The 576,716-nt window shown below is 40.4% G+C and overlaps 8 protein-coding genes and 1 pseudogene across 19 annotated transcripts; 3 read left to right on the top strand and 6 right to left on the bottom strand.

The window, feature by feature from the left end:
- The first annotated feature begins 23,861 nt into the window (after window positions 1-23,861).
- On the top strand, window positions 23,862-53,250 carry LOC135697960 (uncharacterized). 2 transcript variants are annotated; one of them, XM_065217838.1, is made up of 11 exons: window positions 23,862-23,909; window positions 23,999-24,224; window positions 25,012-25,314; window positions 36,082-36,180; window positions 36,238-36,336; window positions 36,899-37,102; window positions 37,222-38,994; window positions 39,112-39,210; window positions 51,018-51,116; window positions 52,227-52,483; window positions 52,872-53,250. In XM_065217838.1, the coding sequence occupies exons 1-11, from the start codon at window positions 23,907-23,909 to the stop codon at window positions 52,974-52,976; spliced, it is 3,267 nt and encodes a 1,088-aa protein (XP_065073910.1). In that variant the 5' UTR covers window positions 23,862-23,906; the 3' UTR covers window positions 52,977-53,250. The 2 variants fall into 2 exon arrangements, with proteins under 2 accessions (XP_065073910.1, XP_065073909.1); XM_065217837.1 differs by lacking the exons at window positions 36,082-36,180; window positions 36,238-36,336; window positions 52,227-52,483; window positions 52,872-53,250 and adding an exon at window positions 51,371-52,018.
- A 4,234-nt stretch (window positions 53,251-57,484) lies between these two features.
- Window positions 57,485-69,034, bottom strand: LOC135697969 (uncharacterized). Its single transcript, XM_065217851.1, has 4 exons — window positions 68,691-69,034; window positions 59,288-59,590; window positions 59,115-59,225; window positions 57,485-59,000 (listed from the first exon to the last, which is right to left on the bottom strand). The coding sequence occupies exons 1-4, from the start codon at window positions 68,838-68,840 to the stop codon at window positions 58,959-58,961; spliced, it is 606 nt and encodes a 201-aa protein (XP_065073923.1). The 5' UTR covers window positions 68,841-69,034; the 3' UTR covers window positions 57,485-58,958.
- Window positions 69,035-83,933: 14,899 nt separating this feature from the next.
- Window positions 83,934-84,685, bottom strand: LOC135697931 (uncharacterized). Its single transcript, XM_065217792.1, has 4 exons — window positions 84,606-84,685; window positions 84,394-84,543; window positions 84,067-84,324; window positions 83,934-84,000 (listed from the first exon to the last, which is right to left on the bottom strand). Exons 1-4 carry the CDS (start codon window positions 84,672-84,674, stop codon window positions 83,941-83,943), a joined length of 537 nt encoding a protein of 178 aa, XP_065073864.1. The 5' UTR covers window positions 84,675-84,685; the 3' UTR covers window positions 83,934-83,940.
- A 17,621-nt stretch (window positions 84,686-102,306) lies between these two features.
- On the top strand, window positions 102,307-295,725 carry Pvr (PDGF- and VEGF-receptor related). 9 transcript variants are annotated; one of them, XM_065217829.1, is made up of 16 exons: window positions 102,307-103,156; window positions 205,025-205,734; window positions 244,490-244,659; window positions 244,719-245,060; window positions 246,211-246,358; window positions 255,461-255,475; window positions 266,741-266,898; window positions 266,968-267,457; window positions 267,522-267,697; window positions 267,905-267,961; window positions 275,775-276,990; window positions 277,066-277,234; window positions 277,789-277,922; window positions 294,129-294,733; window positions 294,795-294,951; window positions 295,014-295,725. In XM_065217829.1, the coding sequence occupies exons 2-16, from the start codon at window positions 205,608-205,610 to the stop codon at window positions 295,445-295,447; spliced, it is 4,398 nt and encodes a 1,465-aa protein (XP_065073901.1). In that variant the 5' UTR covers window positions 102,307-103,156; window positions 205,025-205,607; the 3' UTR covers window positions 295,448-295,725. The 9 variants fall into 9 exon arrangements, with proteins under 9 accessions (XP_065073901.1, XP_065073897.1, XP_065073902.1 ...); XM_065217825.1 differs by having other exon boundaries at window positions 277,621-277,922; XM_065217830.1 differs by lacking the exon at window positions 255,461-255,475.
- A 9,181-nt stretch (window positions 295,726-304,906) lies between these two features.
- On the bottom strand, window positions 304,907-307,160 carry waw (Translation factor waclaw). Its single transcript, XM_065217791.1, has 3 exons — window positions 306,986-307,160; window positions 305,150-306,917; window positions 304,907-305,081 (listed from the first exon to the last, which is right to left on the bottom strand). The coding sequence occupies exons 1-3, from the start codon at window positions 307,051-307,053 to the stop codon at window positions 304,956-304,958; spliced, it is 1,962 nt and encodes a 653-aa protein (XP_065073863.1). The 5' UTR covers window positions 307,054-307,160; the 3' UTR covers window positions 304,907-304,955.
- Window positions 307,161-318,224: 11,064 nt separating this feature from the next.
- Window positions 318,225-543,497, bottom strand: mon2 (Mon2 homolog, regulator of endosome-to-Golgi trafficking). 2 transcript variants are annotated; one of them, XM_065217821.1, is made up of 9 exons: window positions 543,488-543,497; window positions 362,681-362,852; window positions 322,256-325,015; window positions 321,769-322,194; window positions 321,010-321,710; window positions 320,571-320,948; window positions 320,014-320,514; window positions 319,873-319,955; window positions 318,225-319,758 (listed from the first exon to the last, which is right to left on the bottom strand). In XM_065217821.1, exons 2-9 carry the CDS (start codon window positions 362,798-362,800, stop codon window positions 319,532-319,534), a joined length of 5,196 nt encoding a protein of 1,731 aa, XP_065073893.1. In that variant the 5' UTR covers window positions 362,801-362,852; window positions 543,488-543,497; the 3' UTR covers window positions 318,225-319,531. The 2 variants fall into 2 exon arrangements, with proteins under 2 accessions (XP_065073893.1, XP_065073892.1); XM_065217820.1 differs by lacking the exon at window positions 543,488-543,497 and having other exon boundaries at window positions 362,681-363,665.
- Window positions 371,589-374,956, bottom strand: LOC135697942 (probable pre-mRNA-splicing factor ATP-dependent RNA helicase mog-4; annotated as a pseudogene).
- On the top strand, window positions 378,804-380,700 carry PolD3 (DNA polymerase delta subunit 3). The gene is made up of 4 exons (XM_065217790.1): window positions 378,804-379,000; window positions 379,061-379,350; window positions 379,419-380,332; window positions 380,389-380,700. The coding sequence occupies exons 1-4, from the start codon at window positions 378,932-378,934 to the stop codon at window positions 380,628-380,630; spliced, it is 1,515 nt and encodes a 504-aa protein (XP_065073862.1). The 5' UTR covers window positions 378,804-378,931; the 3' UTR covers window positions 380,631-380,700.
- Window positions 404,122-562,095, bottom strand: LOC135697958 (uncharacterized). 2 transcript variants are annotated; one of them, XM_065217832.1, is made up of 10 exons: window positions 561,141-561,343; window positions 409,250-409,509; window positions 408,518-409,181; window positions 408,068-408,454; window positions 407,515-408,005; window positions 407,316-407,451; window positions 405,571-407,253; window positions 405,365-405,511; window positions 405,141-405,297; window positions 404,122-405,079 (listed from the first exon to the last, which is right to left on the bottom strand). In XM_065217832.1, the coding sequence occupies exons 1-10, from the start codon at window positions 561,173-561,175 to the stop codon at window positions 404,813-404,815; spliced, it is 4,227 nt and encodes a 1,408-aa protein (XP_065073904.1). In that variant the 5' UTR covers window positions 561,176-561,343; the 3' UTR covers window positions 404,122-404,812. The 2 variants fall into 2 exon arrangements, with proteins under 2 accessions (XP_065073904.1, XP_065073905.1); XM_065217833.1 differs by lacking the exons at window positions 404,122-405,079; window positions 405,141-405,297; window positions 405,365-405,511 and adding an exon at window positions 561,974-562,095 and having other exon boundaries at window positions 405,567-407,253.
- Between the last annotated feature and the right edge of the window lie 14,621 nt (window positions 562,096-576,716).

Below are 576,716 nucleotides of genomic sequence, written 5' to 3'. Positions count from 1 at the left end.
CTATGTCCATTTAGAATCCGGAATAATAAAATCATCTGTATCTCGGTAACGGATTGACGTACAAATAAGGTTAATACATCAACACAAAGGTAATTTACTGTAATCTACATCCGATCCGTTTTTCCACTTTTCTTAAGCTTCCGCTTTATTATTGCTCAAAATCTCTCGATGGGCCGGAACTGCGGGCAGTTGGGTGGATTTATGATTTTATCGATGAAATCTACGTTATTATCGCGGTACCACTGGATGACTTCCCGGCTGTAGTGGAAACTCGCCAAATCTGGCCAAAACTTCACGGGACCTTTATGGGATTTAATGAAAGGTAGTACGCGGTTTTTGAGGCATTCTTCCTTGTACAGCTTCGAGTCCATCGTCTTAGTCGTCACGAACACTTTGGTCTTTGCTCCGCAGCTGCTATCCCTTGCCAAATCATCAGTTTTTTGGCAAATTTGTCCATAAAAGCAAACTTAAACATATCCTCGTGCCGTCGCCATGTAGAATTTTTGGACAGGAAGCTGTCCGAAATCCATTTTGACGTAGGTTTCATCGTCGATGAACAGGCACCCTTGGTACTTCGTTAAAACCTGCTGGTAAAATTTCCGAGCTCGAGTTTTGGTGACGAAACTTTGCTTCAACGTTCTGTTTGGTTGCTTGCTGGCTCGGTAAGAACGATATCCTGCTCGCAAACGAATTCTTCGAACGATACTGCGAGCAGCAGCGTATTTTTGTGCGGTTTCATTATCTGATAGTCTTGGGTTTGCTCTGACGGTTCTCAACACCTTCTGGTTCAGCTTGCGGTCATATGTTCCACTACGACGCTTACCTTGAGGCACTCGATCCACGCTCTTTCGCTCCCTGAAACGATTGAGCACATCACACACGGTTGATTTAACGATTTTCAAAGTTTTTGCAATTTTTATTGCGGACCACGTTGGATTATCTATAGAATTTTTTCTCTCCTCTCGGCTTCCATCTGGAATAATTTTTGACTCACTGCATGAAACACCGTGAAATTTATACCATAGAAAGTGGGCGCCTAGGTAAACAAATCGCTGTAAAATAATTCTTGCAGCGGTCACTTTCCGTGCCACTGCAACACAATAAGTGATTCCGGACTGGAATCAATGACGGAACTGGAACTGGACAGAACTTTACACACTTGAAGAAACCTTCCCGAATGCCGATATATTCCGAACTGTACTGCGGACAGCACCGAGTTTGTTGGCCACATCCACCTTCGAAAGTCCTGGGTTCGTTTTGAAAGCCTTAATGATTTTCTGACGCAATATCCGGTCTACTGTACCGTTTCGACGCCTTGATTGCACCTTCCGGGAAACAGACAAACGTTTCAGCACTGCACAGATGGTGGCTTTGGTCATTTTCAACTCTTTGAAGATCCTCGTAGCCGACCATGTCTTGTGTGCAGAATTCATTATTTTTTCTTCCACCGCAAAAACACAATGGTTTTGACGCAGGACTACGTCTTTGATTTCTATATGGGGGTACACTTTGTGATAACCGAAAATGGAACATGTAACAAATTAAGAAAGATTTTGAACGTTAATAACTCAGCTGCCCCTGGTCCAATTTCAATAATTTTATCACCAATCGATCAGAAATATGGCTACGCATGCTTCCAAATGTTGATTTTCAACAAGAAACTATTGAAAAACTGGTTAATGTTCAGCATTGTCCAAAAGCGTCGAATTAACTAACAAATCCACCAATTACCTACTTGCATATGCTGCTTCCCCATTACAGTCGTCAGAGAGTAGTAAGTAGACGAAACAAGTCGAAGTGGCATTCGCCTCCGATCCTCGGGCGCGTGCGAATAGGGAGGATGGAATTGCGTAATACTTTACACACTCATCGCCATGTTCAGAACCAAACGCAAATTCTTCGAGATAACCACCATCCGTCGTCTGGCTCGCCGTGGCGGTGTCTGACGTATCTCCGGTTTGATCTACGAGGTGTGCTGAAGGTGTTCCTAAAAAATGAGATCCGTGATGCTGTCACCTACACTAAACACGCCAAGCGTAAGCGGCCATGGATGTCATCTACGTTTTTGAAGTGACAGAGACGCACTCTGTTTGGTTTCGGAGGTTAAATCATCACCAACATTGGAAACAAAACGGCTCTTTTCAGGGCCATCAAGCTCATTACAGAAAAGAGTAGGAATAGAATTCATCTGCCTGTTTGTCCATATTCAGAACCACCGACCACATAAAATGCTCATGTAATCAAACTGGAAGTAGGGATACAAATTATTTTGATCAACCTTGATCAACTTTGAATCGCCACCGCCGGATATTTTCGATGGAAGAAGCAACAATCTAGCATCTAATTCGACGAAGACGTCAGGAAACATTTCTGGATCAACAATAGAATAGGGCCCATCAGCATTTGTAAACAAACCGTTCCAAAGCCTCACAAATCGAAGGCCGCTCACAAAAACCAACACCAACATCTTGTAGGTAGAAGTTTCCCCTATCCGATGATGGTGTTGGTTTGTGTGGGTGGCCTTCGCTTTGTGAGTAAAGGGCTTTGGAACGGTTTGTTTACAAATTCTGATGGGCTCTTTTCTATTGTTGATCCAGATTTGTGAAGCCGAGTTATTTACGAAAGAGAGTGTCGATGAAGAGAATCGATCAATGTAGATAGGACCTATTGAAAAGTAACGCGAGATTTGTTTTCCGTACTGAGCTCCAATGCTACCGACGCCAGGGAGGCAGCTCCCAGAGATGTTATGCCTTAGAACATGCCGATGGCGCCGACTGAGATTGGACCCAGGCCTGCTGGGGTGAGAGGTAATCACGCTAACCACAGACGCCGATATCTATCACGGCGAATGAGAACGACCCAAATTTGAGTTTAGTTATCTCAGAAATAAGAAATAAAGTGCAGGAACTCAGCGATGAGTAAATTTGCCTCATGTTTTCCCAGGTTTTTCCAGGATTTTCCAGGGAAAAATTCCCAAATTTGAGAAAAGTAAAGATTGGATTCACTCAGTCTATTGGCACTACTCCGAGACTGAATAAAATTTTCGTCAATCTCCTCATTTTCTGGCAGATTTTTTAGATTTTCCACACGAAATCATGAGACAAATTTACTCATCACTGAGTTCCTACACTTTTGGCGATTATGAGTGAACTAAACTCAAATTTGGGTCGTTCTCATTCGCCGTGTACGCAAAAAGAAAATAGCCAGTGTCGCTACTTGATAGCAAACTACTCATAATGGGAGGAGTCTTTGTAGCTTTTATACCACTTGGTTGCACATCATTCTGCTTTAACCTAAAAAATATAAAGCAGCGCTGCTGTCTGGAATCAGCTCATCATTCGCTGCCAGCTCCGCGTTGTTTAGTGACGCTCTCGCTGACCCAGCCATGGGTAAGAAATCGCGCGGTAACGCGAGTGCCGGTTTACCGGGAAAACAGACTCTCCCAGGAGACGGCGCGACCACCGAGCCAGCCCAGAAGAAGCAGAAGAAAACCCCATTGCCCATCCCGACAGGCGTTGCGGACCCGCAGCCGGGGCCTCCCGGAACTAAACGACCCAGACCTGAAGACAGCAGCGCCACCGTATCAGCAGCAAAAAAGCTGCTGAGCAACAATCCGTTCTCCGCCCTGCAGAACGGAGCCCAGCCGCAGTCGGACCCTGAGACGGTGCCGAAAAAAGTTAAGTTGCCACCCTTCTATGTGAAGGGCTTCCCTCCCGGGCTATGGGAGCAGCTGGATTTCTACATTAAGCAGGGCCTTCGCTGCACCATTCAACGGTGCACGGAAGGCTACAAACTGATGGTCCCGGCCGAAAAACACTTCAACGCAGTTCAGGCCCTCTTGGACAGAATGAAGCTGGAGTACTTCTCCCACGACATCGAGGCCACCAAGCCGCTGAAAGTGGTGCTGCGCGGGCTCCACGACATGGACACCACCACCTTAGTGGACGAGATTAAGGCGAACGGCCTCAAGCCGGTCGAAGTCCACAAGATGACCCGCAGCAAGGCCATCAAGTATCGTGACCAGCTCTACCTGGTCCATCTGGAGAAGAACTCCACAACCGTGAAGGATCTCCAGACGACACGCACACTGTTCCACATCGTAGTGAAGTGGGAGCGGTATAAACCCACCCACCGTGGCGTCACTCAGTGCTCGAACTGCCTATTGTTCGGGCACGGCACCAGGAATTGCCGCATGGCCAGCCGCTGCATCAAATGCGGCAAAAACCACAAGATCGACAACTGCGACAGCATCGAGGAAGCCACTCCCACATGCGCCAACTGCGGTGCCGCCCACAAGGCCACGAGTAAGGCCTGTCCGAAGCGGGCCGAATACGCCGAGATCCGGAAGAAGGCCTCGTCCAACAGCCAGCCCGGTCGCAAGAAGGTTCCAGAAAACAACGCGCAGAACTTTCCTCCGTTATCACCGGTCCAATCACGGCCAATTCCAGTGTTGCCGCCGCTCCCGCTCAACCAACAGTTGGCTGCCGCTGCAGTACCCGGTCAAGCCTCCGGGCCATCGACGGATCCCCCTGCTCCTGGATTGGCCGGTACAACCGGTGAAGCTACAGACGATTCTCCGCTGTCAACGGATGAGATCGTCACACTGTTGGCCCAGGCCATCATCATCAAGCGCACCTGTGCAACAAGAACACAACAGCTCCAAGCTATCATCTCCTTCGTCGCTAATTATGGACCGTGAACCCATAAAGATCGCCAACTGGAACGCTCGCTCCGTAGGGGCGAAAAACATTGAGCTTGCAGACTTCCTCCGCAAGCACGACATCGACGTGGGCCTTCTCACCGAGACCCACCTCAAGACCGGTGACAGCTTCTGGCTGCCCGACCACAGCATTGTCCGGCTTGATCGCACCAGCTCCAGGGGGGGCGGTGTCGCGGTCATCATCAAGAAAGGCATCAAGTACTGCACCCTACCCCACTACCGCACTTCCATCATCGAGGCCGTCGGCGTTGAGGTGGAAACATCGACCGGAAACGTCCGGTTCATCGTTGTCTACTGCCCCCGGCAATGTACCGTTAGCAATGGTACAGCACAGCAGTTCAAGAACGACCTTGCCATCATAACCCACACCAATGCCCGCTTTGTAATCGGAGGGGACCTGAACGCCCGGCACGAGGCCTGGCGGAACTACCAGCAGAACCAGAACGGCCGCCTGCTTTTCGACCATTCCCAGCATGGTCTCTATTCCGTCTGGTTTCCGGACGAACCAACCTTCACATCACCGACGGGCAACCCATCGACGCTGGACCTGTTCTTGGCAAACACCAGATTAGCCAAGCCGGTTGCCGTCAACGACCTGAGTTCGGACCACCAACCGGTGCTGACCGAGCTGGGCTACAACGTGGCCCCTGCACCGTGCCAGCGGAAGGACTACCATCGAGTCAACTGGGTCCAGTTTCGACGCGTGGTCGACCGCCACATCGACGACAACCCACCGCTCGACACAGTGGAGGACATCGACCGGGCCCTGGAGGGTCTCCATCAAGCCATATCCGTGGCTGACGAAGAGTGCGTTCGATGAGTTCCTGTGAGGGGTAAGTTTCAAGCAATTGATTCCCACACCAAACTCTTGATTCGGCTCAGAAATGTTCGTAGACGCCAGTTTCAGCGGACTGGGGATCTGCAGCGTAAATACGAAATGGTCGATCTGAATCGGCAGATCGCTTCCAGAATGGTCTCAATCCGGAACGAGAGTTTCGGGCGGCTCGTTCAGAACCTGGACGACCGTTCCAGACCATTCTGGAAGGTTGCCAAGGTGCTGAAGTCTCACCCCAAGCCCATTCCACCACTTAGAGTCAATGACGAACGGCTTATCACCAACGAAGAGAAGGCCAATGCAATTGGGGAGCACATTGCCCAGTCGCATTTGCTTGGCTCTACAATCCCAAGTCCACTCGAGAACCAGGTTGTGCAGTGCGTCCAGACGTTAGATGCCTCCCCTTGTGCCGTCCCTCCAGAAGAACGGATTACAGAGGAACAAATTTGCTCAGCGCTGAAACACAGTACGAACATGAAGGCTCCCGGGTTTGACGGAATATTCAACCTAGAGTTGAAAAAACTCAGCACGAGGGTGCACTCGCTGCTGGCTGCCATCCTCAACAGATGCTTGGAGCTGCACTACTTTCCAAGCATCTGGAAGGTGGCAAAAATCATCCCGATCCGCAAACCTGGGAAAGACCCTTCACTACCGTCAAGCTACAGACCGATTAGCCTGCTCTCAGCGCTGAGCAAGCTGTTCGAAAAATTGATCCTCAGCCGACTAAACAAGTTTGTGGAGGAACATGACATTCTTCTTCCGGAACAGTTCGGGTTCCGCAAGGGGCATTCCACCAATCATCAGCTAGTGCGGGTGATGAATAACATCCGAAGTAACAAAGCTGTATCCAAGTCCACAGCCATGGCCTTGTTAGACGTCGAAAAGGCGTTTGACAATGTCTGGCACGACGGACTTATATACAAGCTTTGTAACTCCAACTTTCCACCATACCTTGTGAAAATCACCCGTAACTATCTCCAGCAAAGGTCGTTCAGGGTGTCGTTGAATAGTTCCCTTTCGGGACAATTTCCGATCCCAGCAGGTGTTCCGCAAGGGAGTCTGCTGGGACCACTGCTTTACAGCATCTACACGTCGGACATCCCTCCTCTAGGAGACGGTTGCGTGTTCTTTCTGTTTGCAGATGACACTGCGATAGCCGTCAAGGGTAGGATGCCACGTGAAATTACGAACAAGCTCCAACGATGCCTTGACACCTTTACTGATTATGCCACCACGTGGAAAATCAAAATCAACGCCTCGAAAACCCAAGCGATCATGTTCCTTCACAGACAATCATTAAAACTTAAACCGTCTCCCTCCTGTACCGTAATAATGGATGGTACAAGGGTCGAGTGGTCCACTGATGTTACTTATCTCGGGATGTTGTTCGATGAGAAGCTCCTGTTCCGCTCGCACATAGAGAAAACCCTAGTTAAGTGCTCCGCCTTGGTTAGGTGTTTGTATCCGCTCATTTGCCGCAGATCCCGCCTCTCAAGGCAAAACAAACTGGCTGTTTACAAACAGATCATAGCCCCCGCGATCTTCTATGCCGCCCCGGTGTGGGAATCGTGCGCTCAGACCCACAGGAACAAAATCCAGGTTGCACAGAATAGAGTGTTGAGGATGATCCTAGATCGTCCATTCGACACAAGAATAGCAGACCTCCATCAAGAGGCAGAAATTCCCAAAGTAGATTCCAAAATTGAGGATATGACAACCAAATTTATCCAAAAATGCAATCTTTCTGAACATGCTTTAACAAGCAATTTGTACATAGTAGGTTAAGTGTATATAGTAGAGTAGGTTAGTTTTAAGCTGTCAATAGTAGTATTAAGTAGTTTCTCTTCAAATTCTAAAAACAAAACAAACCAATCCCACCAAGGTGGTCGACCGTGTACTAAGTCTAGGACTAATTCTGTAAAACAAATTTTGAATTTTGCCCATACCTAAAGATGAAGAAAGCAATTAAATCACTTAGTAAAAATTTATATGGTAATCGTTCAAGTTAAACTAAAATAAAGATCATTTAAACTAAACTAAACTAAACTGGAATCAGCTCATTTTCGCTTCGGACGGCGTGGTCAGCAATAGCAGCAGTAGGTCATGGCTGGTCGTGGCAAAGGAGGTGCCAATCGTCATCGCAAATTCTTCGAGGTAACCACCATCCGTCGTCTGGCTCGCCGTGGCAGTGTCTGACGTATCTCCGGTTTGATCTACGAGGTGTGCTGAAGGTGTTCGTGGAAAATTAGGTCCGTGATGCTGTCACCTACTCTAAACACGCCAAACGCAAGTGGCCATGGATGTCCTCTTCAATAAAACCGCCCTTTTCAGGGCCATCAAGCTTACATCAGTAAAGAGTTGGAATAGAATTTATCTGTGCTTGTTTGTCCATATTCAGAACCACAAGCCCCCAACGACCACACAAACTTGGAAGCAGGGGTGCAAGTGATTTTGATTGATTCTCGTAATCAACTTTCTTTTTGAAAAAGATTACTACAAATTTGGATCGCCTACAATTCAAAAACGGAAAGAGTTGAGATAATAGATATTTCAGGCATAACATTTGATAACGGCACAAAATCATTTGTAAACAAACCTTCTAAGGCCCTTTACACGCGAACCAAAGTACGCCCACGCAAACCAACAACATCATCGCATAGGGGCAACTATCACCTTTCCGAAAGTGGTATTGGTTTGCGTGGGCGTACTTTAGTTCGCGTGTAAAAGGCCTTAGAATGTTTGTTTACAAATGCTTTTGTGCCGTTATCAAATGTTATGCCTGATTTGATCAATTAAAAGAACTTAATGCTCTTCACATTTATTCCGTCCACTAGCGGTCCTACGTCAAGCTTCCGTTCGTGCCCCTAGGCACAGACCCTTCTACTTTTTATACAGTATATCTGAAATAGCTTGGTTTTCTGAGTACAGCGATATTTCATAGACATTGAAAGCTCTCAGTTAATAACTGTGGAATTGCATCTAGAACACTAAGTTGAGTGCACGCAATAAGCTAATATGCGATAAACAATAAACTTGACATACTAAGAAAGAAAAAAAAAGAATAAGAATAAGAAGATGAAGAAGAAGAAGAAGAATGTGACACAAGTCACTCACACTGCACAGTAAGAATGCTGAACTATTTAAATGAAAACGTCTATAATTTTATTCAAATTCCTCATCAGCGATACGAACAGCACATCAAAGGAGTTAAGCATCCGCTACATGCTGCTTTTCCTTCTACGCGATAACAGAAGCCAGTTCCCGCCAAGCTGGCGTATTTATTAAGTCATAATTAGGGGAAACACTGGGCAGGAAACGACCGGAACTTCATTGCTTCCGTTTCACCCATTCCCCATCTTCCACCATTGTCGGCCGCCGAGGGGACGCCCTGTACTTACTTGATGGTGTGCTTCTTGCTTGATGGTTCTTATCTGGGGACTGCGGACTCACTCACTATGCTTGGTAACTGGGAGCCAATATCAATTAGGTCGATGATGTCGACAAACTAAAAATAAAATTATATGACAAAATTTGGGTTTGACGTCACAGTATACTTCACAACCACAATGACATATTTTGCATTACACGAATACCTGTATACACCTCATTGAGGTAATGTGAACAGTTAAACGGGAGCCAAACACTCAGAAGCCACAGATGTAGCTACTCTTCTTATCTATAGCAAGCACCAGATGGGCAAAAATAGTGTCAATTCTCAAAAATATGGACAACCATATTGATGCAAATATTGACGGCGAACATATTGATTAACATATTGACGCAAAATCAAAAAAGTTTAATTTCATGGTTCAATATTTCCCCCAAGGTGTAAGTCTCTCAGCACATTGTGCCGAAATTAGATTCGTCACATACATCGGCACACCTGCGGCACAATCTCGTAGGCATTGGATTGTTGTAAATAAAATGGGAGCACTGCTGAACAACTGTCATTGAAGTTATTCACAACATTACGTACAGTTTGACTGTATATTCAGAAACATCCTCTAATTGAATATACCAGAGAAACTCAGACCCGCAATTCACGTATGGATTTAAATACGAAATGTAGGTTCTAGAGTGGCCTCAAGAGAAAGAGGCAGTTAATCAGACCCATTAGTACCCAAATAAAGCTGCAACTCACACAAAACTCACTACAGAAGTCTATTCATCATCCACCCCATGTAACAATTTAACAGCCTTTTATTTTGACGTAGAACTACGTCTTTGTCGACTATACTGGGGTGCAAGTCAAAAAATATGTGTGGTGAAGGAGTGTTAGGTTTTGAACGCTTGTAACTTTGTCATTTATAGATGAAATTAAAATCCAAATACGCCAATCGATAGGATATTACATTACGAACCTGTTGAAATAAATATTTTTCCAATTTTTCTGTAATTAAACTTTTGAAAATGTACAAATGATAATTTTATCACTGATTTCATGAAATTTAGGGCCACAAATAAAATTAAAAGAGTTGATTTTAAAACTTAATTGCATATAATGGAAATTCAAATAGTTACCAGTGTCTACACCAAAATATGTAACGGCTTGTTTAGGACCATACATTTGAACTTTCATAATTTATTACATTCCAGGAAAAATACTTGAGCCAACATTGAACACTAACAAAATTTCAAATATTGTTTTTATGTGTCCCACACATGAGTTGTTGCAACGTGATCAACAAATCAATATATATGTGTCGGCCACATACTTAATATATGTACATATAAAAACCATGCGTGACCACACATACTATTCATTTGCGTGTAAATTTCATGTGTACTTCTGAGTGGATTCTGTTTATGTGTGGTCAAATGAAAATCATGTGGAATTTCACATGTATATTTGTCAAGAAAAATGTGTAAATTGTTTTGAGTCAACCATAACCGAAACATTGAAATACTTGAAAATTTGAAGATAAAGTATAATAGTCAAAAATGCATGAAAAACATCAATTTTGTGTGGTTCTACATCATACTGCGGTCGTGTCTAGGACACAACCCTTTAATTTTTTCACACTGATTTATTGTGGTTTTATGACGGCAAACGCAATCTTTTTGGTTTAAATACAGCATTCAATAGAGCAACATATTCTTGTTTAGCAGTTCAGAATTTTGCTGTTTGGAAAACCTTTTCAAGTCTGACGATAAAGTCAAAACGGGTCTGGTTTAAAAAATGAATTTAATGCAGCACTCTATCCCTTTATAAAACTATGAAGTTAGTCAATCATAAACCTGTTCGGTATTTTTTATTGATGTCAGGAAAAAATGCTCCATAAAGGTGTTTAATCATTATAAAAGCAATTGTAAAACCGTTCGATTTAAACGGGAACAAAAAGCATACATTGTTGATTTTTGGTGTCAATAAAGTGTATCACAAAACCCCTCAATGTTTACAAATTAAACTAAAAATATGGATCCGCCTAAAGACAGATAAAAAATATATAGAGTGGGGATTTTAAATGCTGAATCACAAGTAAATGCCGATGGATAGTCGAGTAATAAGAAAAAAGAATCCAATTCCAGAAGCAGAGCATGTCCAACAGCTCCGTCAAAACCGACCCAAAACAACAGAGCAGCCGACTGAGAAGAGTGAAGTGAATTGGCGTTGACGGCACCGTCGAAAAATCGTCTCTTCTAGAAAAGATTGACAGTTTCCTATGGGATTTTTCGGTGGAGTGAAAGTATAGTATAAAGTCCGCCATGTTTCACGCACAGTCTGACGTTTGCTTATGGATTTTAGGAGTAAAGAGCTACAGAGTTACCGTCACCGTGGTTGCTGGCTTTCCAGTGACACTTAAGGTGATACTCTAAGGAAGCCTTAGCGTTAAACTTCAAAAGCACACTGGTCAGCTTCCACAAAATATACAATTATGAAATTGGTACTCTTTGTTTGTAGTTGCGCAGTAAACAAGGAGTAGCAATTTCATATTTGTATGTATTGTGTAAGCTGACATTTGTGTTTTTGAAGTTTCACATTAAGGCTTCTTTGATGGAAATACACAAAATATTGTCAATGGCGTTTGCGTCACGTTCTGAATAAAAACAGACCAGCCTTCTCCAGAAATAGCGTTGTCGCAGTGTAAAACTGGGACTGCGGAAAACTGCCGATGGAAAATTCAGACGCTGTCAGTCAGCTGGAAATTGGCCGCCTTCCAAACCATACCAGCAGATTCATTCTGCAAAAGAGTTGACCCTACAAAAAAACCCAAGCAGCACACATAAAATTCCTCGTAATAACCGGAGGAGGGAAAATTTTCGGGAACGATTAAGGTTTCACCTGTTCCAAGTTACGTCGATACACTTCCTGATTAACTGCTTCCGATGGATGATATTTGCCCTTATCGAGGACGCAACTTGTGGATCCAATGCTGGAGTAGAACCTAGTTGCAATGATCGCACAAAAAAACTATCGAAAAATGAACAAATTTTGACGTTTAAGTTTTTCCAGGCCGCCATTAATGCCGTCATAAAACTAAATGGAATAGGATCAAGCAAAATGGCTTCAGATAAAAACAATTCAGCCTTCAAATTAACGTAATAAAAGCAGCATTTAAATATTTTGCAATTGTTAGGGATTTCATGAAAGAAAAACAGCTTTTTCACATATAGATTATGGAAAATTAATGTTTATGCAATCGCCATGTTGTTATTATTCCATTTGTTTTTTTACTATCTTCGTTTTTCAAGATGATTTCCTTAAAAATAACTTTATTCTCATCAATTGAATAGAGGAGCAACACAATAGTTGAGTAAAGAAGAATTGCATTATAATACACCATCGACTGGAAATGCTTTCGCAAACGTGGGGTTTAGGCAGTGATGAAACGTCGCTAGAACTATTCCACAGCCGCAGTCAGTTATGAGCAAAAGGAGAACGCACATTTTTTGCCTGCAGACTTGAAGACATACTTCAAGTCTCCGCGTACATTGTACGGGTTAGGCAAAAGATGTGCGTCTAGCTTTAAAAACTGTCGCATTAATGGCCCTTCGCTCATTTTCAACTTCTATTCAATCTTCATACTGCCGTACTCTAACGGAACTATCCACATACCCTCTTCTAAAGATCATTCCCTAGCTAATAAATTATCACACTAAAGCTTCATGTTAGCATTTCCAACCAACTCCTCTCTATATTCTGTTTCCTAAATTAAAAATAATTAGTAAAATCAACGTTTTTCGAAGGCAGACTTATATAGTTCCATCTTCTGAAGCTCATTTCACATTAGATTTAATTTTTCACCTAAAAATAGACCATGTGAGTTTCAATAATTTTGGTAATTATTTGAACTTGTTCCTCTTCAACTTTTGTCAAAGTGCAACCCTGTATTGATGACCCCACCGAGAATATTGTTGAAAATATTGATGGAAATATTGACGAAACTTCTGTCGTGTGGGGAGCACTTATCGTCAAGTATTGTTATCTCATAAAAATAAGCCGTTTTTTTTGTTTAACACATTATTGATTGTAAGCTCAACGGGAGAAATCCAAAGGCCCGATGAAGAAAACTTAAAAACCAACACAGTTTTGATGAAGCAGCTGGGTTACGAGCCAAATAAAACATACTCTGGCGAAACAAGAATGTAAACAAACTTTACGAGAGTCATAGAGGCTAGAGCACTCCTGGCTCAGAGTTTTTGGCGGGATTCAACTGAAGAAGAGTATTAGCATTTGCTACTTGTGAACATTTTCAAGCGGTTTTCCATTGACTTGCAAAAGAAAATCGGTTGAGTCGGCAGTACCCAGGTTCTCATGCACTGAGGATTGAACTGATTATTTTTTACTATGCGTTCTAAAGCTTGAATATAATTCTAACGAGCGATTAAATTAGTATATTGCATGGCAAACGGGACTGTGAATGGATTGCTACATATTTTTATAATTATTCTGTTATGGTACTTTCATTTTAAAAACTTGAAGGACATGAACACAATCAAACCTAGAGCATATTTCAACTTCCCCTTCCCCCCAAATGCCTATGCATCATAAATTGAACCGCTAATCACCGCCAAGCAAATAGCGAGGGAAATTACTCTGCCCGGTGCCAACTTCGGCAACCTCGCTCACGAAAACTGAAAAACATGAAAACAATTCCTTGCCGGATTGTTTGATTGTTTTCCTTTCCGGTAGAAGAAACCGAACCACTTTCGCTACGCTATTCCGTTTCCTACCCAGCAGCGGCCGTTCAATGTCACTGAATTTGCATAAATAAACACCTTGTCGCACGTGAGAAACGATATCCAGCCGCACCATGTGTTCTGTTCTAGGTCATATTCTGCCACTTCGTCTTGGCTCGTGTCGCTTGGACCCCGCTTCGGGAGGGCGCAGGCTGTGCGCCGGGGTGAAGGTCAAGTTTCATGGAGATTCGTTGCAATTTGCCTCACGCCATCCTCATTGTGTTTTTTTTTTGTGGGTGCTTTCTGCTCCACCTCCTGCGGAAGGATTCTTTCATTTTTTTTAAGTTGCTGCCGCCTTTCAGGACACGAAAGAGTAAGCTGAGTTATGTAATCTGGGCTGACCAGCCGTCCGAGCACTACCATTAGGGTTTTGGTTTAGTGGTCGTTAAAAGGAACACAGAAAATGACTGCATAGTCATTGTGGGAGGAAAATTCAGTGGAACATGCCTGAGTAATCGCAAATCATACCACATACCATCATTACGGTTGCATCCCCAAACTTGGAACAGTTGCAAAATTGCACCAACTGCATCGAGGTGCTAGACTAATTTTTCGTAATTATCCCATAAAACTGACACTTATGCAACCGTTTAAACTGGACTTATCGAGAGATAAATCTTCGATTCTGCCTCTCCTCAATTTCACCACACTTCAGTAGTGGTTTGCAGCCCATAATGGTACACTGGAACTGGCTGCTGCTGCCAAGGGAAGCCACAAATTCGTCCATAGCTCATTCCAACATGTTCGCAGACGACTCGGGGTTTGACTTCACGGCTCACAGAAGTTGCGATCGCGAAATTGATGTTGAAACTGGAATTTAATGACATAAAAATGCTCCACTCGAACAGGTATCTCCCGATAAGGTGCCGAGGACGATGAGGCTTGGTCTATCCATGGACTCCATTCGTTGCAATTCGACTTTGTAACAGCTGATTATTTTCGTAAGCCATTTGAGAACGGCTTTCAAATTGTGTGATTCGTTTATTTTATTTTTTTCATAGCCATCTACAGGCGGTCGAGAACAAACGGAAACGAAATAGGGAAAACTATTTTCTGATCATTATCGACTTTAATTAATACATCATCAGTCGGAAAACAAATGCAATCGTTAAGATCGCTTAAGATGACAATTATTAACTTGTTTTGATGTCGCAGCCATTAAAAAGCAGACAACTAATAATCAGCCATTCCATAACAAAACGATATAGTGGTTCTCAGAATTTCATAAACATTGGTAGTTTTGTTCCTTACCGCACAATATTAGACCCATATTTTTTTTTTTTTTTTCATTAGGGTGGCCATTTACATGTTAGGGTGGTCCAAAAAAATCGATTTTTTCAAAAATGACTTTTTAAAAAAATGCATAACAGCAGTTCCATTTCAAATGACGATTTTTTTTTAATTGTTTTTGATCGACCAACCTTCTTCGATTATGTTGAAATTTTGCACACTTGTTTGTTATTGTCCAACATGCCATTCAACTCTGCATACCTTAATCTGTGCCGATAGTTTTTGCTGTGCCGAAAGCTATGCGAAACGCTGTGCCGAAGCGTGTCAATCAAGTATCCCATAAGTTTGGTAACCCTGAAGATTTAGTGACTTTTGTGATTCTTTATTTGTGGTTGTGCAATTAAACGAAGCGTGATAAAAATAAATTGATGTATGCAGCACATAAACAATGTTGCAGCACGGAAATTTCACCAGAATAAGCTAACCAAACCAAATCTGTCCCAAGAAGACTGATTGTAGTCCTGGTGCATGCCGGTTCCTTAGCTATACTCCGTTGCATGCTTGGCATGCACAGTTGTACACACCAACTGCTCATTTGTTAATAACTTTTCACTCAGTTGTTGAAAATTAGTTTTCTTTAATGTAATTGATGTATTAGGATCATAGTTTACTGTAAACATGCAAAGAGTAGGTAAATCTTTTCATTTGAATCAACACCAATGAATTTTTACTCTTAAAGTCCGAAATGTGTAGCGATCATTTCTCACTTCATTTTTGTCCTGCAAAATCATATACAGTTTACTACTAAAATTAAAATCTGCTTTTATTACATATCTATAAAAAGTTCAAATCCTATTCTATCGACTGCTTGAAACAGAACTATGTTTCGTCAACTCTGTGCAAAGTTATTAGCAAATGAGCAGTTCGTGAGCAAAACTGTGTATGCCAAGCATGCTCCGTCGGATGGATTCCGGAAAACTGGATGTGGTTCTTCATCCGTGGCGTTAACTATGAAACAGTACAACAATGATAGCAACTGCGAGGTGCAGGTGGAACTGTTCAATCGGCTGCAAGCAGAGGACGGCTACATGAAGATTAGCGGGAATTTTGAAAAAAAAATGTTTATCGATTTCCTCGAGGTGAAAAACTTCTAGGTGTTCAATGTGATTCTCTTGTATGCCAAGGGGAAGGTTAGAAGGGGTTAAGGATCGGGTTTAGGTTGTTGAAATGTATTCAGGTATACCTTGATGTAACGTAACTGTCACTTTTGACTTCCATAGCAATGTAATAACACCATCGAAGAAATGAGACAATCCTCCATCGTTTGTTCATGCCAATTTGCATAATTGGATGGTTATTTGTGAAATATCCACGATGGACGTGCAAAATAACAGTTACTTTATATTGAGGTATACCCAAGGGGTAGCTCACTTCGCACACCAATCTTGGTCATCTTTTTTGTCAGTGTGCTGCAAGCGTGCCGTTTGTGCCGGTCATAGAGCAAGCTGCGGTTGTTTGTAAAATACCCATCCCGGCAATCCGGTATTTCTGACACCGTGAATGTTTTGAATTGAAATCGCAAGGATAAATCGGATTGAGGATGATGCGGGAAGTGGCGGGTGTGCGAAATTTTGGTGAAATAATGGTACTAATGGGGTCTGATTAACTGCCTCTTGAGCCCACTCTAGAATCTTCATTTCGTATTTAGATCTATAAGTGAACTGCTGGTCTGAGTTCCTCTGGTATATTCAATTAGAGGATGTTCCTGAATATACAAGCAAACAGCACGAAATGTTGTAAATTACTTCAATGACAGTTGTCCAGCAGTGCTCCCAATTTATTTACAACAATCTAATGCCTACGAGATTGTGCCAAAGGTGAGCCGAAGGTATGTCGAAGGTATGTCGAAGGTATGTCGAAGGTATGTTGAAGCTATGCCAAAGGTGTACCAAAGGTGTGCCGATGGATATCAATAGAGAGGGTCTAGTATAATAGAGGATCGGACTGGCTGGTTTTGAGCCAAACGAACTGTCAAAGCCAGAGCCAATCGAGCAGGGCCTATCTTGATTGTATTGGCAGTGTTGTTAGAAATCACCTGGGCATAGGTTGCCTAGGCAGTTTGTTTTGAATCCGCTTCTCTTTAATACTAGACTCTCTTTAGATGTGCCCAAGCTGTGCCTTGTGCAATCCTGTATCATTAGATGAATAAAACATAAAACCATGTTTAAAGAAAGCTTATCTAATATGTCGAAGACTGCACAATAGGGTATCATAATATTTATTGAACGAACCCTGATTATTTGAACAGGGTGAGCTACCGGTAGCTATGAAGATCGCTCATCCGAGGAGGATGATTTGTATGACGCTATGTATTTGGACACCATGCCTGTGGAATTGCCCATGTAAACCGTGTTTACCGATATTGTCGCTACCGGAAACAACAAGCAATTATTGCAATCACGTTAGTTGCAAAAGTGGATGACCCTGACGGTGATCTAGTCACCAACAAACCGACATGAATGACCATAGCAAAAGCAATAAAATTTCTGACCAAAGCACACTATCGACATCTGGCTCCGTGTTCGCGGGAAACATTTAGCTAAGCCATGAACCCGCATGCAAAAATTATGAATTAGTTCGTGTCTGATCTATTCTGGACAAATTATTTTTATCTAGATCAAAAAATCCTATGGTTTTGACAGTTTGGATCACTGCACATTTAAATCGACCGTTTACGAATTTCGGACATGTATGTATGTATGTATGTATGTAAGGTAGCCACCATCCCTTCAAAGATCTTGTCTTGTATGCAGCTCCACTTAATAGCAAGATCAATTTGAGCTACCGATCTGAATTCATAATATCGCTGTATGAAGGGCCAAAAACGGAGGTGCGGACCCGTAAGCAGAGACACTTACACGAAATCCACGGGAATTTAAGAATCTCCTTCCAACGATACGATCCAACAAATCGAATAACGCAATTCGCAATACTTATTAAGCTTCCTACAGGATGGTTTGTTAAGAAGGGCGCGTCAATCTCCATGAAACTGTTGGAGTAGAATTCACACCATCACAATCGAATCGGTAGGATAAAGAAAATGATAGTGTTTATTCCCTTCTAGACTCCGGTTGTCATACCACTCCATCGTCCAGTCCCAGGTCAAATGATACCCTGATGCTCCCTCCCAACCCAGTATTTATTTATATAATGAAAATATATGTAGTGGAGATATGAAATATATCAAAACATTAAATATGAAATAATGAATATAAATTTATATAGATAAAATAGTTGATATTCTGATAAGATGCAGCTCTATGTTTCCTCAGCTCACAATATCAAGTGGATGTAACACTGAAATTTCAAGGTTATATTAAGCAAATATATATTTTTATCTCTAATTACTAATAATGTAAGGATGTAAATGTAAAGTGTAAAGTGTGATGTATAATTAACATGACTAACAATAAAATGGGATTACTAGAAAAATAAAGGAAAGATCTCACCCGATATGTTGCAAAGGAATCCATGACATCACGATGATTTCGAAGAGCTCCAATAGATATGCTGCTGCTACTTCTTCAAGCGGTGTTAAAAACAGCACTCTCGCCTTTCTGTTATCACACAGCAGAGCAAACCCCATCAACAACAAAATACACTCTAGAGGGATCTCAGCAGAGGAAAAAAGGACTGCATCCACTTTCCATCACCAATCACTCGCGACGCCAGCTCCGATCACTTTTGTAAGCCGTAAACTACTGATTCACGGTAACGTCGACCACCGAATCACCACCAAAACTCGCGACGGACACATTATCTGCACTTTGCCCTGCTAATTTGCCAACTGGACCGTGTTCAAACTCGCACCCGGTGACGGCAAAAAAAGGAATCGATGGGCAATTTTGTGATACGGAATTTCCACAATAAACCGGGAATGCACGAATTTCTTCACATCCAACTGCGAAACACGTTTAGGAGCACTTTTGGTACACTTTCGATCGAACACACTTAATTTTTTTTTTTTTTCAGAAATAGTTGCGAGTGAACCAACATCATCACCGCGTAAATAAACTTAAATTAAAATTATCACTCGCGATGGCACAAGTTTCTGGTCCGGGAGAAAAAATCAAACAACGCAGATAGCGTCAAATCTTCTGTTGCTTGCAAACATGATGAATCATGTTTTCTTTTTCGATTCTAAAACTTCTCGGAAAGCGAGAAAACCAATCACACACGTATAACCGTCCGGGAGGCAGAGTGCCAGCGCTAATCCGGCAAATGCAACCGAAAACTATGAATGCGAACGCACGCACAAAACAGAGAACAAACTTAAAACACAACCGTATCCATAGGCATTCGAAACTGAACTGTGTTATGAGAAACGAATATTTCAATATTACAAAATACAAATATGGAAATGGCTCTAATGTTGGCCTAGGGATCCAAGATTGGGCCCATAGTCAAAAATCTGCTATTTATCAATTTTATCTACATGAACGCGTCATTGGGACGGTCCCAATGGATATTCCTGGTCGCTATAGAAAACTTAGTCGATTTCTGAATTTATGTATGAGCCCAAATTAGGGGCATTTAGGCCGACGTTACACCCATTAACCTTATATTCCTGACAGAATAATGTATGTATGAGGTAAGCTTAAAATAGAAAATCATAATGGTAAACGTCCATTGATGTTGCATAAACAAAAACCTGAAAATAAACTATAATGATATAAATCGATGGGTTCCACATTGTTTTTGTAATACTGGTATCCAATAGATTCTGCTGTTCTTCTGAACTCTATATGTCTACAAAATTTTATTGTGGTTTATTAACAATTAGAATAAATAGAAATAGATGGCGACATGCTGGATTAATATTCACTAAAGAAGTATTATCGGATAATTTTGCAATTAAGACGGATAAAACTACAGCTTTTTTTAATAATTTGGGTATCATCAGGCATGGAAAATCATTTACATTTATTTCATGCATTCATTTACATTCATTTGCCCTTAACTTTATTCATCAACAGAATTCCGCTAAATGATGTATCGAGCTTTTGTAGGTTTTGTTATTAGCTACAACTTTTGCCGGTAACTCAAATCTGTATCTCTTATGCATCACGAATTAGAGCGGGCAGAACTCGTTACTGTTTTTCAGTGAATGTAAAATACATTCACTGAAAAACAGTAGTGTATTCTGTTTGCTCTGGTTCGTCATGCATAAGAGATACGGATTTGAGTTTTTTACAAAAGTTGTAGCTAATAACAAAACCTACAAAAGCTCCGTACATCATTTAGCGGAATTCTGTTGATGAAAAAAGTTTGGGGCAAATGAATGTAAATGAATGCATGAAATGAATGTAAATGATTTTCCATGCCTGGGTATCATGTAACAACGCATGCTTGGCTTATAATTAGATTGATGATCACAAACGAGTTAGTTCAACTAAGTTTACTTGAAAATGCAATCCTATCATCGTCAGGGAATAACTGAAGTTCCAAATAAAGCAGCGTTCAGCCCAGCTCTCAAGGGCTTTCTTTGTTCACATATTGATTTGCCTTCGAAAATTACTAAGAAAATTTGGGATTGATTCAGATCTTAATTTGATAACACAATTGAAAGCTTTAATCACTTGACTAAGATCTAACCAATTCGTTTTACAGCAAGCATTTAAGGATCGTTTTTTACCACCATGATCCATTTGTTTGTATTATTTACAGAAAATGAAATACCTGTAACAATGAAAATTATGGGAAAATATACATGCAGCCTGGTTGAAAACCTAAATGAAAAAGTGGATTTAATAAATGTATCATCATTTGCACCACTTGTTTTTTTTTTTAATTCAGTACATAAAATAATAAGATTTCATGACTCAGACCTGTTTATAGAACAGCAGAATACATTTGATGACGAATTCCTGCTACTTGCTGCCCTCTCGCGTAGCTGTGCACCACCAATATAATGTCGACTTTCCTGAACGGTTCAAAATAGACCTATGGTTTTGAGTGCTAACACAGTTGTGCGCAGAACCGGGTCTAGGTTTCAAAATATTATTTAATAGAAGCATGAATAAGGAACAAAAGGAAAAGTAATTATAAAACCAACCAACAATTAATTTAAATGATCATGAAATTAGAAGTAGGTAACAGAAATGAGAATAAAAGTTTGAAAAATGATGGTTTACAAAATCACGACAGCACTGTGCAACTGAGACCCTAACGCACCAACACCAACATAGTTCTCCAAACCTAAAACACTTCTCTGAACGCTCAAACGTCAGCGTACAAAGTAAGCAACTCCAAGTACATACCATCGTATCTACACTCTAACCAAGAGCTCCAACCAACCCTTGGAGAGTCGAGAGTCCAATCCTCGCATTCCATTCTATACTGTTCTATGTGAATCCAGCTCTAACCGCCGTGCCACGTACTCTGTCACTGTATGCTAAGGCCATCCATAAATGACGTAGCATATTATTGACGAATTTTAAACCCCCCGTCCCACCTCGTAGCGTATTTAACATAGCCGATCACAACAACTAATAGCGGCTCTCCCTCCTCAAATGCTAAATCATTTATGGATGATCCCTAAAAAGAAAGGGAAGGTCACATCGCTTTCTTTTTATTCCTCTTGTAATATCTACTCTCTCTGTTTTCGCTTTCAGCAAATAAACACGGCTCGAGCCTCACACTCTCGAGTCCTAAGAATGATTCGGTCTAAACGTGCACCTACACAAACAACCAACCCATACACTTTCACGCAAATTCTTACATACACTTGACGGTGTTGCGGAAGTCAATGGTCTATGGTGGTTTGAGATAAATATACAAAATCTGGTCTTGCAATAGACGAAACACTAGGGCACTTCGTATGAAGCACAACCTTTAAAATATAATAATAATCAATAACTTATCTGTGTTGATGTCATTCCGCTTGTTAGCCACGTCACTCCGCAACACCCTCATAACAGCCCGTTCAAGAATACACATCCTTGGGCTTTGCCAAAGAAAGTGAAACAGCAAATACCACTTAACGGAATGCTTTTTAACACTAACACGACGTCTCTGCCGCAACCGTGTATTTTTTTTTTCTTCGGAAGCAACGCACTCACACCAACATTCCAAAAATCATGTTTAGCCCTGTTTTACCATATCCAGAACAACATGTGAAAAGGGCATACAAGCTTTTTGTAAACAAACCTTCTTATGCCCTTTTCTCGCCACCCATATGACACCAACGCAAACCTTTAACATCACCGGGTAGGGGGCACTTTACCCTTCCCGATGATATTGCTGGTTTGCGTGGGCGACCCTCGGTTGGTGAGAAAAGGGCTTACAAAGGTTTGTTTGCAAAAAGCTTGTATGCCCTTTTCACATGTTGTTCTGGATATGCACTTCTTGATTTTCTTCTTCTTTAGTTCCGTTGGCTCAAGATTAGCTGTAATCAAGCATCTATTCTTTCCAATGCTAACATGATCAATTATCTTCTGAAACACAATATCGAATCCTAAAACCACAAACCAAACCAATGTTTCGCATTTCAGCATCAATCAGATTCTAAACCTCTCAGTCCGTTTTTTTTTTCACACACACAAACTAGAACAAAATGCGCTTTGCTACGCGCATGCATAGAATGCTGAATACTATTTAATTTAACTTGAATAGGCATGTAGGTATAAATTTATTGATTGAAAAAAGCACTCCAATACAAATCACACTGCAGGACACCAGCTAAACTGCGACGAACCTCGACAAAACAACGCATCAAATCAGGAGCAAGACCGACGCACACCCTCTTTCCTCAAAATCTGAAAGCTAACTGACCGTTTACGAATTTCGGACATAAGCCAAAATTAAGTGTCATATCAGTTTGTCGGTGGTCTAGTTATTGCTGTTGCTGATTATGATCTCGGTGCTGCTATTTATCACCACACTTTAACAACTCTTGCAGATAATTAGACGAAGTACTGGCTGCAGGAAGCTTCCGAGCAAAGTCCTATAGGTTTGACTTCTAGTCCGATGGATTTATTAGATTCATCCTGAAGCGAAGATCAGCGCCTGTCAACAAAATGCGAAACCTTATCAACTATTGGAAAATCGTCAACAAAAAACAGTGATGCCGTTTTATAATATATTCTGTGTCATTCTTGTCAATTTGTACCCTGGCGTGCCGAGCAGTGTGCCGTGATGTGTTTCGGCACAGTGTGCAGAATTGATTAGTCCTTGTACTTAATAGTATTCACTAGATGGGAGGACGTACACGGATAGAAATTTCCTTATACCTTTTGGCAAATTTCCATTGCTGATTATTCATAAAATGTATAAGTCAACTAATAAGCAGACGCCTTGCAAAAAGTTAATAAAGATCATGTTTCAAATGAAATGTATAAGCGGTCACACATACCTTTTTATGCATTCTAATAGGACCTATGTGGTTTGTCTTATGGAATGTATAAGGCTGATGCTTTGGCAAAAATGTATAAGTGAAACACATGAATTAAATAATTGATTTTCGTTTCGTGTATAGCCTGATGCGACTGATGACTATCTTTAAAAGAATTTAATGTAATTTCAACCCTTGTTCAATCCATACTTTCCGAGTATGCCTGAAATTTCATCACTTTTCTCGTAAATTTTCATTAAACTTGCCTTGGAATCTCAACGCAATTATCACTTCACTATCGTGTGAGGGAGAGTTGCTTGTATGCATGCAAAAACAAATCGAACTAAAAACCAATCTAAACTTAAATGACCCATCAAAGCCACCCACTTCACCGATCGGCACGTTGCTAATCTACCGTCATGCTAAAACATCGTCATTATCACAAAACACTGTCGTTGGCAACAGAGAGCTCAACAGTTGACGTTTTAATTTGTATTCTTTTCTCGTTTTCAGTTCCTTATTTTCGATTTTAAATTATCAGTTCCAGAATGGTAAATGCGTTAGCGAATTAAAGTTGTTAGCCACCACTGTAAACTAACAATCACCCAATTTGTTATTCTTTCATAATCGGAATCCGCAGACCGTCCTAACCAGCGCAACCAAGAGCGGCCGCTTGACGTCATCGACGATCACCTCGGTGAGCCGTAAGGGCAAGAGCACCAGCGTCGTCCAGAAGAAGTACAAAGAATCGTACCGCGTGATGGGTGGATTCGAACAGCGACCCTGGACGCCGACCAAGCGGCGTGGCCCCATTGCGGCGGAACATCGTGGCCCAGGACCGCAGTATCTGCTACCACAGCTGCTAGGTGAGTCATACAGAGCGGGGAGGGGTGGAGACTTTAAATAATGATATAAACACAAGACTTGGAATGGAAGTCAGATTGCGTGGGTCGGAAGTGTACCCAGCGGCGGTGTGTAACTCCTTGTAAGGTAAATTCTTAAATGAGGTGCGCAGGTGGGGGAAGAAGAATCTTGTTCGAGACAAACAGACTCCATAAATAGGGGGAAATAATGTATTCAAATGACGAACATTAGCGAATTTTCAAGAGCAGACGATTGGCTTAAGTAGGTTTTAATAATAATGAAAACAAATGGCGAACGGTAAGTGGGTTGACTCCCACCTGTGGTTGCATGGAACGTGAGTGTTTTTATTTAGGCAAAGTATGTTTCATTCATGGGAATCAATGACTTAGGAAGATATCGGGAAAGTGCTCAGATATTTGTCATCAAATGTAATCAATAGTTTATGGCTAGATTACATTTAAAGTGACAAATAAAACAGACAACTCAATCACTCATCCAACAAAAACACGCTCCAAATAAACGTTCAATACCGTAAATGGTGTTGACACGTCCACGATGCTTTTCCAACAGACAAGCGATTATTTCCTGTTACAGTAGGGATTAATAAATATTTATGTCCGCTGAATCTAATGCATCGCCGTACCCAGCTGAGGGGACACCCACGTCCCTAACGTGCCACTGAACAACAACACCCGCTGCTCGGAATAAGCGACTAACAGCAGCTAGACACGAATGCAAATGACTTCATCTTATACACACCAAAACCGATAATCTTGTGTTCCATTTTAGGTACGCGAGTTGTCGATTCGAAGCGGGCGGCCGCACCCGCATACAGCTTCGGTCAACGCCACAGACCCCGAACGGAGTCCTTCAGCCCGGGCCCACTGTACAACATCACCGGGCTGGGATGCAAAGGCAAAGACACCCCTCCGGCCTACTGTCTGCAGAGTCGACCCAAGGAAATTCCCAAGTACCTCACTCCGGCACCCGGAGAGTACAACGTGGAAAAGTCGGACAAAATGCTGGTAAAATCGGCACCGCGGTACACCTTCGGCGTCAAGAAGCCCCCGAAATCAACCAGCGAAACTCCAGGTATTTGCGAAATGTCGCTTTCGTTTTGACTAGTCGCATTCATTGTCACCATATCATGCAACTAAGATAACCATTTTCAGCACATAAATACTTATAAATAATCACACACATTTGACGAAGAACGCTCGATTCGACTCATTTGGCGGTGATCCTCCAAAGCGGGTTATTAATGGAGAGAGAGGGTCACTATTAAACAGTGTCATCTCGCTGTAGCTTGTCCCCCCTCCCACTGAGCTTGGAAGCTAATTTAAATGAATCTGGTTTAATTCTCATGCAAATTTGTTCCCGTTTATTGAGAACTGGATAGCTGGATTTATTTAATGATCACTTTGTCCCCTTTACTGTGTCTCTCCCTCAACCTGTGTTTGTGTCACACAGCACATTCACATTGAAATTTACTTGAATCAAGCAACAGGTGATGTCGTGTGTTTTTCTGTGTCCCACTGCCTGGGATTGTTTGTTTGTTTTTGCAATGCTTCCCAGATTTGTTTTTGTTTTTGTAGCATAGTTAGTAGCCATAGCAATACGTAGTGCGTTTGAGTTGTTTTTGTAGCGTTTTCGAGATACAGTCAAATGATTTTGAATTTGTTGCGCGATGAAATTGGAGATGCCAAATTTGCAAATAACCGAGATGTGTAACTTAGTACACAATTCTACACTTGGGTAAACGCGCCTATATTGGAGGTACGTTGGTGCAATGTGTTCCTATAGTGTCTTATGGAGACTCCATAAGCCACTATAGGAACACATTGTACTAGCGTCCAACCCTGGCGGGGTCTAAAACTGGTTGTATTTTGAAGACTACCTTATAAAATAGTACTTCTGAAAATTTCAGCGTTGGGTACTGAGGGGTACCTAGCCAAATAACCTCGATTCGAAAATGTCAATATTATATACAGCCCATCGAACGGTTTTGTGACACCATATTGAACGGCCCGAAAAGATGGTAGGCGGCCCCTGGCAGGGTTTAAAACCGATTGAATTTCGAAGATTACATTATAAAATAGTACTCCTGAAAAGTTCAGTGCTGGGTTTCCAGGTGTATCTAGTCAAATCTCGAGTCGAAATAGTCAATGTTATATGTACCCCATCATGCGTTTTTGTGACGTCATATTCAATGGCTCGAAAATAGGGTAGGCGGGCCCTGATGTAGTCGAAAACTGATTGTATTTGGAAGATCACCTTATAAAATAGTACTCCAAAAAATTTGAGCTTTGGGTACCGAGGGGTACCTAGTCAAATCTCGTTTATATATATTTAGTACAAGTTATAAACCAATGTGTGCTACGAGTGTGCTACTTACTCATGATAAAATTTACAACTATATAAAAAATGCATTATCTTGAAATGTAATCAATGGGTTTGTTCATCAACTGCATATTCTGAACTTTGATATTTTGAGTATGCCAATATTGAAAAAAATATGTTTTAATTACTCCTTATCTGACTATCTTCGATAATATTTGACATGACGATTTCCATGAATCTGCTCCGCCCACACTTTGAACAATTCCATCCGACAAAGATTGAATGAATTCATTTTGAACCACAACTTCAATACAAGTTGTTCGTGAAAAAAATCACACCTAGATAATTAAATAAACTCTATCGCTCTTTGCTATCGCCAAAACGTCAAGCGCAAAATAGTCATCTGCAGCAGCGTTCAGCGATGTGCACGCGGAAGTTTCAAACATCTGTTGTGAAGTCACGTTCCATGTTCTGAAAAGAGGGTGGGGTGGGTAGGTCCAAAGTTGGAACCCTTTAGAACAATAGTCAGAATTTTATCATTTATTCTAGTTTTCTTGAAAGTTAAACCGATATTTAAGTCCATATTGTGTATAATAAAGGGCAAAGAATATACCAATATTATTAGCTTGCATCATAATATTTGCAACTATCAACATATGAGTATCAATATTGCAATGAATGTACATATCAATGGAGGTACACTGAAGAACAAACACATTAAGAACAAACCCATTAAATACATCTCCAGATTAAGCTTAATAATTTAAATAATTTGCAAGTTCAAACATGTGTAGGTTAAAATCATTGATTCATAGCTCCCAACGCTGAATTTTTAAGGAGCACTATTTTATAATGTAATCTTCGAAATTCAATCGGTTTTAAACCCTGCCAGGGGCCACCTGCCATCTTTTCGGGCCGTTCAATATGGCGTCACAAAACCGTCTGATGGACTGTATATAATATTGACATTTTCGAATCGAGATTTGGCTAGGTACCCCTCAGTACCCAACGCTGAAATTTTCAGAAGTACTATTTTATAAGGTAATCTTCAAAATACAACCAGTTTTAGACCCCGTCAGGGCCCGCCCACCCTCTTTTCGAGCCGTTGAATATGACGTCACAAAAACGCTTGATGGGCTGTATATCACATGGATGTCAATGAAAAGCATTGGTGTATTCAGCAAAGTTGTATATTTTAATGATGCCAACAATTTCTTAGAACATGATAAATTGATCAAATTTGAAAAAAGCACTAATTAACTTAAAAAACCAATATTAAGGTAGTCATAAAAGAAAACCTATTATAGCTCTACAGAGTTATGATGTAGAAATTTGGTGTCTTTAGCAAATGTTCATGAAATTAACTGCTCTGCAACTTTGTCCAAGACATGGAACCATTATCTCGTAACTGGAAAAAGTTAGAATTTGGATGTGTAATACTAGCTTAAAAATTATTCAGGTGTGTATTTCAAAAGATGCAAGTTATAATTTTGAGCAACTTCTCCCAGAACACCCAGTCTCTAAAACGTCGAAAAAGGGTAGAAAATATTTTTGACCGTCTTTATTCATATTCGTGCCACTGTGCTGCGGTCCGATGTAAGAAAATTGGAGACCGAAAAATGTGGAGTGTATTAGTGAGTGAAATTAATTATGTCGAAAAAAAAAATAGAAAAAAGGTTGCCGACTGGACTCGAACCACGGACGTTGCGACTATCAGACCTATGCTTTCTCCACTGCTCTCTCCATGCTTCTGAATAACGGGCAGCCTAAAAGCAAACATGAAGCGCTCATTTTCTCGCATGCTCGACTTCGTATGCTTTTTCTGCTGGAGAGATTCGAGACAAGTGTGTGCGTCGTTCTACAATGTTCTACAATGTCCGTCGTTCTACAAGCTTACTGGTATAGTCGAAAGCGTAGATGGAACACGAAATAAAAAAAGACAAAAAACCATTACATCGCCTGCATGGTCAATTCCTAACATTCGTTGCGATGTTCATGAACAGAGGATGATAGGAACTGAAACTAACATTCATTGTAATAGATTTTTGGTTTGCGTGTTCTCTTTCCATATGGGACTGATATTCAATTATAGGCATTATAGGGTCTGTATCCACATTAATCCGGACACCTTAAAATCACTGTCACTTTTGAAATATATATTGCACGTAGGAGAGAAAATTTCCCCGAGGTATAGCTGGGAGCAGCGTTGCCAGATATACCGATTTATATGTATTTATACCGATTTCTGAACCTTATCTGTATATTGGTATTTTGCCAATATACAGATAAGGTTCCTCAGAATACCGATTTTTGAGGTTTTATACCGATTTATACCGATTTTTTTAAATAATCAAAATGATTATTGCCTGCCCGCGCTCAAATTTCCGAGAAAATTATTGTGAGAGACTTTTTGAATATCTTAAATTGTTTGAGCCTTTCAAATTCTTTAAAAAAATCATCTTTAAAAATGTCTTATGGATACTCTTTAGATTAATGTTTCAATGTACTCACCGTTTTAGGCTACCCATGAATCGATAAACAATCGATGGCTCTTTCTGGTAATTCCGGAGGAATCAGAAAATACTTTTTAAACATTATCAACTTCCTGAATTTTCTTCCAACGTTCCCCTGGAATTTTTTTCCACCTTATATCGTAAATTATTTTTCGATTCCTCTCGAAAACTTATTTCGACTTCCCTTGGAAGCTTCACCATTTGCTCAAATGTTTCTTCCATCTTCTCCCGTTAGTTTTTATTTTTCAACTTTCCCGGAACTTCAGGGATGCTTCCAGATTTTGATTGCGGATCCACACTAGCTGCAGGAACTTTTAAGTAGTTCTAAAACTTCAGAAAAGTCCAGACTTGTGAGTAAGTTTCGATAAATTAAAGCATGTTTCAATAACTTCTGTTAAAATTCTAAAACCCGGAAATTTTAGGAAAGTCCAGCAAACTCCAGTGAACTTAAGGAAACATCATAAATATTTTGGATACTTCACAAGTCCAAAGAACTTCTGGAAAAATTTAATGGTTTTCAGGAGATTCCATTAGTTTCAGGAGACCTGAGAGAACTTTAGGAAGCTCCGAGAACATCAGAACAGGTCAATAAATTTCAAGGCAATCGCTGTACTTTAAGGGAGTTCCAAGAAACTCAGGCAATTTCCGAAAACTTCAGCAATGTTCCGAAGGGCTGCAAATTTAAGAAACGTTATTTGGCACTTTGTGAGAACATTTTATGGGAAGTTCCGTGCTTATTAATGGCAGTGTCGATAACTTTTAAAAATTAGAAAACGGGAAGATCAGAGAACTTAAATGCTGGTGTAACAATAAATTCAAGAAAATTGTGCGCTTGAGAAATTTCGCAATCTTCCTTTTAACTTAATCAGCCCTATTCACTTAAGGAAAATTTTAAGAACTTTTAAGGAATTCCGAGGAAATATGGAATATTCCTAAGTAAATTTCAGGAATGTTCCAAAAACATCAGGGGCATTGCGGAGTCTTCAGGGATGTTTTATGATTATTTGGAAAATTTTCTGGATCATTAGACCATCCCCCAAGAGCTCTTTCTTCCGGAATTATGTTCTTGTTTCTTTCGACTGTTCCGTAAGCGCTCTGGTTTCCGAGTTTCTCCAGATCTTTTTTTCAATCTGCCTTAGGAAGTTTCTTCCGTTTTCTTCAGGAAGTTCAATAAAATTTCTTTCGTCTAGTTCTGGAATTTTGTCCAGTTGTTTTTTTTTTGTTTGCCTTCTATTGGAAGGTTTTTCCGAGCTTCTTCTGGCTTCGCTAGAAATGGCTCCTTCTGGAATTTCCTTCCGATTTCCGAACTTTTCTGCCTTCTTTTGAATGTGAAATCCGATTTTTTTTTTCTAAAAGTTTCTTTAAATTTTCGCCAGAAGTTTCTCAATTTATGTCTTAGAAATTCCGCAGATGTTTTTCCGACTTCTCTCAGAACTTTCCTCAAAATTCCTCCAGGAGAGCTTCTTTCTTCTTTCGCTGGATGGTGTTTTCAGCTTCCTCCAGAAGCTAATTCAAACATTCCCCGGAGTGTTCTTCTGGAATTTTCCGAACATAGTCCAAAAGTTAAAATTTTCGCTTTCAAAAGCGGCAAAAACATAAAATTAATTAAAATAGTAAATAACGATAAATAGCGATCTTTTAAAACCTTTGATACTGATAAGCTTTAAAACATTCTGGCAACGCTGGCTGGGAGTCATTGATGAAAAAGACTATTAGCGAATTCGTTTATTATTCAGTTCCAACCTGGATCGGGTATCAAGATTGGGTCTGCTTGTTTTCTAATAGCGAATTCGTTTATTATCGGGGTTGGAACTGGTGTTAACCCCGATAATAAACGAATTCGCTATATGATTGGTGTTTACATTCCATGTTTAGTGTTCAAGATGGCGACGAAAGAAAAACACGTGCCCGAGCAAATTTTGTACGGACGTAATGCAAATCCTGACTTGTCAATACCTAAGAGGAAGAGGTGACAATTGGCTTCTTCCTCTTTTATTTCTATCTCTATCTCTATCTTTATCTATCTCTATCTCTATCTTACGCACATGAAATCGGCCAATCAGTAGCTGGTTCACGTTTGACAGAAAAGTGGTTCATTTTCGCCCCCGTATTGTCACCTCTTCTCTTAGGTCAATACGGGAACTTTCATTTTCGGCGATTTTCGGAACGTTTGACGGTCGAGAGGAAACAGAGAAGTGATAAAAACATTGAACGTGCTGATCTTGTCATGGAGCGAAAGGTGAAGAGGATATTGAATGGTGGCTCGTAAAATAGGAATGTCACCTGATTTTGTCCAAAATTCAAAACAGCGTTTGGGGCGGAAGTCGTATAAAGGAAAAACAGTTTCAAATCACAACGACAAACAGAATTTGACAGCAAAATCACGATCTCGACGTTTGTGGTGCGAATATTTGACAACTGCGTTGTTATGGACGATGAAGCTTATGTCCTGGAGGATTCCAAGCAGCTTCCAGGGCTGGCTTTCTATTCTGCTATGGCCAAAAATGCTACTGCTGAGTATTTAAGGACAAAGAAGGCATCGAAGTTTCCCAAAAAATACCATATTTGGCAAGCAATGTGCACGTGTGAGTAAATCTTTCGTCACTACAGGCACAATCAACAAGGAGATTTTCCAGAAAGAATGCCTGCAAAAACGAAGGCTACTCTTCATCAAAAGTCACAAAGAAAATCACAGGCTCGACGTCTGTCACAAATGTCTGTGAATTTCAGAAATGTCTGTTATTGGGCTGCATAAAATAAGCAGAAATATTGCGTGTGACGGGGGTCATGAAATAGATTCGGAATTTGAAATGTCAGTAAAAGTCGTGTTTGAGCAAAAAAGACCTGCTTTTAACGAATTGAACCTAATTGGAGTTGGGAATGCATCCATTTACTTCATATACGTTAAAAGTTATCAATAAAAGGATAAATTATGATTGCACGACAAATGAGGTCGACTCAAAGTTGAGATTAGTTCACTTATATTCTTGAAAACGTAGTTAACTCATAGACCGAGTAAAACTTTCCGAGCTTTTACAGGAATTTATTTTCAAATATGAGCAACATCTTGATGTACATATGATATTGTTACACGGAAAGAAGTTTACATGTAGTTTCCATTGGGAATAAACATAATATTTTTTCCATTATCACAACCAATGATATCTATCTTAATTTCACATAACATTTATGTCATGATGAGTTCTATGTGATAAATCACTTAAATTTCATTTGACACATAATGTTCATGTGATTTTGTGGTGCAATTCCCAATTATGACATCCTATGAAAGTTATGTGATATTGTAATTAATATTTTACATTGGATATGTGATGTAATATTTTTAAGTATACATCTATAATGAGTAATTTTTTCGTCGATTTTTGTCATATTCGAGAAGATTCATGAGGCTCGGAAAATTTAACTCAGTCTACAAGTAAACTACGTTTTCTAGAGTTTGAGTAATTTAAACTTAAATTTGAGTTGATCTTATATGCCATGTAGTGTGAAAATCCGTTAGTTCCTTAGTACTGGTCCTTTTAGACGCCAGCAGCGGGGGAACCAGCACATCTTGGTGAAAGATTCAACTTTCCACCACCTAAATATGGAGAAATCGACAGTCAAAAGATCAATTTATACGGTTATTAATACGATTCTAAACACTTCGTGCTCAAAAAGTGTTGATGAATCAAGATCAGGGTTGCTGAAACGATTCAGATAGGAAGTAATATCGAAATAAAGATCATCGAGAAATGGAGAGTACTGTACAACGAAGCCAAGTACGACAGAGCCGTTGATAGAGACGCGCAAAGAAAATTACTGTCAAAACAGCAGCACGGTTCTGGAGGGATCTTTTGACAATGTCACTGGCAACCATGTTTCTTCGAGTGGCTTCAAATGACTTTCATACAGTGCCGCAATGCTGTTGAGAAAATTTGAACGTTCGACCGGAACTGAATAAAAATAAAGTGCGCGGCAACATTTTGCAAAAATAAAGTGAAGACGAGAGATGACGGTCACTTCATGACAGTATAACCAACCGGTGGAAGCTAACGACTTTAAATTGGCTCACTACTTGACTAGCCTATTGGTCCCCAGTACATCAATAAGCGTACCCCATTCTATTCGAAATTCTAGTACTTCACTATGTTTGTTTTGATTCGCTATGATTCGTTTGACAGATAAAATGAGTGGTTCGTGGATTTTCCTATGTTTCGAGGGGTGCATTGATTAGCTTGGGACCGAAGATAGTACCAACAATCAATAACTAACGATTTTAAATTGGCTCACCACTTTAGTAGCCTATTGGTCCCAAGCAAACGATTAACGTACCCTATTCTAGTCGAAATTCTACTACTACGCAATGTTTGTTTTGATTCGCTATGAAAGTTTGACAGATAAAATAAGGGGTTATTGGTTTTTCCTATGTTTCGAGGGGTGATTCGACAAGCTTGGGACCGAAGATAGTACCAGAGGTGAGCCAAAAAGTTGAGCACGTTTCTTCGGGACCTACTTGTCTTAGAGTTACCTCTATGATAGTACCACAGCTGTGTGTGTGTGTGTGTGTGTGTGTGTGTGTGTGTGTATTCCCTCTAACCCCCACTGGCCGGCAGTGTTATTATGGAAGAACTCTCTGTACAATGTCGCATCTATGGTCATTGTAGACAGCTTTAGTCCGGGAGTTAGAAGGTGATAGCTCTATTGCAGATCCAGCAACCCATTTCAGAATGTCTGGAGAGTCACGCCCATTCCGAGGTTACTTTCACTCACAATAAGCCCCGCATGTATGCATCACCGTTATCAAATGGATATTGGTGATACATACACACTTCCAGGTTCGAAAATATTCTCTTCAACCCTGGCATGTATTTAGTGTAATTTTGATATTTATTTATTTTTTAAATAAATGGAAAGCTCTCACCATATTCTGCTCTTCCGCCGTCGTTATTTGCTTCTTTTGGAATCCCTTGGACTTTTTCTCTAACGCTTCGTATTTCATTCCGTGCTTCACCGGCAATTTCCTTCCGTAGACCGTCCTTGGTTGGTTTGTTCTAATATGATTCCTCCTTTTTTGGTCGGTTTGATGTCCACCATATGTTATTGAATTGCCATGGTGATCTGGGACGAGGCTCACGTCCAAAGTCACTGGTCCATCGAGCGCTCCGTTTGCGAACGGAGAATGAAAGAAATACGAAAGGGATCAGTTTCAAGAAGTGACAGTTTCATCAGATTCCCCAACTAACCATACTCAAGCAAAGTAAGAATGTACAAGCTATATTGCGACTATATGGTTACTTGGGTACTCATATGGCCGTCAGAATGGTTCATCGGTTGCGAAGTGAAGTATTTCTGAAAGTGATGCGTAATATTTCTCAATGTTTTGAGTTTATCCTAACGTTACCTCAATGTTATATCACAGACAAGCAGACACAACACATTGAACATTTATCACTGTAAACCCTACCGCCATCTGTCGTATACACTATGATGGGCAGTACACTCAACAGATGGTTGTAGTGTGTAAACGTCAAACGCTAGGGAATTGATTATGTGCACCACAAATGGCAGTACTACCAACTAAGAAACATTTAAACTGACCGTTAAAGATTTTGATGAACGTTTTAAGAGTGTTATGTCTGCTTTTCTGTGATTATACTTCCACTATCGCAACTTCGGGTGATCTGCGAAAGTACTTGCATTTTTCTCAGGCACTTTTGATCTAACTGCAATTACTCTCTCATACTCGAAATGTGCCACGACCAAATTGGCACAACGACGCCCTATACGCTCTCTGACCGAAGCGCAGGGCTCTATGATAGTACCACAGCTGAGCCAAAAAGTTGAGCACGTTTTTTCGGAACATTCTGGTCTTATAGTTACCTCTATGGGGTGGGTGTTCTCAAATGAAAAGATGGATTAGGATGGATACACACTGTCCGTTTCATTCAGTTTTTCAATGACAGTGACTATAGACAGTCAAGTTATAGACCGGCCAACGTGAGTTGACGTTTTGGATACAACATGGCAGCATATTGACAGGTCTATAACAGTGACTGCTCGTTCGTGTGGTGGATTTGAAAACGCGCGAATTTCTAATGCGTGTTGCAAAATGCATCGCACGTGTAATTTGATTAACAATATAAAACAGTGTAACCAAATAACTTATAAAATTTTCCCTTGATTACAAAAGACTTTAAATATATGTGAAAAAATTTAAAAGTATGTAAATGTCCGTAACAAAAAAAAAATGTCCAAGAAAAAAATAATAGTCTGTAAATTCACAGACATGTCTGTAAATTTGGCATCTCTGGAGTTACGTCCAATCGAGAAATATTGGACTCTGATTAGGCTGAAGCTTTCTGTATAGAAACAAGGAATCAAAGATATCAAACACTTCCAAGAAATTTTGAACAAAGGCGGCAAACCCTAATGGATGAAGTTAAGCACAAAGTTCGAAAATTTTATGCAAATACCGAATAACTATGTTTTGACTTCGTGAATTTTTAAATCAAATCCCATGAATCTGAAATAAATAACTTCAATTGAAATATAACACGAGATTTGTGTTTTACTTAAGTTTTAATGTGTCCGAATTATTGTGGATACAGACCTTAGTGCAAACTTATATAACTGCCCAATAGTTTCTACATGTCTGTTAACACCCATGACATATAAACAGTTCTTCACTATTAAATATATCGGACAATATTCATATACAACATACCCGTCACCAATGAGCAAATGAATGTCATGTACTAAGTATGTGAAACTAGTCAAAGAAGAAGATCTATTTGCGTTTGATGATGAATCATTTGACTGTATCTCTTATTTTTTTCGCTTTGAGTGCATCACATTTTCCATAGACCGTTTTCATCATAAATACAAAACTCTGCTTTCGAATAACGATCGACAATTATTAACCATGGTTGATGTGTAGTAGAATCGTAGTAATTTGTAGACGTTTTTGGTAAGGTTATCTCAGTATCTGAACCGATTCGCCTTCTAGCTCCCTGTGATTACAAACCCGAAAAAGTAGTATTAGATAGCTCTCCAAGTTTTTCGTTCGGAATCAGGCCGGAGGTGAAGATTCGTAGCGAAACGCCAGGTACTGTAAGTCAGCCGATGGTATTTTGCTTTGGGAGTAATGAATCAATTTTTCCAGCACCCGGTACCTACTCCCCGGAGAAAGTATTACAAGACAAATCACCAAAGTATAGCTTTGGCCTCAAAGTGATCCCAGAAAAGCACGAAGAAACGCCGGGTAGGTTAATTTACCTGAGCGACGCACAGTGCGTTGAATTTATGAGGGGCGAGTTCAGAATCGTAACTGAGTAACAGGATGTTGTCACGTTGTTTACATTTTAAAAGTAAATCTTTGTATTGTCTTGTCGATTGGTCAGCTATAAAGGTCAATAAAATCTACAATTTTTTACTGTTCGAGAAATTATTTGTTAGATTAAGTTAGCTGAATTACACTATTTTATTTTTAAGATGATGCTTAGTTAAAAAAATATTTAAATTTGAAAGACCAGCATCTTTCTCTTAATAATATTTTACTTCAAAATTTGATACGCTTTTTAGCTCACCTAAACTATATTCCACATCAAATAAACAACCTCTTAAAAGTTGTACATACCTACTAAAAAGTTACATTAATATGAATAACCTCACAAATGCTAGAACGTGCGTAAGAAAGCTTCCCAGTACACACTATGCTAATACCTCATTTAACGATCTTCGCTCATGACCCCCTCCGCGCACTATGCGACGCATCGTCCGCTTCCGTTCACGCAGTTCGTTAACAATATCAAGTTCCATTTCAGCGCCCGGTGCCTATGAGCCGGAAAAGGCCAGCCAAGCCCTAGATAGGAAACCAGCTTATACGTTCGGAATGAAAACAATCATTGAAAAACCTAACAACACACCAGCTCCTGGAGCATACGAACCGGAAAAGGCCAAACTCGACAACACCCCGGCCTACAGTTTCGGAATTAGGCCCAATCTGGATAAGCCAAACAACAATCCTGGTAAGTTTCCGTGCGGCTGATGTCGGATCTTGGCCACATACTCCTATTAGAATTAGAATCACAATCACTGTAGAATATCATCTTCTTCATTAAAACCGTTGTCTCACCTCCATCCGCAGCACCCTGTCAGTACGAGCCCGAGAAGGCCAAGAAACTCGATCACTCACCCGCATATCCATTCGGCATGCGTATCAATCACGACAAGCCTAGCAATACGCCTGCCCCCACGGCTTACGCAGTAGAGAAAGTAAATCTAGACCATCATCCCGCGTACAGTTTTGGTCAGCGAACGAAAACCGACAAACCGAACAGCAATCCAGCCCCGGGAGCGTACGCACCGGAAAAGGCCAACCTGGACGGGGCACCGAAGTATAGCTTCGGCCTTCGACCGACAATCGACAAGGTGAGCTGCGTTCCCGCACCAGGAGCTTATTCTCCCGAAAAAGCCAAATTAGATAGCACTCCGTCCTATAGCTTCGGAGCACGAATCAATCTCGAGAAACCAAGTGCCATTCCCGGACCGGGAGCCTACGATGCCGATAAGATGATGGACAAAAACTCTCCGGCCTATAGCTTCGGAGCGAGGACTAACGTTGACAAGAAGAGCGATATCCCCGGTCCGGGAGCCTACGATAATGATAAGGTAGTAGATAAGACACCAGCTTATAGCTTCGGATTAAGGACAAACGTTGAGAAGCCTAACGTAGTTCCGGGGCCGGGTGCCTACGATTCGGATAAGGTAGTAGATAAGAGTATGCCGGCATACAGTTTCGGTCTTAGGACTAACGTTGATAAACCTAATACGGTTCCCGGTCCGGGAGCGTACGATTCCGATAAAACAGACAAGGGAGCTCCCTCGTACAGTTTTGGTGTCAAAACAAATCTCGAAAGGCCGAATAACGTTCCCGGTCCAGGAGCTTACAACTCGGATAAGGCAACCGACAAGGGTACTCCGTCGTACAGCTTTGGAATGAAGACAAATGTTTCCAAACCCAACATGGTACCCGGGCCAGGTGCTTACGATGCAGATAAGTCACTGGATAAGAGCACCCCGGCTTATAGTTTCGGGGTAAAGCCCAATCTCGATAAGCCAAATACCATCCCTGGGCCGGGAGCCTACGACTCTGACAAGGTAATAGATAAGACTACTCCTTCATACAGTTTCGGCGTGAAGACCAATTTAGAGAAGCACAATAACGTTCCCGGTCCGGGGGCTTACGATTCGGATAAAGTGGTTGACAAATCTACCCCTTCCTACAGTTTTGGAGTCAAAACCAATGTCGAACAGAAGAATACCATCCCGGGCCCAGGAAGCTACGACAACGATAAAATTGTCGACAAGACTCTCGCTTACAGCTTTGGAGTGAAAACCAACACAGCCAAGGCATTTAACACCCCAGCTCCCGGGTCATATTCCCCGGAGAAATGCAACCCCGATCACTCTCCTCAGTACAGCTTCGGAGTGAAATCAAATGTGGAAAAGAAGAACACCTATCCGGGTCCGGGTGCCTACAACCCGGAAGCCGCAAATTCCGACACAATGCCTTCGTTCACATTTGGAGTTCGTCCCAATATCGATAAAATCGATGTCACTCCTGCACCGGGAAGTTATTCGCCCGAGAAAGCCAAGATTCATAACCCAGCTTTCACGTTTGGAGTTAGGCCCAACATCGACAAGATCCAGCTAACTCCGGCTCCTGGAGCGTACAATACGGAAGCGGTGAAGCTGGATAGTACTCCTGCCTACTCGTTCGGAGTGAGGCCACATGAGGATAAGATTCAAGTGACACCGGCTCCCGGGGCGTACGAAGTCGACAAGGTCAAGCTGGACCATGGACCGGCGTATCAGTTCGGTATCAAGGTCAATCGTGAGAAGGCGAACGATGTGCCAGGTAATGATGTACCAATGTGTGACAGTTTTCCTATGCCGTTCGCTTTTGATTACGAGTTCTTTGGTTTTGAGATGAAAGTGTGTGTGTGTTGACTAAAATATTGTTTCTCTGTTGTAGCTCCTGGAACGTACAACCTAGACAAATCAAAACTGGATCATTCTCCTGCCTACTCGTTTGGTATTAAGCACAAAGGTGAAAAGCTGAAGGATACCCCAGGTAATTGGGTGGTTCATATTCACATGCATTGAAAAAAATGTATTGATAAATGAAAGGGAAGTAACAATTAATTCCAGTTTTTTTAACTCTCAAATCCCCAACGGCAAAAACTATCCCATTTCAATTCAAAATATTTTCATGATTTGTTTAAAATCCTTTACAATTGATCACAACATGAGGAGTTTGCGTTTTTTTAGATGGATGGATAAAAAATCTGTTATAAATGACAGAGTTATGATAGTTTTACCATTTTACAGTATTATACCATCGACAGACATACAAAGCAGTACCGTTGTACCACAAACGAAGTTACAGACGACTAACTGGCGAAGAAATCCATTAAAATAATGTGGTTCACTGTAATAGAATTTTCTTGGAAGCTTGTGCCATCATCCATCAGATGGGTTAGTTTTTTTGTTTTGATTTGAACAAAGTTGATTTTGTGTACAATGATTCTTTAACAGAGTGCAAAGAGTGCGTATCATTTTGTCATTTTTTTATGCATTTCAGTTTTGAGTAGAGTGAATGAGATAGAACCAAAACATTCTAGTACATTTGGTGAAAATGCTAGTTCAATCTAATAGTAGTGTTGCCATGTGGTACAATCCAGTAGTAGTGGTGTTGCCGTGTGGTACACTGAAAAATTGCAATAGCAGGTTAGTCACCAAAGTTTTCGAGCCGCTCCGTCTGTCACTTCGTTTGTGGTTGTACCATAGAGGTAACTCTAAGACTAGTAGCATAGAGGTAACTCTAAGACTAGAAGGTCCCGAAATAACGTGCTCAACTTTTTGGCTCAGCTCTGGTACTATCTTCGGTCCCAAGCTAATCGATGCACCCCTCGAAACATAGGAAAATCCTCGAACCCCTTATTTTATCTGTCAAACTTTCATAGCGAATCAAAACAAACATAGTGTAGTACTAGAATTTCGACTAGAATGGGGTACGTTAATCGATTTGCTTGGGACCAATAGACTAGTCAAGAAATGAGCCTATTTAAAATCGTTAGATTCCACCGTTTGGTACAACGGTGTACTTTGCATGTTTGTACAAGGTCTTAGACGTTGGTGGGCATGAGAGTTAATCGTTTAGTTCTGACTGATCGCGTATTTCGTTTACAATGTGCAGATTTTTTCATTGTTCAGTAGTAATTGTTAAGAGTTATAACTAACTGCTGATAAAAACAAATGGGAGTTTAGCTTAGGACTCTTTAGCTCAGCTAGCTGGCGTTGCTAGTTCGCTAATCGTCTCGTCTCTACATCAAGGTCCTCAATCTCAGGTCATGCGATTTGCTCAGTTTATGGGTAAAAGCAACACGGGGAGGAGGAAGGTGGAAAAACTCGTGGAAGCAAATTTAAAGGGACAAAACTCGACTAGTGCTATAGTGTTATTTTGGAATACACTGGAAACGAGACCCATTCTACTTAGAAGGCACCATTTAAAGGCATCAAACTGTTAAAAATACCGCTTCCAGGAATAGTGCAACGTGATCAACCAGAGTCTGCCAGCAGACTTGCTCTACATGCTGCATAGCTCTGTCTGTACTTGTATTACAGTCCTGCTGACTATAAATCCTCAAAAGGGAGAGGTCGGTGAAGAAAACAAAATAAAATTGGGTTCTGTAAGGGTATTTAGGTAAATTCGTTTTCGTAATCTGCATTAAAAATGGAACCGAAATCCAAAAGTTCGTAGATTTTGGTACACTGGAACTATTTGAAATAAGTGCGATTAAATTAGCAAAAAAAAAACACCATTTTAGTGCCCCTCGGTAGGACTTTGTATGAGAGTGAGCTGTCAATTGGTTAGTTTAGTGTCAAACAGTGAAATTATTGTTTTGCTTTAAATCTTGTTTTAAAAATCGAAATGAAAGTCTATGGGTTCGACAATATATCGTTGTTTCAGCTGCTTATAATGACCGACATGTTTTTCAAAATTAAAGAACCCAATTCGGCAGCAGGATTTTGTATGTCAGTTATCTTGCAATCCTTGCCAGAAGATAGCATTTCACATGACTTTTCTTTTCGATTCGATGTACGTGTAAAATAGTAATTGAGTGAATCGAAATATTTTGCTCATTTCTAGGTGCCATCAATTAATCAATAGAGTTAGAATATTATTTTTGAATCCAAAACCCAGTTGAATTTGAGAAACACACGAAAAATAAAGGTGATTGAGTTTCTATTTGATTACAATACTCTCAAATATGGTCTAGTTGTCTCGTAAAACAAGACAAAATAAAAATACACTCAAATAAAAAAATAACTTTTTATGTCTTGTTAAAATTGATGAGCATCTATGAAAACATTGTAAATTAAAATAACTATTTTAAGAAAATTTGACTGCAATTTTCTATCTCTTATCTGGGCGAAGTGATATGGTGACAATGGAGTATAAATGGTTTTATCCCTTGAAACTCGTTTTTTACCATAACGTTTTTGTTTGAATTTTAAATGTTATCAATGTTCTTCAAAGTTGCAAGTGCTCTAAAAATGCACATTTTTGCTCAAGAAAACAAAATGCTATCTCTTCGTTTAAAGAATTTACATCCGTATTTATAATCTTCAAGGAGGTGTATCTTGCAGGTTAGCAGGTATTAGCAGCTAAACTCAATGTAATTTCGGAGGATCCCCTATGAATAGTATATGCAACAGTAGGGTATAAGATTTTGAACAAAATAACGATGAGTTTAGCTGCTAATTCCTGCTAACCTGCTAGATACACCTCCTTGAAGATAGCATTATAAAATTATAAAAACGGATGTAAATCCTTAAAACAAAGAGATAGCAATTTGTTTTCTTGAGCCTAAATGTCGGTTTTAAAGCACTTACAACTTTGTACAACATTGACAAAATTGGAAAATTCAAACAAAAAAGTTATGGTAAAACAACCGGTTTTAATTTGATACTACCGTTCGTACTCCATTTTCACCCTATAACCAAGGTTGCAAAGACTCATTTCAGCTAAAATAATGTTTTTCGGAATAATAAAACCAAAAGATGGTATGATGGCATGTTTTACTTGTAACTTACAAAAAGAGGTTACAAAGTATGCGTTGGAAACATAAAACCTGTAAATTTTGCTTCTTATGAGTCACAATCAGCGATTTGCTGATCGCTGAGTGAGTGAGTGAGTTTGTGAAAAATCGCTGATTGTGACTCTCATGAAGTGAAATAAACAGGTTTAATATGTCAAACACATTCTTTGCAACCTCTTCTTGTATCCTACCAATTCAAAATTTGATCATGGCATCTAATTATTTCATAATTTAGAAAAACATTGTTTTAGCTGAAATGAGTCTTTGCAACCTTGCCTATAACTTTGTCCAGTTGGGAGATATAAAATTGTAGTTTTGGACGAATTTTCTTAAAATAACCTCATTTACAATGTTTATATAAATGTTCGTCGATTTTAATTTATTTCTTTTTTTTTTTATCTGAGTGTATACCCCTCTTAAACAAAAGCAGTTGATGATCAATGAGCTGGATTACCGAGGTGAAGCAATCGGTTAAGTTGTGTGAGTGAAACCCATGTAAGAGACAAGCAATTAGTGACGTCACTACGTTTACGTTGATTTTTTGTTTTACTAATACAACCATATTTCACGAAGCCCAGGGCTGAAAGGCTCCTTAATAAAGATATAAAAAAAAAATATTTCACGATCAGCTTCACCTCTCTCTGTACCTTATTGGTTGATGATCACTTCACCAACAGTAGGAAGCTCCCTTCGCATTGCATTATATTTCCAGCGTTGTAATCCAGACTGGACCCACGTGCGTATGTACGATGAAGATACGCTAGCCAGAAGACACCTGTTGCTACTAAAGGTTGAACACGAAAAAATCCGGAAACGAAAATCTTGTTGGGGTTTGAAAAGAAGGTCAGAAACACTTCTTTACAGAATTTCAAATGTTTTCATAATTAATACATATCTTCAAAACGAACGAAAAGTCGTTTTACTGTAGCAAAAAGGTGATTAAAAGATTAAGGACAGTAATGATCCGCGAATAGGCAATTAATTAAGAAACTACACGTCCGTTGGGGTTTTCCAAATCATAAAATCCATTTATCTCCGCGAATAGTGCCTTTATCGATATTTTAGAGTTGTTTGGGTTTTCCAAATATTATTATTATCCATTTATCTCCGTGAATAAGGCCTTTTCGAGATGGTAGGGGTGTTTGGGTTTTCCAAATCTTAAAAGTTGATTATCTCCGAAAATAAAGCCTTTAAAAAGATTTTAGAGGTGTTTGGGCTTTTCAAATTTTAAAATCCATTTATTTTCGTAATAAAACCTTTATCGAAATTTTAGTGGTGTTTGGGTTTTTCAGAATCCATTTATCTCCTAGAGTAAGGCTTCTAACGAGAATTAAAGAAGTGTGGGGGGTTTCCCAAATCTTAAAATCCATTTTTATCCGTGAATACAGTCTTTGGAGATTTGTTACCCAAGTTTTTGATATTATCCAGAAAAATAAATTAAGCCTTTTATGTTTTTGTTTTTGTTTGTCTCAACAAATCCAAACACATAAAGCAATGATACAGACAAAACGGTCGCTACGACTACCATGACAAACTCGCTCTGTGACACAGCTCGATCGGAGTGGTAGAAGGATAATGATATATTGCTTACCTGCTTTGTTGCAATATACATGGATGAGGACATAGCTTGATCTGAATCGAGAAAAGACAACAACAAAATTCCCATTAACACAAGTGTATCATCTCCGGCTTTACTTCGTGAAGCAGCTTGCCAACAATTTGCTCGTTTCCTTCTACCGTTCCGAGGGAGCTATGTCGCACGGGCTGCTTGTCATGAAAAAAAAAAGGAATAAGAATATATCTTTATTGCCTTCCACTTCTGACATAGCGATTTCATTCGGTTCGTTGATCGCTTATCATTTTGCCATTTGAAGATATTTTTGATTCCTTGCTCACAGGACAATCCCGTTTTTGAGATCGAGTTTTGTTTTTATTTGCCTCGGTTTCAGTTCCTTGCGGGTTTCATAAAACATGACCAGTGTAGTCCTGTGTACTTTAAATTACTACCATGGACATAGGACCTATTCTTAAATCAGATTTCTAGATAAACATTTCAATAGGTCCTATCTGCATAGATCGAATCTCCTTTTCTCTTTCGTTAATCACTCAGCTGCAAAACCTTTCCCTGTTATATTTGACGTCTAGCTTCCAAGATAAGAACCTCCTTTATTAAACTATGTTTGCAAAAATAGCGCAAAACTAGGGGCATCCCACTCTAAACATAGTATTTCTCGCGTTGTACACAGAAAGTCCCTACTGATATCTAAGATACATGGAAATACTTGCAAATACTTAGCGTTAGTTTGAAACCACCGTTGCTATACACATTTAATTTGTTTGTTTATCCAATGTCGTCTGGCATTTTTTTGCGAATATTTTTGCCAGAAATTCAATCCTTATTTATATGCCTTACGTTTAAAGTGACGGAATGTTATCCCGGTAATGGTTTCTTTTTTGAGAACTAATTGCATGATGCCATGACGCATTATGCTAGCACTCAAACATTTCACGCTATAGTCTTACTGATAGTCGTGGGAATCTTCCACCCGTTCTTCGTTAATTTGAAGGTGACAATTACACAGAAAAAAATTCTAAATTTTAACTATCGCGTAAAATCTCTCTTCGTTTAATTTTGAGCTATACTTGGCATAAACAGCTAAATCGTTTACAAACTTGCATACAATATTGCTTATTTATGCGATATTGCGCTTAAATTTACACGAAATATCGCGTAAATTTATGCCAAATCTAGCGTTAATTTTATGTGCGCTATATCTCGTAGAAATTTACATGAATTTTTCGAACGGTGTAGGATATTGACAGTGTCACAGTAACTGAAGTAATTTAGATGCTGCGTCAGAAGTTGTTGAGGCTTTCCACAACATTCGCAACTTTATTTGAGCTTTCAGAAAATCATATCTCATAGCCTCCCGCCGAATGTGTTTATCTAAAAGTGAACAAACATTTCTCGTATTTGGATTGGAACCTTCGCCGCCCTTCTTCCAAGGCTGTGAACCATTTGCCGAGCTAAATTTAACTCGTGGTTAAAAGTGACATTTCGAAAGTTATTTTCTATGTTCGAAAATCCCCGTGCTGTCGATCGACCGGTTTTCGACCCACGGTTGTCGACCATTAGAGTGATGCAAAATTTGAAATTTTCGCTCCCCAATACTTAAACGATCCCAAATCGGATCCTGACTAACCTCTTAAAATTTGAATCCATTTGGTGAGAAACTGAGATGGCACAAACCATTTGAAGTTTGTATGGGAATTACTATGGTAAAACCAAGATTTTTGTTCATGTCTATCTAATAGTTCACCATATCGGTCTGCTTCAAAATCTTTTAACTGTACTTGTAGGATTTTCCCAGCTACAACTTTGCTAAAGACCACTTTTTGATTAAATGCAAGAATCGAAAGTTATCAATGGTTCAATGCGCTGATATCTTATGATGATGCTCAATCAACTGCTCAGCAGGCAACATTGGTGTTTCTGGGGCGTTGAATAGGACACAAAAATCATGGCTACTATGTCACACTACAAAATACAGTGTTGCCTACAGAGCAGCTGCTGGATCATGTCATAAGCTTACCAATCTCTTAAATAATTAATAACTTTTTCCTGTCTCGCATTCCATAGAAACGATCTTCAGCAAAGTTGTAGCTGAGAAAATTATCTATATGAATAGCTATCGAACTGTTTCGCAGCTCAATATGGGAAAAGGCTAGAAGGCAATGAACAAAAAGTTGAGATTTCCCATAGAAATTTACATGTAAACTTCAAATGGCTTGTGCGAAGTCTTTTTCTAACCAAATGAGTTGTAACTTTGGGAGGCTAATCAGGACCCAATTTGAAACCATTTAAGCACTGTGGAGCGAAAAAGTCAAATTTTGCATCAGTCTAATAACCATGCTCGGATAGCAGGGTTCATCGATAACTTTCCATCTGTCAAATTTTAACCAAAAGATAAAAAAAAAATCGCCGTATGGTTCAGAGCCTCAACCATCGATTTTCAACCTGGGGTTCGCGGTCTATACCAACAGCAGCGTCCCGGGCTCAAATCATTTATTTTGCTGTGCTGGGCCCGCTGTCACGGTATGACATGTTGCCTACGCGCCTGTCACTGGGCTGGTTCGCGCAAACCCCCACTAAACGAAAAGCACATAAAAAGAAGCGATGTAGAGTAAGATTGATCGGTGGGGCAACATTGAGAATCGATGTACTAAACGATAATCAAGGCTGGATAAGATCTAAATTGCATATCCCTTTTTTGTTAATGTTGGAACAGTTTAATCACTACAAGCCTCTCAATGAGCCCTAGGAAAAGCACTGCTATAAGGTATCCGAAACGGTTGTGGTATATTACATGGACTGTTTCAAAATCAAATAATTCAAATTAGCTTTGGATTTCTATTTGCATAGTAAATACAAGTAATTGATGTTCTTTTCATGTGAGAATTGAATAAAAACATTGAAATAAATTATAATTTCACAATATTAACATGTATTTTCCCTCCTGCCAAACTTGGCGGACTTCTCCTTCATTTTATCGTGTTACACGAGTCATCTGGTTGCCTCTAACAGAAAGGTAATGAAGCAAGTGTGTTGCAATCGTCAATCATCAGCTTGTTATTATCGATTCCGAAACCTAAAATCACGCAAAATATGTAGAATTAAAAGAAAATCATTAACTACTAGCAGGATACTCCCTCAAGTCTCTCGCCAGTACAGCGCAGTCCACCAATGGATGCTCCTCAAAAAGTGGCACGATGGTTAGGTCCACCAACCCAACGAACAGTTTCTGTTGCAGCTGTAGATTCACCCGTGGCTCACTGGCAAAAGAGCAGCGTCAAGGTTGCAAATACTCATTTCAGCTAAAACAATGTTTTTTTTTTTATTATGAAATAATTAGATGCTATGATCATATTTCGAATTGGTAAGATACAAGAAGAGGTTGCAAAGAATGTGTTTGACATATTAAACCTGTTTATTTCAATTCATGAGAGTCACAATCAGCGATTTTTCACACACTCACTCACTCACTCAGCGATCAGCAAATCGCTGATTGTGACTCATAGAAAGCAACATTTACAGGTTTTATGTTTCAAACGCATACAGTGTAACCTCTTCTTGTAAGTTACAAGTAAAACATGTCATCATACCATCTTTTGGTTTTATTATTCCAAAAAACATTTTTTTAGCTGAAATGAGTATTTGCAACCTTGGCGTAGATCCGGTCTCCTATATATCGGATGAATTCTACAGTCCAACGAATATTCTGGATACTCCAAATAGTTTGCTGGAAAATTATTTACTGTGTTATTACTACTATTTCATAAATCAAATTAAAATATGTACGCATTAACATAATTACACGTACCATCTCGCATATCATTTAAATTAAAACAGGGTAAACTTTCCCAGGGTAAAATTAATATAAAATCCACTATGTACGTGTCGTCCAAGTTACAACAAAAACAACTACACTAGTTGTCACTACGATAAAAATTAGCCAGGATTAAAAATACTTAAAAATAGTTAAGAATACTTATGACAGATATTTATATCACGTAAGAACTAAAGTTGAGAGTGAAAGTGAAAGAAGTTATCAGAAGAGAAAGTCTAAAAAATCGATCAAAGAAGATATGATCTTTGGAAATGTTCATCGATATTTTCAGTGTGGGAATTATCCATGCACCTTCCTATATTTCTGGGCTATACGCATAACTGTCCCATGTTCAGGGTTCTAATATCAACAATGTTGATCGGATAAGCCATCTCAGCGAAATCTGCCTAGATTGTCTTGCTAAACCGATTACTCATATTCAATTCCATTCTATTATGTCATAACCAAACTGCAGAATTAGAGCGAATAAAGTCCTACCGATTGGGAATGTTTCAAACAGGTGAAATAGTTTGTGAGGCTGGCTATTGGTCGCAGACGAAAAGACGTCCTGAATCCAATTGTAAAACCTTAGTTATAAGGATAAATAACAAAGGTAATAAGGCCTCTATCAAGATTTTAGGGGTGTTTGGGTTGTTCCGTTGTTCCCCGTTCTGTTGGGTCTGCACTCCGCGCCGCTATCTTCAATCGTTGTACGTAGTCGCCTATTGTGATCCCATGGTTATCTGTGCAGGCAGGGAGGCCATGCTAGGGTTGACTCGTTGACATGTCAGGAATGTTACATATGAGCCTAATATCCACAAATTTTGGTGACGAGTTTTGAACGTACCTGGAGGTCTAACAAAGTTTTTTTCCGAACAAGGGCAGAAACACCATTAGCCCATTCGCCATTTCAGGAATGTGTCACTGTTCCATACTCAGGATCATAATACCGTGGACCCCCGGTAATGTGACCGTTTTTAAGCTGGAATATTTTCAATTTAAACTCCGCTAATCTGCACGCCGTTCAAACTGAAAATTGCTTGACCGTCATTCAGCATATGGAATAGAGGAAAGCGAAATGGAATATTGCAATACGGAACGCAGAATCAAAACAAAACAGCAAATAAGGCTACCAGAAACATGCTTTTCAAATGCTGAATTTGAAAACAAAAATAAGTTGTTGTTGGATTCGGAGTAACTCTTGCGATTTTCATGAGGGTAACGGGGCGAACGTGGTTAGATAGCCACCTAAACTGAAAGTTCAATTTTTAAATGAAAAATTCAGAAATAATTTAAATTAATATTGATCTTTAAAGTATTTAGCATAAATCCATCGATTTTCATGAAATTTTCTAATCATTTGATGATATTTTATCATGTTAATAATGCAAGAATAAATGCATACGGGGTAAGGTTGGGCATCCCTAGAGGTAAGCGTGATCCTGGTCTACTTTCAGAATAGTTTTCACGTAAATGCTACGTGAAAACATACGTAGATTTTTTCCATCGTACTTTTCACATAAGAGCTACGTGATTCTCATGTAGGGGCACTCATTTCATGAAGTTTAAGCGTCACATGATTATCATATAGAAGTTACGTGAGTTGGTCAGTGACATTCATTGGAGGATTCTAGTATCAATATTTTGACACTGTTTATACGAATATTTCCTTAATATATAGATGCAATCTTTACAATCTAAATACACCACATCAGCACAAGCAATCTGGAGGATCATGGAGATGAGCCGAGATACTTTTTTCCTTAGAGGAAGAATCTTATTGGCAGCTTGACATCATTCTGTGGAGCAAGATGAAACAGACAGTTTGTTTTTGCTAAATAAAATAAAATAATCCATAATGTTATACTTACATCTTGCCACTACCGAATACCGAACAAAAGCACATCATGATGCCGCAATGATTTGCAGCGCTCTGAGTGTACATACCACTCTAAAGGAGATCACATAAGCTTTTCGTGAAACGCACATAGACTCAGTGTTATGAGGAAATCACGTACATTTAATTAATTATGTAGGTGTGTTAAAAAGGAACTCTATGTGTAATTCAATAGACATCACATACATTCTACGTGAGTCCCATAAAACTAAGAGGAAAGGAAAAAATGAGAGCTTACGTGATTTTTCACGTAGCTTCAACGTGTAGATTTTTTTTGAGTGTATGTTACTGTCTTTGACAAAGACACGTGGCACTTATGTGCAAGTCAACTTCCTTGATATTGAAAGATCCTCCCTTAATAATGATTAAATATATCGTCATTGGAATAAACGAGTTGAGCGCTCAATTTATGCACGAAGACACATCATGTTTCAGGTTAATATGTATTGCCCAAGCCATCATTTATCAAATATTAAAATATATGCTTGGGGGCACACGTTGGAGAGTATGCTATCAAACAAAAAATCCACAAAGATCTCTACATTATTTATTATTTTCAAGAGATACGATTACACCAAATGCCGAACAGTTCACTTTACGAACATCAAAATTCAAGCAAAATCATTCCCGAGTAGCACACTTTCATCACAATAAGTTACAGCAACTTGTTTATGACTTAAATAAGTCGTATATAAGTTTCTACAATTGATTTGTAACAAGCGTGCTACTAGGGTTAGTTTGTGAAATCATCATCATCACTCAGAGTGGAGTTCATTTGGTAATTATTGTTGGTATTTTTGATATTTTAGCTCTTATCTAGAAAAGTAAAACTTGCTATTGGTTTGATGTTCTCTTTTACTCGGGTTGTCAATATTCTTATATGAATGGTCCGGGGATTCATACAAATATCTTCGGCGTTGTCCTACATGTCCAAAAAATAATTTGTCTCATTTTAATTTTCCTAAAAAATTTCGAAAATGTTATGAGAAAAAAAATTCTTAGTTAGATTATTGAAAAAAATTATACCTATGTAAAATCATGTTTTCTATCTCAGCATAAACAAAAAATGGACTCTAAAAATCCGAAAGGTCGATTTTACGGTTAAGTAAGTACATCTTTTTTCATGATGTCACTGAAAGAATGTTGTTATACGCAAATTTTCTTAAGAATCTGAGGAAATAAACTTATAGTTTTAGATTTTCGATACCTTTTCCCAATAATATTAAATAATAAAAAATGAGATCAAAGTTATTTGAGGGGTAGAGTAAGTGCGCTAGTTTTAGCCATAGTTTCCTATTTTGGCCTTACCTTAGAAAAACGATTAATTCACAATCTTCGTTCGTTTAATGGGCGATATCTCAAACGTGTAAATATTTTCAAAACATGGCCAAAATAGGAGCATATCCAATATATGTGCGTTTCCCTTAAGCTTCCCGTTAAGCAATCGGATATTTTGTAAATCTCTTTTCACTAATACGCTTAATTTTTTTAGCTCCTTCCGCCTACCAGCCGGAAAAGTGCAAAATCGACGTCGCCCCAGCGTTCACGTTCGGCGTGAAGGTAAATTGTGAAAAGTTCACTGTTAGCCCAGGTAAACTTTTTTCTTTTGATTTGCCCGTAACCCAACTGCCACTTAGAGCATGTATGTACAAACTTTCGAAACCGTTCTCACCAATTTGTCTTGTTTTCCTTTTACATTTTCTTTGTTTTTTTGTATGAACCAACATCAAATATTATATTTTGCTCGCTACTCCCACCATCAAACACACACACCCACACACATGGTTGGACGAAAACAAAAATCTTAAAAATTCCCACCCACCGCAAAATCGAAACTGTGTGTAGCCATCATGAGCAATGGCATCAACGGCGGCACATCCACCTCAATCACCTCAGCCACCACCGCTACCAGTGCCACAACCTCTGCAACTGCAGTCATGGAAAATGGGGCTGGCACCGTTGCACTGCAGCAATCTAGCCAGAAAAGTAGTGTACAGAAACAACAGCAACAGCAACAGCAGCGCTCCCAGCAAACTCAGCAGGTGGTAAGCAATGGAGGTGGCATCACTACCACCACCTCCACGACCAGCGGAAGTGTCAAGATGACCCGTGAACGGAAAACCGTCAGCGAAGAGCACGTGACTTCATCGACGGGCACCACCAGCACCACTTCGGGGACCACTGCTGTGACCAACGAGAACCTGGTTCCGAACTGCATCGCTGGTGTCAAATCGCTGCAGAACGTGCAGCACCAGCGAATGGTTTGCACCGGACATTTCCGAGCTTGATTTGCGCGTTTTGTGTTTCCAGTGAACTCATGTTTTGTAAACTTTGTATTAGTTTTGTTAATTGTTTGTTAGCTTCCTAGATGTAGCTTCTGAAGTTGCTTATTATTTGACCTGGTAGACTTATTTCAATGTCAATTGACGCACTTTTGATGTAAGAGTTTGAGTAGCTTTTGAATTTTGTAGTTGTCGGTATTAGTAGAATGCATGTCCTAGTTCATCGCCGAGCTGTAAACTTATTTGAAGGTAAGTTTCAAACAATAGTGATAGCACGACCACTATCTAGTTCTCAATGAATTTACGAACAAACACATACGGAACAATGATTTATGGTTCCATAACTGTCGTTGGTATGCTGTGCCGGAAATAGGTACCATTTCATCATCGTTACCACTTCCTTTTTTTCCTCTCGCCAGCCCCGAATGAATATCACATCCCAGACGTGCTCGGTTCAAGCAAAGAAGGCCCGATCCGGTCGGCACCCGCCTACACAATCGCAGGTCGGGCGAAATCGCAACTTCCACAGTGTATCACTTTCCCTGGCCCCGGTCATTACGATGCCAAAATCGATCCGCTGGTAAAGAAGGCTCCGATGTTCTCGATGGCCACCCGATTCCGAATGCCAACGGACGAAGCGATGAAACCGGGCCCAGCGGCACACCATCCGGAGAAGGTAATTGAACGTTCGCGAAATGCAATTCTGCTGCAGTTTTCTGTCGTCCAATCAATACTAACCTGTTGCTTTCTCCTGAATGTTGCGCTTAATTCCTCCTCAAACGATCCCGACTCAAACAGGGCTACTACATCTACCGATCCGTCCCAGCAACTTCCTTTTCCATTCGCCACTCGCAGTACCTAGCGCACAAAACCCCCCGATTGGCAGATGATATTAAAACTACTTACTGGGATTGAATACATGGAAATTCCCATTTCGTGTCATGTTATAATTTATCTGTCTTTTCTCTTCCTTTTTTATACCGCCATCACATGTGGTCATCCACCATGAAATTATACACACATACACGCACGCCACACACTCGCTCATCCGTTAATCCCACCAGGTGAACCTAGGACACGTGCCGTCGTACAGTTTTGGGATTAAGCATTCGGAGTATCTTGGACAGTTTCCAGAGCCGTCACGCTACCGTAACCAACTAATCTTTTGAGTTTAAAATAAGTTTGTTTAATTTGCAGGATTTTTAAAAAATTTCATTCGGCTTTAATCGGCTTTTGCTTCATAAGGTGCTACGAAGGATTATGTGTTTTTTTTTATTTATTTAAACGAATCAAATATGAATTCATCCAGGGAAGAGTGCAAACAGTACGGTATAATTTTTTGCTCGAAGAAATGGTGTTATGAAGTTGGTAAGATTATTAGTTTTATTTTTATGATTTTTGTTTTGTTTTGATGAATAAACAATTAACTTTCAACTCTTACGAGTAGAACATTCCTTCATTCAGGAAAGAAATCCTAACAGTTTCAACGGATTGCTAATTGGAATCAGTGGTATAGTACATTCATTCATTTAGTTGAAGATGCTAATTTCAAATAACAGACTAAAGTGTTAATTTTTATTCGATAGATGAGGAGATGAAGGTATAGAATTGATAGTTCCGTTAGAGTACGACAGTGTGGAAATTATATATAGCGAGTAGAAAGCGAGGAATACCCCTCACAATACCTCTCCAACGGGGGAGTTCGGTAAAGAGAGATCACAGACAAACAGACATAACTCGTAGAAGAAAATTCTTCAAAAAATATAAAAAAAGCGTATTTTGCATGCGCACTAGCACCATCTATCATCCACATTCCCAAGCAATGTTTTGCAACCGGAGCATCCCTCGTGCATGCATTTTTTTTTCACTAGTTGCTTTTCCCTTGTTCTGTCAACTGTGTTGAATAAAAACAAAACAGATGGAAGTCAGTGATGTCGGTTCTATGAAATTTTCCGAAGATCTATAGAATTGATTGAATTCTGCACAAATACGGATCCGTAGGAAAAATTCTCAGAAACTAAGACTATTTTTTAGGGATTTGTTTTGTTTGCTTAGTGTGCTTTTTCTTTAGCTGGAAACAAGTTTTTAAACGAGGTAATGCATCACTTATTAGTGCCCTTTCTACCACCACTCATCACTTCAATGTGTACAGAGGAGAAAAAAAATATATCAATCAATGATATTCATGGTGAAGTATTGAACATCAATAGCTGGTAAAATTTGATAGAATAGTATAGTCATTAACATGATTTGTTAAGCGGCGCCGGTGGTGTAGTGGTAAGCGTGATTACCTCCCACCCCATCAGGCCTGGGTTCAATCCCAGTCGGCGCCGCCGGTATGTTCTGAGGCATAACATCTCTGATCACGCCTTCCTTCGGAAGGGAAGTAAAGCCGTTGGTCCTCGGTTCATGAGTTGATGGGTCGATAGGTAGGGTCCAGGTGTTTGAAGCTGCCTTCCTGGCACGTCGGTAGCATTGGTGCTCAGCACGGAGAACACGATCGACGGAAAACAAATCAAGGAAAAAAAAAACATGATTTGTTCTTGAATTCTGTGTACATCGTACAACGTAATATTAGGAACGGAATGACTAATGTGCAGCAGTTTTGATGTAATATTCAACAACTTTTTTTCTGTATTCGTCAGATGTGGTATGTGTCTCTAGTGGAATGCCTTGACCACTTATCATTTTTAAGAGCTGACATCTACTATCTAGACGTGAAAAAGAACTGGCATCACTGATAAGTTCGAAATGTGGTGGCTTGCTCAATGCTTTAGTGGCGCCACCATGACAAATGCAAGCACATTCCCAACTAAAAAATATTTGCGATGGATGTGATTGTGAGTGTTATGTCTGTTTGTCTGTGGAGAGATGATCAAACCGATTTGTACCTTCCTAAAAAGTTGTCCTTGCTCGCTTTCTACTCTCTATATACAATTTTCACACTGCCGTACTCTAACGGAACTATCAACTTTATACTTTCATCTCCTCATCTATCGAATAAAAATTACCACTTTAGTCTGTTAATTGAAATTAGCATCTTCAACTATGTAAATCGTTGACTTCACGCAGAAGTAATACAAAACATATAGTCAAAGTATTCGTTCGTTGTTTCTGCGAACCTGGGCGAAGCGACGCGCGAAGTTGGAAGAGACCTTTCAGAAGGCAGTAAAAATAGTTTAAAAATTACTCACAAAGTAGATGGCCCTAGCGATAAATCAATTCAAATTATATGATAGACCCTGCCGATAAGAATAGTTCCAAATTGGCACACTAGGAGGAGCTAGTAAGCTAGCATAATGTTATGTGTCATACACACTTAATCTAGCTCGGTAAAATCTCCAACAGCCAATTACTTCGGCATTCACTTTTGCTGATATCTCTGCAAAATATCTGTATCTCAGCAAATTTTTAGTTGTTAGCTGAGTCTCGGCAATTGTTGGGCTGATTCTCAGCTAAATAAATTACCGAATTACTCGGCTGTTGGAATCTTGGCGAAAACAATTTAAGTGTGTATCTAATGATCCTGACCATATGAAAAGTTCTCGTCTCGAGCAAAGTTATTCAGTTGAGTGCGCTTGGTCTGATGTTGAAAACTTCAGTTCAAAATTTACCCACTTGGGGCCTTATTACGGGTGTCACTAAACGGTGATGAGGAAGTGATACTCAGAATAAGAGCCGTGTTTACCGTGCAAATCAAATGGAAATCACTTCAGCGTGACGACAAGTGACAAGTTTTCACCGTGAAGTGACATCCGTAATAAGCCCCTAGGTATGGTTAGAGAGCAATAATATTGATTCATACATATATACATGCCACCGTCAACAAATTCGATACAGTGTTGATACAGTGTTGCCAACTATGATGGCGCTAATGAGCTTCACATACTATTTTGTGATCCTGAGCATGTAGAACTATCCCATCGTAAGCAAAGTAGATTAGTCGAATGGGACTCCAAACGCTTCCCAACATCATCCAACATCAAAACAATCCCGCAAATATTAGAACAAATCATACGGACAGAGCTGATAGTAGTGACTTCAGTGACTAAAATTTCGGAAATAGTGATCTAATAGTAACTTTTAAATTAAAAAAATTAGTAACCTATAGTGACATTTATATGGTGACTCAGAAATTCAAATACGGTTTTATATTGAAATGAACTCAATGTTTTTGTCATCGAACATAAAATTAATTTCATAAATTCCTGTAATTAGGGGACATGGCTCTAATGTTGGCCTTTGGATCTAAGATTGGGCCCATCGTTGAAAATCTGCTATTTATCAATTTTATCAAGATGAACGCGTCATTGGGTCGGTACTAATGGATTTTTTTGGTCACTATTGAACATGCAGTCGATTGCTGAATTTATGTATGGGCCTTTATTAGGGGCAGTTAGGCCGACATTACATCCCCAGAAAGACAAGAGCAGATGATAGCATCAAAAACATGGCCGCCAGTAAGGCCCCTGGTCTTAACAGCTAACTCACCCACGCAAACAAACACCATCATCAGGTAGGGGAATCTTTCCCCTACTAGCTGGTGTTGTTCGTTTCTGTGAGTGAGCTAGCAGTTGCCACAAATCGTCGATTGAAGTGATTGTTTGATTGAGCTAGCTTGTTTTCCGCGTTTTGAGGAACAATGTTTTCAAGATAATCTTATTCAAAGAGAATTACGTCTGTTTGTCTGTGGTCCTATTGTTGCAATACACGCTATTTTGAGGCTAATCAGTGACTGGATAGGTTGCACTCATTTTTGCATGCTGTATGGAGTTGTCAAAAAATGAGTAAACTGGTTCTGCTCCAATGAGTGGAATCTACTCAGATTCTAAAATTACTTTTTAGAAGTGAATCAGTGAAAATGAAGCAGCTACGTTTTAGCATAAAAGTAACTCTAAGACCAGAAGGTACGGAAGAAACGTGCTCAACTTTTTGGCTCAGCTCTGGTACGTTAATGGATGTACTTGGAACCGACTTGGGTATCAATAATACTTAGTTATCATTTCATAATGTTTTTTGTTTTATATATTCTTCCTGGACGAAATTTCACGCTATTTCAAAACTACCCAAATTTGAGTGGAATCCACCGAAATTGGTCAAAACTGAACCTACCCAAAAATGGGTAAACTATGTTGGGAGTGACAAGTTGACAAATGAACAAAGTCGATCGGATTCATGTCGATGTTGTCTATTTGTCAACGTGTAACTCAAAACATAGTTTACCCATTTTTGGGTAGGTTCAGTTTTGACTGATCTGGGAGATCGAAGTAGGTCGCGCTGAAGAAGTGACGTGTTTGAATTTTGCTCCCGTGTTTAAAAAATTGTGAAGTTTCTTGCGAACATGTGTTTTTGCGTATTGGAAGTTTGAATCTGAGAGTGAAACAGTTAGAGCTGATCGGAATAGGGATCGTGATACAACATCTGGAGGTTCATCGACAATGCTGCAATGGCGGTGCGTTTATTGCGATGCATTTCTACCCGAGGCCAGAGCAAGGGGAAACTGATTTTGTTATTATCAGGATCAAGGAGATGGAGCTCCATTTGCGAGAACAATTGATCTCAAGAATCACGAAGAGGCGAGCTGATTACAGATCATTCGGGTGAGATCCTTCCTTTTTATTTCATTTGTTTGCATTATAATTCTATTAGTATTCATAACAACTTTACCAAATTATGTCTCAGGGTTTAAATAGAGGAGCTCGGCTAGCTTGGCGACTGCAGCTTTGGTTTACTGAGTAGAAGATCGTGGGTTTACTCCCAAGCTCCTCCAAAATAAAACAATTCCTAAGGTCGCATCGCCTGCTTAAGCGAATCTTGACCCAACTCCGTAGCATATATGGGGGCGTCGGTGAGTCGCTGGCCTCTCGTTAAGTATATGGTACACCAACAATGTCCTTGCTTTCCCCGTAACGGAGAAGATGTGATGGCTGAATGGCTGAATCTAATTACAGCTCAATCTCGTAAACAAACTATACCAAATGATAGAGAAATCATTCTTCTACGTGATAGTGTTATTAGTTTTCGAGATTGCGCTTTTATTCACGATAAATCGGAGATTGACATGTTTGTTTACAAATTCAATTTCGCCCAAATCTCAAATCACTCCGGAATCTGTCATTTTCAGCATTTTGTTATGGTCGAGGATATGGTTGCCAGTAAGGATATATTTGAAGTTTTGACAGCTCGGTCGACATGAAGGAACATTACGAACTCGTTTTTGGCGTTCTTTCAACCGATCCGTGCGCTACTCCGAGTTGCTTGAATTGGTGTTCATTCAGCCAAATGCAAGCGACTCCGAGTAGGTTGAAGCAACTCGCGATATTTTGTCCGTTAATGTTTGGTTGTTCTAGAGCTTGCTGTCATCAAAGTTCATCCATCGTTATATCATTCGTCGTAACTATTGCACAACAGCAGCTGAACTTGTTGACAGCAGACGTTTAACAACATTGTACTCCACCACAGCAGCTGATAATCGGATACTAATATGCGGGTTTGCACATCAATAATCCGTACACATTTGTGGTAAACCAACCCCACACTGATGTGTAGCGACATAAGTAAATCTTCGTCGAGTTACACGATGACGGGTCACCGCGTTCATTTCCCAGACGATGAGCTTCGGGAAAATGTCTTACTTATTTTTCCCACCATTGTTCCGTTATCATACCAGCATAACCTTTTGCCATCAGTTGTAACGGAGGTTGAGGTGATTCACGTCTTAGAATTTTCTATGACTGTCGATTTCAAAATAGGTAGAACAAGCATGTTAATAATTTGATAGCTATCTAAAACATGAATGTCTAAATCAGCATCAGGTTATTCCCCTGAAAATTGGAAATGTTGCGTGATGTAAACGGAAGCACGTTTTTCCACAGGCTGTTGAGACCCACTGAATTTACCCAACATGGAATCTTCTTTCGCATTTCGTTTGTCATCACCACTGAGATGGAACTTTCCTGCTGCAATAAATTTGAATGTATTAAAAGGGTGAATTCCCTAGAATCAGCCATCTTTGCAATGAGGTAACAGTTTGTATTTATTATATTTCTAATAACTCAACCACACATCGTTGCTAATGATTTGCTGCAAATACCGGATAGTAGGTAGATTAAATCCGTAATGTAATCCTCGCCCCGCCATAACTCGTCCGATCACTTAGTGATATCAATCTGCAGTCGGAAGCAACTTTTGCCCTGTTTGGGGAACGGGGGGGAGAGAAATCGAACGTGAGTTGCACAATCAATTAACATTGAGATTGTTGGATATCTGCATTAGTTAGACATTTATGGTAAATAAGGGAAGCTTACCGTGTCGTGTTGAATTTCAGACTCTACGTCGATCGTTCCACGCGCCAGAGGCAGAAACTGCTTGTACTGTTCGATGTTCACTACCTGGGAAGGATCGGTGCATAAAGTTCCCTGGAATAATGCAATGAATTAAAACCCCATTGCATTTGGTATTTAAAATATGTCATATTTACAGCTTCGACGGGGCACTTGTCGGGAAGATTGAGTGTTCGCAATATCGGCCCAATTACCGGATCACGATTCCCGGTGGCGATTTGATCACACAGATCCATTCGTCCTTGCAGCACCTGGACGCCGTCCTTCTTGACCTTGTAGCGGGCGATGCCGGATTTGAAGGTTTTGTACGTCACGCACCCGCGGGACTTGATTTCGCAGTTTTTCGTCAGCACGGCGGTGTAGTTTTCCTGCGCTACGATCACGGCATCGGTGCCGGCGCAGTTTTGAACCTTTCGGACCTTGATTCGGTAGCCGCCGTTCTAGAATTGGAGAAAATGGATGGGGATTTGGATCGTTAGGGGGGTCATATAGCATGTCGCGAGATAAAACTCTTGAAACAATGATCGGAAAATATGCCGGCCAAATAAAATTTATATGTAAATCATCAAATAAATGGAAAAATGCTTATCTCCTTCATAAACAAAGATAAGGACGCAATACAAAAATGTATGAGAAATTGGTCATTTTGGAAGTAAGATTTAGCACAGCGTTTCTTAATCTATGGGTCGCGACTCTCCGTGGGAATTTTGTCTTTTTCAAGCCAATTTAATGTAACTCTGTTTTTAAGTTTCAGGTATGTAGAGTTCACTATCCCATTCCCGGCCTATTAAGCACCACCAGCACTTAGTCTTTCTTAATTTAGCGTAGTTTAGCACCAAACGGAATGTTATTATTACAGATGGCTTCAACATTTAGTAATCTTTCGATATGTACCGTTAGTTCTGATAAGGAGTCGCGGAATATTCGTGAATTGTTGAAAATGCAAAACTGCTTCTGGCGGCTCAACTTGGCCTACGGGTTTCTTGGGCCTATTAGCCGTTCAAACGCCATTGGGATTCTCTTTGGCCTATCGAACGGAAGGAAAAGTGAATTCGCGTGCGCCTTTTTTTTCGGGATATTATTTTGCATTCTTCAACACTTGGTCTTGCAGCTATTGAATAGAAGCATCGTACCGAACGTTTGTTTGGCGCGTTCACGCCGCATTCAAAGTTATATTTGATGTTCTGTGCTCGTTAGGCCGGGAATGGGCTATTAGGCCGAAGTAGCATACAGTACACCGTTTGAAAAACGTATTATTAAATGCATGTTTATGCCAAGTATAGCTCAAAATTAAACGGAGAGAGATTTTACGCGATAGTTAAAATTCAGATTTTTTCTGTGTTCATCTGTATATTGCATATTGAGGCATAAGTTAATTTAAATAGTAATTACAGTTAATTTTGGAGAAGTTTTACAAATCGGTAGAATTTTACAAAATAGATCCACAAAAACCATTGGTTGATCTTCAATGATTACCTAAACGATACATACATTTAGGCGTATTCCGAGCTATCCATGTCGACTACATTCAATTGTTACATAAATTCTACCCATTGGATTTCCACGAAACGTTTCAAAAACCAAGTTCAATGATTATTGAAACTAGCTAAATGGGTATTTTGGTGCCACATTAAATATTGACATGCTTAATCACGATTAGAAAATGATCAATGTACGGGAGAATGGTCAAATGCCAATCATAATTAAGCATGTCGAAATTTATTAAGGGGGGGGGGGGAAATACAAGTAACACGTCAAAAACTCGACGATTTTCGGAATATTTTTGTGAGCAAATGAAACAACGCAAACGTTTGGGGTTTTTTGCATTAAATTGCTTACATCTTCCTCTACATTTGAGAGGCTCCTTGTGGGGATTGGTAATTGGCGGGCGTTCTAGAAACCTGAAAAATGGACAAAACTTACTTTTATCAATTGTTATTCAGAAAAGATTTTTGTTCTATGTAAACCTCTAAAACCAAAAAAAAAAAACGATTTAAAAATTTAGAAAAAAAATATCTGAAAAAAAAGTTGATTTTTCACTGTTTTTTTTTTTACTTTAGGCAGACCTGAAAATTATTTATTGTTAATTGTAAATTCATGATATCAGTGGTTCACATAGAGTAAAATTATATTTCCTTTAAGATGCGCCAAGTCAAGTCATTTGGATGAGAACTTTTTGAGTTATCTTTCCCGCCAATTTGGAAAATACCGTTTCGAGAAAAACGCGTTTAAAGTTTTCCGGTAGGCGGAATCGGCGCTCGGAGCGCTGTTACATAAATATCGATATCTCGGTAACTACTCGTCTGATCGCTTAGATATTTTGCATAGAAAAACTTCAAAGTATAAGCAATTTTTAAAAGTGAAATATAAAAAAATGACCCTTAAGGGGCACCAAAATAATCAATAAGTTAGTTAAAAAAATCATTGAACATGATTTTTGCAAAGATATATGAAAGATCCAACCAGTAGAGCTCATAGAACATTCGAATTTAACCGACATGGGTACCAGCGTTGCCAGATATACCGATTTATCGGTATTTATACCGATTTCCGAACTAGATACCGATATACAGATAAGGTTCCGCAGAATACCGATTTTTGAGGTGTTATACCGATTTATACCTATTTTTTAAATAATCAAAATCAATATTTTTGTGTAAGACTTGAATCGTTTTGAATATCTAAAATTTTTTGAGTTTTTAAAATTCTAAAAAAAATCATCAATCAAAATCAAAGTCTTATGGATACTCTTTCGATTAATGTTTCAATTTCCCACCGTTTTTGGCTACCCATGAATCGATAAACAGTCGATGGCTCTTTTTGGTAATTCCGGAGGAATCGGGAAATACTTTTTAAACATTATTTAACTTCCTGGATTGTCTTCCAACTTTCCCCTAGAATTTTCTATTTACGATTCCCCTCGGAAACTTATTTCGACTTCTCTTGAAAGCTTCTTCAGCCTTCGCTCGAATGATTCTTCCCGGAACTTCAGGGATGCTTCTAGATCCGCAATCAGATCCACACTAGCTGCAGGGACTTTTAAAAAAGTTCTGAACCTTCGAAAAGTCCAGACTTTTGAGTAAGTTTCGATAAATTACAGAAAGTAACTTCTGTTAAAATTCTAAAACCCGGTCCAGCGGACTCCAGTGAACTTAACGAGACATCATAAATATTTTGGATACTTCAGAAGGCCAAAGAACTTCTGGAAAATTTAATGGTTTTCAGGACAGTTCCATTAGTTTCAGGAGAATTGCGAGAACATTAGGAAGCTCCGAGAACATCAGGACAATCAGATCAGATCAATAAAATTTCAAGGAAATCGCTGAAATTTTAAAGGAGTTCCAAGAAACTCAGGCAATTGTCGAAAACTTTAGCAATGTTCCGAAGGGCTCATACAAATTTAAGAAACGTAAGGGAAGTTACACGAAAATTAGCACATTGTGAGAACATTTTATGAGAAGTTCCGTGCTTATTGATGGCAGTGTCGATAACTTTTAAAAATAAGAAAAATCGGGAAGACCAGAGAACTTCAATGCTGATGTTACAATAAATTCAAGAAAATTGTGAGAGTGCTTGAAAAATTTCGTAATCTTCAAGAAAGTCTAGAAACCTTCAAAGTTGATTAGAGATATTCGGGTAGTCTCATTATAATCAAGGAAGTTCTAAGTATTTCAAAGATGATCAGAATACTTCAAAACAGCCCGAGGAAATATGGAATATTCCTAAGTATATTTCAGGAATGATCCAAAAATTTCAGGGGCATTGCGGGGTTTTCTGGATCATTGGAACATCCCCCAGGAGCTCTTTCTTTCGGAATTATGTCCTTGTTTCTTTCGACTGTTCCGTAAGTGCTCTGGCTTCCGACTTTCTCCAGATTTTTTTTTTTAATCTACCTTAGGAAGTTTTAACCAGAAATTTCTTTCGTCTAGTTCTGGAATTTTGTCCAGTTGGTTTTTTTTTACTTCTTTCGAAAGGTTTTTCCGAGCTTCTTCTGGCTTTCCCTGGAAATGGCTACTTCTGGAATTTAATTCCGGCTTCCGAAACTTTTCTGCCTTCCTTTGAATGTGAAATTTTCGCCAGAAGTTTATTTATGTCTTGAAAGTTTCGCGCATGTTTTTCAGACTTCTCTCAGAACTTTCCTCAAATTTCCTCCAGGAGAGCTTCTTTCTCTGGCTCTTGTTTTCAGCTTCCTCCAGAAGCTAATTCAATCATTCCCCGGAGTTTTCTTCCGGAATTTTCCTATCATAGTCCAAAAGTTAAAATTTGCGCTTTCAAAAACGCCAAAAATAAAAAATTAATTAAAATAGTAAATACCGATAAATACCGATTTTTTTAAACCTTTGATACCGATAAGCTTTAAAACATTCTGGCATCAATGTATGTATCTTCTGGGTGGTCATCGATGATCAACCAATGCACAGTGGTCCAGTATGCAGATTTAGGTGGAATGATATGTTTTGAGTCTGAAATTGAAACTTTAGACTAAAAGTCTCTTCCACAAAGTTGTTCCTTATAGTTAGGCCCTCATTTTTATGACAATGAATTCTAGGGTGGTTCCTATGATCATTAAAATCAACAATCTAACTTTTTTGTTTGAATAAATTTAGGTATATATTCTCAGGCAAAGTTATAGCTGAGCTAATTTCAAGCAACTTTGTTGAAAACAACTTTTTTGTATCTCTTAAATTGTCCGATTAAGAGCTATTTTCTTGAATTGAGTTAGGGTGGCGCTAAAAAGACAGTTATTTTGCTCTAGTTTTCTTATTTCAAATATCTCAGCAAAGGTGTCTTCAAATGACTTTTAGATCATAGGCTTCAAATGACTTTTAGATAGGCGCAAATTTTTGCTGCAGAAAGCTTGTCAAATGCCGTATGAATAAAAAGAGTTTACTTTACTTTCCCGTGCTTTTCTTACGGGGAAAGTAAAGTAAACGCTTTTATTCATACGACCTAATATCTTTCGCCGATCAAGAGTTATTGACGTTTTTATACTAAAAATGTGCAAACAAAAAAAATTTTTTTTGACGGCATTTGAATGGACGTATGTTATTCTCAATAATATTAAAAAAATTGGAGGTATATTATTTTATAAACTCGTATAAAATCAATTTGAATTTATTCATATATAGCCACCCTAACTCAATTCAAGAAAATAGCTCTAAATCGGTCAACTTAAGAGATACAAAAAAGTTGTTTTGAACAAAGTTGCTTGAAATTAACTCAGCTATAACTTTGCCCAAGAATGTATAGCTTAATTTATTCAAACAAAAAAGTTTGATTGTTGATTTTAATGATAATAGGAACCACCCTAGAATTCATTGTCATAAAAATGAGGGCCTAAATATAAGGAACAACTTTTTTTTTTTTTTTTTATCCTTTGGTTTGTTTTTTCCGTCGATCTTGTTTTCCGTGCTGAGCACCAATGCTACCGACGTGCCAGGAAGGCAGCTCCCACACCTGGACCCTACCTATCGACCCATCAACTCATGAACCGGGGACCAACGGCTTTACTTCCCATCCGAAGGAAGGCGTGATCAGAGATGTTATGCCTCAGAACATCCCGGCGGCGCCGACTGGGATTGAACCCAGGCCTGCTGGGGTGAAAGGAACAACTTTGTAGAAGAAACTTTTAGTCTAAAGCTTCAATTTCAGGCTCAAAACATATCATTCCACCTAAATCTGCATTCTGGACCACTGTGCAATGATTTATGGGAATTTTGAGAATTTTTACCGATTAAATCTCCGTAAAACTTTTCAAAAATCAAATTTAATAATCATTTGAACTATTTACTTGATTGTTTTGATACCACAATAATTTTTGACATGCTAAGTCATGATTCAAAAATTAACAATTTCCCGTGCATTTTCGTATGGCGTCCCTGGCTCTATTTGTGAAGGAGAAAATCACATTTTCATGTATGCACATGATACAATTGATTCATTCTTAGGCTTTTATTGCAGCATGATAAGGTGACTTCTAAACATACATGATTTAGAATTCCTCGGGTTCATATAATTGGGAGGAGCTATGCTTTTTAAGTGCCCTTATATTCATTTCCACTAGTGTATTATTCAAGGCGGGCACTTTATCATACGAAATTGAAAAAAAAAATTGATAGTTATAAATGCAAGTACTATAATCAACTATATATCACGATGTTCTATATCTCGATATGTGACCACTTTTTCTATATGTCGAAGGATATTCCGGTCCCTTCAATCTCTCCATATATCGATGGTCCCATCAATATCGAGATATGGAGAATTGACTGCAGTCACAAAATGACGGGAAAAGTCCCCCTTTATCGAATGGAGAAGGTCTCGGGGATGCTGATTTTGTTGTTGTTTTAATGTTATTCTAATACATACACCATCAGAGTTCTACAGAATATATTGTTGGGCGAACTCGTAATTTTAAACGATTACTGAAGCAGTGCTGCAAAATATCAATATCAATACCTACAAAATGCTGAATTTCACTAGTCACCTGATGTCAGTATCAGTTCAAACTTTTAGAATATCAATATCATTCGCCTCAATGTCAGCACGCAAATGACATTGACATCGTGAAGCGACCACTGATATTCAAAGATCTGCCACAAATGTTCTTATATACGCCAGCTAATCGAGTTCGTCAGTAATATTAAAACAATTTAACGGTTACACAAAAAAAGTTGATTTATTGAGAAAAAAAGTAAGATTTAAACTTTTCCTTAGTGATATTCATATGGCTAGTAATATCAAAGCCGATCCACCTGATATCATGCTTCCTACAAATATCAGTGTCGGAAGTGAAATTCAGTGATAGACCAATATCTTACGTCAATTGACATTGTTGACAGCACGCAGCACTGTACTGAAGAAGGGAATTTGCAAGAGAGTTTCATGGAAATTCCGAGAAGAATTCCAAGTGAATCGATTTCTCAAAATGACTTAAAGAATACGGAGAAGAGTTTTAAGGACAACTTCAAGAGAATGAATAAAATTTTGAGGAATTCTACGGTTTTTTATAAATTTCAGATTTTAGATTTTCACGTTTCCAGATTTGAAAACAAAGATCATGGTTGGATTGGGACTTGAAGGAATTTCCTGGATTCAGGATCTGGATTAATAAATTTTACAGATAAATTTGAAATTACGAGGGAAATTCTTCTTCAAATTCTAGTGATAAATTCAAAATAATTCTGTGAAGGATTTTTAGAGAACATGGGAGGAAATTATGAGATGAATTCCTACGCAAATTCCAATCACATTTTGAAATCTTTAATGTGATTCAGAGAAATATTTTATGGAAAATTGGAGGTGAATTCCAAGGGAATTCTGAAATGATTTTCAAGGGAATACTAAGATGAATTCCATGAGAATCAAATTCTCAGGACAGTTCAAGAAAATCTGGGGAGAGTATAGAGAGCGAGAAGGATTAGCAGTTTCCATTTAATTCCTTTACCTTATTTGCTTATCCTTGACAGATACGCGTATTTCGTCTACAATGTGCAGACTTCTTCAGTGACTCGACTTAGTACAAGACACTGAGGAAGTCTGCACATTCTAGACGGAATACGCGTATCTGTCAAGGATAAGCAAATAAGGTAAAGGAATTTAATGGAAATTGCTAATCCTTATCTCTCTTTCTTTATAAAGATATTCCACTAAGACGCCAAACATTCATCAGGATTCTGGGGAGAGTTCCAACTAAATGCCGAAGCGAACTTTAAGAAATTCCTGGAAGTAGTCCAAAGGAGTGTATTTTCAAAGAGTAATTTCAAGAAAGGTATTTGAGCGAACTTGTGAGAATTATTGAGTGCATATTTAATTTGAAGAACTTTCACTTATGTACTACCCAAGTAACCATAAGCACGTTATTTCGCCCTTTTTGACTATATACGGGCCTCATCAGAACTTACAAACACTGATATAGCTGTTGTTAAGCTGTATACTGTAGTGGAAATTAATATAGAGACACTTTAAAAACCATGGCTCCTCCCAAATCTAAGAATCAGAGAAATTCTATATCATGTGTGTTTGAAAGCCACATCATCAAGATACAAGATGAGCCTAAGAAAGAATCAATTGCTTCATGTACGTAGAAGAAACAAATAGAAATGTGATTTTCTCATTCGGAAATAAATATAAGGACACCATATAAAAATGTATGGGAAATTGGTCATTTCCGAAACATTATTTAGCATGTCAACAATTATTGTGGCACCAAAATAATCAAAGAGTTAGTTCAAATAATCAATAAACTTAATTTCAGAAAAGTTATAAAGCAGATCCAATCGCTAGAAGTTCTCGAACATCACAAAAATCATTGGTTGATCAACGATGATCATATCCTAAATGTATATATCTGCTATGTGATCATCGCTGAACTAACTCTTTGATTATTTTGATGCCACAATAATTTTTGACATGCTAAATAATGTTTCGAAAATGACCAATGTCCCATGCATTTTTGTATGGCGTCCTTATATTTATTTCCGAAGAAGAAAATCACTTTTCCATTTATTTCTCCTACGTACATGATGCAATTGGTTCTTTCTTCGGCTCATATTGTATCTTGATAATGTGGCTTCCAAACACATATGATAAAGAATTCCTCTGATTCTTAGATTTGGGAGGAGCCATGGTTTTAAAGTGTTCTCATATTAATTTCCACTAGTGTTTATCCAAAAGGCAACGAAATAACGTGCCTATGGCTACTTGGGTAAATATTCAAAAAATCTTTGTCTTTCTAAACTGCTGCAATTTTTTCATGAGCATTTGAAACTTTCAGAAGCAGAACATCTCTGCACACATAAAATCAATATTTTCCGGGTGTTCATACATATTCGAATAAAAGTTGTTGACTATTAATAACCAGGACCAGGCTTGTAAGCGGTCACGGTAGTCGACACATTTTCTGTGATAATTGACTGCCTTTGCCTCCGACACTTGCAAAACAAGCTATCATAGTACAGTACCAAACTAAAATGTCGTATGACAGGCTCTGTCATACGACACTGTCGCCGAAGACCGTCACGAATGTATGTATTTTAGTTTTTCTCAAAATAAGAGCTGCTGATGGTGTGTTTGTGTGAATTCTGAAAATAGCAAGCAATGATGTCCTAGTAATACTATTTCTGATCAGAAATGGTTTGATTTACACCAAATTGAGGAATTACAACGAAATCACACATGTCATATGATAGCTATTTTGATAATTTTCTTTTAGCTCGAATGTTATTCTACCGCTCGTGTTGTGTGAGAGAGACGACGGTAGAGCATGAGTGTTCGAATACAAACAGACTGTCGCGCACGACAACGAAGCGAGTGTAGTAAAAAACGTCAACTGTTTCAACCCCTGACCAGGACATTTTTTAGGTTTGAGCTAGGAAAAGCGGGGAAAAGTCAGAAATTCCAAAATGAAAATCTAGTGGCCACCCTGCTGTTTAATTGTCAGTTCATAAATAACAACAATCCTTTGCCCCTACCGGTCAGCTACCGTGCGTCTCCATTAGTACCACACTTTCCAAGTGCTATCCGTACCGCTCTACTTACACAAGCCATTGCCACTCCGACGATTGCCATTAGCAGGAAAACTGACACTTTATGCCGAAAAACAGCATTTTCCAGCACTCTACTTGTTTGTGCCATTATTCCACTTAGTTTCACTACCGTATATTCGCAATCTGCAATCACAATTGGCATACACGACTTCCGTGATAGTTTCCGAAATAAACACTGTAGTCCACCAATCAACGTTGAACTTGAACAAACAAAAAAATCTCGACGTTGTGCTTGACCGAGGCAGCAGCAGCTAAACCGAACCGTACCGATGCGCGGGAAAGATTCTCACTGGATTCTAAACATCCATCGCTTTAAAACCACCTGAAAAAGGTCCCCCATTAGTGGCTAGTTTTTTTTATAGACACAGGTATATAAATATGTGACCGGATCGTTTTCACCCGGGTGGTGCCCGTTTTCACGCTCTGTGACGCAGCTACTAATTGTACCTCCCCACCCGGACTACTAACTGGGCTATAATATGACCGCGTGCGAGGCTGTGGCTTTCCACTCTCGGCTCGTTTATCCATTCTCGATCTCGCCGACTGGATGACTACTACTAGGGTAACGGACGTATTTTGGTCCGCTTTCAGGAAGTCATTATAGATTTTTCGAAAACAAAAGTATGATTTTGTTTCATGTATATTGTCAATTAATCAGGTTGGTGGGCGGTGGCCAAATTTGGATTTTTCAGACATAATCCTAAATAAGGCCTATATTATTGAATACTCTAGTAACCTCAAGTCACAATATTTCATTGTGATTAATCTACTCTCAATGGGTAAATTATCAAATATGGGGTTAATTTGGATGAAAGGGAACTTGGAGTGTAGAGCGTACTGCCCACTGGATGATTATGAAGCCTGGCCAAGTGAGTGGGTTGAACGTCATTTGTCGAACAAAAACATATATGACCAATATGCGCATATTGTAATAATTGCAAAATTCTAATTACTTGAATTAAATTTCTGTGTGCAAGTATGTTTTGGAAATGTACATATACATTATATATTGATACATTCCAACCATTGCCATTTGGTATTTAAGGTAAGACAGATATCGGCTGCGGAGGGTCCGGTTTGGGGAAGCGGAACCCATGTTATGGTTTCCATCTATAGAATAGTTCAGATAGGCTAGAAATGACAGGTTCAAAGTGAGAGAATGTGCCAGAATGTCCTGTTCACTGTTCACTTTTTAGATTTAAATCAGGTTCATATCGTTATTAATTAATTCCGCAACCTAGTGCAAATCACCGACTGATATAAATTGACATCCATGAGTAGGGAGGCAGCTTCAAAATCTGCGAAGGATATCGCTCCCATTCAACACACATGGGCCAGGGACCAACGGCTTTACTTCTTTTCCGAAGTAAGACGTGACCAGAGAAAAATCCCACCGACCTCGGATGTATTTTTCATGAATATATTCAGCCCACTTTTGCTTTAGTGTAAAGGGCCATTGTGAAAAAAAAACATCCAAGACAATGCAGTTAGATTTGAGTTCTTTAATTTTGAAAAATATATCGGTTTTTATATATCATCTGAAAGAACTTCGTTTTCTGAGCACAGCGATATTTTTTTCGAAGCCACACACTTTCATCTCGATTTTTAAATCAAGATTTAAAGCAAAATAATAACTTCACTGTTTGACACTAAACTGACAAACTGACAGCTCGCTCCCATACAAAGTGACACCGAGGGGCGCTAATAAGGTGATTTTTGCAAATGTAATAGTACATATCTTGATAGAGCTGGAATTAGGGCGAAACAGCTTTTGTAAACAATGACTTCTCTCGATGATTTCTCAAAACTCAAGGCACGCCCACGCCGACCAACATAACCAACGGGAAGGGGAAGTCTTCCCCTACCCGATGGTGATGTTGATTTGAGTGGGCGAGCCTTGGCTTTCTAGAAATCATCGAGAGAAGTCATTGTTTACAAAAGCTGTTACGCCCTGATTCCAGCTCTATCTAGATATTTAAAATAGTTCCAGTGTACCAAAATTGATGATTACGAATATGCATTTACCTCAATACCCTTAAAGAACCCAATTGATTTCCCGAAATATACCAGGGGTTCCAGTTAGCCCTCATGTAAGATTTGTTCGCGACAAAATCTGGACACCCCTAAACAAATACATCTCCTGAAATATCCTGCACTCAAAAAATTCCACACGTTTGATCGAAGTGTTTAAACACTTGATTTTTTAAAAGCACAATCACATTTACTCTAAGTGTATTTCACCTTGGTTCAATGTGTTATACACGTTAATTTATAGTGTTTCAAAATTTGAAATGTTAAAAATCTTTCACTATCTATTCAAGTGTATTGCACATTGAATCACAACACTGTTCAAAACAGATTAAAGTGTTTTGCATTTCAATGCGATGTGAATTGCTTGCTCAGAAAGGTAAACATCGAAAACAAGACTTGTGACTTTATCCTATCAACCCGCCTCATATACACTGAGGCAAATAGACTTAAGAATTTCATAAGACTCGACTTATGAACGACAAATATGAATTTCATAAGCGTGACTTATGAAAGATTTTCGTCTAACATAACGTAGCTATTATACGCCTTTAGCCATTCCATTTTCATAAGCCTTGAAAGACGAGTGGTGAACACACGAGCTCCGTATCTCAACGTCCATGGTTCGGTTCCAGTTTGCTCCGATTTATTATTTTTGTCGACATTATTTTTCATATGGCAAATCAATGAAATTCATACTGATTTCTTGTGGATAAAATTCATAAGTGTTTCTTATGGAATTCTTAACTTCTTTTGCCTGCGTGTATGAGAACAACCGTGGCACAGTGAGATCGAACAAAGACTCCGGCAGCAGCACACCACAACAGTCCATGATCGAATCCCAAATCAGACCCATTAAAAAGATATGTGAAAGCTCTTGCCTATGGCAGTTTTGTTTATATATTTGTCGATTCATTTTTAGAGTCGGTCCAGTAGAAGTTGTAGAATATTGAACTATGATGTGGAAAGGTATTGATATCACCAAATGAGTCACAATTCACATCCATGGTGTTCAGGCATGATTCATAGCAGAAGATTCACACATGAAATGGATGTGTTTCACAATAAGCGCAAAATTAAGTGTGAGACACATGATGATGACGTGTGGAATTTTTTGAGTATAGAGGGGGGGGGGGGGTAGATGACTATCAAATACGAACAATCGTCGCCTACCTGGCAAAACTGTTTCCAAACAAAGCCATAAGCAACGACGGTTTGTTAATGTTTGGAACCAAATTCACATATGGAAAATTGACGGCGCCGGTGGTGTATTGGTAAGCGTGATTACCTCTCACCCCAGCAGGCCTGGGTTCAATCCCAGTTGGCGCCGCCGGGATGTTCTGAGGCATAACATCTCTGATCACGCCTTCCTTCGGATGGGAAGTAAAGCCGTTGGTCCCCGGTTCATGAGTTGATGGGTCGATAGGTAGGGTCCAGGTGTGGGAGCTGCCTTCCTGGCACGTCGGTAGCATTAGTGCTCAGCACGGAAAACAAGATCGACGGAAAAAACAAACCAAAGGAAAACAAAAAATATATGGAAAATCAATGAGCGTAAACAGGTGAGGCCCAGTAAACTTGTCGTCTCTTTTGTTCTCCCGCTGATTAAAGGGATGAGGAAGTTTGACGACACACTCCTTTAACCGAATAAACGGCGGGAAAACGAAAGAGATGACAAATTCACTGAGTCTTACATATTTACATCTCATTGATGGATGTTCAGCAGGCTGATTTGACAACACATCCCGCCCCTGGAAAATCTCAGCAACGAGTGAAATCGACAGTGAGCATTCATAAGGGCGTATACGCGATGATCGATTCTCTTCATCGATTTTCTCTTTTGTTAATAACTCGCTAGATTTAACGTTTGTCGGTGCGTTTGCTGTTGCTTTTAATAGCCAATGCAACCTGTTACAACTCTACATTGAATAAATTCTACAAAATTGTTTCGCTTAGCTGTAGCAATGCAAAGAGAAAATCGATGAAGAGAATCGATCATCTCGTATAGGCCCTTATGCATGCTCACTGTCGAAATATTTCGCAGAGTACTGGACGTATGTCTGTTCTTTCTGAAAATGCAATCTTTGTTTACATTACACGGTAACCGAAAAATACCCAATAATGACTTCAAAGTAAGCATTTTCGATGGAAACTGGGACTACCAATTATACGAGTTAAATTTTACCCATTTATGAGTTATTACAACTACAAAAGTAACTAGTACACGGAAACCAGCGTAAACACATTAATGTATAAAATTTCACACATTTCGTGAAAAAAGGGGCCTACTCATAAAATGTGTAAACTGCGTTTATTATTTTTATGCATGTCGACCTAGTTGTAAAAACGTTGAGCGAAAATTAATTATTACTGGCAACCATTACATCCACATTTGTTTACAAACATAATTCTTTGTTTTTTGCTGTCGCCAAACATTTACCAATTTAATAATGCACAGTGTAAGCATGGAATCCCAGTAAAAAAGCACACGTCAACGTAAACAACTTAGGGTAAATTATGGCTTCGGCAGCCATCGACTGTTTTCGGCAACCACAATTTAAACGTTAATTTCGCTGTATTTTCTCACTAAAACACTTCGCTGAATGTATTTAAACGATTCCTTAGTCTTTCAGGTTTAATCCTAATAGGGTAGAGAACTACTTCGGCCTAATCGCCCATTTTGGGCCTATCGAGCAAAAAACTTCAAATAAATCCATGATTTCAGAGTTAAGAAGTCAATTATGCGTTTGGTACGGTACTTTAGTTAATAAGCTACCGAACAAAGTCAATGAGAACGCGTGGTGTGAAGGTTTGCACCCATTATTCTCAAAAACAAAACAAGCGCTCCGACCGAATCAATTTTTATCTTCATCCGATAAGCCGAAGTGAATTCATTGGCGTTTCAATGCGTTAGGCCGAGTTTAGAATCCGTAGGCCGAGTTTGCCCCAAGAAGCAGTGTTAGACTTTTGACAATATCTCAACGATTGGTTTCTCTTTATCAAATCTTTCGAAACGTACAGAAAGGTAAATAAATTTGGAAGCCATCAGTAATAATAACATTCCGTTTGGTGCTAAACTACGCTAAATTAAGAAATATTTAGTGCGGGTTGTGCTTAATAGGCCGGAAATAGGGTAGTTAACCCTACATTTTCACGACTGATAAAACATGTTATGTCAGGTGTTTCTTCAAATGAAACATAAGCACATTAAAATACGGCTGATTTCGAGTTGGCGATAATAGAACAACTGGTTAACACACATTTTAAACGGAAAGGTTGCCGAAGTAAAAGAGACTGCCGACAATAGTCACACTCACCTGAGAAGTTTGGAGCGCCTTAAAAACGTTTTCAAACCGTTTTGGACAGTTCTGTCGATTGAAATGGATAGAGTAGCTAACAGCAGATAAATGTAAACAAACTAACACGTCATATGTGTGCGTGACACTGAGGAAATGCTAATAGAAGTGCGGAAGCTGCTTAGATTGCCGAGAATACGTAAATTCCTCTACATAAATTCAAATTCTCATCCATGATCGTCATCCGCATCACCTATCTAAAAGAGTATGCTGTATATGTCCGATTCCGATCTCAAAAAGTACTCTCTCAGCAGTCAAATTTTCATGCTTGAGCTCCTAGCTCAAACCAGTAAAGCCCTCTCGAATCCATACCAAAAGAATTCCAGTCGCAATCAAGCCCTGATAAAACTCAGCCGAGCATGTCTCTAAGCAATCTCTGGATCTAAATTTCGCAAAGAATACGAACTTTTTTGTAAGCCGCAGCTACTTTGCCGGATCTCTTTGATTTGGTATTGTGTATATGGAATGACTACCAAATAAGAAAGAAATATCTCTCTTCAGCTATCAGTCAATAATTGAAGGGGAAAATTATTATCCGCTCCTTTATTCATACACAGTTGTAGATATTCTAGCTTGTTCTAGAGGCTAAATTGTCTGTTTTTTCAATGTCCCAATTGCGGGAGTGAGTGTTACTTCCATGTCCCGACCAGTTTTCTGTGGAATCCTACACGGTAAGAAAAAAGTACCCAACCGAAAGTTCACTTTTACCTACTTTTGACTAGTTTGTCTCCTTTTCTCCTTCTAATGTTGTCAAAAACGGAGGAGCAAAACCACCCAACAGGGGTAGTAAAGTGTGGGAAGCCAACGTTGAGTATAATCATATTTACCTACTTTTGGGTACAACTAACTTACTTTTGGTTAAAAAGCCAGTAGAAAATTTCATACGAATTGCACACAAGTAAATGAAATTTACTTTGACCCGCTTTACCTACTTTTGTGTTCCTGCACTATAGTGCCGAGATGAGTGAAAAGAACTTAATTTTGGGTACTTTTTTCTAACCGTGTACAGATTGCTGGATCAACAGACAAAAAAATCAACATAAACAAAAAAAAAGGGCATCAAATGAATGTAAACATTCTTGGCTCTAGGCAGTGCTGCCAGAAAAGATAGAAAAATTGAAATGTGTTTCAGTATGTCGAAGAGTGTCATCTTCTTCTTCTTCTTCTTCGCATTTCAAGCTTATTGCATATCGCATATTAGCTTATAGCGTGCTCTCAACTTAGTGTTCTAGATGCACTTCCACAGTTATTAATTGAGAGCTTTCGATGCCTGTACCATTTTTGCATTGGTATAATTGTGTGGCAAGTACAATCATACTTCTATGCCCAGGGAAGTCGAGAAATTTTCCAACCCGAAAAATTCCTAGACCGGACCGGGAATTGAACCCAGCCACCTCCAGCATGGTCTTGCTTTGTAGCTGCGCCTTTACCGACTGAGCTAAGGGAGGCCCATCAAGAAGAGTGTCATCACATCACATCAATAACACAAGGTGGCAGAGTGACTTACCCCCTGTTTTAACTTAATTTTTTTTATTTTTTTTTCCTATAAATTATGACATTTTTAACGTTATTTTTTGGTAATCCATGATTACCGATAACCGACTTTCAGGTACTTGCATGTTAGCGTGTGGGGCAGCAATAAAGAATTTCCTCGTAGCTCACATCAATGTGATGAAATAGGGGTTAGGATGACTGCAAAAGACTTCTCTTTATAGCATTCAGCACTGCGATGAAAGTGTGGAAAAGTAAGCTGTTTATGTTCTGTCGTACCTCCGTCCGTTTTACCGCTATCCGTATGCCCAAAAGTGTCAGATTATCAAAAAATGTCAAAATCATGTGAGGTACGGTGCATCTATATGTGGAGGATAGTGTCCCCCTGGAATTTTCATTTAAATTTGACAGATGGAAAATTTTCAAACAAACCTGCTATTTAGGATTGAGCGATCTTCAAAGAAAGATCGATCTTGAAGGATCGATCTTATATTAGGCTCTAGAATCGATCCACTGATTAAATCGGTACCGAAGAGTCCATCTTTGGTAGATCGATCTTTTGATTTTTTTAAATATGCTTGTTTACCATAGTACCCCAAGAAATTCTTTCCTTTATAATATTCAATCAATGAATAAAACGCGCGCAAAGCAACGAGCAAACGAAACCAAATAGGAAATGAACGTCACACTTGCTCACTGCCAATGTGTGTGTCAATTCAGTTTGGTTGCCAACAAAGTACTCAGCGAAACAGAATGATTCACTAATGATTCATGTTGAATCATTTTCGAGATAACAGCTCTGATCTCGCCTTCCTTCGGATGGGTTGAAGAATATATTGTTACCGTTTTTGTGTAGTTTTGAATCATTAATGATCAATCCACCAGATTTATTTCTGACGGACAAGAAATCAATTTTAACAAAAAACCTTTTCGAAACTTCGACGATCAACAACAGGGGGATTTTCGAACATAATAGTTTATTTTCGAAGTGCCAAATTTAAGTGAAAATTCACCAAATGGAACAAAGCCTAGAAGAGCTTAGTCGAAAATGCCGGCGAAAGAAGAGCATGTCCGAAAAGCAATTGTGTGCGACCGCAATGAAAATCCGTATTCTCGATCAGCACTGTTCACAGCGTTTTAAATTTAAAATTGTTCGATACTCGTTTCACAAAAACTAGGAAGATGGGAAGCGAAACAAAAACGGATATTCTGATGTACGTTTCCGCCAGAGTCAATGTTATAATAAGAGTCCCGCCAAGAGTGGAGCCAGAAGTACCAATCGAACTGTCAAGCGGGGTACCAAACAAGCAAAGTAAATAAACATCATTGTTCCCACAGCCAGTGAAGTACAAATATTGCATTCATTACTGACAATATTTTAGTAATTTTAGATGAAAAACATTTCTTCGATTTATTTAGTGCATTGTGGTATTTATAAGTTATACCAAGCACTTGTTTGAACATTTTTCAGGTTCTATAATTGTTTTTGTCTCCCAAAAGCTCCGTTATCGACATGAAATTTTTCACTTCTAAATGAAAGTCATCCGATGCTAACCCAAAAAATGTGGTTGCCGTTTACTCTGACGAAACATAAATCACAAACAGTGCTGCTTGTTCGCAACATTTTCTCTTGGCGGGACTCTTAGGCTCTGAACCATTTGGTGGATTATTTTAACTTTTGGTTAAAATTTGACAGATGAAAAGTTATCGATTAACCCTGCTATCCGAGCGTGGTTACTTCTGACAGACAAGAAGTTAAATTTTGACGACCGTGGCTCGAAAACCGTTCCATTGACAGCACGGGGATTTTCGAACATAAGAAATAACTTTCGAAATGTCACTTTTAACCACAAGTTCAATTTAACTCGGCAAATGGTTCACAGCCTTATTATTACATCGACTCTGGTTTCCGCCATCATCTCAAAGTTCCGTGCCATAATGTCAATATCATCGGCGAAGCCAAGGAGATGGATGAACTTCCTGAATATCGTGCCACTCGTGTCTATCCCAGCTCTTCTGATCACACCTTCTAACGAGATGTTTACAAACGCAATTACGCCCCTTTGAAATATTGGCACTGATTGGTGTCAATTATCGCCCCTACTTTTTAATTTTCGCCACCTACCAGATCTGATTTTTTCTCCAATATATCAAGTGCAATGTCTGCATCGAGTCGTCGATCGTGGGATTCCGTAATGTTTAGCAGCTTCTTTGATGCTCATATCCTTGCGTTTTTTCTTATCACATGCATCACATAGCTCAACCGTGGTGTACATTTTGCCATATTGTTTGTGCGTGTGAAGGTAAATGAGAAAAACAGACACCGCCTCCTATTGACTTTGGACCGATTCAGCACGAGTGTAAAACAGTGCTGCGTGCTGTCAACAATGTCAATTGACGTAAGATATTGGTCTAGCACTGAATTTCACTTCCGACACTGATATTCCTAGTAGGCATGATATCAAGCGGTACGGCTTTGATATTATTATCATATGAATATCACTAGGGAAAAGTTGAAAATCTCACTTTTATCTCAATAAATGAACTTTTTTGTATACACGTGCATTGTTTTAATACTACTGATGAGTTTTCTTAACACCGGTACTCAATAGCTGGCGTATATAAGAAACATTTAAGGTAGACTTTGAAAATCAGTTGTCCCTTTACGATGTCAATGTCATTTGCGCACTGACATTGAGGCGAATGATATTGATATTCTAACTAGACCTGTGCGCCGCCACGCCACGCCGCCGCCGCCGACGATTTTCATACGCCGCCGCCGCCGATGAAATTGAACCGGCGCGCCGCCGCAGTAATATTGTTCACGCCGCCGAATAAATTTATGTCACGCCGATGATAAATCCGCAACACCTTTTCGGTAAAATGCATCTTGAACGCGTTGCAATTTGAACGTGTGTGCACGCTCGTTCATGGCTACTCAAAATTGAGTGAAAACTCACTCAATTTCATTACAACCGGATCTACTCTAAATTTAGTAACATAGCCAGAACTAAATTTTGAGTAAAACGGCGAAGTACTTGTTGATGAGTTATTTCTACTCATTTCTATAGAATCTAAAATATAGGGAAATGAGTCAAAAATACACAAATGAGCAAATATTTCGTGTCTTTTCGTTTTTTCTTTAGGATTAATAAACCAAAAACTGAAAAACAGTTAAATCATCAAATAAAACAAAATGCAAAACAATTACCATTTATTATGCGGTACGATTCTGCATCCACGGCGGCTGCAATTTGCATCATTTTCGAATGAATTCTTTCGAAATTTTCAAAATTTCTTCTACGACGGAAAGGAAAACTTTATATTTTTACGTTCTCACAATCAGGGCTGAAAAATTTATTACAGCTACTTTTAGAAATTATGAAACTATGGGATATTGAAATAATATTTTTGATATGCAAGATACAAGAAGAGGAGGTAAAGCTTGTGTAGGACACATAAAACCTGTCAATATCACTTCCAGAGTGTCGCAATTAGCTATTAGTTATAACGAAGGGTATTCACTCATTGAAATATCTCATTACAGCTAAAATAGCTAATTGTGACCCTGTGAATGCAAAATTGACAGGTTTTATGTGTCCTATACAAACTTTACCTCCTCTTCTTGGATCTTACTTAAAAAAATATTTAGCTGTAATGAGATTTTTCAAGCCTGCTCACAATTCCAGTTTGTTTCTTTTTGAGTCAACAAATGTGCTGAAATCTTAAAATTGAGATCCGCAATGTTGCTCATATTCAGAAATCCCAACTACTTATGCTTTGACGTTTCAAAAGAAGTTATGAAAATGAAAATGTCTGACTCATGTTTGAGTAACCTCAAACAAGCCTGTATGAGGCAACTTTTTAGCGTCATTTATAGCGAATTCGTTTATTATCAGTTTGAAACCGAAGTTTTTGGCAGTGCGAACCTGAACCGGAGCTGGGTTTTAAAAACAAACGAGCAAACTGACGTTTGTCAGAAAACAAGCAGACCCAATTTTGATACCCGATCCGGATTGGAACTGAATAATAAACGAATTCGCTATTAGTTTTTTGACGTTTGTACGCACTTGCTCTATCTAGCACACAGGGATGATTCACTATTTGTCCTTCTGCTCGTACTTGTTCGAGATTGCGTTTTGGTGCGCTGATCAAACGTCAAAAATCTCAGTTCACTGGTTTCGTCTCGATGAGCAAGAACGGCCAGATCTACAGGTGAGGCAGAAGGAAACTAGCCGACTCTTTCTTTCTCTCGATCCGACGAGAACACCGGATGAATGAAACAGTCGACTTACGTTTCCTTCTGCCCCACCTATAGATCCTGCGCATCGGTCTCGTTTTTACACATTTGATTTTTGGAGGTTTTGTTTCCATTCACGACGGCTTCCGGCGTCTAATTTGAATTTAAATAAAATTCCCTTGAATTTTCTGTCGATTGATACTTCGAGAGGAAAAAACCTTTGAAGTGAATCGTGGGAAGAGTGACGTGAAAATACATATATTGAAGGAGAAAGTGATCTGCTTGTTATGCATGTTAGAGGCTAAGAAGAGACCGGGTGATACCGAGGTCGGGAATTGTAAGTCGAAATAAAAAAAAAACAGACACATCTTAACCGATATCGAAGAATCTGGAGATTGACTTGATATGGATGAGCAAAACCCGTTATCTAGTATGGAGGATTAGCTAAATGCTAAACTTCCGAGTTTGTGTGAAACGAATGTAAATGTTCCGTCAAGGACCTAAATAAGCCCCAACACTTAAAACAATCAGCGTAACACGTTAGCATTACTTACGTAAGATGATGAAAAGTCTTGAACTAAATAAAGCTGCCGTGAATGCTTTATTGAACCGTCTCACGATATCATATTCACAGCACATGAGTGGGCGCTAGTTAAATACTTCCGAAACTTTCTTGAGCCGTTTGAGGTGAGTTTTTTTTTTTAAGTCATGGTTCTGAAACTATAATTGTAAACTATTGTTGCTATATCTCTAGCAACTAAGCCTAGTAATAAGTTCCATCTGACCGATTGGTGACCATATAGGGTTTGAAAATTAATATCCAACCAGTGCATTGAAGATCAGATGTTTGTTTACTGATACACTAGACATTCGATAGCTGAGAAAATAATGTTTGATTTTCACCTAACGAACGGAATTCACTAATTTAAATGCATTTAAAAAGCATCAGTGTTCATCCAATTCATCTTGACATTTTGAAATTGCATCATTTTGGAAGAAAATGTACTTCAACTGACAAATTGTCTCAGTTAGCGGACAAGTTAAAAACGTGCCAGTTAAAAGTCGATCACGTAGCGAACGTCTAGTGTGAAAAGTTTCATTTTAGTTCCAATGTGATTTTACTCTAGTCTGTTTCTAAGACATGGTGGTGAAAAGATTGTAGTAAAATTCCGTTTAGGTTTACAGATTATAGTAACCCTGTTGTCTGCTGAAAAGAATGCAACAGTTAACATTGCCATGCTCTTGCGATCTGAGATTGAAGCCCTTATCAGTGAAAAAAAAGAGGATTTGCTTGCCATGAATCTGGGGATGAAGGAGCATCTGAATCGAAAGTTTCCTGTTAAGGACCTAATTTTGATTTCGACTTTACTTGACCCTCGATTTATGAACCTGAAATGCATTAAAAGTGCTTTGGATGAACGCTCGATTGCCAATTTCTTGTACGTACTATATGATATGAATTTATTGTACGGACATCATTAAAAAACGAATATTCAAATGGGTTTCTAATCGGTAACTACATCAGATGAATGCGATGAACTTCCTTCTAACTCATCTTTCTCGTTGCTCAGTCTTGCTATGAAGCATTCAAACGTTGAAGATAGTGTGACCTCTGTCATCGAGAAAGAGTGCACCGCATATTTGACTACGTCATACCCGAACAACGTTGTAGATGGAGATATTATCTGCTTTTGGGAAATTAGAAAGCTTCGCAGCCTTGGTTCGCAAAGTCTCGCGAAAGGTATTGTGTGTGCACACCAAGTGAACGAGTTTTTAACATAGCTGGGCCGACCGTATCTGCACGTCGGTCAGGCATCCACCATAAGAATGTGGATAAAACAATCTTAATTCATGACAATTACAGCATTTGCAAAAATAGAATTGTGCAATAATCACTGGCGTACTGACGAGGATCGGATTTACATAAAGGTGAATAAGGGACTATTATTAACAACACGCTGAAAATTGAAACCTTTTTTATAATCTCTAACAGGTCCAAGTTGTGCGGGATTCTACGTATATCCGCAAGACTTCATCTTCAAATACATAAACAAAAGTTATATGACTACAATGCGCGTACATTCAAATATGCATCAGAGTAATAAAAGCACATTATTTATCAACATATAAATAACGTATAATGCTCAATAAATGATAAAAGATTGCTTTTCAATACTATCCACCTCTACATAACGTACTTTTCTTATTCTTAATAAAAAGTTAACGTAGCTCACCCATAGAATGAATTAATTTTCCGAGGAAAACTTCTCGAATATGAGGAAAACTGAATGTGGTTGTAGTTGTTCCACTAGTGCACTTCTAAACGTGTGTAAAATTTTCTTAAATTTTCTACATATTCAAGAAGTTTTTCCCGGGAAAGTGTCGCAAAATTTATTCACACTATGAGTGACCTACGTTTTAGCAATTTTTAGTAATCTGAACTCAAATGTGGGTAGCATTTTTTGTACATGTGGGATTAGTTTGAAAAATATTTTTTTCTAAATCATTAAAAATAAACTCACGCCGACCCACGCCGCCACGCCGCCGCCGCCGAAAACAAACGGCGTGACGCCGCCACGCCGCCGCCGCCGGCAGGAAATAACATATCACGCCGCCGCCGAAAATATTTTGATCGGCGCACAGGTCTAATTCTAACTGTCTGAACTGATACTGACATCAGGCAGCTAGTGAAAGTCAGCATTTTGTATCGATATTTTGCAACACTGGTGTAAAATGCGTGAGAATATTTTCGATTTACTACCACTAAGGCTGTGAACCATTTGTCGAGTTAAATTTATCTCGTGGTTAAAAGTGACATTTCGAAAGTTATTTTCTATGTTCGAAAATCCCCGTGCTGTCGATCGACCGGTTTTCGAGCCACGGTTGTCAAAATTTAACTTCTTGTCTGTCAAAAATAACCATGCTCGGATAGCAGGGTTTATCGATAACCAAAAATTTAAAAAATCGCCAAATGGTTCGGAGCCTAAATGAAACATTTGACTAAAAACAGAAATGGAAAACGCTAAGTAGGGTAATAATTTTCTTGTAACTTTCACGATATTCTAAAATTTTATTAATTTTATGTTATAAAATATGCAAAATGTAGCCTGGTGGTCCAAAATACATCCATTACCCTATATATGATCGACCGTCAAATCAATTTGCCTGAGCTTGTCTTCTCTCTCTCTATCTCTCGCTATAATACGAGGTGCAATTGTTTGATCAAATGAGTAATAGAATAATTTCAAGAGCCATTGTGAGGAATGAGTGGAATTGACTCAGCTGACTGGTAGTCGGGATGCAAGATACCTGTATGGAGAGTTGAGAGGATTGCATTCAGGAAAACAGGTTCCAGTGCTTACGGCAGAGTTTGTGCAGATGATATGGGTTGGGAGATTCAAATAATGCTAACTACCGATTAAAGGGTTCTGATAGCAGTAATAAACAAACAGGATGTAAATCAACTTCAACCAAGTTTTAGCGCCTTCACACTCGTTAAAAATCACCGAGATCGGTAATGTTTTCACTGTACTCTTAATTGCTGAGCACACGGTAATCGTTTCGGTTATTGGAAAATTACTTTAAAAAATCTGTAATCAAATCTACTTTTGACCTTTGGTTAACTATCAGGATAACTGGGGGTAGGACGGACATCGTTATTGATTGTTATTGTTTTATCGTCAATATATTCAGCATTTTGCTGGTAATATCAGTATTTTGTGAGTTAAACTCATGCTTATAGAAACTGCTTATACATACAGGCGCTATATAAATGATGCGTTGAAAAAAACTCGAGTTCATTTTGGAACTTCGAAAATGTAGAGCCCAGGGTGCAGCTATAAACCAAGACCATGTGGATGAGGCTGGGTTAGATTCCCGGTATGTAAAGTCCCAGTAGGGATGTAGTAATGCCAAAAAATCTCCTTTTTTATGGTGAATTCCATATGAAAACAATTTTCGGGTGCTTGAAATTGGGTAGGGAGCACATGTTTGGAAAAATAGTTAAACTACCGTTTCCTCAAATTCGGAGAGTTTCTGTAGAAAAAAAAGAATGGTTACTTGTAATTGCCTTGAAGCAATTTAATGAATAATCAATTTTTCAAACGCATCCAATCATTTCGGCGTCAAACTTATCCCAGCATTCCACCTGGTTTCTTCACTTCCATTTGAATTTTGATGCAGCTTTCTCCCTGAAAAAAAAACAGAGCAACTGATTAAAATCGTCAAACAATTTTCAATAACAGTATTTTCCATACCGAATCGTGAGTAATTTGGCAATCCACCAGGATCTGTCCCTCGGCCATCATTAGGTGTTGTTTGTACTTTTCCAAGCTGTACTCCTGACTTTCGTCCGTTTTTATCTCCTGAGCCGTCACGGGACATTCATCCGGGACACCGAACATGGTCATGATTTCCGCTGCATCCTTGTTGCCCTTCGAATCCTCCATCATGGTGCAGAGATTCATTTTTTCCTTCACCACCGGTATCCCATTTTTCGAAACCTTTACTGTCATCTGTTTGTGTGCCAAATGAGCAAAATCCGTTACAATGTCATAACCGCATTTCAAACACTAGATTCTCACCTCCGCATCTTTGAAGCCAGTCGTTGTCACAGTGGATTTGGAATTGACTTTACAATCTTCCGTCAGGGTGACCACAGATTGGGGATCGATTGAAATGACACTTCCTTTGCAGTTTTCGATTTTATGAATAATCAATTCGTAGCCGCCATTCTGAAACCGAGAAAAATCTCAATATTCAATCACATATTTCCAAAGATTTGCGGAAATCCTACACAAGCACTGGCCAGCAAAACACTTGCGATTAGAGCAACTCCAGTGAGGACGATATTTGCACCGCTCATTTTCGACTTCAGATTGGCACTGATCCACTTGAATGAATGTAATAATTGCCACCCGCACATCCATGGTCTCTTTTATAGTGACAAACAAACAAGCTCACCAAATGTCCCAATATCATTAATTGTGCATCACCCAACAAGGGTGAACCATTTCCTGCTTCCGTATCATCACTCTATCCATTGCCGTTATTCAAGCAAAGCATGCATCCTAATGTGAAAATAGCAGCTATTTCACTTGAGGAACATCCATATCCATGGCATGTTTTCGTTGCATTGCACTTTGATAACATCATATACAAAAGCTGGAGTGGAAACAATATTCATCCCACAAGCTTCTATCCCCATAGCCATCAGACGTGATCACACTTTCACGTGTCACTTTTTGCGGTTCGGAAAGCTTTTATTGCGCTGCGCGTTCAAATTGAGTCGTTTCGTTTGTGGCCACTGGCAAGCCGCAACAGCAACATGTGATCGTACCGCTGCAAACAGTGCACCGTTTGGGTATCGTTACAGCGGTTGCTGTGAAATGCGAGCCACTGCGCCGCTGTCAAGGGTGCATCTTATTGGAAACGTTCATTCGTGGTGGTGTTACACCGTGGGCCTAGGTCAGTTTTTGTTTACTTAAAAACGTCGTCTCGGATGGATTTTAGTTTTATTGGAAATACACCGATTTTTTCAAACAACGCTTCTTTCACTCATAATAATAAACTGAGAGGAGTTTTCGTAATACTAGGATACAATTACACGATAAATACATTCTGTAAAGCAAAGCTTGACTGTATTGACAACAATTTTGGTAATCGAACAAGGATGCAGGAACGGTATGTAATGGTATGAAAATAAAGAATTTGCGTTAAATTTCAATTAAATTTGTGAATATGGGCCTTATTACGGGTGTCACCACACGGTGATAAGGAAGTGATATTCGGAATAAGAGCCGTGATTGTCGTACAAATCAAATGGGAATCACTTCACCGTGACGACAAGTGACAAGTTTTCACCGTGAAGTGACATCCGTAATAAGAACAATGAGTCAGAAACAAGAAATGTTACACTCAATACAACATTAAAATTAACAATAAAACCACACGGTAATTCGCATCAACTCAAAATTGAGACGAACATGCTCATTTCAGCGGGAAGTATGGCTACTCAAAAGTGAGTAGGCACACTTTTACTCACTTTTGAGTAAACGACGTTCTCGCGCAAAGTGAGTCAAAACCACACTGTGATATTTTCAGCCGGGAGGTTTAATTATTTTTTAAATTTGTTTTGATAAAAAAAATGGTAATCACCTGCTCCAGATTCATTTAGCTGGAGCTGAAGACGACTGAAAACCGTCTCCACATGCATTTGACATTTAAATGATCTTTATTTCTTGTATTTGTTTGGTTTACATGTATGGATTATCAAGTGACACAGATGCGTCTTTTCAACTTTAGTACATTTTAGATTTTACTTATTATTTACAGTTCCTAGTCCTATCAGGCCTGTTATAAGAGTATGACCACCTAGGTGGGATTGGTTTGTTTTGAATTTGAAAAAAGGAGACTACTTATAACTACTATTTACAACTACAATTAACCTGTAACTTCTACATACACCTAACCTACTATATACAAATTGCTTATCAAAGCATGTTCAGATATATAGCATTTCTGCATAAACCTAGTCTTAATCTAATCAATTTTGAAATCTAATTTTGGAATGTTCGCCTCTTGGTGGAGGTCTGAAATTCTTGTGTCCAAGGGGCGATCAAGAACCATCCTAAGCACTCTGTTCTGAGCTACCTAGATTTTGTTCCTGTGAGTCTGAACACATGATTTCCACACCGGAGCTGCGAAGAGGATCGCAGGTGCTATGATTGGTTTATAGACAGCCAGTTTGTTCACCCTTGAGAGGCGGGATCTACGGCAAATCAGCGGATACAGACACCTAACCAAGGCGGAACACATGATTACGGTTTTCTCCACATGCGAGCGGAATAGGAGCTTTTCGTCAAACAACATCCCGAGATAGGTTACTTCGGCGGACCACTCAACCCTTGTGCCATCCATGATTACAGTACAAGAGGGAGCTGGTTTTAGTTTGGGAGATTGCCGATGGAGGAACATTATTGTTTGGGTTTTAGCATTGATTTTGATTTTCCACGTGGTGGCATAATCAACAAAGGCGTCAAGGCATCGTTGAAGCTTGTTTGTTATTTCACGAGGCATCCTTCCCTTGACGGTTATAGCGGTATCATCTGCGAACAGAAATAACACGCAACCGTTACCCAAGAGAGAAATGTCGGAAGTGTAGATGCTGTATAGCAAAGGGCCCAACAGACTTCCTTGCGGAACACCTGCTGGGATGGAAAATGTGCTTGAATTGCAACCATTCAACGATACCCTGAACGACCTTTGCTGAAGGTAGTTACGGGTGATTTTAACAAGATGCAAAGGAAAGTTGAAGTTACAAAGCTTGTATACAAGCCCATTATGCCAGACATTGTCAAACGCTTTTTCAACGTCTAACAATGCCATGGCTGTAGACTTGGATACAGCCTTGTTACTTCGAATGTTATTCATCACCCGCACTAGCTGATGATTTGTGGAGTGCTCCTTCCTGAACCCGAACTGTTCCGGTAGGAGAATGTTGTGCTCCTCGACAAACTTGAACAAACGATTGAGAATAAGTTTCTCGAACAATTTGCTCAGCGCTGAAAGGAGGCTGGTCTCCACATGCAATTCCTACTTACAGCGCTTGCTCCGACACGACTGGCATTTTTTCTAAGTCCCGGATTTAGATGACTGAGTGGCTTTTACTCAGTTTGACATTTCTCGTTTACACAGATTTTGACAACCTAATGCTTCAGAAGAAATTGAGTATGATCGACTCACCCGGTGAGTACGCTGAAGTAAGCGTGCATTACATATCATGAAGCTTATACACGATTTAACAATTGTCATGCAGTCACCTCTTATACGATAGAAATCCATCGTAGCTCAATGTTGATTTAAAATCAACTGTTATCCACTGGCGAAATAAAATTCATTTAGGAGAATTAATATTTTTGAAAACCATATACGCTTCAATCATTGCTCATAACATTGAAAACTAGTATCCAATTGACTTCGACTTTGACTCCACAAAAATATGTCTGCCAACGCTTCGACAATGATTGTAGTATCATGAAAATGTGAGACCAAAAAAGTTTATTATTGTTCATTTAATTCCACTTAGTAATTTGTATTCACACAGGCGATAGGATATGCAGTATATCAATCTCACATTTCATCTTTTGACAGATACAGTGATAAGCACAAAAAAGTGCCCACCTCATAATTTTTTGAATTTATCTCATTTACACTGTACACTGATACTAGTCATTTTTGATATCTTTTTTTTAATATTCTTTTAAAGTTTCACTTATGGAATACAAAAAAAAAGTTTTACAAAGAAAAAAAATGCAATTTATATTAACAAAAAAGTTGGCTCTACAAAAGATAAATTAAAGTAAAAGAATAGCATTTTAATAATTAATGTGTCCTCCTATGGCCTTCAGGGCCTGATGCAGGCGTTTCGGCATGCTCTCCACCAGGTTCTTTAAGTGTTGTGGATCTAGCTCTTCCCTGGCGCGCTCCAGGGCTTCAAACTAGTTATTTTATTGGTAATACCAGTTTTGTCAACTCTGGCATCGAGAATCGCCCACAAATTTTCGACTGGGTTGAGGTCCGGGCTTTGTGGAGGCCATTCCAGCGGTTTAATCCGACAAGACCGGAAGAAATAAATGGTCTTCTTGGCAGTATGCTTCGGGCTCAAGCAACACACATCCATCAAAATAGGTTGCTGCAACATGATTGTGATTGAAATTAGGTGCATACAAGTAACAACTACTATTAAGTGACAAGTGTGCTGCTAGGGGGTCGTTGTACTGCTGAAATATGAACTTATCTTCAAGGCCTCTCTGGATCAGCGAAACCCCCAGATTTTCCCGCAGGATATTGATGTAAGAATCTGCCGTCATTATCCCGTCGATTTTCACGAGGCTTCATACTCCACTCTACGAAAAATACCCCCAACCATCACATTTCCTCCTCCATGATTCACTGTGCTTTAGATGTGGCGCTCGATTTGACTATTCAGTGCTTATTAGACATCATTGCTTCGTTAAACAGCGATGCTGATTATCATGTGATGTAACGTTTAATTGGACAATATTATTCATTTATTAGAAGATTATTTAACTGTGGAAAAATTAACCCGAAAATAAGAACGAGAGACAGGGTTGTTTCTTTAGTGAATGTTTTTATAATTTCTTACGAAGCACATACATATGTTAGAAAATTTATTACAAACATACATACCATCTGAGCTATCCTTAAATACATAATATGGGCAGCTCAATAATCAATAAAAGTTTGCTTGAAACTGAATACCTATCAGCACTCCCGAACGCAACTCTAGCTCCTTCAAGGTCCTGTGTGGGAATGATTAATCCATTCATCGTTGACATGAGACAAATGTTACCTCTTCACCTACCTCTCCAATTAATCATTTTGTCAAGCTTCTGCATTCATGTTCCATCATATGTCACTGCTGTTGTTTGCGGTGACATCTATCGGACACTTCACACAATCCGTTTTCCTATAATTGTTCACAGAGGACACTGCAGTGCAAAACATGTCTGGTACCTCTATATATGCATTTAGATTATTATTCGAAGTCCCTCCTTGTTTACACATTCTGTACACAAAATAGCTCACGCCTCACATAATTTCCCGCCGATTTTTATGTATGGGGCGGGGCATAAATTATCTTTTGTGCAGAATATGTAAAAAGGAGGGATTTCAAATGTTAAAGTAAATGCATATATAGAGGTACCAGACATGTTTTGTGTTTTTTTTTTCCTTGATTTGTTTTCCGTCGATCTTGTTTTCCGTGCTGAGTACCAATGCACAGTGGTCCAGAATGCAGATTTAGGTGGAATGATATGTTTTGAGCCTGAAATTGAAACTTTGGACTAAAAGTTTCTTCTACAAAGTTGTTCCTTATAGTTAGGCCCTCATTTTTATGACAATGAATTCTAGGGTGTTTCCTATTATCATTAAAATCAAAAATCTAACTTTTTTGTTTGAATAAATTAAGGTATACATTCTTTGACAAAGTTATAGCTGAACTAATTTTAAGCAACTTTGTTGAATATCACTTTTTTGTATCTCTTAAATTGGCCGATTTAGAGCTATTTTCTTGAATTGAGTTAGGGTGGCTCTTGAAAAAACAGTTTTTTTGTTCTAGTTTTCTTATTTCAAATTTCTCAGCAAAGGTGTCTTGAGATAACTTTTAGATCTTAAGAAGGCGCAAGTTTTTGCTGCACAAAGCTTGTCAATATCTTTCGCCGATCAAGAGTTATTGACGTTTTTATACTAAAAATATGCACTTTTCAAATGTTAATATCTCTGGTTGGGGCAAACAAAAAAAAAGTTTTTTTACGGCATTTCAAAGGGCGTATGTAATTCTCAATATTATGACAAAATTGGAGGTATGTTATTTTTTAAACTCGTATAAAATCAATTCGAATTTAGTAATATTTTTTACTATATTTGGGTATATCTTTTTTATTAGAAGAGATACAGGCAACAAATTCAGTTATAAAACATTCGTCTAAAAGAGTTTTAAAATTCTCTAGAAGATAACTTTCATGAGAAATTTTAAATAAAAAAGTTAATACTAAAAACTATTTTTTCCAGGAACACCCTAAGTCAACTCCGAAAAAATACTCTAAAATGAGAACGATAAGAGATAGAAAACAATTTTCTTCGACAAAGTTGCTTGCAATTAATTTAGCTACAACTTTTTCAAACAATACATGTTTTTATTTTGTAAAACAAAAAAGTTAGTTTTAAAAATTCCCTAATTTGAGGACCACCCTGACGTTTGCAAACACCAAAAGAAGGGAATTTTTAAGAACAAAAACTTCTTCGAAGCCACTAAATGTCCAAATATTGAAACAAATGTACTAGCACATTCTATATAAATTTGTCATTAGAGTGGTCCTATGAAATCCATTTTTTGCCAATAACTTTTTTATTTAAAATTTCTCATGAAAGTTGTCTTCTACAGAATTTTAAAACTCTTTTAGACGAATGTTTTATACTTGAATTTGTTGCCTGTATCTCTTCTAATAAAAAAGATATACCCAAATATAATAAAATATATGACTAAATTCAAATTGATTTTATACGAGTTTAAAAAATAACATACATCCAATTTTGTCATATTATTGAGAATAACTTACGCCCTTTCTAATGTCGTAAAAAAACTTTTTTTTTTGCCCCAACCAGAGATATTAACATTTGAAAAGTGCATATTTTTAGTATAAAAACGTTAATAATTATTGATCGGCGAAAGATATTGACAAGCTTTGTGCAGCAAAAACTTGTGCCTTCTTAAGATCTAAAAGTTATCTCAAGACACCTTTGCTGAGAAATTTGAAATAAGAAAACTAGAACAAAAAAACTGTTTTTTCAAGATCCACCCTAACTCAATTCAAGAAAATAGCTCTAAATCGGCCAATTTAAGAGATACAAAAAAGTTATTTTCTACAAAGTTGCTTGAAATTTGCTCAGCTATAACTTTGCCGAAGAATGTATACCTTAATTTATTCAAACAAAAAAGTTAGATTTTTGATTTTAATGATAATAGGAACCACCCTAGAATTCATTGTCATAAAAATGAGGGCCTAACTATAAGGAATAACTTTGTAGAAGAGACTTTTAGTCTAAAGTTTCAGTTTCAGGCTCAAAACATATCATTCCACCTAAATCTGCATTCTGGACCACTGTGTAATGCTACCGACGCCAGGGAGGCAGCTCCCACACCTGGACCCTACCTATCGACCCATCAACTCATACACCGGGGACCAACGGCTTTACTTCCCTTCCGAAGGAAGGCGTGATCAGAGATGTTATGCCTCAGAACATCGCGGCGGCGCCGACTGGGATTGAACCCAGGCCTGCTGGGACATGTTTTGTAGTGACAGGTACTCTATTTTATAATCTGTGAAAGGGAAATCACAAATCGAGTGACAACAAATACATGGCATGTTGAGAGATTGAAGTCGTGAGAGCCAATTTTCTCTCTCAAATTTGAATTTTTTGGCTCTCTGGGAACTGTCAGTAAAGCAGGTTAAACTGTATGGGGAAAAATTATTTTAAATTAATTGTAGCTTGTTTAACAATAATTTCCGGGAAAAAAAAACTGAACGATAAAGTCCCTGATTAATTTCTTTAGGTTATCGTTTACTTTATATTCACAATACTTCTCCCTCAAACAACACCATGATGACGTCATGCTCGTTTGGCTACACTAACTGACAGTTCATTTGGCTACATTATTATACTTTGCCTCCGCTTATCTATGGAATCTATAGTATCTATACATCCTACCAGCGGAACAGCGCCATCTCCGTGGAAAATGGTTGAACAAAATGATTAATTTCCAAGGAAAGGATGCCGGGTTATTTTTTTTTTCACTAGGTCAATGGTGGTTTGTACGAATCGTACGAATGCAAATACTAGTGACTGTGACGCTAACAGATTGACAGCTCTTTACTGGGTGTCCGTTTATGTAAGCTGAATTTTTCGGTTAAAATATCGTTTGCTGTTTTTAAGCAAAGCTTTTTGTTGCTGATCATGATCCAGCAATCCGTTTTACTGATAATGAAAACTAAAATTTGGTGTGTAATACATCTTTCATAAAGCATTTATAAAGTATGCGATTCAACCATGAACGCATAGTGCTTTAAAAGCTATAATGCTGACACCTTTATTCGGCAATATTGTAAATCAATGCAATGAAATCTAATAATGGAGCTAGAAAACACTTATAATAGACGTTTAGCATTTTATTAAATCAATTGAAAACAGTCGATTTAAAGCGACAATGTATTTGCAAATAACACTTATTCGGTTTGTTATTAGATCAAACTTCTGGTTCTGAATCAGGAAGACAGTCAACGTTTATAAAGCTTTTAATAAGTAAATTCATCAGAGCAAGCGGCGAAATAAAGGCGCATCTATTAAACGTCTAATAATGCATGTTATTGAATCAATTAATCATATCGTTTTCTAAAAAGATGGCGCTGTTCCGCTGCTAGGAAGTGATAAAAATCCCCATATAGAAATTGAGAAAAGTGGGAATAATTCGCTTTCGGTGACAACCAAAATAAATTAGTCAGGGACATTGTCGTTCAGATTTCCCCCGGAAATTATTGTTAAACAAGCTACAATTAAATATAAATGATTTTTCCCCAAACAGTTTTACCTGCTTTACTACCAGTCCCCGAGAGCCAAAAAATTCCAATTTGAGAGTGAAAATTTGCTCTCCCTAGATCAATTTCTCAAAATGCCATGTATTTTATGACACTCTACTTGTGATTTCCCTCTCACATACTACACAATAGAGTGTGTAAAAAAGGAGGGACTTCGAATATTAATTTACATGCATATATAGAGGTACCAGACGTGTTTGGCATTGCACTATCCTTTGTGAACAATTAACGTAAAATAGATTATGCGTAGTTTCCGATAGATGTAGCCGCAAACAACAGCTGTGACATCTGATGGAACATGAATGCAGAAGCTTGACAAAATGATTAATTCGATGCACATGTCATAGCCACCGAAAAATTCTATAGTGGACCCTACACGATTGCTTTTATTGACAATAACCGTATTGTCAATACATTCTATATTGACGTCAATACATAGATATTAACAATATTTTTGTATTCACATCATCAATATAATTGTTAATAATTGATCATTTTGTCAAGCTTCTGCATTCATGTTCCATCAGATGTCACAGCTGTTGTTTGCGGTGACATCTATCGGAAACTAGACATAATCTGTTTTCCTATAATTGTTCACAGAGGACACTGCAGTGCAAAACATGTCTCTATATATGCATTTAGATTATTATTCGAAGTCCCTCCTTTTTTACACATTCTGCACACAAAATAGCTCACCCCTCACAGAATTTCCCGCCGAATTTTATGTATGGGGCGGGGCATAAAGTATCTTTTGCGTAGAATATGTAAAAAGGAGGGACTTCAAACGTTAAAGCAAATGCATATATAGAGGTACCAGACATGTTTTGTAGTGTCAGGTACTCTATTTTGTAATCTGTGAAAGGGAAACCACAAATCGAGTGTCAACAAAATACATGGCATGTTGAGAGATTGAGCTCGTGAGAGAGAATTTGTCTCTCAAATTTGAATGTTTTGGCTCTCTGGGGACTGGTAGTAAAACAGGTAAAACAGTATGGGGAAAAATCATTTTTATTTAATTGTAGCTTGTTTAACAATAATTTCCGGGGAAAAACTGAACGACAAAGTCCCTGATTAATTTCTTTAGGTTGTGGTTCACTTTTTTTCACCTGAATATGCACCGAAAGCGAATAATTCCCACTTCTCTCAATTTCTATATGGGGATTTTTATAACTTCCTACCAGCGGAACAGCGCCATCTCTGTGGAAAATGGTCGAACAAAATGATTAATTCCCCTTCTCGTCAATATATTGATACGTGTGGAGTTCGCTTATAAGAAACTGTCAATCACTGCGTGAAGAGAAGGTGGCTCGAAGGGGCATCAACAATGAGTACAGGATCTCTTCATGAACTATTTAGTTTCAATAAGGATTAATTTAGCATACGACAAGTTTTGCAGTGGGGCTGTCCACTAGACTGATGCAAAATTTGACTTTTTCGCTCCACAATACTTAAACGATTACAAATTGGATCCTGACTAACCTCTCAAAATTTGAACCCATTTGGTGAGAAACTGAGATGGCACAAACCATTTGAAGTTTGTATGGGTATTACTATGGTAAAACCAAGATTTTTGTTCATGTCAATCTAATAATTCACCATATCGGTCTGCTTCAAAAGTTTTCAATTGTGCTTGTAGGAAATTTTTCCAGCTACAACTTTGCTCAAGACCACTTTTTGATTAAATGCAAGGATCGAAAGTTATCAATGGTTCAATGCGCTGATGTCTTAAGATCATGCTCAATCAACTGCTCAGCAGGCAACATTGGTGTTTCTGGGGCGTTGAATAGGACACAAAAATCATCACGGCGAATGAGAACGACTCAAATTTGAGTTTAGTTCACTCATAATCGCCAAAAGTGCAGGAACTCAGCGATGAGTTAATTTGCCTCATGTTTTCCAAGGTTTTTCCAGGATTTTCCAGGGAAAAATTCCCGAATTTGAGAAAAGTAAAGATTGGATTCACTCAGTCTATTGGTACTACTCTGAGACTGAATAAAATTTTCGTCAATTTCCTCTTTTTCCGGCAGATTTTTTAGGTTTTCCACAGGAAACCATGAGACAAATTTTACTCATCGCTGAGTTCCTGCACTTTTGGCGATTATGAGTGAACTAAACTCAAATTTGAGTAGTTCTCATTCGCCGTGATGGTTACTATGTCACACTGTAAAATACAGTGTTGCCTACAGAGCAGCTGCTTGATCATGTCATAAGTTTACCAATCTCTTAAATAATTAATAACTTTTTCTTGTCTCGTTTTACGTAGAAACGATCTTGAGCAAAAATGTAGCTGAGAAAATTGTCTATAATAATGACTATCAAACTGTTTCACAGCTCAATATGGAAAAAGACTAGAAGGCAATGAACAAAAAGTTGAGATTTCCCATAGTAATTAACATGTAAACTTCAAATGGCTTGTCCGAAGTCTGTTTCTACCCAAATGAGTTGTAACTTTGGGAGGCTAATCAGGACCCGATTTGAAACCATGTAAGCACTGTGGAGCGAAAAAGTCAGATTTTGCATCAGTCCATACGGACCATACAAATTTATTCGAGGGGCTGTCAACTTGAGTATTTTCGATTGATCTACCCGAATTAAAAAGATGAATTGTTTGGTGTCGGTTTAATTGCCTTCCGTTCTCCGAGTTCGGATGCCACACTTTCGGCGCGTAGTTCTATTGAGAGATTCGACACCGTGGACGAGTTTTAATCCGGTCCGATTGGTGAATTAGCCCGGGCAAGTGCTGATAATGTATCCGTCGCGAGTTTTGATGGTGATTCGGTGGCAGACGATGCCGCTTGCACAAAAGTGTTCGGCTGCTGGTCTCTTGACGGTGTCGGAGATAGCGACTAATCTGAAAAATGCCTCGCTCAAGACTTGACGGGAGCCGGCGCCGATGGTGTAGTGGTAAGCGTGACTGCTTTCTAACACCCCAATGGGTCTGGGTTCAATCCCAGCCGAGGTCGGTGGGATTTTTCTGAGGCATAAAAATCTCTGGTCACGTCTTCCTTCGGAAGGGAAGTAAAGCCGTTGGTCCCGGCCCATGAGTGTTTAAATGGGTGCGATATCCTACGCAGGTGTGGAAGCTGCCTTCCTTCACATTCGGTTGCCGATAAAGGATGGCAATCGATGTCCGTCGGTGATTGGCACTAGATTGCGGAACAGAGACCGACGTTAAATAAAGGAAAGAAGACTTGACGGGGTGTAACTGATGGCCGCGAACGGTTCCTACAAAAAGCACTAGACACGAACATCCTCCCAGGCATGGCAGTGCAAGAAAATTTGTGTTCGAAACTACGTACCGTGCGGGACCGAAATCCGTACACCCTGTTGAATTTGTTTATTTATATACATCATAACAATGCAAATATTATACATGAACACATATTCATGTTCATTCAGGCATTAGCATGATGTTTACGTCAACAATCAAGCAGTATGTAATGCAATTAAAATAAGAAAAATAAAAACCTTATCACGTGTCGGATATTTCTGTCAATCGGTTGCGTTCTTAACGATTTTCTAAGAAAATCTTTCGGGTATACTTCCAGTTTTTAAGCGTATTTAAATGTTTTTTGCAAGTAGTTTCCTGAAGGTCGATCGGAAAGGTAAGTGTTTATCGTTTTATATCTCAATTCTAAGCAATGGATCATTCATATGGTGTTTATTTATCAAAATTAGTACTGTACGGATTTCGATCCAAATATAACAGCTGATTCTAAATCCGTACACTTGTGCATTAACAATGACGATTCCACTTTATCCAATGTTTTTCAGCAGATCATGGAAGCTAAGTACGAACCGGATTAACGGCGCCGGTGGAGTAGTGGTAAGCGTGATTACCTCTCACCCCAGCAGGCCTAGGTTCAATCCCAGTCAGCGCCGCCGGGATGTTCTAAGGCATAACATCTCTGATCACGCCTTCCTTCGGATGGGAGGTAAAGCCGTTGGTCCCCGGTTCATGAGTTGATGGGTCGATAGGTAGGGTCCAGGTGTGAGAGTTGCCTCCCTGGCGTCGCGTCGGTAGCATTGGTGCTCAGCATGGAAAACAAGATCGTCGGAAAAAACAAACCAAAGGAAAAAAAAAAAAAAAGAAAGTAGACACCGGAGGATTTGGAGAAGACTGTGGTAATGATGCGTGCGGGGAATTCTTACCGAGAAGCATCCAGGGATTTTGCCGTTCCATTCACCACCATAAGAGATGCCGTATTGAATCGCTAATCTCTTATTTTATTCGTATTGTAAATGTTATATTATTAATATCTTTTAATGAAGAGCGCCATTAACCAGCCGAAAAGGAAAACAACGCAGCTCCCCTACAGGATATCACCAACACGCATATACAAATTACAGAGAGCAGACAGAAATGGGCAACAGAGCATTTCCAGCAGTAGCCACCAGCGAGGAATGGTCGGAAATATACATGAAAGTAGAGCAGAAGAAAATTGATAAAGAGAACGCAAAGAAACAAAGGATTGAGGAACGACAAAAGAAAAAGGTTGAGCGAGAGAGGAAGAAGAGTAAAGAAAGTTGGAAGCAAGAAAGCATTATAATTTGAAAAGGCAATGGCAACAATGGAGAAGAAGCAGTAGAAAGCTGCGGAAAAGAAGCAATGAAGCTTGACGTTTTAAATTAAATTAAGTTATAGTCGTTAACTTACCAATTTTATTTTTCATGCACAAAACGAAAAACTAATCCTTGATGTCAGTTCATTGTTTTTTTTTTGTTGGTTTCTAAGATGGTTGTAATTTTTTTTTTCACTTATGCGCCATTATAGGGCTACCATCTTAGGAACCGCTTATTCTATCGCTTGATGCCAGTGGGTTGGTGGAGCGTTTGCATTATCGGAGTATTAAAGATGCTTCGGCAGTCTTCTCTTCAGTTTGCTATTATTGATTCGACAACATTGTCCATGCTACACCGCCCAGTTTAGTCCCGGTTAATAATGTTTTGTAGCGTTGAGCTCGAGTACCCTCAAGTTCCAAAGTATGGCGCATATTGCACGTTATCACATGTCAAATTTCAAAGACCTCGAAGTTGTGATCGGAGGTAAACTCTAGTAAGAATATTAAACCCAAAGCACTGGTATATTTGGAGGAAATGAATCCTTAAACATGATATTAGTTAGCATAAAAATCTAGAAAAGTCACCTTCTTAAGTAAAAATAAATCAGTTACCTTTCCTTTAAATCGATTGGAGCATCAATTAATCTAACGCTGATATCACTAGTTAAAAAATTAAAGGTAAAAAAAATGAACTTGAACCTTTGACGAATGATTCTTATGTAAAATCGTGCACTGAATCCAACAATGTAGTCGAAAAAAATCTGAGTAGGACAGTTTTCGAGATACAGCTTAAAATGAAAATTCACTTTAAAAAAGTTTGTTTACTATAATACAAATATCTCCGGTTGTAGTGAGATTATATCAATTATTTTAACGCTAAATTAGAGATAAGAAATGATTCGTTCGATAAATTGGACATCAATTGTCAGTGAGTTTAGTGGTATTGTTGCTAGTTAATAGTATGTTTTTTTAAGTTTTCCTAAGAAAAATGGAATTTCTGCTAAGTTTTTAAGCAACGTAAATAAAAATGTTTATAGTGGTTCTACCATTACTCTCACGGAAAAATAGCATTGTAACGATCGAAATCAAAGTTTATCACGTGTAATTTGGCGTTAAAATAATTAATATTACTTCATTACAGCTGGAGATATTTGTGTTTTAGTAAACACGTTTTTTTAAGTGAGATTTCATTTTTTAGCTATATCTCCAAAACTATCCTACTGAGATTTTTTTGACTACATTTTTGATTCAGCGCCCGATTTTACATGGGAAATGCGTTACAAAGTATCAATATGCTGTAAACTAGTGTATTTAAACGAGTATAGCTGTTTTGGACTCCTAGCCAAGCAACTTCTAAAAAAATACTTTATTCAAGATAGCAACATGTTTTTTTTTTCATTTATTTGCATCGATTAACATTCATGTACGGATTTTGATTCATCCTCAACACAGTGTACGGATTTCGATTCAAAATTGTACGGATTTTGAATCAATCGTAGAACGCTGTACGGATTTTGATTCAAGATATGTGCAATTTAAATACTATTTTATAATAATTAAAGGTTATTTTAAGACCTGGTGTTTGCAAATAATAGTAAAATAAGGATAAATGAATAGGAAAAAGATGTGATACAGAGCATAATGTGATAGCATTATTTAGTATTGACCGTCAATGATTCTCTCGTGCTTAGGTGTACGGATTTCGGTCCCGCACGGTAACCCATAGATTGGGGGATCAAATTAACATGGTGAGACCAGTCCAAATACTTTTTACAATAAAAAACATAAACTGAATACGTGTCAGGATTCAAAAGAACATTTTGAAGCTGGAAGTGTGTGTGTAATACTAATATCCAATTTATAGAGGTAATACATACATGCGGGGCTTATTGTAAGTGAAAGTAACCTCGAAATGGGCGTGACTCTCCAGAAATTCTAAAATGGGTTGCTGGATCTGCAATAGAGCTATCACCGTCTAACTCCCGGACTAAAGCTGTCTACAATGACCATAAATGCGACATTGTAGAGAGAGTTCTTCCATAATAAAACTGAAGGCCAGTGGGGGTTAGAGGGAATACACACACACATACACACACACACATCTACCCGTATTAAAAAGATGTATTTTGCATTTATCCGTATTTATGTATTTCTAAGTTTTGTTTTTCGTGTAGAAAGTATTTTCGATGTATTTTTGTGTATTTCATTTAAGGTATTTTAGTTTTATCGCGTACACATTAACGTATTTTTATGTATTTTTTGAAGTATGTATTAAAAATTCAGCTATATAATTAAGCTGATCGCCCCTCGAATTTATTATAATGTATATGGATGATTTTCCACGCAGGGGAGGCAATGGTCTAAAACCTATCAAAATCGTTTAACGTAGTTTATGAACAGACCCTGATGAATTCTTATATATTTTTTTTAAACTCATGAAAAATGAAAACTTTCTGAATATTGAAAATCAAGAAGATTTGACAAATTAAAAACATCGTAGAACAAGATAAGATGCCTACATTCATCAGGGTTCATAGAACAAGATCTTTTGGTTAAAATTTAAACTTCTTATTAGCACTTTTTTACTGAAATTACTAATCCTTTGCTCACTTTTTTTTCAAGTACATTGTAAGATATTTGAGAATTTAATACTTTATTGGTATTTGTTCTCAAAATTATTAATAAAAAAGTACCGCGTACACTTTTACCCGCTTTACTACCAGAATGTTGATGACACTCGATTTGTGATTTCCCTCTCACAGACTTCAGAATAGAGTACCTGGTACTGAAAATGCTGATGGTATCCTCGTTTATGCACTTACATTAACATCCGAATGTAGAGAATGAGAGGAACAATTAAATAAATAAATAAATTGATTAATTAGCCGAAAATATATTTACTGTATTCAAAGTGTTTTTATGTTACTTCATACGCGAAGTTAGCGATTTTCAGAGTTGGTTGGAAAATGCTAACATGAAGCTTTAGTGTGATAATTTATTAGCTAGAGAATGATCTTTTTTAGAAGAGGGTAAGTGGATAGTTCCGTTAGAGTACGGCAGTATGAAAATTGAATAGAAGTTGAAAATGAGCGAAGGGCCATTAATGCGACAGTTTTTAAAGATAGACGCACATCTTTGCCTAACCCGTACGATGTACGCGGAGACTTGAAGTATGTCTCCAAGTCTACAGAGATGACCAAGTTGGTCATGACGAAAGGAGCAACACAATAGTTGGGTAAAGAAGAATTGCATTACAACACACCATCGACTGTAAATGCTCTCGCAACGTGGGGCTTTAGGTAGTGATGAAAACGTCGCTAGAACTATTCCACAGCCGCAGTCAGTTTATGAGCAAAAGAGGGACGCACATTTTTTCATGTAGACTTGGAGACATACTTCAAGTCTCCGCGTACATCGTACGGGTTAGGCAAAGATGTGCGTCTATCTTTAAAAACTGTCGCATTAATGGCCCTTTGCTCATTTTCAACTTCTATTCAATTTTCATACTGCTGTACTCTAACGGAACTATCCACCTACCCTCTTCTAAAAAAGATCATTCTCTAGCTAATAAATTATCACACTAAACCTTCATGTTAGCATTTTCCAACCAACTCTGATATTTATTGTATTTAACATCACGATTTACATACGCAAAAACGCGATTATACCAACCGGTGGAAACTAACGATTTTAAATTGGCTCACTACATCCTATTGGTCCCAAGCAAATCGATTAACGTACCCCGTTCTAGTCGAAATTCTAGTACTACACTTTTGTTTGTTTGTTTTGATTCGCTATGAAAGTTTGACAGATAAAATGAGGGGTTCGTGGATGTTCCTATGTTTCGAGGGGTGCATCAATTAGCTTGGGACCGAAGATAGTACCAGAGCTGAGCCAAAAAGTTGAGCACTTTTCTTCTGAACCTACTATTCTTAGAGTTACCTCTATGATTCTACTGTATTTGATATATTTTTTAAAAATAAAATACGCACACATAAAAAAATTATTCTGTTTATTGACACTGATACAATTATGAGATAACAATGTTCCACACACCCACCTTTACAATGTTTCTAGAGTACCTTGAAGGTTTTCGGAAGGCAGTTTACTGAGAGATTTAATCATTGACGGACATACTTACAATGAGCTCTAGTAGAACGGGTCCGACGAAGTCCCTTTTTTTTTGCATCTCGGCACAAAAGATATTTTATAAACCCCACCCCTTTCAGGCGGAAAATTTTGTTTGCGGTGAAGCTCAGAAAGTATTTCTTGTGTCGAGTATGAAAAATGCATTAAGTGTCCGGTACTCTCATTTGTAGTCTGTGAAAGGGATTTCTAGGTTTTTCGATTATCCTCTGTCAAGAACTAACGGAAAACAAATTATGCGTAGTTTCCGATAGATGTCACCGCAAACAACTGCAGAAGCAGAAGCTTGACTAACTAGTTATTTCCGCAGCTCTTTTTTTTTCTAACTGTCATCTGGCTCAGACCTATCGATCCATAAAGTTCCGCAGCTCTTCAGCCCACAGTAGGCCCTCGATAGTAGATATTCACTAGCTTCATCCTCTCGACGCGCCAACCGGCATTATCAATCATGAACACACTCCACAGTTTCGTTCCTCGGACGATGCAGACAATTCATCGTACACAAACAATCTTCACTGGTGTTCGATTAAGCATAGTAGTAACAACCAACCATATGAGCGGAGTGTAGTGAGAGGGTCCAATACTACTGCTTGCTCAGATCGCCGCAGTTAGTCTCGAGTGAACCTTGAACCGTTTCGGACGTATTTTGTTCGTCGCGCTCGCCGTCCACACATTTTGCATCGAACGCGCGCGCTGCTCTTTGCATTCACGGCAACTTGCACGGAGTATCCACAAGTGTGTAAAACTACACGGTTAAATGAACGTATACTAACCTTCGGTGTTTCGTGAATGGAAATATAAGTGTGATCTCCCTTTGTAAGTGTATTTTTTTTTTAATTGTTCTGGGTGCAGTACTTCCAAGAAAGTTGTTCAGTTGCACAGATGTTTGATTCTCCAGTGTAGTATGCTTCAAGAGCATTACTAAAGTGTTTGTAGTGCTTTTTTTTTCTTATTGCATTCATACATGTGTCTGAATGGTGATGGAAGTGATAAATCGCGCTTGGGAGGGCAGAGCAAAGTGAACGGGGAGCAGCAATCTGAGTGAGGTCCCCGTCCAAAAAGTATAAGAAACAAATTACGAGAGAGAGAGAGAAAGAGAACCCGAGACCAGGGCAAAGTCTGGTTTCAAAGGAAAGGCCCACAAAGTCAATGAATGGCAACGAAGAAGCAGAGAATTCAAGATATCAGAATCAGAGGAAAATTTTGTCGTCTCGCCGTATGAATATGCTGTATCAGTGGAGTAAAGAAGAAAACGATAAAAGCAGATGAATGCCTCTTAAGTTGAAAAGTATAAAATATTTGATAAATTTAGTGATATCCGAAATGTTCCTTTGAGATGTTTTCTGTGCATGCGGCGGAGAAATACAAAGTGATTTCGGTGAAAGAAGAAGCTTAGAGTGGAATGCTCGGTGTCAGCGAAAGGGTTACCAAGACGTAATAAGAACAACAGCACAACAACCAAAGTGAGTATGGAAAAACAAGCAGTTTGTTTTCAAAAGATCTCACGCACATGGATACAGTTAGTCAGATGTCATATTCAAATTCAGTCAGATATTTGCAAGACACGGCACATTTGGTTTGTCACACAGAAAAAAAATGCAACATCAATTACACATTAGTAACAATTTAGCAATGTATTAAACTGCGTGACGCAACGCCAGGTATGACTTGGCCGTAGCTCAAATGAAGTTCCATCGACAAACATTCAAATGCTCGTATGTCGTTAATTGCGAGCTGCGAATAACAAAAATAAACGAAGAATACCTGTGTTCAGCACAGCTCAAATATACATACATACCTTCACTTAACGTTTACAGTTTGGTGTATCTATATGAAATACAATAAAAATACCTTTCGGTGAATGGCGTGGTGTGAGAGTGATTCGCCCGGCGCAGCACATCGCGGTCAACCGGTTTTGCGGCTTACCAACCAACGTCGCGACGACGTTGGCTGTGAGTGGCGTGTGTGGCTGGGTTAGGCGCGCTTGGACAATAAACATGAGCACTTTCTGGAACACAGACACGCAGTGATTGTTACGTATGGGAGAACGGTTCAGGTCAATGGGATGTAAACAGGTGCGGCAAGGTAAACTTGTCGTCTCTTTCTTTCTGCCGCTGTTTAAATGGGTTGACGGAGATTTCGCACTCCGTCAACCATTTAATCAGCGGGAGAAAGAAATAGACGGTATATTCACATTTGCCCTACCTGTTTCTATGACTTTGGGTTCAGGTGAGGTTTTTTTTCTGTTTGGATTAGTATCGAGTTGAGTCACAATCAAAACAAATCGGTGTCTACTTAGAAGAGGGAGAGGAATATTTTGGGGTGTGGGATTTTCTGTTGGTGTATTTTTTTTCCATGCGAGGTGCCAAACGAACGTGATTCGCTTAGTGAGTGAAATTAGTAAGTTATTAGAGTGTGGATGTGGTCATCGTACGAAATCACCGTATGGATTTTTTTTTTAAAAAGCATCAGGATTATGGAATTTTACAATGTAGTGTTGTGATAAAAGCAATAAAAGATTTAAACATAGATATAAACATGTTTCAAGTACAGATATTTTAAATTTTATGCCACTTCGAGTTAACAAGGTCAATATTAAATTATAGTAATTTATGTTTGACTAGGGTCGAACAAAACTTTTGAAAATGACATTAAATTATAGTAGGGACACAGACAAGCAAGTTTCTCATCGAACACCCATTAAACAATGTCAATTTAAATGTTTTTTAGTTGGTAGTACCGCCATCTGTGGGGAGTATAGTGAATACCCTTGCATTTGACGTTTACACACTACAGCCATCTGTTAAGTGTACTGCCCGTCATACCCAAGTAACCACCAAGCCCGTTAATAACCCGAAAAGGGCATTTTTTACTATAAGGCTGATAAATGGCATTAAATTTTTATATTAGTCTTATATCAGCATTATGTCTTATATTGCATTAGCGAGCTTGACTGTTACTTGGGTAGTGTACTCAACAGACGGCAGAAGTGTTTTAGCGACGACTTTTTACAGTGATAAATGTTCAAATAGTTACGTCTGTTAGTCTGTGGTAGGGTTATGAATTTCATATAAAGTTCAATTTATAATCGAAATATGGAACAACTGTTTGAAACAGAACTAATTTGACATGAATTCTGAAACCTAAACGTGTAAAATTAATATTAATAGATATTGTTAGATATTTAAGTGCATTTCAATGATGCCCTGACGTCTTTTGAGATTCCTAACTTCTTTATGATTGTCAACCTAACAAACAATCGCCTATTGAAAGTACGACTTCTGGACGATTTTATTTAACTGCATGCTTAATAATACTTGTACTATTTTCAATATTAATTTCTGTTCAGGCATTAAACTACTTGATGTTTAAGGTTTGCTGAGAAGCTTTTATTCGACTTGCATGAGTTGTAACAGAGCTTATTCGACCATATTTTTGATTATTCAACTTTTATTATACATCATTGCTTCCTTAAATAGTTAGATGCTGTTCTCATTGTGAACTAATGTTTAATTAGACACTGTTATCATCTGTTAAATCACTGTATTTATTAAACGATTATTCAACTGCGGGAAAATTAGCGCGAAATGAAGAACAGGAGGACAGGATTTTTCTTTAGATTCTGTTTTCATTATTTCTGACGAGGCACGCACAACACTACACAGATATTAGAAATGTTTATACATACATACATACATACAGTCGTTGCATGGGATTTGAACCACGTACCTTCCGATCACCGCTTGCCTTGCCATCTGAGCTATCCTTGAATACTCAATAATCAATAAAAGCTTGCTTGAAACTATCAGCACTCTCGATAGCAATTCTAGCTCCTTCAAGGTCCTGTAGAGATGATTACCTCTCCAATTTCCAAGAAAAGGGTGCTGGTTTATTTTTTTTAAAATTAGATGAATGAATTCGTTGTCGTGAGTGATGTGATCGATGATTATGATTTAAATTAATTAGACGTAGAATACAAATAAAAAAAAGGGTTGAGCTTAAGATTGAACCCGCCACCTACTGCTTGGAAATCGGAAACGGTAACCACTATTCTACTGATTTCATCTTGTTGTTAGACTGAACCAGTGTGGTGGAATAATGAATCTAAAACATCGTTTATTAAGCATTAAGCGATTATAACATGGACGCATAGTGTTACAAGAGATATTATTTATTTATTTATTTATTTAATAATTCATCTGACAAAGTTGTCTTAATGAATAAACTATTCGTTATCTTAAATAAGGTTCAGTCTTCTTACTCTATTCGAAAATTGAGTTGTGGACATACCAACATCAAAAGCAGACTCTACGGATACAAATATACGAACCATTGCACAAATTGGACTGGTTGTAGCCATAGAGAGTACGATGAAAGCTCGGTTTCATCAGGGATTGCTGACGTAACATCCTACCTGAAGCAAGGAAATCAAGCAGTGACAGAAGATGAGAGCAATCGACGTCACCGTTGAGTAATTTAGCTATAAACGTAACCTGTTGTAGCTTACGTCTTCGATCAAGCATTTCGAGCTCAAGCATTTAGGTCAAATTTACATTACGTCGGAAGTAACAAAGGTAAACAATGTCGAGCTATCAGTGTCAATCGAGGTTCCTGCTATTACACTATATACTGTCCGAACATCACACGGATCTGCATTCTCTTCTGTTTTCATTTTACCGCGTTTGCCAATCAGCACTAACTGTACTTCAACCACCTTTTCTCATTTGAACCAAAAAATCACTTCGCAGCTTGCAAAACGATCACAAATAAGTCTGGTGGAGTAGGAGAGCTACTTGAAAATTTACCATCTGTAAAATTTAAGTGAAAATTCACCAAATGGAACACAACCTTAGAAGTATTGAGATAATTGCATAATCGTAATCTGCAATACAAATTTAACCGATATCCAAAATGTTATCAATTTTTGAAGCACTGGAACTATTTTAATTAAATGCGATTACATAAGCAAAAACCACCCTCGGTGATACTTTACATGGGAGCGGGCTGTCAATTCGTTAGTTTTGTGTCACAAAGCGAAGTGATTATTTTGCTTTAAATCTTGCGGTGGCGTCGCGTATACCTCACTTTTTACCTCTGCACCAACTTTCAAAAACAGATTTAATGCCATATTCATACTCGAATCGGTTGAAAAACACACTTAATCTTCTAGTTAACTCGATATCTATCCATTGCAAGCAATATTTTGATAATTGTTTATGTTTTGAGAGTTGGTGCACAGGTAGATTGAGGTTAAGGCGACGCCACTGAAATCTTGATATAAAAATCGAGATGGAAGGTAATACCGAAGGTAAAGTTAAAAATATCGTTGTGCTCTGAAAACGAAGCTCTTTCAGATGATGCATAGTAACTGATATATTTTTCAAAATAAAAGAACCCAATTAATTTTGACAGAATTACTAATTTATCAACTCTGTAATGAAAATATTCAAACCAGTTATTTTCAAAAAAAAAAAAAAATCCAGATCATGAAAATCATTTTTTTCCTTTTCCTGTGATCTCGAAATTGTCATAGATCTCTAACAATTTAACGAGGTTTCGAAAAAAATCTTAATCCAATATTCTGACTATTTTACTTCATGATCTTGATAGTTTCCAAGCCTATGATGTCATAACATCGTTTTGTAAAATTTTCAAGCTCTCATTTTTTTTCAAAGGCCATGCATTTTAAAAATCGTAATAACCTGGGAGCCCGTCGTCCAAACATCGAGAGAGAAAAATCATGGCACCGAATCTTTAGTTTCTTTTTACTATTATTTTTCTCAAGGAGTGGTCACTCTACACACTTATTTTGCGCCAAATTTTATCTCAGTGTGCCGGCAGTGCCGACAGTGCCAGTCATGATGGCTGATTTTTTCTCAAAGGATCACGCCAGGGTAGGTTTCTGAGCGCAAACCGTATGAATCTTTTTTTGCACACGCTCGATTCTTAGGTTTCATGTTACGTCGTTTGGAGCCCATACAACTGAAGCATGTTCTAGGATCGGCCTTACGAGTGAACAATACAACGCTTTTAGACAGTGTGGATCCGTGACATCCTTGGCAATCTTAGATATGATGCCAAGCTAACGATTAGCCTTGGAAATAATCGACGCATATTGGGAATGAAAGGAAAGCTTCGAGTCTAATACGACACCAAGATCCGTCACTTGATCCACTCTGCCAAGAACAGTATCATCGATGTGGTATTTATAAGTTATCGGGTCTTTGGACCGATAGAAGGTCATCACATGACATTTCGCGACGCTGCAACCTTTGCAGGAGAAAGCAGTCTTCGATGCAGCATACCACCACATAGATTTTTAAATCATCAGCATATACGAGCTTGCACTTGTGGCCAAGGATAGATGCAGCGTCATTGAAAAATAACACAAACAGTAACGGTCCTAAATTACTTCCTTGCGGGACACCGGACGTGCAAGCAAATGGCGATGAAAAATAAGATCCGTGTTTAACGTACAGCGTTCTGCCAGTCAAGTACGATGACAACCACTACACACCCAACCGGGGGATGTAAGATTCGCTTACAATTATGTGTGATTCATCATCAGAGGATGTTAGTGGAGACCGCATGAACCGAGGATGCGATATACCTAGCTGCGGTCCGATGTAAGAAAATTGGAGACCGAAAAATGTGGAGTGTATTAGTGAGTGAAATTAATTATGTCGAAAAAAATAGAAAAAAGGTTGCCGACTGGACTCGAACCACGGACGTTGCGACTATCAGACCTGTGATTTCTCCACTGCTCTCTCCATGCTTCTAAATATGGTTAGCCTAAAAGCAAACATGAAGCGCTCATTTTCTCGCATGCTCGACTTCGTATGCTTTTTCTGCTGGAGAGATTCGAGACAAGTGTGTGCGTCGTTCTACAATGTTCTACAATGTGCGTCGTTCTACAAGCTTACTGGTATAGCCGAAAGCGTAGATAGAACACGAAATAAAAAAGACCAAAATCCATTACATCGCCTGCATGGTCAATTTCTAACATTCATTGCGATGTTCATGAACAGAGGATGATAGGAAACGGAACTAACATTCATTGTAATAGATTTTTGGTTTGCGTGCACCAATCGATTCGAGGCTCCCAACCGCGATAGCTTGCAGAGCAACACTTTATGATCAATTTTGTCAAAAGCCGCTTTTAGGTCCGTATACATACTTAGAAATTATCGCAGACTTCGGTAATTTTTACCGAAATCTGAACAGCTGAACCGTTCGGTAAAATTTATGCAATTCAATTCAATTGCTTTTCAGCTACTTTCAAACTAAATCTCCACTAAAATGACAAGATTTAATCATTTAAGCAAGGTTGAACATGTTTTGAAATTATTTTCAAATGCAATAGCCTTTTAAATGAAGGTCAAAGTTTTACCGAACGTCCAGTTGTTCTGGTTTCGGTGAAATTTACCGAACACGAAAACAAAATCTTAGTGTGTAGATTACGTCAACCTGCGCTTTATCTTCCATAGCCAAAAAACAGGTAGTAGTTAGATCCAGCAAGTTGGTAGCAACAGACTGCTGACCGTGTTCACCTTTATTCAACAATATTGTAAAGTAATGCAATGAAATCAATGGAGTTAGAAAATATTTATAAGACGTCTAATAAAACATGTTATTAAATCAATCAATTAAAATTTTGGAAATCAGCTTTTTAGGACAGTGTATGGATCTTTAAATTCAATATAAATAAATAAAACAATAAAACTGTTTTCTGAGTTCCATTTTCAAAAAAGGTGTCTACGCTTGCATACAGTGCAATGTGTGTACGCTTGCATACATTACAATGCACGATTTTGACGGCTTGCATAAAGCTTTTTTAAATCATTGTTGCTACAACTTTTCCCAAGACACTAACTCTCTATCTGGACATTGTGAATACATAAATTTTTTGTCTCATTTATAGGGGGATTAATCACATTAAGCTCATGCTGATATCATACCTAAACCCACGTTTGCATGTTGTTAATAATTAGGAGCGTGAATATTTTTTGCCGGCTCCAAACTAAGTGTTCTAGATGCAGTTATTAATTTATATGTCTAAAACAATGCATGATTTTATATATTGCGCGACAATCACAATGATACTCTATGCCGAGGGAAATCTAAAAAAATCAAACCCGTAAGATTTCATTGACTGAACCGGGAATCGAACCCGCTGCCTGGTAATACCGCGCCTTCGTTGACTAGGCGGTCTGAGGCTCCATGCCCTTCTAATTTTAAGTACGACAATTATAATGTCCCGAAGCCCTACTTGCAAAATAGCGTTTGGTTAAGCGAGCTATCCGGAAAATATTTATTTAGCATGGTCTCGAAATGTACCCAGTGGATATATTTTATAACGGGAAGCACCGAGTGAACATGTTTTGATACTTTTTTTTTTTCAAATTTAATAACCGTTAAAATGAAGGTCAAAGTTTTACCGAACGTTCAGCTGTTCTGATTTCGGTAAAGTTTACCGAACACGCAAACACAATCTTAATGTGTAGCAGTAAAGGGTGATACGGTCAAAATTTGGTCAATATCAACTTGACGTATTTCTTTCAATTTTGCATTTAAAAAACCTGAACACCCCTCATTTTGAAGGTGTGTGTGTGTAGAATGTTGCTCCTATTTTGATTTTGGAATTCACTCTTCAGTTGTCAAAATGCCGTCCAAGCAAGAAGAGCAGCGTATCAAAATTTTGCTCGCGCATCGCGAAAATCCGAGCTACTCGCACGCAAAGTTGGCAAAATCGCTAAAAGTTGCCAAATCAACCGTTACAAATGTAATTAAAGTGTTTGGGGAACGTTTGTCGACAGCCAGGAAGTCTGGATCGGGGGGAAATCGAAAACCGGAAGCCGCTGAGACGACAAAGAGAGTTGCCGGTAGTTTCAAGCGAAACCCTAACTTCTCTCTCCGAGATGCCGCAAATAAGCTGGGTGTATCGTCTACAACCGTGCATCGAGCCAAAAAACGAGCCGGACTATCGACTTACAAGAAGGTAGTGACTCCAAATCGCGATGATAAACAAAATACGACGGCCAAAGCGCGATCCCGGAGGCTGTACACGACGATGCTGACGAAGTTTGACTGCGTGGTAATGGACGACGAAACCTACGTCAAAGCCGACTACAAATAGCTTCCGGGACAGGAGTTTTATACGGCAAAAGGAAGGGGAAAGGTAGCAAATGTTTTCAAGCACATGAAACTGTCAAAGTTCGCAAAGAAATATCTGGTTTGGCAAGCCATCTGTACCTGTGGCTTGAAAAGCAGCATTTTCATAGCTTCCGGGACTGTCAACCAAGAAATTTACGTGAAAGAGTGTTTGAATAAACGTCTGCTGCCTTTCCTGAAGAAACACGGTTGTTCCGTACTGTTTTGGCCGGATTTGGCATCTTGCCATTACGGTAAAAAGGCCATGGAGTGGTACGCCGCCAACAACGTGCAGGTGGTTCCCAAGGACAAGAACCCTCCCAACACGCCAGAGCTCCGCCCAATTGAGAAAAACTGGGCTATTGTCAAGCGGAACCTAAAGAAGACCAAAAAAACTGCTAAGGGCGAGCAGCAGTTCAAGGCAAACTGGCTTTCTGCGGCGAAGAAGGTGGACAAGGTGGCTGTACAAAATCTGATGGCAGGGGTCAAGCGTAAAGCCCAGCAATTCGGATTTGGAAAAGCGGAAGCCTAACTGAATATTTTTCCTGAATTTTATACTAATTGAACTTGAAAAAGAAATTTAATTTGATTTTTTAAATAAACGATTTCACCGATTTACACGCGTTTTCCCTTGACCAAATTTTGACCGTATCACCCTTTACGTGTGGAAACAGTGAGAAAAGCAACTACTAGTGGTGAGGAAATTGTTATATCAAGGAGAGGACGTGAAGTAAACTGAGGTTAACAATGGATCATAAATTTGTAGATAACTTATCAGCAATTAGAAACTGCATTTTGGGGGTGCACTCAATCAAAAGTGTAGTGAGGGTTTTCTGGGCTCTATGATAACCATGAAAGTGACGTTCATTTTCTCATTCAATAAATATAACGCCCAATTCCTACACAAAAGCGAGGGATTTGTTGTATTCTCAATATTTTTATTCGACTCAGATTTTAGATATTAGAATTTGATCATAATTTGATGTTTTTCATCAGGGCGAAACTGGTTTTGTAAAAAATCTTTCAACCGCAGATTTCACTGCTGCAAATTAATCATACCAACTGGTAGAGGACACATTCCTCTGTTTGATGGTACAGTTGATGTGCATGTACGATTTTTAATTCGCATGAAATCGATAGTCATTGTTTACAAAAACAGTTTCGTTCTTTTGAAATGTTGATGAAGAATTTCCTTCAAATGTGTACTCATCTAAAAGTGTCTTTGAAATCATAATTATTTTCAAGCGGCGCCGGTGGTGTACTGGTAAGCATTATTACCTCTCACCCCAGCAGACCTGGGTTCAATCCCAGTCGGTGCCGCCGGGATGTTCTGAGGCATAACATCTCTGATCACGAAGGGAAGTAAATCCGTTGGTCCCCGGTTCATGAGTTGATGGGTCAATAGGGGTAGGGTCCAGGTGTTGGAGCTGCCTCAGAACGGAAAACAAGATCGACGAAAAACAAACCAAAGAAAGAAAAAAAGTTTCGAGGTTGTTCCTGTAATGATCTTTATAGAACTTAAAGAAGTGTTCTTAGGAAATACTGAGAGCAATTTCAAGGAATTCACGGAGCCATTCCAAGACAATTCTGAACAGAATATAGAGAGCATTCCGATGATTATTCCATGGAAATTTTAGATCAATATTTTAGAAGAATACTGAGCATAAATATTTTCAGGAGAATTCTTTTGAGATTTCCTAGGTAATTGCGAGAATAGCAAAGAATTTTATGAGAATTTCAGGGTGAATCAAAAACGTTCTATAGAGCATTTCTAGAGTATTATGGAGCAAATTGTAAAGAAATACCAACTCTGAGGAACTTTTTAGTTGATTCTAAGAAAAATCTTGAGACAATTCTAAAAAAAATCCTGCATAAAGTTTCAAGTTGATTGATGTAAACACAGAAGTTTTATCGAAAAAAAAAACTTTATACTTCGAAAGTGTGTCATATATTTAAATTATGTCTAAAAAAATTACAAAAATATTCAACTTTAACTTCTAATATGCTGAGGTTCGTGAGTCTGAGTTGCTACCTGCGTAAACGTCGCATTAGCTTTCAGTCGTATGCACAATAAGTAAAATCGTTTATGGCATTTGAATTATTATTTTACAAAAAAGAACATTTTATTAACGCATAAAAAAAAATGTTTCTTCACCAACCAGGAAATTTTTCTTTGAAGTCCTGTAAACCCTGGAAAACTCAAGGAATTTTATTTAGCAATATGAGTAGACATCCTGATTACCTTGTAATTCTGCACGGCAAGCCTAAATAATACTACCTAGAATGTCCTAGGAGTTTTCCATATAATACCCTTGGAATTATCCAGTTTTCAACAAAATTCTCAAATCCTTGAGTATTTTCCCGGGGCCAAAATTTTTGTTCAAAGTCCGAAAACATCAAATTTTTTTTTGTAATTTTGGTATTGCTTCCGGTGGAAATTTCGGAAGGAGATTTCATGGCTTAATTGCCAAAAGACTGCATACCCTAAAAATATGATTTCATATTTCTTCCCTTGAGAAAATCTCATATTTTTTTTTGCAATCGTAGTTTCTTGATCTTCCCAAAAAAAAAAAATCAAATACTGAAATATTTTTTGTTCATAAATACGAGGGGACTCAACCATACCCCTCGCAAACTAGGAACAAATATTTCTAAACCTTAAACTTGCATTGCATAAGAGGTAATATACCAAAACAAAATGTTCCCACAATACCATTCCAATACCAATTTATGCAAATGCAATACCACCAGGGATGGAAAATCATTTACATTCATTTCGTGCATTCTTTTTTTTACTTTGGTTTGTTTTTTCCGTCGATCTTGTTTTCCGTGCTGAGCACCAATGCTACCGACGTGCCAGGAAGGCAGCTCCCACACCTGGACCCTACCTATCGACCCATCAACTCATGAACCGGGGACCAACGGCTTTACTTCCCATCCGAAGGAAGGCGTGATCAGAGATGTTATGCCTCAGAACATCCCGGCGGCGCCGACTGGGATTGAACCCAGGCCTGCTGGGGTGAGAGGTAATCACGCTACCACTACACCACCGGCGCCGTTATTTCGTGCATTTATTTACATTCATTTGCCTCTAACTTTTTTCATCAACAGAATTCCATCAAATAGTGTTTGAAGCTTTTGTAGACTTTGATATTAGCTATATCTTTTGTACACAACTCAAATCTGTATCTCTTATGCGTGATGAATCAGAGCGAAAAGAACCAACCATTGTTTTTCAGTGAATGTAAATTGCATGTTCTGCCAGCTCTATTTCGTCATGCATAAGTGATTCAGATTTTAGCTATTTACAAAAGTTGTAGTTAATATCAAAAGCTACAAAAGCTTCATACACCATTTAACGTTATACTGTTGACAAAAAAAGTTAGAGACAAATGAATGTAAATGAATGCACGAAATGAATGTAAATGATTTTCTATCCCTGCACACAGGTATTCTTTTGGTATTCAAATATCAATTTTTGTTATTTACAAAGAATTTTGCATGCAATTTTTTTGAGTTATTATTTGGTATTTTACCTCTTTCCGAGCAGGAACCGATAATAAATGAATATCTTAATGTGGTATGGTACCCCATTTGGGTATGCTTGTGGTTTTGATATTATTCAGTTATCGAAATATTTTGTAAAATATCAAATGAATACCAAAATAACAAAATGTGATCTTTCAGTTTTTAGCCTATAACACCTAAAAGAAATATTGAATTGGTCTTAAAAGACCTTCAAAATAACTAGCTATGGTATTCTGGCAATTAAAAAAGCGTCTGTTATCCGTTAGTTATTGTAATAACTAAATTATTCATTAGTTCGTTATCCGTAGAATATTTTTGAGGTATTATTTTGGATATGTTACCTCTTATTTCAGCCTCACTAATACCATATTTAGGTTACCAGTTATGCTATTTTCATACCTGAATTGGGTTCTTAAATTTTGAAAAATATATCGGTTTTTAAATGTCTTCTGAAAGAGCTTCGTTTTCTGAGCACAGCGATATTTTTTTTCGAACCTACACACTTTCATCTCGATTTTTAAATCAAGATTTTAAGCAAAATAATAACTTCACTGTTTGACACAAAACTAACAAACTGACAGCTCGCTCACATACAAAGTGACACCGAGGGGCGCTAATAAGGTGATTTTTGCAAATGTAATCGTTCTTATTTAAAATAGTTCTAGTGCAACAAAATTGATGACATTTTAGGTTTGGGTTCCATTTTTAATGCAGATTACGAATATGCATTTACCTCAATACCCTTAAAGAACCCAACTTGGTATTAATAAGTTATTTTTTCCTGCCCGAGCAGGAACGAATATCTCGATACCTTAAATTGGTATGGATGAACCTGACATAAGAGGTAAAATACCAAAAAAATGCTCCCACAATACCATTTCCATACCAAATTATGATAATGCAATACCAAAACAATACCACACAGGTATTCTATTGGTATCCAAGTATCAATGTTTGTTATTTATGCAGTATTTTGCATGTAATTTTTTGGTATTAATCTTTGGTATTTTACCTCTTATGTCATGCTAGTCAATACCAAATTTTGGTATCAGATCTGAATTAGGTATTCATTAGTTATTTTCTTCTGCTCGGGATTACATGGAAAAGTTGTAAAGTATAAATTCGAGGAGTTCGTCTCTTCGAGGTTGTTCATAAACTACTTCCGTAAATTTGTATGTACAGTAGATAATCACTAACGGAGTACACAGTTGTTATTAAATTTATAAAATACAGCAATAACCCGATTCTGTCAGCCACCCTTTTGAAAATCTTTTCTAATCTTCTACGAAACCCAAGCGCTTTTTTAGTGATCGTATTGCACCAAAGTATACCTTAAACATCCATCTTGAAGAAGCATGAGAAAGATTTGGAATTACGGTTATGTGAAATTATTGAAAAATTAAAGTCTGATGCGCTGAGGGGCTGACAAAATCGGGTCATTACTGTAAAGTTTTTTTTTTTTTTTTTTTTTTTTTTTTTTCCTTTATTTACAAGGCTTTCAGCCATTGGCTGGTTCGCCTTGGGAAAGTTTTTTTTTTTTTTTTTTTTTTTTTTTTTTTTTTTTTTTTTTTTTTTTTTTTTTTCAATTTAACTCTGATCCTCAATGATTTCATTTCCTGTCAGAATCAGTCATATGCTACATATATATCCGCAGTAGGAATACATAAAAGGCAGCGAGAGGTGAGCAATAGTGCCTTACGAAGAAAACAACAAATAGGCATGAAGAATTAACAGTATAGCAGTTCAGCATTCGACAAATGTCTTGAGACGGTCGTCATACTTCATTGAATTTTAAATTAACGCTTCGACTCCGCCACTTGCAGCTCCCTTCAAAGTTAATTGAATGAACTCGCTGTGGCTATGTGCACGCTGCTACCCGCCAGACGCAGGCCTCGCGTACACCTCCAACGATTGAATGGTGCATCAGTATATATATGTCTCTTGGGTGACCGTTTGAGACCTGTGTACCTAAGTCCATATATATATCGCTTCAATTCCGGAAACCCCTCGGCCAAGCAACTCGAGAAGTTTGATATTTTGCTTGTGAATTAGAACAGCGTGAAAGCATGCTCTTCTCGGAACAAGACCTTCGTGTAGCAATGTTAACACATATTAACGTCCAGTGGACCATGAGCCACTTGAGAGAGGGCGAAAGGTTGAATGTTAAGACAGAATTGAGTTAGGATTCAGAGTAAAATACTGCATGTTGACTTCGACTAGCTTTCCCATTTTTGTTCGCAAATCTGTGAAATGTTAGAAAACTCTACGATCCATACCATCCGGAAACGAGTATCGAATAAACAGTCATAAACTAGGCGCGGTTGTTATTCCGTTCCAGCCGTTTAACTACACGTGCAACACTTTTCCTTTAACCTTATTACTGACTTAATTTACATAAAAACCATTCCATTTCATAGCTAATGATAGATGTGGACAAAAATGATTCACCCAGCATGATCTCTTAATTTGCCAGACCCGATCGATGGAATGCCATTCAGCTCCCCAAGTGCGTGTAGCGGAATCAGCAGAATTTCCTCGAAACCGAAGGGTAGAAAAACACAACACTTCGGTAAATTGACTCCAGAGAAATTAATAGATTTATTTATTGAAAGATACATGTGCGAGCAATCACTGGAAACCATTCACGGGTGGTTTGAGATACGGCGAGAAAGATGTCTATATGGCAAACCTTGAGAAGAACACTCCATCGATTGGTTTGACGTCATTTAAGGATGAGTCAAGATGCGAGTCGTTGTCCGACGGAGAGTGCTCTGGCTGTCCGACGGTAGTTATTTATATTAATGCCCTTTGAAAGCCAGATAGCTCGATGTAGAGGAATGTTTTGATTGGCAATGATTGTGCGCGGAAAGTTAATATTTGCAAATATGGACATATTTTTCGAGCGGTCATTTCATACGATTATATAGCTTTGATTTGACTTCATCTATCGTATCCATTTATAAAATGTTAAGTTGTAGAATAGCTCAAGCAATACAACAAATGTATCGTTTTCTACCTGCTTTTTTTTGCAAATAATCTTACACCCAACCGGGAAATGAAAGATTGTATTACAGATTTCTAATCTAATCTAATCTAATTTAACACCAACACAGCCAGCTCTTGAAAGCGTCCTGGAAAATGATATATAGGGAAATGCAGGTAATGTCGGCCTAAGTGTCCCTAATTTGGGCCCATACATAAATTCAGCAATCGACTAAATTTTCAATAGCTACCAAAAATATCCATTAGTAACGTCCCAATAACGCGTTCATGTAGATAAAATTGATAAATAGCAGATTTTTAGCGATGGGCCCAATCTTAGATCCATAGGCCAACATTAGAGACATTTCCCCTATACCTACATCATTTTTTCTTATCTTTTTGATATGTGTGTCACATCGAAGATACGTCACACATATCAAAACGGCTAGCAGCATTTAAGGGGCAAGAAGATTCAGAAAACATCAGGTCTTTTTAAATCGAAGATTTAAACTCGATGCTTCAGAATCCCATAAATGGATGAAACGTGGACATCTCGTACGGTACGTTCCGATTTTGGTAATTATATGATTGGTTGGTCGTTGGAAGCATCAAAGCTAGAAAGGTCAAGTGATGCTCCATTTTCTTCTGACGGTTGGGGCATGAGCACTAACTCTTGCCCTAGCCTTTTATGACTTATGGTTATAGCGCCATTACTCGCTTTCTGAAAAGAGGAGAGGTAAAGAAAAAGGAGAAGGACAAAGGGAAAAGAATTATGTGAAATCTATGAACATAAACAATATTTTTGATTTGAAATATACAATATAGAAATGCATAACGGCGCGGTGGTCACTACCCGAGGCTTGCCACTAATATCAAGTCATAAAAAGTAACAAGGACTAAAATGTGATCCTTTGATTACTGGAAAATCCTGATTCCCTAGTTTGAATGTTGTCACGACTAAGGTAAGGTGGTAGATCTTATACCAGTAACGTACCACAAAAAGGTGATCTCCCAACGTTACTGGTTTGAAAAAATAAAAATTTACAAAATGGAACGAACTCACCAAGTTTAGCCAATTGAACCTGAAAGCTGCCTGACATGTGTTGATGTTGGATTCCGAATTGTTGTCGAAGCTTGACGAAGATCAACATGAACTAGTCCAGTTTATGATAGTTGCACGGAATGTCTTCCTTCGATTTGAGAGTCTCCTGGGCCTGGTTATGGCCAGATCAGCAACCGATTATAGATTTAAAAAAAAACTCCACGGAAAAAAACAAACGTCAGGTTCGAACACACGCACAGCCTCGTAAGATTGTATTGAAGATTTGCATGAGAAGTATGCAACGTTTTGCGACACTTGCGACAACAGATTCGATAATGTGGCTATAAAGTTATGACGTAGAACTACGTCTGTGATTTCTATAGGGGGTACACTTTGTGAAAACTGAAAATGGAACATGTAACAAAATTATGAAAGATTTTGAACATTAATAACTCAGTTGCCCTTGGACCAATTTCAATAATTTTATCACCTATCGATCAGAAATATTTCTATGCACTGATGATTTTCAACAAGAAACTATTTAAAAAGTGGTAATGTCAAGCATTGTCTAATGTACAAATAAAAAGTGATCATTTTATCACCGTTTTCATTAAATAAACTTTCTTCCCAAACCCAGTCGTCATAATCGAGTACCACTTGGTTGCACATCATTCTGCTTTAACCTGAAAAGATTTAAAAGAGGCTGCTACTAAATATCAACTCATTTGCGCTTCGGATGGAGTGGTGAGCAGACAGCAGAAGCAGCAATAGCAGCAGTAGGAAGGTAGTGTCAGGTTAGGTAGTCCATTCTTCTACCTAACAAGCAACAATGACTGTTCGTGGCAAAGGAGGAAAACGTCTTGGTAAAGAAGGCGCATAGAATCTCGGGAACCAATTGAGCTGTCAAATGGTGGAACCAATCTAGCAAATCACGACCAACAACAGAAAAGAGCACTTCAGCTATTGCGATCAAAACTTCGGAAACCCTTTTCTCCTGACTCAAGGCTCGCCTACGCAAACTAACACCATCTTTGGGTTGGGGAAAGTTTCCCCTATCCGATGATGCTGGTAATTTGCGTTCGATTGGCGAGGAAAGAATAATCAACGTGTTGGTTACAAAAGTTGATAGTACCTTTTCAATTGATGGTCTACAATATATTGAATTGGTTCCGATTTTTGCTAAACCGAAATTCTATCCGACTATAGCGAAGCGCCATCGTAAGGTTCTTCGTGATAACCGCCATCCTTCGTTTGGTTTGCCGTGGCGGTGTCCAACGTATCTCCGGTCTGATCTGTGCCTGTTTGTCCATATTCAGAACCACACGCCCCCAACGACCACACAAAATGCTCTCCAGAGTTGTAATTTTGTAATCTAACTTGGAAGCAGGAGTGCAAGTAATTTTGATCGATTCTCTTCATCAACTTTCTCTTTAAAAAAAAATACTACAAATTTGGTACGCCTATAATTCAAAAAACGGAAAAAGTTAAGATAATACATGATCGATCAATTAAAGAACTGAATTCTCCTCACATTTGTTCCGTCCACTAGCGGTCCTACGTCAAGCTTCCGTTCGTGCCCCTGGACACCCATCCTTCTACTTTTTGAAATAATTTTGTAATTTTTATGTCAGCCTATTTTTCGAAGTTTGTTTCCCCAAAAGCATTTCGTCTAGAAAATCAACTCGTGAAGATTTTATACGAAAATATGCATTCTGTCCATTGAAAGAACTGCCATTACATTTGTTGTATGAAACATATGCAGAGGATGCAATAAATTCAACCTTACATTTTATGTAAGAGAAATTTGTTTTGCGGGTAAAATAGAAGAACAATTTAGATTGTAATTTATTTATTTATTCTATATAATTCCATCTGACTTCAAGTCTAAATGAAATATGGGATGGAAAAAAGCCTTTTTGAGATAGCTCATTTGACTCAAAAAGGCGTAAAAACCCCATATATTTTCACAAAACAGTAGGGGAAGGAGGGGCATAGTGAACAGGTGGGGCATAGTGAGCATCCCGTAGTTTGGCCCTAGATCTCTAGCTGCATGAAACAAATTTACTGGCAGTAGGTTCAATATCATTATGATATTGATCCTACCACCAACCAGTTTGTTCCGAACGGTCGGAAGTCCAAGCTGGTGCACGGGATGCTCACTATGCCCCACCTGTTCACTATGCCCCTTTTACCCCTACACATTAACGTTTTCACAAGGCATTACCTATAAGGTCTACAGATTATAAATAAAACATAAATAAGTTCTTAACATGAATCAATCAATAAAACAATTTTCAGTTGGCAACTACAAACAGGTCACTCGTCAGATGGTAGGAACCAATGTCGTGTAGATAATGGCGAATCATGAAACAATAAAACACCAGGTAGCACATTCATTTTCCTAGTTAATAGGGTAAATGTCGGCTTCGGCACCCATTGACTGTTTTCGGCAACCAAAATTTAAACGATAATTTCACTATGTTTTCCCATCGACACACTTCCCTGAATGTATCCAAACGATTCTTTAGTCTTTCAGCTTCAATCTGATTATATTTGTACGACCGAGCAATCCTATTATGCCAGATTTTTCTTCAAATGAAGCATACGCACTACAAAATGGGGCTGATTTCGAGTTGCCGATAATAGAACAGCTGGTTAACACGCAGTTCTAATGGGAAGGTTGCCGAAGAAAAAGAGGCTGCCGACAATAGTCACACTCACCTGAGAAGTTTAGAGCGTTGTAAAAACGCTTTCAAACCGTTTTGAAAAATTCTGTCGATTGGAATGGATAGAGAAGCAAGCAGCAGATGAATGTTAACAAACAGACACGTGATATATGTGCGTGACGCTGAAAAAATGCTAATAGAAGTGCGGACGCTGCTTAGATTGACGAGAATACGTAAATTCCCCTATATTGTTCGATTCAATATCGTTGATTATTATTAAGTTGGCGTTGCAGAGTGGTGGCAGAACTATTGAAGTCAAATCTGCTGGCGATTTCGTTAAACCGAAGTGTCATGAATCTGATTGGATCATGTGGTCCATAAAGAGTGTGACGGTTAGCTAAATGCAAAAAATTGCGTCGTCTCAAAGGTCGTTCTGGAACATATATGTTCAATTCAGCGAGAATATCTGGGGCGTCAATATCGTTGGTCAACACCTTAGCCACGAATACAGCTTGCATAGTCGATCAAATTTGTTCCAGGTTATCAATTCCCAGCAGCATACAGCGATGTTCATATGGAAGAAGATTCAGTGCGTCGGGCCAGGGTAAGTGTCGGAGGGCTAAGTGCACAAACTTTTTCTGTACAGTCTCGAAGCGATCGATCCAGTTTCTATTGTATGGGCACCATACTACTATGGCAGATTCCAAAATAGAGAGTACTAGGGCACAGTAGAGGGACTTCAGGCAGAGAGGATCGTGAAATCCATGAGCAAGCTTAAAGATGAACCCGAGCTGCTTGTCAGTTTTTGCTAACACATCTTCACAATGCGGTCGGAAAGTGAGTTCACGGTCCAATATCACACCAAGATCCCTCACCTGATCCATGCGTTTGAGAGTTTGCCCAGATAGCTTGTAGTTGACATATAACGGTAGACGCTTTCTACTAAATGAGATCGTGGTGCATTTGGCTATACACAAATCAAGATGATTACGCTTGCTCCAGCCCTCAAACAAATCCAATAACCGTTGCAGCTCCAAGCAGTCTTCAATACAAGTGATTACCAAAAATATCTTAACGTCATCTGCATAGAATATTCGCTGTTCGCGTGGCAGATCAAATGAAACATCATTTATGAATAACGAGAAGAGAAGCGGTCCTAGATTACTTCCTTGCGGTACGCCGGAAGGAATGAAAAATTCATCTGAATATGAAGAGCCGATCCTTACTTTCACAGACCTTTCATTCAGGTACGATCTAAACCAGTTTACTAGGTCGGAGGAAAGTCGAAGTTTCTCAAGTTTTCCAAGTAGGATATCATGGTTCACTCGGTCGAATGCAGCTTTGAAATCTGTGTACACGGCATCTACTTGCGAACCAGCGTCCATCGAGCGTATACAGAGTGAAGTAAACTGTGTGAGATTTGTAGTGACGGATCGTTTCGGGAAGAATTCATGCTGCGAACAGGATATGTAGTTCTTGCTAGCCTCAAAGAGAATATATTTAACGATAATCCCAAAAAGTTTAGAGCAGGAACTCAACGAAGTAATTCCCCGGTAGTTGGCAACATTACATTTGTCGCTTTTTTTGTGAATCGGAGACAGGAATGAAGTTTTCCATCCAGCCGGAAATGTTTTCCTTAGAAACGAGAGGTGGAATAGTTTTACTAATGGTTTCAGCAGACCACTTGAATATTTTTTCAGTACGATTGAAGGAATCCCTTCAGGACCAGGTGATAACGAATTTTTTAACTTACGTAGAGCATTTTGGACGCGCTCCTCGGTGATTTGAAAGATACCAAGTTCAAAGCTGAAGTATTACTGAGGACAGCGTCGATCTGCGTTTGCATGGTCAATGTATTCGAAAAGGCATTCTTGAAGTGATCGGCAAACAGCTCACATTTACTAGCAGAACGCTCATCAAAGTACATGGATGTAGGTAATCCATCTTCCTTACGTTTAGTACGAACAAACGACCAGAAATTTTTCGGATGCACACGCAAGTTCCTTTGCGTTTGATCAATGTATCGAGCATACAGAATACGATTGTACCGAGCATACTTGTTTCTAGTAAGCACAAAACGATGCTTCAACTGTATTATGTAGATCCGACTATAAGTGCTCAAAACATGATGCAGCAATACTGCAAGCTTTCAAATCTTTTCGCACCAAATACAGCCGTGAAAATCGAGTAATATTTCTCGATCTATTCGCTCTTCGAAAAAGTCATGTAAAAGTCGGTGCCCTGAGACCAACATAGATAAGCGGCCATATTGATATATGAACCATTTTCGTCCACTTGTGCATTTTTCGGATTCGGAACACTTAATTTTACATGAAAAGACGTCACGTCAAAGATAAATTATGGCACGTGTGAAAATAATAATTTCTAAAACGAAACGCAAGCATTTCCGAGCAGAAGAAAATAACTTTAAAATACAAAATTCAGGAATGATTACAGCATAACTGGCAACCTAAATATGGTATTGACGAGCTTGACATAAAAGGTAAAATACCAAAAATAATAACTCAAAAATATTCAACAAATAAACAATTTTATTATTATAATAACTGATGAATAACCAACGCCTTATTTTATACCAGAATACCAAAATTTATTATTTTAAAGGTCTTTTAATACCAATTCAATAACTTTTTTTGGTGTTACTATCTTAAAATTGAAAAATCATGTTTTGTAATTTTGTTATTTATTTGGTATTTCACAAAAAAAACTGGATAAAACTTTGCATAATAGTGTGTTATGGGCAATCATTCACATTTTTACTTAAATTCGGTAATTGTATTACGAAAACATCACTTCTAATCGAAATGACGTCTGAGACAAAGTTGTAGAGAGTCTTTCTGAAAAAAAATCATACAGGGTTTTGTGCAAAAATTCCTACAAAATGTGTATACTTCAAGTATTTCAAAATGTACAACTTCAATTTTATACGCATATTTATTTGAAAAAGCTCATAAAAAAATGCAAAATTTGGTGACATTAAAAACTTTGGACACTCGGAAATTGACAAAAATCGATGAGCAAAAGCTTTTGGTCAAATCTATGAACTTTTTGCAAGCATACTGTTTTATGAAATGTCTACACAGGGGTATTCAACTCTGCATACCTTAATCTGTGCCGAAAGCTACATCAAGCACTGTGCCGAACGTGCCGAAGTAGGCCGAAGTGTGCCAATCAAGGTGTCAATATCCCACGGGATTTTTTTCAACCCTGAAGTTATAATGACATTTGTGATTGTGTTTAAATTCACATTGAAAGAGAAACTACAAGATTCTGACTCGATGTCAGTTTGAATTACCGATTCCTTGCATGTGTGCAAAAACGATGCTGCAGCCTGATCGATGGAGGAAGAAAATGCCACCACCATCCCTTGAAATCCTCTCCAACTAAAGCAAACAAAGAACGGACGACGGTCATGTAATCAACGCGTCAAGTATCTAGTTAGGATTCAGAGTCATCTCTGCTAGAAGATAGCTCGTAATCTCTGGATGAGCCGGATTGGAATCCGGAAATATGTGTCTTGCTCTATCATCACTACTGCCTGCTTGTCCATAATTCGACCAATAATCTAGTGTTGATGTTGCTAGTGGTTTACACTGCAAATATATTCAAATATTTAAAGCGCGATTCTGATATGCTTCGCATCTGCAGTTCAACAGTAGACAGCACCCTGTGGTTGTAGTTGGTCCCAGGGTTCTGCATTTTCGAAACAAAGAAAAGAAAATGAACTTTCCGCAGAATCGCTTCATTTTGAGCAATATAATTTTCGTGTAAATCACTGTATTTCTTGTTATCGAGTCACGATGACCATGTCTCCTGTCAAACATGACTTGGCTATCGCTTGTTTCGTTCGTCAAGATCATCTGTTCATTTCATTTGAAGCAAAGACTTGTTTCAATTGACGCAATGAATACTCGAAAAGTGCTCCCTTCGTTTCTTCCACTTTCACTTAAATTCGGTACTCATTCAACCTATCGCGCGTCACTCCGTCAGGCATCAACATATAGTATCCGGATGGTATCCGCACAATATCGGTTGCCGATAGGGATGGCATCCGGATTATATGTAGTAATAAATTGTTATTTTATATTAAACGAAAATTAAATTAACGAGGCCATTCTGAAGTCCAAAAATGTAGCCATTAATCTCAAATACCCTAAAATATGGGTATTTTTGGAATGTGATCGACGCGAAGGTGCCAAAAATCGATGTCCGACGCTATTTTGGAATCCAAGATGGCGGCTATCTGGCTCAGGAAAAGTCTCAAATGGGTATTGTTCTGAAAATATCCATTTGAGACTTTTCCTGAGCCAGATAGCCGCCATCTTAAACGACGCGTAGATGTCGAAGACCGATATTCGACGCCATTTTGGAATCCAAGATGGCGGATATCGGTTTTCAGAAAACGAGACAAATACCCTAAGATATGAGTATTTTCGGAACGTAAACGACGCGAGATGCCGATAATCGATATTGTCGCCATTTTGGAACCCAAGATGGCGGTCATCGGTTTTCAGAAAAAAAAAGTGTAAAATACCCTAATATATGGGTATTATTGCAACCTAGACGACGCCTAGATGCTGAAAATCGATATTCGACGCAATTTTGGAAACCAAGATGGTGGCCATCGGGTTTCAGAAAAGTGTTAAATACCCTAAGATATGGGTATTTCCAGAACGGGAACGACGCATAGATGCCGAAAATCGATATTCGACGCCATTTATGAATCCAATATGGTGGATATCCGTTTTCAGAAAAAGTGTCAAATACCTATATCTTACATATGGGTATTTGCAGAATAGGAACAACGCGTTGGTGGCCATTGGGTTTCAGAAAAGTGTCAATATGGTTGGGTATTTCACAGTATTTCCCACTTTTTCCTAAGGTATTTTCGGAACGTAGACGACGCGTAGATGAAAAATCGATATTCGACACCATTTTGGAGTCCAAGGTGGTGACCATCGGGCTTCAGAAAAAGTGTCAATATTGATGGGTATTTTACAGTATTTCCCACTTTTCTGAAATCGGAAGCCACAACCTTCGATTTAAAAATGGCGTCGAAAATCGATTTCATCCTCCAGATGTCATCCCGATCCAAAAATACCTATATTGGTGGGTATGCGACAGTATTTCCCACTGTTCTTAAACAAGAAGCCGGATTCAAAAATGGCGTTGGATATCGATTTCCATTCTCTAGGCATCATCTCGATTCTAAAAATACCCATATTGATGGGTCGGCACATTCATTTTCTTCAACTGAAAGCTGCCATATTGGATTTTAAAATGTTGTCGCATATCAATTTTCGATCTCTAGATGTCACCTCGGTTCCAAAAATACCCATATTGATGGGTCGGCATCAGTATTTCCCACTTTTTTTTCTGAAATCGGAAGCTGTTGGATTTCAAAATGTCGTCGGATATCGATTTTCGGCATCTAGACGTCAACCCGGATTCAAAAATACCCATATTGAATTTCAAAATGGCGTCGGTCATCGATAACGGGCCTCCAGACATCATGCCAATTCCAAAAATACCCATATTTATGGGTATTTGACAGTATTTCCCACTATTTCAGAAATCGGAAGCCGAAATCTTGGATTTAAAAAATGGCGTCGGATATCAATTTTCATCCTCTAGACGTTATACCGATTCAAAAAAAAAACACCTATATTAATGGGTATTTGACAGTATTTTCCACTTTTTTTAAACTGGAAGCCGCCATCTTGGATTTTAAAATGGTGTCGCATATCGATAGTAAATCTTAAGACGACACCCCCATTGCAAAAAATGAACAAACAGCCCGAAAATGATAATTTTGACATCACGTGCATCCATTTCGCTTCAATGCGAACGTAACTTCATTTTACAATGAACGACGAAATGGACACGAGTCAATCCAAAACAAACAGAATGAAAACTGATCGAAAGTGGTTCTGTTGATGTTGAAGGAGATCAGCTCGAAGAGAAGACAGAATGACTTTCAATTGAAAGTGATGGTTGACAGCTTCGTCGTCGCTTGACAATTTTCGATTGAAAGTGACTTTGTTGGGCCTTGGTTGGTCCATCTGCACTCCCATAGGCTCTTGCGATGCTCTTGTTAAACAGCAAATTGCTTAGGGTCGTCAAGCGGGAACCACTGAGTGCACCGAAACTCCCTATCAGCAACTAATATTTTCCAAATTAAGCAGGGCCTTACAGTTGACGGATCGGTAGGCCACCCATCGCATCGGAGCCTCTTGCAATGAACAAGTTGAACTAGTGAAGCGATAAAATTCACGTCGTGTGAGATGATGCTCCGCGCAAATAAAATGGAGAGCCACCTCACACGACGAGAGTAGTTCTATTCACTAGTGGCAGAGAGTCACACAATTCGCAGAATAGGCCTGAATGACAGGCAAGAATATCTTAGGAAAAAACTCGGGAGAAAACGAGAATGATGATAAGCTATGATAAGCTTGTTGTCTTTAGTGTTTATTCGGTGCTGGGTCACTAAGTTGGTTTTTTTTTTCTTTATTTAGGAAATTTTCAGAAGCTGGCTGAATATCACTAAGTAGTTATTATTGTGGTAAAATTTGCGTCAGATTGTGGAACGCATATATTTTAGAGAGTTTCACTCATTTAGACTTTTTTAGCCAGCATTACAGTTCTTAGACTGAGTTCGATTGAACGATTTTTTACTTAAATTTGACACTTTGAAAATAAATTATAATGTTGGAAAATCCCTCTGTTGTTGATCACCCGATTTTCGAGAAGGTATTTTTGGCAAAACTGATTCCTGGTCTGTCAGAAATAAGTCTGGTGCAATAACAGGTGTATTTGGAAATTTCCCTTCTGTCAAATTTAAGGGAAAATTCACCAAATGGAACACGATTATAATCATTAAATTGGTGCTGTTTATTTTGATTTTTTGTTCAGTTTGATATGAAGTTGAAAACTTAGTTAAGGGAACAGTTGACCCCTCAAAGGTTTACACACACTTAAACTTGATATATGAATGTGAAAAAATAAAACTCTGTTTATGCAGATCTGATTGCTCAGAATTTTCACACATTCGGCCTTAGGATGCGAGTAAAAAATTAATATTCAAATGCATCAAATCATAAAATGGGGAATCAAGTGTCCCCCAAATTCTTAAAATAGCGTTTTCTGGCAAATTTTTAGAAAATCGAACTTTTATAAATGGGTATATAACATATCAGTGCTCGAGAAAATTTAAAAATCTGGTGTAGTCCCTGAGTTCACTCTCTCTTAAAACAATACATGTCATCAAAGGGGAATCAAGTCTCGTCCCCGTAAAGAAGTAGAAGCCAATAGAAGAAGAATAATCATTATGCAATCCCTAGCAAAAGAAGGTCACGCAGCCCTCAACTAGCTCTGAACTACACGGCACACGGCATGCAAACAAAAACTTCAGAACAGACCTTCACCGTGTAAGTATTCATTCTGCGTGACAAAGCGTGTGCTATAATCACCCAACCCTAACTGAACCGTCCACCACCAACAAACAATATCGAGAGCCTCGTCAGCCAGAAGAGTCATTCAGAAACCGGGTTGGATTCACTCGGTCGGAATCTCTTGCGTTTTGTTACCTTACCTGATCTGTTCACCAGGCCCAAATGTATTCACGCCAAGCACGGACCGCATTGCAATCGCGAAGAAGCCGGTTTGTAGCAGCAATGTGTGAGTGTTAACACTGACAGACCAGGTACCAGCTACCTACTCCGCGGTGGAGACGAGATGAATCATCCAATTTTGTTGACTTGAAGTGACTTCGTCACCTCAGGCTTCGTCATCACCGGTGAAGGTTGTTGAATCTGATTTCCCCAATGTTTGATGGACGAATACGTCAATAATGCAATGAACTACGCATTGTGATTATAATTACTGCAAGATATCTAGGCAAATGATATGTAAACAGTTCCATTTCTTATCAGAAGAGTTTATTTTCGTCTCAAAACGAATGGAATTCAGCAACACATTATCAATGTTGTCCCTTCTTCGCTTTCTACTAGCCCCGAATGGTGACTTTGGTTATCAGTGCCGTGCAATCATGGAAGCCGTTCTACTCTGTAAGTACCCAGAAGAAAGAACTTTTAAGTCCATTTAGCAAATCTTCTTCGGACACAAATAATCAATTTCCGGTTATTTATACAAAGCAAAAGTTAAATAACCAGTTTTTTAAAAGAGGCTTTGGAAAGGTAGGCATTGCATGGCGATGAACGGATAATGGACATAAGAAAAATACAAATTAAAGAATAGGCACAATATTTTGCGTACCAAAAAGGAGGCTCTTACCTGGTCTAACTCACAAACAAAAATCTATTCTTTTTTTATTATAATCAATGGCGCTTCTCTGAGGGATGGCTGTCAAGCGAACGCTAACTAAATAATAGCGATAATGAGTCCGATGCGGATGTACGTACCTCATAGCGGGGAGCTCAAAAAATTGTAAACATCCATCAATAAAACTACACAGAACGAATGAATGAAAGCAGCTTGGTATGTGGAAAATGTGGCCCACATATTGCGATCAAGAGCAACAGCATCGTCGTCGAGAAAGAGCCATTTATTACACCACATGGTAGGGTACATGTACCAGTTTGAGCTATACATTTCTATTATGGTGTGTTCCAATTATGGTCTATGGTGTGTTCCTATTATGGTCTATGGGAATTCCATAGGTAATATTTGGAACACACCATAAAAGGAACGTTTAGACATAACTGGTACACCTATAGAGTGTTTTGCAGACTAAGAAAATTCAGTTAGCAAATGATTTGCCATTTAATAGATTGGCGAATCATTGCTGACTGGTGGAAGGGTTAGATTTGATAGTGTGTGCAAAATCGATGAAGAAGAATTGAAAGCGAGGAAAACGATAAACGATGACTTGTTGATAGTTGATAGTTGCTAGTTGGGTCGGTAATGGACCACTTTGTCAAGCAGTTTCTTTGTGACTTTCTACTAGCCGAGATGCTTAAAGCTGACCCCATGCTATCCGCACAAATGTTGCATCAACTATTCTGTGATTTCAAGTGGTATAGTAGGATATCGATCTGTCAAACTGATTATACCAGCTGTAAAATGAGAAAAGAGATCAAGGGGGTAATCAATTCTATTAAAATATTTCTAACGTGGTTTATAATCCTATGTCTTCTTAGCGCTCTTGAACTCATGTCTTTGTATTGTCATAATAATTTACGTTCTTTATTTATAAGTATACAGCTTTATTTATAATTATAAATTATTGTTTGCATAAAAAAGGAGACATTTTTTGAAGATTTTTTAAGCGATGACCTGTCATCTAAAAAACGTTATTTTAAGCTGCCATGTGTTAACTGTTCTCAACACAATTTTGAAAGCGATACGTATTGATTTTCTTTAATTATGACCGAAAATTGGAGAAACTCCAAGCGAATACTTGTTTATTTCTTTAAATTTGCGTGGGTAATTTTTTTTTTAATTTTCTTTCTCTATGATAAACTAAGATAAATAATTTATCCACCATTATCCATTAAAATTTGTTGTTGGAATCAATTGCATCAAACTTTGATTTCATTCCATAACTTAGGAGGAAAAATACGACCGCACAAATTTGGAGTTAGATACATACAGTTTAAAACAGCAACATTAGCATAGCAAATCTTAAGAAGCTGTCAAAGTTGTACCACCAGTATAAAAAAGAGCTGAATACTGAAAAAAAACATAGGAAACACAAGTGCATTAAGAAATTGAAGTATATTTGCTGGCGATTCTTTGAAGCCTTGTTCGTTTGATAGCTGTAGTGGAACTTCTTCTTCTTGGAATAAATACGTAAAACAGACCTAAATCTCTTGATATTGTGTATCGCTTATCGATACCTGTAATACCCAAGGTTTCAACCCTCTCTATGTTTCTCAATTGCGTAAAATTGAATGTTTGTGCTCAAATCCCAACACAAAGATCTAGTGACTGGTTATCGACAGTATGATTCGTTAACAATTGGCTTGATTGACTTCTGACCGACTTGAACACGGCGAATGAGAACGACTCAAATTTGAGTTTAGTTCACTCATAATCGCCAAAAGTGCAGGAACTCAGCGATGAGTAAAATTTGTCCCATGGTTTCCTGTGGAAAACCTAAAAAATCTGCCGGAAAATGAGGAAATTGACGAAAATTTTATTCAGTCTCGGAATAGTACCAATAGACTAAGTGAATCCAATCTTTACTTTTCTCAAATTCGGGAATTTTTCCCTGGAAAATCCTGGAAAAACCTGGGAAAACATGAGGCAAATTAACTCATCGCTGAGTTCCTGCACTTTTGGCGATTATGAGTGAACTAAACTCAAATTTGAGTCGTTCTCATTCGCCGTGAAAACACACGTTAATAAATCCTTTGATAAGCCCCCTGTGTGCTTGAGCTAGTGTAAAAAAGAATGGTCGCATTACCGACAGTGAGCATGCATAAGGGCGTAAACGCGACGATCGATTCTCTTCGTCGATTTTCTCTTTTGTTAATAACTCGCTAGATTTAACGTTTCTCGGTGCGTTTGTTGTTGCTTTTTATAGCCAATACTACCTATTACAACTCTGCATTGAACAAATTCTAGAACATTGTTCCGTTTAACTGTAACAATGCAAAGAGAAAATCGATGAAGAGAATCGATCATCGCGTATACGCCCTTATGCATGCTCTCTGTCGAATTAGCCTTTTCGGTCACTCTGTAACTCTTTACCCGTATGGTAAAATCCCATAAGCAAACGTCAGTCTGTGCGAGAAACATGTTAGACATAACCTTACCCTTTCACTCCAGTGAAAATTCTCATAAGATCCTGTTAATCTTTGCATGAAGAGACGGTAGCTCGCTGGTACCATGGTGGAGTGAAGAGATAAGACAAAATCCGTTAGACTTCGGGATTTTACCATGGAGTTCTCTACCACCGTTAGTATTAGTGAGACGTTTCACTAGTACATGCGTTTTACAGGTTGAAAAAAAAAAACCGCTGTCAAGTCGAACACTTTGACAGCTTATTTCGTGGTTGAACATAATATACAAATCGATTTTACATGACTACACTAGCAAGGTTATGTTAGTGAGATCTTGCGGCGAGAAGTCAATAGAGCTGTTTGACGTTTAATCTGTGCATACAAATGCAGCATTTAAATTGAAGGAGTGCGAGCAAGAGGGAAACCGATTTATGGGAAAACAAACCATCCATTTATCCCTGTGTGCTAGATAAAGAAAGACAATTAAACGTCAAAAAGGTCTACACGCTATTTCAAAACTACCCAAATTTGGGTAGAATGCACCCAGATCCGTCAAAACTGAACCTACCCAAAAATGGGTAAACTGTGTTGGGAGTGACAAGTTGACAAATGAACAACGTCGATCGGATTCATATTATTAGCGTGTATAGGAGTAAAGAGTTAAAAAGCCACCGTCAACGTCAATACTTACACGTTATTTCAAAACTACTCAAAAATGGGTAGAATCCTCCCAGATAGGTCACAACTAAACCTACTCAAAAATGGGTTTACTATGTTGGGAGTGACAAGCTGACACATTAGCAAAATTGGCATAGATCTGACCGACGTTTTTCAATTGTTAACCTGTCACTCCCAACATAGTTTATCCATGTTATGATAGATTCAGTTTTGACCGATTTTGTTACTCAAATTTTGGTAGTTTTCAAATAGCGTGTACTGAGCATGCAACCAAATCTAGATAAACACTTCAAAAGGTCCTATCTGCATTGATCGATTCTCTTCATCGATTTTCTCTTTCGTTAATAATTCAGCTGCAAAACCATTCTCTGTTGCTTTTGACGTTTCGGACGCTAGATAAGAAGCTCCTTTATCAAACTATGTGGTAAAATTAGCGCAAAATCTGTTTGCATAGAAGTGGTTATCAAAAGAGAAAGTCGATGAAGAGAATCGATCAAAGCAGATAGGACCATTTGAAATGTTCATCGAGAAATATCTGATTTTCTTTCATAAGGGCCAAATACTGACTTTTCCACGAATTTCTTGGGAATGAAAACTCGCTCAAGTGAGCCACCACGATGTTTGTGTATAGGGAAAGTCACCAAAGCTGATAGAATTGCTGGGTTACATGGATTGACTTTGAATTACAAGATATTTACGAAAGAAGTCATTGCTTACGTTTCCGACATTGGTCCATATGAAGACTCAGTGTCGAATCACGAAAATTTAATTTTGACAGATCGATGTCCAACTATACCAGTTATTCCATTGAGGAAACACAAAAAAGGAGTCAACTTTTAGTTAGCAGTTTTGCATGAAGTTCCACATATGTTATGTGCCCAGGGGCTCATGGCGGCGGAGCCTCAATAAGGAAATTAAGCAAGTCGATAGGAATCTGACCTGTGCCCAGGTCAAGGCAAAAGCGAGCAGCCGCCCAGGATGGAAGTCTTTCACGTTGGCCCTTTGCACCGCTGGTGGTGCACAGGACCCTTAAGTAAGTAAGATTTGAAAAAAAAGCCTACAAACATTACGGTTTTGACGTAGACTACGTCTTACGGAAAGGTACTGGGTGTAAATTGAAAATCTAAAATTGCGACCGTCACGAAAAGGTGTAAGGTTTTGAACGCTTATAACTTTGTCATTCATAGATGAAATTAAAATCCAAATACACCAATCGATAGAAAATAATTCTCGTAACGCTTTTTCAATTTTTCATAAAACACTGTTTTAAAATGGACAATAAAAAGTGATAATTTTATCACTGATATCATGAAATAAACGTTCTTCCCAAACCCAGCCGTGATAATCGAGAACCATTTGGTTGCACATCGTGCTGCTTGAATCTGAAAAGTAATAAAACAGCGCTGCTAATGTGCTGCAACTCATTTTCGCTTCGGACGGCGGGATAGCAGGTAGCCGCAGCAGCAGCAGCAGTAAGAAGACGGTTCCTGTCAAGCGCGCAGCGTTCGAGTTTTGCACCTCGAACTTTGCGCGTCATTCCCGACGAGATCACTGGCTGCTGGTAGCGGCTCCTTGCCTGAAAGATAACTACAAATCTCGATTGCTTTTTCCAAAGGACATATCAGCTTTTGTAAACAACGCATTTTATCGTCGGTTTGGCATAACTAATAAGCTCGCCCCACATACTAACACCACTGTATCAGGCAGGGGAAAACTTCCCCTGTTTCATGATAGTGTTAGCATGCGTGGGTGAGCTACCAGTTACACCAAATCAACGATCAAATGCGTTGTTTACAAAAGCTGATACGTTCCTTCAAAAAAGTAATCGAGAAATACTTCTTGGGCTGTGTACCAATTGCCGAATTAAAAATATCGTAGTTAAACGTGACATTTCGGAAATTGATCAGTTTTCAAACAGAACTCAGCCATGGTTACCAAAATTTAACTTCTAGTCGGTCCGAAATAACCACGCTCATATAGCAGGGTTATTCGATAGCTCATCTGTTACGTTTAACCACGAGTTAAATTTAACTCGTCCATTTGGACACAGCCTTGGAATTAAAATTAGGGACAATCTTAAATTACGTAGAATTTGTTTGACCTTGTTTGGGTTCCTCCACGTAGCGTGTTTTGCTATACATTATACATGGCCGGTCGCAATTTCTGAAACCCCACTCCCCCCCCCCCCCCCCTCAACTACTACGTTATTTATGAAAGTACCCTAAGCATTGGGCAACAGTGAAAATCAGCAGCACACACACAACGGGTTGAACATTTTTGTGAAATTTCGGTATTAATCGTAAATATTTCGCGATAGGACATGGTGTCTACTACCTGGGAAAACCGGGAATTTACAGGGAATTTTATTTTTTCTGGAAAAACCTGGAATATTCAGAGAATTTTGGTTCCACTCAGGGAATTTTCCAATTATCACTTCATTCGTAATTCAAAAGAAGTTTTTCGTTCAGTTTCTCGAAACGTTTCTTAAGGATACTGAACTTGACAAGCATCTGACAGCTAAGACAACGTGTGCGAACGAGACAAGTTCATTCAGAGAGTCTTGTCACGCTCGCTCTTCGCTGATGGATCAAAATCGTCGTAAAAAGGAAACAGCCGAAAAAAGAGAGACTGGCAACCTTCAAAAGGAAGCATACGAAGCATGTATTGTATAAGAATAAGCATGCCAGACAGCAGGTCTGAGACCCAACATAGAATTTTTTTTGAGCTTCAGAGAGGGTCGGAGATCTACTGAGAAATTTGTTGAGCTACAGGGTAGTTCGTAGATCTTGAGAACAGAACTACAAACAAATTAAAAGCTATTAACATAAATTCATAAAAACAAAATCACAAGAGAGGTCGTAGATCTTCAGATAAATGTTCAAATAAATTTTCAAAACTTCAAGCAAGCAAAAATAATTTCAAATCAATTTTTAAAACTATAAGCAAAATTTTGCAAATCTTCAGGTAAATTCGCATAACTTCAGACAAGTCCAAGAATCTACAGTGAAATATAAAGTATTTCACAGAAGTTTGCAGATCCTCGAAACATTATTCAACATCAGAAAAGTTCGTAGATCTTCAGAACAAAGCTACAGAACTTTGAAAAAAATCACAGGACTTCTGAAAAAATCACAAGAATCTCAGAAATGTTAATGGATCTTCAGTAAAAATTGCAGAACTTTCGAGAAGTTTGTAGATTATTAGAAATGTTGTGAACATCAGAGATAATTGTTGATCTTCAAGGATCTTAAATCTTCAGGGATTCAGGAACTTTGTAGATTTTTAGGAAAATTTGCAGAACTTCTGAACAACACACAGAACTTCAAAGAAATCTGTAGAACTACCGAGACATTTGCAGATTGTCAGGAAAGATTGTTGATCTTTAAAGAAATTTTACCGGAGAACAGAAACAAAACTTCAGGGACATCAGAAGGTTTGAAGACCTTGCAGAATTGAGTTGTTAACAGAAATTTTCAGAACTCAAGGAATCATGTATATCTAGTGAGAACTTTTCTAGTTGGTATCGACATTCTGGCGAAGTTTTGAAATCCATTTTCATCTTCATATCGCAGCTCTTGATGGACAAGATGAGCCAAATCCCTGCCGGTGTTCCTCCTGAGCAACCATTTCCTACTCCACAAAGTTCACCTTCTCTTTCTCATTTTATTTAAAATAATAAAAGCAAATACGTCTGCCGAAACTAGAGCAATTTTCCGGTAATTCATGATGGAAGTATTTACTTTTGATTCCTGATACAGTTTTGTTTTGAAATCTAAATTGACAGTTCTTTCGACATGTGCAAGCAGTGTGAACACCAGCAAACAGGGGGGTTCGATAAAATAATAATGTGTATAATGTGTATGCACCTGGAATTTTTTTCATCCGACCTGGAAAAACCTGGAAAACTCAGGGAATTTGATTCCTTGGATTAAGTAGACACCCTGTAGGAACATTTTAGCTTGAAATCCCTCCATTTAATAAAAAAAAATACTTAATATGTTTTTTTTTTTAGATTTTGTGCGATTTATGAACGAGCATCCATTATTTTGCATAAAAAACGGGGTGTTTCTGTGGTGAAAAAAAAGGATTTCCCTACACCGATTGCAGACTCCTGTACCAAGCACTGAAATTATCAGACGTCTATTTATACTTTTAGATTAGCAATGAAAGTCCATCCTACTTGGAAAATTATGCCATAGAACGGTTTATAAACTCCCAGATTTTTTGCTGATGGGGGCGAGGCATAGCAAGCCGTTCGATTGCATAATTTTCCAAGTAGGAGAGACTTACAATGCTTATCTCTTAGCAGTACCGTCGAGTTTTTTTTCAGTGCTAGATACTGAAATTCGGCAGTGAGCGTTCAAAAAAGCCTACTTGTAATGGTCGATTCTCTTCATCTATTTGCATCTTCATTGCTACAGCTAAGCGAAACAATTCAAGCTGAATATTTCATTAGGTCCTAAGTAACATTGACAAGATTATCTTCGACGACTTTCTCCTTGAATCCACTCGGCCCAGGTATTTTCAGCACACACATCGATAAAAGCAGTTTTATCTAGCATCTAATACGACAAATACAAGAAACGGTTTTGTGCTCAAGTTATTAACGGAAGAATAAGTCGACGAAGAGAATCTATCAATGCTACTTAGAACCTAATGCAATGTTCAGCTTGAATATTATCTGAAATTTGTTCAATAGAGTGCTGTTACAGGTTGTATTGATTATCAAAAGGAACAGCATACGCACCGAGAAATGTTAATCCACGCGAGTTACTAACAAAAGAGGAAATCGATCATCGCGATTAGATCTTTATGTATGCTCACTGTCGAATTTGTAATCTGTGATAGATATGGAAGTCACTTTTTTCCCACCGCAGAAACGCGCCGTGTTCTTATGACAAATTATACATGTACGTCTACAAAACGCGAACGGAATCTTTTAAACACAGCAATATTTAGTAATTGTTTTGCTCAATCGGTAGATAATAGATGTACCGAGAACTTATTGTAGGGATTTATGCAGGCTTCCGGAAATCTCACGCGTACACAAATGCGACAGCGAGCTGTGAGACAGAGCGTCGCATGACTCTCAAATCCATGGTGTGCTACATTAATTGTACAAAAGAGAAACCAGAACGATGCGCGTGAAAAGCTACACGCTCTCAACAAATTCAAGCGTTTCAATTTTTTTGTCTCATCGCATTGCTCTCTCAATGCGACGCATGTATTCAATCACATGCGACTGTTTCATTGCAACATCTCAATGCGCTCTCTCAGGGCGCCATCGCCGTGCGCTGTTTCGCATGCCTTGACTCTCGCGGTCCCATCATATGTGATGTTGTCGGGTGACGAGAGAAGGGACTGCAAGGGTTTGTTCGCAGAAGACTTGTGTGCCCTTTTCACTTGTGGCTTTTGAAATGGGGTGAAGTTTTTAGATGGTTCCAGAAATATCTTCTAGTATAGATTCAAGCAGACTCAACACATGGTTCCAAAGATATACTGGAATCACCGTAAGATCACCACTCATGATCCTAGGAAGACGCAATTGCTTGTCGAAAGGATGCTAAAGGAAGGTAAAGGAAGACTACGTGAGCGGTGGATGACAACCCTACGGTAGTTGGGATCAGGGATGGAAAATCATTTACATTCATTTACATTCATTTGTCTGTAACTTTTTCCATCAGCAGAACACCGTAAAATAATGTATGAAGCTTTTGTAGCTTTTGATATTAACTACAACTTTTGTAAATAATTAAAATCTGAATCTCTTATGCATGACGAACTAGAGCTGGCAGAACATGTTATTGTTTTTCAGTGAATGCAATTTACATTCACTGAAAAACAATGGTGGGTTCTTATCGCTCTGCTTCATCATGCATAAGAGATACCGATTTGAGTCATTTACAAAAGATGTAGCTAATATCAAAACCTACAAAAGCTGCAAACACTATTTTACGGAATTCTGTTGATAAAAAAAAGTTAGAGGCAAATGAATGTAATTAATGCACTAAATGAATGAAAATGATTTCACATCCCTGGTTGGGATACCGTTAGCATGTTAGCACCCCAAATAATACCGGAATATCTGTGGAACTATGTGTCCTTCAACAAGTCCTTATGCGGAAATCTTCTAAAATACATTTTTTTTTTGAAGTCTCTGAAGCTTTCAGTCCATTTGGTGGAAAAATAAACAAGTTATTGCGCATTTGCATCAAATTAGACTCATAATCCATCAGAATACTTTAACTCAGACCAGTAAAAATATAAATGGACTTTTTTGAATGTAAAATAGCACTACAGTTTACTATACAAGATCATATAGTCTGATGGTGCTTTTTTTCCGGTGCGGTTGTTTGTACAGAGGGTTTATAATTGTACCAACTGCAAAAGGCTGGGACACTCGGCCAGCCATTGCGGCAACAAAACTCGTTGTGGCAAATGTGGTGAAAACCACAAAGAGGATTCTTGCCACAAAGAATCAGTAAAATGCGCTTACTGTGGCGAGAATCCTCACCCCTTGCAGGAGTGCCCCATGTACAAGCAGCACTCCGATAAAGTGCAGCGTTCAATCTCTGGACGCTCCAAGCAGACTTATGCGCAAATGGTGAAGGCTGCATCAGCCGTCCAAGATGCAAACCAATTTTCGATTTTGTCAGCTGAAGAATCGGACTCTGACTCATCGGATGAAGGTGATTCTACGGTGGTACACGCACCTTCAAAAATGGACGGATCCTCAAAAAGAAAATGCCCCTCCCCGAAAGTGCGCCGTAAGAAAACTAAAATCACCTCCAGAAGATTGCCAAATTCCCAGGGTAATGGGGATGAAAAAACAAAACCGAAGGCTCCTGCTGATCCAATCCCTGGATGCAGCAAGAATTTTCCGCCATTGCCCAACAAAGATAAAAGAAATAAAAAAGCTGCTCCTCAAACTTCTCAAAAGAAATCCAAGCCCGAACGAGGTTTGCTAGCTTTTTCGGACATTGTGGAATTCATATTAAACATGTTCAAGATACAAGACCCTCTAAGAAGCTTAGTTTCTGCCTTGCTTCCAACGTTAGAATCATATCTTAAGCAATTGACTGTTTCATGGCCCCTCCTTGCATCAATCATATCTTTCGATGGATAATTCGTCGAACGAGGTTGAAGATATGATCACTGTGCTACAGTGGAACTGCCGTAGTCTAGTGCCTAAACTAGACTCGTTCAAATTTTTACTTCACAATTCTGATTGTGATATATTTGCTCTCTGTGAAACATGGCTTTCTTCCGATAAAGAACTCAACTTCCACGATTTTAACATTATTCGCCTGGATAGAGACGATTCTTATGGAGGAGTACTTTTAGGGATCAAAAAGTGCTACCCTTTCTACAAAATTTCCCTTCCTGCTCTATCAGGCGTCGAAATCGTCGCTTGCCAAATAAATGTGAATAACAAAGACCTTTGCATAGCTTCAGTTTATGTTCCACCAAGAACCTCCATTAGCCGTAGTCAACTCTGGAATCTAGTTTCGATTCTTCCATCCCCTGTATTAATTCTAGGTGATATGAATTCCCATGGTACTGGGTGGGGCGATCTATACGATGACAATAGAGCGGCTATTTTTTACGATTTATGCGACGATTTCAACTTGACTATTTTGAACACTGGTGAAGCGACACGTATAGCAAAACCTCCGGCTCGAGAAAGCCGACTCGACCTATCTTTGTGTTCAAGATCGCTATCATTGGATTGTATATGGAAGGTTATCAATGATCCCCATGGTAGCGATCATTTGCCAATCATCATTTCAATTAAGTGTGCCCCTCACTCTGCAGAACCATCTCGTGTTCCATTTGATCTTACAAGGAACATAGATTGGCAGAAATATGCAACGGCGGTGACAATCGGTGCCGAATCAATAGATACACTTCCACCATTGGAAGAATATCGATTCCTCGCCGATTTGATATACAAAAGCTCACTGGAAGCACAAAAAAGAAAAGTTCCAAGTGCGCCCTTCAAAAGGAGACCAGCCACACCTGGATGGGACGAAGAATGCACAAAATTGTATTTAGAAAAATCTGATGCTTTCAAAGCTTTTCGTAGACACAAAACCTCCACATACTTCTAGGAATATTCAAAGCTTGAAACAAAGCTGAAACAAATAATCAAAGCAAAAAAACGCGGTTATTGGCGCAATTTCGTCGAGGGACTCTCACGAGAAACCTCAATGAACACCTTGTGGAGGGTGGCTCGCAACATGCGTAACCGCTCATCTTCTAATGAGAGCGAAGAATACTCCAACCGATGGATATTCGATTTCGCTAAAAAGGTCTGTCCGGACTCAGTTCCAGCACAACACATTCTTCGAGAAGCGTCTCCGAGCGGCAGCTCTCTGGATAGACCATTCACAATGCTGGAATTCTCTATGGCTCTTCTTTCATCAAACAACTCCTCACCGGGAAGCGATATGATTAAATTCAATCTTCTGAAAAATCTCCCAGACATCGCTAAAAGACGCTTGCTAGACTTATTCAATTCCTTACTAGAAAATAACATTGTACCGCCTGAATGGAGACAGGTCAAAGTAATAGCCATTCGAAAACCTGGCAAACCAGCGTCTGACCATAACTCATACCGTCCGATTGCAATGCTTTCGTGCATTAGGAAATTGTTGGAGAAAATGATCCTTCGGAGACTCGATCAGTGGGTCGAAGCAAATAACTTGCTATCAAATACACAGTTTGGGTTCCGCAAGAGCAAAGGAACAAACGATTGTCTAGCGCTGCTTTCCACAGATATTCAACTGGCCTTTGCGCACAAGGAGCAATTGGCTTCAGTATTCTTGGACATTAAGGGGGCTTTTGATTCAGTTTCCATTGAAATTCTGTCAGACAATCTGCACAGATGAGGACTTTCTGGAATTATAAATAATTTCTTGTACAATTTGTTGTCAGAAAAGCAAATGAACTTTTCCCTTGGACAACTGACAACTTCCAGAATTAGCTACATGGGCCTGCCCCAAGGCTCATGTCTCAGCCCTCTTCTTTATAACTTTTATGTCAAAGATATCGACAACTGTTTGGCAGAACAATGCACGCTTAGACAACTTGCAGATGACGGTGTGGTTTCCGTAAGAGGTCCACATGCCGTGGACTTGCAAGGACCATTGCAAAGTTCCTTAGATAACTTATCGTCTTGGGCTAGGAATCTAGGGATCGATTTCTCGCCGCAGAAAACTGAACTGGTAGTGTTTACTCGAAAGCGGTACCCAGCCCAAATGCATCTTAATCTTTTGGGCAGAAACATTACTCAATCATTGTCTTTCAAGTACCTTGGGGTCTGATTTGATTCAAAGTGCACTTGGAATACCCATATTACGTATTTGAAGCAAAAATGTCAGCAGAGGATCAACTTTCTCCGTTCAATTTGCGGCACATGGTGGGGTGCTCATCCGGGAGACCTCATAACGCTTTATAAAACAACTATTCTCTCTGTTCTAGAGTACGGCTCTTTCTGCTTTCTCTCGGCAAGAAAAAGTCACCTAATAAAATTGGAACGAATTCAATATCGTTGTCTGCGTATTGCTCTAGGCTGTATGCACTCAACGCATAACATGAGTCTCGAGGTTCTGGCAGGAGTAACACCCCTCCAGAACCGTTTCTGGGAGCTCTCTCTCAGAATACTAATCAAATGCGGAGTGACGAACACACTTATAATTGCTAATTTTGAAGAAATTCTTGGGCTGAACACACAATCTCGATTTATGAGAATCTACCACCACTACATATCATCAGATATGTGTCTTCCTTGTTATACTCCAGACTTCACTTCACCAATCGCAGTTCCTCAATTGAATATGATCTGACCATGAAACAAGCAACTCATGGGATTCCCGATCAACTTCGACCTATTATTATTCCGCGTATTTTTACTGAAAAGTACCAACAAGTCAATTGCATGAAAAGATATTTTACAGACGGGTCCCGTCTCAATGGATCCACTGGTTTCGGTGTCTTCAATGAAAACTCTAGCGCCTTCCGCAAACTTCAGGAACCTTGTTCCGTTTTTGTTGCTGAGCTGGCAGCAATCAACTTCGCATTGGGGATGATTTCCAACATGCCCGCAGACCATTACTTCATCTTCACGGATAGTCTCAGTTCGATTGAGGCTATTCGGTCGATGAAACAAGGTAGGCACTCATCTTATTTCCTTTCAAAGGTAAGGGAGCAGATGTGTGTGCTGGTCGAAAGATCATATATGATTACCTTTGTATGGGTCCCCTCACATTGCTCAATCCCAGGCAATGAGAAGGCGGACTCTCTCGCAAAAGTGGGCGCGCAGGAAGGCGAATTGTATGACAGGCAAATTTCACACGATGAATTTTACCATTTAGTGCGTCAGAGTACCTTTTCGAGTTGGCAAACCGATTGGGACACTGGAAATCTTGGACGGTGGTTACATTCAATTATTCCTAATGTTTCTTCGAGAGCGTGGTTTAAAGGCTTGGGCTTAAGTCGTGACTTCATTCGCGTGATGAGTAGACTTATGTCCAACCACTACTCGCTAGATGCTCATCTCAATAGAATAAACCTCGTGGACAGCAACATCTGTCGGTGTGGAAACGGTTACGATGACATCGAACACGCAGTTTGGCAATGTACGGATAATGACGCCGCCAGAGAGCGACTTTTGAATACCCTCGAGGCCCAAGGAAGACAACCCTATGTTCCTATCAGAGACGTGTTGGCAACCCGTGATCTCTGCTATATGCAGTCCGTTTATGTCTTTCTTCAAATGTCTAGTATAAGAATTTATTTCCTTTTGTCTTTTATCTCTCTTTATTAGTTTTTGTTTGTCTTGTCCCCCCGTCTCGATGAGTCTCATCGTCGCCCACTGGTCACCCACCATAGCCGGTCGAACTCCAGACGAAACTAGAACCGCACTACCATTCATACTGGCGACAACGCTCTGATGAGACAACGAAACCTTACCCCCAAGCTCCTCCCCTGATCCTATCCTTCGACAATGTACCTCTCTAACCTCGAGTAAGCCGCGAGTATTCGGCCCAACTCCTACTAGACATAGAATTAAGTGAATTTTGTTACAAACAAAGAACAATGAACTATCGGCTCCGTAAAGCTAACGCGATTGAGCCTTCCAAATAAACATACTGGTTAAAAATAAAAAAAATAAAAGATCATATAGTCGGCGTTAAGTCAGAAGCAACTAAGTAGCAAAATAAAAACAAAAAATGAGTTAATGATATCATAAGATCAAGAATTCCCTCAGCTATATTTCACTTTTTCAGCCAGATTTGAAAAATTAGAGTAGCAAGAGAAAACGGTCAAATGATTTGTCCCATAACATAAGACACAATATTGAACAGGCAACTTTAAATTCGTTTTTCTCGAAATCAAAAAAAAAATTCACAGTTCGATCTGACTTGACCGATCATATCAACAAGCTAGTAATGATAGAACTCTGAAGATTAATATTTGTATTTTGTCTGGCTTGAGTGAACACTATTTTAAGGGATTATTTTCAACGCAGAAGTGTACTTTGCTGCAAAAACGTTGGTGGTGACTTCTTATTACATACACACAAGTCTACACTTAACAATTAACCAAGTTTAACATAATGTAAATTTGTTCTGTTATGATCAATTGAGTTGAAATTTTGACTCAAAACTTGCTTTTCCATTGACTTTTGTCCGATCAGCTATGCACAAATTTTAGTTTTATTGTCACCTTCCAGCAGGTGCTTCAAAAAATTTGGTAATTCTTACACGTGAAATTCAAAATGTTTGTAGTTTTGCGTCAAAATTTCAGCTCAATTGATCATAACAGAACACATTTACAACATGTTAAACTTGGCTAGTTTGTATGAAAACGACCTTTGTCCGATCAACTTAGCACCACAGTGTACGTAGGTACGAAATTCTGGATTAAGGGGGTATTCCCGATCTTTTTTTTTTTCAAAAAATCAAATTTTTTTTTTCACGTTTTTTTGTACTTTAGACTATATACTTTCATCCCCCCAAGCCGTTTTCCGATCAGCGAATTCGGTGTCCAGGCATAGCTGACTAATGGTAAGAACCCCCAAATGGTTTTAACTAAAGTCAAAACTTTAAACGCGTTTTTCTCGAAACCACATTTTTTTTTATCGGGCGAAGATTTTTCTCAGAAACTATAAGAGATATTGACTTGAATCTTTGCGCATTTTGTTCCTTATTAAATTCTTTGGAGTTTCTCCCACTTTCAGCCAAAAATATTAACATTTAACATTGTTTGAAGCACCTTAAAGCTGCAAAAAAGCGGGCTAAAAATCGCCTGTTTTTTCATATGGCCGCCATTTTGTTAATTTGCAAGATTTTTTACTGCCAACGGGAGAAGCTCCAGAGAATCTTATGCAGATTATTAATTTCATCACGAAATCTGTTTCAGATGAAGCCGTTCCAGAGAAAAGTCTTCGCCCGTCCTGGCGTTTGCGGCGAACAGGGGTCTGTTTGCCGCCATTTTGTGACGTCAATAATGTCTTTTTTTATGTCGAAAAAAATTTATTTGTAAACTTTAATGTTCAATAAACAATAATCCCAAAGAGTTAGGCGCATTACTATTCATTTTCCTTGAAAAAAAATTAATTGAAAAACAGGCCGAAAAAAGGCAAAAGATTGGGAATACCCCCTTAAGGTTAATGTAATAAATTTAGGAAAAAGTTGTGTCATATCTGTATTACGGATTGTTGCTAAGCTTCTTGCTTCAGGAATTGTATTGAATACCTGTCAATCAACAAACTTACTACGGCAGCAACTGAATTCTTCAGATGTGTTAGTGCTCACAGGATAGTTCATATCAGCCACCGATGCTGAATTGAAACAATCAAATTGCGACGACAGACCCTCGGTGAAATTGAAAAAAAAGCACATTAACGAGCAAATAAACCACATTGTAAATTTCGCTTACCAAAGCCCCATCTCCTCCTTCGTTCGTTATGAATGGGCTATTTTTCAAGTTAATCCTTTAATCAACGAAAATTGCCGCTAGGAAAACCATAACCATCCAAGTCATAACCATCCGACACCTCTTCTCCATGTTCGATAAGACTGTAGTAGCTAGGTCACTTTCCTTCGTTTTCAAAACAAAACAACACTTTTCCCACATCAAGAACACGAGTTGGTCTTCCAGTTGAGTTTGTTATTCCGATGTTGCATTGAAACGTCGCTTAGCGACGTCTCGTTGAGAAAAGCGCATGGGCTTCGGCTCACGCGACGTCGCATGATACTCGTTCTCATGAAACGCATACATCCGGAAATGTGCTGTGCTTACAAAACAGTGCGACACACTGACATTATGAGAATGTGAGATGCGACAAAACTGAAGAGAGAGAAACAGAGTGCTACAAATCTCTTGCGCATGAGACTGCTATGACTATGAGACTATTCGTATTGCGTCTCGCATACGGTAGCGCGCGCACTGGAAGCCTGGATTTATGTCTAATCGAGATCATCCCGATCAACTCCGGAATGATTTGAGATTTTAGGGTAATTGCTTTTGTAACCGGAACTACGAAATGTTGGTGCAAAATGGTGCACTCCGTTTTCGTGTGTGCATTCTTTTTCTAGCATTTTGAAGTTGAATCGCTGAGGAAACCTTATTTCTGATTTATCTCAGTACCACATAAAAATTTCAAGAGCTCAAATATCAGCTCTCACGAAACTTATAACACAGAAACTGGAACTTCACGTTTGCTGCAGTGCAGTACACATGGAGTTTCAATTTCATGAGTGAAGATTTATGCCCTAGAAATCTTGAAGTGATAGGAAATATCAGCCATCATGACGGTCATTGTTGGACGCTTCAATAGGACGTATGAATAAAAGCCATAAATTGCCTTAAAAACATAAAACTAACTTGAAGCCCCTCTAAATCATCACCGATTTTGCTGAAAATTTGCACAGAAGTTCAAATTAACATGAGGAACAGTAATCACGGTTGACCCGGTGCATCCCGAACATTTCTGTTAAAATGAACAGGTCTATTTTACAAGAACAACTTTAGCCTAGCCACCACTAGTGTATGAGTTAGGTAAATAAGTGTACGTTTGACTAGTAGGGTAGAGCGCTACTTCATCGTAATCGCCGATTTCCATTCTATCGATTAAAAAAGATCCATAATATCAATGATTTCACCGTGCACAAATCAATAATATATTTGACCGATGCGTTAGTTCATTAGCTACGACATAAATCCTATTAGAGCGCATTGTATGAATATTTACGCTCATTGTTCTCAAAACAAAAGAAGCGCTCCTAGCGAATCCCCTTTTTCTACGTTTATCCGTAGGACGAAGAAAATCTAATGGCGTTTCAATGCGTTAGGACGGAATTGAAACTCGTAGAACGAATTTAGAATTAAGAAGCAGTGTTAGATTTTAGACAATATCTCAACAATTTGTGACTCTTTATCAAATCCAGCGGTACGTATGGAAAGGTGAATAAATTTGCAAGTCATCTTTCATAGAAATATTCCATGTTTTGTTTAAACTCGTTCAGAAAAGAGAGGTAAAGCGCGGGTTGTGCTTAGTTGGACGGAAATTAGATCAAAAACCCTACTTCGGTCATTTTCATCTTCTATTTAACTTTTATACTGCCGTACTATAGCGGAACTATCAACCTACCATCTTCAGACCTTTCTCTAGCTAATATATTATCACACTAAAGCTTCATGTTAGACATCACTTCCAACCAACTCCTCCTTGTTGAAGATGTTCTCAAAATCCACCTTACACATTGCCTACGCACTAATGACATCCTGTCTTTGGGCTGATGGTAGGCGAATGAAAACGGTAAAATGTGGTCAACCCAGAAAACCGTTCAAAATACTGCTTACCTCGTTATAGCTGTAACCAACGACGAACGAGATAAAACTAAAAACCAATTCGATGTTCACCATGTCGTAGTACAACAAGCGCAACCAGTCGTCCACACGCACCTGGGTTGGTAAAATTAGACAAGCGACCTTCGCAGCGACAGAAGACAGCTGCTTTCTTTTCGCAGCATATGCTAGTCGCATAAACATGCCATCTATCATCGTCTTCAAAGGAAATGCCCTCCGCGAGCGAGGTGTGTTAGGCTGTTAGCAACTTATTTAAGATCTATCTCAGACGCACGTCGCATTCCGTTGCAACCGAGTGCGTCTATGTGGCGGAATGTATGTAGTTCAGTGATCTTTAGCGCCGAAGGCTAGGAATTTCGAACATCTGAATAAATAAATCGTAGACTGGGTAATATTAAGTATCGCTTCCTAAACGACCACTCAGTGGGAGTATTATTGCCGAGATTTATATACAAACAGCCAAGTAGTAATAATCCCACGCACGATTTTCCATCCAGTACAGATATTGGCTTTCCCTGATTTTCCCGTAAATAATTCCTGCACGTCGGCTAAGAGCCAAAGCCGTTCGTGTGGGATTCTGTTCACGTCCACTTATCCAGTTCGGCAAGAGCGGTCTGAAGCCGAACAAACATAAATTATTTTGCTGCGCTTATTTTTATATCAACCCCTGGAATTATCAAGCAGCCGTGTGTTAGGAGCTATAACTGTGTATATGCGCATTGTATCGCTTTTCAACGCGTTTTCCCATAATCGTAAAATGACATCGTACATGCTCGATTGCTCGGTCGGTGATAGCAATAAGCAATCTGAGAAAAGTCACTCTCCACCATCAACAATATCAATGACAGCCACCTGACATTCTCTGTCGTCTCGTGTCGTGTGGCAGAAAAGTTGAATTTTTTACCTCCAACCATGTTTGGAATCGTTTTGAGAAGGTGCACAGGAACAACTCAATTATGTGGTACATACGACTGCAGTCCGGTATCCATAACCATCTGCAAACCGGACAATGGTGGTTAGCTGATGGATAGATACATGCTGTCGGGTTGTGTGCAAAGATTGCAACGATAGTGTTTGTGACAATTTCGCACGTTCCACCCATCAATCCCCGCCCAATCAAGGGTGACTGATGCAAGATGATGCGTTCAAGTTTACGAGCGATGGAGTTGGATATTAGAATGCAAAAATAATCGTTTATATCATTCTGAATGGAATTTAACTATCAATGATTCATTGCGAGTATGTAGAGCTGTCAACAGGTTTTCTGTCCGAATTTCAGGTGGGGAAAACCTATTTGGCAGTGCTAATGTAATTCATCTACGACGAGATTGACAATACAGATTTATGTCAGTCGTTATATTTGACTATCAAGAGAGTCTTTGTCGTTTGCAACCTTAACTTTCTAGTGAATTTTTTTCCGTGATTGTTTGTTGTTTATTAATTTATTTGATAAGGCTCAAACGAATTAACTTTACAGAGCCGAGGATTCTTGATCACTATACAATACATCTTAAAACTATAGTCAAAAGATACAACACAATAAACACTTTATCTTCCGCTATCCAAAAAGCCTCCTTCTCAATCAGAACTGGAGCCGCTTCCAGTGGTTTCATTGTATGGCAGTTACGCCAACGGGGGTCAGAGCGCTTCCATTGCAGCAATGGACGCAAAACGTGGTCAGCACTCACACACTCATCACTAAACGGTTGCTTTCCAAAGTCGACGACGCATCGAGCGAAAGAACTGCTGATGAAGAACAATGAGAAGGACCACACAATGGTTGCTGCCGAGAAAACAGACGATCGCGTGGCACACATCGAGAGTGGCCTGATTCTGATCACTGATTTCCGTGATTGTATAAACGTACAATTTTGTAAAAGAAGGTAAAAGGAACCTCCCCTAGCTCAGTCGGTAAAGGCGCAGCTACAAAGCAAGACCGTGCTGAAGGTAGTTGGGTTCGATTCCCGGTCCGGTCTAGAAATTTTCGGGTTTGAACATTTCTCGACTTCCTTGGTCATATCGAATATGATTGAACTTGCCACACAATTGTACTAATCAGAGATGCCAGATTTTTTTTTTCAGAAGTCTGCGAAAACTGTCTGTGAATTTCAGAAATGTCTGTAATTCGGCTGGATAACATTTGCAGAAGTTTTGCGTGTGTCGTGGAAGGGGAGGGGGTGGGTGGTTATGAAATAGATACGAAATTTGGAATGTCAGTTAAAGTCATGTTCGAGCAAAAACTACCTGCTTTTAGCGAATTGAACCTACACAGCAAAAATAAATTTTAATATTACATTCAAGAGGATGCACTTCAATCATGTCGAAAATCTGATGTAATTTTTATGGTCACAAAAAAACAAATACAGTAAAAGCAGCGTAATGTCAGTTGATGCACTGTATTATTGATAATTTTGTCCGTTTTGGCAAGTAATATTACACCATATTTTAGACACGATTGAACTGCATCCACTTTGATGTGACATTAAAATTATTTTTTTTGCAAGTACAGAGTTGGGAATGCAGCAATTTACGCCGTATACGTCAAAAGCAATTAATATAAAGATAAATAACGATTACACGACAATTGAGGTTGACTCAAAGTTGAGATTAGTCCACTCATATTCATGAAAACGTAGTTACCTAATAGACTAAGTAAAACTTTCCGAGTTTTTACAGGAATTTGGTTTCTAATATAAGCAACATCTCAATCGACATATGCAATTAGTACACGGAAAACAGTTTTCATGTAGTTTCCATTGGGAATGCACATAATATTTTTCCATTAACAAAACCAATGATATCTCCGGAGAACTTTGAGATTTGGGCGTAATTGCTTTTGTAAACAAACACGACAATCGCCGATTTCTCGCAAATTAAAGCTCAATCTAAAAAATTAACGGCACAAACAGGTAGATAAATAATTCCTCTATCATTTGGTATGGTTTGTTTGCGAGATTGAGTTTCAATTTACGAGAAATCGGCGATAGACGTGTTTGTTTACAAAAGCAATTACGCCCAAATCTCAAAGTTCTCCGGATCTATCTAAATTTCACATAACGTTCATGTGATCACATAAGTTCTATATGATAATTTGATTAATTTGACACAAGGTTCATGGGATTTTGAGGTGCAATTCCCAATTATGATATCACATGACAGTTATGTGAAATTCTAATTAATATTTTCCATTGAATATGTGATTTATTGTTTGAGTGTATACTTCTAGAATGAGTAAATTTTTCGTCGATTTTTGTCACATTTGAAAAGATTTACGTGGCTCGGAAAATTTTACTCAGTCCACAAGTAAACTACGTTTTTTAGAGCTTGAGTAATTTAAACTTAAATTTGAGTCTATCTTATATGCCATGTAGTGTAGACATCCGTTGGTTTTTTTTCTCTGTTCGGGACCTAAAACTACTGCGACCAGTAAATTGATCTATTGTAGTATATGCCGTGTCCTTTGTTTAGTGCATGTCGTATTACTCCATCACTATTGAGAAATGATGAAGTATCCGATTTTTTTTTACAGTTGCCACTCTTGCATTTATCGCAAGGATCCGACTCTAATTGAAAGGTCCCGCTATTTATATCCTTCGGAGTGTTGAAACACCCTCCAAAGGCACGCCAGTCAAAATTGGATTCCTTAGCAACAAAATTAAGGTATGACACCGATAATGACCATGCATCAAAACCCTAGTCTTAACCACTTCAAACTAGGGAACAAAGAATAAAAGATTAGGAATCGCATAGATGAAGACAACTAACTCATTTTTTTCCTTGATTCAAGATCATCCTCGGTACACAAAGCCGAGTCTTGTCACTATCAACAAGGCATAAAAAGTAACAAGGACTAAGATGTGTTCCTTGGATTACTGAAAAATCCTGTTCCCCTAGTTTGAAGTAGTCAGGACTAGGAATCGGTGGTAGATCTTACATCCCGTAACGTACCACGAAAAGGTGATCTATCCACGCTACGGGGCAATCCGTTGCCCCGTTGGTTACTTAGTACTGGTCCTTTTGCACGCCAGCAGCGGGGGAACGAGCACATCTTAGTGAGAGATTCAACTTTCCACCTCCTAAATATGGAGAAACCGACAATCAAAAGAGCAATGTATAGTATAAGCTTATTAATACGATTCATCAACATTTCCTGCTCAAAAGGTGTTGATGAATCAGGATCAGGGTTACTGAAACCAGAGTCGATGTTATAATAAGAATTTCTAATGCGTGTTGCAAAATGCATCGCACGTGTAATTTGATAAAAGATGTAAAACAGTGTAACCAAATAAATTTTAATTTTTTTCTTTAATACAAAAGTCTGTAAATATCTGTGAGAAAACTAAAAAGTCTGTAAATTTCTGTAATGAAAAAAATGTCTTTGAAAAAAATAAAAGTCTGTAAATTCACAGACTTGTCTGTAAATCTGGCATGATACTAATGCAAAAATGGTACAGGCATCGAAAGCCTTTTCTTTCCTTGATTTGTTTACCGTCGATCTTGTTTTGCGTGCTGAGCACCAATGCTACCGACGCCAGGGAGGTAGCTCCCACACCTGGACCCTACATATCGACCCATCAACTCATGAACCGGGGACCAAAGGCTATACTTCCCTTCCGAAGGAAGGCGTGATCAGAGATATTATGCCTCAGAACATCCCGGCAGCGCCGACTGGGATTGAACCCAGACCTGCTGGGGTGAGAGGTAATCACGCTTATCACTACACTACCGGTGTCGCTATCGCTAAGATCTAGAGTCAGTGTAATGAATTTACCAATTTAAGGATGTTTTGGATTTTCCAGAGGTCCAATCCGTGATCCCCTGGGTCCATAATTCGATCAAAACTCTCACCCCCCACAGAATTTCCCGCCAAATTTTATGTATGGGGCGGGGCATAAAGTATCTTTTGCGCAGAATATGTAAAAAAGGAGGGACTTCAAATGTTAAAGCAAATGCATATATAGAGGTACCAGACATGTTTTGTATTGTCAGGTACTCTATTTTGTAATCTGTGAAAGGGAAATCACAAATCGAGTGTCAACAAAATACATGGCATGTTGAGAGATTGAGGTCGTGAGAGCAAATTTTCTCTCTCAAATTTGAATTTTTTGGCTCTCTGGGAGCTGGTAGTAAATCAGGTAAAACTGTATGGGGAAAAATCATTTTTATTTAATTGTAGCTTGTTTAACAATAATTTCCGGGAAAAACTGAACGACTAAGTCCCTGATTAATTTCTTTAGGTTGTCGTTTGTTTCACCTGAATATGCACCGAAAGCGAATTATTCCCACTTCTCTCAATTTCTATATGGGGATTTTTATCACTTCCTACCAGCGGAACAGCGCCATCTCTGTGGAAAATGGTCGAACAAAATAATTAATTCATTGTGATAAGACGTCTGAGTGGTTTCGAAAAATAAAACCGCAGAGCTCTAGGATCACTTTCAACATTGACCACTTTTACGGATGTTCACGATCTTCGGAAGGACCATCCCGTAGTCTCCAGAGTCCATTTTCCAAACACAACTCCGATTTCATTCTGATACGATGTTTATGAGAGGTTTCGAAAAAACCACGGGGCTCTAGGATCGGTTTAATTAATTAACCACATTTCGGATGTTCCGGATCATTTTGTGAATCATCCCGTAGACCCCATCGTTCATTATCTGGTCAAAAATCTTAATTCATTGTGAAAAGATGTCTATGATTGGTTTCCAAAAACCCACGGAGCTCTAGAATCTGTTTCGTGATTTGACCACTTTTACGGATGATCCGGATCTTCCGGAGGACCATCACATAGCCCCCATGGTCCATTTTCTGGTCACAAATCTTAATTCATTGTAATAAGACGTCTATGAGTGGTTTCAAAAAAACCGCGGAGCTCTATAATCTGTTTCGTGAATTGACCACTTTTACGGATGATCCGGACCTTCCAGAGGACCAACGCATAGTCCCCACAGTCCGTATTCCGGTCAAAACTCGGAATTCATACTGATAAGACGCTTATGAGTGGTTTCAAAAAAACCACGGAGATGAATTGACCACTTTTACGGATGTTCCGGATCTTTTAGTGAACCATCCCGTAGTCCCCAGCGTCCATTTTCTGCCCAAAACTCCGAATTAAATGTGATAAGACGTCTATGAGTGGTTTCAAAAAAACCGCGGAGCTCTATAATCTGTTTCGTGAATTGACCACTTTTACGGATGATCCGGACCTTCCAGAGGACCAACGCATAGTCCCCACAGTCCGTATTCCGGTCAAAACTCGGAATTCATACTGATAAGACGCTTATGAGTGGTTTCAAAAAAACCACGGAGATGAATTGACCACTTTTACGGATGTTCCGGATCTTTTAGTGAACCATCCCGTAGTCCCCAGCGTCCATTTTCTGCCCAAAACTCCGAATTAAATGTGATAAGACGTCTATGAGTGGTTTCGAAAAAACCACGGAGCTCTAGAATATGTTTCGTGAATTGGCCAGTTTTATGGATGTTCCGGATCTTCTGGAGGACCATCACATAGTCCCCAGAGCCTATATTGCATTTAAAACGCTGAATCCATTCTGATAAGACGCCTATGAGTGGTTTCGACCAAACCACGGAGTTCTAGGATCGGTTTCATGAATTGACCACTTTTACGGATGGTCCGGATCTTTTAATGAACCATCCCGTAGTCCCCAGCATCCATTTTCTGGTCACAACTCCGAGTTCATATTGATAAGACGTCCATGAGTGGTTTCGAAAAAACCGTGTAGTTCTAGGATCAGTTTCATGAATTGACCACTTTTACGGATGTTCCGGATATTCCGGTGGACCATCCCGTATTCTTCAGAGTCCATATTCTAGTCATAACTCCAAATTCATTCTGATAAGACGTCTTTGAGTGGTTTAGAAAAAAACCGCGGAGCTCTAGGATCAGTTTCATAAAATGACCACTTTCTCGGATGTTCCGGATTTTCCACAGGACCAGTCTTGTGACTTACCGGGAACTGACTATTCCCAAAAGGTGACCAATTATCTGCTTAACAACTTCTCCAAACACATCAGGAAGTTATCTCTTCAAATTGCCGTACAATCAGTGTTTGGTCTCAATTAGCTCAAATCCCATAGGAATCCAGTGGCAACCGTTCTATAGGAATCCGGCAAGAACGAATCCGTGCTATAGGAATATTGACTGTATTAACTTCAAGTCTCCTTATCCATTCATGAATGAGTTTGGGAGAGGAGTGTGCGTTTGACTAGTACTGTCGCATTAATGGCTCTTTGCTCATTTTCAACTTCTATTCAAATTTTCACACTGCTGTACTCTAGCGAAACTATCCACTAGACTAATGCAAAATTTGAAATGTTCACTCCACAGAGCTCAAACGGTTTCAAATTGGGCCCTGATTAGCCTCCATAAATTTGAACTCATTTAGTGAGAAACTGACTTGGCACAAACCATTTGAAGTTTATATGGGAATTACTATGGAGAAACCATAATTTCGGTTCATATCGATCTCAAAATTTACCATTTCACTCTACTTTAGACAATTTTATCAGCTACAACTTTGTTAAAGACCAGTTTTCGATCAAATGTAAGGTACAAAAATTATTAATGATTCAAGTCACTGATGTCTTATGATTATGCTCAATCAACTGTTCAGCAGGCAACATTGGTGTTTATGGCGCGTAGAATAGAGAACAAAAAATCATGGCTTCTATGTCACACTGCAGAATACAGTGTTGCCCACAATACAGTTGCTTAATCTTGCCATACGATTATCAATCTCTTAAACAATTAATAACTATTTAACTGAAAAGCGATTTTCTGCAAAGTTGTAGCTGATAAAAATTTCCATAAGAATAGTAATAGAATTTTTTTACAGTACAATATCTTAAAAAGCTAGAAGACAATGAACAAAACAGTTTTATTTGGCCATAGTAATTTCCATATAAACTTCAAATAGTTTGTGCCAAGTCAGTTTCTTATCAAATAAGTTTAAACTTTTGGAGGCTAATCAGGACCCGATTTGAAACCGTTTGAACACTGTGGAGCGAAAATTTAAAATTTTGATTCAGTCTACTACCCACCCATCGTCTCCAGAACTTTAGCTAATAAAGCTAATAAATTATCACACTAAAGCTTCTTGCTGATATAAGATAGCATTTCCAACCAACTCTGATATATTTGGATTTTTTAATATAAGTTCGAGCTATCAAAATATCATAATAATAATAAAATGTGAAGTAATGAAATTGGGTTGTTAGCGGAATGCTTTAATAAAACAGCAAAAAAGGTTATCTTCCATTTAATTCCACTTAATTAATTTTGGTATCCATGACAGATACGTATTTCGACTACAATGTGCAGTCTTCATCAGTGCCATTCCCACTAAAGAACTTATCAAAATCTAACCCCCTGAAGTACTCATCCCCTAGGTATTAAAGTCAAGATCACAGGTATATAAATGAAACTACAATGTGTTGAATCGGAACCTACCTCACTAATTAAAACCAAAGATTTAAGTAAGCTAAAGGAGAAAAATCTATTCAACTCTCTAATAAGGAAAATCCCAAAGGCTTGGTAGCCATCATAATGAAGTAATGAAATTGGGTTGTTAGCGGAATGCTTTAATAAAACAGCAAAAAAGGTTATCTTCCATTTAATTCCACTTAATTAATTTTGGTATCCATGACAGATACGTATTTCGACTACAATGTGCAGTCTTCATCAGTGGAATGGCACTGGTGAAGACTGCACATTGTAGTCGAAATACGTATCTGTCATGGATACCAAAATTAATTAAGTGGAATTAAATGGAAGATAACCTTTTTTGCTGTTTTAATAAAATGTGATCTAATAGCAAAATAAGCTATTGCTATGTTATTGAGTTGATTTATTAAAAAAGAACATAGCTCCCTTAGCTCAGTCGGTAAAGGCGCAGCTACAAAGCAAAACCATGCTGGAGGTGGGTGGGTTCAATTCCCGATCCGGTCTAGGAATTTTTCGGGTTGGAAAATTTCTCGACTTCCCTGGGCATAGAAGTATGATTGGACTTGCCACACAATCATACCAATGCAAAAATGCTACAGGCATCGAAAGCTCTCAATTAATAACTGTGGAAGTGCATCTAGAACACTAAGTTGAGAGCACGCAATAAGCTAATATGCGATATGCAATAAGCTTGAAATGCGAATAAGAAGAAGAAGAATACCAATAACTTAATGAGATATGAGAGCAAAATTTGATACTATTTTGCTATGATGTTGCTATTTACCTCTACTCGGGTTGCCACACAATTAAACTAATGCAAAAATGTAACAGGCTTAAAAAGCCCTCAACTGTGGCAGTGCTCAAAGAATACTAAAGCGTTCATCATGTGTAACTTCTGGTACCAGGTACGCAGTACTAATAATGCATAAAATAATACATTTTCATAGCAAATCCATCATCCATCAGAGCAGAAAGCACCGCCTCGTTTATTGTGTCTCCCATATAGTAATTTGAATAATCTGGATGTCACCATAAATCACTTATAACTGGATAATTTCATTACCACCCTTTAACATACATTCGCGCGATTCAATGCACTGCCCAACGACATCGGTGTTGCCACAGAGGCAGAAGAGCTAAATTCGCGATAGATTGCGCCTCACTGGCACCGCCATAACTAATAACGAGATAAATTTTCGCAATCGCTTCCATCATCAAGTGGGCCTTTTCACTCCACCATAATCATCGCATTATCAGAGAAATGAGCAGGCTTGGGGAAGTGGGGTTAAATGAATACCTCGCTTTTTTATCGATAAAATAATCAAAATTCTGTTAGTGTAAACAATTGAAGGGGTAACATTGAATTTCCTGTGTGCTGAATTGGTTAATATTTTGATAAATAAGCCTTAAATTCATCAAGTGTTCTTTTTGCCTGCGAGGTTCATCACCCTCCATTTCCACAATCATTTTTTTTTCAGCGACACATTACTGCTTCATCGAGTTTTTTTTATTCCTTTGTCCCTTGGAAGCAACATGTATCCTTTGACATCCTCCGATGACAAATGGTTCAGTGACACTGGATTTTGCCTCATTGGTGGGTCAAAGTACCATCTGTCACTCTCATTTTATTTAATTGGACCCGCAAATTTTAGGTTTTTCCGTTGTCAGACGGCCATAAAAATTATTAATTTGGAATTCCCTGTATGGTTCCAGGAAGGAAACTGTCACTCAGCGCAGAGGGGGAGGTCAAATCCATGTATTTCCACATTCAGGTCGACCACAGACCAAATTGGTGCTCGTTCGACGATAGGTTTGTATGGGATGAGTGTTCCTATTATCGTTGAAGTGCTCGAATTTTCAACCTCCATCCTTCGTTCAATAAGATAATAAGACGAAATAATGTTGTCGACCAAATTGGTCGCATTCACCCTACCTCTACGTCACGAATGGTACAAATGCGAAACACGAGAAGCCCATTTCCTCCATCACGCCTACAATATACGAACGATGAACCAACAACGTCAACGTCTCTTGGCCGGGAGCTTGCAGCCGCTAACTGCCACCGCATACCCACTACCGTAAATTACGCGAACCTCCAGGATTAAAAATCGATATAGCCGGCCGAATAATAGCCACGTACTTGCAAAGGGGAAAAGTAAGGCAAGGCCGTCTGCTCGAACCGTCCGTCCGTCCGTCTGTATCGTGTAGTGTAGGTGCACGGTTTTCCTGCACAGTTAATACGATGGATTAACATTTCCGGCTGGGAGAAAACCAGGCAACGCACGACCTTTGATGGGAGCACAATTGTGTCTGAGAAATGGCGGAGAATTCGCCCGTGGAAAATTTGCACATGTAGCTCTCCGCAGTGCCGGTAAGTGTGGAAAATGGCCCCCTGAGTGCAATTTGCAACATTTTGCGCTATCATCCGGTGCTTGTAGGACGAAGTGGAAAATGGTACATGCTTGCTTAGGGATTAGCATTATGGCAGACACATACAGGTAGTAGATACTAATGAAATATTGAACAGTCGTTGCGTGAATTGAATCTGAGCCAAGATCTCTGCATCATTTCAATCTGCAGGGATCCACAAAATGATCCAAGCATGGTTTAAAGTTCTCAAACGAACTGATGAGAGTAGGTGGGAAATGGATGATAACATGCAGAGCCGAGATTTCAATTTTCATTATGGGTTAGTACTGGATGTTCTCGATAAAGATGATGAGTGTGGCAGGGCCAAAATACTTTGAATGAAGCTTCTTCCTGCGGGAAGCTGTGCTGTTCGATTTAATCTGATCCCCTAACTCACCATCACCACCATACCAGATCACACTCGGAACCTGAATCTCACAACTAACCACCCACATCAGTAACTATACAGACCAACACAACGAAAACGGAATTCTCCAACAAAATTACAGTATTAAGACAGCCACTAAGCAACTAAGGGACCCCCTTTTGGAGCCCCACTCTCTTTTTGGAGGTTCCCTTCCAGGGCCACCAAATTAAAAACTTCGTAGCTAAACATTGTTTCTGGGGCCCCACGCTCTTTTCGGAAATCCCCTCTGGCTACCAAACTATGTTGTTAGGGTAATTTCCCTCTGGATTTCCCACCCCCCTCAAATAGGTGAATCCCCATCTAGGATTCCCAGAGACGAAGCAGCCCAAGGCTGAAAGTCTTTTTAATAAAAAAAAAAACTTTGAATAAATTTTCTTATATTGAGGCTCAAACTTTAACCCCAAAAGTCAACCACATTGCATACAATGCACATACTGTTTTTATGTTTTATGACAGGTTTAATGTGTCAAACACAAACTTTACAACCAACACATACAAAATATCATCATAACATCTTATTATTCCATAATATCATACAACATTTTTTTGGCCAAAATGAATGGAGTGTGGCACAAATCTGAATAAAGACGGTCAAAAACATTGTCTATCCTTTTTAAGGTTTAGAGACTAGGTGTCTTCTGAGTAGTCGCACAAAATGATATCGCGCATCTTTTGAAATACACACATGAATAATCATTAAGCTATTATTACACATCCAAATTCTAACTGTTTGCAGTTACGAGATAACGAGTCCATGTTTTTGATAAAGATGCAGAGCTGTTGATTTTATGAACAATTGCTGAAGACACTAAGTTTCGGCATCTTGACTCTAAAGAGATATAATTGATTTTCTTTTAGAACTACCCCCCGTGTACAAAAAGACCTGAGTGTATATGCCCGTGTAAAAAAAACCTACCAATTTTTTGATTATTCATGCTAAAATATTTTAAAAAAATTGGATTTTGATGCCAATCGTAATTAAAGCATGATTTGCTCCATATGGTCATATTTTAAAAATTCCTGTGACAATTGTGATTTTTTTAAAAAGTATGCCATCCGATTACCAATGGCGTTATTGAGAAATCATTAAAAACGTACCGTGTAAATGGCAACACAGCGGCACTAACCGTGTACAAAAACTGTGTTAAGAAAAACCTTGTAAACTTAAGTGTAACTATTTAACATGATGTTTGACAGAAAAAAGATCATCCATAAAGTTTTAGCTGCAAAATATTAAATTAGAATGGCTATAGAACTTTCCATCAGAGCAATATGGAAAAAAGCTAGAAGAAAATGAACAAAAAGTTTGGTTATCCCATAGTAATTCCCATAAAGGGTGATACGGTCAAAATTTGGTCAAGGAAAAACGCGTGTAAATCGGTGAAATCGTTTATTTAAAAAATCAAATTAAATTTCTTTTTCAAGTTCAATTAGTATAAAATTCAGGAAAAATATTCAGTTAGGCTTCCGCTTTTCCAAATCCGAATTGCCGGGCCTTACGCTTGACCCCTGCCATCAGATTTTGTACAGCCACCTTGTCCACCTTCTTCGCCGCAGAAAGCCAGTTTGCCTTGAACTGCTGCTCGCCCTTAGCAGTTTTTTTGGTCTTCTTTAGGTTCCGCTTGACAATAGCCCAGTATTTCTCAATTGGGCGGAGCTCTGGCGTGTTGGGAGGGTTCTTGTCCTTGGGAACCACCTGCACGTTGTTGGTGGCGTACCACTCCATGGCCTTTTTACCGTAATGGCAAAATGCCAAATCCGGCCAAAACAGTACGGAACAACCGTGTTTCTTCAGGAAAGGCAGCAGACGTTTATTCAAACACTCTTTCACGTAAATTTCTTGGTTGACAGTCCCGGAAGCTATGAAAATGCTGCTTTTCAAGCCACAGGTACAGATGGCTTGCCAAACCAGATATTTCTTTGCGAACTTTGACAGTTTCATGTGCTTGAAAACATCTGCTACCTTTCCCCTTCCTTTTGCCGTATAAAACTCCTGTCCCGGAAGCTGCTTGTAGTCGGCTTTGACGTAGGTTTCGTCGTCCATTACCACGCAGTCAAACTTCGTCAGCATCGTCGTGTACAGCCTCCGGGATCGCGCTTTGGCCGTCGTATTTTGTTTATCATCGCGATTTGGAGTCACTACCTTCTTGTAAGTCGATAGTCCGGCTCGTTTTTTGGCTCGATGCACGGTTGTAGACGATACACCCAGCTTATTTGCGGCATCTCGGAGAGAGAGGTTAGGGTTTCGCTTGAAACTACCGGCAACTCTCTTTGTCGTCTCAGCGGCTTCCGGTTTTCGATTTCCCCCCGATCCAGACTTCCTGGCTGTCGACAAACGTTCCCCAAACACTTTAATTACATTTGTAACGGTTGATTTGGCAACTTTTAGCGATTTTGCCAACTTTGCGTGCGAGTAGCTCGGATTTTCGCGATGCGCGAGCAAAATTTTGATACGCTGCTCTTCTTGCTTGGACGGCATTTTGACAACTGAAGAGTGAATTCCAAAATCAAAATAGGAGCAACATTCTACACACACACACCTTCAAAATGAGGGGTGTTCAGGTTTTTTAAATGCAAAATTGAAAGAAATACGTCAAGTTGATATTGACCAAATTTTGACCGTATCACCCTTTATAAACTTCAAACGGTTTGTGCCAAGTCAGTTTCTTACCAAATTTTGGAAGGATTACCAGAACCCAATTTGGAATCATTTGAGTACTGTGGAGCTCAAATTTCAAATTTTGCATCAGTCTAGTGTACAGCCCATCAAGCGTATTTGTGACGTCATATTAAAAAAATATTAAAAATAAGGTAGCCGGGCACTGGCGGGGTTTAACACCGATTGTATTTGGAAGATTACCATAGAAACTAGTACCGTAAGACGGGGTATCTTTGATAATACGAGTAACTTTGATAGTAGAATAATGATTCAATTCACACTCTGCACTATTTCTGAATTGGCGACATTGGTTCCATTTTGTAGCTTAGGGCATTATCTTTGATATCGTATAGAGTTTTTTGTAGTAGGTATGTTTTACATGCAGAGCTTTGAGTGGGTTGGTTTATTTCCTTTAAATTCCGTTATAATTGCTTATCTTTTGACAGATACGCGTATATCGTCTACTACTTGCAGACCACTGTGGTGTTGAGTACTTGGCACTGATGAAGTCTGCAAGTAGTAGACGAAATACGCGTATCTGTCAAAAGATAAGCAATTATAACGGAATTTAAAGAAAATAAACCAACCCACTCAAAGCTCTTCATAAAGGGATTCCGTTAAGAGGTTCGACAAATTTAAAGGAAAGTTTTAAATATTTTCCAAACATCTGAAATTTCTTTGTAAATGTTGGACTAACATACCTTTCCTATCCCTACCAGTTGTAAGGACGTGGCCAGGACAATCCTTAACTGTTGGAGCGGGATATGTCTTTATCTGGGAGATAGTAATTACTTCCTACTTACTATCTGTCCAGTAATAGATATCCGTCTTGCTCTTAATAGTTTTGAATTCGTACCACCTACGATATTGTGCAACTTGTTCGATGCTAATGCTAATGCTAAAATCTGAAATTCCTTTGTGCCTGATTGAAAAAGTCATCACAAATTCAATATTGATTTCTTATTATTTATGAAGTTTCGTATTATTACTCATTCAAAGTTTCATATTTCTTGATTTAAATTGCTTGAGATTCACGCATGGTTTTCTACATTCAGCGAGTATTATGAATAATAACAAATGCAATACTTCCCATTAATCATATTACTAACGAATTGACTCAAGGATCCTCAGTACTTGTTTAAAAAAAAAAAAATTTAAAAAACATTCATTGTTGTAAAAATTATTTAGAATATGTATACCGGTGGCGTCGCGTCCACATGTGCAACCTGTGCACGACACGACACGACCTTTTAACACAAAAACAAGAATAACTGCGTCCTATCATGATCTCAAGATGGCTCTCAGAATAAAACAGAAAGAAAACAGTTTTTTTCAGAACCACCCTATCTGAATTTAGAAAAACGTTCATAGAATTATGTGTTGATGAGATAGAATTTTGATATTTTCAGCAAAGTTGCTTGAAATTAAATTATCTTTGACTTTGTGGAATTAAGTATTCCCCTAAAACATATAAATAAAAAGCAACTTTTTTTTTTTTATTTTGAAAAAAGAGGACCATCCTAGTCACTACCTAAGCCAAAAGGAAGATCTTATCTTGTAGACAAACTCTTCCAAAGACATCAAACCCCTAGAGTGCATATTTTTCGAGATATCGATTTTTGTCGTGAAATTTTGCGTTTTCGACCATAGTGCCCTGCTCGCTATGACTATCGAGAGCACAGAGAGACGAGCCGGTACCGCTCAGTCATTTTTATTTTGTTTTTTTTCTAGTCATTGACCTACACACTTAGAAATACTTAATCTTACACGTGACGGAATCCATCTTTGACATAAAAGATGAGACGTAAACAAACATGTCATGTAAAATTAAGTGCTCCGAGACTGAAAAGTTCAAAAGTCCGTTTGATTGAGCTGAATTTCGCGTCTAATATGTCTGAATATTATGTCAAAATTGACGCTCGTATATGTCAGGCTCAGAGCACCTAAATTTATATTAATTTTTCTAAGTGTGTACATCAGTAAAATATAGGAAAAATATGGGACATAGAATGTTAATCTGAATGCTTAAGTAAGGGAAATGTCGAAAATTTGACTGAAGTCATCGTTTGACTGCCAAGTGCTGAAAAGAGGTGTTCGTATGTTGTACACTGAAAACGAAACTAACTCAGAGAGTGAGTATTATACGCCTTAAGAAATGTCTCCATATGAATGAGTAAAACTTACTCGCTCTCTGAGGAAGATTCGTTTTCAGTGTTTCAACTAGGTTGCTGTCTTTAGTAAATTTATTCAAATAGATAAGACCAATTGTATACTGGTCGGCTCAGATCAGAATTCTCATATAGGGGAAATGGATGTAATGTCGGCCTAAATGCCCCTAATTTGGGCCCATACAAAAATTCAGTAATCGACAAAATTTTCAATAGCGACCAAAAATATCCATTAGTACCGTCCCAATGACGCATTCATCTAGTTAAAATTGATAAATAGCAAATTTTTAGCGATGAGCCCAATCTTAGATCCATAGGCCAACATTAGAGCCATTTCCCCTAATGTCAGTTATGTACCATTTAACTTTTGATTGCTTGCTTCAACTTGACTGCTTTGCTACATAGAATGTTGCTGTTTTTGGAAAAGTTGTTCAGATGAATACAACTAATCCCAAATTTCATTGTTACGTTCCAACTGGAATTTCAAATATTTTTTTGTCAATCAGCCATAATCTTGTGTTCGTTCGAGCCGTTCGAACCATACAAAAACATTTTTTTTTTGCTCGATCGAAAACAAGAATATGGGTGAATGTCTCACGATATATGCAATCTTTCTCGAAAGAAAATAGAACAAACAATTATGAACTAGAACTATTTATATGTTACATAAATGGGGTTTAATACATTCTATTGGTTGTTTAATATGCTTCAATGAAACAATAAAACTGGCATTCTATTTATTCAATTACAACGTTTGCTATTTTAAAGATTTTTAATTGAGCACAGATAAATATGACTGAATTTAAGTTAACTTAAACAAGCTTTAGTTGAAAGCCACTTGTCTGTAATAGTTCTGCAACATAAAGATTTGTGATGTCATGTGCACTTTGGTTTCTAAAGCTGTTTTGCTTCGACTAACATTAAATAGTTTCCGAAAGTTTAGTGAACATGTTTGGAACCTAATTATGAAAAATAATGAAATTTCAAAAATTTAATCTTTAATATTTTTATAAATAATAATATTTATAAATTATATATTTCATTATTGCGGTTGTGCTTTGAACACAACCCTTAACATTTATAAAACAACATTCATAAGACCACAAGGAATCAAAAATATCTCCAAATGACAAAATGACAAGCGATCAACGAACCGAATAATAACGTTGTGTCAGAAGTGGAAAGCAATAATGATATAATCTTCTTCGTTCTTTGTCATGACAAGCAGCCCGTGCGGCACAACTCACTCGGGGCGGTAGAAGGAAACGAGCAAATTGTTGGCAAGCTGCTTCACGAAGTAAAGCCGAAGATGATACACGTGTGTTAATGGCATATTTTTTGTTATGTCTTTTCTCTGCATCAAGCTATGTCCTCATCCGTGTATATTGCAACAAAGCAGGCAAACAATATATCATTATCCTTCTACAACTCGCATCGAGCTATGTTACAGAGCGAGTTTGTCATGGTAGTCGTAGCAACCGTTTTGTCTGTATCGTTGGTTGCTTTATGTGTTTGGATTCGCTGTAAGACCATGGTCAAGACAGCTTTGCCTTCATTACATCCACCAAAACCTCATTAAGACTAGAATCAGTCTAGTTGGCCCATCCTGGAGGAGGTTTGAAGGGTCTATGTACGAGGCACTTCAAGATTGATTTGTTTAAAAATGGCTATATGATAAAAGCATTGATAACCATTCGAAACCCATATTTGAACTACAATTATAGCAATGTATTGTGCCATTTACCTTAGGCGCTTTCTAACTTCACTAAAAAAACATCAATCAAGATGAAAAGGAATTCATAAATATCATTCGATATTGGCAAATTCATTGTAGCCAAAAAAAACTGATCGAAAATGAGTCTCACCCTGGGCGTGATAATCTCTATGAGCAGCTACGCCAATGTACACGCTATTTCAAAACTATCCGAATTTGAGTAGATCCACCCAAACCGGTCAAAAGTGAAGGTACTCAAAACTGAGTAAACTAAGTTGGGATTGACAAGTTTACAAATGAACAACATTATTCGGATTAAGGTCGATGTTGTCCATTTGTCAACTTGTCACTCCCAACATATAGTTTACTTATTTTTCAGTAGCTTCAGTGTGAACCGATATGAGTGAATCGTACACCATATAAATAGCGTGTACTGCCGATGACAGTTTTTCATCAGTTTAATATAGGCAGTATATTAAAAGGGAGTTTTTCGACTCCCAGCCATCAATCTGTATAAATGTAGCAAATGGTTGCAACAATTGAACAATCTTAAATCTGAAGTCAGTCAGTCGTAAATTAACTGCTAAAAGACTTCACAACGAACGAAACTAGGTAGCTATTAAAAGCAAAATCCAGTGGCCGCGATAGTTTATCTTTCCGCTACGCTTCACCAAACACAATTCAACTGAAAAATCCCTTTATCTAAAACGGGTTGGCGATAAATATACCTACCGTCGACTGAGTAGTGTTGCATCATTGAAGGTTGCCTTTATAATTTTGATGATAATCGTAAAAAGTTCAATCGATTTGAAAGTTCTGAAGGAACAAAGTTTTAAGTTCATTTTAGATTTTTCAAATTCATACATATTTCAGTGACTCAACCTCCCCCCTCAGACGGGTAAAATAAGAGACTACACGGTGACGTACCAGACGTTTCCGGCACTAATGTTATAGTGCAGCCGTCAACGTTACCAACAGCGTCAGAGACAGATACTACCATGACTTCTCTGAGTCAGTATATTTTTTCCGGTCACTTGACTCGGGCAACGAGAAAACAAACTAACAGCAGCATATGATCCTGAAAATTATACATTCAAATTCAGAAACCATACCACACCGGCAGCAGCAAATTCCCCGTTAGATGCCATCAGCCGCGTGCTGCACTCCAGGGTATTCGGAATGTCTCCGTTTTAAAATCACATACACACGAGTAGACATAGCTGGTGGTCAGTATCGAGCTGAAGACGCTGTAATTTATTCAATCTGCGTCTGTAGATTTACAGGCCTGCCACAATACAGTCAACTTATGTGCGAAGATGTTCCAGTGTGGAAATTCCAAGTTCAGATTGGGTCCCCTTTTAAATCGTCGAATGCCGATTGGTGACCGCGCTCGGTTAATTTGGATGTGGAACAGAACAGGCGTCAATATCGGAGCACAAACGTGTGTCGAATGTTTATGACTCGAGTAAATTTCGAACTGTTTTCGTTACCACTTGTTTGAACGGATTCTATGACAGAATGCAGCGTGCGTACAGCGAGTGTTTAGCTGATGATGAGCTCAACCGCGGTGAACTCCATGTCGGGTGAGATCATTTGTGATTTTGGTGTGTGCTTTAACGATTGTGACCAGCCGTGATTTTGCCATGGGCTAACTTTGAAGTGTTAATTTGTTGATATGTTATTAAAATATTGCTGCGTTAATTGAAATCCTCACCGGCCATAGGGTGACAATCACTGGACGCTGTGAACTGTGCTGAAACGTAGCTTTTTTCGTATGTTATTGAATAGGTGAAGGATGTTTTTTTTTTAATTTGTTGTCCGACAGCAGCGACAGTGAGACGTCGTAAATTGTTTTATTGGAGAGTGAAAGAGAGGTTACAAGGTTGTGTTGATGATTCTCCTAGCTATCACCAACGGAATTTTAATTCCATGCATTGTTTACTCTTTGATTCTTCTTTTCAGTGCCATTATGATTGAGAATATTCGTCAGGAATATTAGCTTTCATGTACTCCTTTTCAACCTTTAAGATTGATGGAATCTTTTCACTTCTTGTTTTTATGGACACTAATCTCAACATTCGGAATATATGAAAATCTGAAAGTTAAATTCGGTGCTTGCTTCTCGACTTCAAACGCAAACAAACATTTTTAACTCTGTAAGTAGAATTCTACGAAGTTCCTGAAGTTTAAACAATTTCTAAAAAAAATCATAAGTCCTAGAATTTTCTCTAAAATATCTGTAACTTCCTGAAGCTCTTGCAATGCCCCTGAAGCTCTTGGTACTTCCCTGAGCTTAAGGGGGTAGTCCACTCTGGAAATTTCAAAAAATCTTTTTTTTGGCTTAAAAAATACTTTGGAATGTCTACTTTGACAAAGACTTGACCGCAAGTCCGCAAGTGACATCGTTCCAAAGTTATAGGCCGATTAGTGGACTCGTGTCCAGACGCTCCAAGCGCGCTCAGGTGAGCGCTCGGAATACCCGCCCGTTACCGGCGAAACGGCGTGTCTTAGTAGTTCCAACTGCTGCCGCGATTATCTCTAAACGATGTTTTCAAAATTATCTCTAAACGATGTTTTCAAAATTTCAATTTTAGAAGCGGCTCATTCGATTTAAACGGCGATTGGATTTTCGAGTTAAGTACCTTTTTTCTAGTCTTATACATAGCCGATTTTCAAAAGAATCAAAAATGGATTTTTGGTGCAAGCTTTTATCCCCAATTTCAGGGTACAAAAACGGACTGGTTTTTTCAAAACGTCGCCAAATTTTTATTTTTCTACCAAATAAAAAAAGGCTACGTACAAGACTGGGTCATCTATCAGAGGATAACCACAAAAAAAAAAATCGTTGTTCCAACTCCAGTGGTGTAACCGCCAGACGTCCCGCCCCGCGATGACTCAGACGGGAGGTCTCCTGGGGAACCTGGTTCAGCGGCTACAGGAGACTTCCAATCGCCCAAAAAATAATCTTAATTAAAGAGGACATTTCAATTGACAAAACCATGCATTCCTTTTTTGAATTGATCGTTTACCATCAAAAAAATTTCGTGAAAATGGCCTATTTTTCTGCCGTCAGAGTGGACTACCCCTTTAATATAACTGTCTTAAGAATTCCTAAGGTTCGTTGACAATCTCTGAAGTTCAGCGAAGTTGTCAAACATTTTCTGAAGATCTCTAGGGCACTGGAGAATTAGGAAGCTTCTAACAATTTTCTGCTATTTTCCAGAAATTAATCGAACTGCAATGATCTTCCCTGAAGTTCATCCAACTCTCGAAACTGCCCTGAAGCTTACGGAAGTTTTTTCTAAATGTTCCAGCATTTTCCTGATGTTCATGGAAGTTCTCTTGAAGTTCTCGAAGTTTCCCTGAAGATCTCGAATTTTCTCTACATTTTCTGAACTTCTATGAAGCCTCCGAAGTGTTCCTGATGTTCTCTGAACTCCTGTGAAGTTCTTGAAACAAAAAATCTTCTGAGGGTACTGTAAGGGCCCAGTTACACTTCGTCCACAAATTCGGACACCTTCAAACTCAATTATCACCTCCTACTATGCTTAAAATAGCACGTATATTTTATCACGGTTTTTTAGCATCGTTCAGAATCATCACACCTAGTTATTATGTTGCAAATTAGACGTAATATTAATTCGGTGCATTACGGTATTTCATGACTTCGAAGCATCCAGATTTCTCAGAACTTTTAAAATAGCGAGATCTCCCGCACCTTTGAAAATCCAAATATTCTTAAAAATCTTAAAATGTTCGAGATACTTTGGAAGAAATTTAAACTTCTGGAGCTCCAGAAACTCTCGGAGGTTCGAAAATTTTCCGAATTTCCGGAAATTTTAAACTACAACAATGTCGGTACTCCCAACATATCCAGCACACACAAATTTCATGGAAACCCAACTTTTTCTGAAATTCCTGGAAATGTTATACCGGGAACACCGGGAGCAATCGGAACTGATCTCACAAAATTCTGGAAATCCCGGTACCTCCGAAAGCTTTGGAATCATTTTTAACTTATTAAATCCAAGAAATTTCCTGAACAACTGTTGGAACCAGGGCGCAAAATACCGGATCAGCACCAGAACTCGATGTCCGACGCCATCTTGAAATCTAAGATGCCGGCATCCGGTTGGGAAATACAGTCAAATATCCTTCAATATGGGTATTTCGGAATCGGGGTGACGACTAGAGACTGGATATCGATTTCTGACGCCATCTTGAAATTCAAGAAGGCGGCTTCCAGTTGTATAAAAACTGCGCAATACTGTCAAATACCGTTCAATATCGGTATTTTCGCAACCGGGTTTACTTCTAGAGACCGGAAATCTATGTCTAAAGCCATATTGAAATCCAAAATGGTTGCTTCCAGTTATAGAAATCTGGGAAATACTGTCAAATACCCTCCAATATGCGTATTTTCGGAATCGAGGGGACGACTACAGGCTGGATATCGATATCTGACACCATCTTGAGATTCAAGATGGCGGCTTCCAGTTACATAAAAACTGGGAAATACTGTCAATACCCTTCAACATGGGTATTTTCGGAACCGGGATGACGTCTAGAGACCGGAAATCTATTTCTGACGCCATCTTGAAATCCAATATGGCGGCATCCGGTTGCAGACAATCTGAGCAATACTGTCAAATACCCTTCAATATCGGTATTTTTGGAATCGGGGTGACAACTAGAGACTGAAAATCGATATCTGACGCCATCTTAAAATTCAAGATGGCGGCTTTCAGTTATATAAAAACTGGGCAATACAGACGGGAGACGTCTAGATACCGGAAATCTATGTTTGACGCCATCTCTATATTCAAGATGGGGGTTTCTGGTTATAGAAAAACTGGGAAGCACTGTCAAATACCTTTCAATATGGGTATTTTCGGAATCCAGGTGCTGTACAGACCTGAAATCCTTTTTTTTATTGATTTATTTGAAAAGGCTCAAACGAATTAACTTTACAGAGCCGATGAGTCTTGATCACTATACAATACATCTTAAAGCTATAGTCAAAAGGTACAACACAATAAACACTTTATCTTCCGCTATCCAAAAAGTCTCCTTCATCAGAACTGGAGCCGCTTCCAGTGGTTTCATTGTATGACAGTTACGCCAACGGGGGTCAGAGCGCTTCCATTGCAGCAATGGACGCAAAACGTGGTCAGCACTCACACACTCATCACTAAACGGTTGCTTTCCAAAGTCGACGAGGCATCGACCGAAAGAACTGCTGATGAAGAACAATGAGGAGGACCACACAATGGTTGCTGCCGAGAAAACAGACGATCGCGGTGCACACATCGAGAGTGACCTGCGAGTGAACACTGACCGGAAATCTATGCCTGATGCCATCTTGAAATCAAAGATGGAGTCTTCTGGTTGTATAAAAACTGGGAAATACTGTCAATACCCTTCAATATGGGTACTTTCAAAATCGGGATAACGTATAGAGACCGGAAATCGATGTCTGAGGCCACCTTGAAATCAACTCGAAAACCGGCGGTCGGTTTTGAGTTAGAAAACCAGGTACACAAAAACTCAACTGAACCAGGGTACACGCTTATATGAAAATAGGAGAATTTTTCAAACCCGAACCAGCACATGGTACGCAGTGGTTCAGTTGCCCATCACTGGTAGGAAACCTGAAATTTTGATAGTTTTGAATCTGCAGCAACTCAACAAACTCTCCAAGGACTTACAAAAATTGGAAGCCTCACAGAACTAGATAAACTTCCAAGACTTACACACTACTCCGCTGTTCGGTAATTTATAAACTGCGGAGCTGTTCGGTAAAAATTCAGAAAATAGAAAATTTATTCCGCATTATACAGACTTTGTTCAGTTAACCCCTTTTTGTGCTGAATAATAAATTTTGTCGATTTTATTGATTTGTTACGTGCAACGGTCATTTGAAATTTTACCAACTTTTTAAGCTGTTAAAAAATCCGGTGAAATTTTGTAGACTTCGGTGATCTGAATTCGGTGTGTATAAAATTCTTAACATAATTCCTCGAATATAACGATGTTCCTGGTAGTTTCATAACTCTAAAATTTAAAAAAAAATCAAATCTGCAAAAAAATTGAGATGCGCTGTATTTTGTTTTAGCAGTTCCGCCTGTTCCTGGAGTCTGCTGCAAACAACAAGATACATTTTTAAGTAGATCGCCAAATTGTATGAAAAAAGAATTCCGTCTGTGTCTTTTAGTTCTTCTAGAAGCGATCCGGCATCAATCATTGAAGATCCTGTACTATGAACTTATCTTCTACGCAGGGCCGTCATCTGATCACTCAATGTGTGCAATCAAGCAAACACAAAGTTTACTTGTCTTTAATCCTGCGCAAGTGTAAAGCAGCGGAGAAGAGAAGACAGACACACACCCAGAAATAACAAGCTCAATGTGTAGCCATCGGTCCGACACAGAGAGCGTCACTCAGTGTATGGTTGCATATGGGAAACCCAGCAAAAAGACAAAATTCTTCGTTATGCTGTTCTTTATCTCCTAGGCATGCAGTCGTGGTAAGCAAATAATTCAAAGAAGACATTAGCGCTTGTTGTATTATATTCGCTTCCTGCGCCGCACGGAGTGTACCGCTCATTGTGTGGGATCGCTTTCTCACATATTAGTTGGAAAAGAGTGTGTGAAGTAAATGGGAGAACCACACAATCTTTGTCGAGTGTTGCGAAATGCATGCACAAAGTTGCTTTGCTAACGCTCTGAGGTGCTTTTCAGCCCTGCTTCTATGAAATGAACATCGCACTGGACTCTCACTTTGATTCTTGATCGTCCAGTGCGGATCTTTATGCACAACAAAATTTTCAAATCTCTAATTGTGATTGCCACTTAATACTCCGAACACGATGCATCCGGTAAAATTTGTAACGGCAATCTCGCAATGTTTGACAAATCATAGCTCAGCCATTTATTGACAAATTTCAAATATATTGACGCCATTTGAAACGATAGACTTTAAAAATTTATTCGGTATCAATTTGCCGTTACACATTTTACCGAATACATCGTGTTCGGAGTGTTAATCACCGAATCACTTAATGGTAGGCTTGAGGATTTAATACTAGACACAGGAAACTAGTCAGTATTACTTTTACTCGGTATTAATTTTACAAGCTTGAACTACAACAAAAACACACACTCCACATTTATCAACCCAACCAAATCCAACAGTTTATACCTTGAGCACTGATAATAATCTGGCACTAAGTAGCGTAATCTACATTTTCAGTGTCATTCGCCTAGACCCTCAGTCCCATATGCGGAGAGTTTCTGTTGACTAACTCGAGGCAGTGCAAGGAACGGAGTGCAGCCGTATCGTCGTGCTTTGCACACACGACCATCGACGATAGTCGGATACCGAGGTGTGACCACAATCAGTTATTTGCATTTAGTTAGCTTCCCCATCGCCTCGCTTTTTCCCATCATGCAGATTAAGTGGCTATATCAGATGCAACAACAACAAAAAAAAAGAAAAACCTTCAAGCCCATATGCGACGGTTGGAGAGGGAAATTCCAGACATCCCTGACGTAGCCGGCGACGGGGACAATTTCTCCGAGTCAGCCGCATTCGTTGGAATTATGACATGTAAAATATGTGCATCACTTACGGTATGCGATGTGATGCCACCAACGTCTGCGGAAATATTAGTCGCTAGTGATTTGCATGCGGAAAACCACTTTTAATTGTATCATATTTTATTCTGTGGAAACGGAGAAATTCAATTGCCGTCGTAAATTGAGGTTGGACATTTTGCGTTGAAATGTTGCATTCCCACATCGAAACCAAGGAACAAATACAGTAATGGCGATAAGCTCTGATTGTAATATCTGCCATTTCTGTTTGCATTGAATAGGATTGATTCACGCCTAGGTTGACAACTAAATGATTTTATAAAGCCTGGTCCACTTAGAATCCGGACACATAAAACCAGGTGTTTCTCGGGATTGATTTGACTTAAAAAATGTAATTGTACTTTCATAAAAAATGCAAAATTACTCCGACGGCGTTCGGATGAACTCGCGGATTTTCTTTGGAATTCCCGCCATCATCTGCCGCACACTGGACTGGTCAACCTCAGCGGCCAGTTCATCAGTTTCCGGGTGAAAACAAACATGAATTTGCTGGGGACATCACCCCGTGCTGTGACCAGATTAAACTTTTGTCCGTGAACTTGCCTGAAATCCATCTTGACATAGGTTTCGTCGTACATGAGAAGGCATCCCTCCTATTTCGTCAGGAGCTGGTCGTACAGCTTTCAGGCGTGTGTTCTGGCCACTAGATTCTGCTTCATCGTCCTGTTCGGTTGCTTGGAGACACGGAATGAATGGTAACCTGCTCAAAAACGGATCCTCCGGACGGCACTACGGCTGGAACCGTATTTTTTGGCGACATACCGATCCGAGAGTCCTGGGTTTCCCTTGATCGACCTCAACACCTTTCAGTTCAGCTGCCAATCCAAAGTTCCTGCACGACGTTTGCTTTGAACCTTCCGGGCCACACTCTTGCGATCGCGGAACCGCTTGAGAACATCTTCCACGGTAGAAACGACAATTTTAAACTTTTTCGCGATATTTAGAATTGACCACGTCGGGTTTTCGACGTGGGTATGCAGGATCAATTTTCTTTTCTCGTCTTCCATTTAGTACAACTTTTTTTAATACTGCACGTATCGAGACGAAACTTTTGCCAATGAAACACGTGTACTTTCAAATCAAATCGCTGTCCAAACATTCCAAATCCGACCACTAGAAGCGCTGCTATAGAATAAATAAAGTGTACGGATTCTAAGTGGACCAGACTTTAGCTTTTGTGAGGGCAAGGCAACCGTTAGTCAGGATCAAGCTCCTTGATTCCTCGAACTTTAGCTCAGTTCTTCATGTGATAGAAACTGATAGTAAACTAACGGCTAGCTTCGGTACGTATCCCATTCAAGTGTATTGCGTTGCAGCTACTTGTATGATCGTTTCACTTAATCATTCGACTGCCAGATTTCTTTACTACAAGATTCCATTGCACACTGGGCTAGAAATGCAATCTAGCGAAGCAAAATTAATAACTCCGAAATGAAGCATTTCCGCGACTTGGTGTCTACGGTAAAGTTTCTCATCATAATAAGGACCATCTACTGATATAAAAAAATAGTTCCAAACTCTTCCGCAAAGATGGCGCCACAATCTAACTTCTTTCTCTGACGTTTTGTAGACTTAATGTCTTGGGCAAAGTTGTTTATCTTGACAAAATAAACAACTCTTTTCAAGACATAAAATTTCCACAGCCTACTGGTTCCGAGTTATATGGAGTTAAGGAAACGTCTTTTCAAACAACGGACTGAGGAAAACAGGCAATTACTTCACGACATAGAGGAGCACTACACCAGCCGGTTGAACACAGTTTTCCATGAATATGTATTGCGCATTGAGTCGGAGGCAAAGCGGGAGCCATCGTCTTTTTGGACCTACGTGAAGGCGGAATGGCGGTATACCACTCGATGTGTCCTATAAAGAAGCTCGTGCTGACTCCGCGGAAGAAGCTTCTGATCTCTTCGCAAAATTCTTCAAGGATGTTTTTTCGACTACCCCTCCCGCTCATTCTCCGGATGATCGTCGTGACTTGATGAGCAGCATAGCTCATTACAACTTGCATTTGCCGCAGTTGGATGTATCTGTTGAAGAGGTGATGAAAGTTCTTTCATCTGTAGATCCTTCTAAAGGCCCTGGTCCAGACTGTTTGCCACCATCGTTCATTAAGAAATTTTCTGCATCTCTCGCTTCACCTGTGTCGATTATCTTCAATCGTTCGCTAGTTAGTGGTGTTTTCCCCACAATGTGGAAGGTTGCGTCCATCACACCTATTCACAAAGCTGGAAACATCCACAACGTTGCAAATTATCGCGGAATTTCGATTCTAAGCTGCCTCCCAAAAGCTCTGGAGAAGATCGTCGAGGTCGTATATCAAGCGGTTAGGCCAATAATTACCGAACATCAGCACGGCTTTGTGAGGAAACGCTTTAAAACGACCAACTTAATGGTGTTTGTCAACTCGCTGATCAACTCCATTGAAAAACGACGGCAAGTTGATGCGATCTACGTGGACTTCAGTAAGGCGTTCGATAGGGTTCCACATGTGCTTGCAGGGACAAAATTAGGTGTATGGGATTACCTAATTGGGCCACGAAGTGGCTACAGTCTTACTTAACTGACCGCTCACGGTGTTAATTCGCCTAGTTTCGAGATACCCTCTGGTGTTCCCCAAGGCAGCCATTTGGGGCCTTTAATGTTCATCCTGTTCGTGAACGATCTGTGTAGTCGACTGTGTTCTTCGAAACTTATGTTCGCCGATGACTTAAAGATCTTTCGTACAATTAAGTCAAGACTTGACTGTTGCGCACTCCAGAAGGAAATTGATTCCTTTTGCGCTGGTGTACATTGAACGGTATGCAGGTTAATGTCACAAAATGCTGCGCAATATCTTTCAGCCGTTCACGCGAGCCCGTACGACATGACTATAGGATAGGACTCAGTAGTTTGCTCTTCGTGTCTTCAGTTAAGGATTTGGGTGTTATCATCGACTCTCAATGAGCACATCTCCATGATAACTGCTAAAACATTCACCACATTAGGTTTCTTGAAACGAAACACAAACGCATTCCAGGACATCTACGCGCTGAAATCACTATACTGTGCTCTCGTCCGCAGTCTTCTAGAGTACGCTGTTGTTGTGTGGGCACCCTTTTACGCGCTATTCAAGCTAACAGAATCGAAGCCATTCAGCGAAACTTCGTAAGATACGCTTTACGTGTTCTGCCCTGGAACGATTCGGTAAATTTACCGCCTTACGAAGAACGGTGCAGGCTGATTGACCTGGACACGTTGGCAGCAAGGAGGAAACTACTTCAGCGACTCTTCGTGTTTGGATTGCTTAACGGTGACGTGGATTGCAACTCTCTTGTGAGCCAAATCTACATCAATGCTCCTCAAAGAGTTCTACGTAGTTACACGCTTCTGTGGCAACCTACCCATCGGACCAACTATGGATTCAACGAACCGTGGACTTTGTGCTGTCGTGTGTTTAATGAAACTTTTGATGTATATGATTTTAACATAAGTAAGTCTACTTACAAACATAAAATTCGACACCTAGCCTAGAAAATATCTGTACAACATTATGTTGAACATTTAATTAAATAAATAATTAAATAAATAAAAGAAAAGAAAAAAAAAGTTGAAAATATGTTTTTTTCTTTCTGTTTCGGTTTTTGCTGACAACCATATAATTTTATATTTTTCTCTTATGCATTAAATAAAAATGGTTCAAGCTTCACATTTAAAAGATGTTGTTGAAAAAACGAAAAAAAAACAACAATTTTTAAACTTAAAAATCTCAATCTGACATTTTCGGCAAAAATTAAGCAATTCTCGTTAAACAAAATATCAAAGTTTGAGAGAGGTATATTTTGTTGTTTTTGAGCTTTCCTCATTTTGGTGGAACAAGTTTTTCTTTCTATAACTTTTTTTAATGCATTGAAATGCCGTTTTGAAGACTTGACGACTTACGCAAAGTTGGTTATTTTGATAAAATAAACAACTTTTCTGAAGAAATCATAATTCCACAGCCTACTGTTTTCGAGCCATATGCTTTTAAACAATATATCTTAAATTAAAACACTTATTTTCACATTTTTTTCTGTAATTCAATTAAACACGAAAACAGTATGTTGTGGAGATTTTACTTCCTAAGAAGAGTCAAGATAAACAACTTTAACTAAGTCGTCAAGTCTTCAAAACGCCATTTCAATGCATTAAAAAAAAGTTAGAAAAAAATAGAAACAAACATGTTCCACTAAAATGAAGAAATCTCAAAAACACCAAAATATACCTCTCTCAAATTTTGATATTTTGTTTATCGAGTATTGCTTAATTTTTGCTGAAAATGTCAGTTTGCGATTTTTTGCGCTTTTGGTGATATTTAAGTTTAAAAATTGTTGTTTTTTTTTCAACAATATCTTTAAAATTTGAAGCTTAAACCAGTATATTTCTTGACAAAAGTTATGTAGGGGAAATGTCTCTAATGTTGGCCTATGGATCTAAGATTGGGCCCATCGCTAAAAATCTGCTATTTATCAATTTTATCTAGATGAACGCTTTATTGGGGCGTTACTAATGGATATTTTTGGTTGCTATTGAAAATTTAGTCGTTTGCTGAATTTATGTATGGGCCCAAATTAGGGACACTTAGGCCGACATTACCTGCATTTCCCCTATTTAATGCATTTGCATAAGAGAAAAATATAACATTATATGGTTGTCAGCAAAAAACCGAAACAGAAAGAGAGAAAAACATATTTTCGACTTTTTTTCATTAACTCCATATAACTCGGAACCAGTAGGCTGTGGAAATTTTACGTCTTCAAAAGAGTTGTTTATTTTATCAAGATAAGCAACTTTGCCTAAGACATCAAGTCTCCAAAACGTCAGAAAAAGAAGTTAGATTGTGGCGCCATCTTTGCGGAAGAGTATTGAACTGTTTGTTTATGTCAATAGATGGTCCTTAGTATTATGAGAAACTTTGCCTAAGACACCAAGTCGCGAAAATGCTTCATTTCGGAGTTATTAGTTTTACTCCGCTAGATTGCATTCTTGGCCCAGTGTGAAAATTTGCGGTTTTTCTTATTGACTTATTCTAGGATTTTCTCAGGTATAAAATTTAGATTCATCGCGGTTTCTCAAATACGGTGGAAAACGCACTGAATGAGTTCGATTGTCCAGATTTGATAGCTTTTGTTAATTTCTATCGACTATGCTCTCTGGACTATCAGAAATTCCCTGGTTTCCTCTGAACTTCAAGACAGTTCCATTAGCCTCAGGACAATTGTGGAACGTTTAAGAAGTTATGTGGAAACCGGGGAATTTCTGATAGTCCAGAGAATTTCTGGGAAGTCCAGAAAACTCCAGGGAAGTTGAAGTAGGCAATTTCAGGGACATCCAGAGAGCATAGTTGATAGAAATTCACAAAAGCTTAAAAGTCTTTACTGAAGTTACGTGAAGGAAAATACGTCCGATCAATGAACATTTGGGAACTCTAGAGAAGTTCTGACAACTTTAGGAAAATTCTTACCAATTAATTGGCATGTGATTTGATGTTTCGCGTAAGGGTTTTGGTTTAAGAAGAATCTGGCTACGTAAAACAACACTGTCAGATTAGAACAGAGGTTCAGGGTTTGGCTTATCAAGGTTAGAATCTGGGTTCACATCGAGTTTACGAAAGTTTTCTACTCCTCAGAAATCGAAAACACACAAATCAAATTTATTGGGCTGTATGAAGCAGTCTCTTCCCTGTAAATATTTTAAATAATTATGGCCAGTTGATTACAAACAAACTATACCCATACCTCATGGAACTAAATTATGCATACATGTATTTATACGTTTCTACATTACAATGTTGGACTCATGGGGCACATGAGTTCAAGGTGGTCGGGGGTTTATTCTTCTTATTCCTCTTCTAATCCGCATTGCCTATCGCATATTAGCTTATTGCATTCTCTCAACTTAGTGTTCTAAGTGCACTTCCACAGCTATTAATTGCGAGATTTCGATGTCTGTACTATTTTTGCATCAGTAGAATTGTATGGCAAGGCAAGTACAATCATACTCTATGCCCCGGGGAAGTCGAGATATTTCCCAACGCGAAAAATTCCTAGGCTGGACCGGGAATCGAACCCAGCCACCTCCATCATGGTCCTTTGTAGCTGTGCCTTTACCGACTTAGATCGGGGCGCACATATGAAAATTCAGCGAGTAACCAGCTCTTAATTTACCATGACAGCACTGAAATCTCCTTGAAGCAACCGGATTATGATCAGGTGTGGTTAATGTGGTAATAAATACTCAGCCATATTCTGGCTATTCTGCCGAGATAATTCGGGGGAATCAATCTCGCTGGTAATGATCTTAGCAGCAAACACAGCTTGAGCGTTCCGTCTTCTTTGTTCCAAGGTGTCAATTCCAAGCAGACGAAAGCGATCCACGTAAGACGGCAAGTTAGCAGTGTCATGCCAAGGCAGATGACGAAGCGCGTAGCGAACAAACTTTCTCTGTACACTCTCAAATCTGGCTATCCAGCATGCTTGGTATGGGCACCAGACGACAGCACTACACTCTAAGATTGAACGTACTAACGAACAATACAGCGCCCGCAGGCAAAGCGGATCGCGAAAGTCTTCAGATATTTTGAAACAAAGCCAAGCTGCCTGTTAGCTTTAGTCAGGGTGTCATTGTAGTGCGGTTTGAAGGTCAATTCACAGTCGAGTGTTACTCCCAAATCTTTGACCTGGCTAATCCTCTCTAATGTTTGCCCGGAAATAGAATAATCAAATATTATCGGGTTTGGTTTGCGCTTGTTGATGCTGAGCGTCAATAAATCACGGGAGCACCAACTCTGCATACGATCCACAATCAGCTGCAACTCCTCACAATCAGCGATGCAATTGATAACCGCATACATTTTGACATCGTCAGCGTAGAATAGCCGGCATCCAGGTGGCAGTAGACACGAAAGCTCGTTGACGAAAAGCGAAAACAGAAGGGGTTCCAGATTACTTCCTAGGGGAACGCCGGAAACGTACGTGAACATTTCAGAACGAGAAGCTTCAATCTTTACGCAAAGCGAACGGTTCGTAAGGTAAGATTTGAACCACGAGATGAAGGATCCAGACACTCTGAGTTTCTCAAGCTTGGTCTACTCGGTCAACTGCAGCCTTGAGATCACTGTAAACAGCGTCGATTTGTCCGCCAGAGTCCATGGTCCGAACGCAGAGCTACACGAATTCGGTCAAATTGGTTATAACTTGCCGTTCTGAGTAGAATTCATGCTGAGCCGTGGAGATGTAATTTTTACAAGAGCTGAAGAGCGCCTCATTGATGATGATCTCCAATACTTTGGAGCAGCAACATAGTGATGTGATGCCTCTGTAATTCTGGACATTCCTTTTATCGCCTTTCTTGTGGACGAGGAATATAGACGAAAATTTCCACGCCTCAGGAAATTTACTCTCCTGTACAAACAGATTACATAACTTCACCAAGGGAGTAAGCAACGACTCCCAACACAGCTTCAGAACGGACGCAGGAATACCGTCTGGCCCGGCAGAAAACGAGAGTTTCAACCTTTGAAGAGCTAGATTGACGGTATGTTCACTGATGTGAAACTTCTTCTTCTTTTTCTTTCCATTATTTAACGTCGGACTCTGTTCCGCAATCTAGTGCCAATCACCGACGGACATCGATTGCCATCCATTGATGGCAATCGAATGTGCAGGAAGGCAGTTTCCACACCTGCGTAGGATATCGCACCCATTCAAACACACATGGGCCGGGACCAACGGCTTTACTTCCCTTCCGAAGGAAGACGTGACCAGAGATTTTTATGCCTCAGAAAAATCCCACCGACCTCAGCTGGGATTGAACCCTGATGTGAAACGGACGGAGCTCAAATGCATCTATTGAAGAATCGCTTATAACAATCGTGACTCATGAAATTTTGAGCAAAAAGGCGGCATTTTTCCGGTTCAGATTCAGCGGTTTGCTCACCGAGATGAACTAACAATGGCAAACCGACTTCGTTCTTTTTAGAGTTTACAAACGACCAGAAACGCTTTAGATTTCTGCACAGAGATGATTGCCTACGGAAGACATATCGTCGATACAGGAATCTGTTGCATTTCCTATAGTCGTTACTTGTGCGGTTGAACTCCTGCTTCGTAATGTAGGGTAAGATGGTTCAAAACGCACCCCTGGAGTAAAATGGCCCTGCGCTGTTTTTTTTCATAGCTTTCCGATTGTCAATTCATGAATTTAACAATCAACATTGCTAGTTCAGTGCTTGAATTAACATTCTGGCACATGACATTTCTAGAATTAACAATGGGAAAGCAACGAAAAACCGCACGGGGCCATTTTACCCCAGGGGTGTATTATGGGCTGTTCTCGCCTACGAACGATTTTGACACTATCTTCGCAGCGATTTAGCCCTATAGTTTCAGTCGACGCAGCTAATTCTAATGGTCGCCAGTCGATACCGAAAATAGCAGCACTAATCGCAATATAGTCGGCTCGACTCAAATCCAGTGTATGATTATTTTCGGAGCAATCCTCAAAAACGATTGGCGCTGGGAGGTTCATCAGGATGTCTGCATCAAGAAAGATCAGAGGTTCTATGGCTTCCGAAACGGTATATGCCAGAGTTGCAGCTTCGTTAGACAGAACAAGGTCTAGAAAGCGAGCGTTCCTTTTCAATACACCATTGATCTGCGTGAGGCCATGTAAAGCGAAACCGTCGATAAGCGTTGAACTAGCAGCCGATAGAACCGATTGAGGCTCAACCTGGAAAGACCCATCGTACGACTTACTCCACCGGAGCAAAGGCTGGTTATAATCTCTGAGCTGTAAATTGGAAATAGGTAAAAGCACCGATAGAATTCACATGGTCTTGAATACTAATGAAATCTTTGCGGCGGTCAGGAGGTAAATAGATCACGCCAACACTAATAAATCGACTTGGCATAGTGATTCTAAACCACAGCTGTTCTAGAGCATCGGAAACAGGTGTCGAATCGATATAACTGTTCCAACGAGATGAAACAGCTATTAGGACACCTCCACCAAGGGGTTTTGCACTGTTGGAGGCATTACGGTCTGTGCGATAAACCGAAAAGGCATTCCCGAACAGTTGTGCACTGTTTTTTTTTTTTTGTTTTTTTTTTTTTTTTTATACAGGGGGGAATCTGCTCACAGACACCTGAGAAGGAACTCAGGGTGTGGGGATGGGAGAATTTCACTCCCGACCCACTAAACCTTACCCTGTGCGCTTGGCCCTTGGCCTCCCCGGAACCGCCCGAAGGCATTACTTCGTGGGAGGGGCCGCTGTAGCGCTATGGCGCCTCTCTAGCAATACTCTAACGATCTGGTCGGGCAGTAGGTAACTGCTGCTCGGCTCGCCACTGTCGTTGTAATACCGAAACTATGTGGGTGACCGCAGTCACCACCGCGCTCCAGTTCTCGGTGGTACCACACATCCTATGAACGATGTTGTCCGGACTGGTATCCGCTCCGCATATCGCTAGCATAGCGCTCGATACTGGCTCGAAACGTGGACAGGCAAACACGACGTGTTCGGCGGTCTCCTCGACACCAGCACATGTGGGGCAGGTGGGAGTACTTGCATGTCCGAACCTATGCAGGTAGCTCCTAAAGCAGCCATGGCCTGACAGGAACTGTGTCAGGTGGAAGTTTACTTCCCCATGGCGCCTGTTGACCCAGCTTGATACGGAAGGTATCAAGCGGTAAGTCCACCTCCCCTTTGTGGAGTTTTCCCACTCCAATTGCCATCTCGCGGTCGACACAACTCGCGCGTTGTTGCGCACCCCTCGAACGGTCCTCGCGTCATAACACGCCACATCCTCCTTAATGATAAGGCTGATTGGCATCATCCCTGCTATGACACAGACTGCCTCTCTCGAGATAGTGCGGTATGCACTGGCCACCCTTAAGCACATTAGCCTGTGTGTACTCTCTAATTTCTGCCTGTGGCAGTCAATATCCAGTACCGCAGCCCACGCAGGGCCGCCGTATCTGAGGATAGATACTACGACCCCAGCGAGGAGCCTGCGCTTACTGGCATTCACTGCCGAGCTGTTTGACATCATACGGGATAATGCCCCCACAGCCATAGACGCTCTCTTGCAGGCGTACTTGACGTGGCAGCCGAAGCTGAGCTTATCGTCGAGCATGACCCCCAAGAGTTTTAGAGAGCGCACAGACCTAATTGTGCTTCCGCCGACTGTCAACGTTGCATGCTGTACTGACATGCGATTGTTGACTACGACCACTTCCGTCTTGTGATGGGCGAGCTCCAGTTTCCTGGTTCTCATCCATTCCTCCACAAGCCTGACGCAGTGGGCCGCTGTCAGCTCTACCTCCTCGAGGGATTCCCCGCAGACTACCAGCGTGACATCGTCGGCAAAACCTACAATTTTCACGCCTACCGGGAATTTTATCCTCAACAGTCCATCGTACATGACGTTCCATAACACCGGGCCCAGGATGGAGCCTTGTGGCACACCTGCGGTGACTCTAACGCATTTTTCGCCATCTTCTGTGTCGTACGTCAACACACGATTCTGGAAGTAGCTTTCCAGAATCTTATACAGCCCTCCAGGAATTTGGAGCTGGTGTAGCGAGCGGGCTATCGCCCCCCAGCACGCGCTGTTGAACGCGTTCTTCACGTCTAAGGTTAGCACCGCGCAGTAGCGAATGCCCCTTCGTTTCCGATGGACCACCTCTGCCGTCTGGATGACGTCGCGGATGGCGTCCACCGTGGATCTGCCCTTTCGGAACCCGTACTGGCTGCTTGACAGGCCGTCTACACCTTCGGTGTAGGCCGACAGCCTGTTGAGGATGACCCTCTCAAGCAGTTTCCCAGTGGTGTCCAGCAAACAGATGGGTCTGTATGCTGACGGGTCCCCAGGGGGTTTTCCTGGCTTCGGAAGCAGCACCAGCTTCTGCCGCTTCCACGCGTCTGGGAAGACGCCTACGTCCAGACAAGTCTGAAAAACAGAACGGAACATGTCTGGATTTTCCGCAACGGCCGCCCTCAGAGCCACAACCGGGATCCCATCTGGGCCCGGGGCCTTGCCCACCACCAGCGACCTGGCAATACCACCAAGTTCACTGTTCGTCACTCTAGACACTTCTCCCTGATCCGCGCCTGGGATCCGCGGCCAGGAGTCTACGTCCCTACGCGGGAACAGGAACCCAACGATCGGAGCCAGTACCGCTGGTGATCTCTCCGGGGGTGCCGTCACGCCGCGGGTCTTTGCCATGACCACTTTGTAAGCATCCCCCCATGGGTTCGTGTTGGCGCTTTGGCATAGGCTGTCAAAGCACGCGCGCTTGCGTCTGGCGATCTCTTTATTGAGGGCTGCCTTAGCCGCTCGGAGAGCGACGCGGCGTTCCTCGCGAGATTCAGTCGTACGAGCTCGTTGCATCCTCCTTCTCGCCTGGAGGCAAGACGCCCTGAGGATAGCAATCGACTCGCTCCACCAGTACACCGGTCTGTGGCCATGCCTGGGATAGGCTCTCCTAGGCATGGTTGTATCGCACGCCCTTGTCAGTGCTGCTACCAGTTCTTCCCCCGTCAGATCCGGGGTTATTCGCTCCCGCCTCAGTGCTTCGCCGAAGACCTCCTCCTCGAAGAACGACGTCCGCCAGCCTCGAGCGCAGGAAGAATTTCCTCCTGCCACTCGCCTCTCACCTGGCCCCACACTGTACCGAATCGCCTGATGGTCACTATGGGTGTAACCCTCATCGACCCTCCAGTGTAGGTTGCCCTCCAAACTCGGGCTGCAGTATGTCACGTCGATGACGGATTCTGCACCATTCCTTCTGTAGGTACTGACCGAGCCGGTGTTGGATAGTACAACGTCCAGCTTGGCCATTGCCTCCAGTAGAATGCATCCTCTCTGGTTGGTGTGGTGGCTACCCCACTCTACCGCCCATGCGTTAAAGTCGCCCGCAATGACCACCGGTCTTAGGCCGACAAGTACCGCAGTCAGTCTGTCCACCATCTGCGAGAATTGCTCGATAGACCACCTGGGCGGAGCATAGCAGCTACTTAAGTATACTCCGTTAACCCTGGCGATCACGAATCCCTCGCTCGAGTTGGACACGACTACCTCCTGAATGGGGAAGCTCCCCATCGTGCATATCGCCGCCATCCCCGACGCGTCCGTGACCCAATTCCCGTTGCCGGTTGGGACGCGGTACGGGTCAGAGATGATTGCGACATCCGCTCCCCATTCCACTGCCGATTGCCACAGCAGTTGCTGGGCAGCCGAACAGTGGTTCAGGTTCAACTGCGCTACCTCGAACATGGCTGAGCATTGCTCTTTGCCTTAGCAGCATTGCTCTTGGACCCCGGGCAGCGGGGGCCACCTGCCATGTGGTTGGTAGGGGTATTCCCCTTCTCCGCGCATATAGTGCACCTCGGCGGCTTTTGGCAACCTCGCGCCTTATGGCCCTCCAAGCCGCACCATCTGCAAAGCTTGCTCCTGTCGGTGTTCTTACAGTCACGGGCCACATGGCCCTGACCGAAGCACCTAAAGCAAGCCGTCACCGGTCGGGGAATACTGACGGGGCAGACCGACCAGCCCACTCGCACCCTCCCTGCGGCTACCGCCTTTCTGGCCTCAGCTGCAGAGAGCCTGATGGTAGCCACTTGGGTGGAGAACAGTCCCTTCCTCAAGGTAATCGCTGATTGCGGTACCTCGACTTGGCACTGTTCCCGGAGCGCCGTGACTATCTCGGTCGCCTCCGTCACTTCGTCCAGGTCCTTGACCTGGATGGTGATAGTCGAGCCTAGTGACTTCACCTGCACCCCAGAACCAACAACCTCCTTTGCCAGTTTCTGGTAGGTTGGTCCCTGGTCCTTAGCACCACGTTTGAGCACCAGGAGCATCTCGCCTGTACGAGTGCGCCTGATGCTCCTCACGTTACTGCCCATCTCCACAAGGCGCTCGTCCGTTCTCATTTTCTTCAAGACTTCCGCGTATTTCGACGCGTCCGTCTTGAAGATGAGAGCTTCGCCCTTGTTCCTGGTCCGGGCAGCACTGCTCTTGGGGGCAGTTTTGTCCGGGGGTTTCGGGGGTTTCGGGGGTTTCGGGGGGGTACCCTTCTTACCGCCCTGCTTCCCGCCCTTGGAGCCGCTAGGTTTCTCAGTATTTCTATTGGCTATTCCAGCCCTCTTCTTCGGTACGTCCACTGAAGCATTGGACTGATGGGCAACCGCCGCACTCTCCACCTGCACAGAGACTTTCCGTCTCTTAGGGCGTGCTGCGCCCTTTACTGGCGAAGGTGAGGGCCGATTTCGCTTCTGTCCCTGCGTAACGGCAAAGTGGAGGGCCTCGCTGGACATCGTATTGTTGCCCGCGAAGTTGAAGGCGTCCGTCTGGGTAGACTTCGGTTCCTTCTGTTCCGCCCTCTCTGCGACCTCTAGTCGCTTCCTGAGCCGCTCGTGGTCGTCCTGGGCCTCGTTCACGGTTGCACGGAGCTGTCGCAAGGCCTGCTTTAGGTCCTTCGCGATGTTGCTCTTCGTACTCGTGAACTCTATTATGGCGTCGAGTTGTCCCGCGATTGCCAGCAGCCTAGGGAGGGGCCCAAAGCTATTCATAGTTCTGATTAGCCCGGGCCAGTCCTTCGGCTGCTCTTCCGGCTGTCCACCGATCCCGGCCGTTGTCTCTGCATCGCGCGGAGATTTCGACCGTGTGTTCGGCTCTCTGTGTTCAGGAGATCTGGGTAGACCTCCCTTCGCGAACGGGTTCGCGGTCGCCTCCTCGGCGACTTGTTCAACTGGGGTTTGGGGTTTTTGGTTTTGTTGATGATTGTTTGAAATCATCCCGACTGTTGGGTCCCCCTTAGACCGCTATCCTACCGTGCAAATGGAATAGTCGCTGATTGATCCCCATGGGTGCCTATGCGAGCAGTGAGGTCCATGACGAGGGTTGACATAGGCCTTCATGGGGCGTTATGTTCAGAGCCGGATCGCGTAAGACGGGAATAACTCAACCGAACCTATTCCCACCGCAGCCCCAACTGGGTGGCACGGGAGGAACGTATTCTAAGGCCTGCCAGGGTTTTATGGGACGGAGACAAACAAGGCATTAGCTCAGACGTCGTTTCGGCCGGTTCCACCCGACTCTACTAAGAGAATGAAATACCTTGAGTGCCAGCCCGTAGCGTGGTTTATGGTAAGTTTCCACTCAGTGTCCTACATAATGCCAGTGTGTCAGTATACATACTTGCGATCTTACTGACATCGATCGCAAGGCACCTTCCGGCGCTTCCCCTCGTTTGTTGTTCGATTAGCCGACTGGATCAGTACCGCAGCACTGGTGGTCCATCGTTTCCAGGGTGCACCACGGGGAGGCGAACAACTTCACACCCCACAGTTGTGCACTGTATAACCGGTCATCGAGCCAAGTCTCCGTCAATACAATGACATACAATCGCAATCGCTAGCGAAATCCTCGAACATTCTGGTAGTATATGCGCAGCAGATGAGCTAGGTTTACAGCGCTAACTGCAACATATGCGTTGTCGGCCGATGGAGCCGTGGTGGAAGGTGAAGAGCTGCATACAATACCACTGGAATTCGAACAGACATTAGGAAGAGGCAATCCAACATTAACGTGGTACTTGCCTACTAGAGCTGGTTGGAAGACCCTCTATCTCATCCAACAACTTCCAGAGAACCCGTATCATATCCGGATATGACCTATTAGGCTGTGAATACAATAGGTATCGTCAATGATCTTGTCCTTAAATTCACATGCGATTTGATGCGTGACAAATTTTACATCAACTCGACAACTGGTTGATAGCCTCACTCTCAGATTCTTTTTTTTTTTTAACTCTTTATTTGTTCCAAATTCAAAATAAATTACATTTCATTTTAACCAAGGTGCTCCAGTTACTGCAGTAACGTACCAGCCTTAATTGTTATGATATATATCTAAGTGTTTTTACATTGTTCATGTCTTGGCAATTCAGTATTTTAAACAGGTTTTTTAACCTGCATGTCAGTATAACAATTGATATCTTAAAACTAAAAACTAAAACTAAATCTTATCTAAGTATAAAGGGAATTAATCGTTGCAATTGAGGATTGCAACGATTTTTGCCTGAAATTATTAATTATTTTGTTGGACATTTGTGCTAAAGTCTCAACATTCGAAATTCTATGTACTTCGGTTGTACTGTACCAGGGAGGCAACTTCAAAATCATTTTCATAATTTTGTTCTGAATCCTTTGAAGTGCTTTTTTCCTGGTAGTGCAGCAACTAGACCATATTGGCACAGCGTAAAGCATGGCCGGTCTAAAAACTTGTTTAAATATTAGAAGTTTATTCGTCAGGCAAAGTTTGGATTTCCTGTTTATAAGAGGATACAAACATTTAATATATTTGTTACATTTGGCTCGAATGCCCTCAATGTGATCTTTAAAAGTTAATTTTTGGTCAAGTATTAATCCAAGATATTTCACTTGGTTTGACCAGGAAATTGGAACTCCGTTCATAGTGACTATGTGACTACTACTAGGTTTCAAAAACGAAGCTCTAGGCTTATGTGGAAATATTATAAGTTGAGTTTTGGAAGCGTTGGGAGAATTCTTCCATTTTTGTAAATAAGAAGAGAATATATCTAAACTTTTCTGCAGTCTGCTGCAAATAACACGAAGACTTCTTCCTTTAGCGGAAATGCCTGTGTCATCAGCGAACAAAGATTTGTGGCAACCCTGAGGCAAATCAGGGAGGTCCGAAGTGAAAATGTTATACAATATAGGTCCAAGAATGCTACCCTGAGGAACTCCTGCCCTAACAGGTAGTCGATTAGATTTGGAATTTTGATAATTTACTTGAAGAGTTCTGTCAGTTAAATAATTTTGAACTAATTTCATAATATAAAGTGGAAAATTAAACTTTTTCAATTTAGCAATCAAACCTTCATGCCAAACACTGTCGAATGCTTTTTCTATGTCTAGAAGAGCAACTCCAGTTGAGTGGCCTTCCGATTTGTTTGAACGAATTAAATTGTTAACTCTTAAGAGTTGATGAGTAGTTGAATGCCCATGGCGAAATCCAAACTGCTCATCTGCAAAAATTGAGTTCGTATTGATGTGAAGCATCATTCTATTTAAAATTATCTTTTCAAAAAGTTTACTTATTGAAGAAAGCAAACTTATTGGACGGTACCTAGAAGCTTCAGCTGGATTTTTATCCGGCTTCAAAATTGGAACAACTTTTGCATTTTTCCATTTATCAGGAAAGTATGCCAAATGGAAACATCTGTTAAATAATTTTACCAAGAAAGACAAGGTACTCTCTGGGAGTTTTTTGATGAGGATATAGAAAATTCCATCATCACCTGGAGCTTTCATATTTTGAAAATTTTTAGTTATAGACCTTACTTCATCCAAATCAGTCCCCCAGGAATCATCAAAAATATTTTCCCCAGAGAAAATATTCAGAAAATCCCGAGCAACCTGATTCTCAATAGGACTAGTAAGACCCAAACTGAAATTATGGGAACTCTCGAATTGCTTAGCAAGTTTCTGAGCTTTTTCCAAATTTGTGATCAAAATTTTACCACCTTCTTTAAGCGCTGGAATAGGCTTTTGAGGTTTTTTCAAAATTTTTGTGAGTTTCCAAAAGGGTTTGGAACTCGGGTCTAATTTAGAAATATTATTTTCAAAAGTTTTGTTCCTCAGGGCAGAGAATCGCTTTTTAATTTGTTTTTGCAAATCCCGCCAGATAACTTTCATGGCAGGATCGCGTGTTCTTTGATATTGTCTCCTACGGACATTTTTAAGACGGATCAAGAGCTGAAGATCATCGTCTATTATAATTGAATCGAATTTAACCTCGCATTTTGGTACTGAGGCAGCTCTTGCTTCAAATATAGAAGTAGTCAGAGATTCAAGAGCATAATTAATTTCATCTTTGGTTTGCAAAGGAATGTTTGGATCGAAGTTATATTCCATAAATGTTCGATACTGCTCCCAATCAGCTCTATGGTAATTGAAAGTAGAGCTGTTGGGATTACAAATTATTTCTTGGGATATTTCAAAAGTTACTGGAAGGTGATCAGAACCGAAGTCAGCATGGGTAACCAATTGGCTACAAAGTTGACATGAATCAGTTAAGACCAAATCAATAGTGGAGGGATTTCTTGCAGAAGAAAAGCATGTTGGGCTGTTTGAATATTGAATAGTGTAATAACCTGCAGAACAATCATCAAACAGAATATTACCATTGGAATTGCTTTGAGCATTATTCCATGAGCGGTGTTTTGCATTAAAATCACCAATAATGAAGAATTTAGACCAATGACGGGTAAGTTTCTGGAGGTCACCCTTGAGAAAATTCTTTTGCTGGCCTACGCATTGGAATGGCAAATAGGCAACTATAAACGTAAGTTGTCCAAATTTTGTTTCAACAGAAACCCCCAAAGTTTCAAAAACTTTGGTTTCAAATGAAGAAAGAATTTTATGTTTGATTCGTCTATGAATAATGATGGCAACGCCACCACAGGGTCCATCAAGACGATCATTTCTATAAATCAAGTAATTTGCGTCCTTCTTAACCTTATGGGCAGGTTTAAGGAACGTTTCAGTTATAACGGCAATATGTACGTTATGAACTCTCAAAAAGTTAAATAGCTCGTCTTCATTATCTTTAAGAGATCGAGCATTCCAATTTACAATATTTAATGCTTTAAAATCCATTACTGAATTTTAAAGTCATGACAATATTATTTGCAAATTTTACTCCAGTTTGAATAGCATCAAACATGGAGTTAGATTTAAGCATATCAGAAATCATGTCAATTAATGAATTCTGTAAAAAATCCATTTTGGGGGCAGTAATGCTTCCTAAGTCAAAATTGTCAAAATTTCCGTTAGAACGTTGGTTAGTATTTTGATTTCTACCCGCTGCAATAGCAGCATAGGTAGCTCCATTAACTCGCTGAACATTGTTAGCAGCGAGGGGAGTAGGTACAGATGAAACATTTGAAGCAGGGGAGATATTTGTACCTACGGGTACGAATGTAGAATTTGTTCCTCGCTGACCGTTGTTAACAGCAGAGGAATTTGTACCTGGTCGGAAACGTGGAGCGTTTCCTACCTGACGGTTAGAACGAGATTGTAGGATCGCTTTGCGAGTCTTACATTCCCAAAAATTGGATTTGTGGTTTTCACCACAATTTGAACATTTAAATTTCTTAGGATCTTCCTTCACAGGACAGTCGTCCTTTGCGTGAGAGGAATCACCACAATTCATGCATTTAGCTGGCATGTAGCAATTTTTAGTTTCGTGACCCCATCCCTGGCACTTACGGCACTGGGTGAGGTTTTGGAAATTTCCTCCAGTCTTCCTGAAGTGTTCCCACTTCACTCGGACATGGAGCATTAGGCTAGCTTTTTATAAGGCCTTAAGGTTGGTTAGTTCACTAGACTTGAAGTGAACTAAATAAAAATCATTAGAAATCCCGTTGCGCGAATCGCCAGGACGGGATTTCATTTTCATTTTGATTACTTGGAGTGGCACAACTCCAAGTAATTTTGCCAGTTCATCTTTGATCTGATCCAGGGATTCACCACTGGGCAGTCCTTTCATGACAACCTTGAACACACGTTCAGTTTTGGTGTCGTAAGTAAAAAATTTGTGCTTCTTCTCAGTAAGATACTTGAGAAGACATTTAAATCCGTCCAAGGTTTCAGCCAATACACGGCATTCACCCCGACGTCCAATTTGTAGTGAAAACTTAACTTTCACGAAATTCAAAAGTTCCATGCGAAGAGCATGGAAATCGGTAGTGGTTATAACAATAGGGGGAATCTTTTCCTTCTTGGCATTAAGCCGGGAAAGTTTACTAGAATTTTTCTTGGATGATGGATCATTCTCATCATCCGTGAGCAAATCAAATTGATTACTCAAATTAATTTCATCAGAATTGGGTTCAAGAGTTTGCCCCTTTCTTTTGCGTTTAGGCGCCATGGCGGCAGTAAATTTTTATCCAAATCGACTTCCAAGCAGATTACTATAAGAATCTGAAGGATCGAAGAGGAATTTTCCAAATCGATATCCAAGAAGGATTACCTCGGGTAGGGTCCAAACAAGGATCGAAGAGGAATAAGAGTTGAACAAGGTAGAAAATTTTTACAGGTTGAGCACTGAAAAGTGCTGTTTAAATTTGTTGTAGCTTTAGGTAGTAGTAACACTTCCTTCAGCAAAAAGCAAATAGATCCGCACGGCAAGAGAGCACGATGCGGACTGATCTCAGATTCTAATGAAACTTTGTGAATGTGCAGACTCTGTCTACTTAAGCAACTTTGAACACAAAGATTGTTTTGCAGCAGTCAGTAATTTAAACTGGGTTTTGGAACTACCGAAAAAGTCGGTCAAAATTCAAATAACCGTTAACCATAAGAAATCGATGATTTTTCATCGATTTCTTAGGATTAACGGTTATTTGAATTTTTATCCACTAATTTTAATTTTTGTGATTTAATGATGTTAACAGGACAAATCCTGGTTGATTACATCAACCTTTGACCTTAAAAATAATAAGCCCTAGGGTAGATATTCCAGTCCTATTATGGTGTGTTCCAATAATGTCCTATGGTAATTCTATTTCATTGCCAAATATTATTATTTCAAATATTGTACAGATGTTCAAAAATTACGCTTCAAAATGTCAGTTCATTTCGAATTAAAAAATCTAAACCCTTGAAAAATCAATCGTTTACAAAAAAAGTATTTTTTATCACACTTTAAAGCTTAATAATCCATTAATATAGTTTTTGCCACTGTACAAAAATTTAAGGAAAACATTATGTTTTCTTGGTAAAAACCCAAGTCAAAGCAAGTGTTCGAATCATGACATATTTTTTACTTGTTCACTACTCTCTAAAAAATCTTCTCTGGAAATATAAATGACAGAAGTTTATGTGTATGTGTACCTCCTCCCCTTGGCTAGTTTTTGCACCTTGCTGTTGGTGGGTGGGCTTAATTTCATGCTTTATAGTGGAGTGTTGGAGACGGTAGGTTTATGGTCGGCGTTGCTGGCTCATGCCGCGATAGAATGGCGTCATGGGCAGGCAATGGAGATTACTAAGCTTCCCCTCTCTGATAAACCACTGCATGAGAGAACCAAAGATCTAGTCTAGCAGTGATAGTATCACACTTGTTACTCCTTTAATTGAGAGCCGCGTCGTAGTACGCTTACGTATAGGCACTGACGTTGGGTGTGATAATGGCGGGTTTTGCCGCAAATCACTCTTATTTTATTTATTTTTACGCAGATAGATTTATTTGGGTTTGCAAGGGAATTATACTATTGAAATATTTCAGAAAGTGCCCAACGGTGCTCCTTCTATTAGCGAGACAAGCTTTCATTGTTGTTTTCATTGAAGTATTACTCAGGAAACAATGTTAAACATCATTTTTGTACATGGTATTGTAACTAATCTTATATGTGCTTCATTTTGATTTGGGATAAGTGTTTGAACTATGGCTCGGGATTTCCACTGTGGCGTGCTTCTATTGTGACATACCCATACGTATTTTTGTGGTGCGACATAGTGGAAGCGTGTGAGCATAGTTGGAGCATATCCCCTATATAATTTAAAAATCAGCTAGGAAACTAACTTCAAAATGAAGCATTTTAGTCACATGAAGGTGTTACCTTACGAACTAAGATATAATAAATAGGTATGGGCTTAAATCAAAAGTACTTGAAACACGTTTAATTTTAGATTACAAGCACAAGTGCAGGTACTTAATAAAGCATGGGTTATGATTGATTAGGTGAATTAGAGCTTTTAATAATTTATTAAATTAGACTAATGAGATATCATAATCATCAAATGAATTTAAATAAGAAACTTCAGAAAGTCTAATGACATTAAGTAGATTAACAAAAGAATTAGGATGCGGGGGGTCTGCTTACCCGAGCAAAGTCGGTTAACAAAATGAAAGCAAATCGATATTAAAGTTTGCAGTTCCTATCATAATGAAAACTCATTTTGATTTCAATTGTCGCGACAGAAGTCTGATATCATATTGTGCTTTCATTATGCAGTCAAGACTTTTTAAATCAAAGCAACTTAACTTGAAGTTCTGCAGTTAATTTCTTGTTTAAAATTTGATTTAAGTTCGTCTGTCGTTGAACTAACGATTATTGTTTATTTATTTTGTTTAACACATTTTAGGTCATTCGTGACTAGCCCGAGGTGACATTTGAGCTCAAATCTTTCAGCGTGAGAAGCATGGATGCTAACCATTTACGACAGGCCCGTATTCAGTCAAACATTATGAATGCAAAATCAGTAATCAAATTGATTTCATTGAAAGCAGAATTAGTTTTCCGTTTGATTCAACAGTGTAAAATTTTGCTCTCATTTTTGCTGTGTTAACCGTTAAGTCAACCAAAATGAGATCAGATGGAGTATTCAAAATAAATTACATCATAACAGCAAATTCTGATTTCAATTTGATCTCTAACTTTGCTCGGGTAGGGAGGCAACTAACCTTTAAAGTTGCAGAATAAATCTTCTTATTTAGTCTTGAACTTTAAAAAGAATACGCTGGCAGACCAATAGCATTAAGCAGATTAACAAGGAGAGGAATAGTTTAGGAAATAAGTAAAAGTAGAGGTATGTGACAATTAATAGCTTTTAAACTTTTGGAAGTATTGTATTCCCCTGAGTTTGTTGTACTCGATTATTATATTATTCTCTCAATATGCGAAATCTCTTATATATGCGGTTAAAGCATTTGAGTTAACTTATTTCTTAGTGTTCTTGTACTTACATTTTCCAGTGTTCACTCGGCTGTCGACAAAAGCAGGCCACTCTCGATGTGTGCTACGCCATCGTCTGTTTTCTCGGCAGCAACCATTGTGTGGTCCTCCTCATTGTTCTTCATCAGCAGTTCTTTCGGTCGATGCGTCGTCGACTTTGGAAAGCAACCGTTTCGTGATGAGTGTGTGAGTGCTGACCACGTTTTGCGTCCATTGCTGCAATGGACGCGCTCTGACCCTCGTTGGCGTACAACAATTTGCTATACAATGAAACCACTAGAAGCGGCTCCAGTTCTGATGGAGGAGGACGCTTTTTGGATAGCGGAAGATAAAATGTTTATTGTGTTGTACCTTTTGACTATAGCTTTAAGATGTATTGTATAGTGACCATGAATCCTCGGCTCTGTTAAGTTAATTCGGTTGAGCCTTATCAAATAAATTATTATACAAAAAAAAATGTACTTACATTTTTAAACAGCACTCAATGTTAATCTATGAACTAAACCATACGTAAAATCGATCTTTCCTTATGTGGTATTGATGCATGTTTAACTTTTCGCGGCTGTCGGAATCAACGCGCCTACGTCTACGGAGCTTACGCAGAAGTGATTCGCAATGCGGTAGAGCTCACCAAAAGTTTTTTTTTTAGCTTCTGTAGTATAGAATTTGTTCGGTACGGTCGCGAAATCTTGAAATGATTGATACGTGCGGTAAAATAACTAAATTGAAACAAAGCTCAACAGTAAAATAAGTAGAATATTTAAGGAGGAAACAAAAATTAATCAACTTGTCAACATAGGCTATCACATTTATTTTGGTGGCACTCTTTAAATAATAATTAGCCTTTTTTCTCGCTTCGGTTGTCTCGCACGGCTTTCGGAATTCGCGCGGTTTTCGTAACTTACATAATTTAGATATTTCGTTCGAAACGGATTTACATATTCAACCGGTTTACTACGCGGATGTATCTACGCGCACACGTCACAGCATTTTTTCTATAACTATCTTGAATCCAGTGTTCAAGCGGCTAACATAGGCTAGTCCTTCTGCTGTATTGTCAAAGATAGAAGCAAAATTTATTCAAATGGGTCAAGTCTTGAAAACTATGCTGTCACGGAGCTCCAGCTTGATACGCAATAAAAAAAAAGAAGTTTATGTGTGTGTGTACCCTTTTACCGAATGTACTCTTTAGCTCAAAACTCATCCGCATAGATTGCGCCAAATATCAACTTTAAACTCTGACATTTTGGAGACTCGCCAACAACTATTTTAGACTCGTCCAAATTCTTATGCCACATACCCATATAAGTAGGTATTTGTGCAAACGGCAAGTAAATGTAAAACTACCCTACTCATATTGAGCTACTCACACACCGCAGTGTATTCTACACAAGTGTCATTTTGTGTACTGTTTGTTCTCTTTTACCCAATGACGAATAAATAAACTTCAATAGTTTTCATGCCATGGCAGGATGACCAGATAATCAGTCGTATTTCATCATCTCCATTATCACACAACGTAATATAATCGGGTCCTACCATACGAAATCAGTAGGTTATGTTTCCGGAAGTAATTTGAGAAAGTGATATTTTATCCAATGGATAATAAACATGGACATTTTTTCGGTACATAAATATCGACTGATATGGATGGTTCCTCCTCTCAGAAATTACGATGGAGACATCATAAACCGTTCACTTGATAAAGATTATCTTGGTAACATAACCTCCAAAGATAAATATATATACTATTCCTATCAACCCCGTCGTTGATAGTTAGTTTGATAATATCCTTGATTTTTTTTCCGTCGATCTTGTTTTTCGCTTATTCTGGACGCTTACCTATCGACCCATCAATTCATGGACTGGGGACCAACGGTTTTACTTCCCGAAGGCCCCGGTGGTGCCGACTGGGATTAAACCCAGGCCCTTTGGGGGCAGTGTTGCTTACCACTAAACCACCAGCGCCGCTTGTTTGCTGTTTAACCTCACTGATAGTGTCAGAGACAGTATCAACTGGTAGTATCGCTGATAGTGATAATTAGATACAAGTTATCTATGGTAAACTATTTTCTCTTGTTTTGTTTGTAAGCAAACCCTTTGACAGGGTTGATAAAATGTTGTTACATGTAGACATTCTTACATTTTCCAGTTAAGTATATGAGAACAGTTCAATTTAAAAAAAAACAGAATATGCCCGATTAAGTCAAGCTGTTACCGGCCCGAAAATAAAAAAAAATCGGTAAGTTTTTATTTTTCTAAAAATATTGGGAAAAATTATCAAAAATCCAAGAAAATCAGTTTATTCCTTAGATTTTTGTCAAAAATAACATGTAAAAATATTTTTTCTATCTCATCATGAAAAAAAGTTGGACTCTCAGCAAAACCGAAAAGTCGATGCTTTGGTTTTGTGGTTTGTTGAGTCCAACTTTATGCCATAATGACTTATAAAAAATGTTTTTGCACTAGAATTTTCTTTGAAAAATTAGAAAAAATGTGATTTTTTTTAGATTTTTTATACCTTTTTCCAATATTTTTAGAAAAATCTAAACGTAATTATTTTTTTCGGAGCGGTGAGCTTCCCCTTAAGTTGAGTTTCAGTTCAAATTTCAGCAAAGTCGATGATGATTTAGCGGTGCTTCAAGATAATGTTGTAACGATTGGGCATTTACGACTGAATATATGCACAGAAGCACAACTTAATATCCTCTGAATTTTTCGAAAAAAAACAGCATCCAGGCGTGTATATACCTTTGTTAAGCCTTTGCGAAACCAGTAGCGATCAGCTGTCTACCAGGCAGACACGTGAATCACATCCGTTATCTAAAATAAACGTATACCTCTCGCCTATTGAATGTTAGTTGTAGGAACACACATCGACAAGATAACACATTCAACAGACCCGAGTTGCAACTAGTCGATTGCATCGAGTGCTGCAAACAGTATGCTCAGTATGGTAAACATTTACATTTTCTTCGGCAGTATTTCTCCTATCTGGACGGTTTTGTGATATATGTCACCGATGCACTATGGATCCACTCCATACAAAAGCAGGACAAAACCTCATTAGGCTATAAATATATTCGAAGGTTAATTTTGAGGCGCTGAATCCGATTTTTAAATAAAACATTGCCTGTGCAATTTAAACATTTTACTAGGGTGGTTCGAAATACTATAAATTACGTTCAAATAGTGGTTAATGAGATTTTGATCGATATATTTTATTGAAGATTTTGTGGATGAAAACGCAATCAATAATTTAAAAGAAAAATGTATAAGATCCATCCAAAATTATTTACACAGTAACTCAGGATGATTTCATTTTTATTTTTTATTATTGTAATGATGTGTTACTATTTGAAGTTATTGTTTATGCTCAATTAATGTTTATTCATACCGCACTCGGGTTTAAAGTTATTAATGGCTAGGTTTGTTAAATAATGGATTAAATTAAAGCGAAATGATATAAAACATTTAAAACTTAAATAAATTAATTCGATAAAAATTACTTCCATTCCTCTACTTATTTACTTAAGGGTCCTGTGCACCACCAGCGGTGCAAAGGGCCAACGTGAAAGACTTCCATCCTGGGCGGCTGCTCGCTTTTGCCTTGACCTGGGCCCAGGTCAGATTCCTATCGACTTGCTTAATTTCCTTATTGAGGCTCCGCCGCCATGAGCCCCTGGGTCTGCCTCTGCTGCGATGTCCTGCCGGATTTCAATCCAGCGCTTGCTTGCAGATTTCGTGTCCTCCCCGTCGAAGTATGTGGCCGACCAACCTCCACTTTCGCTTTCGAATTTCTGTTGCTATCGGCTTCTGATGACATCGACGATGGAGCTCGGCATTAGAGATCCAGTTGTGAGGCCGCCAGGCACGAATTATATACCGCAGGCATCGGTTGATGAAGACCTGCAGCTTTTGAGTGTTCTCCGCTGATACACACCACGTCGCGCTGGCGTATAACAACACAGATTTCACGTTCGAGTTGAAAATTCGGATTTTGGTGCGTTGACTTATCTGGTTGGATCTCCATACGTTTCGTAAACTCGCTAAGGCAGCCCTAGCCTTCTTGATTCGTGCACCTATGTCGCTCTTGGTCCCGCCGTCCGACGCTATTTGGTTGCCAAGATATTGGAAACTTTCAACCTTCTCCACTGCTTGTCCCGCTACCGTAAAGAGTTGCCCGTGTTGATATCCAACGATTTGGTCTTGTTGACGTTGATGGTGAGACCCGCCGCAGAGGAGCGTTCGGCTAGGTCATTGAGCTTACTCTGCATATCAGAGCGCCGTTGTGCTAGTAGAGCAACATCATAAGCCAAATCGAAGTCGTTGAGATGCTCCATGCTGATAGGCTGCCAAAGCAGCCCACGGTTCGGTACACGGTCAATTGCACCTACCATGATCTCGTCGATTACGATGAAAAACAGTAGCGGTGATAGTATACATCCTTGTCTCACACCAGCGACTACCGGGATAGGGTCGGACAAGGCTCCGTTATGCAGAACTCTGCACGTGAAAGCCTCATACTGCGCTTCGATGAGGTTGACGATTTTATCTGGGACTCCCTTGCGTCTCAGGGCGCCCCACAGATTCTCGTGATTGAGACGATTGAAAGCTTTTTCGTAGTCAATGAACTTGGACTCTTGGAATTCATTGACCTGCTCCAGGATGATGCGGAGTGTGACAATATGGTTCACACAAGATCTTCCGGCACGGAATCCTGCCTGCTGCCGTCGGAGAGTCGCGTCGATCTTCTTCTGTATCCGATTCAGGATAACTTTGCACAGAACTTTGAGAACAATACACAGTAACATGATGCCTCGCCAATTGTCGCACACAGTCAGATCCCCCTTCTTTGGGACCTTCACTAAGATGCCCTGCATCCAGTCGGCCGGAAAAGTCGCGGTGTCCCAGATATTACAGAATAGTTGATGCAGCATTTGTGCGGATAGCATGGGGTCAGCTTTGAGCATCTCTGCTGATATGCGATCGACCCCTGGAGCCTTGTTGGATTTCATGCTTCGGATAGCTGCTTCAATCTCCTGCAGTGATGGGGCCTCGGAATTGACGCGAGTGATGCGCCGCACCCTAGGCGGATCATGCCGAGATGTTGATGGTTGGTTGGCCGTCGAAACTTGAAGAAGTTGTGCGAAGTGCTCAAACCAGCGTTTCAGCTGGTCAGTGGGGTCAGTAAGCAATTGTCCAGTCGTGTCCTTCACTGGCATCCTCGGGTTCATCCTTGCTCCACTCAAGTGTCGTGAGATATCGTAGAGGAGGCGTATATCGCCAGTATTTGCGGTTTTCTCCCCTTCGTCGGCTAGGGAGTTCACTTACGCTCGCTTGTCCCGTCTGCAAGAGCGCTTGACTTCCTTTTCTAGAGCCGAGTACCATTGTCGGACATTCTTGATGGCCGTCCATTGTTCTTCTACGCTGCCACCTTCTGGAACGTCTGCAGCTCGAGTCTCAAGTTCTTCAGCAAAAGACCTTTTTGCCGCTGGATCTTCAAGTCGGCGTGTGTTGAACCGTCGCCCGAGTCTCTACTCCCGTCGCTGGATCCGCGCCATGTGTAGGCGGATTTCGCCGATTAGAAGGTGATGGTCAGACGCGATGTCGGCGCTGCGTTTATTCCGGACATCAAGAAGGCTCCGTCTCCATTTTCGGCTGATGCAGAAGTGGTCGATCTGATTTTCGGTATGTCCATCACGGGAAACCCACGTGACTTTGTGCACTGGCCAATGGGGGAAGAGTGAGCCCCCGATCACCATGTCGTTATTGCCACAAAATTCTGCAAACAGCTCACCGTTCTCGCTCATTTCACCGAGACCATGGCGTCCCATGACACGCTCATAGTCTGTGTTGTCGGAGCCGATCTTCTCATTGAAGTCGTCAATGTAGATCTTGATGTCACCCTTTGGAACCTTATCCACGAAGGCATTCAGTTGACTGTAAAAATGCTCCTTGTCCTGTAGCTCGGCAGCATCGGTTGGCGCATAACATTGGATTATGGTAAGGTTACGAACCCGTGTTCTAAATCTGGCAACGATTATCCTCTCATTAACAGGCTCCCACTTGATGAGCGCAGCACTTGCCTGGACGCTAAGTAGGAGACCAACTCCACGATGGCGGGGAGCGTTTTCACCTCGAATACCAGAGTATAGTAGTACCTGTCCCGACGGCAGTTTGTGTTCTCCAAAGTTTGGCCAACGAACTTCATTCAGTCCTAGGATTTCTAGCTTCATGCGTCGCGCTTCGTTGGCGAGTTGTGCCAGTTTACCCTGCTGGGCTGACGTCAATACATTCCATGATCCAATTAGTGTCCGTTGTTTTGCGCTAAAAGTCGTTGCCGTTAAATCAGTTCGATGTCTTTCTCTGTTGGATTCTGTAACAATTGTAAAGGTTTCAGAGACAGTATGTAGTTGGCCTAAGGATTGACAACATTGCCCAGGCTATGCCAACCCGCTGTGTCCATCTTTCAGCTGGTAGTCTTTTGTGATCATATGACTCATGGAGGCGTGAGGTAGGAACTTGTGAGGACCGGAGCTAGGTATATCGCTCCTTCCAGATTGTCACTCACCATTTTGTAATCCATTCCATTCCGGTAGAGCAACTGATTATGATTTCAATCTTATATGTGTTTTTGAAGGATTGAATTTAAAAAAGGAAAATGAACTACTAAAGGGTGTTACGATCAAAATTTGTTCGACTTAAACTTGACGCATTTCTTTAAATAGAGCATTTAGAAAACTTGAACACCCCTCGTATTGTAGGTGTGCGCGTGCAGAATGATGCCTCCATTTTTATTTTGACATTTGCTCTTTAGTTATCAAAATGACGTCCAAGCAACAGGAGCAACACATCAAAATTATGCACGCGCATCGCGAAAATCCGATGTACTCGCAGCTTCCTGGGCAGGAGTTTTAAACGGCAACCGGAAGGGGAAAGGTGGCAGACATTTTCATGCACATGAAACTGTCGAAGTTCGCTAAGAATTATCTTGATTGGCAGGCTATCTGTACCTGCTGCCTTGCCTGAAGCAACACGATTTTCCGTGCTGTTTTGGCTTGATTTGGCATCCTGTCATTACGGAAAAAAAAGGCCATGGAGTGGTATGCCAACAACAACGTGCAGTTGGTGTCCAAGGACATGAACCCTTCCCACATACCAAAGCTCCACCCAATCGAAAAATATCGGGCCATCGTCAAGCGGAACCTGAAGAAGACCTTTTGGTCTGTTAGAAGCGAGAAGCAGTTTAAGGAAAACTGGCGTACTGCGGCGAAAAAATTGGACAAGGTGGCTGTACAGAAGCTGATGACAGGAGTTAGAAAAAATGCTCGGCAATTCGGATTTGGTCAACTGGAAGCTTAGCTGAATATTTTGATTTTTTTAATAAAAAAATGTAACCAATTTACACGTATTCTTATTTGATCAAATTATGAAAATCACTGGAACTTGAGCTGAGTTTTAGATAACGGCTTTTCAGTCTAACGGTGGTTCAAAATACATGCTATGTTTTTAGTTAGAAACTCTGCTTCTCTTCAGCAAAATTGCAGAAAACAGCAACCTTGTACATATGTAGGATCTGTAGATGTCAAACATGCATGTACATGTAGTTCATATAAACACTAGAGCCAGCTAGTGAAAGAATCCCAAACTACACAGTCCAAACCGCTTTGTCCCCTGACCATCATTGTAGAAAACAGCAGCCTTGTATATAGCAAGCGTCTTGAGATGTATATCATACAAGTGGATTTCAATCTAAATTTTACACCATTAAAAAAAAGTCTTACCCTTTTGAAAAAAAAATCAGCATACAGCAACATCGTATATAGGGAAAATGGATGGATAGGGTAATGTCGACCTAAATGACCCTAATTTGGGCCCATACATAAATTCAGCAAACGACTTAATTTTCAACAGCAAACAAAAATAGTCATTAGTACCGTCCTAATGACGCGTTCATCTAGATAAAATTGATAAATAGCAGAAGAAGCCCCTAGAAAGGATCTCGAGATGTCGATCCTACATATACACGAAATTAACCAGAACACTCGTAACACCTAGTGTCCATAATTCAAAAGGTCTTTGCCCTCTGAACAACATTGCCGAAAACAGCAACTTTGAATATAACCAGGTTGAACAACAACCTTGTGAATAAACAATATCCAATATGTCGATCTTACACACTACACGAAGGTTACCAGAACACCAGAGCCATCTAATGAGAGAAGTTATGTTCAGAATTCTCAATAATTCATAAAGTCTTACCCTCCTGAACAAAATACAGAAAGCACACGAAATTTTCAAGAACACTAGTGCATCTTATTGAGACAATTCCAAACTAATATTTCCGCAATTCAAAAGGCCTTTCTCCCCCGAACAACATTGCTGAAAACAGCATCCTTGTTTACACGTTGCCGAGAGCATTTCCAGTGATGAAACGTCGCTAGAACTATTCCACAGCCGCAGACAGTAATGAGCAAAGGTGGGCGCACACTTTTTGCCTGTCTGTCTGACATACTTCAAATCTCCGCGTACATCGAACGGGTTAGGTAAAAGGTGTGCGTTTGACTTTGTATTGTCGCATTAATGGCCCTTCGCTCATTTTCAACTTCTATTCAATTTTCATACTGCCGTATTCTAACGGAACTATCCACCTACCTAGCGGTGCCGGTGGTGTAGTGGTAAGCGTGATTACCTCTCACCCCAGCAGGCCTGGGTTCAATCCCAGGGAAGTAAAGCCGTTGGTCCCCGGTTCATGAGTTGATGGGTCGATAGGTAGGGTCCAGGTGTGGGAGCTGCCTCCCTGGCGTCGGTAGCATTGGTGCTCAGCACGGAAAACAAGATCGACGGAAAACAAAATCAAGGAAAAAAAAATATCCACCTACCCTCTTCTAAGACCATTCTCTAGCTAATAAATTATCACACTAAAGCTTCATGTTAGATAGCATTTCCAACCAACTCTGAAAATCGCAAACTTCGCGTATGAGGTAACATAAAAACACTTTGAATGGTAACATGATTAATTGTGAACAATACTTCAGTGAACAATTTCTCTGAAGACATTTTTTTGGTTAAGTTAATAGTTTATAAATAATTCAATTAAGTTCGTGATTCTGCCATTTTCGACAAAAGTGCAACTGTGCATTTTTTGGAACAAGAGGGAGATAAAGCGTGAATCGTCGTTTCTTGATTGTTGGTGAATTTTTGCAACGTCCGTTTCTGTTGACAGATAAGCTACGGCTGCAGAGTTGTCGTATGAGGCTACAGCCGGCTATGAACTGACCAGACGCATACCAACCGAAATGAATGAGTTTTCAACATTGCAAAATCTTTGGTGAAAATTGATAGGAATAACATTTCAAATCCACGATTAGGACTGTCCATAGACAAAGTGGACAGTTCAGCGAGGAAATTTGCAAATGTCCACGGTCCATTGCTTTTAAAATTTGGTATGGATTGCCCACTCAGGAGGAGGGGAGCTGGTTCTCAAAAATCTCTCGAAACCTATCCACGTGGTTTATGAGAGAGCCCCAATTACTGTTGAAATGACAGTCGAACAGTCGAGGCCTGGGATAGCAAACAATTTTTCAATACTATACCGGATCGGAAATCGAACCTGTTGTCTCCCGCAAACTTTTCCTCCCTAGACTATCGGGAAGCCCCATGAATGTACCATGTATTTAAAATGTGTCACGTCCGCACGAAACAATTCACCTCCAAAGTAAACAAATGGCCACAGCAAAATGTCAATGTTTAATTTGCGAGTATTTCCGCTGTTTGGAGGGGGTGATCTCACACCATTCCTTCCATATGGGTGAGAAAGACAAACTCGGTCGATGGCAATAAAAACCCGTTTTCGTGGTTAGTAATCCATATTTTCCTGTTGCTCTACAAAGCATCATATTTGACATTTAACAACCCATATTTCTAAAGAACAGACTTTATGTCGATCAAATCATAAATATTGAATTTCTCCCCCTCGGCGTCACCGTCATCATGCCTCGCACTCACAGTGCAACTGAATAAATACGCAACAGCAATTGCAATCAATTGCTTACGACTCATAAAAGGAGTAGCTATATAATAGCAATAACACATCAACACGTAGCACTGACTGCAGCACCCCACCCCAAATACGGCCACTTAGCCCATTCCACCAGAAGCCTCCCCTGGCGTGTTAAATTAGAACCATTAAAATTAATGTCTAATTTCGTTCGTTTTATTACTGATTCCACTCAGACTTCTATGAACTCTTGTTGGTAGTTCGATCTCAACGCACCGTTACTAACCGTCCAACAGCCACCGCATGTCGATGGAAAAACTAATTTCCTTTCAATTCTTCTGCTACCTTTTTCAGATACACATATGCATAAACTTCGTCGTTCGTGAGCAGTACGAAAGCAGTTAGGCGTCAATCATCTGCCTGTCATCGGCTGAGTTTGCGGACCTTTTTTTTTAACGACAGAACACTTCCTCAAGCCTAGTCTCCAAAAATCGGCGACAGTGTCCGGAGGCAAATGCAAATATCCCAAAACCCATCAGAAACTGTCCGGCAGCGGTAAGCGTTGAAGGACGGAGCGAAGAAGTGTGGGATTATCCAATAGCCCATAACACTTCGACCGAAGAGGAGGAAAAAAATGCCGGGAAAAAGTTGTGCCCCGTGCAAGTCAATTTCGCGCAAAAAGTTCGGATGAAGTTTTCTGACATGGTCGGAGAAAGGAAGAAGCTTGCTTTATTTGTTACCGACGAGGCATTAACGTGACCATGAGTGGGTGTTGAATGTCGACAAAGAGTTTCGTGAAGCCAAGCCATAGCCTAGTGTGCAATTTCCATACGTTAAAGTCGTTCAATTTGAAAATAGAAAAAGTTTTTGACGTGGTCAGAAGAAAGGGGAACAAGGGGGAATTGCAGTGTGTTATAGTTATAGTGAGTGAGCAACAATGTGTCAAGCAAGAAATAAAATGCATAATCAGTGTCATACTAGCTGGAAGATGTGGCAACCATCTGTGATATATTTGATAATCATCGTACAAACTGCCGGCTGGTGGGGGCTTGGACATGCGAGACGTAAGTATATGGATTATTCATGAATTATGCCGGTTACATAAACATTGAAATTGTTGAATAGTGACAGACAGCTGTTTTTTTATAATTATTATTGTGAATAGATGTTATTTATTTGGTATATCTATCCAAGCATTGACATAGAAATAAATTGTTTAGGAATTTCCCGAAAACCCGTTGTCGTTCAATTGCCTATATTTTAAATGATTTTATTGGAAAATACGGTTCGAACGTAAACGAGAACGTGGGTGAATTTATTCATAATGTCCAATCAACTGTGTTTAGAAAAAAACATTTTTTTTTAATAAAGCTCAATTGATTCTCTACAACTTCTTCTCAAAAACAATTTCGATACAATCAACGGTTTTCGAGTTACAATTTTTTTGAAAAATCTAGATGTGAAAACATACGCCTCTTGAAAAAATAGTCTACAGTCGGAATGGAAAAAAAAACATTATCTCCCATACCGAAGACATGTTGAAAGTTTGATTCAAATAGGAGATATTCGTGCAATACTTTGACTTTTTCTGGCAGATTGCAAATGGAAATGCTCACACGCGAAATTTATTTTAAATCATTAAACTAGTCTTCGAAAGTTAAAATTTCAGTAATCATAGAAACAGTTAGAAAACTTAAAGTTCAAGCTAGGACAATTAAGTAATTAATGAAATAGTTCAGCTATTGCAGCGATCCTAGTGGACAGATTAGGAAACCTTTGTCATCTACTTGTTCACAATAACGACAGTGTAGTTTTTCAGCTAGGAAAATCAATATTTTTTCGGAAAAATATATCATAAAAGAGGAAAAATAAAAATATCTGCAAAACCAAACATGGTCCGTATCCACATGCTTGGAATGCACAGTTGTACACACCAATTGCTCATTTGTTAATAACTTTTCACTCAGTTGTTGAAATTTGTTTTTCTTTAAAGTAATTAATAGATTAGAATCACAGCTTACTATAAATATGCAAAGAGTAGGTGAATCTTAACATTTGAATCAACACAAATGAATTTTTACTCTTAAAGTCGAGATGTGCTGCGATCATTTCTCACTTCATTTTTACAATGCAAACACCAATTCAGTTTATTACTAGAATTAAAATCTACTTTTTTTTACGTATCTATAACAAGCTTAAACTCTATTCTATCTACTACTTCAAAAAGAACTATGTTTCGTCAACTGCGTTCAAAGTTATTAGCAAATGAGCAGTTCGTGACCAAAACTGTGTGTGCCAAGCATGCGTATCTAAGCTTGAGAAAGTGTTTAATATCCGAAAAATACCGTAAGGCAGCTTTTCTCAATATATGGGTCACTGGTAGATTTTTCAATTCCGTGCAAATTAATCTAAATAATAAATCATGTTGGGATAGTTGGAAATTGAGCTACAATGACAAACTATTAGTACCGTAAAACGGGGTAACTTTGATAGCTTTTTAAGTATATTCTAAATATTTTTTACAACAATCAATGTTTTTCAAATTTTTATTTTTTAAAGCAAGTACTGGGGATCCTAGTATCATGTTTGCCAGTAATTATTGCATTTGCACTATTTTTATCGTCTTGTGACCAAACATCAATTTTTTGTTTTGGGGTTACTTTGATAATACTAGATGAATGTTGAAAACCATGCGAGAATCGCAAACAATTTTGACCAAGAAATAAGAAACTTTGAATGAGTATACCGTATGCGTGATAATGTTTGCACCATTGAGCAATGTCAAAATTAAAAAAAAACTCTCAAAGATTTCGTTTTCGAGTTTTTTTTATATATTCAAAGAGGGTATGTTTCTCAGAGTCTTACCCGACTAGATGGAAATAACAAGATTACATCACCGTGTGTTACGTTGTTAAACTGTTTTTCTTTAACAACGATTGTTATAAACTAGATGCAGGATGTTGTTAAAAATCTAAATTTATAACAAAATTTACTCGAGTCTTAACAAAAAAATAACATATTATGTAACAATCCTATAAAAAAATATCAAACCAAATTACATTTTTTAAATAATGTTACTGGTTTATAACATAATGTGATACAACGAATAACAGACTTCTAACACGCTGAGTTCTCCAGGATTGTTTGGATTCAGTTGGTACACGCGAAGTTCTCTGTTCAAAGCAATTTAACGGCAAATTCGGGTGTACTATGTGCCTTCACCCAGGAAAAGTGATGAACAAGCAAATCCGCTATCCCTATTAACAATCCAAACTTAGAGATAATCAGACCACAAGAAAACTCATGATGCAAGTTCATAATTCAGAAACGAAGGAAACTGTTCTTGGAATCAAGGGCTTGAGCGTTCTCACTGGCATTCCAGATTTTGACATTATCAAAGGGTTGCCACCAGATTACATGCATTTGGTAAACTTGGGTCTCATGAAGCTAATATGGGAACTACTTCTAGAAGGGGACGCTGAGAACAAATCGCAACAATACCATATCGGAAATTATAAAGCGTTGATAGAACAAAGACTACAGGCTATTCGAATACCAAGCAGCTTCCCAAGGCGGATAAGGAGTATAACCGAACATGCCAAATTCAAGGCTAGCGAATGGGAAACGATACTTTTCCACTGTATTTACCCTTGTTTCAATGACTTGCTCCCACCCAAGTATATGAGTCATTTAATGCTTTTGAGTACAAGTGTATTCCAGCTTCTTGAATTCAAAGTATCCAGAATCACACTTTCCACATGTGAAAAATACTTAGATCTGTTTGTAAGGGATTTTGAAAAACATTACGGAACGAAAAATATGGTGTATAATGTGCATTTAACCTCCAATCTTACAAAAAGTGTTCGAAACCTTGGGGCGCTTTGGAATTCGTCATTGTATCCGTATGAAAATGGAAAAAGCATGCTTATAGAATTTCAAACCTCGAAAAATCATCCTGTCCTTCAGGTATCACATAAATTCTTATTGAACAGGATGTGCCATTTCACTGAAATGAAAAATTCACCAATCAATGATTGGATATCAAGAGTTTGGAGTCCCCAGCATCATAACGTAGAGTTTAGTAACAATAATCAATATATATTGCCAGAAAATGTGGAAGTCGAGTTAGAACTAAGAGATACAAACTTTTACGAAATCGGAAAGTATTATTACAAAGGGATTAAAGTATGCACCAAAGATTTATGTAAGAGCTTTAACTACGATGATTCATTCATTTCTTTAAATGGTGTTTTCTTAAGTATTCATCGGTTGCTAATCGATTCTAGAAAAAATGCTTATGTTCTAGGAAATTTGTTATTTACAACAAAAGTTTTCGAAAACATGTTCATCTATGAGATGACAGAAAATCTAAAATTAGCTTGTATCAATGATACACTTTGATTATGTGCAAGTGTCGAAATACCAAATAGGGAAGGTGAGAGACGGGCAACCAAATATATTTCTCTTTGTAAATCAAAAACTCAAATTGATTAAAGTTCCTATTCCAAATAAGCAGTATTAGTTATTTGTTGAACGAAAATAGATCAAATTTTGATATAAATCTGTTCAAAAAATAATAGAGATAATAAATATTTATTGTATTATTATATTATATATATATTTGTATTAGAATGTTTTAACATAATGAGAGAGAGAAGGATTAGTATTTTCCATTTAATTCCACTACTTTATTTGCTTATCCTTGACAGATACGCGTATTTCGTCTACAATGTGCAGACTTCTTCAGTGTCTTGTACTAATACTCGACTCGAGTCGAGTATTAGTACAAGACACTGAAGAAGTCTGCACATTGTAGACGAAATACGCGTATCTGTCAAGGATAAGCAAATAAAGTAGTGGAATTAAATGGAAAATACTAATCCTTCTCTCTCTCATTATACAGGTATTCCACTAAGACGCCCACATTCATCAGGATGTTTTAACATGTTTTTGAGTGATGATGGCTCTGATCTAAATTATATCATAATAAGTTATTCGTATCAAATATTGTTAAAATTTTGTTATTTTTCTGATATGCTCTTCTAGTCGGGTAAACTATGTTAATCATCGATCGAGTTTCCACTTGCTATAATTACGGTCTCCACACGCTTCCGGAATGCACGGCAGATTCTAACAATGTAATCTGGATCCATTTCTCTCCAGATACGGGTCAATGTTTGTCTGAGGCTTGCTGTACTCGGGTGGCGTTTAGAACAGGCCTTGGCCTTCATGATGCGCCATATTGAGTAATCCAGCGGATTAAGATCGGGGCTGGATGGCGGCCATATATCCTTCGCCCAGAACGGAAGATGTTCCTGCAACCACTTCTAAGTGCGGTTCGAGGTGTGGCACGGAGCCCCATCTTGTTGAAATACAACATTTGGCTTTGGATCGTACTGTTCTTTGATCCACGGAAGAACATACTTACTTAAAATCCCGATGTAGACTTCCGTGTTGACCTTGTCGCCTTCTGCAACGAACACCGGCTCCATTTTTTTTGCCATCGGAAGCCACCAATCCAAACACCATAACGCTAGCAGGATGCTTGGTCAGATACACCTTCTTGTGCTCGTCGGCCACGTCTTTTACCGGAAGAGAACTAATATACCGGTCGGTTCTGGAATTTGATACGGCATCGACGGAAAACATGCTCTCGTCGGTAAACAGGATTACCGGATTTTTTCGCTTAAGGAAGTTCAAGATTTTCTTGCATCGTTCGACCTGTAGCTCCCGGATGCGGTTGGTAATCATGTGAGTTTTTTTCCGTGCCCTTGACTTAACGATCTTCCGTGCCGTAAAGTCACTGATCCCGTATTCCTTTGCCATTTTCCTTATTGAACGCACTGGATTCACCAAAATCTTCCTTTTGATGGCAGCGATAACCCTCGGAACCCGAGCTGACCTCGGACGACCTGTGGCCACCTTTGCGGATAGTTGTCCTTTCTTTTCTCGGTCTAAAACCCTTTTGACGGTCCACCGGGACACTCCCACGGCGATTGAAATGTCCTTTTGCGACATTTACGCGTGGGACAAATCACGAATACGCTGCCACTTCGTCATGGTGCAACTGTCAAACTAAGTAAATCGTTTTCTTTTATACACAGCCTACTACGGTATGAGCTATAGCTTACGTGTATGCAAAGAAAACCAAGGTATTGTATGCACAGGTGAAACGGGAACCTTATTTGTACGATGGTGCAAACATTATCACGCATACGGTATAATCAGAAACAGCATAGGCAATAAAAAAATAAGATTGAATTTGTCATGACTATTCCTATACATTTAAAAAGTGATTGTTTGAGTGCCTTTTCAATCATGTGAAATGCAAGAAAAATTTGTTTTGCAAGTATTTGAAAAATATGTAAAATATACTGCAAAAAACTCAATACGATACCAAAGGTAATACCCTAATAGCTACAAAATGGAACCAATATTTCCAATTCGGAAATAGTGCAAAGCGTAGATTTAATCATTATATTCTACTATCAAAGTTACCCGCATTATCATCAAAGATACCCCGTTTTACGGTACTTTTTTCTTATACTAGGCAGGGAAAACTCTTTAACGAAATCTTACTTCATCTTCATCTTCAAACAAGAATCGCAATGCTATTTTTAGATGCATGGATTATTTTAACATTTTCTTGTACTTGCCACACAATAATAGGGGTTTTGATCTAATTTTCGTCCTACTAAGCACAACCCGCGCTTTACCTCTATTTTCTGGACAAGCTTAAACAGAAAATGGAATATTTCTGTCAAAGATTACTTTTAAATTTTTTCACCTTTCCATACGTACCATTAGATTTGATAAAGATTCACAAATTGTTGAGATATTGTTCAAAATCTAATACTGCTTCTTGATTCTAAATTCGTTCTACGAGTTTCAATTTCGTCCTAACGCATTGAAACGCCATTAGATCTTTTTCGTCCTACGGATAAACGTAGAAAAGGGGAATTCGCTTGGAGCGCTTCTTTTGTTTTGAGAACAATGAGCGTAATTATTAATACAATCCGCTCTAATAGGATTTATGTTGTAGCTAATGAACTAACGCATCGGAACAAACCTATTGTTGATTTGTACACGGTGAAATCATTGATATTATTGATCTTTTCTGACCGATAGAACGGAAAAAAGGCGATTACGACGAAGTAGCGCTCTACCCTACTAAGCTCTCAATTAACATCTGTGGACATGCTTAAAGAATACTAAGTTGAGGGCCGGCGTTAAATTCCAGTAGGGACGTAATCAAGCTGAAAGAAATATACGAAGAAGGATGCTATTTGCATTCATTTACCGGGTGCCAAATAAGTTGCCGATTTTTTTTTAAGTTCTATCATGAACTTTGAAGAGAATCGGGCAAAATGAACCACTTCCTGAGATCTGCACAAGATGGGAGCATCACCATTCGATTCATTGTATTTTTGTACATAGGTATAGGCATTAGACAGATGCAAAATTTGAAATTTTCGCTCCACAGTGCTCAAACGATTCCAAATTGGGTCCTGCTTAGCCTTCCAAAATTTGAACTACTTTAGTAAGAAACTGACTTGGCACAAATCATTTCAAGAGTATATGGGAATTACTATGGGAAAACTTATGTTTTTGTTCATATCTATCTAACAATTCACTACATCACTATGCTTTTGAAAATGATAACAGTGATTGTAGAAGCTACAACATTGTTGAAAACCACTTTTCAATCAAATGTAAGGAACAAAAGTTATTAATGATTCAAGGCACTGATGTCTTATGATTATGCTCATACAACTGTTCATCAGGCAACATTGGTGTTTCTGGTGAGAAGAATAGAGCACAAATATCATGGCTACTATGTCACACTACAAAATACAGTGTTGCCTACAGAGCAGCTGCTTGATCATGCTATAAGATTATCAATCTCTTAAACAATTAATAACAATTTAATTTGACATTTGGTTGAAAAACGATATTGCGCAATGTTGTAGCTTAGAAAATTTCCCGTAAGAATAGTTATAGAAATTTTCGAAAAAGCAATATGGAAAATGGGTAGAAGACAATGAGCAAAAAGCTTGGTTTTTCCATAGTAATTTCCATATAAACTTCGAATAGTTTGTGCCAAGTCAGTTTCTTACCAAATGAGTTTAAATTTTGGGAGGCTAATCAGGATCTGATGTGAAACCGTTTGAGCACTGTGGAGCGAAAATTTCAAATTTTGCATCAGTCTAATAGGCATCTTGTAGGCCTTCAAACTAGCGCCATCTAATTACGTACGATTATGAGCCCGTTTTTCCCCACTGTGCGTTCTGTTGCTGCCAAAACATGCAGATCTTGTTGGACATCTTGGCAATTTCCGTTCCATTGAAATGGCAGCTATGCAAATGTAACATTTTTTTTTTCGATGAAATGTTAGAGGAGCTGAGCGACGGGCAAGCGTTCAGTACAAGCTACTAAAAGAAGCTTCATAAATAAGCATAGTAACAACCGCGGGCGGTCAATCAAGCTCATGCTCCAGAATGAGCCGCTGGCCGAAAAGCATGTTTGAAACTCTAAACTCCAGCAGTTCCACAAACTATGAAAATTCCCAGAACTGCGGGCCTTTTTGAAATTCTGGAAGCTTTACTGAATGAGTTGCATTCAATATGATTTCAAATGTTGTTACTTAAAACGTCATTTGATCTGTGTCATCTGTGGATCTACTTTCATGGCTGGAAGCGGTCAATGCTGTCAAAAATAGTGATTTAGTGACCAGGTTGAAGAAATAAGTGACCAACTTGTGATTTATAGTTGTAAAAAAAGTGACAAAAAATGATCTAAAAGAAGAATTTTTCAGGAAATTTAATAATTTTTTAACTAAGGATATTTTAAAGAAAATAAAAAAAATACAAACTTTTAATTTTCCTCGTTATTTTCATTCACACATTGAACTATCCAGAGAGTAAATTAATGTTCAGTATAAAATAAATTTAAAAAATTCAGAGGCTTGAAATGCTTTTCTATTTTTGGTTCTGGAATATGCATATTTCCCATGAATTTTAAATTTGAATAAGTTTTAGAAATTATGGACTTAGAAGTTATAATACTCCAAGAAATTTTCAAGAATCTGGAATTAAATTCCTTGCACAGTCCTAAAGGTTCATGGAATTTTATTATAATTTCTCAGAACCTCATTCGAAGGGAGTTCTTGGAACAAAAATCCGCTTTCAATGTAGTTCTGAGGAGTTTTAGATTTCATGAGAAGCCTGAGATAGTTTTGAGTTGAATTTCAAGAAAACCCTGAATTTAATTCAAAGTAAATTGAAAACTCATAGGAATTTCTAAGGAGCAGAACTCATGTGAACTTCAGAGGAAATTCCAAAGGCACTTTCAAAAAAGTTTGCGAGAGAAAACAAATCCGCAGCATAAGTCCTTGACGATTTTGGAGAATACTTGGGGGTGAGAAGGATGCTAAAAGGAGGATTACAATTAAATCTGAGAATAGCTCCAAGAGATCATCAAAGGCATTCGGATAAGAATTCAAGGGCAGCTTGCCAAACAAAATATGCGGAGATATCTAAGAAATTTGAGAGCAGAAATGCAAATGAATTCTTAGGAAACTTTGAATGTGAGTAGAATTCTAAGGGAAGGAGTGAGATCCAAGTGGAAATCTAAAATGAATTCATGAAAATTCTAAGAATCTTTCAAAAGCCTTTCTTACTGAGGAAAATTTACAGAAAATTGAATTCGGAGGATAGTTTCAACAAAATGTTGATGAATATTTCAATGTTATTGCGAGAAGTGTACAAAGCATATTCTGGTGATATTTTTTAGAGAATCCTGAGAAGCTTTCGAATAGAAATCGAATGTTAAGAAGAACTCTAAGTGTAATTTAATGAGAAATCTCCGTTGAATATGGAATGGACTATTCTGAGGTCTACAGAACTACCTAAAAGTTGCCCTAATTTCCTGAAGTTATTGAAACTGCTTTGAAGTTCTTTTGTAGTTTGAGAAAAAAAACTTGATGCTCGCAAAAATTTTCATCAAATTTTTAAACTTCCCTGAGCTTTTTTGGACATGAAAGTTTCCTCAATTTTCCTAACGATCATGGATCTTCTCATGTAATTACTCTAATAATAACGGAACTACTTTGATGTTCTCTTGAAGTTCCCGAAACTGAAAAATTAAGCATCCGTGAAGACCTCAATGATTTTCTTAAAATGGCTGAAATTCTCTAAAACTCTGGAAACTTCCAAAAATTTCCTGATAATTTTCTGAAACTAATTCAAACTGAACGCCCTGAAATTCCCCATATCTTTATGCCAAGGTGAACCAGCCCCTGACTGAAAACCTTGTGAATAAAAAAATAATAATAAGGGGTGATGCACATATTATGTCACACTCTAAAGAAGGAGGGGTTATACTTTTGGGACAAGCAATGCATTAGGTATGATGATGATGATGATGGTCCCACCTCTTACCCCTATAAAGGTTCGAGCTGGACGATTTATCTGTAAGATAATCTTCATTCCTTTATTTAACGTCGGTCTCTGTTCCGCAATCTAGTGCCAATCACCGACGGACATCGATTGTAATCCGTTGACGGCAATCGAATGTGCAGGAAGACAGCTTCCACACCTGCGTAGGATATCGCACCCATTCACAACACACATGGGCCGGGACCAACGACTTTACTTCCCTTCCGAAGGAAGACGTGACCAGAGATTTTTATGCCTTAGAAAAATCCCACCGACCTCGGCTGGGATTGAACCCAGACCCATTGGGGTGTGAGAAAGCAGTCACGCTTACCACTACACCACCGGCGCCGGCATCTTAAAGTTAATGAAATATGACATTTTAACCAGGTTAGCAAACAAAATTGAAGTGGTTACAGTTACAATCAAGAGTTAATGAACAATCAACAAAGTATCCTTTTACACTAGCAACTCCGCAATCTGATGCTATCATAATTTTCAGCAATGTCAGGAATGCTCACGAACCCCCAACATTTGCCAGAAAACTTACTACTAACTCAAGGTATCTTCCATATAAGCTTCAAAATTGCATTTTTTTTTTTTATCAAATGTTAAATTCAGTCCTCTATATCCGTAATACGCGCGCGAGGCTCAAACCTTTGTAGACTACTTTTTTTTTAATTAATCTACTATTAAATCAAATATTAAAAATCTATCATAACCATCTAGGCGAACAGAAGTAGTTTGTGCAGTGCTGCAATAATTATTAAAAAAAGTCGTTATGACAGCTATCCATATAAAATAATCCGTTAGAGATAAGTTCGTCAAGATACATAATTTGTCAATTCATAAAAAAAAATCACTGGATAACTGTTCAAAAGACAGTTTTCACGTGTGAAATACAGTGTCTTTTAAATTCTGTAAGAGTTGCTGTACGTTTGATATGTCTAGCCATCGAATTGAAAACATTTATTCCTTTATAATATAATGAATTTTGTGAAGCACAAGTCAAGAAATGTGGTGTTCTTATTTCAGCCCCGTTTCTAGTATTGTATCTATGAAAGACACTTCCTCTTTCAATTAATGTCCTAACGATTAAATAGCGCGAAAGAGCGTGGGATCTTCTGCTCAGTAAGCAAAATCTATCACCACTAGGCCACTGAGCTCCTTATATCACAAAACAATTACGATCAAGTTTCCGTTCAACTTGTTTTTACTAGGTTTTGATCCTGGCGGCGACCTCACCGACGACAACGACAACTGCTTTTGAGAAGGATTTGAGGTGGATTTCCTAAAACTCAAATATCACTTCTATTACGTACCCGTCCCTTCCACCGAATTTAATTTCGCTTTATATCATATTATGAATAAAAACTGGTCCAAATTATAACTCAATGATGTGAAGGAGCTTGGGATTGAACCCACGATTTTCTGCTCAGTAAACAAAATCGGTCGCCACAAGGCCACCGAACAATTACGACCAAGTTTCTGTTCAACTTGCTGTTACTACGATAGCAACTGCTCTTGAGAAGGATTTTTCATAGATTTCCGATCAATACATCGTTCCTAAAACTCGAATATTGATTCTTTCATGTACTAGTTCCTCCAACCGAACGCTTTATCTCATACTACGAATAAATCTGATTTACACTAAAACTCTATAATGTGAAGGAGCTTGCAATTGAACCTATAATTTTTGTTCAATGAGCAAAATCGGTCATCACTAGGCCACCGAGCTCCTTATATCACAAAACAATTACGATCAAGTTCCCGTTATACTTGTCGTTACTAGAATTCGGTCCCGGTGGCTACCTCATACACGACGACAACAACTGCCCTTGAGAAGGATTTGATATAGACTTCCGATCAACACAGACAATCTTCTATTCAATAAGCAAAAGTGGCTGCCGTCCAGCTAGCCAAGCTTAAATTTTAACGAATAACTGGCAAGGATCTCAACCGTATGATCTATGATTAGCCGGCCTCCTTATGTTTCATTAGCTTATAATCAATCGCTTTTCCAAGTTAACTGCCTAAAAAATAAGCGATTTCGGAGGAGTCTTTTCGGAGATGCATTTTTTTAATACACATAAAACAAGGAGTTCAAATTTTACTCCAACATCGCTAAATTTGTTTTATATGTTAAGTAAAATTTAAAAATATTAAAATAAGAAGCTGTTGAAGACCCTCACAGTGAACATCAAGAAAAAGCATTTGTAACGTATATTTTTCATACAAAATCAAGTATTTTCGAGTGTTTCGCAATTTTCCTCAAAACAGTGGGATGAAATCAAAACTAGTGGGATAAGGTTATTTGCGACGAAAATAATGAGTGTAGCATTTTGATGTCTTTTAGAATGTTTCATTTTTTGAGTACTTAAATTGAGTAGTGAACATTTATGATTAAGGGGAATAAAATAAATAAAATGAAAATATTGTAGATTAAGTCAGTTTAAGAAACTTTGTCGAAGACGTCAATTTTCTATCTCTCAAGTGTACGAAGTAATAGGTTGAAAATGAAGTACAAACGCTAGTACCCCCTTGAAAAACCAGTTTTTTTTACCATAACTTTTTAGTTTGATTTTTATTATTTTTTTCAATGTTCTACAAAGTTTTAAGTTCTTTAAAAATGCACATTTTTGCTCATTGAAGCAAATCGCTATCTCTTCGTGTAAAGGATACATATCCGTATTTATATTTTTTCAACACTAACTTTAAAGGGGTGTATCTTGAAGGTTAGCAGGTATTAGCAGCTAAACTCAACGAAATTTCATTCAGAAGCTTGTACCCTACTGTTACACACACAATTCATAGGGAGATCCATGGGAATTCCTTATGAATTTACTAATATAGTACCTCAATGTTTTGTTACGTTTTGCTGTTTTCATGGCCATTTTTCCAAGTATGTACATTGGAGTGGGTTTCAGCTTCGACAAAGTTATTTGGTATAGTATTCTCAATCTAAGTCCGAGTTTTGGTGAAATTTGAGCCATATTTGGATTTTTGGTAAGCAAATGAATACGATCGTTCCGTTTCCCATAAATAATTTTAAATTCGAGAGTATAACCAAATTCGTTCAAATTTTGCACAAGAATAAGCATTGAAAGAGCAGTGGGAAACCCGCTCTAATGTTAACACTTGGAAACGGTCATGAAAACAGCAAAACGTAACAAAACATTGAGGTACTTTTTATAAAATTCATTAGGCATCCCCTTGGATTGCATATGTAACAGTAGAGTAGAAAATGCTGAACAAAATAACGCTGAGATTAGCTGCTAATACCTGCTAACCTGCAAGATACACCTCCATACAGATAGCGTCAAAAAATTATAAAAAGGAACTTAAATCCTTAAAACGAAGAGATAGCGATTTGTTTTTGCGACAAAAATGTGCAGTTTTAGAGCTTTTGCAACTTTGTACAACATTGAAAAATTTGGAAAATTCAAACTAAAAAGTAATGGTAAAAAACGGTTTTTAAGGGGGTACTACCGTTTGTACTCTATTTTCACCCTGTAACTTTGTGCACTTGAGAGATCGAAAATTGACGTCTTGGACAATGTTTCTTAAAATGACTTCATCTATAATGTTTTCATAGATTATCATCAATTTTAGCAAGACATAAAAAAGTTATTTTTTATCTTAGTGTATACCACCCTTAAGCAAAACAAAATACCATTAAAAATTGAAGACTCATTCTAGGAGACTTGATGTCACACTCAATAGTTTCGTCGCAAATGGCCATGCTCCTTTTTTTTCGTCCCACTGCGGTTCAGAAGTTATGGATTTTTGAACAATAATAGATTTTTCGGACCACCCTAACACGGAAATGGTCACCCTAATGGCAGAATAAACAAAATACGAGTTTAATATGTTTTTGATAAGGATGAACTATACTAATTTTCACGAAATTCTGAGACGCACTATAACTTTTTTCTATGGAATTTCTGTATCAGCCATTCCATAGCAAAACGATATAGTGGTTCTCAGAATTTCGTAAAAAATTGAAGTTTTGTTCCTTATCGCAAAATATTAAACCCATTTTTTTATTTTGTCAATACAGTGATTATTTCCATGTTACTTACTTACTTACTTAAGTGTCCTGAGCGCCATCCCTGGCGCAAAGGGCCAACGTGAAAGATCTCCATCCTGGGCGATTGTTTGCTTTCGCCTTGACCTGGGCCCAGGCCAAATTCCGGTCGACTTGCTTAATCTCCTTGTTTAGGCTTCGCCGCCATGAGCCCCTGGGTCTGCCTCTGCTGCGATGTCCGGCTGGATTCCAATCCAGCGCTTGTTTGCAGATTTCATTTCCGCTCTTCCGTAGAGTGTGGCCAACCCACCTCCACTTACGTTCCCGAATTTCTGTCGATATCGGCTTCTGGTGACACCGTCGATGGAGCTCGGCATTCGAAATCCAGTTGTGAGGCCACCAAGCACGAATTATATACCGCAGGCATCGGTTGATGAACACCTGCAGCTTCTGTGTGATCTCCGCTGATACGCACCATGTTTCGCTAGCGTACAGCAGTACAGATTTCACGTTAGAGTTGAAAATTCGGATCTTCGTGCGGAGACTAATCTGATTTGACTTCCAGATGTTTCGTAAACTCGCAAAAGCAGCCCTTGCCTTCTTGATCCGTGCACCTATGTCACTCTTGGTTCCGCCGTCCGACGCTATCTGGCTGCCAAGATATTGGAAACTTTCAACCTTCTCCACTTCCTGACCAGCTACCGTAAAATTGGATGGATTTCCCGTGTTGATATCCAACGATTTAGTCTTGCTGACGTTGATGTTGAGACCTGCCGCTGAGGAGCGTTCGGCGAGATCGTCGAGCTTACTCTGCATGTCAGAACGCCGTTGTGATACTAAAGCAACGTCATCCGCCAAATCTAGGTCGTTTAGATGCTCCATTGTAATAGGCTGCCAGAGCAACCCACGGTTCGGCACACGGTCGATCGCACCAACCATTATCTCGTCGATTACGATGAGGAACAGTAGCGGTGATAGAATACATCCTTGCCTCACTCCAGCGACTACCCGAATAGGGTCAGATAGGGCTCCGTTGTGCAGCACCCTGCACGTGAAAGCCTCATACTGAGCTTCGATGAGGTTGACGATTTTATCCGGAACTCCCTTGCGCCTTAGGGCGCCCCACAGGTTTTCGTGGTTGAGTCGGTCGAAAGCTTTTTCGTAGTCAATGAAAACCAAGTAAAGGGACTCTTGGAATTCGTTGACCTGCTCCAAGATTATGCGGAGCGAGACAATATGGTCCACACAGGATCTTCCAGCACGGAATCCCGCCTGCTGCCGTCGGAGAGTCGCGTCGATCTTCTCCTGTATCCGGTTGAGGATAACTTTGCATAGAACTTTGAGAACACAACACAGTAACATAATGCCACGCCAGTTATCGCATACAGTTGGGTCCCCCTTCTTTGGGACCTTCACTAAGACGCCCTGCATCCAGTCAGCCGGAAAAGTCGCGGTGTCGGTGTTTCCATGTTAGGGTGGTCCGAAAAATCTATTTTTAACTGACTTTCAAAATTTCATAACTTTTGAATCATTGGGCCAATTTCAAAGATCAAAAAATCAAATGATCAAATGATGATTAAGATTTTGTATTGAAAAACATTGATTGTATTTGTTTTTTATGGTTTTCGCGGTATGTTGATTGAGGCCGCAATATTTTTTTATATTTTTCCTTGGAAATTTAGTTTTTTTTACGTAGGGGAAAAGTTTTCTTCGGAAATACCTTAACCTATTATCGTCAGGGGGGTAAAACAACGTCCTTGAGAGCTCAATTTTGGCATGTGGATACATTGTGTTTCAGAGCAACTATTGACCAAATTTGAGTGCTCTAGGACTTTGTTTACCCCCCTGACGATAATAGGTTAAGGTATTGCCGAAGCCAACTTTTCCCCTATTACATTACAAAATCAACGATGTGTTATTAATTTCGTTTTTGAGTTATCAAGTTTTGGGTTTTCACTCAATACTCCTACGCGTCTCCAGCAATTTATAGCGACTGTAACATGGTCACGACGCAATAGTGTGCTGATTTTGTGATATAATGTGTAAAAAAAACCTGAAATTTCAAGGAGACATATAAAAATATATTTGCGGCCTCAAACCATGAAAACCTTTAAAAATTCAATCAAGGGTTTTCAATATAAAGTCTTTACATTTTTAATATCATTATATTTTTCCTAAAAAGTATTTTTAATAACCTTTCATTTGATATTTTGATCTTTCAAATCGGTGGTTCAAAAGATATAAATTTTTGAAAAAAGTAATTTTTACGAAATTCTTAGAACCACTAGGGCAAATGGATGTAATTTGGGCCCATGCATAAATTCAGCAATCGACTAAATTTTCAATAGTGACGAAAAATATTCATTAGTACCGTCCCAATGAGGCGTTCATCTAGATAAAATTGAAAAATAGCAGATTTTCAACGATGGGCCCAATTTTGGATCCATAGGCCAACATTAGAGCCATTTTCCCTCTATCGTTTTGCTTTGGAATGGCTGTACTAATGTTAGTCGTGGCAAAAAAAAATTAATAAATCAAATTGCATCTGACATCACAAATCTTTATGTTGCAGAACTATGACAGACAAGTGGCTTTCAACTGAAGCTTGTTTAAGTTAACTTAAGTTCAGTTTCTCAAACCTATAAAATATCAAAAGTTGTGATTGAGTAAATGCAGTGACAATTTGATTGTTTTATTGTAGCATATTAAACTCCCAATAGAATGGATCAAACCATATAGGTCTGGTTACAGTAATAGTTATTATAACATTTATTATTGTTTGTCCTCTTTTCTTCAAAACAAAATTGTTTTTGCTTGTGTAGTCACCATTTCCCAAGTAACGGCAAACACAATTAAAGTTGAAGACATACGCATAATTTTAGTTGTAACGTAACAGTAAAATTCAAAATTTTATATATTCATCTGAACAACTTTTCCAAAGATAGCATCGTTCTATGTAAGTAGAGCAGTCAAGTTTAACCAACTAATCAGAAGTCAAATGGTAGATAATATGAGATATGAGAATTCTGATCTGAACTGTCTAGTATACAATGGGTATTATCCATTTGAATAACTTTACTAAAGACAGCAACCTCCTATCTAGTTAAATGCAGACTGCTTAGGGGCTGTCCATAAACTACGTAGACAGTTTAAGGAGGGGGGGGTTGGCAATTATCCACGGCCCATACAAAATTATTATTTTTTGTATGGACAATTGTCTACGCAGGGTCAAGAATCCGAAAAAAAAAACTGTCTACGTAGTTAATGAACAGCCCCTTAAGGAAGCCGTTTAAATCAAATGACACTAGCGCTGCATGGTGAATGAATTCTGAGGTCAAGAATGCGATAAGTCTTGTCCATCCGAATAACTTCACTAAAGACAGAATTTCATGCATATTGCAACCATATGAATCATTTTTTTTTTTCTAGCCAAAAGTCAAGTTAAGCAAACCACTTGAAGCTAAATGGTACACTAGCACTGCCTAGTGAGCGAACTCTAAAATGAGTTGTTCATTATTCAATAATTACCATAAACTTGAACAAATTTTCCTAAGACACCTTCTATTTAATCGAGAATGTTAAGCAAGTCAATTGAACTCAAGTTTCATGTTAGTGCCACCTAGTGAGTGAATTCTAAACTGAACTGAATCTTCCATTAGCTATTGTATCAGATTCAAGCAATGCTGTCACAACTCAAAATAAAAGTTGTCTACAATTTCACTTTGATGTTTTGCCTGAGACATCCATCTAAACGAGTGTCACGTCAACACATTCCGTATTGTCTAGTTTGCGATCACCAGATTTTACACATTGAGGATGAATGTTAGTCCCAAGCATCGTCCATTGGTTCTCTGTATTATTACTGCTAATCTCGCAATAACGAAGTAGTAAACGGGCGTTTAGTCATGCTCATATGCTCATGCTCATTAATGGATTACCCGCTTTGTCGAATTGTTCAACAGATGTCGCTAGTGGGAAAAAGTTCCGACGAATTTATTATGTATGGAAATATTGATTTTATCGAAATCATTAAAAAAAATTCAGATTTCTATACTCAACACTATTCCGTAAAAAAAAAATTATTTGCACCCTTCACAAAGACTTAGTCCTACGTCAAAAAAATACTTAAAAAAGATTTCAAAAATTCACACGCAAAACCTTCCATCCTTCATCGACACGACGCAAACATCATAATTTAGGCCCTAATTAAGAAGATAAACGTGATTAAAGATTTGAAACCCCCAAGCACCCCTCAAATCGCGATTTAGGCCTTAATTAAAGAGATAAACGCGTTTAAAGATTTTAAACTTAGGCCTCAATCAAGGAGATAAACGCGATTCTTTTTTCGGCTCGAAGGAAAACGTCAATATTGTTTTTTTTATTATAAATCTAAAGATTTTCCATTGACGAGGCTCGGTAGCCTAGTGGTTACCGTTTCTGCTTACTGAGCAGAAGGTCGGGAGTTCAATCCCAGGCCCGTCCCCTTCCTTGCAATTTTTCACTTTGCCTTATTCTATACCCACTAGATTTTAATGAAAACAAATTCTTCTTTAACACCGATCGCATCACTTACCACAGTGTGGGTCCTGATCTAAAAATAGAAATTGGATGAGTGCGCGCACGTGTGTGTGTGTGTGTGTGTGTGTGTGTGTGTGTGTGTGTGTGTGTGTGTGTGTGTGTGTGTATGTGTGTGTGTGTGTGTGTGTGTGTGTGTGTATGTGTGTGTGTGTGTGTGTGTGTGTGTGTGTGTGTGTGTGTGTATGTGTGTGTGTGTGTGTGTGTGTGTGTGTGTGTGTGTGTGTGTGTGTGTGTGTGTGTGTGTGTGTGTGTGTGTGTGTGTGTGTGTGTGTGTGTGTGTGTGTGTGTGTGTGTGTGTGTGTGTGTGTGTGTGTGTGTGTGTGTGTGTGTGTGTGTGTGTGTGTGTGTTTGTGTATTATAATCGCTCTACCAAAAAACGATCCCTAGGTGTGTGTGCACCTTTCCCCACATCCAACATCCCAGTGATTTCTCGTGGAAGCGCAGAGGATTTCTCGGTTTCCTTCACAGCGAGTACCACGTCAACACATTCCTTCCCATTCCCTAGTTGACCTGCATTCGGACACGGCCGGCGCTGGTATTGCTAAATATTAGATCTCCAGTTCTTACACATTGAGGATGAATGTTAGTCCCAAACATCATCTTTTGGTTCTCTGTGTAATTGCAGCTGATCTGGTAATAACAGAGCAGCAACCGTGGGCGGTCAATCTGGTTCTGGTTCTGGTTATAAATCTAAAGATTTTCCATCATCGAAGTACTGAAAATAAATGTTAATCGATAAACTCAACCTGAACGAAGGCTGAAACAGTCTAATAAAATCAAAACTGTAAGAACTGCCATTACATTTTTTAGAAAAAATGCAGAAGATGTAAGAGACCGACCCTTCTACTCATGCCATTTGTTTTGCGTGTTGTTTGGCCCACGACTCTACTATTATCAAGTTTTGGCATTTGATATATTTAAAAGTTCTCTTATCCAGAATTAATTCCAGATATTTAACAATTTAACACAGCCCAAGCACCAACGACGCGGTACGAATCAAATCGCCTGATCCGCTACGCAAAACTTTACGCTAATTACTAACCGCAAAGTGGCTGCAAGAGTTTCTATTAATCTTCAATTTCAACATAATCAGCCGCCTTCGCAGAGTGGTAGGTAGTTTACCGTTCTAACGAGCAAATCCCGTCGGTAACAAGAGCTTGCAACCGCAAATTAGTATTCCTTGCCCTGTTGCGACGATCGTCCGTGGTGTTGCACCAAAGTAAGTAAGCTCCGTGAGATAGAGCCACTGTAGCCAATTCCATGAAAAGAAATCTAGGACTTTCGTTGTCTTCCATATCGCTCGTGCATCTTTTCCGCGCCAAGAGCAATGGCTTCACTATACGACGGTGCACTGGGCGAAAACTAAAGATTTACACTGTATGACTATCACGTACCAAGACCGTACCAGATTTCCGACAATTAATTGCACTGATTGAAGTTATGCGTAATGTCCACTGAATCGAGCGTGTGGGAATTCACACCTTCCGAACTAATGAAATTAAATTCGAAGAATTATATTTGGTAAACAAAACAAACATCATTGATCGTGGTAACAGAATCAATAAATTAATAATAAAACAAACTCGAGTGACGCGTCTATTGCAACCAGAAAGAGAATCCTATAGACAAACCGAAATAAAATTAACGATCTTGATACATTGTATAAGATAACCTAGAAAGTTTCAGTTCATTCAGTCTTGCCTTATTACCCTTTGTCTATTTAGCTAAGAAGGAGCTAGAAAAGTAAACGTATGAAGATTGTCTTCGGGAGGATATAATCTTATCCGGTTAGAAGCAAAGCCAAGAAGTGGTACCTACTTAATGGAAGCAGCTAGGAATCAGAATGTTTGCATCAGCACTATGCAAGGCAATGCGTATATGTTTATAATTATACTGCAGGATGCATTTGGTTAGGAAAATGCGACAGACTGCAGCACCGTCCTAGCATAAAGCTCATTTGTTCTAAAAATCGATAAAGGGGAGTAGAATTTCTTTTGAACACAAATATTTCACTAAAAGTTTCAACCATACCATCAAGCAAAGGCATTACAAAACTCCATCTGAAACGAGTGCAGTATGCGGTGAAGAGACTAACTCCACTTAATCCACGGGGCGGCAATCAATCTCTCACCATCATGCATGGCTTGCGCCCGTTCAGACAAGAATGAAATCTCTTGTCAATGGCATCAGCAGCGCAGCAACATTTGATGCCTTTAACCCACTTTGCCCCATGTAGAAGACGACGAAGGCACGCGATCAAATATCGGTTTCAATTTCCAGCACAGATTACCCAACACACAATGCACTCGTTTGTGTTCCAGTACTTGCTGGATTTGTGCCTACACCGCGGATTACAAGCCCCTATGGGACGATTAAAAAATGACGTCCATTACTTTTTCGATTTGTTTACTTCAAACTTTTTCATATGTTAAGCCCAACTAATGTCCCAAGTTGTAATACCCCATCGTTCAAGAGAGGACGTCATGTTTTAACGACCCCTAGTACACACATTTGTCTCAATCAAAACGCGTAGCATATGTTCCAGATATAATGTAATTCTGACTTGGAACGCAACCGAGCACACACCCATTTCAAGCTCGATTGCCCAAAGAACAGCATGTTAATATACTTCAATGCTCAGTAACTCTTGGCAGTCAACCGAAAGACGAGCTAGTCGGCGAAAAAAAAAGCGGAAGTGAGGGAAGTTCGACGACAGACGATAATGGGACTGGTGATAAAACTGAATGGAGACGACGACGACGTTGAAATCACTTTATGCTTTCCTTTCTCCAGATCGTCCGTTTCCTTCGCTTTGTTTACAAACAAAAGCACAATCGAGAATTTATGTATGGGAATGTTTAGTGACTTTTAGCTGCTTTTGGTGACGAAAGAATATTAGCTCGAATTCCTACAGTTGTTTACTGCCAGTGTAGTAAATTGAAAGCTAAGACGCAGAGAAAACAAAGATACAGGAATCCCCCGAATAGCGCGGTGGATGGTGCAGCCCACCCACCGCTATTTCTCGGCTGTCCTCTAACCAATTGAGCTTATTTTCAGATGGTGAATAGTAGGGTTTTTGATCTAATTTCCGTGCTACTATACACAACCTGCACTATACTTGTCTTTTTCGAAACGGGTTTGAAAAAAAAAATGGAATGTTTCTATCAAAGATGACTTCCTAATTAATTTGCCATTCCATACGTACCGTTGGAGTCACACATTGTTTAGATATTGTTAAAAATCTAACACTGCTTCTTGATTCCAAATTGATCAATTCTATCCTAAAGGGCCACCCACATTAGATCCGTTTGCGTTGCGTTGATGTAAATTTGACAGTTAGACCACAGACAAACAGACGTAACTCTTTGAATAACTTTTTCTAGAAAACATTGTACCTAAAAAAAATAGGACATCAGTAACGACATCTCTCGAGCTTCTCGCGGAAAAAAACTTGCTCGCAGAGCCGCTAACAATGTTGCATGCAAGGTTAACAGAATATACACAGCAAAAAAATAATTTTGATATCACGTCAAAGTGGATGCACTACAATCATGTCGAAAATATGGTGTAATATTACTTGCTAAAAAGGACAAAATTATCATTAATACAATGCATGAACTGACATTACACTGCTTTTACTGCATTTGTTTATTTATGTGGTCATAAAAATTACATGAAATTTTCGACATGATTGTAGTGCATCCACTTTGATGTGATATCAAAATTATTTTTTTGCTGTGTATAGAAACGTCAAAGTGATCCGATACCAGCGCTTCGGTGAGCAGTTCGCGCACATGATAATATTCAAATCAATCGTTAAATGCGTGAACGATGATCAAGAATGGTGTGCTACGTCTGTTTGTCTGTGGTTAGACAATAGATTTAGCTGTCACTTTGCCACAACGCGTCCGATCCGGATCTAATGTGCTTGGGCCTTAACGGATTGAAAGGCCATTAGATTTTCTTTTAACTCTTTAGGGACAACTTTTTGCTGTACATATTTTAAGTAAGGATTGAAGTTTTTTCGGTGATTTTTGTCGAAAATCTTACAAAAAACAGAAAATATCGGCAACATATTTGTTTTCCATAGAATGCATATTCTTAGATATATCGCCAAAATCATCAGGGCACTTATTTTCTCTATGGTATGATATGAAATCGTTTCAGATTATCAGTCTAGATCCATTCTCATAGCCATAAAATATTCTAAATCATTTAAATCGTTCAAGAGTTCAGATCATATGATCTTAAACTACGCTTCGTTGTAGTTTCAAAAGAATCGTGTAGACTTCATGCCTGGGCTTTCTTTGCCAACCTACAGGTCTTAACCCGTAGGAGTAAGAAATACTTATTACTTTGTTCAGAGTAGTCGATTGGCCAAGATCGGAGAACCTCCGGTTGGGTCGAGCTCAGAACGAATAATTCTCTGCGTATATTTCAGCGTTTCTTATTTATAGGGGTTATCGAATACAGTTTTCCTATGAGACAGCTGGGGCGACATCAATAAATGCATCCTTTGCAGTTTTACAAAATTGGGTTTTTTCGCCTAATAAACATAAAGCACTGCGGCCGGTACGGGTTTCGCTGTGCGAGGTAAAAAGTGGTAACGAGTAGAGAGACTGAAGTAGAGACACAGAAGGTGTGCTTCTTTAAGCGTAATTATAATTTGCTGCCTGTGGGATATGTATGTAAATTAGCTATGGGTTTGTTCTCATGCTACAATCTTCTTCATCAACCAGGGCTTGTACATTATTCTTTGCAACAGAACTTATCCAAACATATTCATGGAGCCTATGCACATCAATTGATCATTTTGTCAAGCTTCTGCATTCATGTTCCATCAGATGTCACAGCTGTTGTTTGCGGTGACATCTATCGGAAACTAGACACAATCTGTTTTCCTATAATTGTTCACAGAGAACACTGCAGTGCAAAACATGTCTGGTACCTCTATATATGCATTTAGATTATTATTAGCAGTCCCTCCTTTTTTACACATTCTGCACACAAAATAGCTCACCCCTCACAGAATTTCCCGCCAAATTTTATGTATGGGGCGGGGCATAAAGTATCTTTTGCCCAGAATATGTAAAAAGGGAGGAACTTCAAATGTTAAAGCAAATGCATATATAGAGGTACCAGATATGTTTTGTAGTGTCAGGTACTCTATTTTGTAATCTGTGAAAGGGAAATCACAAATCGAGTGTCAACAAAATACATGACATGTTGAGAGATTGAGCTCGTGAGAGAGAATTTCTCTCTCAAATTTGAATTTTTTTTTGGCTCTCTGGTAGTAAAGAAGGTAAAATTGTATGGGGAAAAATTATTTTTATTCAATTGTAGCTTGTTTAACAATAATTTTCGGGAAAAAACTGAACGACAAAGTCCCTGATTAATTTCTTTAGGTTGTCGTTCACTTTGTTTGACTTGAATATGCATCGAAAGCGAATTATTCCCACTTCTCTCAATTTTTATATGGGGATTTTTATCACTTCCTACCAGCGGAACAGCGCCATCTCTGTGGAAAATGGTCAAACAAAATGATTAATTACGATCATATTCCTTTGTTTATAAGATGTTCTAAGTTCTCCAAAGCGCCCTGGAGTTAGGATCATTCGATATATTAGATCAACCTTAGAATGGAGCAATGTCCCTAGCACCGAAACATGTCCAAGAAGATTCATTGAGACAATACGCCAACAATTATGATAATAGGTTCTCCAAATCGTCCTGGATTTCATATCAAATGATCTACAAGTTCGGCTACGACTGAGACAATGTCAATAGCATTGAAACATAGCATGTATATAAGATGGGCTAGGTTCTCCAAACTGAGATAATGTCCCAAGCAGCTAAATATATACCAGCAGGTTTATGGAGTATATGCGCATAGTTTACGATCCACTTCCATGTATATCAGATTTTCTAGGTCCTCCAAATCGTACGACTAATACAATATCAATAGCAACGAAACATGTCCAAACCTGGGGGTGCGAAACATCTAAATCTCACACTAGCGGATCAATCTACAAGAAATCTTGTTTCATCTCTTGAATCTAAATCCATCTACTTGCATCGCGTCTCTACTTTTTTGCAGCAAATCTTCAACATATTCATCAATCTTCTTTCTATTTACTAAGTGTGCACACTTCTCATAACAGCAAAGCTACACGCAAACCAAAAATCTATTACAATTAATGTTAGTTCCGTTCAGGCTTCCAAATAGTACAGCCTCCTCGCGACAGTTGGTTTATACCTGAATTGACAGTTGATTTGTGTGCTTTACTGCCGCTTGCTACCGTACGTTCAGATCTGAATACGAAGTGTATTGGCAACAGCGCACGCACGAACGAATGAAAGCTGTATTAGAACAGTCGCATCTATACCCGCTTTGCTAAAATCATCGTGCTTGGAACGTAGTGAACCGAATGGGCTGTATTTATACATTTCTTTATTACCAGGTTCTCAATGTTTCTGTCGTCATAACAGCCTTCACAAACCGACGACATCCCTCAGCTTACCCAAGTGGCTGTCACGAAAAGGCTGTCACGAGACATTATATACAATTGATATACGGCAGTGGAGTATGGAAGAAATCCAGTAGAATGATCCCGAACAGATATGTCGGCCCGATGTCGGATCAATGTAAGGTCAATTTATGGTCAACGTCGACCAAATGTCGGGTCGATGTCGGGTCAATTTTGTGTTTATGTCGGGTCAATGTCGGGCCAACATCGGGTTGGGGTTTGGTAGAAGTCAGGTTGGTGTCGGGTAGGCTTATATTTTTCGCCGGAGACCGCGCGTTTTTAAAAGAATATCGGATGAAAATTTTGCAATGGGCAGCACGAACGTGATAGCAACCGAACGAGCTCCGGCGCCACACTGGTAGTGTAGTAGCAGTCTTACGACATACAAACAAAATTTCAAAGACAGCAGCAACGAATCGGCAGTTCGACGGACTGCTTGTTGTATGTACGAGGAACGTTACGAATGACCATCCGAGGCTGTCATAGCCGAACGAACAAAATACATGAATAAGAACGAGCTGTCGTGTACTGCACAAGACGGCAACGTTGCATGTCGTATAACAGCATCACTGTGGGCTGTCGCTTATAGCTCAATCTCAAGGCTGTCGTAGGGAAAAGAAAGCGACAGCCGTTGGAATACTGTCATGAGGCGGTAGTTTTGGTATGCCTGGTTCCGTTTCCTATCATCCTCTGTTCATGAACATCGCAACGAATGTTAGAGATTGACCATGCAAGCGATGTAATGGTTTTTTGTCTTTTTTATTTCGTGTTCTGTCTGTGATTTTACCTACACAAGCAAGCATTTGCCTTGATTTTTATGTATAACATGGTAGAACGACGCACACCCTTGCCGCGAATCTCTCCAGCAGAAAAAGCAAACGAAGTCGAGTGTGAGAGGAAAAGAACGCTTCTTGTTTGCTTTTAGGCTATTCTTATTCAGAAGCATGGAGAGAGCAGTGGAGAAAGCACAGGTCTGATAATCGCAACGTTCGTTGTTCGAGTCCAGTCGGCAACCTTTTTCCTATTTTTTTTCGACATAATAAATTTACCTCACTAATACACTCTTCATTTTTCGGTCTGCAATCTTCTTGCATTGGACCGCAGCTAGGTATATCACATCCTCGGCTCATGCGGTCTCCACTTACATCCTCTGATGGTGAATCCCACATAATTGTAAGCGAATCTTACATCCACCGGTTGGGTGTAAATTTATCCTGCATCTTAGATAGAGCCGCCCCCTCGCACAGTGGGACGAAATGAAAAATAGTGGGACAATACCATTTGCGACGAAACTATTGAGTGTAGCATTTCGATGTCTTCTAGAATGTTTGTTCATTTTTTAAGTACTTTAATTCAGAAGTGAACATTTTTGATTAAGGGGGGTATACACTAAGATAAAAAAAATAACTTTTTTATGTCTCGTTGAAATTGATGAACATCTATGGAAACATTGTAGATGAAGTCATTTTAAGAAACTTTATCGAAGACGTCAATTTTCTATCTCTCAAGTGGACGAAGTTATGGGGTGAAAATGAAGTACAAACGCTAGTACCCCCTTAAAAACCATAACTTTTTAGTTTGAATTTTTCTTTTTTTTCAATGTTCTACAAAATTGTAAGTGCTTTAAAAATGCACATTTTTGCTCATTGAAGCAAATCGCTATCTCTTCATTTAAAGGATTTACATACGAATTTATAATTTTTCAACACTAACTTTAAAGGGGTGTATCTTGCAGGTTAGCAGGTATTAGCAGCTAAACTCAACGTAATTTCACTAAGCAATTTATACCCTACTATAACATATACAATTCATAGGGAGACCCAAGGGGATCCTAATGTTTTTTTTTTTTTAAAGTACCTCAATGTTTGGTTACGTTTTGTTGTTTACATGACCATTTTTCCAAGTATGTACATTAGAATGGGTTGTAGCTTCGACAAAGTTGTTTGGTATAGTTTTTTCAATCTAAGTCCGAGTTTTGGTGAAATTTGAGCATTATTTGGAGTTTAGGTAAGCAAATGAATAGGATCGTTCCGTTTCCCATACTAAATTTAAATCCTCCAGCATATCGAAATTATAATCAAATTCATTCAAATTTTGCCAAGTTGTTGGGGACTAGAATAAGCATTGAAAGAGCAGGGAAACCCACTCTAATGTAAACACTTCGAAAAATTGTCTTAAAAACAGCAAAACGTAACAAAACATTGGAGGTAATTTTTAGAAAATTCATTATGCATCCCCTTGGATCCCTCTTAAGAGATGAACTAGCCCCAGGCTAAAAATCTCTATAATAAAGAAAAAAAAAAAAAAAAAACCTTGGATCCCTCTTTGAGTTGTATATATAACAGCAGACTGCACAAAATAACGTTGAGATTAGCTGCTAATACTGCTAACCTGCAAGATACAGATAGTGTTAAAAAATTATAAAAAGGAACTTAAATCCTTAAAACAAAGAGATAGCGATGAAAAATTGTAGCGCGCAAAATGCGGCCAACGGTTTTCCGTCTTCTGGATCGTTCCCTGGCTCGATAAACGGACGGCTTAAGCGCCACCTCCAAGGAGGACCGTCCGTCGAGTCTTGTTTACCCGGCTAGAAACCCGACCTCAGAGCGGGTTTGTTCAATCAGAACCAAAAATTTAATTTCAGAACGAAACAGAAGACTCAAACAACACGATGGATCGAGATTCTCTACACAAAGAGGTCGCCACAATCGCGACGAGAGAATAGTTGATGCTACCGGTCGTTCTACCTACTCGCGAAAACAAAACTCACCAGTATCATCACCGGAGGAACTCACTTATTCAAAGATCCCCGTCGATCGAGACACGTGAGTGGAGAGACTGATTTCCCAGGCAGTCTAACCTGGCGTACAAGAATATCAACACAAAAAGTAGAACGACGCGAAATGTGAGAATTCTCGAAACCAAAAAATAAGTTACATGGGAAACTTTAACATTTAACGGAAAAACATTTATTGGGGTAAACTACTATAAAACATTTAAGTAAGTTTATTTAAATTGTATAACCTAGGTTTTCATTATTCGTGTTTCTTCCTCTCTAGTTTCCCTACTGTGTGCGGATTTTGATCTAGTGATCGCTAGCTAGTTTTTCTCATTGAGCTCTTCTTCGTGGTGTGTATGTGGTGTCGTTAACACATGCGCATGTTTAGATTAATTGTTGGGTTTACTCACGGTACCGAAATAGCTGCCTGATGAATTGGTCGGCAAAGCAGATACCGGCTGGTTTGCGGCGGTATTGTGGCTATCGCTCGAGATGCGGCGATTGGCGATGATGCTGCGGAAATTCCCAGTCGATGGATGGTCTCGAAGCTGGTACTGAAATCGCACCGAAATGAATTGGCGCTGTAGACGACGTTGGAGCGTCGTGGCCACGTGGCGGAAATGGCAAAATGGCCGCTCTGTCGAAACGGTTTGTTTCCTTCAGGCTTTCCCCTCAAACCGGGACTTTTGACACAGAATCGTGGGGTCGAGAGTCGCGCTTTATCTCGAGATGCGGTGTGCTGAGCTTCGGCCGTATATCGCTAAAAGCGAATCCTACATAAAAAGCCGTCGAACGCGTTAACAATAAAATTTCCACACAAAACAATTATCCACGAATTACATTTTCTCTACGTACGCACACACAAAAATTGACCGCACGTCAACTTTGACCTAACTGCTGAACTTTAGGCTACACGAAGGAAACAAAAAGTAACATTAAATTCGATCACTATTAAAACTAAATTAAAACACACCGCGACACACGAAAACTATATCACGCACTCTCGCCTCTTCCACGGTCCAGGTCAAAATGGACGAGTGGACGTTCCGAAAACCCTCAGATCAACTCGTGATCATAGTCTTCGTGGCCGGAAGTACGTCAATTACCGAAGTAATTAACGACCTTTTCAAACGACAAATCTCATCAACTACGATCTCGAGCCGATTGAACACTCTATCTCTTTCTCGTTCGTACCGTTTGATTAAACTGTCTCGCTTCAATCTATTTCTGGTTCGATTGATTTTTTTACGAGAGAGAATGTTCGGATTCGAACCTCGGACTTTACGACGAGTCTCGCAAATCAGTGAACGTTTCCAGTGGCGGATCAAATGAATTTTGGAAGGCAGCTTGTATGCAAGCGTTTCGTTTTTATGCGGATTTACAATTCGTTTCATTTGTAATGGTGATTTCAATTTAATTTAAGTGAACATGTAGTTATTATGTAATGAATATAAATAATTAATAAATAACGTGAACGATAATTATTAATGGAATTCAAAAATAGATGGAAAAACAGAATAAAAATTCAAATAAATAAATGGCAATCCTTAAATTAGTTAAATTATATTTACATAAAAGTGACCATGCTACAAAATGTGCAGTTTTAAAGCACTTACAACTTTGTAGAACATTGAAACAAAATTAAAATAAAAAAAAAAGTTATAATAAAAAAAGAGGTTTTTAAGGGGGAACTTCCGTTTGTACTCCATTTTCACCCTTACAACTTCGTCCACTTGAGAGATGGAAAATTGACGTCTTGGACAAAATTTCTTAAAAAGACTTGATCTACAAGTTTCCATAGATAATCATCAATTTCAACAAGACATAAAAAGTTGTTATTTGTATCTTAGTGTATACCCCCTTAATATGAAAAAATAGCACTGCAATAGAGTAATTAAAAATTGAAGAAGAATTCTGGAAGACATTTTCGAAGATAGAAGAATATTTCGACAATAGAAGAAGATGCTACACTCAATATTTTCGTCGCAAATGGCCATGTCCCTCTTTTTGATTTCATCCCACTGTGTCTCGATCCAAACAATTTCCTAGAATCTATACGCATCAGTTACGAATAATGGTTGATCCTGTAGATCAAATAATCTGAACTCCAAGACAATTTGGAGACCCTAGAATATATTGTGAGGAAGGAATCTTTTGCCTAATTATTTAAGTCTATTATTCTAGAATTCAAGCTTAAGGAACGGGGCAAGGCATGTTTCGTTGCTAAGGGTATCGTCCATGTCCAACATAAAATCTTCATATTTTTTTGGATATCTAGGCCATCAACTTTGGTTACAAAATTCTACTTTCATATTTTTACTGTCAAGTTAACATCTGAAAGTAAAACTTCGCCGAAGAAAGCATGGGACTAACTATCACTTGTGATTTTATACAGCCGACCATAGGAGGTGGGCATATATGACCCACATTTTAAAGATCAATAACGGCACCGTCCACGTCCTTGCAATCAGTGTTCACTCCGCTGTCGTTAGAAGCACGCCACTCTCCATGTGTGTCACGCGATCGTCTGTTTACTCGGCAGCAACCATTGTGTGGTCCTCCTCATTGTTCGTCATCAGCAGTTCTTTCGGTCGATGCGTCGTCGACTTCGGAAAGCAACCGTTTCGTGGTGCGTCCATTGCATGGAAGCGCTCTACCCCACGTTGGCGATACTGCCATACAATGAAACCATTGGAAGCGGCTTCCGTTCTGATGGAGGAGGTTTATTGGATAGCGGAAGATAAAGTGTCTATTGTGACTATAGTTTTAAGATGTATTGTATAGTGAACAAGAATCCTCGGCTCTGTAAAGTTAATTCGATTGAGCCTTATCAAATACATGCATAGACAACACATCCTTGGAGTAGGGAAGGAATATTAGAGCAACCATTGTTGTTTTGGGTACCGTGTTTACCTCAGTGTCCCCACAAAGGTCACAGGAGGGATATTTTGCTAGAAGGTTGGGTTCGTTGTATCAGGATTCACCTTGATAAGTAATGCGATCGTAGTTTTGATATAATGTATTGATTTCCTTGCTATCGACCCTATCAATTCAGTAATTTATGTCTTCTGCTCAGTAAGCAAAAACGGTTGGACTAGACAACGGAGCACCTTTCATAACATTACATTTCATAACCAACGACGATTGTGGATATCCGGCTGCATGAAGCTTTTCAAATTAGATTATGTCCCGCATCAAGCATATGTCATATTTTACGAAGAAAACCATTTTTTGCCGTTTCAACCGAGTTCTATCTCACTAACAATCGTCTACGTACCGGCGACGACGGTCAAAAAATTAGCATGAGCATGAGCGTGAGCATTTAAGGACCATACAATTCAGTAGCTGCTACTCCGTGATTGACCAGATATAGCAAAATTTGCTCAAAGAACCATGTAAACGAGACTTGGGATCAGGCCTGAACATACTCATTACAGCTAAATACTGCTTTTCGAAATTATGGAACTATGAGATATTATAATAATAATTTGTTTATGTAAGATGCAAGTAGAGGAGATGAAGTTTGTGCATGACACATAAAATCTGTCAATTTCGCTTCCAGAGTGCTACCTAAAGCTACAACAAATTTAAACAGTACTTCTCAGTGCTCAATATTACCTGCAAATTGTCTACCTTATTCAATTTTTATTCCTCTTCGATCCTTGTTTGGACCCTACCCGAAGTAATCCTGCTTGGATATCAATTTGGAGAAACTTTCTTCTTCCACCATTGCAAAAGAAAAAAGCAATCTCTTGATCCCCCTACTGATGAAATTTATTTAGCAATCAACTTTATATGCTCGCGGATGATGGAATGATCCATCATCCAGGCAAGATTCCACTAAACTTCACCGGCTTAATGCCAAGAGGTCAAAGGTCCCCCCTATTGTGATAACCAATTCCGATTTCCATGCTCTTCACACGGATCTTTTGAACGTCGTTAAATTCAAGTTTTCACTTCAAATTGGCCGTCGGGATGAATGCCGTGTATTGGGTGAAATCTTGGACGGATTCAAACGCCTTCTCAAGTATCTTACTGAGAAGCAACTCAAATTTTCCACTTACGATATCAAGACTAAACTGTCTTGAAAGGTCGCCCAGTGGTGAAAGATGAATTGACAAAATTACTTGGAGTTGAGTCAGTCAAAGTAATCAAAATGAAAATGAAATCCTATCCTGGCGATTAGCACAACGGGATTTCCAATGATTTTTATTTAGTTCACTTCAAGTCTAGTGAGCTAATCAACCTTAGGGCTTTAGAAAAAGCTAACCTTATGCTCCATGTCCGAGTGAAGTGGGAACACTTCAGGAAGACTGAAGGAAATTTCAAAAACCTCACCCAGTGCCGAAAATGTCAGTGATGGGGTCACGGAACTAAAAATTGCTACATGCCAGCTAAATGCATGAATTGTGGTGATTCCTCTTACGCAAAGGACAACTGTCCTGCATGCTTGGCATGCACAGTTGTACACACCACCTGCTCATTTGTTAATAACTTTTCACTCAGTTGTTGAAATTTATTTTTCTTTAATGTAATTGATAGATTAGGGTATTTTAACACACGCTTCGAGGCTATGGTGTGCTCCCCGACGATGATTTCTGCCCGCAGTACCGCTTTACAGTTACTGACCAATAACACTTCCGTTTTGTGGTGGGCTATCTGCAGCTTCGCTCCTTGCATCCAGTTACCAATCATGTCGATTGCCTCGGTTGACAACACTTCCACCTCTTCCAGCGTCTCGCCTGTTACCGTCAAGACGACGTCGTCCGCAAAACCAACGATCTCAACTCCTTTGGGCAGTTTCAGCGTTAGCACGCCGTTGTACATCCCATTCCAGAGCGTTGGACCAAGGATGGAGCCTTGTGGAACTCCCGCTGTGATCCTAATCGATCTCAGTCCCATGTCTGTCTCGTAGACCAGAACCCGGTTCTGGAAATAACTCCTCAGGATCCTGCACAGGTAGTCAGGGACCCTCATTCTATGCAGTGCTTCGGCGATGGCCTCCCAGCTGGCGCTGTTGAACGCATTCTTGACGTCGATCGTTATCATGGCGCAATATCGATCTCCTCTCCGCTTCTGTTAAGACGCCTTCTCAGCTCTCTCGACCACTGTCCGAATTGCATCCACCGTCGATCTCCCTTTCCGGAATCCGAACTGCCTCTCCGACAATCCGTGCTCACTCTCCGTGTATTTCGTCAGCCTGTTTAGGATGATCCTCTCCAAGAGTTTTCCGAGTGTATCCAGCAGGCATATAGGCCTGTACGATGCTGGATCCCCCGGCGGTTTTCCTGGTTTCGGCAGCAACACTAGCTTCTGTATCTTCCACCTGTCAGGGAAGTGACCCTCGTTCAGGCATTTCTGCAGCACCATCCTGAACATGTCCGGGGATGACTGGATCGCCGCTTTCAACGCTACTTTGGGGATTCCATCTGGACCGGGAGCTTTCTTCACCTTCAATCCTTTCGCCACTGCTACGAGTTCCTCGTTGGTGACTTCGATGTTATCTCTCTCTCCTTCTCCGTACGGTGTAGGTGGCCAGGTTGTTGGGTCGTGCTTCAGGAAAAGTCCTTCCACTATGACCTTCAGCTTCTCTGGGCACATTTCAGCGGGCATCGTTGGACCTCTGATCTTCGCCATCACGACTCGGTATGCGTCGCCCCAGGGGGTGGCATCAGCGTCTCGACACAGCTCTTTAAAACAGTTCGACTTGCTCTGCTTAATTTCTCGTTTAAGTGCGGCCCTGGCCGCTCGAAACACTTCTCTTCGTTCCTCTCTGTCTGCTTCCGTTCTTGCTCTCTGAACACGTCTTCTGGCTCTGAGACAACTAGCGCGGAGAGTGCTAAGTGCCTCGTTTCACCAGTAGACTGGACGCCGTCTGTTATTTGGCTCCAGTTTCCTCGGCATGGTCGTGTCACATGCTCTCACTAACGTTTCTGTCAGCTCGTCCGCATTTAGATCTGCGGGACTCCTGTCCACACGAAGTGCCTCAACGAACAGATCCTTGTCGAAAGCCTTCGTCTTCCACTTTCGGTCACAAGTTCTAGTAGAGCCTATGGCAGAAAATGCAGAGCAAAAGAGAAGAGTGCGACAGTGGAGAGCAGAACCATTTATTTTGTGAACAATTCCTCGAATTTCGTGGCTCGAAATGTTGGTAGCGTAGTTTGGGACGATTTTCGCCCATGAGATGAAATGGTCAATTGATTATTTAACCATATTCAATAACTTTATGAAAAAAAAATGTGTGTGTGTGTGTGTGTGTGTGTGTGTGTGTGTGTGTGTGTGTGTGTGTGTGTGTGTGTGTGTGTGTGTGTGTGTGTGTGTGTGTGTGTGTGTGTGTGTGTGTGTGTGTGTGTGTGTGTGTGTGTGCGCGCGCGTGTGTGTGTGTGTGTCAAAATCTCTACAAATTTCATTCAGAGAATTTTAATATGGGGTCCATGGGACATATGCAAGTCTTTATTATGCACTATGTATTATTATTGTTGTCCTTACTGAAAATGCTTAACAACATATGCATTGAGTGGCCATTCAATTCTTACCTAAGTTCATTTAGCCCCCCCCCCCCCCCCCCACCATCAATGTAAGAATGTCTTTCCTTATATGACACTTACGAAAAGTTTGAAATTCCAGCTACCCCCGCCCCCCTAAATGGGCTCGTATATATTGAATGATTCCTAAAACATAAATCTTGCATTATCAAACAGCATTTAAAGATATTATGTTAAAAAAATTAAGCGAAAAAAAATGTCCCGATTTTGTCAGTGTCCCGTTTTTGTCAGCCCTAAATTCATCAGGGGGCTGACAAAAACGGGGCATTACTGTATTACTAGAATTAAAACCTACTTTCTTTTACATATCTATAACAAGCTTACACTCTGTTATATCTACTGTTTAAAAAAAAACTATAATTCGTCAACTGTGTGCTATTAGCAAATGAGCAGTTTGTGACCAAAACTGTGTATGCCAAGCATGCTGTCCTGTGAAGGAAGATCCTAAGAAATTTAAATGTTCAAATTATGGTGAAAACCACAAAACCAATTGTTGGGAATGTTTGTAGACTCACAAAGCGATCCTACAATCAGCGTATCAGCGAGGAACAAATTCTACATTCGTATCTGTAAGTACAAACAGCTCACAAGCTTCAAAATCTTCATCTGCTGCTAACAATGGTCTGCAAGTAAATCGAGCTGCCTATGCTGCTATTGCTGATGGTAGAAATCGAAATCAAAATTCTAGCCAACATAATTCAAACGGAAATTTTTATGATTTTGACTTAAGTATCATTACTGTTTAGGAGCAGAAATATTTACAGAAATCGTTAATCGCCATGATTACTGATATGATTAAAACTAACTCCATGTTTGATGCTATTCAAACTGAAGTAAAATTTGCTAATAACATAGTCATGACATTGAAATTCAGCAATGGATTTTATATCATTAAATACTTTAAATTGGAATGCTCGATCTCTTAAGATAATAAAGAAGAGCTATTTAACTTTTTGAGAGTTCATAACGTGCATATCGCCGTTATAACTTAAACGTTCCTTGAAGGGACGCAAATTATTTCATTTATAAAAATAATCGTCTTGATGGAGCTGGTGATGACGTTGCCATCATTGTTCATATTTAAAGGTATCAAACATTTAAAAAAAATTCTTTTGAAACCAACATTTTTGAAACTACAGAAGTTTATATCGAAACAAAATTTAGACAACTTACGTTTGTAGCTGTCTATTTGCCATTCAACGCAGGTCAGCAAAATATTTTTCTCAAGGGTGACCTTCAGAAACTTACCCGTCATAGGTCTAAATTCTTCATTATTTTTTGGTGATTTTAATGCAAAACACCGCTCTTGGAGTAATGCTCAAATCAATCGATTGTTCTGCATTTTCTCCCAACTATTGATTTGGTCTAAACTTATTCATGCCAACATTGTAGCCAATTGGTTGCCTATGCTGACTTCGGTTCTGATAGCATTCCAATAACTTTTGAAATATCCCAATAAATAATTTCTAATCCCAACAACTCTACTTTCAATTACCAAAGATCTGATTGGGAGCAATATCAAACATTTATGAAATTTAACTTCGATCCAAATATTTCTTTGCAAACCAAAAATGATGTTAATTAAGCTCTTGAATCTCTGAATACTTCTATAGTTGAAGCAAAAGCTGCATCAGTACCAAAATAAATTCGTTTCTATTATAATAGACGATGATCTTCACCTCTTGATCCGTCTGAAAAATGTCCGTAGGAGGCAATATCAAAGAACACGCGATTCTGCCATGGAAGTTGTCTGGCTGGATTTGCAAAAACAAATTTAAAAGCGATGCTATGCCCTGAGGAACAAAACTTTTGAAAATAATGTTTCGGAATAAGACCCGAATACCAAACCCTTTTGGAAGCTCACAATTTTTAAAAAAAAAACCTCAAAAGTCTATTCCAGCGCTTAAAGAAGGTGGTCAAATTTTGATCACAAATTCTAAAAACAGCCCAGAAACATGCTTAGCAATTCGAGAGTTCCCATAATTTCAGTTTGGGTCTCATTAGTCCTATTGAGAATCAGGTTGCTCGAGATTATTTGAATATTTTCTCCCGGGAAAATATTTTGATGATTCCTGGGGTACTGATTTGGACGAAGTAAGATCTATAACTCAAAAGTTTCAACATATGAAAGCTTCAGATCAGGCATAACATTTGATAACGGCACAAAAGCATTTGTAAACAAACTTTCTAAGGCCTTTTACACGCGAACCAAAGTACGCATACGCAATACCACTTTCGGAACGGTGATAGTTGCCCCTATCCGATGATGTCGTTGGTTTGCGTGTGCGTACTTTGGTTCGCGGGTAAAGAGCCTTAGAAAGTTTGTTTACAAATGCTTTTGTTCCGTTATCAAATGTTATGCCTGAGATGATGTTGGAATGTTCTACACCCTCATAAAAAAACCCCCAGAAAGTAGCTTGTCTTTCTTAGTATAACTATTTATCAGATATTTCCATTTGGCGTACTTTCCTGATAAATGGAAATATGCAAAAGTTGTTCCAATTTTGAAGCCGGATAAAAATCCAGCTGAAGCTTCTAGCTACCGTCCAATAAGTTTGCTTTCTTCAATAAGTAAACTTTTTAAAAAGATAATTTTGAACAGAATGATGCTTCACATCAATACGAACTCAACTTTTGCAGATGAGCAGTCTGGATTTCGCTGGACATGGACATTCAATTACTCATCAACTCATAAGAGTTACCAATTCAATTCCCTGCTCAACTGGAGTTGCTTTTCTTGACATAGAAAAAGCATTCGTCAGTGTTTGGCATGAAGGTTTGATTGCTTAATTGAAAAAGTTTAATTTTCCAGTCTATAGAACGGCTCTAATGTTGGCTTTTGGATCTAAGATTGGGCCCATCGCTAAAAATCTGCTATTTATCAATTTTATCTAGATGAACGCGTCATTCGGACGGTACTAATGAATATTTTTGGTCGCTATTGAAAATTTAGTCGATTGCTGAATTTATGTATGGGCCCAAATTAGGGGCATTTAGGCCGACATTACATCCATTCCCTCTTTTATGAAATTAGTTAAAAATTATTTAGCTGACAGAACTCTGCAAGTAAATTATGAAAATTCCAAATCTGAACGACTACCTGTTAGAGCAGGAGTTCATCAGGGTAGCATTCTTGGGCCAATTTGTATAACATTTTCGCTTAGGACCTCCCAGATTTGCCTCAGGGTTGCCACAAATATTTGTTAGCCGATGCCACAGGCATTTCAGCTATAGGAAGAAGTCTTCGTGTTATTTGCAGCAGACTGCAGCAAAGTTTAGATATTCTCTCTTCTTATTTACAAAAATGGAAGATTTCTCCCAACGCTTCCAAAACTCAACTTATAATATTTCCACATAAGCCTAGAGCTTCGTTTTTGAAACCTAGTAGTAGTCACATAGTCACTATGGACGGAGTTCCAATTTCCTGGTCAAACCAAGCGAAATATCTTGGATTAGTACTTGACCAAAAATTAACTTTTAAAGATCACATTAATGCCCTCAAGCCAAATGTAACAAATATATAAAATGTTTGTATTCTCTTATAAACAGGAAATCCAAACTTTGCCTGACGAATAAATTTCTAATATTTAAACAAATTTTCAGACCGGCCATGCTTTACGCTGTGCCAATATGGTCTAGTTGTTGCACTACCAGGAAAAAAGCACTTCAAAGGATTAAAAACAAAGTTCTTGAGATGATTTGAAGTTGCATCCCTGGTAAAATACTACCAAGGGACATAGAATTTCGAATGTTGAGACTTTAGAACAAATGTCCAACAAAATAATTAATAATTTCAGGCAAAAATCGTTGCAATCCTCAATTGCAACGATTAATTCCCGTTATATTTAAATAAGATTTAGTTTTAGTTTTTTTGTTTTAAGATGTCAATTGTTATACTGACAAGCAGGTTTTGAAAATACTGAATAACCAAGGCAGGAGCAATGTTAAAACAATTAGATATATATCATAACAATTACGGCTGGTCAGTTTCTGTAGTAGATGGAGCACTTGGATAAAAAAGAAATGTAATTTATTTTGAATTTGGAACAAATAAAGAGTTAAAAAATCGAAGGAGCTTGTAAAATCAATATCAAGCCTAATAGTTGGCTCCAGTATCACGCGTGATATTGAGAGCGTATAAGAGCGGAAAAATATTCTTTTGCGGTGAAATTTCCAAAATGTTCTGTGAAATCACACACCTTCCCCTTCGTCGATAATCTGCAACCAACTAGTACATTTTTCTACACTATGCTCCTCCACCTCTTGCGTTACGTAATTTGAATAAAAACAGACCCTAATCAAAGATTTTAATATTTATAGAATTCTGGAGTAAGAAATTTGCAGTTAGCAATGAGCAGACTTTCTTGTTTCGAAATTGGATTTTTTAATCTTTGGCTTATTGGACATTTCAACTTTTTGATCCATTCGGTGAACATTGGACTATGGATCCATTACATCTTGAATCCACAATCTCACGTACCTCTTGACTCTTGAGACGTGCACAAAACATAACCCAAGAGATAGCAGCTGAATCGACTGCAAACCCACGAAGTAATAAAAGGATAAGGTTTCTTGTAAAACCAACCCCCACACATTAATGCCGCGTCGTCGACAGTGGCATGTCATCAGATCAGGAATACTAATTAATGTTGTTGAAATGGGTTCCAGGAAGCCTGCATCAGAAACTTTTCTGTTAGGAGAATTTCATAACAATACTGACAGAATCAGTGTTCAACAATGGAAAACAGATATTCCATTTTGCCAGAAACAAATCCTGGATGCCATATTCCATGCATAAAAGATGCACTCAATTAGTCAGACAGATAAATCAATTTACCTATTTCGCATTGCATCGATATCTATATTTCCAAGCTAGCAGCTGTATGCTAACAATCGATCTCTATCTTTCCCTTTCCATTTACCATTACAGCCAGTGATTTGGAAGCGAACGAAATGTATCGTGACCTACTAAGCCAGCACGGTGCCCCCACAATCGAATCGTTCAAACCGGAAGTGGAACTGGAAGCTGGCGTCAGCTACGAAATGACCTGCACAGCTAACGAGGCCATCCGATGGCTCAACAAACGCACAGATATGGAGGTTGGTACTCATCATTAAACCGTGTGCTGATGTACACTTGACGTTGAATTTACTTGTAGGATATTGAACCTCCACTGATCGTAGTCGATCAGTTCGAGACAAACGACACCAATAAGCCATTTGGAATCAAACTGACCATCCCTGCGGCTTCGGCCAATGTCGTTGGACGGTACTATTGTATCTTCGAATCAATCGACAACTCCGACCCGGACGTGGATTTGGAGGATGTCGAAGCACTGTACAAAGCAACCAGTACCTACATCTTCGTCAAGGACCCCAGCAGTCCACTAGTTCCAGTCGAGCACACCGTTGTGTTCGCACAGCAATACGAGGATGTCGTCATTCCATGTAAACCTTCGTCTAAGGACGGTCTCGTCGAGTTGGTCAAGGATGAGCAGGAGGTAAATTACACATAAAGAAATTCACCTCTAAAAACATATCACTTTCAGATTTCAGCCCTTTACCACTTTCAATCTATCGTCTATCCTATTCGATCTAGATCTTTCTGCTGACTATCCTTCTTTCGCTATTCTAGTTCAACGAAACCTTGCGGAATGCACAGTTTGACCCCGCCAAGGGTTTTCTGTTGCGCAATGAAACCAATCAGCTTCGATGGCTTACCTACCACTGCTACCACCGTGAGCTCGAGCAAAGCCAGCCCTTCTTTCTCAATTTGCAATGTACGTGGTTCCGAGCGTAAAGCTTCAATTTTCGAACCCCTCCCCCCCATTTTCCGATGAACAAAAAAATCCCAATTAACAGTGCTCATGTCGGTGATGCCACCGTCTTTCCCCAATTGTAGATTCCACGCAGTCAATAATTCAACTTGTTTATAAGAAACAGTGCTGACTCATACAACCACCGCCTCCAACTCCACCCCTCAGTGCTACCATGTGGTGAGATTTCCCCCTCTCCCCCGCAATCAAGGTATCCAAAACGCACTCGGCGACTAACTCTGTAAAGAGATTTTTATCCACTCGTGTATCTAAGCGTAGTGTAAATACGAATACCCCGGCCTCGGTTGAAACTGTTGGTTGCACTATAGTAAGTAATCGAGCACAATGACTGCGATTTGTCTTAGCCGGCGGATCCAAACTGTTGGAAATACGTTCTTGAAATGCATTTGCTTTGGTGTAAATCAATGCCAAATTTTCACAAAATCAGATAAGGTTAAATTCAACAAGCTGCATAAACAAGTGAACGTATTTTCACCAGGGAGGTCAACCATCCCGTCGTATCCCAGTGTAAATAGTGTATGAAACTGTAATTACTGATAACAACCTATATAATGCTCATAGTTTAAACATCGACGCGCCACCCCGCCCAGGTTTCCTTTCTGTTTACACTTCTATACTATAATCTTACTGTCGATCCTTCTTTTTTCTGTCTACACACTCTGTTAGTACATTCGACGCCGGTGGCAATCAAACACTTTGCCGATTAATTACCTCAGTCTGCGTCAGTTACTCGTAATTGCCGCACGCTGCCAACATCGATGTACATATAGTTTCTGTTGTTGTTATAATTACCATCATCCAATTCCCAATGCAGATGGAAATCGAAAACTACAAATACACCGAATCGCGGGGCTACGTCCTGAGAACGTACCGCATCGAGGACGCTGGACTCTACATTTGCCGTCCCAGGGCCAGCCCGGTCGAGCAGGAGTTGCACTTTCAGATGGATGTTATGGAGTCCTGTGAGTTGAAGTTGCTAATGAGTGGAACTAACAACAAATGCAAACTAGGAAACGCTCGCCGGCTGCTGCCCCTTCTGTCGACCACTAGCGCGATCCGAGGTCGTGATTCTTCGCCACCACGCTTCGAAATCAGCAACGACCGTCCGGAAGCACCTCCTTCTTCAGTCGTCCATCGTTCACTTTCGAAAACCACTAACGCACGAACATCTCGCACATCTAGAAGTAGTAACTCTATTCTGAACCTGTCTGGTGAACTTTCTACAACGACGATGACGACGACTGAAAAGACCGAATTCACCGAGCAGTACACCACCGAACATGGTGCCGAAGGGTTCGACCGTACGACGGATGCTAGTGGCGGAAGGGGCGGTAGTCGTAATGCAAGTAGTAGCTCTGGTGTTGGATCTAGGATGCTTGGTAGTAGCGCGGGGCAAGTCACCACCGGTAAAGGTTCACGTCTGGACCCATCTGCCTCACCGTCTGTTTCACGTCCGTTTGGACGACGTGAGTTGTAACTGCCTATCTTTCTATTCTCTTCAGCGTCACGGTGGACGGTCTGTGATGACGAATCGAATGCTAAAAAAGGGTCTGATGGCTGAGCTTATTTCCTTCTAGCTTGTTTCAGTGTAACGAAAATCCATGGAATGTCAGAACAGATCGAAAAATCGCCCCCACTGAATCCGGCCGGATTGATTCAAATATCCCAGATTTAAGAGATTTATTCCATTAATGATTGTTGTTTTCTACCCGAGTCCTCCACCTTAATGACAAAATAAAAAAATATGGTTCTAATATTTTGCGTTAAGGAACAAAACTACATTTTTTAAGAAATTCTTAGAACCACTAGGGGAAATGGATATAATGTCGGCTTAAATGCCTCTAATGTGGGCCCATACATAAATTCAGCAGTCGACTAAATTTTCAATAGCGACCAAAAATATCAATTAGTACCGTCCGAATTACGCGTTCATCTAGATAAAATTGATAAATAGCAGATTTTTAGCGATGGGCCCAATCTTAGATCCATAGGCCAACATTAGAGCCATTTCCCCTATGCTGTATTTTTGAAGATTTCGTGAGGTTTGGTGGACGCACATCAATCATTTTACAAACAACGGTGCACATGTTGGCTGGAATATTTATCAGTAAGATCCAGCATAAACAATAACCATAAGAAGCGCATAAACAATAACCATATTATCCCAGCTTAATGTGGTAAGGTCGTACCATCTATGGTATCGTTAGAGTAGGTACCCGTTTATTAGGGATGGGTCAGATTTCACCATAGGTGGATTAATTCAGGATTTTCATATTGCTATTGCAGAATGTAAAAAATTGGGCAGTACAAAGTTAAAATCGATGCAGAGAACTCACGACCTCTCATAAGTGTTACGAGAAAGGTGGAGATTGTTATTAGGGAGGGTAACCCATAGTCTTCATCTGGTAAATGTTATTGGCAATTTACTAATATTCTAAATTGACCAGCATTTGGTGGTCAAAAATTTAATTGAATTAAGACCACAAATAGCTCTGGAACACTTTAGCTAAAAATTAATTAAGAAATACCATGAACCAGAATGTACTTAATTTATAACCGGTTCAGTTTATAAAACGGACACACACTTCCAGTCACAACTTTATTACTTGTTTACTTAGCTGAATATTTCCTTTGGTAGCTTTTAAGCTCTACTTAGGGGCTCACAGTGAGACGAAATTAAAAAAAGAGGGACATGGCCATTTGCGACGAACAGCAAAGAGTGTAGCATTTTGATGACCTCAAAATGCCTCTGCATTTTTTTTTAATGCTTTGGTGAAATTTTTTGCTTAAGGGTGGTATACACTAAGATAAAAAAAATAACTTTTTATGTCTTGTTAAAATTGCTGATTATCTATGGAAACATTTTAGATGAAGCCATTTTAAGGAACTTTGTCTAAGACGTCCATTTTCTATCTCTCAAGTGGACGAAGTTATAGGGTGTAAATGGAGTACAAGCGGTAGTTCCCCCTTAAAAATCGTTTTTTACCATAACTTTTTTAGTTTGAATTTTACCATTTTTTCAATGTTCTACAAAGTTGTAAGTGCTCTAAAACTGTACATTTTTGCTGAAAAAAAAAATATGGCTATCTCTTCGTTTTAAGGATTTAAGTTCCTTTTTATAAATATTTAACGCATGTTAGCATGTAGTCTACTGTTACATATACAATTCATAATTTAATTACATTTAATTACATAATGTACATACTTGGAAAAATGGTCATGAAAACAGCAAAACGTAACAAAACATTGAGGTACTATATTAGAAAATTCATTAGGGATCCCCTTGGATCCCCCTAGAAATTGTGCATGTTACAGAAGGGTATAAGCTACGTTGAGTTTAGCTGCTAATACCTGCTAACCTGCAAGATACACCCCTTTAAAGTTAGTGTTGAAAAATTATTAATACGCATGTAAATCCTTTACATGAAGAGATGCCGATTTGCTTCATTGAGCAAAAATATGCATTTTTAGAGCACTTCAACTTTGTAGTACTTTGCAAAAATTGAAAAATTTAAACTAAAAAGTCATGTTAAAAAAATGTTTTTAAGGTGGTACTAGCGTTACCCTAGTAGCACGCTTGTCACAAATAAATTGTAGAAACTTATATACGACTTATTTCAGTCATAAACAAGTTGCTATAACTTATTGTGATGAAAGTGTGCTACTCGGGTAATACTCCATTATCACCATATAACTTCGTCTACTTGAGAGATAGAAAATAGACGTCTTCGACAAAGTTTCTTAAAATGACAGGGCTGGTAGCGAGTCATTTTTTAGTGACTTTTTCACTTAGGTCTCTTTTTTTAAGGCCAAGTCACTAAAGTAACTTTTTCTTGTAATCAGTCACTATTTTCAACTTTTTTAGCGTGAAATTATTTTAAGATTGATCATTGGTCTTGCACTGTGTAGGATCTGAGTCCAATCGATGCCTACATTTTGTTCTAATTTTCGAACAATTCGAAGGAGATTTGGGACGTTTAATCGTCTTTCTCTACCTGCAGGGTGTCTACTAATGTTTCTAAATAAAATTACCTGAGTTTTCCAGATTTTTCCAGAACTTTAACGGATAAATTCCTGGCTAAATGCGCTAAACATACGTTTTTTTTTTTTAGTAGATCAAAACCAACAGCAATTAACCCAACCCAGCTTCATGAGAACTGAATTTTTTTTTAGAGAAATTTTGAGAATTCCAGAAAAGAACAGAGAACATCAGAGCTGGTTCGTTAACTTTAGAGAAGTCACATAAATGTTGAAGAAGTTGAGAGAATTGCGCGAATTGTTAAACCCTTAGAGGAGATCCATGATCGTTAGAAAAATTGAGGAAACATTAGGAAGTCCTATAAAGTTCAGGGAAGTTCAAGAATTTGATGAGAAATATTGTGAGAAAAGTTTCTCAAACTACAAAATAATTTCAAGACAGTTTCATTAACTTCAGGCAAAAATGGGAACTTTCACGTAACTTAATTTTCCCTTAGTTTTCCTCCTTGAAATTCTTCACAATAAGAAACCCTTTCTAAACATTCTCCGAATATTCATTGAATTCATTTCAGATTTCCTTTTGAATCTCACTGCTTTCCGTGGAATTCTACTCACATGGAAAGTCTCCTAACAATGCATTGGCATTTCTCCTCACAAATTCCTTAGATTTCTTCTCATAATATGTTTGGCAACCTTTCCTGAATTTATTTTCCTTTGAAGATATCGTGAAGTTATTCTAAAATTTCCAAGGAGTTATGCTCCGGATTCGTTTTTTCCCACAAACTTTATGAAATTATCCTCAAAATGCCCATGGATTTTTCCACTGAAGGTCACGAGAGTTTTGCTTCACAGAAATTCCTTAGAGTTTTGATTAAAATTCACTTTAAATTCAATTCAGGGTTTCTTGAAATTTTACTCAAAACTATCAGGCTTTACATGAAATTTAAAATTCCTCAGAACTACCTTGACAGCAGATTGCATTTGATATTTTTCTTAAAGACTTTTTTCCCAGAACTCCCTTGGAATGAGGTCCTTCGAAATTATAAAAAAATGCCACGAGCCTTTAAAACTATGCATGGAATTCGACTCCAGATTCTTCCAAATTTCTTGAAGTATTATAGCTTTTAAGTCCAGAACTAGTTCAAATTTAAAATTTGTAGGAAATTTGCATGTTCCAAAACCAAAAATTTATTTGTTACTGAAGATTAATCCACTGTGGATCTATGAAGTTCAGAGTGTGAATGAAAATACGGAGAAAAATTTAATGCTTGAATTTTAAAATTTAATTTTTTAAATATCCTTAGTAAGAAAATTATTAAATTATCTGAGACTTTCAGGTATTTTGAAGAAAAAGAAAATTTCCTGAGGATTCCCAGTTTTCCAGGTCTTTGCAGTTAGTGGACATCCTGACTTATACCGTGGTTCATATCGTACATAAACACGTACATAAGTGTTTATGAAATACTAATTGAATAAGTCTAAAACATCAAACATTTATTTGATGTGCCATCAAAACTGCTAATTTTCTTCTCTTAGGTCTCTTAGGACTTTTTAGTCACTATTTTTACAACTTTAAGTCACTATTTGGCCACTTATTTCTTCAACATGGTCACTAAAATCACCATTTTTAGCAGCAGTGATTGCTACCAGCCCTGAAATGACTTCATCTACAATGTTTCCATAGATGTTTAACAATTTCAACAAGACATAAGTGGAGGCGAACCAGCCCCAGGCTGAAAGCCTCCCTAATAAAGATAAATTAATTAATTAATTAACAAGACATAAGTTTTTTTTATCTTAGTGTATACCCCCCTTAAACAAAAATGTTCACTTCTCAATTAAAGTACTCAAAAAATGAACAAACATTCTAAAAGACATCAAAATGCTACACTCAATAGTTTCGTCGCAAATAGCCATGATCCTCTATTATTGATTTCGTCCCACTGCACAGTGGTCCAGAATGCAGATTTAGGTGGAATGATATGTTTTGAGCCGGAAATTGAAACTTTAGACTAGAAGTCTCCTCTACAAAGTTGTTCCTTATAGTTATGCCCTCATTTTTATGACAATGAATTCTATGGTGGTTCCTATTATCATTAAAATCAAAAATCTAACTTATTTGTTTGAATAAATTAAGTTATACACTTTTCGGCAAAGTGATAGCTGAGCTAATTTTAAGCAACTTTGTGGAAACAACTTTTTTGTATCTCTTAAATTGGTCGATTTAGAGCTATTTTCTTGAATTGAGTGGCTCTAAATACAATACTAAATTGCTAATAACTTTTTTACTTTTTTTTTTCTCATGAAAGTCATCTCGTAGAGACTTTTAAAACTCTTTAAGACGAATGTTTTATAGCGAGATTTGTTACCTGTATCTCTTCCAATAAAAAAGATATACCCAATTATAGTAAAAAATATGAATAAATTCAAATTGATTTTATACGAGTTTAAAAAATAACATACCTCCATTTTTTTTACATTATTGAGAATAACATACGCCCTTTCAAATGCCGTAGAAAAACTTTTTTTTTGTTTGCCCCAACCAGAGATATTAACATTTGAAAAGTGCATATTTTTTGTACAAAAACGTCAATAGCTCTTGATCGGCGAAAGATATTGACAAGCTTTGTGCGGCAAAAATTTGCGCCTTCTTAAGATCTAAAAGTTATTTGAAAACATCTTAGCTGAGAAATTCGAAATAAGAAAACTAGAGTTAAACAACTGTTTTTTTTAGAGACACCCTAACTCAATTCAAGAAAATAGCTCTAAATCGGCCAATTTAAGAGATACAAAAAAGATGTTTTCTACAAAGTTGCTTGAAATTAGCTCAGCTATAACTTTGCCGAAAAATGTATACCTTAATGTATTCAAACAAATAAGTTAGATTTTTGATTTTAATGATAATAAGAACCACCCTAGAATTCATTGTCATAAAAATGAGGGCATAACTATAAGGAACAACTTTGTAGAAGAGACTTTTAGTCTAAAGTTTCAATTTCAGGCTCAATTGGCAATTATCTACGGCCCATACAAATTTTAAAAATTGTGTATGGTCAATTGTTTACCCAGGGGGAGGAGGGGCAAGAATTTCAGAAATCAGTCTACACACTACTACAAATTCATGTAAATTTAAGGGCTCTGAGAGTGATATATGCGAGCGTCAATTTTGACATAAATTTGAGTCATTACAGACGCGAAATATAGCTTAATCAAACGTACTTTTCGTCGAGCAACGAATTTTTCAGTCTCGGAGCACTTAATATTACATGACATCTTTGTTTACGTCTCATCTTTTATGTCAAAGATAGATTCCATCACAAGTAAAGTTAGTTATTTCTAAGTGTGTACGTAGTTAATGAACAGCACCTTATTAGCAACATAATAAGCAATGTATTTGTGAAAGTATGTAATTTTTACGTGTTACATGTGCTCTAAAATGCAATGTTATACTCGTGTCAATATAACTTGAACACCAGGATAAATTTTTCAATTCTGTCAAACAAGATATTTGTTATACTTATCTGTCATGGATACCAACATTAATTAAGGGGAATTAAATGGACGATAACATTTTTTTGCTGTTTTATTTAAGCAGTTTCATTACTTCAGATATTTGTTATTTCAGCTCTTCTAAAAGATGATGCACCCCAACTAAAATAAATATGAATTTCGTAGACCTAAGTGTTTGTACGATTTCGCTCAATTTTAAGTGTCATTTTTCGTTCAACATTTATAGAACAGAAAATTTTCATTAAGAATTCAAAATCTGATTCTTCCTAATTCTTTAAGCTTAAGCTATTAAGTGACAGTTTTCATTAAATTTGAATTTAATATACACATTTGAAACACTAAAAAATGAATCTAGTTCAGACTATTAGCTCTGTCAATACACTTTTTATCACACAGTGTTCTAATAGAGTGAACTGAAAAGTGTAAAAGACTATATTTTTGCTTAGAACCCACGTTGATACACTTATGAGGATCCCATTGAAAAAATAAAAAAAACCTTGTTTGTTTACGCGAGAAAACAAAAAGATGGAAGAACAAACAATAATTGAAGTGAACTTAAGAAATCAGTAGTTAATGTTATTGTTAATAGAAGCACACCGTTCGAAAAATTTATGTAAATTTCTGTGAGATATAGCGCACATAAAATTAACGCTAGATTTGGCATAAATTTACGGGATATTTCGTGTAAATTTAAGCACAATATCGCATACATTATCATTATTGTATGCAAGCTTGTAAACGATTTCGCTGTTTATGCTAAGTATAGCTCAAAATTAAACGAAGGGAGATTTAACGAGGTAGTTAAAATTCAGAATTTGTCTCTGTGCAGTTTCACAAGAGTAATGTGTGGATTCTGAGATGCAAATGTAAAATAGTGTTGTGTATTTCTTTCAGTATTGTCACAGTTAGTAGTAGAAAATATTTACCACTTCAATCATTATTGGAAAAATCATCCTTCTTAAAATAGTTTTGTTTTGTAGGTTGTTTTAAATTGTCTGCATTAATTCGAAATATGTTACCATGCCTGAAGGACCTCACTGTCTAGAAACGTCAGAAGGGGGGGGGGCTGTTAGGATTCTTGACAAATTATCCACAGTTCCACATCGTTTGAAGTCGACCTTGTTTATAATTCTAAATCAAGAATTCTAATCAATAAAATCATATTTTCATAAATTCATGAACTTGTACATGAGAAGATTTTAAATTCAGAAAACTAAGGAACTTCATAAATTTCCTCACCCTTAAATGAGGTATATTTTAAAGTTCTGAAATTAAGACATATCCAAGAATAAAAAAAAATTCACCATATCCAGAATTAATTTATTGTTAGCTACAGTTCATTTGAAAAATAAAAAAAAATAATAATTTCAACCGATATGTTCATATTCAAAATCCATTTCGAAAAAAATCATGCGGTAAAAGTAGATGGTTCAATCAGTTCACGAATTGATGAAAAGGTGTTTCAGATTAAGCTCCTGTCCAGGGTAAAATTTACATAATTGTACGACCTTTTCTGAAAATTTCATGGCATTCGATTGTTTCAGCTGGAAAATTTTAAGCTCGGCGTTATACTATCAAGTATTGTATTCGATTCGTCATCAAGTCCCTCACTTTGCGTCCTATGCATTGTCTTCTGTTTGTTACTCTGTCTTGGTTCTTGCTTTTTCCATCTTGGTAGGGTTACGGGGTCTAACCTCATTCTATGCTTCTATTTTAGGTATGAAGAAACTTTTTTTTATAAAATCATACTTCAAAGCAAAATCATGCTGGAGGTGGCTGAGTTTGACTCCCGGTCCGGTCGAGGAATTTTTCGGTTTGGAAAATTTCTCGACTTCCCTGGGCTAGTGCTACACAATTATACTTAATAATGCAAAAATGGTACAGACATCAAAAGCTCTCAATGAATAACTGTGGAAGTGCATCTAGAACACTAATTTGAGAGCACACAAAAAGCTAATATGCGATAAGCAATAAGCTTGAAATTCGAAGAAAAAGAAAAAAATATAAGAATTTCAACGCAGACCCAAAATAGAAGCATGGACCGAGAATAAATTCCCTTGCCCTACATCGTTAGTTATTAGTATCAAAACCTTGTCATCTCACTTTACAACCACACACATCTTTGCCAAATAACAGCATGTTAAGTTCTCTTTTCCATTAGGTTCATAATTTCCATTAGAAAGATCAAATGTTAAACCAAAATGTTTCAATGACGAATAAAATACCTATTCGTCGAAATGGGTGGGACTTCCGTTTTTTTTCTCCTTTTGCTGGGTACATCTATCCTGCCAGCATTGAACCGGAAAACTTCGGATAATCATCCGTGTTAGTGTGTGTGTTTATGTACCACAGGTCAGGCAGAAACGGGAAACTAGATATCACTCAAACAACACCAGCTGCCATATTTGCTTAGAAAATTAAATTAATCATGATTAATATTTCTTTTCTTCCCTCGCCCTACCATACAAACAAACCCCCTCCTCCCCCTAAAACCAAAAAATCCCAAACCCATCCACTCACAAAATTCACACCAAACGCGCGTCTCTTGGCCACCGCCGCCACCGGTCCTGCCGCAGATGATTTCGAACAAGGTATGCGGGTTCCGATAATTTTTTCCGATTAACGATCACAGAACTTTTCTTCCTGGCGCTAAAATCGCTAAAATAATCCAACTCTGTTCTGCAAGCCAACCCCTAATCGTCATTGGGAACAACTTAAAAAAAAAAGCAAGCAAGCAAGCCTCACATACAACTGATCCTTCCTTTGGCGCGCGCTCGCTCTTTTAGCTAGAAACTACTACTACCACCACTACTGTCGTGTTGTTTTGTTTTTCCTTTTCGTTGTATACCATCATGTTTTCCTTAACTACCGTTTAGATGGAACTAACCAACATCCTGGCCATGCACATCAAACATTTGGTTAAAGGGACACCTTCCGTACCTTCGTAGCTAGTAGATCAATGTTGGACCCCCTCACCGGATTCGCGTTACAATCGGAAATGTTTTCATACGCATTTTGGTGGCAACTGTATTGGGATTAGCGGGGTAGATCATCGGTAGCTTTCGTGTCTGGGAGGCTAGATACTCCAACACAGTTCGTTCGAAGAAACTACGGAAAGTTTGTTTTTGCAGGATTTAAGAATCGTATCGTAGATATATGTGATTAATTGCTTTCCTCTTACTAATATAACAATAAGTTTGGAATGGTGAAAGGCGTTCAATGTCGACTAATGTTGTTGTATCATTTGGGATATTCTGGGGGAAAATGTGTGTAAAGATTGTTTTCGGATGGTTTTTATAGGTTAATTTAGAATAAATTAAAATGTATTAATGCTATGTTCAGACTGCAGAGTTATAACATGTTATAAGGTCTGTATCTAGGTATCCACAACAATCCGGACACATCAAAACTTAAGTAAAACACAAATTTTTCATTATATTTCATTTACAGTTGTTTATTTCAGATTTATGGGATATGATTTAAAAATTCACGAAGTAAAAGCATAGTTATTAGATATTTTCATAAAATTTCCGAACTTTGCGCTTAACTCCATCCATTAGGTTTTGTACAGACTCCTCAGATACCGTGGTGGCCGTCTTTGTCCAAATTTGTTGGAAGTGTTTGATATCTTTGATTCCTTGTTTCTTTCCATAAAGCTACCGCTTCATCAGAGCCCAATATCGCTGGATTGGACGTAACTCTGGACAATTTAGTGGATTTACGGTTTTTGGTTGAATATTCACTTGATTTGCTTCGTACCACTCCATCACAGTTTTAGCATAATGGCATGATGAAGGGTAGCAATCGCTTCTGCAGGTACTATTTCTGGTAAATCTCCTTGTTGATTGTGCCTGTAGTGACGAAAGGTTTACTCTTTCGGCCACACTTGCTAATTGCTAGCCAAATAAGGTATTTTTTGGGAAATTTCGATGCCTTCTTCGTCCTGAAATACTCAGCTGTAGCATTTTTGGCTATATAGCAGAGTGTAATGCCAGCCCTGGAAGCTGCTTGAAATCCTCCAGGGCATAAGTTTCATCGTCCATAACAACTCATGAAAACTTCGCCAAATATTCGCAATACAAACATCGAGCCCGTGCTTTTGCTGTCAAATTCTGTTTTTCGATGCGATTTGGAACTGTTTTTGCTTCAGCCCCAAACGCTGTTTTGAATGACATTTCTATTTTATGAGCCACCATTCGAACAAAGAGATTCGGGTTTTCCTTCCATATTCTCTTCACCTTTCGGTCCATGACAGGATCAACACGTCCAATGTTTTTATCACTTCTCGGTTTCCTCTCGACCGTAGAATCCAAAAAAAACTGTCTACGTAGTTAATGAACAGCCCCTAAACATGGAATGTAAACACCAATCATAGTCTTTTTCATCAATGACTCCCAGCTACATCTCAGCGAAATTTTTCACTCAGTGATTTGAAGGTGTCCGGATTAATGTGGATACAGACCTTAATCAATTACGGCTCGTGCAAGCTACTGCTCGTTTCTGATGGTGTATGCGTGTGAGTGAGTAGTAAATGCAAAATTATACGATTTTTCCCATGCTTGGTTGTAATAATTGTTACTACAGAAAAACAGCGCATCTAGATAGCCTTATAACATGTTAGAACTCGCCAGTCTGAACTAGAGATGGGCGATCCGCTCCCGAGCTGTTCTAAAGACCCGATTCACTAAAGTGAGCTTATGACACGCTGTTCATTTTTTTAGGAACCGCAGCTCACTGATATCTAAACCATACAATCCGACACTTACAGCGGGACTTTTCTAAAGAGGACTCATTGCTCATTGAACAGCAAGCACATAATCCAAGATACGCGCGTAATACAGCATGTGCCTACAATAGCACGGTAAAAGCAAACTTCCAAGCGGCTGTATGGGAGAGAGAGGCACATGTACTTGTGTTACACGATGTTAATTTTCTACTTGTAATACTATTAGCAGGGTGTCCATTTAAATCCAATTTTTCAATTCCCGGTTTTTTCCCGATTATTAAAAAAAACCAACCCAAAAATCACCGCTGCCTTAAACCAAAAAGGCGATCAAAATAACCGTTCATAGATAATCATATATTTTTTCAGCAGAATTGCTCTACAATATGGGAGGGGGACAAAGGGACAAAGGGACGCTTCATTTGATTTCGTCGATTCGGCGTAATTGGTAGCTCACCCACGCATGCTTACACTACCATCAGATTAGGGGAAATTTCCCCTACCTGCTAGTGGTGTTAGTAAGCGTGTGCGAGCTACCAGTTACGCCAAATCGACGATCAAATGGATTGTTTTCAAAAGCTGATACGTCCCTTCGAAAAAATAATCGAGATATATCAATACAAGTTTCCTAAACAGGGGAAACGCTGTAAAAAAAGTCCTTAAATCTTCCTGGAGTTTATATCTTGAAGTTCTATAAGCCAAATAACATTTTCTAGGATGTAAAGAAGTGTTACCAAAATATTTAAGCATTTTGAGCACTTTTGAGCATTTTGAGTTCATAACATCATTTAAAATTTTCAATTTTGATTGAAAGAAAAACATTGTTGGATTATCCAAATCATCCCGGATATCTGTTCTTGAAGCTCTGCAGACTCAACAAAGTATACGATGATTCGACTTAATGATAGAATGGGTAAACCTTCGTGAAGCCCCATAATATCACTGGTTTGGATTATTAGGTTGTCCAAAATGCCTGGAGTTCAGATCATTTTGTTTTATTATTATTAAAGAGTGTTAACTCTTGGATCATTAGTGACTTATGCCGGTTAGATTTTAACTCAGTATAATGATGATTTCCCCTAGGTTTGAGCTGGACGATTTATCTCTAAGATAATTAAGTACTTCGACTTTGGCATGAGAGGTATAGATTCAGATCTTTATGTTTTACAGACTAAGCAAAGTATTCTACGATGTCCTGACTAATCTTGTGTACCGTGTTAGAACAAATGCAGACATTTTTAATTTATCTCTGGACCAATCATTTCATGAGTTTATAATTTCGTTGATTGTGTCCGGTGTCGAACATTTGCATGCCAACCATGATCGGTTATGAAAGGAGTTTTAGATCGGGCATTATTTTATTGGCTTGAATCTGCTTCTGTATTTTCAAGTAGCTTCGTAACAAGATATGTCTGGCTCAGGCTTTAGAACTACTTCACTCAGAAAACGGTAGCAAAAGAATTCAAGCATTTTTCTTCCAATAATCCCAAAATCAATTATAAAAATTTAGCTCACAGACTATCGGGGTAGGAACAATGGCAAAATCACCGTTTCGTGCGCTAACAGATTGTGAAAGAAAATAATAGAGTTTTTGTAATTTTGAGGATTTTTGATACTTTACCACAATGAAAGACATAATATGAAAGTTGTAAACAGATGTGTAAACAAAATAATATAACATGTAACATTGCAAGTTATAAATCTGTAAATGATTCTCCAACACGGTAACTGCAAAATACCTTATAATGACTGTAAAAGACTCGATATTGACTACAAAGTAAGCATTTCGGAGGGAGACTGGGACTACCCATTAAATGATTAAAAAATTACCCATTCATGGGTATTTGTTACTCACAAATGAATACTTACTACTTATTTTTATAGTTGTAATTCCTCATAAATGGGTAAAATTTTACTCATTTAAAGGGTAGTCCCAGTTTACCTCGAAAATGCTTACTTTGTAGTCATTATTGGGTATTTTGCGGTTACCGTGAAGACCCTATTATGGCCTACAAGAATATGATATTTAATAAAACAAAATTGATACTTAGGATGAACATACCTGTATGATTTTCCCGGTGCGAGTTGGATTATTTTCCCCGGCGAATCTGAATTCCCGGTTTTTGCCGGATTTCCCGATTGGATGGACACCCTGTACTATCCAATCTATTAACGTACCCGACTTTTATTGCTGATGTTATTCCTCCAGCAATATGTGCTCTTACCTCTCCTCTCATCATTCTCTGGATGAATGGAAGATCCGAACAAAAGCAAATAACCGAAAAGCGAAATACAGCTCTCCCGCTCTCACCTCAGCTCCTTAACGGAATTATCGACCCGAATAATTCACTGAGAGCTGTTTCGGATGACAGCTCAGTCTCTTCGGATCCTTTTTCTCTCTATCCGGATCTGAGCTGGTTATCTGGAGCTGAAGCCGAATCGTACGGCTCATCGGTTATTTGCTTTTGCGTGGATCTTCACCCCTTCCCAAAGAATAGTGAGAGCAATTCTGCTGGAAAATTAACATAAGCAAAACAAATTTGTATGTACCATATACTGGATGGCATAGCATGAGAAAAAATCGTTACATCGTGTGATATGGGTGTAGCTCTCTCGCATGCATTTTTTTGCTGTTACTGATGATAGTGTTGGCACCAGGCTTGCTAAAACTCCTCAAACTCACTGGAGGTTCTAAAAAACTCTTCCGTATTCCTACCGCCACTCACCTCGAGTGAGTGGCGGTAGGAATATGGAAGAAGTAAACAAAAACTCCTCGAGAGAGAGGGAGAGTGAGAGGTGCGCTTTTCGAGACTCCGGATGACTTTTTTGTTCGACGCAAGAAGCTCAGAGTTCACCCAGAGTGAGAGTAAGAGCGTGTGATAGAAAACATGAACAAGGAATGGCAGCAAACCTCACTTTCATTTTATCCCCCTTCGCTCACAAGCTCTGAAGCTCAGTGGAATGATTTGGCAGTAGGCATTCTACTCCTCAGATAAATGCTACGCTCGGCTCATTTCAAATTCGCGAGCGAGACTCCATCAAGCCTGGTTGGCACATTTTATATCACGCGCGCATTTTGGTTTACGCGGTGGTTGTTCACTTGTTGCGTTGGTGGCGTTTCTTTTCCGATTTTTCATTTTAAATTTGTGTTAAAAATTTTATGATTTCAATGTGAACTGAAAAGCTGTTCAAAATAATCGGCTCCCCCTAGGGAGCTGAACGGGTCAGATCCTCTCAGCCAGATGAGCTGTTTTGCCTACCTCTGGCTGAACATAGCATAACAAAATAAGCACCTTCACTGACAAAAATAAGCATGTACTATTTATAAGATCAAGAGGTTTATCGATTAGGCAGACATGAATATGCCGAATAGGTTATTAGCTCGAAATTTGAATAGTTATACAGTAAGGGTCACGTTCAGTGCATCACAGTTATCCAGAAAGTCATACTTACCTTACCATTCAGGTTTGGTCTGATCAGGGACACCAGATTTGCAGACATGTCTACATTATGAAGACATTTTGAAGATCTTTCATTTTTTCCGAAGGATATTTTAAATGTTAAGCAGAAATGTGAAGATTTTTGCTATTGAAATGTTGAGCTCCGCCTTGAAAATGTTGATTATGAATAATGTAACTTCATTTTTGTTTTTCAGAATAAAACTTGATCGACCTGAATCTCCACTGAACTTAACTGAAATCGAGTCGACACCCTGTACTACTAAAACACTCATCAATCAATTGATCAACCTGAAGGTTTGAAAAATATCCAGAGAACTTAATTGAATTCCTCGATCAGCTGGAGATACTATCTACCGCTATGCGAGTATAATTTTTTTCAACAGTTTAAGATCTTCAAAATGAGCTTCATCAAACTGAAGTCTTGAAAAAAATATCCGGTTTACAGTTTAAGATCTTCTGATCTTCATCTTGATCAACCTGAAGTCATAAAAGTAATAAGAAGTCATAAGAAATGCATGATCAGCTGGAGATCAACTACCAGTCTTGGGAGAATATCTAAAACACAACTGATTCGTCCGATGGTGTGCTTTGCTGTTATGGTTTAGATAATTCGATTGGAGATGAACCAATACAACCATTCATTGAATTCTGCGCAACGAATTATCTGATGCTCATCATTTGAAGACCAAACTTCTAAAAAAAAAGCTCATCGTCACTGTGAATTGAGTCACTCACTATCAATTTATGTACGGCAGTGGAGTAGTGGAATGGTTGAAAGTATAGGGGATAACTCTTTTGGTGCTTGTTGGTTTCCTGTAAATTTCGTATTCAAGCGAAGAAGATGATGACGATTCCCTGATGACTGGAAGATCGAGAAAGGCGAGTTTCCCATCTTTTTCTACCTCGTGAGTGAATTTGATATCCTTGTGAATTCTGTTGATCTCATCTAAAATTTGTGGAAGGGCTTCCCGTTTAACTACGCTGAAGATATCGTCAACAAACCTCCACCAACGGTTTGGGTGGGGGACCGAAATCCATACAGCATCGAAATCCGTACACCTCATACAAAAAGTAGGCGTTTTGTATGAAATGTACGGATTTTGATTCATTTCTTAGGTGTACGGATTTCGGTTCGCCACGGTAATAGTCTTTTCACACAGGAAGGGGGATAGGGGGTTTCCCATTAGGGCTCCTTTCGTCTGCTTGTAGAAGCTACCTCGGAAAGAGAAGTAGTTCTCTTTCATACAAAGCTCCGAACCTTGTTTCTCCACGCTCTATCCTCTCGTTGTGTTAATAGCCAGTCCTCCAAATGGTTGATCGCTTCCTTGACCGGTACGCTGGGAAAAAGAGCTGTGACGTCGAAAGATACCATAATCTCGTCCTCGTTGATGTCTCCTGAAGATTGTAGTTGCTGAGCGAACTCCTGGATGTTACTAACTGCTTTACTCTGGAACTGATTCGGCATACTCTGGAACTCTGTAACTAGTCACTTCGCTAGTTTGTGGGTGGGGGAACCAACTGCAGACACGATCTCTCGCATTTCATTCTCCGGTTTATGGACTTTGAGGATCCTGGGTAGAATGAGATTGGATTCCCGTAAACGACCTGCTCCATCTCCTAATTTTTGATTTGCACTCCTTCAGTGCTTTCCCCACGCTTGTTCTATACCTGTGTTAATATATATTCGGTAAAATTCGATGTTTTTCTTAAGTCGAGTACACTGGAGTCGCTTTTTACGCGGTTTTTTTTACACGGTTTTTTTTTACGCGGTTTTTTTTTACGCGGATTTCGGAATTTACGCGGTTTTTTTTTACGCGGATTCCGGAATTTACGCGGTTTTTTTTACGCGGATTTTGGTTTTTTTTTACGCGGATTTCAGAATTTACGCGGTATATCGCTTTTTACGCGGTTTTTTCTTACTCGGTCTTTTTTTACTCGGTTTTTTTTTACGCGGATTTCGGAATTTACGCGGTTTTTTTTTACGCGGATTCCGGAATTTACGCGGTTTTTTTTTACGCGGTTTTTTTTTTACGCGGGACGTATCACCCGCGTAAAAAGCGACTCCAGTGTATTAGTACAAGACACTGAAGAAGTCTGCACATTGTAGACGAAATGCGCGTATCTGTCAAGGATAAGCAAATAAGGCAGTGGAATTAAATTGAAATTACTAATCCTTCGCTCTCTCTCTCTCTCTCTCTTTATATTAAAATTTATTTTTTGCTGTGCAATTGAATGACATCAAGCGTATCTCAAATGATATTACCCATTCGAAGACGGTCTCTTTGATAACGGAAAGCTGCCTTTCTCATTTTCATCAAATATATTCAATTTATTTTGAGAATTCACATCACTGATGGAGAGGCCCCTACAAATTTGTTTTTAGATGCCGACTGAGGTACTGGAATGCTGCGAAACTGCTCGACTTCAACAGAAAAAGAAAGTTAGCAGATTCTTCGTCGCATCGCTTGAAGCTGATATTGTGACACCCGCACTATAAACACCACGAAAGAGAGAGAGCACGAACACCATCGCAACGAACTTTACTAACAACTCGAAAGAAAGAGCTATAACAGAACTGAACTGCTTAATGGTCAAGTAGAGAATTTGTAATAGTAGTAAAATTATGTTTATTTCTATTGATTATGATTGTACATTGATTTATCATTTCAATTGACCACTTTGTCAAGCAGTTTTGGCGTGACTTTCTACCAGCGATTTCACAAAACTGGACCAACTAGTTTCTATTTTGTTATGAAACGCACAAATGTTGGCTACTTTTCTCGTGGTTCTAGAAGAAAAAAATCTCAAAATAAGGTTTTATTTCAAAGTTCGAGTGGTAGTAAACGTCATTTTAACTGTTCGAATGAAGTGGTTAATTGAAAAGCCTATCTGGCTCTTGGATATTCTAATTTAGTATTTGCGTGTTTCAACTAGTTTACAGAATACCCCTTGGGATGTGTGTTTTGTTTGAATTGAAGACAGTGATAACCTACTTACTACGAGTATAACTTAACCTAACGTGCTAGATCACGTATGATCTGATGATCTGATCTCAGACAAGTGTCTCTGAACCTTTCCAAGAAGACCGTTCTTCGCTCTTCTAGAGTCTGAAGACCAACCAAACGGTAGACCTCACAATTTCGCGTCCATGGAAGACTGTTCAGGATCATCCTAAGGATCTTGTTCGGGATTCTTTAGAGTTTAAGGTGATGGCATTTGGCGCAATGCTCCCAGATTGGCATACCGTACTCGATTACGGGAAGGATGATTTGCTTGTAGACAGCAAGCTTGTTTTTCAGGGACAGAGTGGATCTCCTTTTGATAAAGGGTGTCCACGATGAAATTGCCACACACAAAATTGATTCGCAAAATTCGAGTTTTCATCCGATTGCCATCAAACTTTCAGGGATTGAGAAATAACTATTAAACTTCATTTTACCATTTTACTCGTATTTTATTTACAGTCCATACGCAAATGCCCGGACCTTGGCCTTAACCCCGGCCATAAGATTCTGCACAACCTGTGAATCAACCGTTTTTTGCATGTAAACCCATACTTTCTTCAGTTCCTCGACTGTCTTCACTACCTTAGGTCGTTTAAGAAGGTGCTGCTTCATAATCGCCCAGTACTTCTCGATGGGGCGGAGCTCCGGAGTGTTGGGAGGGTTGAACATTTTCGGCACGAAATTGACCTTATTGTCCGCATACCACTTCAGCACGTCCTTGGAGTAGTGGCATGAGGCCAAATCCGGCCAGAAGATTGTTGGGACGTTGTGGGCCTTCAGGAGAGGAAGCAGCCGCTTCTGGAGGCACTCTTTTATGTACACCTGTCCGTTCATCGTGTCCTGGGTCACGAAAGGTGCACTCCGCTTCCCGCACGTGCAGATGGCTTGCCAAACCAGGAATTTCTTCGCAAATTTGTACATCTTCTGAGTGCGGACATGCTCCGGAACGCTGAACTTATCCTTGGCCGTGAAAAACAGGTTGCCGGGGATCTGTTTGAAGTCGGCCTTCACATATGTTTCGTCGTCCATGATGCAGCATTCAACTTTCGTCAGCATGTTGAGGTACAACTTCCTGGCACGGGTTTTGGCGGACTTGTTCTACTTCTCGTCGCGATTAGGGGCCTTTTGTACCTTGAACGTTCGAAGCCCAGCCTTAGTTTTGGCCTTCTGGACAAAACTTCGGCTTAGGTGCAGCTTCTTAGCCACATCCCTAACGGAGGCGTTCGGATTTCGGTTGAAGGCCGCAACTACGCGGTTGTGATTTTTGGTGTTGTACGGAATACTTTTTCCTTCACTTCTGGGCTTCCGATCGGTGGTCAACCGTTCCTCGAACCGCTTAATCACTCGCGACACCGTGGAATTCGCAATTCCCAACGTTTTAGCGATGGAACGATGCGAGAGATCCTTGTTCTCGTGATGAATGCGCAAAATATTATCACGCACGAGCTGTTCTATCGACTCCATTACCGCGAGTTTTGATCACAGGACACAGGATCACAGGAAACTTGCAGGATGTAAATAATGCACTATGAACTAAATCCACCCAAATTTTCATTAAATTCTACCCAACGGTTAAAAAGTTAGAGCAATTTCATAGTGTGGCAATTTAATCGTGGACACCCTTTAAGCGGGTACAGGTATATCATCAGGATGTTGCATTTTGTTTTCATTGTTCAGAAGGAACTTCAGAGAAGTCCAAAAGAAACTTCAGAGAAGTTCAGAAGGAACTTCAGAACAGTTCAGGAGGAACTTCAGTTTGAATCTGTTTTCCGTTCATTTTACCATAAACTCTACTTGTGGGAAAAGTTTCATAAAATTCTGAGACACTTCGGTCCGTTTTGGCCGATTGTTTAAAAAAAAAACCCTACTCTCTCTCTCTCTCTGAGTGAGTTTGAACGGTCCTGTATGTCGAACATAGGAAGAAAACGGTGAATCATCAATGCTACATCGCACTAAGCTCTGCATGTATGAGACAAAATCTAGAAACAGAATCGAGTATTCATAATTCAGCAATACGCTGTGGATTCGGTTCGGTTTAATTTCGGTGGCGACTTTTATGTTAAACCTACTTTTTTTTGTTTTAAACACGTTGCTATTGAGTGCAATATGTTTGCCGATTCTGTTGGGAGCAGTTGTCAGCAGTACCAATGTAATCAAAGAGAATTTTTGAAAACTTTTCATTCATTGTTCAGAAGTAAACGTAAGTAGAGCCATTTTCAGTTTTCAGTTTTTCGGGATTCCCCCTAACTCACGAACCGGATAGAGAGAGGGAGCCATTTATTATCATTGAAACATTTTAAATTTAGAGCAATGTGATAAACTTAAAAAAAAAATCGATATCAATTATGTTTTATGTAAAACTTCATCCATCGTTAATCATTGTAAATTATCATAGCTTTACTAATTGAATTGTATTGTTTTCATGAACTAAACTGTTTACTTTTATTTACTATGTGCTTGTGTTCCTATCTGTTCGTATTGTTCCCACATCATTTCTTTGTTTATTGCTTGTTTGCATATAATTTCATTTAATTTGCCGATTGTTTTCACCAGTGTTGAAACTGCCATTACTCTTCATGTATACTAACGTTGTTTATCGTCCACCATCCGAAACCGCGTCCCTCGTGTGACAAAAACCGATCTCATTTGACATTGTGACCCAAACAGCCACCTCGGAGTACATTCAGAAACCCAGGATCGAAGTTAACGATTCACAGCATATTAAGGAAGGTGACCCCATTAAGATGACCTGCCTGTTGGACGTTGCCGATGGGGTTAAGTTTGACATAAAATGGAAACTTCCGGACAAGCGATTAGCCGTTAATGTAAGTGTTTAAATGTGTATGTGTTTTTTTTCTATGGAACCCCATTTGAACAAGATTTGTTTTGAGCAGAACTCCCGAATAACGATCAGTCGGCTATCGTCCACTCCGCATCCGGAGCGTTCACACTACCAGCTGGGTCGATCGGTGTTGACCATCAACGAGGCCGTAGAGAGCGATACCGGCTTCTACCACTGCGAAGTGACCGATCACAATTCGCACACCAACCACAAGGCGGAAAAGATTTTCGTTCTCAAACAAGCGGACATAGGAATCATCGAACTGTACGAAGACAACAAGCTTGAGTTCATCAACATCACACATGACCGGGATATTAAGATAGTTATCCGGTACAGATCTGGTGTGCAGCCGGAATTCTACTGGACCAGAGACGACGAAACGGAGCCGTTGCTGGCTAACGAAAAGTACTCAATTCTAGAGGACAACAGTAAAGTGACGATGACAGTGAAGAAAGCCAATATCTTCGATACGGGCGTGTACACTCTTCATGCAACCAATGGGAAAAACTACACAACTTACTCCATGAAGGTATTTGTAAGAGGTGAGAAACAACACTTTTTACCTTTTGATAATAATTAGTTAACAATTTATCATATTAATTCCAGACAAACCTCTTGTGACCATTAGCCCGATCCACGCCCGGCCAAACCAGGTCGTTACCTTCGTTTGCAAAGCCCTCGGCTATCCAACGCCGACGATGAGGTTTGCGTTCATCCCCTGTATGGGTGAACCGTGGAGAAATTGTTCGCAATCGCTGAACAAGGAGAGCGCCACAACCTATGTAAGTAACAAGAAGCTTTGTTGCCTTGCTTAAGCTAGGTGTTTGGTTGCTCTCTTTCTAAAGCATCCGCAAGCTGGAATCAATGATTTCATTTCACTCGAACTGCAGTTCTTGATTAGCATTTTATCAAATCACGTTTGATGTCTTTTGGTTACTTCTTTCTCGTACATATTATGTTTGGTTTCCTTCGATTTGATTGTCCGATAGCCGAAAAGTTTGCGATTAGTCTCCTGGCCGCAAGAGGACGAAGTGATCATGCGCACGGTAAGTGGCCGAGAATAAACATGTATTGTGTCTGTATGCTGCTTCGACGATCAACGCTCGAGGAAGATGCAAACTTCGAATAGATGCTGTACCGTTTGCTATGCGAGTCATTTGCTGTAGACAGTGAGCCAGAAGTATTTATGAGGGAATTTAGTACTGAGTAGAATCCATTTCCCATCTGATAGACACCATCAAATTCAATGGAGGTTGAAAAAGTACAAATACCTACGAACGAATAAGTTGAAAAAAAGCAACGAACGAGTAAACTTATCAGCAGTATCATATCTGAGCGAAGGTTCAACGGATTTTTGAAATTTCAAATGCTTGTAAAGTAAATGTAGTGTAGTTTCAGATTAAATTATCAAAGTTTATTTTAGGGGGCGGATCTCTCATAGGGAGGGGTCATTGTAAAAATATACCAATGAAGCGGCATATTTTGATGTTAGAGATGTTTATATCACGTGATTTCAACCAAATAGTATGTTGCTTCATTATGCAAAGAAATTCAGAAATACAGGGTCTTCAAAACTATGGATAGTGTATGACAGAATATAATTACTAGATGGCGCTAAAACGGAAATGATCATGTTGCGCCACATATTATACATATAAAGCTTTCTACAGATCCTGCTCATATGGATGATTCCTGTCTATAGCAAACTTGTTCAGAACAAGACCTATCCTAAGGTAAAGTGTTTGGTTCAGAATTAACTAACCAGACAGCGCTAGTGACATTTATTTTGATTTCTTCTTCTTTTTCTTTTTCTTCTTCTTCTTCGCATTTTCAATGCACTACCACAGTTGAGAGCTTTCGATGCCAATACCAATGCATGAATTTATATATTGTGTGGCAAGCACAATGATATTCTATGCCCAGGGAAGTCGAGACAATTTCAAACCCGAAAGATTCCCTCGGCCGGACCGGGAATCAAATCCGCCGCCTCCGGCTTGGTAATACCGTGCCTTTACTGACTAGGCTATGAGGCCCCTTATTTTGATTTGTTTCCCCTAACTTAGCATATGGACTACGCAGTTCGAAAAAGTAGTGTAAATGTCTGTTCAATATGATGCACATAAATGGAGCGTCACATATCATATACCGTTACAACATTGCGTACAAGTTGCTCGTTTGTGTAAAATGAAATACAAGTTAACGTGAATGAATGTTTACATCACAATTAAAATTCAGAATTTTTATCTGTGTAGATATAAGGTTTCCGTTTTCGGAAAAGTTGTTCAGATCGACAAGACATCGTAAGGTAAAGAGTTTAGTTAATAATTCACTCACCAGGCAGCACTAGTGTGACATTCATTTAGAATTGTTAGCCTTAACTTAACATCTTGGCTAGATACAAGGTTCCTGTCTTCAGCAAAGTAGATCACCTGATCTTACCTGATCAAGTCTTATCCTAAGGTAAATATTTTAGCTCAGAATTCATTCACAAGGCAGCGCTTGTGTGACATAAATTTTGAATTATTTGCCCTAACATAACATATGAACTAGATAGAAGGTTTCCATCTTGAGTAAAGTTGTTCAGATGGACAAGACAAAAGTGACTGTTATGAACCGTATCCGAAAGGGACGAAAGCAATCCAATCTACATTCCATTTAATGGATTTGAATAAAAAATGGTTATTAATTAACAAAAGGAGATACCTGCGATGGGTCGAAGACATTTTACGAGCAGGCCTGGTGCTGTTGGTGCAGCTCCACTTGCACTGAGGCAAATAGACTTAAGAATTTCATAAGACTCGACTTATGAACGACAAATATGAATTTCATAAGCGCGACTTATGAAAGATTTGCGGCTTATACACCTTTAGCCATTTAATTTTCTCACGCGTTGAAAGACGAGTGGTCAACACACGAGCTCCGTAAACTCAACGTCCATGGTTCGGTTCCAGTCTGCTCCGATTTATTATTTTTTTGTCATCATTATTTTTCATAAGGCAAAGCAATGAAATTCATACTGATTTCTTGTGGCTAACATTCATAAGTGTTTGTCGGAGACGAGCCAGCCAACGTCTGAAAGTCTCCTTAATAAAGATATAGGGGAATTTACGTATTTTCGTCAGTCTAAGCAGCGTCCGAACTTCTATTAGCGATTTCTCAGCGTCACACACATACATGACAGGTTTGTTTGTTAACATTTATCTGCTGCTTGCTGTTCTACCCATTCCAATCGACAGAATTGATCAAAACGGGTTGAACATGTTTTTACAACGCTCCAAACTTCTCAGGTGAGTGTGACTATTGTCGGCAGTCTCTTTTTCTTCGGCACCCTTTCCATTTGAACTGCGTGTTAACCAGCTGTTCTATTATCGGCAACTCGAAATCAGCCGTATTTTGTAGTGTGTATATTTAATTTAAAGAAAAATGTGGCATAACAGGATTGCACAGTCTTAAAAATGTAATAAGATTGAAGCTGAAAAGTTAAGGAATCGGCTTAATACATTCAGCGAAGAGTTTTGATGGGAAAATACTGCGAAATTAACGTTTCAATTTCGGTTGCCGAAAACAGTCAATGGGTGCCGAAGCCATAATTTACCCTATAAAAAAAAAAAAATTCATAAGTGTTTCTTAAGGAATTCTTACGTTCTTTTGCCTGCGTGTGGTTATTTGGGTGAGATTATTCCTTTTTATTAATTTATACAGTAACCCCTCCATGCCGTTAGTACATAAATTCAGCTTATCGTTTACCAAAACCGAACCCTGCTGCAAACCCAACCCACTAACCCAACATCCCAGTGATTCCTCGTGGAAGTGCAGAAGATTGGCTTCCATCAAAGCGAGAGTCACGTCAATACCAACACCATTCATTGAGAATGATTGTTAGTCCCAAGCATCGTCTATTGGTTCTCTTTGTAAGTACAGCTGATCTGGCAATAACAGAGTAGCAACCGTGGGCGGTCAATCATGCTCAATCATGCTCATGAATAAAAATTGCCTTTTAATTAACATTATATGGATAAACTCAACTTTTCATGGATAATAACACGCGCCTGCCGAATTTACCTGATTTCATTCACTATTCAAAGATAGTTTTGGATGTGTCAGAATGACCTGTCTGTTCACCCCAATAAGTTTTAGTGTGTTTCATTAAAACAATATTTTTTTCCTTTGGTTTGTTTTTTCCGTCGATCTTGTTTTCCGTGCTGAGCACCAATGCTACCGACGTGCCAGGAAGGCAGCTCCCACACCTGGACCCTACCTATCGACCCATCAACTCAATAACCGGGGACCAACGGCTTTACTTCCCATCCGAAGGAAGGCGTGATCAGAGATGTTATGCCTCAGAACATCATTTGTTGGCAATATTTCATCGGACTACCAATTCTCTAAGGCCAATGTACTATTCCTTGGAACAGCAATGACAACCACCCTCACTGACCGAAATTCTGTCCAATGAAGCAATTATCAGTTTATACAGTCTTCCCAATCTTTGACCACAAGCAGTGGCAGCCCATCGTATGCAATGAGCTGGATTACAGAGGTGAAGCAATCGGTTAAGTTGTGTGAGTAAAACCCCTGTACGATACAAGCAATTAGTGACGTCACTACTTGCGTTTACGTTGATTTTTTGGTTTACTAATACAACAATATTTCACGATCTGCTTCACCTCTCTCTGTATCTCATTGCATCGTATGCTGGAAGCAAGACTGGAAAAAAGATCCAGTAAATGTGCCTCTATGTTTCCAAAAATTGAATTGGCAACGACAGATAGAACTTATATTAAGCGCAGAACTAGAATCCACCCCAGGGTCAATTTGAACTCCTTGCACTTCAAAGGAATCCGCAGCTTAAATGATCGTCTCCTCACCTCCCTCCTCTGTCTCCAGACCATGATAACTGTTCTATTCTCTGACCGACAGACTCCAATCGTGTCAATCTGTCTGAAAATGATTGACATCACTTCGCAAATCCCTCTGATCCAGGCCAGTGACAAGGCCTATATCAACAGCAGCGTTTGACAGTAGGCAGCATGTCCCGGGCTCAAATCGTTTATTTTGTTGTGCTGGGCCCGCTGTCACTGTATAACATGTTGCCTACGCGCCTGCCACTGGGCTGCTCTGATCAATCTCCGGATGGCAACTCATCAGCTCACCAATTACTCACACACGCAAAAAAAACCGTTCCGTTGTTCGTAAACAACAAATCACGAAAGCATGAACTGCTAGTTCGTTTGAATTCATGACTTAGTTCCCGTAAACGTGATCGAGTAAATAACTTAAGTCACGCCTGTTCAACGCGACCATCGATTTCATAACGCTACAGAAAACACAAAATAAAATCATAATTTCGTGATCCATGAACCCATAAGTGTGATTTTCGTCCCTGAAATCGTGAACTTGGATCACATGCAATGCTGCAGCTGTCATTTTCAGTTGTTGTTGATTTCATCCTTATAGAGTGCTCGGATCCGTCGAGAATAGTGTCTCGATTATTATTGAGTGAGCTGAGCCGTATCATCAGAATGTTAGATAAAAATTTCAAAAGGTCCTATCTGCATTGATCGATTCTCTTCATAGACTTTCTCCTTCGTCAATGACTCAGCTGCAAAACCTTTCCCTGTTGTATTTGACGTTTTGGACACTAGATAAGAACCTCCTTTATCAAACTATGTGGTAGAATTAGCGCGAAATCTGTTTGCATAGCAGTGGTTACAAAAAAAGAAAGTCGATGAAGAGAATCGATCAAAGCAGATAGGACCATTTGAAATGTTCATCGAGAATGGTGATCCGGCACAATGGCAGTGGCTGGTACATGTCATCATACTGGCCGTCCTCGAAGAAAAGAATCCCCGAACGCATCCGGTGTTCTTTCTCCCGCCGCTCCGATGGAAGTCGAAGTGGAAGTGGTGTTGATTTTTTGAGCTGAAAACTCGGCTGAAAGTGTATTCATTACATCTGCTGGACAGATACCTGCTGCCAGTTTGGGATGCGGGTAAAACCAGCATCAAGGCTTCCGTTGTTTTCATTCCACTTCCTCACTCCATTTAAAATATTGGTAATTATAATGAAGTTGACGTTTTACAGTCCATGAACCATGTTCCCGTTTTCGAGAACAAGGTTCACGGTATCAATCACAACGCATGAACATAAATCACGTTTGCCAGAACTAGATCATGATTTTCCGAACAGAGTTCACGATTCTTTGACTGTTGTTGCCTTTGCAGGCGTTACGTTTATTTTGTGGAACAATGTTCACGATTTCATGATTTTTATTCATGGTGTACTTTCGTAAACGAAAAATTTACTTGTTGCGAAAATCGTGACTGGAGGTTGACGTATTTCGGAACGGATTTTTCCCGTGAGGCTTGATAAAGCTGTTTGTAGAGCCACTTATGCTGTTTGTTAACGAGGCATCCATCCATTTGATGTTTACAAAATTTGTTCAAGGCAGCTCGTTTGGATGACTTCAGACGCTTGAGTCGGGGGTTGGACCAAGGAGGGTTACTAGATATGGGTGGAGTTGTCATGGTTACAAACTGATCGATCGTATAGACGACAATATTCGAGAAAACAGAAGAGGCAGCATTCGCGTCACGATTTTGGAGTTCATCATCCCAGCTGATGTTTTCTTTTCGAAAAAGGTTGCCATTCCCTCGAAGTCAGTCCTTTGATAGTGATACGAAACGCTGTCCACGGGAGATCAGGAGTATTGTAGCAATCAAGGAGAGATGCTACTAGAGGTGTAATATACACCGTTTGAAAAATTCATGTAAATTTCTGCGAGAAATAGCGGACATAAAATTAACGCTAGATTTGGCATAAATTTACACGATATTTCATGTAAATTTAAGCGCAATATCGTTTAAATTAGCAATATCGTATGGAAGCTTGTAAACGATTTCCTCCCAAGTATCAATTTTGGTTTTATGAGGGTTCTGTAGACTTGTAGAATGCTATAAAACCGCGATAAAACCTGCAATGTTATCCTGTTATGTTTATCCCAAGCGTAGTTCAAAATTAAACGAGGGGAGATTTTATGCGGAGATTTTATGCGATAGTTAAAATTAAAAAAAAATCTGTGTATGAGCCATTTGAGCGAGGATGAAAAAATCCTCCTTCATTCGATGACCAGTTGACTAAAGCAAGATTGAAATCACCAACAACAAGGACACAGGAATGGAACTTCGAATCAGAAAGTGGATCCACTTGTCATTTGCGAACACTAGCGCACCTAGCGGTAGAAGGCATCTTCGGCCTGCAGTTAAGATAGGCAGCATGCTATGATAGTGTGAGTGCATATAGAAAGCCCGTGTGGAACGCTACCACAACACATCGCTCGTTGAGCAGAAAAACGAGCACTTTTTGATTCACCGATTAGTTTGCACTTCCCCTTCTGTTCTGTGACAAGGATCTTGTCAGTCGCATTCTTCTTGGATACAACCCAAAAAAGGAAATCAATGTGTTGATCGATCAATTCAAAACCGCCAAGTCGGTCTGGGGGTAAATACAACACACAAATGAAGACCACTTTCCACGGTAGGGTAACAGCCACCCACATCTGTTCGCATCTGAGCTTTTAGGCGGATGAAGTAACCGAGAGTTATAAGTAGAACGAACTGCTAGCAAAGCTCCACTGCCGAAAGCTTTGGGGCTAGGGTGTTGCTGTTCAATCAAATTTCGGTGAAGGCGTACGTATCGCAACAAGCATCCGAGCAGGTCAATTTGTTCTCAGATACGGTAGTCAAGCTGAGCATTGCATTGATCGATTCTCTTCGTCGACTTTCTCTTTCGTTAATAACTTGAGCACATAACCGTTTTTTGTTATGTTTGTCGTATTAGATACTAGATGAAAGCTTTTTTTTATCGATCTGTGTGCTGAAAATACATGGGAATATCTTTACATGGACTTGGGGATACAAAGAGAAAGTCGACGAAAAGAATCTGTCAATGTTGCTTAAGACCTAATGCCATGTTCAGCTTATTGTATTCATGCGTCCAACGTTTTTTCGAACAATTAAAGGTTTGGAACTTGGGTGCGGGATACTCATTATGCCCCACCTGTTCACTAGGCCCCTCTTACACCCTATAAGGTTAATATAAAAATTTAAAACCAGCCTTATATTGCAAAAAAAGGTCCTTATCGGGCTATTAACGGACTTGGTGGCTACTTGGAACGGTACCTTCCGCGTCGGTGGTCGCTGTCCGCTCTGTTGGCTAGCTATTAACCATCCAAAGCTTCTGCACACAGGTTCGATACTCCTGCTAGCTACTCACCGCCAAATGTTCTGGATTTTAGGCGGCAGAAACCGTCTTCCATCAAAAACAAATCCATTCATGCCCTACATACCATAGCCGATCTACCGGTATCACGAGTTTTACTGCCGTGTCAGTCTTCTCTTGGCTCAGTCCGCAAAAGCGCAGCTATATACAGCAAGATCATGCTGGAGGCGGCGGGCACAATTCCCGATTTGATCAAGTACACATAAAGAATGTTTTCACTTCACTTCACATTAAATTAATGTACAGCTTCCAATTGTTTCTTAAATCGAATATTGAATTATCATGAATCAGGTTCCCAATTGCTTTTATTTGTTTGTCCAACCATGCTAAACTATTCGATTTTTGCATCTTCCGATCCTGCCTGGCTTGGGTGCCATCCCCCGCAATCGCTCTCATGTCGTCCATCGTCCAGCGTAGACTTCGTAGATGCGAAGAACTGTTTAATGTATGTGTAATCGTCTGCTGAATCAAATCCGCTTGCTGTAATCTGTTATCAAAATGTATCCGTGTTATAAACATTATGTTCACTAATGGCACACACACACACATTCACATTCTAACTCGATATCCATTTTGCAGGGAAAACGTCTGGAAGAAAGCGGAAAGCAGTCAGACATCATCACCACCGAAGAATACGAGATGCGAGCCGATACGGCCGGGTATGTCGGATGCTATGCCAGAAATGGCTATGGCGACGATTTCGTCAGAGCCGATTTGCTCATCAGTGATCTGGACAAACCGGTAGTGGTGAACAAAGTTTCTCCCGAAGATGATGCAACAATCGGCGATGAAGTGACGATTAAATGTGCCGCTGTGGTGTACAATCACACCAACCAGATTCAGTTCTTCCGGGATGACGTTTTGCTGAGTGAATCTGATGATGGGACCGTTATTGAAAGTGGTTACGAATCGTATGCCTACTGGAGGAAATTGGTTATCCATAGCGTTGGTAAGGAACACGAAGGTTTGATTCGATGTCAGGTACCGTTAGTGGGTTCTGTTGTTGCCGACTATGATGAAATGAGCTTGATGGTATATCAACCGATCGCTCCGAGCATCATGGAAGGAAATGACCACGTGGAACTGGAGCTGGCAATTGGAGAGAGGTACACATTCACCTGCACCGTAGAAGGAATGCCGAAGCCAACGATCGAATGGGTCAAGAATGGCGAACCAGTGATCTTTGACAATGACACAATAGTTTTGCTACCCAATGGAAGCTTACACATGCCATCCGTGAAAACAGAACATTCTGGCGAATACAAATGCCAAGCTACGAACAAAGTCAACCAAACGGAAAAGGTTTGGGACTTGCGTGTGTTTACCATCCGAAGGACATGGATCTATCTGATCCTTTCGCTATTCCTTGGCTTGATCATTGCGGTCGTTCTCATATCAATATTCTACTACAGGAAGAAGAAGGAGGTAAAGGCCATGAAGGAGGCCGGTCTGGTCAACTTCGAAGAAGGCAATCTGGAACAGATGAACCCGGAGATTTCGCTGGATGAACAGGCAGATTTGCTTCCGTACAAGAGCGAGTACGAATTTCCAAAGGAACGGCTGAAGCTCGGCAAACAGCTGGGTGCCGGTGCGTTTGGTGTGGTCATGAAGGCCACTGCCGCCGGGATCATGGTCAACGAAGACGAAACAATAGTTGCGGTCAAGATGGTCAAGAAGCAAACCGATAACGAAGTCATGCGAGCTTTGATTTCCGAATTGAAGATAATGGTTCACCTTGGTCAGCATCTGAACGTGGTGAATCTGCTGGGAGCGGTTACGAAGAATATCGCCAAGAGTAAGAATATTGATTAAGATTTTTTTAGTGGTTTTAGGGTGTTCAACTATTCGTTTGTCTTGATTTATTTTGCAGGAGAACTGATGGTGATCGTAGAGTACTGTCGCTTCGGTAACGTTCAAAATTTCCTGTTGAAACACCGACCGTACTTTATTGATCAGGTAAATACGGAAACGGGTGAAATCGATTCTAGCATCGACACAAATCAACTTCGATGGTCGGCAGCACCTTATACGTACAACAGGTAAGATCTAGCCAGTGCTAACTATTTTTTAAATTATTTGTGAATGTTTGATAACTACTAACAAGTATATCTAGGATTGCAGCATAGTCAAGGTCGTTAAACCGATTTCTAATCCACTACACTTTATTTTTCATGGTGATTGATTGCTTCTTCCAATGCCTAAAACAAATGCATAACTGACACCGAAAACCTATCATCCTCACTTCTTCATACTCTACGGATCTCTGTTTCTGTCGCCTCTAATCATCCCACCATATCTTTCCGGGACCTCGTGAAATCGTGTGTGCTAACCCACCTGGTGCATTTTCTTGTATGTGATGTCGTTTTAACCCGCTACCGGTGATGGGCTATCTGTTGTTGTTGCCGTTGGTTTGTGATCCCCTCAGTCAAGGCTTGAAGTATGTTAACCTCTCGTTTTCTACACACAATGTCAACAATCCCAATTTGAACAACAACAACCATCATAATGTTCACAACAACAACAACAATCAACCACATCAACGCCGAACGGCACATCCACCGGTTGTGATCTACTGCAACAACATGGTCAACAGTGGTAACTCGGCAGCCTACACAAACCCCAAGAACCACATGAACTCGAAGGGATACGTTCGACATTCCGGTATTCAGAACATGGCCGTTGTGGACAGCTGCAATACGGAGGCTACGATCATGACGTCGGTGGAAGGTAAGTTAAATTAAAAAAATAAACTTGATTCTTTTGCAAGATTGAGATTTTGAATATGTTTCTTAGTCTGATTTTTGCTATAGTTTGGGGTCATGCACGAACTTTTGACATCCGAGAACTTTAAACGTTATTTCTTAATATGAGGTTTGGATTATGTATAAGCATTTTTCACCACTCAGTAAAAATTAATTGTCTGATAAATGGTGATCAGTGCTACCAACTATTTTTCAAAAATAACTGGCACACAAAAAAAAACTGGATCTTCATAAAAATTGGATTTTCTTGCAAACATGCAAATTTCTGAACTTTTCAATATTTTTTTTACTTAAGTTTGATTTTTTCAACTTGTTTGTTTGGTAGACTTCACTGGTAAACAAAACTTTATGAATCAACAATTCTTTAAATCAATACTGACCTAAGAAGTAGCTAACACGTATAACACTTATCATTCATCGACCGCTACGAAGAGGACTTCATTCACCGGAACAACGTCTTCACTCAACGCTCTGTTCCGTCTTGACGAGCTCAATTTCGCCCTCAGCCGGGGCAGTGGGAAATTTACAGGACCGGACGAGATAGGATATCCCATGCTGCACCATCGGACGCTGGAAACCAAACTCATATTTCTAGACATCCTCAACAAGACCTGGATCGGCAACACCTTGACTGAAGAGTGGTCACATAGATTGATGGTTCCTATTCCCAAAAACGGGCAAGCGTCCTTCTCCCCGGGAGAATTCCAACCCATCTCCTTAACCTGCTGTAAAAGCAAGACTCTTGAGCGCAAGGTGAACCGTCGCTTGATACGTTTTCTCAAAGATAATAACCTCTTAGACCACCGACAATACGCTTTTCGGCCTGGACACGGAACAGACACATATTTTTCAGCCATGGGTGATATTTTGCAAGATGCGATGGACAAAGGGCCCCACGTCAATATTGCATCCCCGGATTTGACCAAGGCCTACAACCGTGCTCGGACACCTTGTCCCAAGTAGCAATGTTGGTTTTATGAGGGTTTTGTAGACCACAATTTAGACTTGTAGCATGCTTTAAAACTTCGATAAAACATGCAATGTTACTTGGGGTGTTACTCAACGACTGGCAGCATGGGATCTAAAAGGTCACATTCACCACTTTTTGATTTTTTTTTTCTCCGATGGACATCAATTTTAGGCATCTACACGTCGTCTCTGTTCCAAAAATACCCATGTTGTAGGGTATTTGCCGCTTATTCTGAACCCAATGGCCACCATATTAGATTCCAAAATGGCGTCTTACATGAATTTTCGGCATCTACACGTCGTCCCTGTTTCGAAAACACCCGTATTGTAGGGTATTTTCCACTTTTTATGAACCCAATGACTGCCATATTGGATTCCAAAGTGGCGTCGGATATCAATTTCCAGCCTTTACACATCACCCGATTCTAAAAATACCAATATTGATGGGCATTTGACAGTATTTGCCACTTTTTTTTAACACGATGGCCACCATATTGGATTTCAAATAGCTTTGGATATAAATTTACTTTTCATGAAAACGGAAGTCGCCATCTTGAATTTCAAAATGGAGTCAGATATCAATTTCCGGCCCCTAAACATCACCCCGATTCCAAAAATATCCATATTGATGGGTATTTGACAGTATTTTCCACTTTTCATAGAATCGGAAGCCGCCATCTTGGATTTCAAAATAACGGCAAAAATAAATTTCCGAACTCTGGACATCAGCCCGATTTAAAAAAAACCATATTGATGGGTGTTTGAAAGTATTTCCCACTTTTCATGAAACCGGAAGCCGCCATCTTGGATTTCAAAATAGCGTCGATTGTAAATTTTGGGACTCTAGACCAGGGGTTGAAACAGTTGACGTTTTTTACCACACTCGCTTCGTTGTCGTGCGCGACAGTCTGTTTGTATTCGAACACTCATGCTCTACCGTCGTCTCTCTCACACAACACGAGCGGTAGAATAACATTCGAGCTAAAAGAAAATTATCAAAATAGCTATCATATGACATGTGTGAATTCGTTGTAATTCCTCAATTTGGTGTAAATCAAACCATTTTTGATCAGAAATATTATTACTAGGACATCATTGCTTGCTATTTTCAGAATTCACACAAGCACACCATCAGCAGCTCTTATTATAAGAAAAACTAAAATACATACATTCGTGACGGTCTTCGGCGACAGTGTCGTATGACAGAGCCTGTCATACGACATTTTAGTTTGGTACTGTACTATGATAGCTTGCTTTGCAAGTGTCGGAGGCAAAAGCAGTCAACTATCACAGAAAATGTGTCGACTACCGTGACCGCTTACAAGACTGCTCTAGACATCATTCTGATTTTTAAAAAAACATATTGATGGGTATTTGACAGTATTTCCCATTTTTCATAAACCGGAAGCCACCATATTGGATTTCAAAATGGCGTCGATTATAAATTTAAAGCCTCTAAACATCACCCCGATTCCAAAAATACCAATATTGATGGGTATTTAACAGTATTTCCCACTTTTCATGGAAACGGAAGCCGCCATCTTGGATTTCAAAATAGCGTCGAAAATAAATTTCCGGACTCTAGACATCAACCCGACTACAAAAAAACAATATTGATGGGTGTTTGAAAGTATTTCCCACTTTTCATGAAACCGGAAGCCGCCATCTTGGATTTCAAAATGGCGTCGATCATAAATTTCCGGATTCTAGACATTACCTTGATTAAAAAAAAACATATTGATGGGTATTTGACAGTATTTCCCATTTTTCATAAAACTGGAAGCCACCATATTGGATTTCAAAATGGAGCCGGATATAAATTTCTTGACTCTAGACATCACCCCGATTCCTGAAATACCCATATTGATGGGTATTTGACAGTATTTCCCACTTTTTCATAAAACCGGAAGCCACCATCTTGGATTTCAAAATGCCGTCGAATATAAAAATCTGGACTCTAGACATCATCCCGGTTCCAAAAATACACCCTTATTCTAAACAAGAATTGTTCGGAGTACTCCGGATACTATCCGGATAGAAAAATAATGGATAATATCGAAAACAACATATATCAAGAAGACTGGCAACTCTTCCATTTTCTCATACAACCGGTATGAGACAGGCACAATAGCGTCATCTGTCGCTCAAAGGTAAATGCTCTTATAGAATTGGCTAGCAAAGGTTCCGTCCTCAGAAGTCAGAAGAAAGGGTTTTGTATTTGCTCATTTTCTATGCGTTGCTTCTACCTTCGTTCGAGCGCAGCGCTTCCAACCAGTGGAAACTAACGAATTTAAATTGGATCACTACTTGACTACTGGTCCCAAACAAATCGATTAACATACCCCATTCTAGTACTACACTAAATTTATTTTGATTCGCCATGAAAGTTTGACAGATAAAATGAGGGGTTAGTGGATTTTCCTATGTTTCGAGGGGTGAATCGATTAGCTTGGGACCGAAGAGAGTACCAGATCTGAGCCAAAAAGTTGAGCACGTTTCTTCGGGATCTACTAGTCTTAGAGGTACCTCTATGGTGCTACCATAGAGGTAACTCTAAGACTAGTAGGTCCCGAAGAAACGCGCTCAACTTTTTGGCTCAGCTCTGGTACTATCTTCGGTCCCAAGCTAATCGATTCACCCCTCGAAACATAGGAAAATCCACTAACCTCTCATTTAATCTGTCAAACTTTCATAGCGAATCAAAACAAACATTGTGTAGTATTAGAATTTTGACTAGAATGGGGTACGTTAATCGATTTGCTTGGGACCAATAGGCTAGTCAAGTAGTGAGCCAATTTTGTTGATTGTTGGTGCTACTGTGTCTGTCGCTTGGATTCAGGCAAAGTTGCCAGTCTTGTTGATATATTGTCTTCGATAATATCCAAGTTAAAATTATCCGGATAATTTGAATTTGGATATTATCCGGGGGGAAAGAAATGTGGATAGGGATAGACTCCATTTTTTTCTATTCACTGGATAGATCTATCCGGATAATTTTAAAGCCTGTCGAAAACTGAATCACTTCCCACATTTTAATGGCGCAATAAACAGTTGCCACACTCGGCTGAACCTACTCCGGACAGTATCTAAGCCGCACCAGAGCAACAACCGCGAAAGCCTGCTTAAGGTGGCCAAAGCGGTCGTTCATAACAGGCTCTTTTATGGGGTTGTGATCACATGTGTTGCTAACGACCGGTTATCCTCCAAGCTGACACCCATCTATAACCAAACTGTCAGAATAGTGGCTGGTCTCCTGCCCTCGGCACCGGCCGACGGTTGGCTCATCGATAGCCAGGTCTATTAGAGTGGGGGAAAACTCACCTATACTACACACACACACACATTGCGGAACTGCTGAACGGAAGGTTAAGTAAACTACACCACCGCTACACTGATGGTTCTAAAGCTTCAGGAAGAACCGGATTTGGCGTCTCGGACCCCGGTTGTTGTACCTTCTTTCGGCTACCAGACCAGTGCTCGGTTTTTCGGCTGAAGCTGCGGCAATCCACCACGCGGTCACCACTCCGACAGATAAACCGCTATGTATCTTAACTGACTGCGCCGGTGTTCTCGCAGCATTGAAATCACGGGTAACACGTAATCCGTGGATCCAAGGGACTCAAATGTCAGCCCCACCGAATACCATAGTTCATATGTAACAGCTTTACATTAATAGGAATTATGCTTATCGTAAGACCATTGTTTCAGCACAAACGAAGTGATAGACAGACAGAAATCAATTAAAATAATGTGGTTCGCTGTAATATAATTTTCTTAGAAGCTTGTGTCATCAGCCACCAGATGGGCTAGTAGTTTTGTTTTGATTTGAACAAAGTTGATTTTGTGTGCAATGATCTTTGACAGTGTGCAAAGAGTGTGTCATTTTGTCAATTTTTTTATGCATTTCAGTTTTGAGTAGAGTGAAATAGATAGAAGCAAAACATTCTAGTACATTTGGTGAAAATACTAGTGCAATCAAGTTAGCAACCGGTGGAAACAAACGATTTCAAATTGGCTCACTACTTGACTAGCCTATTGGTCCCAAGTAAATCTATAAGCGTAGCCCATTCTAGTCGAAATTGTAGTAATACACTATGTTTGTTTTGATTCGTTATGAAATTTTGACAGATAAAATAAGGGGTTTATGGATTTTCCTATGTTTCGAGGGGTGCATCGATTTTCTTGGGACCAAAGAGAGTACCAGAGCTGAGCCAAAAAGTTGAGCACGTTTCATCGGGACCTTCTGGTCTTAGAGTTACCTCTATGCTACTATCATAGGGGTAATTCTGAGACTACTTTCATAGCTAATAAAAACAAACATTATGTAGAACTGGAATTTCGACTAGAATTTCGATTAGAATAGGATACGTTAATCGATTTGCTTGGGACCAATGGGCTAGTCAAGTAGTGAGCCAATTTTAAATCGTTAGTTTCCAACCGGTGGCAGTAGTGTTGCCATGTGGTACATTGAAAAATTGCAATAGTAGGTTCGTCACAAAGTTTGGCCCCACTTGTTTGGCTGCCAAATTCCATTTCCGCTTGTAATCCTTCAGGTCAATTGCAGTTCCACGCTTTTTCTTCAGTCTGTACTTCACAAGTGACCAGTATTCCTCAATTGGCAATAGTTCCGGAGTATTGGCCAGATTCATCTCCTTGGGAACCACTGTGACGCCATTTTCGCTGTACCACTGTTTGGTGGAATTTGAGTAGTGGCAGCTTGCCAAGTCCGGCCAGAATAGGCAATCCATCTCATGCTGCTCCAGAAAAGGCAGTAATCTCTTCCATAGGCACTCCGCTTGGTAAATTTGCTGGTTCATGGTCCCAGAAGTAACGAAAGTTTCCCTTTTCAGCCCACAACTGCAGATTGTGTGCCAGACAAGGAACTTTTAGATTTTACATTCTTCCGGGGCACTCTTCCGGTCAACCGAGGTGTAAAATTCCTACCCAGGAATTTGATTGAAAACGGCCAGGAGTGGATAGACCGGGATTTTCGTGTTGAGCGTGCAGGATAGAATCGCGACGTGCTTGCTCCGGTGAAGCCATGATGTAAACAAATGAATTTATCCTGACAACCAATGCCTACACTCAAAAAATTCCACACGTCATCATCATGTGTCTAACACTTAATTTTACGCTTATTGTGAAACACATCCATTTCATGAGTGAATCTTATGCTATGAATCATGCATGAACACTATGGATTTGAATTGTGACACACATGGATTCTATGTGCCTCATTTGGTGATATCAATAGCTTTGCACATCATAGTTCAATATTCTACAATATTATACGTTATCGACTTCTACTTTACCGATTCTAAAAATGAATCGACAGAGCTTTCACATATCTTTTTAATGGGTCTGATTTGGGATTCGATCATGGACTGTTGCGGTGTGCTGCTGCCGGAGTCTTTGTTCGATCTCACTGTGCCACGGTTGTTCTCATATATGAGGCAAGTTGATAGGATAAAGTCACAAGTCTTGTTTTCGTTGTTTACCTTTCTGAGCAAGCAATTCACATCGCATTGAAATGCAAAACACTTTAAATCCATCTGTTTTGAACAGTAGTGTGATTCAATGTGCAATATACTTGAATAGATGGTGAAAGATTTTCAACATTTCAAAGTTTGAAACACTATAAATTAACGTGTATAACACATTGAACCAAGGTGAAATACACTTAGTAAATGTGATTTTGCATTTAAAAAAATGCACTTTAAAAACACTTCGATGAAACGTGTGGAATTTTTTGAGTGTACTGTGATTCTGTACACTTTTAGCTTGATTCAGTGAAATTAAAAAAAAATTACTCAAAAAATACCTTAATGGCAGCGTTATTAAAGTGTTCAGATTTTTTCGTGTTCAACTTTTAGTATAATGCTTGGTGGCATTTATGATGCTGTAAAATTGATTCTAAATCATATAATTGCTGATCTATGGTTTCCGGGTATAATGAATGCTTGATTGATGTTTATATACAGTTTATTATTAATGCTTATGGTTACTTGTGTATATGCGCATTAGACTGATGCAAATTTTGACATTTTCGCTCCACAGTGCTCATACGGTTCCAAATCGGGTCCTGATTAGTCTCCCAAAATTTGAACTCATTTGCAAAGAAACTGACTTCGCACAAACCATTTGAAGCTTATATGGAAATTACTATGGGAAATCAAAACTTTTTGTTCATTGTCTTTCTCCATATTGCACTGTTCAAAAATTCAAAAGCTATACTTATGGAAAATTTTCTCTGCTTCAACTTAGCAGAATATAGTTGTTGAGCCAAACGTCAAATAAAATAGTTATTAATTGTTTAAGAGATTGATAATCTTATGGCATGATCAAGCAGCTGTTTTGTAAGCAACACTGTATCTTGCAGTGTGACATAGTAGCCATGATTTTTGTGCTCTATTCCAAGCGCCAGAAACACCAATGTTGCCTGCTGAAAAGTTGATTGAGCATAATCGTAAGACATTAGTGGCTTGAATTATTGATAACTTTTGATGCTTACATTATATTGAAAAGTGGTTAAGGGCAAAGTTGTAGCTGAGAAAATTTTCTACGAGCTCAGTTATCATTTTTTAGAGCAGAGCGATATGGTAAATTGTTAGATGGATATGAACAAAATATTTGGTTTTCCTATAGTAATTTCCATATAAACTTCAAATGGTTTGTGCCAAGTCAGTTTCTTATCGAATGAGTTCAAATTTTGGGACCCGATTTGGAACCGTTTGAGCACTGTGGAGCGAAAATGTCAAAATTTGCATCAGTCTAATGCGCATGTAATGCTGAAAATGTACAACCTATTGAAGAATCAAAGTGATGATTGACTCACAGATGGTGAGTGGGTGAAAATAGTAATGACGTTTTGATATCTGTCAAATCGCATGAAGTTTTTAGTACATCATCATTTTTGTAATTGCGGATCTGAAAAGTAGGTGTCGCATGGCCAGTTTTGGCTTTGCTTTGATTCACCAATAAGTGCTTGATGATTGCGCATCAGTCAAGCTGCTTTTCCCGGAGCTGAGTATCGACAATACTTTCATTTCTCATTCTTCAACGATTATTCATTATCCTCTCCCATCCAAACCATGAAAATATCGCTCTCTCGTGGAGTGTGGAAAATAAGCGTTTGAACCGAATGTGATGTTAACTGGCAGCGATGCCGCATTGCCAGATTTTTGTACACGAAAAAAGTTGAGACCCCTTATTTATTTTGATACCGTAAGGTTCTGTAACAAGTTACTATTTTTTATGTAATAAACTTATTAGTATCTTACTATATCAAAATAAACAAGGGGGTCCCTACCTACGCTGCCACCTTCTGGAACGTCCGCAGCTCGAGTCTCAAGTTCTTCAACAAAAGACCTTTTTACCGCTGGATCTTCAAGTCGGCGTGTGTTGAACCGCCGCCCAAGTCTCTCCTCCCGTCGCTGGATCCGCGCCATGCGTAGGCGGATTTCACCGATTAGAAGGTGATGGTCAGACGCGATGTCGGCGCTGCGTTTATTCCGGACATCAAGAAGGCTCCGTCTCCATTTTCGGCTGATGCAGATGTGGTCGATCTGATTTTCGGTATGTCCATCACGGGAAACCCACGGGACTTTGTGCACTGGCCGATGGGGCGAGCCCCCGACCACCATGTCGTTATTGCCACAAAATTCTGCAAACAGCTCACCGTTCTCGCTCATTTCGCCGAGACCATGGCGTCCCATGACACGCTCATAGTACGTGTTGTCGGAGCCGATCTTCGCATTGAAGTCGCCAGTGTAGATCTTGATGTCACCCTTTGGAACCTTATCCACGACGGCATTCAGTTGACTGTAAAAATTCTCCTTGTCCTGTAGCTCGGCAGCATCGGTTGGCGCATAACATTGGATTATGGTAAGGTTACGAACCCGTGTTTTAAATCTGGCAAAGATTATCCTCTCATTATCAGGCTTCCACTTGATGAGCGAAGCACTTGCCTGGACGCTAAGTAGGAGACCAACTCTACGATGGCGGGGAGCGTTTTCACCTCGAATACCAGAGTATAGTAGTACCTGCCCCGACGGCAGTTTGTGTTCTCCAAAGTTTGGCGAACGAACTTCACTCAGTCCCAGGATTTCTAGCTTCATGCGTCGCGCCTCGTTGGCGAGTTGTGCCAGTTTACCCTGCTGGGCTAACGTCAATACTTCAATGATCCAATTCGTGTCCGTTGTTTTGCGCTAAAAGTCGTTGCCGTTAAATCAGTTCGATGTCTTTCTCTGTTGGTTTCTGTAACAATTGTAAAGGTTTCAGAGACAGTATGTGGTTGGCCTAAGGTCTCCTATCCGCCGTGATGAGGCTGCCATCTTAGGTGTAGCTTCCGGGGAAGAGCATTTCTTATTCAGCCGCTGGATGCCAGTCAGACGCTGTTTGAGCCGCACCTCCATGGTGAACAGACGCTCGGGTTGGCGAAGCATTTCCTCTATCACCGTGCTATGGTTACCGCGCCAGTGTTCGCGTCGCACTTCCTCACTCTGCTATTGTCGGATTGACAGCATTGCCCAGGCTACGCCAACCAGCTGTGTCCATGTTTCAGCTGGCAGTCTTTTGTGATCATATGACTCGTGGAGGCGGGAGGTGACCGGAGCTAGGTATATCGCTCCTTCCAGATTGTCAGTCACCATTTTGTAGCCCTAAAAAGCATAGAATTTCTCATAAAATGTTCTCACAATGTTCTAATGTTCATGTTACTTACCTTACGTTTCCTAAATTTACATGAGCCCCTCAGGACATTGCAGAAGTTTTCGGAAATTGCCTGAGTTTCTCGGAACTCCTTAATAATTTCATCAATTTCATTGAAATTAATTGATCTGTGCTGACGTTCTCTGAGCTTCACCAAAGTTCCTGAAAACCATTAAATTTCCCTGAAGTTCATTGGACTTGTGAAGTTTCCAAAATATTTATGATGTTTATCGAAACTTACGCAAAAGTCTGGACTTTTCTGAAGTTTCAGAACTTCTTAAATGTTCCAGCAGCTAGTATGGATCCGCAATGAAAATCTGATAGCATACTTGAAGTTCCGGGAAAGTTGAAAAAACTGGCGGGAGAAGACACAAGAATCATTCGAGCGAAGGCTGAAGGAGCTTCCAAGGTAAGGTGGAAGAAAATTCCTTTGGATGAAACTTCAGGAAGGAAAAATATTTCTCGATTGATGGGTGGCCAATCAAAAGGAGGAAATGCAAACATTAGTCGCAAAAGTATCAAGCATATGGCATCTTTAGAGATCATTGTTTAGAATTTTGAAGGCTAAAAAAATATGAGGTATTCAAAAAGATACAAGTTTCTCACAAAAATTTTCTCCAAAATTCATGCGCGGGAAGGCAATAATAATTTTGATTATGAAAAAAAAATCGGTATAAAATCTCAAAAATCGGTATCTGTGTATCGGTATCTAGTTCGGAAATAGGTATAAATACCGATAAATCGGTATATCTGGCAACGCTGGTCCCTACTTTTTTCGTGTACGCAAATATGGTAAAGTGACAGAGCTAAGTCACCCACGCAAACAAACACGATCATCAGGTAGGGGAATCTTTCCCCTACTAGCTGGTGTTGTTAGTTTCTATGAGTAAGCTAGCAGTTGCCAGTGCCACAAATCGTCGATTGAAGTGATTGTTTACAAAACCAGATACGTCGATTTGAATAGTTACGCTTGATATACACTCCTAAAAATATGCACGTCCGATTCACGTGAAAAATCACGTAGCTGATTTGATTGCTTATATTTCCAATATTACGTGATGGTAGTAAAACTGACAGACATTTCAAGTCATGTTTACTAGAGCTGGTGATGAAAGTGACGAATTGTTCACATCAATATTTTGTGTATGTTTGTGTGAGTGTGTTTGCGCTTACGTGAAATGGATGTACGTGATTTACAGGTATAAAAAAAAATGGCGTCATCAAGCACATTAATGGAAGAGTTGCTCTCTGATTTGAAGTTTCCAAACGCTTTGCTGCAAATATTCGAAGGTATTTTTGAATTTTTCACAATATTTGAAGTCCAACATATTAAACTAATTATATTTATTTTGATTTCAGAGGGTAGCATTACTAGTTTTGATCTCTTGACAGTTTCTGAAGAACAGTTTAGGCAGGCTCTGGAGAAAACAGAGCAAACCGATATTGCGTCTAAATGGTTTCATCTTTTTGGTCTAATCGAGTCCTGGAGGCAGCGAAATGTGAGTACAAGTGAATTACAGAAGCAATATGTCAATATTTATTATGCTTTTTTACTTGCTTTTTTATCAGAAATCTACGATACGCTCCATGATAAATGCTTGCATATTTTCTTCTACCAACGAGAGTGAACACATCGAAGGTGGAAACTCTGGAGAAAATTCAGTCAGTAGTTCACACGAGCAGGAAATCAACACAGAGAAAAGTAATATTGAGTATCATCCGGTTGCTCTGCACCATTCATCGAACGAAACAGTGTCGGAAATAGTTTTGCAAGAAGCTCAGTTAGTTCCAGATGACAGCTCAGCCCCAGTAGCGAGCACTTCGAGGGATACGCTTATCGATAACGAAGAGAGAACTCGCAATCACTGGAATATTTTTTCTCCAAGCGTACTGAAAGAATTACTGAACGAATCCGAAGAAGGCAAGGACATACTACAGAGGGCTAACGCTGGCGAACTCTCTGAAGCCAAGCAACTGCAGTTGGCAGGACTAATTGCAAAACATCATCTGAACCAAAGGGACAAACTACATTCCGAAGACTTAGAGAAATATGTACTTGCAATTTGTACATTGTTCAAGTTTGAACGGCAGGTAAACAAAATTACATATAATGAATTGGTAGAGCTAAAGAAGTCATGTTCTATTGATTATTTACTTACAGGAAAATTACTACATTGCCAGAGGTGGAGACAGGCGTAACCCCGGTGGCAAAATCGCAAATAAGATCGGCAACTTGAAAAAGAAGAAAAGAAGAGCAGATGCCAAAGAAGACGAATACGCAAAGACTCTAAAACGGGATTTACCTTGTGATGTACCAACAAACGAAAATGATCAAAAATGTATCGAAGCTTACGAATGGTTGGTACTGAACCAAGAGCCTTGGTCAACCGTTACAGACAAATGGCCTGTAAGCATCTCTAAAAGAAATCCATATTTGCGGTCACATTCTGCGGTACCAAGGCTTTTTATGTTATTTCCACACTATAAACATCAGTACGGTTATCAGTTGGTAAGTTTTTAACTTATGTCCTAACATTGTGATACAATGATTATTTTTATAATAATTATTATGCTTTTTTGTTGACTAGATCGATTATGATTTCAAGCTATTGTTTGGTGGAAGCTCAAACGGATTGGAGAAGTTGGAAAAAATCCGACCAGCAATAGTAGAGTATATATCAATAAAAGCTGTAGATCCTTCAGCGGAGACCTTACTCAAGTTGCTTACCGGAAACGACACAAGTGAAGGTAAATTAATTGATTGTTGAATTTTAAGTGTTAAATTATGTTTATTTTGCTTCAGATGTAAAAAATTGTGCTTTATTGCTTGGTCTTAATACCGTACTGCCACCGATACCAGTTGGATCGCGATTCAAGCCAACAATATGCGTCGCACAAGAAGACACGATCATTTTCGCTGAATGCCAGGTTGAAGCCGATAATAAAGTTCAAAATAAATACCACGACTACGCGGACCGAAATCTACCTGAAGTTCCCAAATTAGTAATTTTGGGAAATGATGTAAGCAACATGAGTGGACGCTTCCTAGTTTACTTCAAAGATTTCAACTACGAACTAACATCGGCTGCACGTGCGATTGATGTGATTTTAAAAACAACTATGGTACTTGGTTTACCATTCTCCAAAGTGTCGAAATTGGTGTGGCACTTCCTTAGCAGCGAAGTCTACGGGATTCCTGAGCGCGAATCATATGCCAGTATTAACAAGCTGAGAAATTACTTACGGTCAATAGAATAGAAGCCCCATAATGATTGGTTGTATGATCACATCTTGTAGTTCCTCCATTTAGAGAGGCAGACGTATATTTAATCCATTTAAAAGACCACCACCAAGTGCCCGCAGTTTATAGATATCCATGTACAGTAGCAGCCTGCAAACAAATATTCACGAACTTTCATGCATTCAGGAAACATATCAAACGACATACAAAATCAGAAGAACCATTTCAAATTCAAAATAGAAAAAGAACAGAGAACATCGATAGCTTACCCGGTAGTGTACCACAGCTTGTTAAGAAATCCAAGACAGATGACGTGGAATCTCCTCAGTATGTGAACCGGTTTGAAAATATAGAATCTTCAGCAGTACAGCTGACGTTAGGATTACACATGAAAAATAACACCACGCGAAAAGATGTCCGTGATATTCAGCACGAGGTCAGCCAAATAATAAGCGGAATAGCTACTAATTTAGAGAGTATTGGTGTCATTCACCCGAATGCCCAGAATGAGTTTATTTTTAAAAGCTACATTACTAAAATGAAAAGTTTGTTCGATCCTATCAACACTGATTATAAGCTATTTGATTATTTGAAAAAGTCAGGTAAACTTGTTTTGCCTCAGATAGTTAGTATAGATAACGAAGAGAATCTTGAGTCACAAGTGATGAATTTTGAAACAGATTTAATAGAGGAGAGAAAACATTTTCTAGTAATGATGCCAATCAAACATCAAATCAAATGTTTCTTAGAATGTAATGACGCACTAAAAGTAATATTGAAACACGCAAGTCAATTGGAAAAAGGAGCATACATTAAAAACTATGTCAATGGAAACACCTGGAAAAAAATAAGAGAAAAATATAATGACGATGTTATTGTACCCATTTGGCTGTACGCCGATGAGTTCGAAGTTAACGACTCTCAGAGCTCACATTGTAATAGACATTCTGTATGTGGCCTATACTACAGTTTTCCTACACTGCCAAACGAATATTCTTCCAAACTAAAAAATATATTTGTAGCAGGAATGCTGAAAAAAATAGATATAAAAGAAGAAGGCATTAACAGGTTAATTTCACCATTGGTTTGTGCATTTAAAGACCTTGAAGACAATGGTATTGATTTTAATATCGATGGAAAGTATCGAACCGTTAGATTTGTGCTTTGCTTGTTAACAGGAGATAACTTAGGTATACATAGTATGTTATCACTATCAAGCGGATTTAATGCCACATTTTATTGTAGATTTTGTAGGAGGCCTAAGGAACTCCTTAAAAAGGATATTCAAGAACATGCTGACTGCATGCGGCGCAAACAAGATTACGACGATGATATAAGAACTAATTCATTAAGCGAGACGGGTATAGCCAGAAATTCAGTATTCAATGATTTACCTTCATTCCATGTAATAGAAAACAAAAGTGTTGATCCTATGCACGATTGTTTTAGCTCGGGGATCTGTAAATATGGATTGACAAAAATATTGAACTATTGCATCTACACGAAAAAGTATTTTACCCTGAAACAACTCAATGATAATCGTAGGGAAATAAGCAAGATATGTTTAAACGATGAACTCAAGCGGATGCCAGATGCATCCCAATATTTTATAAGCAGAAACAAAACCAACTCTGTATCGCTCAAAATGACATCAAGTGAAATGCTTATTTTTACACATTATTTCACGTTTATCTCAGCAAAATATGTTCCTGCTGATGATTTAGTATGGAAATTTTGCACTATATTGATACGATTAGTTGACCTATGCTTGAAATCTTCATTTTCACTCGACGATATTACTCACTTAAGACATCTTATCGAAACACATCATACATTGTACGTTCAGCTTTTTGACGATGATTTGAAACCAAAGCATCATTTTTTGGTCCATTATCCAACTGTTATACAAGAATCAGGTCCAGTGTATAAAATGATGTGTTTCCGAAATGAAGCGAAGCACCGTGGCTTCAAACAGTATGCACATATAATGCCATCACGTAAAAATCTTTGCTATACACTTTGCGTAAAAGCATCGCTACAATTTACGTACAATGTCATTAACAAAACATTCCTGGAAAATGATGCCAATGATAAATTCCAGATGGCTGATATTCGTTTGCGAAACTATTTCTCTCAACTTGTTCAGCCATTACAGCTACAAACGGAGTTTAATGTTATGCTGGCAAGTTCTGCTTATAACAAGGGAACTATCTACAGAACAGGGAACTTTATGACAATGTTCAAGAACAGTGTGGTGCATTTGTTTGAGATTTTAGAATTATTGCTATTTCACGATTCTTTATACTTAATAGTACAGATGTGGCATGTAGGTGAGTATAATGACCACTTTTTGGCATACGAAGCCATTGATAGAATAAATTTGGTGGATATAATTACCATTGATATTTTTGACAGTCAGCCTGTGTCCTTACATCGCATCGATGGTGTATACATGTTTCGAGTTAAGAATAATTATAATGATTATTGTTAAACTAATAGGAGATGGAAAAGGTTCAATTAAATGTGTGCCATGTATTATAATAAGGAAACTATATTTTAATTAAATGTATGTAATATTATAAAACAATAAAATATATACATGTTTAATTACACTTAAAGTTATTATGCACAGCGTAAAGTGATGTGACTTTCTGCCGCCAGTGAAGGAACAAAAATCACGTTGTGTAACGTGAGACATTATACATCTCAGGCGGAGTCTCACGTCACACAAGGTGACTTTTGTCACTTCAATGGTAACAGGCAATCACATCGCACGCTGCACAGAATTACCATGATTCATAAAAAAAACAAACGACCTCCAGTAAATATTATTACAAGATCAGGTAAACATTACGTGAAAATCCGGTCCAATCAACATGAAATGCACGTTACGTTTAATTAATTTTCCAGTAAATGTCATTCCAGGATCACGTAAACGTTACGTGAAAATACGTTCAGATTAAATTTGAAATCACGTAACATTTACCTTACTACTCACGTTGACAGCCAGACGAAAATATGTTTAGATACAAGACATTCACGTAAATTTTACGTGAAAAGATATATGGACGAAAGCTACCTATATTTTCACGTAAATCGGACGTGCATATTTTTTGGAGTGTAGTTTTGCTTTATATTCCGTAAACACGCAAAGAGTCTTCTTGATTCATTTAGATTGCTGAATCTCGACTTTATTTTATACATAGTATTCAACAAATAAATCCACCACAACATCCCATACAATCCAAACAGGTGAAGAACTCAACACCACCAACACCGCCAACTCAAACGAACCACTATGGCGCTCGAACTACGGAATGGACTACAAAGGCCCCGCCCGGTCCGTAACTACGACGGATCTGGTATGCTGGGCCTCCCAAGTGGCAAGCGGCATGGAATATCTCGCCTCGAGGAAGGTCCTCCACGGAGATCTGGCTGCACGCAACATACTTCTCTGCGATGACAATGTGGTCAAAATCTGCGACTTTGGTCTCGCCCGATCAATGTACAAGAGTGAAAACTACAAAAAGAAGGGAGAAGCTCCCCTACCGTTCAAGTGGTTGGCCCTGGAGTGCATCAGCGATAATGTGTTCGGTACGTACTCGGACGTGTGGGCCTACGGCATAGTGCTGTGGGAATTCTTCTCACTGGGACGGGTTCCCTACCCGGGTATGGAAGCCAACCAGGAGCTGTACAACAAACTGCGCGATGGCTATCGAATGGACAAGCCACAATACGCCAATCAGGACATCTACGACATCATGTTGAACTGCTGGAACGTGAAACCCGATTCGCGACCATCGTTCAAAGATCTGAAAAGTCGGTTCAACGCAATGCTGCCGGAAGAACTGCGAAATGTAAGTTGCGAAGTTTGTGAAACTCATGCTCCAATCTGACCGGTCTTGTTTTCAATTCTAGCACTACATCGATCTCAACGAGCCATATCTGACCATGAACGCCGAGAAGGAGGAACGAGGAGAGCCGGATTACCTGGCAAGTCTTGGACCACCGGAAGAACAGGCACCCAAAGCTCCACCCAACTACGTTAACGGAATCATTCTTCCGTTGCCACCGAGTAAGATTAACCCGTTTTTAGATTTAGGAAATCTCCACATCTAATTCACATTCCCTATCCAGTTTCCGACAATCCGGACTACCTGCAGATGACCAGCGCCAAGTCGGACTCCGAGGACAGTCCGTTCGACTTTGCCTCGTTCAACAACAGCCAACCGTCGCCGACGTTGAAGAACAACCTAGACTCCAGCCCCCAGCAGGCAAGCAAACAGCACAAAAAGAAAGGAATCCCCGAGGAAATCCCAATGCTGCACAACCGCTCCCGTTCCGGTGGCCATGATATCAATTCCGACTCGGAAACGGAACCCACAAGCCCGGTACCGAAGGAACGCACAACCAAGCTGATACACCAGGACCACGAATACACCAATGTGAAACGACTGAACAGACCCACCACCAGTAATGGGCAACAGCAGACAAACGACCCGGGGAAGGACGCCTTTAGCAATCCCGGCTACGTGGTGGTGCCCGTAGACAACGAGAAGAGATTGAATTGAGCCACACTTTCGAGGACGCGCTTTTTACTTAGTTAGGATTGAGATCGAGACGAATGGGGAACGAATGTATGAGTTTTAAAGAACTATTTACTACTTGTGAGTGTTGTGAAGCGGTTGTCTGTCTGTCCGATGTAGGAGTGATCGTTTTGCACTCGCTGTGAGTGGGGGAAGCTTTTAAAAATGTTTTCTCACTAATCAATGCCTTAAATGTTTTAGAAAGTCTAGGATATTTTACTCATTATTGTTGTATGTCAATAAATTATTGTAACTTCAGTGATGCATGTCGATGTTTTATTGGCAATATCACACAGCCTTTTTTTTCCTTGATTTGTTTTCCGTGCTGAGCACCAATGCTACCGACGCTAGGGAGGCAGCTCCCACACCTGGACCCTACCTATCGACCCATCAACTCATGAACCGGGGACCAACGGCTTTACTTCCCTTCCGAAGGAAGGCGTGATCAGAGATGTTATGCCTCAGAACATCCCGGCGGCGCCGACTGGTATTGAACCCAGGCCTGCTGGGGTGAGAGGTAATCACGCTTACCACTACACCACCGGCGCCAGTATCACACAGCCTTACCCAAGTAAATTTTTTGGTTTTATCACAGACTAGACATAGACTAGAGAGGGTTTAGTATAAGAGAGGAGCGGATTAAAAACAAACTGCCTTGGCAACCTATGTCTAGATGGTTTCTAGCAACACTACCAATGCAATCAAGATAGGCGCAGCTCGATTGGCTCTGGCTTTGATAGTTTATTTGGCTCAAAACCAACTAGTCCGCTCCTCTCTTATACTAGACCCTCTCTAAGGAAGATCATCACGTGGACTTGAAGAATTTTTATTCGCGAGCTAAGCAGTTTTCCTAAAATTTGAGCTAAGTAGTCACACTCAATATTGGCATGCGCCTTAAAATATAAATCTGCCTAAAATAACGATGCACCCGCCTCTTGAAGTCTTAAAAATTGAAGTTTTTCAAATAGTGTATTATCTAGTTGATATTATTTGCGAAGGTGGCATTTGCCACACAACAAAAACCCGAGGAGCGGAAAATCGCTTTAATTTTCCTTGAAGATCTACAAAGTCCTCTTATCCTTCCTTCTTGAAATTATTTTTCTAAAAGTTCCAGCAACATTTTCCAAGCACCATAATTTTTTGTCTTACATACTTGACTTTCTCCAAATTTCTGGAAAAACTTTAAACCATTTCTAGAAATTTTGTTCAAAACAAAATTCCCAAAACTATCTGTTGGGACCCATGGACATCCCTAGCAGCGTTGCCAGACATACCGATTTATCGGTATTTATACCGATTTCCGAACTAGATACCGATATACAGATAAGGTTCCTCAGAATACCGATTTTTGAGGTTTTATACCGATTTATACCGATTTTTTAAATAATCAAAATGATTGCCTGCCCGCGCTAAGAATTTTTGAGAAAATTATTGTGAGAGACTTGTATCTTTTTGAATATCTAAAAATTTTTGAGCCTTTAAAACTCTAAAAAAAAAACATTCTCAAAAATGTCTTATGGATACTCTGTCGATTAATGTTTCAATTTCCTCACCGTTTTTGGCTACCCATGAATCGATAAGCAGTCGATGCCTCTTTCTGGTAATTCCGGGGGAATCGGGAAATACTTTCTAAACATTATTTTAGTTCCTGGATTTTCTTTCACCTTACATCGTTAATTATCTCACGATTCCTCTCGGAAACTTATTTCCACTTCCCTTGGAAGCTTCTTCAACCTTCGCTCGAATGATTCTTCCATCTTCTCTCGCCAGTTTTTTCAACTTTCCCGGAACTTCAGAGATGCTTCAGATTTTTGTGGCGTATCCACACTAGCTGTAGGAACTTTTAAGAAGTTCTGAAACTTCAGAAAAGTCCAGAATTTTGAGTAATTTTCGATAAATTAAAGAATGTTTCGATAACTTCTGTTACAATTCAAAACCCGAACATTTCAGGAAAGTCCAGCGACCTCCAGTGAACTTAAGGAAACATCATAAATATTTTGGATACTTCACAAGTCCAAAGAACTTCTGGAAAATTTAAAGATTTTCAGGACAGTTTAGTTTCAGGAAAACTGAGAGAACTTTAGGAAGCTCCGAGAACATCAGGACAAATTATTAAATTTCAAGGAAACCGTTGAAGTTTTAAAGGAGTTCCGAGAAACTCAGGTAATTTCTGAAAACTTCAGCAATGTTCCGAGGGGCTCATACAAATTTAAGAAACGTAAGGGAAGTTACATGAACATTAGCACATTGTGAGAACATTTTATGAGAGGTTCCGTGCTTGTTAATGGCAGTGTCGATAACTCTTAAAAATTAGAAAAATCGGGAAGAATAGAGAACTTTAATGCTGATGTTACAATAATTTCAAGAAAATTGCGAGAGTGACTAAGAAATTTCTTAATTTTCAAGAAAGTCTAGAGAACTTCAAAGTTGATTAGAGATATTCCGGTAGTCTCATTATAATCAGGGAATTTCCAAGTATTTCAAAGATGGTCAGAGTACTCCAAAACTTTTAAGGAATTCCGAGGAAATATGGAATATTCCTAACTACATTCAGGAATGTTCCAAAAACTTCAGGGGCATTGCAGGGTCTTCAGGGATGTTTTATGACCATTTGGAAAATTTTCTGGATCACTAGAACATCCCCCAAGAGCTCTTTCTTCCGGAATTATATCCTTGTTTCTTTCGACTTCCTACAGATTTTTTTCTCTAATCTACCTTAGGAAGTTTCTGCCAGCGTCTCCAAGAAGTTTCTTCCGTTTTCTCCAGGAAGTTCAGAAATTTCTTTCGTTTAGTTCTGGAATCTTGCCTAGTTGATTTTTTTTTTACTTCTATTGGAAGGTTTTTCCGAGCTTCTTCGGCTTCCCCTGGAAATGGCTACTGCTGGAATTTATTTCCGATTTCCGAAACTTGTCTGCCTCCCTTTGAATGTGAAATCCGATTTTATTCTGAAAGGTTCTTTAAATTTTCGCCAAAAGTTTCTAAATTGGAAGTTCCGCGGATGTTTTTCCGACTTCTCTCAGAACTTTCCTCCAGGAGAGCTTCTTTCTTCTTTTTCTGGATGTTGTTTTCAGCTTCCTCCAGAAGCTAATTCAAACATTCCCTGCAGTTTTCTTCCGGAGTTTTTCAATCATCGTCCAAAAGTTAAAATTTTCGCAAACGGCAAAAATATAAAATTAATTAAAATAGTAAATACCGATACCGATAAATACCGATTTTTTAAAACCTTTGATACCGATAAGCTTAAGAACATTCTGACAACGCTGATCCCTAGTACACGAAACAGAATGCATCGACCAGCTGAGCTCACTGTTGGCAGACCACCCTGTCTCCAGTCGATGCTATACCGAACAGCGAGAAACGTCATCGGCAGTTTTTAGAAGAGAAGTGAAACAGCGTGTTTTACACACGAAGCATAATTTGTATTTTACAAAATAAAGTTTATTTTAATTGTATTGATCTCTCGCGCATTACATACATTCAATGTCACGGTCACCTAAGTCGCGCGAGTCGTAAAAGTGGCGACGAGAAATTCGGTTTTTCGCGGAAAAAGTGCAAGTGAAAAATTACTCCACCCACGAGGAAGAGGCAAATTTTGGTCAATCTGTCAAACCGCCGGGAGGAAACAATCAACGTAATCCACCGCCAAACCCAGGAAATCCACTTTTTCGTCCTCCAGTGATGCACTAGGGAAACCAACCTCAAATTCAGCAGCAACAAATGCCCATTCAAGCCGACCTGTTGATGGTCTGTTTTCGAAGGATGCCGTTCGCCTGGATGATGAGGCGAAGGTCCGCCTACTACTTCGGAAACTAGGACTACATTCTGCCGAAAATTACGAAGGAGGTGAATTTTACGGATACATTGGCGAAACTGAAAAGCTTGTTTGGTACGGTGGAATCGCTCATCAGCCGGTTTTAGCTTTGCCTCCAGGTCGTCAAGCAGCCTGGCGAGGATTACAAGACGTACGCTTGCCGGTTGAATCGACTTTGCGTCGAGTTCGAGTTAGCGAAAATGAGCGAGGAGCAGTTTAAATGTTTGCTTTTCGTATGCGGTCTGTAATCGGAAGGAGATGGCGAGATCCGGACACGATTGTTGACCCGCATAGAAGAAAACGCAGCAGTCACACTGGAACAAATCTCCGACGAATGTCAACGACTGCTCACGATCAAGCACGATACAGTAATGATCGAATCGTCAGCAGCCATCAAGGCACTCCAGCGTAAGCAGCCCTCCCGAAAGCAGCAGTTCAAGCAAGAGATGGGGCACTCACCGTCGAAACCAAGTAAGCCCGATGGAACTGGTCCAGCTACACCATGTTGGAACTGCTGTTCCATGTACTATGCACGGGATTGCATCTACGGCAAGCACAGATGCAACGAATGCGGCCAGTTTGGCCATCGGGAAGGCTACTGTTCCAGCGCTAGGAAAACCAGCAACTCTTCGAAGCGGAAGAAATTCAAGCCGGTGGCAACCATGATCGTTCTGGTGAGCAGCGTGAAAAAACAGCGGAAGTTCGTGACAGCTCGACACGGCATCCGACATTAGCGTAGTTTCGGAAACGACGTAGATCGGTCAGTCACCATTGAAGCGAGCAACGATAAATGCGTCTACAGCATCCGGTCATCCACTGAAGCTTGAGTTGGAGTTTTCGTGTGAGGTCTCGATAGACAGGGTCACTCGCAACGGTCGATTTTCCGTCGTAAAGCAACCGTTGCATCTATTGGGCATCGATCTTATCGACACATTCAATCTGTGGTCGGTCCCAATAGAGCATTTCTGCAACCAGGTCAGCAGTTCTCCGTCAAACATCGACACCCTCAAGCCAGCGTTTCCCTCGACATTCTCCAACGCACCGGGGTTGTGCACGAAAGCGAAGGTCCGGTTCAGCCTGAAGGAAGGGCAGACTCCTGTGTTCCGCCCAAAACGGCCAGTCGCCTACGCAATGTACGACACGTTTAATCAAGAGCTGGATCGACTGGAACAAGCAAACATCATCACACCGGTCGAGTACTCCAAGTGGGCTGCACCGACAGATGTGGTCCGGAAGGTGAGCGGTGCCATACGAATCTGCGAATGACGCCATCCAACCGCATCAATATCCGCTTCCTCTCCCACAGGACATCTTTACAAAGCTGGCCAATTGCAAAATTTTCAGCCAAATCGACCTGTCAGACGCCTACCTACAAGTCGAAGTGGACGAAGCCTCAAGAGATCTGCTAACAGTAAACACGCATCGGGGCTTGTACCGCTACAACCGATTGCCGCCAGGAGTGTAAGCAGCACCTGGAGCGTTTCAACAACTGGTGGACACCATGCTGATCGGACTCATGCATACCTCAGGTTACATCGATGACGTGATTGTAGGAGGAGTGCATGAAGCGGATCACCAACGAAACCTGCAAGCAGTTCTTCAGCGCATCCAAGAATATGGCTTCACCATCAAGACGGAGAAGTGTTCTTTTGGGCAGCGTCAAATAAAGTACCTTGGGCATCTCCTCGACGGACGAGGATTGCGACCGGATCCAGCTAAAATCCAAGCCAACCGGGCATTGCCAGCTCCTACGGATGTGTTCGGCGTTCGCTCGTTCCTTCAGGAATGGACTTTGCGATATCCTCTCGATGAATTGTTGAAGGCCGGCAAGAAGTTTGAGTGGTCGTCGGAATGCCAAAAATCCTTCGACAAATTATTATATTATATTTTATTACTTCGATATCTTCATCCGACAATTTGTTGTCTTAATGAATAATTCTTAGCATCAACATCAATTCATTCTTCTTAGCCTTGAGCGAAATTGAACAGAGTTTTCATTGAAGTCGAACAAATTATAAACATCGTTGAAATTGCGCATGACTGCACGTACTGGCTCGTTACCGTCGTAGTCCTGTCGCCAGCGTGGTAAGCGGAGAAATTCGGTATTCCTGAGTGCATAGCCGGAAATGTTAATGTCGATGAGAGCAAGAAGATTCGGTGCATCAAGTTCGGCGTTCAGTAGTTTCGCTACAAATACAGCTTTCGCGTTCTTCCTCCTTTGTTCCAGCGTTTCCAATCCCAGTAGTTGGCATCTATTCTCGTAGGGTGGCAGATTAACCGGGTCATTCCACGGTAAGTTGCGAAGAGCGTATCGCACAAATTTGCGCTGAACGGCCTCTATGCGATCGATCACGATGATATGAAACGGATCCCATATAATACAGCCTGTCTCGAGAATTGGACGAACAAGACTAACATACAGCGATTTCAATGTGTAAGGATCTTGAAACTCCTTTGTCACCTTTCCAATGAAACCAAGCTACCGTCGTGCCTTCGCAATAACATCTTCGTGGTGGTTCCTGAACGTGAGACTTGAGTCCAATGTAATTCCAAGATCACGCACTGTCTGCACGCGTGATAGGGTGGTTCCGTCGATGACATATTCATATTGAAGGAAATTTTTCTTGCGGTGGAAGCTAATGACGTGGCATTTAGGTACGCTGAGGGTCATATTGTTGACACGAAACCACAATGCAAACTTGTCCAGTGCCTCCTGGAGTCGCAGACAGTCGTCTTCGTTTTCAACGATCACATAGATTTTTGTATCATCAGCATAAATAAAGTAACATCCATTTTCCAGAAGCACAGTTGCGTCATTGATGTACAGCGAAAATAGCAACGGTCCCAAGTTACTTCCTTGAGGTACACCGGAGGTATTGCAGAACCAGTCAGAAGTTGAAGATCCAATCTTTACTGCAAGAGTCCTGTTGCAGAGATATGATTCGAGCCATTGAACGAAATTGGCAGATGAGCCCATCTTGCGTAGTTTAGCCAGAAGAATGGAGTGGTTGACCCGGTCAAATGCAGCTTTCAAGTCAGTGTATATTGTAAGCAGCTTTTGTCATCTGATATCTTGTTGACGCACTACAATCCAGAGCTGCCCATCATTGTTTCGGCTGATGCGTCTTCAGTGGGAGTTGGAGCTACGTTGAGCCACAAGATGCCTGATGGAACCGTCAAGGTCGTGCAGCACGCTTCTCGTGCACTAACACCGGCTGGCCGAAGTCCAGGTCGGCCATCGCCGATCAAAAAGTCCAGAAGTTCTACGACCGTCAAGACTCGTTGTCGGTTGTCCAAGGCTGCGTGATGTTCGCAGAACGTCTTGCTATTCCGGCACAATTTCGGGACCGCTGCCTCCACCAACTGCATCGAGGTCACCCGGGACTCCAACGCATGAAGGAAATAGCTCGTAGCTACGTTTGCTGGCCTTCAATCGACGCCGATATCGCAGCATTCGTCAAGACTTGCCGTCAGTGCGCATCCGTCGCGAAAAGTCCTCCGAAAGCTAGTTGGAGGCGAACCAGCCTAAGGCTGAAAGCCTCCTAAATAAAGCTAAATTAATTAATTAATCCTCCGAAAGCTCCATCAAAACCGTGGCCAAAGTCAACCCAACCGTGGCAACGCGTAAACATTGATTACGCTGGGCCACTCGAAGGTGATCATTTTCTGCTAGTCGTCGATTCCTTCTCGAAGTGGATCGAAATCGTGAGAACCAAAAGCATCACCTCATCAGCCACGATTGTCATTCTTCGGAGTATTTTCGCACGTTTCGGAATACCCACCACTCTGGTTAGCGACAACGGCATGCAGTTCACGAGCGCCGAGTTCAGCAGCTTTTGCCTTGACAACGCTATCGACAACATCACCACGGCGCCCTACCATCCGCAGTCCAACAGGCAGGCCGAATGTTTCGTCGATACTTTTCAAGCAGGCAATCCGGAAAATACGAGAGGGGAGAGGAGACATCCAGGTAGCTCTCGATATCTTTCTGCTAACCTATCGCACCACCCAGAATCCCTCAGCTCCCGATGGTAAATCGCCAGCGGAAGTCATCTTCGGACGTCCAATTCGGACGTGTCTGGAACTGTTGCGTCCTCCAGCGGCCCGATCAGAAGCAATCACATATCAACCAGTTACGAAACCGATCAACGTCAACCAATGCCGCTAGTCAGTCGACGATGCATCCAACCAGGCCTGTCGGCGAACAAATTTCTCTGGATATTCTTTTGGGAGAATGGAACCTTCAACTTCCCGAAAGTCCAACATCGCCATGTGTTAGTCGGACACTTTTGGAACCTTCGACATCGCAGAACAAGTCTTTGCTTGGTGAACCATCAACGCAGTTAACACCATCGGTACATTACCGATGAATCAAGACGACAAGAACGTGTATCGGTCTCACCACCGTCAGCCGATCGTTCGGAAACGTCTACAACTACGTTGGCATCAACCACGTCTTCGTCCGGTGCCACCAGTTCCAAGAAAACGTCGGCGGAGTTCCAGAGCGCAGTCCAGCGGTACAGCTACCACGTCGCTCTTCGAGGATTCGAAGGCAGTCTCAGTGGTTCGATCCCTACCTTCTATATTAAAGAGGGGAGATGTTGGGACCCATGGACATCCCTAGTACACGAAACAGAATCCATCGAACAGCTGAGCTCACTGTTGGCAGACCATTTGGTCATTTTTAAATAGCTCATGATAGGGTTAAATACCCCATTTCCGGCCTATTAAGCACAACCCGCACTTAATCTTTCTTAATCTAGCGCAGTTTAGCACCAAATGGAATGTTATAATTACTGATGGCTTCCAAATTTATTCACCTTTCCGTATGTACCGTAAAATTTGATAAAGAGAAACCAATCGTTGAGATATTGTCAAAAGTCTAACACTGCTTCTTGACGCCAAACTCGGCATACGGATTCTAAACTCGGCCTAACGCATTGAAACGCCTTTGAAACGCCAATGAATTCACTTCGGCCTATCGGATGAAGATAAAAATTGATTTGACTCATTGACTTCGTTCCGGAGCTTATTAACTAAAGTATAGTACCAAACGCACAATTGACTTGTTTACTCTGAAATCATGGATTTATTCGAAGCGTTCGAAGCTTTCTGTTCGATAGACCCAAAATGGGCGATTAGGCCGAAGTAGTTTTCTACCCTAGGTAGTTTTCTCTCGTGATGGTGAGAGGACTTGTTTTCTCATTGTCACATGACAACCGTGATATTTACCAGCTCTTCATCACACAGGTGACCCCTAATTCACGATGCTGTGCTAACCGAAGCAATGGATCAGCGAAATTTTGCTTCTCTGAGGTACTCCGTCGCCCTTGTTAAGGTGAAAGTTAATGCTTTCCCGTTGATACTGATTCCGCACCCATTCGAACCATAAACAAATTCGAAATGCACCAATACCAACAAGCATTGCAAATCAGTAAAATGGGAAGTATTGAAATGTTGACCATATTTGTAAATACAAAACTTTGCATAATTCTAATAATTCTACTACTGAAATGACAACTTCAATTAAAAATTTTTAGAGAAAAGACACCTAGACCTCCCTCGCTGTAGGGGAACTGTATGGCTTTTCACAACTGTGTCCATGCAAACAACTTTTTGGGTAACCTTTAGTCTTATTCACAAATAACTTTCTAGCACTCACCCGTCCGGATCCTCCGAACATCATCGTTTCAGCACATTGATAAACGTGTCCCTAGGAACATTGATATTAGCAATCGCACGCATCTTCTTTTTGCCATCTGCTTGCTGCTTGAGTAGTTTCATTCGACGAGTCACATCACCGCCATACTGTAAAGAAAAAAGCGTTCCCATCATTCCTCAAACACTCCCCCACGTGGTTCCCATTGAAAACCTACCAGCTTTGCCGTCACATCCTTCCTGTACGCCTTCAGCGTCTCCCGAGCCACTACTTTTCCGCCAACCGTTGCCTGAATGGCGATCTGTACCATCTGCCTGGGAATCAGCTCTTTCAGCTTCAACACCAACTGCCTGGCATGGCTTTGTGCCTTACTGATGTGCACTATGGTGCACAACTCATCCACCAGTTGACCGTTCAGCAGGATATCCATCCGCACTAATGCACTCGGCACGAATCCATGATCCTCGTAATCGAAACTGGCATAACCGGAACTGATCGATTTCAGTTGATCGTGAAAATCCAGTACAATTTCATTTAATGGCATCAGGTATGTGGTCATAATTCGGTCGTTGTCTATATTGATAGATGTCTTTTGAACTGCTCTCCTCTCAACACACAGGCCAATAATTGGACCAGTGCACTCGGTCGGTGCGATAATCGTCCCTAGCACGTACGGTTCGTAGTATTCTTCGACCATCATCTTGTCCGGAAACAGGGCAGGATTGCTAACAAGGATTTCCTCAGACCCACCATGGGTAGCAATGATCTTAGCTCCCTTCAATTTGATCTTGTATGTCACGGACGGTGCTGTGAGAATTGGTTCCGCATCGTACTCCTGCTGCAACCTTTGGCTAAACACATCCAAATGCAACAATCCTAGGAAACCTAATCGCCAGCCTTGCCCTAGCGCTGGACTAGCATCCGGAGTAACGGTAACGGCAGAATCATTCAGTACCAGCTTCTCAATGGCACCCTTCAGGTACGGATGCTGTGACTGATCCGCTGGATAAACCCCGGCAAATACCATCGGCTGTTGTGGCTTAAAACCCGGCAGTGGAACGCACGTCTTGTCCTTCTTAGCGTACAACGTATCTCCAATATTGGACTCCTTGCTAGTTCTCATATTGCAACCCAATAGACCAACTTGTCCCGCAACCAGCCTGTCAACCTTCCTCTCGTCCGGGCGCAACATTGTCAAACTTTTCACTTCGTAAGCCTTCCCCGTGTGACACGAAACTATTTCCTGACCCGTCCGAATCTCTCCATCTTTCACAGAGATCAAGTTCAACGCACCACGATACCGATCGAACCAACTGTCGAAAATCAATGCACGGAAATTCTCCTCCCTTCGAGGATCCGGTGCTGGCAGCCTCCTTACAATCTCTTTCAAAATGTCTTCGCACCCGGTACCAACCTTGGCCGAAATGCGCAGCACCTGATCCGGAGTGATTTCAAACAATGTAAACAACTCCTGCGTCACAGCATCCGGACGGGCATTCTTCAAATCGATCTTATTCAGCACCGGAACGATTACCAGTTGCTTCGATTTTGCCAGGTGAAAGTTGGCCACCGTCTGCGCTTGTACTCCCTCGTTGGCATCAACCAGCAAAATAACACCTTCACAGGCAGCTAGCGATCGGGATACTTCATTGGCGAAATCCACATGCCCTGGGGTATCAATCAGATTCAGCAGATAGGTTTCCCCTTCATACCGATACACCAGCGAAGCCGTTTGAGCCTTCACGGTAATACCTCGTTCCTTCTCCACCTGGAGGCTGTCCAGAACTTGCTTGTTACCAGCCGTTTTAGTGATCGCCCCGGTTAGTTCCAACAAACGATCCGCCAGTGTGCTTTTGCCATGGTCTACGTGAGCGATTATACTGAAATTTCGGATTCGACTCACCGGTATCTGGTCGTAGGCAATGTCGTCCGTGTTGAGCCACTTGGTCGTGTTAAAGCTACGGGATATACAATTCCGAGATGTCCTAAAACAATCGATGACCGATTTAAGAAATAACCAACTCGCAAATAACAGACCATAGCAGGTACTCACCTGAGCAGCAGCGGAATTCGATCGGTAATATGTATGGCTCGGGAGAAGCCAACTATCTTGGTCCACATTTTACTGCAACTTAACACCAGGAAGTTCGGTTCATGTTGTAACCAACTTTGGAAAAACTACACAAATTACACAATATTTTCGCAAAATTTAACCGGCGTTCTGTGCGAATCAATCGTAATCAGAAATTTTTAGCATGTTTTCCAGGAAACGTCAAAATCAGCTGATATAAGCACAAGGCTGTTCAACGAACGTAAACAAGAGAGGTGGATGATTGGTGAATCAAAGTTAGCCCCCGTGGAGAATAGCAGAACTATGAATGTGCCCGTATAAAAATAACCATCGAGGGGTTTCTACCAAGCTTGTAAGGTGATCGGTAATCAAAAATTACCACAAAATTATTAAAATAATTAACCACTTCATTTGAGCAGTTAAAATGACGTTTACTACCACTCGAACTTTGAAATAAAACATTATTTTGAGATTTTTCTTCTAGAACCACGAGAAAAGTAACCATAATTTGTCCGTTTCATAAAAAATAGAAATTAGGGCTAACTACCCCATTTCCGGCCTATTAAGCACAACCCGCACTTAGTCTTTCTTAATCTAGCGCAGTTTAGCACCAAACGGAATGTTATTATCACTGATGGCTTCCAAATTTATTTACCTTTCCATACGTACCGTAAGATTTGATAAAAAGAAACCAATCGCTGAGATATTGTCAAACGTCTAACACTGTTTCTTGACGCCAAATTCGGCCTACGGATTCTAAACTCGGCCCAACGCATTTGGCAAATCAAAGTTGGCACTCGTGGAAAATAGAAGAACTATGAGAGTGATGATGGTTTCAAAATTTTACACGGTGAGGTATACGAGTGCAATCTTAAAATGTTTTTATTTTGAAAATGGAGCATTTTATTTAAACCTGGTTTATGCTACGCTAGTAGAAAACTTAAGGACTACTTAATAGACATATAATATAGAAATAATAATTTCTTTTCAGATTTTCATGTGTACACATAGATTTCAGCTTTTCTACAACTGTAGCAGCAACCAGATTTAAATAAAATGCTCCATTTGCAAAATAAAAGCATTTTAACATTGCACTCGTATACCTACCCGTGGAAAATTTTGAAACCATCATCACTTTCATAGTTCTTCTATTCTCCACGAGTGCCAACTTTGATTTGCCATTGAAACGCCAATGAATTCACGTCGGCCTATCTGATGAAGCTAAAAATTGATTCGGTCGGAGCGCTTCTTTTGTTTTTGGAAATAATGATTGCAAACCTTCATACCACACGTTCTCATTGACTTCGTTCGGTAGCTTATTAACTAAAGTATCATACGAAACGCATAATTGACTTGTTAACTTGAAAACTTAACAGTTTTCTGCTCGATAGGCCTAAAATGGGAGATTAGGCCGAAGTAGTTCTCTACCCTATTTGATTCAGTTTTGTGGAATCGCTGGTAGAAATTTTTATCGCCATCTTTTTCATTGGAAACGTTCTATTTTATTTAGTCCAGCGACGACCGGGAAACTTGCTAATTCTATGAATTCATGGGAGTTTCACTAGCAAAAACCAACACACCGTAAAGGCCCACGCACATTAGATCCGGATCGGACGCGTTGCGGCAAAGTGACAGCTAAATCTATTGTCTAACTGTCAAATTTACGTCAACGCAACGCAAACGGATCTAATGTGGGAGGCCCTTAAGATTCCACGCAAAACCAAACCGATGACCTCCGAGGAGTTTTTGTCCGCAAGCCTATCAAAAGCAATTCCAAAGAACAAATTCCTCTCCGTAATTCGGAGTTAGTATACATTTGAAATACATTTTAATCGAATCAATGTATAAACATCGTTTATGCATAAAATTATTCATTTTTAATCTTTCTTAGTTTTGTCATATTTTTGAGTGCATAGTTCTGTCAAAACCTCAGCATTTTCATTGATCAATTAAATAAATAAAATAAATTTCCCCATACAGTTTCACCTGCTTTACTACAAGCACAAACGAAGTGACAGACGACTAACTGGCGAAGAAATCCATTTAAATAATGTGGTTCACTGTAATAGAATTTTCTTTGAAGCTTGTGCCATCATCCACCAGATGGGTTAGTTTTATTGTTTTGATTTGAACAAAGTTGATTTTGTGTACAATGATTCTTTGACAGTGTGCAAAGAGTGCGTATCATTTTGTCATTTTTTTATGCATTTCAGTTTTGAGTAGAGTGAAAGAGATAGAACCAAAACATTCTAGTACATTTGGTGAAAATGCTAGTTCAATCTAGTAGTAGCAACAATCAATACGAAACTAACGATTTTAAATTGACTCACCACTTTAGTAGCCTATTGGCACAAACGAAGTGACAGACGGAGCGGCTCGAAAACTTTGGTGACTAACCTGCTATTTCAATTTTTCAGTGTACCACATGGCAACACCACTACTACTGGATTGTACCACATGGCAACACTACTACTAGATTGAACTAGCATTTTCACCAAATGTACTGGAATGTTTTGGTTCTATCTCTTTCACTCTACTCAAAACTGAAATGCATAAAAAAATGACAAAATGATACGCACTCTTTGCACACTGTCAAAGAATCATTGTACACAAAATCAACATTGTTCAAATCAAAACAAAAAAACTAACCCATCTGGTGGATGATGGCACAAGCTTCCAATAAAATTCTATTACAGTGAACCACATTATTTTAATGGATTTCTTCGGCAGTTGGTCGTCTGTCACTTCGTTTGTGCTATTGGTCCCAAGCAAACGATTAACGTACCCTATTCTAGTTGAAATTCTATTACTACACTATGTTTGTTTTGATTCGCTATGAAAGTTTGACAGATAACATCAGGGGTGTGTGGATTCATGCAGAACATGCAGGGGTGAGTGAAATAGCTTGGGACTGCTTGGGACCGTTGTTCTGGTACTGAGTGAGCCAAAAATAATAATGATTTTCTTCGGGACCCAGTGGTCTTAGAGTTACCTCTATGGTACAATCCAGTAGTAGTGGTGTTGCCATGTGGTACACTGAAAAAATGCAATAGCAGGTTAGTCACCAAAGTTTTCGAGCCGCTCCGTCTGTCACTTCGTTTGTGCTACAAGTCACCAGAGAACCAAAAAATTCTAATTTGACAGAGAAAGTTTGCTCTCACTAGTTCAATTTCCCAACATGCCATGTATTTTGATGACACTCTATTTGTGATTTCCCTCTCACAGACTACAAAATAGAGTACCTGACACTGCAAAACATGTCTGGTACCTCTATACATGCATTTTGATTAACATCCGAAGTGCCTCCTTTTTTACACATTCTGCTTAAAAGGTACTTTCTGCCCCACCCCATTCAAAATTCGGCAGGAAATCCAGTGAGGGTTGAGCTATTTTGTGTGCAGAATGTGTAAAAAAGGAGGGACTTCGGATGTTAATCTAAATGCATATATACAGGTACCAGACATGTTTTGCACTGCACTGTCCTCTGTGAACAATTAACGGAAAGCAGATTATGTGTAGTTTCCTATAGATGTTAGCGTTAGCGTTAGCGTTGTTATGATATACTTCGTAGATTGGATACTAGCGACACTCACGTCTCTTCTGAAATTCTCAGTTAGACTACTTTCAGGAATAATGCTGAGGAGTAAACATTGGTTCCAATCTAAACAAGAGTAACAGAAGCATGACTGTCGCTATTCCCGGCCACGCCCATCTTTACCATAACTAGGGATAGTGAAGGAAATGTTGATGTAGTACTTACTTAACGAGAGGCCACCGACTTAGCGACACCCTCATAAGTGCTACGGAGTTGGAGGGTTGGGTAGGGTATTTGGTTAGGATTCACCTCAAGTTGGCGATGCAACCAAAAGTATGTATTGTTTATTTGTTGTTTATTTAATCTATCGATAGCCGGCTATCGAAAGAACATATTCATTTTGTTTAGTGATCATGAATTTTAAGAGTAATGACAGAGAGCTTGGGATTAAACCCATGATTTTCTGCTCAGTAAGCAAAAACGATCCCTCCAGGGTCATCGAGCATCTCAGAACCATAACGCTTCGCGACAATACAGGACTACGTTTTCGCTTGATATGCAAATAGTTTCCATTAACAATATCAAATACACAAATGATGGTGGCGATATATTGTGCTGTGGAAGAGCTTGAAATTAAATCCATGATTTTCTGCTCAGTAAGCAAAATCGATCCCTCCAGGGTCATCAAGCATCTCATAATCCACAGCGCTTCGCGTCAAAGTCCGAATATATGGATATAGATTTCACCGCAAACACAACAGTGACATCTGATGGAACATGAATGCAGCAGCTTGACAAAATGATTAATTTATCAATTTAGATGGTCAAGTTTTGAACCCACCATACAGCATGCTGTATGCTTTTGGCGTTACTGTATATTTTTTTTATACAGGGGGGAATCTGCACACAGACACCTGAGAAGGAACTCAGGGTGTGGGGATGGGAGAATTTCACTCCCGACCCACTAAACCTTACCTTGTGCGCTTGGCCCTTGACCTCCCCGGAACCGCCCGAAGGCATTACTTCGTGGGAGGGGCCGCTCTATACTAGGGTGTTTCATTTTGAAAAAAGTGATGAATTTTTGATAGGCCACCCTCCAGTTCGATTCATAGCCCCAAAATATGAACCTGTGCAAAAAATGGTAAAGATTGATGAAGGTTTAGAGGTCGCGCCAATGATTTGGATTTTGTATGGAGATTTTGGTGAATTAGTATGGGAAATTATTGATTTTCGTTTACATTGCTCTAACTTTGGTTGTAGTTGTCCAAACGTTGAAAAAAAAAAATATGTGGTTGTCATGACAATGATCAACAAGCCTGTTGTTGTTGCGATGAAATTGGCGTTGTTGCCTTGTACATATTCATCTGTCAATTTACCCTATTTTGCCATTTTTTTCACATTTTTATAATTCTTGATACGCTGCAAAACTGAGCGTAGCAAGTGTAGGCTTTTTGTTTATTGCCATAGCAATAACATACTAAATTTTTTCGACATTTGGACAAGTAGAAGCAAAGTTATAGCGATATAAGCGATTTTTTAAATTCTTCCATAGTAATTCCCATACAAATTTCAAATCATTGGCGCGACCTCTAAACCTTCATCAATCTTTACCAATTTTTGCACAGGTTCATATTTTGGGGCTATGAATCGAACTCGAGGGTGGCCCATCAGAAATTCATCACTTTTTTCAGAATGAAGCACCCTACTCTATACTCTATCGATCTAGCCGGGCAGTAGGCAACTGCTGCTCGGCACGCCACTGTCGTTGTAATTCCGAAACTATGTGGGTGACCGCAGTCACCACCGCGCTCTAGTTCTCGGTGGTACCACACTTCCTAGGAACGATGTTATCCGGACTGGTATCCGCTCCGCATATCGCTAGCATAGCGCTCGATACTGGCTCGAAGCGTGGACAGGCGAACACAACATGTTCGGCGGTCTCCTCGACGCCAGCACACCTGGGGCAGATGGGAGTACTTGCATGTCCGAACCTATGCAAGTAGCTCCTAAAGCAGCCATGGCCTGACAGGAACTGTGTCAGGTGGAAGTTTACTTCCCCGTGGCGCCTGTTGACCCAGCTTGATACGGAAGGTATCAAGCGGTAAGTCCACCTCCCCTTTGTGGAGTTTTCGCACTCCGATTGCCATCTCGCGGTCGTCACAGCTCGCGCGTTGTTGCACACCCCTCGAACGGTCCTCGCGTCATAGCACACCACGTCCTCCTTAATGATAAGGCTGATTGGCATCATCCCTGCTATTACACAGACGGCCTCTCTCGAGATAGTGCGGTATGCACTGGCCACCCTCAAGCACATTAGCCTGTGTGTGCTCTCTAATTTCCGCCTGTGACAGTCAATATCCAGTACCGCAGCCCACGCAGGGCCGCCGTATCTGAGGATAGATACTACGACCCCAGCGAGGAGCCTGCGCTTACTGGCATTCACTGCCGAGTTGTTTGACATCATGCGGGATAATGCCCCCACAGCCGTAGACGCTCTCTTGCAGGCGTACTCGACGTGGCAGCCGAAGCTGAGCTTATCATCGAGCATAACCCCCAAGAGTTTCAGAGAGCGCACAGACCTAATTGTGCTTCCGCCGACTGTCAATGTCGCATGCTGTACTGACATGCGATTGTTGACTACGACTACTTCCGTCTTGTGATGGACAAGCTCCAGTTTCCTGGATCTCATCCATTCCTCCACAAGCTTGACGCAGTGAGCCGCTGTCAGCTCTACCTCCTCGAAGGATTCCCCGTAGACTACCAGCGTGACATCGTCGGCAAAACCTACAATTTTCATGCCTACCGGGAATCTTATCCTCAACAGTCCATCGTACATGACGTTCCATAACACCGGGCCCAGGATGGAGCCTTGTGGCACTCCTGCGGTGACACTAACGCATTTTTCGCCATCTTCTGTGTCTTACGTCAACACACGATTTTGGAAGTAGCTTTCCAGAATCTTGTACAGCCCTCCGGGAATTTGGAGCTGGAGTAGCGTTCTTCACATCTAAGGTTACCACCGCGCAGTAACGAATGCCCCTTCGTTTCCGGTGGACCACCTCTGCCGTCTGGATGACGTCGCGGATGGCATCCACCGTGGATCTGTTCTTACGGAACCCGTACTGGCTGCTTAACAGGCCGTCTACACCTTCAGTGTAGGCCGACAACCTGTTGAGGATGACCCTCTCAAGCAGTTGCCCAGTGGTGTCCAGCAAACAAATGGGCCTGTATGCTGACGGGTCCCCAGGGGGTTTTCCTGGCTTCGGGAGCAGCACCAGCCTCTGCCGCTTCCACGCATCTGGGAAGATGCCTACGTCCAGACAGGTCTGAAAAACAGAACGGAACAAAGAAAATACTGTGGTAGCCACAGCATAGTTCTGTCAAAACCTTAGCATTTTTATTGATCCATTTTAAATACACACTTCGGAAAATACACAAAAAAATACGTTAGTGTGCACACGTTGAAACTAAAATCACCGACAACCCGACATGACACTCAGTTCTGACAAATTTCACCTGAAAATTCAGGTAACTTCTCAAGAATAGTATGTAAAATACACACATATAATTCAATGGTATTGTAATGAATTCCACTAGATTGACTGGTCGAGTTGTTGTGTCATGTTGGTAATGTGAAATTCAAGTTAATTTTACGATATTGCGTTAGGGTTAGTTTTATTGGTGGTCTATTCGAGACCCCAGATAGTCAACTTGATGTTTTTTTCCTTGATTTGTTTTTCCGTCGATCTTGTTTTCCATGCTGAGCACCAATGCTAACGACGCCAGGGAGGCAGCTCCCACACCTGGACCCTACCTATAAGCCCATCAACTCATGAACCGGGGACCAACGACTTTACTTCCTTTCCGAAGGAAGGCGTGATCAGAGATGCCTCAGAACAGCCCGGCGGCGCCGACTGGGATTGAACCCAGGCCTGCTGGGGTGAGAGGCAATCTCGCTAACCACTACACCACCGGCGCCGCTTACTTGATGTTTTCTAAGCGTGAGTTTGGTCTTAATGATTTAATCCTTATTAATTAAATCAAACATTAAATTGCAAAGTGAGGAGTCAGATTACAGGGTGTCGACTCAACGAAGAAAACAAAATTCCCTGATATTCCCTGATTTTGCAGTAATTTTCAAAAAAATTCCAGGTGCAGTACCTACTCGGTTTTGGCAACACAACCCCATCAGCTATAACTTTCTTCAGAATACAGGGTGCGTGACGAATTTTTGCAGTAAATTTCAAATAGTAATTTCTCATGCTTGTGCATCATGATTTAGATATATTTGGCAGCACTGGATAGCTTATACTGTTAGGTGTAAGATTTAAAAAAACAATGGTGAGTAAACGTAAAGATGTCGAAACAAGAGAGCAATCTGTCAGCCGTTGTCGCTTTGTTGCGCGCCGGAGTATGCATGAAAGAAATAATTCGGTCGGTAAATGTGTCTGAAAGAACAGTGTATAATATTAAAAAAAGGCTTGGGAAAGTGATAAGACGGAGCACCTGCTCATACTGCTAATAAAGCACAGAAATGGCTTACGGAAAATATTTCGTAAATTTGGGTGGAAGAAATTTGGCCCCCAAGCAGTCCCGATATCAATCCGTTGGATTATTTTGTATAGGGCGTCGTCCAACGGGATACCAATAGAACCCCTCACACAACACTTAAGTCGCTAAAAGCTAAAATCAAGGCAGTGATGACATCTATGGATCGAAACATTTTAAAACGTGCATACTGTAGTTTCCGTAAGCGTCTAACTACAGTCGTCGAAAGGAAAGGCAATTTTTTTGAATAAATTTACTTACAACTTCCATATGTTGCGAAAGAAAATAAATCGCACAAAATTCATTGCTAGAATAACTAACTGGTGTATTTTTTCTCAAATATGCCATTTACTGCAAAAATTCGTCACGCACCCTGTATATTAGTGCTTTATGGACATTTTTTTTCAAAAACCCCACACGGACCTCTAATTCATGAAGAGCGGTCCAGTACAACTTCAAATTAAATAAAGAGTTCCATACATTTTATAGATTGCAATAAATTCCAATTCCTTTTTATTAATTTCCTTTCATAGAGATCTCTCCAGAATTCTTTCTCTGGAATTTTCTCTGGAAATTCCTTGAAATTGTTTATATAATAGTACAGAAATTCTCTGTATGTTCGGTCTGGGAAGGGCACTTTCCCTTTCGGCAGTGGACTGTATCGGCAATGATTGGTGGAGGAGGCAAGCGTCGATCTAAATCAATCTCTTTGAGCTCTGAAAAGAGCTGGGGGTGGGTTTCAACGCTTGCTCCGAACCAGGGATGTGTGCTTGGTAATTATTTAAACGGCGAACGGCTACGCTAGTAACTACTTTATTTCTCTCCTCTTTCTCTCTACAAAGGTTTGCTTTTTCTGCTGCTGAGGCTTGCTCGTGGCCGGTCAAAAGGTAACTGAATGTCAGTTTGCCTAATGGGTGCCACTTTTATAGGAGCGCGCTGTCTGCGCATGGTGATATGGACGTCGCTGATTGGTTAGTGTTGTTTGTCGCTGTTCGTCAGCGGCGATTGTCAAGATGGTTGGTTCACTTTCGGCGGAGACGGAACACTGTAGAACACTCAAAAAAACTCTTAAAATTCATCCTTTCTTCGAATTTTAAACTCTTTCTAAGAATTCACTGGAGCTTCAATTTTTTTTTAATTTGCATGAAATTCTTCGTAGACTTCACCAAGAATTGAAAAGGGCCTATTGGCTTTTGTGAGCAAAACTTGTAATCCCCCTTCCCTGCCTTCCTGCCGAGAATTGTTTTCAAATTTTGCTCAGAATTACCTTGGAATGCTCCTCTATATTCTTCTGAAAATTTCATGGAATTCTCATAACATTCTCTAGAAATTCCTTTCGAAATGCGCTTGGAATATACTCGGACTATCATTATAGATCTTCGCATAATTATTTTGGAACTGTACCCTCAAAATTCGCGTTCCTTGGTATTTTTCAATATTCCTGGAATCCTCTTCACTCTTGGGAGATCTAGTAAAAACTCTCCTAGAGTTTTTCCTAAAGCTACCTAGAAAATATTCTCTGAAATATCTTGGTGTTATCTCTAGAATTAATTCTAAAATCAGCTAAAATTTGCTTTGGAAAAATTCTAATATTCACTTAGGGTAAACGCTCCTATAGTTGCGGTACGTTAGAAGCGTTAGGTTCCTATAGTTGTGTATTGAGTCTCCATACACAACTATAGGAACCTAACGCTTCTAACGTACCGTGATTATAGGAGCGTTTCCCCTAATTGTTCTTCAAAGTGACTGTAGTTATCCTGAAAATCTAGACCAGTTCAAGGCTCTTGGAATCTTATTGTTTTCGGAGAGAGGACGAGGTATATTTTTCCTGATTTGTCAACTAAATTCATGGGATGTTCCCGGTGACTTCAAATTCCAGCTTTTTCCGGTTTTCCCAGTTCACTGGTCACTCTGCATTTCACATATGAAACACTTGTTTTTAATCTCATTATATTTGTTTTGCTCGAGCACATTTTGAGACCCACCTCCGTAAGAAAATTATTTTGGATAATATGCTTAACCAAAAGCTAATCCGCTGGCGGATTCCTCCGGTGGGAAAAAGTAAAAACAACGCTTTTATCTCTAAAATTCTGTAAGTTAATTCCATATAAATTGCAATAGCAGCAACATTACCATACTAAAACTTTACTGTGCAGCTAATTTAACGAGCTAACCAGGTTTACAATGAAGACCTAGAATACTTACTACAGCCACTCTATGATGTCAAAGCAATGATTGGCTGCGTATCTTTGAATCATTATTCAATCATAAAAGTGCTAATCCAAGCAATAAAAAAAAAATCCAAAGCAAGACCATTATCCTAAATTCTTATTAGTTAGTTCCCTGAGCTAATCAAGCTGATAAGAATACAATAAAGAACAAGAAGTATTCAGAAAAAAATCATTATCTTCTCTTAAAGCTGGGTTTAAACAAGGCAAGTCAATTGATCAACTCAGTTGAATTCAACTGCCTTGAGCGTATAAACTATGCCATTTAACTGACTTGAATGGAAAAAAGTTGAACCAGGCTCAACTTTTCAAGCCAATTGAATCCAACTGAGTTGACCAATGACTTTCCTTATCTAAGCCCAGCTTAACTCTTAATCATTCTTGCATTTACTCAAAAGCGCTCCAATGCGCTCAAGGGAATGATTTTTGCATCGAGCAGACGCAGAATCTAGTTTTCCAGGTCCAAAAAAGAATTCCCTGATATTCCCTGATTTTCCAGGTTTTTTCACGTAGTCGACACCCTGGATTAATTAAGCTCCCAACAATCTTAATCGACTTGCTTCAAGATTGATTTAGACAAAAGCAAGTCAACTACACTGATAAAATTTCAAAGATTGTGATTATCAACATTATCAACAAACATTAGAAATTAACGTTTAGAACACATTGAAGCATGGTGAAATATACTTTAAATAAATGTGATTGTGAATATTATAAATCAAGTGTTTAAACACTTCGATCAAACTTGTGGCCTTTTTTGATTGTAGTACGGAAAACAAGATCGACGGAAACAAATCAAGGGGAAAAAAAATAGTGGTGAGATCAAAACCGACCACACTCAGTAATCCATTAAATGACACAACAGACACAAACCAGGAATTTCGGATCATGAGTGAACTTCTCCACCAGCTTCATGCTTAGAATCATGCAGAAGAACCATTTTATTAAACTTTCAGAATTATATACGCTCAATATAAATTCGTTTCTTCTTATTGTATCGTTTTTTGTTTTCTTGTTATTTTTTTCTGATTCATTAACCTCAAATCTGTGTTTAATTTACTTTGCTTCTCGCTTATGCTTGTGAATGTGTCTGTGAATGAGTGAGTGTGTCATCTATGTTGTCCATTGTGCCTGTAATTTTGCACCCCCACTTCCTCTAAGGTTACAAACAGGTATAGGTAGTTTAATTAGGCTAAAGTTAAAAATCGGCACGGATTGATCTGCTGTTCTGCGTTGATCCAACCAGCCTTCGGTTCTATCTTAAAACACAACCATGCGATTGAACCTTCTTCTTTTGGGTGTGTGCGAGTGAGTTGTTCAGAATGAACGTTCTGTGATGGTGTTTTCACCGGTTTTCAAGAAAGAAAGTGGAGTAGTGAAATAAGACTATTGCGGAGCTAGGTAGTATGTGTAATCTTCTTCATTTTTAGTGGGTTGTGCTAAAATTGCAATCTCAAGTCGACATCCAAAATTGCTAGGGAAACAGGAACTAAGAGTAGCATATAATTTAATTTATGTAGGTTTCTAGAAGAGTTTTAAAATTGGCACTATTACCTTCTAATGTTTGGGATATTTTATGACTCTAGCAGCAACTGATAACGCTATTTAACACTCTACGGTCGGTTGAATTACGAATGGATATTGTTTGATTATTAAGAACGCTGTTTGGAATACGTGATACTTTCCTTGGAATTTGAGAAGAAAGAAAATAATATTAAAGCTGAACTCGTTTTCCCCTTTTAAGAAATTAAAAAAGGTGTCGATAGAAAGCGCGAAAGCTTCAATGTGGAGTTCTTCTTACTCGTATCGTTCTGTTTTGCTTAGGTTGTAGAAAAAATAGCTTTAATCACAATTTCATTTACTTAAACATTGACTACCGAGCATAGTTTTGCACATGTCGTACTTAAGGTATAGTAACTATATAGTAGGTTAGAGGAATCTAGTACTACTTCTGCTTATAATAAAATTACTCTTTGTAGTTTAACCATAAAGGTATAAATAAATTTCATATGATTTTTACAAACATGTTCCACGATTTGTTATCATTTTTCGAAAACATAACTAAACGGTATCGGGAAAATTGCGGGAGGAAAAGCTTTATCTTACACGAACGAAAGGCGAATGAGAAACTTACCCTTAGAAAACAATCTTGACCAGCAAACCGGAATCGTACTGCTGCAGCAGAAAGTAGAAACCTCCGGCTGGAAAAGAAACCAGCTAACAGTGGCTGATGCCATTGGTGTTTGCCAGCTTGTTGTTGTTCTCCATCCGACCAGCGGAGCTGCTTGTCGAGATAGCGATTGCCGACGCGGGTGGCCGCAAAAGATCACAATACTGGAGCAGAGCTTCCCGCAGGGAACGAGACACCTCCGCCGAGGATGTCGTGGTACACTCGACCAGGTACGGGTACAATCCGATCAGCTGTTCCCAGGCGGTAGTGCCCACTATTTGGAGATTGAATTGGGAAAGTGTGATAAGCTTCGAATTTAATATTTGAACGATAATGATATTTGTTTCATATAGCACTATTTGAAACTGCCATGTCATAAAACACTGACCTTTTGCCGGGGGCGCCTTCTTCATCGATATCACAAGAGTGGCCACAGCTTTTAGCACAAACGAAATCTCCGAGAGTCGATATCTAAAACGGAGGTTGGATTTGTAAAAATTAGAACGACCAAATCTTTCATTTAACCCACCTCGGCAGTGGAAACTTCCCGCTCAACCGCTCGTCATCGTTAAACTTCCGAAGCACCTCCTCGAACCGATGCAGCAGCGCCGTAATGGCCAATCGTCCCGCGATACCACCTTCTCCGGTTCCTCCGAGGACGGTCGCCCCTGCCGAGTCTTTCCCGTTGTTATTGTTCACCTTATTGCTTCCCTCTTCGGCTGCTGCTGCCGCAGCTACCCCAGCAATTCCATCGTCCAGCAGCGAAAACTGCAGCAATGTTTCGAAGCATGTCTTGGCAAATTCCTCACGCAGCTTCAGTTCCGTCTCACAACCCGCAAACGGTGTACTACCGGTGGTGGCCGAATGGATCGAACCCTTGTTCAGCAGGACCACCGCATCCAGAATGAACTGCTGCGGGATTTCGTGGCTATGTGGGAGGATTTCGTCGCGTATCAACTCAATCACCTGACAGTCGATCGTCTCGTCCAGAACCAGCTCGTCCAGGCCACGGTCCTCCACAATGCAAACACTACAGAGGGATTTGGCTTAGCACCACGCTAGAATAATTGTATTCAAGAAACTTACCTCTTAGGAAACAGGAACTGATCTAGCGTATCGGACAGATCCTTCCACATGGCGGCGAACTGCTTTGTGTGCTTTCGAGCAACTGGCAGGCCAGTGTGTAGCGCGGTCATCAAACTGGAGATGGCCAGCTTCCATGTGCTAGCCGACATACACTTGTACTTGAGGGACAATGGCAGGTGCAACGCTTTGATGATCTCATGCAGGATCTGACCTTCGACAACGGCCTCGTCGCTAGCCGTCTGTTGATACAGTTTGACCGCCACCGTTAAAGCCTTCTCTCCAAAAGGAATGTAATTCATGCTGACCCATTCGACGCCATTACCCGCCGGAAGCTGATGCGAAACGCCACCGCTTCCCGAACGAGTTGACTTGATAGGTCTGAAAATTTAAACATCCTCCCCTTGATATTTATACCATGATCATCGACAACCAATCTTACCTCGTCTCAATCCGATCGAATGACGGTGGAACACACGCAAACTTGCTGAAGCTCAACAGCTGCTTGAAGATTGCCGATATCATGTGCTTCAGCCCGTCCTTACCGCCAATGGCTTCCTTCTGCAGCAGCTCCATACAATCCAGAACTCCATCGTGCAACGGAGTTAGCAGCGAATCCGAAATGGTCGACATGATGTACGGAGTCGAATCACTGTGCACCGGAACGGCCACCGCATTCATCAGCACCATGCACAGCTGCGTGAGGTCCTTATTGCTGAAACGGGATCGAATGTGCTGGAACAATGCCGGAAAGATCTGCACCAGCGCCGTAAGGAATGCCTGGCTGGGGATGTAGATCTCGTCCCCATTCTTGTCGTGACCATCAACGCTGGCAAGCGACGGAGGCTTTGTGCTCTCAGCTCCAATGTTCAACCAGACTCGCCATGCAACGTTCCAGATGTCGATCTCTTCGGCGGCGGATTTTTCCGCCGCATCCTTAGACGGGACTTTTGGGATGGTGTCTGCATCCGCTGAACAGGACGTTGGCCGATTGTATAGTATCTCCTGGAATGACTTCAACGCCGCCAACGACACTTCGTTGCTCTTGCTAAGGGCGGAATTCTCGATGAACTCCAGCAGAAGCGCCCAGGCGCGTGGGAAATCACCGAGCATCTGCAGCAGAGCTCGCTTGGTGTTGAAGACCTGCAGAAAAAGATAGTTGAGTTGGCGATAGTCAAGATCCAACCTCACAGCTACTTACCCTGGAAACTCCGGACAGAGTCAGGACCTGCGTCTCTGCCCACTGTTTCTGGGCCGTGTTCCGCGAGTGGTGTATCAGAATGTTCCCACTTGTGTCGACCTTCTCGCTGCTGGCACAGCTGGACAGGGCTCGAACCTTGTCCAACAGTGGGAACAGCACCTGCCAGAGGACCGCTTGCCAGGTGGGCGGATTCAGTAGATTTCCGTGGGCGGAAATCGTCGAGAACAGAGTCTGCCCAGCCGACTTGCGAACCGCTGGTCGTGGATCGACGCACAGATCACCAAGCCGCGCGTACAGGCACATCCACAGTCGATCGAAGTGGGGCATATTCAGCGTTCCGGGGAAGTCCGGCAAGACCGACGTATCGTCGCACACTGTTTGCGACAGCTTTTCCTGGTTCTGGTTGAAGTAGTCCGAGATGTTCCACTGAAATCGATGTGTTGAAAATTACCCATCAAGATCACAACGCGAGTTCACAAATGCTTACCATCAATCCAACGGCGGTAAGCGAGATGTTCAGCTCCTGCATCTGGGATCCAAACTTGGCGGCCGTGTTGACGCAAAGAGGCAGACAACGCCATGGCATCACCGGGAGAAAATCCGTTACGACCAGCTGTAGACACTGGAAGGCAATCCGGATCAGGGCTTCTCCGTGGTGATCGTTGACTGCACCGATTATCCCCAAGACCAGAGGCCATCCATGGGATAGGGTTTCTCCGGCTCCATTCAAAACCTGCAGAACACACTCCAACTGCCGTTGACGGACATCACCGTGCGGAACCGAGGACAGTTCCGAGAGAGGCCCTAGAAGAAGCGTCTGAAGTTTCAGGTTTTCCTTCAGGGGTTTTTCGTATTTGTATTGCAAGGCTGCCTTGACGAGATAGGTGATCGCTTCAACGCCCCACTCTCGCATCCTGATGTGAGGATGTTGGCAGATTTCCAGCAAGTGGTTCGTCAACGGACGCCATAGGACTTCAATGCGGTTTAGGTTGACCAGTCCCGTCTCCAGCAGTTTAGCCACGGCAAACAGAGACGGTTCTCGATTGTTGTAGGCCAGCTCCATGGCTTCGTGGGAAAGTTTACAGAGGGCATCGATCAAGTGGTGGAGAGCAACGTCATCTAAGTATTGGCTTGATTCAAACAACTGACTCAACATCTGGGACAGCACCGGCAGATCGGTCATGACCTGTGTTATCGAGTTGGAGTCGGTTGGCGGTTTCTGAACGGCCTGTAGACTGCCTCCGGTAGATGGTTTCAAGCCTAGAATCCAGGCCAAATGCTGCAGGGTCGTCAGAACGATATGCCACGAGCTGCCGAGTATTCCTCCGTGGCAATGTGCTAGGTGCAGAACGGATCTCATGCACTGGAGGTTCTTGACCGTCAACAGAACTGGGCCTTGATGGGCTCCCACGGGAAGCGATGAAGTCGGGAGCGGAGTGCCAACGGCGACCACTGGATGACGCTGCTGCTGCTGTTGATCTGCGTCCCCGTACGAGCCAAGGAACATGTTTCCCATGTCCTGACTTCCACCTCGGGAGTGCGATTTAAACTGATTGCCCTGGTAGTTGACGTTCAGCACTGATAAGGCATAGTGTGGCGGAAGTGAAGCCCGACATAGCGCTGTAATGAAGGCATCCCGAGGGGTGTGCAGCTCCAACAGGCCACACAGAGCGGCAAAGTTTTGAATGGCTTTCAGGATGTTTTCTGTGGTGGATTCATCGGTGGCAGCATCGATGAGGGGTCCCAAGGCGGACAGGAGTCCCAACCAACTGGAGTAGATCAGTTGGATGTGTAGAGCCTTTTCGTCCTCCGTCACACGGTTCTTGTAAGGGGTTAGATTTTCATCGCCCAGTTGGGAAGGTCCTTGGATTGAGAGGGAGATCGATCGAACGATGTCTAGAAGGCAAGCATAAGCCACCGATATTCCGTATCCGTCCGGGATCGGCGGAGGCTCCATCTTATCCAGCATTTCCAGGAAGGTTGATTTTGACTGGCCGGTCGGGAAAATGACCACCAACGGGAGGAATACTCCACGGAACAAGAAACCCGGTTGAGGAGAAATTCCCGGTCCTACCGGTAGACCTCCTATCAGGGCCGCCGGTTGACCCTGAGTTCCACCAACGGAACTATTCAATAGCTGACTGTTGACGAACAAACTCTGCACATACGTCCCGAGGGAGTTGATGATGTCTTGGAAAATATTGGTGGCATGATCTTTAAGATCGTAACAGCGGCAGAAAGAGATCAACAGTTCCGGTTGGACTGTCATCTTGTGCAGTACTTCCAGAGCAAGTGACCGCTGCCAGGAAGGTTTGTCCGGATCTAGGAATTTAACAATCAACGACAGGAATATCTCGCACTCCGTAACCAGCAGACTGTGGTACTTCTGGATCAGGATCGAAACGACCCGTAGCAGTCTCATACTAATAGGGAAGTAGGGCTTATCGTGCGGTGCCGTGGCTTGGGCATTCTGCGGAGCCATGGATCGATACTTTATGTTAGGCGAGAACAGCTTAATGACTAGGGCACAAACACGTTCCTTCAGTAGGAACGAAAATTCCGGATTCTTATAGAACACGGACGTATACTGAGTTAATACCGATTCCAACAGCTCCAGGCCGAATGTGCGTGTCATTTCGGTCATACCGAGCAACCAATAGGGTTGATCTGCGTTGACCAGCTGGACCAAGTCCTGAAACAGCAGAAAGGCATCCGCTGCACATGGTCTCAAGCCCTTGGGGGCGACTCCCGTCGCTAATTTAAGCTCTTCCAAGTTTACCTCCCTTTTCTCGTCTTGATTGGCTTCCGCTTCCGCTTCCTCTGCCACCACCCGCTCGAACACGAGTGAAACCAGCTGCCGCACCGTGGCACCGGCCGTATTGATCGTTGTGGAATCCTTTGTGAAGTGTAACCGGAAGCAGAGCACCAAGGTTTTGGCCAGCGTTTCCCCGTGAACCACGGTGTTGGTCGTCAGCAGGAGCGTCACACTTTGCAGTACTTTGACCTCCTCGGTGCCGTTCTCCATCAGCATCCACAAGGTGTCGGTGATGTAGCGGGCTCCTTTCTGGTCCACCACCTGCTGGGTGATCAACCGTTGCATCATCCCGAGGCAGAATTTGATAATCTTGACATCCTTCGACTCGCAGCCCTGCACCAGCGGGTAGAGAATCTGGTTGACCACATAGTAGACCGGTGTCTGGGGATTAGCGGCGGCCGTTTTCAGCTTCAGTATCGCTTCCTCGCATGACTAGTATCAGAGAGAAAAAGCATAAGATAGATAATTGGGTCAGTCAGAGTGGGTATTGTTTGTACGAACAAGAGCGGTAAATTAGCATGTACACCGGCACGGTAGAGGTAGTACTTTGGGGCAGCCAGCGGCGTAGTTAGGAGGGGGTGTTTCATGAATGCATCACTGGCTAAAACTTTCAATAGACCCTCTAAAGAGCTTTCTCTCGAGCTTCGCTCAACTGGAACCAACTCCCCTTCCGCTAATTCTGAAACCCAAAACAAAAACCATCGTATGAATAATAAATATTCTTAATTTCAAAGTTAGCCAGGTGTAAAATATGCAAGCCATGTTAACTCTCACCACTGTTGTTCTATACTTGTACAACTACTACACAGCATTAGCACACCGGCTCGACACTCAGTGGTGATGGTTATGCCATAGCAGCCGTTTCATTCAACTAGCAAACGAGCGCGGCGAGAGAACGGGACGACGAGGGATGCTGGATGGTTGGTTGATTTAGAAGACTCTTGCACACCTGAACCCCGTCGCCCCACACCCTTTCCCCGTGTTTTCAGTAAACATGAACATGCAACCACCCACCACTGCAAAGTTGATATAGAACCCTCGGATACGGAGATTTTCGAGGGAGGCAGCAAATTGAGCGACTCGACTACAACCTCTCTTCTGTTCTTTTGGTGGCAACAAGGGAAGAACGTCGGCAGCTCATGCATGTAGAGAAGCACTAATTTATTACCTCTCTATGCTGCATGGTGGTACCTACCATCGTCACCCAGCACGTGTAGTCAGCAGCTCGCTAGCTACCAGCTTACCTACCTATGGATTGCGTTTTGATTTGGTTTATGGTTCAAGGTGTGTTGTTGGAAGTGGGAAGGCGCATGTTATGTTTGCACGATAAATTTCAGCCAAAATCTGTCTAATTTTGGCAGAATTTAACTTTCGAATGTGCAATGTATTCGCGATGGAATTACTTTACCAACAACACGTGTCTGATCCTGTAATCGCGATTCCACATCAAAGAATGTCACGTACCCCGTAGACGACTTGTGAACACGGCGATGGGGCGATACGAATCGCGTCGTGTTTCTGAGGAAGGGTTATTTGAACAGATTTAGCAGTTGTTTTGCGAAGCAGCAAAATATGCGGGAGGATGTCTATAACAAATAACAGGGTGGCAAGTTAACCAGGAAAACCGGGCAAATGTAGGGATTTTATTTTCACAATGAAATAATCTAAATTCTAATCATTTTGTTCAAACTAAAACTTCTATGCAACTTAAAATGTGCTGCGAGTTGAACAAAATTTACCTCAAGCGTTTAGTACCGTCTTCAATATATTCTAATACAAATTTGATTATTTCACATCTGTTATTCGGATTTTATTTGGAATTGTTTTTATTGAAAGGTAATATTATATGGATTAATTACAGCATATGTTTCGGAATAACACCGCCTTTAACCTTTTTGACCAGCTTCAAGCGTCTTTCAAACCCATCGCAAGCGGCATACACGACTTCCATCGGCATTTCGTCCCAAATTCGAAGGATTACGGCTTTAAAGTGGGCCAAAGTAGACACCTTGTGCTTGTTTATTTTCGACAGCATGTATGACCACACAAAATAATCCAAGGAGTTTAGATCATTCTTGACCAAAAAGTCGGTCAAATTTGCCCGACATCAGTTTTGGACCAAATTCACTGTATGAGAAGGTGCTCCGTCCAGCTGAAACACGTAATCATCCTTCCTGTACATTCTTTCTAAGCTTGGTTTCACGACATTCTGCAAAACTTCCGTTTGCAAAATAGCTGACTAAAAGTTGTAACATTTTTTTGTGTTTCCTCAGTGGTATAACTGGCATAGTTGGACATCGATCTGTCAAAATAAAAATGTTATTTAATGTTCGTGATATCGACACTGAGCGTTCATAAGGACTAGAAATACTCAGAGGGAGAGATGGGTGAAGAGAATGTTTTGAGCCAAATGAACCGCCAAAATCTGAGCCAGTCGAACATTCCCATTGGAATTTGTCCGAGGATTTCTTATTCTTACTAGATTATATTTGAGAGTATTGCAATCGAACAGAAATTCAATCACCTTTATGTTTCGTGTGCTTCTCAAATTCAACTAGTTTTTGGAATCAAAAACTCTAAGGGACAGCCCTATAAGGCTTCCGCAATAGTGACGTAGGACTACGTGGTCTTATATAATAAATCTTATTTGTTAACTGCAGCAGGAGCTTGTGTTTTGTGTAGGAATAGGAATTTGAGCGGGGTTCTCACTGTTTATACTCTTTAGTATGACGCGCTTGACCTAGATGGTCCACAGCGACTCACGTAGAGCTACTGATTCCGATCAATAGCGGTGCGGCTTATTCCTTCTTCTATGGATGCTCATTAGACTGATGCAAAATTTGAAATTTTCGCTCCACAGTGCTCAAACGGTTCCAAATTGGGTCCTGATTATCCTCCCAACATTTGAACTCCTTTAATAAGAACCTGACTTGGCACAAACCATTTGAAGTTTATATGGAAATTACTACGGAGAAACCATAATTTCGGTTCATATCAATCTCATATTTCACCAGTTCACTCTACTTTAGAAAATGATAGCTGAACTTGTTGAAAATTTTCTCAGCTACAACTTTGTTGAAGACCACTTTTCGAAATAATGTAAGGAACAAAAATTATTAATGATTCAAGTCACTGATGTCTTATGATTATGCTCAATCAACTGTTCAGCAGGCAACATTGGTGTTTATGGCACGTAGAATAGTGGACAAAAATCATGGCTACTAGCTATGTCACACTGCAGAATACAGTCTTGCCCACAATACAGTTGCTTAATCTTGCCATAAGATTATCAATCTCTTAAACAATTAATAATTATTTAATTTGACGTTTGGCTGAAAAATGATGTTCTGCAAAGTTGTAGCTGATAAAAATTCCCATAAGAACAGCAAAAGAACTTGTTAACAGTACAATACGAAAAAAAAGACTAGAAGACAATGAACAAAAAGTTTGGTTTTCCCATAGTAATTTCAATATAAACTTCAAATGGTTTGTGTCAAGCCAGTTTCTTATCAAATCAGTTTAAACTTTCGGAGGCTAATCAGGACTCGATTTGAAACCGTTTGAGCACTGTGGAACGAAAATTTCAAATTTTGCATCAGTCTAATGCTCATGTGGGCTGCAACTCGCTGCTTGCAGGCAGCCTGATGAGACCGGATGGAATTCAACTTTGAGATCTGAGCGAAGGGGGCGTCACATTTAAATCTCAATTCTAGATGCTGGAAAAATCTTACACTAGCAAACCAATCTACTAAAAATCTTCATTAATTTCTCGCATCTACTTGCATCATAGACGTAACTCAAAGACTAGTAGGTCTCGAAGAAACGTGCTTAACTTTCTGGCTCAGCTCTGGTACTATCTTCGGTGCCGAGCTAATCGATTCACTCCTCATTTTATCTGTCAAACTTTCATAGCGAATCAAAACAAACATTGTGTAGTTCTAGAATTTTGACTAGAATGGGGCTCTCGTTAATCGATTTGCTTGGGACCAATAGGCTAGTGAAGTAGTGAGCCAATTTAAAATCGATAGTTTCGTATTGATTGTTGCTTGCATCGCGCATCATATTTTTGCAGGAAATCTTCAGAATCGCAATAAATCTTCTTTCTATCTACTCAACGTGCGCGCAGCTAACCACACTAAAACAAAATCGTTCCCGCATCGTAGACAGAGTCGTCCCCCTCGGATCTGTGTAAGGGATATCGCTTTTCGCAGGCAATTGGTGATAATTTTAAATATCATAGCAACAGTTGCACATTCATGCAATTTTCAATAGTGACATTTTGAAAAATTATAAAGTCTTAAATTTAACAGATGTGTAGAAATATTTTTAATCGATTGGTGATAAAATTATTGAAATTGGTCCAGGGGCAGCTGAGTTATTAACGTTCAAAATCTTTCATAATTTTGTTACATGTTTTTCGGATTTAACAAAGTGTTCCCTCATATAGAAATCACAGACGTAGTCCTACGTCAAAACAATATTCTAACTCTATTTTTTAATTGATTTTAGTTGGTTAATTAATGGCACCAACAAATGTGCAAAATTTTGCGATGCAATCACTTATTATTTTGCACGTTAATTGAATCAAAAGTAAAAGTCATGTGAAATGCTAGCTTCTAGCAAGGGTTGCAAGATAATTTAGGTACAAATCCCTGCTGCCGAATTGTATTTTGTTTTCTCCGCCTATCTCTCCCTCTGAGTATTTCTAATAAGGACCAATATTGAAAATGTAAACAATGGCTTCATTCGTGAATTTCATGTAGTTCAAAATCAATCCATGTAAGCCTTCAATTTCTATCGCATAGGATGACTCTCGCTCTACACAATCATTGTGGTGGTTTACTTGAGTGAGATTTCATTATCGGGAAATTCGCGGAAAAAGGGAAATACGCGTTTGTGGCATTGGCCCATATGAAAGAAAGGCAGATATACGGTTGCAGGATCAGTAAGCATTGACGATGACGTTGACTCTTCAACTCTTTACTCCTATGATAAAATCTCATAAGCATCTGACAATCGGTGCATGAAATCTAGCGGACTTTTTCTTATCTCTTCATTCCACCATGGTACCAGCAAACCGCCGTCTCTTCACGGAAAGACAGTATCTTACTATGGGATTTTCGTAGGAGTGAAAGGGTAAGGAAATGTTCACCATGTTTCACGTACAGACTGATGTATGCTTATGGGATTTTACCATAGGAGTAAAGAGTTACAGAGTGACCGGAAAGGCGAATTGTCAAGGTAATGCGCAATGAGTCGTAAACAGGCTAGGCCCAGAGCATTTGTTGTCTCTTTTGTTTCTCCGCTGTTTGAATGGCTGACGGAGTTTGACGTCAAACTCCGTCATCCATTTAAACCGCGGAGGAACAAAAGAGACGACAAATTCTCTGTTGACCTGTTTACAGGTCATTGGGTTATGCGGTCATTATTTTTTTCGACCAGCTCTACAAGGGGCTTTTCAAATGATCTTTTAACTAGTATTTTCAAGTCGGTTGAAGCCAGGAGCGTTGATAGCCTATTTACAGATGCAATATTTCTTCGTCTCTTCGAACTGGTTGAATCAAAGAAGAATACTAAGATGAAACTGTCGGAAGAAAAAAATTCAATTTTAGTGTCCTCTTTCACGGTCCCTTTCATCCAATGAATACCCCCCGTAGGTAATTTTGTGGTTTTGCTGCCCCCTCTGTAGAGATGAAATTTTGCGCTCTTTTTATCAAAACAATCAAAAATCAGAGATGTCCCATTTTTTAATTACTCGTTTAACAACTAAAGGGTGATACGGTCAAAATTTGGTCAATATCAACTTGACGTATTTCTTTCAATTTTGCATTTAAAAAACCTGAACACCCCCCATTTTGAAGGTGTGTGTGTGTGTAGAATGTTGCTCCTATTTTGATTTTGGAATTCACTCTTCAGTTGTCAAAATGCCGTCCAAGCAAGAAGAGCAGCGTATCAAAATTTTGCTCGCGCATCGCGAAAATCCGAGCTACTCGCACGCAAAGTTGGCAAAATCGCTAAAAGTTGCCAAATCAACCGTTACAAATGTAATTAAAGTGTTTGGGGAACGTTTGTCGACAGCCAGGAAGTCTGGATCGGGGGGAAATCGAAAACCGGAAGCCGCTGAGACGACAAAGAGAGTGGCCGGTAGTTTCAAGCGAAACCCTAACCTCTCTTTCCGAGACGCCGCAAATAAGCTGGGTGTATCGTCTACAACCGTGCATCGAGCCAAAAAACGAGCCGGACTATCGACTTACAAGAAGGTAGTGACTCCAAATCACGATGATAAACAAAATACGACGGCCAAAGCGCGATCCCGGAGGCTGTACACGACGATGCTGACGAAGTTTGACTGCGTGGTAATGGACGACGAAACCTACGTCAAAGCCGACTACAAGCAGCTTCCGGGACAGGAGTTTTATACGGCAAAAGGAAGGGGAAAGGTAGCAGATGTTTTCAAGCACATGAAACTGTCAAAGTTCGCAAAGAAATATCTGGTTTGGCAAGCCATCTGTACCTGTGGCTTGAAAAGCAGCATTTTCATAGCTTCCGGGACTGTCAACCAAGAAATTTACGTGAAAGAGTGTTTGAATAAACGTCTGCTGCCTTTCCTGAAGAAACACGGTTGTTCCGTACTGTTTTGGCCGGATTTGGCATCTTGCCATTACGGTAAAAAGGCCATGGAGTGGTACGCCGCCGACAACGTGCAGGTGGTTCCCAAGGACAAGAACCCTCCCAACACGCCAGAGCTCCGCCCAATTGAGAAATACTGGGCTATTGTCAAGCGGAACCTAAAGAAGACCAAAAAACTGCTAAGGGCGAGCAGCAGTTCAAGGCAAACTGGCTTTCTGCGGCGAAGAAGGTGGACAAGGTGGCTGTACAAAATCTGATGGCAGGGGCCAAGCGTAAGGCCCGGCAATTCGGATTTGGAAAAGCGGAAGCCTAACTGAATATTTTTCCTGAATTTTATACTAATTGAACTTGAAAAAGAAATTTAATTTGATTTTTTAAATAAACGATTTCACCGATTTACACGCGTTTTCCCTTGACCAAATTTTGACCTATCACCCTTTAATCGATTATTTTTTGTTCGCTATGCTGTCATTTTTCCACCAATGAGAGTGGAGCACATGTTTGAAACGATTGGTGATGATCCTCTGGAGAAGTTAATGCTTATATCGGCATGCTATAGGGTAGAGCGCTACTTCGTCGTAATCGTCCATTTCCGTTCTATCGAGCAGAAAACATAAGTATAATCAATGATTTCACCATGCACAAAATCAGTAATACGTTTGTACCGATGCGTTAGTTCACAAGCTACAACACAAAGCCTATTAGAGCGTATTGGGTGAATATTTACACTCATTGTTCTCAAAACAAAAGAAGCGCTCCTAGCGAACTTGCTTTTTCTACCTTCATCCGTAGGACGAAAAAAATCCAATGGTGTTTCAATGCGTTTAGACGGAATTGAAACTCGTATGACGAATTTAGAATCAAGAAGCAGTGTTAGATTTTTAACTATATCTCAAAAATGTGTAGCTCTTTATCAAATTTAACGGTACTTATGGATAAGGGAATAAATTTAGAAGTCATCTTTGATAGAAACCATTCATTTCTTGTTAAAACCCGTTCAAAAATGAGAGGTAAAACGTGGGTTGTGCTTAGTAGGACGGAAATTAGATCAAAAACCCTAACCGATTACAAATATTTTACTTTTCGGTTCGTTAACAGACATAACACATTGAATATTTCTCACTGTAAAACATCGTCGCCAACACATTACCGCCATCTGTTGAGCACACTGTGGTGGGTAGTACGCTGAACAGATGGCGGTAGTGTGTAAACGTCAAACGCAAGACAATGGACTATGTGCGCCGCACCAACTACGATACTTTTAAATTGTTCGTTAAATGCTTGTTCGATGAACAACTTGCGAGTGTGATGCCTGATTATCTGTGTTATTATTTTGCTTTAAATCTTGATTTAAAAATCGAGATGAAAGTGTGTGGGTTCGAAAAAAAATATCGCTGTGCTCAGAAAACGAAGCTCTTCCAGACGATATATAAAAACGATATATTTTTCAAAATTAAAGAACCCAATTGCATTGGATTTGTTAAGGAAATTATGACATTCAACTGTAATTTAAGCAAAAAAATCGAATATTTGATGATTACGTTGAATACATAGGTCCATTTTTTCTGTAATTTGTTGGAATATTGTTCATTGTGCTTTTAGTAAGACAACTTATGATTACATCACAATATATTCTGTTGATGGATATTACGGATATTAAAATTAAAAAAAAAGCTAGAAAAAAACAAACAACTTCAAAAAGAACCAAATGATAACTCTCGTGTGTAAATAGTGCTTATTTTTGCTTAAAAAAATGCTTTAGCCATGCCTGGAATATTTGAGACAGCTAGTCGGGAGTCACCTTAGCCATAGTGGTCGGAAAAATTTTGTAAGGATTGTGTTTAGCCTCTCCTTTGCCTTTTCTATCAACCAGGATCAACGTTTTTTGATTTAAAGTTGGAGTAGATCTTTGTATTGGGATTTAAGCACATTTTAAATTGGCCGCAGTTGAGAAACATATAGAGAGTTGAAACCTTAGGTATTACATCGATGAGCGTTCGATTTCATTTCATCTTCCTGCTACCAAATTTTGGTGAATGGAACAGCTCAAAACACTGAATATTGTTCGCATGGTACTTATGTATAAACCGGGACTTTCTTCCTACGAAACCTAATGAAATCAAAGTTTGATGCAATTGGTTCCAAAAAATTTGAAAATGTCCAAAGAAAAAAATTGCACATATATTTTTCTTCTATCACATAAAAAACAATACGTTTCTCTTTCAAAATTAGGCTGTAAACAGTGGGGTCATAGCATAAAAAATCAGCGAAAAATATCTACTTTTTTTTAAGCAAACGGCATATTTTGCTGTGTGAAGCAAAATGATGAATTTGTTAAAGCTAGCTATATAACTATAAATAAAGGACGTATATGGTTAAGAAAATACAACGACATGAGTTCAGAAGTGCTAAGAAGACATAGAATTATAAACCATGTTAGCATTATTCTAATAGAATTGACTAGCCCTTTGTTCCTCTTTCTCATTTTACAGCTGGTATAATCAATTTGACAGATCGATGTCCTTCTATACCACTTGAAATCACATAAATGGGGTCGATTTTTGTTGATCGAGGACAACTTAAACTTGACTTCCAAGAAGAACCTCAAGGATATTGAATTCTTAGGACAGTTCCAAAATATGTCTAGGGAGAATTCAGAGAAAATTCTGCGGAACATTTCTAATGCATCCTGCAGATAGCTCCAAGATAATTTCGAAAAGTTCATTCCGGGAAAAATTTCTGAAACTCTAAAGGAATTTCAGTTCCAAGGTATTCTGAGAAAAAAAATATATGAAGAGTTCTAAATATAATTCCAGTGGACTTCTGAGAAGAATTTCAATAAAGCTCTTAGGAGAGTTCTAAAAAAAAATCCGAGAAGAACCTTAAGGATATTGAATTCTTTCCAAAAGATTTCTAGGGAGTATTGCAAGAAAATTCTTCGAATATTTTTTGGTGAATTCTGCAGATAGTTTCAAGATAATTCCAAAAAGAATGCCGAGAAAATTTAATTTTGAGTGAAATTCTAAAGGGATTTTGAAGAAAATTTCAAGGGAATACCGATAATTTCTAACTCATTCCGCGAATAATTTCTGGATAATTCTTCTGAGGAAATTCTTCTGAAACTCTAAGGGAATTTCAGTTTCAAGATGTTCTGAGTAAAAGTCAAGAAGAGTTCTAAAAATAATCCCAGAGGACTTCTGAGAAGAATTTCAAAAAAGGTCATAGAGTTCTAAAAAAATCGAAAAGAACCTCAAGGAATTCTGAGGATGGACTTTTTTGCAACTGTACAAAGTTTGAAAACAGCTTTTGGATTCCCTAATTGAAAAGTGGATATTAGTTTGCCATTGAACCTTGATCTATTGTTGTCTTACTAAAAATTCTTCTAAGAATCTTCTCTGAAAATGTCAAGTCATTTGTTACCGTGGTTAAAAAGTTACATCTGTTTGTGTGAGTTGTAATAAATTCGGGTTGGCCTTTATATCATCTTTAAAACATGTTGAATATTCGGCATCATTTTCTGTCACCCCGACTGGCGGTACTTTGGGACAGGGTTGACATGCTCAACCCTTCGCACGAGTCGTCATTCCGTTAACAATCCTGTACCCGCTTGTCAAAATAGTTTTGTGCGCTTTTGCTCCAATCGCTACATATTTTTTAAACCTTTTTAAAGATCTCATTAGCCTTGGCATTTAGGTCAAAATTTAAAAAAAAAAGAAGAATTACTTTGGTCTTTGGTTTATATTTTTAACCTGTAAAAAAGAGCATGATGCAAAACATTATTACATCATTTTTCTATCAAAATATTATTCGGACTATAACCATAGAGGTAACTCTAACTGGCTCACTCAGTACCAGAACAACGGTCCCAAGCAGTCCCAAGCTATTTTACTCACCCCTGCATGTTCTGCATGAATCCACACACCCCTGATGTTATCTGTCAAACTTTCATAGCGAATCAAAACAAACATAGTGTAGTAATAGAATTTCAACTAGAATAGGGTACGTTAATCGTTTGCTTGGGACCAATAGACTACTAAAGTGGTGAGCCAATTTAAAATCGTTAGTTTCGTATTGATTGTTGCTATAACTTTAACTTCCAAGAAATTATAAAAACTCAAGAAACTTTTTCAATGTTATTCTGGATTTTCAGACCCATTTCTACACAATCAAACATTTTGCTGCCGGTCTTTTCGGATGATCCACCTTGTCCGATTCCTACAGGGTTCAGAAATTGGAAGAAAGCGACCGAGCTGCTGGGCAAACACAATCGCAGTGATACCCATGTTGGTAGTATGGAAGCGTGGAAGAATTTCAAAACCAGGAAGGGTATCGACGAAGAACTGGACTACCAAAAAACAGCTATGATTGCTGCTAGAGAGGCAAAGCGGCTACAAAATCGCTATATAATGGATCGTTTCATCAATATTGTGCGCATACTTTCCGAATGTGACAGACCACTTCGTGAACATTTGGAAGGAGCGGAAAGTGTGTCACCCAGTTGGTGGCTAACTACGATCCTGTGCTGGAAAAACACTTGGCGGAAGGTGCCAAAAATTGCCAGTACACAAGTAACCGTATTCAAAATGACATGATTACGTCGTTGCACAATGTAAAACCAGTGGCAATCATTGCAGATGAGACGAGCGATTGTGGCCACCACGAGCAGTTTGCATATTGATAATGATCGGCAGACGGAAACATTCGTGGGTGTGAGACGGGTGTTGAAAACAGATGCGACCACCATTTTCAATACTATTGCTGAGGTCCTGACAGCGATGCAGATTTCTTGGGAGCAGGTGATGACAGTATGTTTTGACGGTGCCAGCACAATGGCTGGCAGCACTGCTAGAGTACAAGCCAAGTGCAAGGACAAAAACAGCAATATACAATATACAGTATATTATTTTCTTTTAATTCCGTTATAATTGCTTATCTTTTGACAGATACGCGTATTTCAATTACTGCTTGTAGACTTCATCAGTGTGAAGTACTCAACAACACTGATCAAGATTGGATTGATCAAGAGCAATATACTGTTTGTTCACTACTATGCGCACTGGTTGAACCTTGTACTTGTCGACGCAGTGTGCATGCGAAAGGAGAATGCGATTCTTATCGGTCATTCATGTCGGTTTGTCAGTGCTATCACCACCATCTGACGTGACTTCAGGTGAACCCAACCACTAAGGCAACAAAATTTCGGTTAAAGCCTTACTATCACAACCATTTGACGAACCGATCATCATCGACATCGTCCATGGGATTAAATGGCCAAATTCCATTGGCTGTCTGGAAGCAGTTTGCATTGAATAAGATAAACCACCACCAGAGCAAAAAATAAATAAAACTAGCTTAATTGAACAGAAGGAAAATAGTGCACTTTGGAGTACTCCCCATTCCCGGATTAAATGCACCATAAAAAAATTGCTCCTCCTTAACAAGATTCCTGTGCACGCTAGTGTTGATCAGCTGCAGCAAGATTTCTCCGCGTCGATCTGGTTTGTCTGCTTTATTATTCCACATATAGGGTTAACTACCCCATTTCCGACCTATTAAGCACAACCCGCACTTAGTCTTTCTCAATCTAGCGAAGTTTAGCACCAAACGGAATGTTATTATTACTGATGGCTTCCAAATTTATTTACCTTTCCGTACATACCGTAAGATTTGATAAAGAGAAACCGATCGTTGAGATATTGTCAAAAGTCTAACACTGCTTCTTGACGCCAAACTCGGCCTAACGCATTGAAATGCCATTGAAACGCCAATGAATTCACTTCGGCCTATCGGATGAAGATAAAATTTGATTCGGTCGGAGCGCTTCTTTTGTTTTTGGGAATAATGGGTGCAAACCTTCATATCACGCGTTCTCATTGACTTCGTTCGGTAGCTTATTAACTTAAGTATCGTACGAAACGCATAATTGACTTGTTCACTCTGGAACAACTTCAAACATTTCAATTGCATTTATTTATTTATTTATTTATTTATTTCGTCAACCAACGTAGACTGACTAGTACAGCTAATACAGTTTTGTTTTCTTAAATATATATTTATATAAAAAAGTAGTGTCAGCTTTCTTGTCTTTTCTTTTATGAGTTGTTATTTCTTATGGAATAAAAATATTGCTTTAGTTTATGCCGAGACATTGTAAAGTCAATGGTTTCGCAGTTAGGAAATCAAACTGTAGACAAATGTGAAAGAGTTAGGGATTTAGGAATTATCTTAGACTCTAAGCTAACTTTCATAGACCATTACAATACAATTATTCACAGGACAAATAACATACTAGGCTTTATCAAGCGCTTTTGCTATAACTTTCAGGACCCTTACACAATTAAAACACTATATATTGCCTATGTGAGGTCAATACTGGAATATTGCAGCATTGTATGGTCTCCATTTTCAATCACGCACGAAGAAAGATTAGAATCAGTACAAAAACAATTTCTATTATACGCTCTTCGTAAATTAGGTTGGACTTCATTTCCTCTTCCATCATATGAAGCACGCTGCATGCTTATAAACATACAAACATTAAAAAAGCGTCGTGAATATGCAATGGTTTCATTTGTAAATGATATCGTTTCGCAGCAAATTGACTCAACAGAACTTTTATCAAAATTAAATTTCCATGCACCCACTCGGCAACTCCGAAATCGAAATTTATTTGCCATAAAACATCATCGCACAAATTATGCAAAATATGGGCCATTAAACCGCATGATGGCCTCTTACAATAAACACTGCGAAACCATTGACTTTACAATGTCTCGGCATAAACTAAAGCAATATTTTTATTCCATAAGAAATAACAACTCATAAAAGAAAAGACAAGAAAGCTGACACTACTTTTTTTATATAAATATATATTTAACAAAACAAAACTGTATTAGTTGTACTAGTCTACGTTGGTTGACGAAAATAAATAAATAAATAAAATAAATAAAATCATGGATTTATTTGAAGTTTTCTGCTCGATAGACCCAAAATGGGCGATTAGGCCGAAGTAGTTCTCTACCCTAATGGTGAGCGTTCAGGTCTCCTCCTATGATATTTTTTTTATACGGCCATAGAGCGTTGAATATTTTAAGCAAGTCATCTTCAAATGTGTTATTAGGTATTGCTGGGCTAATGTATATAATTCCCTTTCGAAGGCAGACGTGACCAGAGATTGTTATACCTCAGAAAAATCCCACCGACCTCGGCCAGGATTGAACCCAGACCCATTGAGGTGAGAAAGCAGTCACGTTTACCACTACACCACCAGTGCCACCTATTTGATTTTGTTTTGTTTACTGGTGTGATCAGCAATTTTGGAATTTCGTTTCATTAGTGTTCATTGAAAAAATAATGGATACTTAAAACTCGGTATTCTATTTTACTGAGTTTTATTCATTCACCGTAAAGATGTTATTGTACGGTACATTCAGAACTTGCTATTAACGTATTCAGTAGTTTGTTGCAATTGCTACTGGCCATCAGTAGTTTTATTGAGAATTGCTGAATGATTGGTACTTTTTGTGATTAACAGTTCGAAAACTGTACCGAACATGGAAACCGTTATCAAGTGTGTGCAACTTACAAAAATATTAACAATTCAATTAACAATACGCTCCCTGACCGTAGGCTAGGCCACCTGTTAAGATTTGGTTGATTCCGTAATTTTAGACGACATTTCTACAATTCAAATATCTGCAAAACGAAAAAGTAGGTTTGCTCATCAAATCAGCAGGGATCAACTTGAAACAACCATACGTGCCACATATTGGATTCCACTGTTCAACATTATCAAATTACTCTCTAAGACAGCAAAAAAGATAATGGCAAAGATGATGATCATAAGGACGATCCAAACACACCTACATTCATATCAAAACAAGCTCCTTTACGGTAGAGCCTCCATCCAAATGATTTCCCCAAGGGCCACTTCTTCGATACAAGCACGAACTATGGATGGTGGATAGTGATGTTGCACACAATGTTTATATGTACGTCCAAAACGAACTTGATGCCACCAGGAAGGGTTACCAAGGGTCAATGAATATTAAATAAACATATTTGTTTGGGACTCTACATGACGCCGGTTCAACATTAAAATGTTAACAGGGGAACCGCTCCACTCCGAAAACAGCTTCAGGTTGCACTGAACCACCATTCCGGGATGAAAACCCGCCGGAGGGATAAGAATTATTAATTCGTCGGGCCCTTCGTTCTATTTTCGGTACGTGTCGATCGGTAGGGTGGAGGCATGCCTAAATTGAATGAAAATGTGAGCAGATTTTGTCCGTTTCTGTCGGTGCTTGGATTTGGATTTTCTCGAAACAAGCTTAGTTAGATAGCTACCCAGAACTTGTGCCTAATGGCTGGAAAAACAGCATCGTTATCGTCGTTTTGGGTTGACCGCTGACTGACGACGACCGTGTCTGACACGAATAACGAATAAGCTCGAGGAAAAGCGGAAGCGGGAAAGGGTTATAACAGCACAGCAGATAGTTTTCCAAAATATAATCAAATTATTTTATACTCCTCTGGATTTAGTTTTTGCCACGGTAGAAATATGTGCCTTGAGCGTTCGTCGTCATCTCAAGACTCAAAGAGGATGCTTTCCGAGAACGTCTCAACCAGAAGAAGTCTCCCTCGTCGGTCGTTTGAAGAGATTGAAATCTTATGCTGACCCGTTTCGAAATGAATGGCTTGTGCGTCAAAAACAGCCCAACATGAAGCCCCGGCGGAGTCGTTTTCTCTTTAACTAACCCTATTCTAGCGAGACGTGGGTTGTCCTAAGAACCATTTGAAAACACATCCCAACCGCACTGATATCACCAAAAGCAATTATTGCGGAACAATTATCATGTTAATCGCAAATGAAAACGGCCTCAAATGCGCTGATAATGTACTATTTGTTGCTCATTTCCAGCTGGATGAATATGGCGATGATGATTATGCAGTCTGATAGGTCTCCGCGGATGGTAATGCATTCAATATTCCACTAAAGTGCACCAATTACAACTCGAAATGAGCCCGGCCCATACTTTGCATTCGAAATGTGTCCCCACGATTCCGCGAGTAGAAATTGTTTACAACGCATTTATGTTTTCCTCATTCCACCGATCGATGGGTGTTCGGGAGAAGAGAAGCCTCCCCAGTTCTCTGTGATAATATTTAATTAGATGGAACATCCGATGATGGTGAAATTTTACGGTTTCCCCTTCTGGGTTGTGGGCAAATTACCTGTACGGTAAGCATAACTTCCAAACCATCTCGCCGTCGTCGTTGTCGTCGTCCCCGAGCAAGAGAATGAGGAAATTCGTTTTGCCGCAAACGAGCGATTCGTCCTCCTTTTACTACCCCAGTGCCAGCGACGTCCTACATATACAGGAATCCCCCGAATAGCGCGGTTGGTGGTGCAGTCCACCCACTGCTATTTCTCGGTTATCCTCCAGCCAATCGAGCTGATTTTCTGTAGGTGACTAGTACAGTCACCCCAGTATTATGGGCCAGTCAAGCAAGATCGTGATTCCAAATTATTGATAAAAGCTCAGGAACAAGTGATTGATCGTTTGTATTTTGCTATATGGAAAGTAAATATCTCACATTTACATTCTCAGGGCTTAGGGCAGTGACTGAAATAACGAAAATAATGACCAAATAGTGACTTTAAAGCAATAAAAAGTGACTAATAGTGACATTTATTGATCGAAAAAAAAAATGGTTACAATATTTAGTTGACTGCAACCCACTCGAGAAATTTTATAAACTCAAAATCACAACCCATCCTGAGCATTTGTCACGCTCCTTTAAAATAAAACAAATAATGGTTAACCGATCCTATAATTTGTCCCGAATAATTAATATTTATTTATTTTACAGTGAACCAGGAATTCAGGAAAACCGGAGAAAAGGCACGAATTCGAAATTGCCGGGGAAAAATCGGAAAAGCTCGTGAATTTCGATGACAAACCGGGAAATATAAGATTCTGGACCTTTAAACAATTTCAAGACCCCTGGACTGGAAAATGTTATCAGGATACAATCACTTTAAAGAACTAAATATTATAAACTGTAAAATTTCTACCTTGTTCAACTCTTATTCCTCTTCGATCCTTGTTTGGACCCTACCCGAGGTAATCCTTCTTGGAAATCGATTTGGAAAATTCCTCTTCGATTCTTCAGATTCTTATAGTAATCTGCTTGGAAGTCGATTTGGATAAAAAATTACTGCCGCCATGGCGCCTAAACGCAAAATAAAGGGGCAAACTCTTGATCCCGCTTCTGATGAAATTAATTCGAGCAATCAATTTTATTTACTCACGGATGATGAGAATGATCCATCATCTAAGAAAAATTCTAGTAAACTTTCCCGGCTTAATGCCAAGAAGGAAAAGATTCCCCCTATTGTGATAACCACTTCCGATTTCCATGCTCTTTGCATGGAACTTTTGAACTTCGTGAAAGTTAAGTTTTCACTACAAATTGGACGTGTATTGGCTGAAGCCTTGGACGGATTCAAATGTATTCTCAAGTATCTTACTGAGAAGCAGCACAAATTTTTTACTTACGACACCAAAACTGAACGTGTGTTCAAGGTTGTCATGAAAGGACTGCCCAGTGGTGAATCCCTGGAGCAGATCAAAGATGAACTGGCAAAATTACTTGGAGTTGTGCCACTCCAAGTAATCAAAATGAAAATGAAATCCCGTCCTGGCGATTCGCGCAACGGGATTTCTAATGATTTTTATTTAGTTCACTTCAAGTCTAGTGAACTAAACAACCTTAAGGCCTTAGAAAAGCTAGCCTTATGCTCCATGTCCGAGTGAAGTGGGAACACTTCAGGAAGACTGGAGGAAAGTTCCAAAACCTCACTCAGTGCCGTAAGTGCCAGGGATGGAGTCACGGAACTAAAAATTTGCTACATGCCAGCTAAATGCATGAATTGTAGTGATTCCTGTGATGGAAGATCCTAAGAAATTTAAATGTTCAAATTGTGGTGAAAACCACAAATCCAATTTTTGGGAATGTAAGACTCGCAAAGCGATCCTTCAATCTCGTTCTAAGTGACAGGTAGGAAACGCTCCACGGTTCAAATCAATCTGCTGTTAACAACGGTCAGCGAGGAACAAATTCTACATTCTACCCGTAGGTACAAATATCACCCCTGCTTCAAATTGTTCATCTATACCTACTCCCCTCGTTGCTAACAATGTTCAACGAGTAAATGGAGCTACCTATGCTGCTATTGCAGCGGGTAGAAATCAAAATACTAACCAACGTAATTCTAACGGAAATTTTGACAATTTTGACTTAGGAAGCATTACTGCCCCTAAAATGGAATTGTTACAGAAATCATTAATTGACATGATTTCTGATATGCTTAAATCTAACTCCATGTTTGATGCTATTCAAACTGGAGTAAAATTTGCAAACAATATTGTCATGACTTTAAAATTCAATAATGGATTTAAAAAGCATTAAATATTTTAAATTGGAATGCTCGATCTCTTAAAGATAAGCTATAGACGAGCTATTTAATTTTTTGAGAGTTCATAACGTGCATATTGCCGTTATAACTGACACGTTCCTTAAACCTGACCATAAGGTTAAGAGGGACGCAAATTATTTCATTTATAGAAATGATCGTCTTGATGGACCCTGTGGTGGCGTTGCCATCATTGTTCATAGACGAATCAAACATAAAATTCTTTCTTCATTTGAAACCAAAGTTTTTGAAACTTTGGGAGTTTCAGTTGAAACAAAATTTGGACAACTTACGTTTATAGCTGCCTATTTGCCATTCCAATATGTAGGCCAGCAAAAGAATTTTCCAAAGGGTGACCTCCAGAAACTTACCCGTCATAGGTCTAAATTATCCAGCAATTCCAATGGTAATATTCTGTTTGATGATTGTTCTGCAGGTTATTACACTATTCAATATCTAAACAGCCTAACAATCTTTTCTTCTGCAAGAAATCTCTCAACTATTGATTTGGTCTTAACTGATTCATGTCGATTCTGTAGCCAATTGGTTACTCATGCTAACTTCGGTTCTTATCACCATCCAGCAACTATTGAAATATTCCAAGAAATAATATCTAATCCCAACAGCTCTACTTTCAATTACCATAGAGCTGATTGGGAGCAATATCGAACATGTATGGAATATAACTTCGATCCAAACATTCCTTTGCAAACCAAAGATGAAATTAATTATGCTCTTGAATCTCTGACTACTTCTATAGTTGAAGCAAGAGCTGCCTCAGTACCAAAATGCGAGGTTAAATTCGATTCAATTATAATAGACGACGATCTTCAGCTCTTGATCCGTCTTAAAAATGTCCGTAGGAGACAGTATCAAAGAACACGTGATCCTGCCATGAAAGTTATCTGGCGGGATTTGCAAAAACAAATTAAAAAGCGATTCTCTGCCCTGAGGAACAAAACTTTTGAAAATAATGTTTCTAAATTAGACCCGAGTTCCAAACCCTTTTGGACACTCACAAAATTTTTGAAAAAACCTCAAAACCCTATTCCAGCCCTTAAAGAAGGTGGTAAAATTTTGATCACAAATTTGGAAAAAGTTCAGAAACTTGCTAAGCAATTCGAGAGTTCCCGAAATTTCAGTTTTTCTATTGTGAATCAGGTTGCTCGGGATTATTTGAATATTTTCTCTCGGGAAAATATTTTCGATGATTCCTGGGGGACTTATTTGGACGAAGAAAGCTCCAGGTGATGATGGAATTTTCTATATCCTCATCAAAAAACTCCCAGAGAGTACCTTGTCTTTCTTGGTAAAATTATTTAACCGATGTTTCCATTTGGCATACTTTCCTGATAAATGGAAAAATGCAAAAGTTGTTCCAATTTTGAAGCCGGATAAAAATCGAGCTGAAGCTTCTAGCTACCGTCCAATAAGTTTGCTTTCTTCAATGAGTAAACTTTTTGAAAAGATAATTTTAAATAGAATGATGCTTCACATCAATACGAACTCAGCCGGCGCCGGTGGTGTAGTGGTAAGCGTGACTGCTTTCTAACACCCCAGTGGGTCTGGGTTCAATCCCAGCCGAGGTCGGTGGGATTTTTTGAGGCATACAAATCTCTGGTCACGTCTTCCTTCGGAAGGGAAGTAAAGTCGTTGGTCCCGGCCCATGAGTGTTGAATGTTGAATAGGTGCGATATCCTACGCAGGCGTGGAAGCTGCCTTCCTGTACATTCGATTGCCGTCAATGGATGGCAATCGATGTCCGTCGGTGATTGGCACTAGATTGCGGAACAGAGACCGACGTTAATAAAGGAAAGAACAATCAATACGAACTCAATTTTTGCAGATGTGCAGTTTGGATTTCGCCATGGGCATTCAACTACTCATCAACTCTTAAGAGTTAACAATTTAATTCATTCAAACAAATCTGAAGCTAATTCTCAACTGGAGTTGCCCTTCTAGACATAGAAAAAGCATTCGACAGTGTTTGGCATGAAGGTTTTATTGCTCAATGAATAAGTTTAATTTTCCACTTTATATTATGAAATTAGTTCAAAATTATTGAACTGACAGAACTCTGCAGGTAAATTATTAAAAAAACCAAATCTGAACGACTACCTGTTAGAGCAGGAGTTCCTCAGGGTAACATTCTAGGGCATATATTGTATAACATTTTCACTTCGGACCTCCCTGATTTGCCTCAGGGTTGCCCCAAATCTTTGTTCGCTGATGACACAGGCATTTCCGCTAAAGGAAGAAGTCTTCGTGTTATTTGCAGCAGACTGCAGAAAAGTTTAGATATTTTCTTTTCTTATTTACAAAAATGGAAGATTTCTACCAACGCTTCCAAAACTCAACTTATAATATTTCCACAAAAGCCTAGAGCTTCCTTTTTGAAACCTAGTAGTAGTCACATAGTCACTATGAACGGAGTTCCAATTTCCTGGTCAAACCAAGTGAAATATTTTGGATTAATACTTGACCAAAAATTAACTTTTAAAGATCACATTGAGGGCATTCAAGCCAAATGTAACTAATATATATAAAATGTTTGTATTCTCTTATAAACAGGAAATCCAAACTTTGCCTGACGAATAAACTTCTTATATTTAAACAAGTTTTTAGACCGGCCATGCTTTACGCTGTGCCAATATGGTCTTGTTGTTGCACTACCAGGAAAAAAGCACTTCAAAGGATTCAGAACAAATTTCTGAAGATGATTTTGAAGTTGCCTCCCTGGTACAGTACTACCGAGGTACATAAAATTTCGAATGTTGTGACTTTAGAACAAATGTCCGACAAAATAATTAATAATTTCAGGCAAAAATCGTTGCAATCCTCAATTGCAACGATTAATTCCCTTTATACCTAGATAAGATTTAGTTTTAGTTTTTAGTTTTAAGATTTCAATAATTATACTGACATGCAGGTTTAAAAAACGTGTTTAAAATACTGAATTGCCAAGGCAGGAACTATGTAAAAACACTTAGATATATATTATAACAATTAAGGCTGGTAAGTTACTGTAGTAACTAGGTGCTCCAGGTTAAAATGAAATGTAATTTATTTTGAATTTGGAACAAATAAAAAGTTAAAAAAATTAAAATAATGTGGTTCGCTGTAATAGAATTTTCTTTGAAGCTTGTGCCATACAACCAGATGGGCTAGTATTTTTGTTTTGATTTGAACAAAGTTGAATTTTTGTGCAATGATCTGTGACAGTATGCAAAGAGTGTATAATTTTGTCATTTTTTATGCATTTCAGTTTTGAGATAGATAAAAAACATTCTAGTATATTTGGTGAAAATGCTAGTACAATCCAGTAGTAGTGTTGCCATATGGTACACTGAAAAATTGCAAGAGCAGGTTCGTCACCAAGTCCCCGGCAAGGTGACAGATAACCTTATAGCGAATTCGTTTATTATTCAGTTCCAACCTGGATCGGGTATCAAGATTGGGTCTGCTTGTTTTCTGACAAACGTCAGTTTGATCGTTTGTTTTTAAAACCCAGCTCAGGTTGAGGTTCGCACTGACAAAAAGTTCGGTTTCGCACTGGGTTGGAACTGGTTCCAACCCCGATAATAAACGAATTTGCTATTAGTTTCACGTACCCAATTGCAAATAGTAGATGTCACCACACGACGTAAACAAACGAATTATCCTTCACCGCCGCAACGGTATTTCACTATGGAAAACCAACTTTTTGTTTCACCATGTGTGGATGTCAAACAACATACGTGAAAGCCATATGAAAAGAGCTAATTTATAATTTTAGTGGTGAAATTAAATAAATCCATACAAATTGAACCGAGTTTCACAGTTTGACAATAAAAATACTTTGTTTTCTTCAGCTATTTTTTGCTCTTGAATTTGACTATCCTTCAGATTATTGCTTTGAGCATAGTTATGCAATGAAGGCTTGTCCTGCACCTGTAAAATGAAAAATGTCTACTTTCCCGTGTTTCTCTTATGGGCCAAGTAAAGTAAACTGCTGAAATTGAAAATTATTAAAATTGTATGAGATATTACATATTTAGCTTAATGCATTTAAGGCCTTCGAAAAACGCACAAAGTACTTTTTTAAGCTAGTACCTGATAGCGTCGAAATCACCGATAGTATCCTCGCTCAATTCTTATTTGTCTCCATGAATTCGATGACAATCACATATTTTCGTTTTACATATCATATGTTTAAACGTTTGGTTCTGTTCTGCTCAAAGACACACGAGACTATATAAAAAAATGTTTCATAAAGTGATTATGAATTGTGCATACAACTGAAAAACCAAAACGGGATTTCTCGCTGGCATCACTGAACTTCCTATGTCACTAATGTTAATTTTGACGTGAGACGCGCGTTCCGGTTTGGTGGGCGCGCGTCAATGAGATTAATTTCAAGCTTAGATTTTATTTAATGTACATCATTTCTGTATACGCACTATTCAGATAACTCTTCTGAAACTTGTGAGTTTGACAGAACCACCAGCACCAAATTGTCGGGGTACACTGGCAATATACTGGAGTTGTCAAGTTGCCCCCGGGTTGTTCGTCACCAAAGTTTTCGAGCCGCTACGCTTCGTTCGTGGTTGAACTGTACTCTGTAAGGGAGATGATGGTCTCGGTTTTTTGCGCCTGTTCAAGAGTTCAAGATGCAACAACAAATTAACAGTTGACATGTACTGAAAGAAATATAAACTTCACACATTTGAGCCAAGCTTTTCATTGACAAGAATGTTGAGGAATTAAGTATCCATTAAAATTTTGTTTGATGGTTGGTATAATACAAAGACTGGCAAATAATACTGGGGCGACTGTGTATGACACTAATCACAATTAAAAAATCGGTTTCAATTAGTTGAAGGACTGCCGAGAAATAACGAAACTGCACCGCGCTATTCAGGGGATTCCTGTATGCTGAGGACACATCTGTTGCCGTTGTTCTGCGGTTGAACATTACTCGTGCCAACACCCACATCGACGGGCAGAGGTTCCTCCACACGATGAATGACCGAATGTTTGCGCAATTTAGGCTTGCAGACCATCCAGCGCTCCGAGGAGGTTTGTTTACATACATATAAGGTTACCATATGGGATACTAAAGGAGGACATGTCCTCCTTTTTCTATAATTTTTCTACATCCTCCTTTTGCCTGAAAATGTCCTCCCTTTTAATACTTTCATTTTTTCCAGTAACATGTTCATAAAATTGTTTTCAAAGAGCGTTGTTTGCAGAGCTTATTTGTTTAATTATGTCACAACCTCATCTTATCTAGCAAATGCCATTCGAAGGTGGGACTAGGAGTAACTACAGCTGTCAACCCCCCTGCATTTTGGGTGCGGTTCATTTGGTGAATTTTAACTTATATTTGACAGATGGAAAATTTTCAAATAAACCTGCTATTGTACCAGAGTTATTTCAGACAAACCAGGAATCAATTTTGACAAATAATTTCTTGAAAATCGGACAACAACAGATGGATTTACGAACATTATAATTTATTTTACTAAAATTTGACATTTCAAAAATAAATTATAATGTTCGAAAATCTCTGTTGTTGATCGTGTGATTTTTGAGAAAGTGTTTGTCAAAATTGATTCCTGGTTTAGAAATAAGTCTGGTTCAATAGCAGGTTTATTCGAAAATTTCATATCTGTCAAATTTAAGTTAAAATTCACCAAGTGGAATACAGCCACACATATTGAATCTAACATGTGTTCGATTTTGACGTTCTGGTTCTATGGTATTTTGAGTATTTTGTTTAGGCCACTGCCATACTGAGACCGAATAGGCACGCATAAATAGAACGCTAATCACACATCTTCGCTCCCACTATGGCAGCGGCCTATACTGAATCAATGGTAAAATTAACAGGTTGCTTAGATGTTCCATGTTGGTTTCAATCAGCGATGAATTATGAAGGCTAGTTTGATGCATTTTTCAGAAGTATAACGAGAAGATGATTTGAACTGGTAACGACTACAAATTATGAACAATCTCAATTGAACCTTTGCAAATCATGAATTATGTGATAGCGCACATATTATTAAAACGTTTGATAAAAACTCATTGTCCTCATTTAAAGCTAAGAAAAGGAATCATTGTCCTCCTTAGTCTACAAACCTCAAATGAAATGTCTTCCTTTTCAATTTTTTGATATGGTAACCCTACATACATATCCTACTATCGGTATTTGTAAACTCGGTGGACGGTAGCTGCAATTTATTCACGTGTCAACATCATTGTATCACGGGCAAATAATTATAATATCACACGCTGTCAGAGCGGTGCAATTTCTTGCACCTCGAATGTTAGCTAAATAAATAGAACTTTGAGATTATCTTTTGTTGGTGAAAGCCCTTCAGTGGGTGGGAAGCTGAATTTTCGTAAGGGAGGATGCATATATAATGTCACGCTCTAAGGAGGGGGGGGGGGGAGGTGGTTATGATGTTGTGACAAGCAATGCATTAGGTATAGGAAAAACGTGATGAGCCAGAGGGATCCTAACGAGTGCGACTATCATTTGACGGCAAGAGCGTTTGGTTAGAATTTCAAGGCAATTTTAAGAAGTATCTTTCGATTAATTTTTCGCATCTGTATTTGATCGTCTATTTGACGTAACTAACTAACACCACTATAAGGTAGGAGAAAATTTTCCCTATCTGATAGTAGTGTTAGTATGCGTTAGTGAGCTACCAGTTATCATCAAAAGCATTGTTTACAAAAGCATATATGTCCCTTTGAAAAAGTAATCAAGACTTCCAGAAAATTGTGAGGAGAGCTAAAGGGCAATTCCAAGGCAGTTCTGAAGATTGGGATTTCGAGGAGAATTTCATTGTACCCTAGCAAATTTGAAGGAATTTCTGGGAGCATTTTAAGTTAATTCTGCGAAGAATTCAAATTGAATTAACCCTACACGGCTAGGGATGCTATCAAATTTTAGCGTATCTGTATTTTTTAAATTAATAATTAACTTCAACAAAATGATGTTTTTATTAGTTCATGCGTGAAGTTAACGATTTACATAGTTAGAGATGATTAACATCAAATATCAGACTTAAAGTGGTCATTTTATACGATAGATGTGAAGATGAAAGTATAGAGTTGATAGTTCCGTTAGAGTATGACAGTGTAAAAATTGTATATTCACAACAAAAAATAAATTTTAATATTACATCCAAGAGGATGCACTTCAATCATGTCATGTGATTTTTATGGCCACAAAAATAAATTAATGCAGTAAAAGCAGTGTAATGTCAGTTCATGCACTGCATTAATGATAATTTTGTCCTTTTTGACAAGTAATATTACACCATATTTTCGACACGATTGAAGTGCATCAACTTTGATGTGATATCATTATTAACTAAAAAACTGTGTAGTATAGCTTTTATTTGCAACTAGTTTCATCAAATCCGTACCCCGTGCAGCTAATTACGGATTACATGATCCAATACGGTTCATGTCTGCCCGTTTCAATGAATTCTATGTTTTTTTTTTCGATTTCAACTGCACAGTGGAAACATTTCGTCAACGGATTCTTTTGCAGAGTAAAAGAAAGTAAGTCCGCTCGGTTCGAGTGACTAAAGACTAGTGAAAATTTATTTCTAATCAACAACTACTGTTGCTATGTTGGTTGCTAAGCTACAGTAGTATATAAGGCATTATGTACAAAGTATAGGAAATCGTAGGTTGCTTCGATCTCTTCGAACACTCCCTCCTAAGCTACGAATCCTAATAATGTCTTAAATTCTTCCAGCTTCTGATTCATCAGCGGTTTGGTGAAACCGTCTGCTGGTTGCTGCTTCGTGCTAACATATCCCAGCTCGACGACTCCTCTTCCTAGCACATCTTTGACGAAATGGTACCTGATGTCCAGATGCTTGGTCCTGGCATTGTAGTCTTGATTGCGTGCGATACAGATGGCTGATTGATTGTCGCACCGGAGTGGAATCCCTTGGATGCCAAAAATCTGCGACTGGAAATGATGCCACCATAATGCTTCCTGGATCGTGCGGGAAAGCGCGATATATTCCGCTTCGCACGAGGATAGCGCCACTGTTGGTTGTCGCTTAACGTTCCAAGACACTGCTCCTCCCATGAACGTGAAAACATATCCGGTGGTGGATTTCCTGGAATCCAGATCTCCTCCCCAATCGGCATCTGTGTAACCAACCAAATCCGCGCAGTGCTCCTTCGAGTATGTCAGCCGTACTGTACTAGTACCTCGCAGGTACCGGATGATTCGCTTAACAGCGTTCCAGTGGCTACGGCCGGGATTGCTGTTGAATTGGCTAACTTGGTTGACCGCAAAACTGATGTCTGGCCGCGTCGCTTGCGCCAGATAGGTGACACAGCCAACTGCCTCCTGGTAAGGAACTTGCTTCATTTCAAGGATCTCTTCTTGGGTCGCCGGTGCCATCGACTTATCCAGTCTGATACTAGCCTCCGCTGGTGTGGAGACGGGATTACAGTTCGCCAGGTTGAACCGTCGCAAAATGCTGTCGATGTAGTGCTCCTGATCTACCCACAGCTTCCCTTTCTTCCTATCCCGCGTGATCTTCAATCCGAGACAGAAAGTCGCTTCGCCAAGGTCCTTCATTTTGAAACGGTTATGAAGGAACATCTTCAGCTTCCGCTTTGACTTGGCATTGTTGGTGAAGATTAAGAAATCGTCGACATAGATGGTGACGAAAATCATTTTTTCACCGACGATCCGAAAGTACAGGCATGGATCAACTTTGGACCGCTCCAGACCAAACTCTTTCAGCGCTTCGTCCAGCTGGTTGTTCCACACACGGCTGGACTGCTTCAAGCCATATAATGCTTTCCGCAAAAGACCGACTTGCTTCGAGTTCCCGGCAAACCCTTCCGGCAGGTTCATGTAAATGACTTCATCCGTTAGTTTCCCTTGAAGGAACGCGGTGACAGCATCCATCTGCTCTACATTCAAGTCGTGCTTCACTGCCAGCGCCAGAAGGTATCGGATGGTAGAATATCGTACCACTGGGGAATACACTTCATCGAAATCGATGCCTGGCCGCTGCGAGCACCCTTTGACGACCAGACGAGCCTTGTACCGCTCGATCGCACCGGTTGGTCCTCGCTTCGTCTTGAAGATCCACTTGTTTTGAATGGGCTTCCGGTCACTTGGAAGGTTCGTCAACTCCCACGTCTCGTTTTCTTCCAGAGCGGCGATCTCCTCACGCATTGCCGCAATCCACTGCTCGCGGTCCGGTCCATTGATCGCTTCCTCGTAGCTTGCGGGGTCATCAGACGGCATCTAAGATTGTATCGGTGACGGCTGGGGGAAAACAGCTTCACCAGTAAACGAACTATAAGTAACGAAATCAGAATACTTGCCTGGAAATCGGCGCTCCCGGCCGCTGCGCCTAAACCCTTGCTGCTCTTCAGCTGGTCTATCAGATTGCGGCGGGAGCGTAGGCTCGTTTTCGACATCCTCGCTGCCGGCGTCTTCGTATTCAGCATCGCTTGAGTCGCTTCCCGATGTACCGTCCGTATCATCTGATGCTTCAATGGTGTCGTTGTTATCCATGCTTGGTTGTTCGATCGTGTACAGCTCCATGAACTGCACCTGTTGCACACTTTCGACGAGCTCGACCAAGTCCTGCGGTTTGCCTTCCTGAACCACAATCACGTCACGGCTGATCTGGATGTCACGCTTGATCGGATCGTATACCCGATATCACTTGACATCGGCGGCGTATCCCACGAAAACTGCTTTCTGGGATTTTGCGTCGAACTTCTTCCTTCTGCGCTTCGGTACGTGGACCAGTACTAGCGATCCGAAAATACGCAAATGGCTCAGATCTGGCTTCTTACCGGTCCATGCTTCCTCCGGTGTCATCTCAAGGGACCTCGTTGGACTCCTGTTAACGAGATACGCTGCCGTTGACACCGCCTCGGCCCACAATTCCTTCGGGAGACGCGAATCGTTCAGCATGTTTCGGGCCTTCTCGATGAGCGTCCGGTTCATTCGTTCCGCTACACCGTTTTGCTGTGGTGTGTACGGACAAGTCTTCTGGTGACGCACTCCATCCTTCTCCAAGCTTCAGAAGCAGCATTGACGTATTCGGTCCCTTTGTTCGTCCTCAGAACCTTCAGCTTTCGGCCGGTCTGCCGTTCAGCCATGGACTTGAACTTCACGTATCCTTCAAATGCTTCACTTTTTTGTTCCAGGAAGTAGAGAAAAACTTTTCGACTCGCATCGTCGATGAAAGTCATCACATAACGGCTGCCACCGAGAGATGGAACCTCGATGGGTCCAACCAGGTCCGAGTGAACTAAGTCCAGCAGACCTTCAGCTCGCGACACACTGGAAGGAAAAGGATTACGTGCATGCTTACCCTCGATACAGGCGATGCACTCCGGGATAACGTCGTTTGCCAATTCGATGCCGTCGGCCATCGCCATCAGCTTCCGTAAACTTTGAAGGTTGAGATGCTCTAGTCGTCTGTGCCAGATTCTTGAACTCGTTGTAAGTAAGGATTCCTCGTTCCTTGGGTTGAGCATGTACAGGCCGCCTACTTGTGTGCCCGATGCGAGCACGTTGCCATCGCTTTCGTGTACCTCGCATTTATCTGCAGTAAACACCACTGTCAATCCTTTTTGACACATCTTGCTAACCGATAGGAGATTAGTGGCCAGTTCCGGAATCTGCAGCACTTCTTGAACTTCGAAGAGGCCTTCACTCAGCTCGAGATTGACTAACCCCTTCGCGACTGACTTCATACTGTCGTTGTTTGCCGTTCCCACAGAACGCGACAATTCTTGCTGCACCACAAAATCGCTGCCACTCCGGGACATGTGACATGTGGCACCAGAATTGAAGTACCACTCCGAGGCGCTTACATTGCCGATCGCAAAAACGCTGCACAAAGCCTTACCAGACGTCCTTGGAGGATTTTGCTTCTGTGGACATTTCGCTGCAAAATGCCCACGCTTCTTGCAATTGTGGCATGTGTCGTCCTTCTTTGCAGAACCACAGTTGCCACCACGACGCTTCGATTTTTGGTTTGAGTACGGTGCATTCTTGGGTCCGCTCTGCACCTTCACGTCTTGCAAAATTTTTGCCTTTACTGCGTCAGACGTCAACGCAGTACCCGATGCCTCAAGTCCCATTATCATGGGTTCGTAATGCTCGACCTTGAATCCGATTCCCGCAAGTTTGTGTGCCGTGGACATCAATTCATTGACGTACGATTCCACGCTACCGCATTTGTCCAACCGGATCGACGTTAGCTTCCTCAGCAACCCGATTTTCCGCGTCAGTCCGTTGTCCTGAAAAGCATTCCGCAGCTTCTACCACGCTTCCTTGGCATCATTCGCGTCCTGAACCAGACTGTAATTTGTCGTCTCCAGGCTCAAGCAGATGGTGGCCAACGCCCACAAACTAACCTCACCATCGACTTGCTGACCTTCGGTCGGCGACACAGCGCACCAGGATCCATCGCGGATGAGCGTCATTTTCATGGCAAACGCCCACGTCGTGTAATTTTCACGACCCTTCAGCTTTTCGATGATCGGCATAGCGACCGCGTTGATCCGTCCATGTCCTGCAGCTGACACTCCGGCTCCGCCTCCAGCGGCCGATTGCCCAGTTCCGCTTCCGTTGGCACCGTTCATCTGCTTACCACTTGGTATCTTGAGTTGGAGTTTTTACTGCTTCTCGAAACTTCTTTCTTCCGGCTATGACCAGTTCTGGGCCCATAACCTTTTGCAGAGTAAAAGAAAGTAAGTCCGCTCGGTTCGAGTGACTAAAGACTAGTGAAAATTTATTTCTAAAGGGTGTCCACGATGAAATTGCCACACTATGAAATTGCTCTAACTTTTTAACCGTTGGGTAGAATTTAATGAAAATTTGGGTGGATTTAGTTCATAGTGCATTATTTACATCCTGCAAGTTTTAAAGTCCTGTGATCAAAACTCGCGGAAATGGAGTCGAAAGAACAGCTCGTGCGTGATAAAATCTTGCGCATTCATCACGAGAACAAGGATCTCTCGCATCGTTCCATCGCTAAAACGTTGGGAATCGCGAATTCCACGGTGTCGCGAGTGATTAAGCGGCTCGAGGAACGGTTGACCACCGATCGGAAGCCCAGAAGTGAAGGAAAAAGTATTCCGTACAACACCAAAAATCACAACCGCGTAGTTGGGGCCTTCAACCGAAATCCGAACGCCTCCGTTAGGGATGTGGCTAAGAAGCTGCACCTAAGCCGAAGTTTTGTCCAGAAGGCCAAAACTAAGGCTGGGCTTCGACCGTTCAAGGTACAAAAGGCCCCTAATCGCGACGAGAAGCAGAACAAGTCCGCCAAAACCCGTGCCAGGAAGTTGTACCTCAACATGCTGACGAAAGTAGAATGCTGCATCATGGACGACGAAACATATGTGAAGGCCGACTTCAAACAGATCCCCGGCAACCTGTTTTTCACGGCCAAGGATAAGTTCAGCGTTCCGGAGCATGTCCGCACTCAGAAGATGTCCAAATTTGCGAAGAAATTCCTGGTTTGGCAAGCCATCTGCACGTGCGGGAAGCGGAGTGCACCTTTCGTGACCCAGGACACGATGAACGGACAGGTGTACATAAAAGAGTGCCTCCAGAAGCGGCTGCTTCCTCTCCTGAAGGCCCACAACGTCCCAACAATCTTCTGGCCGGATTTGGCCTCATGCCACTACTCCAAGGACGTGCTGAAGTGGTATGCGGACAATAAGGTCAATTTCGTGCCGAAAATGTTCAACCCTCCCAACACTCCGGAGCTCCGCCCCATCGAGAAGTACTGGGCGATTATGAAGCAGCACCTTCTTAAACCACCTAAGGTAGTGAAAACAGTCGAGGAACTGAAGAAAGTATGGGTTTACATGCAAAAAACGGTTGATTCACAGGTTGTGCAGAATCTTATGGCCGGGGTTAAGGCCAAGGTGCAGGCATTTGCGTATGGACTGTAAATAAAATACGAGTAAAATGGTAAAATGAAGTTTAATAGTTATTTCTCAATCCCTGAAAATTTGATGGCAATCGGATGAAAACTCGAATTTTGCGAATCAATTTTGTGTGTGGCAATTTCATCGTGGACACCCTTTAATCAACAACTACTGTTGCTATGTTGGTTGCTAAGCTACAGTAGTATATAAGGCATTATGTACATAGTATAGGAAATCGTAGGTTGCTTCGATCTCTTCTAACAGATTCAACGTAGTCTGCTGGATAGGTGACGATACGGTTCGACACATGCAACTGCTTTCAATCAGCAAATTAATCATTTTGTTCGACAATTTTCCACAGAGATGGCGCTGTTCCGCTGGTAGGAAGTGATAAAAATCCCCATATAGAAATTGAGAGAAGTGGGAATAATTCGCTTTCGGTTCATATTCAGGTCAAAAAAAGTGAACGACAACCTAAAGAAATTAATCTGGGACTTAGTCGTTCAGTTTTTTTCCCGAAAATTATTGTTTAACAAGCTACAATTAAATAAAAATGACTTTTCCTCATACAGTTTTACCTGTTTTACTACCAGTCCTCAGAGAGCCAAAAAATTCAAATTTGAGAGAGAAATTCTCTCTCACGAGCAAAATCTCTCAACATGCCATGTATTTTGTTGACACTCGATTTGTGATTTCCCTTTCACAGATTACAAAATGTTGAGTAGCAACCGATCAACTCTGTCCAAACAACAAGCATGTAGCAACCCATGAAGATTCATGTCACTAATTTATTCATTCCTTCACAAACCTTCGTTCAATAAAGAAGTTCTTTTCCAATTGCTCTGCCTAGTTTATTAGGTTATGGGCCCAGAGCGGAACCGGAATCGATAGTGAAGTAACGGTCGTTTGATTCGTACGGAAGAAGACTTCAAGATGAGCGACGACAAACTCTGGCTGTTTAACGGCGAAAACTTCGGGAACTGGAAGTTCAGAATAGAAGTATTGATGGAAGACAAAGGCTTGCTGGAGTGTCTGGAGAAGGCTGTTGCTGACGAAGAGTACGCGAGGGAACTTCCGGGTGATACTGCTGAAGAGAAGCAGCGGAAGAAGAAGCTACTGGACGAGCGGATGGCCAAGGACAGAAAATGCAAGAACCTGTTAATTCACCGTATAGCCGAAGATCAGCTGGAATATGTGAAGGATAAGAGAACTGCGAAGGAAGCTTGGGATGCGCTCAAGAACGCCTTTGAAAGGGTCGGAATCGCTGGAAAACTATTCTTACGGAAGCAGTTTCAAGAGTTGCGGCTCAAGGAAGAAGAGAACGTCAAGTCATTTTTGCTCCAGTTCGAGAAGGTACTTCGTGAGATGAAAGCTGCAGGAGTGAAGACTGAAGAAGAAGACGTCGTCTGTCAACTTTTGTTAGCCCTGCCGAAATCTTATGAAGCTCTGATTACTGCCTTGGAAACCATTCAGCCCGATCAATTAACTCTCGAATACGTCAAGAAACGTTTGTTGGATGAGCAAGTGAAGCGGTCCGGTAAGTGTTCAACGAATTACGAAGAAAACGGCAGTGGTGAATCTGCGTTCGCTGGAAGAAAAGCTGGCTACAAGTGTTACGGTTGCGGTCGTGTTGGACACAAGCGTGCTGAATGTCCTGAGAACCGTCAAGTCGACAGAAAGGATCGAGAGAAGAACTGGAAATCTGGAGGCAAATTTGGACGACGGCAGAAAGCTGGAGCGAATGTTACGAGCGAAAATGAGGTGGCCTTCATTGCGACTACGAGCGCTGGCAGTAGTGCATTGCTGACTTCGTCGAAGAATCGGAAGATAGAGTGGTTCCTGGACTCAGGCGCCACTGATCACATGTTGAAAGACAAATCGTTGTTCGAAGAATTACATTCGTTGAAGCGTAAAATGCACATAGCTGTTGCGAAGTCTGGCCAAGTTATTGTTGCTGAAACCGCTGGTACCGTAAGAGTGGATATGCTGGTCGATGGAAAGAAGCAACCTGCCGTGGTAAACGAGGTATTATACGTGCCGGAGCTACAATGCAACCTGTTTTCCGTTGCGGAGATTGGAAGATAATGATATGACAGTCAAGATCGTCAGCGGAAAGGTGACTATAGAAAAGGACGGTCGTATTGTCTGTACTGGTCGGTGATTGGGTCAATTGTATGCGTTAGATATTTTTGTCCGAGACGGAAGTGAGGCAGGATGCGCAAGGGCGATGGTGTTCAAAAGCGATGGGTTCGATTTGTGGCATAGAAGGTATGGTCATCTTGGCGCAGGTAATCTGAAGAGTCTGTGGAAGAATGCGATGGTTGAAACTTCTTCGAAAATTCATGACTGGCCAAATAGTTGTATCTGCGAAATATGTTTGGCTGGGAAGCAGACTAGGCAAGCATTTGAAGAATCGACGGAACGACGTTCAAGCCGACTGCTAGAATTGGTCCACTCGGATGTGTGCGGACCATTCACTCCGACTACCTGTAACGGAAAGCGATATTATGTAACGTTCATCGATGATTTTAGCCACTTCACCGTAATCTATTTGTTGGAGTCAAAGGACGAAGTTCAAAAGATGTTCGAGCGTTACCATGCCCAGGTGACAGCATTCTTCGGCGTGAAAATAGCTAGGCTCAGGTGCGATAACGGAGGAGAATACAGCAGCAATCGTTTCGAAGTTTCTGTCGTGCTGAAGGAGTTCAACTGGAATTCACGGTGCCGTACAGTCCACAACAAAATGGAGTATCAGAAAGGATGAATAGAACACTGTCGGAGAAGGCCCGGTCGATGCTGCAAGATGCTGAATTGTCTAAATCAATGTGGGGCGAAGCTGTGCAGACTTCTGCATATGAGTTGAACCGAAGTCCGACGTCTGCTCTTCTAGAAAAGAAAACTCCATATGAAATCTGGTATGGCAAGAAACCAAACGTGGACAAGATGCGCGTTTTTGGATCGATTGCGTATACGTGGATACCCAAAGAAAAACGTGACAAGCTGGACTCTAAAACCTCGAAGAATGTGATCGTAGGATATACAACGAATGGATATCGCATTTGGGACCCTAGAACGAGGAAGATATTCACGTCTCGTGATGTTGTGTTCGACGAGCGACAAGTCGATGAAGCTACAGTGAAGTCGATGCCGATGCCATTTGGAGATAATGATTGCCGAGAGGAACATCTAGAAACAGAAGACGTTCAAGACGAGATGGAAGAACCAACCGCAGACGTTCAAGTGATTGACGAGCTGGAGGAACCAATCGACGTTCAAGTTGTTGACGAGGAGGAGGAACCAACCGGCGCGCTCCCTTCGCAACCAGAACGTGACAACTGCTCGGCAGAAGTGCTCACGAGGCATAGCGGACGGGAGCGCAGAATTCCCGGTAAGTTCCTTGATTTCATTACCAGCTTTGGGACGAGTTCTGCCGATCAAAGTTTTGCAGGTGCTACCGAGACCATTGATGATTCCGTGATGGCGTATGCACTTAGTGCAGAGGCGTACGTGGACAACCTACCTTCGACAATAGCTGGACTGAAGGAGCGAAGCGACTGGTCGGACTGGAAAGATGCCATAGACAGCGAGCTTGACTCATTGCGGAAGAACGTAACATGGGAGCTAGTGCCGAAACCACCAGGCAAGAATATCATCGACAGCAAGTGGGTTTTCAAAGTCAAACGTGATGAAGCTGGAAACGTGGATCGATTCAAGGCACGCCTCGTAGCGAAGGGCTATTCTCAAAGGAAAGGATTCGACTATAATGAAACATATGCTCCTGTGGCGAAGATTACTACTGTTCGGGTGTTGCTTGCAGTGGCGAATCAGGCGCAGTACCATGTGCACCAGATGGATGTGAAGACGGCATTCCTGAACGGCCTGCTGAAGGAAGACATCTATATGCGTCAACCTGAAGGACTGCAGAGCGACAATCCTCAACTAGTATGCCATTTGAAGAAGTCGTTATACGGGTTAAAGCAAGCTCCGAGGAGTTGGAACGAACAGTTCAATTCGTATGTACTGAAGCTCGGATTTCGACGATCAAACTTGGATAGCTGTTTGTATTGGAAGCGACAAGAAAAGACTGTAATGTACATACTATTGTACGTGGATGACATCATCATTGTCTCGAACTCACTGGATTCTGTAGCAGAAATCAAAACGATGTTGACCAAGAATTTCGAAATGACGGACATGGGTGAACTGAAACACTATCTGGGGTTGAAGGTCGAACGAAATTTCAAGACTGGAAGAATGAAGATCAGCCAACCGAAATACATTGCAGACATGTTGAGAAGATTTGGTATGGAGGATTGTAACCCCGTTAGTACCCCAATGGACCCGAATTTGAAGCTGGACACCAACAAGGATGACAACCCAACAACACACCCGTATCGCGAATTGATTGGATGTCTGACCTACTTGACGATATTATCAAGGCCGGACATAAGCGCAGCTGTAAGTTATTTCAGCAGATTTCAAGCTTTCCCTACTGACACCCATTGGAACCACCTGAAACGACTGCTGCGCTAATTGAAAGGGACGATCAATTTTGGTTTAGTCTATCAGCGACGAGAAGATGCGATTCCTTTGAAGGGTTATGCCGATGCCGACTGGGGCAATGATCGAGAGGACAGAAAATCAATTTCCGGGAACGTTTTCCAAGTTTATGGTGCGACGGTATCCTGGAATACAAAGAAGCAAGCAACTGTAGCCCTGTCGTCAACAGAAGCGGAATATGTTTCCCTTAGTCAAGCGATGTGTGAAGCAATATGACTGCGTAACTTGCTGTGCGAATTTGGTTCTATGTTCGAGCATCCCATACCAATATTTGAAGATAATCAATCTTGCATTCGAATAGCTGAGGAGCCCCGAGACCATAGACATATGAAGCACATAGATATTCGATACAACTTCATGCGCGAGAAGATTCAAGAAGGTGCTTTCAAGATAATGTACGTACCGACCAATGAGCAAGCAGCTGATATATTCACGAAGGCCTTGCCAAGAGAACCGTTCACATTTCTTCGAGAAAAGCTGGGATTGTTCGGTTGAGCGGGGATGTTGAGTAGCAACCGATCAACTCTGTCCAAACAACAAGCATGTAGCAACCCATGAAGATTCATGTCACTAATTTATTCATTCCTTCACAAACCTTCGTTCAATAAAGAAGTTCTTTTCCAATTGCTCTGCCTAGTTTATTACAAAATAGAGTACCTGACACTACGAAACATGTCTGGTACCTCTATATATGCATTTGCTTTAACATTTGAAGTCCCTCGTTTTTTACATATTCTGCGCAAAAGATACTTTATGCCCCGCCCCATACATAAAATTCGGCGGGAAATTATGTGAGGGGTGAGCTATTTTGTGTGCATATATAGAGGTACCAGACATGTTTTGCACTGCAGTGCCCTCTGTGAACAATTATAGGAAAACAGATTTTGTCTAGTTTCCGATAGATGTCACCGCAAACGACAGCTGTGACATCTGATGGAACATGAATGCAGAAGCTTGATAAAATGATTAATTGTTGCAAGACGGTGATGTACATCTGATGAATTTTGCTACCTGTTTCCTTTTTTATTCCCGATCAACTCTGCGATGGCGGCCTCGACTAATCCAAGGACAACTCCATGCCATACGACGAGGTTATTTTTTTTTTCATGATGAAGACCATAGTATTATTATTATTATTCGATGTTTATTTTTATAATTGATGTATTTTTCTGTCCTTTTTATATTGTTCCTTGTATTTTGAAAAGATATGGAGTTTTTACGCCTATTTGCGCAAATATTTGCCAAATAGGCTTTTCCCCATCAATCTTCATGTAGACAACAAAAATCCGATGAAGAGAATAATAAATAAATAAACGAGCTTGCATTTAACTCCCAACAAATCTGCTACACCGTTGAAGAATAAGAAAAGTGGACCCAGGTTAAGATCATTGGACTGAATAGTCATCAGCTCGACTGGTTTCTTGCTAACCGAGATTAAATGACATTTTGACAAGCTTCCGACAGTTGTTTGTAAAATTATCAAAAGTAGATTTTGCCAGACAATTCGGACTTGGAAATCTTTTTCCTGGGACCTCGGCCTAACGTCAATTTTTGCCCTACTGCGTAGAAATCATCAAATATATCTATACTTTCGTACAATGCCCACACACAGACAAGTTCATTACATAGCTCCCAATAATCAACCTCTAATGTTTTATTAACATTTCAAATAAATGCATCACTTGTTGATTTCTTAAATAAACATTAAATTTGATATTTGCTTAACTACGTCACATATGGTGCCTTCACGGTACGTCCATTCTTCTTCAAAACAAAAGAAGCGCTTCTAGCGAAACCGTTTTTTTCTGCCTTCATCCGTTTGGGCGTAATTTAAATTAGATCTAAAACCCTATAGCTCCTACCAGCTACTTCGCTGAAGACTCCAGTTAAGAATTTCATTTATCAACAAATTTTGAATTCTTGAACTCTGTCTTCTAAACGACATCACACCTACTTGCGAGTAGTGGTAAAATAATATGTCAGACTGTAGTGCTTCACCACAATACCCGAAGATTTATCGCTGTTAATAGCCCCCTCGCCTGTTGCTAATTCTTCTTTCACATTGTAGATAGTTACCTAGATGGGTCTTATCAGCGATAGCAGTAATAAATTGTACATAGAAAACCCGAAAGCTCTACCTGCCCAACCTCTATAAATCCCCCACCACCTCACTCACAATCGGCAGGTGGCATAACACGAACGAATGCCGGTGATTAATCATTTTTCGTGACCACCACCAGCGTCTGTATGACAGGGTTTTGGGAGTGAGATCGTCAACAAAAAAATAATGGTTCTAAATGGCTTCCTAGCATAAATCGTCACGTTTCAAGACATTGACCCCATTCGACCCCGCTGCTCCGTACCCTGTAGCTAACTCCCCGTGAAGCACACCGCTCAAGTGCTTCTACCGACCGTGACAAACAAGACTCCCTTTGAAGTAGGCACTCCGAGGTGCGACGAGCCGTTATCGTGGACCATAATCCGCTTACCTCTTTAATCTGCGGGTACTTTTTCTTCGTCTCCAGCGAAAGGTTGCGGAAATCATTCTGCAGCACTTCCAGAAACTTTTGAGCCGCCTCGGTGTCGGTCGTTCCGCTGACGAAGGACATCCTTCTCGAGCTTTGCGGTTTGTATCCTCTATCTGCTTATGGTTTCTCACTTCTTCTCCAGCGAATTCACCGAGCCACAATCGAAGATGAATCGAACGACCTTACGTAAGATTATGACCTTTTTCTTTATTGCGGACAACTTGCGCCCCTTTCTTGTGTATCTTCTTCTATCAGTGCTTCACACGACGGAAAAACTACTCTTCCAAGAATCACTACTGCTCACATCGACTCAACTTTGTTTTCCTTCAAGTCGTGCCACTAAACTGCTTCGCATTCCGCTGATCTCTGCCTCACGACCGAATGCGATGCCTTTAGAGAACCTCCAGCGATTTTCTACCAAGCCAATATTGACACGTAAGTGCAAAACAACATTACAAACACTGACCGCTGCTGCTGCTGCAACTCAAGAACGTAGGTAGATGACAAACTAATTATTGCACCACCAACAGAGAACTCACGGAGGGAAAAACAGTCGCCCCACAACACTCCGTCTCTTCCGACCGCCCCGTTATCAATGATCTTTCACGCAGTAACTTTTCTTCTTTGCCCTTCTCGGTGGGTGACAAAAATTTTCACTTTCCACAGGGCAGCTCGCTACGATGAAACCCGGAGTACCGTTATTCGGGTTTGCTCCCCGCATCCGCTGAGCTGACGTTGAAGGACACCCCCGTTTGTCGTCGATTCGAACCGGAAAACTAGCACCAATCCGAAACGATTTTTCCTCACCGCACACGCAGAAGATTTTCCTCTCCAATGCAGTTTTTCCCGAGATTTTTTGTTGCTGCTGCTGCTGATGTGACGATGACGGTAGTATGACTGATTGATGATGGTGTCGTTTTGGTTTTTCTCGGCGAGAGCCGCGCGACTGATGGACTGACGACGAGGAAAAGTCCACCGTGGATGACAGATTTATAGGCTGTCAACAATCAACAAAAGGTGAAAACATGTTCCACACACGGCTGACAACAACAGTTACTGGTGCGAGGTGTATGAATGTGGCACAAAAAGTTGAGCATATCAGGCGTAACATTTCAGGCATAACATTTGATAACGGCACAAAAGCTTTTGTAAACAAACTTTCTAAGACCCCTTACACGCGAACCAAAGTATGCCCACGCAAACAAATAACATCATCGAATAGGGACAACTATCACCTTTCCAAAAGTGGTATTGGTTTGCGTTGGCATACTTTGGTTCGCGTGTAAAGGGCCTTAGAATGTTTGTTTACAAATGCTTTTGTGCCGATATCAAATGTTATGCCTGATTTGATAAAAAAAAGCATTTGTAGACAAACTTTCTAAATTCCTTTATTTATTTATTTATTTTATTTATTTATTTATTTCGTCAACCAACGTAGACTAGTACAATTAATACAGTTTTGTTTTCTTAAATATATATTTATATAAAAAAGTAGTGTCAGCTTTCTTGTCTTTTCTTTTATGAGTTGTTATTTCTTATGGAATAAAAATATTGCTTTAGTTTATGCCGAGACATTGTAAAGTCAATGGTTTCGCAGTGTTTATTGTAAGAGGCCATCATGCGGTTTAATCAACAATCAATACGAAACTAACGATTTTAAATTGGCTCACCACTTTAGTAGCCTATTGGTCCCAAGCAAACGATTAACGTACCCTATTCTAGTTGAAATTCTATTACTACACTATGTTTGTTTTGATTCGCTATGAAAGTTTGACAGATAACATCAGGGGTGTGTGGATTCATGCAGAACATGCAGGGGTGAGTGAAATAGCTTGGGACTGCTTGGGACCGTTGTTCTGGTACTGAGTGAGCCAAAAATAATAATGATTTTCTTCGGGACCCAGTGGTCTTAGAGTTACCTCTATGGTACTAGAGCAAAAGACAGCAATTTGTACCAGAACAGGTGTCAAAAGTGACACAGACAGCACAACTGCCAGCAAAAGCGCCAGCAAAAAAAAGCGCGGTACCCGCTGCCGTGGCAGTCAGATTGAGGTGTGTCATATCCGCGCCATCCGTTCAATCGTGAGCGAGTGCAGTTTATAATCGATCGTTATCTCAATTCATTCTTGGAGGATCATAAGTGCAACCCGAGGGGGACGACTCTATCTACGATGCAAAAAAGATTGTGTTTTGCTGTGGCTAGCTGCGCGCACGCTGAGTAGATAGAAAGAAGATTGATGACGATTCTGAAGATTTCCTGCAAAAGATTGATGAGCGATGCAAGTAGATGCGACAAATGAAAGAAGATTGTTTGAAGATTGATTCTCTAGTGTGAGATTTGTTGACCATCTAAACTTGAGATTTAGATGTGTCGCCCCCCTCGCTCTAAGACTAGAAGGTCCCGAAATAACGTGCTCAACTTTTTGGCTCAGCTCTGGTACTCTCTTCGGTCCTATGCTAATCGATTCACCTCTCGAAACATAGGAAAAACCAATAACCCCTCATTTTATCTGTCAAACTTTCATAGCGAATCAAAACAAACATTGCGTAGTACTAGAATTTCGACTAGAATGGGATATGTTAATCGTTTGCTTGGGACCAATAAGCTAGTCAAGTAGTGAGCCAATTTAAAATCTTTAGTTTCGTATTGATTGTTGGTATTACCACAAACGAAGTGACAGACGGAGCGGCTCGAAAACTTTGGTGACTAGCTTGCTATTTCAATTTTTCAGTGTACCACATGGCAACACCACTTCTACTGGATTCCCAACAAACAATTCACAGTCACAAATAAGCATACACATTGAATAAATGCTGCATAACAGTGTACAATGCTGAATAAAACAAGATGTCGAATTATGTGCTGAAAAAAGCTCATTGAGATCGATAGATGCGCCTTTATTCCGCCGTTTGCTCTGATATGATTAATTAACTTATTAAAAGCTTTATAAACGTTGACTGTCTTCCTGATTCAGAACCAGAAGTTTGATCTAATAACAAACTGAATAAGTGTAATTTTCACATACATTGTCGCTTTAATTCGACTGTTTTCAATTGCCTTAATAAAATGCTTTATTAGACGTCTTATAAATGTTTTCTAGCTCCATTATTAGATTTCATTGCATTGCTTTACAATACTGCTGTATAAAGGTGAATACAGTCAGCAAAATAGCTCTTATACCACTATGCGTCCACACAGCAAAAAAAGTTGTTGAATATTACATCGAAACTGCTGCAACCAGGTCAATCCATCGGTTGTGTAATATCACATTGTACGATGTACATCGATTTTGCGAACAAAATTACATGCATTGATGTAATATTGTATCTGCTTTTTGCTATTACATCATTATTTCATACATCAGCTTGAATTACGTTGATCAATATTACATTTTTTTTTGCTGTGCATGTTTTAGTTGAATGCTTTGTAAATGCTTTATAAACGACGTATTAGATTCATTATTCCACATCACTGCCCAAAAACAATTCAGAGTCACAAATAAGCATATATATTGAATAAATGCTTTATAACAGTGTGCAATGCTGAATAAAACGGGTTGTCAAATTATGTGCTCAGAAAACCTCATTGAGATCGATGATGCGCCTTTATTTCGCTGATTGCTCTGATTTGATTGATATAATTATTAAAATCTATACAAACGATGACTGTCTTCCTGATTCAACACCAGAAGTTTGATCTAATAACATACTGAATAAGTGTAATTTGCACATACATTGATGCTTTAATCCGACTGTTTCAATTGATTTAATAACATGCTTTATTATTGGCAAATCAAAGTTGGCACTCGTGGAGAATAGAAGAACTATGAAAGTGATGATGGTTTCAAAATTTTCCACGGGGAAGTATACGAGTGCAATCTTAAAATGCTTTTATTTTGTGAATGGAGCATTTTATTTAAATCTGGTTGGTGCTACGTTAGTAGAAAACTTCAGGACTACTCAATAGACATATAATACAGAAAACATAATTTCTTTTCAGATTTTTAGGTGTAAACATAGACTTCCGCTTTTCTACCACTGTAGCAGTAACCAGATTTAAATAAAATGCTCCATTTTCAAAATAAAAGCATTTTAAGATTGCACTCGTATACTTCCCCGTGGAAAATTTTGAAACCATCATCACTTTCATAGTTCTTCTATTCTCCACGAGTGCCAACTTTGATTTGCCAATACGTCTAATAATTGTTTTCTAGCTCCATTACTAGATTCCATTGCATTGCTTAACAATATTGCTGAAAAAAGGTGAATACAGTCAGCATAATAGCTCTTATTCCACTATGCGTCCATGTTTTAATTGCATGCTTTATAAATGCTTTACAAACGGCGTATTTATTCATTATTCCACAACAGTGATTCAGGCTAACAACAAAACGAAATTGGTAGCATAGTGGTTACCGTTTCCGCTTTCCAAGTAGAAGGTCGCGAGTTCAATCCCAGCCTCAACCCTTTTTTTATTTATGTTCTACTCCTAATTAATTTAAATCGTAATCATAAATCGTATTACTCACGACAACCAATTCATAGATCTATTGAAAAGAATAGCATCCTTTCCATCGAAATTAGATAGATGGAGAGGTAACGTTGGTCTAATGTTAAACAACTATGAATGAATTAATCATTCTCACATCTCCTTGAATTAGCTAGAGCTACGGCTGGAAGTGCTGATAGGTTTTCAGATTCAAGCTTTTATTGCTTATTTAGCTGCTCATATGATGTATTCTAGGATAGCTCAGATGGCAAGGCAAGCGGCTGGTGATCGGAAGGTCATGGTTCGAATCCCATTTAACGACATGTGTGTGTATGCATGTATGTATGTAATAAATTCGACAGAAATTAATGACACAGCAAAATCACTAACGAAAACACCCTGCTCGTGCCGTTCTTATTTTCGGATTAATTATCCCGTAGTTGAATAATCGTTTAATAAATGTATAATGATGTAATAATTAAACATTATTTCACATGAGAATCAAGCGTCTATATACACCTTTATACCATCACTGTTTAAGGAAGTACAGATGGTCTAATAAACGCTGAATAATCAAAAATTTGATCGAATAAGCTCTGTTACAACTTTTGTATGTCGAATAAAAGCTTCTCGACATACCTTATTCAACACCAAATATTTCGATGTTGTGGTTGAATAAATTCTCCAGATTTGTGTGAACAAAGCCTGAACAGAAGTTATTATTAAAAATAGTACAAGTATTATTAAGCATGAAGTGGAATAAAATCGTCAAGAAGTCGTTTCTTCAATAGGCAATTGTTTGTTGGGTTGTACCACATGGCAACACTGCTACTACTGGATTGTACACTGAAACAAATCGACATGTACCGTTTATTGGATCCATCTTATAACATAGCAATGTCAGCAGATTTATTCATTCTATGTGATGATTGATAGATTCCATTGGATTATCACTTAAAAACTATGACTGCGATATGGAATGATTTCTATCGTAATTTCACATACTTAGTACTTGATAATACTTTGCTTCGAACGTGGTTAGCGAAGGTAAGAAGTATATGAATATTGTCTGATATATCTAGAAACTAATGGAAAATCATATAAGTTTGCACTATGAGAAAATTCAGTAAAATATACCTGTTTTCATGATGAATATTGCTCACTAAAATATATATCTTATAAGATAATCATGTATATTTTATTGGAGTTGCTTTTACTGATTTTTGACGTTTGTTGATATGTCGCGTGTAAATATACATGTAGAAACTATTGGACTGTCATTTAACTTTGCAGTATAGGAAAACATGTATATCTCATTGTAATAGCTTGCTTTGATTTTTGACGTTTAAAGATTGTAAACAGATCTATCCCAATCATAAAATAGTCATATAGAAATGCCTTTTAAGAAATCCAACAGCAAGCATATGTTTTTGCATGTTTTTCTGGGATGAATATCGCTCCCAATAAAATACATCTTACATGATTGTTCTTTATAAATTATTGAAACAATTTTCAACGATGTTAACGTACACTCATTAAAATGATTAGTTGAACTAAATACTACTAACAACAATGATACTGTATTGAATAATCTTTGTTTGTTATTGTTTCATATGATAATTGGTTCCAGAAAAGAATGTATTGAGATGGAAAAAAAAAATGATTCTACTGTAATATTTACTTTGCTATGATTCTAATTGTAATATTTACTTTGCTATGATTCTAATTGTAAGCCTTCTACACGGCTAATTAAGATTCCAGCCCTAAGTAGTATTCGAACTTCATGAGCCAGTTCTATCAAATCATATAATTTAGTCGTTGATTTATTGCACACAGGTGCATTAAGAAAGATTTGAACAAACCACACCACCGAAACGGAACATAAATTTGTCAGTGCTATTTGTCTTCACTCTAGCAAAACGAGCATAAAGTTGCACTACATTCCATGTCGGGAGAGCTGTTCTTACTTCATGCTATTTGAACGAGCTCAATCTTGAAGTCAGCCGTGGCCCAGTGGAATCGAGCACAGACACCGAAAGCATCACACCTCAACAGATCTTGATCGAATCCCAAATCAGCTACAATAAAAAAAAGGCACAACTGTGAAAGCTCCCACTGCCTGATGTTTATTTTTCGAATTTATTTTTAGAAATCGATTTAATATATGTGTCAAAAGAAGAAGTAAATTTCATGTTATTTTCACATAAACTTTACTTCGATTGATTTATGACACATATATTATATTGTGGTGAAAAGTATAGCTTATGCTTATGGGTTTCAAATCCATTTCAGTTAATTATTATAATTTGATCGATTTTCATTTATCATATGACGATCATATAAAAGTTACCAAATTATCAGCATTGTAAATGTATCAGATATTCATATAGAATTTACCTGACACATTTTCAATCATATCATTTTCAATGGATTATCTTATAGCGCAAATTTATTAGACTTCCACATAACAGGAATATGTCAAATTCGTTCAGTGTACTCAACGCTACTACACTGAACGAATTTGACATATTCCTGTTATGTGGAATTCTAATAAATTTGCGCTATAAGAAAATCCATTGAAAATGATATGATTGAAAATGTGTCAGGTAAATTCTATATGAATATCTGATACATTTACAATGCTGATAATTTGGTAACTTTTATATGATCGTCATATGATAAATGAAAATCGATTAAATTATAATAATTAACTGCAATGGATTTGAAACCCATAAGCATAAGCTATACTTTTCACCACAATATAATATATGTGTCATAAATCAATCGAAGTAAAGTTTATGTGAAAATAACATGAAATTTACTTCTTCTTTTTACACATATATTTAATCGATTTCTAAAAATAAATTCGAAAAATAAACATCAGGCAGTGGGAGCTTTCACAGTTGTGCCTTTTTTTATTGTAGCTGATTTGGGATTCGATCAAGATCTGTTGAGGTGTGATGCTTTCGGTGTCTGTGCTCGATTCCACTGGACCACGGCTGACTTCAAGATTGAGCTCGTTCAAATAGCATGAAGTAAGAACAGCTCTCCCGACATGGAATGTAGTGCAACTTTATGCTCGTTTTGCTAGAGTGAAGACAAATAAAACTGACAAATTTATGTTCCGTTTCGGTGGTGTGGTTTGTTCAAATCTTTCTTAATGCACCTGTGTGCAATAAATCAACGACTAAATTATATGATTTGATAGAACTGGCTCATGAAGTTCGAGTACTACTTAGGGCTGGAATCTGAATTAGCCGTGTAGAAGGCTTACAATTAGAATCATAGCAAAGTAAATATTACAATTAGAATCATAGCAAAGTAAATATTACAGTAGAATCATTTTTTTTTTCCATCTCAATACATTCTTTTCTGGAACCAATTATCATATGAATGAGTGTACGTTAACATCGTTGAAAATTGTTTCAATAATGTATAAAGAACAATCATGTAAGATGTATTTTATTGGGAGCGATATTCATCCCAGAAAAACATGCAAAAACAAATGCTTGCTGTTGGATTTCTTAAAAGGCATTTCTATATGACTATTTAATGATTGGGATAGATCTGTTTACAATATTTAAACGTCAAAAATCAAAGCAAGCTATTACCACAAACGAAGTTACAGACGACTTTCTCCGAAGAAATTAATTAAAATAAGGTGGTTCTCTGTAATAGAATTTTAGACCACTTTCCGCCGCTCACCGCCAGGTTCGCTAGTATTTTTGATTTGAATTAATTCAAGTTGGTTTTGTGTGCAATGATCTGGCAACTCGCGTTCTCACTCGCGTTGACGGGGTGCTGTTTTCTCACTCATCGAAGGAAATTTTGATTAGAGTGAGAAAGTAAGGAACAGTCAGCGCGGGAACCGTGTGCGGTACTATAGGTGCGGCAGAAAGAATGTAGTCGACTCCTTCGTTCTCACGGTGTTCTTACGCATGATCCAACGTTACGTCACACTAGATTATGCATAAGAACGTCGTGAGCAAAGTTTGTATGTTTGGGAGCCTCTTGCATTCAACTCGCATTCGTCCTCGAGTTCGTGTGGAAGCCATTCAGAGCGGAGGTGGCCAGGAGCGTGGCATTCGAAGTGGAACCGTTCCGACTCCACTGGTCGTTGGATTGGGGGAAGCCTGTGAAATGGAGTACGATCACAAATGGATGGAGTTCCTCTCGAAACGCCTGATGGACCAAATCTTCGCATCGCTACCGAAAGTCATCCGCAATGGCGATCCAGTTCATTCTTATCCCGGATGTATCAATCTGTCGTTTGCATACGTTGAGGGTGAATCGCTGTTGATGGCGCTGAAAGACGTTGCCCTCTCGAGTGGGTCGGCTTCGCTGGAACCGTCGTATTCGCTTTGGCATCGGACGGTTTACCACCATCGAGGAAATCGACTACATAGCTGAAAAGTGCATCAAGCACGTGACTCGACTCCGAGAGATGTCCCCGCTGTGGGAGATGGTCCAGGAAGGTATCGACATCAAGTCGATCCAGTGGTCGCAGCATTAGAGCGGACGGGTCGGGGCATATTTTAAAGAGAGATTTGATTTTGTATGTTCTGCTGTGTATGGTTGAATTCAGTGAGGGTTTTTTTTTAATTGTTAATCATTGATTGTGTTATTAACACATCCACTTTTGGTAGTAAGTAGGTATTGAGACGAGAGAAAAATAATGTATAGCTTTGCTACATATGCTATTAGAGACAGCAATAAATCTTAAGACAGTGAAATCATTGTGAGTATTTCATCATTCACTTGGCGAAAAAACTTCCTATCAGCGATTGTTTGAAATAGTATAAACTTTGTTAGTTCCCGTCAAGGACGGCGTTGTTACGACTACGCTAAATTCGCAAATCTGAGGTATTCGTGGACTGCCATCTCAGATTTGCTTTGGCGCGGATTAGTTCCACTTAGGGTTAATTCAACTAAGTTTCGATTCTAATTATTTGAAGACTCCAGGAAAATCTACGTTTAGAAAGACCTTCTATTATTTAATAAAGAAGTAAAGCAGTAAAGTTATTAATAGTTGGTTGGGCAAGCTAAAATATCATTTAAAAAAATGTGTTCAATGTCGATAAGCTTTCCGCAAAATCCGCACTTCAAAAGCTATAAAACCGCACAAAATTTGCGACACTTGTAACAGCCCTGCAGTTGGCTTCGGCGTGCCAGAGAATACCTAATCCACCTAACCGGACCTGAAGAAACGGAAAGGAGCGCGACTGGGATTAGACGGGCTAGCCTTATGAAGCTCTCTACTGACATACAATATAGCATGGTTGCAGCAACCTTATATTTCACCTATTTGTCCCTAAAGATCACTAATTTACACCCGACACCCTAGGTAGGATAATGTCATCGCAAATAACAACAATTCCCGTTGAATACATGGTGCGAAAAATGCTCTTGAATTACCCCAAACCGTCTCATCACAACCTACGCCTCGGTCAGTGTGGCCCGACCGATCGTTTTCGGCATCTTTTTATTGGTGGAATCCTCGAGCTCCTTCGGTTTGTAGTAATGCGGTGCCGCCTCCAGCAGCCACTTGCTTTCGATTTCAATCACCGACCGCATGTACTCCTTCGTCGTAAACACCAGCTCGTGGTACAGCACCCAACGAGGCAGTTCTTCGAACAGTGCCGAATTCGGATGGATCATCACCGTCTGATTGTGCTTGGCCGTTTTGTAGTGACCCCCCCTTGGAAAGCCGAGCGACGTGATAAAAGTACCCGGCTGTAATAGCCTTCCGGATGTTGGTCGTTTCCGGCAGACTGGAAACCATTTCGATTTCGACTCGCTGCATTAACCCAACCAGCTGCTCCCGGACATCGCGAGCTCGTTTCATCGAACGGAACTGAATGAAATTTTCGTAACACCACTGAGTGCTGTAGTCCGATTCGGCCCATTGATTGTAGACCTGCAGCAAACTCAAGTGGTCCCCGTGCATGTGGTTGAAGTTCTTCCGGGCCGTATCTGCGTGGATGATTTTATCTTTCGGTCGGTAGAAGATGGCTCCATTCACCGATAGCATTGCAGCGATGGCCACCACCTCCTCGGAACATTTGTACTTTTCACTAGCAAGCAGCATTTTTGCCATCATGGGATCGACCGGAAATTCCGCCATCCGTCGTCCAAGTTTGGTCAGTTCACCGTGGTGATTCAATGCCCCTAGGGCGTAAAGTTGCTCCAATGCCAAAACCAACGTTTCATGTGGTGGAGGATCGAGGAAATCGAAATGAAGCAAATCGTTGATTCCAAGAGCTTTGAGCATTAGCACGGCATTGCCCAGGTTTATGCGCTGAATTTCCGGGACGGTGTTGTCTTCCAGCTCGTGTTTGTATGCCCAGGCTGTGTACAGACGAAAGCACTTGCCAGGGGCAACGCGCCCTGCTCGACCTGCACGTTGATTGGCAGACGCTTTCGAAATGGGCACGACCATCAGGGTCTCCATCCCGGTTCTGGAGTTAAAATTATTTTGCTTTGCAAAGCCCGGATCGATCACGTACATTATGTTATCGATGGTTAGTGATGTCTCGGCGATGTTGGTGGCCAGTGCGACTTTCCGGGCGTTCGGTGGAGTTGGATCGAAAATTTTCGCCTGCATGACCGAAGGCAGATTGGCATAAATGGGAAGGATGAGTAGCTCCGCTTGACGCGATCCTGGAGCATCTCCTGGCAGGCTTCGATTTCCTCTTGTCCTGGAACGAAAAAAAAATGTAATTTTTTAACATCGCATAGAAATAGACCCACTTACCAGTTAAAAATACAAGAATGTCTCCAAGAGGCTGAGTGGCATGAATCTGTAGAACCGACACCACACATGCATCGGTATAATCTGCTTCCGGTGCTTTGGTGTAGAAGACATCAACCTAGAAGAGAAAAAGTTAGATTTTACAGCAAAACACAAAGCAAGTCAAATCTAACTACGTACCGGAAAACGACGACCAGGAATACGGAATATGTTCGCATCATCGAAGAAATCCGAAAACTTTTCCGCATCCAACGTGGCACTGGAAATCAGTAGTTTCAAATCCAATCGAAACCGCGCAATGTCCTTCACCAATCCAAACAGAATGTCCGTGTGCAACGTACGCTCGTGAGCTTCATCGATAATCATCACACTATACGAAGCTAGGTCCGGTTCCGAAAGAAACTCCCTGTGCAACGTACCATCTGTCATGTATTTAATGACAGTCCGCTCGGATGTGCAATCCTCGAAACGAATACTATAACCAACTTCGTTGCCCAACTTGACGCCCATTTCCTGTGCAACACGTGCCGCCACGGACATCGCTGCCACGCGACGAGGCTGAGTACATCCAATCTTCTTGCCGTCGTTTGTAAACCCAGCTTCATTGAGATACTGTGAAATCTGTGTCGTTTTTCCCGAACCCGTTTCTCCTTCGATAATAAGAATCTGGTGTTCTTTTATAGCGGCTATGAGATCCTCCTTGAATGGAAAAACTGGAAGTGATTTCTTCGTTTCCTCAATGTCCATCTTCTTCCTTTCCGCCTCAGATACCGGTGCTTTCCGGTCCTTTTCTTTAGTTCCATCCAGTCGGAGTGCCTGGACGAAATCAATCTGATCATCCAACAGCAGTTCATTGGCGTTGACGGCACCGTCGAAAAATTTACTCTTTCAGCAAATATAGACAGTTTCTTATAGGAATTTTCGGTGGAGTGAAAGGATAGTACAAAGTCCGCCATGTTTCACGCACAGTCTGACGTTTGCTTATGGATTTTCTCATAGGAGTAAAGAGCTACAGAGTCGCCGTCAACGCCAATACTCTTCAGCACCAGCACCACTTGCGAACCTCTTCGTTTTTGAAAGTAAATTTCACGCACAGTCTGACGTTTGCTTACGGATTTTACCATAAGAGTAAAGAGCTATAGATTCGCCGTCAAGGCCAATAGCATCAACTATATACTTTAAGCTAGTACATATGAGTAGATAGTGTTGCCGTGAGGTACACTGAAAAATTGAAATAGCAGGTTAGTCACCAAAGTTTTCGAGCCGCTCCGTCTGTCACTTCGTTTGTGCTATTACAATGAGATATACATGTTTTCCTATACTGCAAAGTTAAATGACAGTCCAATAGTTTCTACATGTCTGCTTACACGCGACATATCAACAAACGTCAAAAATCATTAAAAGCAACTCCAATAAAATATACATCATTATCTTATAAGATATATATTTTAGTGAGCAATATTCATCATGAAAACAGCTATATTTTACTGAATTTTCTCATAGTGCAAACTTATATGATTTTCCATTAGTTTCTAGATGTCTGTTCCCACCCATGACATATCAACAGTTTTTCACCATGAAATATATCAGACAATATTCATATACTTCTTACCTTCGCTAACCACGTTCGAAGCAAAGTATTATCAAGTACTAAGTATGTGAAATTACGATAGAAATCATTCCATATCGCAGTCATAGTTTTTAAGTGATAATCCAATGGAATCTATCAATCATCACATAGAATGAATAAATATGCTGACATTGCTATGTTATAAGATGGATCCAATAAACGGTACATGTCGATTTGTTTCAGTGTACTGGACTGTACTAGCATTTTCACCAAATGTATTAGAATGTTTTGGTTTTATCTCTTTCACTCTACTCAAAACTGAAATGCATAACAAATGATAAAATGATACACTTTGCACACTGTCAAAGAATCATTGTACACAAAATCAACTTTGTTCAAATCAAAACAAAAAAACTAACCCATCTGGTGGATGATGGCACAAGCTTCCAAGAAAATTCCATTACAGTGAACCACATTATTTTAATGGATTTCTTCGCCAGTTAGTCGTCTGTCACTTCGTTTGTGGTACTGTCGTTCAAGTTGGACATCGGAAAATCCCACACGCGACATTCGATTTTACCATCGTTCTGTACGTTAAACATAACGTCGGACATAGTGCGCTGAATAGCGCATCATTGTGTGAATACAGCGCACTATGTCCGACGTTATGTTTAACGTACAGAACGAGAGTAAATTCAATTGGCGCGTGTGGGATTTTCCGGTTTTCTACTGAAACGATAATATTACCATAGAGGTAACTCTAAGACTACCCTAATAAAATTGTTATGGTTATTTTGCTTAACGACGTGTTCTGGGTATCTTCCAAACCATTTGTGGAAAAGTTCAATTATTTGGGTTATCGTTCGTTTATGGTTATTTTTTATTAGGGTAGAAGGTCCCGAAATAACGTGCTCAACTTTTTGGCACAGCTCTGGTACTCTCTTCGGTCCCAAGCTTGTCGAATCACCCCTCGAAACATAGGAAAAACCAATAACCCCTCATTTTATCTGTCAAATTTTCATAGCGAATCAAAACAAACATTGCGTAGGACTAGAATTTCGACTAGAATAGGGTACGTTAATCGTTTGCTTGGGACCAATAGGCTACTAAAGTATAGTCGCTATATTCATAGTCTGGCGGATAGAATCTCGGGAACCAATTAAACTGTCAAATAGCGGAACCAATCGAGCAAATCTCGACCAACAACAGAAAAGAGCACATCAGCTGTTGCGAACGAAACTTCGGAAACCCTTTTCTCGTGATTCAAGGCTCGCCTACGCAAACAAACACCATCTTTAGGTTGTGGAAAGTTTCCCCTATCCGATGAAGCTGGTAATTTAACTTCGATTGGCGAGGGAAGAATAATCCACGTTTTGTTTTTAAAAGTTGATAGTACCTTTTTAATTGTTGGTCTACAATATATTGAATTGGTTCCGCTTTTTAATAGATCGAAATTCTATCCGCCAGACTATGAATATAGCGACTATATACTAAAGTGGTGAGCCAATTTAAAATCGTTAGTTTCGTATTGATTGTTGGTATTACTCTTCATTCTCATTTTGTTTCAGTGTTGCTACTGGACATTCCTACCCCTCACAGCGGTTGTCTTTCGCGCGCAACACACATGTCCCACAAACAAAAAATGGAATCTGTCAAACGTGCTTGTGTGCAGCGCTGCCATTTATACAGATTTATCTGTATTATACAGATTTTTTAATCTTAATACAGACCCGATACAGAATACAGATTTATCACAGATTTTTGAATTACAATACAGATTTATACAGATTTTTATAAAATGCTTGAGAAAAAAAAAATTCAAAATTTATAAAAACAAAATAACTTGATCGATTTTATCAGCGTACCCCCTTCTCTCCAAAATTAATTGTTGTGCTAAAAACCATATATTTTGCAGTGGGATCTGCTCGAGGCGTTGCTGTTTCTTTTATGCTTCTCTCACTCCTTCCAACGGAAAACGCAGTCACGCCCGATTCCACTGTGCGTTTATATAGCTGCCTTTTAATAACTCATGATGACATCAAAATTTGATGTATTTTTATTTTGTTTTTTCGGCATGCATGCAATAACATGTTGATAACTAAATTTGTAATCTAAATAAAATATCTATATCAAAATAAGTTATCAAGCAGTTCTCACTAATATCAATATATGTTATAATTTTGATATTCTTCGCATATCTTTTAGCTCTCATTTTTGTTCTGTTAGCCATCAACTCCATCAAAATGAAATCAATTTGAGTTATCAGGAATAATGAAAACAACATAATTCTTGTTTTCATTTTGTTCTCACCCTCTGCTCGGGAACCTATCAAATTTCCATCGACAATTAATCATGTTATGGTGTTTTTGACAGCATTCACAACCAGAGGACCAACCGCTTTCGGATGCATATGGAGCTGGTAGTAAACGATTTGAGATTGTATGGGGATTTACAGTATTAATTTAATATTTCCAATATAAGCATGTATGTTAAATACAAGAAAAGTGCCCAAGCACATTAAAATGGTACAAGTACTCGTAAACATTTTACTTGCATTAAAAATGTATTTCGTAAGAAATTGCGGATTTTCTGATATTCTCCATACTGCAAAAATGATTTTACCAGCACTGGCGGGGCGACATCTCTCGATTTTTTGGTGTAACTACCACACAAATGATGTAATTAATTGTATTCATCTATATTAAAAATATCAAATAGTAATGAACTCGTGCACTTTTTTCCATTTAAAACTGCTTATCAGGAAGATAATGAATAGAAACTAAAATCTCCATACATTTTCAAACGGCTTCATATCACTCTTATAAATAAGTACGGACGATATCACAAATGGCGCAATTATATCTCGTATGGTTAGTACGATAGCCCGAATAGGTGGTTAAGCACTTTTTATGGTTATTTTGTATGCACTGTACACAGCAAAAAAAAATGTAATATCGATCAACGTAATTCAAGCTGATGTATGAAATAATGATGTAATAGCAAAAAGCAGATACCATATTACATCAATGGATGTAATTTTGTTCGCAAAATCGATGTACATCGTACAATGTGATATTACACAACCGATGGATTGACCTGGTTGCAGCAGTTTCGATGTAATATTCAACAACTTTTTTTGCTGTGTATGTGTAAAACAACAAAACATGATTAATTAAGAAAAAAATCGTCAATACAGAAAATACAGATTTTTTAATAGAGTGGATACAGATTTTTTATAAAACCACCTGGCAGCTCTGCTTGTGTGTCTGCTCAGTTTTGTTAAACGCAGGTCGAAATAGTTTACTGTGAAATTTTGTGAAAAAGTAGTAAAAATAGTGCATAATAATTTAATATTTGAACATATTCTGCGAAGCATCCGTTAGTGTGCAAAATTCTTCAGATATGGATGCCTCCTTGGAGAAATCCTGCCTGGAAGAAATCAGCCACACTGTCCTAGACTCACAACAGAAGGTTTGTTGGTTCTCTAAATTTAAAACCATTTGCAGTGAATCGGACGCTTTGTATTTCTAGATTTCAGTTCGTTCAATATCGAACAACTATGGCTTGAACTTCCTAGATGCAGTCAAGATTCTGCAGCAATGGCTCGACAAGAACGGCACGAAAGCCAATCTTGTCAAGGAGTTTATCGTCCGGGGCTTCGATCCCAAACAGGGTGGCGCCTTTATAACCGTAGTCAACGAGAAGAAGCTAAAGGTCGTTCAGTCCAAGGTTAGCCGGATATCGAGCGTTCTTTATGCCGTGGAAGTGGCAGCGGAATCCTCCCGGAAGTTGGTCATTCCCGAAGAGCAGGAGTTTAGCGTGTAAGTTTTTTTTGGGATTAAAATTGTGTGTTGGAACTTGTTTCAATTGCTTGCTTTGATTTGAACAGGATCAATCTTCCTTTGCGATCGGACAAACGGGACGTACACGTCTTCACACCAGCCGCGAATCCACCTCCAGCCGCCGCCGCTGCCGTCAAGCAAGAATCGAAATCAAAAATTAAATCTATGTTTGCAGCCGGTGCTTCTAAACCGAAGCAGGAATCTCCGAAACCGGATACGGTTAAGGAGGAAAAGCAGAGCCCTCCCGCGGCAACAGGAAAGAAAGATACAGCCAAGGCTACTTCTCCTCAGAAATCGCCCAGTAAGGGTTCACCCAGCAAGAAGAAGGATGCCAAGAAAGCCGTCAGTGGCAAAGCTTCCATAGCATCGTTCTTTTCTAACAAACCGGGTGCCTCCAAGCCAATGCCGGTTGCTTCTGCCGGTTCTTCTGCGGCAGTGGAAGTGAAGAAAGAGAAGGAATCTCCCAAGGAGGCTAAGGAGCCTAAAAAGGAAGAGAGAATGACCAACGGGAAGCGTGAGGACACCCCCCGTTGGAAGCGAATGATTTCCGATGAATCGGACGGAGACGACGTGATCCCGAACACGCCACAGGCAAAGAAGGAACCGGCAAAGAAGGGCGGTAGAAAGACGCTGGCATTGAAGAAGAAAGGAACTAGCAAGGCAAATCCCAGCAAGAGATCCAGGATTTTGCAGGTTGTAGATTCCAGCGAGGAGGAGGAGGAGGAAGAGGACGAAACTCGGAATCTCAGCGAACCGGAGGAGAGGCTGATTAAGTTTGATGTTGATGAATCGGAGGATGCGGAGATGAAGGACGATGAAGATGCAGAGGAGAAGAAAAAGAAGGAGCAACAGCTGAGCCCGGAAAAACCAGTGGAGAATGATTCCAACAGTTTGAATCGAAAGAGAGCGAAGGTTAAGAAGTTGGTCACCAAAAACTATATGGATGAGGAAGGCTATATGAGTGAGTATTAGTAGAAGTTAGCAAATTAGAAAACGTGCCAACACAATCATTTTCAGCCACCATCAAGAATTACGTAATGGTGTCCGCATCCGAGGATGAAGACGACGGAGATGCGTCGAACAATAACACAGCGGAAGGAAAGAAGGCAACTGCCGAGGAGGAGCCCGTTGCGAGCGGAGGTGGTGATAAGAATAGTACCTCGAATGCTAAACCGGCGAATAAGAAACCGAGTAAGGTAACTCCGCCGACTCCCAAAACCAAGCAGGGGTCGATCATGAGCTTCTTTTCCAAGAAGTAGTATTATTGTAGAAGTCAGGGCGGTACAGTTTTCTATTGTCTTATTAAATTGCAGTTGTTCGTTCTAGTAATAGGAAGCTGATTATTGTTTTGAGAAATCCAAGTTACGTTCTTGTTGGGTTACGAGTTGGTTTCAAGGGTTTCTGCGTTGCTCGTGGTTATTGTTTTTGGTAAGCTGGCATAACAGCAGCTGCATCACGTACATAGCAAAATTCTATGGTCGGACTTGAGTAAGCAAACTAACGTCGGAACAGTTAGTCTCTGTGCAAGTCAAATGAAGGGTCACCTCACCCTAGGTGACAGTTGTCACCTCACCTAATACGCCGCGCAGAATAGGCCTACGTATCTGCTGTCGAGTGTCGAATTGGTTTTCTGCTTAGCATTCTGGTTCTTGCTGTGCTCTACTTATCATGTGGGAGTCTATTAATAGAGTATAATCGATGCCGAACATGTTCCAGTGCTCCTCGTAGTCTGCGAAGGGTCCGCAGGTCGCCTTCTACTTGGTCGATCCACCTCTCACGACGTGCCCAGCCCACCGTAGTCGCCCAATTTTTGCAATGTGCACGATGGACACACTTAGTTTTTTCTACCGAGCTCGGCTGTGCAAATCTCGGCAAAAACAAGTTTCACTGAGATCTCAGCAAAAGAGACATTTGATTGCTGAGTCTCGGATAATGCTTAGCTGAATCTCAGCAAACAAATGAAATGTTTGCTGAGATCTCAGTAAAACTTGTTTTTGGTCAAATGCTAAACTGACTGCCGCACGTCTCGATCTATGTTTCTGTCCGAACTTGGACGTCTGGTCTCTGTCCTCCCCATGGACATGGAGGTTGACGGTACTGAAGCAAAGGGTTATGTTTAATTTCTTTATATTTGCAACGATGATGATTTCCTATAGTGACACATATCACCTTCTTAATGCTTCAGTATACCTCAAACGATTAATTCTTGGTTGTTAATAGAACTTCCTTGATGCAATCGGCTGCTTCATGCAGACTGAAAAATTCTGATTATAGTATCAGATTTGTTCTGTATACAGAGGAACTGGGAAACTTCTCACCAATAAAGTAATGACCTTCTAGTAAATTTTGCATATCATTTTATTAATATTTTACTTTATTTAAGCATATTATTTTTGTTACAGTCAATTAGCATTAGCATACAATACAAGAGATTTAATATTACTTGCTCGGTTTTGCGTAAAATAATCAATATGTATTTTGCTTGTAATTACCTTTGAATTGTTTTTTGTGATTTCAAAATTTTCCTAGTTTGGTTAGAAGTTTCGAAGCTAACACATGTCCACAGGCCTAATAGAAAGATAGACAGACAAAGCGTATCATGAAGAATAGTTGCATGCAGGGTTGCTTCCACTCACTTTCTATAGATGAGTGATTTTCGGAGTTTTAAATTCGTTAGATGTTGTAATGGAGGTTTGTGTTGTTGGATGCGGGAGGAGATTGGAGGGCGGGTGTTTAACGCATAGAGCCTGTCAATTTCGCTTTCAGAGTGTCGCAGTCGGCGGTTATATGATTCGTGAGCGCTCGCGATTCGTAGAATCGTTGATTGTGACTGCCAGTGGATTTGGCGGGTTTTGTGTGTCGGACGCTTGCTTTTTGGCCTTTTCTTGTGTCTAACATGTGCAGAGTATCATTATAGCGTCTAATGGTTTTGAGATTCCTGGTTGCGTGAAATATACTTGTGAGAATATCTTTTTGAGATTTTAGTAGTCACGTTTTGTTTGTAGTTTATATGTTATTTCTTTCATGTAATTATCGTAAATAATAGTTATTCAATAATAGATAATTCATCCATATTTGTTTATTTGTTTATTTGTTATGGTTGCATCAACAGACTAGAAATAGTCCCAATGACGTGTTGTAAAAAAGTACAGATTATACAGACGATATACATATACTACAGTTACTACAGTTACAAACGAAAATAACTTGGAAAGCATTGTCATGTTACTAAAAATTTATAAGTCTTAAATTTTACACTTAGCTGTTGGGTATCAAGCGCCTTCGGTCAGCAAAAAAGGCAGAGAATCTTCGGTGAAGCATATTCCGTGTCAAGTGGAAATCGAACATCGACGCTACTCGGTTGAACACTAGCTGCAAGCCGTAAATAGCGCTCCCTATGCTATAATTAGTTCGAAGAAGTGGAAGTCTCAGCATAAGACTGTTGCGTAGTGATCGAGGTTGAACATTAATGTTCACTTGTTGCAGAATTGCTTCGCAGTCGATTCTTCCTTGCAGAGTATCGGCGACGGTTAAGGCTCTGAAAACATCTCTTCGGATACGTAAGGGCTCGATATTGATCAATTGGCAGCGATTCTCGTAGCTTGGAAGACGAAGTGGGTATCTCCAAGGCAGCTTACGGAGCGCGAAGCGAAGAAAACGTCGTTGAACAGATTCAATTCGCTCGGCCCCATTATTGTAGTTCGGGCTCCAGACAGCAGAGCAATATTCCAACGTAGATCGTACGAGAGAGCAATAGAGCGATTTCAAGCAGTAAATGTCCGTGAAGTTCTTAGTAATCTTGAAGACAAAGCCAAGCGTTCTGGACGCTTTGTCGACGACATATGATATATGGTGTGAGTATGTCAGCTTTGAGTCTAGAAAAACGCCTAAGTCTTTCACGCAGCGCACCCGTTCGATAGTCGTGCCTAGTAGTTTGTAGTTGAAAATAATCGGTTGTTTCTTGCGTGAGAAAGTAATAACTGTACACTTAGCTGGGTTGACCACCAGTCGGTTTAGACTACACCAGTCAGCAAAGATGTCAATCTGATTTTGGAGAGAACGGCAGTCGGCGAGTGAGCGGATGCGCAGAAAAACTTTCAGATCGTCTGCAAACGATAATCGTGGCTCTGTGATAACATGGTGAACGTCGTCGAAGTAGAGGAGAAATACCAATGGTCCCAGATGGCTGCCCTGAGGTATACCGGACTTTGCGCAGAAGCTTGCTGAGCGACAAGTACCCAAAGTTACTGTCAATTGGCGCTCCGTGAGGTATGAACGAAACCATCTCAAAAGATTTCCACCGATCCCTAGCCTATCAAGCTTAGCGATCGCAATTTCGTGGTTCGGCTTATCGAAGGCTGCCGTAAGATCTGTGTAGATAACGTCCGTTTGGGTCCGAGCAATCAAACTGTCTGTGATGTAAGACGTTAGGCACAGCAGGTTCGTAGTTGTGGAACGCCCAGTTATGAATCCGTGTTGATCTGTACTTACATATTGCCTTCAATGCGCATTTAGGGACTCTATGACAACCAATTCAAAAAGTTTTGATACAGCACTCAGCGATGTGATTCCCCGGTAGTTGTTTACGTCGCGTTTGCTTCCCTTTTTATGAACAGGAAACATATCCGCAGTCTTCCAGCAAGACGGAAAGATGCCGCTGGAAAGAGAGAGCTGGAATATGCGGCGCAGTGGATCTAAAAGGCAACTGATGTTCTTTTTAAGAATAATCGACGGAACACCATCGGGTCCAGCCTTAGTTGAAGTCTTAAGTTTAGATGCTGCTCTAGAAATCGTATCTGTAGTGGCTTCGACCATGCTGAGCGTTTGGTTGATCAAAGGAACATTACTGGCCGCGGAAGTAATGATATTAGCGGAGAGTTGCTCGGCTTCAAACACACTAGCAAATTTGGCTGAGAACAGGTTGCAAATGTCTTGTTGATTTCCAGCAGTTTCACCATTAAAAATCATGGAAGAGGGTAAGCCGACTTCCCTGCGTTGCTCATTTACGAAGTTCCAGAAGGATTTCGGGTGTGATTTTAGCCGCCGTTGAATCCTCCTTTGATAGCGTTGAAAACAGAGACGACTTAACCGCTTATACTCGTGGTTGAGTCTGACATAGTAGCATTTCAGTGGCAGTGTGCGGAGTTTAGTAAATCTTCTGAGAGCAGCCTTCTTAGTTCTTTTCAACGAGCGAAGATCTTTCGTCATCCACGGGACGCGAGAGTCGATATGGATGATCGTTTTGGAAACGTGTCTGTCAATGACATATGCCAAGACGTGAGAAAAGGTTTGTGCAGCAATGTTGACGTCTACAGGATCTAGAATATGCTCCCAATCAAGATTAGACAGCACATGGACGATACTGCAATGGTCAGCTCTACGGAAGTCATATGACACAGCGTTCGGAGTGCTGGTGAAATCATGGACAATATTATTTTCGATCACGATAACTAAAGCAGGGTGATGATGCACTACCTTGACTAAAGGTTCGGGTGCCGTGGAGAGGAAAGGAGCTGTATCACGAGCACTCACAAAGCAGAGATCCAGGGTGCGGTTGTTTTCATTCAACAGGCCATTGATTTGTGACAGAATTGCGGTACTATAACTGTCCAGGAGCTGGATGGTTCCTACGTGGAAAGATGAACGCTCGTGATCAGGACAAAAGAAACCACTATGGGTTGGAGTCCATGCAATGTCCGGTAGGTTAAAATCGCCAAGAACAATAACTTCGTCGGAAGGGCCTGCTTTGTCTGAAGCGGCCAAGACGGATCGACAATGTGCGTCAATAAGCTCCAAGTCACGGGTTCGATCTGGAGGAATGTACACTGCACAGAGAAGCAATTGACGATCACCAAGTTGAATAGCCACCCACATTTGTTCAACCCTGTTCCAGGAATCGTCCTCGATAACTTCTGCTTTCAGCTTGGAATTAACTGCGATAAGGACGCCTCCCCCAGTAGTTTTCCTACTATTATTCGTGTTTCGATCGCAGCGAAATATTTCGTAGCCAGCACCAAAGACATAGTTTGAAATGGTTCGATAATTGAGCCATGTTTCGGTCAAAACTAAAATGTCGTAGCAGTGATCCATGACGGCCAGATGATAATCTTCCACGAGGCCGTTCATACCACCAACGTTCTGATAGTAAATCGTTATGTCCGACCTCCGCTGTTCGGGAACAACGGAAGGTTCAGCGTGTAGTTGCATTTGGGAGCTGGTAGATGTCACTTGACGGAGGAAGGATGTTCGAGTAGGGTCGCTGGAAACCAAGATATTTTCAGGCGATAATATATTCGTCGGTTGATCATACTTGCCAATAACAGGAATGTGGAAGACCCCTTCTCCCATCTCAAACGCAGGGCCGGGACGACTGCTGGTTGCTGGCAGGAGGGACTCGACTGCGATGAGTGGAATAGGGGCTTCCTCAGGGCGGACGGCAAGAATACGTCCCGGAGTGCAGTTGACTGTGGTGGCTCCATGTTGCCGACTGGTGAGTTGAAGGCACTGGAATTATGATCATCATCAGGCAGTGAAAGTTCGCTAGTAAGTGTGTACTTGCCTAATATAGCAAGCTGGGAGACCCTCAATCCACATCTAAACTCAGGGCCAGGACGACTTGGATGAACGCTGGCTGCAATAGGCGCGACTGATTTAGAGGAACTGGGGACTCCCAAAATGCTTTCTACGTTGCGTCCTGGTTGAGAAGTAATTTGCCTCAATAGATTTTCAGAGGGCATCACCGAAAATTCGCTTTGGACCGGGGTCAGAATAACCTGAGTATGGGAGAACTCATCACGCAACGATAAACTTAAATCACAGAGGTACTTGCCTATGCAAGCATGGTGGAAGACCCCCTTTCCACCACCAACTACAGGGCCGAGACGACTATGTTGAACGAAGGCGGCGGTAGGCGGGACTGTGTTGGGGCGATCGGGGGCTTCCATCAGACTTTCTACGGTGCGTCTCGGGGGCATTGTTGATTCGTCAGATGAGGGGATTAAGGGGTGACTGTTATACTGAGTGTACCTAAAGGGGCTGGCATATCGAGAGGTGCTGGTGTCCCAAACGGTGTGCCCGTTGGAGAGCCACCCGGAATAGTCTCTGGAACAGCAGGGAGTACTGGGATATCAGGAGGTAGCCACACATTGTTTTTCGCCTGAGTATCCTCGAATTCTCTGTATACAATCCCCTGTGGCCAAGTTTCAATAATAAATTTACGAATGACTATAATTTGGATACCTAACAATTGGACAGAATCACTAGCAAGAATAGGTTGTGTTCGCCTTCGAAAATATCGATTCGTTTTTTCAGGGTTGCAGTTTTGGTTTTCATCAGTGGCCCGGCTCTGATTGTGAACGATTTAGGTAGTATTTTTAGGTAACTATTTAGCTTTTAGCACAACTTTGCTACTACGAATCCACAAAAGACATTAAATTGGAGGCGGATTCTGGTACGGAATTACAGGCTGCTATTCTGAGCAACTTATCTTCATAAAATTAAAAATTACATTTAGGTATTAATTAGCAAATATGAATAGTAGTTAACTTTAACATAATTTTGATAAAACAATCATTTCATCCAGTTCACTTTAAAACAAACAAGTATGAAAGGAGATTGCTTAGAATAAAGATAAAAGTAATAAGCGCAATATTAAACGACATTAAATTTGAATCTGATACGGTAGGCCATATAACAGAGTCGATAGCCATTGCAAATCAACCATCTCTACCTGCTTATTTTCCTAACTTTCACTATTATTGCTGTTACTCTGACTATCCCCTATGTTCAACAGCTTTCCTTACTATCCGGTATCGTAAACAGGATTCATTTGAACCCTGTGGTTATTATTCTGTGATGCCAAATCTATACCTCTACCCTGGTGCAGTATGGACAGCGATTTTTCACTGGTGACTTGGCCCTATGACCCCCTTCTGTGCTTGAAAATGAAAATGAAAATGAAAATGAAACTTGGACGTCTGGTCTCTGTGCGATAGCTTAATACAATTAAATAGAAATGCCAAAATCTTACCGAGTAGTTAAGCTGTTCTGATTTCGGTACAGTTTGTTGAGGTCGGGTATAGTTTCTGAGTATGGATGCCCATTTTGAAATAACTCATATTAGCACAGAGTAATAGTTTTATTGCTAGGGAACTTTCTTTTGGGATCGTCTTTTCTTCATACAATTCTCATTATTCATACTATACTAATCATGTTCAGTCTTTTAAAATGTTATATGTTTAAGCACCGTTCTAGGCGATCTGAGAGCTGAATAGAGGCAAATAAAATAGGGAACACAACACCATGACCCAAACGACCATGACCGTAGCATCATAGATGTATTGTCTAGCATGGTATGGGAGAACATCCTTGATCCAGATGACGTTGAGGCTGCAGCGCAAACCTTTTCACATGTCTTGGCATATGTCATTGAAAAGAACTCACCACAAAGTGTCTCACCCTCCCTGGCAAACGAGAGAGCTACGTAGGTTGAAGTCAATCAAGAGAGCAGCATTGAGAAGATTTACGAAGTATCGCACGCTTCGTCTGAAACTACATTATGTGAGGCTGAATCACATGTACCAGCGAGTCAGTCGTGAATGCTTTTCAAGTTTCCAACGAGGCATCCAGCGCAAACTTAAGCTACACCCGCAATCCTTTTGGAACTACGTGAACGAGCAACGCAGGGAATCCGGCCTCCCATCGTCTATGGAATTCAACGGAGAAGTTGATGCCACTGTTAAGGATATATGCCACCTTTTTTCCGAAAAGTTTTCCAGTGTATTCACTAATGAGACATTAACTGACGACCATATTAACCTGGCTGCCAGGAACGTTCCAGTAAACGATCAAACGCTGGGTGCAATTGATGTTAATGCAGAAATGATTTCTAAGGCCGCGTCTCTGCTCAAGTCATCCTTCAATCCTGGACCTGATGGAGTTCCATCTGTATTTTTGAAGAGACATATTGCTAGCTTGTTAATTCCGCTTCTTCGCCTGTTCCGAATGTCTCTCTCAGGTGGCATATTTCCATCTTGCTGGAAATTTGCGCACATGTTTCCCGTCCACAAAAAAGGAAGGAAACAAGCTGTGGATAACTATCGAGGAATTACATCGTTAAGTGCCGTTTCGAAGCTATTCGAGCTAGTGATTATGGAACCGTTGCTGTCCCATTGCAAGCAGTATTTGAGTGCTGATCAACATGGGTTTACTGTCGGCCGCTCTACAACTACCAATCTGCTGTGTCTCACATCGTATATAACCGAAAGCATGTCGGATCGGGTTCAAACGGACGTTATTTATTCAGACCTATCCGCAGCATTCGACAAGTTGAACCATGCTATTGCGATTGCTAAACTCGGCAGGCTCGGTGTATGCGGTAATCTTCTGAGTTGGTTTCGATCATATCTTACCGGTCGGCAACTAAAAGTTGCCATAGGAGATTGCAGATCAGCTAGCTTCTTCGCCACATCAGGTATACCTCAGGGAAGCCACATGGGACCGTTAATTTTTATACTGTACTTCAACGACGTGCATCTGGTCATCGAAGCTCCTCGGTTATCATATGCAGATGACCTCAAAATCTTCCTACGAATCTGCTCCATTGCTGACTGTCACTTTCTTCAACGTCAACTGAATGTATTCGCTAGTTGGTGCAGGTTAAACAGAATGGTAGTGAACCCAGCCAAATGCTCCGCTATTACGTTCTCACGAAAACAACAACCGATAATATTTAGCTATGACCTGCTTGGCTCGACAATCGAACGCGTGAATCAGGTGAAAGACTTGGGTGTGATCTTGGATTCGCAGCTTTCTTTCAAGCAACACATTGCATATGTTGTTGATAAGGCGTCAAGAACTTTAGGGTTCATTTTTAGGATAGCTAAAAACTTCACTGATATCTACTGTCTAAAATCTCTCTATTGTTCGCTTGTTCGATCGACGCTTGAGTATTGTTCAGCGGTTTGGAACCCAAACTACAACAACGGTGCCGAGAGAATTGAATCTGTTCAACGTCGCTTTCTTCGTTTTGCGTTGCGTAGATTGCCTTGGAACGATCCGTTTCGATTACCAAGCTACGAAAGCCGTTGTCAACTTATCGACCTAGAACTTCTCCGGACTAGAAGAGACACAAACAGAGCCCTTACCGTGGCCGATATCCTACAAGGAAGGACAGATTGTGAGGCTATCCTGAGGCAAATTGACCTGAATGTTCAACCCCGACCGCTTCGTAATAACCTTATGCTAAGACTGCCTCTACGTCGCACAAATTATGGAGCGTACGGTGCGATTAGCGGACTGCAGAGAACATTCAACAGAGTTGCATCTGTTTTCGACTTTCATCTCTCCCGTGATGCGCTTCGTCGAAAGTTTTCTTCTGTTTTTCGCCGGCAGGAGTTAAGATATTGACTATAAGATATACGTTTTTTAATGTTTTTTTTATGTTATGACCATGCTTGAATGTATTTTTTTTTTACCATAGTTGATAAGGTTTAAATCATTGGGGCTTCATCCAGCCTGTTGATGTAAATAAATAAAATGACTAACCAACGCATGCGGCTCACACTTAACTTGTTCTATTTCTTTCTTCCCCCGAGTCTTCCCCTCATGTACCAATATTACCTACCTGAGAACAAATGGGAACACGGCCAGATTTTCAATAGGAAGATAGAAAAAAGCGAGAAAACGTAAGAGAGTAAGCAGTCAGAAAGGATTAGGCCATTTGGAAATAGCCAATTTATACTGGACGGAACTGGTAAGTAGGATAAGAATTGTAAAAGGTTTGTGCTTGCATGATTTACCTATTTTAGAATTACCTTATAAGCCACACGAGAACCTCATTTCCTTCAATTACTACTCCATTGCAGCACACACCTAATAACGATCACTAACATTCATATAGTTTCAGCATGATCGACATTTATAATCAAAAGGTGAGTTGCAAAGTATAATTACCATGCATAGATATAAGTTAATGTACCAGAACCTGGACGGACACGAGCCTACCCAGGGGAGGACCCGGATACGACAACCCACGTGTGTCTAGAGTATCGCACGAGCTGACGAGTGCAACGGGAAGGACAGTAGGTCTATAGACTAGGGGGTTAGTCCCTAGATAAGCCAACTTAGCGGTTGGCACAGCCTATACACTGAACAATTACAATTACAATTACAATTTAAATGATCTATATTTCTTGAATTTGTGTGGTTTACATGTATGAATTTTCAAGTGACACAGATGTGTCTTTTCAACTTTAGTACATTTGAGATTTTAATTATTATTTACAGTTCCTAGTCCTATCAGGTCTATTTTAAAGTATGACCACCTTGGTGGGATTGGTTTGATTTGAATTGGAAAAAGGAGACTACTTATAACTACCCTCCCCTTGGCTAGTTTTTGCACCTTGCTGTTGGTGGGCGGGCTTAATTTCATGCTAGTGGAGTGTTGGAGACGGTAGGTTTATGGTCGGCGTTGCTGGCTCATGCCGCGATAGAATGGCGCCATGGGCAGGCAATGGGGATTACTAAGCTTCCCCTCTTTGATAAACCACTGCATGAGAGAACCAAAGATCTAGTCTAAAGGGTGTCCACGATGAAATTGCCACACACAAAATTGATTCGCAAAATTCGAGTTTTCATCCGATTGCCATCAAATTTTCAGTGATTGAGAAATAACTATTAAGCTTCATTTTACCATTTTACTCGTATTTTATTTACAGTCCATACGCAAATGCCCGCACCTTGGCCTTAACCCCGGCCATAAGATTCTGCACAACCTGTGAATCAACCGTTTTTTGCATGTAAACCCATACTTTCTTCAGTTCCTCGACTGTCTTCACTTCCTTAGGTCGTTTAAGAAGGTGCTGCTTCATAATCGCCCAGTACTTCTCGATGGGGCGGAGCTCCGGAGTGTTGGGAGGGTTGAACATTTTCGGCACGAAATTGACCTTATTGTCCGCATACCACTTCAGCACGTCCTTGGAGTAGTGGCATGAGGCCAAATCCGGCCAGAAGATTGTTGGGCCTTCAGGAGAGGAAGCAGCCGCTTCTGGAGGCACTCTTTTATGTACACCTGTCCGTTCATCGTGTCCTGGGTCACGAAAGGTGCACTCCGCTTCCCGCACGTGCAGATGGCTTGCCAAACCAGGAATTTCTTCGCAAATTTGGACATCTTCTGAGTGCGGACATGCTCCGGAACGCTGAACTTATCCTTGGCCGTGAAAAACAGGTTGCCGGGGATCTGTTTGAAGTCGGCCTTCACATATGTTTCGTCGTCCATGATGCAGCATTCAACTTTCGTCAGCATGTTGAGGTACAACTTCCTGGCACGGGTTTTGGCGGACTTGTTCTGCTTCTCGTCGCGATTAGGGGCCTTTTGTACCTTGAACGTTCGAAGCCCAGCCTTAGTTTTGGCCTTCTGGACAAAACTTCGGCTTAGGTGCAGCTTCTTAGCCACATCCCTAACGGAGGCGTTCGGATTTCGGTTGAAGGCCCCAACTACGCGGCTGTGATTTTTGGTGTTGTACGGAATACTTTTTCCTTCACTTCTGGGCTTCCGATCGGTGGTCAACCGTTCCTCGAACCGCTTAATCACTCGCGACACCGTGGAATTCGCGATTCCCAACGTTTTAGCGATGGAACGATGCGAGAGATCCTTGTTCTCGTGATGAATGCGCAAGATTTTATCACGCACGAGCTGTTCTTTCGACTCCATTTCCGCGAGTTTTGATCACAGGACTTTAAAACTTGTAGGATGTAAATAATGCACTATGAACTAAATCCACCCAAATTTTCATTAAATTCTACCCAACGGTTAAAAAGTTAGAGCAATTTCATAGTGTGGCAATTTCATCGTGGACACCCTTTACTATTGAAATATTTCAGAAAGTGCCCAACAGTGCTCCTTTTATTTTCGCGACAAGCTTTCATTGTTGTTTTCATTGAAGTATTACTCAGAAAACAATGTTAAACATCATTTTTGTACATGGTATTGTAACTAATCTTATATGTGCTTCATTTTGATTTGGGATAAGTGTTTGAACTATGGCTCGGGATTTCCACTGTGGTGTGCTTCTATTGTGACATACCCATATGTATTCTTGTGGTGCCACATAGTGGAAGCGTGAGAGCGTAGTTGGAACATTTAGCTTGGAAACTAACTTCAAAGTGAAGCATTTTAGTCACTTGAAGGTGTCATCTGGGACGAACAAAGATATAAGATAAGATATGTAAAAGCCAGAAGTACTTGAAACACGTTAAATTGTAGTTTAAAAGCATGGGTTATGATTGTGTAGGTAGATTAGAGATTTCAGTTATTTATTAAATAAACTTCAATTATAGAATTCAGAAAGTTAATTAACATAAGAGATAGGACGCGGGGGGTCCGCTTAGGGAGGCGACTAGCCTATGAAGTTGTATAATAAATCTTCCTATTTAATGTATTTGTTAATTACAGACAATGTCAATAGCGAAAGTCATATCTTCAACCAGGCGCTTACGAACAAGTGAAGTTTTAGGAAAGATGTGTTAAATATGTTGATAGGTTTGAAATAAGAATTAGGATTGTTGTGCTTTAGTTTTCGGTAAGGTATGATGTATCAACAAAGCCCTTTTGAGCAAATTTTCAAACATCAAATTGATTGAGTGATTTATTGAAAGACATTGCGTTGCGAAAATTGACAAGTCATACATCTAACATAGTAGTAGTAGCAGTGTTGCATAATCTTATCACAATTGCTGCAAATAGTGCTGGAGGGGCCGGCAGGGCTGAATACGGATCAAAACTAACATAACTACTAACACTAAAATGATCCCGGAACTAACACTTATCCATTGCACTTTAAGTTATATATTAGTTCATCTATGCTTCTTTCTATTGTTTGGATCAAGTACACCTAATACTAATCTACCTTTATGTATGTTTTACTCCCTTTTAACCCATTGTCTTTATGAATGGCGAATCATATGACGTGAGACACGTACAAGCTGGAACTCAAAGAATTACTTCGAACAGGATGTCAAACAAATTCAGGACCAATCCAAATGAGACCAGAAACCAACAAGGCATCGGGGAGTTATATATTCTGGGAGAGGTATTTGATAAATAATCAAAAAGTGGTAAGTTAAAATCAGAGCCAAGGATCATGAGAGGTAATTGTCAATAATTCATTAATTAGTAGAAATCTCGATAACTTTTTCAAGGGAGCATATCGGCTTTTGTAGCCGGTGCGTTTGGTCGTTGGTTTGGCTTAACTGGTGGCTCGCCCACGCGGGCTGGCACTATCATCAGATAGGGGAAATTTTCCTCTACCTGCTGGTGGTGTTGATAAGCGTGTGCGAGCTGCCGGTTGCGCCGGATCGACGATCGGATGCATTGTTTGCAGGAGCTGGTGCTTCCCTTTGAAAAAGTAATCGAGAAATAACCATATTATCCTGTAATTGATATTACTATTTTTATATATCAATGAAATTAGTCATGACAGAGTAACAGGTTGGGAAGGACAATAGACACAAGTTGACACAATAAACAAGACAAGTGGGGGTTAATACACAAGACAAAATGACAAAATAAGTGACGACAGAAGACAAGACTGGGACGAAAATCAACCTTTAAAAAAAACAAGAATGCGCAATTATATTATCAAAACTATTTGGATCAACACAAAAACAACAGTGACCAAACGGGCACTATAGCCTAGGAACGTTTGTGTGTTGATTTAAAATAGAGGCTCATAGAAGTAAAATTTATCAATAAAAGGGGTCCAGTGTAGAGTTTTAGCAAGTTGCTGCCACTGTGACTACAAAAAAAGGAGACTACTTATAACTACTATTTACAACTACAACTAACCTACAACTACTATGTACACCTAACCTACCATATACAAATTGCTTATCAAAGCATGTTCTGATAAAATACATTTTTGTGCAAATTTAGTGTTAATTTCATTAATTTTGGAATCTATTTTACTTCGTGTAAATTTGTTATTCTAGTGTCGAAAGAACGATCAGCACTCTATTTTGAGCGACTTGGATTTTGTTCCTGTGAATCTGTGCACATGATTCCCACACCGGAGCTGCGTAGAGGATCGCAGGTGCTATGATTTGTTTATAGACAGCCAGTTTGTTCACCCTTGAGAGCCGGGATCTGCGGAAAATCAGCGGATACAGACACCTAACCAAGGCCGAACACTTGACTACGGTTTTCTCTACACTCCCGGAAATAAATATAAAGACACATAAAAAAGCATGGCGCCTACCAAATATAAGAATCAGAGGAATTCTAAACCATGTATTTTTGGAAGCCACATTATCATGCTACAATATCACCCATAGAAATAACCAATTGCATCATGTACGCAGGGGAAATAAATGGAAATGTGATTTTCTCCTTCGGAAATAAATATAAAGACACATAAAAAATGTATGGGAAATTGGTCATTTTCGAAACATTACTAAGCATGTCAACAATTCTTGTAGCACCAAAATAACCAAAGAGTTAGTTAAAGTAATAATTAAACTTAATTTCTGAAACGTTTTAAGCAGATCCAATCGCTAGAAGTTATCGAAAATTACAAAAAATCATTGGTTGATCCGCGATGATTAATTAGGTGATACATACATTTAGGCGTTTTCCGAGTTAGAATGTGTCTTGAGATGTTCAAACAAATTAATGTAATATTCCGCCCACTATATCACAATCAATTGCGAGTAGCTGAGTGGAATGGAGACAAGGAAAGCATTTGGTACAGGACCAAGTCTCTCCCGGCTGGCGCCAAAACAATGAACCTGGAAGCAACTGAATCAAGTTGTCATGGGGCACGAAATGATCCTGTTGCATGGCTTGGAGCTGTTGCAATCGAGGAAGGGAGGGGGGGGGGGTTGGTGCTAATGTTTGATTTGTTTTTGTATAATTTCAGGTGTTAAGGTGGCTCGCCTCTGGATAGTGGGTTTGACGGTGGTTCATCATGAATAATATTGAGACATACGGGAATGCAACAAACGTGTCAAATTAACTGCAACGTGGTAACGAAAACACAGAGGAGCGTACACCAGATATCACACACTAAGGTGATGGTAATAAGGTCGGTGATAATATGACATTTACACAAAAGCGGAGATCAAATCAGATTGGTCACCGTACCAAAACTTCGATTAAAACGTGGAATCTGTGCAGCACCAGTGGAAAACACTCAAAAGCTGCAGGTCTCATCAACCGCTGCCTGCGGTATATAACTTGTGGCTGATGGCCTCACAAATGGATCTCAGATGTAAATGTCATCAGAAGCCTATAGCAATAGAAAAGAAGTTTGCAGGCAAGCGTTTGATTATGAATTAAATCCGCCTGAACATCGCAGCAAAGGCAAATACTAAGGCGGAGGAGCGTCAACAAGGAAATTAAGCAAGCCGATAGGAATTTGACCTGGGCATTTGATCAAGCAGCTGCCCAGAATGGAAGTCTTTCAGGTTGGCCCTGTGCACCTCTGGAGGTTCCCAGGTATTTGAGTACGACGACGATGGACGTTGCCCCTTGGAACAGAATGAAAGCGAACAAACTTGATTTTGCACAACAAGCCAACGTGTTTTTTTTCCAGAAAAACAACCACATCCTTTATCTCTCTTCTTTATTCTTTTAATCTGTTACTATCCCCTAATCGGACGCTAGTGGGAACAAAAAAGCCTGCTAGTGAAAGGAAAGTCATTATGCTATACGGTCTAGCATAATGAAGTAATGAAATTGGGTTGTTAGCGGAATGCTAAATAAAACAGCAAAAGGGTTTATCTTCCATTTAATTCCACACCAAGCCTTTGGGGATTTTCCTTATTCAAGAGTTGTATAGATTTTTCCCCTTTAGCTTACTTAAATCTTTGGTTTTTATTAGTTAGGTAGGTTCCGATTCAACACATTGTAGTTTCATTTTTATACCTATGATCTTGACTTTTTTACCTAGGGGATGAGTACTTAAGGGGGACTGCACATTGTAGTCGAAATACGTATATGTCATGGATACCAAAATTAATTAAGTGGAATTAAATGGAAGATAAACCCTTTTGCTGTTTTATGGTCTAGCATAGGCAACGACTAAATTTCCGTAGGTTCATGCCTGGCTTAAGTGCAGATCGGTAGGCAGTAGCCTGTCAGGGTGTGAACTGAGCAATAACAATAACAATTGCGCAACCTGAGCTTCGAGCGGACTTTGGATATTCGAGCCAAGCAAATGCAATGAAGCAACATGCTCGCCGATCGCATTTGCTTTCTCCTGTGGGGTGATTAAAAGCCGATCGTCATCATTTTCGACTCTGAGAGGTGGAACTGGTTTGGGATGAGTTTTGAGGACCTTGGATACCTTCCAGAATGGACGGGAGCGGTCGTCCAGATTTTAGGCAACACACCCGAAACTTTCATTTCGGAGTGAGTCCATTATGGAAGCAATCTGGCTATTCAGATCGAGACAGAGATTTTTTGCCCAGATCTCCAGTCCTCTGAAACTGGCGTCTACGAACATTTTTCAGGCGAATCAAGAGTTGGGTGTTGGAATCAATGGCAATAAACTTACCCCTCACAAGAACTCGTCGGACGCACGCCTCGTCAGCCACGGTTATGGCTTGGTGGAGTCCCTCCAACGCTCGGTCGATGTCCTCCACGGTGTCAAGCGGCGGGTTGTCGATTTTGTGCCTGTCTAACACGCGTCCAAACTGGGCCCAGTTTACGCGATGATAGTCCTTGCGCAGGCTTGAAGCAAGAGCCACGTTGCAGCCCAGTTCAGCCACCACCGGTTGGTGGCCGGAGCTGAGTTCGTACAAGGCTACCGGCTTGGACAAGCCGATATTTGTCAGGAACAGGTCTAGCGTCGATGGGTTGCCCGCCGGTGAGATAAATGTTGGTTCATCCAAAAACCAAACGGAGTACAGCCCATGCTGTGAGTGGTCAAACAGCAGACGACCGTTCTGGTTCTGCCTGTAGTTCCGCCAGGCCTCATGGCGAGCATTTAGATCTCCTCCAACTACGAAGCGGGAACCGGTACGGGTGATGGTGGACAAGTCCTCCTTGAATTTAGCCGCTAGTCCACTGCTGGCGGCACACTGTCGAGGGCAGTAGACGGCGATGGACTGGACGTATCCAGTCGACGACTCCACCTCCACACCAAGGGCCTCGATGATAGAGGTGCGGATAAGGGACAGAGTGTGGTATTTTATTCCTTTCTTGACGACGACCGCAACACCCCCCCCCCCCCCCCTGGAGCTGGTGCGATCAAGCCGAATAATGTTGTGGTCAGGTAACCAGAAGCTGTCACCGGTCTTGAGGTGGGTCTCGGTGAGAAGGCCCACATCGATGCTGTGCTTGCGGAGGAAGTCTGCAAGCTCAATGTTTTTCGCCCCTACGGAGCGAGCGTTCCAGTTGGCGATCTTTATGGCTTCAAGGTCCATAATTAGCGACGAAGGAGCTGTTGTGTTCTTGTTGCGCAGGTGCGCTTGATGATGATGGCCTGGGCCAACAGTGTGACGATCTCATCCGTTGACAGCGGAGAATCGTCTGTAGCTTCGCCGGTTGTACCGGCCAATCCTGGAGCAGGGGGATCCGACGATAGCCCGGAGGCTTGACCGGGTACTGCAGCGGCAGCCGACTGGACAGCAGTCAACTTTTGGTTGAGCGGGAGCGGCGGCAACACTGGAATTGGCCGTGGTTGGACCGGTGATAACGGAGGAAAGTTTTGCGCGTTGTTTTCCGGAACCTTCTTGCGACCGGGCTGGCTGTTGGACGAGGCCTTCTTCCGAATCTCGGCGTATTCGGCCCGCTTCGGACAGGCCTTACTCGTGGCCTTGTGGCGGCACCGCAGTTGGCGCATGTGGGAGCGGCTTCCTCGATGCTGTCGCAGTTGTCGATCTTGTGGTTTTTGCCGCATTTGATGCAGCGGCTGGCCATGCGGCAGTTCCTGATGCCGTGCCCGAACAATAGGCAGTTCGAGCACTGAGTGACGCCACGGTGGGTCGGCTTATACCGCTCCCACTTCACTACGATGTGGAACAGTGGGCGTGTCGTCTGGAGATCCTTCACGGTTGTGGAGTTCTTCTCCAGATGGAACAGGTAGAGCTGGTCACGATACTTGATGGCCTTGCTGCGGGTCATCTTGTGGATTTCGACCGGCTTGAGGCCGTTTGCCTTAATCTCGTCCATTAAGGTGGTGGTGTCCATGTCGTGGAGCCCGTGCAGCACCACTTTCAGCGGCTTGGTGGTCTCGACGTCGTGGGAAAAGTACTCCAGCTTCATCCTGTCCAAGAGGGCATGGACTGTGTTGTAGTGTTTTTTCGGCCGGGACCATCAGTTTGTAGCCTTCCGTGCACCGTTGAATGGTGCAGCGAAGGCCCTGCTTAATGTAGAAATCCAGCTGCTCCCATAGCCCGGGAGGGAAGCCCTTCACATAGAAGGGTGGCAACTTCACTTTTTTCGGCACCGTCGCAGGGTCCGACTGCGGCTGGGCTCCGTTCTGCAGGGCGGAGAACGGATTGTTGCTCAGCAGCTGTTCGAGATGGAAGAGCTGTTTGCTCGTCTAGCCAAGGCTGGACAGGAGCTCGCGGAAAACCTCACGGTCGCGATGATCTTGAGGAGCCTTCCCAGCTCGTTCGACACACTAACAACAGCCCTCGAAAGTCGGTCGGACGATGACCTCACGCTAGAGTTGGTCAAGCGGAAGCTGCTGGACGAAGCAGCGAAGCGGCAGGGTGCTGTCTCAAGCTCGGCGCTGAAAATCGGCAACGGTAGCAAGAAGAAGTCGATCGTGTGCCACTACTGCAAGCGGGAGGGGCACAAACAAAACGAATGCCGGAAACTGGCCCGCGATTCGGAGAAGGGATCCAAACCTCAAGAGAAGGCCAACAAGAGGAAGGAATCCGTTTCTTTCGCGCTGGCTGCAGGAGGAACAACGGGAAATAGCAGTACCAAACCGTGGATTGTTTATTCCGGTGCGACGCGACACACCGTCGCTGATCAAACCTTTTTCCGAGAGCTGCGTGAAAGTGAGGTTAAGTTCGTCAATTTGGCGGACGGGAAGCAAGCGAATGTCGCCGGTGAAGGTTCCTGCGTCGTCAAGTGCGTTGATGAACACGGTTTTCGTCGTGAAGTGAGCCTAAGCTTTGCGCTGTACACTCCCAGCCTATCGATGAACCTGCTGCCCGTGCCGGCACTCATCCAGAAGCAAGCCACGGTTGTTTTCGATGCGGCTGGTTGTCGTATTCTGCGAGGGGATGCTGTCGTCGCTGTGGCACATTTGAAGGAAGGCCTGTATCAAATCAAGCAACCGTCGGATACCGTGATGGTGGCAAGGCCGCCACAACAAGGATTGCCAGCACTTTTGGCATCACTGGTTCGGCCACCGGGACCCGAAAGCGATCGACCATTTGGTGAAGGACGAACTAGTGGACGGTCTGACGCTCCACCGGTGCAGCGTCGACGAAAAATGCGAGTGCTGCTTGAAAGGTAAGACACCACGTACCCCTTTTCCGAGTGAGTCTCATTCTAGATCAAAAGCACCAATGGACCTGGTGCACACGGACGTTTGCGGTCCGGTGGAGGTGTCGTCGAATAGCGGTTATCGCTATTTTATGACCATGATCGATGACAACAGTCGCTATTGTGTGCTCTACCTGCTGAAGGAGAAGTCAGAGGTCGCCGCAAGGATCGAGGAGTATGTTGCGTTCGCCAAAACACATTTCGGCCGGAAGCCAAAAGTCATCCGCTCTGATCAGAGCGGGGAGTACAGCGGAAAGCAGCTGCGTTCCTTCTACAAGCGTGAAGGGATCACAGCCCACACCGCCGGCTACAGCCCGCAGCAAAATGGGATCGCGGAACGGAAGAACCGTTCCATCATCGAAATGGTACGCTGCATGCTGTTCGATGCACAGCTGGAAGAGCGGTATTGGGCAGAGGTGCTAAACATGGCCGTATACCTCCAGAACGTTTTGCCAACAAAACCCCTCGACGTCACGCCTTACGAGGTTTGGAACGGCGTGAAACCCAAGGTCGATCACCTGAAAATATTCGGCTGCGCTGCGCGGGTTCACATTCCGAAAGTGAAGAGGAAGAAGCTGGACGCCACCGCACAAAAGCTGACTTTCGTTGGCTATTCGTCGGAGCATAAAGCTTATCGCTTTCTTGACAAGGCAACGCGAAAGGTTTACGTGAGCCGGGACGTCAAGTTCATCGAGAATGGTGCGGACACCATTCCAACGGATGAATCGACTACCACCAACGGTGAAAACGTGGAATTCGATCTCTTTCCACAACGAAGTCCGGCCGTACCAGAAGATCAGCAGGAAGCGGAGGAAGATTACGATTCGGCGGTCGAAGATGAGATCGAATCCGACGAAGAGTTCCTCGGTTTCAGCGATGAAGATCCCCTACTCGGAGAAGAAGCCAGCACGGAAGCGAACGCACCACGGCGATCGGCACGCTCAACGAGAGGCGTTTCGATGATGTCACCAGCGTAACGAAGCATGCAAGCGAAGAACCCCAAAGCTACTCCGAACCTATCGAAAGCACCGAAGCGGCCGCGTGGCAAGCCGCGATGCAGGAGGAGATCGAAGCACTTCAAGAAAACGGCACTTGGGAGCTCGTCTCACTACCCCCGGGTCGCAAGGCGGTAGGCTGCAAATGGACGTTCAAGAAGAAGGAGGATGAACACGGACGAGTGGTGCGACACAAGGCGAGATTAGTCGCGCAAGGCTTCGCACAGAAATTCGGCCAGGACTACGACGAGGTTTTTGCCCCCGTCGTACGTCAGACTACCCTACGAACGGTCCTCGTACTCGCCAGCAAGCAGAAGATGTTGGTGAAGCACCTAGATGTTGGTGAAGAATGCCTACCTGTACGCGGAGCTCCAAGAGGACGCGTACATGAAGCAACCCCCCGGCTTCGATCGTAACGACGGCATGGTGTGCCACCTCAAGCGCAGCATTTACGGGCTCAAGCAGTCCGCTCGAGCATGGAACAGGAAAATCGACGGAGTTTTCAAGTCCATGGGTTTCCAACATGCGGACGCCGACGCGTGCCTGTACATCCGGAATCGCGACGGGAAGCAGACATACATACTCATATACGTCGACGATATGGTCGCCGTTTGCAACTCGGAGGAGGAGTTCGAGCAGATTCGTCGACAGCTGCAGCAGCAATTCAAGCTTTCCTGCCTTGGCGAACTCAAATACTTCCTGAGGATTCATGAGGAGAAGAATGGGGAGGCATACACTCTCGATCAAGCAAGCTACATCGACAAGCTGATTCGACGATTCGGTCACGATCAAGCAAAGCCATCGAAGGTGCCGATTGACCCCGGATACCTCAAGCAAAAGGAGGAGTGTGAATTGCCTACAAACACGTCGTATCGCAGTTTGGTGGGCAGTTTGCTCTACGTCGCGGTCAACACTCGGCCAGACATCTGCGTGGCCGTTTCACTGCTGGGAAGGAAGGTCACCAATCCCACCAACCGCGATTGGACCGAAGCCAAGAGAGTCCTCCGATACCTCAAGGCTACGAACGACCATCGTCTGCACTTGGGTTCCGGATCCGACGAAGTGGAATGCTACGTGGACGCCCACTGGGCCGGCGACGAAGGCGACAGAAAGTCTCATTCCGGTTTGCTGCTGAACTTCGGTGGCGGTCTTGTCGACTGGGGCACAAGAAAGCAATCGTGTGTCTCCTTGTCCTCGACGGAGGCCGAATTCGTCGCACTGGCGTACGGATATCAGCAGCTCATGTGGTTCCCGAAACTTCTCAAGGACTTGCAGCAGACTCAAGTAAATCCCATCGTCGTCTGGGAGGACAACCAGTCTTGCATGAAGATCGTGGAATCAGTACGTCTGGAGAGGCGTTCCAAGCACATCGACACGAAGTACGCCTTCACCAAGGACCTGCATCAACAAGGTATCATCGAGCTTCGCTACATGCCAACCGAGCGCATGGAGGCGGACCTAATGACGAAGCCCCTACAGCGAGTCAAGCTGGAGAGGCACAGACAGAACTGCCATCGGCGTTAAGGATCCACCCGAGACGTCGAACTAGCATCGTTGAGGAGGAGTGTCGGTTTGCACAACCGTGTAACACCGATGCCGATTCCAGCAGTACATTTTCACCCAGTGCATAAACCAAACATCTATGTATCAATCACACAACACCCATACACGCACACTCACACACTTTGCTATGTATCACACAAAAAACAAAAAAACGTTAGTCAGTAGTCGTCACTCAGAGGAGAAACACGCTCCTTAGTTTTACTCCGTAAAACATACCCCAATGACAATTTTCACCCCAACAAACAATTTGTGCTGATAAAAGGCTGAATAAGCCTTTTTTCAGCTGAAGAAGCATATTATTGCATGAATAAGCTTTTATCACAGGAGTGGAACTTTGGATCAGAAAGTGGATCCACTTGTCATTTGCGAACACTAGCGCACCTAGCGGTAGAAGGCATCTTCTGCCTGCAGTTAAGATAGGCAGCATGCTATGATAGTGTGAGTGCACATAGAAAGCCCGTATGGAAAGCTACCACAACCAGGGCGTCACAATATCAGCTTCAATCGACCAAATAGATGCGACGAAGAGACTGCTGGCTTTCTTTTTCTGTTAAAGTCGAACAGCTTCGCAGCATTCTAGAACCTCAGTCGGCGTGCGCAAACAAATGTTCAATCGCTTGTCTCTCTTTCTCCCGTCGCTCCATTGGTCTTCCTTTCAAGCTTCGGTGAAACGGATGAGCGAAAGAGCGCTCGACTTTGATAGTTCCGGAGTGATTTGAGATTTGGGCGTAATTGCATTTGTAAACAAACACGTCAATCACCGATTTCTCGCGAATAAAAGCTCAATCTCGAAAAGTAATAACACCATGAGGTAGAGAAATGATTCCTCTATCATTTGGTTTAGTTTGTTTGTGAGATTGAACTTTTATTCAAGAGAAATAAGTAATTGACGCGTTTGTTTACAAAAGCAATTACGCCCAAATCTCAAATCACTCCGGAGTTTTCTCTTTCATGAAACACATCAACAGAGGATTCATGACGTATATGACGGAAAATGAAATAACACATTTAAAGCATTTCTCACGTGAAAACACGTGAAGATTACACGTAATATTTTTAATTTATCTTCCATCCATATATTTATCTAAAAAAAATGATCAAAAACGGGACATAACGCATTTTAAACAAATTGAAAGAGCGGTGATAGAGTGTTCGTGAAAGGGGATTGAAAGCCATAATGAGGTTCGTTTAACTAGAAAATCGACGTTAGTTACATTGAAAGCGATGAGCAAAGCAACGACGAGAAGTTCTACATCCAGCCTTTCCTTCTAGGCGTCCTAGTTTTTTATTTTCATTACTTGCTGATAGTCTAGCTAGGCGTTATAGAAATGAAGCGTCGAACACGTATGTATGAGAGAAACAAAACACGAGTTCATTTTAGAGCTTCGAAATTGTAGAGCCCTGACCACAACACATCGCTTGTTGAGCAGAAAAACGAACACTTTTTGATTCACCGATTTGTTTGCACTTCTCCTTCTGTTCTGTGCTTTTATTCTGCTTTCAATGTCTGCTGTGACCACACTAGCGACAACGAGTCACCTCACCTCACTTGCGGCGCAGAATAAGCCTCAAGATTTCCCAATTGAATTGAAAAAAAAAAACTTTTCAGTTTAAATCATAAATACACTTTATTTAAAATTGGTTTCATTCCTAGCACAAAACACGACTACCAGTGTAAAGTCACATATACAAATAAAGGTTCTTCTTCTTCTTCTTCTTGATTTCCTATAAAAAGCAACAGCACAAATCTAATCCACCAATCGTAGTGCATTCTAAACGTGTATCGTCATTTTGAGGTCGCTTAATTTGTACGCAGACTTTATCATTTATACTATCCGGATCAGTTTGAGTGGATACGAGCTTACGAGCTACGACGGGGTGGTCCTCCCAGTTTAAGGTTTTTAATTTTTATCACTAATTGTTTCACGATGGTTTTTTTTTCTCTCCCTTTCGTGTGTTTCCATCTTCTTGTGAGATTATGATTTGCTACAACTAAAATAGTACGTAGACTTATTCTATAACGTAGTTGGATTTTTGTTTTACTTAAACACAGTTTGAATAGAATTAAATACGGAAGAAATGAGAAAAAGCAATGCGAAGACAGTTTGCTTTTTGATTTCTTATACTAATCTAATATTTACAATAAAACAACATTACGATTACGGTCTAAAGACGTCCTCGAAGCGAAACGCATTCGCATAGGAGTGTAATATTAATTTAAAAGAATCATACTAAAGGGCAGTTGGTTGATTCATCAGCATTTGAGAATAGTACAGAAAAAGTGGTAGTAATATGGCCGCTCAATATTTACAAACAACAATAATGTAATTAGTTCCAGTTAGAGTTGAGATGGGAGAGGGGTTATGGTAACTGTGGTAGTTTACCCGATGAACTGCGTCAGATCGGGGAATTGGAAGCCCTGGAAGCTGACCGGCACTGCCGTCTGCCGTTGGACGACACGTGAGCGGGAAACTCGCTGCGAAGTTGGCGGTCGCAGGTTGATCGGAAGTTGACGACCCTGGGGAGCGCTGTTCTGCAGAACCAGACCACACTGAGCACTGCAAACGTCATCACGGAGGATCACATCCCGAGGCCACTCGCGCGATAGCTGAGCGCAGTCGGTGATGCGAAGTGAGGCACATTGAGGCTGCGATAAAAAAAGAGCTTATGTTAAGACTTGGTCGATGTAAGGTTAGGTTGGGACTTACGCCTTCGTTTGTACAGATACAGCTGGTGCATGGCGAAGGGAAGGCCGATTCGCCAATGTCGACATGCTTGCCGCCGATGTGACAACCTGCAACTACATTCTCCCGCCAGGCACTGAGATCGATTTGTTGCATTGAACTGCACGGGACACGTGGATTGCTGAAATGTTTAAACAACGGGTTAGAATTGACCCTTGAACAGCAATCTCTCAGCATAAAAAACTTACAGGAAGTTACTTGGCAGATCAAAAGCGGCTCGCTGCATATCACTCTGGATGTCCAGATTTTCGCAAATGATCCTCGACAGCGTAGTCTTGCGCAGCTCTGCCAGTTGAGCCTCGGTGAACTTGACCGTCGGGTCGTCGTTTTCATACCTGTAGATCAGAAAAGTTTAGTTCACTCTATTGCTCGATGGATGGGTAGGTACACTCACCAGAAGCGATCACACTTGCGCACCTGCCGGAACTGGATGGCAATGATACAGGCGAAGGTTGGACCAACAAGCCCACCTTGCAGCGGCCGTTCGGACATGCCACCTGGGAACAGATCGATATCGTCTACGTTGTTGTAGATGCGCTTCAGTCGGGAGATCACCTCTGGAGGAATTTCGCGGGCCAGGTCGTCCCAGTTCTGTGCCCGTTTCAGATTGCACAGGGCACGGTAATTGTTGTAGGATGGGATTCCATGATCACGAGCTCGCTGGACGTTCAACGCAATCAGATCGACTCCGGAGAATGGAATGCGGCGATCTTCGAACAGATGGTTGGTAACTTCACCGGTGATGAACTGATCGAGAGTTTCCATCGGAGTAGCTACCAGACCGCGGGAGATCTCGTCGATAAGGCCTACCTGTTGAAGGAAAATGTCCATCTTGAAGAACCCGTCCCTCAGCAGAATTGGTGGATCGATCGGCTGGTGCTGTGCGCTAAGGCGAGGAATGTGTGGACGTAGTAGCGAGTGACCAATGCGGAAGGCAGCCGATGCAAATTCGGTGACGATCGCTGGGTTACACGTGGGGTTATAGTCCTTGTAGTATCCTTGCGGGAGCAGTTTCAAGCCATACAGATTGACTGCGTTCCAGCTGAGAATACGTGGAAGGAACTCGTTGTAGGTGATGTGCTGATTCTGGGCAATGATGATTCGGCGGGCGTGCTCGTACAGCTGATCGCCATTCCAGTGTGGGTTGACTCCACGGAGTCCTTCGACGATGCGATTGTGTTCGCGCATGAAAACCGTGTGAATAGTGGTGAGACCTGGTTGTTCGGATGCTCGGGCGTCTCCGGCAGCAAAGCAGTATCCACTAGCGGATTTGCACTCTGGATGAATCGGAGTCTGTGGCAGCAGTTCCTTTCCTCGGATGGGATGGATCGTAGAGTTCAGACGACCGGAGAATCCGCGAAGTCCTTTGCCGACGCAACCGTTCTCTCCGTAGATCTGCGAAGCGTCCAGGAATGCAGTGTTCTGATTGATTTGTTCGCGTGGTCCCAGCGTTTGCTGTCCCGGCAGCGATCGCATGAATGGGAAGCAAAGGCGTTCTCCACTGGTGACGTTCAGCTCCGGATAGTAGTGATCGCGTGGTGGCACCGGGAACGGGTGGCATTCGGGATGAACGGTACGTGACGAATCGCACGAACGGCAGCTCGGGATGGATTCGTGGAAACCTTTGTGGATCGGCGTCATGGTGAGATCGTGATCAAGGAATTGAGCGTACTGCATTACCATGAGTGAGTAGCGTGTGTGAAGGTTTGAAATGTCCGGATGAATCAGGGACGAAACTGTGCGTGGGTTTGGTAGAGGGTTTCCGGAGATTGTGATGCTACGTGGTTGCGAGATTCCGTCATCGTAAACTGCCGGCAATAGACGGGCGAATGTGGTTAACGACTGGCCAAGTTCGGGGCTGCGGAGATTGTTGCAATGACCGGTTAGGGTTCGGAATGGAGTAGTTGTATCGCAAGGAGCTTCCAGGTTCTCGCACTGTGGCTCCAGATTGATCGGAGAGATGGATCCCGTAATGAACTGGTTGACGTCGATGGTCTGCAGGGCGTTGCTGAAGTCGTCTCCTCCGAACGCGGCTCCCAGGTTGTTGTCGAAGACCTGACGCTTACGACGCCGAAGCCTAGAATACACCAATGCCATTAGAAGGGTATCGGTACTGGCCGAAATGCAAAACAAACTTACGAATGCAATGTGCTCAAAATTTCGTTGGAAGCCAACTCGTACAGCAGCGAAGTATTGGCAATGATCAGCGCATTCTTGTTGGCCTTACTGAAAGAAGCGGCAGTTCCAGCCGGAGACTTGGCATCGATTCCTCCCTCTGCAATCACAATACGAAGTTTAAAACGAAATCTAACGAATTTCCCAGTCTTCATCTACTTACGATTGACCCAGGATTCGTACTCGAAGCGCTTCCTTTCGTTCAGCTTGTCCTTTGCCTTGACGATCGCCTGCTCGATCACGTCAAGGTCCAACTCGGCCAGTTCCGGTGGCGGTGGGGTTTGTTCGTCCAGGTCTTCGTCGACCTCTTCTTCTACTTCCGCACGCCACGGAGTAACATCCATGCCGGCGATCTGTTCACAGTTCAGACGAGCATTTAGGTAGGGATCCTCACGGATGAATGCCTTCGGTTGAGCCTTGGATACTCCCTTCGCTTCACAGAGCAATCCGGACAGGGTCACACGGCGGATCGCTTGCAACTGTGGCAGGCTCAGCGACGACGGTGGCAGATCGTTTTCATACCAGAAGCGATCGCTGTTGCGAAGGTTTGCGAACTGGATGGCAAGCAGGCAGGTCAACGTCGGGCCGAATACGGTTCCTAGTGTGGCAGTTTCTGACAGACCACCAACCAGCAGATCGATGTCTTCGGCGTCCCTAAAAATGAGATATTCGTCATGAAGCAGTTCTAACCGAACGAGATCGCTCGTTAAACTCACTGGTAGATGTTCTCCAGGGTCTTCCTTTTGACGGGCGACAGTCCAAAGTATTCCATATCGTCAAACGTTAGCTTGGATCCATAGGGGATTCCGAAGCGCTTCTCGCACAAATTCAGCGCCTTATGGTAGGATGGAACTCCATGGTCACGTCCACGCTGCAGGGCCAAAGCGATTGGTGTCCACTCGTCGTTGAACGTTGCATGATCGGGAATAAAGGTCTGCTGCATGGACGGAGTGGAGATCAAGATTTCTGCCGATGCGGATTCGTTGTACATGTCCGGTGGAAGCATGGTTAGAAAGGCTGGGATTGCTCCAACGGCGACTTCGTTGAATACTCCCGCGCGGTTGGACGACGAATAGCCGCTGTAGTGTTTTCCGTGCTCGATCCTTTAAAGTAGAATGGGTTAATGAAGATGTGGGCAGAATTTCAGTGCTATGAGGAAGACTTACCGTAGATCTGGACTGCTAGCGATCTGGCTTCCCAGTACGATTGGCAGGAATTCATTGTAGGTGATGTGTTGAATCTGGGCAATGATCGCCCGGCGCGTTTCGTAGAACAGCGTTGTATCGCTCCATTCCTTGTTCAGTCTGGACATTTCGTCAGCAATTCGGTTGTGTTCTTTCAGCAGGATCGTATGCAGGGCTCCGATGGCTCCCGGTTCGTTACATCTCAGGCAGGCCTTGATGTCGACCTTTCCAATGGTGAATGTCCTCAGTGCTAGGATTTCCTTCTCCGTAGTTCCATACAGGCCGGAACCATCCAGCAATCCGGACGCAGCATTCATCTGATTACGGTAGTCGAACTTGCAGGATCCCGGTTCGTTAGAAGCGATCGATCGTTTGTACTCTTTGCAGCCATCTCCGGTCCGGACGTAGCATTGGATAATTTCGTCGGTAGTGTCGATGGATGAGTTATTCCGACAGCAGCGGAAACTGGAATGTGGCGACAGGATCTGGACGAGATCGTAGGCCAGCAGTTGACCCCAGGCCGGCAGCATGGCGGTGACGTGCGGATGGACTGCTCCAATGGGAATCGATCGCTGCAGCTGATCTATGATCGCGTCCGGAGCTGGCAGGGCGTGGGAACCCACCGAGGTACGCGGTTTGATGTGGCCTGTAAGAGGGTATTGAATAGTCAGAATTGATCGAAAATAACTGAAATTTTGTAATTGCAGAGCTCACCATCGGCATAGTCCGGATCCAGCAGCCGCAGAAATGGGTCCCCTCGGGCGCCCCAGTAGCGGTGGTTGAAGTTGTTGCACTCGCCCGATGCCGACCGGAACTTGCTCGGTGGACATGGCAGCGCTACGGTTGTCTTGCACTGATTACTCACTCCATTTCCGGAAGCTGACCTCTCCAGCAGCAGGGCGGCACGGGCCCGATCCTTCAGGTCCGCTCCATGTGTTGTACTTTGTATGCTGATCAGCGTGACTAGACATATGCTGTGGAATGAAAAAAGGGAGACACAGAGAGTCAGTTATCATACAGAATCTTGAGAGAGAGAGATAGAGAATGCGTGAAATCCGGTTGGGATCTGCCAGAAGATCAATATTGGTTGTTTGTGTTGAAAATCAAAAAAACAGGTTCTCGTGTAGAAAAAGTTCTGCAAAGAACAGGGAATTATGTGGTTTCACCCACCTCGGGGAGCCGCAAATGAATCAGTCATGCGCGTTGTCAATTGATAGATAAATAACTAATTTGAATATTTAATAACCAACCACCAAAGTGTAAGTGTGTGTGTGTGTGGGAATACTGAGTAGGTATGTCCACAAGTCTGATAGCCACCGATGGATGCGGGTCACTGGAAGTTGACCGGAGATGGGACTTGATTTGTCACCGCCGTTACATTACCTATTGACATCGTCGTCGCCGTGGAGAACGTGATTCTCTCGAACCGATAAGGTTGAATCGTTAATTTTCTGTTTGTAGACCTGTGGCTGTGTGATGCGCATGTGTTGTTTGAAATGCGGAATCCGGTTTTCCATATACCTACTACCTATAAGCGTACAGGTCCATCCGCACGATGAGAGTGATTGAGAAGCTAAAGGTCAAAAAGTATCCCTCCACTGACTGTGCAGCACGCGGTGGGTCTTTGAAGTGATCATCTTCGGGAGATTTTAGTGATGTGTCCGTGGAGTCGAACGTTGATTGGTTCATTCTAAACTGTTAACAATCCCAGAATGGGAATCAGCTTTCCGAAGAATGCATCACGCACGCTACTACTGAGAATACAGCTCACGTCCGTAGTGACAGAATTTATTGAATCATGATCATCCTCATGACAGCGATATAATTGAGGAGTGAGGTGTCAATTAGATACTTTGTACATAGGTATGCGATTCTCCGTAGCACTTATAGAATCTATCGACTTGGAGGATTCTTGGCTCTCAATGTCTGAACTGTCAGGTGACATTGAAACCGATTTAACCTTATTTGGGTATTATAATACATCATACAGCATCTCGTGAACTTTACAAGTTTGATTGTCGGTCAATCAGGATGAGAAATTATTCCCATCCTAGTTCCCATCTCTATTTAGGAGATTTTCAGCCGGAGACATGTTGACCTTTTGTCGTCAGAATGCGTGTTTGTCAAATGTTCTGGGGTGTAAATTGTAAATTTGCAAATTGAGATAGCGTAATATTTAAACTTATAACTTGGTAATTTATCGATGGATTTCAATTGTTATGCAAGAATTGTTTAATATTAATTGATTAGTTGCAATTGTATGATCAATATAAATCAATCCACGTACACATCACCGACTAAGAACACGAGCGAAGAGAGGCAGACGTGCCGATAACGAAATCCCTAACACAGACGTCAATTTCAAATACCAAAACTTTAATGCTATTTCAAAAATCCATCTTCTGAATACACTCATATTGATTGCTGGATTGCTTACAAACAACGACAGTGCACTATACCCAACCTAAAGGCTGACTAAAAGTAAATTGGTACTCCCCTGGCGTGCCGCTAGCACGCCTCTAGTGTTGGGAATCGAAAATCTTCGACGGTGGTTTGTTTACACTTCTTTAGAGAACAACTGGTGCAAGTTTGATCAAAGTAGTCGATCGCGTTCAGAAATAACGTCAAATGGAACTCGAAAGAAGAAAAAATATTGTGCGCAAACACCTGGAAAATCCGGAGTGGTCCGGATTCAAGCTGGCTAAAGTGCTGACGAAAACACCAGTTTGTCGAGTGCTCAAAACCTACAAGGAAACCCTGAGTGTGGAAACACGGAAATCAAGATCGACGGAAAACAACTCAAGGAAAAAAAGCTTTAGCTCCAGTTGGGACGTAATTTTAGCCATGTATGTACACGACGAACTATCTTCTACATACAGTCAAGATTCTTATAGTACGGATTCGTTCTTGCCGGATTCCTATAGTACGGTCGATCCGGCATTAACGAATACACGTAGCATATTGGATTAGAGCTAATTGGGACTAAACACTGCACAATGGTCCCAAAGCCATATTTAGGAAGACATGTTTGCGCTAAAACCGTTGATTTTAGGCATATGGTGTCTTACGGAAAGTTTTTTCATATTTTTTGGCCAATTTTTTTATGTTAGTGAAATTAGGGTGGTCCATAAAATTGGTGAATTGAAAATGTGAACTTTTTTATTATGTGAGATAGACCAGTACAATGTTCTAAAAAGTTGCAGAACAATCAATTTACGGCACCTTTGCTCAAGCCACCAAACTTCCATCTCTTATGGTTCATGAGTTATGATTTTTTTAAACAAGCAAGTTAGGGTGGCCCCTGAAATATTGGTTTTCTATGAATATCTTTTCATACGTTCATTTCTTGTAGAACAAATGTTCTAGATACTTTGAGAACTTTTAATGGCTCGAGCAACCAAGTTGCTATCTTTTTAATTGGAAAGTTAAAGACGATTTTCTTCAAAAAACTGGCATTTTTCAATTGTCAATATCTCTAAAAGGGGCAATTTAATTTAAAAAAAAGTCATATTTTTATGCAAAAAACTGCCATAGCTCTTCAAACAAAAGAGATAGTACCTTAATTGCTCCGGCAAAAATGTGCGCCATCAAAAGTTCTAAAAGTGTCTTCAACAAAGTGATTTTTAGGTGAGTTTTTGACAGATTATTCCAAAGCATACCCCAGTATATTTGAATCTTAGCGTCCATATAAAGCAGTGATAATAGCAAGGTATGGTATCTTTGAAACCGTCAAGCAAAATTGATTCATTACACGTGCGCTACGCAACGGCAAAGCCTTCTTTGATTAGCGACTTGCTTAAAACGAGTACTAGAAAGAGAACACAATGAGCAGTCACTTTAGTTCGTCCTGCTGTATAAAAAGGGAAACATCGCACGTGTTTGTTACTTGAAAGAACGGGATCAAAAAAAATATTTTCCAAATTTTCTAAGTGATACTTGAAAGCACTATATGTGAATGAATCCTAGAAAGAAAATCGCTATGGCTGGCGGTAAGTTACTGGAATTCCTTAATAAACTGTTAAATTAAAAGAAAAACAAAAAAACAACAGGTTTGAAAATCGCTAACCGTGATCTGGCAGAACAGCTTACAAAGAATCGTTCCTCAGCAGCTCTATTCCAGTTTGTGGTTAATAAGTTCCAAGACAGGAAAATCAATGCATCAGAATTAAAAAAGAAAATTCGCATGTTCACACTTAAATTTGCAAGATTGTGGACAAAGAGTTGTCGAAACAGAAAACGGTTCTTTGAGCATAACAAGGTTTGGCTGAGTAGGTGTGAAACTGTAAGCAAATTAGCAGAACCGAAAGCTGGAAAAGGACGACCACACAAATCCTTCGAGACCTCAAGTACGAGATCAAGGCTTAGAAAAGTGCACGATATCAGCATAGAAGTTCCTTATGCGGAGTTAATGTTTGTAGTGGCAACCTGCACTGGATCTGAACAAATTCTGGCCTTCGAGACGCAGGAAAGATCATCAAAAATCTATCGAAGTTTCCGGAAAACGCAGATAGTGTAAAGAAGTCCATGAAAGTGGTCAGTGATGTGAAAGGTATGGTTTGTAACACAGTCAGTAGGCCATGTTTGATGTTTTATAATATAAGCTAGCGTAAAAGTAGAATAAAGGTTATCTATAATTATCTTTTCATACATTGATTTCTCCCAAAAACTTTGTTCTAGAAACTTTTAGAACTTTTGATGGCGCACATTTTTGCCGAAGCAATTAAGATACTATCTTCTTTGTTTGAAGAGTTATGGCAGTTTTTTGCATAAAAATATGACTGTCTGATCCTGTGGAAGATCCGGAATGTCCGTAAAAGTGGCCAATTCATGAAACTGATCCTAGGGCTCCGCGGATTTTTCGAAACCACTCATATACGTCTTAACAGAATGAATTTGGAGATATCAAGACCAACAATTGATATGGCCTTAACTCCATTTTGTAAACAAACCTTGTAAGGCCATTTTCTCGCGGACCGAAACCTTCATTCGCAAACCTAAACCACAGAGGGGTAGAGGAGAATTTCTCCAACCTGTTCATTATGTTGGTTTGCCTTTGCGGACTTCGGTTCGCGAGAAAATGGCCTTACAAGCAGGCATGGAAAATCATTTGCATTCATTTCGTGCATTCATTTACATTCATTTGCCCCTAACTTTTTTCATCAACAGAATTCCGCAAAATAATGAATGGAGCTTTTGTAGGTTTTGTTATAAGCTACTACTTTTGTAAACAACTCAAATCCGCATCTCTTATGCATGATGAACCAGAGCAAACAGAATCCACTACTGTTTTTGAGTGAATGTTTTTACATTCACTGAAAAACAGTAACGAGTTCTGCCCGCTCTAATTCGTGATGCATAAGAGACACAGATATGGGAAAAAGTTGTAGCTAATAACAAAACCTACTAAAGCTCTTCACATCATTTTGCGGAATGCTGTTGATGAAAAAAGTTAAAGACAAATGAATGTAAATGAATGCATGAAATGAATGTAAATGATTTTCCATGCCTGCTTACAAGGTTTGTTTACTAAATGGAGTTAAGGCCATTTCAATTGTTGGTCTTGATATGACCGAAAAATTTACCCTGGGGACTACAGAATGATCCACTATAATGTCCGGAACATCCGTAAAAGCGATCAATTCATGAAACTGATCCTAGAGCTCCGCGGATTTTTTGAAACCACTCATAGACGTCTTATCACAATAAATTCGGAGTTGTTTTCGGAATATCGACTCTTGGGACCACGGGATGGTTCACCGGAAGATCCGGAACATCCTGAAAAGTGGTCAATTCATGAAACTGATCCTAGAGCTCCGCGTTTTTTTTTCGAAACCACGCATAAACGTCTTATCAGAATGAATTTGGAGTTGTGACCGGAATATGGGCCCTGGGGACCACGGGATGGTTCACCGGAAGATCCGGAACATCCGTAAAAGTGGTCAATTAATGAAACTGATCCTAGAGCTCCATGTTTTTTTTTCGAAACCTTTCATAAACGTCTTATTACAATTAATTCGGAGTTTTGACTAGAATTTGGACTCTGGGGACTACAGGATGGTGCACCGAAAGATCCGAAACATCCGCAAAAGTTGTCAATTCATGAGACTGATCCTAGAGCTCCATGAATTTTGCGAAACCACTCATAAACGTTTTATCAGAATGAATTTGGAGTTGTGACCGGAATATGAACGCTTAGACGGAAAATGGACCTTTGGGACCACGAGATGATTCACCAGGAAGATCCTGAACATCCATAAAAAAAAAATTAGTCCTTGAAACTGAGCTTAGAGGACCGCTTTTTCGAAACCACTCATTGGCGTCTTATCAGAATTAATTTGGAGCTATGACCAGAAAATTGACCCTGGGGACCAATGCACAATGGTTCCAAAGCCGTATTTAATAAGACAAAAATATTAGCACCAAAAACATCACTTTTAGGTATATGGTGTCTTGGGGAAAGTTTCTTCGTATTTTTAGCCGATTTGAAATTAGGGTGTTCCTTAAAATTGGTGAATTGAAAATTTAACCTTTTTTTATTACTTGAGATCGACTAATGCAGTGTTTTTAAAGTTGTAGAACAATCAATTTGAACTATTTTTGCTGACGGCATCAAATTTTTATCTCTTATGGTTCATGACTTATGGTTATTTTAAACGAGTAGGTTAGAATGGCCCTTAGAAAATCTGTCTTTAAATATTTTTATTGGTGATCAATGTATAAACAATATTTAAAGAAAGCCGATTTTCTAGGGACCACCCTAACCTCTCGTAAAAACATTGTTCTAAAAACTTTTTGAACTTTGATGACGCATATTTTTGCAGAAGTCACTAGTTTGATATCTCCTTTATTTAAAAGTTATGGCTAGTTTTTGATTTAAAAAAAAAGGTTTTTTTCAAATTAAATTAAATGTTTTAAACAAAAAACGCTCTCACAGTTTTTTAAACAGTAATGAAAAAACACGATCTTTTAAATGAAATCAAAGTTTTAAAATCGGTTTGCTCCATTTAGAGACATTGTCATTTTAATAGAACCATTTTTTTCAAAGAAAATCTCCATTAATTTTCTAATAATAAAAAAAAAATATATAGCAGCCTAGTTGCTTCAGCAAAAATATGCGTCATCATAAGTTCTAAATGTAACCAAAACAAGGTTTTTACGAGAAATGAACTTATGACTGGTTGCACTTTTGTGTCAAGATGAGTACAAAAGACTGAATCATAATTTTTTTTCGTCTTTCCGTGTTGACTACTTGGAGATGTTTCTTTGGAGTTACAAGTTAACGAGGGACTAGCTTCAATGTTTATATTTTTAATTCATCACATGAAAATTTAATCAGTAAGCCATTTGAAAACATCGCCCTATTGAGTTATTATTAATATTAATTTATGAGCGGTTTTGAAAAAAAAAACAACCGTGGAGCTCTAGGATCAGTTTCATGAATTAATCACTTTCAATGATCTTCCGGATCTTTTAATGGGCCATCCTGTGGTCCCCAGTATAAACTGTCTGTTCAAAACTCCGATTTTATTGTGATATTACGTCTATGAGTGCTTTCTAAAAAACCGTGGAGCTCAAGGATCAATTTCATGAATTGAGCACTTTTAGGGATGTTCCGGATCTTCCGATGGGCCAACCCGTAGTCTACAGAGTTCATATTCTGAACTCAACTCCGAATTCATTCTGATAAGATTTTTTTAATATATCTTTAGTTAGGAGATAGCCCAGGGCTGAAGGGCTGGTTCGTCTCCGAAAGTTCTGATAAGATGTCTATGAGTAGTTTCTAAAAAACCACGGAGCTCTAGGATCAGTTTAATGAATTGACCACTTTTACGGATGTTCCGGATATTTTAGTGGACTATCCCACCAGACATTTTATCCTATCAGTATAAAATGTCTGGTCAAAACTCCGATTTTATTGTGATAAGACGTCTATGAGTGGTTTCTAAAAACCCTAGGAGCTCTAAGATCAGTTTCATGAAATGAGCACTTTTAAGGATGTTACAGATCTTCCGGTGGACCATCCCGTAGTCTCCAGAGTCCATATTCTGAACTCAACTGATAAGGTGTCTATGAGTGGTTTCTAAAAACCCGTGGAGCTCTAGGATCAGTTTCATAAATTGGCCACTTTTACGGATATTCCGGATCTTCCACAGGATCAGAGTTGTGTCCTACCGGAAACTGAATCATCCCAAAAGGTCGTAAACTTGCTGCTTAACAACTTCTTAGAAGACATCAGGTCCTGATTCAGGAAGTTATCTCTTCAAATTGCCGTACAATCAGTGTTTGGTCCCAATTAGCTCTAATCCATAATACTACGTGTATTCGTTAATGCCGGTTCCTATAGTACGGTCCCTATTAACCGTACTATAGGAATCTTGACTGTATATAGAGCATTACAGCAGCTGCCCTGTTACGGCATCGGCAATAACGTAGAAATTCCGAATTAAATGTCTTACACAACCAAAACGAAAAACAGTTCGATTGTACTTTCCCTTAATTACCTTGCTATTCACCGAAGCAAACTAAAAACCTCACGAAGTCCCAATGCATCGAACCAAACTAGCAAGGGCTCGTCCCGAAAGTAGCTCCGTTTCGAACTCCTAAAAAAACACCAACGAGCAGTTCCAGGCGCCAACCGATTGCATGCTATCACGATTTACAGATCCGCCCGTCGTCGCCATCCTCCATATTCTGGTGGCTCCAAATCAACCGGCAATCTAAAGCGGTCGAAAAAAATACTGTTTACAATCGCACCCAAAATAATAAAAACTTTAATATATGGGTGCCGCATGGCCAGAATCAAACCTGTTTGGGAGCGCCCTTCGTTTACTTCTCCTGAACCCGCCGTGGATAAACTTAATCTGCCCGCAGGCGGATGTCGCAGCGACATGATCTCAAGTGCGCTGCTGCTGTTTGGCAATCGGATCGGAAGTTTTTCGGCGAAGTAAACTTGTAAGACTGCATTAAAATAAACAAGTGCCATAAATAGCGACCAACCACCATAAGGCAGACAGGCAGACGGCTGTCCCACTGACTAAATGTCTGTCCGTCTGCCAATTGAGTATTGCCTCAGCTTTAGCCGGGCGACCTGACACTAAAAGACGGTTCGGTATTACAACATCACCACTTTCGCCAAACCGAGTTGTCCAGCATCCCACCCCCGGACCAGATGTGTCGTCCCGATGAGGTAATCTTGAGCGATCATATCCTCTCAACGTCAGGCGACGACGTGGTGGATTTGTAGGTACCTATGCATTTCCATACCTGAGCATTACCACACCAAATCTCGATTACTTTTCGAAAGGACGGATCTGCTTTTGAAAACCATGCATTTGATTGTCGATTTGGCGCAACTGGTAGCCCTCCCACGCATACTAACAACACCACTATCAGGTAGAGAAAAATTTGCCCTATCTGATGGTAGTGTTAGCATGCGTGGGCGAGCTACCAGTTACGCTAAAGCTACGATGAAATTCATTGATTACAATGATATTTATTTGATAAAAAGTTTATTTGATAAAAAAGCTCATGACAAATGCCAACTTTTGCAATGTTCAAAACTATGGACAGTTTAAAACTGAAAAATATCGTAGAACAAGAACTTACGGTAAATTTTTTAAACTTTTAATTAGTTCGTTTTTTTTTTGTATTTGTTCTACATTGTTTGTCAATTTTGAAGTGTCCATAATATAAAACATTCTAAATGTTTTTATTTTTTATGAGCTATTCATTAAAAAAAAAAAATTAAAAATCGGGCAAGAACGTTTAGAGATAGGGAAAATGTCTCTAATGTTGGCCTATGGATCTAAGATTGGGCCCATCGCTAAAAATCTGCTATTTATCAAATTTATCTAGATGAACGCGTTATTGGGACGTATATTTTTGGTTGCTATTGAAAATTTAGTCGATTGCTGAATTTATGTATGGGCCCAAATTAGGGACACTTAGGCCGACATTACCTGCATTTCCCCTATTAAGGTTTTTACCATTTTTTTTTAATTTTTATTGGAATTACCTACTACATATTTTTTTGTATATTTTTCCCAGCATTTTTTTATTTTCTATATAACCTTGTCTCCGATATCATTTCGATCAGAAAAGCAGTTATTCCCGTGCTACATTTTTTTTGAAAAATTTACAAGATTTAAAATGGAAGATTTTAAATGTGAATCATTGCCCATAACAAACAATTATGCAAAGTTTTAAGCATTTCGGATAATGTCGAGTTTTACCGATGCGTCATTTGACGTGGAACTGATCTTCTTTCAAATATGAGCAGTTATTTCCAGTTTAAATGTTTTCATCTGAAAAAGCAAAATTCAGCTCCAAACCAATTTTGGAAATAATTCCAATATAATTGAGCTCCATGTGTATTTTAACGAGAGTTCTGAAAAGATTTCCATTATGAGAGGATGAGGATTCTAGGTCCAATTCTAATAAGTATTCAAAATTAGTTCTGATTTTTTTAAGAGGGGAAATCTATGGAAATCCCGAAATATCGAGAAGAATTCCAATAGAGACGAATTTTGAGGTTTCAATCTGATGGAATGAATTCTGGGAAGAGTTTCAAGGGTAGTTTGAGATGAATTTTTGTTTTGAGAATTTTGAGGAAACACCATAGGGATCCTGAGGAGAATAAGAATTTAACTACCAATAGAATTCAGGGGAGATGTCCAAGATTATTATTAGCAGAAAATTATGACATTTCTGAGGATAATTGCATGGGAATACTGAGGAGAATGGAATGGAATACGTGGATTAATGCAAAGAATTTCAAGAATGCAATATTATTTTTGTTAAGCTTATTTGAGAGGCAAGCTTCAGAGAAGGGGAATGATTCTAAAATAGAACATTTTAAAGCAATTCCATAAAAAGCTTGTAGTGAGTTATCGAGGTTACCTAGGGGAATTTACTTATTGTCGTCAATGTAAACAGCGTCCGCACTTCTACTAGAAATATCTCAGCGCCACGCACACAAATGACGTGTTTGTTTGTAAACATTTGTCTGCTGTTTGCTATTCTATCTAATTCAAGCGACATAATGGTCAAAAACGGTTTGAAAACCTTTTCACAACGCTCCAAACTTCACTGGTAAGTGTGACTATTGTCGGTAGCCTCTTTTTCTTCGGCAACCTTTCCATTTGAACTGCGTATTAACCAGCTGTTCTACTATCGGCAACTTGGCAACTTGAAGACCCAGGGCTGGTTGTGCTGATGCGATATAATAGTAGTGACTTTAGTGACTAATATTACGGAAACAGTGACCAAATAGTGACTTGTAAATACAAAATAAGTATCCATTTATATAGTAACTTAGAAATTCAAATACGGTTTGATATTGAAATAAACATTTTATGTCATGGAGCTTAAAATCAAATTTCATAAATGCCTCTAATTTAATCGAATATCACAACGGAATCTCCTGTGAAGAGCATTTGAAGCGATTTGAATAATTTACTTTTGCTTACGTTATACATGATGACTAGTAAATAGTAATGCCCATTTTTTATGATCTTGCTTCTGCTTTCTAAATCTTACAAATTTTGATATATCTAGGTAAATAACTTTGATAATTCGCTAAGAACTTTTCACACACTTTAAGATTTTTTGTTGATTCTTCTGGGATCTCCCTGAAGGCTCCTTCCATAAATTCATTTTAAATTTATTTGAATTCTTTTTAGATTTTCATGCAATTAACATCAGAAATTTCATAAACTTCTGCTTTGAATAATCTTGGACTTCTCCCCTGCATTCAATTGGACATTAAATTCGTATTCTCCTTAGAACTCCCATAGTATTTCCTCAGAATTCTCAAAACAAAAATCCATCACAAACATTGAAACTCTTCTCAGAATTCCTTTGAGATTGAACCCTCAAAAGTCGATTCCATTGGAAATTTTCTCGAAATTTATTTCGAACTCTTTAGAATTCTCTTGGAAGTATCTTCAGAAATCACCCCAGAATTTTTTTAGAACCATCCGCAAAGACCATCAAGATTTCCACGGGATTTTCATGGAATTTTCATCAGAGCTCCCCTAAGCGAAATTTCAGAACTAATTTTGAATTCTTATTAGAATTTGACCTAGAATCCTCATCCAATCATCATAGAATTCTTTTCAGAACTCTCGTTAAAATGCACTTTCAATTGGAATTATATCCAAAATTGTTTCGGAGCTGAATTTTGCGTCTCTAATAATTTAAACAACAATCAAAAGCGACGCTCGTATGTGTTAAGGCAAGTTTAACTATATTGTTAAACCTGGATTAAGATTCAAGTGAAGCTGAATAAATTCGTCCTCAGAGCACTTAATTTTACATGAGACTTTCGTAGTCTGTACTTTGGTATTCTTCTCTGATAAAGGGTGATACGGTCAAAATTTGGTCAATATCAACTTGACGTATTTCTTTCAATTTTGCATTTAAAAAACCTGAACACCCCTCATTTCGAAGGTGTGTGTGTGTAGAATGTTGCTTCTATTTTGATTTTGGAATTCACTCTTCAGTTGTCAAAATGCCGTCCAAGCAAGAAGAGCAGCGTATCAAAATTTTGCTCGCGAATCGCGAAAATCCGAGCTACTCGCACGCAAAGTTGGCAAAATCGCTAAAAGTTGCCAAATCAACCGTTACAAATGTAATTAAAGTGTTTGGGGAACGTTTGTCGACAGCCAGGAAGTCTGGATCGGGGGGAAATCGAAAACCGGAAGCCGCTGAGACGACAAAGAGAGTTGCCGGTAGTTTCAAGCGAAACCCTAACCTCTCTCTCTGAGATGCCGCAAATAAGCTGGGTGTATCGTCTACAACCGTGCATCGAGCCAAAAAACGAGCCGGACTATCGACTTACAAGAAGGTAGTGACTCCAAATCGCGATGATAAACAAAATACAACGGCCAAAGCGCGATCCCGGAGGCTGTACACGACGATGCTGACGAAGTTTGACTGCGTGGTAATGGACGACGAAACCTACGTCAAAGCCGACTACAAGCAGCTTCCGGGACAGGAGTTTTATACGGCAAAAGGAAGGGGAAAGGTAGCAGATGTTTTCAAGCACATGAAACTGTCAAAGTTCGCAAAGAAATATCTGGTTTGGCAAGCCATCTGTACCTGTGGCTTGAAAAGCAGCATTTTCATAGCTTCCGGGACTGTCAACCAAGAAATTTACGTGAAAGAGTGTTTGAATAAACGTCTGCTGCCTTTTCTGAAGAAACACGGTTGTTCCGTACTGTTTTGGCTGGATTTGGCATCTTGCCATTACGGTAAAAAGGCCATGGAGTGGTGCGCCGCCAACAAGGTGCAGGTGGTTCCCAAGGACAAGAACCCTCCCAACACGCCAGAGCTCCGCCCAATTGAGAAATACTGGGCTATTGTCAAGCGGAACCTAAAGAAGACCAAAAAAAAACTGCTAAGGGCGAGCAGCAGTTCAAGACAAACTGGCTTTCTGCGACGAAGAAGGTGGACAAGGTGGCTGTACAAAATCTGATGGCAGGGGTCAAGCGTAAGGCCCGGCAATTCGGATTTGGAAAAGCGGAAGCCTAACTGAATATTTTTCCTGAATTTTATACTAATTGAACTTGAAAAAGAAATTTAATTTGATTTTTTAAATAAACGATTTCACCGATTGACACGCGTTTTCCCTTGACCAAATTTTGACCGTATCACCCTTTATATCTTGGTGTCATCCCTAGAATCCTTAAAAAATTCTCTTAAAATTTACTTTGGATTTTTTAAAGTTGTTAATTATCCTTGTAAGACTTTTGAAAATCTATCACAGACCACTACCTTTGGAAAGTTTCCAAGGTATACAATTTATTTTCTGGGAAAGGAGGTATATTTTCTCCGATTTTTAAACATAATTGAAGGCATTTCCCAACAATTTTTCTGATGTTCTAAAGTTTTGCGGTCACCCTGGTTAAAATTTTTCAATATTTTAACAGGTATGTATATTTTGTTGAAACTAAAGTCTACAGTAGTGCCTAGTACTCAATTTAAACATTTTGTTGATATTTTTAAACTTCACTCTATTTTAGTAGTAAAAGGTGACTTTAGTGACTATTTTTAGGGAAATAGTGACTTTAGTGACTTTTTGGTGTAAAAATTGACTTTTTAGTGACCTGCTACCAGCCCTGGAAGACCTTGACATGACTAAGGATTCGTTTGAATACATTTAGCGAAGGGTTTTGGTGAGAAAATACAGTGGAATTAACGTTTTAAATTTTCGTTGCCGAAAACAGTCAATGGATGCCGAAGCCATCATTTACCCTACCTATGCCCTACCTTATCCTGATGCAAATTTTAAAGATTTCGAACGCAGCAACGAATTCAAGATCATCGAAAAAAAAAAAATGTTGTCGTTGTAATTATCTATTTAACCCTATTTAAGCTACAGGCTTAATTTATCGCACAACCAGGAAAATAAAAAAAAAACTATAAGGGAATAAGGAACAGCCCTATGGGGTTGTCCGCAATGGTGACGTAGGACTACGTGGTGTTATATAATAAATTGAATTTGTTAACTGCAGCAGGAGCTTGTGTTTTGGGTAGGAATAGGAATTTGAACGAGGTTCTCTCTGTTTATACTCTTTATTATGGCTATGATTGCCTTGAAAAGAACCTTTTCATATTAATTTTAGTTGGGTAGTTGGGGCAGCCTTGATAACTAGCTGCTCAGGGAGCCTTTCGTTGTGTACTGGAGAACACCACCACTCATCACGCGGTGATTGATTAAACACCGTTCGATGAGACCGGATGGAATTCAACTTTGAAATCTGTGTTAGGGAAATCGGTTTTCGCAGACATTCAGTGATAATTTTAATTATCATAGCAACAGAAATTTTCAATAGTGACATTTTGCAAAATGATAAAGCCTGAATTTTAATAGATACGTACAAATATTTCTGTTCTATTGGTGATAATATTATTGAAATTGGTCCAGGGGCAGCTGAGTTATTAACGTTTAAAATCTTTCATAATTTCGTTACATGTGTCGTGTGTGTCTTTACAGACAGCTTCGGGCTGTGATATCAAGGACAGGATACTAGAACATGTGGTTGATGAATTCATTTATTCTTCAGTTTCAATTAGCTTTTATATCTATTGACAATTTCAAACTTCTTTTCACCTCGTGAGAGAGCTGGACTAATTCTTGAGTAATGTTTCAAATGAAATGTATTGTGGTGAATATAGATTCGAGAAAGAATGGGAGAGAATGGGAGCGTAGTACGATGCGCGAATGAGTCGTTCTAATTTCCGCGCCTCGCCTAAGAACTAGGTTAACAGTGTTTCGGATTCCTTTTTGCTTATGCTTGGACTCGACCAATGTTACCACTTAAAGTGTATTGATCGTGAGGAGTGATGGGAAACAGGTCTGTGGTATGGTTGAAATGTTGCAATGATTTCAAGTGTAATGAATTGTTGTTTTGTCAAATGTAGGATGGGAAATGTGAACTAAACGTTCTAGTGGAAATTGGTTGGGTAAGGCATGCAATGGAAATTTATGATATGCTGTGTAACATGGGTTTTGTAGGATTGGTTTTCTCGTGGGAAAAGATTTGTATGAGGAAAATTGGTTACACATGTTCCAATTTCTGTTTTCACAAAGTGTATCCCCATATAGAAATCACAGACGTAGTCCTACGTCAAAAACAAACTCCGAGAAAATCCGGAAATTGCTATTAGCTGGCAGGCTTGGGAATTGTCGCGTTTGTCATTGACGCACGACAAGATATATACATCCATCCATTTCTTCTTCTTTATTTAGGAGAGTTTTAGCCGTAGGCTAGTTCATCTCCACGATCATCCTCGTCAAACAACAATTTCTTGTTGCACGACAAGATCAAGAATCCATCCAGTCATAAGTATTTACTCTAGTTCTATGTCGCTCATACTGTTTCGTGGGGCGAATGACGATAGCTCACACCAGTGATGCAAAATATCATGACACTCACGCAACACTCGTCAACGCATCACAACTATCGCTGACAGAAAGTTTTGTCACGCAGTGAGAGGTAGCGCCATGGCAAACAACAATCGCCAGTAATGGTCACTGCTCACAGGCAAAACGTAGCACTCGCCCACAGGAGTGGAACTTCGGATCAGAAAGTGGCTCCACTTGTCATTTGCGAACACTAGCGCACCTAGCGGTAGAAGGCATCTTCTGCCTGCAGTTAAGATAGGCAGCATGCTATGATAGTGTGGAACGCTACCGTGTGGAACGCTACCACAACGCATCGCTTGTTGAGCAGACAAACGAACCACTTTTTGATTCACCGATTTGTTTGCACTTCCCCTTCTGTTCTGTGACTAGCTGCTGATGTTGAAAAGCACAACGGAAACAGTGAAGACTTCTGCAGTACGATTATGAGAAAAAGTGAAACGACAGTGAAAATGAAAACAATGCCTACGCATTTCAAGTTCGTCTCGGCACGCGCGACTGTGTGAGTTACAAACAAAGCTGGCAAAATTAAACAATTAAACGACACACTCACCAACACACTCTCATAAGCAAGCAAAGCAGCAATTGCTTCAAAACGAGCACAGATGTGTGTCGTGATTACCGGGAATGACCAGATCAGTGATGGATCACCACTGAAGACGACATTCGCCAGTTGTTTTTTACTTCTTTCGTCAACTTGATGGATGGTCATGGAGAGTGCTTCGACAAGCACATTGATAGAAATGTATCAAGCGTTACTACCATTAGCTGTTTGACGATCGTGATTGTTATAGGTCGCAACTCTGGCTCACACTCTCGGCTCTGAGCTCAACACAACTTTATACCCCAAAGCGAACCTCTTCGATCATGTCCGTCTTTCGTGAACGAACTAAATTTAAAATTTATTCAAAAAGGAGCATCACGACAAGAATCCATCCATTCTATTCTAATATGGATGCCAGATGTCGGAAAAAGTGAGTTACCCAATAAAAAAAACCCTTTCAATATTGGTATTTTGTGAATCAGGATGACGTCAAAAGACCGGAGATCGATGCCCGCCACCATTTTGAAATCCAAAATGGTGGCTTTCGGTTTTGAAAAATTGAAGAAAAACATGTAAAATTCTCTTCAATATGAATATTTTCGGATTGGGGTAACGTCTAGGGACCGTAAATCGATATGCAACGTCATCTCGAAATCCAATATGGCGGCTTCCGGTTTCAGGAAAAGTGGGAAATAATGTCAAATACCCTTCAATGTGGGTATTTTCAGAATCAGGATGACGTATGTAAACTGGAAATCGATGTCCAGCGGCATTTTTAAATCCAAGATGGCGGCTTCGGTTTCAGAAAAAGTAAGAAATACTGCCAAATACCCAAATTGGGTGTTTTTGGAATTGTGATGACATCTAGAAACTGAAAATAGATGTTCGGCGCCATCTTGAAATCCAATAGGGTGGTTTAAGGTTTCAGAAAAAAGTGGAACAAACTGTCAAATGCCCATCAATATTGGTATATTTGGAATCGTGCATTTTACCATTGCAATTTTCGGTATCTACACATCGTACCTTTCATATTGTAGGGTATTTGACAGTTTTTTTTTTCAAATTCGTGAACTGCCATCTTGAATTTAAAAATGACGATGTTCAGTCAGATGAGTCAGACATCGATTTTCAGCATCTGCACGACGTCCCTGTTTTGAAAATACCCATACTGCAGGTTTTTTTTGCAGTTTTTCTGATACCAATGGCTGCCAAATTGGATTCTAATATGGCGTCGAACATCGGTTTTCGGCAACTACACGTCGTACTTGCTCCGAACATACCCATATTATAGAGTATTTTACAGTTTTGCGAATCTGAGAGCCGCCATATTGGATTTCAAAATAACGTCGGACATCAATTTTCGGCATCTACACGTCGCCCCTTTCCGAATAATTTCCATACTGTAGGATATTTGAAAATTTTTCTAAAACCAGCTGCCACCATCTTGGATTCCAAAATTTGAGTCAGAGGAGAAATCCCGTCAAAACAAGAAACGGTTATCTCCTCAAGTTATTAACAAAAGAGAAATTCGACGAAGAGAATCGATCAATGTTACTTAGGACCTAATGCAATGTTCATTTTGAATTCCAGTTAACAGTTTTTGTAAACAATTTTTTTCACGAGAACCGACGTACGCCTACGCAAACCAAGAGCATTATCAGGAAGGGATGATTTTTTCCTACTCGTCGGCAGGCTTGCAATTGCTCAATACAGCTAAAATGCTATTTTTCGTAATTATGAAACAATGAGATACTATAATGATAATTTTTATTTGTAAGATGCAAGAAGAGGTGGTAAAGTTTGTGTATGACACATAAAATTTGTCAATTTTGCTTTCAGAAGGTCACAACTAGCGATTTTATGATCGCTGATTGCTCGCTCATCGCGTTGCTCATCGTTACAGCTAATCGCTAGTTGTGACCTTCTGGAAGCAAAATTGACACATTTTATGTGTCATACACAAACTTTACCACCTCTTCTTGCATCTTACAAATAAAAGTTATCATTATAGTATCTCATTGTTTCATAATTACGAAAAATAGCATTTTAGCTGAAATGAGCAATTGCAAGCCTGCTCGTCGGTGTTGTTAGTTTGCGTGGGCATATTCGGTTCACGAGAAAAAGGCTAAAGTTTTGTGTACAAAAGTTGATAGGCCCGATTCAAACGTTACGTGAGTATTATCCATGTGTTCATTTTTAGTAAACAGGGCCCCGCTATAGTGTCACTTTTTAACGAGTGAGTGAACTCTAAAGGGCCACCCACATTAAATTCGTTTGCGTTGACGTAAATTTGACAGTTAGACAATAGCTGTCACTTTGCCGCAACGCGTCCGATCCGGATCTAATGTGCGTTGGCCTTAATCTATCCGTGCACTCGTCTATTGAACCAACAATCAATACGAAACTAACGATTTTAAATTGGCTCACTACTTGACTAGCCTATTGGTCCCAAGCAAACGATTAACGTACCCCATTCTAGTCGAAATTCTAGTACTACACAAAGTTTGTTTTGATTCGCTATGAAAGATTGACAGATAAAATGAGGGGTTAGTGGATTTTCCTATGTTTCGAGGGGTGAATCGATTAGCTTGGGACCGATGAGAGTACCAGAGCTGAGCCAAAAAGTTGAGCACGTTGCTTCGGGACCTTCTAGTCTTAGAGTTACCTCTATGATTGAACCTTGTTAAGTCGCGACAGAATGCGAGAACGATATGACAGACTTTTTTCGTCAATAATCATGCCAACAGTTTTCGTCAATATTGTCGCCAAACGTACGTGAAACAACTAGCTCGTGCTGGAAAACGTTACGCAACAGATGTTTCGTGACATAATGAGAGCAGGAAAAGAATAGAAAATGTTTCGTCGAGAGACAGCCCAGTAGATCAGTCATTCAAGCAGAAGTTTGCTGCATCGTTCTGTCAGATGTAAGCGTGGGATGTGCTGTGAAATTTGCCTACTGATCATCTATCCACGATATGTAACTAGGTTAGGCGCAGTTAATTTACCATCTCTTTCATTATTCTGCTTTTTAAATGGTTATACGAGTGTGACGTCCAACTACGTCATTGATTCAAACAACCGAAGAACGAAAGAGACGACTAATTCACTGGGCCTCACCTGTTTACACTCATTGATTTTTCGATTGATTTTCCATTTGTGAATTCTAGATAAACATTTCAAAAGGTCCTATCTGCATTGATCGATTCTCTTCACCGACTTTCTCTTTCGTCAATAACTCAGCTGCAAAACCTTTCTTTGTTGAATTTGACGTTTTGGACGCTAGATAAGATCCTCCTTTATCAAACTATGTGGTAGAATTAGCGCGAAATTGGTTTGCATATATGCAAACAGATTTCGCGCTAATTCTACCACATAGTTTGATAAAGGAGGTTCTTATCTAGCGTCTACACTGTACACAAACACCATCCTCTGATCGAATGAAACCTCAGACCATTCAAAACAAAACACCGAAATCGCTTTTTCGAATGATAGCTGCAACCGGATGACGGTTGTTTTGAAATCAGATGATTTTCCTCTCGAATACAGAATGAAACTTGTTATGAGAAGGGATAGGGCCTTCAGTTGAAATGCGTAATGCTCTCTGCAGAATGACTGGCATACTAAATGGAAATGCATATGTTATTGGTTCAGCCCGATAACGCAAATCATTCAAAACGATTATGTAAATAATTCTTTCGAACGTCATTTGCTGATCTGAGCTGACAAACAAGGTGGAAGCATATGCATCGCTATCAGAGCTGTTACTAACATAGGTAAAGAATGAAAACCAATGTTTAGCTAATTCGTGGTGAAGGAGGTTTTCTCCACCACGAAAATTTTTTGTATCCGTAATGGAATGGCTTCCCGCATAAACAATAACCATAAGATGCGCCTAACCACCAATTCGGGATATCATCCCAATTTTATGTGGTATAGTCGCACCATCTAAGATATCGTCAGTATATGGTACACGTTTACTAGGGTTATTATGGCTATTCAGGATGGAATTGAAGATAATCAAATTATAAATCTAATTAAAAGCACTTGCATGTCACACTATTCTTAAATGTTTGTCCTCTGAGTGCTGTATGCGCTACAGAAAATTTTCAAATAAATATCATCCTGTATTTGGATGACAGTGATATGGATGTTCATCATCGGACAACGAATTCAACCATAAGAAAATCATCCGAAATTCGAATGCATATTGTTAAAGGGCTCGAGCAATGCAATAATCATTTGAAGTATTGTGGATGTTTTGGTTCAGTGTAGTGCTATAGCAATGGTTATGAAAAGAGAAAGTCGATGAAGAGAATCGATCAAAGCAGATAGGTTCATTTGAAATGTTCATGGAGAATTTGGGTCTAAACATCAACAAACCATCGTTGCTTATGGCTTGTTGTCGTTTGGCACCAGTTATGCGTAAAGCCCTCTACACTGAACGAAAACATCCGCAATACAATACTTCGACTGATTATTGTATTGCTCGAGCCCTTTAACAATATGCTGTCGAATTTCGGTTGATTTCCTCATGGTTGAATTCGTCATAAACTGATGAGCATCCATATGACTGTCCTCCAAATAAAGGTTGATATTTATTTGAAAATTTTCTGTAGCGCATACAGCGCTCAGAGGACAACAGTTTGAGAATAGGATCACTAGCAAGTACTTTAAATTAGATTTATAATTCGATTGTTTACATTTTCATAATGAATAGCCATGAACAGCCACTCATCATGGATACAAAAATGTAGTGTTGGTAGAGGAAACTTCCTCCACCACAAAATAGACAATTTCCACGCTTTAGCAATATTCGTAACACCTCTGATAGCGATGGCTATGCTTCCATCTCGTTTGTCTACTCAGAGCAGCAAATGACGTTCGACAGAATAATCTACATCATCGTTTTGAATGATTTGCATTAAGGGGCTGAACTAATACCAAATGCATTTCAATTTAGGATGACTAGAGAGCATTACGCATTCCAACTGAAGGCCCTTTTCTTTTTCATAACAATGTTCATCCTGTATTCGAGAGGAAAATCATCTGATTTCAAAACAACTGCCATCCGGTTGCAGCTATCATTCGAAAAGGCGATTTCGATGTTTCGATTTGAATGGTCTGAGGTTTCATTCGAACAGAGGACGGTGGTTTGGTACAGTGTAGTGCGTTATGTTATGCGAGATAGGCAACGATAGTTCGTATTTGACCAGGGGGGATCAGATGAGCATTGACTTTTGTTGTTGTCGTTGCTACGTAGTTTTTCGTCATGAAGTTGCACGAAATTACTTTTTTTGTTACCAGGTTAATCTCTGTCATTGACGAAAAATGAATGAGATTTGGGCGAAGATTTTTTTGAAAATCAATTCTTCCAGTGACGATGTCTAACATAATTTTGTCAATATCGCGTGAAGTCTTTCAATGACAATGACAAATCGCAGCACTGCTTATGACTTATTCGGCCTAATGGAAATTGGCTTAGTAGTGGCATTCGACCTAATGGCCCGACACTTCGTTGGCAAACTACGGTCCCGTAATTCCTTAAAAATTGATGTACTTTTCTCTATAATGACTTCTGTTCAGGCATTGTTAACACAAATTTGGAGAATTTATTCAACCATACCATTGGACTGCTTGGTTTTGTAGAATAAGAAGCTTTTAATCGACTTACATGAGTTGTAACAGAGCTTATTCGATAAAATTGTTGATTATTAAGCGTTTATTATTGGCTTCCTTAAACAGCAATGTATACGCTTGATTATCATGTATATAAAGTAACATTTAATATATACTATTCTGCTTTTATTATTCAACTACGGTCTAATTAACCCGTAAATAAGAATGGAAGCAAGGGTTTTTAGTAATAGCTTTTTTGTTGGTACTGACAAAGAGCACACGCACAAGCACACTGAATTTATATTAGAAAATTGAATACCTTTTACCTACTCTACACTGAGGAAAATAGACGTAAGAATTCCATAAGATCCACTTTTGAATTTTAGCCACAAGATATCAGTATGAATTTCACTGATTTGCCTTATGAAAAATAATGATGACAAAAAAAAACAATAAAACGGACTAGACTGGAACTGAACCACGTTGAGATTACGAGGCCTGTGTGTTGACCACTCGTCTTTCAACGTTTGCAAATTCAAATAGTTATAGGCGTATAAGAGCTACCCCATGTTAGACGGAAATCATTCATAAGTCACGCTTATTAAATTCATATAATAGGGGAATTCACGTATTCTCGGCAACCTAAGCAGCGACCTTCTTTCTATAGCCTTTTTCTCTAAGGAATGCACACATATGCAGTATTGGTTTGTTTACAATCTTTTGCTGCCAGCTGCTCTAACAATTTCAGTCGAAAGAATTGTCAAAAACTGTTTTGAAACGCTTTTACAAAGCTCCAATCTTCTCTAGTGAGAGCGAGTATTGTCGGCAACCAGTTTTTCTTCGGCAACCGTTCCATTTGAACTGCATGTAAATCTGTTGTTCTATTATCGGCAACTCGAAATCAGCTACAATTTGTAGTGCGTGTATTTCATTTCAAGAAAACCCTGCTAGATTGCTTTTTCTCAGTGGTAAAAATATAGTCAAATTGAAGCTGAAAGCATAAAGAATCGTTTGCATGCATTCAGCGAAGTGTTTTCATAAGAAAATCCAGTGAAAATAGTGTTTCAATTTGGGTTGCCGAAAATAGTCTGTCATGCCGAAGCCGTCATTTCCCCTATGTCGTTCATAAGTCGAGCTGTGAAATTCTTAAGGTTATTTGCCTCTGTGTATATGAATATATACAATACAATGTACTATAGTATGCCACTCAGTGGGATTCGAACCGTGTACCTTGCGATTACCAGCCACTTGCCTTGCCATCTGAGCTAACCTAGACTACACCATATGGCCAGCTCAATGATCAATAAAATCTTGTCTGTCACTGAATAACTATCAGCAGTCGTTGATTCATTAGATATCTTCAGCCCTATAATTGCCAAAGAAAGGATAACCGGTTTCAAATATGTACAAAGATAATGATCTGAAAAATAACGATAAATATCGGTCCACGCCAAATGACAAATCGGAAAAACTCGATCTTCTCCGATTTTGCATGAAACTTTGAATAATAGTTTGATATGGGTAATGATTCACATTTTTGCAAAAAATTCTACCTTTTCAAATCTTGTAAAACTTTCCAAAATAGCGTCTTCTAAATTTTATAAAAAAAAATGTAGCACGGAAATGGCTGATCGAAATGACGTCTGAAACAAAGTTGTAGAGATTTATTTTTCGGGGAAAAATATTTAAGAAAGAAATAACAGAAGGTAGCGTTTTTCATAAATGTTTTAATGAAAAATATTCCAAAATTTTTGAAAATGTTGACTTTGTATATTTTTTCTAAAAGGGAATTATTTTCTCCTGCAACTTTGACTCAAAATTTATTTCTATCGGTAGTTAAGCTTTCGAGTTATAATTTGTTGAAAAATTTCCAATACATCATTTTGAAGTTTTTTTGTTGCGAGATTCAAAATGATAGAATTTTTGCTCAAATGTGAAGAATAATTGACCATAATAAACAATTATGTAAAGTTTCATGCAAAACGGAGAAGATTGCGTCTGATCGATTCGTCATTTGGTGTGAAACTGCTCTATTCAATTGGTAAATCAATTCCTTCATACATTTCCCTTTTGATGGTGCATCAAAATTTGATTGAGGTCACCTTCCGAGAGAGATGAAAGCTAAAGTAGGTAAGGCCGGCTGGCCCGGCTGGTGTTTGTGTTGGTTTTCAGACCATATAAGCGCCGGCCTTCGATCAACTGACTGCTATGCATTGAAAATGTATTCTCAGCAACGAAAAGAATAGTTTCTTCTGACGTACTTACCAATCGAAAACTCATAGCGTATGATCAATTTGAGTAAGCGATGTAACAAACCTGAAATTAGAAAAATTGAGATTTAGTTTTTAGACTCTTGTTTGAATGTAGCTAAACAGTGTTAATTGTAAACCTAGAAAACAAATACGCCTCAAATTCTCCTTAAAACACATCACAAGACAGAGAAGAAGACGCACTTAGGGTGATGCAATCTGAATAGCGTCCGATTGAATTAACATAGTCGTATTAATACACTGCCAACGATCGAGTTGACATTGATAAATTTACGGCTTTGTCCCAATTCGAGGTATTACGTAAAGTTTAGCACTCCCCTATTACACACATGTGCCCTGAATATCGCGTCATTTCACTTTCTACCGGTTCGCAATGAGCCCCAGCCGCTCCGGCAATCAATGTCACCAATCTGAATCTCCTGCTCGTTGTTGGTTGGTCGATGGCGCGTAACTCCGAAATGATATTAAATAAATATTTATTATGAGACTTTCTTCGCGTCCGCGAAAAGCGATAATCCGCGAAGCGCACGCGGCGCTTTGGGCTTGGCCACTGTTTGAATTCGTCGTCGCCGCCGCCGCCGTCGTCGTCGTCGTCGTCTTCGTAACAAACGAGTAACAATTCACACGACTTCAGCGGCACCGGCGCAGACGCCCAAGAGAACCGACCCACTAACCTGCATGCTATGGAATGTACGGCCGGCGGACAAATGCGGTGGATGACGACCAGGCCTTTGCCGGGCGCAATTTTACGATTCGTACACGCCATCCATCGCCCTCGTGTTCGTGTTTTGTTACGAACGATTCGTTTCGGACGGGTTACGCGCCCGACGCCGTAACTGCCTCGATTATTAATATAACTGCTAATTGTAGTACCTTACACGTCCAACTTTACGACAACCGGCAGCTCATGTTTACTAACCGAAGCCGGAACCGCGCCTACCACTTGAGTAGGTAGTAGTAGGGGAGCAACCTCGAGGAGCATCTCATCCCGACGGTGATGATGATGATGACGACGACCGAGACGACGATGCTGGAGGCGTGTTGAGTAACATTTCGTCACGTAATTGCCGGAGATGTTCCACTGAGTCGGAGGCAACGTAGATTTTGCGAAACTGATTCTCCCTCTATGGGCTTCGGGCTACCGTGCAAAGTAGCATCGTTTTGATATGATCTTGAAATTGAACTCGACGCCGGGTTGGCAGAGTCGGAGCTTGGATGCCGCGGTTCTGCTCGATTGTCTGATGGGAAAAGTTCAACTCAAGTTTAGATGTTTACAAAAATCCAGAACCGGTAGCTGGGGCATCTTGACAATCAATGGCGTGAGTAGAAATGTGATTCCTGGAGTGGGATAGTCGATGCTAGGGGGGTGATGAACGTTTTGCACTCAATGTAGACCTGAAGGTCGCTTCGTATGCGAGTTGAATGGTTAGGTAAAGGATTTTGGTACTTGAATTTAATAAATGGGGTATCAAAGATGATGCTGTGTTTCTAATTAACGAAAAATCCAATAACATCCTTGTATTATCCTTTTATATTTTTCTAATAATATTTGAAAAGATATCGAAAATGAGCAGTTTCACACCAAATGACGAACCGATCTTTCTTATTTTTGATTTCCATAAACTTTGCATAATTGTTAGTTATGGTCTCCTTCTTCTTTTTCTTCTTCATTCTTTTATTTAACGTCGGTCCCTGTTCCGCAATCTAGTGCCAATCACTGACGGGCATCAATTGCCATCTATTGACGGCAATCGAATGTGCAGGAAGATAGCTTCCACACCTGCGTAGGATATCGCAAAATGCATGGATATGCCTCAGAAAAATCCCACCGACCTCGGATGGGATTGAGCCCAGACCCATTTGGGTGAGAAAGCAGTCACGATTGCCACTACACCACCGGCGCCGGCTTGGTTATGGTCAATCATTCACATTTTAGTAGAAATTTGGCCATTTTGAATCTCGCAAAATAAAAATCAAAATGGCGTGTTAATTTTTTTTGCAACGAATCATAACTCAAAACCGTAACTTCCAATCGAAATGACGTCTGAGGCAAAGCTGTAGGAAAAATATACACGGCTAAAGATTTCAAGTAACTTTTGATAAAAAATTCAAAAATAGCAAAAATTACCCTCTTGAATATTTTAAATTTTTCATTCTAAAGCTTATAATAATTCTCTGCTTGATCGTCAAGCAGTCCAGTCCGGTTTCGTCCGCTCTCTCTCTGTAGAGTATTCGTTTTCGTTCGATAGTGTTTGCGTCTCTCTTTCGTGGTGTTAAGCGAAACATCGATTGATCCCAGCATGGGAAAACCGCCGCTTGGCCATGCGGTTGCAAGCTCGTCCGGAAAGCGTCCCCGACAGGAAACCGCCAACGCTCAGTCGGCATCGAAAAAGCTGCTGTCGTCAAACAACCGGTACGCCATTCTCGAAAATGGTGATGAACCGGAAATAAAGAAATAGGAGAAACTACCACCCTTCTTCGTCAAAGGATTTCCGCCCGGGCTTCAGGAGAACATCAAATTCTACATCGAGCAAGGCACCATGCGCATGTGCACTGAAGGCATCATGCTGATGGTACCAGGAAAGAAGTACTACAGCGCCATCGAAGAGCTGCTGAAGCGGGAAAAATAGGAATATTTCTCTCACGATGTCGAGGAAGACAAGCCGTTCAAGGTGGTCCTGCGTGGTCTACCCGACATGAAAATCGCCGCGCTGTCGGATGAGCTGAAGAAGAACGGTCTAAAGCCGTTGCAAGTCTTCAAGATGAATCGGCACGACGTCTCCCGTAAGTACCGTGACCAGCTGTATTTGGTCCACCTCGAGCGAAACACAACGTGTTTGAAGGACCTGCCGTGTATTCGGGCGCTTTTCCACATCGTGGTTAAGTGGGAACGCTGTCAACCTCGCCCCCGTAACGTCACCCAATGCTCAAACTGCCTCATGTTTGAGCATGGAACAAAAAATTACCACATGGCTCATCGCTGCAACGAATATGGCAAGCAACACGCACCCGAAGAATGCGAGAGGATGGAGAACGCCAATCCATAATGCGCCAACTGTGGTGCAGCACATCGAGCTACCAGCAAGTCTTGTCCGAAACGTGCGGAATTCATGGAAATCCGCAAAAGGACCTCCACGCAGAACCAGCCGGGTCGAAAAAAGGTACCGGCACGCAATGAGCAGAATTTCCCCGCCATTAGCCAACGGCGGCCGATTCCGCCATTTGGCTGCTGCTGCTGCTGCATCGGTCCCGCCAACTGCTGAGGTGCCAAACCCTCCGGCTAATCCGAGCCGTCAGTCCTATGCGGCAACGGTTTCGTCCCCTCCCCCGGGACTATCGTGGCGTCGAGATGATGCCCCACCATCGCATGAAAATGAAGAGCTACTCACAACAGAGGAACTCATTACCATCATGGCAGAAGCAATTATCATCAAGCGCTCCTGCAGAACCAGAACCGAGCAGATTCTTGCTGCATCACGTTTCATCGACAATTATGGACGGTGAAACCATCAAGATCGCCAACTAGAACACTTGCTCGCTCAAGAGCAAGTTCATTGAGTTCGTTGACTTCCTCAACAAACAAAACAACGACATTGCCGTTATCACCGAAACCCATCTGAAACCGGATGTAAACGTCTACCTTCCTGACTTCCGGCTTCTAAGACTTGATCGAACCAGCTCCGGGGGAGGAGAAGTGGCCATTGCTGTAAGGAGAAACATCTGCTGTCGGCTTCTGCCGAGCTTCCAGCTGAAAACCATCGAAGCTTTAGGGATAGAAGTCTCCACTCCTGTCGGCCCTATCACCATCATTGCGGCCTACTGCCCCAAGCAAGTCACCATCAGGGACGAGTCGGCAGCAGACCTGCGGAGGGACATCATCAAACTAACTCGATGGCGCGAAAAGTACATCATCGCTGGCGACCTGAACGCAAAACACCAGGCTTGGGGCAACAGTCGACGCAACCAAAATGGTACCATCCTGAACGACGACCTGCAAGAGGCTCGCTACACCATATGTCTCTCCCGGTTGAGCCGGTCTGGCGTTCACTCCACGATAGTCATCTTCATCAGCAACATGGGAGACAACATCTCGCTACCTGTGACCCATCAGGAGCTGAGTTCGGACCACTATCCGGTGGTGGCCGAAGTAGGCTCATCCGTCAATCGAATCCAAGCTTCCCGACGCAACTACTATCGTGTCAGTTGGGAGCAGTTCCAACACTGTGTCGACTCCACTGTCGATTACGGTGTCCTTCCGGAGACGCCCGAAGACGTTGACCGGTGTCTGCGTTCCATCGAAGAGGCGATATCCCGGGCCAGGGAACAACACGTGCCAGTATCCAGACAGGTGAGCAATACTCTGAACCTTGATAGAATTACCAAAGAGCTCATCAGACTCCGCAACTCCATCCGAAGGCAATACCAGCGTTCTGGTTTACGTGTCTTGAAGACCCATTGCAATCGTCTTACAAAAAACATCCAAGCCAGGATGGTGGACCTCAGAAATCAAGATTTTGGTAACAAGATCCGCTCTCTCCCAGATTAAGCCAAGACCCATTCCACCACTGACCCCACTGGATCGTCCCGGCAACCCAGTGGTTCATCTGATAACTCCTGAAGAGAAGGCAGCCGCGATAGGTCAACACTTCGTCAGCTCCCATAATCTCGGACAAAACATCGTCAGCGCTCAAGCATCTGAGGTTGCTGAAAATGCAACCAATCTTCATCAGATTCCTAACATTTTTCCAGAGGAATCCGAGATTACGGCTGACGAACTGTCATCTAAAAACATGAAGGCCCCACGTTTCGACAACATCCTGAATCTGGAACTCAAACACTTGAGTTCCAGATTCTACAACCATCTGGCACTGATTTTTAATCTGTGCCTCCGACTTGGCTACTTTCCCTCGTGTTGGAAGTCAGCTAAAGTCATACCCATCCGGAAACCTGGGAAGGATCCGTCCTCTCCTTCAAGTTATCGGCCAATCAGCCTTCTCTCAGGGTTATCAAAACTGTTCGAAGGAGCAGTCTACCACCGGCTCCTAACATCTGCCGAAGAAAACAACTTGTTACTCGAGGAACAGTTAGGTTTTCGGAAAGGTCGTTCGACCGTCCACCAGCTGACTCGAGTAACAAACATTCGCAGACGGAACAAGTCTGTTTTGCAAACATCTGCCATGGCGTTGTTGGACGTTGAAAAAGCGTTCGACAATGTCTGGCATGATGGCCTGGTGTTCAAATTGCAGTACTACGGTCTTCCTAGTAAAGATAATTAACAACTATCTATCGGACAGACGTTCCGAGTCTCTCTGAATGGCATCACATCGGATGCGTTCAAAATCGGAGCTAGGGTTCCACAAGGAAGCATCCTTGGCTCCATTCTATTCAACCTGCTCACCTCCGATATGCCGACTCTCCCTGATGGTGGATCGTTGTCTCTGTTCGCAGATGACACATCCATCGTCTACAAGGGTAGGGTCATCGGAGCTCTGACTGCCAAACATCAAAGAAGCCTGGACGTCCTGTCTGAATATTTCAAAGCGGCAAATACCCAGGTCATCATCTTTCCACACTCTAAATCTCCCAGACTTGTTCCGTCGGTGAATAATATGTTCTGCCTGAACGGCACAGTGGTGTAATGGTCGAAAGAGGTAGTCTACCTCGGCTTAACACTAGACAGCAAGCTGATTTTCAGGGAGCACGTTGACAAACCCGGGGCCTCCCTTAGCTCAGTCGGTAAAGGCGCAGCTACAAAGTAAGACCATGCTGGAGGTGGCTGGGTGCAATTCCCGGTCCGGTCTAGGAATTTTTCGGGTTGGAAAATTTCTCGACTTCCCTGGGCATAGAAGTATGATTGGACTTGCAATAAGCTTGAAATCCGAAGAAAAAGAAGAAGAGCGTTGACAAACCCAAAACCAAGTGTAACAGAGTTGCGCCAAATGCCATCACCTTAAACTCCAAAGGATCCAGAACACGATCCTTAGGATCGTCCTAAACAGTCCTCCGCGGACTAGAAATTCTGAGATCCACCTGCCTGGAATTCAGACATTAGAAGAACGGAGAGTATACATCGTGGAAAGGTACAGAGACACCTGTCTGAGATCAAATCGTCAGATCATGCGTGAAGTTAAGTTATACTCAAGACAGACAGACAGACAGACAGACAGACAGACAGACAGACAGACAGACAGACAGACAGACAGACAGACAGACAGACAGACAGACAGACAGACAGACAGACAGACAGACAGACAGACAGACAGACAGACAGACAGACAGACAGACAGACAGACAGACAGACAGACAGACAGACAGACAGACAGACAGACAGACAGACAGACAGACAGACAGACAGACAGACAGACAGACAGACAGACAGACAGACAGACAGACAGACAGACAGACAGACAGACAGACAGACAGACAGACAGACAGACAGACAGACAGACAGACAGACAGACAGACAGACAGACAGACAGACAGACAGACAGACAGACAGACAGACAGACAGACAGACAGACAGACAGACAGACAGACAGACAGACAGACAGACAGACAGACAGACAGACAGACAGACAGACAGACAGACAGACAGACAGACAGACAGACAGACAGACAGACAGACAGACAGACAGACAGACAGACAGACAGACAGACAGACAGACAGACAGACAGACAGACAGACAGACAGACAGACAGACAGACAGACAGACAGACAGACAGACAGACAGACAGACAGACAGACAGACAGACAGACAGACAGACAGACAGACAGACAGACAGACAGACAGACAGACAGACAGACAGACAGACAGACAGACAGACAGACAGACAGACAGACAGACAGACAGACAGACAGACAGACAGACAGACAGACAGACAGACAGACAGACAGACAGACAGACAGACAGACAGACAGACAGACAGACAGACAGACAGACAGACAGACAGACAGACAGACAGACAGACAGACAGACAGACAGACAGACAGACAGACAGACAGACAGACAGACAGACAGACAGACAGACAGACAGACAGACAGACAGACAGACAGACAGACAGACAGACAGACAGACAGACAGACAGACAGACAGACAGACAGACAGACAGACAGACAGACAGACAGACAGACAGACAGACAGACAGACAGACAGACAGACAGACAGACAGACAGACAGACAGACAGACAGACAGACAGACAGACAGACAGACAGACAGACAGACAGACAGACAGACAGACAGACAGACAGACAGACAGACAGACAGACAGACAGACAGACAGACAGACAGACAGACAGACAGACAGACAGACAGACAGACAGACAGACAGACAGACAGACAGACAGACAGACAGACAGACAGACAGACAGACAGACAGACAGACAGACAGACAGACAGACAGACAGACAGACAGACAGACAGACAGACAGACAGACAGACAGACAGACAGACAGACAGACAGACAGACAGACAGACAGACAGACAGACAGACAGACAGACAGACGGACAGACGGACAGACAGACAGACGGACAGACGGACAGACGGACAGACGGACAGACGGACAGACGGACAGACGGACAGACGGACAGACGGACAGACGGACAGACGGACAGACGGACAGACGGACAGACGGACAGACGGACAGACGGACAGACGGACAGACGGACAGACGGACAGACGGACAGACGGACAGACGGACAGACGGACAGACGGACAGACGGACAGACGGACAGACGGACAGACGGACAGACGGACAGACGGACAGACGGACAGACGGACAGACGGACAGACGGACAGACGGACAGACGGACAGACGGACAGACGGACAGACGGACAGACGGACAGACGGACAGACGGACAGACGGACAGACGGACAGACGGACAGACGGACAGACGGACAGACGGACAGACGGACAGACGGACAGACGGACAGACGGACAGACGGACAGACGGACAGACGGACAGACGGACAGACGGACAGACGGACAGACGGACAGACGGACAGACGGACAGACGGACAGACGGACAGACGGACAGACGGACAGACGGACAGACGGACAGACGGACAGACGGACAGACGGACAGACGGACAGACGGACAGACGGACAGACGGACAGACGGACAGACGGACAGACGGACAGACGGACAGACGGACAGACGGACAGACGGACAGACGGACAGACGGACAGACGGACAGACGGACAGACGGACAGACGGACAGACGGACAGACGGACAGACGGACAGACGGACAGACGGACAGACGGACAGACGGACAGACGGACAGACGGACAGCGCGCTATCAATGATACTTTTCTAGTAAAAGCAGGGATGCCCGACTGAGCAATCTATGTTTTAATCACCGACAAACCGACATGGAACTTAAACTTAACTCTTGATCGAGAATTCATAACGTGAGGCGATCCAATCTGTCAAAACCATAGAAATGTTTTATCTAGATAAAAATAATTTGTCCGAAATAGATCAGACACGAACCAACTCATACATTTTGTACGCGTGATCGTGGCTAGGATAAATATTTTCCGCGAACGGCGGTGGATCTCAGTTTGTCGGTATTTTAATTATCTAAGGTTTAATCTAACGAGCGAAATTTGACTGTTTCACCAAGCTGAAAGCAGTGGGTTTAAATCCCTGCGGGTTTAAATCCCTGCTCAGTCTATAAAATCACTCTCGCGGGTCGGAAGTTTTATTGACTTCCCTGGGCATAGAATGTCCAAATAATGTACAAATTCATGTGTTGGTTGACATAAAAAGATTTCAATTAACGTGAGTGGCAAGTTTGTGGTTGACCCTAATCACATACACAAAATCAGCTCAATTGGTTGAAAGATTGCTGAGAAATAGCGGTAGGTAGACGGCACCACCCATCGCGCAATTCGGGCATCCCTGTATTACATTCTTACAGCAAAAGCAAAAAAGCGAGTACGGGAACAAACTTATTGATAACCAAGGGTGTAGACTCGGGTGATATTTATGAAACATGGACCCTTGCGTGTACTGCCATGATTAAAGAAATAAAAGAAGAAGAAGAAGCAGGCTCCATTATCATTATAAATTGTTGCACTTTAATAAACTGCATCAACATTAATTTACCTCCTTTAAGACCAATCTCCCATCGCACGCCAATTGCAGTGGTAATCGGAGAAATCACTGACTACTGAATTTGTTTTTATTAGCGAGGAGACCACGTGGCGACTATCACGTTTCCATGTCGAGTGTAATTTGTACCTAACTACTGCTGCTGAGCTGGCTGGTGCTGTTAGGCTCACCACAGGGAAAAACAGCCAGTAGGTTGTTAGTTTTATATGCCTCCTCACGCGGATACTTCCTCGAGACGATTTACGGGATTTATTGCACGTTTATGGAGATTTTACTGCCGTGGAATTGCCTCCACAGTTTGCATCGATCTCCTACAGCGTGTGGTGATCAATCTGATATGATACAAATAGTTTAGGCATGATTTGATGTTTGCTTTTTCGATGACTAACCCGAACTAAGAACCACGATCGCCGACGTCATGACCTAAAAGGAAATATTTTTCAAAATGTCCTTCACGGATTGTTCATAAGCAACTCCGTCACCATATAAGACGGCGGCGCATCATTGTGTATTGAGGTGCATTTTTGCACTTCTGGCGGCTTCTCTCAATCTCAACAAGCCACCTCCATTACCACCTTTTGTGCGGTAACACCATCCAACGACAACAAGCACCGAAGCCCCCGAAGATGAGATAAAAGAATGCGTTTTGTCTCGTCTCTCGTCAGCATCACAGGTGTCTTTAGAGCTAGCTAACGAAGCAACTAACGACTAGCTAGATGTCACATGGTGGCGCGGCGCTAATGTCAATTCGCCCTCGGAGCTGTCCTTCGCGACGAGGTGCGAGATGCCGATTCAGTGTGATGAAAGATGCGTTTCTGAAGGCTACGCTATTATTCTAGGCTTGAAACAGTTAAGCATCCTGGACTATGTGGATTACAAATTCTCAAGAAGTTTGATTTCAAAGCCCGATCAATGTCGAAATTCGTTTTCCGGCTTCCAAAGTACCAATCAATCGATCGAGTTCAAGAGCGGATGCGCGCCGCTCCGTTGTCATTGCTTCAGCCGATGTTTTGATGGTTTCTCTAAACTTTACCTCCCTGTCTGTCATTACCAGCGAAGCAAACACTAATGGAGCACTGCAGGCAAATTGCCAGTTGGCACGAATCCGCATCCTATGTGTGTAACTCCACCAAAACCGTGTCCAATTTCGAACTATGTTTACCCAGGTCAAGTCCATAAATCCGCCTCGAAGTTTTCGCTTCCCAAAGGCTAATTAATGTTTTTGCTAGTTTGTTGTGCACGAAACGTGTGTTTTCACACCTTTGGGTTCGATCTGCTCTGCCTATAGCTAGTTGACTGGCTGATGGAGGTTTGGGAAGGAGATAATCCTCGTCCGAAAGAAGTAACATCGCACAAAACTCTGGTCGCATCAAGCCTATAATTTATTGTAATTCTATCTTAGACCCCGGTGCCGGTGAGGTTCTGGTGGGTACCTATTGAAGGAGGCAGGGCAATACCAGTTTAGATTATCGGTACCCTAATTGGAGACGACTCCGGTACCGAGATTTGTTTGTGCTAAGAACCGAGGCGACGATGATGATGGCTTAGTGTCAATGTACTCGGGGTTGCGCGCCTACGTCAGTCGCACACCCGTCAGGTTCAAAATTACCGAGTCCCATTAGAGGAAGCTTCCAAAGGGGGACATCACCGTGACATTGCGATAAAAACAATGAACGGATCTAATGCAGGGTGGCGAAGGTAGGTGGTGCTTATTTTTTTTTAGGTGTTTCATATGCCAGTAAACAGCGCAGAGGCTGGTACACTAATCAGGATGCTGGAGTTCGTTTGCCTTTCTCGGTTGACATTTGAGATTCTACTGATATTTGAGTTTAGTACTTATGATTAATACCTATTAATGAGATGCACAGTAGCTTTAAACTTATTTAGAACTGCAAATCTAATCCAGAGAGACCTGATTGTAGTCCATAAGAGTAGGAATAAGATTGTCCGCAAATTGTGAGAAAATCACACAATCGAAAACATATTAAGAAGAATTACCATTCTCACGCTTTCTTATCCAAATGCTAAGAGGTAGATGAATATTTTTTGATAGCAAAGATGTCAATCTTGAAAGGGAGGTTTGCGTATTTGATAATTTGAATACACAGAGAAAAAAAAAGTATGGTAAAAACAACCATATCATGGTCACCACACCAGCGTACGTACTGGTACTATAGTACTTCAATCGGAACATGAACATTATCGAACTTGCATGAACCTTGGATCGTTTTTCATAAAAAGTTAGTCAATAGGGTTAAAAACAAAATGTGAAAGTTTGAAAATATTTCATCGGCGAAAACTTGAAAAAAGGGATCTTAGTATTTCACCCTTTTGCACCTAAGAATGATGAAAAATACTGAACAGCTCAAGCTCAAATTAATAAATAGCTTTAGCTCCAATTTGGACAACTTCTGCGTCAAATTAAAAAATGTGTTCTTCCTCCTATTTCAAGATATGGTCACCCGGATTGCAACCATCATAAAAAGTCTGAAAATTTTATCATCTGTCAATAATTTGCGGACATGCATGTTCAAAATATCACATTTCCCATTCCCGAATCACCCTTCCCTTCCTTTCCCCCTAGAGGTGTGTCGAACTTTGTTGCAGGTTATAGAGAATTAATAATAAGAATTTTATTAAAAATGTATCGTTTAGTTATTCATTTGAATTTATTCTCTCTGTAGATGTACAGCAGAACAACAGCAAACACTATAGGATAGAGCATTACTTCGGCCTAATCATCCATTTTGGGCCTATCGAGCAGAAAACTTCAAATAAATCCATGATTTCAGAGTTAACAAGTCAATTATGCGTTTGGTACGATACTTTAGTTAATAAGCTACCGAACGAAGTCAATGAGAACGTGCGATATGAAGGTTTGCACCCATTATTCCCAAAAACAAAAGAAGCGCTCCGACCGAATCAATTTTTATCTTCATCCGATAGGCCGATGTGAATTCATTGACGTTTCAATGGCGTTTCAATGCGTTAGGAAGAGTTTAGAATCCGTAGGCCGAGTTTGACGTCAAGAAGCAGTGCTAGACTTTTGACAATATCTCAACGATTGGTTTCTCTTTATCAAATCTTACGGTACATACGGAAAGGTAAATAAATTTGGAAGCCATCAGTAATAATAACATTTCGTTTGATGCTAAACTGCGCTAGATTAAGAAAGACTAAGTGCGGGTTGTGCTTAATAGGCCGAAAATAGTTAACCCTATGTATTCATTTAATATGAAGACTGTTATAAGCAACAACGCAACTCAGAAGTTTCTTCGAGAACTCAGCATTGAGTTTCTTCGAGAACTCAGCATTGGTTTTGGGAACTTTGTAATTTTCCCACTTCTTGCTGAAATCTTTGTGCACCGCTTCAGCTGTTTGTTCGGAAAACCTCGCCAAACCGTTTTGTTTGCTGTGGCAGAATTCCGCCACGTGCTGCTGGATCGTCTGTAATTTGGGAGTAGCCAGTAGCTGAGCCAATTTCCATGATTTGCAAAACTCACTGATGCATTGCTCGTAGCCCTTTTGTAGATTTGCACCGAAACAGGCATCAATAACCTTCTGCAATGCATCGAGAACATTCACAAAGTGTTTCGAGGTTGAGTCACCAGTATCCAACAAGGCTCGCTTCGTCAGCAGACTGCGGCAGTGCCTCCCAGTAAACTCGAACTGCGCATGGCGTGTTGCGCTTGGCGCTATGTTCCAAGCCAGGGTTGCCAAAAGTAAATCTGTGTTTGTGCCCAAAAAAATCTTTTCATCTTAGTTTTTGTCCAGGAAATCTGGGATGATATCAATGATGATAATTTAAAAATTTCCTTTGAAAAGTGACATTTTTCTTATAGAGACAAAAAATAGATAACAATATATGTATCAAAAGGCAAAAAAGATTACCTCTGACAGTTCTCATGCTCCTTTTTAATTCCGCAAAAAAGCATGCTCAGATATATAAGTGAAAATAATATTTTGTTTTTGAACATCTCAAGTTTAATTTTTAAAATGTCTGATCATATTTTAAAAATCTGTGTAACCTGTTTAAATCCTAAAAATCTGTAATCTGTGAATGCAGATTCTTAGTTTTAAAAACTCTGAAAAATCTGTAGAAATACAGAATTATCTGTAGTTTTGGTAACCCTGGTCCAAGCCTGTGCAATCGTGCTCTGCAATCGCATTGTATATCGCATTAACTGACATAACCCCAAGGCTACAAAATGCGTGTCGATGCATGTTGACATGGCTGGTTTTCAGAAATGCAATGACCAATCGTTATGATTCAGCCACCAATCGAATGATATGGCTATCTTATTTTATTTTGAATAGAAAGAAACCCAATTGGATCTGTAGTTGGCCAGCCGGAACGGAAAAACCCGGAAAAGTCCCGAGTAAAATGCGTGTCGATTCATGTTGACATGAATGGTTCTCGGCAATTTGGTTACCACATCTTAAGATTGAGCCACTACTTGAAAGGTATGACTGTCTACTTTCAAACGGAACAAGCAAGGAACCGATTGGAGTTGTGGATGGCCAATCGGAACGATAAAACCCGTGAATGGTGGCTCTGTGAAAATTCGGATTCACCGGGAAAATGGCCAATTCCTGAAAGTAAACCTAGAGATCCGCGATTTTTTTCTAATTTGCAAACAATCATGAGCATAGATGAAATATACCATCACCATATCGATTTTGCAACCAAGTGACCAGAAAACGGTCCTCTGGATATCCGAAATCACCGGGAAATTAGTCAATTCCAGAAAGAAGACCTAGAGATCCGCGATTTTTCTCTAAATTGCATACAATCCTGAGCATAGAGGAAATATGACATTAAGATATCAATTTTGCCATTGAGTGGCCAGACTACGGTCCTCTGGATATCCGAAATCACCGGAGAAATAGTCAATTCTTAAAAGTTGACCTGGGGATCCGTGAGTTTTTTAGAAAATGTGAAGAACCCTTAGTTGAGAAGATATATGTCAGTGCCATATTGATTTGGTCCTGCAGGGGTTATTGAATGCCCTTCTGGATATCCGGATTGACTGCGGAAAGTAGATCTAGAGATCCACGATTTTTTTTTTATAAATTTCATACAATCATAGAGGAAATAAACCTTAATCATATGGATTCTTCAACTTGCACTTGGTCATGTGGATATCCGGAGTCACCGAGAAAAAAGTCTATTCTTTAAAGTTCACCTAGAGACCCGCGATTTTTTTTCCCTAAATTGCATAAAAGCATGAGCATAGAGAAAATATGCCATCACTACATCGATTCTGCTATGGGGTAGCCAGAAAACGGTTCTCTGGATATCCAGAATTACTGGAAACAAGGTCAATTCCTGAAAGTAGACCTAGAGATCCGTTATTTTTTAGAAAATTTTAAAATCCATATTGATTCGATCCCCCGGTGGCCATAAACGCCCGTCTGGATATCCGGAGAGATCCACAATTTTTTCTAAATTGTATAGAGGACCAAATCGATTCTGCAGCCAAGTGGCCAGAAAACGATCCTCTGGAGCCACATTGCGCACGTCGAAACGAATTTTTTTTCATACATGCGTTCGAACAAAAAGTCTTTTGTTTCCAGATGCGCAATATGGTCCCTGGATATCCGGAAACACCGGGAAAATGGTCAATTCCTGAAAGTAGACCTAGAGATCCACTATTTTTTTTCCAAATTGCATACAATGATGAGCTCAGAGGAAATATGCCATCACCATATCGATTCTGCTGCCGGATGGCCATAAAGTGCCTTTTTGGATATCTGGATTCACAAATTCCTAACAATGGTCCTAGAGTTCCACGATTTTTTTTTTCTTAAATTGCATACAATCATGAGCTCAGAAAAAATATGCCATCACCATATCTATGCTGCTTCAGAGTGACCAGAAAACGGTCCTCTGGATATCTGAAATCACTGGAATCAAGGTCAATTTCTTGAGGTAGACCTAGAGATTTATGATTTTTTAGAACATATGAAGAACCTTCAGTTGAGAAGCGATATCTCAGCTCTATATCACTATCACTAGGATAACTTTAAGGAATTGATCATTTCGCCGGTGAAACTGGATATCCAGAAGCGCACTTTATGGCTACCGGGGATCGAATCAATATGCATATACGTAATGTTTATTCTTCAAAAAAAAAAAACGTCAATGAATATTGGATAAGGGGCCCTGGTCAGCCGTACGACGCAACTTAGTCGCGATGCTCTCACAAGAGCGCTGGACGGCACTGAAATCATTCTCATTTGTTTGCTTATTAACTCGTGTTGCTTAGCACGGGTTTGGAAACGAACATGAAAATGGAATAACTAAGCAACCTGTGCATTTTCACATTGATTCTATGGGTGTGGCCAATTCGGTCCAGGAAACTCAATATTACCATCAACGACCTTAGTTTCGAATTTTCATGACATTTTAGGTCTCATATGATGAATTTCAGCCCAAGTCAGAAACTGACCCCGGGGGCACCCGAAACATGTCAAGCTATGGTCAATTTGGTCCTAGCCACTCGGTATGACGTTATATCTTCGTTTTGCATTGTAATGTGATTTGATGTGTCACATGATAAGATGATAAAGTTTTGGACAATTTTGTGATGCTGGCCATGCACATCGTGGACATATTCTGGCCATATTTCAGAACCGAAGGACCAAATCAAAATAGTAGGTGATCTTAAACTTTTAGAAGAAAGTATCCTTAATTTGATGCAGAAATTTTCCAGATCAGTGCACTCGTGGCAGAGATGTTTAAATCTGAAAAAGTTGTTTTTTTATCATTCTTAGGTGCAAAAGGGTGAAATACTAAAATCCCTTTTTTCAAGTTTTCGCCGATGAAATATTTTCAAACTTTCACCGTTTGTTTTTAACCCTATTGACTAACTTTTCATGAAGAAAGATCCGAGGTTCATGCAAGTTCGATAATATTCATGTTCCGATACCCCATGCGTCGTTCCGTAGTTGTTGTACTGGCTGCTTCCCCTTGGGGCATGAATTCATCCGATGCCCCTCCGTCTTACAAAGGAAAATACATGATTTTGTTCTCTTGATATCCAATGTTCCCCTTCCTTTTGAGGAGATGCAGCGAGTTTAAAATCTTCCTTTTTACGATCATATATACACCCCGTACACCAGTGTACATGTCGAGGACCAAGTCCGCAGGGAATTCCCCGGAATGACACACTTCACGTAACCGTATTTTCCCAGCATCATCGATAGATCGCAATCCGGGACTTCTGGGGGAAGATCCTACGCTGTCGCGCATTTAGGGTTGCCCCCTTGCTGGGCTTGATTTCTTTATGAGCAGTTTCACGTCAATGAATCGATCAAACTGGACCTTCCCTGATTTGCATGAACATTTGTTGATTTCTCGCGCAGCATTTCAAAAAGCTCTATCATCAACAAAACTTGTAAGGGCCGTTTCGCTCGAAACGAAGTACGCCCACGCAATCCGACAACACTATCAGGTAGCGGAAATTCTCCGCTTTTCAATCAATAGACATGTTGTCATAAGGTCGAAAAGACAAAAGGTCAAAAAGACAAAAGGTCGAAAGTACAAAAGGACAAATGGCCATAAGGTCGAGTAATGAGGAGGACTCCGACTCCTCGACTCCGACTTCACAGTCGTGATATATAGCGGAGGTAGCGATCTAAAACTATTTATCTTTATACTACTGGACAACGAACATTAACATAGGAGAAATGGATGTAATGTCAGCCTAAATGCCCCTAATATGGGCCCATACATAAATTCAGCAATCGACTAAATTTTCAATAGCGACCAAAAATATCCATTAGTACCGTCCCAATGACGCGTTCATCTAGTTAAAATTGATAAATAGCAGATTTTTAGCGATGGGCCCAATCTTAGATCCATAGGCCAACATTAGAGCAATTTCTCCTAAACATAAACTAAACTGTCAGATGAAATCGACAGACAGTTCCGGGGCAAATCAACAGACACTTTCAAAGCAAGTCTGGAAAAAAACTCCAAAATGATGTTGATATAAACTACAGGAGGGAGCCAGAAGCACTTCTGGGAATCACCTGTATAAAATTTTACGAGAAGTTGCAGGAATCTGACGGACCATAACGGACTATGTTCGTTGATTTTTTGTAACTGAATGTTAAACTGACCGATGATTTTTTAAAAGACATTTAAATCAAACTATTTTAAGACAGACCAAGAATGATCCAAGTTTGTGCTGTAATTCAGTCATTTTGACTGTCGTTTAATTTTTTGAAATGGCGTATTCGCTATTTTACAAAAAATCATTGAACGAATCTAATGAACAGAACAGAACCCCGTCGTCCCCTACATTCATGTCGTGCATTCATTTATTATTCGTTTGCCTCTAACTTTTATCACCATAGCGGTGCCGGTGGTGTAGTGGTAAGTGTGATTGCCGCTCACGGCAAAGGGTCTGATCACGATAAAAAAAACTTTTATCATTAACATTTTTTTTTTTTTTTTCCTTTATTTTAGAGATTTTTAGCCTGAGGCTAGTTCATCTCTTATTTATCATTAACAGTGTTCCGTAAAATTATGTATGAAACTTTTGTAGGTTTTGATGACTCTTTGTGACCGGTGAGGTGACTTTACGTGTAAATCAAATGGATAGTCACCTTACCGGACAGTGGGACCATTCTGAAAAGAGACGGTCAAAATCCTTTTCTTGCTTTTTTTTTAGGTGCCTTCGAAGAAGTTTCTTGAAATGCTATTCTGCATCTTCTGAAATATCCATATACATTTATACTAAGGGTATTACAATTAGAAAAAAGTAAGAGGTTGTATCCAAGACACGACCGAAGATTTGACGTAGGATTACGTGCTCGGTATCAATATTTGGCGACTGTGTTAGGGAAACCCATTTTTCCATCACGGAAACGGCTCGTTTTCTGATGACAAAAGTAGGCATTTTCTTGCCCAAAACCGTGTGAAATTTTATGCAATAAAAAAAGAAAAAAATAAATGGAGGAATTCCTTGCTCAAAATTTTTTAATGGCGAGATATTCGCAATCAATCATATAAATTCGAGTATTTTTTTGCTTTAGCGTCCTGGAGAAAACCTTACCTTAATTTGAAGTGTTTCTGGATAATTGACATGGTCATGTGGTATTGGGTCATAGCGAGAATTTGTATGTACAAATACTGTTACGCATTTGACCACAAATGTTTGGTTGCTGGGTACATTATCAAAGGGCTTTGGAGGTCATGTGGCTGGCAGCTATGTGAGCAAACGTTCAATGAAAATTAACTCTTAAACAGCAATAATTTATGGTGGTCCTGAAAAGAATCGTTTTGTCGTGATGGTTGAGTAATGCTGAGCTATTAGGGTGTTCAATTCGGATGAGGCTGGCGAGCTGTATGTTGTTTGGAACGACGGTGACGCGCTTGGCATAGATGGCCCACAGCGACTCACGAAGAGCTACTGAATCCGATCAGTAGCGGTGCGGCTTCTTCCACCTTCTTCGGTGAATAGACGCTCATGTGTGGTGTAGCTCACTACTTGTGGGCAGCCTCTTGTTGTGCACTGGAGAACAACGTTTTTTTTTCTAGTTAGTTTATTTGTTAGGGTCAATTGTCCTGAAAGACTCTACGGAGCCAAAAGACTAAATAACAAATATGCCATTTGTTAAGGATATCAAAAATTAATCTTCATGGGGGAGACGCTTCAGTGATAGACTGCTGTATCCTATGCTGCTCTTTCATAAGCTTCGTATGTAGCTGCACGTACTCGGTTCAGTTTCCGTATTTGAGTGGATTTTGTTGATATTGGAGCACCGTTTGCTGTTTGTGCGATTGCTCATCAAGATCCGTGTCTGCGATTATTTCTTCTTCTTTTTCTTCCTCTAGCACCTCAATGACAGGTTCTTTTTCGGACTACACAAACTACAACCATAGAGGTAACTCTAAGACCAGAAGGTCCCGAAGAAACGTGCTCAAATTTTTGGCTCAGCTCTGGTACACTCTTCGGTCCCAAGCTAATCGATGCACCCCTCGAAACATAGGAAAATCCACGAACCCCTCATTTTATCTGTCAAACATTCATAGCAAATCAAAACAAACATAGTGTGGTACTAGAATTTCGATGACGTTAATGAATTTGTTTGGGACCAATAGGCTGGTCAACTAGAGCGAAAATTTAAAATCGTTAGTTTCCACCCGTTGCTACAACGGCATACAAGTTACTGCTGGATTACCCCGACGCGCTTTTTTCATCGGGCAAGCTGCTTTCAGGTGGCAATCCGATTGGCACAAGCAGCAAGTCAATTTCATTTGCTCATAAAATATCCTCCATTTGCGATTTGCAAAACGAAGAATTGATGGGATATCCTTCTCGACGTCAATGTGAATTCCACGGATACCAGTAAACAGATGACCGAAACTAAGGCTTGCTGAAAACTTCTTGCACTCTTCTGGTGGCAGATCGAACACACGCACGTACCGAATGTTGCCCCCCGCAGCTGACATCGAAACTTCCACTACTTTTCCATTGGAATAATGGAAAGTATGCTTTGCACTTGAATTTTATAAAGAGGCTCCGCTCTTTAGATATCTTGTACGCTGTCTCCATATCCCTTAGGTCAGCAGCGCACAGCTTCACAAAACGGGCCTTTTCCTTCAAAGTTGGTTGCGCAGCACCCTCCGGAAAAACAAAAACTAGGGTATTCGACACTAGAATATCACTCGATATTTTTATAACAGATCACCGAGCAAGCGTCAGCAACAGAGCAGTGAGGCAACAAAGCGTCTATCCAGAACGAGATACAAACGGCGACTCAGGAGACCAATGTTCAATGGCACGCGCTGCTGCTCAATGCACCACCACACATTAAGCACCGTTCGGCGAGACCGGATGGAATTAGATTTTGAAATCTGTGTTAGGATAAGTGCTTTTTACAGGCGATCGGCGATAATTTTGATCACCTTTGAAACAGTTGGACATTTGTGTAGTATTCAATAGTGATCTATTGAAAATTGATAATGCGTTCATTTTAGCAGATCCGTAGAAAAATGTCCAATCGACAGGCTTGTTTAGAATTAAATTCCATACGCTATTGACAGAGTTATAATTGGTAAAAACCTAACCACTTTTCGTTACGCGGTCGATTTTGGTTTTTTGAAATTTCACCCACAATATGTTGCCGAAAGATGTACTCCTACGTCAGAAAACTAATGAAAATAGCAAAACTAAATAAAAATATAACCAAAACGACCGGAAAGATTATTGGCAAAACCCAAGTAAGTGGACAGACCCGACAATGATTTTTCGCTACATTAGTACTCCATATCGTAATTGAACAAACAAAGTTAATTTTTGTTTCCAGAAACTGACATTTTCAGAGAAGTTTTAATTGTAAAAAATGGCAAAATTTTGATTTAAGATTGCTTTACAAAGCAAATGAAGCGATTTACAATATTGATGTACTGAAAAAAGTTGTGTATTTTGATAATATTGAATAATTTCTGATAGATATCTGATCATTTGATCAGGTTTTCTCTAATGTATCATCGAAAAAAATGTAATTTTTAAAATAATATTATTTTTTTATTTAAATCACTGGTAAATTCTATCAGAAACTGAATTCCAGTTAGGTACGTTGGTCAAGATCGATCAAAAAGTTATCAAGGCTTTTTTTATGATGGAGTTTTCCAAGCAGCACCGTGCGTCTCCAAAATTATTCATGAAATCAACGGTTTTGTTCGGAATTAGTATATTTTTATAGGATGCAAATTAAAAAAAAAAACTGTTTTTGGTCCTCAAATTGGTTAGAATGCACTTAAGTAAAGTGTTTAGTATATGAAATCGGGCTTAAATTTCCCTAGAAATCCAATTCCGTGCCCAGAATTCATATATAAAACGATTTAAAAAGTTTAGTATAAGCATTTAAGTGAAAATAAGAGGTACGTTAAAAATCAATGACAGATTCGTAATGTACGCATTTGGTTCGTCACATTTCCGTAGAAATCTGGTCGATCGACTCGGTCATTGCTGAAATCGTATGTTTATCCAGCGGGACACGGGTTTTCCGGGAAGCTTTGAGGTACGTTCAAAATCCTTGAAGGTACGCTATGGTACGCTATTGGTACATTCCAAAACACGTATCAACTTTGAAATTCGTTAAGTTTGTCCCACTGGATAGATTGACGTCTAGTTTGTCATGCCTAAGAGATACAGGTTTGAAAAATTCACAAAAGTTGTAGCTAATATCAAAATCTTCTTTTTCATATTTACGAAATTCTGTTGATGAGAAAAGATAGACGCAAATGAATGTACATAAATGAATGTAAGTGTTTTTCCATGCCTGACTGTGAGCGACCAAATGTGTGCTCTTTCATTGCATTGTCATTTACCGTGTGAAATGGGAAACGTATTGAATGGTGCGGCACTGTCACACTCAGCTTTGTCTTGTTATCAAAAGAACTGGTAATTTTTGGATTTTGAGAGCATATTTCTTGTTAAAAGAATTCATTGTTTCCTCACACTTTTGCAACATTTTCTGAGTTTGAACCCATTATCCTTAGCTCAATTTTCTATTCGGATCTGTTTTCACAATGATGGCATCTCGTATTGAAATTTCGAACTATCACGCTTCATCATAAGTTCGGTCATTCCATATCGCATCACAAGCCGCGAAATCCTGTATGCTATCATGGTGATTCGATAAAAATTGCAAAACAACGTGGTTCCCCATTCGACCATCCGATTCAGAATCCATGTTAGGCTAATTAGAATCTCCGGTTGTATCACCATCGGCTGCTGCTGCGGGAGATTCCTTTGTTTCGTCATACACACCACTCAAATCAGGAAACCACCCGGATCTTCTTCGCTGCAACGGTGCTAGCTAGGAAGCGTCAAGTCATGTTTCTGCGGGGAAAATAATTTACGAGTCACAATCTGCCAGTCACGGTCGGTGTGAGGCTTGCAATTGGTTCAGAATCAAAAACAAAAAAAGCTCAGACACCGTGGCATAAAATTTCCATCAAATTTGCACCCGTCTGATTTAATGATTCCGAAGAGGTGTTGCAAACAATAAGGTGCGGTCTTCGTCTTCCACCGAGTAACTTTATTTACTCACGGAAACGGAATTTTTAATGTGATTACATATTCGTTGGAATCACAACTATGAATGAATCGAATTAGATTTCTTGTGTCTTATTTGGTTTCGTGGAATGCTTGGAGGCTGAAGGTTGCATGCGTGAGGTATCATTTGAGTCTCCCGTTGCCGTAGGCGAGTCTTGGAACATGATGAACATCATTGAAGATCGCCTCACCGCCATTAATGATGTTGTTAGCTGAGCTCTGATCGAGCATAATCGTCCAAATTAAGTAATGATGCTAATCCATCAAAGGGTCATCATCCTGCTGCGCGTGCCGATCGGTATAGTGGCGCCGTGAGCTTTGCAGGTAGCTCTATCGTGAAGTGGCACAACAACAAAAAAATAAAGGTAAATGACTCAGTGGTCCAACAGCGGTGGCCCTACTTAGACTACGCCGAGTCTTCGGAAATTGGCCCATTAGCCACGGTCGATTAGGCATGAATCGGGCTCGGGCTTGGGCTTGTTGGTATTCTAAATGTTTCCGTCTTCATGCGAGCGCCAATTCGAGATGCGTAACTTTTGAATGATTTTGCGTAGCGACTGAAGGGAGTGTGTGATCTTTTGAGACCGTCCGGTGGAATTTAATATGCAAATGATTACGGTGTGATGTGACATAACCTGATGCTAACGATATACACATACAAATTGGAAAATGGAAAATTTTAATAAGGACACACAACTTCGTCACGTTCATAATTTGACAAATAGAATCTAACGCTAATCTTAATCGTGTAAATGTAATGCTACAATGTTGGTAGGAGTACTTGGGGGTGGCCCATCTAATTTATTTCAAACCCAGCACATCTCAAACATGCCGCAAATAATACCCGTCTCTGACACACAACTGTCAAACAGTTGGCGTTAACACCCACTCATCATAGCCGTTTTCCAAGCACGATCCACTCGGCGCACGGTTGCATGATAACCATCTTCATAGCTAAGGCACCTAAGACAGAGGTAGCCTCTCCCAATCCTATCTGCACTCGTGGCTGTCCCCTCTCAGCATGGTACGATGTGCAAATTGTATACAATTTATAACATTTATATCATCCATAAATCTCACAACGAGACTCTCGCCGGCTTCTTTTTATTATATTAAATGCGAATCGTGCTTAGAATAGCCAACGGCAGGGCTGTATCTCAGCGGCTTCAAAGCGATCGATTACTAGCTCTTACAACGTAACCAGTCTACCCTGACCGGGACTCACTTTCGCTAGCGTGCTCTAGGGGGCTCTTCTCCATCAGAATGCTAATTCTCGACTTCTTAATAGTAGCGTTGATGCTCTTCGGGATGAAATGCAAATTCTCCACGCTAATTCCACGTTGGTTGACAGACATCTGCACATTCTGGCTCTGTGTGTTTGTGAGTGTATGTTTGAATGCTAATCAGTGTCACGAGAGGATTACCTTTCCTCCGCCCGGTCAACCCCCGGTATTTAGTAGGAAAGAATGTTTGCTTAATTAAATCATCTTTTTCCTGTCCGGGTTGATTTATGGTTCTGACAGCGCAATGCCACCGCTGGTCGGTAGGTTTGTTGTTATTATTGGTGTGGAAAGCAAAGTTGACTTGAACGCTATGAAAGTGACGAGCCCTGCGCTTTCAACTACCGCTTTGAAATTCCTAAAGCAAACAACTCTTGCACAGTAATGAGCTTTGGAAGTGGCTTGAGATCAACCACAAGTGGAGATAACTTTTATTGCTTTCGTGAGGGTGGGTTCATGTAACGTTGAGGTTGTTTTGTAAGTCCCGGATCACGCTGCACGGTTTTGTTTTGATTATTAAATTATTTGATAAGGCTCAATCGTATTAACTTTACATACCCGAGGATTCTTATTCACTATACAAAACATCGTAAAACTATAGTCAAAAGGTACAACACAATAAACACTTTATCTTCTGCTGTCCAATAAGCCTCCTCCATCAGAACGGGATCCACTTCCAGTGGTTTCATTGTATGGCAGTATTCCCAACGAAGGGTAGAGCGCTTCCATTGCAGCAATGGACGCAAAACGTAGTCATCATTCACACACTCATCACGAAATGGTTGCTTTCCAAAGTCGACGTCGCATTGACCGAAAGAAATTCTGACGAAGAACAATGAGGAGGACCACACAATAGTTGCTACCGAGTAAGCAGACGATCACGTAACACACATCGAGAGTGGCCTGCTTCTGTCGACAGCCGAGTGGACACTTAACTATGGACTTAATTTTACCAACTTTTACAGAATAAAGTTCTCGTAATGTGTGTTAGATAGAGGATGTGGTCTTCTGCAATGTTGTTTAGATTAAAAAGGCCAACACTAGAGTGAATTTATGACGTAGGACTACGTCTGTGATTTTTTGTATGGTGGTACACTTTGTGAAAACCGAAAATGGAACATGCAACAAAATTATGAAAGATTTTAAACGTTATCAACTCAGCTGCACCTGGACCAATTTCAATAATTTTATCATCAATCGTTAAGATATGTTTCTACGCATCAGTTAACCTTAAGACATTACCATTTTTAAAAATGTCACTATTGAAAATTGCACGAATGTGCAACTGTTGCTATGACAATTAAAATTATCACCGATTGCCTGCGAAAAGCGATTTCCCTAACATAGATTTCAAAGTTGAATTCCATCAGATCTCACCAAACGGTGTTTATTCAATCACCGCGTGGTGTTCTCCAGGACACAACGAAAGACTCCCCGCAAGCAGCTAGCTATCAAGGCTGGCTTCAACCGCTGATCGGATTCAGTTCCAATCACCGTGTGTGGAGGTGTCCGGTCGTCGGCATCAGTTGCAGCAGCAGCAGTGCTTTCGGCGCGTGGCATGGAACATTGTGCTCCAGTACACAACGATATTGATCGGAATCAGTACCTCTTCGTGAGTCGCTGTGGACCATCTATGTCAAGCGCGTCACACTCATTCCAAACAACATACAGCTCATCTGTGTTTAACATCCTAATAGCTCAGCATTACTCAACCATCACGACAAAACGGTCCTTTCCTAGACCACCATACATTTGTAAAAGAGTATTTTTGGACATTTGTCAAGGTCATCAATCGGATGTCAGTTCCCATATCAAGATAGAGCTGGAATTAGAGCGTAACAGCTTTTGTAAGCAATGACTTCTTTCGATGATGTCTTGAAAGTCAAGGCTTGCCCACGCAAATCAACATCACCATCAGGTAGGGTAAGACTTCCTCTACCCGACGGTAATGTTGGTTTGCGTGTGCGTACCTTGAGTTCCTAAAAATCATCGAGAGATATTATTGTTTACAAAAGCTGTTACGCCTAATTCCAGCTCTATCTAGATATGTTTAAATCGTATATGTACTTGAAGGCAGTATTGGGGGTGCGATTTCAAAAACAAAAGTCGGTCGTGGCATGAAAGTGGTCTGATTTTGATCCAGAGATAATGGATTTCAATTCTTAATACGTCAATCGATAGGAATTTTGTCCACGAATCTGTTAAAATTAACACATTACCATTTTTCAAAATATCACTATTGAAAATTGCACGGATGTGCAACTGTTGCTATGATTATTAAAATTATCACCGATTGCCTGCAAAAAGCGATTTCCCTAACACAGATTTCAAAGTTGAATTCCATCGGGTCTCACCAAACGGTGTTTATTCAATCACCGCGTGGTGTTCTCCAGTACACAACCGAAGGCTGCCTGCAAGCAGTGAGCTGCAGCCCACATGAGCATTCACATAAGGAGGAAGAAGCCGCACCGCTATTAACCGGAATCCGAAGCTCTTCGTGAGTTGCTGTGGGCCATCTATGTCAAGCGCGTCATACTACACTATAGCGTCAAGCGAGTATAAACAGAGAGAACCCCGCTCAAATTCCTTTTCCTAAGCAAAACACAAGCTCCTGCTGCAGTTAACAAATAAGATTTATTATATAAGACCACGTAGTCCATACCAACCCCATAGGGCTGTCCCTTGTTTGTTTTTTAGTTCAAAATTTTCTCCCTAGGTGACTATAGTGATCAGGTGAAATTTGGGTACATGCAATATCGCATGATCCTTGCTAGATTCAAAGTTGCAATTTTCTGCAATGTTGTTCAGGAAGCTACAACCTTTTGAATTGTGGATAGATTAGTTTAGAGAATTCTCTCGAGCCCCGTTGCTACATGATCCTACCAGCTTCGGCGGAAAGCCGACCCCGTACAACGACCGTCAATCTTTAGTCAACCATGGTCCTAAAACAGCCCTTTTGGGAGCCGGTGGAGGAAACGGATTTGCACCGAATTTTTCACCGACCGAGTTTCATCCGTCGGAAAACTGGAAACCAACACCGGCCGGAACACACGTCGGACTGATGAAGGACGCACCGCTGACCCGAAACGAACCAGCCAACTTCATTCAACCGGTCCAGCAACAGGGCGCAGTGATGATGGTCTACGAAATCGATAACAACATAGCCAACACCGATAAGCTGTTCAATCTGTTCTGTCTGTATGGAAATGTTGTCAGGATAAAGTTCCTGAAACGCCATCGCAGTCGGACCAGTCGAACGCAGCATCCAGCACTTCAACAACATTCCAATCGGAAATGATGGTACCAAAATTCAGATTGCATTTTCTAAGCAGGACTACTTGTCAGAGTCCGCCAACCCCTGTACCCTACCGGAGAATTCGATCAGCTTCAAGGACTTCAGGCCAGCAAAAATCGCATTCTGCCACCGAGCAAGATTCTTCACTTCTTCAATACCCCACCCGTTATATCCGAGGATCTACTGCTGACTGCACTCACCACCAAGGACTGCCACCCGTCGCAAGTGCGAATGTTCCCGCTGAAATCGGAACGTTCCTCTTTCGGATTGGTCGAGTTTCCGAGCGTAGGTGGTGATGAACGCCATCATGAAGTGCAGCCACAGCGCGATCGATCACAAAGACACATAATTCGCGTTCATTATGAAGCTGTGTTTCTCCTCGTCCAAGACGATGAACGGTGCGTGTAGCAACGAGAACATCGAAAACATGGGCATGGGCATGGCACCAGCACCTGGCAACCCAATGTCGACAGCGGCTGCGACAGCCTCCGTGGTGGCAGCTGCGTCCGGTTGTGTGACGCCCATTGCGGTGACGGGCGGCTGTCTCAAATCCGAACACGATGAACCAATGTAACATGGTGGAGTATAGGTCCTTAGAAGGAAAGCAAAAGCAACGACGTAACTCGTTCGTCAGCTCTCACCCCACCATCAACGATCATCATCGTCACATACACCCCCCCCCATGTAATGTCCTTTTCAATTCAATTTGAGGCTACATACACGGTGGAAGATCGATCTTGATAACATCCACTTATTGAAGGGAGAAAACATTGAAACAATATCAAAGCTAAATTTAAGGCACAGTCCAACGTCAAGACATAGCCTAAATGGTGTATTGCTAGAGCCACGGCTACACAAATTAGCGATGTAGCCGTCCGTCTCCTCTTAAATTCGTCAAAAGAATGTTGAAACAGTCGCAGCCGTGGGAGCTGCATCGCTAGTTCGTGTAGCCGTGGTTGGAAACCTCGGTCTAGTCATGTTACCGATTTTGATAACGGAGTGTTGCTATGCAAGCGATTGTCCTGATTTCTTCATGCTGGGTGGTCGGAATGATTGTACGCAGTCCGGTGCGAAAAAATATACCTAGTTCTTCGGACAGGCATCAGTATGTGCGCTGACAATTCGATTTAGGAGAATCCATGGCAAGACTTGGTGGAGATTCACGGTTGTGTTTTGAAACATATTCATTATATTGTGGCAACATCAATAACAAATTTTGACACATGCACACTGCGCGGGCGCAGAAAACGTTCCGTGTTGCCAGTAACTTTAAAGATCAGAAAAATTGAAACCTTGGGTGCCCAACAGTGCCCATGACTGTGCCCAGGTGTGCCCAAGCTTGTTTCTGGCACACTGTGCGGAGTGACCAACCCCTTGAAATTTCATTAACATGCCGAGATGACTCTCGAGGTCCTTACTAGATACAAAGTACAGGTATAGTTCGATATAACGTAACTGTGACTTTTGCCTTCCATCGTCAATATCTCGCTGATAGCATTTGCATCATACAAATTAATATTACCAACAAATGGGGGATTATCTCATATGTCCGATGGTGATATTACTTTGCTGGTTTGAATGATTTTTTGCGGGAAATCAACGATGGAAGTCAAAAGTGACAGTTACGTTATATCGAGGTATACCTGTAGCTGTTTTCTGGACTGTTGTTCAGGATGCTAATACCTTTTGAGTTGTGGACAGTTTAGTTCGAAATTCTCTCGCTAGGTCGCATCAGTGCTTTTTATGAATTTCGTGTACATGCAGGGTGAACATCGCGAGATCCTTGCTAGATACAAAGATGCTGTTTTCTTCAATGTCGTTCAGGAGGCCAAGACCTTTTGAATTATGGACAGATAAGGTCGAAATTCTCACACTAGGTGGCACAAGAGTTCTTATAAACTTGATGTACATGCAGGCTCGACACCTCGAGATGCTTGCTAGATACAAAGTAGTAGTTTTCTGCAATCTTGTTCATGAAGACAAAATGTTTTGAATTGTTGAAAGTTTAGTTCGGAATTCTCTCGCTAGGTAGCACTAGTGTTTTTTTTTTATGAATTTCGTGTAAATTCTGCGTTGTCATATTTGCTTTCAGCGTTGTTGTTCAAGAGGCTAAAACCTTCTGAATTGTGGACAATTGAGTTCGGATTTCTCTCACTAGGTAGCACTAGTGTTTTTACAAATTCCGTGTGAATGTAGGGTCGACTCTTGAAATCCTTGCTAGTTACAAAGTTGCTGTCTCTGGAAGTAGTGGAATCAAGAAGTAGTGTTAAATTTTCAACAATATCTCAACCATTTGAAACTCTTTTTCAAACTCAAAGGTTAATGAATTTAGGAGACATCTATAGTAGAATCATTCGTTTTGCCAACTTAGAAGAGAACTCTGACGTACTAATGGGAAATTCTTCTATCATAAATCTTGCCTTGTTTGCACCCACCTTTGTGAGAGAGTCTGCTTTCTCATTGCCTGGGATTGAGCAATGTGAGGGGACCCATACAAAGGTAATCCTATATGATCTTTTGACCAGCAAACTCATCTACTCCTTTACCTTTGAAATCAAATAAGATGAGTGCCTACCTTGTTTCGGTCGAGCCTCAATCGAACTGAGACTATCCGAGAAGATGAAGTAATGGTCTGTGGGCATGTCGGAAATCATCCCCAATGTGAAGTTGATTTCTGCTAGCTCAGCAACATAAACGGAACAAGGTTCGTGAAGTTTCCGGAAGGCGGTTGAGTATTCATTGAAGATACCGAAGCCAGTGGATCCATCAATGCGTAATCCATCAGTGAAAAATATTATATTGCAATTGACTTGTTGGTACTTTTCAGCAAAACATGACACTTAATTCTTACTTATGCCCGAGAATCGTAAACGGCCGATTTAAATGTGCAATGATCCGAATGGTCAAAACCATAGGAGTTTTTGATCTAGATAAAAATAATTTGTCCATAATAGACCAGACACGAACCAATTCATAGCTTAGCAAAATATTTCCGGCGAACACGGAGCCAGATGTCAGTAGTGTGCTTTGGTCAGAAATTTTATTGTTTCTGCTATGGCCATTCATGTCGGTTTGTCGGTATGTATGGAAAAATACAATACAATTTAATGGACTTAAAGAGGAACGCAAGAATCTGTGACATGATTTTTTTTTCTCGATGTTTGGACAAATATTAAAGCTACCAGGGGTTAAAGATTATTTAATTTCTGGCTTTTGAATAAATGTCGATAGCTTGAAAATTTTCCTAGACCATTTTTTGACATTATACATTGAACCAAAGGGAAATGTAATTTTTACCTGAAAATTCAGGTAACCTTTACAAACATGGTAATGACTTCCACTTTATTGACTGGACCAGTCCACATGTCATGCTGGTGAAGGTTAAGTGAAATTCATGTAAGTTTTTCGTGATTTCATGGCAAGCTTGTAAATGCTCATTACAGCTGAAATGGTATTTTTCGGATTTATGAAGCTATGAGATATTTCAATGATAATTCTTATTTACAAGATGCAAGAAAAGAAGGTAAAGTGTGTGTATGACACATAAAACCTGTCAATTTAGCTTTCAGAGGGTCACAATAGCGATTAGCTGTAACGATGAGCAACGCGATGAGCGATCATAAAATCGCTAGTTGTGACCTTCTGAATGCAAAATTGACAAATTTTATATGTCATACACAAACTTTACCACCTCTTCTTGCTTCTTGCAAATAAAAAGTTTCATTTTAGTATCCCATAGTTTCATAATTACGAAAACTAGCATTTTAGCTGTAATGAGCAATTGCAAGCCTGTTTCATGGTATGATCAATTTGCTACAGATTGACGATTGATAGATTGAACAGATGCTTACAATCAACAATTGACGACCTATAAGGGTGCAACTATACGGTTAATGTACTTCAACTTCGAGATCATCAGTGCCAATTATTAAATAATGTAAATTAGTGTTTTTTTCCTAGAATGCAATCATTTAATGACTCAAAAAAAATCGAAACATATATCTATAGTCTATCAGCAATCCACTTTATTATTTCTACAAAATCCAGTAACATTTACTTGCTAATTTCCGTAACTTTTAAGTGATGCCAATTTGAAGATCATCGGAAAGTCCGGTAAAATTTACGTGAAAATCAATTGATTTTTATGTGAATCACTCATATGTAATCTCTCCCCCAAAACACGTATTATTCACCTGAAAAGTGTGATGGAAAATATCTACGTGGCTTTTCAGGTTAATTTTCCGTAACTTTTTTTTACAGTGTAGGCTTGGACAACTTTCAAGATCTCAATGTAAAATAGCCAGAATATTGGGTCCAGAACTTTTTTTGAAATCTCTGAAAATTTATGATAGGTGTATGACAAATTCAAGATAAAACAAAAATCAAAATATTAGCTTCCGTCAACGGTTAACGTTTCCATATATTCGCAACTCTCGTCGTTAAAAAGTCAATTTAGTTGCTAAATTTTAAGGAATAGTGACGTTAGTGACTGACTTGAAAATAGTGACCAAGTAACTAAAAAGTGACCTGCTACCAGTCCTGTTCAAAGGATTCAGAACAAAGTTCTGAAGATGATATTGAAGTTGCCTTCCTGGTACAGTACTACTGAGGTACATAGAATTTCGAATGTTGAGACTTTAGAACAAATGTCCAACAAAATAATTAATGCAGACAAACATCGTTGCAATTCTCAATTGGCAACGATTAATTCCCTTTATACTTAGATAAGATTAAGTTTTAGTTCTTAGTTTTAAGATGTCAATTGTCATACTGACATGCAGGTTTAAAAAACCTGTTCAAAATATTGAATTGCCAAAGCAAAAGCAATGCAAACACGCTTAGATATATATCATAACAATTAAGGCTGGTAAGTAATTGTAGTAGATGGAGCACCTAGGTTAAAATGAATTGTAATTAATTTTTAATTTAGAGCAAAAAAAAAACGGGGTTTTCTGGTAATATTTATACAATGTTCGATGATATTTCATTTATCAGGATTGCCTAAAAACATGGGATATCCTGATGAGTACTTAGCGCAGAAGCATTACATTAGGGCTAGTATCCAGACAATAGCTCCGAGAAAAGTTTATTTTATCATGTAAGAAATCCCGCGATCAATTGAAATTAATCACGGTATCACGTCCCTATAAGAATTGCTCAAACTATTCATGAAGTCATCGCCGACACAAAAAAAAAACTGCCCATTAGATGACATTTCAATCAAGATCCAACCCGTTCCCATGCTCATCGTCATCCATCACTATTAAATTGCACAAAAGTGTCGAAACTGAGTCTCCTCCACTGAGCTCCAATCAGCATCATTGCGACGAATCCACCTTAAACCTTTCCCCATCCCCTTGATGGCAAATCCTCGAAAGATGCGCGATCGCGACTCGCCCGTTGAGTGTCTAATAAATTACCCACCGCGTCACCGCCTCACCCCCCCCGTTGGTGAGCGGGCAACGAAAAAATTGATGCTCTGTGACTGAGTGACTGACACATATTACTTTTGTTTTCGCTAGCCGGGGTAGGGAAAATTGCAGCCTTTGATGCTGAGTGACAAAACCACAGGTTGTGTGTGAGCTGTCGGTCGCTGTCAATCGTGGTGGGGCGCTTGAAAAAGACATCAATTTGCGACATTTTTTCCACTTCGCTTGCCAGAACCACTCGAAGCTTGAAGTAATTGAGCAATCCCGGTTGATTCGAATGGCGGTGAAACAAAAGCTTTCGTCGCGGGTAGATTAGCTAGACTTGGGGGGAAATGTAGGGTAATTAGCTTTTGGGTTCGTCGCTTGCGACGGTGAGGTCTCCGTCAGCGAAAATGGCAATTTCTACGATTTCAAAACTATTTAAGTCCTTTCTTAATAACTGAATCAAGAACAGAACTGTGTTACCGAGAATTTTGATCATTAGCGTGGTCGTCATTCCGTTCAGACATACGTCCGGCTCTAGTCAGAATCAGCCAACATACATAGCCCAGCGTAGTCGTTGAACTCTATTATTCGCTCGAAACAGCACAAAAAGGTTCAACCGTCTGCGGCGTTGTCTAATCAGACTTTAATCTAACTATAAAATTCCACCAAACAACCTTTATCACGTCGATGCATCAGCAAACCCGGAGCTGAGTGAGCGGGCGTTTATACGTCACTAAGTAATCACTGTGCGGGGCGATTCCTCGTAAAACCAATGAAAGGAATTCCACCACGTGCTAGCATCGTAGGTTGTAGAGGAACATAAAAAAAATAAAGCTCCAGCTATGATAATCGATTTGCATTACATGCCAGACGGCGTTTAGTATATTGTCTTGAGTAATCTTTAACAGAAATCAGTGCACATGTATGTAGGCAAGTAACATATACCTATGTGAACTAGACCCACTCTGGCTATCATTGATGTGATCTGAACCATTGGGCTATAGTGGAGTAGTTTTGAGATTGTTAGTATTTCCTGGTGGATGGTGAAATTGAGAGCAGAAGTTATGTGCCGTCTTGCGTTGAGCACCGGGAGCTGCACGATAGTGTGAAATGCCGACAAGCTGAACTGTGCATTAGGTCCTAAGTAACATTGATCGATTCTCTTTCGTAAATAACTTGGGTACAGAACAGTTTCTTGTCGTTTTTGCCAAATTAGAAGCTAGATAATAGCTTCTTTCATTGATCTTTGTGCTGAAAATACCTGGGAATGTCTTAACATGGTTGTTAGAATGCAAAGATAAAATCGACGAAGAGAATCTGTCAATGTTGCTTAGGACCAAATGCATTGCTCAGCTTGATTTTTTCAATTGGTCGGGTTAAAAGTAGTAATGGCGGTTGTTGCGGGGATAGATTTTCCACAATCTTTAATAGCAAACCAGGCTTTCGTGGTGGTAAGCTTTAAGCTAGAATAAAAATTGTTGGTGAACCTTTGAACATTGGGATCTTATCACGAATCAATGGGCGATAAGTTGTGGAAAGCAGCTTTAATTTACCGTTTACTAATATGTTTAAGCAACTTCTAATTTCGCCAAGTAGGTTTAAGCTATGTAGAATTTATCCTATCTTTATGCGCGAACAAATAGCATGATCTCGCACCGATATATTACAAATAACCAGGATAATCACTTAACCTTATGATAGCTGGCGTAACTTTATTTGCGTAATCTACTTTTAAGCTTATTTGTATAATTTTCACCGTTAGATATAACTGTAATTACTAGATTAAGCTAATTCACGTATCATTGTTTATCATTGACCATTGTTCTGAACTCCAATGTCGTTTTCTATCTCTCTTTCTCTCTTTGTTCATGGTTGATCGGCCACTGTGGGGATCGTAGCTCGTCCGACCACAGTTGAATTGCGACGGGGGGTCTCGTCGTGACATTTCGCCACCCGTAAACCCTGGTGATGCTCCTGATGCACTGGATCTCCTTGATCATGTTTACTACTCTCCGAAACGTCGAGAACCGCTAGTTTCACTGCTGGTCGTCGCAGTACTCCAGATGCTGTCCGGACTAGGGCCTGACGGACTCGTCCATCCCGTCCAGGAATAACTTCTTCCACTCGTCCTCGAGTCCACTGGTCCCTCACCGTTCCACTCACTACCAACACCAGATCACCGATTGCTATGTCCCGAACTTCTTAGAACCATTTTCCTCTTCGTGTTATCACTGGCAGATACTCCTTCACCCATCTTGACCAGAACTCGTTGGTGATGGCCTGTGCTAGCTTCCAACTGCTACGCAGGACCACCGGGCTGTTAATACACACTTAAAAATAACTATTTTTACACGAGACGTAATCCATCTTTGATGTAAATTATGGAACGTAAAATGTAAAATTAAGTGTTCCCAAACCGAAACATACGCAACACGACGAAAAGTACGATCGATTGAATTTATTTTCTCGTTTCTTTCAACTGATTCTTATGTCATTTGGGCCACTTGCATGTGTCGGTCTCAGGGCACGGAAAATTACATGCGTTTTTGGTAGTGTGTAGGTTCGTCCGGCCGGATCTTGTCACCATTGGAAGATCCCAGCAGAAAGTGGTTAGGCGTTAGAGCTTCTTGGTCTGCCGATTCGAGTGGGATGTAGGTGAGCGGTCGCGTGTTGATCATCGCTTCGGTTTCTACGAGAATCGTTTCCAGGACTTCATCACTTGGTCTGCGAGGAGCGTCAGCTACGGCTCCCATTGCCACTTTCACCGATCGAACTAGACGCTCCCACGCTCCACCCATATGTGGAGCCGCTGGTGGAATGAATCTCCATTGAGTATTCGCATTCGTGAACGTAGTAGCTAGAGCGTTGTTCCTTGCCTGTACTTCTTCCCTTTTTAGCTCTCTGCTAGCGCCTTGAAAACATGTTCCGTTGTCCGAGTAGAACTCAGCAGGGGAACCACGACGTGCGATGAAACGGCGCACTGCCATGATGCACGATTCCGTCGATAAACTGTGCACGACCTCCAAGTGCACGGCACGAATAGTGAGGCAGGTAAATAGGGCTACCCATCTTTTCATCTGACTTCTACCTACTTTCACTATTACAGGTCCGAAGTAATCCAATCCGACGTAGGTAAATGGTCGGACGAACGGTTGTAGCCTGGCTTTCGGAAGCGGTGACATTGCGGGAGGACTGGGCATGGCTTTTCTCAGTCGACAAATCATGCAGGTCTTCGACACCTTCGCGATCAAAGCACGAAGCTTGGCGATTTCGAAACGTTGACGCATTTCGTTGGTTACGGTCTCTCGGTTGGCGTGGCGGAAACGGCGGTGGTACCAGTCTGTAAGAAGAAACGTAATTAGGTGTTACCTGGGAAGGATGGCGGGATACTTAGCTTCGGTCGGTGCAAAGGATGCGACACCGATTCGACCACGCATCCGAAGTATTCCACGCTCATCGAGATATGGCCAGTTCTTGTAGATCGAACTTGACTTGGCAACACGGTCGTGTCGCGCTTCGGGAGGCCCTTGTGACCCAGAAAGAATGGTGATTTCTTCTGGGAAGGCTTCAGCTTGGGCTACCTTCCATAGTACTTCTTCTGAACGTTTTAATTCGTGCTGATCGAAGACGCCCAGTTCCAGCTTGGATCCACATCTTTTACGGCGCAGGTTGTTGATGAATCGGAACACGAAAGCCATTGTTCGCTGTAGCGTCGTCCACCGGCTGAATCTGGATACGTCAATTAACTGAGGAGCTGTGTAATGAGTGTGACTTGATCGAAGTTCTTCTTTAGTTGGACTGGCCTGGGGTGGTTGAGGCCAGCATTCCTCAGGTTGGTGAAGAAACGCCGGACCACAAAACCATGGATTAGTTGGTAGGAAGTTGGGGCCATTCTTCCACTTGGTAGTGAGGTCGGCAGTGTTCATTTCAGAGGGGACCCATCGCCACTCGCGTGCGTCAGTTGCTGTGAGAATTTCACCGACGCGAACGGCAACGAATTTGTTGTAACGACGGTGGTCTGATCGAATCCAGGCTAGTACTGTACTGGAGTCACTCCAAAAAACTCGTCGACTTATGGGATAGGTGTGATAACCTTGGATAGCCTCAAGAAGGTTGATTCCAAGGACAGCAGCCTTCAATTCTAGACGAGGGATTGAAAGAACCTTGAGAGGTGCAACCTTCGTCTTTGCGCTAATGAAGGCCACCTGTATGCCGGATTGAGTTGGAAGCCAGTAGTACGCTACACAAGCGTAGGCAGAATCACTGGCATCGACGAATACATGAAGCTCTAGCTGATCGAAATTGTCCGGAAATGGCGTTTGAAAGTAGCACCGTGGAATTCGCAAGGTATCCAACTGGGGAAAATAACCAATCCAATGTCGCCAACGATCGTACAGTTCCTCGTTCACCGCTTCATCCCAATCGATTCCTGTTGCCCAGATGTTCTGCATCAGCACCTTTTCATGCACTAGGAAGTACGATACAAAACCCATTGGATCAAATAAACTCATGACGACTTTCAGTACTTCGCGTTTTGTTGGGATGTGGGCTTCGTTGAGGATTGGTTGCAAGTCATTGCGCATTGCAAAGGTATAGGTGAAGACGTCTTCTTTGGGAATCCACCTCATGCCGAGCACGGAATCAGTTGTTTCCGCCCGTATAAGAGAGAGATCCTTCGAGACTTCTGCATCCGCTACTCCGATTCCCCTCAGCACTTCTTCTTCATTGGATAGGAAATTTCGTATGGACAAGCTTCACTTCGTTTACCACTTCGATCGCTTCGTAGATCGACCTGAAGCTGTCCAAGTAGTCGTCCACGTAGTGATGGTCCTTGATGGCGGAAGCTGCACGGGGATACTGCTGAGCGAATTCTTCAGCGTTCAAGTTCTTCACGAACTGTGCTGAAGCTGGAGAACAAGTGGACCCAAACATAGTAACGTTGATGACGTAGATTTGCAATGGTTGATCAGGACTGTTGCGGAATACAAACATCTGCGCTTTGCGATCCTTAGATTGTAGCTTGATTTGCAGAAACATCTCCCTGATATCTCCGGATGCAGCAACCGGAAACAAGCGAAAACCACTCAAGACCTTAGGCAGAGAAGTGAGGAGGTCCGGGCCTTTCAAAAGGTGTGAGTTGAACGAAGTCCCATCGACTTTCGCAGCAGCATCCCAAATGAGCCGGATCTTTCCTGTTTTTTTCGGGCTGATGACTACACCTAGCGGAAGGAACCAAGTGTTTCGCGAGTCTATTTCAGCAATTTCTGTTGCACTGGCCTTGTGGATGTATCCTTTACACTCGAATTCCGTTATCTGCTCCTGAACTCGCTGCATCAATGATGGTTCTTTCTGCAGTTTCTTTTCCAAGGACTTCATTCGACGGATGGCCATGGGATAGGTATCCGTGAACTCTCGTGCGTCGACTTTCCACAGTAAACCCGTTTCAAATCCGCATGATGTACGCCGTGTGGTCTCGTCGAGCAATCTTCTTGCTCTCCTGTTATCCTCAGATTCTAGTTTTTCTGAGGTAGTGGATACTCCACAGTTTTCCATCGTGAAGAAATCTCTCAGTTGTTCGTTCAGCATGTAGTCCGCATCGGGCGCAGCAGCAGTGTGGAAGTTGACTGAAGCCCTTGGTGCTGATTGCTTTGATGAACACCCATATATTCCCCAGCCGAGACGACACTTAGCGGCTATTGGATCCTGGGGACCTCCCTCGCGCAGTTTCAGTGGAACTCCAAGTCGAAGATTGTCTAGTCCGATCAGTAATTTTGGTTGGACTAGATCGTGATCCTCTAGTGGCAGGCCTTTGAGGTAAGGAAATCGTTGACTCATGTCACGGTAGTTCAGGCGTTGAGAAGGTAGAACCAGACAGCTCACTGTACGTGCCTGGCAAAGATCGTAACGAGCACTACTGTTTTTCCCCGCTATCTCAAAGTTGATTTGCTGAGAGCGCGGCTCCTTGCGTGTCATGTTTCCTGTCCACTGTAGGGTGAGTGGTTTCGTAGGGCCCACAACGCCAAGGTCCTTCGCAACGTTTTCCTCCAGAAGAGTGATTTGTGAGCCTTCGTCGATGAACGCGAAAATAGTATGCTTTTCTCCTTTCCGTATAAAACTACCGGTAGAATCCGGAATAGTGGTTGATGTTCGTTAGATGAGAGTTGATTCGACGAAATGTTCACGGAATGCGATGACGAGGCGGGATTGGAATTTGAGTGGAGGAGTGTGTGATGTTTCAAACGGCACCCTTCTATTCCACATTCTTTCCATGACTTGCACGGCCATTTTCCGTGGTTGTTCAAGCACGTCCTGCACAAGCCTTTGTCCGTTACTAGTTTCCATCGTTCCTCCATACCTAGCTGCTTGAATTTTACACATTCGGCTATCTTATGGCCTTCATGACTACAAGAACAGCATGTTCGAGCTGATTTGCGTGGATTTCCGGTTGCACTGAGCTGCTTGAAGCTGGCAGAATTACCGGAAGAGTGGGTTTGAACCATTGTCCTCTCCTTTGACCGCTGCTTCTCATTTCTCGGGATTTTCTGATACCCAGGAAGCTCGAAACTCACTTCGCTGGCCGCCTTTACCAATCTTTCCATGAACTCCCCAAACGTCAGAACAGTTACTCGAAGTTGTTGGCTCTTAAATGCAGCCCAATCCATCCTCATTGGTCCTGGCAACTTCTCTTCCAGTTCCTGCATGAGCATCGGGTTCGAAAGATGGTCTACTTGCTGCGCTGCTTGGAGATGATCAACAAAGTTTTGAACTGCCAGTCCAAATTCGAGGATCGATTCGGGCCGGTCATGTCTAGGGCCTGGTGTCCTGCGGATAGTTTCGAGCAGGGACCTGATGAGTAGTTCCGGGCGTCCATAAAGTGTTCGTAGAGTGTTCATTACTTGTGGCACGCTGGCTGGCAGCAGAAGTCTGCTTCGTACTGCATCTCGAGCATGTCCAACGAGACACCGTTGTAGACGAACGAGGTTTTCAGCATTGGAGTATCCACAACTAATCGTAGACTGTTCAAAACTGCTGATGAACATCGGCCAGTCCACGGGGTTTCCGTTGAAAGTGGGTAAATCCTTTCCGACCACTTGTCGGGCAGCTATTTGCTGAGAACTAAGAGCACCTGGTGGATCACGTGGCATCGGAGGATCTTGTGGTATCGGAGGATCTCGTGGTATCGGAGGATCACGTGGTATCGGCAGGTTGATCAAAGTCCGTGGATAACGTACCAACGGTGGACCACGTGGAAAAGGAGGATTTCTAACTCTCGGTGGACTTTGCTGTCGTGGGGTCCGATTGTAAACCTCTCCATTGTACTGATTCCAAAGGTTCACCTAGGATTTAAGTTAACTTGTGAATTATTGACAAATTATGGTTTACACAATAAATGCCAACCTTATAAACCCCTTGACTCAACGAAACGTCTTTCTTTTTGATTCTTGGCTCCTGTTCGATGACGATGATGATTATGATTATATTGAGTAATTCTCGTTGAAAAAAGGCCGCTATTGACACATTAGCATTAGCGTTAGCATCGATCAAGTTACACAATATCGTAGGTGATACGGATTCAAAACTATTAAGAGCAAGACGGATATCTATTACTGGACAGATAGCAAATAGGAAATAATCACTATCTTCCCGATAAAGACATATCCCTCTCCTACAGTTAAGAATTGTCGTGGCCACGTCCTTGCAACTGGTAGGGATAGGAAAGGTATGTGAGTCCAACATTTACTTAAAAGAGATGCAGAGAACTCTACGACCCTTCATAAATGTCTCGGAAATATAGGAATTATGTTAGTAGGGAAGGAAAGCCATAGGATACACCCGATAAGTGTTGCTGGAAAATGTAGATTTTTTTTTAATATTATTGGTCTGCTGGAAGATAAGGTTGCTACTGACGACTAACGGCTAGCACCCCAGGCCGCCATTGACACATGGTCTTTAAATATTTAAATATATCCGCTTGATGATGATGAAAAAATGAGATTGCCACTTCCTTAGCTCAAATTGATGGAACCCTTGTTTGCCAAGGGGCCTTAAGATTTTCAAAAAAGTTGAATTTCTAGCAAATATTATTATGTTAAATCTTTGAAATTTTATTAGGAACCCTTCTGCAAACAACACGTTATTATAAAGAGGAAGGATAGAGCTTTCATAAGGAGTAGGAAATTTGTTTGGTGGCTATCTTACATTTGGCCGCCATATTGGATTTTATCAGAAAACCGTATTTTTCACTACGTTTGCAACCACCGTTTTGAAGCTGAGGTCGCGATATGTAAGCTGAGAAAAAATGCTATTAGGTGAGCAATGACATTAACAATATGAAGCAACCATTTTTCTATATTGAGGATCACAATTTTTCACGCGTGACGCTCCATTGTCTTCAAAGCAGATTGTTTGATAGCGTTAATGTCATTGCGTCCCTAATCTGTTGAGTGTATCTGATAGAATTTCTTCTCAGCTTTTAGATGGTGACCTTAGATTCAAAATCGGTGTTTGCGAACATAGTGAAAAATACGTTTTTCTGATAAAATCCAATATGGCGGCCAAATCCAAGATGACTGCCTAAAAAAGGTCCACTCTGAATGAAAACCGTTCCTCTTAATAATAACGTGTTGTTTGCAGGAGGGTTCCATGTGAAATTTCAAAGATTTAACATGAGCATGAGCATGAGCATGATTGACCGCCCACGGTTGCTACTCTGTTATTGCCAGACCAGCTGTAATTACACAGAGAACCAATAGACGATGATTGGGACTAGCAATCATCCTCAATGTGTAAAAACTGGTGATCTCAAACTAGGCAATACCAGCGCCGGCCGCGCCCGAACACAGGTCAAGAAAGGAAGGGGTAGGAATGTGTTGACGTGACACTCGCTTTGATGGAAGCCGAGAACACCTCTGCACTTCCACGAGGAATCACTGGGATATTGGGTAATAGGGTTGGGTAAACAAAAACGTTTGCCACTAGGCCGACGAGCTCCTTTTTAATCATCGAGTTGCTGTTATTACCATGTAGTCATGTTAACAAATAAAACGATTGACGAATCTTGAATGTGGATGGGCTTGAGATTAGACTCATGATGTTCTGTTCAGTAAGCAAAACCGGTTGTGCTAAGGCCACCGAGTCCCTCATATCACATTATAGCGTTACTCAAGTTTTTATGACTATTCAGACCCGGCACCGACGACAACCAAAAGTTTTACGAAATACACGATAAACAAGCGTGTCAAAGATTTAACATGATAAATAAGGGCGAACAGGAAATTATTGCGACACCGAAAATGTCATGCCAATTTTCTTATAATGTTTAGAATCAAACCAAAATTTGAGGGTAGTTTAATACATATATTTACTTCAAAAATCAAAAGAAACGTTAATCGATGGAGCCTTGAGTGTAAAATTGAATGCATTTTCGCTTGATGCCCTCCATCAAAGTCTTTACAGTGTCATCCGGTACCAGTTTCTCAGTTTTTTTTTTCATGTCCTTCTCGTCTTTGACTGTCTTCTTGCTCTTCCGAAGTTCCCGCTTCATTATTGCCCAGTACTGCTCCACCGGGCGCAGCTCCGGACAGTTTGGCGGATTCATGTCCTTTGGAACTACGGAGGCGAACCAGCCTAAGGCTGAAAGCCTCCTAAATAAAGCTAAATTAATTAATTAATCCTTTAGAACAAAATGGACAGAATTGGCCTCATACCACTCCAGGACACTTTTAGAATAGTGGCATGATGCCAAATCTGGCCAAAATAGCGGAGCTTCGTCGTGCTGCTGCAAGGATGGCAAAAGGCGCTTCTCGAGGCACTCAGATTTGTAGATCTCGCCATTTACTGTGCCTTTTGTCACGAAAGGCTCACTCCTCAGTCCGCAAGAGCAGATGGCCTGCCAAATGAGATATTTGGAGGCGAACTTCGACATTTTCTTCTTCTTAAATTTGTCGTCCACATCGAACTTGCTCTTGCCGGTGAAAAACTCCAACCCCGGAATTTGCTTAAAATCGGCTTTTATATACGTTTCGTCGTCCATCACACAGCAGCCATATTTTGTCAGCATCTTCTCGTAGAGCTTCCGTGCCCGAGTTTTAGCCGTCGATTGTTGCCGCTCATCGCGGTTTGGGAAGTTCTGTACCTTGTATGTGTGTAGTCCAGCTCTCTTCTTTGCATTCTGGACGTAGCTCTGCGACATGCCGATCTTTTTAGCCAAATCACGGTTTGAGACGTTGGGATTTGCTTTAATCATCCGCTTCACCTTTCCCTCCGTCTTTTTGTTCTCCGGTCCCGGTTTTCTTCCAGCTCCTTTGCCGTGGTCCAACGTCAACCGCTCTTGGAACCGCTTCAACACTCTGGAGACGGTTGAATGGTGAATGTTCAACATTTTTCCCAACTGCCGGTGCAACAGGTCAGGAAATTCCAGGTGTTTGGAAAGAATTTGTTCTCTCAACTCGCGTTGGTTCACCTCCATTTTCGTTGAATCGAAAAACACGACTTCGAGTTTGACAGCATGTACACAATACACATCAATGAGAAAGTGTGCAAAATTTGGTTGATTTTTACCCAATGGTAAAATAGTTATGCCCTGTTGAATGTGTCGCAATAATTTCGTGTTCGCCCTTTATGTCAAGAATTGCTAGAAATTTAACTTTTCTGAAAACTGTAAGGCCCCTTGTCAAGCGAGGGGTCCATTAATTTGAGTTAAGGAAGTGGCAATCTCATTTTTTCATCAGTTTCGACCAATCAAGTGAATTTATTTAAATATTTAAGACCATGTGTCAATGGCAGCCTGGTTTCAACGAGAATTACTCAATGATTAAAACCAGCATATGGCTTTCGGCTATCAATTGGTCTATTTTTAGGTTACAATGCTGCTTTAACTTTTTCTATTTTTATTATTTTAAGGAACTTTATTCGCCTCTGAATTCGACCATAGAAGTACTGAAATGTTTTTTTTTATGATCTAGGACGTCTATGTTATTGTGGAATTTTATCAAAAGATGTGCATTCAAATATGCTCGTAGAGTTTGATCATATCATTTGAAATACAAAACAGCATATAGGGTAGGTGTACCAGTCATGGCTGTACATTCATATTATGGTGTATTCCAATTGTGGCCTGTGGGATTCCCATCGATTCCCCACCCCCACCGAGAGATCAAGCTCGCTAAACATCGCTTTTTTCATGTGGTTTTCATTTAGTGCGGGTTCATGAACCCCCGGTTAAGAATCGATGTACTAGTCATAAAAAGATCTTGAAGTTCTACCAGCTGAAGAAATTTTGCCCGACGTCCCGACTAAATGAACGAATCAATAAAGCTTCGTGGGACCTCCTATCATTATGAGAGATTGATTGGTGTGTTAACAAAATCTCCAAATCATTCTGCAGCTCCTATCTGGATGTTCAATAGGCTCAATGAGGCATTCTATAATGTACCAACAACATTTTGAAACCCTTCAATACTTCACTTCGCAACCGATGAACCATTCTGACGGCCATATGAGTACCCAAGTAACCATATATTTGCAATATAGCTTGTATATACTTACTTTGCTTGAGTATGGTTAGCTGGGGAATCCGATGAAATCGTCACTTCTTGAAACTAATCGCTTTCGTATTTCTTTCATTCTCTTTATGCACTTTGCATATAACACCATCTCATACTAATCTCTACATTGATTCAATGATGTACGGACCGCTCATTCTGAGTGCTCGGTGGACCGGCTACTTTAGTTGAAGGAAGTATCACAACACAGATAACTGCTATTAGATATGTTTGAGATACTCGATTACCCTGAAGGGATCGTTTTTGCTTACTGAGCAGATAACCGTGGTTAGTATTCTATTCCTATATTCAACATATTTTCATAAAAAATATAAATTCATTGGGTAGGAATGGGACCATGATTGAAGCGATTTGGATGGGGAGAGTGGAATTGCCAACTCCCTGTTGTTAACATTTCGTGAATTGAAGGTGGGCTCTTCTCCCCACTCATTGACATGATGGCTTGTTCTGTATCGGGTTGGAACATTTTTATCATTGGAAGGAGATTCTTCTTGCTCCCGTGGATCACGCGTAAGTGTCTCTGCTTACGGGTCCACCCTCCGGCTTTGGCTGGCACTTCATTCAATGGTAAATTGAATACAACCAGGTATCGTACTTGATCAAGTCATATGAGGTGGACAGTTCACTGTCTAATGGCAGTGCCCTGCTATAATGAGCGGTATCCTTTACATACATACAATACAAACATTGTTATGTTTATAGGTAATTCATGCAATGCTTATTCTTTTGAAATTTAGCGGTACATTTTTACAATTGTGTTGCTAAATTTTACATAAAATATGGATCATATTGATATTTTTTATAGATCATCCAAACTTTTTTTTATTGGATTTTCTCAGGTGTGTTATGGATGATTTGGATGTTTCTTAAGGAACCTTTTTCAATATTTTATGCCTTTAGACGCCATGGCGGCACATCAAAGTTTCTCCAAATAGACTTATAAGAAGATTACTATAAAAATCTGAAGGATTGAAGTAGAATTTTCCAAATTCATCCTTACAGGATTACCCCGGGTAGGGTCCAAACAAAGTTCGAAGAGTCAAACCATGCAAACAATTTGCTGTTTAAATTTGTCGTTGCTTCCTAACACTCCCTTCAGCAAAGAGCAAATAGATCCGCTCGGCAAGAGAGCACAATGCGATCTGAACAATGTTCCGTTGATTATACGAATCTATAGAGCTGTATGAGAACACATCACATCATGTTAGCTCTATTTTTGTGTTGTTTGTCAGGCTAAACAAATTCTGAGGGTTTCGTAAAGCTCCGAAAATATCGTGTAGGACTTACTCTTGTATTGACAAAATATCATAGGCTATCCATATCATGAAGATGTTAATGAAGTCCTTCAGTTGTTTTCTCATCATATCAAGATCGTCAGGAATTATTCTGAAGACCTTCAGTCATTCTGATATTTTCTGACTCCATCAGGATGGTCGGGAAACATTCTGAAAACTCTCAATTGATTGAAAAATCAAACCAAGTCGTTCAGATGTCCTCTGATCTTATCAGGATGGTCAGGAATTATTATGAGGTCCTTCTGAGCATGAGATACTTTCTCGTTATATTTCGTTGGTTGGGAATTATTACGATGATTTCTAGGATTTCAGATATTCTCTCATTTTTTAAGAGTGTTTTGGAATTATTCTGAAAATCTACAACTAATCATGCATTTTATCGTAATCGTTAAGACCATTGTATAAGATTTATAAGAGTTTATTTTGGAGACCAAGAGAGATGATATTATCTCATCATATCACATTGATCGGGAATTAATCTGAAGCCCAATAATTCATACGAAGTCTTTCAGGTATTCTTCGATCATATCAAGTGGATCAGTAATTATATTGAAGATTATCAAGTATTTTCTGATCATAGTACGATGGTAAGGAATTATTTTGAAGATCTTTAGATCTTCAGATATTTTCTGAACACGTATTAATTGATTATGCATTTTTCTTGGGACATTCGAACCTTCAAATATTCTTTCGTTGCATAGAATCTTGATCGGGAATTATTCTAAAGTTCGCTTGAAGTCCTTCTGATATTTTTTCAATACATAAGGATTTTTATTTGCATTATTCTGAAGACCTTTTATCCTCCAGATTTTATATTATTTAATCTGAGGTGGAGCAGGAATTATTCTGAAGACGTAAATCTATTCCAAAACAATTAACTGCCGAATAAAAATGAATAAGAATCACACAAAGTGTGCTGCGCTCCTAAGACAAGCAAACCTAACATTTCTCAAGGAAAATGATAAGGTTTCTGGATGATTTCAGTTAGACAATGCGATGCATTCGTTTAGTCGCACCAACATATTGATATATTTCACTTTGAAATTAAATCCAAATCGCTTCGGCTTTTCTTTATTTTATTTATTTCTTCAAGCTCAAACAAGTAACATAGTTTCTTCATAAATAGTTCTTTTTAAAATGTTTAAAATTCATTTGCTCCCAGCATTCCCTGGTGCACACTTTGAGGTCCTTCACGGTGTTGAACTGACGTCCATTTGTGTAAACTTTTGATGCCATTATTACCCCAAGGTTCTCGATAAGGTTACTATCAGGACTAAAAGCTGGCCACTAGACTGATGCAAAATTTGAAATTTTCGCTCCACAGCGCTTAAACGTTTTCAAATCAGGTCCTGATTAGCCGCGCAAAATTTAAACTCATTTGGTAAGAAACTGACTTGGCACAAACTATTCGAAGTTTATATGGAAATTACTATAGGAAAACCAAATTTTTTTTTATTAATTGTCTTCTACCCATTTTCCATATTGCTTTTTCGAAAATTTAATAACTATTCTTACGGGCAATTTTCTAAGCTACAACTTTGCGGAATATCGTTTTTAATTCAAATGTCAAATGTTATTAATTGTTTAAGAGATTGATAATCTTATGGCATGATCAAGCAGCTGATCTGTGGGCAACACTGTATTTGCAGTGTGACATAGTTGCCATGATATTTGTGCTCTATTCTACGCACCAGAAACACCAATGTTGCCTGCTGAACAGTTGAATGAGCATAATCATAAGACATCAGTGACTTGAATCATTAATAACTTTTGTTCCTTACATTTGATTGAAAGGTGGTTTTCAACAAAGTTGTAGCTGAGAAAATTTGCTATAATCATTGTTATCATTTTTTAAAGCATAGCGATGTGGTGAATTGTTAGATAGATATGAACAAAAACATAAGTTTTCCCATAGCAATTTCCATATAAACTTGAAATGGTTTGTGCCAAGTCAGTTTCTTACTAAAGTAGTTCAAATTTTCGGAGGCTAAGCAGGACCCAATTTGGAATCGTTTAAGCACTTTGGAGTGAAAATTTCAAATTTTGCATCAGTCTACTGGCCACTCAAGAATGGTAGTTTTCTTTGCCTTAATGGATGCCCATGCCTTTAATTGGCGTGATACATGGGTTGAGGCATTATCCTGCTGAAAACAGCCGAATCGTCTAGATAATCCTCCCAATACGGAAACAAAACTTCTTCCAGGAGGTCGCAGTTAGTGGTCGTGTTCATGTTCATGACAAATGGTGATATTCATCATCGCAGTACGTTAGGGGAGACTGCATGAACGGAGGATGAGATATACCGAGCTGTGGTCCAATGCAAGAAAATTGGACAACGAAAAATGTCGGGTGTTTAAGTGAGAGAAATTAATGATTATGACAAAAAAAAAGAGGTTGGCGGCTGGACTCGAACCACGAACGTTCTGAATATCAGAGCTGTGCTTTCCGCCCTGCTCTCTCCACTTTTCAGGTCATGGATAGACTAAAAGCGAATAAGAAGCGCTCATAGTACGATAAATTGATTTCACATGCTTTTTCTGCTGAATGGAAATTGGAGAGAATCAAAGCAAGTGTGTGCGTCGTTGTCAGGGTGGCCAGATTATTTTTTTCATTATCGGTAGCTTCACAAAACTTTTATCGGTAGATATCGGTAGGCCGTCTTCAGAAGGCTTCCTGAAACTTAAAACTTTTGTGAGCAAGGGAAGGATGAAAAAAAATCACGCGCAATTTTGAACTTTCGGACCGAGCCATCAGTTCTTCAACCTCACACATTGGATAGTCTAATCTAGAGTCACGCCAAGAGTGAGGCCAAGTTTACCTATTGAACTGTCAAACCGGCTACCTATCATGCAAAGTAAACAAACATTACGATGCTATGAAAGGTCCAAGAACCGCAGTAAAAGTTTTTTTTTATATCATATCAAAGTGGATGCACTTCAATCGTGTCAAAAATATGGTGTAATATTAGTTGCCAAAAAGGACAACATTATCATTAATACAGTGCATGAACTGACATTACGCTGCTTTTACTGTATTTGGTTTTTTTTTTGTGGCCATAAAAATTATATGAGATTTTCGACATGATTGAAGTGCATCCTCTTAAATGTAATATTATTTTTTTTTTGCTGTGAAGGTATTGCAAAAAAATATAATCAAAGAAATGATCATAAACACGCAGTAAGCTTTAATTTTTCATGGGATTTGTTTGGTAATGATCATTAATGAGAATTTCTACTATTTTTTGTTAAAATAATTTGACAAAATCCAAGGCATTAGATTCTGTATAACTTGGGCACATCCATCGGCACATCTTCGGAATACCTTGGGCACACCTTCAGGCACAATCTCGTAGGCATTGGATTGTTGTAAATAAAATGGGAGGACTGCTGAACAACTGACTTTGAAGTTGTTCACAACATTACGTGCTGTTTGACTGTATATTCAGGAACATCATCTAATTGAATTTACCAGCGGAACTCAGACCAGTTCACTTATATGTTCTAAAGTGAGCTCAAGAAAAAGCGGCAAGTAATCAAACCCCATTAGTACCCTTAATTCAAATAATGCTGCAACTCACACAAAACAAACTACAGAAGTCTATTCATCATCCTCTACACGGCCAATCATACCAACTCAGCGACTGAGAATAATTGATTCAGAGAATTTTCTTTCCATACGAAATTTACTCAGATTTGGAAGAAACTGCTGTTACTCATAAGCTATGAGTAACTGCAGTTTCTTCCAAATCTGAGTAAACTTCGTATGGAAAGAAAATTCTCTGAGTCAATCATTCTCAGTCGCTGAGTTGGTATGATTGGCCGTGTATAGTCGGTCTCCAACAATGTTCCCCACTTGTTTCGACCGCTGATAGACCGTGGCTTTTCACATCACGATAGGCTAGGTTTCTGGTCTATCTCTGAGGACATTATAATACCCTGAAACACAGGACCTTTATTATGCTATGAACACAAAACAAAATCGCACACCCACCACTTACCGTGTCTTCCTCAATCCGATTTATCCTTGCGATTTCAAACCAAAAAATTTCAGGTGTCATGACTGGCACAATTGGCACACCTGCGGCACACTGTCAAAAAAGATGACCCAAGATTGGTGTGCGGAGTGACCTACCTCTTGACAAAATCACTGATATAATGATTTACTACAGCCACTATTTTTTATTCTCGCTAGAAATCATTTGAAGTTGAAGTAGAAGTCTCTGTTGCCAGGGAATCTTTCAAAAACCTTGATGCGAGTTCATGTTTTGTTTCTCTTGGCGTGACTATTTATACACCGACTCTAGTCTAATCATAACAAGTAAGTGTGAGTAGGATGAACTGAACACGTAACCAAAAAAAGGAGAGACAGAAATTAGCAAAGGTATTGAACATTTGTCAAGATTACTTAAAATCTGTGATTCTCGGTAGGAAAAGTGAAAAATCGGTAGTTTTGAACCTTTCGTCTGTGAATCGGTAGGCATCCCAAAAATCGGTAGGACTACCAATAAATCGGTAGATATGGCCACCCTGGTCGTTGTACAATGTAATACAGCTTTCCCTCGAAGAACGCGTTACCCACTGAGTTGCACCCACCACTTTGTCTCGGTGGGTTTTCAACCAAGCGCTCTGATTTTCGGCGAGTAACTAGTTCTCCATTGACCCTACCCTCATGCAAAAAATCAGACCGACTGGTTGAAACCCCGCCGAGAAAAAGCGGTGGGTGCAACTCAGTGGGTAACGCGTTCTTCGGGGGATAGCTGTAATAAAAAACTACAAGGAACTACGTGGTCTAATATAGTAAATAAATGTTATTCGTTAACTGCAGCAGGAGATTGAGTTTTGTGTAAGAATAGGAATTTGAGCGGGGTTCTCTCTGTTTATACTCTTTACTAAAGCTTGCTTCATTTAGAATTGGAACAAACTTTTGCTCATATTGTGGTGCTCCTGGTGGACGGATTTGGAAGTTCTTGGCGCCCACGTGTCGGGAATTTTGTCAGCTACACGTATGTATTTTTGACATTCCGCAAATCGACTGTACTTTGTAAACAATCAACATGGAAGCCGAAAGAAGGGAAAAAATTGTGCACAGTTATTTGGAAAATCCATTGTGGTCTGCATCTAGGCTAGCTAAACAGCTGAAATTGCCCACAAATACCGTATGGCGCGTTATCAAACGGTATAAGGAAACATTGACGACGATTCGGAAGCCTCAAGCCAATCGTCGGAGTGGAACTGTCGACCGGAAACTGCGTGGTAAGATTTTGAAGACGATTAAGAGGAATCCCAAGCTGTCGGACCGTGATTTGGCCAGAAATTTCGGTGCTGCCCATAGTACCGTGAGGAGAACTCGACTCCGGGAAGCAATCAAGTCGTATCGAGCTAGCAAACAGCCAAATCGGACCATAAAACAGAATAGTGTGGCCAAAATCCGTGCGCGGAAGCTATACGACCAGGTGCTGACCAAGTTCGACGGGTGTCTTCTGATGGACGATGAAACCTATGTCAAGGCTGACTTCGGGCAAATCCCAGGTCAAAAATTTCACTTGGCAACGGCTCGGGGGGATGTTCCAGCCAAATTTAAATTTGTTTTTGCCGACAAATTTGCACGAAAATTTATGATTTGGCAGGGCATTTGCAGCTGTGGCAAAAAAACGATAGTTTTCGTTACAAATAATGACAATGACGTCGGAACTATACCAAAAAGAGTGTCTCCAAAAACGAATTTTGCCGTTCATTCGATCCCACGACCATCCCGTAATGTTTTGGCCAGATTTGGCAAGCTGTCATTACAGTAAAGTCGTTCAAGAATGGTATGCAGAGAAAGGGGTCCAGTTTGTTCCGAAAAACCTTAACCCACCCAACTGAGAAATACTGGGCAATCATGAAGAGGAGACTCAAGGCAAAGGGAAAGGTTGTCAAAGACATCAATCAGATGAAGACCTGGTGAAATAAAGGGTGATACGGTCAAAATTTGGTCAATATCAACTTGACGTATTTCTTTCAATTTTGCATTTAAAAAACCTGAACACCCCTCATTTTGGCAGCCTTGATCAATGAGCTACAGATTCACCTCGGTAATCCACCTCTTTGAGCTGCTTGCGGGGAGCCTTTCGTTGTGTACTGGAGAACATCATCACTCACCACGCGGTGATTGAACAAACACCGTTTGGTGAGACCGGATGGAATTCAACTTTGAAATCTGTGTTAAGGAAATCGCTTTTCGCAGGCAATTGGTGATAATTTTAATTATCATAGCAAAAGTTACACATTCGTGCAATTTTCAATAGTGACATTTTGAAAAAATGATTTAGTCTTAATTTCAGCAGATGCGTAGAAATATTTCTGATCGATTGGTGATAAAGTTATTGAAATTGGTTCAGGGGCAGCTGAGTTATTAACGTTCAAAATCATTCATAATTTCGTTACAAGTTTCATTTTCGGTTTTTACAGAGTGTACCCCCCCCCCCACAGACGTAGTCCTACGTCAAAAATCAAGCAGTTCAGGAAATATGGTTCGAAGCCACTGAAAATTGAGGGCGAATAGCATGTAGAAAAACTTACAGAATATTAAGCCGATCACTCAAATTAATAAAAAAGATCAACAACAACCGCCAACCAAATATCAGAAACGCATGATTGATCGATTGATATGAAGAATCTGAAAACCACCATCTGAAGAGATTGCTGAAAGATCCCGGATATCTTCCTGAGCTGACCCGCGCTCGTAAAATAAAAACAATGATGATATGATGTAATCAAAATCCACAAATACCACGATTGACGTTGACTGCACCGTCAATACGAACTGTTTTTTGCTGTTGATTCAGTCTGCTTCATCAACGACGACGACGACAGACCACCAACCAAACGAACGTTGTGAGTCACCGACTTTTATTGGACAAAGACATCATCAATACGAGCTATCTTACTTACATACCATCCTTCAAAAAAAACAGAAAACGAACCAAAACGTAGGGGCGTAAGTAATTGCGTCAAGTACCTGTAAAGAGAGACAAAAACAAACACAAACTGATTAATAATTCCGATCGGTAGCTTCGCGAGCAAGCGAGCGAAGGTCAATCAAGGTTCGATCGAACAAAATGTAATGTTAAACAGAAAAACTAAAAGATGTAACATGGGGCATTACGAAACCAAAACCAAGGGGGACAACCCTGAGTAAATCCCTACAGTTGTTCGTTCATTGACGACGGAATCAGCGGATGGAAGAAGAAGAAAAAAAATCGGAAAAAAGCTAATCATAAATAGTCATCGCATTTCTAGGCCATTGTCAACGAACACAACAGCGGCTTGTCTTCGGGGGAAGCTAATTAAAATTTGCCGTTTTCTTTCGATGCTAATTAGCCCACATTGAGTGAAATCGAAATTGGTATGGGCAGGTATGGATAATCAATTTCGCGCAGTGTCAAGTTCGAATCTAAATTGGTCGGACGGATTGGGTTATCCAACTGTTGATGGCGTAGGTGGAAACATTGAAACACCGCACCGATGATGCTCCACAGGTGGCAGCGGTCGGCGGTTAGCTTGCATAATTGCAATTTTGCGCCAATCTCTCTCTCTCTCTCTTGGAACGTTTAGATGGGTATCTATAGATTGAGGATTTCGATGGGCAACGAAAGGGAGGTGGGGATTGAAGCTTCTGTACGGTGCGCGAAGCTTCGGTAATTGATGGCCTTCATCTTGACGACCCCGGAGCGGTGTCTAATTAGCCCATTTGAGTCAAATGGCACAAAATTTACTACACGAACTGAGCTTAAGTTACATCTGCTACATACATTCTGGGCGGCCTGGCCTGTCAATGTGTCGGCTTGAATCGGCTGAAGTGTGATAATTAATGGGTCGGTGTGTCGGTGTGATTGGGTCTCTACGTAGGAGCTGTTTTAATTGGAAGACAATGTGGTATGCGAGCCGTTTTGAGAGGAGTTTTAGAATGCATTCTGAACAATTATTCTTATTGGCATCTTCCGTTGAAGTTTTAAACTTCATCACTTGAACAACTTGGACGAGGGACACGAGTATGCATATCAATGAAACTTAAACATCTGTTCAAGGTCGTCAAACTTGAGAGCATCTTTATTCACGGCAAATCGATCAAACTGTCAATAAACTTGAACCTCACACACGGCGCCCGGTAGTACTGGTGTGTCGATCCTAACGATCAGCAATCGAATTTAATGAAAACATTTTACCAAAACAAAGTAAATAACCACACCGATGAATATTCATGAGATTCGTGGTAGCTTCCATCGATCGGCTGGGAAATTTGCTATGCTCAAGAGGACACGGTTTAATGATGCGCTTATTTAATGTGCGAGACGTTTGACCCATTGAAATGTCAATCGATGATATGGTTTGGATGGATCCCATCAATAAAAAAAAAATGTTATTTCGAGCGTAACCTTTCAATCATTCAACGATGCCTTTGTGACCACCAGGTAGGCCCTTCGTTCAAGTTTGTTGTATTTTCAGAAAGTACGTGATTACACATAGCTCCATAACACGTGTTTAATTCAGTTTTTGATTTCGTAACCACGGTCGGTCATCACTATCGTTCGTGACGGCGGACGTACCCTTTTTGTAACAAGTACACGGCTGGGTACGTGGCACGTACTTTTATGACGCTGTGTACGAGTGTGTGTTGCTATGTGCAGCAGCAAGTCTCCTTGTTAGAGTGGGACTGTTTTGACTGGCGGTTAATCATCCGTAACAATCGGTCATTCGAACCACACAGTTCAATGTCAAAGCTTTAATGGTTTTGAATTTTCCAAAAGTGCATTTAGCTTCACAGACATACTTATCGCGAGAAGATGGGGATGTACGGTTTTTAGTTGAAAAGAACATTGTATGGTAAAGTACGAGATGATACAAGAGGAAATCAATCGGTAATAGGGAGAATATTTTATGACGGTATTTAAAACAAGTGTTTTACATGCATGATGGAGGGGCACCTGATCAATTTCTGTCTCAAAATCAAAGAGTTGAGGAACATAAGCAGTACCAAGAAAACCATGACCAGGACAAAGAACAGGGCGATGGTAGAACGTGTGGAGTGGTTGCTGGAGGTTCTTTGTTGGATAACAAACCAACAGAAAACGTGATATAGATGGTATAGATGAAGAGGAGGTAAAAACATACGAGGTGTCCCCGGAGGCCAAAAAAGTCAGTGAAAACGAAACAAAACAGTCACTAGTGTAGAACCAGAACGATAGGCATCACTACCATGAACGATAGGCATCACTACCATGTGGGACCGAAATTTATACACATCACACAAATTTTCACGACTTCACTGTGCATAGAGTATCATTGTACTTGCCGCACCATATATGAAATCTTGAATTGGTGTTGGCCTAGAATGCTCTCAATCAATAACTGTGGAAGTGCATCTAGAAAGCCAAGAAGAAGAAGGAAGAGAAATTAGAAGAGTTACATTATAAGAAAAATAAGAAGAACTCATAATGCTCGCAACAGATGTTTTTGACGTAGGCCATCGTACTGATACGAAGACGACGCATTATTTACATTTTCAATCTTCCCATCAACGTGTTGCACACATTAGAGAAAATTTTAGAACTTGTTGTTAAAGGCCAGCTGTTGGAGTATGTAAATAGTAATAGCATAGAGGTAACTCTAAGACCAGAAGGTCCCGAAGAAACGAGTTCAACTTTTTGGCTCAGCTCTGGTATGTTCTTCGGTCCCAAGCTAATCGATTCACCCCTCGAAAAATAGGAAAATCCACTAACCCCTCATTTTATCTGTCAAACTTTCATAGCGAATCAAAACAAACTGTATTACTGGAATTTTTACTATAATGGGATACGTTAGTCGATTTGCTTGGGACCAATAGGGTAGACAAGTAGTGAGCCAATTTAAAATCGTTAGTTTCGTATTGATTGTTGGTAATAGTTTGTTGATACCGGAACAATCGGGATATCGGGAAGGTCATTCTTGTGAAACCGCGTTGAATTTGGTATTTGCGAAGTGGAAAAATAAATTGAATTGTAAAGATACGATTGTTGCTGTTTTTTTGGATCTTAAACGCGCTTTTGAAACAATTTCTAGGCCCTTATTGTTAAGATCAATCAAGCGCTTTGGAATTACGAGTACTGCATATAAATGGTTTGAAAGCTATTTGTCTGACAGAACTCAACGGACTGTTTTTAATGATTCTGTTTCCAGTCCCGTGAGGAATAACTTTGGAGTGCCCCAGGGAAGTGTATTAGGGCCCCTGTTATTGATTATGTATATTAATGACTTGCGACGTATTTCGCGATTTTGTGACATTAATCTTTTTGCAGATGATGCTGTGTTATTCATTGCAGCTAAGGATTTAGATGATGCCGTTTTACATTTGAATGAAGATTTGCGTTCTTTAAGAAGATGGTTGAAGTATAAGCAGTTGAAATTGAATACAAGTAAAACTAAATTTATGATAATTTCACGGAATCAATTAACGTCTCTTTTATAATTGATGATGAGACTATTGATCGCGTTTGGAGATTAAATATCTTGGCGTGATTATTGATGAAAAACTTAAGTTCAGCCCCGTAACGTGGGTAGATCACCTTTTCGTGGTACGTTACGGGATGTAAGATCTACCACCGATTCCTAGTCCTGACTACTTCAAACTAGGGGAACAGGATTTTTCAGTAATCCAAGAAACACATCTTAGTCCTTGTTACTTTTTATGCCTTGTTGATAGTGACAAGACTTGGCTTTGCCTACCGAGGATGATCTTGACACAAGGAAAAAAAATGAGTTAGTTGTCTTCATCTATGTGATTCCTAATCTTCTATTCGTTGTTCCCTAGTTTGAAGTGGTTAAGACTAGGGTTCTGATGCATGGTCATTATCGGTGTCATACCTTAATTTTGTTGCTGAGGAATCCAATTCTGACTGACACAGGGGCGCGCCTTTGGAGGGTGTTTCAACACTCCGAAGGGTATAAATAGCGGGACCTTTCAATTAGAGTCGCATCCTTGCGATAAATGCAAGAGTGGCAACTGTAAAAAAATCGAATACTTCATCATTTCTCAATAGTGATGGAGTAATACGACATGCACTAAACTAAGGACACGGGATTTACTACAATAGATCAATTTACTGGTCGCAGTAGTGTTTGGTCCCGAACAGAGGAAAAAAAAAAAAAAAAGTTCAACTCCTACATTGAAAATATCATCAAGAAAATTGCCAAAAAGTATGGAATTCTATGTCGACTGAAAAACTAGTTTGTTCATAGTTTAGAATCTTGCAGAATAACTTATGTTTGCTTTCGAAATAATTAAAGGGCGAACACGAAATTATTGCGACACATTCAACAGGGCATAACTTTTTCACCATTGGGTAAAAATCAACCAAATTTTGCACACTTTCTCATTGATGTGTATTGTGTACATGCTGTCAAACTCGAAGTCGTGTTTTTCGATTCAACGAAAATGGAGGTGAACCAACGCGAGTTGAGAGAACAAATTCTTTCCAAACACCTGGAATTTCCTGACCTGTCGCACCGGTAGTTGGGAAAAATGTTGAACATTCACCATTCAACCGTCTCCAGAGTGTTGAAGCGGTTCCAGGAGCGGTTGACGTTGGACCACGGCAAAGGAGCTGGAAGAAAACCGGGACCGGAGAACAAAAAGACGGAGGGAAAGGTGAAGCGGATGATTAAAGCAAATCCCAACGTCTCAAGCCGTGATTTGGCTAAAAAGATCGGCATGTCGCAGAGCTACGTCCAGAATGCAAAGAAGAGAGCTGGACTACATACATACAAGGTACAGAACTTCCCAAACCGCGATGAGCGGCAACAATCGACGGCTAAAACTCGGGCACGGAAGCTCTACGAGAAGATGCTGACAAAATATGGCTGCTGTGTGATGGACGACGAAACGTATATAAAAGCCGATTTTAAGCAAATTCCGGGGTTGGAGTTTTTCACCGGCAAGAGCAAGTTCGATGTGGACGACAAATTTAAGAAGAAGAAAATGTCGAAGTTCGCCTCCAAATATCTCATTTGGCAGGCCATCTGCTCTTGCGGACTGAGGAGTGAGCCTTTCGTGACAAAGGGCACAGTAAATGGCGAGATCTACAAATCTGAGTGCCTCGAGAAGCGCCTTTTGCCGCTCTTGCAGCAGCACGACGAAGCTCCGCTATTTTGGCCAGATTTGGCATCATGCCACTATTCTAAAAGTGTCCTGGAGTGGTATGAGGCCAATTATGTCCATTTTGTTCCAAAGGACATGAATCCGCCAAACTGTCCGGTGCTACTCTAATGGCGGTAAGCTCAATCTCGGATTAACTTTCAATTCTGACCCTGTTGCGAAGATCTGCCAAATATTTGCTTATACCCCGGACAGACTATGACTTATATCATGTAATATAGGCTGTCTTGCAATGAACACTCATACATCTAGTTTTCACTGGAAATCCAATGTATGAGTGCTCATTGCAAGACAGCCTATATTACATGATATAAGCCATAGTCTGTCCAGGGTATTAGAGTCGTGTTATTTTGACGTCAAAGCAGCTGTATATTCTTGATCGGGATTTAATCCGAGGAAAATTACCAGTTGGAGCTTACCACCATAAGATGAAGAGGAGCCAACTGGCTTCTTTTTGTCTGTGACGTGTTCTTCTTCTCTCGCGGAAACGACTTAGCAAAAACTATTTCTCTATGGTCGACTGTCAAAATACAAGAAAATAGATTCCCTGTTGTAAAAATTCTCGCGTTTCTATACGTTCACCCGACTAATCAGATGCTGGTTCCCGTTTGATAGTAAATTTGTTAAAAAGGCCCTCTATTGTCTCCTCCTATTTTTAGGTATAACTAGTTCCAAACGTAAACAAGCCATAAGAAACCTACATGATGTTTACGTTTGGAACCAATTACATACAAGCATGATTAGTATTATGATTTGACAGCACGGGGTCGTAAATGTCCAAATCCAAATCAATACAAAAGGTATTGAAATACAGTATTTACAGTCAAAATTCAAATTCCGGTTTTCAATGAAACCTCTTTTAAACTCTGTTTGAAATATGAGTTTAACATGATTCCAGTTTTGTTTATTGCTTTGAAACTCTGTTTTATTAATCGAGCTTGGATGTTGTCGTATTTCTCCAACAATTCCATCGTTGGAAACATACAATCGAAGTTTCCGAAAAAATATCTCGTCTGGCAGGCCATATGCACGTGTGGTCTAAAAAGCGGCATTTTCATTACTACGGGAACCATCAATCAAGAGATCTACGTCCAAGAGTGCCTGGAAAAACGGCTGCTACCATTCCTAAAGCAACATAATAAACCTGTGCTGTTCTGGCCGGACTTGGCGAGCTGCCACTATGGGAAAAAGGCAATCGAGTGGTACGATGCGAACAACGCCCTATCGAACGGTATTGGGCCTTGATCAAACGGAATCTAAAAAAAAACTAATAAATCCATGGAAAACGAGCAGCAGTTTAAATCTAAGTGGCGTTCGGCGGCCAATAAGGCGTATGAGACCACTGTGCAAAATTTAATAGAAGAGGTTGAGCGGAAGGCACGGCAGTTCGGATTTGGCAAACCAAAAGAATAAACGAACAGTTTTTACTTTAAATATATGAATTGAACTACAAAAAAAAAAAAAAAAATAAGATGATTTTTGTGATATGAATTTTGACTGATTATTTTGTCGACCAATTTTTGCGCGTTCCAGTATTTAGATGATGCTTGGGACAAGCATTGATCCTCAATATGTTAAAATATAGGAATGTGTTGGCGTGATACCCGCTATGTTGAAAGCTGAGAAATCCTCTGTACTTCCACGAGAAATCACTGGGATGTTGGATAAAATGGTTGGGTTCACAGCAAGATTCGTTTTGGTAAACGATAAGCTGAATTGATATCCTAACGATCCTTTAACACGAAGGAGCTTGGGATTGAACCCACGGTCTTCTGCTCAGTAAGCAACAACGAGCTAGGCAAACGAGCTCCTTTTATTTCAACATACCAATGATCGGTTTGTTGTTATTCCATTGTATTCACATTAAAAAATAAAGTGATTAACGAATCTTGAATTTCACAAGTTTCACGAGTTTCACAAAACGCGCGGTAATCAAGCGATGTTACTATAAGTCTCTTTAATATGATAGGATCTGGGATTTATTCAAACTCAAACTCGACGGCGGTGCCCTTTACACAAGAATAAGCCTCTTCGACCGATGACCTTTTAAACCTGGAGACAGAAAAGCTATGAAAAAGCGTTTATACCTTCATTAAAAGCTTCTTTTTCGATTTGGTCCTTACGTAAGACGGGAACAAAATCCATAAAACTTTCACATTTTTGGCTAACCGTCCCCCTTACTTCACAAAGTAAACATTATTATTATTTTTTTTCTTAATAAAACTAGAAGGCAGAACAAGGGTTGGAAAAGACTGTTATTTAATGCCTTAAAAAGCTTATAATTTATATAATTGTTATGCTTTCGACTGATTAAAATCACCGGATTTCGATGTTTAAAAGCTGAACAAAGGTTAACGTGATCTATGAACAGCAATGATTCAAACTAAGGCTGAATTAAAATCGAACAACACTTGCTAAGCATCAAATTGTTATCTGGGAAGACACCACACGTCTTAAAATTTAATCAAAAGTAATTGGACTACTTTCCTTCTGAGTTCTCATCCTGGACTACTGTGGATTGTTCCGGTGTAGACGGAAAATACTTCCGGGAGAAGTATGTAGATTTATATAAAGGTTGAGTCGAAAAAAAGCATCCTGATAAGCTAGAAGAGTTTTTAAGTGGAATTTTTAAGCAACATCCAACGAGATATTTAATTATACTTTCAAGGAAAGTTGGAAGAACTTTCTGGAGGAATTCAGAAGAAACTTGCGGTAATTTTTTTCTAGCTAAATTTAACAGATTTACTGATTTTCAACCAAGAGCCCGCGGGAGTTTTTTTTTTAACTAGTTCGTTTATTTGGGAGGCTCCATCGCGTTAGCTTTACGGAGCCGATAGTTCATTCACAGACAAACAGACGTAACTCTTCATTGTGTATCTTCGTTCATGCATTTAACGGTTGATTTGAATATTATCAGTTCCGCGAACTACTCGCCGCAGCGCTGGCATCGGATCACTTTGACGTTTCTATACATTATATAGAACTTTTATGCAATATTGTTTACGAGTTAGCGAGCAAGCTTGTTTTTCGCGAGAAGCCAGAGAGATGTCGTTACTGAGGTTATATGTTTTGAGATACTATGTTTTTGAAGAACAAGTTTTTCAAAGAGTTACGTCTATTTGTCTGTGGTTCATTGTTCTTTTTTTATAACAAAATTCACTTAATTCTATGTGTAGTAGGAGTTGGGCCGAATACCCGCGGCTTACTCGAGGTTAGAGAGGTACATTGTCGAAGGATAGGATCAGGGGAGGAGTTTGGGGGTAAGGTTTCGTTGTCTCATCAGAGCGTTGTCGCCAGTATGAATGGTAGTGCGGTTCTAGTTACGCCTGGAGTTCGACCGGCTATGGTGACCAGTGGGCGACGATGAGACTCATCGAGACGGGGGGACAAGACAAACAAACACTATTAAAGAGAGACAAAATACAAAGGAATAAAATTCTTATACTAGACATTTGAAGAAACTCATAAACCGACTGCAAAGCCCGCGGGAGTTGTCAGAATCATATTTTTTTTTTAAACTAGTTCATTTATTTACTAGGCTCAGTCGTGGGTGACACTATGCGGAGCCAAACATTCGTAATTTTTTAACTAACATTTTAAACAGTTGTAAATCGTGGCGGGCTCGAGGATAATGGGTAACAATTTCGATTGGAAGGAGCTAGGTAGGAAACAGGTTTTTGAAGCCTCCTTCAGATACAACTCTCGAACGGTTGACCAAATGCTGGCTGGGCAAGGGCAAGTAGCACAGAAACAAATGGATAATAAGACTGGGACACAATAGCTGGAAATTGTTCGGAAAGGAGGGGATGGTCACATCAACCTCTAACATCAGACAAACAAAGGAATTCGTAGATCGCCTGCATGCAGGGAAGATCACGAGTTCCCAATACATCTCTTAATTCACGGAAGCGTTGTCTACCTCGGGTCACTAGGGTGTCCAATAATCGTGATCTGGAGGCGTCATTACCCGGGTCAAATTTTATTTCAGCAATTGGTATACAGTGCTTTCGTAAAGATGCTTTTGGTATAGGATGTGAACAAAGTGTTTTTATTTCTTCTCGGGTGTAACCCGTCAAAAGGTGACGACCAGGGTTCTGCATTTTCGAAACAAAGACAAGAAAATTAACTCTCCGCAGAATCGATTCATTTCGAGCAATATCATATTATCGAGTCACTATGAACATTCTTCCTGTCAAACATGACTTGACTTTGGCTTGTTTCGTTCGCCAAGTTCATCAGTTCATTTAATTTGAAGCAAAGACTTGTTTCAATTGACGCAATCAATGACTCAAAAACTGCTTCTTTCGTTTTTTCCACTATCACTTCAATTCGGGGATCATTCGATTTTTTCACGGGTAGGGATTACCTCCGGATTATATGTAGTAATAAAATGTTAATTTATATCCCACGAAAATTAAATTAACGATACCATTCTGGAGTCCAATTTGGCTGCCATCGGGCTCAGGAAAAGTCTGAAATACACTACAATATCGGTATTTTCAGAACGGGGACGATGCGAAGGTGCAGAAAATCGATGTCCGATGCCATTTTGAAATCCAATATGGCGGCCATCGGGGTTCAGAAAAGCATCTAATACCATAAGATCTGGGTATTTTTGGAACGAGGACGACGCGTAGATGCCTAAAATCGATATCCGACACCATGTTGGGATCCAAGCTGGTGGCCTCAGGGTTTCAGAAAAGTGTTAAATACCCTAAGATACGGTTATTTTTGGAACGGGGACGACGAGTAGATGCCAAAAATCGATATTCGACGCCATTTTGGAATCCAGATGGTGGTCATCGGGTTTCAGAAAAAGTATCAAATACCCTAAGAAGCTGAAAATCAATATTAAACGCCATTTTTAGGGTATTTGACAGTATTCCACACTTATTCTGTACCAATCCCTCCATGTTAGATTTTAAAAAATGGCGTCAAACATTGGTTTATGGCGTCTAAACGGTACTGGGATGTCGAAAATAAACACATTGATGGGTATTTGACAGTATTTTCCGCATTTGCTCGAACCGGAAGCCCCCATCTTGAATTTCAAAATAGTGTCGCATATCTATTTCTAATCCCTAGATGACATGCCGATTCCAAAAATACCTATATTGATATGTATTTGACACTATTTCCCACTTTTTTTGAAATCGGAAGCCACCATCTTGGATTTCAAAATGGCGTCGGAATTAAATTGTCATTCTCTAGACAGCATCCCATTTCCAAAAATACCAATATTGATGGGTATTTGACAGTATTCCCCACTGTTTTCTTAAACTGGAAGCCGCCATCTTGAATTTCTAAATGGCGTTGCATATCAACTTTTGATCTCTAGACCTCACCCCGATTCCACAAATACCCATATTGATGGGTCGGCATCAGTATTTTCCACTTTTTTTTTAACTGGAAGCCGCCATATTGATTTTTAAAATGGCGTCACCCCGATTCCAAAAATTCCCATATTGATGGGTAAACAAAACACCCGATAATGATTAATTCGACATCCACGTGCGCAGATCTTTTGCGCACGCGCTTAAATGAACCGAGTGAATACTCAACAGAAGTCAGGAAAACAGCGCGGATTTGGATCAAATAGCTTCTCTTCAATGCGAAAGTAAGCTCATTTGACAATGGAAGACGAAATGAACAAGAGTCAAACCAAAACAAACAGCATGAAAACTGATCGAAAGTGGTTCTGTTGATGTTGAAGGGGATATGCTCGAAGAGAAGACACAATGACTTTCAATTGAAAGTGATGGTTGATAGCTTCGTCGTCGCTTGACGATTTTCAATTTGAAAGTGACTTTGTTAGGCCCTGGTGACGACATCCGAAGTAGACCACCTTCCTCGCCCCCACCAGGCCACGCCACTGTACCGACATCCCCATCTACCGCACAAACAACTTTGATTTATACGAATCATGGTTGGGAATCAATGGGCTTTATGTAGAAAACCTCTTATTACGTTTTTATCATCTGCATATTTTCTCGCACCCAAATCTCTTTTTACATTCCAGCTAAATATGTTTGCGAAAACGAAAACATCACAAAGGTCTCTCTTTCAAACAGGCTTGTTTACTTGTGATGACCGCGATCCGCCTTATCTTTTCGGCTGTGAAACAATCTCACGCACCTCGTTTCAGACAACGATTCCCGCACGCATTACCTCTACCGGTATTCAAGGAATCGATCACCATCGCTAGTTGCCAACACGAGACCGGTTGGTGGTGGCGGTGAAGATGAAATTCAAATTTGTTCATTTGACTAAACATATTCAAATAGGATTTCATAACACTTGACAGCCGCCACCGAAGATCCATGCACGGGGACGGTTGGTTGTACAGCGGAGGAATGGACCTCCTCGGTCGAAGTTGTACCGGTAGTTACACTGGAGTCGTCGTCATCGTCATGACATTCACTTTCTTATCCACACCCATTCGTGAAAAACTTCAGATCCACCGATGCTGCTGATATTCAATGATGTGCGCTGATGGCGAATCTTTCCCTTGCGTGATGCAATTGTGTCGCCGCGCCGGTTCGGATTGACCTTCAACAAGCGACCGACTGGCAAGTTTGCGCAAGAAATCATTTCCTCATTAGACTTGAAAATTAGCATACAAAAGTGCAAATATTTTGCTACCCGCTGCTGGAATTTCCCTTTGCCCTCTACGCTCGCTTGAAAATCGACAGGTAAGGTCCGCATGCCATGCAAACATTCGACACACATGGAGGCAGTTTGAGATGTGCGAACTATTTGTGATGGAGTACATTGTTGCCCGGGTGGGAGACTGTAGATAACTTAAGTAAAATCATAACCATTTGAAGCTTAAAGTTTGAAACATTCATTTCCACGAACTGCCTCGTTGTCTGCTACAAAAATACATCATCACTTCCAATAAATGAAGCAACTGCAAGCATATGTCTTCACATTGATGGCCCTTTGTTACAAGGAGTAATAAATACGTAATACTCCTAAAATGGTGCTTATGGGATCGCGTAACCAAACGGTTTACTTGCAGTAGGTACCAACTGCAGTACCAACCAACTGAAGCGACCATTCAACAGTTTCCACAACTAATTAAACCACACCAGCACCGCTGGCTACTGCTTCTATACTCCACATAAACGTGATACCGGTGCGGTTGTGGTGGCCTGAGCTCTATATAGTATACCCACCAAGATGCGCACAAGTTCGACTATCACCGCACACTCTCATCGGCTGTCACTGTCAGTCGGTAATAAATACTATAATTTACCAAGACTTCCTTCTCACCGCCCGGGCTGACTTGGTCGCAGAACATGTGTTCGGGCAGGCGCTTCATCTCTGCTCTGTTTACTGTGTAGACTATTTCGTTTACTAAATTGCCTCACCACAAGCTGCAGCAGCAACTACGACCGGTTGCGAACCTAAATGAGCGATTCCGATTCGCGGGAAAGATTACTCCGGCCGGGCCCGGGGTTGATTGCGATGCACTTCCAGATCCATGGGAAACACGCACATGCTGCAAGCTCGAACAATTATAGCTAGATATAGCGCGAAAGGGGTTTGCAAAACGTCACACCGATCAATCTGGGAGCAAAAGTTTGCGGTTCATGGCGGATTGATTTTTGCTTGATGTGAGGTTAGATCTCCGCACTTGTAGATGAGCGGGTTATGTTGCGTGCGGCAGCAGTTGTTTGCATACGGAAGTGGAGAATTTGTACCGGCTGCCAGATCGGCATGTCGGAGATCTTCATGCCCGATGATGGGCAGGCAGACGAGTGCAACGAAATGCGTACCGGGTTAGGCGCGGTGAACTTTAAAAGGTCGGACGAGAGCGTTTGGTTTTGAGCTGAAACTTGCAGGTGAGTTGATAAAGGGTGGAATTTCAATTAATTGGACTGAGTAACTAATTCCCGGAAAATAACGACAAAATAAAGTTTATATTTTACCTCTCAGAATTCACTCAGATACTTCGCGTATTTGTTCGCTAGGGGCAATGAACCCAGTTTGTGCTGAAATACTCACGCCTAATTTTTCAATACTATTCTGTTGGCTAAGCTGGAGCGACTAGGAGCATCTCCGAGAATTTGTAGTTGGCTGAGATCATATTTGACTGGCCGTCAATTTTTCGTGAAAATTGGATCAGCCGTGTCTGCACCTTTCCTTCCTTGATGTGGGGTGCCGCAAGGGAGCAACTTGGGGCCGCTGTTATTCGCGTTGTTCTTCAATGATGTGTCCCACGTTCTTCTGAATTGCTGCCTAATGTTCTACGCAGACGATTTGAAAATCTACCTGGTTGTTAGGAGCACAAATGATTGCCGTCAATTGCAACAACAGCTAGATTTGTTTGTCAGTTGGTGTGCACTGAATCATCTAGCAGTCAGTGTGTCCAAATTCTGTATCATATCCTTTCGAAGAACGAGAAATCCTATCCTAACATGACTATACTATCAATGGTACTGTACTCAATCAGGTTGATCATGTTAAAGACTTGGGTGTGGTACTGGATTATCAACTCACATTCAAAATGCACTATTCGGAAATAGTTGATAAAGCAAATCGTCAACTTGGATTTATTCTCAAGATAGCGAACGAATTTGATGACCCTAGATCAATTCTTGAATTTGCTTCTGCCGTCTGGTCTCCGTACGATGCTGTGTGGATTTCACGAATCGAATCAGTGCAGCGGGAATTTGTGAGATGTGCTCTACGAGGCTTGCCATGGACCGACTCATTATGACTCATCCAACCGGGGGATGTAATATTCGCTTACAATTATGTGGGATTCATCATCAGAGTATGTTAGTGGAGACCGCATGAACCGAGGATGCGATATACCTAGCTGCGATCCAATGCAAGAAAATTGGAGACCGAAAAATGTAAAGTGTATTAATGAGGTAAATTAGTTATGTCGAAAAAAATATGAATCCGATTGCCGACTGGACTCGAACCAAGAACGCTTCGATTATCAGACCTGTGCTTTCTCCACTGCTCTCTCCATGCTCCTGAATATGGATAGCCTAAAAGCAAACATGAAGCGCTCATTTTCTCGCATACTCGACTTCGTATGCTTTTTCTGCTGGAGAGATTCGAGGCAAGTGTGTGCGTCGTTCTACAATGTTCTACAATGTGCGTCGTTCTACAAGCTTACTGGTATAGTCGAAAGCGTAGATAGAACACGAAATGAAAAAGACAAAAAACCATTACATCGCCTGTAAGGTCAACTTCTAACATTCGCTGCGATGTTCATGAACAGAGGATGATAGGAAACGGAACTAACATTCATTGTAATAGATTTTTGGTTTGCGTGTACGGAATCGACCAGAATGATTTTGTTTTTTTCTGAACAACGTGTTAAAGTTTTTTTTAGTTAAGTTTTATTCATTAAGACCACGATGTCAGATGGATTTATACAATAAATACAAATACAAATACAAATAAAAAAATGGCATATTTATATATTTTTCAAGAAATCATAGCACGAGAAGCGATTCTATCAAACACTTTGATCTTAAGAAATGATTTTTTTTAATGATTTAAGTAGAATGAAGTAATTGTTTACAAAAGCACTTATGTATATTTGGAAATAATCTCTTCAAACGATCGGAATGGAGTCTTCAAATAATTAAAATTGAAACTTAGTTGAATCCAGAATAATTGGAACTAATCCTCACCAAATCGTTGCCAGACCCAATCTGAGATGCAAATCTGCATCAAATCCTCGATAATAGCAAAAATCGACCTTCTGTCTACTCTCAACTTCATTCCATAGCAAAACCATATGGTGGTTTTCCAAATTTTGTAAAAAATTGTAGTCTTGTTCCTTATCGCAAAACATTAAACCCGTTTTTTATGTTGTCGTAAGGGTACCCATTTCCATGTGAGAGTGGTCCAAAATTCGTTTTTTTTTTCAAAAATGACAATTTTCAAGAATTCAGAATTTTTGAACCACTAGGCCACTTTCAAAGATCAAAATATAAAAATGAAAGGTAATTAAAAGTACTTTTTATGAAAAATATAACGATATTGATATGTTTATTGTTTTCATGATTTTTTAACAGAGGGCGCAATATGTTTTAATATTTTCCTTGAAAATTTAGGCTTTTTTACGCAACATATCGAAAAGCAGCGATGTATTTTTTTTCATCTTTATTTTCTATGTTTTTAAGGTTATCAAGTTTTGACTTTTCATTTGATACAAAAGTATTTTTAATTACCTTTCATTTGATGTTTTGATATTTGAAATCGGTCCAGTGGTTTAAAAGTTATAAATTAAAAAAAAACGCATTTCTGAAAAAAAAACGATTTTTTTGGTAAAGAACCTATGCTTACCAATGTTTGAATTTGAATATTGAGGAGCAAGCACAATGATATTTTATACACAGGGAACTAGAGAACATTTTAAACCCGAAAAATGTTCTAGACTGGACCGAAAATTGAACCCACCACCACCGGTTTATTAATACCATGCCTTAACTAACTAAGACCCCCTATTACCTACATTTCTTCTCATTTCGTTCTAAAGGTAGCCTCTTAATGTGCCCTGAGAGCTCACTGATCTTGTCTTGGATGTATCTTAGATTTTTTTTTCTTTGATTTGTTTTCCGTCGACCTTCTTTTCCGTACTGAGTACCAATGGTACCGATGCCAGGGAGGCACCTCACACACCTGGACCCTATCCATAACTGCAGGATCTTTTAAGACATTCTGAAAACTTAAGAGATATCCAGAGAAATTAAGAGAATTTGAGAGAAAAGAGAACTTGCGGAAAATGGTTGAAACTTTTAAAAAGTTCCAAGTACATTAGAGATGCTATAGTCTTGAGATCTTTAGGCATTTTCAGAGATCTTAAGGATGGTTCCAATAATTTTAGGGATGTTTCAAAATCTTCAGGAAAGTCTACAATTATGGGTAAGTTTAAAGATCTATAAGTGTGAGTTCCGATAAATTCAAGACTGTTTCATTAACAACTGTACAATTTCGAGAAACCTGAACAAGTTTAAGCAATTTCAGGAAGTCCAGAGAACTCCAAAGAACTTAAGAAAATATCAGAAATATTACGGAAACTTCGGAATAATGTCGGTCTAAATGAACCTAATTTGGGCCCATACTTAAAATCCGGAAACGACTAAATTTTCAATAGCGATCAAAAATATCCATTAGTACTGCTCCAATGACGCGTTCATCTAGATAAAATTGATAAATAGCAGATTTTTAGCGATAGGCCCAATCTTAAATCCATAGGCCAGCATTAGAGCCATTTCTCCTATCACAAGAAAAAATCACCGCAAATAAAAAAAATCATTCATCAGGGTTTGGTCTGATATCTGACGTTAAGCATCTCCAACTATGCTTTAATGTTGCTGAGTTAATGCTATGTTCAATGTTGTTTTATAAACATCAGAAAAGTTACGGGAATTTAAAGGGAACTTTAAGGAAGATCTAGGCAATTCAGAGCAATTAATTGACTTCAGAAAATAATTGGTACTTTTTATAAAATACTGAGACATTCAGGGAAGTCTACAGAACTGCAGAAATCTTTCAGGCAGTGTGAGATATTCAGGAAAACACCTAAAACATTAGGAATGTTTTAAAAAAGCCCCTGAGCCACTCGACCCAGTCGTGTTTGATGCTGTTTCCAGCCATCGGAGCCGTCCTGGTCCTGCGGTTGAGATCGGTGAAGGGGTCTTCCAGCCTGTGTTGCCAGGCAAGAATTCTACACATCAAAACATTTCTCTGCCTGACATACATTCGCGTTGCAGTTTACCTGAGCGGAATGGTGCATCTTCTGGTCTCACCGCACCAAACGTCGCCGATATATCATATGACCTACACCTGTACTACCAAAATGTTCGTGGCCTCAGGACTAAAATTGATCAAGCTTTTCTTGCAACCTCCGAATTGGATTACGACGTGTACGTGTTCACAGAGACTTGGCTGGACGATCGTATACAATCTTGCCAGCTATTCAACAACGACTACTGCGTCTATCGCGTTGACCGTTGCGCCTCCAACAGCTTGCTTCGACGTGGCGGAGGCGTACTAATAGCCTTCAGTTGTCCAGCTTACAAGCAACATTGAGCAGTTGTGGTGAAAGTCGCTGTCTAACCACTACCTCTGTTTGTTGGTGCACTGTACATGTCGCCATACAAAAGTCAGGACCAGAATTTTGTTCAGCTTCATGTAGATGCCATCTTTGAAGCAAACAGACGGCATATCGATATGGGTGAGCTCGTTTTGTTCGGTGATTTCAATCAACCTCGTCTGTTCTGGAAAAGTTCGAGCAGTGGATACGCCTTCGCTGATCCGATACTGTCACAGACTTCAATGGCCAGTCAAATTATTCTTGATAGTATGGCATTTCTTGGATTGAGGCAGTGTAATTTAATTCGAAACTGTTCTGATCGAGTACTAGATCTAATATTTTCAAACGATTCAATTATGACTAACGGTACCGTAATATTAGCAACTGAAGAAGTTGTGCCAATTGATCGCTATCATCCAGCTCTCTCTCTTTCTCTGTGGTTTGTGTGCCTCCTGTATCATTTCATGAAGATGTTGACCTTTCTGAGCGTAACTTTCGTCGTTTATGATAACTTGAATGAACTGCGTCGACGGCGCGCCAAGTTACTGCAGCGATATTGTCGTCAACGATGTTTGTATCTAAAGCACCAGTTTGACGAAGCTAGTCGAATCTATCGTGGATACAATCGTTTTTTGTACAAAATGTACGTTAGACGGAGACAAGATGATCTTCGGCGAAACCAGAAACGGTTTTGGAGCTTTGTAAATTCAAAACGTAAGGATAGCGGATTGCCGACTACGATGCACTTAGGAGATGTTCATGCTCTTTCTGCAGAAGCAAAGTGCGAGCTTTTCTCTCAAAAATTTGCTAGTGTGTTTGAGAATCGTATGTCAACTGTGGAGGAGATTGTTGTAGCTGTTGAGCTGGAACCAAGAGACGCGGTGGATATTGATGCATTCAACATTAACACAGCGACGGCTGAATCAGCTCTACAGAAACTCAAGCAGGCTTATCAACTTGGCCCGGATGGCATTCCTTCGTGTGTATTCGAAAAGTGTAGTGCACTTTTGGTTGCTCCTCTTCAAGTAATTTTAAACCAATCATTGCAGCAACAGTGGTTTCCTTCTGCTTGGAAGACCTCCCATATGCTTCCAGTGCACAAGAAAGGTGATAAGTCTAAGATATGTCTAACTACCGTGGGATAACTTCGTTGTCAGCTGGATCTAAGTGCCTCGAAATCATCGTCAATGTACTGTTCAGCTCTTGCAGGAACTACATCAGTGCCTCTCAACACGGATTCTACCCCAAACGATCAGTGGACAGCAATCTGTGTGAATTTACCTCTTTTTGCATCGGCATGGAGCTCAGGTTGATGCTGTATACACCGACATAAAGGCTGCTTTTGACACCGTGAACCACGATATTCTTCTTGTCAAGCTACTTCGACTAGGCGTTTCCAGCAGTGTATGTAATTGGCTTCGTTCTTACTTAAGCAACAGGCAACTCGTTATTAAAATTGGACCAACATTGTCTGCTCCGTTTACTCCGTGCTCTGGTGTGTCTCAAGGTAGCAACCTTGGTCCATTGTTATTCGTATTATTTTTCAATGACGTGACGATCCTTTTAGCAAATGGGGGACTGCTGATTTATGCAGACGATTTGAAAATTTATCTCGTAGTACGAAATGAAGCCGATTGCAGGCAACTTCAAGAGTTACTGGATCGATTCGCTCATTGGTGCAACTCCAGCTTCCTCAAAGTGAGTGTATCTAAGTGTTGCATCATCTCGTATCGGCGGTGCAAAAAGCCTATTCTGTACAACTACACGATCGATGGACAGGAACTTGAGCGCGTTGATAAAGTGAAGGATCTTGGAGTGTTGCTGGATCACCAACTCACATTCAAGATGCATTATTCAGCTGTTATTGACAAAGCCAACCGTCAATTAGGATTAATTCTAAAAATCGCGCAAGATTTCAATGATCCACTTTGCTTGCGTGCTCTTTATTGCTCTCTAGTTAGATCAATACTAGAATTAGCATCGGTTGTTTGGTCACCGTATGAAGCTGTGTGGATCTCCAGGATCGAATCAGTGCAACGTAAATTTGTCCGGGCTGAGCATCGTTGTGCCTAGCTGAATATCGAACCGCTGGCAAATCGTCGTAAGATGGATCAAGCTGTATTTGGAGCTACGATACTTCGCGCAGAGATTGATAGTTCAGCCTTACTGAATCGTATGAGGATTTATGGCCCAGAGCGAGTGTTGCGGTCACGACAACTTATCCAACCAACTCCGAGGAATACTTTATATGGCTCCAATGACCCTTTTAACTCTATAAGCAGCCGGTTTCAAGAAGGGTATCATGTTTTTGATTTTAATATGTCTACAAACACTTGTAAACAACGTTTACGATCTCTGGATATATTTAATTAAACTAGAATTATGAATATTTCATTAAGACCACGATGCCAGATGATAGATAACAATAATAAATAATAAATAAATAATAAATGCCTTGAATTTTGGGATAGAATTTAGCTGTTTGAAGAATTAGTATCGATAATTTATGGGCAGTTCAGGTAAATTGAGGGAACTTTAAAGAAAATCCATTAATTTCAGGAAAGTTCAAAGCACTCCAGGAAATTTATTTATTATCAGGAAATTTTCGATTCTTCACAGGAGTCCAGAGAATATCAGGAAAACTTGAAGATCTTTATAGAAGTCCAAAAAATTTAAGGATACCCGAGAACTTTACGGAACCTTCGAGAACTTCAAGAATATTTCATGAAGATCAGGAAAATGCAGGAACATTTAAAAAAAGAAGTTCCGTATACTTCATGGCAGTTTCAAGAGGTGGGTATACTTGGGGTAGATGATTGCAGTTCCATGAATCTCAGGGAAATAGTCTGAAATTTTGAGATGCTGCCAAATTTTCAAGAAGTCCAGGAAACTTCAAAGATGTGAAAACTTCATAACATTTTGAAGTGGTCCACCGAATTTCAGTAGATATCAATAAACCCTAGAGATTCTTATAACTGTTCTATTAAGTGCAGAATTTCAAGAACTTTAGGAATTTCGAAAACTCTGAGGGAAGATCAGAGAAGCTTGGGGCAGTTCCATAAGCTTCAGGGACATTACAGAAATGTTAAAGAAATTTCTAGAGCTTCTAGGAAATTGTTAAACTTCAGGAACTTCATAGCATTCCAGAAAAATTGCAGGAAGTCCAGAGACGAAAAGGAAAGTCAAACTATGTTACGGGAAGTTTCATGAGCAACCGAGTAATTTCGAAAATATCGAAAAAACTTCAAAGCTGTTCCATTTACTTCAGGAAAGCTTTGAGAGCTTTTAGAACTCAAAACAGGACTTCAGAAAAGAGCTTTTAGAACTCAAAACAGTGACCTTCAGGGAAGTCAAGAAAATTTCGAGGAAGTTCACAGAACTTCGATGAAGTCCACTCACGAAAAATCCCGAGCAGTTCAGGAAAATTCCAGGATTTTCTGGAATATTCTATGGTAATTTGGAAAATTGCAGAAGCTCTATGGATTCAACCTTACATCTAATATCTATCACGTGTCAAGATACCCTGTCTTCCTGTATCTGTTTGAGATTTTTATATTCTCGCTTAAGGTGCAAGTTAATACTTTACCGTTGATACTAGCAAAAGGGGAAGTTTGGAAATTTTGATCATATTCGTAAATACATTATTATTGTATAGTTATAATAATTAGCTGGCGCCGGTGGTGTTGTGATAAGCGTGACTGCTTTCTCACCCCAATGGGTCTGGGTTCAATCCCAGCCGAGGTTGGTGGGATTTTTCTGGAGCATAAAAAATTCTGGTCATGTCTTCCTTCGAAAGGGAAGTGAAGTCGTTAGATTGCGGAACAGAGACCGACGTTAGATAAAGGAAAGTATAGTTATAATAATTCTAATACTGAAATGACAACTTAAATTCAAAGATTCCAGGTTCAGGGAAGTCCTACTGAAGTTCAGGGAAGTCTTGCCAAAGTTCTGGCATTTCCTTACGAAGTTCAGGAAAGGCCTACCGAAGTTCAGGGAAGCCTGCCGAAGTTAAGGGAAGTTTTGCTGAACTTCAGGGAAGTCCTTCCAATGTTCAGGGATGGTCTGCTGAACTTCAGAGAAGTCTTGCCGTAGTTCAGGGAAGGTCTGCCGAACTTCAGAGAAGTCCTGACGAAGTTATGGGAAGTCCTGCCAAAGTTCAGGGTAAGAAAGGCCTACCGAAGTTCAGGGAAGCCTGCCGAAGTTCAGCGAAGTCATGCTAAAGTTCAGGGAAGTCCTGCCGAAGTTCAGGGAAGTTTAAGTTTTGCCGAACTTCAGGGAAGTCCTTCTAATGTTCAGGGATGGCCTGCTGAACTTTAGAGAAGTCCTGATAAAGTTCAGGGAAGTCCTGCCGAAAGTTGTGCCGAAGTTCAGGGCAGTCCTGCCAAAGTTCAGGCAATTCTTTCCGAAGTTCAGGGAAAGCCTGCCGAAGTTCAAGGAAGCCTGCCGAAGTTCAGGGAAGGCCTGCCGAAGTTCAGGGAAGTTTTTCCGAAGTTCAGGGTAGTTCTGCCGTAGTCCAGGAAAGTCCTGTTCAAGCTCAGGGAAGTCCTGCCGAAGAATGGCGTATATTGCCTGTTTGTTATGATATTTGTAAATGGTGACATTGAAAACAGCATGATGGGATAAAACAGTGACTAAGGGTTATATCGATATCCAACAAAACAAACTGGCACTTTGTAAATGGCGCTCTTCCCTGTTAGTATTTTTAAGTTTAATGGCATTTTATGGTATACATGGTTTACCAATAGGGTAGTGTTCCAGTTATGGCAATAGTGGTGCAGTTTTTGGCGCTAGTGACAATCTCAAATTTGAAATAAATTCTCATGGTTTAATTTGCGTAGATATATGGCAAAATCTGCGTTCTAGCTTTGCATTGAATTAAATTTGGTGAATAATGAATACAATTGGAATTTAAGATAGGGCCAGACGCCGGTGGTGTAGTGGTAAGCGTGATTACCTTTAACCCCACCAGACCTGGGTTCAATCCCAGTCGGTGTCGCCGGGATGTTCTGAGGCATAACATATCTGATCAGGGAAGTAAAGCCGTTGGCCCCCGGTTCATTAGTTGATGAGTCGATAGGTAGGGTCCAGGTGTGGGAGCTGCCTTCCTGGCGTCGGTAGCATTGGTGCTCAGCACGGAAAACAAGATCGACGGAAATCAAGTCAAGGTAAAAAAAGATAGGGCCAGTTCTTGGCACTCTTGAAGGGGCGCATGGAGTTGAGGTGGTCGGGGTGCGCCTATTCAAAATCAGTTAGTAGCCAGGTCTAAATTAACCACTGCACATCTCTTGCCCTGGAGGAGTTCTCTAATTCTTCTGGATTTGCTTTGGAATTAGTAAATCTTTGAAAAACCTTTAAAATCTGTAAATCTTGGGAGCAACGTGCGAGGCGATGCTGTGACGCAGCACGCCTGTCCCGTTGCCGATAAGTGTGCTGGTTCACTGCATCACCATCGTCAGCAATGCTACACGAATGATTCTATGATTTGATACAACCTGGGATTTAAACCATGATTATCTGCGCAGTAAGCAAAAAGGGTCGCTCTAAGGCCACCGAGCCCCTCATGTAACAATAGGGGATTTTTTGACTATCGGACTGGTTTGGGTCGAAGATACTCTACATTAAATGTAATTTTGCTCACAGGTAGAATTTATGATTATACCGAAGTAACAATCTTGGTTTTTAAGGGTTCTGTAGACCACGATTTAGACTTTAATAATGCTTTAAATCCTTGATAAAAATTCCGGAGGGTGCTCATCTTTCCCGGAAATGTTTAGTTGTAGTTTTCAGATTTTTATAGGTGATGTACTTTGAACATTCACAAGTCATGAACCAAGCATCGTAGAAAGAACGTTGGGAAGTAAAATGATAAGGGAATTACCTCAACAATTCATAAAAATATAATTTGAAAAATGTGTTCCATGAAAATTTACGTGGTGCAAGAAAATCGCAAAGAAATTCAGGAAAATTAGGAAAATCAGGTTAATGAAAACAGTCAAAAGCAAGCGAAAGTTTGGGAGTTATGTAGATCAAAAGTAAGAAGGTATGTTGGCACATATGTTGAAACAGTTATACATAGTTATGAGCAGTTCAACACCATAACCGACTATAGACGTTCTTTATTTTTTTTTATAAGAGCTGTAATTATGACAGGTCGTGGGTTCCAGTTTTGAATGAATACACTTTCATGCTTCAAGCGCCTATTCATGACTTCTAATTCCGACATATTTTAGCAGTTTGTCGTTACGTTGAGTCTTCAAGCTGAATGACGGAAAGATCGACCAGTAGCTTATCTTAAAAGCTTAATTAGAATTGCAAGCAAGAGTAAAACATGGTAGGAGAACATGTTGAGCTTGGTTTAACACTACCTAGATTGTTTGTATAAATTTTATTACTGACGTTAGTTGACCCGGCAAAGTCATACTCGATATGTTCTTTTTTGAATATTTTTTGTTCGAATGGTTAAAGTATGTAAGCCTCATTAAGTAATGCCTGAAGAAGCAGCATAGCACATAAAGTTGTTTTTGTCCATAGTAAAATCATCATAACGAGTTCTTCGCTCTGGCTGCGATCGCTGGTACGACCTTAAAAAAATACCGATCGACGGGTGAAGGTGGTTGAATCACAGATCTCGGACTGCCCTCGTCAACGACGATGACGGTACAGGACTTACGTCATCGAGTTGCTCTGCAAAACGTAAAACGCAGTCTCTCTCGCTTTCGTGGTTAGTCATCATGCGTCCTTTAGGTGAATGAAAGTGAAAGATACCTATGTTGCACGGCGGCGGTTTGCCATAGGGGGGAAAAAGTGAATGCGGTTTGATGCAAATGCGTTACAGCAATTATACGGGGGATTGTAAAAACTGTATCAACAGTGCCGGAGGAAGCATAATCGAACCAGTTTGCGCAAATGGTGCATATGATGCGGTGTTTAACCATGGATCCGATCGGGTTCAGGGTGGTATGCACCTATTCCAATCGATCAAGAACTAATTGAGCATTATTAGTTTTCTATTTCATCATGATACAAATGACGATTAATAACTGCAATTAGCCGCTAGAATCCCGCCGCGCACAAGTGCTACTTTTTCGTTTCTCATCACGATTTACCCATCTCGTCGCGTGCAATTTAGCCCAAGTTCATAGAGATCATTGTAACGTTCCCAAATCCGCCGGCATCTTCCGATTCGGAAACCCTGCGCGAATTCAGTGCCCATGTCAAACCAGTCACGATCGTCAATTTATTAAAAAAGATGAATGCGTCACTGGCCGTGCCGCCGGTCGCTGGAATTCGTCCGCCGCCGGTCGGGGGTGATCTATTTTCACACGGCCCGCGCAGAGGCTCGTTGCAGTTTTTCGTGGGGTTGTTACTTAAGGGGATCCTATTTTTAGACCGGGCTCGAATGGGCAACTACTTTCAGAGTGGAACCTTTCACGTAACCTTAGGAGCACGGATCCCAGCAGGAAGCGTCGAGAGACGACGTTGGCACTTTCGCTTGTTTCAGTGGTATTGTCAAGAGTCGATTGTAAATAAATGAACTTTCACTTTCGACCAAACAACAGGAGAGCAATGAGTTGTAAGGTCTGCGCACGCGGTGATGTTGAGTTGTTCGATGAATATGCATATGAATATCAGAGCTTTGTTGGAGTGCGTGGGAGGTTGGTTGAATTGGAAACGGTTGTATGTTGAGAACATGGGGCGAAATGTCTACGATAAGTTATAACAGTTTGGGAGAGTTTCAGTTCGATACATGTAACATGGAGTAACGTAAACCGGAGTGCTTAAACAATTAAACACATCCTAACTATTCAAGGCACCGACATTGGAAAGTATGATGAATTTAAAACTAGTAACGATGGTTTTAAGGGAATTCACATCCATGCTAAACGACAATCGCCTAATGCCCAAGAAGGAAGAAATGTAAAAAACGAGTGCTCTTACACATGTTTACCTCCTTTCGAAAATAAGAATTTAGGGTACAGCTCCCCTATTGGCATCCTATGCCAATTTGTGTAAATATTAGTAAAATATTACACTCAATTTTGTTTTTACGCCATATTTTTTGGCCTTTACTTTTGATAGTGTGGTCGCAAATTGCAACCTAATTTGATGCGTTCACAATAAAATCAAAGAAAAATGTGGTGGTACTAAAAGTGATGTTCCCATCCTCAATTTGTTTGTAATTCTAGCCCGTCAAGCATGAGCCGACCATGTCCAAATGCAAGTCTATTAGGTATCACGGTATCTTTGTTACAATCAAGGTGAGTTAATATAGGCGTTCTAATGTGTCAAAATCACGATTCTGCCATGTTGGATTTTGACGTAGGACTAGGCGTACACTTTGCGAATACGAAAAATGAACATGTCACGAAAAGGGTCAGGTTTTGAACGCATATTTCTCCAAAGTATTAATGTTAAATATGTCATGCAATATGCCATTCGACGGGGGCTCCATTCAGCAATTTTGTGGCATATAGTAGAAATAATGAAAATAGTTAAACAGCTAAGAAATTTAACAAAAATTGGTAGCATCAAAATTTACCATACAAATGCTTAGACCACAAGGTGTCTTTCCTAGCACAGCCATCACATAGTTGGTCCCAAACGAAGCCGAAGCCGCATTTCCTTTGGTACTTCGGACGTAGTCATATCAATGTTCTAACACACGACATGCGGACCGACCAAGGCTGTCTGCAAGAGCGCTCTAGCCAGAGAAGTAGCCAAGAAGCCACACTGCTGCTGTTCGGGTACAGTTGCTCATCGTGAGAAACACCACTGTGGGTCATCTTCATCTAGCGCGTCATCTTCATACCGAAGAACATCAACCTAGCTCACCGGATCCACAGTGAAAGTGCTTACAGATCTCAGAATTCCTCAACCACGACAAAGATTGAGCAACCCGGTACCGTGCATCAAACCCGCCGCTACCAGAAGAATACGAACTTGTGATAAGTGGCGTCACGATATAGTGCGTGTTGTTCATTGTAAAGTGGAGATCCGTCTAATATCAAGGCTACAATTTTGCCTAGGGTCAACAGCCGGGTAATTTGCTTGCCGCTCGACAGACAACCATGCGCATCAAACGAAAACCGTCCTTTTCAGGGCGACAAATATAATTTCTCTTGGACCAACCACATCACCAAAACGGTCCTTTTGAGGCCATAAAACATCAAAACGGCTCTTTTCACGGCCACCACAATTTTAAAAGAAAGAGTTAGTTAGTCTAACACAAGAATAATTACACATGAACTGAAAAAGAATCTTATTAGTAATAAACGGAAAATGGGCACTGATTAATTATTACACTTCGGAAGAAATCAACGGATGTCACAATAATATCGGGAATTTCAAATAACTTTCGATCAAAATAGTTAACATAAAACCTGACTAAAAGTAAATTGGTACGCCCCTCACGCCCCGCTAGCACGCCTCTAGTGTTGGGAATCGAAAATCTTTGACAGTGGTTTGTTTACACTTCTATAGAGAACAACTGGTGCAAGTTTGATCAAAGTAGTCGATCGCGTTCAAAAATAGTGTCAAATGGAACTCGAAAGAAAAAAACAACAGTTTATCAAGTGCTCAAAACCTACAAGGAAACCCTGAGTGTGGAAAGGAATCAGCGGACCTACGAAAAAACTGAAACCAGGGATCGTCAGCTGCGCAGCAAGGTGTTGAGGTGCGTTAAAGCCAACCCCGGTCGTTCGATCCAAGATGTGACCAGAAAGTACAACCCCAACTTTCAAACGGTGCGGAACATCCTTGCCAGGGAAGGATACAAGTCGTACACAGCCTGTTAACATCCGAACCGGCACATGTAGCAGAATTCCGTAGCCAAAATGCGTGCAAACACAAGGGCTGCACGATGACGAAACATACGTCAAACTCGATTTTAAGCAGCTTTCCGGTCAAAAGTTTTAAATCGCGACTGGACGTGGGGATGTGCCGGGAAGATTCAAGCTCATGTTTGCCGACAAGTTCGCGAAGAAGACCATGATTTGGCAAGGGATTTGCAGTTGTGGCCTCAAAACGGAACCATTCGTCACATCGTCGACGATGACATCCCACGTTTACATCGTAAAATGCCTGAAAAAGCGTGTATTGCCGTTCATCCGCAAGCATAGGGGCAAAATTAAATTTAAATCCTTCTCTCTCTTTATACAGGTATTCCACTTAAACGCCCACATTCATCAGAATTCATGATTATCTGCTCAGTAGGCAAAAACGGTCGCTCTAAGGCCACCAAGCATCGTATGTAACATCAGGGGATTTTTCAAAATTATCGAACAGGTTTGGCCCGAAGAGTCTCTAAATTTTGTGAAATTTTGCTCACTTCTAATATTTACCAATTTTCATTATCAATTTCTACCGGCGTTGGTGGTGTAGTTGTTAGCGTGATTACCTCTCACCGCAGCAGGCCTGTGTTCAATCCCAGTCGGTGCCTCCGGGATGTTCTAAGGCATAACATCTCTGATCACGCCTAGGGAAGGGAAGTAAAGCCGTTGGTCCCCGGTTCATGAGTTGATGGGTTGATAGGTAGGATCCAGCTGTGGGAGCTGGCTCCCTGGCGTTTGTAGCCTTGGTGCTCAGCACGAAAAACAAGATCGACGGAATACAAACCAAGGAAAAAATATCAATTTCTATTCTACTTGCGTGAAGAACAATTCAAACATTTTACCCAAAATTTATGTTCTACGATTTTGGTAAATTTCGAAGTGTCCATGGTGCTCATATCGAACAAGTTAGAATTTTCGGTAAGCTTTCAAATAATCATAAGATTGCAATCACAAGAATCATCATAAAAATCATCGTGTGTTTCTTTCTCAGTGTATTTTTTTCAGTTTCCTACAACTTTATCTCAGACGTCACTTTGATTAGATGGAAAGTTTTCGTGCTGTGATTTATTGAAAAATATAGAATACTCCATTTTGAAAAAAATAGGCTCGACTCAAAATGGCCGAATTCCGGCTCAAACTTGGTTCTTTGCCCCCAGCGAACAAATTTTCATGGAATTCTGAAAGGTAAAATCTACGATTTGTTTATTTTTTCGCTATTTGGCTTGCAACTGCTCTTCTGAATAAAAGCTAAAGCTCACTGATGTAAATAATTATAAATGATTGGCTCCTGACCATCACCAATGAATGTTTTATTCATAAAGACATCGATCCCTAGAAGCCCTGTTGGCAACAAACCCGAAAATTTCTTCCGATATTGTTTTGCTCGCTTTCGAAAACCGACGAGGTCAATTGCCTTTCCCCGGCTGGTCGATCGAGGTGTGCTAAATTTAAATCAACTGGCCAGACGATCGGCATTCTTGAGCATTTTGGCATGTTTTTCGCAAAGAAGATACTTCTCGTCGCCGTCGTCGTGGAAAACCGGTTAATTTTTCCAAAAATGTCTAAAGGTCATTCGCATTCGGTTGGGCCCGTGGCGTCTATTTAGCTTTGCTGGAGGAATTTAAACGAGCCATCTTCGGCACTCAGTCTCGGCGAGATAAATTCGGGGCGATCAATGGTGGGACCGTCGTTGGCGTGTGTTGGACATTTATTGGATTTTAAGGGGAGATTGTTCTGCCGAAGTTGCAGAGGGTTGCGAAATTATTTTGAATAAATTAGAATTTGATTACCAGCTGCTCAAGCTGGGTCGAGGTTTCCTTTGTTTGTTTGCCGGATCATTTTGTTTATAGTAGGATGGATACCTGATTTTTTTTTATGTAGACATATTTAGACCCTTGATTCGTACCTGAAAGGAAATAAATGAAATTTTGTTAAGTAAGCATTACAATATTTTTGTTTTTTTTTCTTATCGGTGTTATGAATTAAATGAAAATGATTTTACATTCGATCTGCTCCCATTTGGATGGAACTTTGCGTAATTGTTTGCATCCGTTGTTTGCCAACTTTCCTGGAGCATTAGAATAGAACGATTAAAAAAACATTCATTCGTCGAGCATTGAGGCAACTTCTTTGGAGAGATCCACTAAACTTACCTCCGTATGCTGAGAGATGTCGCTTGCTAAGCATGGATACTTTAGAACGATCGCGACCAATTCAACAGGCAACATTCGTCGCGAAGCTATTAAGTGGTGATTTTTTTTTTTGATAGATAATGCGTTTATTTTTCCAGGCTCATTTGCTGTAGCTTTGCGGAGCCGATATTCATTGTTTAGATCAAAAAATTACTTAAAACTAACGTTAGTAAAGCGGGGTCGATTACTCAAATGGATGGCAGGGTAGGGATTGAGAACACAAGGTTTGGAGAGCAATGTGCTTTTGATCTCGAACTAAGCGACATACTGATGAAAAAGACAAACATGGGGGTACACCGATGGGCAGCTAACAACTAGGGAGAACACAAGATGACACTAACTACTAAATCCTCAGATCTATCCGTTTTAAAAACAAACAACTTAAATTCAAATAGTCGAGATCTCGGTTAGCCAAGACATTTCTAACGGGTATCGTGGGTTGTTTTCATCTGGCCCTGAGGGATGTGGATAGCTCAGATCTGGCAACACGAAGTCGGGTACATGGCCAAACAACATGCTCTATATCATGATAACCACTACCACACGCATATAAATTGCTGCCTGAGAGCCCAAGTGGGTAGAAGTGCGAGTCTAACGAACAGTGATTGGACATAAGCCTTGACATAACGCGTATAAAGTCGCGGTTCATGTTCAACTTTTTAAACCATGGTTTGTTCGCTACCTGTGGGAGAATATAATGTAACCATCTTCCCAAATCACCATCATTCCATTTTTGATGCCAACTGAATAGCGGACTTGCTGGCGAGTAATGGAGAAAAATTCGTAGAAGGCGATTTGTCGGTCAAAAATATCGCCTTTCATAGCGCCCACCTTAGCCAATGAGTCCGCTTTCTCATTCCCCGGAATTGAGCAATGAGATGGGACCCAAGCTAAGGTGATAGTATACGAGCAGTTGGATAAAGCACTCAGTTTAAATCGTATTTCAGGTAGGAAATACGATGAGTGCTTCATCGGCCTCAATGAACGAATATCCTCCGATGAGCTAAGACTATCCGTAAAAATGAAATAATGATCGGAAGGTAGTGAGGCAATTAGCTCTACTGCGTAAAATATGGCTGCAAGTTCCGCAACGTATACGGAGCATGGTTTTTGCAGTTTATAGGAGCCGCTATGAAATTGATTAAATACACCAAATCCAGTGAAAGCATTTATGATTGACCCATCTGTGAAAAAACTTTTATCGTTACTTACATGGTAGTACTTGATTGCAAAAATTGAGGGAGTCCGCATCGTGCTCTCTTGCCGTGCGGATCTATTTGCTTTTTGCTAATGGAAGTGTACTACCTACAGCTACAACAAATTTAAACAGCAGTTTTCAGTGCTCAATCTGTAACATTTCTACCTTATTCAACTCTTATTCCTCTTCGATCCGTGTTTGGACCCTACCCGGGGTAATCCTTCTTGAATATCGATTTGGAAAATTCCAAGCAGATTGCTATAATAATCTGAAGGATTTCAGATGCTTATAGTAATCTGCTTGGAAGTCGATTTGGATAAAAATTTACTGCCGCCATGGCGCCTAAGCGCAACATAAAAGGGCAAACTCTTGATCCCCCTTCTGACGAAATTAATTTGAGCAATCAATTTGATTTGCTCACGGATGATGGTGATCTGATATTCCATGGATTTCTTACATCATGGTCAGATCAAAATTTACAGAGGAACCTCCAGCGTCATGTACACATAGTACAAACTCATGAATGTTGTTTGAGGAATTCGGTCGAGCAGCGTCTCATAGTTTTCTATTACTAAAGGATTCAGGTGGTGAAATTGTGCCAAGCAGATTTCTACTATCATCGTTCCTATTGCGGCAGGACTCACATCGCTCTTCTTTTGGACAATATGAACCTATTACGAGTATTGAGATCGCAGTAGGCCGGGCTTGACAGCTGACGTGTTTATCGTTTGCTGCGTATTTTTCGTCAGCGAATAAAACATTTTTTGCTTTAAATTTGCTAATTTGTGTGCTGAAATTTGGTTTCAAGGGTTCATAAAGTTATCATTTAGTGAAATATCGTGTTTTGCCTGTGTTTGCCTTGACTGACTCGGTTGACCTTGAATCTAACCTCTAAAATATAAGACGCAACTTCAGTTCAATTGTTCGGTGTCGGTTTTCATTGCCTCCCGGGAGTCCCGTTTCTTCGAGTTCGGATGCTATACTTTCGGTGTGTAGTTCTATTGAGAGATAGGTACGGTTGGTGAATTAGCCCGGGAACGTGTTGATAATTCAGTGGCAACATTTCAAAGGGGCGTTATTGCATTTGTAAATTTGTAATACGTATTTCAACATTTTAAGCGGTGCCCTTTCAAACTAAAACTTAACCGAGAAGATATTTAGGCAATGGGAAGGCAACTGCACTTCCGTATAGCACGCTGCGAAACATTAGCAACTACATAATACGAATTCTGATGGACAATCACAATAAGGATTCAGGACAGTCCCAGAGGGATTTTGGACAATCCCTAGAAGACTTCGGACAATCTCTGGAAGGATTCCAGTCAATTGAAAAGGGGATTTATGACAGTCTCCGGAGAGACTCCGAACTTGCCTAGGGGTGATTCCAGACAATTTTCAGAAAATATTCCATACACTTGCAGTACGGCTTCCGGACAATATCAGAGGGGACGTCAGGAAAACCCAACACGGATTTTGGATAGTCAAAAGGACGATTTCAGTAAAAATTAAGGGACATTCATGACAGTTCAGAGAGGATCCCAAACAATCGCAGGAAGGATTCCGTACAATTCCAGGGAGATTCCAGACAATCACAGGGAGGACTACAGTCATCCCAAATGGAGGGTTCTGAACTATTTTTAGTAGCATGACAACAAAGAGATCCCCTCGACGATCGCTCATGTTGGAATAGAATCAACTATGAAGTTGGCCAAAACTAATCCAAATATTGTGATCCGGGATGAGCAGCTACATAAGGGCCGTTCGTCAATGTTCCATTTGTGCTAAATGTGGATCATCACAACAACACCAGGCGATGAAAATTTAACCCGTTTCTGAACACAATTTTCAACTGTCTTTTTCTAAGAGCAGGAAGTTTATAGTGACAATTGACCATTACTCTGGCTTTTCTAGCAAAATATTCTCGGAGATGTATATCGATCCTCTATTACGGAAGCTTGTAAATTTAATTTTGCTGGTCACTGTACACCTCAATTATAAATAATTTGTAATGTTGAATTTCCTCAAGCCAGAAACTAATTCAACAGAACAAGAAGCCTCTTTCTTCGATTTTGAGAGGTTGAGTATTATTGTATTAGTTCAAATTCCAACTTCTTTGGTCTTGAAATCACACCAACCCATCACGAAAAACTTTGAAGATCATCAATCCCTAGAAAGCAAAAGATGCCCCTGGCCTGGACAAAAGCAATGTAACTCGGATCTTTTAATAGACGAAAAGTTAACATTGAAATTTCATGGACATTGTGCTATATTAAGGTTCAATTTACTTTGATGCATTTTTCAAAAATTGAAAAGCAGTTTTTTTCGACGCATTATTTTAGATTGCAAAAAGCTCGTGTCATTTTGTGTAAATATCAAAAGGAATCGAATAGTGCGAGCTTTTTGCAATCTGAAATAATGCGTCGGAAAAAACTGCTTTTGTAATTTTCCAAAAAGCATCAAAGTAACCTTCAAAGTGTTTTTTTTTATGTTACTTCATACGCGAAGTTAACGATTTTCAGAGTTGGTTGGAAATGCTAACATGAAGCTTTAGTGTGATGATTTATTAGCTAGAGAATGATCTTTTTAGAAGAGGGTAGGTGGATAGTTCCGTTAGAGTACGGCAGTATGAAAATTGAGTAGAAGTTGAAAATGAGCGAAGGGTCATGCGACAGTTTTTAAAGATAGACGCACATTTTTGCCTAACCCGTACGATGTACGCGATATACTTCAAGTCTCCGCGTACATCGTACGGGTTAGGCAAAAATGTGCGTCTATCTTTAAAAACTGTCGCATTAATGGCCCTTTGCTCATTTTCAACTTCTATTCAATTTTCATACTGCCGTACTCTAACGGAACTATCCACCTACCCTCTTCTAAAAAGATCATTCTCTAGCTAATAAATCATCACACTAAAGCTTCATGTTAGCATTTCCAACCAACTCCATCAAAGTAAATTGAGCCTTAAAGTTGATAATCTGACGCCAAATGCTAAATTTTATCTTGATTGAAAATATTTAAACGAAACATTCTGTCAGACGGTTGTTGTTTTCAGAACATCTTATGATGAAAAATACAAGGCTACTTTGTTCATTTTTGAGTAAATATGAGCAACTCAAATTTACTCGCAGCAAATATATTTACTCTGAGTACAGCTGTCTTGCCCCTTGGTAAGACCAGTCCAAATACATTTTACAATTAAAAAAAAAACATAAACTAAATACGTTCTTCTTCTTCTTCTTCGCATTTCAAGCTTATTGCATATCGCATATTGGCTTATTGCGTGCTCTCAACTTAGTGTTCTATATGCACTTCCACAGTTATTAATTGAGAGCTTTCGATGCGTGTACCATTTTTGCATTGGTATAATTGTGTCGCAAGTCCAATCATACTTCTATGCCCAGGGAACTCGAGAAATTTTCCAACCTGAAAAATTCCTAGACCGGACCGGGAATCGAACCCAGCCACCTCCAGCATGGTCTTGCTTTGTAGCTGCGCCTTTACCGAGCTAAGGGAGGCGCCTTAACTGAGCTAAGGGAGGCCCCTAACTAACTATACGTGCCAGGATTGAAAAAAAAAACTTTTTTCGAACCCGGAAGCGTGTATGTAATACCAATTTCCATTTGATAACGGTGATGCATACATGTGGGGCTTATTGTAAGTGAAAGTAACCTCGGAATGGGCGTGACTCTGCAGACATTCGGAAATGAGTTGCTGGATCTGCAATAGAGCTATCATCTTTTAACTCCCGGACTAAAGCTCTCTACAATGACCATAAATACGACATTGTAGAGAGAGCTCTTCCATAATAACACCATAATAACACTTTCGTTTGCGACGACGTCACGGAGAAGCGACCCACAAGTGGTGATCCTGGAGACTCCTTTAATCACAGATACAGACAAGAAATTCTCCTGATTAAAAGGAATCACCATGGATCAAGGTGTATTCAAGGAGAGGCAACATGTTATTTCAGTTGAAAAGAATCATCAGTACGAGGTGGAGGAAGCGGTTAAGGGTTTATTTCATTCTGATTCAAGCAAGAAAGATGGACCAGCAGCGCCATGCAATTTCATCCGGTTGAGACTTTGCTCATGGATTCATTTGGTGAATTCGTTCCTATTTATTAAAAAACTTGTGATGATGATCGTCAACAGCGTTGAACAGCCAGAAACAGTTGCAGAATTAGGTGAGAGCTTTCCATTTATTTTATTTAAATAGTTGTAAATTTAACTGCAAATACAGAGACAAACAAATATCATTTGATGTTCTGTTTATAGTCACCTGTGTATGCTACAATCAGCATTAGTTTACCAAAGCGATCCATGCTGCAAACCTTTCCCCACATTCAACATCCCAGTAATTTCTCGTGGAAGCGCAGAGGACTTCTAGGTTTCCTTCACAGCGAGTGTCATGTCAACACATTCCTTCCCATTCCCTATTTGACCTGCATTCGGACAGGGCCGGCGCTGGTATTGCTAAGTATTAGATCTGCTGTTTTTACACATTGCGGATGAATGTTAGTCCCATTGAATGTTGATCTGTTGGTTCTTTGTGTAAATGCAGCTTATTGGCGATAACAGAGCAGTAGTCGTGGGCGGTTAATCATGCTCATGCTGATGCTGATGCTCATGCAAGTAGTGGCTTACCCACCGCTTCCAAATCAGGTTGGCTTGGATTAGAGATAATCGCCATCATTGCCACAGCACGGTGACGCCATTATCGTGGGTGCAGAGTGGATTGACCCCATTGAATGACCCCACGAAGAAGTGATTCTGCTAGTGTACTAATCAAATTCCAGTTCGACATGGTCAAGGGTAAAGAGCATATTCCGAATTGACTTATAGTGACAAGAATCGGGTAGTGACCACCGCCGTTATGAATTTCTATATTGTATACTTCAGATCAAAAATATTGTTTATGTTCATAGATTTCACATAATCCTTTCCCCTTTGTCCTTCTCCCTTTCCTTTCCCTTTTCTCTTTTCAAAAAGCTAGTAATGGCGTTGTAGCCATATGCCATAAAAGGCTAGGACTAGAGTTAGTGCTCATGCCCCAACCGTCAGAAGAAAATGGAGCATCACTTAACCTTTCTAGCTTTGATGCTTCCAACGACCAACCAATCATATAATTACCAAAATTGGAACGTACGGTACGAGATGTCCACATTTCATAAATATTGGATTCTGAAGCATCGAATTTTTAAACAGGCCTGATGTTTTCTGAATCATCTTGCCCCTTAAATGCTGCACAGTAGGCTTGGCCGTTTTGATATGTGTGACGCATCTTCGATGTGAAACATATATCAATTAGACAAGAAAAATGATGAAGGTATATATATCATTTTCCAGGATGCTTTCAAGAACTGGCTGTGTTGGTGTTAGATTAGATTAGATTAGATTAGATTAGGCCTTTTGGGGTGAGAGGCAATCACGCTTACTACTACGCCACCGGCGCCGCTGGAATACGAGTATGATTCGCACGTTCACTACAGTTGAAGAGTTGTTCGAGTTTGGGGAACCGTTTCCGGAGACGTATTATCAATCCCAGATGCATTTAGTATTTTGTTATGCTCCTAGTTCATTGAGACTTATCGTCAGACAAGGACATTTTGAAAGGTTTTATAAATTTTTATTTGAATTTTTCTTGAACTTACTAAATTTGTTTGCTTGTATATTTTTCACAGAAATACATTACTTTTCTCTCCAACTTCGTGTCAGACGTCATTTCGATCAGATGTGCCGTTACCGTGCTAGATTTTTTGAAAAATGGACTCCATTTTGAAAATTTTACAAATTTTAAAATGGCCGAATTTCAGCAAAAAATGTAAATTATTGCCCATAACAAACAGTTATGCAAAGTTTCGTGCAAATCAGAGTAGCTCGCATTTTTCCGTAGAACTGCTGTATGGATTGAATCAACAATATTTTACTAAATTCACTTATCTGAGGTACCATAGAAATAAGTGCGTGTTGTTACAAACAATGAACAATGAACTATCGGCTCCGTAAAGCTAACGCGATTGAACCTTACAAATAAACGAACTAGATAAAAACTACAAAGGACAGCCCTATGGGGTTGTACGCAATGGTGACGTAGGACAACGTGGTCTTATATAATAAATCTTATTTGTTAACTGCAGCAGGAGCTTTTGTTTTGTGTATGAATAGGAATTTGAGTGGGGTTCTCTTTGTTTATACTCTTTAGTATGACGCGCTTGACATAGATGGCCCACAGCGACTCACGAAGAGCTACTGATTCTGATCAATAGCGGTGCGGTTTCTTCCTCCTTCTGTGGATGCTCATATGGGCTGCATCTCGCTGCTTGCAGGCAGCCTTTCGTTGTGTACTGGAGAACAATGTTCAACGCCATGCGTCGAAAGCACTACTGTTGTTGTGCTCCAGAAGCAAACGATCGGACATCAGTGCACATGGTGATTGGAGCTGAATCCGATCAGCGGTTGAGGCCAGCCTTGATAAAGCTATGTCCATTTAGAATCCGGAATAATAAAATCATCTGTATTTCGGTAACGGATTGACGTACAAATAAGGTTAATACATCAAAACACAGATAATTCACTGTACTTTTAGGAAAAGATATCAATACAAATCATTTCTCTTCGTTTCTAAAGAAAATTCACACTTTCTTCTTTATTCCTTCCATCAAACGCTGCACACCTCCGGAGTCAACTTCCTTGGCACATTTGCTACACATTTTGGTCATCTGAATCGCGTCCCGAGCCGTTTTTCCACTTTTCTTAAGCTTCCGCTTCATTATTGCCCAAAATCTCTTGATAGGCCAGAACTGCGGGCAGTTGGGTGGATTTATGTTTTCATCGATGAAATCTACGTTATTATCGTGGTACTACTGGATGACTTCCCGGCTGTAATGGCAACTAGCCAAATCTGGCCAAAACTTCACGGGACCTTTATGGGCTTTAATGAAAGGTAGTACGCGGTTTTTGAGGCATTCTTCCTTGTACAACTTCGAGTCCATCGTCTTATTCGTCACGAACACTTTGGTCTTTGCTCTGCAGCTGCATATCCCTTGCCAAATCATCAGTTTTTTTTTGGCAAATTTGTACTTAAAAGCAAACTTAAACTTCGCAGGAACATCTCCTCGTGCCGTCGCCATGTAGAATTTTTGGCTGAATTGGGAAGCTGTCCGAAATCCTTGGTACTTCGTCGAAACCTGCTGGTAAAATTTCCGAGCTCGAGTCTTGGTGACGAAACTTTGCTTAAACGTTCTGTTTGGTTGCTTGCTGGCTCGATAACGAATTCTTCGAACGGTACTGCGAGCAGCAGCGTACTTTTGTACGATTTCATTATCTGATAGTCCAGGGTTTGCTCTGACGGTTCTAAACACCTTCTGGTTCAGCTTGCGGTCATATGTTCCACTACGACGCTTACCTTGAGGCCCTAGATGCACGCTCTTTCGCTCCCTGAAACGTTTGAGCTCATCATACATGGTTGATTTGGCGATTTTCAACGTTTTTGCGATTTTTATTGCGGACCACGTTGGATTATTGTGCAGAATTGACGTAGGACTACGTCTTTCGGGAAGATGGGGGTGCACTTTATGAAAACCGACAGATGAAATTATGAAAGATTTTGTACGTTAATAACTTAGCTGCCACTGGACCAATTTCAAACATTTTATCATCAATCGATCAGAAACATTTCCACGCATCGATAGCAATGCTTTTGACTGTTGATTTTCAAATTAAAACTATTGAAAAAGTGGTTAATTTCAAGCATTGTCCAAAAGCTTCAAAATAACTAACAAATCCACCAATTACGTACATGCATGTGCTGCTTCCCCAACACAGTCATCAGATAATGGTTCCTAGATGAAACAAGTCGAAGTGACATTCGCCTCTGATCTTCGGGCATGTACGAATAGGGAGGATGCAATTGCGGAACATTTTGCAGCCAATTCAGAACACAAAATGTTCTCCGTTTTTTTCCTTGGATTTATTTTCCGTGCTGAGCACCAACCTGAACCCTACCTATCAACTCATGTACCGGGGACCAACGGCTTTACTTCCCTTCCGAATGAAGGCATGATCAGAGATGTTATACCTCAGAAAGTCCCGGTGGCGCCGACTGGGATTGAACTATGCATACCTGAGTTAGAGGTAAATACGCTTACCACTACACTATCGGTGCCGCTGCTCTCCAGAGTTGTAATCCTGCAGCCAAACTTGGAAGCAGAGGATACTCTATATAAATTCTATTCAAACTCTTTTCTGAAATTACTTCTAACTTTTCAGGGCCACCAATGTTACGTTGGTGATAAGTTTTAACCTGCGAAACCATACAGAGTTCGTCCCTGCCGCTTCAGAGCGTAGACGACATCCATGGCCGTGACGGTTTTACGCTTGGCGTGTTCAGTACAGGTGACGGCATCACGGATCATAATCTCTAGGAACACCTTCAGCACACCTCGGGTTTCCTGGTAGATCAGACCGGAGCTACGCTTGACATCAGCACGTCGAGCCAGACGACGGATGGCAGGCCCTGGATGTTATTATGCAGAATTTCCCAATATCGACGAAGCTGCATCATGACTGTATGTAGCCAATGGGAAGCGAGAAAATATGGTACCGGCAGAGCTGGTTGTCTATATAACAGGTTGCTAACTACGCTTTTGGCTTAGTTTCGATTCATCCGTTCAACGACAAATGACAAGGGAGACAAAGCTGTTGGAAAAGAAGGCACCAAGCGTCATCGGAAAGTTCTGCGTATTGTCATCCAGGATATTACCAAGCCTGACATCCGTCGTCTGGCTCGACGTGGTGGTGTCAAGCGTACTGAGGTGTACTGAAGGTGTTCCTAGAAAAATCCGTGATGCCTTCACCTACACTGAACACGCCAAGCGCAAAACCGTCACGGCCATGGATGTCGTCTACATTCTGAAGCGACAGGGACGCACTCTGTACGGTTTCGGGGGTTAAAACTTATCACCAACGTAACAAAACGGCCATTTTCAGGGCCCCAAGTTCATTTCAGAAAAGAGTTAGAATAGAATTTATTTTAGAGTAACCCATGATTAACCCATTCAATTTGTCACTAAATACATCAAAATGATACAAAAATCAAATAATTTGTTAGGGAAATAAATTATGTTCTAGGTATTTGTAGTCTTATCGGAGGGTTGAAATTATTCCGTTTCACTTTCATAAACTGAGAAACCCTCATCGTTGCATTCTCCTGCTGCGCGACATCTTCGAAATCGTCCGAACCGTTAAATAATACAGAGTACATAGAGTATAGTCTTAAAGTACAGAGAGGAAAAAACGAGAGGAGCCAGTGTCGCTACTTGATAGCAAACTACTCATGATGGGAGGAGTCTGTGTACTTTACCGGCGTGTTCAAAAATAAAGGCAATCAAAATTTCATTTGCTATATGCATGAGGTTGCCAGCGCCGGTGGTGTAGTGGTAAGCGTGACTGCTGGGTTCAATCCCAGCCGAGGTCGGTGGGATTTTTCTGAGGCATAAAAATGTCTGGTCACGTCTTCCTTCGGAAGGGAAGTAAAGCCGATGGTCCCGGCCCATGTGTGTTGAATGGGTGCGATATCCTACGCAGGTGTGGAAGCTGCCTTCCTGCACATTCGATTGCCGTCAATGGAAGGCAATCGATGTCCGGCGGTGATTAGCACTAGATTGCGGAACAGAGACCGACGTTAAATAAAGGAAAATACATTTATTGACAGATTTGGGCAAATTATGACCTGTTTCATGCTACTGGAAGGTATGCTGGTCACAAATGCCGTGCCAAACTGATTTCCTGCGCAAGTGATATGTAAACGCGAATAAATACGTGTTCCAGTGATTATAGCAAAGTTTGCCGTAAAGAAACCATCACAATTCAGGACCACCACAACTTTCTACAAAAGAGTTGAGTTATGAAATTCACTTAATTCCAAAATAATATCCGAAACAACAAACTAGAAAATCGAACAAAAATTTCGTAGTCCTACGTCTTGTACACCACCCTCCAACTTTTTTTTTTCTCTCCTCTCGGCTTCCATCTGGAATAATTTTTGATTCACTGCACGAAACACAGTGAAATTTATACCACCGAAAGTGGGTGCCTAGGTAAACAAACCGCTGTAAAATAATTCTTGCAGCGGTCAATTTCCGTGCCGCTGCAACACAATAAGTGATTCCGGATTCTAACTGGACAGAACTTTAGCTAGTTGCTTGTAGGGAGCCTTTGGTTGTATACCGGAGAACACCACCACTCACCACTCGGTGATTGAATAAACACCGTTTGGTGAGACCGGATGGAATTCAACTTTGAAATCTGTGTTAGGGAAATAGCTTTACACAGGCAATCGGTGATAATTTTAATTATCACAGTAACAGTTGCACATTCGGGCAATTTGCAATAGTGACATTTTGAAAAATGATAAAATCCTTAATTTAACAGATGCGTAGGAATATTTCTGATCGATTGGTGATAAAATTATTGAAATTGGTCCAGGGGCAGCTGAGTTAATAGCGTTCAAAATCTTTCATAGCCGGTTTTCACAAAGAGTACCTCCATATAGAAATCACAGACGTAGTCCTACGTCAAAAAACCATCTGAGGTACGCAAATTGAAAAAAAAAGATGTGACATTTATCGCAATACACCAATTTTCGTTATTATAGTGGTAATTTTAATTCGAAAAAGATTATTTACAAAATTTACGTTCATTAAATTTTGAATGAGTGTTGCATATCTAAACCAATATAAATTTACGTGTAAATTTACCAATTTACCATCATTTTTCGCAGTGGGTCCAAATTACATGAATCTCTTTTTTATCTTAATTTCTATAACCCCGATCTCAAAGCCAAATCGCACCCACACTCAACTGTCCGAACGATCGAAAAAAGGTAAACAGAAAAAAGAAAACCAAAACCGGGCGGTGTTACATCATCGTTACACAGTATTTAGCAAGCGAATGTGAAAAGAAAATAACATAAATCTTCGAAACCCGGCGGCGGCGCGCGGTTGGCGTTGTTGAAAGCTCGTGCCAAAAACTACTCGAGTGAAAAAAACTTTGTTTCTAAAAAATAAACATGAATCGAAAAATCTTGAACACGTCGGTCGGTTCGTCGGCACACGGGACACCGGCACACAACCAACCAAATTTGGATCAAATTATCGCTCTCGATTTTGCGGCTCCATCGCGTTCCGAAGTGGAGTGATGGCGAGATGAAAGTGCACTCTGGTGGTGAGCAGCTCTTTCACCTTTGATTGGCAAATTTGTTTTCACGCGTTGAATTGTGAAACTGGTGTTTTGACTTAATTGGAGGTTAATTCAATTTTGACTCATCTGGGTTAATGTTATCAAATTGATAATGTGAAGAAAATTCCATAATTTATTGATCTTTAAAATTGCGCATAATATAATCTGACATTGTTTAAACACTTTATTCCCGGTGTTTGCCATTCCGGTCCTTGATAGAGTGTCTATTCAAAAGTTATCTTCGAAACAGTTCGATCGACTGATTTGGGTCAGTTCATCGATGCTCAAAACCGGCTGATTTCAGGCTCTGACAGGTTCCAAGCAAGTCAGTCAGTCAGTCACTAGCCAATCAGAAAAAAAAATTCGACCCGGACTCAAATCGATTATGTATAAACACATCCATTCCAGCAGCGTCGTTGGACCCCTTTCCCCGAGTAAACGTTTGTCCGGTGAAGGATTATTATGCACACACATCATAAGAGCAACACCATCAACGAACAGCGACAACTGCCTAACGGGTTGTGCACGGGATGGCTCTTTCTCCAGCGACAGGCCACAAAAAAACAATGCTGGCTCTAATGGGTACACCGTGTGGCTGCAGTGAGCGCGTTTTGCTCCATCTTCGGCGCGGCGGCCATACGAGAAATGGCCAGCCAATGATGGTATAATAGTTGTGACCAACTTTTTCGAATGTTTTATAACCGACTGACCTAACAGCGTCGTGCCGGACTGTGGTGACCCGGTTGGTCCGGTTGTGACTTTTGTGGGATACTTTTTGTTTGTTTGGCGGATGATGGTATTTTGGTTACCCACGGTCGAAAGTGCATTTGGAACCAGAATTATTTGATCGATGAACTTTTGGTTAGATTTCAGAGAAAATTTCACAAATCTTTTCCAAAAAAAAAAAAAAGTTAAATACCGTAAAACAATAAATTACCTAAATTAGCATTCGATGAAATTTCGGCAAAATGTAGGAATTAACTAGGCTCGGTTTTATCGTTTTATGAGTCACCACAAATGTGGTGACAAACTGAATCAGTGCAGTGATTTTGAGTTTCAAACTACTTTCTGGAAAATATTTGCCAACGGTACCCAACAGAATTGTGTCAATTGCACCAATATTAGTGGGAGATCATAAAGCGATTAATCCGAGTTGTTGATAAAGGCACCCATAAATGTGACTGATTTTAACTAGAAGACTTTCAGATATTTGACTTTTGATTGCTATTTACTGAGCGAAGTTTTATTCAACTGAAATAGAAATCACCAAAATCAAAGTTCGTTCAGTTCGGTTGATTTTGGGGTGATTTCTATTTTTTAAAGTGTGACTTGTGGGTCTTGGAGAGCATGAATGCTTCGATAAGTTGTGAGTCACAAAGCTCTAAAAAAAGGGTGCTGTGTGAGGATCCGATCTGTACGGTCGCGTTTTGTTTTAGTTCCGAGTCTGGCACGTGATTTTTTGAATAAATTAGTTTTTCGCATACATTTTGTTCTGGAGTGAGCTATGAGTTTTTCGGATGTTTTTGTGGAACGGTGACCGAATTTTATCAGCTCCAAGACCCGTGGCGATAGTTTAATCTAATGGATTTAAATTATTGGCTAACGTGCATCGATTGCAGCTGCAATATTGCTTCTCTTACATTCCCTTTTATTTCGGTATGACCTCGATCGCTTGTAGGTAGGTAGGATAAGGCTCAAATTAACAAATTAACTTTACATAGCCGAGGATTCTTGGTCACTATACAATATATCTATAGTTTTATAGTCAAAAGGTACAACACAATAAACACTTTATCTTCCGCTATCCAAAAAGCCTTCTCCATCAGAACTGGAGCCACTTCCAGTGGTTTCATTGTATGACAGTTACGCCATCGGGGGTCAGAGCGCTTCCATTGCAGCAATGGACGCAAAACGTGGTCAGCACTCACACACTCATCACGAAACGGTTGCTTTCTAAAGTCGACGACGCATCGACCGAAAGAACTGCTGATGAAGAACAATGGGGAGGATCACATAATGGTTGCTGCCGATAAAACAGACAGTCGCGTGGCACACATCGAGAGTGGTCTGCTTTTGTCAACAGCCGAGTGAACTCTGAATACTTGTGTATTGGCAATTTTTGGCACCTTCCGCCAAGTTTTTTTTTTCTAGCACTGGATCGTAGTTAGCCACCAACTGGGTGGCACACTTTCCGCTCATTCCGAATGGCCACCGTTGCAAAGTATGCGCACAATATCGATGAAACGTTCCATTATATAGCAAAGCAGCAATCATAACTGTTTTTTGGTGGTTCAGTTCTTCGTCGATACCCTTCCTGGTTTTGAAATTCTTCCACGCTTCCATACTACCAACATCGGTATCACTGCGATTGTGTTTGCCCAGCAACTCGGTTGCTTTCTTTCAATTTCTGAACCCTTAGGAATCGGACAACTTGGATCGTCCGAAAAGACCGGCAGCAAAATGTTTGATTGTGTATAATTGGCTCTGAAAATCCAGAATAACATTGCAAATAGTTTTTGAAGCTTCTAAAATTTCTTAGCAGCTTTGGCAGTACGTTTTTATATATCTTGAAGGCATCGTTACAGTTTATTTTTGACTATATCAAGGTTTTTTAAGCCCTTATATGCTGTTGTAGTTACAATTTTGGTTCTAATTTTTTTTTTTCAAATTTCGACCTGAATGCCAAGTGTAATGGGATCATAAAAAGGTTTAAAATATATGTAACGATTGGAACTAAAGCACGCAAAACTATTTTGACAAGCGAGTACAGTATTGTTAACAGAATGACGACTTGTACGAAGGATTGAGCATTTCACACCTGTCCCAAAGTACAGCCAGTCGGGGTGACAGAAAATGATGCTAAACTTTCAACCCAAGCAATATACATGTTCTATAACAGGCTATAGCACCTTTATATGACTAGTTTTGGTAGTAAATCAGTTTACTCAACATAATTCTATGAATTTGTGTTACTCGGGTTTGTGTTATTGGAACGCACACAAACAGCTGTAGCTTTTTAACCACGGTAACAAATGACTTATAATTTTCAGAGAAGATTCTTAGACAAATTCTTAGTATGACAACAATTAGGGAATCCAAAAGCTGTCTTTAAACTTTGTACAGTTGCAAAAGGTTCATCTTCAGTATTTCTTGAGGTTCTTTTCGAAACTTTTAGAACTCTATGGACCCTTTGAAATTCTTGTCAGAAGTCCTCTGGAATATTTTTTAGAACTCTTCTTGACTTTTACTCATAACACCTTGGAACTGAAATTCCCTTAGAGTTTCAGAAGAATTTTCTCAGTATTATCCAGAAATTATACCCGGAATGAGCTAGAAATTATCGGTATTCCCTTGAAATTTTCCTCAAAATCCCTTTGGAATTTCACTCAAAATTTAATTTCTCGTTATTCTTTTCGGAATTATCTTGGAACTATCTGCAGGAGTCACTAGACATTATTCGCAGAATTTCCTTTGGAACTGTCCTCAGAATTCAATATCCTTGAGGTTCTTCTAGGATTTTTTTAGAACTCTCCTAATAGCTCTTTTGAAATTCTTCTCAGAAGCTCATTGGAATTATATTTAGACCTCTTCATGATTTTTCTCAGAACGGCTTGGAACTGATACTCTTTTAGAGTTTCAGAAATTCTTCCCGGAATGAGCTAGAAATTATCCTCGGAATTTGCTTAAAATTTAGCTTAAAATCCCTTTGGAAGTTAACTCAAAATTTGATTTTCTCGGTATTCTTTTCGAAATTTTCTTGGAACTATCTTCACTAGAAATTATCCGCAGAATTGTCTTGGAATCATCCCCAGAAACCTTTTCTTTTGGAACTGTTTCCAGAATTCAATATCCTTGAGGTTCTTCCAAAACGTTGTAGTTTTTCTACCAGCAATGTTCAATTCAGCTTGCCCCTCCTTGCAGATTGTTGCAAATCTTACCCCAGAAATTTTCAATACAAACTTGCCCCCAGGAACTTTTACACCAGAAAATTTCAATTGAACAGAACGATGAAAATTTTCCACCGTAATGTTTAATAAAAAATGCTTCTCCAATCTTCTGATTTGTGCAGATTTCCTTTTTACATTTTCCACCAGACATTTTCATTATAGCTTGCTTCTCCTATCATCAGAATGTTGCAGGTTTTCCACCAAATAAAGCTTGCCCCTATTTTCAGATGTTTCATCATAAATTTTCAGTAAAGCAGCAGAATGGTGCAAATTTTACACCACAAATTATTATTAAAGTTTGTTCTCTATTCAGCAGAAGGATGCAAATTTAAGACCAATATTTTTCCGAAAAGCTTGTCCATTCGTTCACCAGAACGGTGCAGATTTTCCACCAGAAATTTTCAATACAGCTTAATTTTAAATAAAGCTTTTGCCTTCATTTACCAGACCAGTGCAAGTGTTCCACCAGAAATTTTTTGGTCATTTCATTTATCAGAGCGATGCAATTTTGCACCAGAAATTTTCAATAAAGCATGCTCCTCCATTCACCAAAAGGGTGCACCAAAAATTATAAGTGAAGTTTGTTTCACCATGCACCTTTGTGGTCCAATTTTCAAGCTTTGCTTCTTCATGCACCAGAATGGTGCTAATTTTCTACCATAAATTTTCAATGAAGCCTTGCATTCATCAGAACGATGCAAATTATGCACCAGAAAAATTAATAAACATTGCTTCTACATTCACCACAGTGTTGCGAGCTTTCCACCAGAAATTTTCAGTTAAATGTGAACCTCCAAACTTTTAGGATTCAAATTTTCCACCAGTGTTATCCATGTTGATTAGTCCCTCCATGCACAACCTTGAGGAAATTTTTACACCATACATATTCAATAAAAAGCCACCACGATGTGAATTTTTTTCAACCTTAAATTTACCCTAGGATTAAAGCTCCATGAATCACCTTTAAAAAAATACACCAGAAATTTTTTGCATGCACCACTGTGGTGCAATTTTTTAACCAAAAAAAAAAAATCATTGAAGTTTGTCCCTTCATGCACCTTTGAGGGGGAATTTACAGGCACCATGTCAAAGAAATTGACGCAATAAAAGGTTTTCAGTGCCCTTATATTATGATATGAAGTTATTTTACCTTCACATCAAGTTAACAAGAAATCAAGTTATTTAGGGGAAATGTTGGCTTCGGCAATACCTTAACCTATTATCGTCAGGGGCTTAAACAACGTCCTTGGGAGCTCAATCTTGGCATGTGGGTTCATTGTATTTCAGAGCATCTATTGGCCACATCTGAGTACTCTAGGACTTTGTTTACTCCCCTGATGCTTATAGGTTAAGATATTGCCGAAGCCAACATTTCCCCTATATAATAATTTTGAAAGTGTGGAAATAAAATCTTATTTATAAAGGGGGGGGGGGGGGGGCAATTACTCCACCCTGTGTTCGCCACTGTATGTCGCTAAGCACGCGGCAATACATGATACTGTAAAAAGTATTGCCTCCCTACCACCCGATCACTATTTCATATTTACGGATAGTCTCAGTTCTGCCGAGGCTATCCGCTCCTTGAGGCTGGTAAAGCACTAAGAAGCTTAATCTTTACATTCTTTTGTCATCACCCCATGGGTCCCATCTCATTGCTCGATTCCGGGCGATGGGATGCTGGACTTACTTGCTAAGGTGGGCGCTATGAAAGACGATATTCTCGAGTGGCAAATCACCAACAATGATTTTTTCTTCATTTATCGTCAACCGTCACTCGCTAGCTGGCATTTTGGAGCAATTTGTCTGAATTAGTCAATTCAGAAAAATTGCTCCAAAATGCCAGGTTCGTTTTTTTCGCTTTGAAAATTGGTCGAGAATTGTTATGTTTTTGCTCCGCTTCATGCTTTATTTGGAAAGGTTTGTGTAAATGTTCTTCTCTTTTGTTGTTTAGGTGCTTTGTGTGCTCTTGCTTCCCTTTGTTGCCGGTGTGACTCGACCGCGCTGATCTATTGTTCGGTTTTGAAAATGAGCATTGTTTTTGATCACAGAGTGATCCGAAAAAGAAAAAGAACAGAGTGCCCTTGACTGAGCTTGGCCTTTGGCTGGTGGTGATGCTAGTGATGAAAGTGCCAGCTAAGAAAAATGAAATTATATGGGAGAGAAGTTTTTCACATATGGTAAATGCTCCTATGGTTGCTGTGCGTAGGAGGTGTTGTGTCCATACACAACTTTAGGAGACTATCCGGATATCCGGATATAAATCCCCTTATAACTGTTGGCAAATTGATGTGTAAGATGTGTAAAGCAACTAATAAACAGACGCCTTGCAAAAAAGTTAATGAAGATCATGTGTCAAAAGAAATGTATAAATGGTCACACATACCGTTTATGCATTCTTGTAGGACCAATGCGGTTTGTCTTATGAAATGTTAATACTGTACTCAGAAAAAAAAAAGTGAGACACACAAAAATAGTCGCCGAAAATCCATTCGCTATCTGTCATAGCATGCCCGCTGCTGGGTCATCAGGGTTCCCTTGAATGATAGATTCCCAGGTGTTTCCCGATCCATCTGTGGGATGCAGTCGGATTTTCCACGACGGCGCGCAAGACTTTTTGGCTGATCTGCTCTTGCTCCGATTCCATCTCGATAACCTCTTGACAGATTGTGTTGAAATTTTACCAGCGTAAATATTACACTCATTTCAGCCAAGCCAACATTCTGAAATCAAAATACCAAATGCCAAAGCCTCAAATGTCGTCGCATACGAAACGGAAGCAAATACGCACATGAATAATGATGTGAAATTCAAACATTCAAAACGTAGCATGAACTGATCATCCAAGGTCATCCCACCCGTAGGAAATTTTGCATCCTCCAAAGTCAAATCAAATATAAGCCCGCACCAATGTGTACAACTGTTCAAATTTCCCACCAAGTTGTAGCTCGTAGCCTTCCGGTTCAATCAGTCATTCGGTAGGCATTTGCAAATCGATCAATAAACAAAGAACCGAGACAGAGCAATCGATCGAATGAACCAATCATCAGCAAAAAAAAAATGACCGCGATTCTTTTGTCGATCTAATTGGAAAAAAATGCAAAATATTTCACGCTCTAGCATTCAGCAAATCTCCCATTTTGCGGAATCACCATCAGCTCAGCTGCACCGAGTCAGGCGGGGGGTTGCGAAAATTCAGTTCAACGTACAATGTCACGTGTCTGTGTGTAGCGCGCCAGCCGATGGAGAGATCAGTTCCGGCCAGGCTAAGCAAAACCGCAGAGCGATCGAGCGAGGTGTCCTCCACTTTCGCATGATACTCTTGGCGTCTTTTGAGACCCGGGGTCTCTATTTCCTTCTCGGGTGCCGGTTTTAATTTCCCAAACGATTATTCAATTCCAAATCTCGAATCCTACCTACATGCCTTTCAGTTCAACAGATCACGATCGTGAATGCGGGCTTATGTTTTATTTTTTGCCTTTTTAGCTATTAAATGTGAGGTACGACGCTGCCGCTGCCGACGCCGACGCGTCGCTGTTCAAACTGATTAATAATTCATGAGCATTTGTTTTTTTTAGTGTGTTACTCGAGTTTTGCTGTTGCTTCGTGCCCATATTGTGGCTTGTTGGCTGCTTTCGGGGGAGGTGTTTTGTTGGAAACTTGGTGTAATACAAACTATTATGTAGTACATATGTAGGCATAGCATGGAGTGTTAGCATAAGAAGTCGCGTTCGCAGTACAGATCGCATAATCGAAGTTTCGCGCAGCTACGTACACTGGTCGATGATGTTTGACATGGCGGGCGGTGGGCCATATACAGTGTTGTAATTTGATACTTTTGTTGACTCACCTTGGCTGGTGTCGACGCAAAGGTTAATTGGAATCACACTTGCTTATGAAGAAGGGCTGCTGAGGGAGTGTCCGTAGCTCGAAGTTTGAGAACGACTTTGCTAAAATCTATGGCGCGTAACTGATCAGCATCAAGAGGCCAAATAGAGTGCCAAATACTTGCTTCTCTTTTGGGCTTAAGTTTCTGTATAATAAAATAATAGATAAGGAAATGTGCTCCTTGGAGAACTTATTGCTTCAACGAGACTGAACATCAGCGTTTAGTCCTTCCGAAATTATATGTGAATGTCTTTGTAGCTAACGAGTTCTTAATGCTATTTCATTTTGTGATAAAGTCCTTAAAGCAACTTCGATAACTTGAGGACAGCCTCTAAAATGTCAGGGAATTTGCGAAACTTTCAGATTATTTCAATACCTTCAGAGAAGCTTTGAGGACTTCAGGAGCCTCCAGAAGTTTGGGAAAGTTTTAAGACCTTAAAGGGTAAGTTTCGTGAACTTCAGCAAAGTACCATGAACTTCATGAGAATTTAGAGAATTTCAGGAACTTGGCAAAAATTTCCAGAAAATTTCTGACAGGTTCAAAGATCTTTAGAAAAGGTTAGAGAGCTTTGGGAAGAGAGCAGTTCCATGAACATTCGATAAATCGTGGGTACTTTAGGGAAGATCCTTTAAATTTACCATAAGTTCTGGGCGGTTTGATTATCTTTAATAGGATTGCAGGAGCTTCATAGATCTTACAAGAACAAAGTCCAGAAAACATCAAGTTAAGGGTCACATGAGTATCAGGAAGGTTGTGAGAATTCATGGTAATTCCAAAATTTTTTTGAAAGATCCGAAAAATTCAGGGTAGTTCCAAAAACCCCAAGAACTTGTAGAGCTAAGGAGAGGTTTTAAGATCCTTAACAGTAGGTTCAAATTATTTCATGGCAGTTCCGCAGATTTCAGAAACATTTCAAGAACTTTACTTCAGATCAAAAAGCTTCAGTGCAGCTCCAATAAATTCAGAAAAAAATCGAGGAACTTTAAAGAAGTTCTCAAAGCTTCAATTGAATACATCGTTTTTTTATTATTATTTCTTGGTTCATTCGTTACTTGGGGATGTGATTTGAACTCGTGACATTGGCATGAGTTGTCAATTGAGTTTAAGGACCTTCATAAGAAACACGTGAGTTTTTAAGCAGTGCTGAAAAGTTCAGAGCAGTTCTGTGAATATTAGGAAAATTGCGCAAACCTTAGAGAAAACCCAACAATCAGGAAAGCTTAGAGATATTAAGAAAAACATCGGATACTTCACCGAAGCTTCGATAAGTTCTTTGAAGTGCATAAATCGGTGGGAAGTTTAGAGATTTTCAGGGCAGTTTAGTTCATTTCAGGGCAATTTCAGGAACATCCTTAGAAGAATGACAAGAACTTCAGGAAGTTCCGCTGAAAAATAGGAACTTTAATTAAACTCCGACGAATCAAAGGAAATACCGAGAATTTAGGAAATGTTTCATAAACTCATTTCCCGGGAAATGGAAACACTATTAGGTATGTTCCGAGTTCCTTATCTGATCAATGAACTACAGAGCAGTTCCGATTTTTTTTTCTTTATTTAGGAGATTTTTAGCCGTAGGCTGGTTCATCTCCGAAGTTCCAATAATTAATTGTATGAACTTTCAAGAAGTTTCGAGGAATTATGAAAAATTCCGAGAATATCAGGACTGTTCCAAAAAATTCAGAAAATTACGGGATCTTAAGGGAAGTTCCTTGGTAGTTTGAGTTAGAAAAGCAAGTTTATGAGATTTTGGTATCTTGATATCTATTTTGCCGTTTCGAGGAACATTTTGGCATGTCAAGACCGTTGTGGTATTTTTTAATCATGTTGGTTTTTGAAGTCATGCGTTTGTTTTCAGAAATATTTATCTTTTTTCGTCCTTTGATAGGCGATTTTACTTTTTTTTTTAATAAAAATCAGAAAAGAGGCCGTTATAGCTAAAATTCAAAAGACAACAGAGCCAATAAAAGTTTCAATTAGATTGATAGAACAAAGTTAGCGACGCCGGTGGTCTAGTGGCAAGCGTGATTACTTCTCACCCCAGCAGGCCTGGGTTCAATCCCAGTCGGCGCCGCCGGGATGTTCTGAGACATAACATATCTGATCACGCCTTCCTTCGGAAGGGAAGTAAAGCCGTTGGTCCCCGGTTCATGAGTTGATGGGTCGATAGGGTAGGGTCCAGATGTGGGAGCTGCCTCCCTGGCGTCGGTAGCATTGGTGCTCAGCACGGAAAACAAGATCGACGAAAAACAAATCAAGGATAGAACAAATTTACATTGCTTTTCAATGACGACTGATGACTGTTTCATTCATAGATGATTTTTTTAGAAATATGAATCCTCAGTAGACGTGTTTTTTTTTAACAAAGGCAAGTGTCACTCGATCCAGATGGTCCGGTGACATTTTGGCCGGATCTTGCGAGTTGTCACTACAGCCGGGAGGTACAACAACGGTACAATGACAACCAAGGGCATAGCCAGGTTTCGAGCTAGGGAGGAGTGAAAAAAATTTACTACGAAAAATTTGGCCGAATGCCATTTCACCGAACGCCATTTCACCGAACGCCATTTCACCGAACGCCATTTCACCGAACGCCATTTCACCGAAAGCCTTTGTGTTGCTGAGTTTAGGGGGGGGGGGACTTACCCCCCATGCCCCCCTCTGGCTACTGCTATGAAAACAACGGAGTCCAGTTTGTTCCGAAAATCTTCAATCCGCCCAATTGTCCCTAGTTCAGTCCCATTGAAAACTACTGGGCAATTATGAAGAGGAAACTGAAGGTAAAAGGTACAGAAACTGAAGGTAAAAGGTACAGTTCTAGAATTCCTTTAAAACTGCAACAAATAGGGGAAAAGTTGGCTTCGGCAATACCTTAACCTATTATCGTCAGGGGGGTAAACAACGTCCTTGAGAGCTCAATTTTGGCATGTGGATACAATGTGTTTCAGAGCAACTATTGGCCAAATTTGAGTGCTCTAGGACTTTGTTTACCCCCCTGACGATAATAGGTTAAGGTATTGCCGAAGCCAACTTTACCCCTAAATCATTTCGATTTTTTTTCTTAAAATAAGGGAAAGAAGGCACTTGAGCGAAAACCGTTTTCAAATCCGTTAATTCAAATCCAAAATAGACCCAAATGATGTTGTTCCATCATTAAGTAGGCCATGCTTTAGAATATTTGCAGGCGGATTATTAATCAAAATTTATCTGCCCGGGACATAGAATATCATTGTGTAGGGTAACTTCACCAATAGTGCAGGTACGTTAATGTAATTTGTTCCTATAGTGGCTTATGGAGACCTCTACTATTGGTGTGTTTACCCTACTCTAATTCATGCATTAGTTGGAAAAGAAAGCTGCCAATTATTGCTCTTAAAAAACTACAAGGCACAGCCCTATGGGGTTGTACGCAATGGTGACGTAGGACAACGTGGTCTTATGTAATAAAACTTATTTGTTAACAGCAGGAGCTTGTTTTGTGTAGGAATAAGAATTTGAGCGGGGTTCTCTTTGTTTACACTCTTTAGTATGACGCGCCCACAGCAACTCACCAAGAGCTTCCGAGAGATTCCAATCAATAGCGGTGCGGCTCTTCCTCCTTCTATGGATGCTCATGTCGGCTACAGCTCACTGCTTGCAGGCAGCCTTTCGTTGTGTACTCGAGAACAATGTTCAACGCCACGCGCCAAAAGTACTGTGTTGCTGCTGCCGATGCCGACGACCAGACACCACCACACACGGTGGTTGGAACTTTAATCCAATCTGCGGTTGCGGGCATCCTTGATAGCTAGCTGCTTGCGAGGAGCCTTTCGTTATGTACTGGAGAACACCACCACTTACCACGCAGTGATTGAATAAACACCGTTTGGTGAGACCGGATGGAATTCAACTTTTGAATCTGTGTTAGGGAAATCGATTTTCGCAGGCAATAGGTGATAATTTTAATTATCATAGTAACAGTTGCACATTCGTGAAATTTTCAGTATGAACATTGTGAAAAATGATAAAATCAGATGCGTAGAAATATTTCTGATCGATTGGTGATAAATTGGGGCAGCTGAGTTATTAACGTTCAAAATCTTTCATAATGTTGTTACATGTTCCATTTTCGGGTTTCACAAAATGTACCCCCCCATAAAGAAATCACAGACGTAGTCCTACGTCAAAAACTTCGGAAGTGCTTCAGTTGAGTGCCATTTATACACACGCGTAAGAAGCATTATAATTCAGAAATAAGAAGAAGAACTTGCATTTTGGCGAACACTGAGCGAAGAAAAGGACAATCCGCACACCAATCATCTTGGGTCAACATTTTTCTCAGTGTGCCGCAGGTGTACCGATTGTACCGGCAGTGCCGGTCATAGAGCAAGCAGCGATTTTTTTGTAAAATACGGATATTATGGTATATTTGGTAACTCGGTATTTCTGACAGCTTGAATGTTTTGGTTTGCAATCGCAATGGCCCGGAAAATGTAAAATATTGTGCTCGATAAGGATTCCTTCCACCGACGAATAAAACGCCTCTACGCCAACTGGAAGGAACCAGAGTTTTCCCATGATGATTCGCTGCAGAAGGTGGATTGCATTCTGACGGCGGTCGGCGTAGACGAGGAAACCATCTACAGCAAATCCACCTCACTGCAGACCTGGCTGCTGAGATACGAGCTGACCGATGCGATTACGGTGCTGTGCGAAAAGTCCATCTTTTTCCTGACCAGCAAGAATATCAACTGAAGCAGACCGAGAAGGACGGTGAGGAGGGCATTCCGTCGTTGAAACTGTAGACTAGGGAGAAGAACGACAAAGACAAGGCCAATTTTGAAAAGCTGTTGGAGGTGATCAAGGGATCCAAGGATGGCAAAACGTTGGGCGTGTGAATTCTGTGTGATCTGTGGCGTCAAGGACAAGAACTTCGACACGGTGGACATTAGCGTCCTAATCGGGTACCTCTTGTGCTCCAAGGATAGGGTTACCATAACAAAAACTTGAAAAGGAGGACAGTTCATTTGAGGTTTGGAGATAAAGGAGGACAATGTTTCCTTTTGTTAACATTAAAGGAGGACAATGAGTTGTTATCAAACGTTTTAATAATATGTGCGCTATCACAAAATTCATGATTTTCAAAGATTCAATTGAGATTGTTCATAACTTGTAGTCGTTATCAATTCAATTCATCTTTGCGTTATACTTCTGAAAAATGCATCAAACTAGCCTTCATAATTTATTTTTAATACTACAAAATGATCTAGTCTAGCTGTTTTGCATGTAAACTACAGCTTTACAGCCTTATCCTAACTTTTATCATGTACAAAAACCAAGATACATGTCATCGCTGATTGAAACCAACATGAAAAAGGAACATCTGAGAAATCTGTTAATTTTACGATTGATTCAGCATTGGATTTTAAACCAATAGGGTTTTTGGTCTAATTTCCGTCCTACTAAGCACAATCCGCGCTTTACCTATCTTTTCTGAACGTGTTCAAATAAAAAATGGAATATTTCTGTCAAAGATGACTTCTTAATTTATTCACCTTTCCAATGGATTTGATAAAGAGTCACAATTTTTTGAGATATTGCTTCAAATCTAATACTTGATTCTTAATTCATTCTACGAGTTTCAATTCCGTCCTAAAGCATTGAAACGCCATTAGATTTTTTTCGTCCTACGGATAAACGTAGAAAATAGGGATTCGCTACGAGCGTTTCTTTTGTTGTGAGAACAATGAGCGTAAATATTCATACAATGCGCTCTAACAGGATTTATGTTGTAGCTAATGAACTAACGCATCGAAACAAACCTATTATTGATTTGTGCACGGTGAAATCATTGATATAATTGATCTTTTCTGATCGGTACAACGGAAATAGGGGATTACGTCGAAGTAGCGCTGTACGCTACCTAAAACCCCATAAAACCAGAACGTCAAAACCGAAAACATGTTGGATTCAATCTAAAGCTTCCATTTGGTAAATTTTCATTTACATTTTAAAGATGGGAAATTTTCAAATAACCCTGGTATTGCATCAGACTTATTTCTGACCGACAAGCAATCCATTTTGATGTGTGTGTTAGTATGCGGGGGCGAGCTACCAGTTACGCTAAAATCGACAATCAAATGCATTGTTTACAAAAGCTAATACGTCCTTCCGAAAACGCAATCGAGAATTGTTTGGCTGTTCACTTGCATCCGAATTTCGAGGAATTGTTTGTTCAAATTGATCCCAGTCTGGTAAAATACCAGGTTTATTTTAAAATTTTCCAACTGTCAAATGAAAGTTCACCAAATGAACCACAGTCTAAATGTAGGGGGTTGACAGCTGTAGTATCCTGATCCCACTATCGAATGGCATTTGCTATATAAAATGAGGTTGCGACATAATTAAAAAAATATGCTCTGAAAACAACGCTATTTGAAAACAATTTGATGAATATGTTAGTGGAAAAAATGCAAAAGGAGGACATTTTCGGGCTAAAGGAGGATGTAGAAAAATTGTTGAAAAAGGCTTTAGGATACCATATGGTAACCCTATCCAAGGAGGACTCCAAGGTTATCACCATCAAGAAGGCCTGCCTGGTGACGGTAGACGTATTCAACAAGTACCTCAAGGATCACATCATGGAGATCAGTGTTGGAAAAATCATCAACCAAATAATATTTTTCCGCTCTCATACGCTCTCAATATCACGCGTGATATTGGAACAAAATATCATGCTTGATATTGATTTTACAAGCTCCTTTGATATTGCGAGACTATGCACACCGTTCAAAAATCAAGCTGAGAGTTGACTCGACACAAACATGATTCCGTTGTATCTCGTTTTCTTAGAAAGAGAAAGTATAACAATGCTATCTCTTTTTTATCTTCACCGATGGCAGACACGAAGCGACTGCTGCTAGCCGTTATGAAAGTTTCGGTTGCGTTCGGGTGTTGAGCAAAAATCATGAAACTCAATCTCACCACAGTTTGTTGAAATTTGCAGCTGGTGAGTTTTGTTAGCTTGATATTCCGAGTTGCAATATCATAGCTTGCTAAATCAACCGCAGTGGTTTGCTTGTCTTGGGCATTATTGGTGAGATTTGATTTTTTGATATTTTCCCAACACTGATGGAGATAATCGATGCTGATAAGAAAGTAAAACATGCCAAACTGTCGGAGGGTAACGGACAAAAGGTACATCTCCGGTGGGGATACCAACTAGTTGGACATGTGCTACCCGGTGATTATCCAGTCGGGTGGTAATTACAGCTTGAAGTTCAGGGCATTCAGCGACAAGAACTATCTGCTCTTCGAATGCACTCTGGGTGCGCGTTACAAGTCCGACTGCTCCAATGTCGTCCGAACGTTGCTGTTCAATCCGACGGAAACGATTCAGAAGCAGTAGGGTAGAGAACTACTTCGGCCTAATCACCCATTTTGGGCCTATCGAGCAGAAAACTTCAAATAGATCCATGATTTCAGAGTTAACTAGTCAATTATGCGTTTGGTACGATACTTTAGTTAATAAGCTACCGAACGAAGTCAATGAGAACGTGTGATATGAAGGTTTGCACCTATTATTCCCAAAAACAAAAGAAGCGCTCCGACCGAATCAATTTTTATCTTCATCCGAAGTGAATTCATTGGCGTTTCAATGGCGTTTCAATGCGTTAGGCCGAGTTTAGAATCCGTAGGTCAAGTTTGGCGTCAATAAGCAGTGTTAGACTTTTGACAATATCTCAACGATTGGTTTCTCTTTATCAAATCTTACGTTACGTACGGAAATAAATTTGGAAGCCATCAGTAATAATAACATTCCGTTTGGTGCTAAACTGCGCTAGATTAAGAAAGACTAAGTGCGGGTTGTGCTTAATAGGCCGGAAATGGGGTAGTTAACCCTACACCTTTCTGCTCAATCTGGAAGAGGAACTGCTGAAGGTGATGATTCCGGGAAAGAAGCTCTCGGAGGTTTTCGACGTCGGTATGGATTATGCCAAGATGGAGCATCCAAGCTAAGACGTTCGGTTTTGCCATCGGGTTGGAGTTCCGGGAGAATTCAAGTAAGTGGTAAGTTAATTAGGGTGAGTGGAAGTCATAAAAATTCCGTGTGATTGTACCGTTAAAAGTAGTTTGACCATGTAAGGACCCTACTTTTCAGCAGCAAATCACTAGCACCTGGTCAATTAGTCATCTACCAAACCAAGCTCACTTGAACAATACCGAACTACTTTTCACGGCACAATCACACGGAATTTTTATTGCTTCCACTCAACCTGATTAATTAACAATTATTTTTTATGTTACAACAATCGACCATTTATTCCATCTCGTATAAAATGAAACATATCCGAAAATAAAACTACTCTTTTACTTAATTCTAATTTAAACAGAAATCTTACTTCAAATCTACATACGTTGCATCGGTGGTAAGGCCACAGTTGTTACCCTTCACCGCCATCAAAGCGTATCCATCGTTGCCCCAGTTCTTAGACCCGGAGTTCTTAATTAGCCAGTAATCTTCTCCTTTGCGTATCCAAACCAATCCATCCAAATTGTGCTTGAATTCCGATTGTAGTACACTCCAATTGCGTAGTAGCTGAAAGACTTGTGACCGGCATCGAAAGCAATTGACAGCTCTCTGAAGCCTACATTTTGAATTTAAATGTGAACCGAGAAGTGAATTGCTGGTCTGAGTTCTTCTATTAGAGTATGATTCTAAAATACACAGTCAAACAGCACGTAATGTTGTGAACAACTTAAATGGCAGCTGTCCAGCAGTGCTCCCATTCAATGCCTACGAGATTGTGCCGAAATTGTGCCGATGGATGTGCCCAAGTTGTGCCGAATCTACAATCGACACACTGTGCTTGGAGCGAAAGTAAAACACACAAACCATTATTCTGGGGTTGGAATATTTGCCATCGAATTCGTTCGAAGCATTTACCTTTGAGTGGCAGATGACGCGATTCTAGCAGTCGTATGCGAAAACAGGAAAGTTGCCAGTATTATTGATATGTTGTCTTAGATGTTGAACTACCTTCCCATATCATATGAAAACATGATATCAATAACCGCTGTTTTCCAAAATTTGGCAAACAATTCCCGCTTTACTTATCTCATCATCGCTTGCTTTGAATCGATTCAGCCTAGCACTGGAGGTGTGTGGTGTTGTGATACTACGTTCGAAAAAAAATCACACACTTCCCCCGTCTTCATCGTCGCTCTCGCCACATCGTCGTGCAGCATGAAATGAAGAAAATGCTGCTGGCGTTAGGTAGAGGTATCTCTTATGCAATGTTTTCGAGTTGCTTCTGCGGGTTGTTGTTGTTGTTTGTTATTGTAGCACACCGATGCGATGTGTGCAATAGGCACTCTCTACTCCTACCATCTACATTACTCTCCTCATAAAAAGTTCGCAGGCAGATGCACCCCTAGCTGCAGATGGGACTTTATCATCATCTTTTTTTCATACATTGTATGCTGGGCCATGGTGGGAATGGGGGCTCGATGTTTTGAAGATTTTTGCCTCGTTGATTGCCAAAGAGCTCTTTTGACAAACTCGATTATTACGCCGCTCTGCCTGCCTAACCGAGAGCGATAAGGAAGCAAACCGGGGATCCATTGAGAGATTTACGTTTTTTTTTTGAGGGGGATCAGGCAGACGAGGCAAGTCTAAACTGGCTGATTAGGTTAAGTTGCACGTTATCCAGCAGTCGGATGAGCGTGCAGAAACGGAGCGGAATTGTGCAATCGAGTTGAAGTAGGTATGTATGATTCACGATTTTAAACAGTGAAATATCGAACAGATTTCATAACATAGAAAAGAAATGAAGTTTGATTTTAAATTTTCCGGTATAAACGTGGAGCTAAAAGCTTCGCCAAATTTAAGCAGTATCGTGTTTCGCGTGGCTTTTCCTCACTTCCATATGGAAGCCCAGGCACCGGTTTCGACGTTGGTTTCGATCGGCTACGAGTGCGGAACCAAGATAGAAAAATAAGCATCAAACGATTGTGAAATCAGCGCTAAGATTTAAAAGATGCTCGGCAATTGGCGTGAGATAAGGCCACCGGCCTTCCACTCGTGAGCGGTTCCACGAACAAGTGGGAAATTTTTCCAGTTTTTATTTTTTGTAATTTTTGATTTGCATGAAACCTTGCATACAAGTTTTTGGGGAAGAAAAACGCCGTTTTGCATACTTGGTTCGCCATTTTGAATCTAGCCTTACTTATGAGAAGGGCCTATGAAAAATGCACATGATATCTTCAAAAAATTGTATCTCGGAAACGGTTTGTCCGATTGGTTTGGTGTCCTGGGCGAAGTTTTAGACAATTGTTGGTGTTATATGGAGAAAATATGCACGGTAAAAAAAAAGTTTGGTATTTGTGTTTTGAACTAAAATATAAATTTTCCCTTTAAAGTGACATGTCAATAATTTTTTTACTATCCTTATGTTATAGCTGACTAAAAATGCTATCTAGTGCACAGTAGGTTGTTCTGGAGAAAAATAGGTTACGATGAAAAAAATTGTTTTTTAAAAAAATACAATTTTCAAAAAAGCTATTAAGAAAAGTCAAAAAAGTTTGTCACCCTAATTTTATGAAAGTACATCAAATTTGCAAACAAAAAGTACTTCGGTAACATTTTTCTAAGATGCACCGTTTAGAAGATATTACTGATTTAATATTGTTTTTTTTGATAACTTAATAAGTTTTGGTTCTTTTCGGATGTACTCCGTGTTTTTCCAGTTTCAAAAGTATTTTTTTCGGAAAGATTGGAAAATTTTGAGTTAAAATGACACTCACAGCTTAAAGATTCGAGTGAAATTCTCTGCCTTAAAAGTATTTTGAAAAACAAGTTACAAAATTCCGCTATCAGGAACAATGATTTCTTCAAATGATTTTTGGTGCGTTGTGCTGAAAACGTGCTAACAAGTATTAGATACAGGTAATCAGATACCAGTTAGCTGTACAGTTGGTGATTGTAAACATGGTCTTTGTTGGAACTAGTCCACCATGGCCACGCTGGCCATAACGAGGCTAGCTCCGTCGTTGACCGTTCCTTAATAATAAATAAAAAGAACGCAGTAGTCACCTTCCAAACAAACTAGAGGGCTGCCGACTGATACCTCAATCAACAACCGCCGCACTCTTTATTCATTCCAGGTATATACAATTTACAATCTTCTTCAATAACAATATACCTACGCCAGCAAATCTACCTCGCTCCAACTCTCCAAACTCGTACCTGTAGGTTCGACGATACCTGAGCGTTCAACTCTACCTATCTTCCAACAGTCTTTACCCAGCATTCTATGATTTCTACCCGTGAGCTGTATAATAATGTCTGACTCGGTTCTGAATTCATCCAGTATCTACTAGGGAAAACCAAACAGTAAATGCAGAAAGGTTGCTAGTAGCATAGTGATTATAGTAATTTCAGCTCATAATCCTGTGTTTTTGAACGAGATCCAGTGTTGTTTGATAACATAATAATTGTAAAGGAAAGTGTAACACGTTTTGGTGCAAAGGTAAGTTTTAAATACACATTTTAATTATATGTTTTGTGATATTTTCGTACAAAACTAACAATTGGAAAATATTTTCTATGTTACAGATTACAAAATGAGTAAAATAAGATGTATTCGCCCATTCAAAGACATTCAGTGTTCGAAAGAGCTGCGATATCTCACGGATGGTATCATCCAAAAACTAAAATCAATTGGATTTTCCAAGGTATCCACACTGAACACCAAGGATTTTCGTGTTTGTTCGTCTTGCCGTCTACATATTGATTCAAGAGCTCACCTCACCCAAAACGAGGAACAAAGCGTAGCTGGCGGCTTAAGGATGCCAACTGTTCAGACCATACCTGATGTACCTGATTCGCAAAGCTATAAAAGTTTGGTCACGATACCATCAGAGTCAACGCTAAGCACAATTAAATCAAATGAAGACTTCACGATGCCTGTAGACGTCGAAATATTCAACCGAGGAATAGCAGCTATTCGTGTTTCGCCTATAGATTTAGGTAAGGTTAAAAATCTTCACTATCCTGAAAAAAAGTGCGCTGAAATCGTCGAAGGTGTACGAAGAAATCTTTTTAAATTAGACGCTAAAACAGAAAAAGCAAACGAGTTTGATGAAGTCATAGAATTAAATTTTTAAATTCAGCCACAAGGCAAGAAAAACTATCAATTTTATCATTGTTGCCAAAATCATGGTCAGTACAAAAAATTTTAGACGAATTTAAAACCAGTAGAAATATGGCATCAGATGCAAGAAAGGAAAGAGATAATGTATTTGATTCATCTCAAGGTTCAAGCTCTGGAAAAGCTTTGAGTAATGAAACAAAAGAACTGGTTTTGAATTTTTTTGAGGACGATGATATAAGCCGTGCAATGCCAGGCCAAAGAGATTTTGTTAGCGTAAAGACAGGAAATAAGAGATTAGCTGTTCAGAAAAGATTGTTAATGATGACATTGAGAGAAGCTTTTAATCGCTTTAATGAAATGTACGTCAATGTAAAAATAGGGTTTTCATCATTTGCAAGCCTCCGGCCAAGGCAATGTAAACTATTGACTATCACAGGAACACATAATGTTTGCGTTTGCACTACGCATGAAAATGTCAATTTAATTCTACATAGCATAAAAAAAATACAATGTCTTGAATGATCTAAAAACATTAACGAATAGATTACTTTGCGAAAATAAGACAACTCATTGCCATCTACGAAGATGTAAAAACTGCCCAGATACCTCAGTTTTAGAAGACAGTTTATTGAAACAACTGGAAGAAAACTTTGTTGAAAAGCTTTCATTCGAACAATGGGTTACCACTGACAGATGTGATTTAGAAACTATTGTAAAGCAAACCGATGAGTTTGTTTCATTTTTCAGCTCAAAATTAGAAAGTTTGATTCCGCATGATTTTGTAAAAACCGAACAATCCAATTTTTTGAAAACTACAAAACAAAACTTGCAAGATGGTGAATTTTTAGCTATTTGTGACTTTTCTGAAAATTACAGCTTCGTTTTGCAGGATGAAGTTCAATCACACCATTGGAACGTGCAACAGGCCACAATCCATCCTTTCGTAATATATTATACTGAAAATATGCAAATTAAACATTCTAGCTTCATTATAATTTCTGAAGAACTAAGACATGATTCAGTCGCTGTCAATTTGTTTATTGATAAAATGATAAACTTTTTACAAATTGATCAAAATAAAAAACATAAAAAAAAATTATTTTATGTCAGATGGTGCTGCTTCACAGTATAAAAACCGAAAAAACTTTTCTAGCCTTTGTAAATTTAAGTCAAAGTATGGTATTGACGCTGAATGGCATTTCTTCGCAACATCGCGCGGAAAAGGTCCATGCGATGCTATTGGAGGTACGATAAAACGCATGGCTACCAGAGCAAGTTTAGCCAAAGAACGCGAACACCCGATAAAGACTGCAAGAGAGTTGTTAAATTGGGCAAACAAACGAAAAGAAGAAGAACTTACAAAGTTGTCATTTTGTTATTCTACTACAGAAGAATACGAAAATATATCTTTGCAGCTAAATAATCAATATAATATTTAATGCAAAAACAATTCAAGGAACTCTAAAATTCCACTCATTTCTTCCTCTATCAGAAAATACAATAAAGGCAAAGCTTTATTCAAACTGTCCTGACAATGATGCCAAAATATTCAATATTGTTAAGAAAGTTGTGTAAACAATAATTTTATAAAAATACAGGAATAAAAATAAACTGATGATATCCAACATATAATGTCATTTTTTATTGCGCACAATCACCATCCCTGAAAATAAGCTTAATTCGCTCTTTTGAATCTTGCTAATTGAGGAGCTTACATTTGCAGTTCTCAAAAAGGTGTATCTCGAAATCGACTTGTCTCATCGGTTTGATGTCTGTGGCGATGTTCGGCAATAGAGAGAAAATATGCACAGTATAAACACATCCAGTTTAAATGGATTAAACTGTTAGGCGATATGCAAGAGTTGAATGCACATTTTCAGCACAACGCACCAAAAATCACTTGAAGAAATCATTGTTCCTGATAGTGGGATTTTGTAACTTGTTTTTCATAATACTTTTAAGGCAGAGAATTTCACTCGAATCTTTAAGCTGTGAGTGTCATTTTAACTCAAAATTTTCCAATCTTTCCGAAAAAAATACTTTTGAAACTGGAAAAACACGGAGTACATCCGAAAAGGGCCAAAACTTATTAAGTTATCAAAAAAAAACAATATTAAATCAGTAATATCTTCTAAACGGTGCATCTTAGAAAAATGTTACCGAAGTACTTTTTGTTTGCAAATTTGATGTACTTTCATAAAATTAGGGTGACAAACTTTTTTGACTTTTCTTAATAGCTTTTTTGAAAATTGTATTTTTTTAAAAAACAATTTTTTTCATCGTAACCTATTTTTCTCCAGAACAACCTACTGTGCACTAGATAGCATTTTCAGTCAGCTATAACATAAGGATAGTAAAAAAATTATTGACATGTCACTTTAAAGGAAAAATTTATATTTTAGTTCAAAACACAAATACCAAACTTTTTTTTTTACCGTGCATATTTTCTCCATATAACACCAACAATTGTCTAAAACTTCGCCCAGGACACCAAACCAATCGGACAAACCGTTTCCGAGATACAATTTTTTGAAGATATCATGTGCATTTTTCATAGGCCCTTCTCATAAGTAAGGCTAGATTCAAAATGGTGAACCAAGTATGCAAAACGGCGTTTTTCTTCCCCTAAAACTTGTATGCAAGGTTTCATGCAAATCAAAAAAGATGAAAATTACTCGTTGCTTTAATGATATGGAACCGCTCTCGTATGGAAACAGTTGTAAGGTTATTTACTTTCTTTTGAGTGTTATCGCACATGCTAATCGGACCGCGTGCGTTGTCTGAGATGCAACCTGATCAACATTTTCGCAATCCAATTGATAGTGAAAGGCGGCAGTGGTTTTTTCTTTCTTCTGATTATTGATCTTAATTCGAAATGGATATTCATCGCACCGATTACCGGCAATTAACGACGTCTGAGGCGGCATGGCGGCTGTGTGGTGGTTCGATTGATTGCTGGTTATGGTGACCCAGATCGAACGTAAACATATAACGAATGTGAAAGATCAGCTCTTTGCAATCCGTCAATGTTGAGTGGTAGAAAATGATCGAGGAGATAACATAAGTGACGGGTTTGTCTCTTCGAACAAAAAAGAAATGATAGGATGTAGGTCAGTGTTCATGATTTGTTAATTGAAAGGTAGTTTGTAAACGGTTTTGCATTGTTCAAGTTTACACGTACGCAGTCAGGACTTGAAAGAATCCTGCGATCATTACTGAAATACGATTATTATTTTCCACCAACATAATGTTCTTTGAGCAATCCCACAGTTCCGGACTGATTTAACACAATCAGGTAGGAAAGTGATTCCTCTAGCAGTAGGTATGCTTTGTTTGAGAAATTGAGCTTTTATTCGCGATAAATCGGCTATTGCATAGAGGGCCAGCAATGTAATATAGCAGGGCAAAACTAATAACTCCAAAACGAAGCAATTCCGAGACTTGGCGTCTTGAGCAATGTTTCTTATTATAATGAATTAAATGGTTCCAAATGATGGGTTCATATCTTTGGCACAAAATTGACTCCGTTGGCTCGGCTCCACTGTAACACGTTTCGAGTGTAGTGGCAGGATGCTGGATCAGGCCAAAACATATTTGATCCTTTGTGCTTCCTTATGAATGGCAAGAGACGGTTCTTAAGGCACTCTTCTGTGTAAATCACACCGTTGATTTTTCCGGAAATGATGAAGGGAGCGCTTATTTCACCACATCCGCAAATCGCCTGCCAGATTAGGAACTTCTTTGCAAATTTTGATAATTTCTTCTTTCGAACATCCTCCAAAACATCGAACTTAGACTTGGCAACGGAAATTTCTTGCCCAGGAAGTTGACGGAAGTCGGCCTTGACGTAAGTTTCCGGGCGCGGGTTTTCGCAGTGATGTTTTGCTTATCATTCCGATTTGGGGCTTTTTGCACCTTGTAAACATGTAATCCAGCACGTTTCGTGGTTTTCTGCACAAAATCGACTGACAACTTGGACTTTTTAGTGACATCTCGAATTGATATGTTGGGATGGTGCTTGAACTGTTGCACCACTTCCCTTGCCATTTTACTGTGCATTGGATCACTTTTACGACCACTCCCTTCCTTCTTTCGGGCACTCAGATGCTCTTTGAGGGTTCTTATCACACGAGATACAGTTGTATTTGCAATTCCAAGCAAGGGGTGTTCAACTCTGCACATCCCAATCTGTGCCGAGTACTTTATATTTGCCGAAAGCTAGGTCAAGCGTTGTGAAGAACGTGCCGAAGTTTGGCAATCAAGGTATCAGTGTCAGTAACCCATGAGTTTGGCAACCCTGAACTTTTTTTTCACAATTCTGTTAGCCGCATTTTTCTTAATGTTACTGTTGCCGTCGGTGATACTAACAGTTTCGAAAGAGCTTAGAGAGACTGCTAACCGGTAATACGGGATCCACTGACTCCACAGTCAATCGAATCCGAATTCAGTCCATAGAATTAGCTGTACGGCTGACTGATTGGTAAACCATCAATCGTACCGGGTGGTTCTGCGGGAGAAACAGCTGCGATTACAGATACAGCTGAAGAATGGTAGGATCGTTCGGCACCGGGCTGTTGTTGACACCGTATATTATCGCTGCAATGCTCTTTACCCGCACAATTGACTCTCGGCCCGGATTCTATGGCCATCGAGTTAATACTTAATTCTAGTTAATTCTGGCCTATTTTGCGGGACGTGGTAACTCTGACTTATTCGTTTGGACTTCCCAGAAGGCATGAGGACAAAAAGAGTCTCGTCAATTGTACAATCTCTTATTATGATTGCGGAAAATTTCGCTGGAAAATGGCACTTACTCAAAAAAATCCCTTTCACCCTTACTTTGAAGTAAACGAAGAAGTAAACCTTAGCAACGATTGGTTGAATGTCAATACAAAACAGTGATGCTGTTTTATATTATATTTTTTGTCATACTTGTCATCGTGTGCCATGACGTGACGATCAGTGTGCCACGATATGTTTCGACACAATGTGCCGTGTTGATTACCCCTTAATTCCAAGCTGTCTAGCGATCCATCGGTGGGACGCCTGTGGATTTTGATTGTAAGAGCACAACATTTTGTCACGGACAATTTCTTGTTTCAACGACATGACTGGAACTACTGTATGCATAACTATAAAACCTGACAAATGCAAACAATACACTATGAATACGATTTACTGATGTTTTCACGTTTTTACTCATAGGGTTCAAAAGTTACAGGAGATTTTCGGTGTGCCATTTTTATCGAATAAAGTCTGGAACGCGCTAAAATTTGTCAACTTCAAATTGGTGTATTTCTGTTAAAAATTCATCAAAACTTGAAATGCTGCATTTGGAAGTTGAGTGGATATAAAATGGTTACTATAAAGAGTTGAGCAAACGTTGAAATGCTCTACAGTTTTCAAAATGACGTCCAAGCAAGAGGAGCTGCGTGTCAAAATTTTGCGCTGCAAGAAAATCCGACGTTCTCACACGCCAAGTTGGCAAAATTGCTGGATGTGGCCAAATCGACCGTGACAAACGTTCTAAAAGTGTTCGGGGAGCGTCTGTTGACCACCTGGAAGCCTGGAAGCGGCGGCAATCGTAATCCGAACGGGGCAGCGACGACAAAGAAGGTGGCGGTGACATATAAGTGGAATCCTAGCCTCTACATCCAGGACGTCGCTGGCAAGCTCAATATCTTCCATACTACTGTGCAGCGGGCCAAGAAACGAGCCGGGTTGTCGACGTTTAAGAAAGTGAAGGTGACGAACCGAGATTACAAACAAAACACGTCGGCAAAGCAGCGGTCCCGAAAGCTGTATACGAATCTGCTCACAAAGTTCGACTGTGTCGTCATGGACGACGAAACTTATGTGAAGGCGGATTTCTAGCCAATTTTTGCGCGTTCGAGTCTTTACACCCTTTATTATAAATTGTTAAGGTGTACCGTGAACAGCAACATTATAAATACAAGCTTCCATAACGGAAGATGGAAATACATCCCTGACAATATTTAGCTAGAAAAAATCTGAGTAATGATCAACTGTCACCATGTACCTCCGTTGTTTTCTCTGATAGGTACTTCTGGAAAAAGACAGGGTGCACAGGAACGGGTTGAATTTTCATCGTCTGTTTTTCATCGTGTTGTTGTGCACAAAAGGAACATTGTTGAATGCGGTCTTCTATTTATCTAGCTCAAAATAGGTTAGTTCTGGCCAACTTCATAGTTGATTCTATTCTGAAACTTACGTGAAGTTTGTCAATTAGCGATAGTTGAAGGAATCAGGAACCACCAAATCTCATTTTATTCATACTAGAATATTCCAGAATCCCCCTGGGATTGTCCGGAGTCTGTTGTGACATTGTCCCGGAATAACTTTTGGAGTTGTTTGGAATCCCCCTGAAGTGTCATGAATACCCCTCAATTTAAACTGAAAACCTCCCTGAGATTGTCCGGAATCTCCCGGGGATACTCCATAATCCCTCTTTGCATTGTCCGAAGTCCCCTTTGATGTTGCTGTGAAGCCGCACTGGGATTGTCTGGATCCCCCTTAGCCTTGTTTGGAATACCTCCTGAGACTGTCATACATAAATCCTCTTTGGGATTGACTGGATTTGTCCAGAAACCCCCTGGGGCTGTCATAAATCCTCATTTGAATTGTCCATAAGAATCCGGGCTATGCGGTTGCTAATGTTTGCAGTATTCGAACGTAATCGGCATTGCAGTAAAGCCAAAAAGCTTTGGCTGTTCCGTATGGTCACCATGAAAATCTGCCTTTGATTTTGAGGGGGCAGTTTGTCGTTGCTTTCGTACGCTTGCTATACGAAAGTGCAATTGCCCTTCCATAGGTGAAATATCTTCTCGGTTAAGCATTTCAAGCACACCGTTTAAAATGTTGTTGAAATAGGGGAAATGGATGTAATATCGGCCTAAATGCCCCTAATTTGGGCCCATGCATAAATTCAGCAATCGACTAAATTTTCATTAGCGACCAAAAATATCGATTAGTACCGACCCAATGATGCGTTCATCTAGATAAAATTGATAAATAGTAGATTTTTTAGCGATGGGCCCAATCTTAGATCCATAGACCAACATTAAAGCCATTTTCCCTACTTAAATTTGCTTTGCTTGACAGTATCGGTTTCAGCACAACAATCAGGTTGTTATGTGTATCATTTTGAGCAACGCGAGTTATTCAGAGCTACTCAAAATTAATTCCGATTTTACTCATGATCAAAAACTGTCTTGCCCCAAGATTTGGGTCGAATATTCGCGGCTTACCCGAGGTTAGAGGGATACATTGTCGAAGGATAAGATCAAGGAAGGAGCTTGGGGGTGAGGTTTCAATAAGGACCCGATTTGGAACCGCTGGGGCACTGTGGAACGAACCTTCCTAATTTTGCTTCAGTCTATTGTATATGCTACGGGAAAATCATAGTTTAGAGACCTTTGTAGAAGTTGACGGAACTTTTCAGGAGTTAAGAGAAGTATGAATGAAATGAAAAGTAGTTCAGGGAGCTTTGTTTGCTTTCATGGATCTGTGTGGAATTTCAGGATCCTTCGTAGGAGTCCAATAAACTTCGAAGATGTTAAGTGAACTTTCTTGACATTCATGGTTATCAATAAAGCGTTAAAGGCTTCTGGTTCATCAAGTATTGTTGTGAAGATCTTCAACTGTTTAAAAATTCTAGTGATGTTCCTCAGATATTCTCCCAAAATTGCACGTTGATTAGCAAGTATTCAAAAGATCTCCAGCTTATCGAAGGTTTCAGCAAAATCCTTTGAATATTCAGTGCGATCAAGTATTATCCTCTGCACACATTTCTACGAAAGAGCCTTAAACATCAAGTCGAAATCATCATTTCTATAGCAAAAATCTTCACATGTCTGCTTATAATTCAAACAAAATTAGGAATTTTGCGATTTCAGCATGTCATCTGAGCTGTAAATCGTGGGATCAAACTTAGGCCCCATCATACTCAGATTTCAGATCTCAAACTTGTCGTCGTCGTCGGTGTCGGATTTGAATGGTTACAAACAACAACTTGATCATAAGTGGTGTGATGTGATATGAGGGTCTCGGTGCCCTGAAAGCGAACGTTTTTGCTTACTGAGCAGACTATTATCGGTGTTATGAGTAGAATTTCTGAAAATTTCTGAAACAAATCTGAAGAGATTTCAAAGAGCATTCTTTTCGAATTTGGAGGACAAATCAAAACAAACTATCCCTAACGATCAGCTGCGAGTAAAAATCACTTAAATGTCAATCAATCAATCATTTAGTTTAGTTAGTTTCTTTAGTAAAGAGGTTTTCAACCGTCAACCAATCTGTGTGACTGAACTACATATTTTTTTTTTGCAAAATTTCATGCTAGTTTGAGTATAGTTTCAAAGGTATGCCTAAGATAATTCATAAGACTTTTAAAGGCATTTTATGGAATTTGCAGACGGGTTCCAAAGAGGAAAATTTACAGAAAATTTTGAGCATATTTCCAACGAAATCCTGAGATAAAATTTCCAAGGGCTTTTGAAAGAGAGCTCATGAGTTATCCTAAGAGAATTTTAAATAAACTCCAAGGGCGTTCTGAGAATAATTCTCGCGTAACATTTGAAAAGGGCCTATCATCGTTAATCGATTCTCGTGGTCGACTATCTTTTTGGTTTACCACGGCTACATAAACAAATTTCTTGCTATGCCTGCAGCACAGTTCGACAGAAGATTATGTTAGCTTGTGCCTGATACAAAACATTCGATTGAAAATGTATTTGCAGTCGCGTTATTTGCGACAGAGAAAATCGACGAAGCGAATCTATCAACAATGATGGGCCATTTTCTTCTGTTACGCGACAATTTCAAGGAAATTTTGAGAAAAATTCTCACGGAATTTCAAGGTGAAATCGAAGGAAAACCTGGGAGAGTACTTTCTTAATTGTTATGTACATACCCAGAATTTTGTGAAGATTACTCGAAAATTATGGAGATACTTTTTGGTGTGTTATTGCGAGAATTGTTAAGAATATGAAGGTGTAGAGTGAATTTAAAGAGTTCGTTTGAGGGAAATTGTCAGGTCAGGTTATCAAGCACAGAATTTAAAGACCGTTATTGACAAAATCTCTTGGAAATACTGGAGCGAAAAATAAGATTATTGAAGGAAATTATTCGAAAATGTCAGTTGCTTTCACAACTGGCATTTTCAAATGATCATGTGGGGCTGTCCATAAACCACGTAGGCTTTTTAGAACGAAGTGGAGAGAGGAGTGATGGAGGGTTGTGGCGAGTGCCTACGGTTCATAAAAATTTCCCAAAAATTGTATGGGCGATTGTCTACACAGGGAGGGATCTAGAACCTCACAAATACCGGTTCCGGGTCATTTGGCCGAATGCCGTTTAGCCGAATGAATCAACAAAACTCCAAAGAACTGCTCATGTTTGAAAAAAGAAAAATCTCATTGCTATTTTGCTGCCAATTGATCTGAAACCAATGGGTATTCTTCAAAAAACCTTATTTTGAACTAAACAAGCTAGGCTTTGATTACAGTGAACCCCCAAAAATGCGGATAATAGGGAAAATGTAAATGGAAGCCGCAAAAACGGTGTCCATACTTCGACACCCCTCACCATCCCTCTCCAAAGGGAGAGTTTGGTAAAGAGAGATGAAAAAACCGATTTGTACCTTCCTTAAAAAGTTGTTCTAGCTCGCTATTCTAATATCTATATGCAATCTTCACACTGCCGTACTCTAACGGAACTATCAACTCTATGCTTTCATCTACTCCATCTATCGTATAAAAATTACCACTACAGTCTGTTATTTGAAATTAGCATCTTCAACTATGTAAAAACATTTTTTTTAGAAATTAAAAAAAAACAAGCTAATAAAAATTTAAATTTTAAATTGAGCATTTTTTACCCCTTCAATACAATGGTGGTGATGGGGATTTATAATTTGCATCAGCCATTCTGGATTCTGCTCATGTTTGAAAGAAGGAAAAATCTCTTAAAATTGTTAAAATCTTTTTTTTTATGAAATTTAAGAACAAACTGCGTTTACTGTGCAAAAAATCAATAAGAACATTAAAACTCCAAAGAACTGCTCATGTTAAAAAGGATGGCTTAGCGGCGCTGATGGTGTAGTGGTAAGCGTGATTTCACTCAGGAATCCTTATTGCCAGATTCCTTATTGCCGGTATCCCTTATTGCCGGATCCTTATTGCCGGGCTATCCGTGAATAAGGATACCGACAGCTTATGGGATTTTCACTAATAGGGGCTGTGGTGGATTATCTCATTAGTTTATATATATACACGCAAACCAAAAATCTATTACAATGAATGTTAGTTCCGCTTCCTATCATCCTCTGTTCATGAACATCGCAGCGAATGTTAGAAGTTGACCTTACAGGCGATGTAATGGTTTTTTGTCTTTTTCATTTCGTATTCTATCTACGCTTTCGACTATACCAGTAAGCTTGTAGAACGACGCACATTGTAGAACATTGTAGAACGACGCACACACTTGCCTCGAATCTTTCCAGCAGAAAAAGCATACGAAGTCGAGTATGCGAGAAAATGAGCGCTTCATGTTTGCTTTTAGGCTATCCATATTCAGGAGCATGGAGAGAGCAGTGGAGAAAGCACAGGTCTGATAATCGAAGCGTTCTTGGTTCGAGTCCAGTCGGCAATCGGATCCCTATTTTTTTCGACATAACTAATTTACCTCACTAATACACTCTACATTTTTCGGTCTCCAATTTTCTTGCATTGGACCGCAGCTAGGTATATCGCATCCTCGGTTCATGTGGTCTCCACTAACATCCTCTGATGATGAATCTCACATAATTGTAAGCGAATCTTACATCCCTCGGTTGGGTGTAGAGCTATACAGTCTTCAACAAAGTTGTTGTACTGAGATAGACCAACAAGCCTGTATCATTGGATTCAGGTTTAATTCGGAACTACGCAGCTAGAGGCGCTTTACTTTTATGTTACTTATGACGGGCGCTATAATATATGGATCTTAGGTCCAACAAAGAATATTTCGTGATTCTGGCCATATAGAAAGTTACTGTCTTCAGCAAAGTTGTTCAAGTGACCAAGTCCTTTTGGATGGCGGCCATATTAGTTCAGAACTCTCTCACTACGCAGTGCTAGTGTGCACATGGGCTTCCTATATAAGCTGTATCTCAAAATCCTGGCCATAAAGAAGGTTACTCTCTTCAGCAAAGTTGTTCAGGTGATCATGTCCTTTTGTATGGTGTTCATATTAGATCAGAACTCTCTCACTACGCAGTGCTAGTGTGCATGAGAACTTCCTATATAAACTGTATCTCGAGTCTACTGTAAAGTTGTTCAGGTGAGCAAATCCTTTCGGATGGTGGTAATATTATTTAAGAACTCTCTCACTACGCGTCGCTAGTGTAGAAACTGGAAATCGATGATAGACGCAATTTTGGAATCCAACATTTTACTAAGCTTTGGATTTGGGATCTTAAAATTACAGTGAAGCAATAGTTTTGAAACATTCAGGAATGGGAAAATCTAAAGACATGAAGAGAATTGAATAAGCAGATTTACCGTTCTGCTTTTTTTTTTCTTCAGTTAGTGGAGTTAAGCGGAGCGTAGCAACGAGCAATTGTCGTCTAGGAACTTCTAAAAGAAGCTACTAAAAGAAGCTTCTAAAAAACAAGCTTATGAAAGAAGCTTCTAACAGAAACTTCTAAAAGAAGCTTATAAGTCAAATAGAAGACAAAGTATCGATGAAATGTGCCATAAACTGTGTAACCCTCCAATTTTCTGATATTCCCGTGGTTTTTTTTTTAGTTAGAGCAGCACAGCGACGGGAAGGCATCTTCTATAAATATTTGCCTTTATTATACAGTTTCATCCGACAAAATCATGGTCAGATTATCGGGTTTTGACTAGTTAATCCGACTGTCCATACTAAAAATCAAAACAAACAGACAGTATGCTTACAGCATAAATCTGAAAACTGACAGCACATTGTATTCAAATGCGTGTTAATATTTTTCAATCCGGTATTTTCCGGATAAACGGGGTCCAGATTTTCGAGTCGTCGGATTGTCGAGTGTGGGGGATAGTGTAGTGAATTTCAGCTTTGGATCGTTATTAAGGCTGCCATTTAGGAATCCAGTAGTGTTCAAAAAACGGCATTCAGCTAAATGACCCATTCGGCCAAACGACATTCGGTCAAATGGCCAGACACCCTAAATCTAATAGTGAAAGTGCATCTAGAACACTAGAACACTAAGTTGAGAGCACGCACTATGCTAATATGCGATAAGCAATAAGCATTAAATGCGAAGATGAAGAAGAAGACGAAGACATTGATGAACTATGTGACATTAGTTGATAGATACAGCAGTAAAGCATTTATGTTACATGAAAGTATTTAGCGTGTAAGTTTCAGCTTTAATTAATTGGATTTCAGACCGTTGAAGATGTAGTTTTAAATTTAAAAACCCACGCCAGTTGGTAGTTGAAAATTACGAAATATTTTTATTTGTGTCTGTTATTACAGCTGATCTGGCAACAATGGAAAAGTAACTGCGGGTGGTTAATAATGTTCATACTTATGTTGAGGTTTCTTTGCTTGAAGAAATACTCAAGATACTTGAAAGTACATCGAGACATTGGACTTTGAATTTTTAGTCTTAGAATTTGATTAGCACTCCGAACACGATGTCTCCGGTAAAATGTGTAAAATCATTCTTGCAATGCCTGAAAATCATAGCTCAGCTGTTTATTGTTGAATTTCAAATCTATTGCCACCATTTAAAACTAAATACTTTAAATATTTATTCGATATCAATAGATTTAAAATCTATTGATAAATTGCTGAGCAAGGATTTTTCAAACATTGCTAATTTGCCATTACACATTGTGCCATCATGTTCGGAGTGTTAATATACGCATAAAAACATTCTTAAGGTTCCAGTCAAACTCCCGGTTGTTTTCAATTTCCGATTAATTCGCTGCTCCCTTGATTCACACGGTTCAGTGGCCACTAGACTGATGCAAAATTTGAAATTTTCGCTCCACAGTGTTCAAACGGTTTCAAATCGGGTTCTGATTAGCCTCCGAAAGTTTAAACTCATTTGATAAGAAACTCACTTGGCACAAACCATTTGAAGTTTATATGGAAATTACTGTGGGAAACCAAACTTTTTGTTCATAGTCTTCTAGCCTTTTTCCATATTGTACTGTTAACAAGTTCTATTGCTTATGGGAATTTTTATCTGCTACAACTTTGCAGAAAATCGTTTTTCAGCCAAACGTCAAATTAATTAGTTATTAATTGTTTAAGAGATTGATAATCTTATGGCATGATCAATCAGCTGTTCTGTGGGCAACACTGTATTCTGCAGTGTGACATAGTAGCCATGATTTTTGTCCTCTATTCTACGTACCATAAACACCAATGTTGCCTGCAGAACAGTTGATTGAGCATAATCATAAGACATCAGTGACTTGAATCATTAATAATTTTTGTTCCTTACATTTGATCGAAAAGTGGTCTTGAACAAAGTTGTAGCTGAGAAAATTTTTAACAAGCTTTTCTAAAGTAGGGTAAACTGGTGAATGTTGACCAAGATATGAATCGAAATTATGGTTTTTGCATAGTAATTCCCATATAAACTTCAAATGATTTGTGCCAAGTCAGGTTCTTACTAAAGGAGTTCAAATTTTGGGAGGATAATCAGGAACCGATTTGGAACCGTTTGAGCACTGTGGAGCGAAAATTTCAAATTTTGCATCAGTCTAGTGGCCACCTTGCAATTTTTTGATACTAATAAAGCAAGTAATTGGAGGGCGATGAACTAGCCAACGGCTGAAAATCTCTTTAATATAGTAATAAAAAAAGCTAGTATCTGACATCCAGCATCGTCCAATCAACTATGTGATCCATGATAAGTCATTATATTCAATCATTAGAAAATATTATCAGTTCTGCTAGTTAGTGTATTATTGAAACAGTTGAAAATACATTTCCGAAGAAATAAACTTCTACAGCTTCTTTGAACTGGCTAGTTTTTGTTTGTTTCAAAATGTCTATTCCTATTCGGTTAACTGATAATGGATAGTGATAAAATAATAACATTCCTGAAACACTTAAATGATCCTGAACCTTGTAGATTACTTTAAAAGATATCGATATTAGTATTCATCAAAAAGCATAGATAGCTCACTCTTGTTGACACATTTTCAACCGCCTAATTGGAATGCCATACATCAACAAGCCGTAATCAGGTTATCGGAGCATGTGACAACAAAGTCCATGCTCATATTATTTAGTAAAAGTTCAATTCATGACAGAACGTGTCGATAGTGATCTGAATGAAGCTTCCTGTTCTATTCACAATCTACCTACGCGATGCAACCAATGTTCGGCGATGCTTAGCTGAGCGCTGATAACATATCCATCCACTCAAACCAGTCTTTCATGTTACGCATGCGCAACGCACCATTATCGGTCCAGCGATGATGCAGTCAAGTACCTACTACATAAGCTTCCGATCTTTTTGCTTACCTTAAACTTAACAGCTTCGCGTTCCTCCTCGTCATCTTGAATGCACTTTTTCCTATCAGATTGCACTATTGCTCGGATCAATCACTCTGCTATCCGTATGTATGTACCGCTTGTATATGTGTACCACTTCAATTTATTGTTTCACTTCCTTCCTCACTAATAAATTCAATTAATCACTTTCTCTTCCGAATGAAAAAAAAATCCTATGGATTGAAAAGAGTTACAAACAATCAAAAAAACAAAAATTAATTTCCAGTCGAAACAATGGCCAGCTAGGTAATCCCGCCCGGCCGTTGTCGTCGTAAGAAATTTCGGTCACTGTACAATTGGCTTTTCGCTGTGGCACTTGGAAACGATCGCACCCCAGTTCCGAATTCTGTCATAAATCAGCGAAGAAGACACCCGGGCCCCCAACTAAGCACGCCGATTTTCACTTTCCTTCTTCACATACGCTCACACTCGCTCAGCCACTCCTCACTGGTTTGTCTCAGCCTAGCCGTCAGCAGGTTTTAAAACTTTGCATAAATATCAAACATCTTTGGCCACCATCTCACGAGAAAACCCGAAAGAGAAGCTGCGCCCGGGATCCACACGACGCCACTAATCGCTACTAACTGAACGGAAAATTTCGCCCAGCTGACGGTTTTCCTCGTGTCTTCTTCTGCTGGTTGGCTAATTCTTCTCTTTCTCGCACCGAAAATTAAAAAAAAAAAATGCACACACAGACGTTTCCTTGGTCCACGTAGGTGTGCACAAATTCGGACTGGCTCTTCACAATACCCTTTCGTTTCACAACAAACAGCAGAATACGAAAAAGAAACCTATAAACTCACTCACAGCTACGACTAAATAAAACCGGAGATGAACAGGATCCGTAATGGGGGTGGGCGGTACTGGTGGCGATCGTTGATGATCGCCAAATGAAATTCGCGTGCTCACGCTGCGACGTCTCCTTTGCGACTGGTCTGCGACTGAGCGCTTCTGGGGAGCTTTAACGAAATCAAAAGTTCACCACCGAAAGTAAAATCAAACTCAAGAGCGAGAGAGTGAGAAAGAGAGAGAGCGCGAACGAGTGAGATTCGCGCGTGCGAAAATCAAATCACGCGGAGCGGAGACTTGACGAGCGTGAAGTGACAAACCCGATCGCGACGCCGCGGTGGCCCGGAGATTGAATCATCAGCTCTTGGGGTGGTTTTCTGCGGGAGAGGATCATCAGTGATCTGGTAGTAGCCAGCACCAGCAGAATGATCGAGATGAAGAGAAAGAGAGTGCGCGAATATTTTGAACATCAACAGAGCGCGCATTCGCGGAAGGTTGGCGTAAGAAGAGAAAGTTTTTGTCACGATCATCACGACGACGACGACGACGCAACCATTGAGCTTGTTTGGCTCTCACGGGATGCTGTTGGCAATATTGCTGTTTACGGTACACAGATGCGAGATCAGATTGAGTACTGGCGCGAGCTGGATCTGAGAGGAAAAATCTTATCTTCGGTGATTATGACAATCCAGATGTTTTCTTTTGCTGACAATGACGTTAGTGGTGCTCAACTGGTTGGTGGCCTTGCACTATGATAATATTGGAAATTAACACTCGACCAAGTAACCATTCCCTTTTCAATCGTGTAGCTTGCTACAGTACTGGACATAAAAATGGAGACACCATGATCCTTTAAATCTCTCCATAAAGTTCGAAAAGCTGATTTATTTAAGTATGCGCAGGGCTGGAAGTAGATCACTTTTAAGTGCCTGGGTTACTTTTTTTTAATCTGGTCATTTTTGCTTTTTTTTCCTTGATTTGTTTTTCTTAGATCTTGTTTTCCGTACTGAATACCAATGCGACCGACGCCAGGGAGGCAGCTCCCACACCTGGACCTTACCTATCGACCCATCGACTCATGGACCGGGGACCACCGGCTTTTTCCCTTGCGAAGGAAGGCATGATCAGAGATTTTATGCCTCAGAAAATCCTGACGGCGCCGAATGGTATTGAACCTAGGCTACTACACCACCGGCGCCGTTAAGCTGGTCAGTTGGAAGTAAAAATGTTCGATTAAAAGTAACTAAATTCACTTTCTTTTTTCGTGATAATTGTCACTCAAGTAATTTTTTTCGACGGATCACGTATGATCACGTATGATCTCAGACAAGTGTCTCTGAACCTTTCCAGGATAAACACTCTTCCTTCTTCCAATGTCTGAATTCCAGTCAGGAGGAGTAGGATCTCAGAATTTCTAGTCCGCGGGGCACTGTTTAGGACCATCCTAAGGATCATGTTCTGGATCCTTTGGAGTTTGAGGTGTTGGCATTTGGCGCAGCTCTCCCAGATTGGCATACCGTACTCGATTACGGGAAGGATGATTTGTTTGTAGACAGCAAGCTTATTTTTCAGGGCCAGGATAGACCTCCTGTTGATGAGTGGATACAGTGATCTTACACTTGGTTTTCGTTTTGTCAACGAACCCCCTGAAAATCAGCTTGCTGTCTAGTGTTAAGCCAAGGTACACTACCGCTTTCGACCATTCCACCGCTGTGCCGTTCAGGCAGATCTTATTATTCTCCGACGGAACAAGTCCAGGCCTCTCTGAAGTTTGGCAGTCAGAGCTCCGATGACCCTACCCTTGTAAACGATGGATGTGTCATCTGCGAACAGAGACAACGATCCACCATCAGGGAGAGCCGGCATATCGGAGGTGAACAGGTTGAATAGAATGGGACCAAGGACGCTTGCCATTTAGAGAGACTCGGAACGTCCTGTCCGATAGATAGTTATTTATTATCTTCACTAGGAAGATTGGAAGACCGTAGTGCTGCAATTTGAACACCAAGCAATCATGCCAGACATTGTCGAACGCTTTGTCAACGCCCAACAACGCCATGGCAGATGTTTTCGAAACAGACTTGTTCCGTCTGAGAATGTTTGTTACTCGAGTCAGCTGGTGGACGGTCGAACGACCTTTCCGAAAACCAAACTGTTCCTCGAGTAACAAGTTGTTTTCATCGGCAGATGTAAGGAGCCGGTGGTATACTGCTCTTTCGAACAGTTTTGATAACCCTGAGAGAAGGCTGATTGGTCGATAACTTGAAGGAGAGGACGGATCCTTCCCAGGTTTCCGGATGGGTATGACTTTAGCTGACTTTCAGCACGAGGGGAAGTAGCCAAGTCGGAGGCACAGATTAAAAATCAGTGTTTGAGTTCCAGATTCAGGATGTTGTCGAAACCAGGGGCCTTCATGTTTTTGGATGATTTGATATAGGCCAACAGTTTGTCAGCCGTAATCTCGGATTCCTCGGGAAAAATATTAGGAATCTGATGGAGGCTGGTTGCGTTTTCAGCAACCTCAGCTTCGTGAGGGCTGACGATGTTTTGTCCGAGATTATGGGAGCTGACCTATCGCGGCAGCCTTTTCTTCTGGAGTTATCAGACGAATCACTGGGCCGCCGGGATTATCCAGTGGGGTCAGTGGTGGAATGGGTCTTGGCTTATTTTTAAGGATTTTGGTTAGTTTCCAAAAGGGTTTTGCACAATCTGAGAGAGAGCGGACCATGTTAGCAAAGTTCTGATTTCTGAGATCCACCATCCTGGCTTAGATGGTTTTTGTTAGGTGATTAAAGTGGGTCTTCAAGACAGGCAAGCCAGAACGTTGGTATTTCCTTCTAGTTGAGTTACGAAGTCTAACAAGATTTTTGGTAATTCTATCAAGGTTCAGAGTATTGCACTGGCACGTGTTGTTCCCTGGCCCGGGATATCGCCTCCTCGATGGTTTGTAGACAACGGTCAACGTCTTCGGGCGTCTCCGGAAGGACACCGTAGTCGACAGTGGAGTCGACACAGTGGAGTCGACACAGTGATGGAACTGATCTCAGCTGACGCGATGTTAGTTGCGTTGGGAAGCTTGGAATCGTTTGACGGATGAGCCCACATCGGCTACCACCGGATAGGGGTCCGAACTCAGCTCCTGGTGGGTCACAGGTTACGAGAGGTTGTCTCCCATGTTGCTGACAAAGATGTCGATCATTCCGTATCGAGCGCTGAGTCGGTTAACACGGTCCCGGTCTCTCACACGACATAAAGTATTAGTTGTGATTTTTTTCCACCCGCGTGGTTTTTTCGCATCACAGTGCAGTGTCCAGGTGATAAGCGCGCGTGTCTCGGAAGCACCGAAATTCGGCGAGCCCGTTTATTTCGAGTGTCCATCTCTACCCATCCCGGTGAAAGATCACCATCATCACGACGTCTCCATTGTATCGCAGTTATCGACGTCTCCATTGTATCGCCACCTGCAGCTGCAAGCAAGCAGTAGCAAACGGCATAAGTATAGTAGAATAGTTTTTTCGATTGCCTTGCTATTGTATAGCAAAGTTGCCTTGTGGCAGTGTGCTCTCCCTAATAGGGTGGGGCATTTTTGCAATTAGTAAAAAGTTATTTTTTTTTTTGTATATAATTTTTTTTTTTTTGATAATATTTTTTTTTTGTATGGTTGCATGGCAACGAAATATTAACAACTAGTAGTTAAGTAAATTAATTGGTGAAAGTTATTCTTAAGTTTTTTTTTTTTTTTTTTTTCATTTTTAAGCGGTTGTGCACCGCTTTTGCGCAACACTTATGGCGTCTTCGGATGCCTACGTTGCGCGAACCAGATACTACCAACCGTCTTCGAAAGGACCATGGGTTGTCTTTTTTCGGCCCAAAAATAAACCTTTGAAAACTCTCGACATTACGAGAGATTTGCTGCGGAAGTATCCGGGAATCTTGGTACACAAGGAAAGATTCAACAAACTGCGGGTAGAAGCACCGACTTATGATGTGGCAAATAAAATTGCTGAACACGAGCTTTTTAGTGTTGAGTATAACATCTACATCCCTTCTCGAGATGTGGAGATAGAAGGCGTGGTCTCCGACGCGAGTCTGACTGTCGAGGACTTGAAACATGCCTCGGGAACTTTTAAAAACTCGGCATTCGCTACCGCGCTAGTGAAGATACTGGATGTAAGGCAACTGCATTCAGCATCTTTGCTAGACGGTAAAAAAGTTTATCGGCATTCAGACTCGTTTCGCGTGACTTTCGCAGGTTCGGTTCTCCCAAACTTTGTTAAAATTGATGGTGCTTTTTTTCCGGTGCGGCTGTTTGTACAGAGGGTATACAATTGTACCAACTGCAAAAGGCTGGGACACTCGGCCAGCCATTGCGGCAACAAAACTCGTTGTGGCAAATGTGGTGAAAACCACAAAGAGGATTCTTGCCACAAAGAATCAGTAAAATGCGCTTATTGTGGCGAGAATCCTCACCCTTTGCAGGAGTGCCCGATGTACAAGCAGCACTCCGATAAAGTGCAGCGTTCAATCTCTGGACGCTCCAAGCAGACATATGCTCAAATGTTGAAGGCTGCATCAGCCGTTCAAGATGCAAACCAATTTTCGATTTTGTCCGCTGAAGAATCGGACTCTGACTCATCCGATGAAGGTGATTCTACGGTGGTACACGCACCTTCAAAAATGGACGGATCCTCAAAAAGAAAATGCCCCTCCCCGAAAGTGCGCCGTAAGAAAACTAAAATCACCTCCAGAAGATTGGCAAATTCCCAGGGTAATGGGGATGAAAAAACGAAACCGAAGGCTCCTGCTGAACCAATCCCTGGATGCAGCAGGAATTTTCCGCCATTGCCCAACAAAGATAAAAAAAATAAAAAAGCTGCTCCTCAAACTTCTCAAAAGAAATCCAAGTCCGAACGAGGTTTGCTAGCTTTTTCGGACATTGTGGAATTCATATTAAACATGTTCAACATACAAGACCCTCTAAGAAGCTTAGTTTCTGCCTTGCTTCCAACGTTAGAATCATATCTTAAGCAATTGACTGTTTCATGGCCCCTCCTTGCATCAATCATATCTTTCGATGGATAATTCGTCGAACGAGGTTGAAGATATGATCACTGTGCTACAGTGGAACTGCCGTAGTCTAGTGCCTAAACTAGATTCGTTCAAATTTTTACTTCACAATTCTGATTGTGATATATTTGCTCTCTGTGAAACATGGCTTTCTTCCGATAAAGAACTCAACTTCCACGATTTTAACATTATTCGCCTGGGTAGAGACGATTCTTATGGAGGAGTACTTTTAGGGATCAAAAAGTGCTACCCTTTCTACAAAATTTCCCTTCCTGCTCTATCAGGCGTCGAAATCGTCGCTTGCCAAATAAATGTGAAGAACAAAGATCTTTGCATAGCTTCAGTATACGTTCCACCAAGAACCTCCATTAGCCGTAGTCAACTCTGGAATCTAGTTTCGATTCTTCCATCCCCAGTATTAATTCTGGGTGATATGAACTCCCATGGTACTGGGTGGGGCGATCTATATGACGACAATAGAGCGGCTATTTTTTACGATTTATGTGACGATTTCAATTTGACTATTTTGAACACTGGTGAAGCGACACGTATAGCAAAACCTCCGGCTCGAGAAAGCCGACTCGACCTATTTTTGTGTTCAAGATCGCTATCATTGGATTGTCAGTGGAAGGTTATCAATGATCCCCATGGTAGCGATCATTTGCCAATCATCATTTCAATAAAGTGTGGCCCTCACTCTGCAGAACCATCTCGGGTTCCATTTGATGTTACAAGGAACATCGACTGGCAGAAATATGCAATGGCGGTGACAATCGGTGTCGAATCAATTGATGCGCTTCCACCATTGGAAGAATATCGATTCCTAGCCGATTTGATTTACAAAAGCTCACTGGAAGCACAAAAAAGAAAAGTTCCAAGTGCACCCTTTAAAAGGAGACCAGCCACACCTGGTTGGGACGAAGAATGCACAAAATTGTATGTAGAAAAATCTGATGCTTTCAAAGCTTTTCGTAGACACAAAACCTCCACATACTTCGAGGAATATTCAAAGCTTGAGACAAAGCTGAAACAATTAATCAAAGCAAAAAAACGCGGTTATTGGCGCAATTTCGTCGAGGGACTCTCACGAGAAACCTCCATGAACACCTTGTGGAGGGTGGCTCGCAACATGCGTAACCGCTCATCTTTCAATGAGAGTGAAGAATACTCCAACCGATGGATATTCGATTTCGCTAAAAAGGTCTGTCCGGACTCAGTTCCAGCACAAAATATTCTTCGAGAAGCGTCTCCTAGCGGCGGCTCTCTGGATAGACCATTCTCAATGCTGGATTTCTCTATGGCTCTTCTTTCATCGAACAACTCCTCACCGGGAAGCGATATGATTAAATTCAATCTTCTGAAAAATCTCCCAGATATCGCTAAAAGACGCTTGCTAGATTTATTCAATTCCTTGCTAGAAAACAACATTGTACCGCCAGAATGGAGACAGGTCAAAGTAATAGCCATTAAAAAACCTGGCAAACCAGCGTCTGACCATAACTCATACCGTCCGATTGCTATGCTTTCGTGCATTAGGAAATTGTTGGAGAAAATGATCCTTCGGAGACTCGATCACTGGGTCGAATCAAATAACTTGCTATCAAATACACAGTTTGGGTTCCGCAAGAGCAAAGGAACAAACGATTGTCTAGCGCTGCTTTCCACAGATATTCAACTGGCCTTTGCGCACAAGGAGCAATTGGCTTCAGTATTCTTGGACATTAAGGGGACTTTTGATTCAGTTTCCATTGAAATTCTGTCAGACAATCTGCACAGATGTGGACTTTCTGGAATTTTAAATAATTTCTTGTACAATTTGTTGTCAGAAAAGCAAATGAACTTTTCTCTTGGAAAACTGACAACTTCCAGAATTAGTTACATGGGCCTGCCCCAAGGCTCATGTCTCAGCCCTCTTCTTTATAACTTTTATGTCAAAGATATCGACAACTGTTTGGCAGAACAATGCACGCTAAGACAACTTGCAGATGACGGTGTGGTTTCCGTAAGAGGTCCACATGCCGTGGACTTGCAAGGACCATTGCAAAATTCCTTAGATAACTTGTCTTCTTGGGCTATGAATCTAGGGATCGAATTCTCGCCGCAGAAAACTGAACTGGTAGTGTTTACTCGAAAGCGGTACCCAGCCCAAATGCAGCTTAATCTTTTGGGCAGAAACATTACCCAATCATTGTCTTTCAAGTACCTTGGGGTCTGGTTTGATTCAAAGTGCACTTGGAATGCCCATATTACGTATTTGAAGCAAAAATGTCAGCAGAGGATCAACTTTCTCCGTTCAATTTGCGGCACATGGTGGGGTGCTCATCCGGGAGACCTCATAACGCTTTATAAAACAACTATTCTCTCTGTTCTAGAGTACGGCTCTTTCTGCTTTCTCTCGGCAAGAAAAAGTCACCTAATAAAATTGGAACGAATTCAATATCGTTGTCTGCGTATTGCTCTAGGCTGTATGCACTCAACGCATAACATGAGTCTCGAGGTTCTGGCAGGAGTAACACCCCTCCAGAACCGTTTCTGGGAGCTCTCTCTCAGAATACTAATCAAATGCGGAGTGACAAACACACTTATAATTGCTAATTTTGAAGAAATTCTTGGGCTGAACACACAATCTCGATTTATGAGAATCTACCACCACTACATATCGTCGGATATGTGTCTTCCTTGTTATACTCCAGACCGTGCTCACTTCACCAATCGCAGTTCCTCAATTGAATATGATCTGACCATGAAACAAGCAACTCATGGGATTCCCGATCAACTTCGACCTATTATTATTCCGCGTATTTTTACTGAAAAGTACCAACAAGTCAATTGCATGAAAAGATATTTTACAGACGGGTCCCGTCTCAATGGATCCACTGGCTTCGGTGTCTTCAATGAAAACTCTAGCGCCTTCCGCAAACTTCAGGAACCTTGTTCCGTTTTTGTTGCTGAGCTGGCAGCAATCAACTTCGCATTGGGGATGATTTCCAACATGCCCGCAGACCATTACTTCATCTTCTCGGATAGTCTCAGTTCCATTGAGGCTATTCGGTCGATGAAACCAAGTAGGCACTCATCTTATTTCCTTTCAAAGGTAAGGGAGCAGATGAGTGTGCTAGTCGAAAGATCATATATGCTTACCTTTGTATGGGTCCCCTCACATTGCTCAATCCCAGGCAATGAGAAGGCGGACTCTCTCGCAAAGGTGGGCGCGCAGGAAGGCGAATTGTATGACAGGCAAATTTCACACGATGAATTTTACCATTTAGTGCGTCAGAGTACCCTTTCGAGTTGGCAAACCGATTGGGACACTGGAAATCTTGGACGGTGGTTACATTCAATTATTCCTAATGTTTCTTCGAGAGCGTGGTTTAAAGGCTTGGGCTTAAGTCGTGACTTTATTCGCGTGATGAGTAGACTTATGTCCAACCACTACTCGCTAGATGCTCATCTCAATAGAATAAACCTCGTGGACAGCAACATCTGTCGGTGTGGAAACGGTTGCGATGACATCGAACACGCAGTTTGGCAATGTACGGATAATGACGCCGCCAGAGAGCGACTTTTGAATACCCTCGAGGCCCAAGGAAGACAACCCTATGTTCCTATCAGAGACGTGTTGGCAACCCGTGATCTCTGCTATATGCAGTCCGTTTATGTTTTTCTTCAAATGTCTAGTATAAGAATTTAATTCCTTTTGTCTTTTGTCTCTCTTTATTAGTTTTTGTTTGTCTTGTCCCCCCGTCTCGATGAGTCTCATCGTCGCCCACTGGTCACCCACCATAGCCGGTCGAACTCCGGACGAAGCTAGAACAGCACTACCGTTCATACTGGCGACAACGCTCTGATGATACAACGAAACCCTACCCCAAGCTCCTCCCCTGATCCTATCCTTCGAAAATGTACCCTTCTAACCTCGAGTAAGCCGCGAGTAATCGGCCCAACTCCTACTAGACATAGAATTAAGTGAATTTTGTTACACACAGTGAACAATGAATTATCGGCTCCGTAAAGCTAACGCGATTGAGCCTTCCAAATAAACGAACTAGATAAAAAAAAAAAAGATGTCGATGGTGGAGTGTACACCAGACCGGCTCAACCGGGTGGGAGAGTCCGGCGCTAATACGGTGTAGTGATCCTCTTGCAGGTCGTCGTTCAGGATTGTGCCGTTTTGGTTGCGTCGACTATTACCCCAAGCCTGGTATTTGGCGTTCAGGTCGCCAGTGATGATGTACTTCTCATGCCGTCGAGTTAGTCTGATGATGTCTCTCCGCAGGTCTGCAGCCGACCCGTCCCTGATGGTGACTTGTTTGGGACAGTAGGCCGCAATGATGGTAATAGGGCCGACAGGAGTGGGAACTCGGTAGCAGTCGACAGCCAATATTTCTTCTCAATGCAATACCCTCTCCTCCTCCACAGGAGCTGGACCGGTATAGCCTTACGAGCCAAAAATCGGGGAGGTGAACATTTATCTCCGGCTTCAGGTGGATTTCGGTGATGACGGCGATGTCGATGCTATGTTCTTTGAGGAAATCAACGAACTCAATGATTTTGCTCTTGAGCGAGCAAGCGTTCCAGTTGACTATTTTGATGGCTTCACGGTCCATACTGTTGCACGAGGGACATAACTGCACGAAGCTGTTCAGGTAGTGTCTTGGTGGTGCGCAAGATTATGATCACCTCAGCCACGAGGATCACTAGTTCGTCGCTTGTGACTGGAGAATTGTCTTCTGACTCACCTTACACAGCACGGGCGTACGATAATCCCGGGGCAGTCGAGCCATGGTTCGGCTGGGCTTCAGCGGCAGTGAGGCGATGCTGAACTGAACGGTGGCTGAAACCGGCTTGATTTGATGGTGGATTCGCAAACCGGTTCAGCTGAAGAAATGATCCCCGTGATCCAGAAGATTTTGATCCCCGTGCTGCACAGCTTGAACAGCGGATGGATTTGATTTTTAGCCAACTCATTCCTGAGCAACGCGAGTTCCTTCGTCGAGGTGAACAGTGGGGGCACTTTTTCCCGTTTCTCAACTGGATCTATATCTGCTTCTTCGGGGAGTGCCCAGAACGGATTACTCTGAAGCAGCTTTTCCGTGTGGTTGCTGGTACCAGCTTTCTTGAGAGACTTTTTCGGGGCATCTTGAACGGATGCGGTTGCATCCAATCTTTGGCGACCCATCACCTTTTGTTTTTTCAATGAAAAATCATCAAACAGAATATTACGATTGGAATTGCTTTGAGCATTATTTCATGAGCGGTATTTTGCATTAAAATTACCAATAATGAATAATTTAGACCGATAACGGGTAAGTTTCTGAAGGTCACCCTTGAGAAAATTCTTTTACTAGCCTACGCATTGGAATGGCAAATAGGCAGCTATGAACGTAAGTTGTCCAAATTTTGTTTCAACAGAAACTCCCAAAGTTCAAAAACTTTATGTTTGACTCGTCTATGAACAATGATGGAAACGCCACCACAGGGTCCATCAAGACGATCATTTCTATAAATGAAATAATTTGCGTCCCTCTTAACCTTATGGCCAGGTTTAAGGAACGTTCCAGTTATAACGGCAATATGCATGTTATGAACTCTCAAAAAATTAAATAGCTCGTCTTCATTATCTTTAAGAGATCGAGCGTTCCAATTTAATATATTTAATGATTTAAAATCCATTACTGAATTTCAAAGCCATGACTATGCTTGTATCAAGTTTTTCTCCAGTTTAAATAGTATCAAACATGGAATTAGTTTTTAGGCTATCAGTAATCGTGTTGATGTCTGTAAAATTTCGTTTTAGGAGCAGTAATGCTATCATTGTTAACAACAGGTATAAATGAAGGATTTGAAGCTTGTTAGCTATTTGTACCTACGGGTACGAACGTAGAATTTGTTCCTCGCTGACCATTGTTAACAACAGAGAAATTGGGAACGTAGAACGTTTTATACCTGTCACTTAGAACGAGATTGTAGGATCGCTTTGCAAGTCTTACATTTCCAAAAATTTAATTTGTGATTTTCACTACAATTTGAACCTTTAAGATTCTTAGTATCTTTCTTCACAGGATATGTGTTCTTTGCATGAAAGAAATCACCACAATTCATGCATTTAGAAGGCATGTGGCAATTCTTTGTTCCATGACACCATCCCTGGCACTTACGGCTCTGGATGAGGTTTTGGAAATTTCCTCCTGTCTTCCTGAAGTGTTCCCACTTCACTTGGACGTAGAGGATAACGCTTGCTTTTTCTAAGGGTTGTTGTTGTTGTTGAACTAAATAAAAATCATTAGAAATCTTGTTGCACGAATCGCCTGGATGGGATTTCATATTCAGTTTCATTACTTGGACTGGCTCAACTCCAAGTAATTTTGTCTATTCATATTTGATATACTCCAGGGATTTACAACTGGGCAGACCTTTCAAGACAACCTTTAACGGACGTTCAATTTGGCTGTGGTAAGTAAACATGTTGTGTTGCTTCTCAGTAAGATACTGTAGAAGACATTTGAATCCAAGGCTTCAGCCAATATACGGCATTCACCCCGACGGCCAATTTGATCTTAAAACTTGAATTTAGGGAAAGTTCAAAAGATCCGTGCGAGGAGCATGGAAATCGGAAGTGGTTACCCAAATAGGAGAGACCTTTTTCCTCTTAGCATTAAGCCGGGAAAGTTTATTAGAATTTTGCCTGGATGATGGATCATTCTCATCATCCGTGAGCATATCAAATAGATTGCTCAAATAAATTTCAACAAAAGGGGGGTCGAGAGGTCTTTAATTGCGTTTAGGTGCCATGGCAGCAGAGGAAAGTTTCTCCAAATTGACTTCCAAGCAGGTTGCTATAAGAATCCAAAGGATCGGAGAGGAATTTTCCAAATCGATGTCCAAGCAGGATTACCACAGGTAGGGTCCAAACAAGGATCGAAGAAGAATAAGAGTCGAAAAAGGTAGAAAATTTGCAAGTAATATTGAGCACTGAGAAGTGCTGTTTAAATGTGTTGTAGCTTTAGGTAGCAGTAACACTTCCTTCAGCAAGAGATTACGATGTGGACATTCAATGTCATTCTGTTTTCGGGGTTTATACCATCATATAGTTTATTGAATTTCTTTGTCGTAGGACTACGTCTTTCGGGAAGGGTGCTAATCCAGGGAAATGCAATGAAAATTAGTCAGACTTCAAATGCTAATAACTTGGCTGATAATCAATGGATTTTGATGATTTTTAAGGCGATAGATTCGGTAGTTTTATAAGATTTGTATGTCGGTTTGTGGTATGTCGCACATCATGAATATTAAATATTTAAATAACTAAAATTTAAGAAATATGGAAACATTCAAATTTCTTATACATTTTCTTCGATCGTATGGCTCTCACCCCTAACACAGCCATCAGAAAGTTGGTCCCTATCAACACAAGCCGAAGCCGCATAATCATTCAGCGTTGCACGTTGGACGGGTCGACCTCGAACTTGCCAAGTAACCAACAAGCCCGCTAATTCGCCTTTTTTGCAATATAAGACTAATATGCGGCTAAAGGGTGTCCACGATGAAATTGCCACACTATGAAATTGCTTTAACTTTTTAACCGTTGGGTAGAATTTAATGAAAATTTGGGTGGATTTAGTTCATAGTGCATTATTTACATCCTGCAAGTTTTAAAGTCCTGTGATCAAAACTCGTGGAAATGGAGTCGAAAGAACAGCTCGTGCGTGATAAAATCTTGCGCATTGATCACGAGAACAAGGATCTCTCGCATCGTTCCATCGCTAAAACGTTGGGAATCGCGTTCGAGGAACGGTTGACCACCGATCGGAAGCCCAGAAGTGAAGGAAACAGTATTCCGTACAACACCAAAAATCACAACCGCGTAGTTGGGGCCTTCAACCGAAATCCGAACGCCTCCGTTAGGGATGTGGCTAAGAAGCTGCACCTAAGCCGAAGTTTTGTCCAGAAGGCCAAAACTAAGGCTGGGCTTCGAACGTTCAAGATACAAAAGGCCCCTAATCGCGACGAGAAGCAGAACAAGTCCGCCAAAGCCCGTGCCAGGAAGTTGTACCTCAACATGCTGCATCATGGACGACGAAACATATGTGAAGGCCGACTTCAAACAGATCCCCGGCAACCTGTTTTTCACGGCCAAGGATAAGTTCAGCGTTCCGGAGCATGTCCGCACTCAGAAGATGTCCAAATTTGCGAAGAAATTCCTGGTTTGGCAAGCCATCTGCACGTGCGGGAAGCGGAGTGCACTTTTCGTGACCCAGGACACGATGAACGGACAGGTGTACATAAAAGAGTGCCTCCAGAAGCGGCTGCTTCCTCTCCTGAAGGCCCACAACGTCCCAACAATCTTCTGGCCGGATTTGGCCTCATGCCACTACTCCAAGGACGTGCTGAAGTGGTATGCGGACAATAAGGTCAATTTCGTGCCGAAAATGTTCAACCCTCCCAACACTCCGGAGCTCCGCCCCATCGAGAAGTACTGGGCGATTATGAAGCAGCACCTTCTTAAACGACCTAAGGTAGTGAAGACAGGAACTGAAGAAAGTATGGGTTTACATGCAAAAAACGGTTGATTCACAGGTTGTGCAGAATCATATGGCCGGGGTTAAGGCCAAGGTGCGGGCATTTGCGTATGGACTGTAAATAAAATACGAGTAAAATGGTAAAATGAAGTTTAATAGTTATTTCTCAATCCCTGAAAATTTGATGGCAATCGGATGAAAACTCGAATTTTGCGATTCAATTTTGTGTGTGGCAAATTCATCGTGGACACCCTTTAGTATAAAGCTTAGCATGGTATGGTAGCTATGGTAGCCATGTATCAGCCTTATATTGCAAAAAGGCAAGGCCTCTTAGCTCAGAATTCACTCACCATGCAGCGCTAATAAAATTTGATTCAAAAAGCTTGCTGAAGCAGTCTACATTAACTGAAATCGAATCTTATTCAGAGAGTGAGTCACTTTTACGTAGGTTACTCATGCGCTGAGTGACCAACGCTTTAAGAAATGTACGAATGAGCAAAAGCTACTCACTCTCTGCGTTAGTTTCGTTTTCTGTGTTTCGACTAGATAGGAGATTGCTATCTCTAGTAATGTTATTCAGATGGATAAGACTAATTGTATACTGAACACAGGGTGATTGGGAAAAAGTCGGAAATTCTTAATCACCGGGTGAAGTCCGTAAATTTCGATGATGAACCGGGAAAAACATACTTCGTCCAGCTCTTTGGAAAATAATAATCTTCTCAACTACTAGTTTTTTCCGGATACAATCACTTTGAAGAACTTATAAGATTATTTTGATGAAAATTCCAAAGGAATTTAGAGGAAATCTATTAATGAATTCTAGAGACAATAAGGTATGTAAGATACAAATTCCAATGGAGTTGTTTGAAGTATTTTTATAGAGTTTTGACTACAATACCCTGTCAATTGTTTATGTTCAAAGTAGAATTATTAGGTGGTTCTAAGTGATAAATAAGATAATTTCAAATGAATTCTAATAAAAGTTCCAAGAATTTTCAATGAAATTTCTGAACTATTTATTTTGTCATTTATATATTATTGAATGAAACAGCAAAATAATATCGTAGTTCTACGTCGGCTTTGGACACAACCCTCAACTTTTTTTTGTTTCAAACCAATTTTTGAGGATTTACATAGTTGAAGATGCTAATTTCAAATAACAGACTAG

This window comes from Ochlerotatus camptorhynchus, unplaced genomic scaffold (assembly GCF_037179485.1).
Source record: "Ochlerotatus camptorhynchus isolate MF236.1 unplaced genomic scaffold, CSIRO-AGI_Acam_v1.1 ptg000080l, whole genome shotgun sequence".
Taxonomy (NCBI): domain Eukaryota; kingdom Metazoa; phylum Arthropoda; class Insecta; order Diptera; family Culicidae; genus Ochlerotatus; species Ochlerotatus camptorhynchus.
This window is presented reverse-complemented; position numbering and strand designations above follow the sequence as displayed.

Excerpts from the sequence above, each read along its gene's own strand:
- LOC135697931 (XM_065217792.1), bottom strand. The coding sequence starts at position 84,674 with ATGAGCGGTGCAAATATCGTCCTCACTGGAGTTGCTCTAATCGCAAGT. Across the intron at positions 84,544-84,605 it reads TTTTGCTGGCCAGTGCTTGT|AATGGCGGCTACGAATTGAT; the intron begins GTAGGATTTCCG and ends TCTCGGTTTCAG. Across the intron at positions 84,325-84,393 it reads CTGGCTTCAAAGATGCGGAG|ATGACAGTAAAGGTTTCGAA; the intron begins GTGAGAATCTAG and ends GCACACAAACAG.
- LOC135697958 (XM_065217832.1), bottom strand. The coding sequence starts at position 561,175 with ATGACGAGGAGGAACGCGAAGCTGTTAAGTTTAAG. Across the intron at positions 409,510-561,140 it reads GCGAAGCTGTTAAGTTTAAG|CATATGTCTAGTCACGCTGA; the intron begins GTAAGCAAAAAG and ends TTCATTCCACAG. Across the intron at positions 408,455-408,517 it reads GCTAGCAGTCCAGATCTACG|GATCGAGCACGGAAAACACT; the intron begins GTAAGTCTTCCT and ends TCTACTTTAAAG.
- PolD3 (XM_065217790.1), top strand. The coding sequence starts at position 378,932 with ATGGATGCCTCCTTGGAGAAATCCTGCCTGGAAGAAATCAGCCACACT. Across the intron at positions 379,001-379,060 it reads TCCTAGACTCACAACAGAAG|ATTTCAGTTCGTTCAATATC; the intron begins GTTTGTTGGTTC and ends TTGTATTTCTAG. Across the intron at positions 379,351-379,418 it reads GAAGAGCAGGAGTTTAGCGT|GATCAATCTTCCTTTGCGAT; the intron begins GTAAGTTTTTTT and ends TGATTTGAACAG.
- waw (XM_065217791.1), bottom strand. The coding sequence starts at position 307,053 with ATGTGGACCAAGATAGTTGGCTTCTCCCGAGCCATACATATTACCGAT. Across the intron at positions 306,918-306,985 it reads CGAATTCCGCTGCTGCTCAG|GACATCTCGGAATTGTATAT; the intron begins GTGAGTACCTGC and ends CGATTGTTTTAG. Across the intron at positions 305,082-305,149 it reads AGGATGTGACGGCAAAGCTG|TATGGCGGTGATGTGACTCG; the intron begins GTAGGTTTTCAA and ends TTTTCTTTACAG.
- mon2 (XM_065217821.1), bottom strand. The coding sequence starts at position 362,800 with ATGTCCTTCGTCAGCGGAACGACCGACACCGAGGCGGCTCAAAAGTTT. Across the intron at positions 319,956-320,013 it reads GGGAAGTTTCCACTGCCGAG|ATATCGACTCTCGGAGATTT; the intron begins GTGGGTTAAATG and ends CCTCCGTTTTAG. Across the intron at positions 319,759-319,872 it reads GAAGGCGCCCCCGGCAAAAG|TGGGCACTACCGCCTGGGAA; the intron begins GTCAGTGTTTTA and ends ATCTCCAAATAG.
- LOC135697969 (XM_065217851.1), bottom strand. The coding sequence starts at position 68,840 with ATGCCAATTGTGATTGCAGATTGCGAATATACGGTAGTGAAACTAAGT. Across the intron at positions 59,591-68,690 it reads TCGGAGTGGCAATGGCTTGT|AACGGCGGCTACCGAATCAA; the intron begins GTAAGTAGAGCG and ends CTCCAATTCTAG. Across the intron at positions 59,001-59,114 it reads CTGAAATTCAACACGACACG|GGCAAAAGTTGCTTCCGACT; the intron begins GTAAGCTTCCCT and ends TTCCCCAAACAG.
- LOC135697960 (XM_065217838.1), top strand. Across the intron at positions 39,211-51,017 it reads AAAGCTGAAGGATACCCCAG|CTCCTTCCGCCTACCAGCCG; the intron begins GTAATTGGGTGG and ends TAATTTTTTTAG. Across the intron at positions 52,484-52,871 it reads CGGCACACCATCCGGAGAAG|GTGAACCTAGGACACGTGCC; the intron begins GTAATTGAACGT and ends TAATCCCACCAG.
- Pvr (XM_065217822.1), top strand. The coding sequence starts at position 205,608 with ATGTGTCAAGCAAGAAATAAAATGCATAATCAGTGTCATACTAGCTGG. Across the intron at positions 267,962-275,774 it reads ACGAAGTGATCATGCGCACG|GGAAAACGTCTGGAAGAAAG; the intron begins GTAAGTGGCCGA and ends TCCATTTTGCAG. Across the intron at positions 294,734-294,794 it reads TGCCGGAAGAACTGCGAAAT|CACTACATCGATCTCAACGA; the intron begins GTAAGTTGCGAA and ends TTTCAATTCTAG.